This window comes from Stenella coeruleoalba (genome assembly GCF_951394435.1).
Source record: "Stenella coeruleoalba genome assembly, contig: scaffold_95, whole genome shotgun sequence".
Classification (NCBI taxonomy): Eukaryota; Metazoa; Chordata; class Mammalia; order Artiodactyla; family Delphinidae; genus Stenella; species Stenella coeruleoalba.
This window is the reverse complement of record NW_027646206.1, coordinates 621,528-1,198,243: the sequence shown is the minus strand read 5'-3', so window position 1 is coordinate 1,198,243 and position 576,716 is coordinate 621,528. Positions and strand designations below refer to the sequence as shown.

Sequence of the window (576,716 nt, the reverse complement as noted above, 5' to 3'; positions counted from 1 at the left end):
AGCATTGCCGTACCCTCAGCTGGACCCTAAACCGTCCCCGTCCCCTAACCCTAACCCTAGCCCGAACCCTAACCCTAACCCTTCCCCGAAGCCTGACCCTCACCCATCCCCTAATCCTAACCCGTACGCTAACACTAACCCGCGCCCTCACCCGCACGCTCCCCCTAAAGCGTTGCCGTACCCTCACCTGGACCCTAAACCTTCCCCGTCCCCTAACCCTAACCCTAGCCCTTACCCTAACCCTAACCCTTCCCCGAAGCCTGACCCTCACCCGTCCCCTAATCCTAACCCGTACGCTAACACTAACCCGCGCCCTCACACGCACGCTCCCACTAAAGCGTTGCCGTACCCTCACCTGGACCCTAAACCGTCCCCGTCACCTAACTCTAACCCTAGCCCGAACCCTAACCCTAACCCTTCCCCGAAGCATGACCCTCAACCGTGCCCTAATCCTAACCCATACGCTAACACTAACCCGCGCCCTCACACGCACGCTCCCCCTAAAGCGTTGCCGTACCCTCACCTCGACCCTAAACCGTCCCCGTCCCCTAACCCTAACCCTAGCCCGAACCCTAACCCTAACACTTCCCCGAAGCCTCACCCTCACCCGTCCCCTAATCCTAACCCGTACGCTAACACTAAACCGCGCCCTCACACGCACGCTCCCCCTAAAGCGTTGCCGTACCCTCACCTGGACCCTAAACCGTCCCCGTCCCCTTACCCTAACCCTAGCCCGAACCCTAACCCTAACCCTTCCCCGAAGTCTGACCCTCACCCGTCCCCTACTCCTAACCCGTACGCTAACACTACCCCGCGCCCTCACACGCACGCTCCCCCTAAAGCGTTGCCGTACCCTCACCTGGACCCTAAACCGTCCCCGTCCCCTAACCCTAACCCTAGCCCGAACCCTAACCCTAACCCTTCCCCGAAGCATGACCCTCAACCGTCCCCTAATCCTAACCCGTACGCTAACACTAACCCGCGCCCTCACACGCACGCTCCCCCTAAAGCGTTGCTGTACCCTCACCTGGACCCTAAACCGTCCCCGTCCCCTAACCCTATCCCTAGCCCGAACCCTAACCCTAAACCTTCCCCGAAGCCTGACCCTCACCCGTCCCCTAATCCTAACACGTACGCTAACACTAACCCGCGCCCTCACACGCACGCTCCACCTAAAGCTTTGCCGTACCCTCACCTGGAACCTAAGCCGTCCCCGTCCCCTAACCCTAACCCTAGCCCGAACCCTAACCCTAAACCTTCCCCGAAGCCTGACCCTCACCCGTCCCCTAATCCTAACCCGTACGCTAACACTAACCCACGCCCTCACACGCATGCTCCCCCTAAAGCTTTGCCGTACCCTCACCTGGACTCTAAACCGTCCCCGTCCCCTAACCCTAACCCTAGCCCGAACCCTAACCCTAACCCTTCACCGAAGCCTGACCCTCACCCGTCCCCTAATCCTAACACGTACGCTAACACTAACCCTCGCCCTCACACGCACGCTCCCCCTTAAGCGTTGCCGTACCCTCACCTGGACCCTAAACCGTCCCCGTCCCCTAACCCTAACCCTAGCCCGAACCCTAACCCTAACCCTTCCCCGAAGCCTGACCCTCACCCGTCCCCTAATCCTAACCCGTACGCTAACACTAACCCGCGCCCTCACACGCACGCTCCCCCTAAAGCGTTGCCGTACCCTCACCTGGACCCTAAACCGTCCCCGTCCCCTAACCCTAACCCTAGCCCGAACCCTAACCCTAAACCTTCCCCGAAGCCTGACCCTCACCCGTCCCCTAATCCTAACCCGTACGCTAACACTAACCCGCACTCTCACATGCATGCTCCCCCTAAAGCGTTGCCGTACCCTCACCTGGACCCTAAACCGTCCCCATCCCCTAACCCTAACCCTAGCCCGAACCCTAACCCTAACCCTTCCCCGAAGCCTGACCCTCACCCGTCCCCTAATCCTAACCCGTACGCTAACACTAACCCGCGCCCTCACACGCACGCTCCCCCTAAAGCGTTGCCGTACCCTCACCTGGACCCTAAACCGTCCCCGTCCCCTAACCCTAGCCCGAACCCTAACCCTAACCCTTCCCCGAAGCCTGACCCTCACCCGTCCCCTAATCCTAACCCGTACGCTACCACTAACCCACGCCCTCACACGCACGCTCCCCCTAAAGCGTTGCCGTACCCTCATCTGGACCCTAAACCTTCCCCGTCCCCTAACCCTAACCCTAGCCCGAACCCTAACCCTAACCCTTCCCCGAAGCCTGACCCTCACCCGTCCCCTAATCCTAACCCGTACGCTAACACTAACCCACGCCCTCACACGCACTCTCCCCCTAAAGCGTTGCCGTACCCTCACCTGGACCCTAAACCGTCCCCGTCCCCTAACCCTAACCCTAGCAAGAACCCTAACCCTAACCCTTCCCCGAAGCCTGACCCTCACCCGTCCCCTAATCCTAACCCGTATGCTAACACTAACCCGCGCCCTCTCACCCACGCTCCCCCTAAAGCGTTGCCGTACCCTCACCTGGACCCTAAACCGTCCCCGTCCCCTAATCCTAACCCTAGCCCGAACCCTAACCCTAACCCTTCCCCGAAGCCTGACCCTCACCCGTCCCCTAATCCTAACCCGTACGCTAACACTAACCCGCGCCCTCACACGCACGCTCCCCCTAAAGCGTTGCCGTACCCTCACCGGGACCCTAAACCGTCCCCGTCCCCTAACCCTAACCCTAGCCCGAACCCTAACCCTAACCCTTCCCCGAAGCCTGACCCTCACCCGTCCCCTAATCCTAACCCGTACGCTAACACTAACCCGCGCCCTCACACGCACGCTCCCCCTAAAGCGTTGCCGTACGCTCACCTGGACCCTAAACCGTCCCCGTCCCCTAACCCTAACTCTAGCCCGAACCCTAACCCTAACCCTTCCCCGAAGCCTGACCCTCACCCGTCCCCTAATCCTAACCCGTACGCTAACACTAACCCACGCCCTCACACACACGCTCCCCCTAAAGCATTGCTGTACCCTCACCTGGACCCTAAACCGTCCCCGTCCCCTAACCCTAACCCTAGCCCGAACCCTAACCCTAACCCTTCCCCGAAGCCTGACCCTCACCCGTCCCCTAATCCTAACCCGTACGCTAACACTAACCCGCGCCCTCACACGCACGCTCCCCGTAAAGTGTTGCCGTACCCTCACCTGGACCCTAAACCGTCCCCGTCCACTAACCCTAGCCCGAACCCTAACCCTAACCCTTCCCCGAAGCCTGACCCTCACCCGTCCCCAAATCCTAACCCGTACGCTAACACTAACCCGCGCCCTCACACGCACGCTCCCCCTAAAGCGTTGCCGTACCCTCACCTGGACCCTAAACCGTCCCCGTCCCCTAACCCTAACCCTAGCCCGAACCCTAACCCTAACCCTTCCCCGAAGCCTGACCCTCACCCGTCCCCTAATCCTAACCCGTACGCTAACACTAACCCGCGCCCTCACACGCACGCTCCCCCTAAAGCGTTGCCGTACCCTCACCTGGACCCTAAACCGTTCCCGTCCCCTAACCCTAACCCGAACCCTAACCCTAACCCTTCCCCGAAGCCTGACCCTCACCCGTCCCCTAATCCTAACCCGTACGCTAACACTAACCCGCGCCCTGACACGCACGCTCCCCCTAAAGCGTTGCCGTACCCTCACCTGGACCCTAAACCGTCCCCGTCCCCTAACCCTAACCCTAGCCCGAACCCTAACCCTAACCCTTCCCCGAAGCCTGACCCTCACCCGTCCCCTAATCCTAACCCGTACGCTAACACTAACCCCCGCCCTCACACGCACGCTCCCCCTAAAGCGTTGCCGTACCCTCACCTGGACCCTAAACCGTCCGCGTCCCCTAACCCTAACCCTAGCCCGAACCCTAACCCTAACCCTTCCCCGAAGCCTGACCCTCACCCGTCCCCTAATCCTAACCCGTACGCTAACACTAACCCGCGCCCTCACACGCACGCTCCCCCTAAAGCGTTGCCGTACCCTCACCTGGACCCTAAACCGTCCCCGTCCCCTAACACTAACCCTAGCCCGAACCCCAAACCTAACCCTTCCCCGAAGCCTGACCCTCACCCGTCCCTTAATCCTAACCCGTACACTAACACTAACCCGCCCCCTCACATGAACGCTCCCCCTAAAGCGTTGCCGTACCCTCACCTGGACCCTAAACCATCCCCATCCCCTAACCCTAACCCTAGCCTGAACCCTAACCCTAACCCTTCCCCGAAGCCTGACCCGCACCCGTCCCCTAATCCTAAGCCGTACGCTAACACTAATCCGCGCCCTCACACGCACTCTCCCCTTAAAGCGTTGCCGTACCCTCACCTGGACCCTAAACCGTCCCCGGCCCCTAACCCGAACCCTAACCCTAACCCTTCCCCGAAGCCTGACCCTCACCCATCCCCTAATCCTAACCCGTACGCTAACACTAACCCGCGCCCTCACACGCACGCTCCCCCTAAAGCGTTGCCGTACCCTCACCTGGACCCTAAACCTTCCCCGTCCCCTAACCCTAACCCTAGCCCGTACCCTAACCCTAACCCTTCCCCGAAGCCTGACCCTCACCCGTCCCCTAATCCTAACCCATACGCTAACACTAACCCGCGCCCTCACATGCACGCTCTCCCTAAAGCGTTGCCGTACCATCACCTGGACCCTAAATCGTCCCTGTCCCCTAACCCTAACCCTAGCCCGAACCCTAACCCTAACCCTTCCCCGAAGCCTGACCCTCACCCGTCCCGTAATCCTAACCCGTACGCTAACACTAACCAGCGCCCTCACACGCACGCTCCCCCTAAAGCGTTGCCGTACCCTCACCTGGACCCTAAACCGTCCCCGTCCCCTAACCCTAACCCTAGCCCGAACCCTAACCCTAACCCTTCCCAAAAGCCTGACCGTCACCCGTCCCCTAATCCTAACCCGTACGCTAACACTAACCCGCGCCCTCACACGCAGGCTCCCCCTAAAGCGTTGCCGTACCCTCACCTGGACCCTAAACCATCCCCGTCCCCTTACCCTAACCCTAGCCCAAACCCTAACCCTAACCCTTCCCCGAAGCCTGACCCTCACCCGTCCCATAATCCTAACCCGTACGCTAACACTACCCCGCGCCCTCACACGCACGCTCCCACTAAAGCGTTGCCGTACCCTCACCTGGACCCTAAACCGTCCCCGTCACCTAACTCTAACCCTAGCCCGAACCCTAACCCTAACCCTTCCCCGAAGCATGACCCTCAATCGTCCCCTAATCCTAACCCGTACGCTAACACTAACCCGCGCCCTCACACGCACGCTCCCCCTAAAGCGTTGCCGTACCCTCACCTGGACCCTAAACCGTCCCCGTCCCCTAACCCTAACCCTAGCCCGAACCCTAACCCTAACCCTTCCCCGAAGCCTGACCCTCACCCGTCCCCTAATCCTAACCCGTACGCTAACACTAACCCGCGCCCTCACAAGCACGCTCCCCCTAAAGCGTTGCCGTACCCTCACCTGGACCCTAAACCGTCCCCGTCCCCTTACCCTAACCCTAGCCCGAACCCTAAACCTAACCTTTACCCGAAGCCTGACCCTCACCCGTCCCATAATCCTAACCCGTACGCTAACACTAACCCGCGCCCTCACACGCACGCTCCCCCTAAAGCGTTGCCGTACCCTCACCTGGACCCTATACCGTCCCCGTCACCTCATCCTAACCCTAGCCTGAACCCTAACCCTAACCCTTCCCCGAAGCATGACCCTCAACGGTCCCCTAATCCTAACCCGTACGCTAACACTAACCCGCGCCCTCACACGCACGCTCCCCCTAAAGCGTTGCCGTACCCTCACCTGGACCCTAAACCGTCCCCGTCCCCTAACCCTAACCCTAGCCCGAACCCTAACCCTAACCCTTCCCCGAAGCCTGACCCTCACCCGTCCCCTAATCCTAACCCGTACGCTAACACTAACCCGCGCCCTCACACCCACGCTCCCCCTAAAGCCTTGCCGTACCCTCACCTGGACCCTAAACCGTCCCCGTCCCCTAACCCTTACCCTAGCCCGAACCCGAACCCTAACCCTTCCCCGAAGCCTGACCCTCACCCGTCCCCTAATCCTAACCTGTACGCTAACACTAACCCGCGCCCTCACACGCACGCTCCCCCTAAAGCGTTGCCGTACCCTCACCGGGACCCTAAACCGTCCCCGTCCCCTAACCCTAACCCTAGCCCGAACCCTAACCCTAACCCTTCCCCGAAGCCTGACCCTCACCCGTCCCCTAATCCTAACCCGTACGCTAACACTAACCCGCGCCCTCACACGCACGCTCCCCCTAAAGCGTTGCCGTACCCTCACCTGAACTCTACACCGTCCCCGTCCCCTAACCCTAACCCTAGCCCGAACCCTAACCCTAACCCTTCCCCGAAGCCTGACCCTCACCAGTCACCTAATCCTAACCCGTACGCTAACACTAACCCGCGCCCTCACACGCACGCTCCCCCTAAAGTGTTGCCGTACCCTCACCTGGACCCTAAACCGTCCCCGTCCCCTAACCCTAGCCCGAACCCTAACCCTAACCCTTCCCCGAAGCCTGACCCTCACCCGTCCCCTAATCCTAACCCGTACGCTAACACTAACCCGCGCCCTCACACGCACGCTCCCCCTAAAGCGTTGCCGTACCCTCACCTGGACCCTAAACCGTTCCCGTCCACTAACCCTAACCCTAGCCCGAACCCTAACCCTAACCATTCCCCGAAGCCTGACCCTCACCCGTCCCCTAATCCTAACCCGTACGCTAACACTAACCCGCGCCCTCACACGCACGCTCCCCCTAAAGCGTTGCCGTACCCTCACCTGGACCCTAAACCGTCCCCGTCCCCTAACCCTAACCCTAGCCCGAACCCTAACCCTAACCCTTCCCCGAAGCCTGACCCTCACCCGTCCCCTAATCCTAACCCGTACGCTAACACTAACCTGCGCCCTCACACGCTCGCTCCCCCTAAAGCGTTGACGTACCCTCACCTGGACCCTAAACCGTCCCCGTCCCCTAACCCTAACCCTAGCCCGAACCCTAACCCTAACCCTTCCCCGAAGCCTGACCCTCACCCGTCCCCTAATCCTAACCCGCACGCTAACACTAACCCGCGCCCTCACACGCACGCTCCCCCTAAAGCGTTGCCGTACCCTCACCTGGACCCTAAACCGTCCCCGTCCCCTAACCCTAACCCTAGCCACAACCCTAACCCTAACCCTTCCCCGAAGCCTGACCCTCACCCGTCCCCTAATCCTAACCCGTACGCTAACACTACCCCGCGCCCTCACACGCACGCTCCCCCTAAACCGTTGCCGTACCCTCACCTGGACCCTAAACCGTCCCCGTCCCCTAACCCTAACCCTAGCCCGAACCCTAACCCTAACCCTTCCCCGAAGCCTGACCCTCACCCGTCCCCTAATCCTAACCTGTACGCTAACACTAACCCGCGCCCTCACACGCACGCTCCCCCTAAAGAGTTGCCGTACCCTCACCTGGACCCTAAACCGTCCCCGTCCCCTAACCCTAACCCTAGCCCGAACCCTAACCCTAACCCTTCCCCGAAGCCTGACCCTCACCCGTCCCCTAATCCTAACCCGTAGGCTAACACTAACCCACGCCCTCACACGCACGCTCCCCCTAAAGCGTTGCCGTACCCTCACCTGGACCCTAAACCGTCCCTGTCCCCTAACCCTAACCCTAGCCCGAACCCTAACCCTAACCCTTCCCCGAAGCCTGACCCTCTCCCGTCCCCTAATCCTAACCCGTACGCTAACACTAACACGCGCCCTCACACGCACGCTCCCCCTAAAGCGTTGCCGTACCCTCACCTGGACCCTAAACCGTCCCCGTCCCCTAACCCTAACCCTAGCCCGAACCCTAACCCTAACACTTCCCCGAAGCCTGACCCTCACCCGTCCCCTAATTCTAACCCGCACGCTAACACTAACCCGCGCCCTCACACGCACGCTCCCCCTAAAGCGTTGCCGTACCCTCACCTGGACCCTAAACCGTCCCCGTCCCCTAACCCTAACCCTAGCCCGAACCCTAACCCTAACCCTTCCCCGAAGCCTGACCCTCACCCGTCCCCTAATCCTAACCCGTACGCTAACACTACCCCGCGCCCTCACACGCACGCTCCCCCTAAAGCTTTGCCGTACCCTCACCTGGACCCTAAGCCGTCCCCGTCCCCTAACCCTAACCCTAGCCCGAACCCTAACCCTAACCCTTCCCTGAAGCCTGACCCTCACCCGTCCCCTAATCCTAACCCGTACGCTAACACTAACCCGCGCCCTCACACGCACGCTCCCCCTAAAGCGTTGCCGTACCCTCACCTGGACCCTAAACCGTCCCCATCCCCTAACCCTAGCCCGAACCCTAACCCTAACACTTCCCCGAAGCCTGACCCTCACCCGTCCCCTAATCCTAACCCGTACGCTAACACTAACCCGCGCCCTCACACGCACGCTCCCCCTAAAGCGTTGCCGTACCCTCACCTGGACTGTAAACCGTCCCCGTCCCCTAACCCTAACCCTAGCCCGAACCCTAACCCTAACCCTTCCCCGAAGCCTGACCCTCACCCGTCACCTAATCCTAACCCGTATGCTAACACTAACCCGCGCTCACACGCACGCTCCCCCTAAAGCGTTGCCGTACCCTCACCTGGACCCTAAACCGTCCCCGTCCCCTAACCCTAACCCTTGCTCGAACCCTAACCCTAACCCTTCCCCGAAGCCTGACCCTCACCCGTCCCCTAATCCTAACCCGTACGCTAACACTAACCCGCGCCCTCACACGCACGCTCCCCCTAAAGCGTTGCCGTACCCTCACCTGGACCCTAAACCGTCCCCGTCCCCTAACCCTAACCCTAGCCCGAACCCTAACCCTAACCCTTCCCCGAAGCCTGACCCTCACCCGTCCCCTAATCCTAACCCGTACGCTAACACTAACCCGCGCCCTCACACGCACGCTCCCCCTAAAGCATTGCCGTACACTCACCTGGACCCTAAACCGTCCCCGTCCCCTAACCCTAACCCTAGCCCGAACCCTAACCCTAACCCTTCCCCGAAGCCTGACCCTCACCCATCCCCTAATCCTAAGCCGTACGCTAACACTAACCCGCGCCCTCACACGCACGCTCCCCCTAAAGCGTTGCCGTACACTCACCTGGACCCTAAACCGTCCCCGTCCCCTAACCCTAACCCTAGCCCGAACCCTAACACTAACCCTTCCCCGAAGCCTGACCCTCACCCGTCCCCTAATCCTAACCCGTACGCTAACACTAACCCACGCCCTCACACGCACGCTCCCCCTAAAGCGTTGCCGTACCCTCACCTGGACCCGAAACCGTCCCCGTCCCCTAATCCTAACCCTAGCCCGAACCCTAACCGTAACCCTTCCCCGAAGCCTGACCCTCACCCGTCCCCTAATCCTAACCCGTACGCTAACACTACCACGCGCCCTCACACGCACGCTCCCCCTAAAGCGCTGCCGTACCCTCACCTGGACCCTAAACCGTCCCCGTCCCCTAACCCTAACCCTAGCCCGAACCCTAACCCTTCCCCGAAGCCTGACCCTCACCCGTCCCCTAATCCTAACCCGTACGCTAACACTAACCCGCGCCCTCACAAGCACGCTCCCCCTAAAGCGTTGCTGTACCCTCACCTGGACCCTAAACCGTCCCCGTCCCGTAACCCTAACCCTAGCCCGAACCCTTACCCTAACCCTTCCCCGAAGCCTGACCCTCACACGTCCCCTAATCCTAACCCGCACGCTAACACTAACTCGCGCCCTCACACGCACGCTCCCCCTAAAGCGTAGCCGTACCCTCACCTGGACCCTAAACCGTCCCCGTCCCCTAACCCTAACCCTAGCCCGAACCCTAACCCTAAAACTTCCCTGAAGCCTGACCCTCACCCGTCCCCTAATCCTAACCCGTACGCTAACACTAACCCGTGCCCTCACACGCACGCTCCCCCTAAAGCGTTGCCGTACCCTCACATGGACCCTAAACCGTCCCAGTCCCCTAACCCTAACCCTAGCCCGAACCCTAACCCTAACCCTTCCCCGGAGCCTGACCCTCACCCGTCCCCTAATCCTAACCCGCACGCTAACACTAACCCGCGCCCTCACACGCACGCTCCCCCTAAAGCGTTGCCGTACCCTCACCTGGACCCTAAACCGTCCCCGTCCCCTAACCCTAACCCTAGCCCGAACCCTAACCCTAACCCTTCCCCGAAGCCTGACCCTCACCCGTCCCCTAATCCTAACCCGTACGCTAACACTACCCCGCGCCCTCACATGCACGCTCCCCCTAAAGCGTTGCCGTACCCTCACCTGGACCCTAAACCGTCCCCGTCCCCTAACCCTAACCCTAGCCCGAACCCTAACCCTAACCCTTCCCCGAAGCCTGACCCTCACCCGTCCCCTAATCCTAACCCGTACGCTAACACTAACTCACGCCCTCACACGCACGCTCCACCTAAAGCGTTGCCGTACCCTCACCTGGACCGTAAACCGTCCCCGTCCCCTAATCCTAACCCTAGCCCGAACCCTAACCCTAACCCTTCCCCGAAGCCTGACCCTCACCCGTCCCCTAATCCTAACCCGTACGCTAACACTAACCCGCGCCCTCACACGCACGCTCCCCCTAAAGCGTTGCTGTACCCTCACCTGGACCCTAAACCGTCCCCGTCCCCTAACCCTAACCCTAGCCCGAACCCTAACCCTAACCCTTCCCCGAAGCCTGACCCTCACCCGTCCCCTAATCCTAACCCGTACGATAACACTAACCCGCGCCCTCACACGCACGCTCCCCCTAAAGCGTTGCCGTACCCTCACCTGGACCCTAAACCTTCCCCGTCCCCTAACCCTAACCCTAGCCCGAACCCTAACCCTAACCCTTCCCCGAAGCATGACCCTCAACCGTCCCCTAATCCTAACCCGTACGCTAACACTAACCCGTGCCCTCACACGCACGCTCCCCCTAAAGCGTTGCCGTACCCTCACCTTGACCCTAAACCGTCCCCGTCCCCTAACCCTAACCCTAGCCCGAACCCTAACCCTAACCCTTCCCCGAAGCCTGACCCTCACCCGTCCCCTAATCCTAACCCGTACGGTAACACTAACCCGCGCCCTCACAGGCACGCTCCCCCTAAAGCGTTGCCGTACCCTCACCTGGACCCTAAACCGTCCCCGTCCCCTAACCCTAACCCTAGCCCGAACCCTAACCCTAACCCTTCCCCGAAGCCTGACCCTCACCCGTCCCCTAATCCTAACCCGTACGCTAACACTAACCCGCGCCCTCACACGCACGCTCCCCCTAAAGCGTTGCCGTACCCTCACCTGGACCCTAAACCGTCCCCGTCCCCTAACCCTAACCCTAGCCCGAACCCTAACCCTAACCCTTCCCCGAAGCCTGACCCTCACCCGTCCCCTAATCCTAACCCGTACGCTAACACTAACCCACGCCCTCACACGCACGCTCCCCCTAAAGCGTTGCCGTACCCTCACCTGGACCCTAAACCTTCCCTGTCCCTTAATCCTAACCCTAGCCCGAACCCTAACCCTAACCCTTCCCCGAAGCCTGACCCTCACCCGTCCCCTAATCCTAACCCGTACGCTAACACTAACCCACGCCCTCACACGCACGCTCCCCCTAAAGCGTTGCCGTACCCTCACCTGGACCCTAAACCGTCCCCATCCCCTAACCCTAACCCTAGCCCGAACCCTAACCCTAACCCTTCCCCGAAGCCTGACCCTCACCCGTCCCCTAATCCTAACCCGTACGCTAACACTAACCCGCGCCCTCACACGCACGCTCCCCCTAAAGCATTGCCGTACCCTCACCTGGACCCTAAACCATCCCCGTCCCCTAACCCTAACCCTAGCCCAACCCTAACCCTAACCCTTCCCCGAAGCCTGACCCTCACCCGTCCCCTAATCCTAACCCGTACGCTAACACTAACCTGCGCCCTCACACCCACGCTCCCCCTAAACCGTTGCCGTACCCTCACCTGGACCCTAAACCGTCCCCGTCCCCTAACCCTAACCCTAGCCCGAACCCTAACCCTAATCCTTCCCCGAAGCCTGACCCTCACCCGTCCCCTAATCCTAACCCGTACGCTAACACTAACCCGCGCCCTCACACGCACGCTCCCCCTAAAGCGTTGCCGTACCCTCACCTGGACCCTAAACCGTCCCCATCCACTAACCCTAACCCTAGCCCGAACCCTAACCCTAACCATTCCCCGAAGCCTGACCCTCACCCGTCCCCTAATCCTAACCCGTACGCTAACACTAACCCGCGCCCTCACACGCAGGCTCCCCCAAAGCGTTGCCGTACCCTCACCTGGACCCTAAACCGTCCCCGTCCCCTAACCCTAACCCTAGCCCGAACCCTAACCCTAACCCTTCCCCGAAGCCTGACCCTCACCCGTCCCCTAATCCTAACCCGCACGCTAACACTAACCCGCGCCCTCACACGCACGCTCCCCCTAAAGCGTTGCCGTACCCTCACCTGGACCCTAAACCGTCCCCGTCCCCTAACCCTAACCCTAGCCCGAACCCTAACCCTAACCCTTCCCCGAAGCCTGACACTCACCCGTCCCCTAATCCTAACCCGTACGCTAACACTAACCCACGCCCTCACACGCACGCTCCCCCTAAAGCGTTGCCGTACCCTCACCTGGACCCTAAACCGTCCCCGTCCCCTAACCCTAACCCTAGTCCGAACCCTAACCCTAACCCTTCCCCGAAGCCTGACCCTCACCCGTCCCCTAATCCTAACCCGCACGCTAACACTAACCCACGCCCTCACACGCACGCTCCCCCTAAAGCGTTGCCGTACCCTCACCTGGACCCTAAACCGTCCCCGTCCCCTAACCCTAACCCTAGCCCGAACCCTAACCCTAACCATTCCCCGAAGCCTGACCCTCACCCGTCCCCTAATTCTAACCCGTACGCTAACACTATCCCGCGCCCTCACATGCACGCTCCCCCTAAAGCGTTGCCGTACCCTCACCTGGACCCTAAACCGTCCCCGTCCCCTAACCCTAAACCTAGCCCGAACCCTAAACCTAACCCTTCCCCGAAGCCTGACCCTCACCCGTCCCCTAATCCTAACCCGTACGCTAACACTAACCCACGCCCTCACACGCACGCTCCCCCAAAAGCGTTGCCGTACCCTCACCTGGACCCTAAACCGTCCCCGTCCCCTAATCCTAACCCTAGCCCGAACCCTAACCCTAACCCTTCCCCGAAGCCTGACCCTCACCCGTCCCCTAATCCTAACCGGTACGCTAACACTAACCCGCGCCCTCACACGCACGCTCCCCCTAAAGCGTTGCCATAGCCTCACTTGGACCCTAAACCGTCCCCGTCCCCTAACCCTAACCCTAGCCCGAACCCTAACCCTAACCCTTCCCCGAAGCCTGACCCTCACCCGTCCCCTAATCCTAACCCGTACGCTAACACTAACCCGTGCCCTCACACCCACGCTCCCCCTAAACCGTTGCCGTACCCTCACCTGGACCCTAAACCGTCCCCGTCCCCTAACCCTAACCCTAGCCCGAACCCTAACCCTAACCCTTCCCCGAAGCCTGACCCTCACCCGTCCCATAATCCTAACCCGTACGCTAACACTAACCCGCGCCCTCACACCCACTCTCCCCCTAAAGCATTGCCGTACCCTCACCTGGACCCTAAACCGTCCCCGTCCCCTAACCCTAACCCTAGCCCGAACCCTAACCCTAACCATTCCCCGAAGCCTGACCCTCATCCGTCCCCTAATCCTAACCCGTACGCTAACACTAACCCACGCCCTCACACGCACGCTCCCCCTAAAGCGTTGCCGTACCCTCACCTGGACCCTAAACCGTCCCCGTCCCCTAATCCTAACCCTAGCCCGAACCCTAACCCTAACCCTTCCCCGAAGCCTGACCCTCACCCGTCCCCTAAACCTAACCCGTAGGCTAACACTAACCCACGCCCTCACACGCACGCTCCCCCTAAAGCGTTGCCGTACCCTCACCTGGACCCTAAACCGTCCCCGTCCCCTAACCCTAACCCTAGCCCGAACCCTAACCCTAACCCTTCCCCGAAGCCTGACCCTCTCCCGTCCCCTAATCCTAAACCGTACGCTAACACTAACCCGCGCCCTCACACGCACGCTCCCCCTAAAGTGTTGCCGTACCCTCACCTGGACCCTAAACCGTCCCCGTCCCCTAACCCTAACCCTAGCCTGAACCCTAACACTAACACTTCCCCGAAGCCTGACCCTCACCCGTCCCCTAATCCTAACCCGTACGCTAACACTAACCCGCACCCTCACACGCACGCTCCCCCTAAAGCGTTGCCGTACCCTCACCTGGACCCTAAACCGTCCCCGTCCCCTAACCCTAACCCTAGCCCGAACCCTAACCCTAACCCTTCCCCGAAGCCTGACCCTCACCCGTCCCCTAATCCTAACCCGTACGCTAACACTAACCCGCGCCCTCACACGCACGCTCCCCCTAAAGCGTTGCCATACCCTCACCTGGATCCTAAACCGTCCCCGTCCCCTAACCCTAACCCTAGCCCGAACCCTAACCCTAACCCTTCCCCGAAGCCTGACCCTCACCCGTCCCCTAATCCTAACCCGTACGCTAACACTAACCCACGCCCTCACACGCACGCTCCCCCTAAAGCGTTGCCGTACCCTCACCCGGACCCTAAACCGTCCCCGTCCCCTAACCCTAACCCTAGCCCGAACCCTAACCCTAACCCTTCCCCGAAGCCTGACCCTCACCCGTCCCCTAATCCTAAACCGCACGCTAACACTAACCCACGCCCTCACACGCACGCTCCCCCTAAAGCGTTGCCGTACCCTCACCTGGACCCTAAACCGTCCCCATCCCCTAACCCTAACCCTAGCCCGAACCCTAACCCTAACCCTTCCCCGAAGCTTGACCCACACCCGTCCCCTAATCCTAACCCGTACGCTAACACTACCCCACACCCTCACAGGCACGCTCCCCCTAAAGCGTTGCCGTACCCTCACCTGGACCCTAAACCGTCCCCGTCCCCTAACCCTAACCCTAGCCCGAACCCTAACCCTAACCCTTCCCCGAAGCCTGACCCTCACCCGTCCCCTAATCCTAACCCGTACGCTAACACTAACCCACGCCCTCACACGCACGCTCCCCCTAAAGCGTTGCCGTACCCTCACCTGGACCCTAAACCGTCCCCGTCCCCTAACCCTAACCCTAGCCCGAACCCTAACCCTAACCCTTCCCCGAAGCCTGACCCTCACCCGTCCCCTAATCCTAAACCGCACGCTAACACTAACCCACGCCCTCACACGCACGCTCCCCCTAAAGCGTTGCCGTACCCTCACCTGGACCCTAAACCGTCCCCGTCCCCTAACCCTAACCCTAGCCCGAACCCTAACCCTAACCCTTCCCCGAAGCTTGACCCACAACCGTCCCCTAATCCTAACCCGTACGCTAACACTACCCCACACCCTCACAGGCACGGTCCCCCTATAGCGTTGCCGTACCCTCACCTGGACCCTAAACCGTCCGCGTCCCCTATCCCTAACCCTAGCCCGAACCCTAACCCTAACCCTTCCCCGAAGCATGACCCTCACCCGTCCCCTAATCCTAAGCCATACGCTAACACTAACCCGCGTCCTCACACACACGCTCCCCCAAAAGCGTTGCCGTACCCTAACCTGGACCCTAAACCGTCCCCGTCCCCTAACCCTAACCCTAGCCCGAACCCTAACCCTAACCGTTCCCCGAAGCCTGACCCTCACCCGTCCCCTAATCCTAACCCGTACGCTAACACTAACCCGCGCCCTCACACGCATGCTCCCCCTAAAGCGTTGCCGTACCCTCACCTGGACCCTAAACCGTCCCCGTCCCCTAACCCTAACCCTAGCCCGAACCCTAACCCTAACCCTTCCCCGAAGCCTGACCCTCACCCGTCCCCTAATCCTAACCCGTACGCTAACACTAACCCGCGCCCTCACACGCACGCTCCCCCTAAAGCATTGCCGTACCCTCACCTGGACCCTAAACCGTCCCCGTCCCCTAACCCTAGCCCGAAACCTAACCCTAATCCTTCCCCGAAGCCTGACCCTCACCCGTCCCCTAATCCTAACCCGTACGCTAACACTAACCCGCGCCCTCACACGCACGCTCCCCCTAAAGCGTTGCCGTACCCTCACCTGGACCCTAAACCATCCCCGTCCCCTAACCCTAACCCTAGCCCAACCCTAACCCTAACCCTTCCCCGAAGCCTGACCCTCACCCGTCCCCTAATCCTAACCCGTACGCTAACACTAACCTGCGCCCTCACACCCACGCTCCCCCTAAACCGTTTCCGTACGCTCACCTGGACCCTAAACCGTCCCCGTCCCCTAACCCTAACCCTAGCCCGAACCCTAACCCTAATCCTTCCCCGAAGCCTGACCCTCACCCATCCCCTAATCCTAACCCGTACGCTAACACTAACCCGCGCCCTCACACGCACGCTCCCCCTAAAGCGTTGCCGTACCCTCACCTGGACCCTAAACCGTCCCCATCCACTAACCCTAACCCTAGCCCGAACCCTAACCCTAACCATTCCCCGAAGCCTGACCCTCACCCGTCCCCTAATCCTAACCCGCACGCTAACACTAACCCGCGCCCTCACACGCACGCTCCCCCTAAAGCGTTGCCGTACCCTCACCTGGACCCTAAACCGTCCCCGTCCCCTAACCCTAACCCTAGCCCGAACCCTAACCCTAACCCTTCCCCGAAGCCTGACCCTCACCCGTCCCCTAATCCTAACCCGCACGCTAACACTAACCAACGCCCTCACACGCACGCTACCCCTAAAGCGTTGCCGTACCCTCACCTGGACCCTAAACCGTCCCCGTCCCCTAACCCTAACCCTAGCCCGAACCCTAACCCTAACCATTCCCCGAAGCCTGACCCTCACCCGTCCCCTAATTCTAACCCGTACGCTAACACTATCCCGCGCCCTCACATGCACGCTCCCCCTAAAGCGTTGCCGTACCCTCACCTGGACCCTAAACCGTCCCCGTCCCCTAACCCTAAACCTAGCCCGAACCCTAAACCTAACCCTTCCCCGAAGCCTGACCCTCACCCGTCCCCTAATCCTAACCCGTACGCTAACACTAACCCACGCCCTCACACGCACGCTCCCCCTAAAGCATTGCCGTACCCTCACCTGGACCCTAAACCGTCCCCGTCCCCTAATCCTAACCCTAGCCCGAACCCTAACCCTAACCCTTCCCCGAAGCCTGACCCTCACCCGTCCCCTAATCCTAACCGGTACGCTAACACTAACCCGCGCCCTCACACGCACGCTCCCCCTAAAGCGTTGCCATACCCTCACTTGGACCCTAAACCGTCCCCGTCCCCTAACCCTAACCCTAGCCCGAAACCTAACCCTAACCCTTCCCCGAAGCCTGACCCTCACCCGTCCCCTAATCCTAACCCGTACGCTAACACTAACCCGCGCCCTCACACCCACGCTCCCCCTAAACCGTTGCCGTACCCTCACCTGGACCCTAAACCGTCCCCGTCCCCTAACCCTAACCCTAGCCCGAACCCTAACCCTAACCCTTCCCCGAAGCCTGACCCTCACCCGTCCCCTAATCCTAACCCGTACGCTAACACTAACCCGCGCCCTCACACGCACGCTCCCCCTAAAGCGTTGCCGTACCCTCACCTGGACCCTAAACCGTCCCCGTCCCCTAACCCTAACCCTAGCCCGAACCCTAACCCTAACCCTTCCCCGAAGCCTTTCCCTCACCCGTCACCTAATCCTAACCCGTACGCTAACACTAACCCGCGCCCTCACACGCACGCTCCCCCTAAAGCGTTGCCGTACCCTCACCTGGACCCTAAACCGTCCCCGTACCCTAACCCTAACCCTAGCCCGAACCCTAACCCTAACCCTTCCCCGAAGCCTGACCCTCACCCGTCCCCTAATCCTAACCCGTACGCTAACACTAACCCGCGCCCTCACACGCACGCTCCCCCTAAAGCGTTGCCGTACCCTCACCTGGACCCTAAACCTTCCCCGTCCCCTAACCCTAACCCTAGCCCGAACCCTAACCGTAACCCTTCCCCTAAGCCTGACCCTCACCCGTCCCCTAATCCTAACCCGTACGCTAACACTAACCCGTGCCCTCACACGCACGCTCCCCCTAAAGCGTTGCCGTACCCTCACCTTGACCCTAAACCGTCCCCGTCCCCTAACCCTAACCCTAGCCCGAACCCTAACCCTAACCCTTCCCCGAAGCCTGACCCTCACCCGTCCCCTAATCCTAACCCGTACGCTAACACTAACCCGCGCCCTCACAGGCACGCTCCCCCTAAAGCGTTGCCGTACCCTCACCTGGACCCTAAACCGTCCCCGTCCCCTAACCCTAACCCTAGCCCGAACCCTAACCCTAACCCTTCCCCGAAGCCTGACCCTCACCCGTCCCCTAATCCTAACCCGTACGCTAACACTAACCCGCGCCCTCACATGCACGCTCCCCCTAAAGCGTTGCCGTACCCTCACCTGGACCCTAAACCTTCCCTGTCCCTTAATCCTAACCCTAGCCCGAACCCTAACCCTAACCCTTCCCCGAAGCCTCACCCTCACCCGTCCCCTAATCCTAACCCGTATGCTAACACTAACACACGCCCTCACACGCACGCTCCCCCTAAAGCGTTGCCGTACCCTCACCTGGACCCTAAACCGTCCCCATCCCCTAACCCTAACCCTAGCCCGAACCCTAACCCTAACCCTTCCCCGAAGCCTGACCCTCACCCGTCCCCTAATCCTAACCCGTACGCTAACACTAACCCGCGCCCTCACACGCACGCTCCCCCTAAAGCATTGCCGTACCCTCACCTGGACCCTAAACCATCCCCGTCCCCTAACCCTAACCCTAGCCCAACCCTAACCCTAACCCTTCCCCGAAGCCTGACCCTCACCCGTCCCCTAATCCTAACCCGTACGCTAACACTAACCTGCGCCCTCACACCCACGCTCCCCCTAAACCGTTGCCGTACCCTCACCTGGACCCTAAACCGTCCCCGTCCCCTAACCCTAACCCTAGCCCGAACCCTAACCCTAATCCTTCCCCGAAGCCTGACCCTCACCCGTCCCCTAATCCTAACCCGTACGCTAACACTAACCCGCGCCCTCACACGCACGCTCCCCCTAAAGCGTTGCCGTACCCTCACCTGGACCCTAAACCGTCCCCATCCACTAACCCTAACCCTAGCCCGAACCCTAACCCTAACCATTACCCGAAGCCTGACCCTCACCCGTCCCCTAATCCTAACCCGTACGCTAACACTAACCCGCGCCCTCACACGCAGGCTCCCCCAAAGCGTTGCCGTACCCTCACCTGGACCCTAAACCGTCCCCGTCCCCTAACCCTAACCCTAGCCCGAACCCTAACCCTAACCCTTCCCCGAAGCCTGACCCTCACCCGTCCCCTAATCCTAACCCGCACGCTAACACTATCCCGCGCCCTCACACGCACGCTCCCCCTAAAGCGTTGCCGTACCCTCACCTGGACCCTAAACCGTCCCCGTCCCCTAACCCTAACCCTAGCCCGAACCCTAACCCTAACCCTTCCCCGAAGCCTGACACTCACCCGTCCCATAATCCTAACCCGTACGCTAACACTAACCCACGCCCTCACACGCACGCTCCCCCTAAAGCGTTGCCGTACCCTCACCTGGACCCTAAACCGTCCCCGTCCCCTAACCCTAACCCTAGTCCGAACCCTAACCCTAACCCTTCCCCGAAGCCTGACCCTCACCCGTCCCCTAATCCTAACCCGCACGCTAACACTAACACACGCCCTCACACGCACGCTCCCCCTAAAGCGTTGCCGTACCCTCACCTGGACCCTAAACCGTCCCCGTCCCCTAACCCTAACCCTAGCCCGAACCCTAACCCTAACCATTCCCCGAAGCCTGACCCTCACCCGTCCCCTAATTCTAACCCGTACGCTAACACTATCCCGCGCCCTCACATGCACGCTCCCCCTAAAGCGTTGCCGTACCCTCACCTGGACCCTAAACCGTCCCCGTCCCCTAACCCTAAACCTAGCCCGAACCCTAAACCTAACCCTTCCCCGAAGCCTGACCCTCACCCGTCCCCTAATCCTAACCCGTACGCTAACACTAACCCACGCCCTCACACGCACGCTCCCCCAAAAGCGTTGCCGTACCCTCACCTGGGCCCTAAACCGTCCCCGTCCCCTAATCCTAACCCTAGCCCGAACCCTAACCCTAACCCTTCCCCGAAGCCTGACCCTCACCCGTCCCCTAATCCTAACCGGTACGCTAACACTAACCCGCGCCCTCACACGCACGCTCCCCCTAAAGCGTTGCCATACCCTCACTTGGACCCTAAACCGTCCCCGTCCCCTAACCCTAACCCTAGCCCGAACCCTAACCCTAACCCTTCCCCGAAGCCTGACCCTCACCCGTCCCCTAATCCTAACCCGTACGCTAACACTAACCAGTGCCCTCACACCCACGCTCCCCCTAAACCGTTGCCGTACCCTCACCTGGACCCTAAACCGTCCCCGTCCCCTAACCCTAACCCTAGCCCGAACCCTAACCCTAACCCTTCCCCGAAGCCTGACCCTCACCCGTCCCATAATCCTAACCCGTACACTAACACTAACCCGCGCCCTCACACCCACTCTCCCCCTAAAGCATTGCCGTACCCTCACCTGGACCCTAAACCGTCCCCGTCCCCTAACCCTAACCCTAGCCCGAACCCTAACCCTAACCATTCCCCGAAGCCTGACCCTCATCCGTCCCCTAATCCTAACCCGTACGCTAACACTAACCCACGCCCTCACACGCACGCTCCCCCTAAAGCGTTGCCGTACCCTCACCTGGACCCTAAACCGTCCCCGTCCCCTAATCCTAACCCTAGCCCGAACCCTAACCCTAACCCTTCCCCGAAGCCTGACCCTCACCCGTCCTCTAAACCTAACCCGTAGGCTAACACTAACCCACGCCCTCACACGCACGCTCCCCCTAAAGCATTGCCGTACCTTCACCTGGACCCTAAACCGTCCCCGTCCCCTAACCCTAACCCTAGCCCGAACCCTAACCCTAACCCTTCCCCGAAGCCTGACCCTCTCCCGTCCCCTAATCCTAAACCGTACGCTAACACTAACCCGCGCCCTCACACGCACGCTCCCCCTAAAGCGTTGCCGTACCCTCACCTGGACCCTAAACCGTCCCCGTCCCCTAACCCTAACCCTAGCCTGAACCCTAACACTAACACTTCCCCGAAGCCTGACCCTCACCCGTCCCCTAATCCTAACCCGTACGCTAACACTAACCCGCGCCCTCACACGCACGCTCCCCCTAAAGCGTTGCCGTACCCTCACCTGGACCCTAAACCGTCCCCGTCCCCTAACCCTAACCCTAGCCCGAACCCTAACCCTAACACTTCCCCGAAGCCTGACCCTCACCCGTCCCCTAATCCTAACCCGTACGCTAACACTAACCCGCGCCCTCACACGCACGCTCCCCCTAAAGCGTTGCCATACCCTCACCTGGACCCTAAACCGTCCCCGTCCCCTAACCCTAACCCTAGCCCGAACCCTAACCCTAACCCTTCCCCGAAGCCTGACCCTCACCTGTCCCCTAATCCTAACCCGTACGCTAACACTAACCCACGCCCTCACACGCACGCTCCCCCTAAAGCGTTGCCGTACCCTCACCCGGACCCTAAACCGTCCCCGTCCCCTAACCCTAACCCTAGCCCGAACCCTAACCCTAACCCTTCCCCGAAGCCTGACCCTCACCCGTCCCCTAATCCTAAACCGCACGCTAACACTAACCCACGCCCTCACACGCACGCTCCCCCTAAAGCGTTGCCGTACCCTCACCTGGACCCTAAACCGTCCCCATCCCCTAACCCTAACCCTAGCCCGAACCCTAACCCTAACCCTTCCCCGAAGCTTGACCCACACCCGTCCCCTAATCCTAACCCGTACGCTAACACTACCCCACACCCTCACAGGCACGCTCCCCCTAAAGCGTTGCCGTACCCTCACCTGGACCCTAAACCGTCCCCGTCCCCTAACCCTAACCCTAGCCCGAACCCTAACCCTAACCCTTCCCCGAAGCCTGACCCTCACCCGTCCCCTAATTCTAACCCGTACGCTAACACTAACCCACGCCCTCACACGCACGCTCCCCCTAAAGCGTTGCCGTACCCTCACCTGGACCCTAAACCGTCCCCGTCCCCTAACCCTAACCCTAGCCCGAACCCTAACCCTAACCCTTCCCCGAAGCCTGACCCTCACCCGTCCCCTAATCCTAAACCGCACGCTAACACTAACCCACGCCCTCACACGCACGCTCCCCCTAAAGCGTTGCCGTACCCTCACCTGGACCCTAAACCGTCCCCGTCCCCTAACCCTAACCCTAGCCCGAACCCTAACCCTAACCCTTCCCCGAAGCTTGACCCACACCCGTCCCCTAATCCTAACCCGTACGCTAACACTACCCCACACCCTCACAGGCACGCTCCCCCTATAGCGTTGCCGTACCCTCACCTGGACCCTAAACCGTCCCCGTCCCCTATCCCTAACCCTAGCCCGAACCCTAACCCTAACCCTTCCCCGAAGCATGACCCTCACCCGTCCCCTAATCCTAAGCCATACGCTAACACTAACCCACGCCCTCACACACACGCTCCCCCAAAAGCGTTGCCGTACCCTAACCTGGACCCTAAACCGTCCCCGTCCCCTAACCCTAACCCTAGCCCGAACCCTAACCCTAACCGTTCCCCGAAGCCTGACCCTCACCCGTCCCCTAATCCTAACCCGTACGCTAACACTAACCCGCGCCCTCACACGCACGCTCCCCCTAAAGCGTTGCCATAACCTCACCTGGACCCTAAATCGTCCCCGTCCCCTAACCCTAACCCTAGCCTGAACCCTAACCCTAACCCTTCCCCGAAGCCTGATCCTCACCTGTCCCCTAATCCTAACCCGTACGCTAACACTAACCCGCGCCCTCACACGCATGCTCCCCCTAAAGCGTTGCCGTACCCTCACCTGGACCCTAAACCGTCCCCGTCCCCTAACCCTAACCCTAGCCCGAACCCTAACCCTAACCCTTCCCCGAAGCCTGACCCTCACCCGTCCCCTAATCCTAACCCGTACGCTAACACTAACCCGCGCCCTCACACGCACGCTCCCCCTAAAGCATTGCCGTACCCTCACCTGGACCCTAAACCGTCCCCGTCCCCTAACCCTAGCCCGAAACCTAACCCTAATCCTTCCCCGAAGCCTGACCCTCACCCGTCCCCTAATCCTAACCCGTACGCTAACACTAACCCGCGCCCTCACACGCACGCTCCCCCTAAAGCGTTGCCGTACCCTCACCTGGACCCTAAACCGTCCCCGTCTCCTAACCGTAACCCTAGCCCGAACCCTAACCCTAACCCTTCCCCGAAGCCTGACCCTCACCCGTCCCCTAATCCTAACCCGTACGCTAACACTAACCCGCGCCCTCACACGCACACTCCCCCTAAAGCGTTGCCGTACCCTCACCTGGACCCTAAACCGTCCCCGTCCCCTAACCCTAGCCCGAACCCTAACCCTAACCCTTCCCTGAAGCCTGACCCTCACCCGTCCCCTAATCCTAACCCGTACGCTAACACTAACCCGCGCCCTCACACGCACGCTCCCCCTAAAGCGTTGCCGTACCCTCACCTGGACCCTAAACCGTCCCCATCCCCTAACCCTAACCCTAGCCCGAACCCTAACCCTAACCCTTCCCCGAAGCCTGACCCTCACCCGTCCCCTAATCCTAACCCGTACGCTAACACTAACCCGCGCCCTCACACGCACGCTCCCCCTAAAGCGTTGCCGTACCCTCACCTGGACCCTAAACCGTCCCCGTCCCCTAACCCTAACCCTAGCCCGAACCCTAACCCTAACCCTTCCCCGAAGCCTGACCCTCACCCGTCCCCTAATCCTAACCCGTACGCTAACACTAACCCACGCCCTCACACGCACGCTCCCCCTAAAGCGTTGCCGTACCCTCACCCGGACCCTAAACCGTCCCCGTCCCCTAACCCTAACCCTAGCCCGAACCCTAACCCTAACCCTTCCCCGAAGCCTGACCCTCACCCGTCCCCTAATCCTAAACCGCACGCTAACACTAACCCACGCCCTCACACGCACGCTCCCCCTAAAGCGTTGCCGTACCCTCACCTGGACCCTAAACCGTCCCCATCCCCTAACCCTAACCCTAGCCCGAACCCTAACCCTAACCCTTCCCCGAAGCTTGACCCACACCCGTCCCCTAATCCTAACCCGTACGCTAACACTACCCCACACCCTCACAGGCACGCTCCCCCTAAAGCGTTGCCGTACCCTCACCTGGACCCTAAACCGTCCCCGTCCCCTAACCCTAACCCTAGCCCGAACCCTAACCCTAACCCTTCCCCGAAGCCTGACCCTCACCCGTCCCCTAATTCTAACCCGTACGCTAACACTAACCCACGCCCTCACACGCACGCTCCCCCTAAAGCGTTGCCGTACCCTCACCTGGACCCTAAACCGTCCCCGTCCCCTAACCCTAACCCTAGCCCGAACCCTAACCCTAACCCTTCCCCGAAGCCTGACCCTCACCCGTCCCCTAATCCTAAACCGCACGCTAACACTAACCCACGCCCTCACACGCACGCTCCCCCTAAAGCGTTGCCGTACCCTCACCTGGACCCTAAACCGTCCCCGTCCCCTAACCCTAACCCTAGCCCGAACCCTAACCCTAACCCTTCCCCGAAGCTTGACCCACACCCGTCCCCTAATCCTAACCCGTACGCTAACACTACCCCACACCCTCACAGGCACGCTCCCCCTATAGCGTTGCCGTACCCTCACCTGGACCCTAAACCGTCCCCGTCCCCTATCCCTAACCCTAGCCCGAACCCTAACCCTAACCCTTCCCCGAAGCATGACCCTCACCCGTCCCCTAATCCTAAGCCATACGCTAACACTAACCCACGCCCTCACACACACGCTCCCCCAAAAGCGTTGCCGTACCCTAACCTGGACCCTAAACCGTCCCCGTCCCCTAACCCTAACCCTAGCCCGAACCCTAACCCTAACCGTTCCCCGAAGCCTGACCCTCACCCGTCCCCTAATCCTAACCCGTACGCTAACACTAACCCGCGCCCTCACACGCACGCTCCCCCTAAAGCGTTGCCATAACCTCACCTGGACCCTAAATCGTCCCCGTCCCCTAACCCTAACCCTAGCCCGAACCCTAACCCTAACCCTTCCCCGAAGCCTGATCCTCACCTGTCCCCTAATCCTAACCCGTACGCTAACACTAACCCGCGCCCTCACACGCATGCTCCCCCTAAAGCGTTGCCGTACCCTCACCTGGACCCTAAACCGTCCCCGTCCCCTAACCCTAACCCTAGCCCGAACCCTAACCCTAACCCTTCCCCGAAGCCTGACCCTCACCCATCCCCTAATCCTAACCCGTACGCTAACACTAACCCGCGCCCTCACACGCACACTCCCCCTAAAGCATTGCCGTACCCTCACCTGGACCCTAAACCGTCCCCGTCCCCTAACCCTAGCCCGAAACCTAACCCTAATCCTTCCCCGAAGCCTGACCCTCACCCGTCCCCTAATCCTAACCCGTACGCTAACACTAACCCGCGCCCTCACACGCACGCTCCCCCTAAAGCGTTGCCGTACCCTCACTTGGACCCTAAACCGTCCCCGTCTCCTAACCGTAACCCTAGCCCGAACCCTAACCCTAACCCTTCCCCGAAGCCTGACCCTCACCCGTCCCCTAATCCTAACCCGTACGCTAACACTAACCCGCGCCCTCACACGCACGCTCCCCCTAAAGCGTTGCCGTACCCTCACCTGGACCCTAAACCGTCCCCGTCCCCTAACCCTAGCCCGAACCCTAACCCTAACCCTTCCCTGAAGCCTGACCCTCACCCGTCCCCTAATCCTAACCCGTACGCTAACAGTAACCCGCGCCCTCACACGCACGCTCCCCCTAAAGCGTTGCCGTACCCTCACCTGGACCCTAAACCGTCCCCATCCCCTAACCCTAACCCTAGCCCGAACCCTAACCCTAACCCTTCCCCGAAGCCTGACCCTCACCCGTCCCCTAATCCTAACCCGTACGCTAACACTAACCCGCGCCCTCACACGCACGCTCCCCCTAAAGCGTTGCCGTACCCTCACCTGGACCCTAAACCGTCCCCGTCCCCTAACCCTAACCCTAGCCCGAACCCTAACCCTAACCCTTCCCCGAAGCCTGACCCTCACCCGTCCCCTAATCCTAACCCGTACGCTAACACTAACCCGCGCCCTCACACGCACGCTCCCCCTAAAGCGTTGCCGTACCCTCACCTGGACCCTAAACCGTCCCCGTCCCCTAACCCTAACCCTAGCCCGAACCCTAACCCTAACCCTTCCCTGAAGCCTGACCCTCACCCGTCCCCTAATCCTTACCCGTACGCTAACACTAAATCTTACCCTTACATGTACGCTATCCCTAAACTGTTGTCGTACCCTAACCTGTACCCTAAACCGTCCCCGTTCCCTAACTGTAACCCTAACCTGAAGCATTACCCTAACACTTACCCTAATCCTAAACGGTACACTAACACTGACCTGTACCCTAACACTTTCGCTCACCCTAAACCATTGTCGCATCCTAAACCATACCCGTTCCCTAATGCTAACCTTAACCCTACCCTAAACCCACTTATTGCACTATAGCTCAGGAAAATTAAAATAACAAGAAACAACCACCGCAAAGTTTAGGGCTGCTCTGTTTACAAGAGCCTCGACTACGGTACAAATTAAATATCCTTGAAAGAGAGAAATGGATAAAGAAGTTTTCGTACTTACGTACAATGGAATATCACTCAATAATGAAATCAATGTCGTCAGGCCCGTACAAGCATAATGAATGGATTTAGGTACGATGATTCAAAGGAAATAAGTCACACAGAAAAAGAAACTTATCATAAGATATCACTTATAGAGGGAATGTAAACTTGGCTACACATGAACTGAATTACAAAACAGAACAGAGTCTCACATTTAGAAAACAAACTTATGCTTTCTTAAGGGGAATGGTGAGTTGGGGTGCTGCGTAAAACCAGAGATTGAAATGAGCACAGATACTATTCCATAAGCCAAATATATAATAGACAAGATATACTCCTTGCTCAACTAATTAGACTCAACACCACCTATTCACCGCAGAGGAATATATCTGACAATAAGAATATTAAAACATATGTATCTATATGTCTCTGTAAGAGAATCAAGTGTGTGTAGAGCAGTATACACAGCCGTGAAAAATCAACTAAACCCCATTATTAAAATAAATTTCAAAAACAAAGACAGTGAAGGAGAGAAAGTTCTTAAATAATTCGTTCAGGGCTTGTGATGAAACTTGGATTTACCACATCTACACCCACAGCTGGGTGAGACATAAGGCAGGACATTTGGGGCTGAGAGGATTGGTGAGGTTCGGTGAGCAAATGCAGACCCTTTGAAGTAATACTGTATGCTACCCATTCCCTGGGTCCCAACTCTCCTGGTTTAAGGGATTCTTCCTACAGCTAAAACATGCATGGGAAACCCAGAGGATTGTACACCATGTGATCGGGCAACGTTTCTAAAACCCATCTCATTTTTTGTCCCCTGGTACACGGGTTCGCCATTCCAGACGCTTTACTAAACATCTCCCCACGTGGAGAGTCAGTGCCTTAAAACTCCTGTTTGGCACAGTTAGCAATTTCTGCGGAGGTTGAACGGGAATCGGGAGAACCAATGAGAGACTAGCTGTAGGTGTTTGGACGGTCACATTTCACTCTAATTTCCCACCAGGAAGAGGAATTAACAAAAGGCTCAGCGTGCCGTGATGAAACAAGATTAGGGCCTGAAGCAATCCTGCAGTTCTGCGGCCAGCGCACAAAAAAGCGAGTTGGAAAAAGGACCTCAGGGGCACTGTAATTCACAAACTTGCAGAGTTATAAATGACAGCTATCGTCCAAAAATATATTGAGGTAAGGCTGTGAAGAGGACTTGAATGCATGGCACAATTGCAGGAAATATATTTCAGGAGGTAGATGGAAACTGCATTTAAAGCATATGAAAAGCGGCAGAACTTCGACAATGATGCACTTGGCCAAAAAATGCATATGCGTTTTTTCCTGAATATATCCAGGAAAAAACGCATACGGCCATTTTTGCCAACCAAGGAAGCGTGCAATGGAAATCCGCACTACAATGAAGTCTCACTTCCCACCGGTCAAAAGGGCCATCTGAAAAAAGTGTAAAAACCAGAAAGGCAGGACAGGCCATGGAGAACTGGGAGCCTTGTTATGCTGATGGGCGGGATGTAAATTGCCAACAGCCACTCTGGAGAAGTGTATGGTGTTTCCTGAAACCTCTAAAAAACAAAGCTACAGAGCCTAGGTTGCTTCCACTTATGGTCCTATAGCTTAGGAAAATTAAAATCAACAAGACACAGCCACCCCAAAGTTTAGGGCTGCTGTGTTTACAAGAACCTCAACTATGGTACAATTTAAATATCCCAGAAAGAGGAAAAGGGATAAAGAAGTTGTGGTACTTACGTACAATGAAATATCACTCAGCAATGAAATCAATATCATCAGGCCCGTAGGAGCATAATGAGTGAATTTAGGTACGATGATTCTAAGGAAATAAGTCACACAGATAAAGAAACTTATCATAAGATATCACTTATAGAGGGAATGTAAACTTGGCTACACATGAACTGAATTACAAAACAGAACAGAGTCTCACATTTAGAAAACAAACATGTTTGCTTAAGGGGAAAGGTGAGTTGGGGTGCTGCATAAATCCAGAGATTGAAATGAGCACAGATACCGTTCCATAAGCCAAATATGTAATAGACAAGACCTACTCCTTGCTCAGCGAAGTGGACTCAACACCCCCTATTCACCGCAGAGGAATATATCTGACTAGTAAGAATCTTAAAATCTATGTATTTATATGTCTCCGTAAGAGAATCAAGTGTGTGTACAGACGCATAAACACAGCAGTGAAAATCAGCTCAACCCCATTATAAAAATAAACTTCAAAAACAAAACAGAAAGACAGTGAAAGAGAGAGAAATTCTTAAATAATTCGTTCAGGCTTGTGATGAAACCTGGATTTACCACATCTACACCCACAGCTGGGTGAGACATAAGGCTGGACACTCGGGGCTGAGAGAATTGGTGAGATTCGGTGAGCAAATGCAGGCTCTTTGAAGTAGTACTGCGTGCTACCCATTCCATGGGTCCCAACTCTCCAGGTTTAAGGGATTCTTCCTACACCTAAAACATGCGTGGGAAACCCAGAGGATGGTCCACAGTGTGATCGGGCAAGGTTTCTAAAACGCATCTCATTATTCGTCCTCTGGTACTCGGGTTCGCCATTCCAGACGCTTTACTAACAATCTCCCCACTTGGAGAGTCAGTGCTTGTAACCTCCTGTTTGGCACATCGTTTGGCAGCGATGCACTTGGCCAAAAAGGGCGTATACGTTTTTTCCTGAGTATATTCAGGATAAAATGCATACACACTTTTTGGCCCACCAAGCAAGCGGGAAATTCAAATCTGCACTACAAAGAAGTCTCATCCTAACACGTACACTATCCCTATCCCGCTACCATACCCTAACCTGTACCTGAGACCGTACCCGTTCCCTAACCCTAACCCTTACCCTAAGCTGTACACGAACACTAACCCGTACGCTAACATGTACCCTAACAGTAACACATAGCCATACACTAAACTTTATCCTAACCCTACCCCGTATCCTAACCCTTTCCCTAAACCGTACCATAACCCGTATCCTAATCCTAACCCATCCCCTAACACTAACCCATAACCTAACCCGTACCCTAATCCTAACCCATACACTAACACGTACCCTAACCTTAACCCGTTGTCATACCCTAACCTGCAACCTAATCTGTACCCATTCCCTAACCCTAACCCTTACACTATCCCGTACCATAATCCTAACCTGTACACTAACACTAAACCGTACCCTAACACTTACCCTACTCCTAACCCGTGGTCATACCCTAAACTGTACCCCAAACCATACCCGTCCCCTAACCCTAACTCTAAACCTTACCCTAAACCGTACCCTAATCCTAACCCATACACTAACACTAAACTGTACCCTAACACGTACCCTAACCCTAACCCTTTGTTGTTCCCTATCCTGTACCCTAAACTCTACCCCTTCCTTAACACTAAACCTAACCCTAACCCGTACCTAACACTAACCCATACACTAAACCTAACCATAACCCTGAACATAAACCGTACCTGAATCCTAACCCATACCCTAACACTAACCCATACCTTAACCCGTACCCTAACACTAAACCATAGCCATACCCTAAACTGTACCCTAACACTAACCCGTACCATAACCATAACCCTAAACCATACTCTAAGCCATACAATAATCCTAACCCGTACCCTAACCCTAAATCTTACCCTAAACCCTAATCCTTACCCTTAGCTTAATTTTGTTTTTTTATTTAAAAAAATATTTTCTTGGGTTAAAACAAACTAGCAGAACAACAAAATAGAGGGCTTCGCTGGTGGTGCGGTGGTTAGAATCTGCCTGCTAATGCAGGGGACACAGGTTCGAGCCCTGGTCTGGGAGGATCCCACATGCCATGGAGCAACTAGGCCCATAAGCCACAACCAGTGAGCCCTCGCATCTGGAGCCTGTGCTCTGCAACAAGAGAGGCCGCAATAGTGAGAGGCCTGCGCACCGAGATCAAGAGTGGCCCCCCACTTGCCACAACTAGAGAAAGCCCTCACACGGAAACTCAGACCCAACACAACAAAAATAAATAAATAAATAATAAACTCCTACCCCCCCCAAAAAAAGAACAACAAAATAAAACAGAAAGTAACCTGAGTGTCCCTCAAAAAGCTAAGTCTGAAATAGTTGGTACTTCTGTTCTATGGAATGTTATGTAGCCTATAAAAAGTGTGAGAGCTAAATCTGTTTTTCTACAGTGAGAAGCATGATATTCCAGATGTATAGAACACCTGGATAAAATGAGAAATCTACACATTATGCTGGTCGTTTCAGTAAATGGGAAAGGATGGCAAGTGGTAAAATATTATCTTTTCCTTTAATTTTTTAAATTTCACTTGTTACAAAGAACTTCAATTATAATTGTACTTTAAAAAAGTAACAATGGAAATTTAAAAGAAAAAATATATATTGTGTGTTCAGTTACGTTTCATAGAATTATGAAATGCTCCACCCTCTGGCCATTACCTGAAAAAACAGCTTTAAAACCTATGCTAATTGTCACTTCATATGAACAAGTCCTGCAGGGCTGTAAAGGAAACCTGCCTTCATCATGTCTTGCGGGAGGTAAAGGCCAAAGTATTTCAAAATGTGGCACATATTTCAAGAAAACCATTTGAAGAACTAAGCTGTAATAACCGTTTGAAAAATAAAAGGACATGCCTGAAAGCTCAGTTTCAAAGGATTATGAGACACATGCAAATCCAACCACACAGAGGTATCAGCTCACACCATTCAGAATAACCATCAGGAAAGAAACTACAAACGATCAATGCTGAAGAGGTTGTGGAGAAATGCATACCCTTAATTTGAAGTGGGACGTAACCTGGTAAGAGTCACTAATGGGAACAGGGTGGAGGTGCCTTTAAAAGGTAAATATTGAGCTATTATATGATCCAGCAGGCCCACTCCTGGGCCTATAACATAAGAAGACAGAATTGGAAAGACACAGGCAGGCAAATCTGCACTGCAGCAGTATTACAATAGCCAAGACATGGAAGCAACCAAAAGTCCATCAACAGATGAGTGGACAAAGAGGAACTGTTACATGTAGAGATGGAATATTAGCTCGGGAAAAAAGTGAAACAATGCCATTTGCAGCACCATAGATGAGTCTAGAGGTAACCATGCAACTTGTAGTAAGTGAGAAAGCGAAAGACACCTAACGTATATCACTTATAGGTGTTACCTGAAAATTGATAACAATGAAGATATTTCCACAGAGAAAGGCAATCACAGATTCATTGAACAAACTTATGGTTCCCCAAATCGAAAGGTGTGAGGATTGGATACATTACGATATTGGGGTTAACATAGATATAGAAACACATGTGAAATATATAATCACCAAAGACCTACGGAATACCAAGAGAAGACTACTCAACATTGTGTCATAACCTACCTGGGAAAAGGTTCTGAAGAAGAATAGATATATGTATGTGTGTGAAAGAACCACATCTTGCACACCTAGAACAAAAAAAAAAAAACATTGTAATCAAATTTGCTGCGATAAAAAATAAAAATTAAATTAAAAATATGAACAAGAAATAATGAGACATAAACTGAAAGGAATTTTTCCTGGCACATCCCATTCTAATTTTCAACCTAGAACAGGACTTCCATTAAGGCTCTGTTGCCCTGGTAACCAGATTTGGTAAAGGAGAAATGCTGCCGCCTTGTGACTGTTTCACACAACAGCAGCTTTAAACCAAGAGGTAATGGTCACTTAATATTCAAAATATGTGCAGCACTGTAAAGGACACCGGGCCTCAAAAATGTCCTGGGGTCGTAATCGACCAGAAAATTCAAAAGACGTCAACATTTCAAGAAGACAATGTCAAGAGGCATATTTTACGCACATTTTGTCTTTTCTTTTTTTTCTCTTTAAAATAAAAGGGAATTGAAAAATGCGCAACATCAGCAATGAATAAAGCCATGCAAATCCAATTACAGAAATGTTCACCTCACAGCCGTCAGAATGTTCTTCAGCAAAAAGTCTACAAAGAATAAATGCTGAAGGGGTTTCAGAGAACTGTGTACCCTCCAGCTGCTGGGGGGGATGTAAACTGGTAACAGCCAGTAGTGAGAACATAATGGAGGTGCGTTTAAGGGTAAAAATTGAGCTACCATGTGATCTGGTAGGTCCTTTGATGTGCCTATCACCTGAGCAGAGCAGAATGGAAAAGACACAGACTGGCAATCCTGCACTGCAGGAATATTTAACATAGCCAAGACTTGGAAGAAACCAAAATGTCCATCAACAGAAAAATGCACAAAGAGGAAGTGGTCCATGTAAACAATGGAATATAAGCCATGGAAAACAATGAAACAGTGCCGTTTGCACCACCATATAAGGACCTAGAGATAATCACTCAAATTAAAGAAAGAAAGTGAAAGACAGATATCCTATGACATCACTTCTAGGTGTTACCTAAAAGTTGATACTCATGAACTTATTTCCAAGAGAAGGAAAAGCATGGATTAAGAAAAAAAAATTATGTTTAACCAATGGAAAAGTGTAAGGAATGTGTGAATTAGGATATGAGGGTTAACAGACATGTACTAATACATATGAAATATATAATCACAAAATACCTATGGAATACCAAGAGAGGTCTAGGCAACACTCTGTAATAACCTACATGGTAAAGAATGCAAAGATAAATGACAGATACATTGATATAATGAACGAGATTCTGTACACCTAGGAGAAACAAAATATTTTTATCAAGTTTGCTCTGATAATTAATAAAAATTAAATTTATAAAACAAACAAGAAGTAAGGAGATATAAGCTCTTGGGGATGTGCTCTGGCACATTCCACTCTAATTTGCAGCCTACTAACACGATTTCCAGGAAGGCTCTGCTGCCCAAAAACCCAGAGTTGGAAATGTAGAAATTCTGCTGCCTTGTGGCCATTTTCCGCAAGAGCGGCGTTAAGCCCACAGCTAATGTTCTCTTAACATTCACAAGGACTCAGGGCTGCAAAGGACACCTGCCCTAAACAACTGTGCTGAGGTAGGGAATGGACAATAAAATTCAAAACTGGCAAATTTTTCAAGACGATAGTATGAAGAGGTAAGTTTGACTCACTCTCTTGTTTAAAAAAAGGAAAATGGGTGAAAGCTCAACCTCAGGAATTATTAGACTCATGCAAATCTAATGTACAAAAAGGTTTCAACTCACACCAGTCGACTGACCATCAGCAAAAGGTCTACAAACAATAAATTCTGAAGGGGTTTTAGAGAACTGTGTACCCTCTAGCTGCTGGTGAGATGTAACGTGGTAAGAGCCAATAATGAGAACAGAAAGGAGCTACGATTAAAAGTAAAAGTTGAGGTACCATTCGATGCAGCAGTCACACCACTGGGCCTCTCACCTGAGAAGACCAGAATCGAGAAGACGCGGGCTGCAAAAGCTGCACTGCAGCCTTATTCACAATAGCCAAGACAGTGAAGCCACCAAAATGTCCATCAACAGATGTATGGATGAAGAAGAAGTGGTCCACGTTCACAATAGAATATTAGCCATGGAAAACAATGAAACACTGCTATTTGAGGTGCCATAGATGAGCTTGGAGATAATCACAGAATATGAGGTAAGTCAGAAAGCAAAAGACCTATATCCTATGATATCACTTATAGGCGTTATCTAATAACTAACACAAATGAACATATTTCCACAGAGAAAGACACTCACAGACTTAGAAATTAAGTATGCTTATCTAAAAGGAAAGGTGGGCAGAATGGATAAATTAAGATTAACGTTACCATACGTATACAAATACATATAATAAACATATATCAAAAAGACGGACCATATAGCAAGGGAGGTCTATGGAACACTGTAATATTTTACATGGGAAGAGGATCTGAACATGAATAGACATATATATTGTACAAATGAACCAGATTGTGTACATCTGGACAAACAATATCTAATCATTACCCCGATTAAATAAATTTTAAAAACCAAGATGTAATGAGACATAAACTTATGGGCGTTCCTCCTGGCACATTCCATTCTAACTTAAAACCTAGGACCACGACTTCCAGAAAGGCTCTGCTGCCCTAGTACCCAGATTTGGGAAAGGACAAATGCTGCCTCCTTGTGGCCGTTTCCCACAACAGCAGCTTTAAACCCAGTGCTAATGGTCACTAAATATTCACCAAACTTGCAGTTCTGTAATGACATCTGCCCTCCAAAAAAATCCTGGGGTCGAATATCCACCAAAAATTCAAAAGAGGGCAACCTTCCAAGAAGACAGCTTCAAGAGATAGATTGTACTCACACTTGATTTTTAACAGAAAGGAAAAAGGCGTGGAAAATGATGAATTTTAGGAATTTTTAAAGTCATGCAAACCCAAATTACAAAAACCTATCAGGTCACAACAGTCAGATTGGCCATTAGCAAAAATGCTGCAAACTATAAATGCTGAAGGGATTGTGGAGAAGTTCGTACCCTCGGCTCTAAGGGAGACATGGTAAGAGCCACTAATGAAAACACAATGGAGGTGCTTTGAAAAGGTAAACATTGAGCTACTAGTCAATCAGTCATACCCACTGCTGGGACTATCACCTGAGAAAATGAGAATCAAAAAGTCACAAGCTGGCAATCTTGCACTCCAGCAATATTTAATATAGCCAACACTTGGAAGCAACGAAAATGTCCCTCAACAGAGCAATGCACCAAGAAGTGGTCCATATACAAAATGGAATATTATTCCGATAAAAATATAAATTAAATTAAAAAAACAAACAAAAGTAAGGAGACATCAGCCTTTGGGGGTTTATCCGGGCACATTCCACTCTAATTTATAACCGAGGAAGACCACCGGCCGGAAGCTCTGTTTCCCTAGTACCAGCATGGGGAACAAAGAAAGGCTGCCGCAATCTGGCCGTTACCTGCAAAAGCAGCTTTAAAGCCTGTGCTAATGGTCACTTCATGTGAACAAGTACTGCAGGGCTGTAAATGAAACCTGCCCTCAAAATGTTTTGAGGGAGGTAATGGCCAATAAATTTCAAAATGTAACACATACTTTAGAAAACACTTTGAAGAGCTAAGCTGTAATCACAGTTTGAAAAATAAAAAGGACATGACTTAAAGCTCAATTTCAAAGGATTATGAGTCATATGCAAATTCAACCACAAAGAGGTATCAGCTCACACCAGTCAGAATATCCATCAGCAAGAAAACTACAAACAATAAATGCTGAAGCCATAAAAAGAAACGAAATTGAGCTATTTGTAATGAGGTGGATAGACCTAGAGTCTGTCATACACAGTGAAGTAAGTCAGAAAGAGAGAGACAAATACCGTATGCTAACACATATACCTGGAATTTAAGGGAAAAAAATGTCATGAAGAACCTAGGGGTAAAACAGGAATAAAGACAGAGATCTACTAGAGAATGGACTTGAGGATATGGGGAGGGGGAAGGGTAAGCTGTGACAAAGGGAGAGAGAGGCATGGACATATATACACTACCAAACGTAAGGTAGATAGCTAGTGGGAAGCAGCAGCATGGCACAGGGAGATCAGCTCGGTGCTTTGTGACCGCCTGGAGGGGAGGGAGGGTGGGAGGGAGGGAGACGCAAGAGGGAAGTGATATGGGAACATATGTATATGTATAACTGATTCATTTTGTTGTAAAGCACAAGCTAGCACACCATTGTAAAGCAATTATACTTCAATAAAGATATTAAAAATAAATAAATAAATAAATGCTGAAGGTGTTGTGGAGAAATGCATACCCTCAACTTTAAGTGGGATGTAACCTGGAAAGAGCCAATAATGAGCACAGAATCGTGGTGCATTTAAACGGTAAACCCCGAGATACCATATGATACAGGATGCCCACTCCTGGGCCTATAACATAAGAAGACAGAATTGTAAAGACACAGGCAGGCAAATGTGCAGTGCAGCAGTATTACAATAGCCAAGACATGGAGGCAACCAAAAAGTCCATCAACAGGTGAGTGGACAAAGAAGAACTGGTACATGTACAGATGGAATATTATCTAGGGAAAAAAATGAAACAATGCCATTTGCAGCACCGTAGATGATTCTAGAGGTAATCAGGCAAATTGTACTAAGTCAGACAGCAAAAGACACATATCCTATAATATCACTTATAGGTGTTAGCTAAAAATTGATACCAATGAAGATATTTCCACAGAGAAAGGCAATCACAGATTCATTAAACAAAGTTATGGTTCACCAAATGGAAAGGTGTGAGGACTGGATACATTAGGATATTGGGGTTAACATAGATATAGAAACACATGTGAAATATATAATCACCAAAGACCTATGGAATACCAAGAGAAGACTACTCAACATTGTGTCACAAGCTACATGAGAAAACGATCTGAAGAAGTATAGATACATGTATATGTGTAAAAGAACAACATCTTACACACCTAGAACAAACAAAACATTTTAATCAAATTTGCTCTGATAAAAAATAAACATTAAAAAAAGAACAAGAAAAAAAAGAGAGAAAAAAAGGGGAAAAAAAGAACGAGAAGTAATGAGACATACACTTAAGGGGCTTTTTGCTGGCACATTGCATTCTAATTTACAACCAGAACACGACTTCCATTAAAGCTCTGTCATCACTAATAAAGCAGCTTTATAAGCAATGTTGAAGGTAGCTTAAAAGAATTCTCACTAATTATTGACAGTAACAAGAAAACAAACAAAAGTAAAAATCTCACGGCAAAAAGTATACATAGAGTAAGGGTAGTAGATCAAACACTTATTAAACTTCTGTAAAGAATAAAAGACAACAGTAGTATTTTTTTTAAAGAGAGGGGCCAAATAAATCAGAACTGAAAGAGATGATGTTACAAGAGCCACCACAGAAATACAAAGTATCCTAAGATACACACAGGGTAACTCAGGGCTCAGACTGGACAGAGCCCACTCTCCATTCCCCTGTACATGACTTACAGGAGCCTCAGGAACTGAGGAGGGGGTCCTTGAGGAGAGGCACAAGATAGAAGATGTTAGGCATTAACATGACTGCATTCATTTTAAACGTGCCTGAACTACATTCACATGAGATGATTTTGTCCTGTTTGTACATCAGCACCTCTAGTCGGAACTGCAGATCTTTGGTTTCACCACCTCTATGACAGCATTAGCTTCACCTGCTGTGGACTGTCTCCTATAGGATTTCTAGAACCACAAAACATCGAAGCTTCACAGGACCCAGAGTCTGTGCGACTCCACTCAGAGTCTCAACTGCATTCAGAGACTCAGAGTCTCAACAGAGACTCCACTCTTGGAGGACACACACAAAGTAGTGTGCACATCAGGACCCAAGGGAAGGAGCAGTCACCCCGTAGGTGAATGATCATACCTAGCTGCTAGTTTTAGAGGGTCTCCTGCAGAGGTGGGGTGTGGCTGCAGCTCACCATGGGGACAACGACACTGACAGCAGAAGTTCTGGGAAATACTCCTTGGCGTGAACTCTCCCAGAGTCCACCATTAGCCCCACCAAGAGCAAGGTAGGCTCCAGTGCTGGGTCGCCTCAGTCCAAACAACCAACAGGGAGGGAACCCAGCCCCATGCATTAGCAGACAAGTGGATTAAACTTTTTATTAAACTTTTATTTAATCCACAGACAAGCAGATTAAAGCTCTGCCCACCAGAACAACACCCAGCTCTACCCACCACCAGTCCCTCGCATAAGGAAGCTTGCACAAGCCTCTCAGATAGACTCAATCACTGGAGAGCAGACAGCAGAAGCAAGAAGAACTACAATTCTGCAGCCTGTGGAAGGAAAACCACATTCACAGAAAGATAGAGAAAATGAAAAGGCAGAGGACTTTATACCAGATCAAGGAACAAGATAAATCCTCAGAAAAACAACGAAATGAAGTGGGGATAGGTAACCTTCCAGTAAAAGAATTCAGAATAATGATAGTGAAGATGATCCAAAACCTTAGAAAAATAATGGAGGCAAAGATCGAGAAGATGCAAGAAATGCTTAACAAAGACCTAGAAGAATTAAGGAACAAACACCTAGAAGAATTAAAGAACAAACAAACAGAGATGAACAATACAATAACTGAAATGAAAAATACACTAGAAGGAATCAGTAGCAGAATAACTGTGACAGAAGAACGGATAAGTGACCTGGAAGACAGAAAGGTGGAAATCACTGCCATGGAACAAAATAAAGAAAAAGAATGAAAATAAATGAAGACAACCTAAGAGACTTCTGGGACAACATTAAATGCAACAACATTCGCATTATAGGGGTCCCAGATGGAGAACAGAGAGAGAAAGGACTCGAGAAAATATCTGAAGAGATTATAGTTGAAAACTTCCCTAGCATGGGAAAAGAAATAGCCACCGAAGTCCACGAAGCGCAGAGAGTCCCAGGCAGGATAAACCAAAGGAGAAAAATGCCGAGACACACAGTAATCAAATTGAAAAAATTAAAGACAAAGAAAAATTATTGAAAGCAACAAGGGAAAAATGACAACATACAACGGAATTCCCATAAGGTTAACAGCTGATTTCTCAGCAGAAAATCTACAAGCCAGAAGGGAGTGGCATGATAAATTTAACGTGATGAAAGGGAAGAACCTACCACCAAGAGTACTCCACCCAGCAAGTATCTCATTCAGATTTGATGGAGAAATCAAAAGCTTTACAGACAAGCAAAAGCTAAGAGAATTCAGCACCACGAAACCAGCTCTACAACAAATGCTAAAGGAACTTCTCTAAGTGGGAAACACAAGAGAAGAAAAGGACCCACTAAGACAAACCCATAACAATTAAGAAAATAATAATAGGAACATACATATTGATAATTACCTTAAACGTGAATGGATTAAATGCTCCAACCAAATGACACAGGCTCACTGAATGGATACAAAAACAAGATCCATATATATGCTGTCTACTAGAGACCCATTTCAGACCTAGGGACACATACAGACTGAAAGTGAGAGGATGGAAAAATATATTCCATGCAAATGAAAATCAAAAGAAAGCTGGAGTAGCAATACTCATATCAGATAAAATAGATTTTAAAATAAAGAATGTTACAAGAGACAAGGAAGGACACTACATAATGATCAAGGGATCAATCCAAGATATAACAATTATAAATATATATGTACCCAACACAGGAACACCTCAATACATAAGGCAACTGCTAACAGCTATAAAAGAGGAAATCAACAGTAACACAATAATAGCAAGGGACTTTAACACCTCACTTACACCAATGGAGATCATCCAGACAGAAAATTAATAAGGAAACACAAGCTTTAAATGACACAATAGACCAGATAGATTTAATGGATATTTATAGGACATTCCATCCAAAAACAGCAGACTACAAGTTCTTCTCAATGGCACACGGAACATTCTCCGGGATAGATCACATCTTGGGTCACAAATAAAGCCTCAGTAAATTTAAGAAAACTGAAATCATATCAAGCAGCTGTTCCGACCACAATGCTATGAGATTAGAAATCAATTACAGGGAAAGTAACGTAAAAAACAAACACATGGAGGCTAAACAATACATTTCTAAATAACCAAGAGATCACTGAGGAAATCAAAGAGGAAATCAAAAAATACCTAGAGACAAATGACAACAAAAACACGATGATCCAAAACCTATGGGATGCAGCAAAAACAGTTCTAAGAGGGAAGTTTATAGCAATAAAAGCCTACCTCAAGAAACCAGAAAAATCTCAAATAAACAATCTAACCCTACACCTAAAGGAACTAGAGAATGAAGAACAAAACCCAAAGTTAATAGAAGGAAAGAAATCATAAAGATCAGAGCAGAAATAAATGAAATAAAAACAATAGCAAAGATCAATAAAACTAAAAGCTGGTTCTTTGAGAAGATAAACAAAAATGATAAACCTTTAGCCAGACTCAAGTAAAAGAGGGAGAGGACTCAAATCAATAAAATTAGAAATGAAACAGGAGAAGTTGTAACAGACACCACAGAAATACAAAGCATCCTAAGAGACCTCTACAAGCAACTCTATGCCAATAAAATGGACAACCTGGAAGAAATGGACAAATTCTTAGAAAGGTATAACCTTCCAAGACTGAACCGGGAAGAAATAGAAAATATGAACAGACCAATCACAAGTAATGAAATTGAAAGTGTGATTAAAAATCTTCCAACAAACAAAAGTCCAGAACGAGATGGCATCAGAAGTGAATTCTATCAAACGTTTAGACAAGAGCTAACACCCAATCTTCTCAAACTCTTCAGAACTTTTCAGGGGAAGGAACACTCCCAAACTCATTATATGAGGCCACAATCACCCTGATACCAAAACCAGACAAAGATACTACAGAAAAAGAAAATTAAAGACCAATATCACTGATTAATATAGATGTAAAAATCCTCAACAAAATACTAGGAAACAGAATTAAACAACACATTAAAAGGATCATGCACCATGATCAGGTGGGGTTTATCCCAGGGATGCAAGAATTCTTCAATATACACAAATCAATCAATGTGATACACCATATTAACAAATTGTAGAATAAAAATATGATCATCCCAATAGATGCAGGAAAAGCTTTTGACAAAATTCAACACCAATTTATGATTAAAAGTCTCCAAAAAGTGGGCATAGAGGGAATCTACCTCAACATAATAAAGGCAGTATATGACAAACCCACAGCAAACATCATTCTCAATAGTGAAAAACTAAAAGCATTTCCTCTAAGATCAGGAACAAGACAAGGATGTCCACTCTCACCACTATTACTCAACATAGTTTTTGGAAGTCCTAGACACAGTAATCAGAGAAGAAAAAGAAATAAAAGGAATACAAATTGGAAAAGAAGAAGTAAAATTGTCACTGTTTGCAAATGACACGATACTACACATAGTGAATCCTAAAGATGCCACCAGAAAACTACCAGAGCTAATCAATGAATTTGGTAAAGTTGCAGGATACAAAATTAATGCACAGAAATCTCTTGCATTCCTATACACTAACAATGAAAGATCAGAAAGAGAAATTAAGGAAACAATCTCATTCACCATTGCAACAAAAAGAATAAAATACGGAGGAATGACCCTACATAAGGAGGTAAAAGACCTGTACTCAGAAAACTATAAGACACTGCTGAAAGAAATCAAAGATGATATAAACATATGGAGGTATAAACCATGTTCTTGGATTAGAAGAATCAATATTGTGAAAATGACTATAGTACCCAAAGCAAGCTACAGATTCAATGCAATCCCTATCAAATACCACTGGCATTTTCTACAGAACTAGAACAAAAAAATCTTAAAATTTGTATGGAGACACAAAAGACCCCGAATAGCCAAAGCAGTCTTGAGGGAAATTAAAAGAGCTGGAGGAATCAGACTTCCTAACTTCAGACTATACTACAAAGCTACATTAATCAAGACTATATGGTACTGGCACAAAAACAGAAATATAGATCAATTGAACAAGATAGAAAGCCCAGAGATAAACCTACGTACCTATGGCTAACTCATCTATGACAAAGGAGGCAAAGATATACAATGAAGAAAAGACAGTCTCTTCAGTAAGTGGTGCTGGGAAAACTGGACAACTACACGTGAAAGAATGAAATTAGAACACTCCATAACACCATACACAAAAATAAACTCAAAATGAATTAGAGATCTAAATGTTAGACCAGACACTATAAAATTATTAGAGGAAAACATAGGCAGAACACTCTATGACATAAATCACAGCAAGATCCTTTTTGACCCACCTCCTAGAGAAGTGGAAATAAAAACAAAAATAAACAAATGGGACCTAATGAAACTTCAAAGCTTTTGCACAGCAAAGGAAAACATAAACAAGACGAAAATACAACCCTCAGAATGGGAGAAAATGTTTTCAAATGAAGCAAATGACAAAAGATTAATCTCCAAAATTTACAAGCAGCTCGTGTAGCTCAATATCACAAAAACAAACAACACAATCCAAAAATGGGCAGAAGACCTAAATAGACATTTCTCCAAAGGAGATATACAGATTGCCAATAAACACGTGAAAGGATGCTGAACATCACTAATCATTAGAGAAATGCAAATCAAAACTACAGTGAGGTATCAACTCCCAGCAGTCAGAATGGCAATCATCAAAAAATCTACAAACAATAAATGCTGGAGAGGCATTTACTGGAGAAAAGGGAACGTTCTTGCACTGTTGCTGGGAATGTAAATTGCTATACCCACTAGGGATAACAGTATAGAGGTTCCTGAAAAAACTAAAAATAGAAGTACCATACGACCCAGCAATCCAACTACTGGGCATTTGCCCTGAGAAAACCATAATTCAAAAAGAGTTATATACAACAATGTTCATTGCAGTTCTACTTACAATAGCCAGGACATGGAAGCAACCTAAGTGTCCATCGACAGAAAATGGATAAAGAATATCTGGCACATATATAAATGGAATATTACTCAGCCATAAAAAGAAACAAAACTGAGTTATTTGTAGTGAGGGGGATGGACTTAGAGTCTGTCCTACACAGTGAAGTAAGTCAGAAAGAGAAAAATAAATACCGTGTACTAACAGAGATATATGGAATCTAAAGAAAAAAGTTTATGAAGAACCTAGGGGCAGGACAGGATTAAGGACACAGACATAGAGAAAGGACTTGAGGACACGGGGAGGGGGAAGGGTAAGCTGGGACGAAGTGAGAGAGTGCCATGGACATATATACATTACCAAATGTAACATCGATAGCTACTGGGAAGCAGCCACATAGCACAGGGAGATCAGCTCGGTGCTTTGCGACCACCTAAAGGGGTGGGATGTGGAGGGTGGGAGGGAGATGTAAGAGGGAGGGGATATGGTGATATATGTATATGTATAATTGACTCACTTTGTTATACAGCAGAAACTAACACTCCATTGTAAAGCAATTATACTCCAATAAAGGTGTAAAAGGAAAATAAAAAAGAAAGAAGCCCAGAGATAAACCTACACACCTATGGTCAACTAATCTATGACAAAGTAGGCAAGACTATACAATGGAGAAAAGACAGTGTCTTCAATCAGTGGTGCTGGGAAAAATGGACAGCTACATGTAAAAGAATGAAATTAGAACACCCCCTAACACCATACACAAAAATAAATTCAAAATGGATTAGAGACCTTAATGTAAGACCGGACAGTATAAAACTCTTAGAGGAAAACATAGGAAGAATACTCTAACATAAATCACAGCAAGATCTTTTTTGATCCACCTCCTAGAGTAATGACATAAAAAAGAAAACTAAACAAATGGGACCTAATGAAACGTAAAAGCTTTTGCAAAGCAATGGAAACTACAAACACAAAAAGACAACCCTCAGAATGGGAGAATATATTTGCAACTGAATCAATGGACAAAGGATTAATCTCCAATATATATAAACAGCTGATGCAGCTCAATATTAAAAAAACAAACAACCCAATACAAAAATGGGCAGAAGATCTAAATAGACATTTCTTCCAAAAAGATGTAGAGATGGCCAAGGAGCACATGAAAAGCTGCTCTACATCACTAATTATTAGAGAAATGCAAATCAAAACTACAATGAGGTATCACCTCACACCTGTTAGAATGGGCATCATCAGAAAATCTACAAACAACAAATGCTGGAGAGGGTGTGGAGAAAAGGAACCCTCTTCCACGATTGGTGGGAATGTAAATTGATAGTCACTATGGAGAACAGTATGGAGGTTCCTTAAAAAACTAAAAATAGAATTACCATATGATCCAGCAACCCACTACTGGGCATATACCCAGAGAAAACCATAAATCAAAAAGACACATTCACCACAATGTTCATTGCAGCACTATTTACAATAGCCAGGTAATGGAAGCAACCTAAATGCCCAGACAGACGAATGGATAAAGATGTGGTACATATATAAAATGGACTATTAGCCATAAAAAGGAATGAAATTGTGTCATTTGTAGAGACGTCGATGGATCTAGAGACTGTCATACAGAGTGGAGTAAGTCAGAGAGAGAAAAACAAATATTGTATATTAACGCATATATGTGGAACCTAGAAAAATGGTACAGATGAACCAGTTTGAAGGGCAGAAATAGAGACACAGATGTAGAGAACAAATGTATGGACACAAAGAGGGGAAAACCATGGGGGGGGTGGCGGTGGGAGGAGTTGGGAGATTGGGATTGACATGTATACATTTATATGTATAAAATAGATAACCAATAAGAACCTGCTGTATAAAAATAAATAAAATAAAATGAAAAATAAAATTTTTTAAAAAACGGAAAAAAGTTATTCCCTTCACATACATGTATTTATATGAATGAATTATTTCCATGCTTACATCCATAAGTACAAAAAAGAGGAATAAAACCTACCTTGAAACAAAAAAGAAAAAACAAAACAGAACCCACCAGTTATACAGATGAAAACCCTATCAGGGCACTTGCTTCAGTGGTAGACAATTCTGAAGTTGGTCAGAGGTGGGGAATCATCTCGCATGCAGCCAGCAGCCCCCCCGCAAGGAGTGTCCTCATTACAAGCCTGGGGGACTGTGCCGAGGCATCTGTGAGTAAACGTGAGATGAGCCCCAGGCCAGCTGCTGCTGAACTGTTCCCAACCTTCCCAGGTAAAACACCTGAATATGTACAAGGACTTGAAAGCCTAGAGGAAGGGTCATGGAGCCACACGAGTGACAGCATGCCAGCCGACTTGGTGCCTGCAGGCCAGCCAGGATGGTACTGGCCCTGGGTGCTCTTCTGGAAGATTTCCATTTCCCTGCCTGAGATACCCGTCCTGTCCCTGCCCCCACTGCTTTTTTCCTTCCTCACCTCTGCCCAGGGAGAAATTCCAGCAGCAGGTATGGGTGACACATCCTCTTCCTTAGCAGGTGGCAGCCTGGCAACTGCTGCAGAAAGTCCAACAGAGCCCCACTCACACTGGGCCACCCACAAAGCTGTGGCCTCTCACTCCCTCCCACCAGCCCAGCCCCGAGACTGCTGACAGGGCAGAGAAAATGGCGTCAGGCACGGCTGCAGGGGCTCTTGCTGCCTGGAGTGGTATTTATATTGATCTCAACCCAGGCACACCTGGGGAGGGCTGGCCGGCACGGTAAGGCTGCCCAGCTCAGCCAATCATCACCCCTCAGGGGCTCACAGTTGCAGAAAATGGAACTTGCTGAACCGGCCAGGTCCAAGGAACAGGTGTGGGCTCCTGAGAGTCAAGATAGACAAGGGGCTGCAGCTTTGGCTTGTTTTCTAATCATTTTATCTGGCCCATGAGTGGGAGACAACTTCAAGAAAACACTCTCCTAATGAGAGGAACCCAGGAGTCAGGGAGAGGAGGGGTGGGTGGTGGTTGGAGACAGAGGCCTGGTGCCCCGGGTGCAGTGGAAGTCTCTGGAAGACCAGGTGGAGGGAGGCCGTACAGAGTGATGACCAGGGTCACAGACCTGTCGCAGCTGCTGTTTGTTAGTTCAAGTCCTGCTCTGAGGTGCTCTGTGTCAGCTCTGAGTGACAGGTGAGCTGGGGGTGCTCTGCAATGAGGGCTATGTGCATGGTTCCTGTGTGCCCAGCCCTGCCACGGTACCTGCAAGGGTAGCTCTGTATCCGGGGATTGGTCTGACCACGAGAGCCCCATGGGCTGCTGGGGACCTGGTAAAGAATGTCAGGACAGTCAGTGAAGCCACCGAGGATATACCTCCAGCTGCTCCTAATTCCTACACCCTGCTGGTCATTCTACCAACCACCAGGACATGGTATTCTGTATTAGTCTTCAATGATGCCTTCTTTTGTATTCCATTAGTCCCAGAGTCACAAGAAATTTTGGCTTGTGAGTGGCAGGACTCAACATACAACTAAAACAATACTTCCGGGCCGTCTTGCCCCAAGGGTGCAAAAATTCCCACACCGTCTTTGGGGAAAGCTTAGGTAAAGACCTAAAAGTTCTACCTCTGGAAAAGGAAACCCTCCTTCAATACGCAGATGACATTCTGATCGCCAGCCCTACTAAGGAGGCCTCTGAACTACCAAGCCAATAAAGGATAGAAGTCGTCCAAAAAGAAGCTCAAATATCACAGACTGCGGTGACCTGCCTGGGCTTCATTCTCACAGAAGGTCAGAGAAGCCCATCCCAGGAAAGGGAAGAAACCATTTTCAGCCTTACCCCTTTCTAAAACTAGAAGACAGCTTAGGGGTTCCTGGGGAGGCCAGGGTTTGCTGCTTCTGGATCCCTAACTACAGTCTACTAGCTGGGCCTCTATATGAAACACTGAAAGGAAAAGATGATGATCCTTTTGAATAGAATCCAGAAGTGGCCTTTCAAGAATGGAAAGAGCAGTCAATTCAGACCCTTGCCCTGGAACTCCCTAATTTAGCTAAACCCTTTGACCTTTACATTCCCGGTGAAAGGTGAATCGCCATTGGAGAATTAGTGCAAAAACTGGGACCACTTGAAATGGAACAATGCAAGAATGCCATCCAGGTAGGATAAACTATGGTCACCAAGGGGCTTGACCCACTGCCACATCTGGCCAAGATACTGGCGGTATCTAAAAACCTGGAAATCAGCAGCCCAAAAGGCCACCTCCCTCCTAAGGGAAAAGGACCCCACGTGGTGATCCTAACCACCAACCATGCCCTGAAGTTGCAGGGTTCGTTCCATTGGCACACCGACCTCGAGTGAGGAGGCCTTCCAACTCCAACATCCAGAGAGATAACCGGGGGCAACAGGGCACCATGACGACTCATGTGAACATCACTTGACCTGGAGTTTTTCTCATAAAACAACAAGAGTGTGTCCCAAAACAGTAGACTACTGCTTGCAGGACTTACTGCACCCAGAGGGGAGCTAATAATCTTGGCGGGGGAACCGTATATCACACTGTCACTATAGAAAAGCCTACAGACACCGTGATGATGGTGGCCAATAAGACCGGCTGGACTCCTGTTTACTTCAAAAGGCTGTTGACTCAGTAGCCATCATGGTCCTTGATCACCACTGACCCTGGACTGTCTGGGAGTTGAGTGGGCAGGGCTCTGACACCTGGTGCTGTTTGTACGTTAATTCAGGGGCCTAATTGAAGAAAGCACAGACTACTGGTCAGAGCATCTAGGCTGGCAGAAACGGTCAGCCTAAGGTGGCCGAACAAATGTGGGGCGGGGTGAAACCGGCCCCCACAACGTCTCTGCACATCTCTTTCCTGGACCCTTAAAGGTCATTAGAATCTATAACACTTCCAATGCTGGTGTTCAGGTGGACGAGCAAGGAGGCAGGGGGCCTGGGGAAAATCAACGTCACCTGGAGGCTGCTGGGGAGAAGTTCTGACCCTCGCCCCTGGGTATGAGGGCTCCCAACTCAGCACTCAGCAGTTACAGAAGAAGGGTCTGCACCCTCAGAACTCCAAGAATGAGCAACGGAACAAAAGGCAGAGGAGGGGTTTGTCCCCAGCAAAGCCCATTAAAAATCCCTGGGAGATAAAAATAGAATCTGTGCAATAAAGTCAAGTCTAACTTTTTTATCCTTTGTGCTTTGTCTAATTTCACGTACTCCTAGGGTCTCGCATGCAGAGGCTCCACACCCGCCACTTCAGACCAGATTTCCTAGTGCAGAATGGCTGGGTCGACACCTCAGCTCCTGGGGCCCAGTGCAGACTCCACGATATAGAGCCTGAGCTGCAGCCAACCCAGCCCTTGAAAGCTCTGTCCCCTCCCTCCCAATGACTCTGACAGGATCTCTACACAGCAGCCCAGCCCACAGCCCACGGGGTAGTGCATGCTCTCACCTCTCCATTCTCTGATCAAAATATAAAGTTTCCTTTGCTTGTGAACCAAACTCAGTCTCGATCTGTTGGCCCCAATGACACTGGGCAGGGGAACACTTGTTGGGGTCCACTCTGGAGGATCAGTAACAGAAATTGAGACTATTGTAACCTCAATGAACAGATGTGTGAGCCAAACTGTAGTTAACATAGAACAGTGTATAAGGCTCGGGTAAAATAAGATGTTTCTAACACTTCCATTTGATATTTCCATCACTTTATTATAAGCAAGTTCAGTGAAAGGGTTTGTCTTATTTGTCAGGTCAATATTAGAGAAACGAAGTGATTTCTTTCCAAGGATGTACATCTAATAATCTTGGTTAAACCTTCAATCTTGTTTTAAATGCTTTTCCATTGAAAATGATACCTCTCTTTCAGCTCCCCCATTTCTGAGAAGTATAAAATCTTATAATTTATTATTACCAAAGGGGAAAGGTGGGAGGAGGGATAAATTAACAGTTTGGGATTAACACATACACACTGCTATGTATAAAATAGATCATCAACAAGGAACTACTGTATAGCACAGGGAACTACACTCAACATTTTGCAATAACCTATAAGGGGAAATAATCTGAAAAAGAATAGATATTTTTATTGACATCATCTATCAATGACAGTTAAAGTGTAGCCTAAGGGAAGCTGGTGGTGAGTGCTTCTGACCCTGAAGACTTCAATCATCTAAAGTTTGGACTCTGCCTACTTCCCAAGGCCCTTAATGAACATATGTGTAGCCGTAGCTTAAAAAATTCCCCAGTTTGGGTTTCGGGGAGACACTGATTTTGAAAAAGCCCTGGTGTTCTCCTTACATGAATGGGACTCTTCCTACTGCTAAAACATGTCTGTCACACCCAGAGGATAGTATACCATCTGATCGGGAAGAGTTTGGAAAAGGCATCTCATCTCCTCATCTCCTGGTGCTCGGGTTCACCCCTCCAGCGTCTTTACTAACAGTCTCCCCACTTGGAGATGTCAGCACTGTCAACATCCTGTTGCGTACAGTTTGGAATTTGTCCAGAGGATGAAGCGGAAGGATGAGGAACAATGAGAGACAAGTCCTAGGTGTTCAGACAGGCACATGTCACTCTAATTTCCAATCAGGAAGACGAATTGACCAAAGGCTAGGGTTGCCCATGGAAACAGTATAGGGCTTGAGGAAATCCTGCTGCTTTGTGGCCAGTTCCCATAAACACAAGTTGAACAATGGAACTCAGGGGCAGTAAAATTCACGAAACTGCAGAGTTGAAAATATCCATCACTGAAAAATGTCTTGAGGAAAGTCAGAGAAAAGGACTTGTAAGCAAGGGAGAATGGCAGGAAAGGGATTTGAGGAGGTAGAAAGGACTCGCCATTAAGCACAAGAAAAGGAGCTGAACATTGCCAACATTGCAGTTGGCCAAAAAGGGTGTATGCGTTTTTTTCTGTATATATTCAAGAAAAGGGCATACACTTTTTTAGCCAACCAAACAGGTGGGCACTGGAAATCAATACTACAAAAGATATCACTTCGCATCAGTCACAAGAGCCATCCTCATAAAGCGTAAACAACAGAAATGCAGGACAGGGCAATGAGAAGAGGGAGCCCTGTGAGACTTATAGTGGAAATGTATATTGCCAACGGCCATTCTGGAGAAGTATATTGTGTTTACTAAAGCATCTAAAAAATGAGCTACAGAGCATAGGGCACTTGCACTCATGGGCGTATATCTTGGGAAAAACAAAAATCGAGAGGACACAGGCACCCCAATGTTTACCCCCTCTCTGTTTAAAAGATCCTCGACTAGGATATAACTTAAATGTCTCTGGAGGGAAAAAATGGATAGAGATGAGGTACTTATGTAGAGTGGAATATTACTCAGCCTGGAAATCAATGAAATATGGCCAGTTGTAACAACTCTGGAGGAGTTACGTATGATCATTCTAAGTGACAGAATTCAAAAAGAAAAAGACACATATCATAAGATATCACTTAAAGGTGGAATCCAAAATAGCTACACATGAAATAAATTACAAAACAAAAACATAGTCAAATATGTAGAAAACACGCATAAGGCTGCTAAACGGGAAAGGTGGGGAGGGGTGAGGCATCATCCAGGAGGTTGAAATTAGCAAAGATACCATTCCAAATACCAAACTGATAATCAACAAGGCCTACACGGTAGCTAAAAGAACTACACTCAGCACACTCAAGTCACCGGAAAAGAATATATACGACTGGTAAGAATCTGAAAAAGAATTTACTGATGTCTCTCTGTACGTGAATCAAGTGGATGTACAGCAGCAAGAAACAGAGCTTTGAAAATCAGCTGTAACCAATATAGTAATAAATTGAAAAAAATAAACGACAGAGAGACAGAGAAAACCTCTTACAACTTTTCCTCAGGGACGGTGATGCAACATGGATTGAACACGTCTAGACCCACAGCAGGATGAGACATAAGGCTGGAAACTGTTTGCGCTAAGAGAAATGTGAGGTTGGGTGAGGAAATGCACACCCTTTAAAGTAATACTACCTGGTGCCCATTCAATGGGTCCCAAATCTGCAGGTTCAAGGGATCTTCCTACAGCTAAAACATGCATGGAAAACCCAGAGGACTGTACACCATGTGATCGGGAGATGTGTCTAAAATGCAGCTCATTTATCCTCTCCTGGTGCTCCTGTTCACCATTCCAGCCACGTTACTTAGAATCTCCCCACTTGGAGAATCAGCACATTTCAACTTCTGTTTCACACATTTTGCAAATTGTGAGGAGGATGAACGGGAAGAGGGGGAACCAATGAGAGAATAGTTGTAGGGGTTTGGACGGGCACATATCACTCTAATTTCCCATTAAGAATAAGAATTAAAAAAAGGCTCAGCCCACCTCGCTGGAGCCAAAATAGGGCCTGAAGCAATCCTGCGGGTTTGAGGCCAGCTCACAAAAGAGCAACTTAAAAAATGGAGCTCAGGGTCACTGCAATTCACAAACCTGCAGAGTTATAAATGAAAACTAACGTCCAAAATTATGTTGAGGTAAGGCAAAGAAGAGGATCTGAATGCAAGACAGAATTGCAAGAAACAGATTTCAAGAGATAGATTGGACTCGTCTTTAAAGCACATGAAAAGCGGCAGAATTTCGACAATGATGCAGTTGGCCCAAAAGGGCGTATGCGTTTTTTCCTGATTATATCCAGGAAAAAACGCATATGCACCTTATGGGCAAGGAACCAAGCAAGCAATGCAAATGTGCACAACAAAGAAGTCTCACTTCCCATCGGTCAAAAGGGCCATCCTAAAAAATTGTAGAAACCAGAAATGCAGGACAGGCCATGGAGAACAGGGAGCCTTTATACGCTGATGGGCAGTGTGTGAACTGCCGAGAGCCACTCTGGAGGAGTGTATGGTGGTTCCTAAATCATCTAAAAAACAGAGCTACAGAGCATAGGACACTTCCAATCATGGGAGTATATCTAGGGAAGTCTAAAAATCAACAAGACACAAGCACACCACAGTTTAGGGCTACTCTGTTTACAAGAACCTCAACTTCAGTACACCTTAAATATCCCAGGAAAGAGAACAATGGATAAAGAAGATGTGGTACTTATGTACAATGGAATATCTCTTCACCATGAAATCAATGTAATAAGGCTAGTAGAAGGATAAAGAGTGGATTTAGGTCCGATAATACTACTTGAAATAAGTCAAACAGAAAAAGAAACATATCATAAGATATCACTTATAGAGGGAGGGTAAATATGGCTGCACAAGAAATGAATTACAGAACAGAACAGTGTCTCACATTTAGAAAACACACTTATGTCAGCTTAAGGGGAAAGGAGAGGTGGGGTGATGCATAAAACCAGAGTTTGAAATTAGCACAGATACCGTTCAATAAACCAAATAGGTATTAGACAAGATCTACACCTTGCTCAATGAACTGGCCTCAACACACCCTATACACCGCAGAGAAATATATCTGAGTAATAAGAATCTTAAAACCCATGAATTGATATATCTCCATAAGGGAATCAAGTGTGTGCAGAGCGGCACAAACACAGCAGTGAAGATGAGCTAAACCCCATTATAGAAATAAATTTTAAAAACAAAACGCAGAAACAATGAAAGAGAGAAAAATTCTTACAAAATTCGCTCAGGGGCTGTGATGCAACCTGGATTGACCACATATAAACCCACAGCTGGATAAGACATAAGGCTGGACACTTGGGGCTGAGAGGATTGGTGAGCTTTGGTGAGCAACTGCCAAAAGTTTAATGCAATACTTCATGCTACTCATTCCAAGGGTCCCAACACTCCAGGTTGAAGGGAATCTTCCTACAGCTAAACCATGCTTGGGAAACCCAGCGACTGGTATACCATATGATCAGGAAAGGTTTCTAAAACACACCTCATTGTTCCTCTCCTGGGGCTCCGGATCGACATTCCAACCGCTTTACTAACAACAACCTCACATGGAGAGTCAATGCCTTTAAGTCCCAGTATCGCACAGTCTGCAGATAGTGTGGAGGATGAATGGGTTAGGGGGAACCAGTGAGAAACTAATGTAGTGGTTTCAATGGGCACATGTCACTCTAATTTCACATCAGTAAGAAGAATTAACCAAAGGCACAGCAAGGTGTCCCACAAGAACAATAGGGCCTGAAGGAATCCTGCGGTTATGAGGCAAGATCACAAAAATAAGAGCTGAAAAATGGAGCTCAGGGCCACTGCAATTCAAAAACGTGCAGAGTTATAAAGGCCAACAATTTTCAAAAAGGATATTGAGGAAAGGCTATGAAGAGGCATTGAAAGAAAGGCAGAATTGCAGGAAACCGATTTCAGGAGGTAGACTGGAATTGCATTTAAAGCATAGGAAATGAGGCAGAACGTCGACAATGATGCACTTGGCCAAAAAGGGCGTATGTGTTTTTTCCTGAATATATTCAGGAAAAAACGCATATGCACTTTTTGTACAACCAAGCAAGCTTGCAAAGGAAATCTGCACTACAATGAAGTCTCACTTCCCACTGGTTAAAAGGGCCATCTGAGAAAAGTGTAAAATCCAGAAAGGCAGGACAGGCCATGGAGAACTGGGAGCCTTGTTATGCTGATGGGCGGGATGTAAATTGCCAACAGCCACTCGGGGAGAACTGTATGGTGTTTCCTGAAACATCTAAAAAACAAAGCAACAGAGCCTAGGGCACTTCCACTTATGGTCCTATAGCTTAGGGAAATTAAAATCAAAAAGACACAGCCACCCCAAAGTTTGGGACAGCTCTGTTTACAAGAACCTCATTTACGGTAAAAGTTCAATATCGCAGAAAGTGAAAAATGGATAAAGAAGTTGTGGTACTTACGTAGAATGCAATATCACTCAACAATGAAATCTATGTCATCAGGCCCGTAGCAGCATAATGAGTGGATTCAGGTATGATAATTCTAACTGAAATAAGTCACACAGAAAAAGAAACATCATAAGATATCACTAATACACGGAATGGAAACTTGGCTACACAGGAACTGGATTGCAAAACAGAACAGGGTCTCAAATTTAGAAAACCAACTTATGCTTGCTTAAGAGGAAAGGTGAGTTGGGGTGCTGCATAAAACCAGGGATTGAAATGAGCACAGATAAATTTCCTTAAGCCAAATATGGAATGGACAAGAGCTACTCCTTGCTCAACGAAATAGACTCAACACCCCATATTAAACGCCTAAGAATGTACCTGACTAGTAAGTATCTGAAAACCTATGGATTGCTATGTCTCCGAAAGAGAATCAAGCGTGTGTACAGGGGCATAAACGCAGCAGTGATAGGATTGGAGAGGTTCGGTGAGCAAATGAAGACCCTTTGAAGTCATATTGCATGGTACCCATTCCACGGGTCTCAACTCTCCAGGTTTAAGGGATTCTTCCTTCAGCAAAAACATGCATGTGGAACCCAGAGTATCATCAACCGTGTGATCGGGAGACGTGTTCAAATATGTCTCAGTTTTCGTACCCTGGTACTCGGGTGCAACATTCCAGACGCTTTACTAACACTCTCCCATCATGGAGAGTCAGTGCCTTTAACCTCCTGTTTGGCCCAGTTTGCAATTTCTGCGGAAGGTGAACAGGAATAGGGAGACCCAATGAGAGACTAGCTGGAGGTGTCTGGACGGGCAAATTTAACTCTCATTTCCCACCAGGAAGAGGAAATAAACAAAGGCTCAGTGTGCCGTGCCGGAACCAGATTAGGGCCTGAAGCCATCCTGCAGTGTTGCGGCCAGCTCAAAACAAAGCGAGTTGAAGAAAGGAGCTCAGGGGCACTGTAATTCACAAACCTTCAGAGTTATAAATGACAGCTATCGTCCAAAAATATACTGAAGTAAGGCTGCCAAGAGGACTTGAAAGCGGGGCAGAATTGCAGGAAACCGATTTCAGGAGGTAGACTGGAATTGCATTGAAAGCATAGGAAAAGAGGCAGAACGTCCACAATGATGCACTTGGCCAAAAAGGGCGTATGCGTTTTTTCCTGAATATATTCAGGAAAAAACGCATACGCCCTTTTTGGCCAACCAAGCAAGCTTGCAAAGGAAATCTGCACTACAATGAAGTCTCACTTCGCCCCAGTCAAAAGGGCCATCTGAAAAAAGTGTAAAATCCAGAAAGGCAGGACAGGCCATGGAGAACTGGGAGCCTTGTTGTGCTGATGGGCGGGATGTAAATTGCCAACAGACACTCGGGAGAAGTGTATGGTGTTTCCTGAAACATCTAAAAAACAAAGCAACAGAGCCTAGAGCACTTCCACTTATGGTCCTATAGCTTAGGGAAATTAAAATCAAAAAGACACAGCCACCCCAAAGTTTAGGACGCCTATGTTTACAAGAACCTCATTTACAGTACAAGTTCAACATCGCAGAAAGTGAAAAATGGATAAAGAAGTTGTGGTATTTACTTACGAAGCAATATCACTCAGCAATGAAGTCTATGTCATCAGGCCCTTAGCAGCACAATGAGTGGATTCAGGTATGATGATTCTAACTGAAATAAGTCACACAGAAAAAGAAACATCATAAGATATCAGTAATACATGGAATGTAAACTTGGCTACACAGGAACTGAATTACAGAACAGAACAGGGTCTCAAATTTAGAAAACCAACTTATGCTTGCTTAAGGGTAAAGGTGAGTTGGGGTGCTGCATAAAACCAGAGATTGAAATGAGCACAGATAAAGTTCCTTAAGCCAAATATGGAATAGACAAGAGCTACTCCTTGCTCAACGAAATGGACTCAACACCGCATATTAAACGCCTATGAATGTACCTGACTAGTGAGTATCTTAAAACCTATGGATTGCTATGTCTCTGAAAGAGAATCAAGCATGTGTACAGGGGCATAAACGCAGCAGTGATAGGATTGGAGAGGTTCAGTGAGCAAATGAAGACCCTTTGAAGTCATATTGCATGGTACCCATTCCACGGGTTTCAACTACCCAGGTTTAAGGTATTCTTCCTTCAGCTAAAACATGCATGTGGAACCTAGAGTATGATCAACCATGTGATCGGGAGACGTGTTCAAATATGTCTCAGTTTTCGTACCCTGGTACTCGGGTGCAACATTCCAGACGCTTTACTAACACTCTCCCGACTTGGAGAGTCAGTCCCTTTAACCTCCTGTTTGGCCCAGTTTGCAATTTCTGCGGAAGATGAACAGGAATAGCGAGAACCAATGAGAGACTAGCTGAAGGTGTCTGGACTGACAAATTTAACTCTCATTTCCCACCAGGAAGAGGAATTAACCAAAGGCTTAGCATGCCGTGCCGGAACCAGATTAGGGCCTGAAGCCATCCTGCGGTGTTGCGGCAAGGTCACAAGAAAGCAAGTTGAAGAAAGGAGCTCAGGGGCACTGTAATTCACAAACCTGCAGAGTTATAAATGACAGCTATGGTCCAAAAATATACTGAAGTAAGGCTGCCAAGAGCACTTGAAAGCGGGGCAGAATTGCAGGAAACCAATTTCAGGAGGTAGACTGGAATTGCATTTCAAGCATAGGAAAAGAGGCAGAACGTCCACAATGATGCACTTGGCCAAAAAGGGCGTATGCGTTTTTTTCAGGAAAAAATGCATACGCCCTTTTTGGCCAACCAAGCAAGCTTGCAAAGGAAATCTGCACTACAATGAAGTCTCACTTCCCCCCAGTCAAAAGGGCCATCTGAATAAAGTGTAAAATCCAGAAAGGCAGGACAGGCCATGGAGAACTGGGAGCCTTGTTATGCTGATGGGCGGGATGTAAATTGCCAACAGACACTTGGTAGAAGTGTATGGTGTTTCCTGAAACTTCTAAAAAACAAAGCAACAGACCCTAGGGCACTTCCACTTATGGTCCTATAGCTTAGGGAAATTAAAATCAAAAAGACACAGCCACCCCAAAGTTTGGGACGCCTTGGTTTACAAGAACCTCGTTTACAGTACAAGTTCAACATCGCATAAAGTGAAAAATGGATAAAGAAGTTGTGGTATTTACTTACAAAGCAATATCACTCAGCAATGAAATCTATGTCATCAGGCCCTTAAAAGCAGAGTGAGTGGATTCAGGTATGATGATTCTAACTGAAATAAGTCACACAGAAAAAGAAACATCATAAGATATCACTAATACACGGAATGTAAACTTGGCTACACAGGAACTGAATTCCAAAACAGAACAGGGTCTCAAATTTAGAAAACCAACTTATGCTTGCTTAAGGGGAAAGGTGAGTTGGGGTGCTGCATAAAACCAGAGATTGAAATGAGCACAGATAAAGTTCCTTAAGCCAAATATGGAATAGACAAGAGCTACTCCTTGCTCAACGAAATGGACTCAACACCCCATATTAAACGCCTAAGAATGTACCTGACTAGTAAGTATCTTAAAACCTATGGATTGCTATGTCTCCAAAAGAGAATCAAGCGTGCGTGCAGGGGCATAAACGCAGCAGTGATAGGATTGGAGAGGTTCGGTGAGCAAATGAAGACCCTGTGAAGTCATATTGCATGGTACCCATTCCACGGGTTTCAACTACCCAGGTTTAAGGTATTCTTCCTTCAGCTAAAACATGCATGTGGAACCCAGAGTATGATCAACCATGTGAACGGGAGACATGTTCAAATATGTCTCAGTTTTCCTCCCCTGGCACTCGGGTGCAACATTCCACATGCTTTACTAACACTCTCCCCACTTGGAGAGTCAGCGCCTTTAACCTCCTGTTTGGCCCAGTTTGCAATTTCTGCGGAAGATGAACAGGAATAGGGAGAACCAATGAGAGACTAGCTGGAGGTGTCTGGACGGGCAAATATAACTCTCATTTCCCACCAGGAAGAGGAAATAACCAAAGGCTCAGCGTGCCGTGCCAGAACCAGATTAGGGCCTGAAGCCATCCTGCGGTGTTGCGGCCAGCCTAAAAGAAAGCGAGTTGAAGAAAGGAGCTCAGGGGCACTGTAATTCACAAACTTGCAGAGTTATAAATGACAGCTATCGTCCAAAAATAGACTGAAGTAAGGCTGCCAAGAGGACTTGAAAGCGGGGCAGAATTGCAGGAAACCGATTTCAGGAGGTAGACTGGAATTGCATTGAAAGCATAGGAAAAGAGGCAGAACGTCCACAATGATGCACTTGGCCAAAAAGGGCGTATGCGTTTTTTCCTGAATATATTCAGGAAAAAACGCATACGCCCTTTTTGGCCAACCAAGCAAGCTTGCAAAGGAAATCTGCACTAAAATGAAGTCTCACTTCGCCCCAGTCAAAAGGGCCATCTGAAAAAAGTGTAAAATCCAGAAAGGCAGGACAGGCCATGGAGAACTGGGAGCCTTGTTGTGCTGATGGGCGGGATGTAAATTGCCAACAGACACTCGGGAGAAGTGTATGGTGTTTCCTGAAACATCTAAAAAACAAAGCAACAGAGCCTAGAGCACTTCCACTTATGGTCCTATAGCTTAGGGAAATTAAAATCAAAAAGACACAGCCACCCCAAAGTTTAGGACGCCTATGTTTACAAGAACCTCATTTACAGTACAAGTTCAACATCGCAGAAAGTGAAAAATGGATAAAGAAGTTGTGGTATTTACTTACAAAGCAATATCACTCAGCAATGAAATTTATGTCATCAGGCCCTTAGCAGCACAATGAGTGGATTCAGGTATGATGATTCTAACTGAAATAAGTCACACAGAAAAAGAAACATCATAAGATATCAGTAATACATGGAATGTAAACTTGGCTACACAGGAACTGAATTACAGAACAGAACAGGGTCTCAAATTTAGAAAACCAACTTATGCTTGCTTAAGGGGAAAGGTGAGTTGGGGTGCTGCATAAAACCAGAGATTGAAATGAGCACAGATAAAGTTCCTTAAGCCAAATATGGAATAGACAAGAGCTACTCCTTGCTCAACGAAATGGACTCAACACCGCATATTAAACGCCTAAGAATGTACCTGACTAGTAAGTATCTTAAAACCTATGGATTGCTATGTCTCCGAAAGAGAATCAAGCATGTGTACAGGGGCATAAACGCAGCAGTGATAGGATTGGAGAGGTTCGGTGAGCAAATGAAGACCCTTTGAAGTCATATTGCATGGTACCCATTCCACGGGTTTCAACTACCCAGGTTTAAGGTATTCTTCCTTCAGCTAAAACATGCATGTGGAACCTAGAGTATGATCAACCATGTGATCGGGAGACGTGTTCAAATATGTCTCAGTTTTCGTACCCTGGTACTCGGGTGCAACATTCCATACGCTTTACTAACACTCTCCCGACTTGGAGAGTCAGTCCCTTTAACCTCCTGTTTGGCCCAGTTTGCAATTTCTGCGGAAGATGAACAGGAATAGCGAGAACCAATGAGAGACTAGCTGGAGGTGTCTGGACTGACAAATTTAACTCTCATTTCCCACCAGGAAGAGGAATTAACCAAAGGCTTAGCATGCCGTGCCGGAACCAGATTAGGGCCTGAAGCCATCCTGCGGTGTTGCGGCAAGGTCACAAGAAAGCAAGTTGAAGAAAGGAGCTCAGGGGCACTGTAATTCACAAACCTGCAGAGTTATAAATGACAGCTATGGTCCAAAAATATACTGAAGTAAGGCTGCCAAGAGCACTTGAAAGTGGGGCAGAATTGCAGGAAACCAATTTCAGGAGGTAGACTGGAATTGCATTTCAAGCATAGGAAAAGAGGCAGAACGTCCACAATGATGCACTTGGCCAAAAAGGGCGTATGCGTTTTTTTCAGGAAAAAATGCATACGCCCTTTTTGGCCAACCAAGCAAGCTTGCAAAGGAAATCTGCACTACAATGAAGTCTCACTTCCCCCCAGTCAAAAGGGCCATCTGAAAAAAGTGTAAAATCCAGAAAGGCAGGACAGGCCATGGAGAACTGGGAGCCTTGTTATGCTGATGGGCGGGATGTAAATTGCCAACAGACACTTGGTAGAAGTGTATGGTGTTTCCTGAAACTTCTAAAAAACAAAGCAACAGACCCTAGGGCACTTCCACTTATGGTCCTATAGCTTAGGGAAATTAAAATCAAAAAGACACAGCCACCCCAAAGTTTGGGACGCCTTGGTTTACAAGAACCTCGTTTACAGTACAAGTTCAACATCGCATAAAGTGAAAAATGGATAAAGAAGTTGTGGTATTTACTTACAAAGCAATATCACTCAGCAATGAAATCTATGTCATCAGGCCCTTAAAAGCAGAGTGAGTGGATTCAGGTATGATGATTCTAACTGAAATAAGTCACACAGAAAAAGAAACATCATAAGATATCACTAATACACGGAATGTAAACTTGGCTACACAGGAACTGAATTCCAAAACAGAACAGGGTCTCAAATTTAGAAAACAAACTTATGCTTGCTTAAGGGGAAAGGTGAGTTGGGGTGCTGCATAAAACCAGAGATTGAAATGAGCACAGATAAAGTTCCTTAAGCCAAATATGGAATAGACAAGAGCTACTCCTTGCTCAACGAAATGGACTCAACACCCCATATTAAACGCCTAAGAATGTACCTGACTAGTAAGTATCTTAAAACCTATGGATTGCTATGTCTCCAAAAGAGAATCAAGCGTGCGTGCAGGGGCATAAACGCAGCAGTGATAGGATTGGAGAGGTTCGGTGAGCAAATGAAGACCCTGTGAAGTCATATTGCATGGTACCCATTCCACGGGTTTCAACTACCCAGGTTTAAGGTATTCTTCCTTCAGCTAAAACATGCATGTGGAACCCAGAGTATGATCAACCGTGTGAACGGGAGACGTGTTCAAATATGTCTCAGTTTTCCTCCCCTGGCACTCGGGTGCAACATTCCACATGCTTTACTAACACTCTCCCCACTTGGAGAGTCAGCGCCTTCAATCTCCTGTTTGGCCCAGTTTGCAATTTCTGCGGAAGATGAACAGGAATAGGGAGAACCAATGAGAGACTAGCTGGAGGTGTCTGGACGGGCAAATATAACTCTCATTTCCCACCAGGAAGAGGAAATAACCAAAGGCTCAGCGTGCCGTGCCAGAACCAGATTAGGGCCTGAAGCCATCCTGCGGTGTTGCGGCCAGCTCAAAAGAAAGCGAGTTGAAGAAAGGAGCTCAGGGGCACTGTAATTCACAAACCTGCAGAGTTATAAATGACAGCTATCGTCCAAAAATAGACTGAAGTAAGGCTGCCAAGAGGACTTGAAAGCGGGGCAGAATTGCAGGAAACCGATTTCAGGAGGTAGACTGGAATTGCATTGAAAGCATAGGAAAAGAGGCAGAACGTCCACAATGATGCACTTGGCCAAAAAGGGCGTATGCGTTTTTTTCAGGAAAAAATGCATACGCCCTTTTTGGCCAACCAAGCAAGCTTGCAAAGGAAATCTGCACTACAATGAAGTCTCACTTCCCCCCAGTCAAAAGGGCCATCTGAAAAAAGTGTAAAATCCAGAAAGGCAGGACAGGCCATGGAGAACTGGGAGCCTTGTTATGCTGATGGGCGGGATGTAAATTGCCAACAGACACTTGGTAGAAGTGTATGGTGTTTCCTGAAACTTCTAAAAAACAAAGCAACAGACCCTAGGGCACTTCCACTTATGGTCCTATAGCTTAGGGAAATTAAAATCAAAAAGACACAGCCACCCCAAAGTTTGGGACGCCTTGGTTTACAAGAACCTCGTTTACAGTACAAGTTCAACATCGCATAAAGTGAAAAATGGATAAAGAAGTTGTGGTATTTACTTACAAAGCAATATCACTCAGCAATGAAATCTATGTCATCAGGCCCTTAAAAGCAGAGTGAGTGGATTCAGGTATGATGATTCTAACTGAAATAAGTCACACAGAAAAAGAAACATCATAAGATATCACTAATACACGGAATGTAAACTTGGCTACACAGGAACTGAATTCCAAAACAGAACAGGGTCTCAAATTTAGAAAACAAACTTATGCTTGCTTAAGGGGAAAGGTGAGTTGGGGTGCTGCATAAAACCAGAGATTGAAATGAGCACAGATAAAGTTCCTTAAGCCAAATATGGAATAGACAAGAGCTACTCCTTGCTCAACGAAATGGACTCAACACCCCATATTAAACGCCTAAGAATGTACCTGACTAGTAACTATCTTAAAACCTATGGATTGCTATGTCTCCAAAAGAGAATCAAGCGTGCGTGCAGGGGCATAAACGCAGCAGTGATAGGATTGGAGAGGTTCGGTGAGCAAATGAAGACCCTGTGAAGTCATATTGCATGGTACCCATTCCACGGGTTTCAACTACCCAGGTTTAAGGTATTCTTCCTTCAGCTAAAACATGCATGTGGAACCCAGAGTATGATCAACCGTGTGAACGGGAGACGTGTTCAAATATGTCTCAGTTTTCCTCCCCTGGCACTCGGGTGCAACATTCCACATGCTTTACTAACACTCTCCCCACTTGGAGAGTCAGCGCCTTTAACCTCCTGTTTGGCCCAGTTTGCAATTTCTGCGGAAGATGAACAGGAATAGGGAGAACCAATGAGAGACTAGCTGGAGGTGTCTGGACGGGCAAATATAACTCTCATTTCCCACCAGGAAGAGGAAATAACCAAAGGCTCAGCGTGCCGTGCCAGAACCAGATTAGGGCCTGAAGCCATCCTGCGGTGTTGCGGCCAGCTCAAAAGAAAGCGAGTTGAAGAAAGGAGCTCAGGGGCACTGTAATTCACAAACCTGCAGAGTTATAAATGACAGCTATCGTCCAAAAATAGACTGAAGTAAGGCTGCCAAGAGGACTTGAAAGCGGGGCAGAATTGCAGGAAACCGATTTCAGGAGGTAGACTGGAATTGCATTGAAAGCATAGGAAAAGAGGCAGAACGTCCACAATGATGCACTTGGCCAAAAAGGGCGTATGCGTTTTTTCCTGAATATATTCAGGAAAAAACGCATACGCCCTTTTTGGCCAACCAAGCAAGCTTGCAAAGGAAATCTGCACTAAAATGAAGTCTCACTTCGCCCCAGTCAAAAGGGCCATCTGAAAAAAGTGTAAAATCCAGAAAGGCAGGACAGGCCATGGAGAACTGGGAGCCTTGTTGTGCTGATGGGCGGGATGTAAATTGCCAACAGACACTCGGGAGAAGTGTATGGTGTTTCCTGAAACATCTAAAAAACAAAGCAACAGAGCCTAGGGCACTTCCACTTATGGTCCTATAGCTTAGGGAAATTAAAATCAAAAAGACACATCCACCCCAAAGTTTGGGACGCCTCTGTTTACAAGAACCTCATTTACAGTACAAGTTCAACATCGCAGAAAGTGAAAAATGGATAAAGAACTTGTGGTATTTACTTACAAAACAATATCACTCAGCAATGAAATCTATGTCATCAGGCCCTTAGCAGCACAATGAGTGGATTCAGGTATGATGATTCTAACTGAAATAAGTCACACAGAAAAAGAAACATCATAAGATATCAGTAATACACGGAATGTAAACTTGGCTACACAGGAACTGAATTACAGAACAGAACAGGGTCTCAAATTTAGAAAACCAACTTATGCTTGCTTAAGGGGAAAGGTGAGTTGGGGTGCTGCATAAAACCAGAGATTGAAATGAGCACAGATAAAGTTCCTTAAGCCAAATATGGAATAGACAAGAGCTACTCCTTGCTCAACGAAATGGACTCAACACCGCATATTAAACGCCTAAGAATGTACCTGACTAGTAAGTATCTTAAAACCTATGGATTGCTATGTCTCCGAAAGAGAATCAAGCATGTGTACAGGGGCATAAACGCAGCAGTGATAGGATTGGAGAGGTTCGGTGAGCAAATGAAGACCCTTTGAAGTCATATTGCATGGTACCCATTCCACGGGTTTCAACTACCCAGGTTTAAGGTATTCTTCCTTCAGCTAAAACATGCATGTGGAAACTAGAGTATGATCAACCATGTGATCGGGAGACGTGTTCAAATATGTCTCAGTTTTCGTACCCTGGTACTCGGGTACAACATTCCAGACGCTTTACTAACACTCTCCCCACTTGGAGAGTCAGTCCCTTTAACCTCCTGTTTGTCCCAGTTTGCAATTTCTGCGGAAGATGAACAGGAATAGGGAGAACCAATGAGAGACTAGCTGGAGGTGTCTGGACGGGCAAATTTAACTCTCATTTCCCACCAGGAAGAGGAATTAACCAAAGGCTCAGCGTGCTGTGCCGGAACCAGATTAGGGCCTGAAGCCATCCTGCGGTGTTGCGGCAAGGTCACAAGAAAGCGAGTTGAAGAAAGGAGCTCAGGGGCACTGTAATGCACAAACCTGCAGAGTTATAAATGACAGCTATCGTCCAAAAATATACTGAAGTAAGGTTGCCAAGAGGACTTGAAAGCGGGGCAGAATTGCAGGAAACCGATTTCAGGAGGTAGACTGGAATTGCATTGAAAGCATAGGAAAAGAGGCAGAACGTCCACAATGATGCACTTGGCCAAAAAGGGCGTATGCGTTTTTTTCTGAATATATTCAGGAAAAAAAGCATACGCACTTTTTGGCCAACAAAGCAAGCTTGCAAAGGAAATCTGCACTACAATGAAGTCTCACTTCCCCCTGGTCAAAAGGGGCATCTGAAAAAAGTGTAAAATCCAGAAAGGCAGGACAGGCCATGGAGAACTGGGAGCCTTGTTATGCTGATGGGCGGGATGTAAATTGCCAACAGACACTCAGGAGAAGTGTATGGTGTTTCCTGAAACATGTAAAAAACAAAGCAACAGAGCCTAGGGCACTTCCACTTATGGTCCTATAGCTTAGGGAAATTAAAATCAAACAGACACAGCCATCCCAAAGTATGGAACGCCTCTGTTTACAAGAACCTCGTTTACAGTACAAGTTCAACATCGCAGAAAGTGAAAAATGGATAAAGAACTTCAGGTACTTATGTACAATGCAGTATCACTCAGCAATGAAATCTATGTCATCAGGCCCTTAGCAGCACAATGAGTGGATTCAGGTATGATAATTCTAACTGAAATAATTCACACAAAAAAAGAAACATCATAAGATATCAGTAATACACGGAATGTAAACTTGGCTACACAGGAACTGAATTACAGAACAGAACAGGGTCTCAAATTTAGAAAACCAACTTATGCTTGCTTAAGGGGAAAGGTGAGTTGGGGTGCTGCATAAAACCAGAGATTGAAATGAGCACAGATAAAGTTCCTTAAGCCAAATATGGAATAGACAAGAGCTACTCCTTGCTCAACGAAATGGACTCAACACCCCATATTAAACGCCTAAGAATGTACCTGACTAGTAAGTATCTTAAAACCTATGGATTGCTATGTCTCCAAAAGAGAATCAAGCATGTGTGCAGGGGCATAAACGCAGCAGTGATAGGATTGGAGAGGTTCGGTGAGCAAATGAAGACCCTTTGAAGTCATATTGCATGGTACCCATTCCACGGGTCTTAACTCTCCAGGTTTAAGGTATTCTTCCTTCAGCTAAAACATGCATGTGGAACCCAGAGTATGATCAACCGTGTGAACGGGAGATGTGTTCAAATATGTCTCAGTTTTCCTCCCCTGGCACTCGGGTGCAACATTCCACATGCTTTACTAACACTCTCCCCACTTGGAGAGTCAGCACCTTTAACCTCCTGTTTGGCCCAGTTTGCAATTTCTGCGGAAGATGAACAGGAATAGGGAGAACCAATGAGAGACTAGCTGGAGGTGTCTGGACGGGCAAATATAACTCTCATTTCCCACCGGGAAGAGGAAATAACCAAAGGCTCAGCGTGCCGTGCCGGAACCAGATTAGGGCCTGAAGCCATCCTGCGGTGTTGCGGCCAGCTCAAAAGAAAGCGAGCTGAAGAAAGGAGCTCAGGGGCACTGTAATTCACAAAACTGCAGAGTTATAAATGACAGCTATCGTCCAAAAATATACTGAAGTAAGGCTGCCAAGAGGACTTGAAAGCGGGGCAGAATTGCAGGAAACCGATTTCAGGAGGTAGACTGGAATTGCATTGAAAGCATAGGAAAAGAGGCAGAACGTCCACAATGATGCACTTGGCCAAAAAGGGCGTATGCGTTTTTTCCTGAATATATTCAGGAAAAAACGCATACGCCCTTTTTGGCCAACCAAGCAAGCTTGCAAAGGAAATCTGCACTACAATGAAGTCTCACTTCCCCCTGGTCAAAAGGGCCATCTGAAAAAAGTGTAAAATCCAGAAAGGCAGGACAGGCCATGGAGAACCGGGAGCCTTGTTATGCTGATGGGCGGGATGTAAATTGCCAACAGACACTCGGGAGAAGTGTATGGTGTTTCCTGAAACATCTAAAAAACAAAGCAACAGAGCCTAGGGCACTTCCACTTATGGTCCTATAGCTTAGGGAAATTAAAATCAAAAAGACACAGCCACCCCAAAGTTTGGGACGCCTCTGTTTACAAGAACCTCATTTACAGTACAAGTTCAACATCGCAGAAAGTGAAAAATGGATAAAGAACTTGTGGTATTTACTTACAAAGCAATATCAATCAGCAATGAAATCTATGTCATCAGGTCCTTAGCAGCACAATGAGTGGATTCAGGTATGATGATTCTAACTGAAATAAGTCACACAGAAAAAGAAACATCATAAGATATCAGTAATACACGGAATGTAAACTTGGCTACACAGATACTGAATTACAGAACAGAACAGGGTCTTAAATTTAGAAAACCAACTTATGCTTGCTTAAGGGGAAAGGTGAGTTGGGGTGCTGCATAAAACCAGAGATTGAAATGAGCACAGATAAAGTTCCTTAAGCCAAATATAGAATAGAAAAGAGCTACTCCTTGCTCAACGAAATGGACTCAACACCGCATATTAAACGCCAAAATATGTACCTGACTAGTAAGTATCTTAAAACCTATGGATTGCTATGTCTCCGAAAGAGAATCAAGCATGTGTACAGGGGCATAAACGCAGCAGTGATAGGATTGGAGAGGTTCGGTGAGCAAATGAAGACCCTTTGAAGTCATATTGCATGGTACCCATTCCACGGGTTTCAACTACCCAGGTTTAAGGTATTCTTCCTTCAGCTAAAACATGCATGTGGAACCTAGAGTATGATCAACCATGTGATCGGGAGATGTGTTCAAATATGTCTCAGCTTTCGTACCCTGGTCCTTGGGTGCAACATTCCAGACGCTTTACTAACACTCTCCCGACTTGGAGAGTCAGTCCCTTTAACCTCCTGTTTGGCCCAGTTTGCAATTTCTGCGGAAGATGAACAGGAATAGCGAAAACCAATGAGAGACTAGCTGGCGGTGTCTGGACGGGCAAATTTAACTCTCATTTCCCACCAGGAAGAGGAAATAACCAAAGGCTCAGCGTGCCGTGCCGGAACCAGATTAGGGCCTGAAGCCATCCTGCGGTGTTTTGTCCAGCTCACAAGAAAGCAAGTTGAAGAAAGGAGCTCTGGGGCACTGTAATGCACAAACCTGTAGAGTTATAAATGACAGCTATCGTCCAAAAATATACTGAAGTAACGCTGCCAAGAGGACTTGAAAGCAGGGCAGAATTGCAGGAAACCGATTTCAGGAGGTAGACTGGAATTGCATTGAAAGCATAGGAAAAGAGGCAGAACGTCCACAATGATGCACTTGGCTAAAAAGGGCGTATGCGTTTTTTCCTGAATATATTCAGGAAAAAACGCATACGCCCTTTTTGGCCAACCAAGCAAGCTTGCAAAGGAAATCTGCACTACAGTGAAGTCTCACTTCCCCCTGGTCAAAAGGGCCATCTGAAAAAAGTGTAAAATCCAGAAAGGCAGGACAGGCCATGGAGAACTGGGAGCCTTGTTATGCTGATGGGCGGGATGTTAATTGCCAACAGACACTCGGGAGAAGTGTATGGTGTTTCCTGAAACATCTAAAAAACAAAGCAACAGAGCCTAGGGCATTTCCATATATGGTCCTATAGCTTAGGGAAATTAAAATCAAAAAGACACAGCCACCCCAAAGTTTGGGACACCTCTGTTTACAAGAACCTCGTTTACCGTACAAGTTCAATATCACAGAAAGTGAAAAATGGATAAAGAACTTGTGGTACTTACGTACAATGCAGTATCACTCAGCAATGAAATCTATGTCATCAGGCCCAAAGCAGCACAATGAGTGGATTCAGGTACGATGATTCTAACTGAAATAAGTCACACAGAAAAAGAAACATCATAAGATATCACTAATACACGGAATGTAAACTTGCCTACACAGGAACTGAATTCCAAAACAGAACAGGGTGTCAAATTTAGAAAACCAACTTATGCTTGCTTAAGGGGAAAGGTGAGTTGGGGTGCTGCATAAAACCAGAGATTGAAATGAGCACAGATAAAGTTCCTTAAGCCAAATATGGAATAGACAAGAGCTACTCCTTGCTCAACGAAATGGACTCAACACCCCATATTAAACGCCTAACAATGTACCTGACTAGTAAGTATCTTAAAACCTATGGATTGCTATGTCTCCGAAAGAGAATCAAGCGTGTGTACAGGGGCATAAACGCAGCAGTGATAGGATTGGAGAGGTTCGGTGAGCAAATGAAGACCCTTTGAAGTCATATTGCATGGTACCCATTCCACGGGTTTCAACTACCCAGGTTTAAGGTATTCTTCCTTCAGCTAAAACATGCATGTGGAACCTAGAGTATGATCAACCATGTGATCGGGAGATGTGTTCAAATATGTCTCACTTTTCGTACCCTGGTACTCGGGTGCAACATTCCAGACGCTTTACTAACACTCTCCCGACTTGGAGAGTCAGTCCCTTTAACCTCCTGTTTGGCCCAGATTGCAATTTCTGCGGAAGATGAACAGGAATAGCGAGAACCAATGAGAGACTAGCTGGAGGTTTCTGGACGGGCAAATTTAACTCTCATTTCCCACCAGGAAGAGGAATTAACCAAAGAATCAGCGTTCTGTGCCAGGACCAGATTAGGGCCTGAAACCATCCTGCGGTGTTGCGGTCAGCTCAAAAGAAATCGAGTTGAAGAAAGGAGCTCAGGGGCACTGAAATGCACAAACCTGCAGAGTTATAAATGACAGCTATCGTCCAAAAATATACTGAAGTAAGGCTGCCAAGAGGACTTGAAAGCGGGGCAGAATTGCAGGAAACCGATTTCAGGAGGTAGACTGGAATTGCATTGAAAGCATAGGAAAAGAGGCAGAACGTCCACAATGATGCACTTGGCCAAAAAGGGCGTATGCGTTTTTTCCTGAATATATTCAGGAAAAAACGCATACGCCCTTTTTGGCCAACCAAGCAAGCTTGCAAAGGAAATCTGCACTACAGTGAAGTCTCACTTCCCCCTGGTCAAAAGGGCCATCTGAAAAAAGTGTAAAATCCAGAAAGGCAGAACAGGCCATGGAGAAATGGGAGCCTTGTTATGCTGATGGGCGGGATGTAAATTGCCAACAGACACTCGGGAGAAGTGTATGGTGTTTCCTGAAACATCTAAAAAACAAAGCAACAGAACCTAGGGCACTTCCACTTATGGTCCTATAGCTTAGGGAAATTAAAATCAAAAAGACACAGCCACCCCAAATTTGGGACGCCTCTGTTTACAAGAACCTCGTTTACCGTACAAGTTCAATATCACAGAAAGTGAAAAATGGATAAAGAACTTCTGGTACTTACGTACAATGCAGTATCACTCAGCAATGAAATCTATGTCATCAGGCCCGTAGCCGCACAATGAGTGGATTCAGGTACGATGATTCTAACTGAAATAAGTCACACAGAAAAAGAAACATCATAAGATATCAGTAATACACGGAATGTAAACTTGGCTACACAGGAACTGAATTACAGAACAGAACAGGGTCTCAAATTTAGAAAACCAACTTATGCTTGCTTAAGGGGAAAGGTGAGTTGGGGTGCTGCATAAAACCAGAGATTGAAATGAACACAGATAAAGTTCCTTAAGCCAAATATGGGATAGACAAGAGCTACTCCTTGCTCAACGAAATGGACTCAACACCCCATATTAAACGCCTAAGAATGTACCTGACTAGTAAGTATCTTAAAACCTATGGATTGCTATGTCTCCGAAAGAGAATCAAGCATGTATGAAGGGGCATAAACGCAGCAGTGATAGGATTGGAGAGGTTCGGTGAGCAAATGAAGACCCTTTGAAGTCATATTGCATGGTACCCATTCCACGGGTCTCAACTCTCCAGGTTTAAGGTATTCTTCCTTCAGCTAAAACATGCATGTGGAACCCAGAGTATGATCAACCGTGTGAACGGGAGATGTGTTCAAATATGTCTCAGTTTTCCTCCCCTAGTACTCGGGTGCAACATTCCAGACGCTTTACTAACACTCTCCCCACTTGGAGAGTCAGCGCCTTTAACCTCCTGTTTGGCCCAGTTTGCAATTTCTGCGGAAGATGAACAGGAATAGCGAGAACCAATGAGAGACTAGCTGGAGGTGTCTGGACGGGCAAATTTAACTCACATTTCCCACCAGGAAGAGCAAATAACCAAAGGCTCAGCATGCCGTGCCGGAACCAGATTAGGGCCTGAAGCCATCCTGCGGTGTTGTGGCCAGCTCAAAAGAAAGCAAGTTGAAGAAAGGAGCTCAGGGGCACTGTAATTCACAAACCTGCAGAGTTATAAATGACAGCTATCATCCAAAAATATACTGAAGTAAGGCTGCCAAGAGGACTTGAAAGTGGGGCAGAATTGCAGGAAACCGATTTCAGGAGGTAGACTGGAATTGCATTGAAAGCATAGGAAAAGAGGCAGAACGTCCACAATGATGCACTTGGACAAAAAGGGCGTATGCATTTTTTCCTGAATATATTCAGGAAAAAACGCATACGCCCTTTTTGGCCAACCAAGCAAGCTTGCAAAGGAAATCTGCACTACAATGAAGTCTCACTTCCCCCCGGTCAAAAGGGCCATCTGAATAAAGTGTAAAATCCAGAAAGGCAGGACAGGCCATGGAGAACTGGGAGCCTTGTTATGCTGATGGGCGGGATGTCAATTGCCAACAGACACTCGGGAGAAGTGTATGGTGTTTCCTGAAACATCTAAAAAACAAAGCAACAGAGACTAGGGCACTTCCACTTATGCTCCTATAGCTTAGGGAAATTAAAATCAAAAAGACACAGCCACCCCAAAGTTTGGGACGCCTCTGTTTACAAGAACCTCGTTTACAGTACAAGTTCAACATCGCAGAAAGTGAAAAATGGATAAAGAAGTTGTGGTATTTACTTACAAAGCAATATCACTCAGCAATGAAATCTATGTCATCAGGCCCTTAGCAGCACAATGAGTGGATTCAGGTATGATGATTCTAACTGAAATAAGTCACACAGAAAAAGAAACATCATAAGATATCAGTAATACACGGAATGTAAACTTGGCTACACAGGAACTGAATTACAGAACAGAACAGGGTCTCAAATTTAGAAAACCAACTTATGCTTGCTTAAGGGGAAAGGTGAGTTGGGGTGCTGCATAAAACCAGAGATTGAAATGAGCACAGATAAAGTTCCTTAAGCCAAATATGGAATAGACAAGAGCTACTCCTTGCTCAACGAAATGGACTCAACACCGCATATTAAACGCCTAAGAATGTACCTGACTAGTAAGTATCTTAAAACCTATGGATTGCTATGTCTCCGAAAGAGAATCAAGCGTGTGTACAGGGGCATAAACGCAGCAGTGATAGGATTGGAGAGGTTCGGTGAGCAAATGAAGACCCTTTGAAGTCATATTGCATGGTACCCATTCCACGGGTTTCAACTACCCAGGTTTAAGGTATTCTTCCTTCAGCTAAAACATGCATGTGGAACCTAGAGTATGGTCAACCATGTGATCGGGAGACGTGTTCAAATATGTCTCAGTTTTCGTACCCTGGTACTCGGGTGCAACATTCCAGACGCTTTACTAACACTCTCCCGACTTGGAGAGTCAGTCCCTTTAACCTCCTGTTTGGCCCAGTTTGCAATTTCTGCGGAAGATGAACAGGAATAGCGAGAACCAATGAGAGACTAGCTGGAGGTGTCTGGACGGGCAAATTTAACTCTCATTTCCCACCAGGAAGAGGAATTAACCAAAGGCTCAGCGTGCCGTGCCGGAACCAGATTAGGGCCTGAAGCCATCCTGCGGTGTTGCGGCCAGCTCACAAGAAAGAGAGTTGAAGAAAGGAGCTCAGGGGCACTGTAATTCACAAACCTGCAGAGTTATAAATGACAGCTATCGTCCAAAAATATACTGAAGTAAGGCTGCCAAGAGGACTTGAAAGCGGGGCAGAATTGCAGGAAACCGATTTCAGGAGGTAGACTGGAATTGCATTGAAAGCATAGGAAAAGAGGCAGAGCGTCCACAATGATGCACTTGGCCAAAAAGGGCGTATGCGTTTTTTCCTGAATATATTCAGGAAAAAACGCATACGCACTTTTTGGCCAACCAAGCAAGCTTGCAAAGGAAATCTGCACTACAATGAAGTCTCACTTCCCCCTGGTCAAACGGGCCATCTGAAAAAAGTGTAAAATCCAGAAAGGCAGGACAGGCCATGGAGAACTGGGAGCCTTGTTATGCTGATGGGCGGGATGTAAATTGCCAACAGACACTCGGGAGAAGTGTATGGTGTTTCCTGAAACATCTAAAAAACAAAGCAACAGAGCCTAGGGCACTTCCACTTATGGTCCTATAGCTTAGGGAAATTAAAATCAAAAAGACACAGCCACCCCAAAGTTTGGGACGCCTCTGTTTACAAGAACTTCGTTTACCGTACAAGTTCAATATCACAGAAAGTGAAAAATGGATAAAGAACTTGTGGTACTTACGTACAATGCAGTATCACTCCGCAATGAAATCTATGAAATCAGGCCCGTAGCAGCATAATGAGTGGATTAAGGTACGATGATTCTAACTGAAATAAGTCATACAGAAAAAGAAACATCATAAGATATCAGTAATACACGGAATGTAAACTTGGCTACACAGGAACTGAATTCCAAAACAGAACAGGGTCTCAAATTTAGAAAACCAACTTATGCTTGCTTAAGGGGAAAGGTGAGTTGGGGTGCTGCATAAAACCAGAGATTGAAATGAGCACAGATAAATTTCCTTACGCCAAATATGGAATAGACAAGAGCTACTCCTTGCTCAACGAAATGGACTCAACACCGCATATTAAACGCCTAAGAATGTACCTGACTAGTAAGTATCTTAAAACCTATGGATTGCTATGTCTCCGAAAGAGAATCAAGCATGTGTACAGGGGCATAAATGCAGCAGTGATAGGACTCGAGAGGTTCGGTGAGCAAATGAAGACCCTTTGAAGTCATATTGCATGGTACCCATTCCACGGGTCTCAACTCTCCAGGTTTAAGGTATTCTTCCTTCAGCTAAAACATGCATGTGGAACCCAGAGTATGATCAACCGTGTGAACGGGAGATGTGTTCAAATATGTCTCAGTTTTCCTCCCCTAGTACTCGGGTGCAACATTCCAGACGCTTTACTAACACTCTCCCCACTTGGAGAGTCAGCGCCTTTAACCTCCTGTTTGGCCCAGTTTGCAATTTCTGCGGAAGATGAACAGGAATAGCGAGAACCAATGAGAGACTAGCTGGAGGTGTCTGGACGGGCAAATTTAACTCACATTTCCCACCAGGAAGAGCAAATAACCAAAGGCTCAGCATGCCGTGCCGGAACCAGATTAGGGCCTGAAGCCATCCTGCGGTGTTGTGGCCAGCTCAAAAGAAAGCAAGTTGAAGAAAGGAGCTCAGGGGCACTGTAATTCACAAACCTGCAGAGTTATAAATGACAGCTATCATCCAAAAATATACTGAAGTAAGGCTGCCAAGAGGACTTGAAAGTGGGGCAGAATTGCAGGAAACCGATTTCAGGAGGTAGACTGGAATTGCATTGAAAGCATAGGAAAAGAGGCAGAACGTCCACAATGATGCACTTGGACAAAAAGGGCGTATGCATTTTTTCCTGAATATATTCAGGAAAAAACGCATACGCCCTTTTTGGCCAACCAAGCAAGCTTGCAAAGGAAATCTGCACTACAATGAAGTCTCACTTCCCCCCGGTCAAAAGGGCCATCTGAATAAAGTGTAAAATCCAGAAAGGCAGGACAGGCCATGGAGAACTGGGAGCCTTGTTATGCTGATGGGCGGGATGTCAATTGCCAACAGACACTCGGGAGAAGTGTATGGTGTTTCCTGAAACATCTAAAAAACAAAGCAACAGAGACTAGGGCACTTCCACTTATGCTCCTATAGCTTAGGGAAATTAAAATCAAAAAGACACAGCCACCCCAAAGTTTGGGACGCCTCTGTTTACAAGAACCTCGTTTACAGTACAAGTTCAACATCGCAGAAAGTGAAAAATGGATAAAGAAGTTGTGGTATTTACTTACAAAGCAATATCACTCAGCAATGAAATCTATGTCATCAGGCCCTTAGCAGCACAATGAGTGGATTCAGGTATGATGATTCTAACTGAAATAAGTCACACAGAAAAAGAAACATCATAAGATATCAGTAATACACGGAATGTAAACTTGGCTACACAGGAACTGAATTACAGAACAGAACAGGGTCTCAAATTTAGAAAACCAACTTATGCTTGCTTAAGGGGAAAGGTGAGTTGGGGTGCTGCATAAAACCAGAGATTGAAATGAGCACAGATAAAGTTCCTTAAGCCAAATATGGAATAGACAAGAGCTACTCCTTGCTCAACGAAATGGACTCAACACCGCATATTAAACGCCTAAGAATGTACCTGACTAGTAAGTATCTTAAAACCTATGGATTGCTATGTCTCCGAAAGAGAATCAAGCGTGTGTACAGGGGCATAAACGCAGCAGTGATAGGATTGGAGAGGTTCGGTGAGCAAATGAAGACCCTTTGAAGTCATATTGCATGGTACCCATTCCACGGGTTTCAACTACCCAGGTTTAAGGTATTCTTCCTTCAGCTAAAACATGCATGTGGAACCTAGAGTATGGTCAACCATGTGATCGGGAGACGTGTTCAAATATGTCTCAGTTTTCGTACCCTGGTACTCGGGTGCAACATTCCAGACGCTTTACTAACACTCTCCCGACTTGGAGAGTCAGTCCCTTTAACCTCCTGTTTGGCCCAGTTTGCAATTTCTGCGGAAGATGAACAGGAATAGCGAGAACCAATGAGAGACTAGCTGGAGGTGTCTGGACGGGCAAATTTAACTCTCATTTCCCACCAGGAAGAGGAAATAACCAAAGGCTCAGCGTGCCGTGCCGGAACAAGATTAGGGCCTGAAGCCATCCTGCGGTGTTGCGGCCAGCTCACAAGAAAGCAAGTTGAAGAAAGGAGCTCAGGGGCACTGTAATTCACAAACCTGCAGAGTTATAAATGACAGCTATCGTCCAAAAATAGACTGAAGTAAGGCTGCCAAGAGGACTTGAAAGCGGGGCAGAATTGCAGGAAACCAATTTCAGGAGGTAGACTGGAATTGCATTGAAAGCATAGGAAAAGAGGCAGAGCGTCCACAATGATGCACTTGGCCAAAAAGGGCGTATGCGTTTTTTCCTGAATATATTCAGGAAAAAACGCATACGCACTTTTTGGCCAACCAAGCAAGCTTGCAAAGGATATCTGCACTACAGTGAAGTCTCACTTCCCCCTGGTCAAAAGGGCCATCTGTAAAAAGTGTAAAATCCAGAAAAGCAGGAGAGGTCATGGAGAACTGGGAGCCTTGTTATGCTGATGGGCGGGATGGAAATTGCCAACAGACACTCGGAAGAAGTGTATGGAGTTTCCTGAAACATCTAAAAAACAAAGCAACAGAGCCTAGGGCACTTCCACTTATCGTCCTATAGCTTAAGGAAATTAAAATCAAAAAGACACAGCGTCCCCAAAGTTTGGGACGCCTCTGTTTACAAGAACATCGTTTACAGTACAAGTTCAACATCGCAGAAAGTGAAAAATGGATAAAGAACTTGTGGTATTTACTTACAAAGCAATATCACTCAGCAATGAAATCTATGTCATCAGGCCCTTAGCAGCACAATGAGTGGATTCAGGTACAATGATTCTAACTGAAATAAGTCACACAGAAAAAGAAACATCATAAGATATCAGTAATACACGGAATGTAAACTTGGCTACACAGGAACTGAATTCCAAAACAGAACAGGGTCTTAAATTTAGAAAACCAACTTATGCTTGCTTAAGGGGAAAGGTGAGTTGGTGTGCTGCATAAAACCAGAGATTGAAATGAGCACAGATAAAGTTCCTTAAGCCAAATATGGAATAGACAAGAGCTACTCCTTGCTCAACGAAATGGACTCAACACCCCATATTAAACGCCTAAGAATGTACCTGACTAGTAAGTATCTTAAAACCTATGGATTGCTATGTCTCCAAAAGAGAATCAAGCGTGTGTACAGGGGCATAAACGCAGCAGTGATAGGATTGGAGAGGTTCGGTGAGCAAATGAAGACCCTTTGAAGTCATATTGCATGGTACCCATTCCACGGGTCTCAACACTCCAGGTTTAAGGTATTCTTCCTTCAGCTAAAACATGCATGTGGAACCTAGAGTATGATCAACCATGTGATCGGGAGACGTGTTCAAATATGTCTCAGTTTTCGTACCCTCGTACTCGGGTGCAACATTCCAGACGCTTTACTAACACTCTCCCCACTTGGAGAGTCAGCGCCTTTAACCTCCTGTTTGGCCCAGTTTGAAATTTTTGTGGAAGATGAACAGGAATAGCGAGAACCAATGAGAGACTAGCTGGAGGTGTCTGGACGGGCAAATTTAACTCTCATTTCCCACCAGGAAGAACAATTAACCAAAGGCTCAGCGTGCCGTGCCGGAACCAGATTAGGGCCTGAAGCCATCCTGCGGTGTTGCGGCCAGCTCAAAAGAAAGCGAGTTGAAGAAAGGAGCTCAGGGGAACTGTAATTCACAAACCTGCAGAGTTATAAATGACAGCTATCGTCCAAAAATATACTGAAGTAAGGCTGCCAAGAGGACTTGAAAGCGGGGCAGAATTGCAGGAAACCGATTTCAGGAGGTAGACTGGAATTGCATTGAAAGCATAGGAAAAGAGGCAGAGCGTCCACAATGATGCACTTGGCCAAAAAGTGCGTATGCGTTTTTTCCTGAATATATTCAGGAAAAAACGCATATGCCCTTTTTGGCCAACCAAGCAAGCTTGCAAAGGAAATCTGCACTACAATGAAGTCTCACTTCCCCCAGGTCAAAAGGGCCATCTGAAAAAAGTGTAAAATCATGAAAGGCAGGACAGGCCATGGAGAACTGGGAGCCTTGTTATGCTGATGGGTGGGCTGTAAATTGCCAACAGACATTCGGGAGAAGTGTATGGTGTTTTTGAAACATCTAAAAAACAAAGCAACAGAGCCTAGGGCACTTCCACTTATGGTCCTATAGCTTAGGGAAATTAAAATCAAAAAGACACAGCCACCCCAAAGTTTGGGACGCCTCTGTTTACAAGAACCTCGTTTACTGTACAAGTTCAATATCACAGAAAGTGAAAAATGGATAAAGAACTTGTGGTACATACGTACAATGCAGTATCACTCAGCAATGAAATCTATGTCATCAGGCCCGTAGTAGCATAATGAGTGGATTCAGGTATGATGATTGTAATTGAAATAAGTCACAGAGAAAAAGAAACATCATAAGATATCACTAATACACGGAATTAAACTTGGCTACACAGTAACTGAATTACAGAACAGAACAGGGTCTCAAATTTAGAAAACCAACTTATGCTTGCTTAAGGGGAAAGGTGAGTTGGGGTGCTGCATAAAACCAGAGATTGAAATGAGCACAGATAAAGTTCCTTAAGCCAAATATGGAATAGACAAGAGCTACTCCTTGCTCAACGAAATGGACTCAACACCGCATATTAAACGCCTAAGAATGTACCTGACTAGTAAGTATCTTAAAACCTATGGATTGCTATGTCTCCGAAAGAGAATCAAGCATGTGTACAGGGGCATAAATGCAGCAGTGATAGGTTTGGAGAGGTTCGCTGAGCAAATGAAGACCCATTGAAGTCATATTGCATGGTACCCATTCCACGGGTTTCAACTACCCAGGTTTAAGGTATTCTTCCTTCAGCTAAAACATGCATGTGGAACCTAGAGTATGATCAACCATGTGATCGGGAGACGTGTTCAAATATGTCTCAGTTTTCCTCCCCTGGTACTTCGGTGCAACATTCCAGACGCTTTACTAACACTCTCCCCACTTGGAGAGTCAGTCCCTTTAACCTCCTGTTTGGCCCAGTTTGCAATTTCTGCGGAAGATGAACAGGAATAGGGAGAACCAATGAGAGACTAGCTGGAGGTGTCTGGACGGGCAAATTTAACTCACATTTCCCACCAGGAAGAGCAAATAACCAAAGGCTCAGCGTGCCGTGCCGGAAACAGATTAGGGCCTGAAGCCATCCTGCGGTGTTGAGGTCAGCTCAAAAGAAAGCGAGTTGAAGAAAGGAGCTCAGGGGCACTGTAATTCACAAACCTGCAGAGTTATAAATGACAGCTATCGTCCAAAAATATACTGAAGTAAGGCTGCCAAGAGGACTTGAAAGCGGGGCAGAATTGCAGGAAACCGATTTCAGGAGGTAGACTGGAATTGCATTGAAAGCATAGGAAAAGAGGCAGAAAGTCCACAATGATGCACTTGGCCAAAAAGGGCGTATGCGTTTTTTCCTGAATATATTCCAGAAAAAAACGCATACGCCCTTTTTGGCCAACCAAGCAAGTTTGCAAAGGAAATCTGCACTACAATGAAGTCTCACTTCCCCCCGGTCAAAAGAGCCATCTGAAAAAAGTGTAAAATCCAGAAAGGCAGGACAGGCCATGGAGAACTGGGAGCCTTGTTATGCTGATGGGCGGGATGTAAATTGCCAACACACACACAGGAGAAGTGTATGGTGTTTCCTGAAACATCTAAAAAACAAAGCAACAGAGCCTAGGGCACTTCCACTTATGGTCCTATAGCTTAGGGAAATTAAAATCAAAAAGACACAGCCACCCCAAAGTTTGGAACGGCTCTGTTTACAAGAACCTCATTTACAGAACAAGTTCAACATCGCAGAAAGTGAAAAATGAATAAAGAAGTTGTGGTATTTACTTACAAAGCAATATCACTCAGCAATGAAATCTATGTCATCAGGCCCTTAGCAGCACAATGAGTGGATTCAGGTATGATGATTCTAATTGAAATAAGTCACAGAGAAAAAGAAACATCATAAGTTATCAGTAATACACGGAATGTAAACTTGGCTACACAGGAACTGAATTACAGAACAGAACAGGGTCTCAAATTTAGAAAAGCAACTTATGCTTGCTTAAGGGTAAAGGTGAGTTGGGGTGCTGCATAAAACCAGAGTTTGAAATAAGCACAGATAAAGTTCTTTAAGCCAAATATGGAATAGAAAAGAGCTATTCCTTGCTCAACAAAATGGACTCAACACCGCATATTAAACCCCTAAGAATGTACCTGACTAGTAAGTATCTTAAAACCTATGGATTGCTATGTCTCCAAAAGAGAATCAAGCGTGTGTACAGGGGCATAAACGCAGCAGTGATAGGATTGGAGAGGTTCGGTGAGCAAATGAAGACCCTTTGAAGTCATATTGCATGGTACCCATTCCACGGGTCTCAACTCTCCAGGTTTAAGGTATTCTTCCTTCAGCTAAAACATGCATGTGGAACCCAGAGTATGATCAACCATGTGATCGGGAGACGTGTTCAAATATGTCTCAGTTTTCCTACCCTGGTACTCGGGTGCAACATTCCAGACGCTTTACTAATACTCTCCCCACTTGGAGAGTCAGCGCCTTTAACCTCCTGTTTGGCCCAGTTTGCAATTTCTGCGGAAGATGAACAGGAATAGCGAGAACCAATGAGAGATTGGTTGGAGGTGTCTGGACGGGCAAATTTAACTCTCATTTCCCAACAGGAAGAGGAATTAACCAAAGGCTCAGCGTGCCGTGCCGGAACCAGATTAGGGCCTGAAGCCATCCTGCGGTGTTGTGGCTAGCTCACAAGAAAGCGAGTTGAAGAAAGGAGCTCAGGGGCACTGTAATTCACAAACCTGCAGAGATATAAATGACAGCTATCGTCCAAAAATATACTGAAGTAAGGCTGCCAAGAGGACTTGAAAGTGGGGCAGAATTGCAGGAAAACGATTTCAGGAGGTAGACTGGAATTGCATTGAAAGCATAGGAAAAGAAGCAGAACGTCCACAATGCTGTACTTGGCCAAAAAGGGCGTATGCGTTTTTTCCTGAATATATTCAGGAAAAAACGCATACGCCCTTTTTGGCCAACCAAGCAAGCTTGCAAAGGAAATCTGCACTACAATGAAGTCTCACTTTCCCCCAGTCAAAAGGGCCATCTGAAAAAAGTGTAAAATCCAGAAAGGCAGGACAGGCCATGGAGAACTGGGAGCCTTGTTATGCTGATGGGCGGGATGTAAATTGCCAACACACACTCAGGAGAAGTGTATGGTGTTTCCTGAAACATCTAAAAAACAAAGCAACAGAGCATAGGGTACTTCCACTTATGGTCCTATAGCTTAGGGAAATTAAAATCAAAAAGACACAGCCACCCCAAAGTTTGGGACGCCTCTGTTTACAAGAACCTCGTTTACCGTACAAGATCAACATCGCAGAAAGTGAAAAATGGATAAAGAACTTGTGGTACTTACGTACAATGCAGTATCACTCAGCAATGAAATCTATGTCATCAGGCCCGTAGCAGCATAATGAGTGGATTCAGGTACGATGATTCTAACTGAAATAAGTCACAGAGAAAAAGAAACATCATAAGATATCACTAATACACGGAATGTAAACTTGGCTACACAGGAACTGAATTCCAAAACAGAACAGGGTCTCAAATTTAGAAAACCAACTTATGCTTGCTTAAGGGGAAAGGTGAGTTGGGGTGCTGCATAAAACCAGAGATTGAAATGAGCACAGATAAAGTTCCTTAAGCCAAATATGGAATAGACAAGAGCTACTCCTTGCTCAACGAAATGGACTCAACACGCCATATTAAACGCCTAAGAATGTACCTGTCTAGTAAGTATCTTAAAACCTATGGATTGCTATGTCTCCGAAAGAGAATCAAGCATGTGTACAGGGATATAAACGCAGCAGTGATAGGATTGGAGAGGTTCGGTGATCAAATGAAGACCCTTTGAAGTCATATTGCATGGTACCGATTCCACGGGTTTCAACTACCCAGGTTTAAGGTATTCTTCCTTCAGCTAAAACATGCATGTGGAACCCAGAGTATGATCAACCATGTGATCGGGAGACGTGTTCAAATATGTCTCAGTTTTCCTCCCCTGGTACTCGGGTGCAACATTCCAGACGCTTTACTAACACTCTCCCCACATGGAGAGTCAGTCCCTTTAACCTCCTGTTTGGCCCAGTTTGCAATTTCTGCGGAAGATGAACAGGAATAGCGAGAACCAATGACACACTAGCTGGAGGTGTCTGGACGGGCAAATTTAACTCTCATTTCCCACCAAAAAGAGGAATTAACCAAAGGCTCAGCGTGCCGTTCCGGAACCAGATTAGGGCCTGAAGCCATCCTGCGGTGTTGCGGCCAGCTCACAAGAAAGCGAGTTGAAGAAAGGAGCTCAGGGGCACTGTAATTCACAAACCTGCAGAGTTATAAATGACAGCTATCGTCCAAAAATATACTGAAGTAAGGCTGCCAAGAGGACTTGAAAGCGGGGCAGAATTGCAGGAAACCGATTTCAGGAGGTAGACTGGAATTGCATTGAAAGCATAGGAAAAGAGGCAGAACGTCCACAATGATGCACTTGGCCAAAAAGGGCGTATGCGTTTTTTCCTGAATATATTCAGGAAAAAACGCATACGCCCTTTTTGGCCAACCAAGCAAGCTTGCAAAGGAAATCTGCACTACAATGAAGTCTCACTTCCCCCCGGTCAAAAGGGCCATCTGAAAAAAGTGTAAAATCCAGAAAGGCAGGACAGGCCATGGAGAACTGGGAGCCTTGTTATGCTGATGGGCGGGATGTAAATTGCCAACAGACACTCGGGAGAAGTGTATGGTGTTTCCTGAAATATCTAAAAAACGAAGCAACAGAGCCTAGGGCACTTCCACTTATGGTCCTATAGCTCAGGGAAATTAAAATCAAAAAGACACAGCCACCCCAAAGTTAGGGATGCCTCTGTTTACAAGAACCTCGTTTACCGTACAAGTTCAATATCACAGAAAGTGAAAAATGGATAAAGAACTTGTGGTACTTATGTACAATGCAGTATCACTCAGCAATGAAATCTATGTCATCAGGCCCTTAGCAGCATAATGAGTGGATTCAGGTACAATGATTCTAACTGAAATAAGTCACACAGAAAAAGAAACATCATAAGATATCACTAATACACGGAATGTAAACTTGGCTACACAGGAACTGAATTCCAAAACAGAACAGGGTCTCAAATTTAGAAAACCAACTTATGCTTGCTTAAGGGGAAAGGTGAGTTGGGGAGCTGCATAAAACCAGAGATTGAAATGAGCACAGATAAAGTTCCTTAAGCCAAATATGGAATAGACAAGAGCTACTCCTTGCTCAACGAAATGGACTCAACACCCCATATTAAACGGCTAAGAATGTACCTGACTAGTAAGTATCTTAAAACCTATGGATTGCTATGTCTCCAAAAGAGAATCAAGCATGTGTACAGGGGCATAAACGCAGCAGTGATAGGATTGGAGAGGTTCGGTGAGCAAATGAAGACCCTTTGAAGTCATATTGCATGGTACCCATTCCACGGGTCTCAACTCTCCAGGTTTAAGGTATTCTTCCTTCAGCTAAATCATGCATGTGGAACCTAGAGTATGACCAACCATGTGATCGGGAGACGTGTTCAAATATGTCTCAGTTTTCGTACCCTGATACTCGGGTGCAACATTCCAGACGCTTTACTAACACTCTCCCCACTTGGAGAGTCAGTCCCTTTAACCTCCTGTTTGGCCCAGTTTGCAATTTCTGCGGAAGATGAACAGGAATAGCGAGAAACAATGAGAGACTAGCTGGAGGTGTCTGGACGTGTAAATTTAACTCTCATTTCCCACCAGGAAGAGGAATTAACCAAAGGCTCAGCGTGCCGTGCCGGGATCAGATTAGGGCCTGAAGCCATCCTGCGGTGTTGCGGCCAGCTCACAAGAAAGCGAGTTGAAGAAAGGAGCTCAGGGACACTGTAATTCACAAACCTGCAGAGTTATAAATGACAGCTATCGTCCAAAAATATACTGAAGTAAGGCTGCCAAGAGGACTTGAAAGCGGGGCAGAATTGCAGGAAACCGATTTCAGGAGGTAGACTGGAATTGCACTGAAAGCATAGGAAAAGAGGCAGAACGTCCACAATGATGCACTTGGCCAAAAAGGGCGTATGCGTTTTTTCCTGAATATATTCAGGAAAACACGCATACGCCCTTTTTGGCCAACCAAGCAAACTTGCAAAGGAAATCTGCAGTACAATGAAGTCTCACTTCCCCCCGGTCAAAAGGGCCATCTGAAAAAAGTGTAAAATCCAGAAAGGCAGGACAGGCCATGGAGAACTGGGAGCCTCGTTATGTTGATGGGCGGGATGTAAATTGCCAACAGACACTCGGGAGAAGTGTATGGTGTTTCCTGAAACATCTAAAAAACAAAGCAACAGAGCCAAGGTCACTTGCACTTATGGTCCTATAGCTTAGGGAAATTAAAATCAAAAAGACACAGCCACCCCAAAGTTTGGGACGCCTCTGTTTACAAGAACCTCGTTTACCGCACAAGTTCAATATCACAGAAAGTGAAAAATGGATAAAGAACTTGTGGTACTTACGTACAATGCAGTATCACTCAGCAATGAAATCTATGTCATCAGGCCCGTAGCAGCATAATGAGTGGATTCAGGTACGATGATTCTAACTGAAATAAGTCACACAGAAAAAGAAACATCATAAGATATCACTAATACACGGAATGTAAACTTGGCTACACAGGAACTGAATTCCAAAACAGAACAGGGTCTCAAATTTAGAAAACCAACTTATGCTTGCTTAAGGGGAAAGGTGATTTGGGGTGCTGCATAAAACCAGAGATTGAAATGAGCACAGATAAAGTTCCTTAAGCCAAATATGGAATAGACAAGAGCTAATCCTTGCTCAACGAAATGGACTCAACACCCCATATTAAACGCCTAAGAATGTACCTGACTAGTAACTATCTTAAAACCTATGGATTGCTATGTATCCAAAAGAGAATCAAGCATGTGTACAGGGGCATAAACGCAGCAGTGATAGGATTGGAGAGGTTCCGTGCTCAAATGAAGACCCTTTGAAGTCATATTGCATGGTACCCATTACACGGGTCTCAACTCTCCAGGTTTAAGGTATTCTTCCTTCAGCTAAAACATGCATGTGGAACCCAGAGTATGATCAACCGTGTGAACGGGAGACGTGTTCAAATATGTCTCAGTTTTCCTCCCCTGGTACTCGGGTGCAACATTCCAGACTCTTTACTAACACTGTCCCCACTTTGAGAGTCAGCGCCTTTAAACTCTTGTTTGAACCAGTTTGCAATTTCTGCGGAAGATGAACAGGAATAGGGAGAACCAATGAGAGACTAGCTGGAGGTGTCTGGACGGGCAAATTTAACTCTCATTTCCCACCAGGAAGAGGAAATAACCAAAGGCTCAACGTACCATGCTGGAACCAGATTAGGGCCGGAAGCCATCCTGCGGTGTTGCGGCCAGCTCAAAAGAAAGCGAGTTGAAGAAAGGAGCTCAGGGGCACTGTAATTCACAAACCTGCAGAGTTATAAATGACAGCTATCGTCCAAAAATATACTGAAGTAAGGCTGCCAAGAGGACTTGAAAGCGGCGCAGAATTGCAGGAAACCGATTTCAGGAGGTAGACTGGAATTGCATTGAAAGCATAGGAAAAGAGGCAGAACGTCCACAATGATGCACTTGGCCAAAAAGGGCGTATGCGTTTTTTCCTGAATATATTCAGGAAAAAACGCATACGCCCTTTTTGGCCAACCAAGCAAGCTTGCAAAGGAAATCTGCACTACAATGAAGTCTCACTTCCCCCCGGTCAAAAGAGCCATGTGAAAAAAGTGTAAAATCCAGAAAGGCAGGACAGGCCATGGAGAACTGGGAGCCTTGTTATGCTGATGGGCGGGATGTAAATTGCCAACAGACACTCGGGAGAAGTGTATGGTGTTTCCTGAAACATGTAAAAAACAAAGCAACAGAGCCTAGGGCACTTCCACTTATGGTCCTATAGCTTAGGGAAATTAAAATCAAAAAGACACAGCCACCCCAAAGTTTGGGACGCCTCTGTTTACAAGAACCTCGTTTACAGTACAAGTTCAACATCGCAGAAAGTGAAAAATGGATAAAGAAGTTGTGGTACTTCCTTACAAAGCAATATCACTCAGCAATGAAATCTATGTCATCAGGACATTAGCAGCACAATGAGTGGATTCAGGTATGATGATTCTAACTGAAATAAGTCACACAGAAAAAGAAACATCATAAGATATCAGTAATACACGGAATGTAAACTTGGCTACACAGGAACTGAATTACAGAACAGAACAGGGTCTCAAATTTAGAAAACCAACTTATGCTTGCTTAAGGGGAAAGGTGAGTTGGGGTGCTGCATAAAACCAGAGATTGAAATGAGCACAGATAAAGTTCCTTAAGCCAAATATGGAATAGACAAGAGCTACTCCTTGCTCAACGAAATGGACTCAACACCGCATATTAAACGCCTAAGAATGTACCTGACTAGTAAGTATCTTAAAACCTATGGATTGCTATATCTCCAAAAGAGAATCAAGCGTGTGTACAGGGGCATAAACACAGCACTGATAGGATTGGAGAGGTTCGGTGAGCAAATGAAGACCCTTTGAAGTCATATTGCATGGTACCCATTCCACGGGTCTCAACTCTCCAGGTTTAAGGTATTCTTCCTTCAGCTAAAACATGCATGTGGAACCCAGAGTATGATCAACCATGTGAACGGGAGACGTGTTCAAATATGTGTCAGTTTTCCTCCCCTGGTACTCGGGTGCAACATTCCAGACGCTTTACTAACACTCTCCCCACTTGGAGAGTCAGCGCCTTTAACCTCCTGTTTGGCCCAGTTTGAAATTTCAGCGGAAGATGAACAGGAATAGCGAGAACCAATGAGAGACTAGCTGGAGGTGTCTGGACGGGCAAATTTAACTCTCATTTCCCACCAGGAAGAGGAATTAACCAAAGGCTCAGCCTGCTGTGCCGGAACCAGATTAGGGCCTTAAGCCATCCTGCGGTGTTGCGGCCAGCTCAAAAGAAAGCGAGTTGAAGAAAGGAGCTCAGGGGCACTGTAATTCACAATCCTGCAGAGTTATAAATGACAGCTATCGTCCAAAAATATACTGAAGTAAGGCTGACAAGAGGACTTGAAAGCGGGGCAGAATTGCAGGAAACCGATTTCAGGAGGTAGACTGGAATTGCATTGAAAGCATAGGAAAAGAGGCAGAACGTCCACAATGATGCACTTGGCCAAAAAGGGCGTATGCGTTTTTTCCTGAATATATTCAGGAAAAAACGCATACGCCCTTTTTGGCCAACCAAGCAAGCTTGCAATGGAAAGCTGCACTACAATGAAGTCTCACTTCCACCCGGTCAAAAGGGCCATCTGAAAAAAGTGTAAAATCCAGAAAGGCAGGACAGGCCATGGAGAACTGGGAGCCTTGTTATGCTGATGGGCGGGATGTAAATTGCCAACAGACACTCGGGAGAAGTGTATGGTGTTTCCTGAAACATCTAAAAAACAAAGCAACAGAGCCTAGGGCACTTCCACTTATGGTCCTATAGCTTAGGGAAATTAAAATCAAAAAGACACAGCCACCCCAAAGTTTGGGACAGCTCTGTTTACAAGAACATCGTTTACCGTACAAGTTCAATATCACAGAAAGTGAAAAACGGATAAAGAACTTGTGGTACTTACGTACAATACAGTATCACTCAGCATGAAATCTATGTCATCAGGCTCGTAGCAGCATAATGAGTGGATTCAGGTACGATGATTCTAACTGAAATAAGTCACACAGAAAAAGAAACATCATAAGATATCACTAATACACGGAATGTAAACTTGGCTACACAGGAACTGAATTCCAAAACAGAACAGGGTCTCAAATTTAGAAAACCAACTTATGCTTGCTTAAGGGGAAAGGTGAGTTGGGGTGCTGCATAAAACCAGAGATTGAAATGAGCACAGATAAAGTTCCTTAAGCCAAATATGGAATAGACAAGAGCTACTCCTTGCTCAACGAAATGGACTCAACACCCCATATTAAACGCCTAAGAATGTACCTGACTAGTAAGTATCTTAAAACCTATGGATTGCTATGTCTCCAAAAGAGAATCAAGCGTGTGTAAAGGGACATAAACACAGCAGTGATAGGATTGGAGAAGATCGGTGAGCAAATGAAGACCCTTTGAAGTCATATTGCATGGTACCCATTCCACGGGTTTCAACTACCCAGGTTTAAGGTATTCTTCCTTCAGCTAAAACATGCATGTGGAACCCAGAGTATGATCAACCGTGTGAACGGGAGACGTGTTCAAATATGTCTCAGTTTTTCTCCCCTGGTACTCGGGTGCAACATTCCAGACGCTTTACTAACACTCTCCCAACTTGGAGAGTCAACGCCTTTAGCCTCCTGTTTGGCGCAGTTTGCAATTTCTGGGGAAGATGAACAGGAATAGCGAGAACCAATGAGAGACTAGCTGGAGGTGTCTGGACGGGCAAATTTAACTCTCATTTCCCACCAGGAAGAGGAATTAACCAAAGGCTCAGTGTGCCGTGCCTGAACCAGATTAGGGCCTGAAACCATCCTGCGGTGTTGCGGCCAGCTCACAAGAAAGCGAGTTGAAGAAAGGAGCTCAGGGACACTGTAATGCACAAACCTGCAGAGTTATAAATGACAGCTATCGTCCAAAAATATACTGAAGTAAGGCTGCCAAGATGACTTCAAAGCAGGGCAGAATTGCAGGAAACCGATTTCAGGAGGTAGACTGGAATTGCATTGAAAGCATAGGAAAAGAGGCAGAACGTCCACAATGATGCACTTGGCCAAAAAGGGCATATGCGTTTTTTCCTGAATATATTCAGGAAAAAACGCATATGCACTTTTTGGCCAACCAAGCAAGCTTCCAAAGGAAATCTGCACTACAATGAAGTCTCACTTCCCCCAGGTCAAAAGGGCCATCTGAAAAAAGTGTAAAATCCAGAAAGGCAGGACAGGCCATGGAGAACTGGGAGCCTTGTTATGCTGATGGACGGGATGTAAATTGCCAACAGACACTCGGGAGAAGTGTATGGTGTTTCCTGAAACATCTAAAAAACAAAGCAACAGAGCCTAGGGCACTTCCACTTATGGTCCTATAGCTTAGGGAAATTAAAATCAAAAAGACACAGCCACCCCAAAGTTTGGAACGGCTCTGTTTACAAGAACCTCCTTTACAGTAGAAGTTCAACATCCCAGAAAGTGAAAAATGGATAAAGAAGTTGTGGTATTTACTTACAAAGCAATATCACTCAGCAATGAAATCTATGTCATCAGGCCCTTAGCAGCACAATGAGTGGATTCAGGTATGATGATTCTAACTGAAATAAGTCACACAGAAAAAGAAACATCATAAGATATCACTAATACACGGAATGTAAACTTGGTTACACAGGAACTGAATTCCAAAACAGAACAGGGTCTCAAATTTAGAAAACCAACTTATGCTTGCTTAAGGGTAAAGGTGAGTTGGGGTGCTGCATAAAACCAGAGATTGAAATGAGCACAGATAAAGTTCCTTAAGCCAAATATGGAATAGACAAGAGCTACTCCTTGCTCAACGAAATGGACTCAACACCGCATATTAAACGCCTAAGTATGTACCTGACTAGTAAGTATCTTAAAACCTATGGATTGCTATGTCTCCGAAAGAGAATCAAGCGTGTGTACAGGGGCATAAATGCAGCAGTGATACGATTGGAGAGGTTCGGTGAGCAAATGAAGACCCTTTGAAGTCATATTGCATGGTACCCATTCCAAGGGTTTCAACTACTCAAGTTTAAGGTATTCTTCCTTCAGCTAAAACATGCATGCGGAACCTAGAGTATGATCAACCATGTGATCGGGAGATGTGTTCAAATATGTCTCAGTTTTCGTACCCTGGTACTCGGGTGCAACATTCCAGACGCTTTACTAACACTCTCCCGACTTGGAGAGTCAGTCCCTTTAACCTCCTGTTTGGCCCAGTTTGCAATTTCTGCGGAAGATGAACAGGAATAGCGAGAACCAATGAGAGACTAGCTGGAGGTGTCTGGACGGGCAAATTTAACTCTCATTTCCCACCAGGAAGAGGAATTAACCAAAGGCTCAGCGTGCCGTGCCGGAACCAGATTAGGGCCTGAAGCCATCCTGCGGTGTTGCGGCCAGGTCACAAGAAAGCGAGTTGAAGAAAGGAGCTCAGGGGCACTGTAATTCACAAACCTGCAGAGTTATAAATGACAGCTATCGTCCAAAAATATACTGAAGTAAGGCTGCCAAGAGGACTTGAAAGCGGGGCAGAATTGCAGGAAACCTATTTCAGGAGGTAGACTGGAATTGCATTGAAAGCATAGGAAAAGAGGCAGAACGTCCACAATGATGCAATTGGCCAAAAAGGGCATATGCGTTTTTTCCTGAATATATTCAGGAAAAAATGCATACGCCCTTTTTGGCCAACCAAGCAAGCTTGTAGAGGAAACCTGCACTACAATGAAGTCTCACTTCCCCCCGGTCAAAAGGACCATCTGAAAAAAGTGTAAAATGCAGAAAGGCAGGACAGGCCATGGAGAACTGGGAGCCTTGTTATGCTGATGGGCGGGATGTAAATTGCCAACAGACACACAGGAGAAGTGTATGGTGTTTCCTGAAACATCTAAAAAACAAAGCAACAGAGCCTAGGGCACTTCCACTTATGGTCCTATAGCTTAGGGAAATTAAAATAAACAAGACACAGCCACCCCAAAGTTTGGGACGCCTCTGTTTACAAGAACCTCGTTTACAGTACAAGTTCAACATCGCAGAAACTGAAAAATGGATAAAGAACTTGTGGTACTTACGTACAAAGCAATATCACTCAGCAATGAAATCTATGTCATCAGGCCCTTAGCAGCACAATGAGTGGATTCAGGTACGATTATTCTAACTGAAATAAGTCACACAGAAAAAGAAACATCATAAGATATCAGTAATACACGGAATGTAAACTTGGCTACACAGGAACTGAATTCCAAAACAGAACAGGGTCTCAAATTTAGAAAACCAACTTATGCTTGCTTAAGGGGAAAGGTGAGTTGGGGTGCTGCATAAAACCAGAGATTGAAATGAGCACAGATAAAGTTCCTTAAGCCAAATATGGAATAGACAAGAGCTATTCCTTGCTCAACGAAATGGACTCAACACCCCATATTAAACGCCTAAGAATGTACCTGACTAGTAAGTATCTTAAAACCTATGGATTGCTATGTCTCCAAAAGAGAATCAAGCGTGTGCACAGGGACATAAATGCAGCAGTGATAGGATTGGAGAGGTTCAGTGAGCAAATGAAGACCTTTGAATTCATATTGCATGGTACCCATTCCACGAGTCTCAACTCTCCAGGTTTAAGGTATTCTTCCTTCAGCTAAAACATGCATGTGGAACCCAGAGTACGATGAACCATGGGAACGGGAGACGTGTTCAAATATGTCTCAGTTTTCCTCCCCTGGTACTCGGGTGCAACATTCCAGATGCTTTACTAACACTCTCCCCCTTGGAGACTCAGCGCCTTTAACCTCCTGTTTGGCCCACTTTGCAATTTCTGTGGAAGATGAACAGGAATAGGGAGAACCAATGAGAGACTAGCTGGAGGTGTCTGGACGGGCAAATTTAACTCTCATTTCCCACCAGGAAGAGGAAATAACCAAAGACTCAGCGTGCCGTGCCGGAACCAGATTAGGGCCTGAAGCCATCCTGCGGTGTTGCGGCCAGCTCACAAGAAAGCGAGTTGAAGAAAGGAGCTCAGGGGCACTGTAATTCACAAACCTGCAGAGTTATAAATGACAGCTATCGTCCCAAAATACACTGAAGTAAGGCTGTCAAGAGGACTTGAAAGCGGGGCAGAATTGCAGGAAACCAATTTCAGGAGGTAGACTGGAATTGCATTGAAAGCATAGGAAAAGAGGCAGAACGTCCACAATGATGCACTTGGCCAAAAAGGGCGTATGCGTTTTTTCCTGAATATATTCAGGAAAAAACGCATACGCCCTTTTTGGCCAACCAAGCAAGCTTGCAAAGGAAACCTGCACTACAATGAAGTCTCACTTCCACCCGGTCAAAAGGGCCATCTGAAAAAAGTGTAAAATCCAGAAAGGCAGGACAGGCCATGGAGAACTGGGAGCCTTGTTATGCTGATGGGCGGGATGTAAATTGCCAACAGACACTCGGGAGAAGTGTATGGTGTTTCCTGAAACATCTAAAAAACAAAGCAACAGAGCCTAGGGCACTTCCACTTATGGTCCCATAGCTTAGGGAAATTTAAATCAAAAAGACACAGCCACCCCAAAATTTGGGACGCCTCTGTTTACAAGAACCTCGTTTACAGTACAAGTTCAACATCGCAGAAAGTGAAAAATGGATAAAGAACTTGTGGTACTTACGTACAATGCAGTATCACTCAGCAATGAAATCTATGTCATCAGGCCCTTAGCAGCACAATGAGTGGATTCAGGTACGATGATTCTAACTGAAATAAGTCACACAGAAAAAGAAACATCATAAGATATCAGTAATACACGGAATGTAAACTTGGCTACACAGGAACTGAATTACAGAACAGAACAGGGTCTCAAATTTAGAAAACCAACTTATGCTTGCTTAAGGGGAAAGGTGAGTTGGGGAGCTGCATAAAACCAGAGATTGAAATGAGCACAGATAAAGTTCCTTAAGCCAAATATGGAATAGACAAGAGCTACTCCTTGCTCAACGAAATGGACTCAACACCGCATATTAAACGCCTAAGAATGTACCTGACTAGTAAGTATCTTAAAACCTATGGATTGCTATGTCTCCAAAAGAGAATCAAGCGTGTGTACAGGGACATAAACGCAGCAGTGATAGGATTGGAGAAGATCGGTGAGCAAATGAAGACCCTTTGAAGTCATATTGCATGGTACCCATTCCACGGGTTTCAACTACCCAGGTTTAAGGTATTCTTCCTTCAGCTAAAACATGCATGTGGAACCCAGAGTATGATCAACCGTGTGAACGGGAGACGTGTTCAAATATGTCTCAGTTTTTCTCCCCTGGTACTCGGGTGCAACATTCCAGACGCTTTACTAACACTCTCCCAACTTGGAGAGTCAACGCCTTTAGCCTCCTGTTTGGCCCAGTTTGCAATTTCTGGGGAAGATGAACAGGAATAGCGAGAACCAATGAGAGACTAGCTGGAGGTGTCTGGACGGGCAAATTTAACTCTCATTTCCCACCAGGAAGAGGAATTAACCAAAGGCTCAGTGTGCCGTGCCTGAACCAGATTAGGGCCTGAAACCATCCTGCGGTGTTGCGGCCAGCTCACAAGAAAGCGAGTTGAAGAAAGGAGCTCAGGGACACTGTAATGCACAAACCTGCAGAGTTATAAATGACAGCTATCGTCCAAAAATATACTGAAGTAAGGCTGCCAAGATGACTTCAAAGCAGGGCAGAATTGCAGGAAACCGATTTCAGGAGGTAGACTGGAATTGCATTGAAAGCATAGGAAAAGAGGCAGAACGTCCACAATGATGCACTTGGCCAAAAATGGCATATGCGTTTTTTCCTGAATATATTCAGGAAAAAACGCATACGCACTTTTTGGCCAACCAAGCAAGCTTCCAAAGGAAATCTGCACTACAATGAAGTCTCACTTCCCCCAGGTCAAAAGGGCCATCTGAAAAAAGTGTAAAATCCAGAAAGGCAGGACAGGTCATGGAGAACTGGGAGCCTTGTTATGCTGATGGACGGGATGTAAATTGCCAACAGACACTCGGGAGAAGTGTATGGTGTTTCCTGAAACATCTAAAAAACAAAGCAACAGAGCCTAGGGCACTTCCACTTATGGTCCTATAGCTTAGGGAAATTAAAATCAAAAAGACACAGCCACCCCAAAGTTTGGAACGGCTCTGTTTACAAGAACCTCCTTTACAGTAGAAGTTCAACATCCCAGAAAGTGAAAAATGGATAAAGAAGTTGTGGTATTTACTTACAAAGCAATATCACTCAGCAATGAAATCTATGTCATCAGGCCCTTAGCAGCACAATGAGTGGATTCAGGTATGATGATTCTAACTGAAATAAGTCACACAGAAAAAGAAACATCATAAGATATCACTAATACACGGAATGTAAACTTGGTTACACAGGAACTGAATTCCAAAACAGAACAGGGTCTCAAATTTAGAAAACCAACTTATGGTTGCTTAAGGGTAAAGGTGAGTTGGGGTGCTGCATAAAACCAGAGATTGAAATGAGCACAGATAAAGTTCCTTAAGCCAAATATGGAATAGACAAGAGCTACTCCTTGCTCAACGAAATGGACTCAACACCGCATATTAAACGCCTAAGTATGTACCTGACTAGTAAGTATCTTAAAACCTATGGATTGCTATGTCTCCGAAAGAGAATCAAGCGTGTGTACAGGGGCATAAATGCAGCAGTGATACGATTGGAGAGGTTCGGTGAGCAAATGAAGACCCTTTGAAGTCATATTGCATGGTACCCATTCCAAGGGTTTCAACTACTCAGGTTTCAGGTATTCTTCCTTCAGCTAAAACATGCATGCGGAACCTAGAGTAGGATCAACCATGTGATCGGGAGATGTGTTCAAATATGTCTCAGTTTTCGTACCCTGGTACTCGGGTGCAACATTCCAGACACTTTACTAACACTCTCCCGACTTGGAGACTCAGTCCCTTTAACCTCCTGTTTGGCCCAGTTTTCAATTTCTGCGGAAGATGAACAGGAATAGCGAGAACCAATGAGAGACTAGCTGGAGGTGTCTGGATGGGTAAATTTAACTCTCATTTCCCACCAGGTAGAGGAATTAACCAAAGGCTCAGCATGCCGTGCCGGAACCAGATTAGGGCCTGAAGCCATCCTGCGGTGTTGCGGCCAGCTCAAAAGAAAGCGAGTTGAAGAAAGGAGCTCAGGGGCACTGTAATTCACAAACCTGCAGAGTTATAAATGACAGCTATCGTCCAAAATATACTGAAGTAAGGCTGCCAAGAGGACTTGAAAGCGGGGCAGAATTGCAGGAAACCGATTTCAGGAGGTAGACTGGAATTGCATTGAAAGCATAGGAAAAGAGGCAGAACGTCCACAATGATGCACTTGGCCAAAAAAGGCGTATGCATTTTTTCCTGAATATATTCAGGAAAAAACGCATACGCCCTTTTTGGCCAACCAAGCAAGCTTGCAAAGGAAATCTGCAGTACAATGAAGTCTCACTTCCCTCCGGTCAAAAGGGCCATCTGAAAAAAGTGTAAAATCCAGAAAAGCAGGAGAGGCCATGGAGAACTGGGAGCCTTGTTATGCTGATGGGCGGGATGGAAATTGCCAACAGACACTCGGGAGAAGTGTATGGTGTTTCCTGAAACATCTAAAAAACAAAGCAACAGAGCCTAGGGCACTTCCACTTAAGGTCCTATAGCTTAGGAAAATTAAAATCAAAAAGACACAGCCACCCCAAAGTTTGGGACGCCTCTGTTTACAAGAACCTCGTTTACCGTAAAGTTCAATATCGCAGAAAGTGAAAAATGGTTAAAGAACTTGTGGTACTTACGTACAATGCAGTATCACTCAGCAATGAATTCTATGTCATCAGGCCCGTAGCAGCATAATGAGTGGATTCAGGTACGATGATTCTAACTAAAATAAGTCACACAGAAAAAGAAACATCATAAGATATCACTAATACACGGAATGTAAACTTGGCTACCCAGGAACTGAATTCCAAAACAGAACAGGGTCTCAAATTTAGAAAACCAACTTATGCTTGCTTAAGGGGAAAGGTGAGTTGGGGTGCTGCATAAAACCAGAGATTGAAATGAGCACAGATAAAGTTCCTTAAGCCAAATATGGAATAGACAAGAGCTATTCCTTGCTCAATGAAATGGACTCAACACCCCATATTAAACGCCTAAGAATGTACCTGACTAGTAAGTATCTTAAAACCTATGGATTGCTATGTCTCCAAAAGAGAATCAAGCGTGTGTACAGGGACATAAACGCAGCAGTGATAGGATTGGAGAGGTTCAGTGAGCAAATGAATACCTTTGAAGTCATATTGCATGGTACCCATTCCACGGGTCTCAACTCTCCAGGTTTAAGGTATTCTTCCTTCAGCTAAAACATGCATGTGGAACCCAGAGTATGATCAACCATGTGAACGGGAGCCGTGTTCAAATATGTCTCAGTTTTCCTCCCCTGGTACTCGGGTGCAACATTCCAGACGCTTTACTAACACTCTCCCCCTTGGAGAGTCAGCGCCTTTAACCTCCTGTTTGGCCCAGTTTGCAATTTCTGTGGAAGATGAACAGGAATAGGGAGAACCAATGAGAGACTAGCTGGAGGTGTCTGGACGGGCAAATTTAACTCTCATTTCCCACCAGGAAGAGGAAATAACCAAAGACTCAGCATGCCGTGCCGGAACCAGATTAGGGCCTGAAGCCATCCTGCGGTGTTGCGGCCAGCTCACAAGAAAGCGAGTTGAAGAAAGGAGCTCAGGGGCACTGTAATTCACAAACCTGCAGAGTTATAAATGACAGCTATCGTCCAAAAATAGACTGAAGTAAGGCTGTCAAGAGGACTTGAAAGCGGGGCAGAATTGCAGGAAACCGATTTCAGGAGGTAGACTGGAATTGCATTGAAAGCATAGGAAAAGAGGCAGAACGTCCACAATGATGCACTTGGCCAAAAAGGGCGTATGCGTTTTTTCCTGAATATATTCAGGAAAAAACGCATACGCCCTTTTTGGCCAACCAAGCAAGCTTGCAAAGGAAACCTGCACTACAATGAAGTCTCACTTCCACCCGGTCAAAAGGGCCATCTGAAAAAAGTGTAAAATCCAGAAAGGCAGGACAGGCCATGGAGAACTGGGAGCCTTGTTATGCTGATGGGCGGGATGTAAATTGCCAACAGACACTAGGGAGAAGTGTATGGTGTTTCCTGAAACATCTAAAAAACAAAGCAACAGAGCCTAGGGCACTTCCACTTATGGTCCCATAGCTTAGGGAAATTTAAATCAAAAAGACACAGCCACCCCAAAATTTGGGACGCCTCTCTTTACAAGAACCTTGTTTACAGTACAAGTTCAACATCGCAGAAAGTGAAAAATGGATAAAGAACTTGTGGTACTTACGTACAATGCAGTATCACTCAGCAATGAAATCTATGTCATCAGGCCCTTAGCAGCACAATGAGTGGATTCAGGTACGATGATTCTAACTGAAATAAGTCACACAGAAAAAGAAACATCATAAGATATCAGTAATACACGGAATGTAAACTTGGCTACACAGGAACTGAATTACAGAACAGAACAGGGTCTCAAATTTAGAAAACCAACTTATGCTTGCTTAAGGGGAAAGGTGAGTTGGGGAGCTGCATAAAACCAGAGATTGAAATGAGCACAGATAAAGTTCCTTAAGCCAAATATGGAATAGACAAGAGCTACTCCTTGCTCAACGAAATGGACTCAACACCGCATATTAAACGCCTAAGAATGTACCTGACTAGTAAGTATCTTAAAACCTATGGATTGCTATGTCTCCAAAAGAGAATCAAGCGTGTGTACAGGGGCATAAACGCAGCAGTGATAGGATTGGAGAGGTTCGGTGAGCAAATGAAGACCCTTTGAAGTCATATTGCATGGTACCCATTCCACGGGTTTCACCTACCCAGGTTTAAGGTATTCTTCCTTCAGCTAAAACATGCATGTGGAACCTAGAGTATGATCAACCATGTGATCGGGAGACGTGTTCAAATATGTCTCAGATTTCGTACCCTGGTACTCGGGTGCAACATTCCAGACGCTTTACTAACACTCTCCCGACTTGGAGAGTCAGTCCCTTTAACCTCCTGTTTGGCCCAGTTTCCAATTTCTGCGGAAGATGAACAGGAATAGCGAGAACCAATGAGAGACTAGCTGGAGGTGTCTGGACGGGCAAATTTAACTCTCATTTCCCACCAGGAAGAGGAATTAACCAAAGGCTCAGCGTGCCGTGCTGGAACCAGATTAGGGCCTGAAGCCATCCTGCGGTGTTGCGGCCAGCTCAAAAGAAAGCGAGTTGAAGAAAGGAGCTCAGGGACACTGTTATTCACAAACCTGCAGAGTTATAAATGACAGCTATCATCCAAAAATATACTGAAGTAAGGCTGCCAAGAGGACTTGAAAGCGGGGCAGAATTGCAGGAAACCGATTTCAGGAGGTAGACTGGAATTGCATTGAAAGCATAGGAAAAGAGGCAGAACGTCCACAATGATGCACTTGGCCAAAAAGGGCGTATGCGTTTTTTCCTGAATATATTCAGGAAAAAACGCATACGCCCTTTTTGGCCAACCAAGCAAGCTTGCAAAGGAAATCTGCACTACAATGAAGTCTCACTTCCCCCCGGTCAAAAGGGCCATCTGAAAAATGTGTAAAATCCAGAAAGGCAGGACAGGCCATGGAGAACTGGGAGCCTTGTTATGCTGATGGGCGGGATGTAAATTGCCAACAGACACTCTGCAGAAGTGTATGGTGTTTCCTGAAACATCTAAAAAACAAAGCAACAGAGCCTAGGGCATTACACTTATGGTCCTATAGCTTAGGGAAATTAAAATCAAAAAGACACAGCCACCCCAAAGTTTGGGACGCCTCTGTTTACAAGAACCTCGTTTACAGTACAAGTTCAACATCGCAGAAAGTGAAAAATGGATAAAGAAGTTGTGGTATTTACTTACAAAGCAATATCACTCAGCAATGAAATCTATGTCATCAGGCCCTTAGCAGCACAATGAGTGGATTCAGGTATGATGATTCTAACTGAAAAAAGTCACACAGAAAAAGAAACATCATAAGATATCGCTAATACACGCAATAAACTTGGCTACACAGGAAATGAATTACAGAACAGAACAGGGTCTCAAATTTAGAAAACCAACTTATGCTTAATTAAGGGTAAAGGTGAGTTGGGGTGCTGCATAAAACCAGAGATCGAAATGAGCACAGATAAAGTTCCTTAAGCCAAATATGGAATAGACAAGAGCTACTCCTTGCTCAACGAAATGGACTCAACACCGCATATTAAACGCCTAAGAATGTACCTGACTAGTAAGTATCTTAAAACCTATGGATTGCTATGTCTCCGAAAGAGAATCAAGCATGTGTACAGGGGCATAAACGCAGCAGTGATAGGATTGGAGAGGTTCGGTGAGCAAATGAAGACCCTTTGAAGTCATATTGCATGGTACCCATTCCACGGTTTTCTACTACCCAGGTTTAAGGTATTCTTCCTTCAGCTAAAACATGCATGTGGAACCTAGAGTATGATCAACGATGTGATCGGGAGACATGTTCAAACATGTCTCAGTTTTCGTACCCTGGTACTCGGGTGCAACATTCCAGACGCTTTACTAACACTCTCCCGACTTGGAGAGTCAGTCCCTTTAACCTCCTGTTTGGCCCAGTTTGCAATTTCTGCGGAAGATGAACAGGAATAGCGAGAACCAATGAGAGACTAGCTGGAGGTGTCTGGACGGGCAAATTTAACTCTCATTTCCCACCAGGAAGAGGAATTAACCAAAGGCTCAGCGTGCCGTGCCGGAACCAGATTAGGGCCTGAAGCCATCCTGCGGTGTTGCGGCCAGGTCACAAGAAAGCGAGTTGAAGAAAGGAGCTCAGGGGCACTGTAATTCACAAACCTGCAGAGTTATAAATGACAGCTATCGTCCAAAAATATACTGAAGTAAGGCTGCCAAGAGGACTTGAAAGCGGGGCAGAATTGCAGGAAACCAATTTCAGGAGGTAGACTGGAATTGCATTGAAAGCATAGGAAAAGAGGCAGAACGTCCACAATGATGCACTTGGCCAAAAAGGGCGTATGCGTTTTTTCCTGAATATATTCAGGAAAAAACGCATACGCCCTTTTTGGCCAACCAAGCAAGCTTGCAAAGGAAATCTGCACTACAATGAAGTCTCACATCCCCCCGGTCAAAAGGGCCATCTGAAAAAAGTGTAAAATCCAGAAAGGCAGGACAGGCCATGGAGAACTGGAAGCCTTGTTATGCTGATGGGCGGGATGTAAATTGCCAACAGACACTCAGGAGAAGTGTATGGTGTTTCCTGAAACATCTAAAAAACAAAGCAACAGAGCCTAGGGCACTTCCACTTATGGTCCTATAGCTTAGGGAAATTAAAATAAACAAGACACAGCCACCCCAAAGTTTGGGACGCCTCTGTTTACAAGAACCTCGTTTACAGTACAAGTTCAACATCGCAGAAAGTGAAAAATGGATAAAGAACTTGTGGTACTTACGTACAAAGCAATATCACTCAGCAATGAAATCTATGTCATCAGGCCCTTAGCAGCACAATGAGTGGATTCAGGTACGATTATTCTAACTGAAATAAGTCACACAGAAAAAGAAACATCATAAGATATCAGTAATACACGGAATGTAAACTTGGCTACACAGGAACTGAATTCCAAAACAGAACAGGGTCTCAAATTTAGAAAACCAACTTATGCTTGCTTAAGGGGAAAGGTGAGTTGGGGTGCTGCATAAAACCAGAGATTGAAATGAGCACAGATAAAGTTCCTTAAGCCAAATATGGAATAGACAAGAGCTATTCCTTGCTCAACGAAATGGACTCAACACCCCATATTAAACGCCTAAGAATGTACCTGACTAGTAAGTATCTTAAAACCTATGGATTGCTATGTCTCCAAAAGAGAATCAAGCGTGTGCACAGGGACATAAATGCAGCAGTGATAGGATTGGAGAGGTTCAGTGAGCAAATGAAGACCTTTGAATTCATATTGCATGGTACCCATTCCACGAGTCTCAACTCTCCAGGTTTAAGGTATTCTTCCTTCAGCTAAAACATGCATGTGGAACCCAGAGTACGATGAACCATGGGAACGGGAGACGTGTTCAAATATGTCTCAGTTTTCCTCCCCTGGTACTCGGGTGCAACATTCCAGATGCTTTACTAACACTCTCCCCCTTGGAGACTCAGCGCCTTTAACCTCCTGTTTGGCCCAGTTTGCAATTTCTGTGGAAGATGAACAGGAATAGGGAGAACCAATGAGAGACTAGCTGGAGGTGTCTGGACGGGCAAATTTAACTCTCATTTCCCACCAGGAAGAGGAAATAACCAAAGACTCAGCATGCCGTGCCGGAACCAGATTAGGGCCTGAAGCCATCCTGCGGTGTTGCGGCCAGCTCACAAGAAAGCGAGTTGAAGAAAGGAGCTCAGGGGCACTGTAATTCACAAACCTGCAGAGTTATAAATGACAGCTATCGTCCCAAAATATACTGAAGTAAGGCTGTCAAGAGGACTTGAAAGCGGGGCAGAATTGCAGGAAACCGATTTCAGGAGGTAGACTGGAATTGCATTGAAAGCATAGGAAAAGAGGCAGAACGTCCACAATGATGCACTTGGCCAAAAAGGGCGTATGCGTTTTTTCCTGAATATATTCAGGAAAAAACGCATACGCCCTTTTTGGCCAACCAAGCAAGCTTGCAAAGGAAACCTGCACTACAATGAAGTCTCACTTCCACCCGGTCAAAAGGGCCATCTGAAAAAAGTGTAAAATCCAGAAAGGCAGGACAGGCCATGGAGAACTGGGAGCCTTGTTATGCTGATGGGCGGGATGTAAATTGCCAACAGACACTCGGGAGAAGTGTATGGTGTTTCCTGAAACATCTAAAAAACAAAGCAACAGAGCCTAGGGCACTTCCACTTATGGTCCCATAGCTTAGGGAAATTTAAATCAAAAAGACACAGCCACCCCAAAATTTGGGACGCCTCTGTTTACAAGAACCTCGTTTACAGTACAAGTTCAACATCGCAGAAAGTGAAAAATGGATAAAGAACTTGTGGTACTTACGTACAATGCAGTATCACTCAGCAATGAAATCTATGTCATCAGGCCCTTAGCAGCACAATGAGTGGATTCAGGTACGATGATTCTAACTGAAATAAGTCACACAGAAAAAGAAACATCATAAGATATCAGTAATACACGGAATGTAAACTTGGCTACACAGGAACTGAATTACAGAACAGAACAGGGTCTCAAATTTAGAAAACCAACTTATGCTTGCTTAAGGGGAAAGGTGAGTTGGGGAGCTGCATAAAACCAGAGATTGAAATGAGCACAGATAAAGTTCCTTAAGCCAAATATGGAATAGACAAGAGCTACTCCTTGCTCAACGAAATGGACTCAACACCGCATATTAAACGCCTAAGAATGTACCTGACTAGTAAGTATCTTAAAACCTATGGATTGCTATGTCTCCAAAAGAGAATCAAGCGTGTGTACAGGGGCATAAACGCAGCAGTGATAGGATTGGAGAGGTTCGGTGAGCAAATGAAGACCCTTTGAAGTCATATTGCATGGTACCCATTCCACGGGTTTCACCTACCCAGGTTTAAGGTATTCTTCCTTCAGCTAAAACATGCATGTGGAACCTAGAGTATGATCAACCATGTGATCGGGAGACGTGTTCAAATATGTCTCAGATTTCGTACCCTGGTACTCGGGTGCAACATTCCAGACGCTTTACTAACACTCTCCCGACTTGGAGAGTCAGTCCCTTTAACCTCCTGTTTGGCCCAGTTTGCAATTTCTGCAGAAGATGAACAGGAATAGCGAGAACCAATGAGAGACTAGCTGGAGGTGTCTGGACGGGCAAATTTAACTTTCATTTCCCACCAGGAAGAGGAATTAACCAAAGGCTCAGCGTGCCGTGCCGGAACCAGATTAGGGCCTGAAGCCATCCTGCGGTGTTGCGGCCAGCTCAAAAGAAAGCGAGTTGAAGAAAGGAGCTCAGGGGCACTGTTATTCACAAACCTGCAGAGTTATATATGACAGCTATCATCCAAAAATATACTGAAGTAAGGCTGCCAAGAGGACTTGAAAGCGGGGCAGAATTGCAGGAAACCGATTTCAGGAGGTAGACTGGAATTGCATTGAAAGCATAGGAAAAGAGGCAGAACGTCCACAATGATGCACTTGGCCAAAAAGGGCGTATGCGTTTTTTCCTAAATATAATCAGGAAAAAACGCATACGCCCTTTTTGGCCAACCAAGCAAGCTTGCAAAGGAAATCTGCACTACAATTAAGTCTCACTTCCCCCCAGTCAAAAGGGCCATCTGAAAAAAGTGTAAAATCCAGAAAGGCAGGACAGGCCATGGAGAACTGGGAGCCTTGTTATGCTGATGGGCGGGATGTAAATTGCCAACAGACACTCGGGAGAAGTGTATGGTGTTTCCTGAAACATCTAAGAAACAAAGCAACAGAGCCTAGGGCACTTCCACTTATGGTCCTATAGCTTAGGGAAATTAAAATCAAAATGACACAGCCACCCCAAAGTTTGGGACGCCTCTGTTTACAAGAACCTCGTTTACAGTACAAGTTCAACATTGCAGAAAGTGAAAAATGGATAAAGAAGTTGTGGTATTTACTTACAAAGCAATATCACTCAGCAATGAAATCTATGTCATCAGGCCCTTAGCAGCACAATGAGTGGATTCAGGTATGATGATTCTAACTGAAAAAAGTCACACAGAAAAAGAAACATCATAAGATATCAGTAATACACGCAATAAACTTGGCTACACAGGAAATGAATTACAGAACAGAACAGGGTCTCAAATTTAGAAAACCAACTTATGCTTAATTAAGTGTAAAGGTGAGTTGGGGTGCTCCATAAAACCAGAGATCAAAATGAGCACAGATAAAGTTCCTTAAGCCAAATATGGAATAGACAAGAGCTACTCCTTGCTCAACGAAATGGACTCAACACCGCATATTAAACGCCTAAGAATGTACCTGACTAGTAAGTATCTTAAAACCTATGGATTGCTATGTCTCCGAAAGAGAATCAAGCATGTGTACAGGGGCATAAACGCAGCAGTGATAGGATTGGAGAGGTTCGGTGAGCAAATGAAGACCCTTTGAAGTCATATTGCATGGTACCCATTCCACGGGTTTCACCTACCCAGGTTTAAGGTATTCTTCCTTCAGCTAAAACATGCATGTGGAACCTAGAGTATGATCAACCATGTGATCGGGAGACATGCTCAAACATGTCTCAGTTTTCGTACCCTGGTACTCGGGTGCAACATTCCAGACGCTTTACTAACACTCTCCCGACTTGGAGAGTCAGTCCCTTTAACCTCCTGTTTGGCCCAGTTTGCAATTTCTGCGGAAGATGAACAGGAATAGCGAGAACCAATGAGAGACTAGCTGGAGGTGTCTGGACGGGCAAATTTAACTCTCATTTCCCACCAGGAAGAGGAATTAACCAAAGGCTCAGCGTGCCGTGCCGGAACCAGATTAGGGCCTGAAGCCATCCTGCGGTGTTGCGGCCAGGTCACAAGAAAGCGAGTTGAAGAAAGGAGCTCAGGGGCACTGTAATTCACAAACCTGCAGAGTTATAAATGACAGCTATCGTCCAAAAATAGACTGAAGGAAGGCTGCCAAGAGGACTTGAAAGCGGGGCAGAATTGCAGGAAACCGATTTCAGTAGGTAGACTGGAATTGCATTGAAAGCATAGGAAAAGAGGCAGAACGTCCACAATGATGCACTTGGCCAAAAAGGGCGTATGCGTTTTTTCCTGAATATATTCAGGAAAAAACGCATACGCCCTTTTTGGCCAACCAAGCAAGCTTGCAAAGGAAATCTGCACTACAATGAAGTCTCACATCCCCCCGGTCAAAAGGGCCATCTGAAAAAAGTGTAAAATCCAGAAAGGCAGGACAGGCCATGGAGAACTGGAAGCCTTGTTATGCTGATGGGCGGGATGTAAATTGCCAACAGACACTTGGGAGAAGTGTATGGTGTTTCCTGAAACATCTAAAAAACAAAGCAACAGAGCCTAGGGCACTTCCACTTATGGTCCTATAGCTTAGGGAAATTAAAATAAACAAGACACAGCCACCCCAAAGTTTGGGACGCCTCTGTTTACAAGAACCTCGTTTACAGTACAAGTTCAACATCGCAGAAAGTGAAAAATGGATAAAGAACTTGTGGTACTTACGTACAAAGCAAATCACTCAGCAATGAAATCTATGTCATCAGGCCCTTAGCAGCACAATGAGTGGATTCAGGTACGATTATTCTAACTGAAATAAGTCACACAGAAAAAGAAACATCATAAGATATCAGTAATACACGGAATGTAAACTTGGCTACACAGGAACTGAATTCCAAAACAGAACAGGGTCTCAAATTTAGAAAACCAACTTATGCTTGCTTAAGGGGAAAGGTGAGTTGGGGTGCTGCATAAAACCAGAGATTGAAATGAGCACAGATAAAGTTCCTTAAGCCAAATATGGAATAGACAAGAGCTATTCCTTGCTCAACGAAATGGACTCAACACCCCATATTAAACGCCTAAGAATGTACCTGACTAGTAAGTATCTTAAAACCTATGGATTGCTATGTCTCCAAAAGAGAATCAAGCGTGTGCACAGGGACATAAATGCAGCAGTGATAGGATTGGAGAGGTTCAGTGAGCAAATGAAGACCTTTGAATTCATATTGCATGGTACCCATTCCACGAGTCTCAACTCTCCAGGTTTAAGGTATTCTTCCTTCAGCTGAAACATGCATGTGGAACCCAGAGTACGATGAACCATGGGAACGGGAGACGTGTTCAAATATGTCTCAGTTTTCCTCCCCTGGTACTCGGGTGCAACATTCCAGATGCTTTACTAACACTCTCCCCCTTGGAGACTCAGCGCCTTTAACCTCCTGTTTGGCCCAGTTTGCAATTTCTGTGGAAGATGAACAGGAATAGGGAGAACCAATGAGAGACTAGCTGGAGGTGTCTGGACGGGCAAATTTAACTCTCATTTCCCACCAGGAAGAGGAAATAACCAAAGACTCAGCATGCCGTGCCGGAACCAGATTAGGGCCTGAAGCCATCCTGCGGTGTTGCGGCCAGCTCAAAAGAAAGCGAGTTGAAGAAAGGAGCTCAGGGGCACTGTAATTCACAAACCTGCAGAGTTATAAATGACAGCTATCGTCCCAAAATATACTGAAGTAAGGCTGTCAAGAGGACTTGAAAGCGGGGCAGAATTGCAGGAAACCGATTTCAGGAGGTAGACTGGAATTGCATTGAAAGCATAGGAAAAGAGGCAGAACGTCCACAATGATGCACTTGGCCAAAAAGGGCGTATGCGTTTTTTCCTGAATATATTCAGGAAAAAACGCATACGCACTTTTTGGCCAACCAAGCAAGCTTGCAAAGGAAACCTGCACTACAATGAAGTCTCACTTCCACCCGGTCAAAAGGGCCATCTGAAAAAAGTGTAAAATCCAGAAAGGCAGGACAGGCCATGGAGAACTGGGAGCCTTGTTATGCTGATGGGCGGGATGTAAATTGCCAACAGACACTCGGGAGAAGTGTATGGTGTTTCCTGAAACATCTAAAAAACAAAGCAACAGAGCCTAGGGCACTTCCACTTATGGTTCCATAGCTTAGGGAAATTTAAATCAAAAAGACACAGCCACCCCAAAATTTGGGACGCCTCTGTTTACAAGAACCTCGTTTACAGTACAAGTTCAACATCGCAGAAAGTGAAAAATGGATAAAGAACTTGTGGTACTTACGTACAATGCAGTATCACTCAGCAATGAAATCTATGTCATCAGGCCCTTAGCAGCACAATGAGTGGATTCCGGTACGATGATTCTAACTGAAATAAGTCACACAGAAAAAGAAACATCATAAGATATCAGTAATACACGGAATGTAAACTTGGCTACACAGGAACTGAATTACAGAACAGAACAGGGTCTCAAATTTAGAAAACCAACTTATGCTTGCTTAAGGGGAAAGGTGAGTTGGGGAGCTGCATAAAACCAGAGATTGAAATGAGCACAGATAAAGTTCCTTAAGCCAAATATGGAATAGACAAGAGCTACTCCTTGCTCAACGAAATGGACTCAACACCGCATATTAAACGCCTAAGAATGTACCTGACTAGTAAGTATCTTAAAACCTATGGATTGCTATGTCTCCAAAAGAGAATCAAGCGTGTGTACAGGGGCATAAACGCAGCAGTGATAGGATTGGAGAGGTTCGGTGAGCAAATGAAGACCCTTTGAAGTCATATTGCATGGTACCCATTCCACGGGTTTCACCTACCCAGGTTTAAGGTATTCTTCCTTCAGCTAAAACATGCATGTGGAACCTAGAGTATGATCAACCATGTGATCGGGAGACGTGTTCAAATATGTCTCAGATTTCGTACCCTGGTACTCGGGTGCAACATTCCAGACGCTTTACTAACACTCTCCCGACTTGGAGAGTCAGTCCCTTTAACCTCCTGTTTGGCCCAGTTTGCAATTTCTGCGGAAGATGAACAGGAATAGCCAGAACCAATGAGAGACTAGCTGGAGGTGTCTGGACGGGCAAATTTAACTTTCATTTCCCACCAGGAAGAGGAATTAACCAAAGGCTCAGCGTGCCATGCTGGAACCAGATTAGGGCCTGAAGCCATCCTGCGGTGTTGCGGCCAGCTCAAAAGAAAGCGAGTTGAAGAAAGGAGCTCAGGGGCACTGTTATTCACAAACCTGCAGAGTTATATATGACAGCTATCATCCAAAAATATACTGAAGTAAGGCTGCCAAGAGGACTTGAAAGCGGGGCAGAATTGCAGGAAACCGATTTCAGGAGGTAGACTGGAATTGCATTGAAAGCATAGGAAAAGAGGCAGAACGTCCACAATGATGCACTTGGCCAAAAAGGGCGTATGCGTTTTTTCCTAAATATAATCAGGAAAAAACACATACGCCCTTTTTGGCCAACCAAGCAAGCTTGCAAAGGAAATCTGCACTACAATGAAGTCTCACTTCCCCCCGGTCAAAAGGGCCATCTGAAAAAAGTGTAAAATCCAGAAAGGCAGGACAGGCCATGGAGAACTGGGAGCCTTGTTATGCTGATGGGCGGGATGTAAATTGCCAACAGACACTTGGGAGAAGTGTATGGTGTTTCCTGAAACATCTAAGAAACAAAGCAACAGAGCCTAGGGCACTTCCACTTATGGTCCTATAGCTTAGGGAAATTAAAATCAAAATGACACAGCCACCCCAAAGTTTGGGACGCCTCTGTTTACAAGAACCTCGTTTACAGTACAAGTTCAACATCGCAGAAAGTGAAAAATGGATAAAGAAGTTGTGGTATTTACTTACAAAGCAATATCACTCAGCAATGAAATCTATGTCATCAGGCCCTTAGCAGCACAATGAGTGGATTCAGGTATGATGATTCTAACTGAAAAAAGTCACACAGAAAAAGAAACATCATAAGATATCAGTAATACACGCAATAAACTTGGCTACACAGGAAATGAATTACAGAACAGAACAGGGTCTCAAATTTAGAAAACCAACTTATGCTTAATTAAGTGTAAAGGTGAGTTGGGGTGCTCCATAAAACCAGAGATCGAAATGAGCACAGATAAAGTTCCTTAAGCCAAATATGGAATAGACAAGAGCTACTCCTTGCTCAACGAAATGGACTCAACACCGCATATTAAACGCCTAAGAATGTACCTGACTAGTAAGTATCTTAAAACCTATGGATTGCTATGTCTCCGAAAGAGAATCAAGCATGTGTACAGGGGCATAAACGCAGCAGTGATAGGATTGGAGAGGTTCGGTGAGCAAATGAAGACCCTTTGAAGTCATATTGCATGGTACCCATTCCACGGGTTTCTACTACCCAGGTTTAAGGTATTCTTCCTTCAGCTAAAACATGCATGTGGACCTAGAGTATGATCAACCATGTGATCGGGAGACATGTTCAAACATGTCTCAGTTTTCGTACCCTGGTACTCGGGTGCAACATTCCAGACGCTTTACTAACACTCTCCCGACTTGGAGAGTCAGTCCCTTTAACCTCCTGTTTGGCCCAGTTTGCAATTTCTGCGGAAGATGAACAGGAATAGCGAGAACCAATGAGAGACTAGCTGGAGGTGTCTGGACGGGCAAATTTAACTCTCATTTCCCACCAGGAAGAGGAATTTACCAAAGGCTAAGCGTGCCGTGCCGGAACCAGATTAGGGCCTGAAGCCATCCTGCGGTGTTGCGGCCAGGTCACAAGAAAGCGAGTTGAAGAAAGGAGCTCAGGGGCACTGTAATTCACAAACCTGCAGAGTTATAAATGACAGCTATCGTCCAAAAATATACTGAAGTAAGGCTGCCAAGAGGACTTGAAAGCGGGGCAGAATTGCAGGAAACCGATTTCAGTAGGTAGACTGGAATTGCATTGAAAGCATAGGAAAAGAGGCAGAACGTCCACAATGATGCACTTGGCCAAAAAGGGCGTATGCGTTTTTTCCTGAATATATTCAGGAAAAAATGCATACGCCCTTTTTGGCCAACCAAGCAAGCTTGCAAAGGAAATCTGCACTACAATGAAGTCTCACATCCCCCCGGTCAAAAGGGCCATCTGAAAAAAGTGTAAAATCCAGAAAGGCAGGACAGGCCATGGAGAACTGAGAGCCTTGTTATGCTGATGGGCGGGATGTAAATTGCCAACAGACACTCAGGAGAAGTGTATGGTGTTTCCTGAAACATCTAAAAAACAAAGCAACAGAGCCTAGGGCACTTCCACTTATGGTCCTATAGCTTAGGGAAATTAAAATAAACAAGACACAGCCACCCCAAAGTTTGGGACGGCTCTGTTTACAAGAACCTCGTTTACAGTACAAGTTCAATATCACAGAAATTGAAAAATGGATAAAGAACACGTGGTACTTACGTACAATGCAGTATCACTCAGCAATGAAATCTATGTCATCAGGCCCGTAGCAGCATAATGAGTGGATTCAGATACGATGATTCTAACTGAAATAAGTCACACAGAAAAAGAAACATCATAAGATATCACTAATACACGGAATGTAAACTTGGCTACACAGGAACTGAATTCCAAAACAGAACAGGATCTCAAATTTAGAAAACCAACTTATGCTTGTTTAAGGGGAAAGGTGAGTTGGGGTGCTGCATAAAACCAGAGATTGAAATGAGCACAGATAAAGTTCCTTAAGGCAAATATGGAATAGACAAGAGCTACTCCTTACTCAACGTAATGGACTCAACACCCCATATTAAACGCCTAAGAATGTACCTGACTAGTAAGTATCTTAAAACCTATGGATTGCTATGTCTCCGAAAGGGAATCAAGCATGTGTACAGGGACATAAACGCAGCAGTGATAGGATTGGAGAGGTTCGGTGAGCAAATGAAGACCCTTTGAAGTCATATTGCATGGTACCCATTCCACGGGTTTCAACTACCCAGGTTTAAGGTATTCTTCCTTCAGCTAAAACATGCATGTGGAACCTAGAGTATGATCAACCATGTGATCGGGAGACATGTTCAAATATGTCTCAGTTTTCGTACCCTGGTACTCGGGTGCAACATCACAAACGCTTTACTAACACTCTCCCGACTTGGAGAGTCAGCCCCTTTAACCTCCTGTTTGGCCCAGTTTGCAATTTCTGCGGAAGATGAACAGGAATAGCGAGAACCAATGAGAGACTAGCTGGAGGTGTCTGGACGGGCAAATTTAACTCTCATTTCCCACCAGGAAGAGGAAATAACCAAAGGCTCAGCGTGCCGTGCCGTAACCATATTAGGGCCTGAAGCCATCCTGCGGTGTTGCGGCCAGCTCACAAGAAAGCGAGTTGAAGGAAGGAGCTCAGGGGCACTGTAATTCACAAACTTGCAGAGTTATAAATGACAGCTATCGTCCAAAAATATACTGAAGTAAGGCTGCCAAGAGGACTTGTAAGCGGCGCAGAATTGCAGGAAACCGATTTCAGGAGGTAGACTGGAATTGCACTGAAAGCATAGGAAAAGAGGCAGAACGTCCACAATGATGCACTTGGCCAAAAAGGGCGTATGCGTTTTTTCCTGAATATATTCAGGAAAAAACGCATACGCCCTTTTTGGCCAACCAAGCAAGCTTGCAAAGGAAATCTGCACTACAATGAAGTCTCACATCCCCCCGGTCAAAAGGGCCATCTGAAAAAATTGTAAAATCCAGAAAGGCAGGACAGGCCATGGAGAACTGGGAGCCTTGTTATGCTGATGGGCGGGATGTAAATTGCCAACAGACACTCGGGAGAAGTGTATGGTGTTTCCTGAAACATCTAAAAAACAAAGCAACAGAGCCTAGGGCACTTCCACTTATGGTCCTATAGCTTAGGGAAATTAAAATCAAAAAGACACAGCCACCCCAAAGTTTGGAATGGCTCTGTTTACAAGAACCTCGTTTACAGTACAAGTTCAACATCACAGAAAGTGAAAAATGGATAAAGAAGTTGTGGTATTTACGTATAAAGCAATATCACTCAGCAAAGAAATCTATGTCATCAGGCCCTTAGCAGCACAATGAGTGGATTCAGGTACGATGATTCTAACTGAAATAAGTCACACAGAAAAAGAAACATCATAAGATATCACTAATACACGGAATGTAAACTTTGCTACACAGGAACTGAATTACAGAACAGAACAGGGTCTCAAATTTAGAAAACCAACTTATGCTTGCTTAAGGGGAAAGGTGAGTTGGGTTGGTGCATAAAACCAGAGATCGAAATGAGCACAGATAAAGTTCCTTAAGCCAAATATGGAATAGACAAGAGCTACTCCTTGCTCAACGAAATGGACTCAACACCCCATATTAAACGCCTAAGAATGTACCTGACTAGTAAGTATCTTAAAACCTATGGATTGCTATGTCTCCGAAAGAGAATCAAGCATGTGTACAGGGGCATAAACACAGCAGTGATAGGATTGGAGAGGTTCGGTGAGGAAATGAAGACCCTTTGAAGTCATATTGCATGGTAGCCATTCCACGGGTTTCAACTACCCAGGTTTAAGGTATTCTTCCTTCAGCTAAAACATGCATGTGGAACGTAGAGTATGATCAACCATGTGATCGGGAGACTTGTTCAAATATGTCTCAGTTTTCGTACCCTGGTACTCGGGTGCAACATTCCAGACGCTTTACTAACACTCTCCCGACTTGGAGAGTTAGTCCCTTTAACATCCTGTTTGGCCCAGTTTGCAAATTCTGCGGAAGATGAACAGGAATAGCGAGAAGCAATGAGAGACTAGCTGGAGGTATCTGGACGGGCAAATTTAACTCTCATTTCCCACCAGGAAGAGGAATTAACCAAAGGCTCAGTGTGCCGTGCCGGAACCAGATTAGGGCCTGAAGCCATCCTGCGGTGTTGCGGCCAGCTCACAAGAAAGCCAGTTGAAGAAAGGAGCTCGGGGGCACTGTAATTCACAAACCTGCAGAGTTATAAATGACAGCTATCGTCCAAAAATATACTGAAGTAAGGCTGCCAAGAGGACTTGAAAGCGGGGCAGAATTGCAGGAAACCGATTTCAGGAGGTAGACTGGAATTGCATTGAAAGCATAGGAAAAGAGGCAGAATGTCCACAATGATGCACTTGGCCAAAAAGGGCGTATGCGTTTTTTCCTGAATATATTCAGGAAAAAACGCATACGCCCTTTTTGGCCAACCAAGCAAGCTTGCAAAGGAAATCTGCACTACAATGAAGTCTCACTTCCCCCCGGTCAAACGGGCCATCTGAAAACAGTGTAAAATCCAGAAAGTCAGGACAGGCCATGGAGAACTGGGAGCCCTGTTATGCTGATGGGCGGGATGTAAATTGCCAACAGACACTCGGGAGAAGTGTATGGTGTTTCCTGAAACATCTAAAAAACAAAGCAACAGAGGCTAGGGCACTTCCACTTATGGTCCTATAGCTTAGGGAAATTAAAATCAAAAAGACACAGCCACCCCAAAGTTTGGGACGCCTCTGTTTACGAGAACCGCGTTTACCGTACAAGTTAAATATCACAGAAAGTGAAAAATGGATAAAGAACTTGTGGTACTTACGTACAATGCAGTATCACTCAGCAATGAAATCTATGTCATCAGGCCCATAGCAGCATAATGAGTGGATTCAGGTACGATTATTCTAACTGAAATAAGTCACACAGAAAAAGAAACATCATAAGATATCACTAATACACGGAATGTAAACTTGGCTACACAGGTACTGAATTACAGAACAGAACAGGGTCTCAAATTTAGAAAACCAACTTATGCTTGCTTAAGGGGAAAGGTGAGTTGGGTTGCTGCATAAAACCAGAGATTGAAATGAGCACAGATAAAGTTCCTTAAGCCAAATATGGAATAGACAAGAGCTACTCCTTGCTCAACGAAATGGACTCAACACCCCATATTAAATGCCTAAGAATGTACCTGACTAGTATGTACCTTAAAACCTATGGATTGCTATGTCTCCAAAAGAGAATCAAGCGTGTGCACAGGGGCATAAACGCAGCAGTGATAGGATTGGAGAGGTTCGGTGAGCAAATGAAGACCCTTTGAAGTCATATTGCATGGTACCCATTCCACGGGTCTCAACTCTCCAGGTTTAAGGTATTCTTCCTTCAGCTGAAACATGCATGTGGAACCCAGAGTATGATCAACCGTGTGAACGGGAGACATGTTCAAATATGTCTCAGTTTTCCTCCCCTGGTACTTGGGTGCAACTTTCCAGACGCTTTACTAACACTCTCCCGACTTGGAGAGTCAGTCCCTTTAACCTCCTGTTTGGCCCAGTTTGCAATTTCTGCGGAAGATGAACAGGAATAGCGAGAACCAATTAGAGACTAGCTGGAGGTGTCTGGACGGGCAAATTTAACTCTCATTTCCCACCAGGAAGAGGAAATAACCAAAGGCTCAGCGTGCCGTACCGGACAAGATTAGGGCCTGAAGCCATTCTGCGGTGTTGCGGCCAGCTCAAAAGAAAGCGAATTGAAGAAAGGAGCTCAGGGGCACTGTAATTCACAAACCTGCAGAGTTATAAATGGCAGCTATCGTCCAAAAATATACTGAAGTAAGGCTGCCAAGAGGACTTGAAAGCGGGGCAGAATTGCAGGAAACCGATTTCTGGAGGTAGACTGGAATTGCATTGAAAGCATAGGAAAAGAGGCAGAGCGTCCACAATGATGCACTTGGCCAAAAAGGGCGTATGCGTTTTTTCCTGAATATATTCAGTAAAAAACGCATACACCCTTTTTGGCCAACCAAGCAAGCTTGCAAAGAAATCTGCACTACAATGAAGTCTCACTTCCCCCCTGTCAAACGGTCCACCTGAAAAAAGCGTAAAATCCAGAAAGGCAGGACAGGCCATGGAGAACTGGGAGCCTTGTTATGCTGATGGGCGAGATGGAAATTGCCAACAGACACTCGGGAGAAGTGTATGGTGTTTCCTGAAATATCTAAAAAACAAAGCTACAGAGCCGAGGGCACTTCCACTTATGGTCCTATAGCTTAGGGAAATTAAAATCAAAAAGACACAGCCACCCCATAATTTGGGACGCCTCTGTTTACAAGAACCTCATTTACCGTACAAGTTCAATATCACAGAAAGTGAAAAATGGATAAAGAACTTGTGGTACTTACGTACAATGCAGTATCACTCAGCAATGAAATCTATGTCATCAGGCCCGTAGCAGCATAATGAGTGGATTCAGGTACGATGATTCTAACTGAAATAAGTCACACAGAAAAAGAAACATCATAAGATATCACTAATACACGGAATGTAAACTTGGCTACACAGGAACTGAATTCCAAAACAGAACAGGGTTTCAAATTTAGAAAACCAACTTATGCTTCCTTAAGGGGAAAGGTGAGTTGGGGTGCTGCATAAAACCAGAGATTGAAATGAGCACAGATAAAGTTCCTTAAGCCAAATATGGAATAGACAAGAGCTACTCCTTGCTCAACGAAATGGACTCAACACCCCATATTAAACGCCTAAGAATGTACCTGACTAGTAAGTATCTTAAAACCTATGGATTGCTATGTCTCCAAAAGAGAATCAAGTGTGTGTACAGGGGCATAATCGCAGCAGTGATAGGATTGGAGAGGTTCGGTGAGCAAATGAAGACCCTTTGAAATCATATTGCATGGTACCCATTACACGGGTCTCAACTCTCCAGGTTTAAGGTATTCTTCCTTCTGCTAAAACATGCATGTGGAACCCAGAGTATGATCAACCATGTGAACGGGAGATGTGTTCAAATATGTCTCAGTTTTCCTCCCCTGGTACTCGGGTGCAACATTCCAGACGCTTTACTAACACTCTCCCCACTTGGAGAGTCAGCGCCTTTAACTTCCTGTTTGGCCCAGTTTGCAATTGCTGCGGAAGATGAACAGGAATAGGGAGAACAAATGAGAGACTAGCTGGAGGTGTCTGGACAGGCAAATTTAACTCTCATTTCCCACCAGGAAGAGGAAATAACCAAAGGCTCAGCGTGCCATGCCGGAATCAGATTAGGGCCTGAAGCCATCCTGCGGTGTTGCGGCCAGCTCACAAGAAAGCGAGTTGAAGAAAGGAGCTCAGGGCACTGTAATTCACAAACCTGCAGAGTTATAAATGACAGCTATCGTCCAAAAATATACTGAAGTAAGGCTGCCAAGAGGACTTGAAAACGGGGTAGAATTGCAGGAAACCGATTTCAGGAGGTAGACTGGAATTGCATTGAAAGCATAGGAAAAGAGGCAGAGCTTCCACAATGATGCACTTGGCCAAAAAGGGCGTATGCGTTTTTTCCTGAATATATTCAGGAAAAAACGCATACGCGCTTTTTGGCCAACCAACCAAGCTTGCAAAGGAAATCTGCACTACAATGAAGTCTCACTTCCCCCCGGTCAAACGGGCCATCTGACAAAAGCGTAAAATCCAGAAAGGCAGGACAGGCCATGGAGAACTGGGAGCCTTGTTATGCTGATGGGCGGGATGTAAATTGCCAACAGACACTCGGGAGAAGTGTATGGTGTTTCCTGAAACATCTAAAAAACAAAGCAACAGAGCCTAGGGCACTTCCACTTATGGTCCTTTAGCTTAGGGAAATTAAAATCAAAAAGACACAGCCACCCCAAAGTTTGGGACGCCTCTGTTTACAAGAACTTCGGTTACCGTACAAGTTCAATATCACTGAAAGTGAAAAATGGATAAAGAACTTGTGGTACTTACGTACAATGCAGTATCACTCAGCAATGAAATCTATGTCATCAGGCCCGTAGCAGCATAATGAGTGGATTCAGGTACGATGATTCTAACTGAAATAAGTCACACAGAAAAAGAAACATCATAAGATATCACTAATACACGGAATGTAAACTTGGCTACACAGGAACTGAATTACAGAACAGAACAGGGTCTCAAATTTAGAAAACCAACTTATGCTTGCTTAAGGGGAAAGGTGAGTTGGGGTGCTGCATAAAACCAGAGATCGAAATGAGCACAGATAAAGTTCCTTAAGCCAAATATGGAATAGACAAGAGCTACTCCTTGCTCAACGAAATGGACTCAACACCGCATATTAAACGCCTAAGAATGTACCTGACTAGTAAGTATCTTAAAACCTATGGATTGCTATGTCTCCGAAAGAGAATCAAGCATGTGTACAGGGGCATAAACGCAGCAGTGATAGGATTGGAGAGGTTCGGTGAGCAAATGAAGACCCTTTGAAGTCATATTGCATGGTACCCATTACACGGGTCTCAACTCTCCAGGTTTAAGGTATTCTTCCTTCAGCTAAAATATGCATGTGGAACCCAGAGTATGATCAACCGTGTGAATTGGAGACGTGTTCAAATATGTCTCAGTTTTCCTCTCCTGGTACTCTTGTGCAACATTCCAGATGCTTTACTAACACTCTCCCCACTTGGAGAGTCAGCGCCTTTAACCACCTGTTTGGCCCAGTTTGCAATTTCTGCGGAAGATGAACAGGAATAGGGAGAACCAATGAGACACTAGCTGGAGGTGTCTGGACACGCAAATTTAACTCTCATTTCCCACCAGGAAGAGGAAATAACCAAAGGCTCAGCGTGCCGTGCCGGAACCAGATTAGGGCCTGAAGCCATCCTGCGGTGTTGCGGCCAGCTCACAAGAAAGCGAGTTGAAGAAAGGAGCTCAGGGACACTGTAATTCACAAACCTGCAGAGTTATAAATGACAGCTATCGTCCAATAATATACTGAAGTAAGGCTGCCAAGAGGACTTGAAAGCGGGGCAGAATTGCAGGAAACCGATTTCAGGAGGTAGACTGGAATTGCATTGAAAGCATAGGAAAAGAGGCAGAGCGTCCACAATGATGCACTTGGCCAAAAAGGACGTATGCGTTTGTTCCTGAATATATTCAGGAAAAAACGCATACGCCCTTTTTGGCCAACCAAGCAAGCTTGCAAAGGAAATCTGCACTACAATGAAGTCTCACTTCCCCCCTGTCAAAAGGGCCATCTGAAAAAAGTGTAAAATCCAGAAAGGCAGGACAGGCCATGGAGAACTGGGAGCCTTGTTATGCTGATGGGCGGGATGTAAATTGCCACCAGACACTCGGGAGAAGTGTATGGTGTTTCCTGAAACATCTAAAAAACAAAGCAACAGAGCCTAGGGCACTTCCACTTATGGTCCTATAGCTTAGGGAAATTAAAATCAAAAAGACACAGCCACCCCAAAGTTTGGGACGCCTCTGTTTACAAGAACCTCGTTTACAGTACAAGTTCAACATCGCAGAAAGTGAAAAATGGATAAAGAAGTTGTGGTATTTACTTACAAAGCAATATCACTCAGCAATGAAATCTATGTCATCAGGCCCTTAGCAGCACAATGAGTGGATTCAGGTATGATGATTCTAACTGAAAAAAGTCACACAGAAAAAGAAACATCATAAGATATCGGTAATACACGCAATAAACTTGGCTACACAGGAAATGAATTACAGAACAGAACAGGGTCTCAAATTTAGAAAACCAACTTATGCTTAATTAAGGGTAAAGGTGAGTTGGGGTGCTGCATAAAACCAGAGATTGAAATGAGCACAGATAAAGTTCCTTAAGCCAAATATGGAATAGACAAGAGCTACTCCTTGCTCAACGAAATGGACTCAACACCGCATATTAAACGCCTAAGAATGTACCTGGCTAGTAAGTATCTTAAAACCTATGGATTGCTATGTCTCCGAAAGAGAATCAAGCATGTGTACAGGGGCATAAACGCAGCAGTGATAGGATTGGAGAGGTTCGGTGAGCAAATGAAGACCCTTTGAAGTCATATTGCATGGTACCCATTCCACGGGTTTCTACTACCCAGGTTTAAGGTATTCTTCCTTCAGCTAAAACATGCATGTGGAACCTAGAGTATGATCAACCATGTGATCGGGAGACATGTTCAAACATGTCTCAGTTTTCGTACCCTGGTACTCGGGTGCAACATTCCAGACGCTTTACTAACACTCTCCCGACTTGGAGAGTCAGTCCCTTTAACCTCCTGTTTGGCCCAGTTTGCAATTTCTGCGGAAGATGAACAGGAATAGCGAGAACCAATGAGAGACTAGCTGGAGGTGTCTGGACGGGCAAATTTAACTCTCATTTCCCACCAGGAAGAGGAATTAACCAAAGGCTCAGCGTGCCGTGCCGGAACCAGATTAGGGCCTGAAGCCATCCTGCGGTGTTGCGGCCAGGTCACAAGAAAGCGAGTTGAAGAAAGGAGCTCAGGGGCACTGTAATTCACAAACCTGCAGAGTTATAAATGACAGCTATCGTCCAAAAATATACTGAAGTAAGGCTGCCAAGAGGACTTGAAAGCGGGGCAGAATTGCAGGAAACCGATTTCAGGAGGTAGACTGGAATTGCATTGAAAGCATAGGAAAAGAGGCAGAACGTCCACAATGATGCACTTGGCCAAAAAGGGCGTATGCGTTTTTTCCTGAATATATTCAGGAAAAAACGCATACGCCCTTTTTGGCCAACCAAGCAAGCTTGCAAAGGAAATCTGCACTACAATGAAGTCTCACTTCTCCCCGGTCAAAAGGGCCATCTGAAAAAAGTGTAAAATCCAGAAAGGCAGGACAGGCCATGGAGAACTGGGAGCCTTGTTATGCTGATGGGCGGGATGTAAATTGCCAACAGACACTCGGGAGAAGTGTATGGTGTTTCCTGAAACATCTAAAAAACAAAGCAACAGAGCCTAGGGCACTTCCACTTATGGTCCTATAGCTTAGGGAAATTAAATTCAAAAAGACACAGCCACCCCAAAGTTTGGGACGGCTCTGTTTACAAGAACCTCGTTTACAGTACAAGTTCAATATCACAGAAAGTGAAAAATGGATAAAGAACTTGTGGTACTTACGTACAATGCAGTATCACTCAGCAATGAAATCTATGTCATCAGGCCCGTAGCAGCATAATGAGTGGATTCAGATACGATGATTCTAACTGAAATAAGTCACACAGAAAAAGAAACATCATAAGATATCACTAATACACGGAATGTAAACTTGGCTACACAGGAACTGAATTCCAAAACAGAACAGGATCTCAAATTTAGAAAACCAACTTATGCTTGTTTAAGGGGAAAGGTGAGTTGGGGTGCTGCATAAAACCAGAGATTGAAATGAGCACAGATAAAGTTCCTTAAGCCAAATATGGAATAGACAAGAGCTACTCCTTGCTCAACGAAATGGACTCAACACCGCATATTAAACGCCTAAGAATGTACCTGACTAGTAAGTATCTTAAAACCTATGGATTGCTATGTCTCCGAAAGAGAATCAAGCATGTGTACAGGGGCATAAACGCAGCAGTGATAGGATTGGAGAGGTTCGGTGAGCAGATGAAGACCCTTTGAAGTCATATTGCATGGTACCCATTCCACGGGTTTCAACTACCCAGGTTTTAGGTATTCTTCCTTCAGCTAAAACATGCATGTGGAACCCAAGTATGATCAACCATGTGAACGGGAGACGTGTTCAAATATGTCTCAGTTTTCCTCCCCTGGTACTTGAGTGCAACATTCAAGACGCTTTACTAACATTCTCCGCACTTGGAGAGTCAGCGCCTTTAACCTCCTGTTTGGCCCAGTTTGCAATTTCTGCGGAAGATGAACAGGAATAGGGAGAACCAATGAGAGAATAGCTGGAGGTGTCTGGACGGGCAAATTTAACTCTCATTTCCCACCAGGAAGAGGAAATAACCAAAGGCTCAGCGTGCCATGCCGGAAACAGATTAGGGCCTGAAGCCATCCTGCGGTGTTGCGGCCAGCTCAAAAGAAAGCGAGTTGAAGAAAGGAGCTCAGGGGCAGTGTAATTCACAAACCTGCAGAGTTATAAATGACAGCTATCGTCCAAAAATATACTGAAGGAAGGCTGCCAAGAGGACTTGAAAGCGGGGCAGAAATGCAGGAAACCGATTTCAGGAGGTAGACTGGAATTGCATTGAAAGCCTAGGAAAAGAGGCAGAACGTCCACAATGATGCACTTGGCCAAAAAGGGCGTATGCGTTTTTTCCTGAATATATTCAGGAAAAAACGCATACGCCCTTTTTGGCCAACCAACCAAGCTTGCAAAGGAAATCTGCACTACAATGAAGTCTCACTTCCCCCCGGTCAAAAGGGCCATCTGAAAAAGGTGTAAAATCCAGAAAGGCAGGACAGGCCATGGAGAACTGGGAGCCTTGTTATGCTGATGGGCGGGATGGAAATTGCCAACAGACACTCGGGAGAAGTGTATGGTGTTTCCTGAAACATCTAAAAAACAAAGCAACAGAGCCTAGGGCACTTCCACTTATGGTCCTATAGCTTAGGGAAATTAAAATCAAAAAGACACAGCCACCCCAAAGTTTGGGACGCCTCTGTTTACAAGAACCTCGTTTACCGTACAAGTTCAATATCACAGAAAGTGAAAAATGGATAAAGAACTTGTGGTATTTGCTTACAAAACAATATCACTCAGCAATGAAATCTATGTCATCAGGCCCGTAGCAGCATAATGAGTGGATTCAGGTACGATGATTCTAACTGAAATAAGTCACACAGAAAAAGAAACATCATAAGATATCAGTAATACACGGAATGTAAACTTGGCTACACAGGAACTGAATTCCAAAACAGAACAGGGTCTCAAATTTAGAAAACCAACTTATGCTTGCTTAAGGGGAAAGGTGAGTTGGGGTGCTGCATAAAACCAGAGATTGAAATGAGCACAGATAAAGTTCCTTAAGCCAAATATGGAATAGACAAGAGCTACTCCTTGCTCAACGAAATGGACTCAACACGCCATATTAAACGCCTAAGAATGTACCTGACTAGTAAGTATCTTAAAACCTATGGATTGCTATGTCTCTAAAAGAGAATCAAGCGTGTGTACAGGGGCATAAATGCAGCAGTGATAGGATTGGAGAGGTTCGGTGAGCAAATGAAGACCCTTTGAAGTCATATTGCATGGTACCCATTCCACGGGTCTCAACTCTCCAGGTTTAAGGTATTCTTCCTTCAGCTAAAACATGCATGTGGAACCCAGAGTATGATCAACCGTGTGAACGGGAGACGTGTTCAAATATGTCTCAGTTTTCCTCCCCTTGTACTCGGGTTCAACATTCCAGACGCTTTACTAACACTCTCCCCACTTGGAAAGTCAGCGCCTTTAACCTCCTGTTTGGCCCAGTTTGCAATTTCTGCGGAAGATGAACAGGAATAGGGAGAACCAATGAGAGACTAGCTGGAGGTGTCTGGACGGGCAAATTTAACTCTCATTTCCCACCAGGAAGAGGAAATAACCAAAGGCTCAGCGTGCCGTGCCGGAACCAGATTAGGGCCTGAAGCCATCCTGCGGTGTTGCGGCCAGCTCACAAGAAAGCCAGTTGAAGAAAGGAGCTCGGGGGCACTGTAATTCACAAACCTGCAGAGTTATAAATGACAGCTATCGTCCAAAAATATACTGAAGTAAGGCTGCCAAGAGGACTTGAAAGCGGGGCAGAATTGCAGGAAACCGATTTCAGGAGGTAGACTGGAATTGCATTGAAAGCATAGGAAAAGAGGCAGAATGTCCACAATGATGCACTTGGCCAAAAAGGGCGTATGCGTTTTTTCCTGAATATATTCAGGAAAAAACGCATACGCCCTTTTTGGCCAACCAAGCAAGCTTGCAAAGGAAATCTGCACTACAATGAAGTCTCACTTCCCCCCGGTCAAACGGGCCATCTGAAAACAGTGTAAAATCCAGAAAGTCAGGACAGGCCATGGAGAACTGGGAGCCCTGTTATGCTGATGGGCGGGATGTAAATTGCCAACAGACACTCGGGAGAAGTGTATGGTGTTTCCTGAAACATCTAAAAAACAAAGCAACAGAGGCTAGGGCACTTCCACTTATGGTCCTATAGCTTAGGGAAATTAAAATCAAAAAGACACAGCCACCCCAAAGTTTGGGACGCCTCTGTTTACGAGAACCGCGTTTACCGTACAAGTTAAATATCACAGAAAGTGAAAAATGGATAAAGAACTTGTGGTACTTACGTACAATGCAGTATCACTCAGCAATGAAATCTATGTCATCAGGCCCATAGCAGCATAATGAGTGGATTCAGGTACGATTATTCTAACTGAAATAAGTCACACAGAAAAAGAAACATCATAAGATATCACTAATACACGGAATGTAAACTTGGCTATACAGGTACTGAATTACAGAACAGAACAGGGTCTCAAATTTAGAAAACCAACTTATGCTTGCTTAAGGGGAAAGGTGAGTTGGGTTGCTGCATAAAACCAGAGATTGAAATGAGCACAGATAAAGTTCCTTAAGCCAAATATGGAATAGACAAGAGCTACTCCTTGCTCAACGAAATGGACTCAACACCCCATATTAAATGCCTAAGAATGTACCTGACTAGTATGTACCTTAAAACCTATGGATTGCTATGTCTCCAAAAGAGAATCAAGCGTGTGTACAGGGGCATAAACGCAGCAGTGATAGGATTGGAGAGGTTCGGTGAGCAAATGAAGACCCTTTGAAGTCATATTGCATGGTACCCATTCCACGGGTCTCAACTCTCCAGGTTTAAGGTATTCTTCCTTCAGCTGAAACATGCATGTGGAACCCAGAGTATGATCAACCGTGTGAACGGGAGACATGTTCAAATATGTCTCAGTTTTCCTCCCCTGGTACTTGGGTGCAACTTTCCAGACGCTTTACTAACACTCTCCCGACTTGGAGAGTCAGTCCCTTTAACCTCCTGTTTGGCCCAGTTTGCAATTTCTGCGGAAGATGAACAGGAATAGCGAGAACCAATTAGAGACTAGCTGGAGGTGTCTGGACGGGCAAATTTAACTCTCATTTCCCACCAGGAAGAGGAAATAACCAAAGGCTCAGCGTGCCGTACCGGACAAGATTAGGGCCTGAAGCCATTCTGCGGTGTTGCGGCCAGCTCAAAAGAAAGCGAGTTGAAGAAAGGAGCTCAGGGCACTGTAATTCACAAACCTGCAGAGTTATAAATGACAGCTATCGTCCAAAAATATACTGAAGTAAGGCTGCCAAGAGGACTTGAAAACGGGGTAGAATTGCAGGAAACCGATTTCAGGAGGTAGACTGGAATTGCATTGAAAGCATAGGAAAAGAGGCAGAGCGTCCACAATGATGCACTTGGCCAAAAAGGGCGTATGCGTTTTTTCCTGAATATATTCAGGAAAAAACGCATACGCGCTTTTTGGCCAACCAACCAAGCTTGCAAAGGAAATCTGCACTACAATGAAGTCTCACTTCCCCCCGGTCAAAAGGGCCATCTGACAAAAGCGTAAAATCCAGAAAGGCAGGACAGGCCATGGAGAACTGGGAGCCTTGTTATGCTGATGGGCGGGATGTAAATTGCCAACAGACACTTGGGAGAAGTGTATGGTGTTTCCTGAAACATCTAAAAAACAAAGCAACAGAGCCTAGGGCACTTCCACTTATGGTCCTATAGCTTAGGGAAATTAAAATCAAAAAGACACAGCCACCCCAAAGTTTGGGACGCCTCCGTTTACAAGAACCTCGTTTATCATACAAGTTCAATATCACAGAAAGTGAAAAATGGATAAAGAACTTGTGGTACTTATGTACAATGCAGTATCACTCAGCAATGAAATCTATGTCATCAGGCCCGTAGCAGCATAATGAGTGGATTCAGGTACGATGATTCTAACTGAAATAAGTCACACAGAAAAAGAAACATCATAAGATATCACTAATACACGGAATGTAAACTTGGCTACACAGGAACTGAATTACAGAACAGAACAGGGTCTCAAATTTAGAAAACCAACTTATGCTTGCTTAAGGGGAAAGGTGAGTTGGGGTGCTGCATAAAACCAGAGATCGAAATGAGCACAGATAAAGTTCCTTAAGCCAAATATGGAATAGACAAGAGCTACTCCTTGCTCAACGAAATGGACTCAACACCGCATATTAAACGCCTAAGAATGTACCTGACTAGTAAGTATCTTAAAACCTATGGATTGCTATGTCTCCGAAAGAGAATCAAGCATGTGTACAGGGGCATAAACGCAGCAGTGATAGGATTGGAGAGGTTCGGTGAGCAAATGAAGACCCTTTGAAGTCATATTGCATGGTACCCATTACACGGGTCTCAACTCTCCAGGTTTAAGGTATTCTTCCTTCAGCTAAAATATGCATGTGGAACCCAGAGTATGATCAACCGTGTGAATTGGAGACGTGTTCAAATATGTCTCAGTTTTCCTCTCCTGGTACTCTTGTGCAACATTCCAGATGCTTTACTAACACTCTCCCCACTTGGAGAGTCAGCGCCTTTAACCACCTGTTTGGCCCAGTTTGCAATTTCTGCGGAAGATGAACAGGAATAGGGAGAACCAATGAGACACTAGCTGGAGGTGTCTGGACACGCAAATTTAACTCTCATTTCCCACCAGGAAGAGGAAATAACGAAAGGCTCAGCGTGCCGTGCCGGAACCAGATTAGGGCCTGAAGCCATCCTGCGGTGTTGCGGCCAGCTCACAAGAAAGCGAGTTGAAGAAAGGAGCTCAGGGACACTGTAATTCACAAACCTGCAGAGTTATAAATGACAGCTATCGTCCAAAAATATACTGAAGTAAGGCTGCCAAGAGGACTTGAAAGCGGGGCAGAATTGCAGGAAACCGATTTCAGGAGGTAGACTGGAATTGCATTGAAAGCATAGGAAAAGAGGCAGAGCGTCCACAATGATGCACTTGGCCAAAAAGAGCGTATGCGTTTTTTCCTGAATATATTCAGGAAAAAACGCATACGCACTTTTTGGCCAACCAAGCAAGCTTGCAAAGGAAATCTGCACTACAATGAAGTCTCACTTCCACCCGGTCAAAAGGGCCATCTGAAAAAAGTGTAAAATCCAGAAAGGCAGGACAGGCCATGGAGAACTGGGAGCCTTGTTATGCTGATGGGCGGGATGTAAATTGCCAACAGACACTCCGCAGAAGTGTATGGTGTTTCCTGAAACATCTAAAAAACAAAGCAACAGAGCCTAGGGCACTTCCACTTATGGTCCTATAGCTTAGGGAAATTAAAATCAAAAAGACAAAGCCACCCCAAAGTTTGGGACGCCTCTGTTTACAAGAACCTCGTTTACAGTACAAGTTCAACATCGCAGAAAGTGAAAAATGGATAAAGAAGTTGTGGTATTTACTTACAAAGCAATATCACTCAGCAATGAAATCTATGTCATCAGGCCCTTAGCAGCACAATGAGTGGATTCAGGTATGATGATTCTAACTGAAAAAAGTCACACAGAAAAAGAAACATCATAAGATATCGGTAATACACGCAATAAACTTGGCTACACAGGAAATGAATTACAGAACAGAACAGGGTCTCAAATTTAGAAAACCAACTTATGCTTAATTAAGGGTAAAGGTGAGTTGGGGTGCTGCATAAAACCAGAGATCGAAATGAGCACAGATAAAGTTCCTTAAGCCAAATATGGAATAGACAAGAGCTACTCCTTGCTCAACGAAATGGACTCAACACCGCATATTAAACGCCTAAGAATGTACCTGACTAGTAAGTATCTTAAAACCTATGGATTGCTATGTCTCCGAAAGAGAATCAAGCATGTGTACAGGGGCATAAACGCAGCAGTGATAGGATTGGAGAGGTTCGGTGAGCAAATGAAGACCCTTTGAAGTCATATTGCATGGTACCCATTCCACGGTTTTCTACTACCCAGGTTTAAGGTATTCTTCCTTCAGCTAAAACATGCATGTGGAACCTAGAGTATGATCAACCATGTGATCGGGAGACATGTTCAAACATGTCTCAGTTTTCGTACCCTGGTACTCGGGTGCAACATTCCAGACGCTTTACTAACACTCTCCCGACTTGGAGAGTCAGTCCCTTTAACCTCCTGTTTGGCCCAGTTTGCAATTTCTGCGGAAGATGAACAGGAATAGCGAGAACCAATGAGAGACTAGCTGGAGGTGTCTGGACGGGCAAATTTAACTCTCATTTCCCACCAGGAAAAGGAATTAACCAAAGGCTCAGCGTGCCGTGCCGGAACCAGATTAGGGCCGGAAGCCATCCAGCGGTGTTGCGGCCAGGTCACAAGAAAGCGAGTTGAAGAAAGGAGCTCAGGGGCACTGTAATTCACAAACCTGCAGAGTTATAAATGACAGCTATCGTCCAAAAATAGACTGAAGTAAGGCTGCCAAGAGGACTTGAAAGCGGGGCAGAATTGCAGGAAACCAATTTCAGGAGGTAGACTGGAATTGCATTGAAAGCATAGGAAAAGAGGCAGAACGTCCACAATGATGCAATTGGCCAAAAAGGGCGTATGCGTTTTTTCCTGAATATATTCAGGAAAAAACGCATACGCCCTTTTTGGCCAACCAAGCAAGCTTGTAGAGGAAACCTGCACTACAATGAAGTCTCACTTCCCCCCGGTCAAAAGGACCATCTGAAAAAAGTGTAAAATGCAGAAAGGCAGGACAGGCCATGGAGAACTGGGAGCCTTGTTATGCTGATGGGCGGGATGTAAATTGCCAACAGACACTCAGGAGAAGTGTATGGTGTTTCCTGAAACATCTAAAAAACAAAGCAACAGAGCCTAGGGCACTTCCACTTATGGTCCTATAGCTTAGGGAAATTAAAATAAAAAAGACACAGCCACCCCAAAGTTTGGGACGCCTCTGTTTACAAGAACCTCGTTTACAGTACAAGTTCAACATCGCAGAAAGTGAAAAATGGATAAAGAACTTGTGGTACTTACGTACAAAGCAATATCACTCAGCAATGAAATCTATGTCATCAGGCCCTTAGCAGCACAATGAGTGGATTCAGGTACGATGATTCTAACTGAAATAAGTCACACAGAAAAAGAAACATCATAAGATATCAGTAATACACGGAATGTAAACTTGGCTACACAGGAACTGAATTCCAAAACAGAACAGGGTCTCAAATTTAGAAAACCAACTTATGCTTGCTTAAGGGGAAAGGTGAGTTGGGGTGCTGCATAAAACCAGAGATTGAAATGAGCACAGATAAAGTTCCTTAAGCCAAATATGGAATAGACAAGAGCTATTCCTTGCTCAACGAAATGGACTCAACACCCCATATTAAACGCCTAAGAATGTACCTGACTAGTAAGTATCTTAAAACCTATGGATTGCTATGTCTCCAAAAGAGAATCAAGCGTGTGCACAGGGACATAAACGCAGCAGTGATAGGATTGGAGAGGTTCAGTGAGCAAATGAAGACCTTTGAATTCATATTGCATGGTACCCATTCCACGAGTCTCAACTCTCCAGGTTTAAGGTATTCTTCCTTCAGCTAAAACATGCATGTGGAACACAGAGTACGATGAACCATGGGAACGGGAGACGTGTTCAAATATGTCTCAGTTTTCATACCCTGGTACTCGGGTGCAACATTCCAGACGCTTTACTAACACTCTCCCCCTTGGAGAGTCAGCGCCTTTAACCTCCTGTTTGGCCCAGTTTGCAATTTCTGTGGAAGATGAACAGGAATAGGGAGAACCAATGAGAGACTAGCTGGAGGTGTCTGGACGGGCAAATTTAACTCTCATTTCCCACCAGGAAGAGGAAATAACCAAAGACTCAGCATGCCGTGCCGGAACCAGATTAGGGCCTGAAGCCATCCTGCGGTGTTGCGGCCAGCTCACAAGAAAGCGAGTGGAAGAAAGGAGCTCAGGGGCACTGTAATTCACAAACCTGCAGAGTTATAAATGACAGCTATCGTCCAAAAATATACTGAAGTAAGGCTGCCAAGAGGACTTGAAAGCGGGGCAGAATTGCAGGAAACCGATTTCAGGAGGTAGACTGGAATTGCATTGAAAGCATAGGAAAAGAGGCAGAACATCCACAATGATGCACTTGGCCAAAAAGGGCGTATGCGTTTTTTCCTGAATATATTCAGGAAAAAACGCATACGCCCTTTTTGGCCAACCAAGCAAGCTTGCAAAGGAAACCTGCACTACAATGAAGTCTCACTTCCACCCGGTCAAAAGGGCCATCTGAAAAAAGTGTAAAATCCAGAAAGGCAGGACAGGCCATGGAGAACTGGGAGCCTTGTTATGCTGATGGGCGGGATGTAAATTGCCAACAGACACTCGGGAGAAGTGTATGGTGTTTCCTGAAACATCTAAAAAACAAAGCAACAGAGCCTAGGGCACTTCCACTTATGGTCCCATAGCTTAGGGAAATTAAAATCAAAAAGACACAGCCACCCCAAAATTTGGGACGCCTCTGTTTACAAGAACCTCGTTTACAGTACAAGTTCAACATCGCAGAAAGTGAAAAATGGATAAAGAACTTGTGGTACTTACGTACAATGCAGTATCACTCAGCAATGAAATCTATGTCATCAGGCCCTTAGCAGCACAATGAGTGGATTCAGGTACGATGATTCTAACTGAAATAAGTCACACAGAAAAAGAAACATCATAAGATATCAGTAATACACGGAATGTAAACTTGGCTACACAGGAACTGAATTACAGAACAGAACAGGGTCTCAAATTTAGAAAACCAACTTATGCTTGCTTAAGGGGAAAGGTGAGTTGGGGAGCTGCAAAAAACCAGAGATTGAAATGAGCACAGATAAAGTTCCTTAAGCCAAATATGGAATAGACAAGAGCTACTCCTTGCTCAACGAAATGGACTCAACACCGCATATTAAACGCCTAAGAATGTACCTGACTAGTAAGTATCTTAAAACCTATGGATTGCTATGTCTCCAAAAGAGAATCAAGCGTGTGTACAGGGACATAAACGCAGCAGTGATAGGATTGGAGAGGTTCGGTGAGCAAATGAAGACCCTTTGAAGTCATATTGCATGGTACCCATTCCACGGGTTTCACCTACCCAGGTTTAAGGTATTCTTCCTTCAGCTAAAACATGCATGTGGAACCTAGAGTATGATCAACCATGTGATCGGGAGACGTGTTCAAATATGTCTCAGATTTCGTACCCTGGTACTCGGGTGCAACATTCCAGACGCTTTACTAACACTCTCCCGACTTGGAGAGTCAGTCCCTTTAACCTCCTGTTTGGCCCAGTTTCCAATTTCTGCGGAAGATGAACAGGAATAGCGAGAACCAATGACAGACTAGCTGGAGGTGTCTGGACGGGCAAATTTAACTCTCATTTCCCACCAGGAAGAGGAATTAACCAAAGGCTCAGCGTGCCGTGCCGGAACCAGATTAGGGCCTGAAGCCATCCTGCGGTGTTGCGGCCAGGTCACAAGAAAGCGAGTTGAAGAAAGGAGCTCAGGGGCACTGTAATTCACAAACCTGCAGAGTTATAAATGACAGCTATCGTCCAAAAATATACTGAAGTAGGGCTGCCAAGAGGACTTCAAAGCGGGGCAGAATTGCAGGAAACCGATTTCAGGAGGTAGACTGGAATTGCATTGAAAGCATAGGAAAAGAGGCAGAACGTCCACAATGATGCACTTGGCCAAAAAGGGCGTATGCGTTTTTTCCTGAATATATTCAGGAAAAAACGCATACGCCCTTTTTGGCCAACCAAGCAAGCTTGCAAAGGAAATCTGCACTACAATGAAGTCTCACTTCCCCCCGGTCAAAAGGGCCATCTGAAAAAAGTGTAAAATCCAGAAAGGCAGGACAGGCCATGGAGAACTGGGAGCCTTGTTATGCTGATGGGCGGGATGTAAATTGCCAACAGACACTCGGGAGAAGTGTATGGTGTTTCCTGAAACATCTAAAAAACAAAGCAACAGAGCCTAGGGCACTTCCACTTATGGTCCTATAGCTTAGGGAAATTAAATTCAAAAAGACACAGCCACCCCAAAGTTTGGGACGGCTCTGTTTACAAGAACCTCGTTTACAGTACAAGTTCAATATCACAGAAAGTGAAAAATGGATAAAGAACTTGTGGTACTTACGTACAATGCAGTATCACTCAGCAATGAAATCTATGTCATCAGGCCCGTAGCAGCATAATGAGTGGATTCAGATACGATGATTCTAACTGAAATAAGTCACACAGAAAAAGAAACATCATAAGATATCACTAATACACGGAATGTAAACTTGGCTACACAGGAACTGAATTCCAAAACAGAACAGGATCTCAAATTTAGAAAACCAACTTATGCTTGTTTAAGGGGAAAGGTGAGTTGGGGTGCTGCATAAAACCAGAGATTGAAATGAGCACAGATAAAGTTCCTTAAGCCAAATATGGAATAGACAAGAGCTACTCCTTGCTCAACGAAATGGACTCAACACCGCATATTAAACGCCTAAGAATGTACCTGACTAGTAAGTATCTTAAAACCTATGGATTGCTATGTCTCCGAAAGAGAATCAAGCATGTGTACAGGGGCATAAACGCAGCAGTGATAGGATTGGAGAGGTTCGGTGAGCAGATGAAGAACCTTTGAAGTCATATTGCATGGTACCCATTCCACGGGTTTCACCTACCCAGGTTTAAGATATTCTTCCTTCAGCTAAAACATGCATGTGGAACCCAAGTATGATCAACCATGTGAACGGGAGACGTGTTCAAATATGTCTCAGTTTTCCTCCCCTGGTACTCGGGTGCAACATTGCAGACGCTTTACTAACACTCTCCCAACTTGGAGAGTCAGTCCCTTTAACCTCCTGTTTGGCCCAGTTTGCAATTTCTGCGGAAGATGAACAGGAATAGGGAGAACCAATGAGACACTAGCTGGAGGTGTCTGGACACGCAAATTTAACTCTCATTTCCGACCAGGAAGAGGAAATAACCAAAGGCTCAGCGTGCCGTGCCGGAACAAGATTAGGGCCTGAAGCCATCCTGCGGTGTTGCGGCCAGCTCACAAGAAAGCGAGTTGAAGAAAGGAGCTCAGGGACACTGTAATTCACAAACCGGCAGAGTTATAAATGACAGCTATCGTCCAAAAATATACTGAAGTAAGGCTGCCAAGAGGACTTGAAAGCGGGGCAGAATTGCAGGAAACCGATTTCAGGAGGTAGACTGGAATTGCATTGAAAGCATAGGAAAAGAGGCAGAGCGTCCACAATGATGCACTTGGCCAAAAAGGACGTATGCGTTTGTTCCTGAATATATTCAGGAAAAAACGCATACGCCCTTTTTGGCCAACCAAGCAAGCTTGCAAAGGAAATCTGCACTACAATGAAGTCTCACTTCCCCCCGGTTAAACGGGCCATCTGAAAAAAGCGTAAAATCCAGAAAGGCACGACAGGCCATGGAGAACTGAGAGCCTTGTTATGCTGATGGGCGGGATGTAAATTGCCAACAGACACTGGGGAGAAGTGTATGGTGTTTCCTGAAACATCTAAGAAACAAAGCAACAGAGCCTAGGGCACTTCCACTTATGGTCCTATAGCTTAGGGAAATTAAAATCAAAAAACACAGCCACCCCAAAGTTTGGGACGTCTCTGTTTACAAGAACCTCGTTTACCGTACAAGTTCAATATCACAGAAAGTGAAAAGCGGATAAAGAACTTGTTGTACTTACGTACAATGCAGTATCACTCAGCAATGAAATCTATGTCATCAGGCCCGTAGCAGCATAATGAGTGGATTCAGGTACGATGATTCTAACTGAAATAAGTCACACAGAAAAAGAAACATCATAAGATATCACTAATACACGGAATGTAAACTTGGCTACACAGGAACTGAATTCCAAAACAGAACAGGGTCTGAAATTTAGAAAACCAACTTATGCTTGCTTAAGGGGAAAGGTGAGTTGGGGTGCTGCATAAAACCAGAGATTGAAATGAGCACAGATAAATTTCCTTAAGCCAAATATGGAATAGAAAAGAGCTACTCCTTGCTCAACGAAATGGACTCAACACCCCATATTAAACGCCTAAGAATGTACCTGACTAGTAAGTATCTTAAAACCTATGGATTGCTATGTCTCCAAAAGAGAATCAAGTGTGTGTACAGGGGCATAATCGCAGCAGTGATAGGATTGGAGACGTTCCGTGAGCAAATGAAGACCCTTTGAAGTCATATTGCATGGTACCCATTCCACGGGTCTCAACACTCCTGGTTTAAGGTATTCTTCCTTCAGCTAAAACATGCATGTGGAACCCAGAGTATGATCAACCGCGTGAACGGGAGACGTGTTCAAATATGTCTCAGTTTTCCTCCCCTGGTACTTGAGTGCAACATTCAAGACGCTTTACTAACATTCTCCGCACTTGGAGAGTCAGCGCCTTTAACCTCCTGTTTGGCCCAGTTTGCAATTTCTGCGGAAGATGAACAGGAATAGGGAGAACCAATGAGAGAATAGCTGGAGGTGTCTGGACGGGCAAATTTAACTCTCATTTCCCACCAGGAAGAGGAAATAACCAAAGGCTCAGCGTGCCATGCCGGAAACAGATTAGGGCCTGAAGCCATCCTGCGGTGTTGCGGCCAGCTCAAAAGAAAGCGAGTTGAAGAAAGGAGCTCAGGGGCAGTGTAATTCACAAACCTGCAGAGTTATAAATGACAGCTATCGTCCAAAAATATACTGAAGGAAGGCTGCCAAGAGGACTTGAAAGCAGGGCAGAATTGCAGGAAACCGATTTCAGGAGGTAGACTGGAATTGCATTGAAAGCCTAGGAAAAGAGGCAGAACGTCCACAATGATGCACTTGGCAAAAGGGGCGTATGCGTTTTTTCCTGAATATATTCAGGAAAAAACGCATACGCCCTTTTTGGCCAACCAACCAAGCTTGCAAAGGAAATCTGCACTACAATGAAGTCTCACTTCCCCCCGGTCAAAAGGGCCATCTGAAAAAGGTGTAAAATCCAGAAAGGCAGGACAGGCCATGGAGAACTGGGAGCCTTGTTATGCTGATGGGCGGGATGGAAATTGCCAACAGACACTCGGGAGAAGTGTATGGTGTTTCCTGAAACATCTAAAAAACAAAGCAACAGAGCCTAGGGCACTTCCACTTATGGTCCTATAGCTTAGGGAAATTAAAATCAAAAAGACACAGCCACCCCAAAGTTTGGGACGCCTCTGTTTACAAGAACCTCGTTTACCGTACAAGTTCAATATCACAGAAAGTGAAAAATGGATAAAGAACTTGTGGTATTTGCTTACAAAACAATATCACTCAGCAATGAAATCTATGTCATCAGGCCCGTAGCAGCATAATGAGTGGATTCAGGTACGATGATTCTAACTGAAATAAGTCACACAGAAAAAGAAACATCATAAGATATCAGTAATACACGGAATGTAAACTTGGCTACACAGGAACTGAATTCCAAAACAGAACAGGGTCTCAAATTTAGAAAACCAACTTATGCTTGCTTAAGGGGAAAGGTGAGTTGGGGTGCTGCATAAAACCAGAGATTGAAATGAGCACAGATAAAGTTCCTTAAGCCAAATATGGAATAGACAAGAGCTACTCCTTGCTCAACGAAATGGACTCAACACGCCATATTAAACGCCTAAGAATGTACCTGACTAGTAAGTATCTTAAAACCTATGGATTGCTATGTCTCTAAAAGAGAATCAAGCGTGTGTACAGGGGCATAAATGCAGCAGTGATAGGATTGGAGAGGTTCGGTGAGCAAATGAAGACCCTTTGAAGTCATATTGCATGGTACCCATTCCACGGGTCTCAACTCTCCAGGTTTAAGGTATTCTTCCTTCAGCTAAAACATGCATGTGGAACCCAGAGTATGATCAACCGTGTGAACGGGAGACGTGTTCAAATATGTCTCAGTTTTCCTCCCCTTGTACTCGGGTGCAACATTCCAGACGCTTTACTAACACTCTCCCCACTTGGAAAGTCAGCGCCTTTAACCTCCTGTTTGGCCCAGTTTGCAATTTCTGCGGAAGATGAACAGGAATAGGGAGAACCAATGAGAGACTAGCTGGAGGTGTCTGGACGGGCAAATTTAACTCTCATTTCCCACCAGGAAGAGGAAATAACCAAAGGCTCAGCGTGCCGTGCCGGAACCAGATTAGGGCCTGAAGCCATCCTGCGGTGTTGCGGCCAGCTCACAAGAAAGCGAGTTGAAGAAAGGAGCTCAGGGGCACTGTAATTCACAAACCTGCAGAGTTATAAATGACAGCTATCGTCCAAAAATATACTGAAGTAAGGCTGCCAAGAGGACTTGAAAGCGGGGCAGAATTGCAGGAAACCGATTTCAGGAGGTAGACTGGAATTGCATTGAAAGCAGAGGAAAAGAGGCAGAGCGACCACAATGATGCACTTGGCCAAAAAGAGCGTATGCGTTTTTTCCTGAATATATTCAGGAAAAAACGCATACACACTTTTTGACCAACCAAGCAAGCTTGCAAAGGAAATCTGCACTACAATGAAGTCTCACTTCCCCCCGGTCAAAAGGGCCATCTGAAAAAAGTGTAAAATCCAGAAAAGCAGGAGAGGCCATGGAGAACTGGGAGCCTTGTTATGCTGATGGGCGGGATGGAAATTGCCAACAGACACTCGGGAGAAGTGTATGGTGTTTCCTGAAACATCTAAAAAACAAAGCAACAGAGCCTAGGGCACTTCCACTTATGGTCCTATAGCTTGAGGAAATTAAAATCAAAAAGACACAGCGTCCCCAAAGCTTGGGACGCCTCTGTTTACAAGAACCTCGTTTACAGTACAAGTTCAACATCGCAGAAAGTGAAAAATGGATAAAGAACTTGTGGTATTTGCTTACAAAACAATATCACTCAGCAATGAAATCTATGTCATCAGGCCCGTAGCAGCATAATGAGTGGATTCAGGTACGATGATTCTAACTGAAATAAGTCACACAGAAAAAGAAACATCATAAGATATCAGTAATACACGGAATGTAAACTTGGCTACACAGGAACTGAATTCCAAAACAGAACAGGGTCTCAAATTTAGAAAACCAACTTATGCTTGCTTAAGGGGAAAGGTGAGTTGGGGTGCTGCATAAAACCAGAGATTGAAATGAGCACAGATAAAGTTCCTTAAGCCAAATATGGAATAGACAAGAGCTACTCCTTGCTCAACGAAATGGACTCAACACCCCATATTAAACGCCTAAGAATGTACCTGACTAGTAAGTATCTTAAAACCTATGGATTGCTATGTCTCCAAAAGAGAATCAAGCGTGTGTACAGGGGCATAAACGCAGCAGTGATAGGATTGGAGAGGTTCGGTGAGCAAATGAAGACCCTTTGAAGTCATATTGCATGGTACCCATTCCACGGGTCTCAACTCTCCAGGTTTAAGGTATTCTTCCTTCAGCTAAAACATGCATGTGGAACCCAGAGTATGATCAACCGTGTGAACGGGAGACGTGTTCAAATATGTCTCAGTTTTCCTCCCCTTGTACTCGGGTGCAACATTCCAGACGCTTTACTAACACTCTCCCCACTTGGAAAGTCAGCGCCTTTAACCTCCTGTTTGGCCCAGTTTGCAATTTCTGCGGAAGATGAACAGGAATAGGGAGAACCAATGAGAGACTAGCTGGAGGTGTCTGGACGGGCAAATTTAACTCTCATTTCCCACCAGGAAGAGGAAATAACCAAAGGCTCAGCGTGCCGTGCCGGAACCAGATTAGGGCCTGAAGCCATCCTGCGGTGTTGCGGCCAGCTCACAAGAAAGCGAGTTGAAGAAAGGAGCTCAGGGGCACTGTAATTCACAAACCTGCAGAGTTATAAATGACAGCTATCGTCCAAAAATATACTGAAGTAAGGCTGCCAAGAGGACTTGAAAGCGGGGCAGAATTGCAGGAAACCGATTTCAGGAGGTAGACTGGAATTGCATTGAAAGCATAGGAAAAGAGGCAGAGCGTCCACAATGATGCACTTGGCCAAAAAGAGCGTATGCGTTTTTTCCTGAATATATTCAGGAAAAAACGCATACGCACTTTTTGGCCAACCAAGCAAGCTTGCAAAGGAAATCTGCACTACAATGAAGTCTCACTTCCACCCGGTCAAAAGGGCCATCTGAAAAAAGTGTAAAATCCAGAAAAGCAGGAGAGGCCATGGAGAACTGGGAGCCTTGTTATGCTGATGGGCGGGATGGAAATTGCCAACAGACACTCGGGAGAAGTGTATGGTGTTTCCTGAAACATCTAAAAAACAAAGCAACAGAGCCTAGGGCACTTCCACTTATGGTCCTATAGCTTAGGGAAATTAAAATCAAAAAGACACAGCGTCCCCAAAGCTTGGGACGCCTCTGTTTACAAGAACGTCGTTTACAGTACAAGTTCAACATCGCAGAAAGTGAAAAATGGATAAAGAACTTGTGGTATTTGCTTACAAAACAATATCACTCAGCAATGAAATCTATGTCATCAGGCCCGTAGCAGCATAATGAGTGGATTCAGGTACGATGATTCTAACTGAAATAAGTCACACAGAAAAAGAAACATCATAAGATATCAGTAATACACGGAATGTAAACTTGGCTACACAGGAACTGAATTCCAAAACAGAACAGGGTCTCAAATTTAGAAAACCAACTTATGCTTGCTTAAGGGGAAAGGTGAGTTGGGGTGCTGCATAAAACCAGAGATTGAAATGAGCACAGATAAAGTTCCTTAAGCCAAATATGGAATAGACAAGAGCTACTCCTTGCTCAACGAAATGGACTCAACACCCCATATTAAACGCCTAAGAATGTACCTGACTAGTAAGTATCTTAAAACCTATGGATTGCTATGTCTCCAAAAGAGAATCAAGCGTGTGTACAGGGGCATAAACGCAGCAGTGATAGGATTGGAGAGGTTCGGTGAGCAAATGAAGACCCTTTGAAGTCATATTGCATGGTACCCATTCCACGGGTCTCAACACTCCAGGTTTAAGGTATTCTTCCTTCAGCTAAAACATGCATGTGGAACCTAGAGTATGATCAACCATGTGATCGGGAGACGTGTTCAAATATGTCTCAGTTTTCATACCCTGGTACTCGGGTGCAACATTCCAGACGCTTTACTAACACTCTCCCCACTTGGAGAGTCAGCGCCTTTAACCTCCTGTTTGGCCCAGTTTGCAATTTCTGCGGAAGATGAACAGGAATAGCGAGAACCAATGAGAGACTAGCTGGAGGTGTCTGGACGGGCAAATTTAACTCTCATTTCCCACCAGGAAGAGCAATTAACCAAAGGCTCAGCGTGCTGTGCCGGAACCAGATTAGGGCTTGAAGCCATCCTGCGGTGTTGCGGCCAGCTCAAAAGAAAGCGAGTTGAAGAAAGGAGCTCAGGGGCACTGTAATTCACAAACCTGCAGAGTTATAAATGACAGCTATCGTCCAAAAATATACTGAAGTAAGGCTGCCAAGAGGACTTGAAAGCGGGGCAGAATTGCAGGAAACCGATTTCAGGAGGTAGACTGGAATTGCATTGAAAGCATAGGAAAAGAGGCAGAGCGTCCACAATGATGCACTTGGCCAAAAAGAGCGTATGCGTTTTTTCCTGAATATATTCAGGAAAAAACGCATACGCACTTTTTGGCCAACCAAGCAAGCTTGCAAAGGAAATCTGCACTACAATGAAGTCTCACTTCCCCCCGGTCAAAAGGGCCATCTGAAAAAAGTGTAAAATCCAGAAAAGCAGGAGAGGCCATGGAGAACTGGGAGCCTTGTTATGCTGATGGGCGGGATGGAAATTGCCAACAGACACTCCGGAGAAGTGTATGGTGTTTTTGAAACATCTAAAAAACAAAGCAACAGAGCCTAGGGCACTTCCACTTATGGTCCTATAGCTTAGGGAAATTAAAATCAAAAAGACACAGCCACCCCAAAGTTTGGGACGCCTCTGTTTACAAGAACCTCGTTTACTGTACAAGTTCAATATCACAGAAAGTGAAAAATGGATAAAGAACTTGTGGTACATACGTACAATGCAGTATCACTCAGCAATGAAATCTATGTCATCAGGCCCGTAGCAGCATAATGAGTGGATTCAGGTATGATGATTCTAACTGAAATAAGTCACACAGAAAAAGAAACATCATAAGACATAACTAATACACGGAATGTAAACTTGGCTACACAGGAACTGAATTAGAGAACAGAACAGGGTCTCAAATTTAGAAAACCAACTTATGCTTGCTTAAGGGGAAAGGTGAGTTGGGGTGCTGCATAAAACCAGAGATTGAAATGAGCACAGATAAAGTTCCTTAAGCCAAATATGGAATAGACAAGAGCTACTCCTTGCTCAACGAAATGGACTCAACACCGCATATTAAACGCCTAAGAATGTACCTGACTAGTAAGTATCTTAAAACCTATGGATTGCTATGTCTCCAAAAGAGAATCAAGCGTGTGTACACGGGCATAAACGCAGCAGTGATAGGATTGGAGAGGTTCGGTGAGCAAATGAAGACCCTTTGAAGTCATATTGCATGGTACCCATTCCACGGGTCTCAACACTCCAGGTTTAAGGTATTCTTCCTTCAGCTAAAACATGCATGTGGAACCTAGAGTATGATCAACCATGTGATCGGGAGACGTGTTCAAATATGTCTCAGTTTTCCTCCCCTGGTACTCGGGTGCAACATTCCAGACGCTTTACTAACACTCTCCCCACTTGGAGAGTCAGCGCCTTTAACCTCCTGTTTGGCCCAGTTTGCAATTTCTGCGGAAGATGAACAGGAATAGCGAGAACCAATGAGAGACTAGCTGGAGGTGTCTGGACGGGCAAATTTAACTCTCATTTCCCACCAGGAAGAGCAATTAACCAAAGGCTCAGCGTGCCGTGCCGGAACCAGATTAGGGCTTGAAGCCATCCTGCGGTGTTGCGGCCAGCTCAAAAGAAAGCGAGTTGAAGAAAGGAGCTCAGGGGCACTGTAATTCACAAACCTGCAGAGTTATAAATGACAGCTATCGTCCAAAAATATACTGAAGTAAGGCTGCCAAGAGGACTTGAAAGCGGGGCAGAATTGCAGGAAACCGATTTCAGGAGGTAGACTGGAATTGCATTGAAAGCATAGGAAAAGAGGCAGAACGTCCACAATGATGCACTTGGCCAAAAGGGCGTATGCCTTTTTTCCTCAGGAAAAAACGCATACGCCCTTTTTGGCCAACCAAGCAAGCTTGCAAAGGAAATCGGCACTAAAATGAAGTCTCACTTCCCCCCGGTCAAAAGGGCCATCTAAAAAAAGTGTAAAATCCAGAAAGGCAGGACACGCCATGGAGAACTGGGAGCCTTGTTATGCTGATGGGCGGGATGTAAACTGCCAACAGACACTCGGGAGAAGTGTATGGTGTTTTTGAAACATCTAAAAAACAAAGCAACAGAGCCTAGGGCACTTCCACTTATGGTCCTATAGCTTAGGGAAATTAAAATCAAAAAGACACAGCCACCCCAAAGTTTGGGACGCCTCTGTTTACAAGAACCTCGTTTACTGTACAAGTTCAATATCACAGAAAGTGAAAAATGGATAAAGAACTTGTGGTACATACGTACAATGCAGTATCACTCAGCAATGAAATCTATGTCATCAGGCCCGTAGCAGCATAATGAGTGGATTCAGGTATGATGATTCTAACTGAAATAAGTCACACAGAAAAAGAAACATCATAAGACATAACTAATACATGGAATGTAAACTTGGCTACACAGGAACTGAATTAGAGAACAGAACAGGGTCTCAAATTTAGAAAACCAACTTATGCTTGCTTAAGCGGAAAGGTGAGTTGGGGTGCTGCATAAAACCAGAGATTGAAATGAGCACAGATAAAGTTCCTTAAGCCAAATATGGAATAGACAAGAGCTACTCCTTGCTCAACGAAATGGACTCAACACCCCATATTAAACGCCTAAGAATGTACCTGACTAGTAAGTATCTTAAAACCTATGGATTGCTATGTCTCCAAAAGAGAATCAAGCGTGTGTACACGGGCATAAACGCAGCAGTGATAGGATTGGAGAGGTTTGGTGAGCAAATGAAGACCCTTTGAAGTCATATTGCATGGTACCCATTCCACGGGTCTCAACTCTCCAGGTTTAAGGTATTCTTCCTTCAGCTAAAACATGCATGTGGAACCCAGAGTATGATCAACCGTGTGAACGGGAGACGTGTTCAAATATGTCTCACTTTTCCTCCCCTTGTACTCGGGTGCAACATTCCAGACGGTTTACTAACACTCTTCCCTCTTGGAAAGTCAGCGTCTTTAACCTCCTGTTTGGCCCAGTTTGCAATTTCTGCGGAAGATGAACAGGAATAGGGAGAACCAATGAGAGACTAGCTGGAGGTGTCTGGACGGGCAAATTTAACTCTCATTTCCCACCAGGAAGAGGAAATAACCAAAGGCTCAGCGTGCCGTGCCGGAACCAGATTAGGGCCTGAAGCCATCCTGCGGTGTTGCGGCCAGCTCACAAGAAAGCGAGTTGAAGAAAGGAGCTCAGGGGCACTGTAATTCACAAACCTGCAGAGTTATAAATGACAGCTATCGTCCAAAAATATACTGAAGTAAGGCTGTCAAGAGGACTTGAAAGCGGGGCAGAATTGCAGGAAACCGATTTCAGGAGGTAGACTGGAATTGCATTGAAAGCATAGGAAAAGAGGCAGAGCGTCCACAATGATGCACTTGGCCAAAAAGGGCGTATGCGTTTTTTCCTGAATATATTCAGGAAAAAACGCATACGCCCTTTTTGGCCAACCAAGCAAGCTTGCAAAGGAAATCTGCACTACAATGAAGTCTCACTTCCCCCCGGTCAAAAGGGCCATCTGAAAAAAGTGTAAAATCCAGAAAAGCAGGAGAGGCCATGGAGAACTGGGAGCCTTGTTATGCTGATGGGCGGGATGGAAATTGCCAACAGACACTCGGGAGAAGTGTATGGTGTTTCCTGAAACATCTAAAAAACAAAGCAACAGAGCCTAGGGCACTTCCACTTATGGTCCTATAGCTTAGGGAAATTAAAATCAAAATGACACAGCGTCCCCAAAGCTTGGGACGCCTCTGTTTACAAGAACCTCGTTTACAGTACAAGTTCAACATCGCAGAAAGTGAAAACTGGATAAAGAACTTGTGGTATTTGCTTACAAAACAATATCACTCAGCAATGAAATCTATGTCATCAAGCCCGTAGCAGCATAATGAGTGGATTCAGGTACGATGATTCTAACTGAAATAAGTCACACAGAAAAAGAAACATCATAAGATATCAGTAATACACGGAATGTAAACTTGGCTACACAGGAACTGAATTCCAAAACAGAACAGGGTCTCAAATTTAGAAAACCAACTTATGCTTGCTTAAGGGGAAAGGTGAGTTGGGGTGCTGCATAAAACCAGAGATTGAAATGAGCACAGATAAACTTCCTTAAGCCAAATATGGAATAGACAAGAGCTACTCCTTGCTCAACGAAATGGACTCAACACGCCATATTAAACGCCTTAGAATGTACCTGACTTGTAAGTATCTTAAAACCTATGGATTGCTATGTCTCCAAAAGAGAATCAAGCGTGTGTACAGGGGCATAAACGCAGCAGTGATAGGATTGGAGAGGTTCGGTGAGCAAATGAAGACCCTTTGAAGTCATATTGCATGGTACCCATTCCACGGGTCTCAACTCTCCAGGTTTAAGGTATTCTTCCTTCAGCTAAAACATGCATGTGGAACCCAGAGTATGATCAACCGTGTGAACGGGAGACGTGTTCAAATATGTCTCAGTTTTCCTCCCCTTGTACTCGGGTGCAACATTCCAGACGCTTTACTAACACTCTCCCCACTTGGAAAGTCAGCGCCTTTAACCTCCTGTTTGGCCCAGTTTGCAATTTCTGCGGAAGATGAACAGGAATAGGGAGAACCAATGAGAGACTAGCTGGAGGTGTCTGGACGGGCAAATTTAACTCTCATTTCCCACCAGGAAGAGGAAATAACCAAAGGCTCAGCGTGCCGTGCCGGAACCAGATTAGGGCCTGAAGCCATCCTGTGGTGTTGCGGCCAGCTCACAAGAAAGCGAGTTGAAGAAAGGAGCTCAGGGGCACTGTAATTCACAAACCTGCAGAGTTATAAATGACAGCTATCGTCCAAAAATATACTGAAGTAAGGCTGCCAAGAGGACTTGAAAGCGGGGCAGAATTGCAGGAAACCGATTTCAGGAGGTAGACTGGAATTGCATTGAAAGCATAGGAAAAGAGGCAGAGCGTCCACAATGATGCACTTGGCCAAAAAGAGCGTATGCGTTTTTTCCTGAATATATTCAGGAAAAAACGCATACGCACTTTTTGGCCAACCAAGCAAGCTTGCAAAGGAAATCTGCACTACAATGAAGTCTCACTTCCCCCCGGTCAAAAGGGCCATCTGAAAAAAGTGTAAAATCCAGAAAAGCAGGAGAGGCCATGGAGAACTGGGAGCCTTGTTATGCTGATGGGCGGGATGGAAATTGCCAACAGACACTCGGGAGAAGTGTATGGTGTTTTTGAAACATCTAAAAAACAAAGCAACAGAGCCTAGGGCACTTCCACTTATGGTCCTATAGCTTAGGGAAATTAAAATAAAAAAGACACAGCCACCCCAAAGTTTGGGACGCCTCTGTTTACAAGAACCTCGTTTACTGTACAAGTTCAATATCACAGAAAGTGAAAAATGGATAAAGAACTTGTGGTACATACGTACAATGCAGTATCACTCAGCAATGAAATCTATGTCATCAGGCCCGTAGCAGCATAATGAGTGGATTCAGGTATGATGATTCTAACTGAAATAAGTCACACAGAAAAAGAAACATCATAAGACATAACTAATACACGGAATGTAAACTTGGCTACACAGGAACTGAATTAGAGAACAGAACAGGGTCTCAAATTTAGAAAACCAACTTATGCTTGCTTAAGGGGAAAGGTGAGTTGGGGTGCTGCATAAAACCAGAGATTGAAATGAGCACAGATAAAGTTCCTTAAGCCAAATATGGAATAGACAAGAGCTACTCCTTGCTCAACGAAATGGACTCAACACCCCATATTAAACGCCTAAGAATGTACCTGACTAGTAAGTATCTTAAAACCTATGGATTGCTATGTCTCCAAAAGAGAATCAAGCGTGTGTACACGGGCATAAACGCAGCAGTGATAGGATTGGAGAGGTTCGGTGAGCAAATGAAGACCCTTTGAAGTCATATTGCATGGTACCCATTCCACGGGTCTCAACACTCCAGGTTTAAGGTATTCTTCCTTCAGCTAAAACATGCATGTGGAACCTAGAGTATGATCAACCATGTGATCGGGAGACGTGTTCAAATATGTCTCAGTTTTCATACCCTGGTACTCGGGTGCAACATTCCAGACGCTTTACTAACACTCTCCCCACTTGGAGAGTCAGCGCCTTTAACCTCCTGTTTGGCCCAGTTTGCAATTTCTGCGGAAGATGAACAGGAATAGCGAGAACCAATGAGAGACTAGCTGGAGGTGTCTGGACGGGCAAATTTAACTCTCATTTCCCACCAAGAAGAGCAATTAACCAAAGGCTCAGCGTGCAGTGCCGGAACCAGATTAGGGCTTGAAGCCATCCTGCGGTGTTGCGGCCAGCTCAAAAGAAAGCGAGTTGAAGAAAGGAGCTCAGGGGCACTGTAATTCACAAACCTGCAGAGTTATAAATGACAGCTATCGTCCAAAAATATACTGAAGTAAGGCTGCCAAGAGGACTTGAAAGCGGGGCAGAATTGCAGGAAACTGATTTCAGGAGGTAGACTGGAATTGCATTGAAAGCATAGGAAAAGAGGCAGAACGTCCACAATGATGCACTTGTCCAAAAAGGGCGTATGCCTTTTTTCCTCAGGAAAAAACGCATACGCCCTTTTTGGCCAACCAAGCAAGCTTGCAAAGGAAATCGGCACTAAAATGAAGTCTCACTTCCCCCCGGTCAAAAGGGCCATCTGAAAAAAGTGTAAAATAATGAAAGGCAGGACAGGCCATGGAGAACTGGGAGCCTTGTTATGCTGATGGGCGGGATGTAAATTGCCAACAGACACTCGGGAGAAGTGTATGGTATTTCCTGAAATATATGAAAAACAAAGCAACAGAGCCTAGGGCACTTCCACTTATGGTCCTATAGCTCAGGGAAATTAAAATCAAAAAGACACAGCCACCCCAAAGTTTGGGACGCCATGTTTACAAGAACCTCGTTTACCGTACAAGTTCAATATCACAGAAAGTGAAAAATGGATAAAGAACTTGTGGTACTTACGTACAATGCAGTATCACTCAGCAATGAAATCTATGTCATCAGGCCCTTTGCAGCACAATGAATGGATTCAGGTATGATGATTCTAACTGAAATAAGTCACACAGAAAAAGAAACATCCTAAGATATCAGTAATACACGGAATATAAACTTGGCTACACAGGAACTGAATTACAGAACAGAACAGGGTCTCAAATTTAGAAAACCAACTTATGCTTGCTTAAGGGGAAAGGTGAGTTGGGGTGCTGCATAAAACCAGAGATTGAAATGAGCACAGATAAAGTTCCTTAAGCCAAATATGGAATAGACAAGAGCTACTCCTTGCTCAACGAAATGTACTCAACACCCCATATTAAACGCCTAAGAATGTACCTGACTAGTAACTATCTTAAAACCTATGGATTGCTATGTCTCCAAAAGAGAATCAAACGTGTGTACAGGGGCATAAACGCAGCAGTGTTAGGATTGGAGAGGTTCGGTGAGCAAATGAAGACCCTTTGAAGTCATATTGCATGGTACCCATTCCACGGATTTCAACTACCCAGGTTTAAGGTATTCTTCCTTCAGCGAAAACATGCATGTGGAACCCAGAGTATGATCAACCGTGTGAACGGGAGACGTGTTCAAATATGTCTCAGTTTTCCTCCCCTGGTACTCGGGTGCAACATTCCAGACGCTTTACTAACACTCTCCCCACTTGGAGAGTCAGCGCCTTTAAACTCTTGTTTGAACCAGTTTGCAATTTCTGCGGAAGATGAACAGGAATAGGGAGAACCAATGAGAGACTAGCTGGAGGTGTCTGGACGGGCAAATTTAACTCACATTTCCCACCCGGAAGAGGAAATAACCAAAGGCTCAGCGTGCCATGCCGGAACCAGATTAGGGCCGGAAGCCATCCTGCGGTGTTGCGGCCAGCTCAAAACAAAGCGAGTTGAAGAAAGGAGCTCAGGGGCACTGTAATTCACAAACCTGCAGAGTTATAAATGACAGCTATCGTCCAAAAATATACTGAAGTAAGGCTGCCAAGAGGACTTGAAAGCGGGGCAGAATTGCAGGAAACCGATTTCAGGAGGTAGACTGGAATTGCATTGAAAGCATAGGAAAAGAGGCAGAACGTCCACAATGATGCACTTGGCCAAAAAGGGCGTATGCGTTTTTTCCTGAATATATTCAGGAAAAAACGCATACGCCCTTTTTGGCCAACCAAGCAAGCTTGCAAAGGAAATCTGCAGTACAATGAAGTCTCACTTCCCCCCGGTCAAAAGGGCCATCTGAAAAAAGTGTAAAATCCAGAAAGGCAGGACAGGCCATGGAGAACTGGGAGCCTTGTTATGCTGATGGGCGGGATGTAAATTGCCAACAGACACTCCGGAGAAGTGTATGGTGTTTCCAGAAACATCTAAAAAACAAAGCAACAGAGCCTAGGGCACTTCCACTTATGGTCCTATAGCTTAGGGAAATTAAAATCAAAAAGACACAGCCACCCCAAAGTTTGGGACGCCTCTGTTTACAAGAACCTCGTTTACAGTACAAGTTCAACATCGCAGAAAGTGAAAAATGGATAAAGAAGTTGTGGTATTTACTTACAAAGCAATATCACTCAGCCATGAACTCTATGTCATCAGGCCCTTAGCAGCACAATGAGTGGATTCAGGTATGATGATTCTAACTGAAATAAGTCACACAGAAAAAGAATCATCATAAGATATCAGTAATACACGGAATGTAAACTTGGCTACACAGGAACTGAATTACAGAACAGAACAGGGTCTCAAATTTAGAAAACCAACTTATGCTTGCTTAAGGGGAAAGGTGAGTTGGGGTGCTGCATAAAACCAGAGATTGAAATGAGCACAGATAAAGTTCCTTAAGCCAAATATGGAATAGACAAGAGCTACTCCTTGCTCAACGAAATGGAATCAACACCGCATATTAAACGCCTAAGAATGTACCTGACTAGTAAGTATCTTAAAACCTATGGATTGCTATGTCTCCGAAAGAGAATCAAACATGTGTATAGGGACATAAACGCAGCAGTGATAGGATTGGAGAGGTTCGGTGAGCAAATGAGGACCCTTTGAAGTCATATTGCATGGTACCCATTCCACGGGTTTCAACTACCCAGGTTTAAGGTATTCTTCCTTCAGCTAAAACATGCATGTGGAACCTAGAGTATGATCAACCATGTGATCGGGAGACGTGTTTAAATATGTCTCAGTTTTCCTCCCCTGGTACTCGGGTGCAACATTCCAGACGCTTTACTAACACTCTCCCCACTTGGAGAGTCAGTCCCTTTAACCTCCTGTTTGGCCCAGTTTGCAATTTCTGCGGAAGATGAACAGGAATAGCGAGAACCAATGAGAGACTAGCTGGAGGTGTCTGGACGTGTAAATTTAACTCTCATTTCCCACCAGGAAGAGGAATTAACCAAAGGCTCAGCGTGCCGTGCCGTGACCAGATTAGGGCCTGAAGCCATCCTGCGGTGTTGCGGCCAGCTCACAAGAAAGCGAGTTGAAGAAAGGAGCTCAGGGGCACTGTAATTCACAAACCTGCAGAGTTATAAATGACAGCTATCATCCAAAAATATACTGAAATAAGGCTGCCAAGAGGACTTGAAAGCGGGGCAGAATTGCAGGAAACCGATTTCAGGAGGTAGACTGGAATTGCATTGAAAGCATAGGAAAAGAGGCAGAACGTCCACAATGATGCACTTGGCCAAAAAGGGCGTATGCGTTTTTTCCTGAATATATTCAGGAAAAAACGCATACGCCCTTTTTGGTCAACCAAGCAAACTTGCAAAGGAAATCTGCACTACAATGAAGTCTCACTTCCCCCCGGTCAAAAGGGCCATCTGAAAAAAGTGTAAAATCCAGAAAAGCAGGAGAGGCCATGGAGAACTGGGAGCCTTGTTATGTTGATGGGCGGGATGGAAATTGCCAACAGACACTCGGGAGAAGTGTATGGTGTTTCCTGAAACATCTAAAAAACAAAGCAACAGAACCTAGGGCACTTCCACTTATGGTCCTATAGCTTAGGGAAATTAAAATCAAAAAGACACAGCGTCCCCAAAGCTTGGGACGCCTCTGTTTACAAGAACCTCGTTTACAGTACAAGTTCAACATCACAGAAAGTGAAAAATGGATAAAGAAGTTGTGGTATTTACTTACAAAGCAATATCACTCAGCAATGAAATCTATGTCATCAGGCCCTTAGCAGCACAATGAGTGGATTCAGGTATGATGATTCTAACTGAAATAAGTCACACAGAAAAAGAAACATCATAAGATATCAGTAATACATGGAATGTAAACTTGGCTACACAGGAACTGAATTCCAAAACAGAACAGGGTCTCAAATTTAGAAAACCAACTTATGCTTGCTTAAGGGTAAAGGTGAGTTGGGGTGCTGCATAAAACCAGAGATTGAAATGAGCACAGATAAAGTTCCTTAAGCCAAATATGGAATAGACAAGAGCTACTCCTTGCTCAACGAAATGGACTCAAAACCGCATATTAAACGCCTAAGAATGTACCTGACTAGTAAGTATCTTAAAACCTATGGATTGCTATGTCTCCGAAAGAGAATCAAGCATGTGTGCAGGGACATAAACGCAGCAGTGATAGGATTGGAGAGGTTCGGTGAGCAAATGAAGACCCTTTGAAGTCATATTGCATGGTATCCATTACACGGGTCTCAACTCTCCAGGTTTAAGGTATTCTTCCTTCAGCTAAAACATGCATGTGGAACCCAGAGTACGATCAACCGTGTGAATGAGAGACGTGTTCAAATATGTCTCAGTTTTCCTCCCCTGGTACTCGGGTGCAACATTCCAGATGCTTAACTAACACTCTCCCCACTTGGAGAGTCAGCGCCTTTAACCTCCTGTTTGGCCCAGTTGCAATTTCTGCGGAAGATGAACAGGAATAGCGAGAATAATGAGAGACTAGCTGGAGGTGTCTGGACGGGCAAATTTAACTCTCATTTCCCACCAGGAAGAGGAAATAACCAAAGGCTCAGCGTGCCGTGCCGGAACCAGATTAGGGCATGAAGCCATCCTGCGGTGTTGCGGCCAGCTCAAAAGAAAGCGAGTTGAAGAAAGGAGCTCAGGGGCACTGTAATTCACAAACCTGCAGAGTTATACATGACAGCTATCATCCAAAAATAAACTGAAGTAAGGCTGCCAAGAGGACTTGAAAGCGGGGCAGAATTGCAGGAAACCGATTTCAGGAGGTAGACTGGAATTGCATTGAAAGCATAGGAAAAGAGGCAGAACGTCCACAAATGATGCACTTGGCCAAAAAGGGCGTATGCGTTTTTTCCTGAATATATTCAGGAAAAAACGCATACGCCCTTTTTGGCCAACCAAGCAAGCTTGCAAAGGAAATCTGTAGTACAATGAAGTCTCACTTCCCCCCGGTCAAAAGGGCCATCTGAAAAAAGTGTAAAATCCAGAAAGGCAGGACAGGCCATGGAGAACTGGGAGCCTTGTTATGCTGATGGGCGGGATGTAAATTGCCAACAGACACTTGCGAGAAGTGTATGGTGTTTCCAGAAACATCTAAAAAACAAAGCAACAGAGCCTAGGGCACTTCCACTTATGGTCCTATAGCTTAGGGAAATTAAAATCAAAAACACACAGCCACCCCAAAGTTTGGGACGCCTCTGTTTACAAGAACCTCGTTTACAGTACAAGTTCAACATCGCAGAAAGTGAAAAATGGATAAAGAACTTGTGGTACTTACGTACAATGCAGTATCACTCAGCAATGAAATCTATGTCATCAGGCCCTTAGCAGCACAATGAGTGGATTCAGGTACGATGATTCTAACTGAAATAAGTCACACAGAAAAAGAAACATCATAAGATATCAGTAATACACGGAATGTAAACTTGGCTACACAGGAACTGAATTACAGAACAGAACAGGGTCTCAAATTTAGAAAACCAACTTATGCTTGCTTAAGGGTAAAGGTGAGTTGGGGTGCTGCATAAAACCAGAGATTGAAATGAGCACAGATAAAGTTCCTTAAGCCAAATATGGAATAGACAAGAGCTACTCCTTGCTCAACGAAATGGACTCAACACCGCATATTAAACGCCTAAGAATGTACCTGACTAGTAAGTATCTTAAAACCTATGGATTGCTATGTCTCCGAAAGAGAATCAAGCATGTGTACAGGGGCATAAACACAGCACTGATAGGATTGGAGAGATTCGGTGAGCAAATGAAGACCCTTTGAAGTCATATTGCATGGTACCCATTCCATGGGTTTCAAGTCTCCAGGTTTAAGGTATTCTTCCTTCAGCTAAAACATGCATGTGGAACCTAGAGTATGATCAACCATGTGATCGGGAGACGTGTTCAAATATGTCTCAGTTTTCCTCCCCTGGTACTCGCGTGCAACATTCCAGACGCTTTACTAACACTCTCCCCACTTGGAGAGTCAGCGCCTTTAACCTCCTGTTTGGCCCAGTTTGAAATTTCAGCGGAAGATGAACAGGAATAGGGAGAACCAATGAGATCCTAGCTGGAGGTGTCTGGACGTGTAAATTTAACTCTCATTTCCCACCAGGAAGAGGAAATAACCAAAGGCTCAGCATGCCGTGCAGGAACCAGATTACGGCCTGAAGCCATCCTGCGGTGTTGCGGCCAGCTCAAAAGAAAGCGAGTTGAAGAAAGCAGCTCAGGGGCACTGTAATTCACAAACCTGCAGAGTTATAAATGACAGCTATCGTCCAAAAATATACTGAAGTAAGTCTGCCAAGAGGACTTGAAAGTGGGGCAGAATTGCAGGAACCCGATTTCAGGAGGTAGACTGGAATTGCATTGAAAGCATAGGAAAAGAGGCAGAACGTCCACAATGATGCACTTGGCCAAAAAGGGCGTATGCGTTTTTTCCTGAATATATTCAGGAAAAAACGCATACGCCCTTTTTGGCCAACCAAGCAAGCTTGCAAAGGAAATCTGCACTACAATGAAGTCTCACTTCCCCCCGGTCAAAAGGGACATCTGAAAAAAGTGTAAAATCCAGAAAGGCAGGACAGGCCATGGAGAAATGGGAGCCTTGTTATGCTGATGGGCGGGATGTAACTTGCCAACAGACACTCGGGAGAAGTGTATGGTGTTTCCTGAAACATCTAAGAAACAAAGCAACAGAGCCTAGGGCACTTCCACTTATGGTCCTATAGCTTAGGGAAATTGAAATCAAAAAGACACAGCCACCCCAAAGTTTGGGACGCCTCTATTTACAAGAACCTCGTTTACAGTACAACTTCAACATCGCAGAAAGTGAAAAATGGATAAAGAAGTTGTGGTATTTACTTACAAAGCAATATCACTCAGCAATGAAATCTATGTCATCAGGCCCTTAGCTGCACAATGAGTGGATTCAGGTACGATGATTCTAACTGAAATAAGTCACACAGAAAAAGAAACATCATAAGATATCAGTAATACACGGAATGTAAACTTGGCTACACAGGAACTGAATTACAGAACAGAACAGGGTCTCAAATTTAGAAAACCAACTTATGCTTGCTTAAGGGGAAAGGTGAGTTGGGGTGCTGCATAAAACCAGAGATTGAAATGAGCACAGATAAAGTTCCTTAAGCCAAATATGGAATAGACAAGAGCTACTCCTTGCTCAACGAAATGGACTCAACACGCCATATTAAACGCCTAAGAATGTACCTGACTAGTAAGTATCTTAAAACCTATGGATTGCTATGTCTCCAAAAGAGAATCAAGCGTGTGTACAGGGGCATAAACGCAGCAGTGATAGGATTGGAGAGGTTCGGTGAGCAAATGAAGACGCTTTGAAGTCATATTGCATGGTACCCATTCCACGGGTCTCAACTCTCCAGGTTTAAGGTATTCTTCCTTCAGCTAAAACATGCATGTGGAACCCAGAGTATGATCAACCGTGTGAACGGGAGACGTGTTCAAATATGTCTCAGATTTCGTACCCTGGTACTCGGTGCAACATTCCAGACGCTTTACTAACACTCTCCCCACTTGGAGAGTCAGTCCCTTTAACCTCCTGTTTGGCCCAGTTTGCAATTTCTGCGGAAGATGAACAGGAATAGCGAGAACCAATGAGAGACTAGCTGGAGGTGACTGGACGGGCAAATTTAACTCTCATTTCCCACCAGGAAGAGGAATTAACCAAAGGCTCAGCGTGCCGTGCCGGAACCAGATTAGGGCCTGAAACCATCCTGCGGTGTTGCGTCCAGCTCAAAAGTAAGCGAGTTGAAGAAAGGAGCTCAGGAGCACTGTAATTCACAATCCTGCAGAGTTATAAATGACAGCTATCGTCCAAAAATATACTGAAGGAAGGCTGCCAAGAGGACTTGAAAGCGGGGCAGAATTGCAGGAAACCGATTTCAGGAGGTAGACTGGAATTGCATTGAAAGCATAGGAAAAGAGGCAGAACGTCCACAATGATGCACTTGGCCAAAAAGGGCGTATGCGTTTTTTCCTGAATATATTCAGGAAAAAACGCATACGCCCTTTTTGGCCAACCAAGCAAGCTTGCAAAGGAAATCTGCACTACAATGAAGTCTCACTTCCCCCCGGTCAAAAGGGCCATCTGAAAAAAGTGTAAAATCCAGAAAGGCTGGACAGGCCATGGAAAACTGGGAGCCTTGTTATGCTGATGGGCGGGATGTAAATTGCCAACAGACACTCTGGAGAAGTGTATGGTGTTTCCTGAAACATCTATAAAACAAAGCAACAGAGCCTAGGGCACTTCCACTTATGGACCTATAGCTTAGGGAAGTAAAATCAAAAAGACACAGCCACCCCAAAGTTTGGAACGGCTCTGTTTACAAGAACCTCGTTTACAGTACAAGTTCAACATCACAGAAAGTGAAAAATGGATAAAGAAGTTGTGGTACTTACTTACAAAGCAATATCACTCAGCAATGAAATCTATGTCATCAGGCCCTTAGCAGCACAATGAGTGGATTCAGGTATGATGATTCTAACTGAAATAAGTCACACAGAAAAAGAAACATCATAAGATATCAGTAATACAGTGAATGTAAACTTGGCTACACAGGAACTGAATTACAGAACAGAACAGGGTCTCAAATTTAGAAAACCAACTTATGCTTGCTTAAGGGGAAAGGTGAGTTGGGGTGCTGCATAAAACCAGAGATTGAAATGAGCACAGATAAAGTTCCTTAAGCCAAATATGGAATAGACAAGAGCTACTCCTTGCTCAACGAAATGGACTCAACACCGCATATTAAACACCTAAGAATGTATCTGACTAGTAAGTATCTTAAAACCTATGGATTGCTATGTCTCCGAAAGAGAATCAAGCATGTGTACAGGGGCATAAACGCAGCAGTGATAGGATTGGAGAGGTTCGGTGAGCAAATGAAGACCCTTTGAAGTCATATTGCATGGTACCCATTCCACGGGTTTCAACTACCCAGGTTTAAGGTATTCTTCCTTCAGCTAAAACATGCATGTGGAACCTAGAGTATGATCAACCATGTGATCGGGAGACGTGTTCAAATATGTCTCAGTTTTCGTACCCTGGTACTGTGGTGCAACATTCCAGATGCTTTACTAACACTCTCCCGACTTGGAGAGTCAGTCCCTTTAACCTCCTGTTTGGCCCAGTTTGCAATTTCTGTGGAAGATGAACAAGAATAGCGAGAACCAATGAGAGACTAGCTGGAGGTGTCTGGACGGGCAAATTTAACTCTCATTTCCCACCAGGAAGAGGAAATAACCAAACGCTCAGCGTGCCGTGCCGGAACCAGATTAGGGCCTGAAGCCATCCTGCGGTGTTGCGGCCAGCTCAAAAGAAAACGAGTTGAAGAAAGGAGCTCAGGGGCACTGTAATTCACAAACCTGCAGAGTTATAAATGACAGCTTTTATCCAAAAATATACTGAAGTAAGGCTGCCAAGAGGACTTGAAAGTGGGGCAGAATTGCAGGAAACCGATTTCAGGAGGTAGACTGGAATAGCTTTGAAAGCATAGGAAAAGAGGCAGAACATCCACAATGATGCACTTGGCCAAAAAGGGCGTATGCGTTTTTTCCTGAATATATTCAGGAAAAAACGCATACGCCCTTTTTGGCCAACCAAGCAAGCTTGCAAAGGAAATCTGCACTACAATGAAGTCTCACTTCCCCCCGGTCAAAAGGGCCATCTGAAAAAAGTGTAAAATCCAGACAGGCAGGACAGGCCATGGAGAACTGGGAGCCTTGTTATGCTGATGGGCGGGATGTAAATTGCCAACAGACACTCTGGAGAAGTGTATGGTGTTTCCTGAAACATCTATAAAACAAAGCAACAGAGCCTAGGGCACTTCCACTTATGGACCTATAGCTTAGGGAAGTAAAATCAAAAAGACACAGCCACCCCAAAGTTTGGAACGGCTCTGTTTACAAGAACCTCGTTTACAGTACAAGTTCAACATCACAGAAAGTGAAAAATGGATAAAGAAGTTGTGGTACTTACTTACAAAGCAATATCACTCAGCAATGAAATCTATGTCATCAGGCCCTTAGCAGCACAATGAGTGGATTCAGGTATGATGATTCTAACTGAAATAAGTCACACAGAAAAAGAAACATCATAAGATATCAGTAATACAGTGAATGTAAACTTGGCTACACAGGAACTGAATTACAGAACAGAACAGGGTCTCAAATTTAGAAAACCAACTTATGCTTGCTTAAGGGGAAAGGTGAGTTGGGGTGCTGCATAAAACCAGAGATTGAAATGAGCACAGATAAAGTTCCTTAAGCCAAATATGGAATAGACAAGAGCTACTCCTTGCTCAACGAAATGGACTCAACACCGCATATTAAACGCCTAAGAATGTACCTGACTAGTAAGTATCTTAAAACCTATGGATTGCTATGTCTCCGAAAGAGAATCAAGTGTGTGTACAGGGGCATAAACGAAGCAGTGATAGGATTGGAGAGTTTCGGTGAGGAAATGAAGACCTTTGAAGTCATATTGCATGGTACCCATTCCACGGGTTTCAACTAACCAGGTTTAAGGTATTCTTCCTTCAGCTAAAACATGCATGTGGAACCTAGAGTATGATCAACCATGTGATCGGGAGCCATGTTAAAATATGTCTCAGTTTTCGTACGCTGGTAGTCGGGTGCAACATTCCAGATGCTTTACTAACACTCTCCCCACTTGGAGAGTCAGTCCCTTTAACCTCCTGTCTGGCCCAGTTTGCAATTTCTGCGGAAGATGAACAGGAATAGGGAGAACCAATGAGAGACTAGCTGGAGGTGTCTGGTCGGGCAAATTTAACTCTCATTTCCCACCAGGAAGAGGAATTAACCAAAGGCTCAGCGTGCCGTGCTGGAACCAGATTAGGGCCTGAAACCATCCTGCGGTGTTGCGGCCAGCTCAAAATAAAGGGAGTTGAAGAAAGGAGCTCAGGGGCACTGTAATTCACAAACCTGCAGAGTTATAAATGACAGCTATCGTCCAAAAATATACTGAAGTAAGGCTGCCAAGAGGACTTGAAAGCGGGGCAGAATTGCAGGAAACCGATTTCAGGAGGTAAACTGGAATTGCATTGAAAGCATAGGAAAAGAGGCAGAGCGTCCACAATGATGCACTTGGCCAAAAAGGGCGTATGCGTTTTTTCCTGAATATATTCAGGAAAAAACGCATACGCCCTTTTTGGCCAACCAAGCAAGCTTGCAAAGGAAATCTGCACTACAATGAAGTCTCACTTCTCCCTGGTCAAAAGGGCCATCTGAAAAAAGTGTAAAATCCAGAAAGGCAGGACAGGCCATGGAGAACTGGGAGCCTTGTTATGCTGATGGGCGGGATGTAAATTGCCAACAGACACTCGGGAGAAGTGTATGGTGTTTCCTGAAACATCGAAAAAACAAAGCAACAGAGCCTAGGGCACTTCCACTTATGGTCCTATAGCTTAGGGAAATTAAAATTAAAAAGACGCAGCCACCCCAAAGTTCGGGACGCCTCTGTTTACAAGAACCTCGTTTACCGTACAAGTTCAATATCACAGAAAGTGAAAAATGGATAAAGAAGTTATGGTACTTACGTACAATGCAGTATCACTCAGCAATGAAATCTATGTCATCAGGCCCTTGGCAGCACAATGAGTGGATTCAGGTACGATGATTCTAACTGAAATAAATCACACAGAAAACGAAACATCATAAGATATCACTAATACACGGAATGTAAACTTGGCTACACAGGAAGTGAATTCCAAAACAGAACAGGGTCTCAAATTTAGAAAACCAACTTATGCTTGCTTAAGGGGAAAGGTGAGTTGGGGTGCTGCATAAAACCAGAGATTGAAATGAGCACAGATAAAGTTCCTTAAGCCAAATATGGAATAGACAAGAGCTATTCCTTGCTCAACGAAATGGACTCAACACCCCATATTAAACGCCTAAGAATGTACCTGACTAGTAAGTATCTTAAAACCTATGGATTGCTATGTCTCCAAAAGAGAATCAAGCGTGTGTACAGGGGCATAAACGCAGCAGTGATAGGATTGGAGAGGTTCGGTGAGCAAATGAAGACCCTTTGAAGTCATATTGCATGGTACCCATTACACGGGTCTTAACTCTCTAGGTTTAAGGTATTCTTCCTTCAGCTAAAACATGCATGTGGAACCCAGAGTATGATCAACCATGTGAACGGGAGACGTGTTCAAATATGTCTCAGTTTTCCTCCCCTGGTACTCGGGTGCAACATTCCAGACGCTTTACTAACACTCTCCCCACTTGGAGAGTCAGCGCCTTTAACCTCCTGTTTGGCCCAGTTTGCAATTTCTGTGGAAGATGAACAGGAATAGGGAGAACCAATGAGAGACTAGCTGGAGGTGTCTGGACGGGCAAATTTAACTCTCATTTCCCACCAGGAAGAGGAAATAACCAAAGGCTCAGCGTGCCGTGCCGGAACCAGATTAGGGCCTGAAGCAATCCTGCGGTGTTGCGGCCAGTTGACAAGAAAGCGAGTTGAAGAAAGGAGTTCAGGGGCACTGTAATTCACAAACCTGCAGAGTTATAAATGACAGCTATCGTCCAAAAATAGACTGAAGTAAGGCTGCCAAGAGGACTTGAAAGCGGGGCAGAATTGCAGGAAACTGATTTCAGGAGGTAGACTGGAATAGCATTGAAAACATAGGAAAAGAGGCAGAACGTCCACAATAATGCACTTGGCCAAAAAGGGCGTATGCGTTTTTTCCTGAATATATTCAGCAAAAAACGCATACGCACTTTTTGGCCAACCAAGCAAGCTTGCAAAGGAAATCTGCACTACAATGAAGTCTCACTTCCCCCGGTCAAAAGGGCCATCTGAAAAAAGTGTAAAATCCAGAAAGGCAGGACAGGCCATGGAGAACTGGGAGCCTTGTTATGCTGATGGGTGGGATGTAAATTGCCAACAGACACTCAGGAGAAGTGTATGGTGTTTCCTGAAACATCTAAAAAACAAAGCAACAGAGCCTAGGGCACTTCCACTTATGGTCCTATAGCTTAGGGAAATTAAAATAAAAAAGACACAGCCACCCCAAAGTTTGGGACGCCTCTGTTTACAAGAACCTCGTTTACAGTACAAGTTCAACATCGCAGAAAGTGAAAAATGGATAAAGAAGTTGTGGTATTTACTTACAAAGCAATATCACTCAGCAATGAAATCTATGTCATCAGGCCCTTAGCAGCACAATGAGTGGATTCAGGTATGATGATTCTAACTGAAATAAGTCACACAGAAAAAGAAACATCATAAGATATCAGTAATACATGGAATGCAAACCTGGCTACACAGGAACTGAATTACAGAACAGAAGAGTGTCTCAAAGTTAGAAAAGCAACTTATGCTTGTTTAAGGGGAAAGGTGAGTTGGGGTGCTGCATAAAACCAGAGATTGAAATGAGCACAGATAAAGTTCCTTAAGCCAAATATGGAATAGACAAGAGCTACTCCTTGCTCAACGAAATGGACTCAACACCGCATATTAAACGCCTAAGAATGTACCTGACTAGTAAGTATCTTAAAACCTATGGATTGCTATGTCTCCGAAAGAGAATCAAGCATGTGTACAGGGGCATAAACGCAGCAGTGATAGGATTGTAGAGGTTCGGTGCGCAAATGAAGACCCTTTGAAGTCATATTGCATGGTACCCATTCCACGGGTTTCAACTACCCAGATTTAAAGTATTCTTCCTTCAGCTAAAACATGCATGTGGAACCTAGAGTATGATCAACCATGTGATCGGGAGACGTGTTCAAATATGTCTCAGTTTTCCTCCCCTGTTACTCGGGTGCAACATTCCAGACGCTTTACTAACACTCTCCCGACTTGGAGAGTCAGTCCCTTTAACCTCCTGTTTGGCCCAGTTTGCAATTTCTGCGGAAGATGAACAGGAATAGCGAGAACCAATAGAGACTAGCTGGAGGTGTCTGGACGGGCAAATTTAACTCTCATTTCCCACCAGGAAGAGGAATTAACCAAAGAATCAGCATCCCGTGCCGGAACCAGATTAGGGCCTGAAGGCATCCTGCGGTGTTGCGTCCAGCTCAAAAGAAAGCGAGTTGAAGAAAGGAGCTCAGGAGCACTGTAATTCACAATCCTGCAGAGTTATAAATGACAGCTATCGTCCAAAAATATACTGAAGTAAGGCTGCCAAGAGGACTTGAAAGCGGGGCAGAAATGCAGGAAACCGATTTCAGGAGGTAGACTGGAATTGCATTGAAAGCATAGGAAAAGAGGCAGAACGTCCACAATGATGCACTTGGCCAAAAAGGGCGTATGCGTTTTTTCCTGAATATATTCAGGAAAAAAACGCATACGCCCTTTTTGGCCAACCAAGCAAGCTTGCAAAGGGAATCTGCAGTACAATGAAGTCTCACTTCCCCCCGGTCAAAAGGGCCATCTGAAAAAAGTGTAAAATCCAGAAAGGCAGGACAGGCCATGGAGAACTGGGAGCCTTGTTATGCTGATGGGCGGGATGTAAATTGCCAACAGACACTCAGGAGAAGTGTATGGTGTTTCCTGAAACATCTAAAAAACAAAGCAACAGAGCCTAGGGCACTTCCACTTATGGTCCTAGAGCTTAGGGAAATTAAAATCAAAAAGACACAGTCACCCCAAAGTTTGGGACGCCTCTGTTTACAAGAACCTCGTTTACAGTACAAGTTCAACATCGCAGAAAGTGAAAAATGGATAAAGAAGTTGTGGTATTTACTTACAAAGCAATATCACTCAGCAATGAAATCTATGTCATCAGGCCCTTAGCAGCACAATGAGTGGATTCAGGTATGATTATTCTAACTGAAATAAGTCACACAGAAAATGAAACATCATAAGATATCAGTAATACATGGAATGCAAACCTGGCTACACAGGAACTGAATTACAGAACAGAAGAGTGTCTCAAAGTTAGAAAAGCAACTTATGCTTGTTTAAGGGGAAAGGTGAGTTGGGGAGCTGCATAAAACCAGAGATTGAAATGAGCACAGATAAAGTTCCTTAAGCCAAATATGGAATAGACAAGAGCTACTCCTTGCTCAACGAAATGGCCTCAACACCCCATATTAAACGCCTAAGAATGTACCTGACTAGTAAGTATCTTAAAACCTATGCATTGCTATGTCTCCGAAAGAGAATCAAGCATGTGTACAGGGGCATAAACGCAGCAGTGATAGGATTGGAGAGGTTCGGTGAGCAAATGAAGACCCTTTGAAGTCATATTGCATGGTACCCATTCCACGGGTTTCAACTACCCAGGTTTAAGGTATTCTTCCTTCAGCTAAAACATGCATGTGGAACCTAGAGTATGATCAACCATGTGATCGGGAGACGTGTTCAAATATGTCTCACTTTTCGTACCCTGGTACTCGGGTGCAACATTCCAGACGCTTTACTAACACTCTCCACACTTGGAGAGTCAGTCCCTTTAACCTCCTGTTTGGCCCAGTTTGCAATTTCTGCGGAAGATGAACAGGAACAGCGAGAACCAATGAGAGGCTAGCTGGAGGTGTCTGGACGGGCAAATTTAACTCTAATTTCCCACCAGGAAGAGGAATTAACCAAAGGCTCAGCGTGCCGTGCTGGAACCAGAGTAGGGCCTGAAGCCATCCTGCAGTGTTGCGGCCAGGTCACAAGAAAGAGAGTTGAAGAAAGGAGCTCAGGGGCACTGTAATTCACAAACCTGCAGAGTTATAAATGACAGCTATCGTCCAAAAATATACTGAAGTAAGGCTGCCAAGAGGACTTGAAAGCGGGGCAGAATTGCAGGAAACCGATTTCAGGAGGTAGACTGGAATTGCATTGAAAGCATAGGAAAAGAGGCAGAACGTCCACAATGATGCACTTGGCCAAAAAGAGCGTATGCGTTTTTTCCTGAATATATTCAGGAAAAAACGCATACGCCCTTTTTGGCCAACCAAGCAAGCTTGCAAAGGAAATCTGCACTACAATGAAGTCTCACTTCCCCCCGGTCAAAAGGGCCATCTGAAAAAAGTGTAAAATCCAGAAAGGCAGGACAGGCCATGGAGAACTGGGAGCCTTGTTATGCTGATGGGCGGGATGTAAATTGCCAACAACCACTCGGGAGAAGTGTATGGTGTTTCCTGAAACATCTAAAAAACAAAGCAACAGAGCCTAGGGCACTTCCACTTATGGTCCTATAGCTTAGGGAAATTAAAATCAAAAAGACACAGCCACCCCAAAGTTTGGGACGCCTCTGTTTACAAGAACCTCGTTTACCATACAAGTTCAATATCACAGAAAGTGAAAAATGGATAAAGAACTTGTGGTACTTACGTACAATGCAGTATCACTCAGCAATGAAATCTATGTCATCAGGCCCATAGCAGCATAATGAGTGGATTCAGGTACGATGATTCTAACTGAAATAAGTCACACAGAAAAAGAAACATCATAAGATATCAGTAATACACGGAATGTAAACTTGGCTACACAAGAACTGGATTCCAAACCAGAACAGGGTCTCAAATTTCGAAAACCAACTTATGCTTGCTTAAGGGGAAAGGTGAGTTGGGGTGCTGCATAAAACCAGAGATTGAAATGAGCACAGATAAAGTTCCTTAAGCCAAATATGGAATAGACAAGAGCTACTCTTTGCTCAACGAAATGGACTCAACACCGCATATTAAACGCCTAAGAATGTACCTGACTAGTAAGTATCTTAAAACCTATGGATTGCTATGTCTCCAAAAGAGAATCAAGCGTGTGTACAGGGGCATAAACGCAGCAGTGATAGGATTGGAAAGGTTCGGTGAGCAAATGAAGACCCTTTGAAGTCATATTGCATGGTACCCATTACACGGGTTTCAACTACCCAGGTTTAAGGTATTCTTCCTTCAGCTAAAACATGCATGTGGAACCCAGAGTATGATCAACCGTGTGAACGGGAGACGTGTTCAAATATGTCTCAGTTTTCCTCCCCTGGTACTCGGGTGCAACATTCCAGACGCTTTACTAACACTCTCCCCACTTGGAGAGTCAGCGCCTTTAACCTCCTGTTTGGCCCAGTTTGCAATTTCTGCGGAAGATGAACAGGAATAGGGAGAACCAATGAGAGACTAGCTGGAGGTGTCTGGACGGGCAATTTTAACTCTCATTTCCCACCAGGAAGAGGAAATAACCAAAGGCTCAGTGTGCCATGCCGGAACCAGATTAGGGCCTGAAGCCATCCTGCGGTGTTGCGGCCAGCTCAAAAGAAAGCGAGTTGAAGAAAGGAGCTCAGGGGCACTGTAATTCACAAACCTGCAGAGTTATAAATGACAGCTATCGTCCAAAAATAGACTGAAGTAAGGCTGCCAAGAGGACTTGAAAGCGGGGCAGAATTGCAGGAAACCGATTTCAGGAGGTAGACTGGAATTGCATTGAAACCATAGGAAAAGAGGCAGAACGTCCACAATGATGCACTTGGCCAGAAAGGGCGTATGCGTTTTTTCCTGAATATATTCAGGAAAAAACGCATACGCCCTTTTTGGCCAACCAAGCAAGCTTGCAAAGGGAATCTGCAGTACAATGAAGTCTCACTTCCCCCCGGTCAAAAGGGCCATCTGAAAAAAGTGTAAAATCCACACAGGCAGGACAGGCCATGGAGAACTGGGAGCCTTGTTATGCTGATGGGCGGGATGTAAATTACCAACAGACAGTCGGGAGAAGTGTATGGTGTTTCCTGAAACATCTAAAAAACAAAGCAACAGAGCCTAGGGCACTTCCACTTATGGTCCTAGAGCTTAGGGAAATTAAAATCAAAAAGGCACAGCCACCCCAAAGTTTGGGACGCCTCTGTTTACAAGAACGTCGTTTACAGTACAAGTTCAACATCGCAGAAAGTGAAAAATGGATAAAGAAGTTGTGGTATTTACTTACAAAGCAATATCACTCAGCAATGAAATCTATGTCATCAGGACCTTAGCAGCACAATGAGTGGATTCAGGTATGATGATTCTAACTGAAATAAGTCACACAGAAAAAGAAACATCATAAGATATCACTAATACACGGAATGTAAACTTGGCTACACAGGAACTGAATTACAGAACAGAACAGGGTATCAAATTTAGAAAACCAACTTATGCTTGCTTAAGGGGAAAGGTGAGTTGGGGTGCTGCATAAAACCAGAGATTGAAATGAGCACAGATAAAGTTCCTTAAGCCAACTATGGAATAGACAAGAGCTACTCCTTGCTCAACGAAATGGACTCAACACCGCATATTAAACGCCTAAGAATGTACCTGACTAGTAAGTATCTTAAAACCTATGGATTGCTATGTCTCCGAAAGAGAATCAAGCATGTGTACAGGGGCATAAACGCAGCAGTGATAGGATTGGAGAGGTTCGGTGAGCAAATGAAGACCCTTTGAAGTCATATTGCATGGTACCCATTCCACGGGTCTCAACTCTCCAGGTATAAGGTATTCTTCCTTCAGCTAAAACATGCATGGGGAACCCAGAGTATGATCAACCGTGTGAACGGGAGACGTGTTCAAATATGTCTCAGTTTTCCTCCCCTGGTACTCGGGTGCAACATTCCAGACGCTTTACTAACACTCTCCACACTTGGAGAGTCAGTGCCTTTAACCACCTGTTTGGCCCAGTTTGCAATTTCTGCGGAAGATGAACAGGAATAGGGAGAACCAATGAGAGACTAGCTGGAGGTGTCTGGACGGGCAAATTTAACTCTCATTTCCCACCAGGAAGAGGAAATAACCAAAGGCTCAGCGTGCTGTGCCGGAACCAGATTAGGGTCTGAAGCCATCCTGCGTTGCTGCGGCCAGCTCACAAGAAAGAGAGTTGAGGAAAGGAGCTCAGGGGCACTGTAATTCACAAACCTGCAGAGTTATAAATGACAGCTATCGTCCAAAAATATACTGAAGTAAGGCTGCCTAGAGGACTTCAAAGCAAGGCAGAATTGCAGGAAACCGATTTCAGGAGGTAGACTGGAATTGCACTGAAAGCATAGGAAAAGAGGCAGAACGTCCACAATGATGCACTTGGCCAAAAAGGGCGTATGTGTTTTTTCCTGAATATTCAGGAAAAAACGCATACGCCCTTTTTGGCCAACCAAGCAAGCTTACAAAGGAAATCTGCACTACAATGAAGTCTCACTTCCCCCCTGTTAAAAGGGCCATCTGAGAAAAGTGTAAAATCCAGAAAGGCAGGACAGGCCATGGAGAACTGGGAGCCTTGTTATGCTGATGGGCGGGATGTAAATTGCCAACAGACACTCGGGAGAAGTGTATGGTGTTTCCTGAAACATCTAAAAAACAAAGCAACAGAGCCTAGGGCACTTCCACTTATGGTCCTATAGCTTAGGGAAATTAAAATCAAAAAGACACAGCCACCCCAAAGTTTGGAATGGCTCTGTTTACAAGAACCTCGTTTACCGTACAAGTTCAACATCGCAGAAAGTGAAAAATGGATAAAGAAGTTTTGGTATTTACTTACAAAGCAATATCACTCAGCAATGAAATCTATGTCATCAGGCCCTTAACAGCACAATGAGTGGATTCAGGTATGATGATTCTAACTGAAATAAGTCACACAGAAAAAGAAACATCATAAGATATCAGTAATACACGGAATGTAAACTTGGCTACACAGGAACTGAATTACAGAACAGAACAGGGTCTCAAATTTAGAAAACCAACTTATGCTTGCTTAAGGGTAAAGGTGAGTTGGGGTGCTGCATAAAACCAGAGATTGAAATGAGCACAGATAAAGTTCCTTAAGCCAAATATGGAATAGACAAGAGCTACTCCTTGCTCAACGAAATGGACTCAACACCGCATATTAAACGCCTAATAATGTACCTGACTAGTAAGTATCTTAAAACCTATGGATTGCTATGTCTACGAAAGAGAATCAAGCATGTGTACAGGGGCATAATCGCAGCAGTGATAGGATTGGAGAGGTTCGGTGAGCAAATGAAGACCCTTTGAAGTCATATTGCATGGTACCCATTCCACGGGTTTCAACTACCCAGGTTTAAGTTATTCTTCCTTCAGCTAAAACATGCATGTGGAACCCAGAGTATGATCAACCATGTGATCGGGAGACATGTTCAAATATGTCTCAGTTTTCGTACCCTGGTACTCGGGTGCAACATTCCAGACGCTTTACTAACACTCTCCCGACTTGGAGAGTCAGTCCCTTTAACCTCCTGTTTGGCCCAGTTTGCAATTTCTGCGGAAGATGAACAGGAATAGGGAGAACCAATGAGAGACTAGCTGGAGGTGTCTGGATGGGCAAATTTAACTCTCATTTCCCAACAGGAAGAGGAATTAACCAAAGGCTCAGCGTGCCGTGCCGGAAACAGATTAGGGCCTGAAGACATCCTGCGGTGTTGCGGCCAGGTCACAAGAAAGCGAGTTGAAGAAAGGAGCTCAGGAGCACTGTAATTCACAAACCTGCAGAGTTATAAATGACAGCTATCGTCCAAAAATATACTGAAGTAAGGCTGCCAAGAGGACTTGAAAGCGGGGCAGAATTGCAGGAAACCGATTTCAGGAGGTAGACTGGAATTGCATTGAAAGCATAGGAAAAGAGGCAGAACATCCACAATGATGCACTTGGCCAAAAAGGGCGTATGAGTTTTTTCCTGAATATATTCAGGAAAAAACGCATACGCGCTTTTTGCCCAACCAAGCAAACTTGCAAAGGAAATCTTCACTACAATGAAGTCTCACTTCCCCCCGGTCAAAAGGGCCATCTGAAAAAGTGTAAAATCCAGAAAGGCAGGACAGGCCATGGAGAACTGGGAGCCTTGTTATGCTGATGGGCGGGATGTAAATTGCCAACAGACACTCCGGAGAAGTGTATGGTGTTTCCTGAAACATCTAAAAAACAAAGCAACACAGCCTAGGGCACTTCCACTTATGGTCCTATAGCTTAGGGAAATTAAAATCAAAAAGACACAGCCACCCCAAAGTTTGGGACGCCTCTGTTTACAAGAACCTCGATTACCGTACAAGTTCAATATCGCAGAAAGTGAAAAATGGATAAGAACTTGTGGTACTTACGTACAATGCTGTATCACTCAGCAATGAAATCTATGTCATCAGGCCCATAGCAGCATAATGAGAGCATTCAGGTATGATAATTCTAACTGAAATAAGTCAAACAGAAAAAGAAACATCATAAGATATCAGTAATACACGGAATGTAAACTTGGCTACATAGGAACTGAATTCCAAAACAGAACAGGGTCTCAAATTTAGAAAACCAACTTATGCTTGCTTAAGGGGAAAGGAGAGTTGGGGTGCTGCATAAAACCAGAGATTGAAATGAGCACAGATAAAGTTCCTTAAGCCAAATATGGAATAGACAAGAGCTACTCCTTGCTCAACGAAATGGACTCAACACCCCATATTAAACGCCTAAGAATGTACCTACTAGTAAGTATCTTAAAACCTATGGATTGCTATGTCTCTGAAGGAGAATCAAGCATGTGTACAGGGGCATAAACGCAGCACTGATAGGATTGGAGAGGTTCGGTGAGCAAATGAAGACCCTGTGAAATCATATTGCATGGTACCCATTCCACGGGTCTTAACTCTCCAGGTTTAAGGTATTCTTCCTTCAGCTAAAACATGCATGGGGAACCCAGAGTATGATCAACCGTGTGATCGGGAGACGTGTTCAAATATGTCTCAGTTTTCCTCCCCTGGTACTCGGGTGCAACATTCCAGACGCTTTACTAACACTCTCCGCACTTGGAGAGTCAGCGCCTTTAACCTCCTGTTTGGCCCAGTTTGCAATTTCTGCGGAAGATGAACAGGAATAGCGAGAACCAATGAGAGACTAGCTGGAGGTGTCTGGACGGGCAAATTTAACTCTCATTTCCCACCAGGAAGAGGAAATAACCAAAGGCTCAGCGTGCTGTGCCGGAACCAGATTAGGGCCTGAAGCCATCCTGCGGTGTTGCGGCCAGGTCACAAGAAAGCGAGTTGAAGAAAGGAGCTCAGGGGCACTGTAATATACAAACCTGCAGAGTTATAAATGACAGCTATCGTCCAAAAATATACTGAAGTAAGGCTGCCAAGAGGACTTGAAAGCGGGGCAGAATTGTAGGAAACCGATTTCAGGAGGTAGACTGGAATTGCATTGAAAGCATAGGAAAAGAGGCAGAACGTCCACAATGATGCACTTGGCCAAAAAGGGCATATGCGTTTTTTCCTGAATATATTCAGGGAAAAACGCATACGCCCTTTTTGGCCAACCAAGCAAGCTTGCAAAGGAAATCTGCACTACAATGAAGTCTCACTTCCCCCCGGTCAAAAGGGCCATCTGAAAAAAGTGTAAAATCCAGAAAGGCAGGACAGGCCATGGAGAACTGGGAGCCTTGTTATGCTGATGGGCAGGATGTAAATTGCCAACAGACACTCGGGAGAAGTGTATGGTGTTTCCTGAAACATCTAAAAAACAAAGCAACAGAGCCTAGGGCACTTCCACTTATGGTCCTATAGCTTAGGGAAATTAAAATCAAAAAGACACAGCCACCCCAAAGTTTGGGACGCCTCTGTTTACAAGAACCTCGTTTACCATACAAGTTCAATATCACAGAAAGTGAAAAATGGATAAAGAACTTGTGGTACTTACGTACAATGCAGTATGACTCAGCAATGAAATCTATGTCATCAGGCCCGTAGCAGCATAATGAGTGGATTCAGGTACGATGATTCTAACTGAAATAAGTCACACAGAAAAAGAAACATCATAAATATCACTAATACACGGAATGTAAACTTGGCTACACAGGAACTGAATTCCAAAACAGAACAGGGTCTCAAATTTAGAAAACCAACTTATGCTTGCTTAAGGGGAAAGGTGAGTTGGGGTGCTGCATAAAACCAGAGATTGAAATGAACACAGATAAAGTTCCTTAAGCCAAATAGACAAGAGCTACTCCTTGCTCAACGAAATGGACTTAACACCCCATATTAAACGCCTAAGAATGTACCTGACTAGTAAGTATCTTAAAACCTATGGATTGCTATGTCACCGAAAGAGAATCAAGCATGTGTACAGGGGCATAAACGTAGCAGTGATAGATTTGGAGAGGTTCGGTGAGCAAATGAATACCCTTTGAAGACATATTGCATGGTACCCATTCCACGGGTCTCAACTCTCCAGGTTTAAGGTATTCTTCCTTCAGCTAAAACATGCATGTGGAACCCGGAGTATGATCAATCATGTGAACGGGAGACGTGTTCAAATATGTCTCAGTTTTCCTCCCCTGGTACTCGGGTGCAACATTCCAGACGCTTTACTAACACTCTCCCCACTTGGAGAGTCAGCGCCTTTAACCTCCTGTTTGGCCCAGTTTGCAATTTCTGCAGAAGATGAACAGGAATAGGGAGAACCAATGAGAGACTAGCTGGAGGTGTCTGGACGGGCAAATTTAACTCTCATTTCCCACCGGGAAGAGGAATTAACCAAAGGCTCAGCATGCCGTGCCGGAACCAGATTAGGGCCTGAAGCCATCCTGCGGTGTTGCGGCCAGCTCACCAGAAAGCGAGTTGAAGAAAGGAGCTCAGGGGCACTGTAATTCACAAACCTGCAGAGTTATAAATGACAGCTATCGTCCAAAAATATACTGAAGTAAGGCTGCCAAGAGGACTTGAAAGCGGGGCAGAATTGCAGGAAACCGATTTCAGGAGGTAGACTGGAATTGCATTGAAAGCATAGGAAAACAGGCAGAACGTCCACAATGATGCACTTGGCCAAAAAGGGCGTATGCGTTTTTTCCTGAATATATTCAGGAAAAAACGCATACGCCCTTTTTGGCAAACCAAGCAAGCTTGCAAAGGAAATCTGCACTACAATGAAGTCTCACTTCCCCCCGGTCAAAAGGGCAATCTGAAAATAGTGTAAAATCCAGAAAGGCAGGACAGGCCATGGAGAACTGGGAGCCTTGTTATGCTGATGGGCGGGATGTAAATTGCCAAAAGACACTCGGGAGAACTGTATGGTGTTTCCTGAAACATCTAAAAAACAAAGCAACAGAGCCTAGGGCACTTCCACTTATGGTCCTAGAGTTAGGGAAATTAAAATCAAAAAGACACAGCCACCCCAAAGTTTGGGATGCCTCTGTTTACAAGAACCTCGTTTACAGTACAAGTACAACATCGCAGAAAGTGAAAAATGGATAAAGAAGTTGTGGTATTTACATACAAAGCAATATCACTCAGCAGTGAAATCTGTATCATCAGGCCCTTAGCAGCACAATAAGTGGATTCAGGTATGATGATTCTAACTGAAATAAGTCACACAGAAAAAGAAACATCATAAGATATCAGTAATACACGGAATGTAAACTTGGCTACACAGGAACTGAATTACAGAACAGAACAGGGTCTCAAATTTAGAAAACCAACTTATGCTTGCTTAAGGGTAAAGGTGAATTGGGGTGCTGCATAAAACCAGAGATTGAAATGAGCACAGATAAAGTTCCTTAAGCCAAATATGGAATAGACAAGAGCTACTCCTTGCTGAACGAAATGGACTCAACACCGCATATTAAACGCCTTAGAATGTACCTGACTAGTAAGTATCTTAAAACCTATGGAATGCTATGTCTCCAAAAGAGAATCAAGCGTGTGTACAGGGGCAGAAACGCAGCAGTGATAGGATTGGAGAGGTTCCGTGAGCAAATGAAGACCCTTTGAAGTCATATTGCATGGTACCCATTCCACGGGTCTCAACTCTCAAGGTTTAAGGTATTCTTCCTTCAGCTAAAACATGCATGTGGAACCCGGAGTATGATCAACTGTGTGAACGGAAGACGTGTTCAAATATGTCTCAGTTTTCGTACCCTGGTTCTCGGGTGCAACATTCCAGACGCTTTACTAACACTCTCCCGACTTGGAGAGTCAGTCCCTTTAACCTCTTGTTTGGCCCAGTTTGCAATTTCTGCGGAAGATGAACAGGCATAGGGAGAACCAATGAGAGACTAGCTGGAGGTGTCTGGACGGGCAAATTTAACTCTCATTTCCCACCAGGAAGAGGAAATAACCAAAGGCTCAGCGTGCCGTGCCGGAACCAGATTAGGGCCTGAAGCCATCCTGCGGTGTTGCGGCCAGGTCACAAGAAAGCGAGTTGAAGAAAGGAGCTCAGGGGCACTGTAATTCACAAACCTGCAGAGTTATAAATGACCGCTATCGTCCAAAAATATACTGAAGTAAGGCTGCCAAGAGGACTTGAATGCGGGGCAGAATTGCAGGAAACCGATTTCAGGAGGTAGACTGGAATTGCATTGAAAGCATAGGAAAACAGGCAGAACGTCCACAATGATGTACTTGGCCAAAAAGGGCGTATGCGTTTATTCCTGAATATATTCAGGAAAAAACACATACGCCCTTTTTGGCCAACCAAGCAAGCTTGCAAAGGAAATGTGCACTACAATGAAGTCTCACTTCTCCCTGGTCAAAAGGGCCATCTGAAAAAAGTGTAAAATCCAGAAAGGCAGGACAGGCCATGGAGAACTGGGAGCCTTGTTATGCTGATGGGCGGGATGTAAATTGCCAACAGACACTCGGGAGAAGTGTATGGTGTTTCCAGAAACATCTAAAAAACAAAGCAACAGAGCCTAGGGCACTTCCACTTATGGTCCTATAGCTCAGGGAAATTAAAATCAAAAAGACACAGCCACCCCAAAGTTTGGGACGCCTCTGTTTACAAGAACCTCATTTACCGTACAAGTTCAACATCACAGAAAGTGAAAAATGGATAAAGAACTTGTGGTACTTACGTACAATGCAGTATCACTCAGCAATGAAATCTATGTCATCAGGCCCATAGCAGCATAATGAGTGGATTCAGGTACGATGATTCTAACTGAAATAAGTCACACAGAAAAAGAAACATCATAAGATATCAGTAATACACGGAATGTAAACTTGGCTACACAGGAACTGAATTCCAAAACAGAACAGGGTCTCAAATTTAGAAAACCAACTTATGCTTGCTTAAGGAGAAAGGTGAGTTGGGGTGCTGCATAAAACCAGACATTGAAATGAGCACAGATAAAGTTCCTTAAGCCAAATATGGAATAGACAAGAGCTACTACTTGCTCAACGAGATGGACTCAACACATCATATTAAACGCCTAAGAATGTACCTGTCTAGTAAGTATCTTAAAACCTATGGATTGCTATGTCTCCAAAAGAGAATCAAGCGTGTGTACAGGGGCATAAATGCAGCAGTGATAGGATTGGAAAGGTTCGGTGAGCAAATGAAGACCCTTTGAAGTCATATTGCATGGTACCCATTCCACGGGTTTCAATTACCCAGGTTTAAGGTATTCTTCCTTCAGCTAAAACATGCATGTGGAACCCAGAGTATGATCAACCGTGTGAACGGGAGACGTGTTCAAATATGTCTCAGTTTTCGTACCCTGGTACTCGGGTGCAACATTCCAGACGCTATACTAACTCTCTCCCGACTTGGAGAGTCAGTCCCTTTAACCTCCTGTTTGGCCCAGTTTGCAATTTCTGCGGAAGATGAACAGGAATAGCGAGAACCAATGAGAGACTAGCTGGAGGTGTCTGGACGGGCATATTTAACTCTCATTTCCCACCAGGAAGAGGAAATAACCAAAGGCTCAGCGTGCCGTGCCGGAACCAGATTAGGGCCTGAAGCCATCCTGCGGTGTTGCGGCCAGCTCAAAAGAAAGCGAGTTGAAGAAAGGAGCTCGGGGCACTGTAATTCACAAACCTGCAGAGTTATAAATGACAGCTATCGTCCAAAAATATACTGAAGTAAGGCTGCCAAGAGGACTTGAAAGTGGGGCAGAATTGCAGGAAACCGATTTCAGGAGGTAGACTGGAATTGCATTGAAAGCATAGGAAAAGAGGCAGAACGTCCACAATGATGCCCTTGGCCAAAAAGGGCGTATGCGTTTTTTCCTGAATATATTCAGGAAAAAACGCATACGCACTTTTTGGCCAACCAAGCAAGCTTGCAAAGGAAATCTGCACTACAATGAAGTCTCACTTCCCCCCGGTCAAAAGGGCCATCTGAAAAAAGTGTAAAATCCAGAAAGGCAGGACAGGCCATGGAGAACTGGGAGCCTTGTTATGCTGATGGGCGGGATGTAAATTGCCAACAGACACTCTGGAGAAGTGTATGGTGTTTCCTGAAACATCTAAAAAACAAAGCAACAGAGCCTAGGGCACTTCCACTTATGGTCCTATAGCTTAGGGAAATTAAAATCAAAAAGACACAGCCACCCCAAACTTTGGGACGCCTCTTTTTACAAGACATCGTTTACCGTACAAGTTCAACATCGCAGAAAGTGAAAAATGGATAAAGAAGTTGTGGTATTTACTTACAAAGCAATATCACTCAGCAATGAATTCTATGTCATCAGGCCCTTAGCAGCACAATGAGTGTATTCAGGTATGATGATTCTAACTGAAATAAGTCACACAGAAAAAGAAACATCATAAGATATCAGTAATACACGGAATGTAAACTTGGCTACACAGGAACTGAATTACAGAACAGAACAGGGTCTCAAATTTCGAAAACCAACTTATGCTTGCTTAAGGGGAAAGGTGAGTTGGGGTGCTGCATAAAACCAGAGATTGAAATGAGCACAGATAAAGTTCCTTAAGCCAACTATGGAATAGACAAGAGCTACTCCTTGCTCAACGAAATGGACTCAACACCGCATATTAAACGCCTAAGAATGTACCTGACTAGTAAGTATCTTAAAACCTATGGATTGCTATGTCTCCGAAAGAGAATCAAGCGTGTGTACAGGGGCATAAACGCAGCAGTGATAGGATTGTAGAGGTTCGGTGAGCAAATGAAGACCCTTTGAAGTCATATTGCATGGTACCCATTCCACGGGTCTCAACTCTCCAGGTTTAAGGTATTCTTCCTTCAGCCAAAACATGCATGTGGAACCTAGAGTACGATCAACCATGTGATCGGGAGACGTGTTCAAATATGTCTCAGTTTTCGTACCCTGGTACTCGGGTGCAACATTCCAGACGCTTTACTAACACTCTGCCGACTTGGAGAGTCAGTCCCTTTAACCTCCTGCTTGGCCCAGTTTGCAATTTCTGCGGAAGATGAACAGGAATAGGGAGAACCAATGAGAGACTAGCTGGAGGTGTCTGGACGGGCAAATTTAACTCTCATTTCCCACCAGGAAGAGGAAATAACCAAAGGCTCAGCGTGCCGTGCCGGAACCAGATTAGGGCCTGAAGCAATCCTGCGGTGTTGCGGCCAGGTGACAAGAAAGCGAGTTGAAGAAAGGAGCTCAGGGGCACTGTAATTCACAAACCTGCAGAGTTATAAATGACAGCTATCGTCCAAAAATATACTGAAGTAAGGCTGCCAAGAGGACTTGAAAGCGGGGCAGAATTGCAGGAAACCGATTTCAGGAGGTAGACTGGAATTGCATTGAAAGCATAGGAAAAGAGGCAGAACGTCCACAATGATGCACTTGGCCAAAAAGGGCGTATGCGTTTTTTCCTGAATATATTCAGGAAAAAACGCATACGCCCTTTTTGGCCAACCAAGCAAGCTTGCAAAGGAAATCTGCACTACAATGAAGTCTCACTTCCCCCCGGTCAAAAGGGCCATCTGAAAAAAGTGTAAAATCCAGAAAGGCAGGACAGGCCATGGACAACTGGGAGCCTTGTTATGCTGATGGGCGGGATGTAAATTGCCAACAGACACTCGGGAGAAGTGTATGGTGTTTCCTGAAACATCTAAAAAACAAAGCAACAGAGCCTAGGGCACTTCCACTTATGGTCCTATAGCTTAGGGAAATTAAAATCAAAAAGACACAGCCACCCCAAACTTTGGGATGCCTCTGTTTACAAGACCTCGTTTATCGTACAAGTTCAACATCGCAGAAAGTGAAAAATGGATAAAGAAGTTGTGGTATTTACTTACAAAGCAATATCACTCAGCAATGAAATCTATGTCATCAGGCCCTTAGCAGCACAATGAGTGGATTCAGGTATGATGATTCTAACTGAAATAAGTAACACAGAAAAAGAAACATCATAAGATATCAGTAATACACGGAATGTAAACTTGGCTACACAGGAACAGAATTACAGAACAGAACAGGGTCTCAAATTTAGAAAACCAACTTATGCTTGCTTAAGGGGAAAGGTGAGTTGGCGTGCTGCATAAAACCAGAGATTGAAATGAGCACAGATAAAGTTCCTTAAGCCAACTATGGAATAGACAAGAGCTACTCCTTGCTCAACGAAATGGACTCAACACCGCATATTAAACGCCTAAGAATGTACCTGACTAGTAAGTATCTTAAAACCTATGGATTGCTATGTCTCCAAAAGAGAATCAAGCATGTGTACAGGGGCATAAACGCAGCAGGGATAGGATTGGAGAGGTTCGGTGAGCAAATGAAGACCCTTTGAAGTCATATTGCATGGTACCCATTCCACGGGTCTCAACTCTCCAGGTATAAGGTATTCTTCCTTCAGCTAAAACATGCATGTGGAACCCAGAGTATGATCAACCGTGTGAACGGGAGACGTGTTCAAATATGTCTCAGTTTTCCTCCCCTGGTACTCGGGTGCAACATTCCAGACGCTTTACTAACACTCTCCACACTTGGAGAGTCAGTGCCTTTAACCTCCTGTTTGGCCCAGTTTGCAATTTCTGCGGAAGATGAACAGGAATAGCGAGAACCAATGAGAGGCTAGCTGGAGGTGTCTGGACGGGCAAATTTAACTCTCATTTCCCACCAGGAAGAGGAAATAACCAAAGGCTCAGCGTGCTGTGCCGGAACCAGATTAGGGCCTGAAGCCATCCTGCGGTGCTGCGGCCAGCTCACAAGAAAGAGAGTTGAAGAAAGGAGCTCAGGGGCACTGTAATTCACAAACCTGCAGAGTTATAAATGACAGCTATCGTCCAAAAATATACTGAAGTAAGGCTGCCAAGAGGACTTGAAAGCGGGGCAGAATTGCAGGAAACCGATTTCAGAAGGTAGACTGGAATTGCATTGAAAGCATAGGAAAAGAGGCAGAACGTCCACAATGATGCACTTGGCCAAAAAGGGCGTATGCGTTTTTCCCTGAATATATTCAGTAAAAAACGCATACGCACTTTTTGGCCAACCAAGCAAGCTTGCAAAGGAAATCTGCACTACAATGAAGTCTCACTTCCCCCCGGTCAAAAGGGCCATCTGAAAAAAGTGTAAAATCCAGAAAGGAAGGACAGGCCATGGAGAACTGGGAGCCTTGTTATGCTGATGGGCGGGATGTAAATTGCCAACAGACACTCGGGAGAAGTGTATGGTGTTTCCTGAAACATCTAAAAACCAAAGCAACAGAGCCTAGGGCACTTCCACTTATGGTCCTATAGCTTAGGGAAATTAAAATCAAAAAGACAGAGCTACCCCAAAGTTAGGGACGCCTCTGTTTACAAGAACCTCGTTTACCATACAAGTTCAATATCACAGAAAGTGAAAAATGGATAAAGTACTTATGGTACTTACGTACAATGCAGTATCACTCAGCAATGAAATCTATGTCATCAGGCCCTTAGCAGCACAATGAGTGGATTCAGGTATGATGATTCTAACTGAAATAAGTCACACAGAAAAAGAAACATCATAAGATATCAGTAATACATGGAATGCAAACCTGGCTACACAGGAACTGAACTACAGAACAGAACAGTGTCTCAAAGTTAGAAAAGCAACTTATGCTTGTTTAAGGGGAAAGGTGAGTTGGGGTGCTGCATAAAACCAGAGATTGAAATGAGCACAGATAAAGTTCCTTAAGCCAAATATGGAATAGACAAGAGCTACTCCTTGCTCAACGAAATGGACTCAAAACCGCATATTAAACGCCTAAGAATGTACCTGACTAGTAAGTATCTTAAAACCTATGGATTGCTATGTCTCCGAAAGAGAATCAAGCATGTGTACAGGGGCATAAACGCAGCAGTGATAGGATTGGAGAGGTTCGGTGAGCAAATGAAGACCCTTTGAAGTCATATTGCATGGTACCCATTCCACGGGTTTCAACTACCCAGGTTTAAGGTATTCTTCCTTCAGCTAAAACATGCATGTGGAACCTAGAGTATGATCAACCATGTGATCGGGAGACGTGTTCAAATATGTCTCAGTTTTCGTACCCTGGTACTCGGGTGCAACATTCCAGACGCTTTACTAACACTCTCCCGACTTGGAGAGTCAGTCCCTTTAACCTCCTGTTTGGCCCAGTTTGCAATTTCTGCGGAAGATGAACAGGAACAGCGAGAACCAATGAGAGGCTAGCTGGAGGTGTCTGGACGGGAAAATTTAACTCTAATTTCCCACCAGGAAGAGGAATTAACCAAAGGCTCAGCGTGCCGTGCCAGAACCAGAGTAGGGCCTGAAGCCATCTTGCAGTGTTGCGGCCAGGTCACAAGAAAGCGAGTTGAAGAAAGGAGCTCAGGGGCACTGTAATTCACAAACCTGCAGAGTTATAAATGACAGCTATCGTCCAAAAATAGACTGAAGTAAGGCTGCCAAGAGGACTTGAAAGCGGGGCAGAATTGCAGGAAACCGATTTCAGGAGGTAGACTGGAATTGCATTGAAAGCATAGGAAAAGAGGCAGAACGTCCACAATGATGCACTTGGCCAAAAAGGGCGTATGCGTTTTTTCCTGAATATATTCAAGAAAAAACGCATACGCCCTTTTAGGCCAAACAAGCAAGCTTGCAAAGGAAATCTGCACTACAATGAAGTCTCACTTCCCCCCGGTCAAAAGGGCCATCTGAAAAAAGTGTAAAATCCAGAAAGGCAGGACAGGCCATGGACAACTGGGAGCCTTGTTATGCTGATGGGCGGGATGTAAATTGCCAACAGACACTCGGGAGAAGTGTATGGTGTTTCCTGAAACATCTATAAAACAAAGCAACAGAGCCTAGGGCACTTCCACTTATGGTCCTATAGCTTAGGGAAATTAAAATCAAAAAGACACAGCCACCCCAAAGTTTGGGACGCCTCTGTTTACAAGAACCTCGTTTACCGTACAAGTTCAATATCACAGAAAGTGAAAAATTGATAAAGAACTTGTGGTACTTACGTACAATGCAGTATCACTCAGCAATGAAATCTATGTCATCAAGCCCGTAGCAGCATAATGAGTGGATTCAGGTACGATGATTCTAACTGAAATAAGTCACACAGAAAAAGAAACATCATAAGATATCACTAATACACGGAATGTAAACTTGGCTACACAGGAACTGGATTCCAAAACAGAACAGGGTCTCAAATTTAGAACACCAACTTATGCTTGCTTAAGGGGAAAGGTGAGTTGGGGTGCTGCATAAAACCAGAGATTGAAATGAGCACAGATAAAGTTCCTTAAGCCAAATATGGAATAGACAAGAGCTACTCCTTGCTCAACGAAATGGACTCAACACCCCATATTATACGCCTAAGAATGTATCTGACTAGTAAGTATCTTAAAACCTATGGATTGCTATGTCTCCAAAAGAGAATCAAGCGTGTGCACAGGGGCATAAATGCAGCAGTGATAGGATTGGAGAGGTTCGGTGAGCAAATGAAGACCCTTTGAAGTCATATTGCATGGTACCCATTCCACGGGTTTCAACTACCCAGGTTTAAGGTATTCTTCCTTCACCTAAAACATGCATGTGGAACCTAGAGTATGATCAACCATGTGATCGGGAGACGTGTTCAAATATGTCTCAGTTTTCGTACCCTGGTACTCGGGTGCAACATTCCAGACGCTTTACTAACACTCTCCCGACTTGGAGAGTCAGTCCCTTTAACCTCCTGTTTGGCCCAGTTTGCAATTTCTGCGGAAGATGAACAACAATAGCGAGAACCAATGAGAGACTAGCTGGAGGTGTTTGGACGGGCAAATTTAACTCTCATTTCCCACCAGGAAGAGGAAATAAACAAAGGCTCAGCGTGCCGTGCCGGAACCAGATTAGGGCCTGAAGCCATCCTTCGGTGTTGCGGCCAGCTCAAAAGAAAGCGAGTTGAAGAAAGGAGCTCAGGGGCACTGTAATTCACAAACCTGCAGAGTTATAAATGACAGCTATCGTCCAAAAATATACTGAAGTAAGGCTGCCAAGAGGACTTGAAAGCGGGGCAGAATTGCAGGAAACCGATTTCAGGAGGTAGACTGGAATTGCATTGAAAGCATAGGAAAAGAGGCAGAGCGTCCACAATGTTGCACTTGGCCTAAAAGGGCATATGCGTTTTTTCCTGATATATTCAGGAAAAAACGCATAAGCACTTTTTGGCCAACCAAGCAAGCTTGCAAAGGAAATCTGCACTACAATGAAGTCTCACTTCCCCCCGGTCAAAAGGGCCATCTGAAAAAAGTGTAAAATCCAGAAAGGCAGGACAGGCCATGGAGAACTGGGAGCCTTGTTATGCTGATGAGCGGGATGTAAATTGCCAACAGACACTGGGGAGAAGTGTATGGTGTTTCCTGAAACATCTAAAAAACAAAGCAACAGAGCCTAGGGCACTTCCACTTATGGTCCTAGAGCTTAGGGAAATTAAAATCAAAAAGACACAGCCACCCCAAAGTTTGGGACGCCTCTGTTTACAAGAACGTCGTTTACAGTACAAGTTCAACATCGCAGAAAGTGAAAAATGGATAAAGAAGTTGTGGTATTTACTTACAAAGCAATATCACTCAGCAATGAAATCTATGTCATCAGGCCCTTAACAGCACAATGAGTGGATTCAGGTATGATGATTCTAACTGAAATAAGTCACACAGAAAAAGAAACATCATAAGATATCAGTAATACACGGAATGTAAACTTGGCTACACAGGAACTGGATTCCAAAACAGAACAGGGTCTCAAATTTAGAACACCAACTTATGCTTGCTTAAGGGGAAAGGTGAGTTGGGGTGCTGCATAAAACCAGAGATTGAAATGAGCACAGATAAAGTTCCTTAAGCCAAATATGGAATAGACAAGAGCTACTCCTTGCTCAACGAAATGGACTCAACACCCCATATTAAACGCCTAAGAATGTATCTGACTAGTAAGTATCTTAAAACCTATGGATTGCTATGTCTCCAAAAGAGAATCAAGCGTGTGTACAGGGGCATAAATGCAGCAGTGATAGGATTGGAGAGGTTCGGTGAGCAAATGAAAACCCTTTGAAGTCATATTGCATGGTACCCATTCCACGGGTTTCAACTACCCAGCTTTAAGGTATTCTTCCTTCAGCTAAAACATGCATGTGGAACCCAGAGTATGATCAACCATGTGAACGGGAGACGTGTTCAAATATGTCTCAGTTTTCCTCCCCTGGTACTCGGGTGCAACATTCCAGACGCTTTACTAACACTCTCCCCACTTGGAGAGTCAGCGCCTTTAACCTCCTGTTTGGCCCAGTTTGCAATTTCTGCGGAAGATGAACAGGAATAGCGAGAACCAATGAGAGACTAGCTGGAGGTGTCTGGACGGGCAAATTTAACTCTCATTTCCCACCAGGAAGAGGAAATAACCAAAGGCTCAGCGTTCCGTGACGGAACCAGATTAGGGCCTGAAGCCATTCTGCGGTGTTGCGGTCAGCTCAAAATAAAGGGAGTTGAAGAAAGGAGCTCAGGGGCACTGTAATTCACAAACCTGCAGAGTTATAAATGACAGCTATCGTCCAAAAATAGACTGAAGTAAGGCTGCCAAGAGGACTTGAAAGCCGGGCAGAATTGCAGGAAACCGATTTCAGGAGGTAGACTGGAATTGCATTGAAAGCATAGGAAAAGAGGCAGAACGTCCACAATGATGCAGTTGGCCAAAAAGGGCGTATGCGTTTTTTCCTGAATATATTCAGGAAATAACGCATACGCCCTTTTTGGCCAACCAAGCAAGCTTGCAAAGGAAATCTGCACTACAATGAAGTCTCACTTCCCCCCGGTCAAAAGGGCCATCTGAAAAAAGTGTAAAATCCAGAAAGGCAGGACAGGCCATGGAGAACTGGGAGCCTTGTTATGCTGATGGGCGGGATGTAAATTGCCAACAGACACTCGGGAGAAGTGTATGGTGTTTCCTGAAACATCTAAAAAACAAAGCAACAGAGCCTAGGGCACTTCCACTTATGTTCCTATAGCTTAGGGAAATTAAAATCAAAAAGACACAGCCACCCCAAAGTTTGCGACGCCTCTGTTTACAAGAACCTTATTTACCGTACATGTTCAATATCACAGAAAGTGAAAAATGGATAAAGAACTTGTGGTACTTACGTACAATGCAGTATCACTCAGCAATGAAATCTATGTCATCAGGCCCATAGCAGCATAATGAGTGGATTCAGGTACGATGATTCTAACTGAAATAAGTCACACAGAAAAAGAAACATCATAAGATATCACTAACACACGGAATGTAAACTTGGCTACACAGGAACTGGATTCCAAAACAGAACAGGATCTCAAATTTAGAAAACCAACTTATGCTTGCTTAAGGGGAAAGGTGAGTTGGGGTGCTGCATAAAACCAGAGATTGAAATGAGCACAGATAAAGTTCCTTAAGCCAAATATGGAATAGACAAGAGCTACTCCTTGCTCAACGAAATGGACTCAACACCCCATATTAAACACCTAAGAATGTACCTGACTAGTAAGTATCTTAAAACCTATGGATTGCTATGTCTCCAAAAGAGAATCAAGCGTGTGTACAGGGGCAAAAAAGCAGCAGTGATAGGATTGGAGTGGTTCGTTGATCAAATGAAGACCCTTTGAAGTCATATTGCATGGTACCCATTCCACGGGTCTCAACTCTCCAGGTTTAAAGTATTCTTCCTTCAGCTAAAACATGCATGTGGAACCCAGAGTATGATCAACCGTGTGAACGGGAGACATGTTCAAATATGTCTCAGTTTTCCTCGCCTGGTACTCGGGTGCAACATTCCAGATGCTTTACTAACACTCTCCCCACTTGGAGAGTCAGCACCTTTAACCTCCTGTTTGGCCCAGTTTGCAATTTCTGCGGAAGATGAACAGGAATAGCGAGAACCAATCAGAGACTAGCTGGAGGTGTCCGGACGGGCAAATTTAACTCTCATTTCCCACCAGGAAGAGGAAATAACCAAAGGCTCAGTGTGCCGTGCCGGAACCAGATTAGGGCCTGAAGCCATCCTGCGGTGTTGCGGCCAGCTCAAAAGAAAGCGAGTTGAAGAAAGGAGCTCAGGGGCACTGTAATTCACAAACCTGCAGAGTTATAAATGACAGCTATCGTCCAAAAATATACTGAAGTAAGGCTGCCAAGAGGACTTGAAAGCGGGGCAGAATTGCAGGAAACCGATTTCAGGAGGTAGACTGGAATTGCTTTGAAAGCATAGGAAAAGAGGCAGAACGTCCACAATGATGCACTTGGCCAAAAAGGGCGTATGCGTTTTTTCCTGAATATATTCAGGAAAAAACGCATACGCCCTTTTTGGCCAACCAAGCAAGCTTGCAAAGGAAATCTGCACTACAATGAAGTCTCACTTCCCCCCGGTCAAAAGGGCCATCTGAAAAAAGTGTAAAATCCAGAAAGGCAGGACAGGCCATGGAGAACTGGGAGCCTTGTTATGCTGATGGGCGGGATGTAAATTGCCAACAGACACTCGGGAGAAGTGTATGGTGTTTCCTGAAACATCTAAAAAACAAAGCAACAGAGCCTAGGGCACTTCCACTTATGGTCCTAGAGTTAGGGAAATTAAAATCAAAAAGACACAGCCACCCCAAAGTTTGGGACGCCTCTGTTTACAAGAACGTCGTTTACAGTACAAGTTCAACATCGCAGAAAGTGAAAAATGGATAAAGAAGTTGTGGTATTTACTTACAAAGCAATATCACTCAGCAATGAAATCTATGTCATCAGGCCCTTAACAGCACAATGAGTGGATTCAGGTATGATGATTCTAACTGAAATAAGTCACACAGAAAAAGAAACATCATAAGATATCAGTAATACACGGAATGTAAACTTGGCTACACAGGAACTGAATTACAGAACAGAACAGTGTCTCAAATTTAGAAAACCAACTTATGCTTGCTACGGGTAAAGGTGAGTTGGGGTGCTGCATAAAACCAGAGATTGAAATGAGCACAGATAAAGTTCCTTAAGCCAAATATGGAATAGACAAGAGCTACTCCTTGCTCAACGAAATTGACTCAACACCGCATATTAAATGCCTAAGAATGTACCTGACTAGTAAGTATCTTAAAACCTATGGATTGCTATGTCTCCAAAAGAGAATCAAGCGTGTGTACAGGTGCATAAACGCAGCAGTGATAGGACTGGAGAGGTTCGGTGAGCAAATGAAGACCCTTTGAAGTCATATTGCATGGTACCCATTCCACGGGTCTCAACTCTCCAGGTTTAAGGTATTCTTCCTGAAGCTAAAACATGTATGTGGAACCCAGAGTATGATCAACCGTGTGAACGGGAGGCGTGTTCAAATATGTCTCAGTTTTCGTACCCTGGTACTTGGGTGCAACATTCCAGACGCTTTACTAACACTCTCCCCACTTGGAGAGTCAGCGCCTTTAACCTCCTGTTTGGCCCAGTTTGCAATTTCTGCGGAAGATGAACAGGAATAGGGAGAACCAATGAGAAACTAGCTGGAGGTGTCTGGACGGGCAAATTTAACTTTCATTTCCCACCAGGAAGAGGAAATAACCAAAGGCTCAGTGTGCCGTGCCGGAAGCAGATTAGGGCCTGAAGCCATCCTGCGGTGTTGCGGCCAGCTCAAAAGAAAGCGAGTTGAAGAAAGGAGCTCAGGGGCACTGTAATTCACAAACCTGCAGAGTTATAAATGACAGCTATCGTCCAAAAATATACTGAAGTAAGGCTGCCAAAAGGACTTGAAAGCGGGGCAGAATTGCAGGAAACCGATTTCAGGAGGTAGACTGGAATTGCATTGAAAGCATAGGAAAAGAGGCAGAACGTCCACAATGATGCACTTGGCCAAAAAGGGCATATGCGTTTTTTCCTGAATATATTCAGGAAAAAACGCATACGCCCTTTTTGGCCAACCAAGCAAGCTTGCAAAGGAAATCTGCACTACAATGAAGTCTCACTTCCCCCCGGTCAAAAGGGCCATCTTAAAAAAGTGTAAAATCCAGAAAGGCAGGACAGGCCATGGAGAACTGGGAGCCTTGTTATGCTGATGGGCGGGATGTAAGTTGCCAACAGACACTGGGGAGAAGTGTATGGCGTTTCCTGAAACATCTAAAAAACAAAGCAACAGAGCCTAGGGCACTTCCACTTATGGTCCTATAGCTTAGGGAAATTAAAATCAAAAAGACACAGCCACCCCAAAGTTTGGGACGCCTCTGTTTACAAGAACCTCCTTACAGTACAAGTTCAACATCGCAGAAAGTGAAAAATGGATAAAGAAGTTGTGGTATTTACTTACAAAGCAATATCACTCAGCAATGAAATCTATGACATCAGGCCCGTAGCAGCATAATGAGTGGATTCAGGTACGATGATTCTAACTGAAATAAGTCACACAGAAAAAGAAACATCATAAGATATCACTAATACACGGAATGAAAACTTGGCTACACAGGAACTGAATTCCATAACAGAACAGGGTCTCAAATTTAGAAAACCAACTTATGCTTGCTTAAGGGGAAAGGTGAGTTGGGGTGCTGCATAAAACCAGAGATTGAAATGAGCACAGATAAAGTTCCTTAAGCCAAATATGGAATAGACAAGAGCTACTCCTTGCTCAACGAAATGGACTCAACACCCCATATTAAACGCCTAAGAATGTACCTGACTAGTAAGTATCTTAAAACCTACGGATTGCTATGTCTCCGAAAGAGAATCAAGCATGTGTACAGGGGCATAAACGCAGCAGTGATAGATTTGGAGAGGTTCGGTGAGCAAATGAATACCCTTTGAAGACATATTGCATGGTACCCATTCCACGGGTCTCAACTCTCCAGGTTTAAGGTATTCTTCCTTCAGCTAAAACATGCATGTGGAACCTGGAGTATGATCAACAGTGTGAACGGGAGACGTGTTCAAATATGTCTCAGTATTCCTCCCCTGGTACTCGGGTGCAATATTCCAGACGCTTTACTAACACTCTCCCCACTTGGAGAGTCAGCGCCTTTAACCTCCTGTTTGGCCCAGTTTGCAATTTCTGCGGAAGATGAACAGGAATAGGGAGAACCAATGAGAGACTAGCTGGAGGTGTCTGGACGGGCAAATTTAACTCTCATTTCCCACCATGAAGAGGAATTAACCAAAGGCTCAGCATGCCGTGCCGGAACCAGATTAGGGCCTGAAGCCATCCTGCGGTGTTGCGGCCAGCTCACAAGAAAGCGAGTTGAAGAAAGGAGCTCAGGGGCACTGTAATTCACAAACCTGCAGAGTTATAAATGACAGCTATCGTCCAAAAATAGACTGAAGTAAGGCTGCCAAGAGGACTTGAAAACGGGGCAGAATTGCAGGAAACCGATTTCAGGAGGTAGACTGGAATTGCATTGAAAGCATAGGAAAAGAGGCAGAACGTCCACAATGATGCACTTGGCCAAAAAGGGCGTATGTGTTTTTTCCTGAATATATTCAGGAAAAAACGCATACGCCCTTTTTGGCCAACCAAGCAAGCTTGCAAAGGAAATCTGCACTACAATGAAGTCTCACTTCCCCCCGGTCAAAAGGGCCATCTGAAAAAAGTGTAAAATCCAGAAAGGCAGGACAGGCCATGGAGAACTGGGAGCCTTGTTATGCTGATGGGCGGGATGTAAATTGCCAACAGACACTCGGGAGAAGTGTATGGTGTTTCCTGAAACATCTAAAAAACAAAGCAACAGAGCCTAGGGCACTTCCACTTATGGTCCTATAGCTTAGGGAAATTAAAATCAAAAAGACACAGCCACCCCAAAGTTTGGGACGCCTCTGTTTACAAGAACCTCGTTTACCGTACAAGTTCAATATCGCAGAAAGTGAAAAATGGATAAGAACTTGTGGTACTTACGTACAATGCAGTATCACTCAGCAATGAAATCTATGTCATCAGGCCCATAGCAGCATAATGAGAGCATTCAGGTACGATAATTCTAACTGAAATAAGTCAAACAGAAAAAGAAATATCATAAGATATCAGTAATACACGGAATGTAAACTTGGCTACACAGGAACTGAATTCCAAAACAGAACAGGGTCTCAAATTTAGAAAACCAACTTATGCTTGCTTAAGGGGAAAGGTGAGTTGGGGTGCTGCATAAAACCAGAGATTGAAATGAGCACAGATAAAGTTCCTTAAGCCAAATATGGAATAGACAAGAGCTACTCCTTGCTCAACGAAATGGACTCAACACCCCATAATAAACGCCTAAGAATGTACCTGACTAGTAAGTATCTTAAAACCTATGGATTGCTATGTCTCTGAAAGAGAATCAAGCATGTGTACAGGGGCATAAACGCAGCACTGATAGGATTGGAGAGGTTCGGTGAGCAAATGAAGACCCTTTGAAGTCATATTGCATGGTACCCATTACACGGGTCTCAACTCTCCAGGTTTAAGGTATTCTCCCTTCAGCTAAAACATGCATGTGGAACCCAGAGTATGATCAACCGTGTGGACGGGAGATGTGTTCTAATATGTCTCAGTTTTCCTCCCCTGGTACTTGGGTGCAACATTCCAGACGCTTTACTAACACTCTCCCCACTTGGAGAGTCAGCGTATTTAACCTCCTGTTTGGCCCAGTTTGCAATTTCTGCGGAAGATGAACAGGAATAGGGAGAACCAATGAGAAACTAGCTGGAGGTGTCTGGACGGGCAAATTTAACTTTCATTTCCCACCAGGAAGAGGAAATAACCAAAGGCTCAGTGTGCCGTGCCGGAAGCAGATTAGGGCCTGAAGCCATCCTGCGGTGTTGCGGCCAGCTCACAAGAAAGCGAGTTGAAGAAAGGAGCTCAGGGGCACTGTAATTCACAAACCTGCAGAGTTATAAATGACAGCTATCGTCCAAAAATATACTGAAGTAAGGCTGCCAAAAGGACTTGAAAGCGGGGCAGAATTGCAGGAAACCGATTTCAGGAGGTAGACTGGAAATGCATTGAAAGCATAGGAAAAGAGGCAGAACGTCCACAATGATGCACTTGGCCAAAAAGGGCGTATGCGTTTTTTCCTGAATATATTCAGGAAAAAACGCATACGCCCTTTTTGGCCAACCAAGCAAGCTTGCAAAGGAAATCTGCACTACAATGAAGTCTCACTTCCCCCCGGTCAAAAGGGCCATCTTAAAAAAGTGTAAAATCCAGAAAGGCAGGACAGGCCATGGAGAACTGGGAGCCTTGTTATGCTGATGGGCGGGATGTAAGTTGCCAACAGACACTGGGGAGAAGTGTATGGCGTTTCCTGAAACATCTAAAAAACAAAGCAACAGAGCCTAGGGCACTTCCACTTATGGTCCTATAGCTTAGGGAAATTAAAATCAAAAAGACACAGCTTCCCCAAAGTTTGGGACGCCTCTGTTTACAAGAACCTCGTTACAGTACAAGTTCAACATCGCAGAAAGTGAAAAATGGATAAAGAAGTTGTGGTATTTACTTACAAAGCAATATCACTCAGCAATGAAATCTATGACATCAGGCCCGTAGCAGCATAATGAGTGGATTCAGGTACGATGATTCTAACTGAAATAAGTCACAAAGAAAAAGAAACATCATAAGATATCACTAATACACGGAATGAAAACTTGGCTACACAGGAACTGAATTCCATAACAGAACAGGGTCTCAAATTTAGAAAACCAACTTATGCTTGCTACGGGTAAAGGTGAGTTGGGGTGCTGCATAAAACCAGAGATTGAAATGAGCACAGATAAAGTTCCTTAAGCCAAATATGGAATAGACAAGAGCTACTCCTTGCTCAACGAAATTGACTCAACACCGCATATTAAATGCCTAAGAATGTACCTGACTAGTAAGTATCTTAAAACCTATGGATTGCTATGTCTCCAAAAGAGAATCAAGCGTGTGGACAGGTGCATAAACGCAGCAGTGATAGGACTGGAGAGGTTCGGTGAGCAAATGAAGACCCTTTGAAGTCATATTGCATGGTACCCATTCCACGGGTCTCAACTCTCCAGGTTTAAGGTATTCTTCCTGAAGCTAAAACATGTATGTGGAACCCAGAGTATGATCAACCGTGTGAACGGGAGGCGTGTTCAAATATGTCTCAGTTTTCGTACCCTGGTACTTGGGTGCAACATTCCAGACGCTTTACTAACACTCTCCCCACTTGGAGAGTCAGCGCCTTTAACCTCCTGTTTGGCCCAGTTTGCAATTTCTGCGGAAGATGAACAGGAATAGGGAGAACCAATGAGAAACTAGCTGGAGGTGTCTGGACGGGCAAATTTAACTTTCATTTCCCACCAGGAAGAGGAAATAACCAAAGGCTCAGTGTGCCGTGCCGGAAGCAGATTAGGGCCTGAAGCCATCCTGCGGTGTTGCGGCCAGCTCAAAAGAAAGCGAGTTGAAGAAAGGAGCTCAGGGGCACTGTAATTCACAAACCTGCAGAGTTATAAATGACAGCTATCGTCCAAAAATATACTGAAGTAAGGCTGCCAAAAGGACTTGAAAGCGGGGCAGAATTGCAGGAAACCGATTTCAGGAGGTAGACTGGAATTGCATTGAAAGCATAGGAAAAGAGGCAGAACGTCCACAATGATGCACTTGGCCAAAAAGGGCGTATGCGTTTTTTCCTGAATATATTCAGGAAAAAACGCATACGCCCTTTTTGGCCAACCAAGCAAGCTTGCAAAGGAAATCTGCACTACAATGAAGTCTCACTTCCCCCCGGTCAAAAGGGCCATCTTAAAAAAGTGTAAAATCCAGAAAGGCAGGACAGGCCATGGAGAACTGGGAGCCTTGTTATGCTGATGGGCGGGATGTAAGTTGCCAACAGACACTGGGGAGAAGTGTATGGCGTTTCCTGAAACATCTAAAAAACAAAGCAACAGAGCCTAGGGCACTTCCACTTATGGTCCTATAGCTTAGGGAAATTAAAATCAAAAAGACACAGCCACCCCAAAGTTTGGGACGCCTCTGTTTACAAGAACCTCCTTACAGTACAAGTTCAACATCGCAGAAAGTGAAAAATGGATAAAGAAGTTGTGGTATTTACTTACAAAGCAATATCACTCAGCAATGAAATCTATGACATCAGGCCCGTAGCAGCATAATGAGTGGATTCAGGTACGATGATTCTAACTGAAATAAGTCACACAGAAAAAGAAACATCATAAGATATCACTAATACACGGAATGAAAACTTGGCTACACAGGAACTGAATTCCATAACAGAACAGGGTCTCAAATTTAGAAAACCAACTTATGCTTGCTTAAGGGGAAAGGTGAGTTGGGGTGCTGCATAAAACCAGAGATTGAAATGAGCACAGATAAAGTTCCTTAAGCCAAATATGGAATAGACAAGAGCTACTCCTTGCTCAACGAAATGGACTCAACACCCCATATTAAACGCCTAAGAATGTACCTGACTAGTAAGTATCTTAAAACCTACGGATTGCTATGTCTCCGAAAGAGAATCAAGCATGTGTACAGGGGCATAAACGCAGCAGTGATAGATTTGGAGAGGTTCGGTGAGCAAATGAATACCCTTTGAAGACATATTGCATGGTACCCATTCCACGGGTCTCAACTCTCCAGGTTTAAGGTATTCTTCCTTCAGCTAAAACATGCATGTGGAACCTGGAGTATGATCAACAGTGTGAACGGGAGACGTGTTCAAATATGTCTCAGTATTCCTCCCCTGGTACTCGGGTGCAATATTCCAGACGCTTTACTAACACTCTCCCCACTTGGAGAGTCAGAGCCTTTAACCTCCTGTTTGGCCCAGTTTGCAATTTCTGCGGAAGATGAACAGGAATAGGGAGAACCAATGAGAGACTAGCTGGAGGTGTCTGGACGGGCAAATTTAACTCTCATTTCCCACCATGAAGAGGAATTAACCAAAGGCTCAGCATGCCGTGCCGGAAACAGATTAGGGCCTGAAGCCATCCTGCGGTGTTGCGGCCAGCTCACAAGAAAGCGAGTTGAAGAAAGGAGCTCAGGGGCACTGTAATTCACAAACCTGCAGAGTTATAAATGACAGCTATCGTCCAAAAATAGACTGAAGTAAGGCTGCCAAGAGGACTTGAAAACGGGGCAGAATTGCAGGAAACCGATTTCAGGAGGTAGACTGGAATTGCATTGAAAGCATAGGAAAAGAGGCAGAACGTCCACAATGATGCACTTGGCCAAAAAGGGCGTATGCGTTTTTTCCTGAATATATTCAGGAAAAAACGCATACGCCCTTTTTGGCCAACCAAGCAAGCTTGCAAAGGAAATCTGCACTACAATGAAGTCTCACTTCCCCCCGGTCAAAAGGGCCATCTGAAAAAAGTGTAAAATCCAGAAAGGCAGGACAGGCCATGGAGAACTGGGAGCCTTGTTATGCTGATGGGCGGGATGTAAATTGCCAACAGACACTCGGGAGAAGTGTATGGTGTTTCCTGAAACATCTAAAAAACAAAGCAACAGAGCCTAGGGCACTTCCACTTATGGTCCTATAGCTTAGGGAAATTAAAATCAAAAAGACACAGCCACCCCAAAGTTTGGGACGCCTCTGTTTACAAGAACCTCGTTTACCGTACAAGTTCAATATCGCAGAAAGTGAAAAATGGATAAGAACTTGTGGTACTTACGTACAATGCAGTATCACTCAGCAATGAAATCTATGTCATCAGGCCCATAGCAGCATAATGAGAGCATTCAGGTACGATAATTCTAACTGAAATAAGTCAAACAGAAAAAGAAATATCATAAGATATCAGTAATACACGGAATGTAAACTTGGCTACACAGGAACTGAATTCCAAAACAGAACAGGGTCTCAAATTTAGAAAACCAACTTATGCTTGCTTAAGGGGAAAGGTGAGTTGGGGTGCTGCATAAAACCAGAGATTGAAATGAGCACAGATAAAGTTCCTTAAGCCAAATATGGAATAGACAAGAGCTACTCCTTGCTCAACGAAATGGACTCAACACCCCATAATAAACGCCTAAGAATGTACCTGACTAGTAAGTATCTTAAAACCTATGGATTGCTATGTCTCTGAAAGAGAATCAAGCATGTGTACAGGGGCATAAACGCAGCACTGATAGGATTGGAGAGGTTCGGTGAGCAAATGAAGACCCTTTGAAGTCATATTGCATGGTACCCATTACACGGGTCTCAACTCTCCAGGTTTAAGGTATTCTCCCTTCAGCTAAAACATGCATGTGGAACCCAGAGTATGATCAACCGTGTGGACGGGAGATGTGTTCTAATATGTCTCAGTTTTCCTCCCCTGGTACTTGGGTGCAACATTCCAGACGCTTTACTAACACTCTCCCCACTTGGAGAGTCAGCGTATTTAACCTCCTGTTTGGCCCAGTTTGCAATTTCTGCGGAAGATGAACAGGAATAGGGAGAACCAATGAGAAACTAGCTGGAGGTGTCTGGACGGGCAAATTTAACTTTCATTTCCCACCAGGAAGAGGAAATAACCAAAGGCTCAGTGTGCCGTGCCGGAAGCAGATTAGGGCCTGAAGCCATCCTGCGGTGTTGCGGCCAGCTCACAAGAAAGCGAGTTGAAGAAAGGAGCTCAGGGGCACTGTAATTCACAAACCTGCAGAGTTATAAATGACAGCTATCGTCCAAAAATATACTGAAGTAAGGCTGCCAAAAGGACTTGAAAGCGGGGCAGAATTGCAGGAAACCGATTTCAGGAGGTAGACTGGAATTGCATTGAAAGCATAGGAAAAGAGGCAGAACGTCCACAATGATGCACTTGGCCAAAAAGGGCGTATGCGTTTTTTCCTGAATATATTCAGGAAAAAACGCATACGCCCTTTTTGGCCAACCAAGCAAGCTTGCAAAGGAAATCTGCACTACAATGAAGTCTCACTTCCCCCCGGTCAAAAGGGCCATCTTAAAAAAGTGTAAAATCCAGAAAGGCAGGACAGGCCATGGAGAACTGGGAGCCTTGTTATGCTGATGGGCGGGATGTAAGTTGCCAACAGACACTGGGGAGAAGTGTATGGCGTTTCCTGAAACATCTAAAAAACAAAGCAACAGAGCCTAGGGCACTTCCACTTATGGTCCTATAGCTTAGGGAAATTAAAATCAAAAAGACACAGCTTCCCCAAAGTTTGGGACGCCTCTGTTTACAAGAACCTCGTTACAGTACAAGTTCAACATCGCAGAAAGTGAAAAATGGATAAAGAAGTTGTGGTATTTACTTACAAAGCAATATCACTCAGCAATGAAATCTATGACATCAGGCCCGTAGCAGCATAATGAGTGGATTCAGGTACGATGATTCTAACTGAAATAAGTCACACAGAAAAAGAAACATCATAAGATATCACTAATACACGGAATGAAAACTTGGCTACACAGGAACTGAATTCCATAACAGAACAGGGTCTCAAATTTAGAAAACCAACTTATGCTTGCTTAAGGGGAAAGGTGAGTTGGGGTGCTGCATAAAACCAGAGATTGAAATGGGCACAGATAAAGTTCCTTAAGCCAAATATGGAATAGACAAGAGCTACTCCTTGCTCAACGAAATGGACTCAACACCCCATATTAAACGCCTAAGAATGTACCTGACTAGTAAGTATCTTAAAACCTACGGATTGCTATGTCTCCGAAAGAGAATCAAGCATGTGTACAGGGGCATAAACGCAGCAGTGATAGATTTGGAGAGGTTCGGTGAGCAAATGAATACCCTTTGAAGACATATTGCATGGTACCCATTCCACGGGTCTCAACTCTCCAGGTTTAAGGTATTCTTCCTTCAGCTAAAACATGCATGTGGAACCTGGAGTATGATCAACAGTGTGAACGGGAGACGTGTTCAAATATGTCTCAGTATTCCTCCCCTGGTACTCAGGTGCAATATTCCAGACGCTTTACTAACACTCTCCCCACTTGGAGAGTCAGCGCCTTTAACCTCCTGTTTGGCCCAGTTTGCAATTTCTGCGGAAGATGAACAGGAATAGGGAGAACCAATGAGAGACTAGCTGGAGGTGTCTGGACGGGCAAATTTAACTCTCATTTCCCACCATGAAGAGGAATTAACCAAAGGCTCAGCATGCCGTGCCGGAAACAGATTAGGGCCTGAAGCCATCCTGCGGTGTTGCGGCCAGCTCACAAGAAAGCGAGTTGAAGAAAGGAGCTCAGGGGCACTGTAATTCACAAACCTGCAGAGTTATAAATGACAGCTATCGTCCAAAAATAGACTGAAGTAAGGCTGCCAAGAGGACTTGAAAGCGGGGCAGAATTGCAGGAAACCGATTTCAGGAGGTAGACTGGAATTGCATTGAAAGCATAGGAAAACAGGCAGAACGTCCACAATGATGCACTTGGCCAAAAAGGGCGTATGCGTTTTTTCCTGAATATATTCAGGAAAAAATGCATACGCCCTTTTTGGCCAACCAAGCAAGCTTGCAAAGGAAATCTGCACTACAATGAAGTCTCACTTCCCCCCGGTCAAAAGGGCCATCTGAAAAAAGTGTAAAATCCAGAAAGGCAGGACAGGCCATGGAGAACTGGGAGCCTTGTTATGCTGATGGGCGGGATGTAAATTGCCAACAGACACTCGGGAGAAGTGTATGGTGTTTCCTGAAACAACTAAAAAACAAAGCAACAGAGCCTAGGGCACTTCCACTTATGGTCCTAGAGCTCAGGGAAATTAAAATCAAAAAGACACAGCCACCCCAAAGTTTGGGACGCCTCTGTTTACAAGAACCTCATTTACCGTACAAGTTCAATATCACAGAAAGTGAAAAATGGATAAAGAACTTGTGGTACTTACGTACAATGCAGTATCACTCAGCAATGAAATCTATGTCATCAGGCCCGTAGCAGCATAATGAGTGGATTCAGGTACGATGATTCTAACTGAAATAAGTCACACAGAAAAAGAAACATCATAAGATATCACTAATACACGGAATGTAAACTTGGCTACACAGGAACTGAATTCCAAAACAGAACAGGGTCTCAAATTTAGAAAACCAACTTATGCTTGCTTAAGGGGAAAGGTGAGTTCGGGTGGTGCATAAAACGAGAGATTGAAATGAGCACAGATAAAGTTCCTTAAGCCAAATATGGAATAGACAAGAGCTACTCCTTGCTCAACGAAATGGACTCAAAACCGCATATTAAACGCCTAAGAATGTACCTGACTAGTAAGTATCTTAAAACCTAAGGATTGCTATGTCTCCAAAAGAGAATCAAGCGTGTGTACAGGGGCATAAACGCAGCAGTGATAGGATTGGAGAGGTTCGGTGAGCAAATGAAGACCCTTTGAAGTCATATTGCATGGTACCCATTTCACGAGTTTCAACTACCCAGGTTTAAGGTAGTCTTCCTTCAGCTAAAACATGCATGTGGAACCTAGAGTATGATCAACCATGTGATCGGGAGACGTGGTCAAATATGTCTCAGTTTTCGTACCCTGGTACTCGGGTGCAACATTCCAGACACTTTACTAACACTCTCCCATCTTGGAGAGTCAGTCCCTTTAACCTCCTGTTTGTCCCAGTTTACAATTTCTGTGGAAGATGAACAGGAATAGCGAGAACCAATGAGAGACTAGCTGGAGGTGTCTGGACGGGCAAATTTAACTCCCATTTCCCACCAGGAAGAGGAATTAACCAAAGGCTCAGCCTGCCGTGCTGGAACCAGATTAGGTCCTGAAGCCATCCTGCGGTGTTGCGGCCAGCTCACAAGAAAGCGAGTTGAAGAAAGGAGCTCAGGGGCACTGTAATTCACAAACCTGCAGAGTTATAAATGACAGCTATCGTCCAAAAATATACTGAAGTAAGGCTGCCAAGAGGACTTGAAAGCAGGGCAGGATTGCAGGAACCCGATTTCAGGAAGTAGACTGGAATTGCATTGAAAGCATAGGAAAAGAGGCAGAATGTCCACAATGATGCACTTGGCCAAAAAGGGCGTATGCGTTTTTTCCTGAATATATTCAGGAAAAAACGCATACGCCCTTTTTGGCCAACCAAGCAAGCTTGCAAAGGAAATCTGCACTACAATGAAGTCTCACTTCCCCCCGGTCAAAAGGGCCATCTGAAAAAAGTGTAAAATCCAGAAAGGCAGGACAGGCCATGGAGAACTGGGAGCCTTGTTATGCTGATGGGCGGGATGTAAATTGCCAACAACCACTCGGGAGAAGTGTATGGTGTTTCCTGAAACATCTAAAAAACAAAGCAACAGAGCCTAGGGCACTTCCACTTATGGTCCTAGAGTTAGGGAAATTAAAATCAAAAAGACACAGCCACCCCAAAGTTTGGGATGCCTCTGTTTACAAGAACCTCGTTTACAGTACAAGTTCAACATCCCAGAAAGTGAAAAATGGATAAAGAAGTTGTGGTATTTACTTACAAAGCAATATCACTCAGCAATGAAATCTATGTCATCAGGCCCTTAACAGCACAATGAGTGGATTCAGGTATGATGATTCTAACTGAAATAAGTCACACAGAAAAAGAAACATCATAAGATATCAGTAATACACGGAATGTAAACTTGGCTACACAGGAACTGAATTACAGAACAGAACAGGGTCTCAAATTTAGAAAAGCAACTTATGCTTGCTTAAGGGTAAAGGTGAGTTGGGGTGCTGCATAAAACCAGAGATTGAAATGAGCACAGATAAAGTTCCTTAAGCCAAATATGGAATAGACAAGAGCTACTCCTTGCTCAACGAAATTGACTCAACACCGCATATTAAATGCCTAAGAATGTACCTGACTAGTAAGTATCTTAAAACCTATGGATTGCTATGTCTCCAAAAGAGAATCAAGCGTGTGTACAGGTGCATAAACGCAGCAGTGATAGGACTGGAGAGGTTCGGTGAGCAAATGAAGACCCTTTGAAGTCATATTGCATGGTACCCATTCCACGGGTCTCAACTCTCCAGGTTTTAGGTATTCTTCCTGAAGCTAAAACATGTATGTGGAACCCAGAGTATGATCAACCGTGTGGACGGGAGATGTGTTCTAATATGTCTCAGTTTTCCTCCCCTGGTACTTGGGTGCAACATTCCAGACGCTTTACTAACAATCTCCCCACTTGGAGAGTCAGCGCCTTTAAGCTCCTGTTTGGCCCAGTTTGCAATTTCTGCGGAAGATGAACAGGAATAGGGAGAACCAATGAGAGACTAGCTGGAGGTGTCTGGACGGGCAAATTTAACTCTCATTTCCCACCATGAAGAGGAATTAACCAAAGGCTCAGCATGCCGTGCCGGAACCAGATTAGGGCCTGAAGCCATCCTGCGGTGTTGCGGCCAGCTCACAAGAAAGCGAGTTGAAGAAAGGAGCTCAGGGGCACTGTAATTCACAAACCTGCAGAGTTATAAATGACAGCTATCGTCCAAAAATATACTGAAGTAAGGCTGCCAAAAGGACTTGAAAGCGGGGCAGAATTGCAGGAAACCGATTTCAGGAGGTAGACTGGAATTGCATTGAAAGCATAGGAAAAGAGGCAGAACGTCCACAATGATGCACTTGGCCAAAAAGGGCGTATGCGTTTTTTCCTGAATATATTCAGGAAAAAACGCATACGCCCTTTTTGGCCAACCAAGCAAGCTTGCAAAGGAAATCTGCACTACAATGAAGTCTCACTTCCCCCCGGTCAAAAGGGCCATCTTAAAAAAGTGTAAAATCCAGAAAGGCAGGACAGGCCATGGAGAACTGGGAGCCTTGTTATGCTGATGGGCGGGATGTAAGTTGCCAACAGACACTGGGGAGAAGTGTATGGCGTTTCCTGAAACATCTAAAAAACAAAGCAACAGAGCCTAGGGCACTTCCACTTATGGTCCTATAGCTTAGGGAAATTAAAATCAAAAAGACACAGCCACCCCAAAGTTTGGGACGCCTCTGTTTACAAGAACCTCGTTACAGTACAAGTTCAACATCGCAGAAAGTGAAAAATGGATAAAGAAGTTGTGGTATTTACTTACAAAGCAATATCACTCAGCAATGAAATCTATGTCATCAGGCCCTTAGCATCACAATGAGTGGATTCAGGTACGATGATTCTAACTGAAATAAGTCACACAGAAAAAGAAACATCATAAGATATCACTAATACACGGAATGAAAACTTGGCTACACAGGAACTGAATTCCATAACAGAACAGGGTCTCAAATTTAGAAAACCAACTTATGCTTGCTTAAGGGGAAAGGTGAGTTGGGGTGCTGCATAAAACCAGAGATTGAAATGAGCACAGATAAAGTTCCTTAAGCCAAATATGGAATAGACAAGAGCTACTCCTTGCTCAACGAAATGGACTCAACACCCCATATTAAACGCCTAAGAATGTACCTGACTAGTAAGTATCTTAAAACCTACGGATTGCTATGTCTCCGAAAGAGAATCAAGCATGTGTACAGGGGCATAAACGCAGCAGTGATAGATTTGGAGAGGTTCGGTGAGCAAATGAATACCCTTTGAAGACATATTGCATGGTACCCATTCCACGGGTCTCAACTCTCCAGGTTTAAGGTATTCTTCCTTCAGCTAAAACATGCATGTGGAACCTGGAGTATGATCAACAGTGTGAACGGGAGACGTGTTCAAATATGTCTCAGTTTTCCTCCCCTGGTACTCGGGTGCAATATTCCAGACGCTTTACTAACACTCTCCCCACTTGGAGAGTCAGCGCCTTTAACCTCCTGTTTGGCCCAGTTTGCAATTTCTGCGGAAGATGAACAGGAATAGGGAGAACCAATGAGAGACTAGCTGGAGGTGTCTGGACGGGCAAATTTAACTCTCATTTCCCACCATGAAGAGGAATTAACCAAAGGCTCAGCATGCCGTGCCGGAAACAGATTAGGGCCTGAAGCCATCCTGCGGTGTTGCGGCCAGCTCACAAGAAAGCGAGTTGAAGAAAGGAGCTCAGGGGCACTGTAATTCACAAACCTGCAGAGTTATAAATGACAGCTATCGTCCAAAAATAGACTGAAGTAAGGCTGCCAAGAGGACTTGAAAGCGGGGCAGAATTGCAGGAAACCGATTTCAGGAGGTAGACTGGAATTGCATTGAAAGCATAGGAAAACAGGCAGAACGTCCACAATGATGCACTTGGCCAAAAAGGGCGTATGCGTTTTTTCCTGAATATATTCAGGAAAAAACGCATACGCCCTTTTTGGCCAACCAAGCAAGCTTGCAAAGGAAATCTGCACTACAATGAAGTCTCACTTCCCCCCGGTCAAAAGGGCCATCTGAAAAAAGTGTAAAATCCAGAAAGGCAGGACAGGCCATGGAGAACTGGGAGCCTTGTTATGCTGATGGGCGGGATGTAAATTGCCAACAGACACTCGGGAGAAGTGTATGGTGTTTCCTGAAACAACTAAAAAACAAAGCAACAGAGCCTAGGGCACTTCCACTTATGGTCCTAGAGCTCAGGGAAATTAAAATCAAAAAGACACAGCCACCCCAAAGTTTGGGACGCCTCTGTTTACAAGAACCTCATTTACCGTACAAGTTCAATATCACAGAAAGTGAAAAATGGATAAAGAACTTGTGGTACTTACGTACAATGCAGTATCACTCAGCAATGAAATCTATGTCATCAGGCCCGTAGCAGCATAATGAGTGGATTCAGGTACGATGATTCTAACTGAAATAAGTCACACAGAAAAAGAAACATCATAAGATATCACTAATACACGGAATGTAAACTTGGCTACACAGGAACTGAATTCCAAAACAGAACAGGGTCTCAAATTTAGAAAACCAACTTATGCTTGCTTAAGGGGAAAGGTGAGTTCGGGTGGTGCATAAAACCAGAGATTGAAATGAGCACAGATAAAGTTCCTTAAGCCAAATATGGAATAGACAAGAGCTACTCCTTGCTCAACGAAATGGACTCAAAACCGCATATTAAACGCCTAAGAATGTACCTGACTAGTAAGTATCTTAAAACCTAAGGATTGCTATGTCTCCAAAAGAGAATCAAGCGTGTGTACAGGGGCATAAACGCAGCAGTGATAGGATTGGAGAGGTTCGGTGAGCAAATGAAGACCCTTTGAACTCATATTGCATGGTACCCATTTCACGAGTTTCAACTACCCAGGTTTAAGGTAGTCTTCCTTCAGCTAAAACATGCATGTGGAACCTAGAGTATGATCAACCATGTGATCGGGAGACGTGGTCAAATATGTCTCAGTTTTCGTACCCTGGTACTCGGGTGCAACATTCCAGACACTTTACTAACACTCTCCCATCTTGGAGAGTCAGTCCCTTTAACCTCCTGTTTGTCCCAGTTTACAATTTCTGTGGAAGATGAACAGGAATAGCGAGAACCAATGAGAGACTAGCTGGAGGTGTCTGGACGGGCAAATTTAACTCCCATTTCCCACCAGGAAGAGGAATTAACCAAAGGCTCAGCCTGCCGTGCTGGAACCAGATTAGGGCCTGAAGCCATCCTGCGGTGTTGCGGCCAGGTCACAAGAAAGCGAGTTGAAGAAAGGAGCTCAGGGGCACTGTAATTCACAAACCTGCAGAGTTATAAATGACAGCTATCGTCCAAAAATAGACTGAAGTAAGGCTGCCAAGAGGACTTGAAAGCAGGGCAGGATTGCAGGAACCCGATTTCAGGAAGTAGACTGGAATTGCATTGAAAGCATAGGAAAACAGGCAGAACGTCCACAATGATGCACTTGGCCAAAAAGGGCGTATGCGTTTTTTCCTGAATATATTCAGGAAAAAACGCATACGCCATTTTTGGCCAACCAAGCAAACTTGCAAAGGAAATCTGCACTACAATGAAGTCTCACTTCCCCCCGGTCAAAAGGGCCATCTGAAAAAAGTGTAAAATCCAGAAAGGCAGGACAGGCCATGGAGAACTGGGAGCCTTGTTATGCTGATGGGCGGGATGTAAATTGCCAACAGACACTCGGGTGAAGTGTATGGTGTTTCCTGAAACAACTAAAAAACAAAGCAACAGAGCCTAGGGCACTTCCACTTATGGTCCTATAGCTTAGGGAAATTAAAATCAAAAAGACACAGCCACCCCAAAGTTTGGGACGCCTCTGTTTACAAGAACCTCGTTTACCGTACAAGTTCAATATCACACAAAGTGAAAAATGGATAAAGAACTTGTGGTACTTACGTACAATGCAGTATCACTCAGCAATGAAATCTATGTCATCAGGCCCGTAGAAGCATAATGAGTGGATTCAGGTACGATGATTCTAACTGAAATAAGTCACACAGAAAAAGAAACATCATAAGATATCACTAATACACGGAATGTAATCTTGGCTACACAGGAACTGAATTCCAAAACAGAACAGGGTCTCAAATTTAGAAAACCAACTTATGCTTGCTTAAGGGGAAAGGTGAGTTGGGGTGCTGCATAAAACCAGAGATTGAAATGAGCACAGATAAAGTTCCTTAAGCCAAATATGAAATAGACAAGAGCTACTCCTTGCTCAATGAAATGGACTCAACACCCCATATTAAACGCCTAAGAATGTACCTGACTAGTAAGTATCTTAAAACCTATGGATTGCTATGTCTCCAAAAGAGAATCAAGCGTGTGTACAGGGGCATAAACGCAGCAGTGATAGGATTGGAGAGGTTCGGTGAGCAAATGAAGACCCTTTTAAGTCATATTGCATGGTACCCATTCCACGGGTTTCAACTACCCAGGTTTAAGGTATTCTTCCTTCAGCTAAAACATGCATGTGGAACCTAGAGTATGATCAACCATGTGATCGGGAGACGTGTTCAAATATGTCTCAGTTTTCGTACCCTGGTACTCGGGTGCAACATTCCAGACGCTTTACTAACACTCTCCCGACTTGGAGAGTCAATCCCTTTAACCTCCTGTTTGGCCCAGTTTGCAATTTCTGCGGAAGATGAACAGGAATAGCGAGAACCAATGAGAGACTAGCTGGAGGTGTCTGGACGGGCAAATTTAACTCTCATTTCCCACCAGGAAGAGGAATTAACCAAAGGCTCAGCGTGCCGTGCCGGAACCAGATTAGGGCCTGAAGCCATCCTGCAGTGTTGCGGCCAGCTCAAAAGAAAGCGAGTTGAAGACAGGGGCTCAGGGGCACTGTAATTCACAAACCTGCAGAGTTATAAATGACAGCTATCATCCAAAAATATACTGAAGTAACGCTGCCAAGAGGACTTGAAAGCGGGGCAGAATTGCAGGAAACCGATTTCAGGAGGTAGACTGGAATTGCATTGAAAGCATAGGAAAAGAGGCAGAACGTCCACAATGATGCACTTGGCCAAAAAGGGCGTATGCGTTTTTTCCTGAATATATTCAGGAAAAAACGCATACGCCCTTTTTGGCCAACCAAGCAAGCTTGCAAAGGAAATCTGCACTACAATGAAGTCTCACTTCCCCCCGGCCAAAAGGGCCATCTGAAAAAAGTGTAAAATCCAGAAAGGCAACAGGCCATTGAGAACTGGGAGCCTTGTTATGCTGATGGGCGGGATGTAAATTGCCAACAGACACCTGGGAGAAGTGTATGGTGTTTCCTGAAACATCTAAAAAACAAAGCAACAGAGCCTAGGGCACTTCCACTTATGGTCCTATAGCTTAGGGAAATTAAAATCAAAAAGACACAGCCACCCCAAAGTTTGGAACGGCTCTGTTTACAAGAACCTCGTTTACAGTACATGTTCAACATCACAGAAAGTGAAAAATGGATAAAGAAGTTGTGGTATTTACTTACAAAGCAATATCACTCAGCAATGAAATCTATGTCATCAGGCCCTTAGCATCACAATGAGTGGATTCAGGTATGATGATTCTAACTGAAATAAGTCACACAGAAAAAGAAACATCATAAGATATCAGTAATACACGGAATGTAAACTTGGCTACACAGGAACTGAATTACAGAACAGAACAGGGTCTCAAATTTAGAAAACCAACGTATGCTTGCTTAAGGGTAAAGGTGAGTTGGGGTGCTGCATAAAACCAGAGATTGAAATGAGCACAGATAAAGTTCCTTAAGTCAAATAAGGAATAGACAAGAGCTACTCCTTGCTCAACGAAATGGACTCAACACCGCATATTAAACGCCTAAGAATGTACCTGACTAGTAAGTATCGTAAAACCTATGGATTGCTATGTCTCCAAAAGAGAATCAAGCATGTGTACAGGGGCATAAACGCAGCAGTGATAGGATTGGAGAGGTTTGGTGAGCAAATGAAGACCCTTTGAAGTCATATTGCATGGTACCCATTACACGGGTCTCAACTCTCCAGGTTTAAGGTATTCTTCCTTCAGCTAAAACATGCATGTGGAACCCAAGTATGATCAACCATGTGAACGGGAGACGTGTTCAAATATGTCTCAGTTTTCCTCCCCTGGTACTCGGGTGCAACATTCCAGACGCTTTACTAACACTCTCCCCACTTGGAGAGTCAGCGCCTTTAACCTCCTGTTTGGCCCAGTTTGCAATTTCTGCGGAAGATGAACAGGAATAGCGAGAACCAATGAGAGACTAGCTGGAGGTGTCTGGACGGGCAAATTTAACTCTCATTTCCCACCAGGAAGAGGAAATAACCAAAGGCTCAGCGTGCCGTGCCGGAACCAGATTAGGTCCTGAAGCCATCCTGCGGTGTTGCGGCCAGGTCACAAGAAAGCGAGTTGAAGAAAGGAGCTCAGGGGCACTGTAATTCACAAACCTGCAGAGTTATAAATGACAGCTATCGTCCAAAAATAGACTGAAGTAAGGCTGCCAAGAGGACTTGAAAGCGGGGCAGAATTGCAGGAAACCGATTTCAGGAGGTAGACTGGAATTGCATTGAAAGCATAGGAAAAGAGGCAGAACGTCCACAATGATGCACTTGGCCAAAAAGGGCGTATGCGTTTTTTCCTGAATATATTCAGGAAAAAACGCATACGCCCTTTTTGGCCAACCAAGCAAGCTTGCAAAGGAAATCTGCACTACAATGAAGTCTCACTTCCCCCCGGTCAAAAGGGCCATCTGAAAAAAGTGTAAAATCCAGAAAGGCAGGACAGGCCATGGAGAACTGGGAGCCTTGTTATGCTGATGGGCGGGATGTAAATTGCCAACAGACACTCGGGAGAAGTGTATGGTGTTTCCTGAAACATCTAAAAAACAAAGCAACAGAGCCTAGGGCACTGCCACTTATGGTCCTATAGCTTAGGGAAATTAAAATCAAAAAGACACAGCCACCCCAAAGTTTGGAATGGCTCTGTTTACAAGAACCTCGTTTACAGTACAAGTTCAACATCACAGAAAGTGAAAAATGGATAAAGAAGTTGTGGTAGTTACTTACAAAGCAATATCACTCAGCAATGAAATCTATGTCATCAGGCCCTTAGCATCACAATGAGTGGATTCAGGTATGATGATTCTAACTGAAATAAGTCACACAGAAAAAGAAACATCATAAGATATCAGTAATACACGGAATGTAAACTTGGCTACACAGGAACTGAATTACAGAACAGAACAGGGTCTCAAATTTAGAAAACAAACGTATGCTTGCTTAAGGGTAAAGGTGAGTTGGGGTGCTGCATAAAACCAGAGATTGAAATGAGCACAGATAAAGTTCCTTAAGTCAAATATGGAATAGACAAGAGCTACTCCTTGCTCAACGAAATGGACTCAACACCGCATATTAAACGCCTAAGAATGTACCTGACTAGTAAGTATCGTAAAACCTATGGATTGCTATGTCTCCAAAAGAGAATCAAGCATGTGTACAGGGGCATAAACGCAGCAGTGATAGGATTGGAGAGGTTCGGTGAGCAAATGAAGACCCTTTGAAGTCACATTGCATGGTACCCATTACACGGGTCTCAACTCTCCAGGTTTAAGGTATTCTTCCTTCAGCTAAAACATGCATGTGGAACCCAAGTATGATCAACCATGTGAACGGGAGACGTGTTCAAATATGTCTCAGTTTTCCTCCCCTGGTACTCGGGTGCAACATTCCAGACGCTTTACTAACACTCTCCCCACTTGGAGAGTCAGCGCCTTTAACCTCCTGTTTGGCCCAGTTTGCAATTTCTGCGGAAGATGAACAGGAATAGCGAGAACCAATGAGAGACTAGCTGGAGGTGTCTGGACGGGCAAATTTAACTCTCATTTCCCACCAGGAAGAGGAAATAACCAAAGGCTCAGCGTGCCGTGCCGGAACCAGAGTAGGGCCTGAAGCCATCCTGCGGTGTTGCGACCAGCTCAAAAGAAAGCGAGTTGAAGAAAGGAGCTCAGGGGCACTGTAATTCACAAACCTGCAGACTTATAAATGACAGCTATCGTCCAAAAATACACTGAAGTAAGGCTGCCAAGAGGACTTGAAAGCGGGGCAGAATTGCAGGAAACCGATTTCAGGAGGTAGACTGGAATTGCATTGAAAGCATAGGAAAAGAGGCAGAACGTCCACAATGATGCACTTGGCCAAAAAGGGCGTATGCGTTTTTTCCTGAATATATTCAGGAAAAAACGCATACGCCCTTTTTGGCCAACCAAGCAAGCTTGCAAAGGAAATCTGCACTACAATGAAGTCTCACTTCCCCCCGGTCAAAAGGGCCATCTGAAAAAAGTGTAAAATCCAGAAAGGCAGGACAGGCCATGGACAACTGGGAGCCTTGTTATGCTGATGGGCGGGATGTAAATTGCCAACAGACACTCGGGAGAAGTGTATGGTGTTTCCTGAAACATCTAAAAAACAAAGCAACAGAGCCTAGGGCACTGCCACTTATGGTCCTATAGCTTAGGGAAATTAAAATCAAAAAGACACAGACACCCCAAAGTTTGGAACGGCTCTGTTTACAAGAACCTCGTTTACAGTACAAGTTCAACATCCCAGAAAGTGAAAAATGGATAAAGAAGTTGTGGTATTTACTTACAAAGCAATATCACTCAGCAATGAAATCTATGTCATCAGGCCCTTAGCATCACAATGAGTGGATTCAGGTATGATGATTCTAACTGAAATAAGTCACACAGAAAAAGAAACATCATAAGATATCACTAATACACGGAATGTAAACTTGGCTACACAGGAACTGAATTACAGAACAGAACAGGGTCTCAAATTTAGAAAACCAACTTATGCTTGCTTAAGGGTAAAGGTGAGTTGGGGTGCTGCATAAAACCAGAGATTGAAATGAGCACAGATAAAGTTCCTTAAGTCAAATATGGAATAGACAAGAGCTACTCCTTGCTCAACGAAATGGACTCAACACCGCATATTAAACGCCTAAGAATGTACCTGACTAGTAAGTATCGTAAAACCTATGGATTGCTAGGTCTCCAAAAGAGAATCAAGCATGTGTACAGGGGCATAAACGCAGCAGTGATAGGATTGGAGAGTTTCGGTGAGCAAATGAAGACCCTTTGAAGTCATATTGCATGGTACCCATTACACGGGTCTCAACTCTCCAGGTTTAAGGTATTCTTCCTTCAGCTAAAACATGCATGTGGAACCCAAGTATGATCAACCATGTGAACGGGAGACGTGTTCAAATATGTCTCAGTTTTCCTCCCCTGGTACTCGGGTGCAACATTCCAGACGCTTTACTAACACTCTCCCCACTTGGAGAGTCAGCGCCTTTAACCTCCTGTTTGGCCCAGTTTGCAATTTCTGCGGAAGATGAACAGGAATAGCGAGAACCAATGAGAGACTAGCTGGAGGTGTCTGGACGGGCAAATTTAACTCTCATTTCCCACCAGGAAGAGGAAATAACCAAAGGCTCAGCGTGCCGTGCCGGAACCAGATTAGGGCCTGAAGCCATCCTGCGGTGTTGCGGCCAGGTCACAAGAAAGCGAGTTGAAGAAAGGAGCTCAGGGGCACTGTAATTCACAAACCTGCAGAGTTATAAATGACAGCTATCGTCCAAAAATAGACTGAAGTAAGGCTGCCAAGAGGACTTGAAAGCGGGGCAGAATTGCAGGAAACCGATTTCAGGAGGTAGACTGGAATTGCATTGAAAGCATAGGAAAAGAGGCAGAACGTCCACAATGATGCACTTGGCCAAAAAGGGCGTATGCGTTTTTTCCTGAATATATTCAGGAAAAAACGCATACGCCGTTTTTGGCCCACCAAGCAAGATTGCAAAGGAAATCTGCACTACAATGAAGTCTCACTTCCCCCCGGTCAAAAGGGCCATCTGAAAAAAGTGTAAAATCCAGAAAAGCAGGACAGGCCATGGACAACTGGGAGCCTTGTTATGCTGATGGGCGGGATGTAAATTGCCAACAGACACTCGGGAGAAGTGTATGGTGTTTCCTGAAACATCTAAAAAACAAAGCAACAGAGCCTAGGGCACTGCCACTTATGGTCCTATAGCTTAGGGAAATTAAAATCAAAAAGACACAGCCACCCCAAACTTTCGAACGGCTCTGTTTACAAGAACCTCGTTTACAGTACAAGTTCAACATCGCAGAAAGTGAAAAATGGATAAAGAAGTTGTGGTATTTACTTACAAAGCAATATCACTCAGCAATGAAATCTGTGTCATCAGGCCCGTAGCAGCACAATGAGTGGATTCAGGTATGATGATTCTAACTGAAATAAGACACACAGAAAAGAAACATCATAAGATATCAGTAATACACGGAATGTAAACTTGGCTATACAGGAACTGAATTACAGAACAGAACAGGGTCTCAAATTTAGAAAACCAACTTATGCTTGCTTAAGGGTAAAGGTGAGTTGGGGTGCTGCATAAAACCAGAGATTGAAATGAGCACAGATAAAGTTCCTTAAGTCAAATATGGAATAGACAAGAGCTACTCCTTGCTCAATGAAATGGACTCAACAGCGCATATTAAACGCCTAAGAATGTACCTGACTAGTAAGGTTCGGAAAACCTATGGATTTCTATGTCTCCAAAAGAGAATCAAGCATGTGTACAGGGGCATAAACGCAGCAGTGATAGGATTGGAGAGGTTCGGTGAGCAAATGAAGACCCTTTGAAGTCATATTGCATGGTACGCATTACACGGGTCTCAACTCTCCAGGTTTAAGGTATTCTTCCTTCAGCTAAAACATGCATGTGGAACCTAGAGTATGATCAACCATGTGATCGGGAGACGTGTTCAAATATGTCTCAGTTTTCCTCCCCTGGTACTCGGGTGCAACATTCCAGACGCTTTACTAACACTCTCCCGACTTGGAGAGTCAGTCCCTTTAACCTCCTGTTTGGCCCAGTTTGCAATTTCTGCGGAAGATGAACAGGAATAGGGAGAACCAATGAGAGACTAGCTGTAGGTGTCTGGACGGGCAAATTTAACTCTCATTTCCCACCAGGAAGAGGAATTAACCAAAGGCTCAGCGTGTCGTGCCAGAACCAGATTAGGGCCTGAAGGCATCCTGCGGTGTTGCGGCCAGGTCACAAGAAAGCGAGTTGAAGAAAGGAGCTCAGGGGCACTGTAATTCACAAACCTGCAGACTTATAAATGACAGCTATCGTCCAAAAATATACTGAAGTAAGGCTGCCAAGAGGACTTGAAAGCGGGGCAGAATTGCAGGAAACCGATTTCAGGAAGTAGACTGGAATTGCATTGAAAGCATAGGAAAAGAGGCAGAACGTCCACAATGATGCACTTGGCCAAAAAGGGCGTATGCGTTTTTTCCTGAATATATTCAGGAAAAAACGCATACGCCCTTTTTGGCCAACCAAGCAAGCTTGCAAAGGAAATCTGCACTACAATGAAGTCTCACTTCCCCCCGGTCAAAAGGGCCATCTGAAAAAAGTGTAAAATCCAGAAAGACAAGACAGGCCATGGAGAACTGGGAGCCTTGTTATGGTGATGGGCGGGATGTAAATTGCCAACAACCACTCGGGAGAAGTGTATGGTGTTTCCTGAAACATGTAAAAAACAAAGCAATAGAACCTAGGGCACTTCCACTTATGGTCCTATAGCTTAGGGAAATTAAAATCAAAAAGACACAGCCACCCCAAAGTTTGGAACGGCTCTGTTTACAAGAACCTCGTTTACAGTACAAGTTCAACATCACAGAAAGTGAAAAATGGATAAAGAAGTTGTGGTATTTACTTACAAAGCAATATCACTCAGCAATGATATCTGTGTCATCAGGCCCTTAGCAGCACAATGAGTGGTTTCAGGTACGATGATTCTAACTGAAATAAGTCACACAGAAAAAGAAACATCATAAGATATCACTAATACACGGAATGTAAACTTGGCTACACAGGAACTGAATTCCAAAACAGAACAGTGTCTCAAATTTAGAAAATCAACTTATGCTTGCTTAAGGGTAAAGGTGAGTTGGGGTGCTGCATAAAACCAGAGATTGAAATGAGCACAGATAAAGTTCCTTAAGCCAAATATTGAATAGACAAGAGCTACTCCTTGCTCAACGAAATGGACTCAACACCCCATATTAAACGCCTAAGTATGTACCTGACTAGTAAGTAGCTTAAAACCTATGGATTGCTATGTCTCCAAAAGAGAATCAAGCGTGTGTACAGGGGCATAAACGCAGCAGTGATAGGATTGGCGAGGTTCGGTGAGCAAATGAAGACCCTTTGAAGTCATATTGCATGGTACCCATTACACGGGTCTCAACTCTCCAGGTTTAAGGTATTCTTCCTTCAGCTAAAACATTCATGTGGAACCCAAGTATGATCAACCATGTGAATGGGAGACGTGTTCAAATATGTCTCAGTTTTCCTCCCCTGGTACTCGGGTGCAACATTCCAGACGCTTTACTAACACTCTCCCCACTTGGAGAGTCAGCGCCTTTAACCTCCTGTTTGGCCCAGTTTGCAATTTCTGCGGAAGATGAACAGAAATAGCGAGAACCAATGAGAGGCTAGCTGGAGGTGTCTGGACGGGCAAATTTAACTCTCATTTCCCACCAGGAAAAGGAAATAACCAAAGGCTCAGCGTGCCGTACCGGAACCAGATTAGGGCCTGAAGCCATCCTGCGGTGTTGCGGCCAGCTCACAAGAAAGCGAGTTGAAGAAAGGAGCTCAGGGGCACTGTAATTCACAAACCTGCAGAGTTATAAATGACAGCTATCGTCCAAAAATACACTGAAGTAAGGCTGCCAAGAGGACTTGAAAGCGGGGCAGAATTGCAGGAAACCAATTTCAGGAGGTAGACTGGAATTGCATTGAAAGCATAGGAAAAGAGGCAGAACGTCCACAATGATGCACTTGGCCAAAAAGGGCGTATGCGTTTTTTCCTGAATATATTCAGGAAAAAACGCATACGCCCTTTTTGGCCAACCAAGCAAGCTTGCAAAGGAAATCTGCACTACAATGAAGTCTCACTTCCCCCCGGTCAAAAGGGCCATCTGAAAAAAGTGTAAAATCCAGAAAAGCAGGACAGGCCATGGACAACTGGGAGCCTTGTTATGCTGATGGGCGGGATGTAAATTGCCAACAGACACTCGGGAGAAGTGTATGGTGTTTCCTGAAACATCTAAAAAACAAAGCAACAGAGCCTAGGGCACTGCCACTTATGGTCCTATAGCTTAGGGAAATTAAAATCAAAAAGACACAGCCACCCCAAACTTTCGAACGGCTCTGTTTACAAGAACCTCGTTTACAGTACAAGTTCAACATCGCAGAAAGTGAAAAATGGATAAAGAAGTTGTGGTATTTACTTACAAAGCAATATCACTCAGCAATGAAATCTGTGTCATCAGGCCCGTAGCAGCACAATGAGTGGATTCAGGTATGATGATTCTAACTGAAATAAGACACACAGAAAAGAAACATCATAAGATATCAGTAATACACGGAATGTAAACTTGGCTATACAGGAACTGAATTACAGAACAGAACAGGGTCTCAAATTTAGAAAACCAACTTATGCTTGCTTAAGGGGAAAGGTGAGTTGGGGTGCTGCATAAAACCAGAGATTGAAATGAGCACAGATAAAGTTCCTTAAGTCAAATATGGAATAGACAAGAGCTACTCCTTGCTCAATGAAATGGACTCAACACCGCATATTAAACGCCTAAGAATGTACCTGACTAGTAAGGTTCGGAAAACCTATGGATTGCTATGTCTCCAAAAGAGAATCAAGCATGTGTACAGGGGCATAAACGCAGCAGTGATAGGATTGGAGAGGTTCGGTGAGCAAATGAAGACCCTTTGAAGTCATATTGCATGGTACGCATTACACGGGTCTCAACTCTCCAGGTTTAAGGTATTCTTCCTTCAGCTAAAACATGCATGTGGAACCTAGAGTATGATCAACCATGTGATCGGGAGACGTGTTCAAATATGTCTCAGTTTTCCTCCCCTGGTACTCGGGTGCAACATTCCAGACGCTTTACTAACACTCTCCCGACTTGGAGAGTCAGTCCCTTTAACCTCCTGTTTGGCCCAGTTTGCAATTTCTGCGGAAGATAAACAGGAATAGCGAGAACCAATGAGAGACTAGCTGTAGGTGTCTGGACGGGCAAATTTAACTCTCATTTCCCACCAGGAAGAGGAATTAACCAAAGGCTCAGCGTGTCGTGCCAGAACCAGATTAGGGCCTGAAGCCATCCTGCGGTGTTGCGGCCAGGTCACAAGAAAGCGAGTTGAAGAAAGGAGCTCAGGGGCACTGTAATTCACAAACCTGCAGACTTATAAATGACAGCTATCGTCCAAAAATATACTGAAGTAAGGCTGCCAAGAGGACTTGAAAGCGGGGCAGAATTGCAGGAAACCGATTTCAGGAGGTAGACTGGAATTGCATTGAAAGCATAGGAAAAGAGGCAGAACGTCCACAATGATGCACTTGGCCAAAAAGGGCGTATGCGTTTTTTCCTGAATATATTCAGGAAAAAACGCATACGCCCTTTTTGGCCAACCAAGCAAGCTTGCAAAGGAAATCTGCACTACAATGAAGTCTCACTTCCCCCCGGTCAAAAGGGCCATCTGAAAAAAGTGTAAAATCCAGAAAGACAAGACAGGCCATGGAGAACTGGGAGCCTTGTTATGGTGATGGGCGGGATGTAAATTGCCAACAACCACTCGGGAGAAGTGTATGGTGTTTCCTGAAACATGTAAAAAACAAAGCAATAGAACCTAGGGCACTTCCACTTATGGTCCTATAGCTTAGGGAAATTAAAATCAAAAAGACACAGCCACCCCAAACTTTGGAACGGCTCTGTTTACAAGAACCTCGTTTACAGTACAAGTTCAACATCGCAGAAAGTGAAAAATGGATAAAGAAGTTGTGGTATTTACTTACAAAGCAATATCACTCAGCAATGATATCTGTGTCATCAGGCCCTTAGCAGCACAATGAGTGGATTCAGGTACGATGATTCTAACTGAAATAAGTCACACAGAAAAAGAAACATCATAAGATATCACTAATACACGGAATGTAAACTTGGCTACACAGGAACTGAATTCCAAAACAGAACAGTGTCTCAAATTTAGAAAACCAACTTATGCTTGCTTAAGGGTAAAGGTGAGTTGGGGTGCTGCATAAAACCAGAGATTGAAATGAGCACAGATAAATTTCCTTAAGCCAAATATGGAATAGACAAGAGCTACTCCTTGCTCAACGAAATGGACTCAACACCCCATATTAAACGCCTAAGTATGTACCTGACTAGTAAGTAGCTTAAAACCTATGGATTGCTATGTCTCCAAAAGAGAATCAAGCGTGTGTACAGGGGCATAAACGCAGCAGTGATAGGATTGGCGAGGTTCGGTGAGCAAATGAAGACCCTTTGAAGTCATATTGCATGGTACCCATTACACGGGTCTCAACTCTCCAGGTTTAAGGTATTCTTCCTTCAGCTAAAACATTCATGTGGAACCCAAGTATGATCAACCATGTGAACGGGAGACGTGTTCAAATATGTCTCAGTTTTCCTCCCCTGGTACTCGGGTGCAACATTCCAGACGCTTTACTAACACTCTCCCCACTTGGAGAGTCAGCGCCTTTAACCTCCTGTTTGGCCCAGTTTGCAATTTCTGCGGATGATGAACAGAAATAGCGAGAACCAATGAGAGGCTAGCTGGAGGTGTCTGGACGGGCAAATTTAACTCTCATTTCCCACCAGGAAAAGGAAATAACCAAAGGCTCAGCGTGCCGTACCGGAGCCAGATTAGGGCCTGAAGCCATCCTGCGGTGTTGCGGCCAGGTCACAAGAAAGCGAGTTGAAGAAAGGAGCTCAGGGGCACTGTAATTCACAAACATGCAGAGTTATAAATGACAGCTATCGTCCAAAAATACACTGATGTAAGGCTGCCAAGAGGACTTGAAAGCGGGGCAGAATTGCAGGAAACCGATTTCAGGAGGTAGACTGGAATTGCATTGAAAGCATAGGAAAAGAGGCAGAACGTCCACAATGATGCACTTGGCCAAAAAGGGCGTATGCGTTTTTTCCTGAATATATTCAGGAAAAAACGCATACGCCCTTTTTGGCCAACCAAGCAAGCTTGCAAAGGAAATCTGCACTACAATGAAGTCTCACTTCCCCCCGGTCAAAAGGGCCATCTGAAAAAAGTGTAAAATCCAGAAAGGCAGGACAGGCCATGGAGAACTGGGAGCCTTGTTATGCTGATGGGCGGGATGTAAATTGCCAACAACCACTCGGGAGAAGTGTATGGTGTTTCCTGAAACATCTAAAAAACAAAGCAACAGAACCTAGGGCACTTCCACTTATGGTCCTATAGCTTAGGGAAATTAAAATCAAAAAGACACAGCCACCCCAAAGTTTGGAACAGCTCTGTTTACAAGAACCTCGTTTACAGTACAAGTTCAACATCGCAGAAAGTGAAAAATGGATAAAGAAGTTGTGGTATTTACTTACAAAGCAATATCACTCAGCAATGAAATCTGTGTCATCAGGCCCTTAGCAGCACAATGAGTGGATTCAGGTATGATGATTCTAACTGAAGTAAGTCACACAGAAAAAGAAACATCATAAGATATCAGTAATACACGGAATGTAAACTTGGCTACACAGGAACTGAATTACAGAACAGAACAGGGACTCAAATTTAGAAAACCAACTTATGCTTGCTTAAGGGTAAAGGTGAGTTGGGGTGCTGCATAAAACCAGAGATTGAAATGAGCACAGATAAAGTTCCTTAAGTCAAATATGGAATAGACAAGAGCTACTCCTTGCTCAACGAAATGGACTCAACACCGCATATTAAACGCCTAAGAATGTACCTGACTAGTAAGTATCTTAAAACCTATGGATTGCTATGTCTCCGAAAGAGAATCAAGCATGTGTACAGGGGCATAAACGTAGCAGTGATAGGATTGGAGAGGTTCGGTGAGCAAATGAAGACCCTTTGAAGTCATATTGCATGGTACCCATTACACGGGTCTCAACTCTCCAGGTTTAAGGTATTCTTCCTTCAGCTAAAACATGCATGTGGAACCCAAGTATGATCAACCATGTGAACGGGAGACGTGTTCAAATATGTCTCAGTTTTCGTACCCTGGTACTCGGGTGCAACATTCCAGACGCTTTACTAACACTCTCCCAACTTGGAGAGTCAGTCCCTTTAACCTCCTGTTTGGCCCAGTTTGCAATTTCTGCGGAAGATGAACAGGAATAGCGAGAACCAATGAGAGACTAGCTGGAGGTGTCTGGACGGGCAAATTTAACTCTCATTTCCCACCAGGAAGAGGAAATAACCAAAGGCTCAGCGTGCCGTGCCGGAACCAGATTAGGGCCTGAAGCCATCCTGCGGTGTTGCGGCCAGCTCAAAAGAAAGCGAGTTGAAGAAAGGAGCTCAGGGGCACTGTAATTCACAAACCTGCAGAGTTATAAATGACAGCTATCGTCCAAAAATAAACTGAAGTAAGGCTGCCAAGAGGACTTGAAAGCGGGGCAGAATTGCAGGAAACCGATTTCAGGAGGTAGACTGGAATTGCATTGAAAGCATAGGAAAAGAGGCAGAACGTCCACAATGATGCACTTGGCCAAAAAGGGCGTATGCGTTTTTTCCTGAATATATTCAGGAAAAAACGCATACGCCCTTTTTGACCAACCAAGCAAGCTTGCAAAGGAAATCTGCACTACAATGAAGTCTCACTTCCCCCCGGTCAAAAGGGCCATCTGAAAAAAGTGTAAAATCCAGAAAGGCAGGACAGGCCATGGACAACTGGGAGCCTTGTTATGCTGATGGGCGGGATGTAAATTGCCAACAGACACTCGGGAGAAGTGTATGGTGTTTCCTGAAACATCTAAAAAACAAAGCAACAGAGACTAGGGCACTGCCACTTATGGTCCTATAGCTTAGGGAAATTAAAATCAAAAAGACACAGCCACCCCAAAGTTTGGGACGCCTCTGTTTACAAGAACCTCGTTTACCGTACAAGTTCAACATCGCAGAAAGTGAAAAATGGATAAAGAAGTTGTGGTATTTACTTACAAAGCAATATCACTCAGCAATGAATTCTATGTAATCAGGCCCTTAGCATCACAATGAGTGTATTCAGGTATGATGATTCTAACTGAAATAAGTCACACAGAAAAAGAAACATCATAAGATATCAGTAATACACGGAATGTAAACTTGGCTACACAGGAACTGAATTACAGAACAGAACAGGGTCTCAAATTTAGAAAACCAACTTATGCTTGCTTAAGGGGAAAGGTGAGTTGGGGTGCTGCATAAAACCAGAGATTGAAATGAGCACAGATAAAGTTCCTTAAGCCAAATATGGAATAGACAAGAGCTACTCCTTGCTCAACGAAATGGACTCAACACCGCATATTAAACGCCTAAGAATGTACCTGACTAGTAAGTATCTTAAAACCTATGGATTGCTATGTCTCCGAAGGAGAATCAAGCATGTGTACAGGGGCATAAACGCAGCAGTGATAGGATTGGAGAGGTTCGGTGAGCAAATGAAGACCCTTTGAAGTCATATTGCATGGTACCCATTCCACGGGTTTCAACTACCCAGGTTTTAGGTATTCTTCCTTCAGCTAAAACATGCATGTGGAGCCCAAGTATGATCAACCATGTGAACGGGAGACGTGTTCAAATATGTCTCAGTTTTCCACCCCTGGTACTGGGGGGCAACATTCCAGACGCTTTACTAACACTCTCCCCACTTGGAGAGTCAGCGCCTTTAACCTCCTGTTTGGCCCAGTTTGCAATTTCTGCGGAAGATGAACAGGAATAGCGAGAACCAATGAGAGGCTAGCTGGAGGTGTCTGGACGGGCAAATTTAACTCTCATTTCCTACCAGGAAGAGGAAATAATCAAAGGCTCAGCGTGCCGTACCGGAACCAGATTAGGGCCTGAAGCCATCCTGCGGTGTTGCGGCCAGGTCACAAGAAAGCGAGTTGAAGAAAGGAGCTCAGGGGCACTGTAATTCACAAACCTGCAGAGTTATAAATGACAGCTATCGTCCAAAAATAGACTGAAGTAAGGCTGCCAAGAGGACTTGAAAGCGGGGCAGAATTGCAGGAAACCGATTTCAGGAGGTAGACTGGAATTGCATTGAAAGCATAGGAAAAGAGGCAGAATGTCCACAATGATGCACTTGGCCAAAAAGGGCGTATGCGTTTTTTCCTGAATATATTCAGGAAAAAACGCATACGCCCTTTTTGGCCAACCAAGCAAGCTTGCAAAGGAAATCTGCACTACAATGAAGTCTCACTTCCCCCTGGTCAAAAGGACCATCTGAAAAAAGTGTAAAATCCAGAAAGGCAGGACAGGCCATGGAGAACTGGGAGCCTTGTTATGCTGATGGGCGGGATGTAAATTGCCAACAACCACTCGGGAGAAGTGTATGGTGTTTCCTGAAACATCTAAAAAACAAAGCAACAGAACCTAGGGCACTTCCACTTATCGTCCTATAGCTTAGGGAAATTAAAATAAAAAAGACACAGCCACCCCAAAGTTTGGAACGGATCTGTTTACAAGAACCTCATTTACAGTACAAGTTCAACATCGCAGAAAGTGAAAAATGGATAAAGAAGTTGTGGTATTTACTTACAAAGCAATATCACTCAGCAATGAAATCTGTGTCATCAGGCCCGTAGCAGCACAATGAGTGGATTCAGGTATGATGATTCTAACTGAAGTAAGTCACACAGAAAAAGAAACATCATAAGATATCACTAATACACGGAATGTAAACTTGGCTACACAGGAACTGAATTCCAAAACAGAACAGGGTCTCAAATTTAGAAAACCAACTTATGCTTGCTTAAGGGTTAAGGTGAGTTGGGGTGCTGCATAAAACCAGAGATTGAAATGAGCACAGATAAAGTTCCTTAAGCCAAATATGGAATAGACAAGAGCTACTCCTTGCTCAATGAAATGGACTCAACACCGCATATTAAACGCCTAAGAATGTACCTGACTAGTAAGTATCTTAAAACCTATGGATTGCTATGTCTCCGAAAGAGAATCAAGCATGTGTACAGGGGCATAAACGCAGCAGTGATAGGATTGGAGAGGTTCGGTGAGCAAATGAAGACCCTTTGAAGTCATATTGCATGGTACCCATTACACGGGTCTTAACTCTCCAGGTTTAAGGTATTCTTCCTTCAACTAAAACATGCATGTGGAACCCAAGTATGATCAACCATGTGAACGGGAGACGTGTTCAAATATGTCTCAGTTTTCCTCCCCTGGTACTCGGGTGCAACATTCCAGACGCTTTCCTAACACTCTCCCCACTTGGAGTGTCAGCACCTTTAACCTCCTGTTTGGCCCAGTTTGCAATTTCTGCGGAAGATGAACAGGAATAGCGAGAACCAATGAGAGACTAGCTGAAGGTGTCTGGACGGGCAAATTTAACTCTCATTTCCCACCAGGAAAAGGAAATAACCAAAGGCTCAGCTTGCCGTGCCGGAACCAGATTAGGGCCTGAAGCCATCCTGCGGTGTTGCTGCCAGGTCACAAGAAAGCAAGTTGAAGAAAGGAGCTCAGGGGCACTGTAATGCACAAACCTGCAGAGTTATAAATGACAGCTATCCTCCAAAAATAGACTGAAGTAAGGCTGCCAAGAGGACTTGAAAGCAGGGCAGAATTGCAGGAAACCGATTTCAGGAGGTAGACTGGAATTGCATTGAAAGCATAGGAAAAGAGGCAGAACGTCCACAATGATGCACTTGGCCAAAAAGGGCGTATGCGTTTTTTCCTGAATATATTCAGGAAAAAACGCATACGCCCTTTTTGGCCACCCAAGCAAGCTTGCAAAGGAAATCTGCACTACAATGAAGTCTCACTTCCCCCCGGTCAAAAGGGCCATCTGAAAAAAGTGTAAAATCCAGAAAGGCAGGACAGGCCATGGAGAACTGGGAGTCTTGTTATGCTGATGGGCGGGATGTAAAAACGCATACGCCCTTTTTGGTCAACCAATCAAGCTTGCAAAGGAAATCTGCACTACAATGAAGTCTCACTTCCCCCAGGTCAAAAGGGCCATCTGAAAAAAGTGTAAAATCCAGAAAGGCAGGACAGGCCATGGACAACTGGGAGCCTTGTTATGCTGATGGGCGGGATGTAAATTGCCAACAACCACTTGGGAGAAGTGTATGGTGTTTCCTGAAACATCTAAAAAACAAAGCAACAGAACCTAGGGCACTTCCACTTATGGTCCTATAGCTTAGGGAAATTAAAATCAAAAAGACACAGCCACCCCAAAGTTTGGAACGGCTCTGTTTACAAGAACCTCGTTTACAGTACAAGTTCAACATCGCAGAAAGTGAAAAATGGATAAAGAAGTTGTGGTATTTACTTACAAAGCAATATCACTCAGCAATGAAATCTGTGTCATCAGGCCCTTAGCAGCACAATGAGTGGATTCAGGTATGATGATTCTAACTGAAATAAGTCACACAGAAAAAGAAACATCATAAGATATCAGTAATACACGGAATGTAAACTTGGCTACACAGGAACTGAATTACAGAACAGAACAGGGTCTCAAATTTAGAAAACCAACTTATGCTTGCTTAAGGGGAAAGGTGAGTTGGGGTGCTGCATAAAACCAGAGATTGAAATGAGCACAGATAAAGTTCCTTAGGCCAAATATGGAATAGAGAAGAGCTACTCCTTGCTCAACGAAATGGACTCAACACCGCATATTAAACGCCTAAGAATGTACCTGACTAGTAAGTATCTTAAAACCTATAGATTACTATGTCTCCGAAAGAGAATCAAGCATGTGTACAGGGGCATAAATGCAGCAGTGATAGGATTCGAGAGGTTCGGTGAGCAAATGAAGACCCTTTGAAGTCATATTGCATGGTACCCATTCCACGGGTTTCAACTACCCAGGTTTTAGGTATTCTTCCTTCAGCTAAAACATGCATGTGGAACCCAGAGTATGATCAACCATGTGATCGGGAGACGTGTTCAAATATGTCTCAGTTTTCCTCCCCTGGTACTCGGGTGCAACATTCCAGACGCTTTACTAACACTCTCCCCACTTGCAGAGTCAGCGCCTTTAACCTCCTGTTTGGCACAGTTTGCAATTTCTGCGGAAGATGAACAGGAATAGTGAGAACCAATGAGAGGCTAGCTGGAGGTGTCTGGCCGGGCAAATTTAACTCTCATTTCCCACCATGAGGAGGAAATAACCAAAGGCTCAGCGTGCCGTGCCAGAAACAGATTAGGGCCTGAAGCCATCCTGCGGTGTTGCGGCCAGGTCACAAGAAAGCGAGTTGAAGAAAGGAGCTCAGGGGCACTGTAATTCACAAACCTGCAGAGTTATAAATGACAGCTATCGTCCAAAAATAGACTGAAGTAAAGCTGCCAAGAGGACTTGAAAGCGGGGCAGAATTGCAGGAATCCGATTTCAGGAGGTAGACTGGAATTGCCTTGAAAGCATAGGAAAAGAGGCAGAACGTCCACAATGATGCACTTGGCCAAAAAGGGCGTATGCGTTTTTTCCTGAATATATTCAGGAAAAAACGCATACGCCCTTTTTGGCCAAAAAAGCAAGCTTGCAAAGGAAATCTGCACTACAATGAAGTCTCACTTCCCCCCGGTCAAAAGGGCCATCTGAAAAAAGTGTAAAATCCAGAAATGCAGGACAGGCCCTGGAGATCTGGGAGCCTTGTTATGCTGATGGGCGGGATGTAAATTGCCAACAGACACTCGGGAGAAGTGTATGGTGTTTCCTGAAACATCTAAAAAACAAAGCAACAGAGCCTAGGGCACTTCCACTTATGGTCCTATAGTTTAGGGAAATTAAAATCAAAAAGACACAGCCACCCCAAAGTTTGGAACGGCTCTGTTTACAAGAACCTCGTTTACAGTACAAGTTCAACATCGCAGAAAGTGAAAAATGTATAAAGAAGCTGTGGTATTTACTTACAAAGCAATATCACTCAGCAATGAAATCTGTGTCATCAGGCCCTTAGCAGCACAATGAGTGGATTCAGGTATGATGATTCTAACTGAAATAAGTCACACAGAAAAAGAAACATCATAGGATATCAGTAATACACGGAATGGAAACTTGGCTACACAGGAACTGAATTACAGAACAGAACAGGGTCTCAAATTTAGAAAACCAACTTATTCTTGCTTAAGGGTAAAGGTGAGTTGGGGTGCTGCATATAACCAGAGATTGAAATGAGCACAGATAAAGTTCCTTAAGCCAAATATGGAATAGACAAGAGCTACTCCTTGCTCAACGAAATGGACTCAACACCCCATATTAAACGCCTAAGAATGTACCTGACTAGTAAGTATCTTAAAACCTATGGATTGCTATGTCTCCAAAAGAGAATCAAGCATGTGTACAGGGGCATAAACGCAGCAGTGATAGGATTGGAGAGGTTCGGTGAGCAAATGAAGACCCTTTGAAGTCATATTGCATGGTACCCATTCCACGGGTTTCATCTACCCAGGTTTAAGATATTCTTCCTTCAGCTAAAACATGCATGTGGAACCTAGAGTATGATCAACCATGTGATCGGGAGACGTGTTCAAATATGTCTCAGTTTTCCTCCCCTGGTACTCGGGTGCAACATTCCAGACGCTTTACTAACACTCTCCCCACTTGGAGAGTCAGTCCCTTTAACCTCCTGTTCGGCCCAGTTTGCAATTTCTGCGGAAGATGAACAGGAATAGCGAGAACCAATGAGAGGCTAGCTGGAGGTGTCTGGACGGGCAAATTTAACTCTCATTTCCCACCAGGAAGAGGAATTAACCAAAGGCTCAGCGTGCCGGGCCGGAACCAGATTAGGGCCTGAAGCCATCCTGCGGTGTTGCGGCCAGGTCACAAGAAATCGAGTTGAAGAAAGGAGCTCAGGGGCACTGTAATTCACAAACCTGCAGAGTTATAAATGACAGCTATCGTCCAAAAATAGACTGAAGTAAGGCTGCCAAGAGGACTTGAAAGCGGGGCAGAATTGCAGGAAACCAATTTCAGAAGGTAGACTGGAATTGCATTGAAAGCATAGGAAAAGAGGCAGAACGTCCACAATGATGCACTTGGCCAAAAAGGGCGTATGCGTTTTTTCCTGAATATATTCAGGAAAAAACGCATACGCCCTTTTTGGCCAACCAAGCAAGCTTGCAAAGGAAATCTGCACTACAATGAAGTCTCACTTCCCCCCGGTCAAAAGGGCCATCTGAAAAAAGTGTAAAATCCAGAAAGGCAGGACAGGCCATGGACAACTGGGAGCCTTGTTATGCTGATGGGCGGGATGTAAATTGCCAACAGACACTCGGGAGAAGTGTATGGTGTTTCCTGAAACATCTAAAAAACAAAGCAACAGAGCCTAGGGCACTTCCACTTATGGTCCTATAGCTTAGGGAAATTAAAATCAAAAAGACACAGCCACCCCAAAGTTTGGGACGCCTCTGTTTACAAGAACCTCGTTTACAGTACAAGTTCAACATCGCAGAAAGTGAAAAATGGATAAAGAAGTTGTGGTATTTACTTACAAAGCAATATCACTCAGCAATGAAATCTATGTCATCAGGCCCTTAGCAGCACAATGAGTGGATTCAGGTATGATGATTCTAACTGAAATAAGTCACACAGAAAAAGAAACATCATAAGATATCAGTAATACACGGAATGGAAACTTGGCTACACAGGAACTGAATTACAGAACAGAACAGGGTCTCAAATTTAGAAAACCAACTTATGCTTGCTTAAGGGTAAAGGTGAGTTGGGGTGCTGCATAAAACCAGAGATTGAAATGAGCACAGATAAAGTTCCTTAAGTCAAATATGGAATAGACAAGAGCTACACCTTGCTCAACGAAATGGACTCAACACCGCATATTAAACGCCTAAGAATGTACCTAACTAGTAAGTATCGTAAAACCTATGGATTGCTATGTCTCCAAAAGAGAATCAAGCATGTGTACAGGGGCATATACGCAGCAGTGATAGGATTGGAGAGGTTCGGTGAGCAAATGAAGACCCTTTGAAGTCATATTGCATGGTACCCATTACACGGGTCTCAACTCTCCAGGTTTAAGGTATTCTTCCTTCAGCTAAAACATGCATGTGGAACCCAAGTATGATCAACCATGTGAACGGGAGACGTGTTCAAATATGTCTCAGTTTTCCTCCCCTGGTACTCGGGTGCAACATTCCAGACGCTTTACTAACACTCTCCCCACTTGGAGAGTCAGTGCCTTTAACCTCCTGTTTGGCCCAGTTTGCAATTTCTGCGGAAGATGAACAGGAATAGCGAGAACCAATGAGAGGCTAGCTGGAGGTGTCTGGACGGGCAAATTTAACTCTCATTTCCCACCAGGAAGAGGAAATAAACAAAGGCTCAGCGTGCCGTACCGGAACCAGATTAGGGCCTGAAGCCATCCTGCAGTGTTGCGGCCAGCTCAAAAGAAAGCGAGTTGAAGAAAGGAGCTCAGGGGCACTGTAATTCACAAACCTGCAGAGTTATAAATGACAGCTATCGTCCAAAAATAAACTGAAGTAAGGCTGCCAAGAGGACTTGAAAGCGGGGCAGAATTGCAGGAAACCGATTTCAGGAGGTAGACTGGAATTGCATTGAAAGCATAGGAAAACAGGCAGAACGTCCACAATGATGCACTTGGCCAAAAAGGGCGTATGCGTTTTTTCCTGAATATATTCAGGAAAAAACGCATACGCCCTTTTTGGCCAACCAAGCAAGCTTGCAAAGGAAATCTGCACTACAATGAAGTCTCACTTCCCCCCGGTCAAAAGGGCCATCTGAAAAAAGTGTAAAATCCAGAAAGGCAGGACAGGCCATGGACAACTGGGAGCCTTGTTATGCTGATGGGCGGGATGTAAATTGCCAACAACCACTCGGGAGAAGTGTATGGTGTTTCCTGAAACATCTAAAAAACAAAGCAACAGAACCTAGGGCACTTCCACTTATGGTCCTATAGTTTAGGGAAATTAAAATCAAAAAGACACAGCCACCCCAAAGTTTGGAACGGCTCTGTTTACAAGAACCTCGTTTACAGTACAAGTTCAACATCGCAGAAAGTGAAAAATGGATAAAGAAGTTGTGGTATTTACTTACAAAGCAATATCACTCAGCAATGAAATCTGTGTCATCAGGCCCTTAGCAGCACAATGAGTGGATTCAGGTATGATGATTCTAACTGAAATAAGTCACACAGAAAAAGAAACATCATAGGATATCAGTAATACACGGAATGTAAACTTGGCTACACAGGAACTGAATTACAGAACAGAACAGGGTCTCAAATTTAGAAAACCAACTTATTCTTGCTTAAGGGGAAAGGTGAGTTGGGGTGCTGCATAAAACCAGAGATTGAAATGAGCACAGATAAAGTTCCTTAAGCCAAATATGGAATAGACAAGAGCTACTCCTTGCTCAACGAAATGGACTCAACACCCCATATTAAACGCCTAAGAATGTACCTGACTAGTAAGTATCTTAAAACCTATGGATTGCTATGTCTCCGAAAGAGAATCAAGCATGTGTACAGGGGCATAAACGCAGCAGTGATAGGATTGGAGAGGTTCGGTGAGCAAATGAAGACCCTTTGAAGTCATATTGCATGGTACCCATTCCACGGGTTTCAACTACCCAGGTTTAAGGTATTCTTCCTTCAGCTAAAACATGCATGTGGAACCTAGAGTATGATCAACCATGTGATCGGGAGACGTGTTCAAATATGTCTCAGTTTTCCTCCCCTGGTACTCGGGTGCAACATTCCAGACGCTTTACTAACACTCTCCCCACTTGGAGAGTCAGTCCCTTTAACCTCCTGTTCGGCCCAGTTTGCAATTTCTGCGGAAGATGAACAGGAATAGCGAGAACCAATGAGAGGCTAGCTGGAGGTGTCTGGAAGGGCAAATTTAACTCTCATTTCCCACCAGGAAGAGGAATTAACCAAAGGCTCAGCGTGCCGTGCCGGAACCAGATTAGGGCCGGAAGCCATCCTGCGGTGTTGCGGCCAGGTCACAAGAAAGCGAGTTGAAGAAAGGAGCTCAGGGGCACTGTAATTCACAAACCTGCAGAGTTATAAATGACAGCTATCGTCCAAAAATAGACTGAAGTAAGGCTGCCAAGAGGACTTGAAAGCGGGGCAGAATTGCAGGAAACCAATTTCAGAAGGTAGACTGGAATTGCATTGAAAGCATAGGAAAAGAGGCAGAACGTCCACAATGATGCACTTGGCCAAAAAGGGCGTATGCGTTTTTTCCTGAATATATTCAGGAAAAAATGCATACGCCCTTTTTGGCCAACCAAGCAAGCTTGCAAAGGAAATCTGCACTACAATGAAGTCTCACTTCCCCCTGGTCAAAAGGGCCATCTGAAAAAAGTGTAAAATCCAGAAAGGCAGGACAGGCCATGGACAACTGGGAGCCTTGTTATGCTGATGGGCGGGATGTAAATTGCCAACAGACACTCGGGAGAAGTGTATGGTGTTTCCTGAAACATCTAAAAAACAAAGCAACAGAGCCTAGGGCAATGCCACTTATGGTCCTATAGCTTAGGGAAATTAAAATCAAAAAGACACAGCCACCCCAAAGTTTGGGACCCCTGTGTTTACAAGAACCTCGTTTACAGTACAAGTTCAACATCGCAGAAAGTGAAAAATGGATAAAGAATTTGTGGTATTTACTTACAAACCAATATCACTCAGCAATGAAATCTATGTCATCAGGCCCTTAGCATCACAATGAGTGGATTCAGGTATGATGATTCTAACTGAAATAAGTCACACAGAAAAAGAAACATCATAAGATATCAGTAATACACGGAATGTAAACTTGGCTACACAGGAACTGAATTACAGAACAGAACAGGTTCTCAAATTTAGAAAACCAACTTATGCTTGCTTAAGGGTAAAGGTGATTTGGGGTGCTGCATAAAACCAGAGATTGAAATGAGCACAGATAAAGTTCCTTAAGTCAAATATGGAATAGACAAGAGCTACTCCTTGCTCAACGAAATGGACTCAACACCGCATATTAAACGCCTAAGAATGTACCTGACTAGTAAGTATCGTAAAACCTATGGATTGCTATGTCTCCGAAAGAGAATCAAGCATGTGTACAGGGGCATAAACGCAGCAGTGATAGGATTGGAGAGGTTCGGTGAGCAAATGAAGACCCTTTGAAGTCATATTGCATGGTACCCATTCCACGGGTCTCAACTCTCCAGGTTTAAGGTATTCTTCCTTCAGCTAAAACATGCATGTAGAACCCAGAGTATGATCAACCGTGTGAACGGGAGACGTGTTCAAATATGTCTCAGTTTTCGTACCCTGGTACTCGGGTGCAACATTCCAGACGCTTTACTAACACTCTCCCCACTTGGAGAGTCAGCGCCTTTAACCTCCTGTTTGGCCCAGTTTGCAATTTCTGCGGAACATGAACAGGAATAGGGAGAACCAATGAGAGACTAGCTGGAGGTGTCTGGACGGGCAAATTTAACTCTCATTTCCCACCAGGAAGAGGAAATAACCAAAGGCTCAGTGTGCCGTGCCGGAAGCAGATTAGGGCCTGAAGCCATCCTGCGGTGTTGCGGCCAGCTCAAAAGAAAGCGAGTTGAAGAAAGGAGCTCAGGGGCACTGTAATTCACAAACCTGCAGAGTTATAAATGACAGCTATCGTCCAAAAATATACTGAAGTAAGGCTGCCAAAAGGACTTGAAAGCGGGGCAGAATTGCAGGAAACCGATTTCAGGAGGTAGACTGGAATTGCATTGAAAGCATAGGAAAAGAGGCAGAACGTCCACAATGATGCACTTGGCCAAAAAGGGCGTATGTGTTTTTTCCTGAATATATTCAGGAAAAAACGCATACGCCCTTTTTGGCCAACCAAGCAAGCTTGCAAAGGAAATTTGCACTACAATGAAGTCTCACTTCCCCCCGGTCAAAAGGGCCATCTTAAAAAAGTGTAAAATCCAGAAAGGCAGGACAGGCCATGGAGAACTGGGAGCCTTGTTATGCTGATGGGTGGGATGTAAGTTGCCAACAGACACTGGGGAGAAGTGTATGGCGTTTCCTGAAACATCTAAAAAACAAAGCAACAGAGCCTAGGGCACTTCCACTTATGGTCCTATAGCTTAGGGAAATTAAAATCAAAAAGACACAGCCACCCCAAAGTTTGGGACGCCTCTGTTTACAAGAACCTCGTTACAGTACAAGTTCAACATCGCAGAAAGTGAAAAATGGATAAAGATGTTGTGGTATTTACTTACAAAGCAATATCACTCAGCAATGAAATCTATGACATCAGGCCCGTAGCAGCATAATGAGTGGATTCAGGTACGATGATTCTAACTGAAATAAGTCACACAGAAAAAGAAACATCATAAGATATCACTAATACACGGAATGAAAACTTGGCTACACAGGAACTGAATTCCATAACAGAACAGGGTCTCAAATTTAGAAAACCAACTTATGCTTGCTTAAGGGGAAAGGTGAGTTGGGGTGCTGCATAAAACCAGAGATTGAAATGAGCACAGATAAAGTTCCTTAAGCCAAATATGGAATAGACAAGAGCTACTCCTTGCTCAACGAAATGGACCCAACACCCCATATTAAACGCCTAAGAATGTACCTGACTAGTAAGTATCTTAAAACCTACGGATTGCTATGTCTCCGAAAGAGAATCAAGCATGTGTACAGGGGCATAAACGCAGCAGTGATAGATTTGGAGAGGTTCGGTGAGCAAATGAATACCCTTTGAAGACATATTGCATGGTACCCATTCCACGGGTCTCAACTCTCCAGGTTTAAGGTATTCTTCCTTCAGCTAAAACATGCATGTGGAACCTGGAGTATGATCAACCATGTGATCGGGAGACGTGTTCAAATATGTCTCAGTTTTCCTCCCCTGGTACTCGGGTGCAACATTCCAGACGCTTTACTAACACTCTCCCCACTTGGAGAGTCAGTCCCTTTAACCTCCTGTTTGGCCCAGTTTGCAATTTCTGCGGAAGATGAACAGGAATAGCGAAAACCAATGAGAGGCTAGCTGGAGGTGTCTGGATGGGCAAATTTAACTCTCATTTCCCACCAGGAAGTGGAATTAACCAAAGGCTCAGCATGCCGGGCCGGAACCTGATTAGGGCCTGAAGCCATCCTGTGGTGTTGCGGCCAGGTCACAAGAAAGCGAGTTGAAGAAAGGAGCTCAGGGGCACTGTAATTCACAAACCTGCAGAGTTATAAATGACAGCTATCGTCCAAAAATAGACTGAAGTAAGGCTGCCAAGAGGACTTGAAAGCGGGGCAGAATTGCAGGAAACCGATTTCAGGAGGTAGACTGGAATTGCATTGAAAGCATAGGAAAAGAGGCAGAACGTCCACAATGATGCACTTGGCCAAAAAGGGCGTATGCGTTTTTTCCTGAATATATTCAGGAAAAAACGCATACGCCCTTTTTGGCCAACCAAGCAAGCTTGCAAAGGAAATCTGCACTACAATGAAGTCTCACTTCCCCCCGGTCAAAAGGGCCATCTGAAAAAAGTGTAAAATCCAGAAAGGCAGGACAGGCCATGGAGAACTGGGAGCCTTGTTATGCTGATGGGCGGGATGTAAATTGCCAACAGACACTCGGGAGAAGTGTATGGTGTTTCCTGAAACATCTAAAAAACAAAGCAACAGAGCCTAGGGCACTTCCACTTATGGTCCAATAGCTTAGGGAAATTAAAATCAAAAAGACACAGCCACCCCAAAGTTTGGGACGCCTCTGTTTACAAGAACCTCGTTTACAGTACAAGTTCAACATCGCAGAAAGTGAAAAATGGATAAAGAAGTTGTGGTATTTACTTACAAAGCAATATAACTCAGCAGTGAAATCTATGTCATCAGGCCCTTAGCAGCACAATGAGTGGATTCAGGTATGATGATTCTAACTGAAATAAGTCACACAGAAAAAGAAACATCATAAGATATCAGTAATACACGGAATGTAAACCTGGCTACACAGGAACTGAATTACAGAACAGAACAGGGTCTCAAATTTAGAAAACCAACTTATGCTTGCTTAAGGGTAAAGGTGAATTGGGGTGCTGCATAAAACCAGAGATTGAAATGAGCACAGATAAAGTTCCTTAAGCCAAATATGGAATAGACAAGAGCTACTCCTTGCTCAACGAAATGGACTCAACACCGCATATTAAACGCCTAAGAATGTACCTGACTAGTAAGTATCTTAAAACCTATGGATTGCTATGTCTCCGAAAGAGAATCAAGCATGTGTACAGAGGCATAAACGGAGCAGTGATAGGATTGGAGAGGTTTGGTGAGCAAATGAAGAACCTTTGAAGTCATATTGCATGGTACCCATTACACGGGTCTCAACTCTCCAGGTTTAAGGTATTCTTCCTTCAGCTAAAACATGCATGTGGAACCCAAGTATGATCAACCATGTGAACGGGAGACGTGTTCAAATATGTCTCAGTTTTCCTCCCCTGGTACTCGGGTGCAATATTCCAGACGCTTTACTAACACTCTCCCCACTTGGAGAGTCAGCGCCTTTAAGCTCCTGTTTGGCCCAGTTTGCAATTTCTGCGGAAGATGAACAGGAATAGGGAGAACCAATGAGAGACTAGCTGGAGGTGTCTGGACGGGCAAATTTAACTCTCATTTCCCACCATGAAGAGGAATTAACCAAAGGCTCAGCATGCCGTGCCGGAACCAGATTAGGGCCTGAAGCCATCCTGCGGTGTTGCGGCCAGCTCACAAGAAAGCGAGTTGAAGAAAGGAGCTCAGGGGCACTGTAATTCACAAACCTGCAGAGTTATAAATGACAGCTATCGTCCAAAAATATACTGAAGTAAGGCTGCCAAGAGGACTTGAAAGCGGGGCAGAATTGCAGGAAACCGATTTCAGGAGGTAGACTGGAATTGCATTGAAAGCATAGGAAAACAGGCAGAACGTCCACAATGATGCACTTGGCCAAAAAGGGCGTATGCGTTTTTTCCTGAATATATTCAGAAAAAAACGCATACGCCCTTTTTGGCCAACCAAGCAAGCTTGCAAAGGAAATCTGCACTACAATGAAGTCTCACTTCCCCCCGGTCAAAAGGGCCATCTGAAAAAAGTGTAAAATCCAGAAAGGCAGGACAGGCCATGGAGAACTGGGAGCCTTGTTATGCTGATGGGCGGGATGTAAATTGCCAACAGACACTCGGGAGAAGTGTATGGTGTTTCCTGAAACATCTAAAAAACAAAGCAACAGAGCCTAGGGCACTGCCACTTATGGTCCTATAGCTTAGGGAAATTAAAATCAAAAAGACACAGCCACCCCAAAGTTTGGAATGGCTCTGTTTACAAGAACCTCATTTACAGTACAAGTTCAACATCGCAGAAAGTGAAAAATGGATAAAGAAGTTGTGGTATTTACTTACAAAGCAATATCACTCAGCAATGAAATCTATGTCATCAGGCCCTTAGCATCACAATGAGTGGATTCAGGTATGATGATTCTAACTGAAATAAGTCACACAGAAAAAGAAACATCATAAGATATCAGTAATACACGGAATGTAAACTTGGCTACACAGGAACTGAATTACAGAACAGAACAGGGTCTCAAATTTAGAAAACCAACTTATGCTTGCTTAAGGGTAAAGGTGAGTTGGGGTGCTGCATAAAACCAGAGATTGAAATGAGCACAGATAAAGTTCCTTAAGTCAAATATGGAATAGACAAGAGCTACTCCTTGCTCAACGAAATGGACTCAACACCGCATATTAAACGCCTAAGAATGTACCTGACTAGTAAGTATCGTAAAACCTATGGATTGCTATGTCTCCAAAAGAGAATCAAGCATGTGTACAGGGGCATAAACGCAGCAGTGATAGGATTGGAGAGGTTCGGTGAGCAAATGAAGACCCTTTGAAGTCATATTGCATGGTACCCATTACACGGGTCTCAACTCTCCAGGTTTAAGGTATTCTTCCTTCAGCTAAAACATGCATGTGGAACCCAAGTATGATCAACCATGTGAACGGGAGACGTGTTCAAATATGTCTCAGTTTTCCTCCCCTGGTACTCGGGTGCAACATTCCAGACGCTTTACTAACACTCTCCCCACTTGCAGAGTCAGCGCCTTTAACCTCCTGTTTGGCCCAGTTTGCAATTTCTGCGGAAGATGAACAGGAATAGCGAGAACCAATGAGAGACTAGCTGGAGGTGTCTGGACGGGCAAATTTAACTCTCATTTCCCACCAGGAAGAGGAAATAACCAAAGGCTCAGCGTGCCGTGCCGGAACCAGAGTAGGACCTGAAGCCATCCTGCGGTGTTGCGGCCATGTCACAAGAAAGCGAGTTGAAGAAAGGAGCTCAGGGGCACTGTAATTCACAAACCTGCAGAGTTATAAATGACAGCTATCGTCCAAAAATAGACTGAAGTAAGGCTGCCAAGAGGACTTGAAAGCGGGGCAGAATTGCAGGAAACCGATTTCAGGAGGTAGACTGGAATTGCATTGAAAGCATAGGAAAAGAGGCAGAACGTCCACAATGATGCACTTGGACAAAAAGGGCGTATGCGTTTTTTCCTGAATATATTCAGGAAAAAACGCATACGCCCTTTTTGGACAACCAAGCAAGCTTGCAAAGGAAATCTGCACTACAATGAAGTCTCACTTCCCCCCGGTCAAAAGGGCCATCTGAAAAAAGTGTAAAATCCAGAAAGGCAGGACAGGCCATGGACAACTGGGAGCCTTGTTATGCTGATGGGCGGGATGTAAATTGCCAACAGACACTCGGGAGAAGTGTATGGTGTTTCCTGAAACATCTAAAAAACAAAGCAACAGAGCCTAGCGCAATGCCACTTATGGTCCTATAGCTTAGGGAAATTAAAATCAAAAAGACACAGCCACCCCAAAGTTTGGAACGGCTCTGTTTACAAGAACCTCGTTTACAGTACAAGTTCAACATCCCAGAAAGTGAAAAATGGATAAAGAAGTTGTGGTATTTACTTACAAAGCAATATCACTCAGCAATGAAATCTATGTCATCAGGCCCTTAGCATCACAATGAGTGGATTCAGGTATGATGATTCTAACTGAAATAAGTCACACAGAAAAAGAAACATCATAAGATATCAGTAATACACGGAATGTAAACTTGGCTACACAGGAACTGAATTACAGAACAGAACAGGGTCTCAAATTTAGAAAACCAACTTATGCTTGCTTAAGGGTAAAGGTGAGTTGGGGTGCTGCATAAAACCAGAGATTGAAATGAGCACAGATAAAGTTCCTTAAGTCAAATATGGAATAGACAAGAGCTACTCCTTGCTCAACGAAATGGACTCAACACCGCATATTAAACGCCTAAGAATGTACCTGACTAGTAAGTATCGTAAAACCTATGGATTGCTATGTCTCCAAAAGAGAATCAAGCATGTGTACAGGGGCATAAACGCAGCAGTGATAGGATTGGAGAGGTTCGGTGAGCAAATGAAGACCCTTTGAAGTCATATTGCATGGTACCCATTACACGGGTCTCAACTCTCCAGGTTTAAGGTATTCTTCCTTCAGCTAAAACATGCACGTGGAACCCAAGTATGATCAACCATGTGAACGGGAGACGTGTTCAAATATGTCTCAGTTTTCCTCCCCTGGTACTCGGGTGCAACATTCCAGACGCTTTACTAACACTCTCCCCACTTGGAGAGTCAGCGCCTTTAACCTCCTGTTTGGCCCAGTTTGCAATTTCTGCGGAAGATGAACAGGAATAGCGAGAACCAATGAGAGACTAGCAGGAGGTGTCTGGACGGGCAAATTTAACTCTCATTTCCCACCAGGAAGAGGAAATAACCAAAGGCTCAGCGTGCCGTGCCGGAACCAGATTAGGGCCTGAAGCCATCCTGCGGTGTTGCGGCCAGCTCAAAAGAAAGCGAGTTGAACAAAGGAGCTCAGGGGCACTGTAATTCACAAACCTGCAGAGTTATAAATGACAGCTATCGTCCAAAAATAGACTGAAGTAAGGCTGCCAAGAGGACTTGAAAGCGGGGCAGAATTGCAGGAAACCGATTTCAGGAGGTAGACTGGAATTGCATTGAAAGCATAGGAAAAGAGGCAGAACGTCCACAATGATGCACTTGGCCAAAAAGGGCGTATGCGTTTTTTCCTGAATATATTCAGGAAAAAACGCATACGCCCTTTTTGGCCAACCAAGCAAGCTTGCAAAGGAAATCTGCACTACAATGAAGTCTCACTTCCCCCCGGTCAAAAGGGCCATCTGAAAAAAGTGTAAAATCCAGAAAGGCAGGACAGGCCATGGACAACTGGGAGCCTTGTTATGCTGATGGGCGGGATGTAAATTGCCAACAGACACTCGGGAGAAGTGTATGGTGTTTCCTGAAACATCTAAAAAACAAAGCAACAGAGCCTAGGGCACTGCCACTTATGGTCCTATAGCTTAGGGAAATTAAAATCAAAAAGACACAGCCACCCCAAAGTTTGGGACGCCTCTGTTTACAAGAACCTCGTTTACCGTACACGTTCAACATCGCAGAAAGTGAAAAATGGATAAAGAAGTTGTGGTATTTACTTACAAAGCAATATCACTCAGCAATGAAATCTATGTCATCAGGCCCTTAGCATCACAATGAGTGTATTCAGGTATGATGATTCTAACTGAAATAAGTCACACAGAAAAAGAAACATCATAAGATATCAGTAATACACGGAATGTAAACTTGGCTACACAGGAACTGAATTACAGAACAGAACAGGGTCTCAAATTTAGAAAACCAACTTATGCTTGCTTAAGGGGAAAGGTGAGTTGGGGTGCTGCATAAAACCAGAGATTGAAATGAGCACAGATAAAGTTCCTTAAGCCAAATATGGAATAGACAAGAGCTACTCCTTGCTCAACGAAATGGACTCAACACCGCATATTAAACGCCTAAGAATGTACCTGACTAGTAAGTATCTTAAAACCTATGGATTGCTATGTCTCCGAAGGAGAATCAAGCATGTGTACAGGGGCATAAACGCAGCAGTGATAGGATTGGAGAGGTTCGGTGAGCAAATGAAGACCCTTTGAAGTCATATTGCATGGTACCCATTCCACGGGTTTCAACTACCCAGGTTTTAGGTATTCTTCCTTCAGCTAAAACATGCATGTGGAACCCAAGTATGATCAACCATGTGAACGGGAGACATGTTCAAATATGTCTCAGTTTTCCTCCCCTGGTACTCGGGTGCAACATTCCAGACGCTTTACTAACACTCTCCCCACTTGGAGAGTCAGCGCCTTTAACCTCCTGTTTGGCCCAGTTTGCAATTTCTGCGGAAGATGAACAGGAATAGCGAGAACCAATGAGAGGCTAGCTGGAGGTGTCTGGACGGGCAAATTTAACTCTCATTTCCCACCAGGAAGAGGAAATAACCAAAGGCTCAGCGTGCCGTACCGGAACCAGATTAGGGCCTGAAGCCATCCTGCGGTGTTGCGGCCAGGTCACAAGAAAGCGAGTTGAAGAAAGGAGCTCAGGGGCACTGTAATTCACAAACCTGCAGAGTTATAAATGACAGCTATCGTCCAAAAATAGACTGAAGTAAGGCTGCCAAGAGGACTTGAAAGCGGGGCAGAATTGCAGGAAACCGATTTCAGGAGGTAGACTGGAATTGCATTGAAAGCATAGGAAAAGAGGCAGAATGTCCACAATGATGCACTTGGCCAAAAAGGGCGTATGCGTTTTTTCCTGAATATATTCAGGAAAAAACGCATACGCCCTTTTTGGCCAACCAAGCAAGCTTGCAAAGGAAATCTGCACTACAATGAAGTCTCACTTCCCCCTGGTCAAAAGGGCCATCTGAAAAAAGTGTAAAATCCAGAAAGGCAGGACAGGCCATGGAGAACTGGGAGCCTTGTTATGCTGATGGGCGGGATGTAAATTGCCAACAGACACTCGGGAGAAGTGTATGGTGTTTCCTGAAACATCTAAAAAACAAAGCAACAGAACCTAGGGCACTTCCACTTATGGTCCTATAGCTTAGGGAAATTAAAATAAAAAGACACAGCCACCCCAAAGCTTGGAACGGATCTGTTTACAAGAACCTCATTTACAGTACAAGTTCAACATCGCAGAAAGTGAAAAATGGATAAAGAAGTTGTGGTATTTACTTAGAAAGCAATATCACTCAACAATGAAATCTGTGTCATCAGGCCCGTAGCAGAACAATGAGTGGATTCAGGTATGATGATTCTAACTGAAGTAAGTCACACAGAAAAAGAAACATCATAAGATATCACTAATACACGGAATGTAAACTTGGCTACACAGGAACTGAATTCCAAAACAGAACAGGGTCTCAAATTTAGAAAACCAACTTATGCTTGCTTAAGGGTAAAGGTGAGTTGGGGTGCTGCATAAAACCAGAGATTGAAATGAGCACAGATAAAGTTCCTTAAGCCAAATATGGAATAGACAAGAGCTACTCCTTGCTCAACGAAATGGACTCAACACCGCATATTAAACGCCTAAGAATGTACCTGACTAGTAAGTATCTTAAAACCTATGGATTGCTATGTCTCCGAAAGAGAATCAAGCATGTGTACAGGGGCATAAACGCAGCAGTGATAGGATTGGAGAGGTTCGGTGAGCAAATGAAGACCCTTTGAAGTCATATTGCATGGTACCCATTCCACGGGTTTCAACTACGCAGGTTTTAGGTATTCTTCCTTCAGCTAAAACATGCATGTGGAACCCAAGTATGATCAACCATGTGAACGGGAGACGTGTTCAAATATGTCTCAGTTTTCCTCCCCTGGTACTCGGGTGCAACATTCCAGATGCTTTACTAACACTCTCCCCACTTGGAGAGTCAGCGCCTTTAACCTCCTGTTGCCCCAGTTTGCAATTTCTGCGGAAGATGAACAGGAATAGCGAGAACCAATGAGAGGCTAGCTGGAGGTGTCTGGACGGGCAAATTTAACTCTCATTTCCCACCAGGAAGAGGAATTAACCAAAGGCTCAGCAGGCCGGGCCGGAACCAGATTAGGGCCTGAAGCCATCCTGCGGTGTTGCGGCCAGCTCAAAAGAAAGCGAGTTGAACAAAGGAGCTCAGGGGCACTGTAATTCACAAACCTGCAGAGTTATAAATGACAGCTATCGTCCAAAAATAGACTGAAGTAAGGCTGCCAAGAGGACTTGAAAGCGGGGCAGAATTGCAGGAAACCGATTTCAGGAGGTAGACTGGAATTGCATTGAAAGCATAGGAAAACAGGCAGAACGTCCACAATGATGCACTTGGCCAAAAAGGGCGTATGCGTTTTTTCCTGAATATATTCAGGAAAAAACGCATACGCCCTTTTTGGCCAACCAAGCAAGCTTGCAAAGGAAATCTGCACTACAATGAAGTCTCACTTCCCCCCGGTCAAAAGGGCCATCTGAAAAAAGTGTAAAATCCAGAAAGGCAGGACAGGCCATGGAGAACTGGGAGCCTTGTTATGCTGATGGGCGGGATGTAAATTGCCAACAACCACTCGGGAGAAGTGTATGGTGTTTCCTGAAACATCTAAAAAACAAAGCAACAGAACCTAGGGCACTTCCACTTATGGTCCTATAGCTTAGGGAAATTAAAATCAAAAAGACACAGCCACCCCAAAGTTTGGAACGGCTCTGTTTACAAGAACCTCGTTTACAGTACAAGTTCAACATCGCAGAAAGTGAAAAATGGATAAAGAAGTTGTGGTATTTACTTACAAAGCAATATCACTCAGCAATGAAATCTGTGTCATCAGGCCCTTAGAAGCACAATGAGTGGATTCAGGTATGATGATTCTAACAGAAGTAAGTCACACAGAAAAAGAAACATCATAAGATATCAGTAATACACGGAATGTAAACTTGGCTACACAGGAACTGAATTACAGAACAGGACAGGGTCTCAAATTTAGAAAACCAACTTATGCTTGCTTAAGGGTAAAGGTGAGTTGGGGTGCTGCATAAAACCAGAGATTGAAATGAGCACAGATAAAGTTCCTTAAGTCAAATATGGAATAGACAAGAGCTACTCCTTGCTCAACGAAATGGACTCAACACCGCATATTAAACGCCTAAGAATGTACCTGACTAGTAAGTATCTTAAAAACCTATGGATTGCTATGTCTCCGAAAGAGAATCAAGCATGTGTACAGGGGCATAAACGCAGCAGTGATAGGATTGGAGAGGTTCGGTGAGCAAATGAAGACCCTTTGAAGTCATATTGCATGGTACCCATTACACGGGTCTTAACTCTCCAGGTTTAAGGTATTCTTCCTTCAACTAAAACATGCATGTGGAACCCAAGTATGATCAACCATGTGAACGGGAGACGTGTTCAAATATGTCTCAGTTTTCCTCCCCTGGTACTCGGGTGCAACATTCCAGACGCTTTACTAACACTCTCCCCACTTGGAGAGTCAGCGCCTTTAACCTCCTGTTTGGCCCAGTTTGCAATTTCTGCGGAAGATGAACAGGAATAGCGAGAACCAATGAGAGACTAGCTGAAGGTGTCTGGACGGGCAAATTTAACTCTCATTTCCCACCAGGAAAAGGAAATAACCAAAGGCTCAGCTTGCCATGCCGGAACCAGATTAGGGCGTGAAGCCATCCTGCGGTGTTGCTGCCAGGTCACAAGAAAGCAAGTTGAAGAAAGGAGCTCAGGGGCACTGTAATGCACAAACCTGCAGAGTTATAAATGACAGCTATCCTCCAAAAATAGACTGAAGGAAGGCTGCCAAGAGGACTTGAAAGCAGGGCAGAATTGCAGGAAACCGATTTCAGGAGGTAGACTGGAATTGCATTGAAAGCATAGGAAAAGAGGCAGAACGTCGACAATGATGCACTTGGCCAAAAAGGGCGTATGCGTTTTTTCCTGAATATATTCAGGAAAAAACGCATACGCCCTTTTTGGCCAACCAAGCAAGCTTGCAAAGGAAATCTGCACTACAATGAAGTCTCACATCCCCCCGGTCAAAAGGGCCATCTGAAAAAAGTGTAAAATCCAGAAAGGCAGGACAGGCCATGGAGAACTGGGAGTCTTGTTATGCTGATGGGCGGGATGTAAAAACGCATACGCCCTTTTTGGCCAACCAAGCAAGCTTGCAAAGGAAATCTGCACTACAATGAAGTCTCACTTCCCCCAGGTCAAAAGGGCCATCTGAAAAAAGTGTAAAATCCAGAAAGGCAGGACAGGCCATGGACAACTGGGAACCTTGTTATGCTGATGGGCGGGATGTAAATTGCAAACAACCACTCGGGAGAAGTGTATTATGTTTCCTGAAACATCTAAAAAACAAAGCAACAGAACCTAGGGCACTTCCACTTATGGTCCTATAGCTTAGGGAAATTAAAATCAAAAAGACACAGCCACCCCAAAGTTTGGAACGGCTCTGTTTACAAGAACCTCGTTTACAGTACAAGTTCAACATCGCAGAAAGTGAAAAATGGATAAAGAAGTTGTGGTATTTACTTACAAAGCAATATCACTCAGCAATGAAATCTGTGTCATCAGGCCCTTAGCAGCACAATGAGTGGATTCAGGTATGATGATTCTAACTGAAATAAGTCACACAGAAAAAGAAACATCATAAGATATCAGTAATACACGGAATGTAAACTTGGCTACACAGGAACTGAATTACAGAACAGAACAGGGTCTCAAATTTAGAAAACCAACTTATGCTTGCTTAAGGGTAAAGGTGAGTTGGGGTGCTGCATAAAACCAGAGATTGAAATGAGCACAGATAAAGTTCCTTAGGCCAAATATGGAATAGAGAAGAGCTACTCCTTGCTCAACGAAATGGACTCAACACCGCATATTAAACGCCTAAGAATGTACCTGACTAGTAAGTATCTTAAAACCTATAGATTACTATGTCTCTGAAAGAGAATCAAGCATGTGTACAGGGGCATAAACGCAGCAGTGATAGGATTCGAGAGGTTCGGTGAGCAAATGAAGACCCTTTGAAGTCATATTGCATGGTACCCATTCCACGGGTTTCAACTACCCAGGTTTTAGGTATTCTTCCTTCAGCTAAAACATGCATGTGGAACCCAGAGTATGATCAACCATGTGATCGGGAGACGTGTTCAAATATGTCTCAGTTTTCCTCCCCTGGTACTCGGGTGCAACATTCCAGACGCTTTACTAACACTCTCCCCACTTGGAGAGTCAGCGCCTTTAACCTCCTGTTTGGCACAGTTTGCAATTTCTGCGGAAGATGAACAGGAATAGTGAGAACCAATGAGAGGCTAGCTGGAGGTGTCTGGACGGGCAAATTTAACTCTCATTTCCCACCATGAGGAGGAAATAACCAAAGGCTCAGCGTGCCGTGCCAGAACCAGATTAGGGCCTGAAGCCATCCTGCGGTGTTGCGGCCAGGTCACAAGAAAGCGAGTTGAAGAAAGGAGCTCAGGGGCACTGTAATTCACAAACCTGCAGAGTTATAAATGACAGCTATCGTCCAAAAATAGACTGAAGTAAGGCTGCCAAGAGGACTTGAAAGCGGGGCAGAATTGCAGGAAACCGATTTCAGGAGGTAGACTGGAATTGCATTGAAAGCATAGGAAAAGAGGCAGAACGTCCACAATGATGCACTTGGCCAAAAAGGGCGTATGTGTTTTTTCCTGAATATATTCAGGAAAAAACGCATACGCCCTTTTTGGCTAACCAAGCAAGCTTGCAAAGGAAATCTGCACTACAATGAAGTCTCACTTCCCCCCGGTCAAAAGGGCCATCTGAAAAAAGTGTAAAATCCAGAAAGGCAGGACAGGCCATGGAGGACTGGGAGCCTTGTTATGCTGATGGGCGGGATGTAAATTGCCAACAGACACTCGGGAGAAGTGTATGGTGTTTCCTGAAACATCTAAAAAACAAAGCAACAGAGCCTAGGGCACTGCCACTTATGGTCCTATAGCTTAGGGAAATTAAAATAAAAAAGACACAGCCACCCCAAAGTTTGGGACGTCTCTGTTTACAAGAACCTCGTTTACAGTATAAGTTCAACATCGCAGAAAGTGAAAAATGGATAAAGAAGTTGTGGTATTTACTTACAAAGCAATATCACTCAGCAATGAAATCTATGTCATCAGGCCCTTAGCATCACAATGAGTGGATTCAGGTATGATGATTCTAACTGAAATATGTCACACAGAAAAAGAAACATCATAAGATATCAGTAATACACGGAATGTAAACTTGGCTACACAGGAACTGAATTACAGAACAGAACAGGGTCTCAAATTTAGAAAACCAACTTATGCTTGCTTAAGGGTAAAGGTGAGTTGGGGTGCTGCATAAAACCAGAGATTGAAATGAGCACAGATAAAGTTCCTTAAGTCAAATATGGAATAGACAAGAGCTACTCCTTGCTCAACGAAATGGACTCAACACCGCATATTAAACGCCTAAGAATGTACCTGACTAGTAAGTATCGTAAAACCTATGTATTTCTATGTCTCCAAAAGAGAATCAAGCATGTGTACAGGGGCATAAACGCAGCAGTGATAGGATTGGAGAGGTTCGGTGAGCAAATGAAGACCCTTTGAAGTCATATTGCATGGTACCCATTACACGGGTCTGAACTCTCCAGGTTTAAGGTATTCTTCCTTCAGCTAAAACATGCATGTGGAACCCAAGTATGATCAACCATGTGAACGGGAGACGTGTTCAAATATGTCTCAGTTTTCCTCCCCTGGTACTCGGGTGCAACATTCCAGACGCTTTACTAACACTCTCCCCACTTTGAGAGTCAGCGCCTTTAACCTCCTGTTTGGCCCAGTTTGCAATTTCTGTGGAAGATGAACAGGAATAGCGAGAACCAATGAGAGACTAGCTGGAGGTGTCTGGACGCGCAAATTTAACTCTCATTTCCCACCAGGAAGAGGAAATAACCAAAGGCTCAGCGTGCCGTGCCGGAACCACATTAGGGCGTGAAGCCATCCTGCGGTGTTTCGGCCAGGTCACAAGAAAGCAAGTTTAAGAAAGGAGCTCAGGGGCACTGTAATTCACAAACCTGCAGAGTTATAAATGACAGCTATCGTCCAAAAATAGACTGAAGTAAGGCTGCCAAGAGGACTTGAAAGCGGGGCAGAATTGCAGGAAACCGATTTCAGGAGGTAGACTGGAATTGCATTGAAAGCATAGGAAAAGAGGCAGAACGTCCACAATGATGCACTTGGCCAAAAAGGGCGTATGCGTTTTTTCCTGAATATATTCAGGAAAAAACGCATACGCCCTTTTTGGCCAACCAAGCAAGCTTGCAAAGGAAATCTGCACTACAATGAAGTCTCACTTCCCCCCGGTCAAAAGGGCCATCTGAAAAAAGTGTAAAATCCAGAAAGGCAGGACAGGCCATGGAGAACTGGGAGCCTTGTTATGCTGATGGGCGGGATGTAAATTGCCAACAACCACTCGGGAGAAGTGTATGGTGTTTCCTGAAACATCTAAAAAACAAAGCAACAGAACCTAGGGCACTTCCACTTATGGTCCTATAGCTTAGGGAAATTAAAATCAAAAAGACACAGCCACCCCAAAGTTTGGAACGGCTCTGTTTACAAGAACCTCGTTTACAGTACAAGTTCAACATCGCAGAAAGTGAAAAATGTATAAAGAAGTTGTGGTATTTACTTACAAAGCAATATCACTCAGCAATGAAATCTGTGTCATCAGGCCCTTAGCAGCACAATGAGTGGATTCAGGTATGATGATTCTAACTGAAATAAGTCACACAGAAAAAGAAACATCATAGGATATCAGTAATACACGGAATGGAAACTTGGCTACACAGGAACTGAATTACAGAACAGAACAGGGTCTCAAATTTAGAAAACCAACTTATTCTTGCTTAAGGGTAAAGGTGAGTTGGGGTGCTGCATAAAACCAGAGATTGAAATGAGCACAGATAAAGTTCCTTAAGCCAAATATGGAATAGACAAGAGCTACTCCTTGCTCAACGAAATGGACTCAACACCCCATATTAAACGCCTAAGAATGTACCTGACTAGTAAGTATCTTAAAACCTATGGATTGCTATGTCTCCGAAAGAGAATCAAGCATGTGTACAGGGGCATAAACGCAGCAGTGATAGGATTGGAGAGGTTCGGTGAGCAAATGAAGACCCTTTGAAGTCATATTGCATGGTACCCATTACACGGGTCTTAACTCTCCAGGTTTTAGGTATTCTTCCTTCAGCTAAAACATGCATGTGGAACCCAAGTATGATCAACCATGTGAACGGGAGACGTGTTCAAATATGTCTCAGTTTTCCTCCCCTGGTACTCGGGTGCAACATTCCAGACGCTTTACTAACACTCTCCCCACTTGGAGAGTCAGCGCCTTTAACCTCCTGTTTGGCCCAGTTTGCAATTTCTGCGGAAGATGAACAGGAATAGCGAGAACCAATGAGAGGCTAGCTGGAGGTGTCTGGACGGGCAAATTTAACTCTCATTTCCCACCAGGAAGAGGAATTAACCAAAGGCTCAGCATGCCGGGCCGGAACCTGATTAGGGCCTGAAGCCATCCTGCGGTGTTGCGGCCAGGTCACAAGAAAGCGAGTTGAAGAAAGGAGCTCAGGGGCACTGTAATTCACAAACCTGCAGAGTTATAAATGACAGCTATCGTCCAAAAATAGACTGAAGTAAGGCTGCCAAGAGGACTTGAAAGCGGGGCAGAATTGCAGGAAACCGATTTCAGAAGGTAGACTGGAATTGCATTGAAAGCATAGGAAAAGAGGCAGAACGTCCACAATGATGCACTTGGCCAAAAAGGGCGTATGCGTTTTTTCCTGAATATATTCAGGAAAAAACGCATACGCCCTTTTTGGCCAACCAAGCAAGCTTGCAAAGGAAACCTGCACTACAATGAAGTCTCACTTCCCCCCGGTCAAAAGGGCCATCTGAAAAAAGTGTAAAATCCAGAAAGGCAGGACAGGCCATGGAGAACTGGGAGCCTTGTTATGCTGATGGGCGGGATGTAAATTGCCAACAGACACTCGGGAGAAGTGTATGGTGTTTCCTGAAACATCTAAAAAACAAAGCAACAGAGCCTAGGGCACTGCCACTTATGGTCCTATAGCTTAGGGAAATTAAAATCAAAAAGACACAGCCACCCCAAAGTTTGGGACGACTCTGTTTACAAGAACCTCGTTTACAGTACAAGTTCAACATCGCAGAAAGTGAAAAATGGATAAAGAAGTTGTGGTATTTACTTACAAAGCAATATCACTCAGCAATGAAATCTATGTCATCAGGCCCTTTGCATCACAATGAGTGGATTCAGGTATGATGATTCTAACTGAAATAAGTCACACAGAAAAAGAAACATCATAAGATATCACTAATACACGGAATGTAAACTTGGCTACACAGGAACTGAATTACAGAACAGAACAGGGTCTCAAATTTAGAAAACCAACTTATGCTTGCTTAAGGGTAAAGGTGAGTTGAGGTGCTGCATAAAACCAGAGATTGAAATGAGCACAGATAAAGTTCCTTAAGTCAAATAAAGAATAGACAAGAGCTACTCCTTGCTCAACGAAATGGACTCAACACCGCATATTAAACGCCTAAGAATGTACCTGACTAGTAAGTATCGTAAAACCTATGGATTGCTATGTCTCCAAAAGAGAATCAAGCATGTGTACAGGGGCATAAACGCAGCAGTGATAGGATTGGAGAGGTTCGGTGAGCAAATGAAGACCCTTTGAAGTCATATTGCATGGTACCCATTACACGGGTCTCAACTCTCCAGGTTTAAGGTATTCTTCCTTCAGCTAAGACATGGATGTGGAACCCAAGTATGATCAACCATGTGAACGGGAGACGTGTTCAAATATGTCTCAGTTTTCCTCCCCTGGTACTCGGGTGCAACATTCCAGACGCTTTACTAACACTCTCCCCACTTGGAGAGTCAGCGTCTTTAAACTCCTGTTTGGCCCAGTTTGCAATTTCTGCGGAAGATGAACAGGAATAGCGAGAACCAATGAGAGGCTAGCTGGAGGTGTCTGGACGGGCAAATTTAACTCTCATTTCCCACCAGGAAGAGGAATTAACCAAAGGCTCAGCATGCCGGGCCGGAACCAGATTAGGGCCTGAAGCCATCCTGCGGTGTTGCGGCCATGTCACAAGAAAGCGAGTTGAAGAAAGGAGCTCAGGGACACTGTAATTCACAAACCTGCAGAGTTATAAATGACAGCTATCGTCCAAAAATAGACTGAAGTAAGGCTGCCAAGAGGACTTGAAAGCGGGGCAGAATTGCAGGAAACCGATTTCAGGAGGTAGACTGGAATTGCATTGAAAGCATAGGAAAAGAGGCAGAACGTCCACAATGATGCACTTGGCCAAAAAGGGCGTATGCGTTTTTTCCTGAATATATTCAGGAAAAAACGCATACGCCCTTTTTGGCCAACCAAGCAAGCTTGCAAAGGAAATCTGCACTACAATGAAGTCTCACTTCCCCCCGGTCAAAAGGGCCATCTGAAAAAAGTGTAAAATCCAGAAAGGCAGGACAGGCCATGGAGAACTGGGAGCCTTGTTATGCTGATGGGCGGGATGTAAATTGCCAACAGACACTTGGGAGAAGTGTATGGTGTTTCCTGAAACATCTAAAAAACAAAGCAACAGAGCCTAGGGCACTTCCACTTATGGTCCTATAGCTTAGGGAAATTAAAATCAAAAAGACACAGCCACCCCAAAGTTTGGAACGGCTCTGTTTACAAGAACCTCGTTTACAGTACAAGTTCAACATCGCAGAAAGTGAAAAATGGATAAAGAAGTTGTGGTATTCACTTACAAAGCAATATCACTCAGCAATGAAATCTATGTCATCAGGCCCTTAGCAGCACAATGAGTGGATTCAGGTATGATGATTCTAACTGAAATAAGTCACACAGAAAAAGAAACATCATAAGATATCAGTAATACACGGAATGTAAACTTGGCTACACAGGAACTGAATTACAGAACAGAACAGGGTCACAAATTTAGAAAAACAACTTATGCTTGCTTAAGGATAAAGGTGAGTTGGGGTGCTGCATAAAACCAGAGATTGGAATGAGCACAGATAAAGTTCCTTAAGCCAAATATGGAATAGACAAGAGCTACTCCTTGCTCAACGAAATGGACTCAACACCGCATATTAAACGCCTAAGAATGTACCTGACTTGTAAGTATCTTAAAACCTATGGATTGCTATGTCTCCAAAAGAGAATCAAGCATGTGTACAGGGGCATTAACGCAGCAGTGATAGGATTGGAGAGGTTCGGTGAGCAAATGAAGACCCTTTGAAGTCATATTGCATGGTACCCATTCCACGGGTTTCAACTACCCAGGTTTAAGGTATTCTTCCTTCAGCTAAAACATGCATGTGGAACCTAGAGTATGATCAACCATGTGATCGGGAGACGTGTTCAAATATGTCTCAGTTTTCCTCCCCTGGTACTCGGGTGCAACATTCCAGACGCTTTACTAACACTCTCCCCACTTGGAGAGTCAGTCCCTTTAACCTCCTGTTTGGCCCAGTTTGCAATTTCTGCGGAAGATGAACAGGAATAGTGAGAACCAATGAGAGGCTAGCTGGAGGTGTCTGGACGGGCAAATTTAACTCTCATTTCCCACCAGGAAGAGGAAATAACCAAAGGCTCAGCGAGCCGTGCCGGAACCAGATTAGGGCCTGAAGCCATCCGGCGGTGTTGCGGCCAGGTCACAAGAAAGCGAGTTGAAGAAAGGAGCTCAGGGTCACTGTAATTCACAAACCTGCAGAGTTATAAATGACAGCTATCGTCCAAAAATAGACTGAAGTAAGGCTGCCAAGAGGACTTGAAAGCGGGGCAGAATTGCAGGAAACCGATTTCAGGAGGTAGACTGGAATTGCATTGAAAGCATAGGAAAAGAGGCAGAACGTCCACAATGATGCACTTGGCCAAAAAGGGCGTATGCGTTTTTTCCTGAATATATTCAGGAAAAAACGCATACGCCCTTTTTGGCCAACCAAGCAAGCTTGCAAAGGAAATCTGCACTACAATGAAGTCTCACTTCCCCCCGGTCAAAAGGGCCATCTGAAAAAAGTGTAAAATCCAGAAAGGTAGGACAGGCCATGGAGAACTGGGAGCCTTGTTATGCTGATGGGCGGGATGTAAATTGCCAACAGACACTCGGGAGAAGTGTATGGTGTTTCCTGAAACATCTAAAAAACAAAGCAACAGAGCCTAGGGCACTGCCACTTATGGTCCTATAGCTTAGGGAAATTAAAATCAAAAAGACACAGCCACCCCAAAGTTTGGGACGCCTCTGTTTACAAGAACCTCGTTTACAGTACAAGTTCAACATCGCAGAAAGTGAAAAATGGATAAAGAAGTTGTGGTATTTACTTACAAAGCAATATCACTCAGCAATGAAATCTATGTCATCAGGCCCTTAGCATCACAAAGAGTGGATTCAGGTATGATGATTCTAACTGAAATAAGTCACACAGAAAAAGAAACATCATAAGATATCAGTAATACACGGAATGTAAACTTGGCTACACAGGAACTGAATTACAGAACAGAACAGGGTCTCAAATTTAGAAAACCAACTTATGCTTGCTTAAGGGTAAAGGTGAGTTGGGGTGCTGCATAAAACCAGAGATTGAAATGAGCACAGATAAAGTTCCTTAAGTCAAATATGGAATAGACAAGAGCTACTCCTTGCTCAACGAAATGGACTCAACACCGCATATTAAACGCCTAAGAATGTACCTGACTAGTAAGTATCGTAAAACCTATGGATTGCTATGTTCTCCAAAAGAGAATCAAGCATGTGTACAGGGGCATAAACGCAGCAGTGATAGGATTGGAGAGGTTCGGTGAGCAAATGAAGACCCTTTGAAGTCATATTGCATGGTACCCATTACACGGGTCTCAACTCTCCAGGTTTAAGGCATTCTTCCTTCAGCTAAAACATGCATGTGGAACCCAAGTATGATCAACCATGTGAACGGGAGACGTGTTCAAATATGTCTCAGTTTTCCTCCCCTGGTACTCGGGTGCAACATTCCAGACGCTTTACTAACACTCTCCCCACTTGGAGAGTCAGCGCCTTTAACCTCCTGTTTGGCCCAGTTTGCAATTTCTGCGGAAGATGAACAGGAATAGCGAGAACCAATGAGAGGCTAGCTGGAGGTGTCTGGACGGGCAGATTATTCCTGAATATATTCAGGAAAAAACGCATACGCCCTTTTTGGCCAACCAAGCAAGCTTGCAAAGGAAATCTGCACTACAATGAAGTCTCACTTCCCCCCGGTCAAAAGGGCCATCTGAAAAAAGTGTAAAATCCAGAAAGGGAGGACAGGCCATGGAGAACTGGGAGCCTTGTTATGCTGATGGGCGGGATGTAAATTGCCAACAGACACTCGGGAGAAGTGTATGGTGTTTCCTGAAACATCTAAAAAACAAAGCAACAGAGCCTAGGGCACTGCCACTTATGGTCCTATAGCTTAGGGAAATTAAAATCAAAAAGACACAGCCACCCCAAAGTTTGGGACGCCTCTGTTTACAAGAACCTCGTTTACAGTACAAGTTCAACATCGCAGAAAGTGAAAAATGGATAAAGAAGTTGTGGTATTTACTTACAAAGCAATATCACTCAGCAATGAAATCTATGTCATCAGGCCCTTAGCATCACAAAGAGTGGATTCAGGTATGATGATTCTAACTGAAATAAGTCACACAGAAAAAGAAACATCATAAGATATCAGTAATACACGGAATGTAAACTTGGCTACACAGGAACTGAATTACAGAACAGAACAGGGTCTCAAATTTAGAAAACCAACTTATGCTTGCTTAAGGGTAAAGGTGAGTTGGGGTGCTGCATAAAACCAGAGATTGAAATGAGCACAGATAAAGTTCCTTAAGTCAAATATGGAATAGACAAGAGCTACTACTTGCTCAACGAAATGGACTCAACACCGCATATTAAACGCCTAAGAATGTACCTGACTAGTAAGTATTGTAAAACCTATGGATTGCTATGTCTCCAAAAGAGAATCAAGCATGTGTACAGGGGCATAAACGCAGCAGTGATAGGATTGGAGAGGTTCGGTGAGCAAATGAAGACCCTTTGAAGTCATATTGCATGGTACCCATTCCACGGGTTTCAACTACCCAGGTTTAAGGTATTCTTCCTTCAGCTAAAACATGCATGTGGAACCCAGAGTATGATCAACCATGTGATCGGGAGACGTGTTCAAATATGTCTCAGTTTTCCTCCCCTGGAACTCGGGTGCAACATTCCAGACGCTTTACTAACACTCTCCCCACTTGGAGAGTCAGCGCCTTTAACCTCCTGTTTGGCCCAGTTTGCAATTTCTGCGGAAGATGAACAGGAATAGCGAGAACCAATGAGAGGCTAGCTGGAGGTGTCTGGACGGGCAAATTTAACTCTCATTTCCCACCAGGAAGAGGAAATAACCAAAGGCTCAGCGTGCCGTACCGGAACCAGATTAGGGCCTGAAGCCATCCTGCGGTGTGGCGGCCAGCTCAAAAGAAAGCGAGTTGAAGAAAGGAGCTCAGGGGCACTGTAATTCACAAACCTGCAGAGTTATAAATGACAGCTATCGTCCAAAAATAGACTGAAGTAAGGCTGCCAAGAGGACTTGAAAGCGGGGCAGAATTGCAGGAAACCGATTTCAGGAGGTAGACTGGAATTGCATTGAAAGCATAGGAAAAGAGGCAGAACGTCCACAATGATGAACTTGGCCAAAAAGGGCGTATGCGTTTTTTCCTGAATATATTCAGGAAAAAACGCATACGCCCTTTTTGGCCAACCAAGCAAGCTTGCAAAGGAAATCTGCACTACAATGAAGTCTCACTTCCCCTCGGTCAAAAGGGCCATCTGAAAAAAGTGTAAAATCCAGAAAGGCAGGACAGGCCATGGAGAACTGGGAGCCTTGTTATGCTGATGGGCGGGATGTAAATTGCCAACAACCATGCGGGAGAAGTGTATGGTGTTTCCTGAAACATCTAAAAAACAAAGCAACAGAACCTAGGGCACTTCCACTTATGGTCCTATAGCTTAGGGAAATTAAAATCAAAAAGACACAGCCACCCCAAAGTTTGGAACGGGTCTGTTTACAAGAACCTCGTTTACAGTACAAGTTCAACATCGCAGAAAGTGAAAAATGGATAAAGAAGTTGTGGTATTTACTTACAAAGCAATATCACTCAGCAATGAAATCTGTGTCATCAGGCCCTTAGCAGCACAATTAGTGGATTCAGGTATGATGATTCTAACTGAAGTAAGTCACACAGAAAAAGAAACATCATAAGATATCAGCAATACACGGAATGTAAACTTGGCTACACAGGAACTGAATTACAGAACAGAACAGGGTCTCAAATTTAGAAAACCAACTTATGCTTGCTTAAGGGGAAAGGTGAGTTGGGGTGCTGCATAAAACCAGAGATTGAAATGAGCACAGATAAAGTTCCTTAAGTCAAATATGGAATAGACAAGAGCTACTCCTTGCTCAAAGAAATGGACTCAACACCGCATATTAAACGCCTAAGAATGTACCTGACTAGTAAGTATCTTAAAACCTATGGATTGCTATGTCTCCGAAAGAGAATCAAGCATGTGTACAGGGGCATAAACGCAGCAGTGATAGGATTGGAGAGGTTCGGTGAGCAAATGAAGACCCTTTGAAGTCATATTGCATGGTACCCATTACACGGGTCTTAACTCTCCAGGTTTAAGGTATTCTTCCTTCAGCTAAAACATGCATGTGGAACCCAAGTATGATCAACCATGTGAACGGGAGACGTGTTCAAATATGTCTCAGTTTTCCTCCCCTGGTACTCGGGTGCAACATTCCAGACGCTTTACTAACACTCTCCCCACTTGGAGAGTCAGCGCCTTTAACCTCCTGTTTGGCCCAGTTTGCAATTTCTGCGGGAGATGAACAGGAATAGCGAGAACCAATGAGAGACTAGCTGGAGGTGTCTGGACGGGCAAATTTAACTCTCATTTCCCACCAGGAAGAGGAAATAACGAAAGGCTCAGCGTGCCGTGCCGGAACCAGATTAGGGCCTGAAGCCATCCTGCGGTGTTGCGGCCAGGTCACAAGAAAGCGAGTAGAAGAAAGGAGCTCAGGGGCACTGTAATTCACAAACCTGCAGAGTTATAAATGACAGCTATCGTCCAAAAATAGACGGAAGTAAGGCTGCCAAGAGGACTTGAAAGCAGGGCAGAATTGCAGGAAACCGATTTCAGGAGGTAGACTGGAATTGCATTGAAAGCATAGGAAAAGAGGCAGAACGTCCACAACGATGCACTTGGCCAAAAAGGGCGTATGCGTTTCTTCCTGAATATATTCAGGAAAAAACGCATACGCCCTTTTGTCCAACCAAGCAAGCTTGCAAAGGAAATCTGCACTACAATGAAGTCTCACTTCCCCCCGGTCAAAAGGGCCATCTGAAAAAAGTGTAAAATCCAGAAAGGCAGGACAGGCCATGGAGAACTGGGAGCCTTGTTATGCTGATGGGCGGGATGTAAATTGCCAACAACCACTCGGGAGAAGTGTATGGTGTTTCCTGAAACATCTAAAAAACAAAGCAACAGAACCTAGGGCACTTCCACTTATGGTCCTATAGCTTAGGGAAATTAAAATAAAAAAGACACAGCCACCCCAAAGTTTGGAACGGCTCTGTTTACAAGAACCTCGTTTACAGTACAAGTTCAACATCGCAGAAAGTGAAAAATGGATAAAGAAGTTGTGGTATTTACTTACAAAGCAATATCACTCAGCAATGAAATCTGTGTCATCAGGCCCTTAGCAGCACAATGAGTGGATTCAGGTATGATGATTCTAACTGAAATAAGTCACACAGAAAAAGAAACATCATAAGATATCAGTAATACAGGGAATGGAAACTTGGCTACACAGGAACTGAATTACAGAACAGAACAGGGTCTCAAATTTAGAAAAACAACTTATGCTTGCTTAAGGGTAAAGGTGAGTTGGGGTGCTGCATAAAACCAGAGATTGCAATGAGCACAGATAAAGTTCCTTAAGCCAAATATGGAATAGACAAGAGCTACTCCTTGCTCAACGAAATGGACTCAACACCCCATATTAAACGCCTAAGAATGTTCCTGACTAGTAAGTATCTTAAAACCTATGGATTGCTATGTCTCCGAAAGAGAATCAAGCATGTGTACAGGGGCATAAACGCAGCAGTGATAGGATTGGAGAGGTTCGGTGAGCAAATGAAGACCCTTTGAAGTCATATTGCATGGTACCCATTCCACGGGTTTCAACTACCCAGGTTTAAGGTATTCTTCCTTCAGCTAAAACATGCATGTGGAACCTAGAGTATGATCAACCATGTGATCGGGAGACGTGTTCAAATATGTCTCAGTTTTCGTACCCTGGTACTCGGGTGCAACATTCCAGACGCTTTACTAACACTCTCCCGACTTGGAGAGTCAGTCCCTTTAACCTCCTGTTTGGCCCAGTTTGCAATTTCTGCGGAAGATGAACAGGAATAGCGAGAACCAATGAGAGACTAGCTGGAGGTGTCTGGACGGGCAAATTTAACTCTCATTTCCCACCAGGAAGAGGAATTAACCAAAGGCTCAGCGTGCCGGGCCGGAACCAGATTAGGGCCTGAAGCCATCCTGCGGTGTTGCGGCCAGCTCAAAAGAAAGCGAGTTGAACAAAGGAGCTCAGGGGCACTGTAATTCACAAACCTGCAGAGTTATAAATGACAGCTATCGTCCAAAAATAGACTGAAGTAAGGCTGCCAAGAGGACTTGAAAGCGGGGCAGAATTGCAGGAAACCGATTTCAGGAGGTAGACTGGAATTGCATTGAAAGCATAGGAAAAGAGGCAGAACGTCCACAATGATGCACTTGGCCAAAAAGGGCGTATGCGTTTTTTCCTGAATATATTCAGGAAAAAACGCATACGCCCTTTTTGGCCATCCAAGCAAGCTTGCAAAGGAAATCTGCACTACAATGAAGTCTCACTTCCCCCCGGTCAAAAGGGCCATCTGAAAAAAGTGTAAAATCCAGAAAGGCAACAGGCCATTGAGAACTGGGAGCCTTGTTATGCTGATGGGCGGGATGTAAATTGCCAACAGACACTTGGGAGAAGTGTATGGTGTTTCCTGAAACATCTAAAAAACAAAGCAACAGAGCCTAGGGCACTTCCACTTATGGTCCTATAGCTTAGGGAAATTAAAATCAAAAAGACACAGCCACCCCAAAGTTTGGAACGGCTCTGTTTACAAGAACCTCGTTTACAGTACAAGTTCAACATCCCAGAAAGTGAAAAATGGATAAAGAACTTGTGGTACTTACGTACAATGCAGTGTCACTCAGCAATGAAATCTATGTCATCAGGCCCGTAGCAGCATAATGAGTAGATTCAGGTACGATGATTCTAACTGAAATAAGTCACACAGAAAAAGAAACATCATAAGATATCACTAATACACGGAATGTAAACTTGGCTACACAGGAACTGAATTCCAAAACAGAACAGGTTCTCAAATTTAGAAAACCAACTTATGCTTGCTTAAGGGGAAAGGTGAGTTGGGTTGCTGCATAAAACCAGAGATTGAAATGAGCACAGATAAAGTTCCTTAAGCCAAATATGGAATAGACAAGAGCTACTCCTTGCTCAACGAAATGGACTCAACACCGCATATTAAACGCCTAAGAATGTACCTGACTAGTAAGTATCTTAAAATCTATGGATTGCTATGTCTCCGAAAGAGAATCAAGCATGTGTACAGGGGCATAAACGCAGCAGTGATAGGATTGGAGAGGTTCGGTGAGCAAATGAAGACCCTTTGAAGTCATATTGCATGGTACCCATTACACGGGTCTCAACTCTCCAGGTTTAAGGTATTCTTCCTTCAGCTAAAACATGCATGTGGAACCCAAGTATGATCAACCATGTGAACGGGAGACGTGTTCAAATATGTCTCAGTTTTCCTCCCCTGGTACTCGGGTGCAACATTCCAGACGCTTTACTAACACTCTCCCCACTTGGAGAGTCAGCGCCTTTAACCTCCTGTTTGGCCCAGTTTGCAATTTTTGCGGAAGATGAACAGGAATAGCGAGAACCAATGAGAGACTAGCTGGAGGTGTCTGGACGGGCAAATTTAACTCTCATTTCCCACCAGGAAAAGGAAATAACCAAAGGCTCAGCGTGCCGTGCCGGAACCAGATTAGGGCCTGAAGCCATCCTGCGGTGTTGCGGCCAGGTCACAAGAAAGCGAGTTGAAGAAAGGAGCTCAGGGGCACTGTAATTCACAAACCTGCAGAGTTATAAATGACAGCTATCGTCCAAAAATAGACTGAAGTAAGGCTGCCAAGAGGACTTGAAAGCGGGGCAGAATTGCAGGAAACCGATTTCAGGAGGTAGACTGGAATTGCATTGAAAGCATAGGAAAAGAGGCAGAACGTCCACAATGATGCACTTGGCCAAAAAGGGCGTATGCGTTTCTTCCTGAATATATTCAGGAAAAAACGCATACGCCCTTTTTGGCCAACCAAGCAAGCTTGCAAAGGAAATCTGCACTACAATGAAGTCTCACTTCCCCCCGGTCAAAAGGGCCATCTGAAAAAAGTGTAAAATCCAGAAAGGCAGGACAGGCCATGGAGAACTGGGAGCCTTGTTATGCTGATGGGCGGGATGTAAATTGCCAACAACCACTCGGGAGAAGTGTATGGTGTTTCCTGAAACATCTAAAAAACAAAGCAACAGAACCTAGGGCACTTCCACTTATGGTCCTATAGCTTAGGGAAATTAAAATCAAAAAGACACAGCCACCCCAAATTTTGGAACGGCTCTGTTTACAAGAACCTCGTTTACAGTACAAGTTCAACATCGCAGAAAGTGAAAAATGGATAAAGAAGTTGTGGTATTTACTTAGAAAGCAATATCACTCAGCAATGAAATCTGTGTCATCAGGCCCTTAGCAGCACAATGAGTGGATTCAGGTATGATGATTCTAACTGAAATAAGTCACACAGAAAAAGAAACATAATAAGATATCAGTAATACATGGAATGTAAACTTGACTACACAGGAAATGAATTACAGAACAGAACAGGGTCTCCAATTTAGAAAACCAACTTATGCTTGCTTAAGGGTAAAGGTGAGTTGGGGTGCTGCATAAAACCAGAGATTGAAATGAGCACAGATAAAGTTCCTTAAGTCAAATATGTAATAGACAAGAGCTACTCCTTGCTCAACGAAATGGACTCAACACCGCATATTAAACGCCTAAGAATGTACCTGACTAGTAAGTATCTTAAAACCTATGGATTGCTATGTCTCCGAAAGAGAATCAAGCATGTGTACAGGGGCATAAACGCAGCAGTGATAGGATTGGAGAGGTTCGGTGAGCAAATGAAGACCCTTTGAAGTCATATTGCATGGTACCCATTCCACGGGTATCAACTACCCAGGTTTTAGGTATTCTTCCTTCAGCTAAAACATGCATGTGGAACCCAGAGTATGATCAACCATGTGATCGGGAGAAGTGTTCAAATATGTCTCAGTTTTCCTCCCGTGGTACTCGGGTGCAACATTCCAGACGCTTTACTAACACTCTCCCCACTTGGAGAGTCAGTCCCTTTAACCTCCTGTTTGGCACAGTTTGCAATTTCTGCGGAAGATGAACAGGAATAGCGAGAACCAATGAGAGGTTAGCTGGAGGTGTCTGGACGGGCAAATTTAACTCTCATTTCGCAACAGGAAGAGGAAATAACCAAAGGCTCAGCGTTCCGAACCGGAACCAGATTAGGGCCTGAAGCCATCCTGCGGTGTTGCGGCCAGCTCAAAAGAAACCGAGTTGAAGAAAGGAGCTCAGGGGCACTGTAATTCACAAACCTGCAGTTATAAATGACAGCTATCGTCCAAAAATATACTGAAGTAAGGCTGCCAAGAGGACTTGAAAGCGGGGCAAAATTGCAGGAAACCGATTTCAGGAGGTAAACTGGAATTGCATTGAAAGCATAGGAAAAGAGGTAGAACGTCCACAATGATGCACTTGGCCAAAAAGGGCGTATGCGTTTTTTCCTGAATATATTCAGGAAAAAACGCATACGCCCTTTTTGGCCAACCAAGCAAGCTTGCAAAGGAAATCTGCACTACAATGAAGTCTCACTTCCCCCCGGTCAAAAGGGCCATCTGAAAAAAGTGTAAAATCCAGAAAGGCAGGACAGGCCATGGAGAACTGGGAGCCTTGTTATGCTGATGGGCGGGATGTAAATTGCCAACAACCACTCGGGAGAAGTGTATGGTGTTTCCTGAAACATCTAAAAAACAAAGCAACAGAACCTAGGGCACTTCCACTTATGGTCCTATAGCTTAGGGAAATTAAAATCAAAAAGACACAGCCACCCCAAAGTTTGGAACGGCTCTGTTTACAAGAACCTCGTTTACAGTACAAGTTCAACATCGCAAAAAGTGAAAAATGGATAAAGAAGTTGTGGTATTTACTTACAAAGCAATATCACTCAGCAATGAAATCTGTGTCATCAGGCCCTTAGCAGCACAATGAGTGGATTCAGGTATGATGATTCTAACTGAAATAAGTCACACAGAAAAAGAAACATCATAAGATATCAGTAATACAGGGAATGGAAACTTGGCTACACAGGAACTGAATTACAGAACAGAACAGGGTCTCAAATTTAGAAAAACAACTTATGCTTGCTTAAGGGTAAAGGTGAGTTGGGGTGCTGCATAAAACCAGAGATTGCAATGAGCACAGATAAAGTTCCTTAAGCCAAATATGGAATAGACAAGAGCTACTCCTTGCTCAACGAAATGGACTCAACACCCCATATTAAACGCCTAAGAATGTTCCTGACTAGTAAGTATCTTAAAATCTATGGATTGCTATGTCTCCGAAAGAGAATCAAGCATGTGTACAGGGGCATAAACGCAGCAGTGATAGGATTGGAGAGGTTCGGTGAACAAATGAAGACCCTTTGAAGTCATATTGCATGGTACCCATTCCACGGGTTTCAACTACCCAGGTTTAAGGTATTCTTCCTTCAGCTAAAACATGCATGTGGAACCTAGAGTATGATCAACCATGTGATCGGGAGACGTGTTCAAATATGTCTCAGTTTTCGTACCCTGGTACTCGGGTGCAACATTCCAGACGCTTTACTAACACTCTCCCGACTTGGAGAGTCAGTCCCTTTAACCTCCTGTTTGGCCCAGTTTGCAATTTCTGCGGAAGATGAACAGGAATAGCGAGAACCAATGAGAGACTAGCTGGAGGTGTCTGGACGGGCAAATTTAACTCTCATTTCCCACCAGGAAGAGGAATTAACCAAAGGCTCAGCGTGCCGGGCCGGAACCAGATTAGGGCCTGAAGCCATCCTGCGGTGTTGCGGCCAGCTCACAAGAAAGCGAGTTGAAGAAAGGAGCTCAGGGGCACTGTAATTCACAAACCTGCAGAGTTATAAATGACAGCTATCGTCCAAAAATAGACTGAAGTAAGGCTGCCAAGAGGACTTGAAAGCGGGGCAGAATTGCAGGAAACCGATTTCAGGAGGTAGACTGGAATTGCATTGAAAGCATAGGAAAAGAGGCAGAACGTCCACAATGATGCACTTGGCCAAAAAGGGCGTATGCGTTTTTTCCTGAATATATTCAGGAAAAAACGCATACGCCCTTTTTGGTCAACCAAGCAAGCTTGCAAAGGAAATCTGCACTACAATGAAGTCTCACTTCCCCCCGGTCAAAAGGGCCATCTGAAAAAAGTGTAAAATCCAGAAAGGCAACAGGCCATTGAGAACTGGGAGCCTTGTTATGCTGATGGGCGGGATGTAAATTGCCAACAGACACTTGGGAGAAGTGTATGGTGTTTCCTGAAACATCTAAAAAACAAAGCAACAGAGCCTAGGGCACTTCCACTTATGGTCCTATAGCTTAGGGAAATTAAAATCAAAAAGACACAGCCACCCCAAAGTTTGGAACGGCTCTGTTTACAAGAACCTCGTTTACAGTACAAGTTCAACATCCCAGAAAGTGAAAAATGGATAAAGAACTTGTGGTACTTACGTACAATGCAGTGTCACTCAGCAATGAAATCTATGTCATCAGGCCCGTAGCAGCATAATGAGTAGATTCAGGTACGATGATTCTAACTGAAATAAGTCACACAGAAAAAGAAACATCATAAGATATCACTAATACACGGAATGGAAACTTGGCTACACAGGAACTGAATTCCAAAACAGAACAGGTTCTCAAATTTAGAAAACCAACTTATGCTTGCTTAAGGGGAAAGGTGAGTTGGGTTGCTGCATAAAACCAGAGATTGAAATGAGCACAGATAAAGTTCCTTAAGCCAAATATGGAATAGACAAGAGCTACTCCTTGCTCAACGAAATGGACTCAACACCGCATATTAAACGCCTAAGAATGTACCTGACTAGTAAGTATCTTAAAATCTATGGATTGCTATGTCTCCGAAAGAGAATCAAGCATGTGTACAGGGGCATAAACGCAGCAGTGATAGGATTGGAGAGGTTCGGTGAGCAAATGAAGACCCTTTGAAGTCATATTGCATGGTACCCATTACACGGGTCTCAACTCTCCAGGTTTAAGGTATTCTTCCTTCAGCTAAAACATGCATGTGGAACCCAAGTATGATCAACCATGTGAACGGGAGACGTGTTCAAATATGTCTCAGTTTTCCTCCCCTGGTACTCGGGTGCAACATTCCAGACGCTTTACTAACACTCTCCCCACTTGGAGAGTCAGCACCTTTAACCTCCTGTTTGGCCCAGTTTGCAATTTTTGCGGAAGATGAACAGGAATAGCGAGAACCAATGAGAGACTAGCTGGAGGTGTCTGGACGGGCAAATTTAACTCTCATTTCCCACCAGGAAGAGGAAATAACGAAAGGCTCAGCGTGCCGTGCCGGAACCAGATTAGGGCCTGAAGCCATCCTGCGGTGTTGCGGCCAGGTCACAAGAAAGCGAGTAGAAGAAAGGAGCTCAGGGGCACTGTAATTCACAAACCTGCAGAGTTATAAATGACAGCTATCGTCCAAAAATAGACGGAAGTAAGGCTGCCAAGAGGACTTGAAAGCAGGGCAGAATTGCAGGAAACCGATTTCAGGAGGTAGACTGGAATTGCATTGAAAGCATAGGAAAAGAGGCAGAACGTCCACAACGATGCACTTGGCCAAAAAGGGCGTATGCGTTTCTTCCTGAATATATTCAGGAAAAAACGCATACGCCCTTTTGGCCAACCAAGCAAGCTTGCAAAGGAAATCTGCACTACAATGAAGTCTCACTTCCCCCCGGTCAAAAGGGCCATCTGAAAAAAGTGTAAAATCCAGAAAGGCAGGACAGGCCATGGAGAACTGGGAGCCTTGTTATGCTGATGGGCGGGATGTAAATTGCCAACAACCACTCGGGAGAAGTGTATGGTGTTTCCTGAAACATCTAAAAAACAAAGCAACAGAACCTAGGGCACTTCCACTTATGGTCCTATAGCTTAGGGAAATTAAAATAAAAAAGACACAGCCACCCCAAAGTTTGGAACGGCTCTGTTTACAAGAACCTCGTTTACAGTACAAGTTCAACATCGCAGAAAGTGAAAAATGGATAAAGAAGTTGTGGTATTTACTTACAAAGCAATATCACTCAGCAATGAAATCTGTGTCATCAGGCCCTTAGCAGCACAATGAGTGGATTCAGGTATGATGATTCTAACTGAAATAAGTCACACAGAAAAAGAAACATCATAAGATATCAGTAATACAGGGAATGGAAACTTGGCTACACAGGAACTGAATTACAGAACAGAACAGGGTCTCAAATTTAGAAAAACAACTTATGCTTGCTTAAGGGTAAAGGTGAGTTGGGGTGCTGCATAAAACCAGAGATTGCAATGAGCACAGATAAAGTTCCTTAAGCCAAATATGGAATAGACAAGAGCTACTCCTTGCTCAACGAAATGGACTCAACACCCCATATTAAACGCCTAAGAATGTTCCTGACTAGTAAGTATCTTAAAACCTATGGATTGCTATGTCTCCGAAAGAGAATCAAGCATGTGTACAGGGGCATAAACGCAGCAGTGATAGGATTGGAGAGGTTCGGTGAGCAAATGAAGACCCTTTGAAGTCATATTGCATGGTACCCATTCCACGGGTTTCAACTACCCAGGTTTAAGGTATTCTTCCTTCAGCTAAAACATGCATGTGGAACCTAGAGTATGATCAACCATGTGATCGGGAGACGTGTTCAAATATGTCTCAGTTTTCGTACCCTGGTACTCGGGTGCAACATTCCAGACGCTTTACTAACACTCTCCCGACTTGGAGAGTCAGTCCCTTTAACCTCCTGTTTGGCCCAGTTTGCAATTTCTGCGGAAGATGAACAGGAATAGCGAGAACCAATGAGAGACTAGCTGGAGGTGTCTGGACGGGCAAATTTAACTCTCATTTCCCACCAGGAAGAGGAATTAACCAAAGGCTCAGCGTGCCGGGCCGGAACCAGATTAGGGCCTGAAGCCATCCTGCGGTGTTGCGGCCAGCTCACAAGAAAGCGAGTTGAAGAAAGGAGCTCAGGGGCACTGTAATTCACAAACCTGCAGAGTTATAAATGACAGCTATCGTCCAAAAATAGACTGAAGTAAGGCTGCCAAGAGGACTTGAAAGCGGGGCAGAATTGCAGGAAACCGATTTCAGGAGGTAGACTGGAATTGCATTGAAAGCATAGGAAAAGAGGCAGAACGTCCACAATGATGCACTTGGCCAAAAAGGGCGTATGCGTTTTTTCCTGAATATATTCAGGAAAAAACGCATACGCCCTTTTTGGCCAACCAAGCAAGCTTGCAAAGGAAATCTGCACTACAATGAAGTCTCACTTCCCCCCGGTCAAAAGGGCCATCTGAAAAAAGTGTAAAATCCAGAAAGGCAACAGGCCATTGAGAACTGGGAGCCTTGTTATGCTGATGGGCGGGATGTAAATTGCCAACAGACACTTGGGAGAAGTGTATGGTGTTTCCTGAAACATCTAAAAAACAAAGCAACAGAGCCTAGGGCACTTCCACTTATGGTCCTATAGCTTAGGGAAATTAAAATCAAAAAGACACAGCCACCCCAAAGTTTGGAACGGCTCTGTTTACAAGAACCTCGTTTACAGTACAAGTTCAACATCCCAGAAAGTGAAAAATGGATAAAGAACTTGTGGTACTTACGTACAATGCAGTGTCACTCAGCAATGAAATCTATGTCATCAGGCCCGTAGCAGCATAATGAGTAGATTCAGGTACGATGATTCTAACTGAAATAAGTCACACAGAAAAAGAAACATCATAAGATATCACTAATACACGGAATGTAAACTTGGCTACACAGGAACTGAATTCCAAAACAGAACAGGTTCTCAAATTTAGAAAACCAACTTATGCTTGCTTAAGGGGAAAGGTGAGTTGGGTTGCTGCATAAAACCAGAGATTGAAATGAGCACAGATAAAGTTCCTTAAGCCAAATATGGAATAGACAAGAGCTACTCCTTGCTCAACGAAATGGACTCAACACCGCATATTAAACGCCTAAGAATGTACCTGACTAGTAAGTATCTTAAAATCTATGGATTGCTATGTCTCCGAAAGAGAATCAAGCATGTGTACAGGGGCATAAACGCAGCAGTGATAGGATTGGAGAGGTTCGGTGAGCAAATGAAGACCCTTTGAAGTCATATTGCATGGTACCCATTACACGGGTCTCAACTCTCCAGGTTTAAGGTATTCTTCCTTCAGCTAAAACATGCATGTGGAACCCAAGTATGATCAACCATGTGAACGGGAGACGTGTTCAAATATGTCTCAGTTTTCCTCCCCTGGTACTCGGGTGCAACATTCCAGACGCTTTACTAACACTCTCCCCACTTGGAGAGTCAGCGCCTTTAACCTCCTGTTTGGCCCAGTTTGCAATTTTTGCGGAAGATGAACAGGAATAGCGAGAACCAATGAGAGACTAGCTGGAGGTGTCTGGACGGGCAAATTTAACTCTCATTTCCCACCAGGAAAAGGAAATAACCAAAGGCTCAGCGTGCCGTGCCGGAACCAGATTAGGGCCTGAAGCCATCCTGCGGTGTTGCGGCCAGGTCACAAGAAAGCGAGTTGAAGAAAGGAGCTCAGGGGCACTGTAATTCACAAACCTGCAGAGTTATAAATGACAGCTATCGTCCAAAAATAGACTGAAGTAAGGCTGCCAAGAGGACTTGAAAGCGGGGCAGAATTGCAGGAAACCGATTTCAGGAGGTAGACTGGAATTGCATTGAAAGCATAGGAAAAGAGGCAGAACGTCCACAATGATGCACTTGGCCAAAAAGGGCGTATGCGTTTCTTCCTGAATATATTCAGGAAAAAACGCATACGCCCTTTTTGGCCAACCAAGCAAGCTTGCAAAGGAAATCTGCACTACAATGAAGTCTCACTTCCCCCCGGTCAAAAGGGCCATCTGAAAAAAGTGTAAAATCCAGAAAGGCAGGACAGGCCATGGAGAACTGGGAGCCTTGTTATGCTGATGGGCGGGATGTAAATTGCCAACAACCACTCGGGAGAAGTGTATGGTGTTTCCTGAAACATCTAAAAAACAAAGCAACAGAACCTAGGGCACTTCCACTTATGGTCCTATAGCTTAGGGAAATTAAAATCAAAAAGACACAGCCACCCCAAATTTTGGAACGGCTCTGTTTACAAGAACCTCGTTTACAGTACAAGTTCAACATCGCAGAAAGTGAAAAATGGATAAAGAAGTTGTGGTATTTACTTAGAAAGCAATATCACTCAGCAATGAAATCTGTGTCATCAGGCCCTTAGCAGCACAATGAGTGGATTCAGGTATGATGATTCTAACTGAAATAAGTCACACAGAAAAAGAAACATAATAAGATATCAGTAATACATGGAATGTAAACTTGACTACACAGGAAATGAATTACAGAACAGAACAGGGTCTCCAATTTAGAAAACCAACTTATGCTTGCTTAAGGGTAAAGGTGAGTTGGGGTGCTGCATAAAACCAGAGATTGAAATGAGCACAGATAAAGTTCCTTAAGTCAAATATGTAATAGACAAGAGCTACTCCTTGCTCAACGAAATGGACTCAACACCGCATATTAAACGCCTAAGAATGTACCTGACTAGTAAGTATCTTAAAACCTATGGATTGCTATGTCTCCGAAAGAGAATCAAGCATGTGTACAGGGGCATAAACGCAGCAGTGATAGGATTGGAGAGGTTCGGTGAGCAAATGAAGACCCTTTGAAGTCATATTGCATGGTACCCATTCCACGGGTATCAACTACCCAGGTTTTAGGTATTCTTCCTTCAGCTAAAACATGCATGTGGAACCCAGAGTATGATCAACCATGTGATCGGGAGAAGTGTTCAAATATGTCTCAGTTTTCCTCCCGTGGTACTCGGGTGCAACATTCCAGACGCTTTACTAACACTCTCCCCACTTGGAGAGTCAGTCCCTTTAACCTCCTGTTTGGCACAGTTTGCAATTTCTGCGGAAGATGAACAGGAATAGCGAGAACCAATGAGAGGTTAGCTGGAGGTGTCTGGACGGGCAAATTTAACTCTCATTTCGCAACAGGAAGAGGAAATAACCAAAGGCTCAGCGTTCCGAACCGGAACCAGATTAGGGCCTGAAGCCATCCTGCGGTGTTGCGGCCAGCTCAAAAGAAACCGAGTTGAAGAAAGGAGCTCAGGGGCACTGTAATTCACAAACCTGCAGTTATAAATGACAGCTATCGTCCAAAAATATACTGAAGTAAGGCTGCCAAGAGGACTTGAAAGCGGGGCAAAATTGCAGGAAACCGATTTCAGGAGGTAAACTGGAATTGCATTGAAAGCATAGGAAAAGAGGTAGAACGTCCACAATGATGCACTTGGCCAAAAAGGGCGTATGCGTTTTTTCCTGAATATATTCAGGAAAAAACGCATACGCCCTTTTTGGCCAACCAAGCAAGCTTGCAAAGGAAATCTGCACTACAATGAAGTCTCACTTCCCCCCGGTCAAAAGGGCCATCTGAAAAAAGTGTAAAATCCAGAAAGGCAGGACAGGCCATGGAGAACTGGGAGCCTTGTTATGCTGATGGGCGGGATGTAAATTGCCAACAACCACTCGGGAGAAGTGTATGGTGTTTCCTGAAACATCTAAAAAACAAAGCAACAGAACCTAGGGCACTTCCACTTATGGTCCTATAGCTTAGGGAAATTAAAATCAAAAAGACACAGCCACCCCAAAGTTTGGAACGGCTCTGTTTACAAGAACCTCGTTTACAGTACAAGTTCAACATCGCAAAAAGTGAAAAATGGATAAAGAAGTTGTGGTATTTACTTACAAAGCAATATCACTCAGCAATGAAATCTGTGTCATCAGGCCCTTAGCAGCACAATGAGTGGATTCAGGTATGATGATTCTAACTGAAATAAGTCACACAGAAAAAGAAACATCATAAGATATCAGTAATACAGGGAATGGAAACTTGGCTACACAGGAACTGAATTACAGAACAGAACAGGGTCTCAAATTTAGAAAAACAACTTATGCTTGCTTAAGGGTAAAGGTGAGTTGGGGTGCTGCATAAAACCAGAGATTGCAATGAGCACAGATAAAGTTCCTTAAGCCAAATATGGAATAGACAAGAGCTACTCCTTGCTCAACGAAATGGACTCAACACCCCATATTAAACGCCTAAGAATGTTCCTGACTAGTAAGTATCTTAAAATCTATGGATTGCTATGTCTCCGAAAGAGAATCAAGCATGTGTACAGGGGCATAAACGCAGCAGTGATAGGATTGGAGAGGTTCGGTGAACAAATGAAGACCCTTTGAAGTCATATTGCATGGTACCCATTCCACGGGTTTCAACTACCCAGGTTTAAGGTATTCTTCCTTCAGCTAAAACATGCATGTGGAACCTAGAGTATGATCAACCATGTGATCGGGAGACGTGTTCAAATATGTCTCAGTTTTCGTACCCTGGTACTCGGGTGCAACATTCCAGACGCTTTACTAACACTCTCCCGACTTGGAGAGTCAGTCCCTTTAACCTCCTGTTTGGCCCAGTTTGCAATTTCTGCGGAAGATGAACAGGAATAGCGAGAACCAATGAGAGACTAGCTGGAGGTGTCTGGACGGGCAAATTTAACTCTCATTTCCCACCAGGAAGAGGAATTAACCAAAGGCTCAGCGTGCCGGGCCGGAACCAGATTAGGGCCTGAAGCCATCCTGCGGTGTTGCGGCCAGCTCACAAGAAAGCGAGTTGAAGAAAGGAGCTCAGGGGCACTGTAATTCACAAACCTGCAGAGTTATAAATGACAGCTATCGTCCAAAAATAGACTGAAGTAAGGCTGCCAAGAGGACTTGAAAGCGGGGCAGAATTGCAGGAAACCGATTTCAGGAGGTAGACTGGAATTGCATTGAAAGCATAGGAAAAGAGGCAGAACGTCCACAATGATGCACTTGGCCAAAAAGGGCATATGCGTTTTTTCCTGAATATATTCAGGAAAAAACGCATACGCCCTTTTTGGTCAACCAAGCAAGCTTGCAAAGGAAATCTGCACTACAATGAAGTCTCACTTCCCCCCGGTCAAAAGGGCCATCTGAAAAAAGTGTAAAATCCAGAAAGGCAACAGGCCATTGAGAACTGGGAGCCTTGTTATGCTGATGGGCGGGATGTAAATTGCCAACAGACACTTGGGAGAAGTGTATGGTGTTTCCTGAAACATCTAAAAAACAAAGCAACAGAGCCTAGGGCACTTCCACTTATGGTCCTATAGCTTAGGGAAATTAAAATCAAAAAGACACAGCCACCCCAAAGTTTGGAACGGCTCTGTTTACAAGAACCTCGTTTACAGTACAAGTTCAACATCCCAGAAAGTGAAAAATGGATAAAGAACTTGTGGTACTTACGTACAATGCAGTGTCACTCAGCAATGAAATCTATGTCATCAGGCCCGTAGCAGCATAATGAGTAGATTCAGGTACGATGATTCTAACTGAAATAAGTCACACAGAAAAAGAAACATCATAAGATATCACTAATACACGGAATGGAAACTTGGCTACACAGGAACTGAATTCCAAAACAGAACAGGTTCTCAAATTTAGAAAACCAACTTATGCTTGCTTAAGGGGAAAGGTGAGTTGGGTTGCTGCATAAAACCAGAGATTGAAATGAGCACAGATAAAGTTCCTTAAGCCAAATATGGAATAGACAAGAGCTACTCCTTGCTCAACGAAATGGACTCAACACCGCATATTAAACGCCTAAGAATGTACCTGACTAGTAAGTATCTTAAAATCTATGGATTGCTATGTCTCCGAAAGAGAATCAAGCATGTGTACAGGGGCATAAACGCAGCAGTGATAGGATTGGAGAGGTTCGGTGAGCAAATGAAGACCCTTTGAAGTCATATTGCATGGTACCCATTACACGGGTCTCAACTCTCCAGGTTTAAGGTATTCTTCCTTCAGCTAAAACATGCATGTGGAACCCAAGTATGATCAACCATGTGAACGGGAGACGTGTTCAAATATGTCTCAGTTTTCCTCCCCTGGTACTCGGGTGCAACATTCCAGACGCTTTACTAACACTCTCCCCACTTGGAGAGTCAGCACCTTTAACCTCCTGTTTGGCCCAGTTTGCAATTTTTGCGGAAGATGAACAGGAATAGCGAGAACCAATGAGAGACTAGCTGGAGGTGTCTGGACGGGCAAATTTAACTCTCATTTCCCACCAGGAAAAGGAAATAACCAAAGGCTCAGCGTGCCGTGCCGGAACCAGATTAGGGCCTGAAGCCATCCTGCGGTGTTGCGGCCAGGTCACAAGAAAGCAAGTTGAAGAAAGGAGCTCAGGGGCACTGTAATTCACAAACCTGCAGAGTTATAAATGACAGCTATCATCCAAAATAGACTGAAGTAAGGCTGCCAAGAGGACTTGAAAGCGGGGCAGAATTGCAGGAAACCGATTTCAGGAGGTAGACTGGAATTGCATTGAAAGCATAGGAAAAGAGGCAGAACGTCCACAATGATGCACTTGGCCAAAAAGGGCGTATGCGTTTTTTCCTGAATATATTCAGGAAAAAACGCATACGCCCTTTTTGGCCAACCAAGCAAGCTTGCAAAGGAAATCTGCACTACAATGAAGTCTCACTTCCCCCCGGTCAAAAGGGCCATCTGAAAAAAGTGTAAAATCCAGAAAGGCAGGACAGGCCATGGAGAACTGGGAGCCTTGTTATGCTGATGGGCGGGATGTAAATTGCCAACAACCACTCGGGAGAAGTGTATGGTGTTTCCTGAAACATCTAAAAAACAAAGCAACAGAACCTAGGGCACTTCCACTTATGGTCCTATAGCTTAGGGAAATTAAAATCAAAAAGACACAGCCACCCTAAAGTTTGGAACGGCTCTGTTTACAAGAACCTCGTTTACAGTACAAGTTCAACATCGCAGAAAGTGAAAAATGGATAAAGAAGTTGTGGTATTTACTTACAAAGCAATATCACTCAGCAATGAAATCTGTGTCATCAGGCCCTTAGCAGCACAATGAGTGGATTCAGGTATGATGATTCTAACTGAAGTAAGTCACACAGAAAAAGAAACATCATAAGATATCAGTAATACACGGAATGGAAACTTGGCTACACAGGAACTGAATTACAGAACAGAACAGGGTCTCAAATTTAGAAAACCAACTTATGCTTGCTTAAGGGGAAAGGTGAGTTGGGGTGCTGCATAAAACCAGAGATTGAAATGAGCACAGATAAAGTTCCTTAAGTCAAATATGGAATAGACAAGAGCTACTCCTTGCTCAACGAAATGGACTCAACACCGCATATTAAACGCCTAAGAATGTACCTGACTAGTAAGTATCTTAAAACCTATGGATTGCTATGTCTCCAAAAGAGAATCAAGCATGTGTACAGGGGCATAAACGCAGCAGTGATAGGATTGGAGAGGTTCGGTGAGCAAATGAAGACCCTTTGAAGTCATATTGCATGGTACCCATTCCACGGGTCTCAACTCTCCAGGTTTATGGTATTCTTCCTTCAGCTAAAACATGCATGTGGAACCCAGGTATGATCAACCATGTGAACGGGAGACGTGTTCAAATATGTCTCAGTTTTCCTCCCCTGGTACTCGGGTGCAACATTCCAGACGCTTTACTAAAGCTCTCCCCACTTGGAGAGTCAGCGCCTTTAACCTCCTGTTTGGCCCAGTTTGCAATTTCTGCGGAAGATGAACAGGAATAGCGAGAACCAATGAGAGACTAGCTGGAGGTGTCTGGACGGGCAAATTTAACTCTCATTTCCCACCAGGAAAAGGAAATAACCAAAGGCTCAGTGTGCCGTGCCGGAACCAGATTAGGGCCTGAAGCCATCCTGCGGTGTTGCGGCCAGGTCACAAGAAAGCAAGTTGAAGAAAGGAGCTCAGGAGCACTGTAATTCACAAATCTGCAGAGTTATAAATGACAGCTATCATCCAAAATAGACTGAAGTAAGGCTGTCAAGAGGACTTGAAAGCGGGGCAGAATTGCAGGAAACCGATTTCAGGAGGTAGACTGGAATTGCATTGAAAGCATAGGAAAAGAGGCAGAACGTCCACAATGATGCACTTGGCCAAAAAGAGCGTATGAGTTTTTTCCTGAATATATTCAGGAAAAAACGCATACGCCCTTTTTGGCCAACCAAGCAAGCTTGCAAAGGAAATCTGCACTACAATGAAGTCTCACATCCCCCCGGTCAAAAGGGCCATCTGAAAAAAGTGTAAAATCCAGAAAGGCAGGACAGGCCATGGAGAACTGGGAGCCTTGTTATGCTGATGGGCGGGATGTAAATTGCAAACAACCACTCCGGAGAAGTGTATGGTGTTTCCTGAAACATCTAAAAAACAAAGCAACAGAGCCTAGGGCACTTCCACTTATGGTCCTATAGCTTAGGGAAATTAAAATCAAAAAGACACAGCCACCCCAAAGTTTGGAACGGCTCTGTTTACAAGAACCTCGTTTACAGTACAAGTTCAACATCGCAGAAAGTGAAAAATGGATAAAGAAGTTGTGGTATTTACTTACAAAGCAATATCACTCAGCAATGAAATCTGTGTCATCAGGCCCTTAGCAGCACAATGAGTGGATTCAGGTATGATGATTCTAACTGAAATAAGTCACACAGAAAAAGAAACATCATAAGATATCAGTAATACACGGAATGTAAACTTGGCTACACAGGAACTGAATTACAGAACAGAACAGGGTCTCAAATTTAGAAAACCAACTTATTCTTGCTTAAGGGTAAAGGTGAGTTGGGGTGCTGCATAAAACCAGAGATTGCAATGAGCACAGATAAAGTTCCTTAAGCCAAATATGGAATAGACAAGAGCTACTCCTTGCTCAACGAAATGGACTCAACACCCCATATTAAACGCCTAAGAATGTTCCTGACTAGTAAGTATCTTAAAACCTATGGATTGCTATGTCTCCGAAAGAGAATCAAGCATGTGTACAGGGGCATAAACGCAGCAGGGATAGGATTGGAGAGGTTCGGTGAGCAAATGAAGACCCTTTGAAGTCATATTGCATGGTACCCATTCCACGGGTTTCAACTACCCAGGTTTAAGGTATTCTTCCTTCAGCTAAAACATGCATGTGGAACCTAGAGTATGATCAACCATGTGATTGGGAGACGTGTTCAAATATGTCTCAGTTTTCCTCCCCTAGTACTCGGGTGCAACATTCCAGACGCTTTACTAACACTCTCCCGACTTGGAGAGTCAGTCCCTTTAACCTCCTGTTTGGCCCAGTTTGCAATTTCTGCGGAAGATGAACAGGAATAGCGAGAACCAATGAGAGACTACCTGGAGGTGTCTGGACGGGCAAATTTAACTCTCATTTCCCACCAGGAAGAGGCATTAACCAAAGGCTCAGCGTGCCGTGCCGGAACCAGATTAGGGCCTGAAGCCATCCTGCGGTGTTGCGGCCAGGTCACAAGAAAGCGAGTTGAAGAAAGGAGCTCAGGGGCACTGTAATTCACAAACCTGCAGAGTTATAAATGACAGCTATCGTCCAAAAATAGACTGAAGTAAGGCTGCCAAGAGGACTTGAAAAAGGGGCAGAATTGCAGGAAACCGATTTCAGGAGGTAGACTGGAATTGCATTGAAAGCTTAGGAAAAGAGGCAGAACGTCCACAATGATGCACTTGGCCAAAAAGGGCGTATGCGTTTTTTCCTGAATATATTCAGGAAAAAACGCATACGCCCTTTTTGGCCAACCAAGCAAGCTTGCAAAGGAAATCTGCACTACAATGAAGTCTCACTTCCCCCCAGTCAAAAGGGCCATCTGAAAAAAGTGTAAAATCCAGAAAGGCAACAGGCCATGGAGAACTGGGAGCCTTGTTATGCTGATGGGCGGGATGTAAATTGCGAACAACCACTCGGGAGAAGTGTATGGTGTTTCCTGAAACATCTAAAAAACAAAGCAACAGAGCCTAGGGCACTGCCACTTATGGTCCTATAGCTTAGGGAAATTAAAATCAAAAAGACACAGCCACCCCAAAGTTTGGAACGGCTCTGTTTACAAGAACCTCGTTTACAGTACAAGTTCAACATCGCAGAAAGTGAAAAATGGATAAAGAAGTTGTGGTATTTACTTACAAAGCAATATCACTCAGCAATGAAATCTGTGTCATCAGGCCCTTAGCAGCACAATGAGTGGATTCAGGTATGATGATTCTAACTGAAATAAGTCACACAGAAAAAGAAACATCATAAGATATCAGTAATACACGGAATGGAAACTTGGTTACACAGGAACTGAATTACAGAACAGAACAGGGTCTCAAATTTAGAAAAACAACTTATGCTTGCTTAAGGGGAAAGGTGAGTTGGGGTGCTGCATAAAACCAGAGATTGAAATGAGCACAGATAAAGTTCCTTAAGCCAAATATGGAATAGACAAGAGCTACTCCTTGCTCAACGAAATGGCCTCAACACCCCATATTAAACGCCTAAGAATGTACCTGACTAGTAAGTATCTTAAAACCTATGGATTGCTATGTCTCCGAAAGAGAATCAAGCATGTGTACAGGGGCATAAACGCAGCAGTGATAGGATTGGAGAGGTTCGGTGAGCAAATGAAGACCCTTTGAAGTCATATTGCATGGTACCCATTACACGGGTCTTAACTCTCCAGGTTTAAGGTATTCTTCCTTCAGCTAAAACATGCATGTGGAACCCAAGTATGATCAACCATGTGAACGGGAGACGTGTTCAAATATGTCTCAGTTTTCCTCCCCTAGTACTCGGGTGCAACATTCCAGATGCTTTACTAACACTCTCCCCACTTGGAGAGTCAGTCCCTTTAACCTCCTGTTTGGCCCAGTTTGCAATTTCTGCGGAAGATGAACAGGAATAGCGAGAACCAATGAGAGGCTAGCTGGAGGTGTCTGGACGGGCAAATTTAACTCTCATTTCCCACCAGGAAGAGGAATTAACCAAAGGCTCAGCATGCCGGGCCGGAACCAGATTAGGGCCTGAAGCCATCCTGCGGTGTTGCGGCCAGGTCACAAGAAAGCGAGTTGAAGAAAGGAGCTCAGGGGCACTGTAATTCACAAACCTGCAGAGTTATAAATGACAGCTATCGTCCAAAAATAGACTGAAGTAAGGCTGCCAAGAGGACTTGAAAGCGGGGCAGAATTGCAGGAAACCGATTTCAGGAGGTAGACTGGAATTGCATTGAAAGCATAGGAAAAGAGGCAGAACGTCCACAATGATGCACTTGGCCAAAAAGGGCGTATGCGTTTTATCCTGAATATATTCAGGAAAAAACGCATACGCCCTTTTTGGCCAACCAAGCAAGCTTGCAAAGGAAATCTGCACTACAATGAAGTCTCACTTCCCCCCGGTCAAAAGGGCCATCTGAAAAAAGTGTAAAATCCAGAAAGGCAGGACAGGCCATGGAGAACTGGGAGCCTTGTTATGCTGATGGGCGGGTTGTAAATTGCCAACAGACACTTGGGAGAAGTGTATGGTGTTTCCTGAAACATCTAAAAAACAAAGCAACAGAGCCTAGGGCACTGCCACTTATGGTCCTATAGCTTAGGGAAATTAAATTCAAAAAGACACAGCCACCCCAAAGTTTGGAACGGCTCTGTTTACAAGAACCTCGTTTACAGTACAAGTTCAACATCGCAGAAAGTGAAAAATGGATAAAGAAGTTGTGGTATTCACTTACAAAGCAATATCACTCAGCAATGAAATCTATGTCATCAGGCCCTTAGCAGCACAATGAGTGGATTCAGGTATGATGATTCTAACTGAAATAAGTCACACAGAAAAAGAAACATCATAAGATATCAGTAATACACGGAATGTAAACTTGGCTACACAGGAACTGAATTACAGAACAGAACAGGGTCTCAAATTTAGAAAAACAACTTATGCTTGCTTAAGGGGAAAGGTGAGTTGGGGTGCTGCATAAAACCAGAGATTGAAATGAGCACTGTCGGGAGCCATATAGGAAGTGCCTTTGAGTCACAGCACAGACGAGACCCATAGTATCAAGCAAAGTTGGTGCTATCGGGTATAAATATGGAGAAGCAAAGCTCTCCTCTGCAAAGCTGGTGCTGTCAGACATAAATATGGAAAAAGAAAGCTTTTTTCCAAATCATGCCCCACACATGGAGTTGCTTTGAGCCAAGAGCCTGGTATCCCTGGGCAGAGAAAGCCCTTCCTCCCTGGGACTTCCTGCTGATGAAAGTTCTTCCTTTCTCTGTCCTGCAACGGCCCCTCTTGCCCTTTTGCCAAGAGGCGCTCTCTTCTCACAGTCTCCTAGCCCAGGGCTGATGCCTGGGCTTTTCTGCCCACACTGAGGTTAAGGCCTCCTGGTGGCTGGTGCCGTGCAATTGGCCTCTCTTGCCCAGTGCTGTAAGCTGGGCCCTCTCTTGAAGAGAAACCTGGGTTCCCGAAGACATGTGATCAGAGCCGGGGCCCCGCCAGTTGGTGAGGGAATCCCAGGGCAGGTGCTGGGCGTGGAGGCCACGGGGGCATAGGCTACCAAGGTGACAGACAACTGACCTTCTCTGGGGGCGCTGCACCTCGCTCACTCGCACACCTCACATCTCCCTGCTTGGCCCCGGAGGATGGCTGGTTAGCCAGAGACGGGTAAGATTCCTCAGGGAAGGAACAACCTAAGACAGGCACAGTCGCAGAGGGGCCATCAGGAGAGAACTTGGGGGCCAACAGAGGTGGGGCATAGACCCTCACCCCCCCAACTTTGCAGGAGCCTGAACCCTCACCCCTTTTGAGAGAGGTCTCTTGTCCCCATGGCTGCTTCGCTTCCCACGCCCAGCTCAGATGAGAACCCAGGTAGCAGACCAGAGACCTGGCCAATGGCAACTGCTCTTCCACCGCAGCAGGGCTCTGTTTCCCATTTCCTCCGTGAACCATAGCTTTTCTCTGTGTTTTTCCCTGCCTTTGCCTAAGGTGATTTTTATAGGATTGCTTTTGGTGTTGGGAAAAATGTATAGTTTTAATGCAGGGGTTTAGGAAAGACCCCAATTTAGGGTAAAAATCAAGAGAAGGATTATAGCTACTTTGGCTCCTTTAATGATTATATTTGTTGGGGAAATATAATGGTGGGAACATTTCTGCAGCAGCTTTGTACTTTAAAAGAAAAATTGCAAGAGTTATGGCCTCCCAGTGGAGTTATAAACATGCTGGGAAATACCTGGGTATGGTGACAAGGTTTTATGCAACAGTGGGTTTAATCAATGAGTTTACGGTACAATGTCCGCTCCCATGGTTTTTTAGAAGTATAAAAAATGATGTGTATTGTTTTGATTGTTTTGATTACTATTGTAGGTTAGGAAATTTTTGGGTATGGTGGTGGGAAGGTTTTATGCTACAGTGGGTACATAATAAATTAGATAGAGTAGGCTACTTGGTAGCCTTTTATAAGTAGAATTGTTTTTTGTATAATTTAGTGCCTTGTTTTGATTATGAAGGTAGAAGAAAATAGTCTATAAATATTTACAATTGTTAAAAGAATAATGTGCTTGAGTTTGTGCTTTGAATAGTTGGCTGATTGAACAAGAACATATAGGTACAAGAACATCTAATTTTCTAAAGAAGACGATGAAACCACAGACTGTGTTCCTGACGTAGATGTGACCAACATGTGATTAACCACAGGAGAAGAAAGAGACTCTGGGCGATGGGAAAATTACCTAACCTGTTTTAATCAATCTGCTGATGTAAATTACCTTTGTTTTGTGACCTATGTGGGGGAGTTTTTGGCGTGGAAATGAGGATGTTGAATTTGAAAATGAGATCACTTTATAATATAAAAGCTTTTGGAATCTTGAAAATAAATTTGTCAGATCCTTGCACCCAAGAAGAGGTGTCTTGAGTTCTGTCCACGCCGACTCCGTCTTCCCCTTTGGGTGAATCCTGTTCAGCTGGGGCTGGTCCCCGGCAGAGCACAGATAAAGTTCCTTAAGCCAAATATGGAATAGACAAGAGCTACTCCTTGCTCAACGAAATGGACTCAACACCGCATATTAAACGCCTAAGAATGTACCTGACTAGTAAGTATCTTAAAACATATGGATTGCTATGTCTCCGAAAGAGAATCAAGCATGTGTACAGGGGCATAAATGCAGCAGTGATAGGATTGGAGAGGTTCGGTGAGCAAATGAAGACCCTTTGAAGTCATATTGCACGGTACCCATTCCACGGGTTTCAACTACACAGGTTTAAGGTATTCTTCCTTCAGCTAAAACATGCATGTGGAACCTAGAGTATGATCAACCATGTGATCGGGAGACGTGTTCAAATATGTCTCAGTTTTCCTCCCCTGGAACTCGGGTGCAACATTCCAGACGCTTTACTAACACTCTCCCCACTTGGAGAGTCAGCGCCTTTAACCTCCTGTTTGGCCCAGTTTGCAATTTCTGCGGAAGATGAACAGGAATAGCGAGAACCAATGAGAGACTAGCTGGAGGTGTCTGGACGGGCAAATTTAACTCTCATTTCCCACCAGGAAGAGGAAATAACCAAAGGCTCAGCGTGCCGTACCGGAACCAGATTAGGGCCTGAAGCCATCCTGCGGTGTTGCGGCCAGCTCAAAAGAAAGCGAGTTGAAGAAAGGAGCTCAGGGGCACTGTAATGCACAAACCTGCAGAGTTATAAATGACAGCTATCGTCCAAAAATAGACTGAAGTAAGGCTGCCAAGAGGACTTGAAAGCGGGGCAGAATTGCAGGAAACCGATTTCAGGAGGTAGACTGGAATTGCATTGAAAGCATAGGAAAAGAGGCAGAACGTCCACAATGATGCACTTGGCCAAAAAGGGCGTATGCGTTTTTTCCTGAATATATTCAGGAAAAAACGCATACGCCCTTTTTGGCCAACCAAGCAAGCTTGCAAAGGAAATCTGCACTACAATGAAGTCTCACTTCCCCCCGGTCAAAAGGGCCATCTGAAAAAACTGTAAAATCCAGAAAGGCAGGACAGGCCATGGAGAACTGGGAGCCTTGTTATGCTGATGGGCGGGATGTAAATTGCCAACAACCACTCGGGAGAAGTGTATGGTGTTTCCTGAAACATCTAAAAAACAAAGCAACAGAGCCTAGGGCACTTCCACTTATGGTCCTATAGCTTAGGGAAATTAAAATCAAAAAGACACAGCCACCCCAAAGTTTGGAACGGCTTTGTTTACAAGAACCTCGTTTACAGTACAAGTTCAACATCGCAGAAAGTGAAAAATGGATAAAGAAGTTGTGGTATTTACTTACAAAGCAATATCACTCAGCAATGAAATCTGTGTCATCAGGCCCTTAGCAGCACAATGAGTGGATTCAGGTATGATGATTCTAACTGAAATAAGTCACACAGAAAAAGAAACATCATAAGATATCAGTAATACACGGAATGTAAACTTGGCTACACAGGAACTGAATTACAGAACAGAACAGGGTCTCAAATTTAGAAAAACAACTTATGCTTGCTTAAGGGTAAAGGTGAGTTGGGGTGCTGCATAAAACCAGAGATTGAAATGAGCACAGATAAAGTTCCTTAAGCCAAATATGGAATAGACAAGAGCTACTCCTTGCTCAACGAAATGAACTCAACACCCCATATTAAACGCCTAAGAATGTACCAGACTAGTAAGTATCTTAAAACCTATGGATTGCTATGTCTCCGAAAGAGAATCAAGCATGTGTACAGGGGCATAAACGCAGCAGTGATAGGATTGGAGAGGTTCGGTGAGCAAATGAAGACCCTTTGAAGTCATATTGCATGGTACCCATTCCACGGGTTTCAACTACCCAGGTTTAAGGTATTCTTCCTTCAGCTAAAACATGCATGTGGAACCTAGAGTATGATCAACCATGTGATCGGGAGACGTGTTCAAATATGTCTCAGTTTTCCTCCCCTGGTACTCGGGTGCAACATTCCAGACGCTTTACTAACACTCTCCCCACTTGGAGAGTCAGTCCCTTTAACCTCCTGTTTGGCCCAGTTTGCAATTTCTGCGGAAGATGAACAGGAATAGCGAGAACCAATGAGAGGCTAGCTGGAGGTGTCTGGACGGGCAAATTTAACTCTCATTTCCCACCAGGAAGAGGAATTAACCAAAGGCTCAGCATGCCGGGCCGGAACCAGATTAGGGCCTGAAGCCATCCTGCGGTGCTGCGGCCAGCTCACAAGAAAGAGAGTTGAGGAAAGGAGCTCAGGGGCACTGTAATTCACAAACCTGCAGAGTTATAAATGACAGCTATCGTCCAAAAATAGACTGAAGTAAGGCTGCCAAGAGGACTTGAAAGCGGGGCAGAATTGCAGGAAACCGATTTCAGGAGGTAGACTGGAATTGCATTGAAAGCATAGGAAAAGAGGCAGAACGTCCACAATGATGCACTTGGCCAAAAAGGGCGTATGCGTTTTTTCCTGAATATATTCAGGAAAAAACGCATACGCCCTTTTTGGCCAACCAAGCAAGCTTGCAAAGGAAATCTGCACTACAATGAAGTCTCACTTCCCCCCGGCCAAAAGGGCCATCTGAAAAAAGTGTAAAATCCAGAAAGGCAACAGGCCATTGAGAACTGGGAGCCTTGTTATGCTGATGGGCGGGATGTAAATTGCCAACAGACACCTGGGAGAAGTGTATGGTGTTTCCTGAAACATCTAAAAAACAAAGCAACAGAGCCTAGGGCACTTCCACTTATGGTCCTATAGCTTAGGGAAATTAAAATCAAAAAGACACAGCCACCCCAAAGTTTGGAACGGCTCTGTTTACAAGAACCTCGTTTACAGTACAAGTTCAACATCGCAGAAAGTGAAAAATGGATAAAGAAGTTGTGGTATTCACTTACAAAGCAATATCACGCAGCAATGAAATCTATGTCATCAGGCCCTTAGCAGCACAATGAGTGGATTCAGGTATGATGATTCTAACTGAAATAAGTCACATAGAAAAAGAAACATCATAAGATATCAGTAATACACGGAATGGAAACTTGGCTACACAGGAACTGAATTACAGAACAGAACACGGTCTCAAATTTAGAAAAACAACTTATGCTTGCTTAAGAGTAACGGTGAGTTGGGGTGCTGCATAAAACCAGAGATTGAAATGAGCACAGATAAAGTTCCTTAAGCCAAATATGGAATAGACAAGAGCTACTCCTTGCTCAACGAAATGGACTCAACACCGCATATTAAACACCTAAGAATGTACCTGACTTGTAAGTATCTTAAAACCTATGGATTGCTATGTCTCCGAAAGAGAATCAAGCATGTGTACAGGGGCATAAACGCAGCAGTGATAGGATTGGAGAGGTGCGGTGAGCAAATGAAGACCCTTTGAAGTCATATTGCATGGTACCCATTCCACGGGTTTCAACTACCCAGGTTTAAGGTATTCTTCCTTCAGCTAAAACATGCATGTGGAACCTAGAGTATGATCAACCATGTGATCGGGAGACGTGTTCAAATATGTCTCAGTTTTCCTCCCCTGGTACTCGGGTGCAACATTCCAGACGCTTTACTAACACTCTCCCCACTTGGAGAGTCAGTCCCTTTAACCTCCTGTTTGGCCCAGTTTGCAATTTCTGCGGAAGATGAACAGGAATAGCGAGAACCAATGAGAGGCTAGCTGGAGGTGTCTGGACGGGCAAATTTAACTCTCATTTCCCACCAGGAAGAGGAATTAACCAAAGGCTCAGCATGCCGGGCCGGAACCAGATTAGGGCCTGAAGCCATCTTGCGGTGCTGCGGCCAGCTCACAAGAAAGAGAGTTGAGGAAAGGAGCTCAGGGGCACTGTAATTCACAAACGTGCAGAGTTATAAATGACAGCTATCGTCCAAAAATAGACTGAAGTAAGGCTGCCAAGAGGACTTGAAAGCGGGGCAGAATTGCAGGAAACCGATTTCAGGAGGTAGACTGGAATTGCATTGAAAGCATAGGAAAAGAGGCAGAACGTCCACAATGATGCACTTGGCCAAAAAGGGCGTATGCGTTTTTTCCTGAATATATTCAGGAAAAAACGCATACGCCCTTTTTGGCCAACCAAGCAAGCTTGCAAAGGAAATCTGCACTACAATGAAGTCTCACTTCCCCCCGGTCAAAAGGGCCATCTGAAAAAAGTGTAAAATCCAGAAAGGCAGGACAGGCCATGGAGAACTGGGAGCCTTGTTATGCTGATGGGCGGGATGTAAATTGCCAACAACCACTCGGGAGAAGTGTATGGTGTTTCCTGAAACATCTAAAAAACAAAGCAACAGAACCTAGGGCACTTCCACTTATGGTCCTATAGCTTAGGAAAATTAAAATCAAAAAGACACAGCCACCCCAAAGTTTGGAACGGCTCTGTTTACAAAAACCTCGTTTACAGTACAAGTTCAACATTGCAGAAAGTGAAAAATGGATAAAGAAGTTGTGGTATTTACTTACAAAGCAATATCACTCAGCAATGAAATCTGTGTCATCAGGCCCTTAGCAGCACAATGAGTGGATTCAGGTATGATGATTCTAACTGAAGTAAGTCACACAGAAAAAGAAACATCATAAGATATCAGTAATACACGGAATGGAAACTTGGCTACACAGGAACTGAATTACAGAACAGAACAGGGTCTCAAATTTAGAAAACCAACTTATTCTTGCTTAAGGGTAAAGGTGAGTTGGGGTGCTGCATAAAACCAGAGATTGAAATGAGCACAGATAAAGTTCCTTAAGCCAAATATGGAATAGACAAGAGCTACTCCTTGCTCAACGAAATGGACTCAACACCCCATATTAAACGCCTAAGAATGTACCTGACTAGTAAGTATCTTAAAACCTATGGATTGCTATGTCTCCGAAAGAGAATCAAGCATGTGTACAGGGGCATAAACGCAGCAGTGATAGGATTGGAGAGGTGCGGTGAGCAAATGAAGACCGTTTGAAGTCATATTGCATGGTACCCATTCCACGGGTTTCAACTACCCAGGTTTAAGGTATTCTTCCTTCAGCTAAAACATGCATGTGGAACCTAGAGTATGATCAACCATGTGATCGGGAGACGTGTTTAAATATGTCTCAGTTTTCCTCCCCTGGTACTCGGGTGCAACATTCCAGACGCTTTACTAACACTCTCCCCATTTGGAGAGTCAGTCCCTTTAACCTCCTGTTTGGCCCAGTTTGCAATTTCTGCGGAAGATGAACAGGAATAGCGAGAACCAATGAGAGGATAGCTGGAGGTGTCTGGACGGGCAAATTTAACTCTCATTTCCCACCAGGAAGAGGAATTAACCAAAGGCTCAGCATGCCGGGCCGGAACCAGATTAGGGCCTGAAGCCATCCTGCGGTGTTGCGGCCTGGTCACAAGAAAGCGAGTTGAAGAAAGGAGCTCAGGGGCACTGTAATTCACAAACCTGCAGAGTTATAAATGACAGCTATCGTCCAAAAATAGACTGAAGTAAGGCTGCCAAGAGGACTTGAAAGCGGGGCAGAATTGCAGGACACCGATTTCAAGAGGTAGACTGGAATTGCATTGAAAGCATAGGAAAAGAGGCAGAACGTCCACAATGATGCACTTGGCCAAAAAGGGCGTATGCGTTTTTTCCTGAATATATTCAGGAAAAAACGCATACGCCCTTTTTGGCCAACCAAGCAAGCTTGCAAAGGAAATCTGCACTACAATGAAGTCTCACTTCCCCCCGGTCAAAAGGGCCATCTGAAAAAAGTGTAAAATCCAGAAAGGCAGGACAGGCCATGTACAACTGGGAGCCTTGTTATGCTGATGGGCGGGATATAAATTGCCAACAGACACTCGGGAGGAGTGTATGGTGTTTCCTGAAACATCTAAAAAACAAAGCAACAGAGCCTAGGGCACTTCCACTTATGGTCCTATAGCTTAGGGAAATTAAAATCAAAAAGACACAGCCACCCCAAAGTTTGGAACGGCTCTGTTTACAAGAACCTCGTTTACAGTACAAGTTCAACATCGCAGAAAGTGAAAAATGGATAAAGAAGTTGTGGTATTTACTTACAAAGCAATATCACTCAGCAATGAAATCTGTGTCATCAGGCCCTTAGCAGCACAATGAGTGGACTCAGGTATGATGATTCTAACTGAAATAAGTCACACAGAAAAAGAAACATCATAAGATATCAGTAATACACGGAATGTAAACTTGGCTACACAGGAACTGAATTACAGAACAGAACAGGGTCTCAAATTTAGAAAACCAACTTATTCTTGCTTAAGGGTAAAGGTGAGTTGGGGTGCTGCATAAAACCAGAGATTGAAATGAGCACAGATAAAGTTCCTTAAGCCAAATATGGAATAGACAAGAGCTACTCCTTGCTCAACGAAATGGACTCAACACCCCATATTAAACGCCTAAGAATGTACCTGACTAGTAAGTATCTTAAAACCTATGGATTGCTATGTCTCCGAAAGAGAATAAAGCATGTGTACAGGGGCATAAACGCAGCAGTGATAGGATTGGAGAGGTTCGGTGAGCAAATGAAGACCCTTTGAAGTCATATTGCATGGTACCCATTCCACGGGTTTCAACTACCCAGGTTTAAGGTATTCTTCCTTCAGCTAAAACATGCATGTGGAACCTAGAGTATGATCAACCATGTGATCGGGAGACGTGTTCAAATATGTCTCAGTTTTCCTCCCCTGGTACTCGGGTGCAACATTCCAGACGCTTTACTAACACTCTCCCCACTTGGAGAGTCAGTCCCTTTAACCTCCTGTTTGGCCCAGTTTGCAATTTCTGCGGAAGATGAACAGGAATAGCGAGAACCAATGAGAGGCTAGCTGGAGGTGTCTGGACGGGCAAATTTAACTCTCATTTCCCACCAGGAAGAGGAATTAACCAAAGGCTCAGCATGCTGGGCAGGAACCAGATTAGGGCCTGAAGCCATCCTGCGGTGTTGCGGCCAGGTCACAAGAAAGCGAGTTGAAGAAAGGAGCTCAGGGGCACTGTAATTCACAAACCTGCAGAGTTATAAATGACAGCTATCGTCCAAAAATAGACTGAAGTAAGGCTGCCAAGAGGACTTGAAAGAGGGGCAGAATTGCAGGAAACCGATTTCAGGAGGTAGACTGGAATTGCATTGAATGCATAGGAAAAGAGGCAGAACGTCCACAATGATGCACTTGGCCAAAAAGGGCGTATGCGTTTTCTCCTGAATATATTCAGGAAAAAACGCATACGCCCTTTTTGGCCAACCAAGCAAGCTTGCAAAGGAAATCTGCACTACAATGAAGTCTCACTTCCCCCCGGCCAAAAGGGCCATCTGAAAAAAGTGTAAAATCCAGAAAGGCAACAGGCCATTGAGAACTGGGAGCCTTGTTATGCTGATGGGCGGGATGTAAATTGCCAACAGACACTTGGGAGAAGTGTATGGTGTTTCCTGAAACATCGAAAAAACAAAGCAACAGAGCCTAGGGCACTTCCACTTATGGTCCTATAGCTTAGGGAAATTAAAATCAAAAAGACACAGCCACCCCAAAGTTTGGAACGGCTCTGTTTACAAGAACCTCGTTTACAGTACAAGTTCAACATCGCAGAAAGTGAAAAATGGATAAAGAAGTTGTGGTATTTACTTACAAAGCAATATCACTCAGCAATGAAATCTGTGTCATCAGGCCCGTAGCAGCACAATGAGTGGATTCAGGTATGATGATTCTAACTGAAATAAGTCACACAGAAAAAGAAACATCATAAGATATCAGTAATACACGGAAAGGAAACGTGGCTACACAGGAACTGAATTACAGAACAGAACAGGGTCTCAAATTTAGAAAACCAACTTATGCTTGCTTAAGGGTAAAGGTGAGTTGGGGTGCTGCATAAAACCAGAGATTGAAATGAGCACAGATAAAGTTCCTTAAGCCAAATATGGAATAGACAAGAGCTACTCCTTGCTCAACGAAATGGACTCAACACCCCATATTAAACGCCTAAGAATGTACCTGACTAGTAAGTATCTTAAAACCTATGGATTGCTCTGTCTCCGAAAGAGAATCAAGCATGTGTACAGGGGCATAAACGCAGCAGTGATAGGATTGGAGAGGTGCGGTGAGCAAATGAAGACCCTTTGAAGTCATATTGCATGGTACCCATTCCACGGGTTTCAACTACCCAGGTTTAAGGTATTCTTCCTTCAGCTAAAACATGCATGTGGAACCTAGAGTATGATCAACCATGTGATCGGGAGATGTGTTCAAATATGTCTCAGTTTTCGTACCCTGGTACTCGGGTGCAACATTCCAGACGCTTTACTAACACTCTCCCGACTTGGAGAGTCAGTCCCTTTAACCTCCTGTTTGGCCCAGTTTGCAATTTCTGTGGAAGATGAACAGGAATAGCGAGAACCAATGAGAGGCTAGCTGGAGGTGTCTGGACGGGCAAATTTAACTCTCATTTCCCACCAGGAAGAGGAATTAACCAAAGGCTCAGCATGCCGGGCCGGAACCAGATTAGGGCCTGAAGCCATCCTGCGGTGTTGCGGCCAGGTCACAAGAAAGCGAGTTGAAGAAAGGAGCTCAGGGGCACTGTAATTCACAAACCTGCAGAGTTATAAATGACAGCTATCGTCCAAAAATAGACTGAAGTAAGGCTGCCAAGAGGACTTGAAAGCGGGGCAGAATTGCAGGAAACCGATTTCAGGAGGTAGACTGGAATTGCATTGAAAGCATAGGAAAAGAGGCAGAACGTCCACAATGATGCACTTGGCCAAAAAGGGCGTATGCGTTTTTTCCTGAATATATTCAGGAAAAAACGCATACGCCCTTTTTGGCCAACCAAGCAAGCTTGCAAAGGAAATCTGCACTACAATGAAGTCTCACTTCCCCCCGGCCAAAAGGGCCATCTGAAAAAAGTGTAAAATCCAGAAAGGCAACAGGCCATTGAGAACTGGGAGCCTTGTTATGCTGATGGGCAGGATGTAAATTGCCAACAGACACTTGGGAGAAGTGTATGGTGTTTCCTGAAACATCTAAAAAACAAAGCAACAGAGCCTAGGGCACTTCCACTTATGGTCCTATAGATTAGGGAAATTAAAATCAAAAAGACACAGCCACCCCAAAGTTTGGAACGGCTCTGTTTACAAGAACCTCGTTTACAGTACAAGTTCAACATCGCAGAAAGTGAAAAATGGATAAAGAAGTTGTGGTATTTACTTACAAAGCAATATCACTCAGCAATGAAATCTGTGTCATCAGGCCCTTAGCAGCACAATGAGTGGATTCAGGTATGATGATTCTAACTGAAATAAGTCACACAGAAAAAGAAACATCATAAGATATCAGTAATACACGGAATGTAAACTTGGCTACACAGGAACTGAATTACAGAACAGAACAGGGTCTCAAATTTAGAAAACCAACTTATTCTTGCTTAAGGGTAAAGGTGAGTTGGGGTGCTGCATAAAAACAGAGATTGAAATGAGCACAGATAAAGTTCCTTAAGCCAAATATGGAATAGACAAGAGCTACTCCTTGCTCAACGAAATGGACTCAACACCGCATATTAAACGCCTAAGAATGTACCTGACTAGTAAGTATCTTAAAACCTATGAATTGCTATGTCTCTGAAAGAGAATCAAGCATGTGTACAGGGGCATAAACGCAGCAGTGATAGGATTGGAGAGGTTCGGTGAGCAAATGAAGACCCTTTGAAGTCATATTGCATGGTACCCATTCCACGGGTTTCAACTACCCAGGTTTAAGGTATTCTTCCTTCAGCTAAAACATGCATGTGGAACCTAGAGTATGATCAACCATGTGATCGGGAGACGTGTTCAAATATGTCTCAGTTTTCCTCCCCTGGTACTCGGGTGCAACATTCCAGACGCTTTACTAACACTCTCCCCACTTGGAGAGTCAGTCCCTTTAACCTCCTGTTTGGCCCAGTTTGCAATTTCTGCGGAAGATGAACAGGAATAGCGAGAACCAATGAGAGACTAGCTGGAGGTGTCTGGACGGGCAAATTTAACTCTCATTTCCCACCAGGAAGAGGAAATAACCAAAGGCTCAGCGTGCCGTGCCGGAACCAGATTAGGGCCTGAAGCCATCCTGCGGTGTTGCGGCCAGGTCACAAGAAAGCGAGTTGAAGAAAGGAGCTCAGGGGCACTGTAATTCACAAACCTGCAGAGTTATAAATGACAGATATCGTCCAAAAATAGACTGAAGTAAGGCTGCCAAGAGGACTTGAAAGCGGGGCAGAATTGCAGGAAACCGATTTCAGGAGGTAGACTGGAATTGCATTGAAAGCATAGGAAAAGAGGCAGAACGTCCACAATGATGCACTTGGCCAAAAAGGTCGTATGCGTTTTTTCCTGAATATATTCAGGAAAAAACGCATACGCCCTTTTTGGCCAACCAAGCAAGCTTGCAAAGGAAATCTGCACTACAATGAAGTCTCACTTCCCCCCGGTCAAAAGGGCCATCTGAAAAAAGTGTAAAATCCAGAAAGGCAGGACAGGCCATGGAGAACTGGGAGCCTTGTTATGCTGATGGGCGGGATGTAAATTGCCAACAACCACTCGGGAGAAGTGTATGGTGTTTCCTGAAACATCTAAAAAACAAAGCAACAGAGCCTAGGGCACTTCCACTTATGGTCCTATAGCTTAGGGAAATTAAAATCAAAAAGACACAGCCACCCCAAAGTTTGGAACGGCTCTGTTTACAAGAACCTCGTTTACAGTACAAGTTCAACATCGCAGAAAGTGAAAAATGGATAAAGAAGTTGTGGTATTTACTTACAAAGCAATATCACTCAGCAATGAAATCTGTGTCATCAGGCCCTTAGCAGCACAATGAGTGGACTCAGGTATGATGATTCTAACTGAAATAAGTCACACAGAAAAAGAAACATCATAAGATATCAGTAATACACGGAATGTAAACTTGGCTACACAGGAACTGAATTACAGAACAGAACAGGGTCTCAAATTTAGAAAACCAACTTATGCTTGCTTAAGGGTAAAGGTGAGTTGGGGTGCTGCATAAAACCAGAGATTGAAATGAGCACAGATAAAGTTCCTTAAGCCAAATATGGAATAGACAAGAGCTACTCCTTGCTCAACGAAATGGACTCAACACCCCATATTAAACGCCTAAGAATGTACCAGACTAGTAAGTATCTTAAAACCTATGGATTGCTATGTCTCCGAAAGAGAATCAAGCATGTGTACAGGGGCATAAACGCAGCAGTGATAGGATTGGAGAGGTTCGGTGAGCAAATGAAGACCCTTTGAAGTCATATTGCATGGTACCCATTCCACGGGTTTCAACTACCCAGGTTTAAGATATTCTTCCTTCAGCTAAAACATGCATGTGGAACCTAGAGTATGATCAACCATGTGATCGGCAGATGTTCAAATATGTCTCAATTTTCCTCCCCTGGTACTCGGGTGCAACATTCCAGACGCTTTACTAACACTCTCCCCACTTGGAGAGTCAGTCCCTTTAACCTCCTGTTTGGCCCAGTTTGCAATTTCTGCGGAAGATGAACAGGAATAGCGAGAACCAATGAGAGACTAGCTGGAGGTGTCTGGACGGGCAAATTTAACTCTCATTTCCCACCAGGAAGAGGAAATAACCAAAGGCTCAGCGTGCCGTGCCCGAACCAGATTAGGGCCTGAAGCCATCCTGCGGTGTTGCGGCCAGGTCACAAGAAAGCGAGTTGAAGAAAGGAGCTCAGGGGCACTGTAATTCACAAACCTGCAGAGTTATAAATGACAGATATCGTCCAAAAATAGACTGAAGTAAGGCTGCCAAGAGGACTTGAAAGCGGGGCAGAATTGCAGGAAACCGATTTCAGGAGGTAGACTGGAATTGCATTGAAAGCATAGGAAAAGAGGCAGAACGTCCACAATGATGCACTTGGCCAAAAAGGGCGTATGCGTTTTTTCCTGAATATATTCAGGAAAAAACGCATACGCCCTTTTTGGCCAACCAAGCAAGCTTGCAAAGGAAATCTGCACTACAATGAAGTCTCACTTCCCCCCGGTCAAAAGGGCCATCTGAAAAAAGTGTAAAATCCAGAAAGGCAGGACAGGCCATGGAGAACTGGGAGCCTTGTTATGCTGATGGGCGGGATGTAAATTGCCAACAACCACTCGGGAGAAGTGTATGGTGTTTCCTGAAACATCTAAAAAACAAAGCAACAGAGCCTAGGGCACTGCCACTTATGGTCCTATAGCTTAGGGAAATTAAAATAAAAAAGACACAGCCACCCCAAAGTTTGGAACGGCTCTGTTTACAAGAACCTCGTTTACAGTACAAGTTCAACATCGCAGAAAGTGAAAAATGGATAAAGAAGTTGTGGTATTTACTTACAAAGCAATATCACTCAGCAATGAAATCTGTGTCATCAGGCCCTTAGCAGCACAATGAGTGGATTCAGGTATGATGATTCTAACTGAAATAAGTCACACAGAAAAAGAAACATCATAAGATATCAGTAATACACGGAATGTAAACTTGGCTACACAGGAACTGAATTACAGAACAGAACAGGGTCTCAAATTTAGAAAAACAACTTATTCTTGCTTAAGGGTAAAGGTGAGTTGGGGTGCTGCATAAAACCAGAGATTGAAATGAGCACAGATAAAGTTCCTTAAGCCAAATATGGAATAGACAAGAGCTACTCCTTGCTCAACGAAATGGACTCAACACCGCATATTAAACACCTAAGAATGTACCTGACTTGTAAGTATCTTAAAACCTATGGATTGCTATGTCTCCGAAAGAGAATCAAGCATGTGTACAGGGGCATAAACGCAGCAGTGATAGGATTGGAGAGGTTCGGTGAGCAAATGAAGACCCTTTGAAGTCATATTGCATGGTACCCATTCCACGGGTTTCAACTACCCAGGTTTAAGGTATTCTTCCTTCAGCTAAAACATGCATGTGGAACCTAGAGTATGATCAACCATGTGATCGGGAGACGTGTTCAAATATGTCTCAGTTTTCCTCCCCTGGTACTCGGGTGCAACATTCCAGACGCTTTACTAACACTCTCCCCACTTGGAGAGTCAGTCCCTTTAACCTCCTGTTTGGCCCAGTTTGCAATTTCTGCGGAAGATGAACAGGAATAGCGAGAACCAATGACAGGCTAGCTGGAGGTGTCTGGACGGGCAAATTTAACTCTCATTTCCCACCAGGAAGAGGAATTAACCAAAGGCTCAGCATGCCGGGCCGGAACCAGATTAGGGCCTGAAGCCATCCTGCGGTGTTGCGGCCAGGTCACAAGAAAGCGAGTTGAAGAAAGGAGCTCAGGGGCACTGTAATTCACAAACCTGCAGAGTTATAAATGACAGCTATCGTCCAAAAATAGACTGAAGTAAGGCTGCCAAGAGGACTTGAAAGCGGGGCAGAATTGCAGGAAACCGATTTCAGGAGGTAGACTGGAATTGCATTGAAAGCATAGGAAAAGAGGCAGAACGTCCACAATGATGCACTTGGCCAAAAAGGGCGTATGCGTTTTTTCCTGAATATATTCAGGAAAAAACGCATATGCCCTTTTTGGCCAACCAAGCAAGCTTGCAAAGGAAATCTGCACTACAATGAAGTCTCACTTCCCCCCGGCCAAAAGGGCCATCTGAAAAAAGTGTAAAATCCAGAAAGGCAACAGGCCATTGAGAACTGGGAGCCTTGTTATGCTGATGGGCGGGATGTAAATTGCCAACAAACACTTGGGAGAAGTGTATGGTGTTTCCTGAAACATCTAAAAAACAAAGCAACAGAGCCTAGGGCACTTCCACTTATGGTCCTATAGCTTAGGGAAATTAAAATCAAAAAGACACAGCCACCCCAAAGTTTGGAACGGCTCTGTTTACAGGAACCTCGTTTACAGTACAAGTTCAACATCGCAGAAAGTGAAAAATGGATAAAGAAGTTGTGGTATTTACTTACAAAGCAATATCACTCAGCAATGAAATCTGTGTCATCAGGCCCTTAGCAGCACAATGAGTGGATTCAGGTATGATGATTCTAACTGAAATAAGTCACACAGAAAAAGAAACATCATAAGATATCAGTAATACACGGAATGTAAACTTGGCTACACAGGAACTGAATTACAGAACAGAACAGGGTCTCAAATTTAGAAAACCAACTTATTCTTGCTTAAGGGTAAAGGTGAGTTGGGGTGCTGCATAAAAACAGAGATTGAAATGAGCACAGATAAAGTTCCTTAAGCCAAATATGGAATAGACAAGAGCTACTCCTTGCTCAACGAAATGGACTCAACACCGCATATTAAACGCCTAAGAATGTACCTGACTAGTAAGTATCTTAAAACCTATGGATTGCTATGTCTCCGAAAGAGAATCAAGCATGTGTACAGGGGCATAAACGCAGCAGTGATAGGATTGGAGAGGTTCGGTGAGCAAATGAAGACCCTTTGAAGTCATATTGCATGGTACCCATTACACGGGTCTTAACTCTCCAGGTTTAAGGTAATATTCCTTCAGCTAAAACATGCATGTGGAACCCAAGTATGATCAACCATGTGAACGGGAGACGTGTTCAAATATGTCTCAGTTTTCCTCCCCTAGTACTCGGGTGCAACATTCCAGACGCTTTACTAACACTCTCCCCACTTGGAGAGTCAGTCCCTTTAACCTCCTGTTTGGCCCAGTTTGCAATTTCTGCGGAAGATGAACAGGAATAGCGAGAACCAATGAGAGGCTAGCTGGAGGTGTCTGGACGGGCAAATTTAACTCTCATTTCCCACCAGGAAGAGGAATTAACCAAAGGCTCAGCATGCCGGGCCGGAACCAGATTAGGGCCTGAAGCCATCCTGCGGTGTTGCGGCAGGTCACAAGAAAGCGAGTTGAAGAAAGGAGCTCAGGGGCACTGTAATTCACAAACCTGCAGAGTTATAAATGACAGCTATCGTCCAAAAATAGACTGAAGTAAGGCTGCCAAGAGGACTTGAAAGCGGGGCAGAATTGCAGGAAACCGATTTCAGGAGGTAGACTGGAATTGCATTGAAAGCATAGGAAAAGAGGCAGAACGTCCACAATGATGCACTTGGCCAAAAAGGGCGTATGCGTTTTTTCCTGAATATATTCAGGAAAAAACACATACGCCCTTTTTGGCCAACCAAGCAAGCTTGCAAAGGAAATCTGCACTACAATGAAGTCTCACTTCCCCCCGGTCAAAAGGGCCATCTGAAAAAAGTGTAAAATCCAGAAAGGCAACAGGCCATGGAGAACTGGGAGCCTTGTTATGCTGATGGGCGGGATGTAAATTGCCAACAGACACTTGGGAGAAGTGTATTTTGTTTCCTGAAACATCTAAAAAACAAAGCAACAGAGCCTAGGGCACTGCCACTTATGGTCCTATAGCTTAGGGAAATTAAATTCAAAAAGACACAGCCACCCCAAAGTTTGGAACGGCTCTGTTTACAAGAACCTCGTTTACAGTACAAGTTCAACATCGCAGAAAGTGAAAAATGGATAAAGAAGTTGTGGTATTCACTTACAAAGCAATATCACTCAGCAATGAAATCTATGTCATCAGGCCCTTAGCAGCACAATGAGTGGATTCAGGTATGATGATTCTAACTGAAATAAGTCACACAGAAAAAGAAACATCATAAGATATCAGTAATACACGGAATGTAAACTTGGCTACACAGGAACTGAATTACAGAACAGAACAGGGTCTCAAATTTAGAAAAACAACTTATGCTTGCTTAAGGGGAAAGGTGAGTTGGGGTGCTGCATAAAAGCAGAGATTGAAATGAGCACAGATAAAGTTCCTTAAGCCAAATATGGAATAGACAAGAGCTACTCCTTGCTCAACGAAATGGACTCAACACCGCATATTAAACGCCTAAGAATGTACCTGACTAGTAAGTATCTTAAAACCTATGGATTGCTATGTCTCCGAAAGAGAATCAAGCATGTGTACAGGGGCATAAACGCAGCAGAGATAGGATTGGAGAGGTTCGGTGAGCAAATGAAGACCCTTTGAAGTCATATTGCATGGTACCCATTACACGGGTCTTAACTCTCCAGGTTTAAGGTATTCTTCCTTCAGCTAAAACATGCATGTGGAACCCAAGTATGATCAACCATGTGAACGGGAGACGTGTTCAAATATGTCTCAGTTTTCCTCCCCTAGTACTCGGGTGCAACATTCCAGACGCTTTACTAACACTCTCCCCACTTGGAGAGTCAGTCCCTTTAACCTCCTGTTTGGCCCAGTTTGCAATTTCTGCGGAAGATGAACAGGAATAGTGAGAACCAATGAGAGGCTAGCTGGAGGTGTCTGGACGGGCAAATTTAACTCTCATTTCCCACCAGGAAGAGGAATTAACCAAAGGCTCAGCATGCCGGGCCGGAACCAGATTAGGGCCTGAAGCCATCCTGCGGTGTTGCGGCCAGGTCACAAGAAAGCGAGTTGAAGAAAGGAGCTCAGGGGCACTGTAATTCACAAACCTGCAGAGTTATAAATGACAGCTATCGTCCAAAAATAGACTGAAGTAAGGCTGCCAAGAGGACTTGAAAGCGGGGCAGAATTGCAGGAAACCGATTTCAGGAGGTAGACTGGAATTGCATTGAAAGCATAGGAAAAGAGGCAGAACGTCCACAATGATGCACTTGGCCAAAAAGGGCGTATGCGTTTTATCCTGAATATATTCAGGAAAAAACGCATACGCCCTTTTTGGCCAACCAAGCAAGCTTGCAAAGGAAATCTGCACTACAATGAAGTCTCACTTCCCCCCGGTCAAAAGGGCCATCTGAAAAAAGTGTAAAATCCAGAAAGGCAACAGGCCATGGAGAACTGGGAGCCTTGTTATGCTGATGGGCGGGATGTAAATTGCCAACAGACACTTGGGAGAAGTGTATGGTGTTTCCTGAAACATCTAAAAAACAAAGCAACAGAGCCTAGGGCACTGCCACTTATGGTCCTATAGCTTAGGGAAATTAAATTCAAAAAGACACAGCCACCCCAAAGTTTGGAACGGCTCTGTTTACAAGAACCTCGTTTACAGTACAAGTTCAACATCGCAGAAAGTGAAAAATGGATAAAGAAGTTGTGGTATTCACTTACAAAGCAATATCACTCAGCAATGAAATCTATGTCATCAGGCCCTTAGCAGCACAATGAGTGGATTCAGGTATGATGATTCTAACTGAAATAAGTCACACAGAAAAAGAAACATCATAAGATATCAGTAATACACGGAATGTAAACTTGGCTACACAGGAACTGAATTACAGAACAGAACAGGGTCTCAAATTTAGAAAAACAACTTATGCTTGCTTAAGGGGAAAGGTGAGTTGGGGTGCTGCATAAAACCAGAGATTGAAATGAGCACTGTCGGGAGCCATATAGGAAGTGCCTTTGAGTCACAGCACAGACGAGACCCATAGTATCAAGCAAAGTTGGTGCTATCGGGTATAAATATGGAGAAGCAAAGCTCTCCTCTGCAAAGCTGGTGCTGTCAGACATAAATATGGAAAAACAAAGCTTTTTTCCAAATCATGCCCCACACATGGAGTTGCTTTGAGCCAAGAGCCTGGTATCCCTGGGCAGAGAAAGCCCTTCCTCCCTGGGACTTCCTGCTGATGAAAGTTCTTCCTTTCTCTGTCCTGCAACGGCCCCTCTTGCCCTTTTGCCAAGAGGCGCTCTCTTCTCACAGTCTCCTAGCCCAGGGCTGATGCCTGGGCTTTTCTGCCCACACTGAGGTTAAGGCCTCCTGGTGGCTGGTGCCGTGCAATTGGCCTCTCTTGCCCAGTGCTGTAAGCTGGGCCCTCTCTGGAGGAGAAACCTGGGTTCCCGAAGACATGTGATCAGAGCCGGGGCCCCGCCAGTTGGTGAGGGAATCCCAGGGCAGGTGCTGGGCGTGGAGGCCACGGGGGCATAGGCTACCAAGGTGACAGACAACTGACCTTCTCTGGGGGCGCTGCACCTCGCTCACTCGCACACCTCACATCTCCCTGCTTGGCCCCGGAGGATGGCTGGTTAGCCAGAGACGGGTAAGATTCCTCAGGGAAGGAACAACCTAAGACAGGCACAGTCGCAGAGGGGCCATCAGGAGAGAACTTGGGGGCCAACAGAGGTGGGGCATAGACCCTCACCCCCCCAACTTTGCAGGAGCCTGAACCCTCACCCCTTTTGAGAGAGGTCTCTTGTCCCCATGGCTGCTTCGCTTCCCACGCCCAGCTCAGATGAGAACCCAGGTAGCAGACCAGAGACCTGGCCAATGGCAACTGCTCTTCCACCGCAGCAGGGCTCTGTTTCCCATTTCCTCCGTGAACCATAGCTTTTCTCTGTGTTTTTCCCTGCCTTTGCCTAAGGTGATTTTTATAGGATTGCTTTTGGTGTTGGGAAAAATGTATAGTTTTAATGCAGGGGTTTAGGAAAGACCCCAATTTAGGGTAAAAATCAAGAGAAGGATTATAGCTACTTTGGCTCCTTTAATGATTATATTTGTTGGGGAAATATAATGGTGGGAACATTTCTGCAGCAGCTTTGTACTTTAAAAGAAAAATTGCAAGAGTTATGGCCTCCCAGTGGAGTTATAAACATGCTGGGAAATACCTGGGTATGGTGACAAGGTTTTATGCAACAGTGGGTTTAATCAATGAGTTTACGGTACAATGTCCGCTCCCATGGTTTTTTAGAAGTATAAAAAATGATGTGTATTGTTTTGATTGTTTTGATTACTATTGTAGGTTAGGAAATTTTTGGGTATGGTGGTGGGAAGGTTTTATGCTACAGTGGGTACATAATAAATTAGATAGAGTAGGCTACTTGGTAGCCTTTTATAAGTAGAATTGTTTTTTGTATAATTTAGTGCCTTGTTTTGATTATGAAGGTAGAAGAAAATAGTCTATAAATATTTACAATTGTTAAAAGAATAATGTGCTTGAGTTTGTGCTTTGAATAGTTGGCTGATTGAACAAGAACATATAGGTACAAGAACATCTAATTTTCTAAAGAAGACGATGAAACCACAGACTGTGTTCCTGACGTAGATGTGACCAACATGTGATTAACCACAGGAGAAGAAAGAGACTCTGGGCGATGGGAAAATTACCTAACCTGTTTTAATCAATCTGCTGATGTAAATTACCTTTGTTTTGTGACCTATGTGGGGGAGTTTTTGGCGTGGAAATGAGGATGTTGAATTTGAAAATGAGATCACTTTATAATATAAAAGCTTTTGGAATCTTGAAAATAAATTTGTCAGATCCTTGCACCCAAGAAGAGGTGTCTTGAGTTCTGTCCACGCCGACTCCGTCTTCCCCTTTGGGTGAATCCTGTTCAGCTGGGGCTGGTCCCCGGCAGAGCACAGATAAAGTTCCTTAAGCCAAATATGGAATAGACAAGAGCTACTCCTTGCTCAACGAAATGGACTCAACACCGCATATTAAACGCCTAAGAATGTACCTGACTAGTAAGTATCTTAAAACATATGGATTGCTATGTCTCCGAAAGAGAATCAAGCATGTGTACAGGGGCATAAATGCAGCAGTGATAGGATTGGAGAGGTTCGGTGAGCAAATGAAGACCCTTTGAAGTCATATTGCATGGTACCCATTCCACGGGTTTCAACTACACAGGTTTAAGGTATTCTTCCTTCAGCTAAAACATGCATGTGGAACCTAGAGTATGATCAACCATGTGATCGGGAGACGTGTTCAAATATGTCTCAGTTTTCCTCCCCTGGAACTCGGGTGCAACATTCCAGACGCTTTACTAACACTCTCCCCACTTGGAGAGTCAGCGCCTTTAACCTCCTGTTTGGCCCAGTTTGCAATTTCTGCGGAAGATGAACAGGAATAGCGAGAACCAATGAGAGACTAGCTGGAGGTGTCTGGACGGGCAAATTTAACTCTCATTTCCCACCAGGAAGAGGAAATAACCAAAGGCTCAGCGTGCCGTACCGGAACCAGATTAGGGCCTGAAGCCATCCTGCGGTGTTGCGGCCAGCTCAAAAGAAAGCGAGTTGAAGAAAGGAGCTCAGGGGCACTGTAATGCACAAACCTGCAGAGTTATAAATGACAGCTATCGTCCAAAAATAGACTGAAGTAAGGCTGCCAAGAGGACTTGAAAGCGGGGCAGAATTGCAGGAAACCGATTTCAGGAGGTAGACTGGAATTGCATTGAAAGCATAGGAAAAGAGGCAGAACGTCCACAATGATGCACTTGGCCAAAAAGGGCGTATGCGTTTTTTCCTGAATATATTCAGGAAAAAACGCATACGCCCTTTTTGGCCAACCAAGCAAGCTTGCAAAGGAAATCTGCACTACAATGAAGTCTCACTTCCCCCCGGTCAAAAGGGCCATCTGAAAAAACTGTAAAATCCAGAAAGGCAGGACAGGCCATGGAGAACTGGGAGCCTTGTTATGCTGATGGGCGGGATGTAAATTGCCAACAACCACTCGGGAGAAGTGTATGGTGTTTCCTGAAACATCTAAAAAACAAAGCAACAGAGCCTAGGGCACTTCCACTTATGGTCCTATAGCTTAGGGAAATTAAAATCAAAAAGACACAGCCACCCCAAAGTTTGGAACGGCTTTGTTTACAAGAACCTCGTTTACAGTACAAGTTCAACATCGCAGAAAGTGAAAAATGGATAAAGAAGTTGTGGTATTTACTTACAAAGCAATATCACTCAGCAATGAAATCTGTGTCATCAGGCCCTTAGCAGCACAATGAGTGGATTCAGGTATGATGATTCTAACTGAAATAAGTCACACAGAAAAAGAAACATCATAAGATATCAGTAATACACGGAATGTAAACTTGGCTACACAGGAACTGAATTACAGAACAGAACAGGGTCTCAAATTTAGAAAAACAACTTATGCTTGCTTAAGGGTAAAGGTGAGTTGGGGTGCTGCATAAAACCAGAGATTGAAATGAGCACAGATAAAGTTCCTTAAGCCAAATATGGAATAGACAAGAGCTACTCCTTGCTCAACGAAATGAACTCAACACCCCATATTAAACGCCTAAGAATGTACCAGACTAGTAAGTATCTTAAAACCTATGGATTGCTATGTCTCCGAAAGAGAATCAAGCATGTGTACAGGGGCATAAACGCAGCAGTGATAGGATTGGAGAGGTTCGGTGAGCAAATGAAGACCCTTTGAAGTCATATTGCATGGTACCCATTCCACGGGTTTCAACTACCCAGGTTTAAGGTATTCTTCCTTCAGCTAAAACATGCATGTGGAACCTAGAGTATGATCAACCATGTGATCGGGAGACGTGTTCAAATATGTCTCAGTTTTCCTCCCCTGGTACTCGGGTGCAACATTCCAGACGCTTTACTAACACTCTCCCCACTTGGAGAGTCAGTCCCTTTAACCTCCTGTTTGGCCCAGTTTGCAATTTCTGCGGAAGATGAACAGGAATAGCGAGAACCAATGAGAGGCTAGCTGGAGGTGTCTGGACGGGCAAATTTAACTCTCATTTCCCACCACGAAGAGGAATTAACCAAAGGCTCAGCATGCCGGGCCGGAACCAGATTAGGGCCTGAAGCCATCCTGCGGTGCTGCGGCCAGCTCACAAGAAAGAGAGTTGAGGAAAGGAGCTCAGGGGCACTGTAATTCACAAACCTGCAGAGTTATAAATGACAGCTATCGTCCAAAAATAGACTGAAGTAAGGCTGCCAAGAGGACTTGAAAGCGGGGCAGAATTGCAGGAAACCGATTTCAGGAGGTAGACTGGAATTGCATTGAAAGCATAGGAAAAGAGGCAGAACGTCCACAATGATGCACTTGGCCAAAAAGGGCGTATGCGTTTTTTCCTGAATATATTCAGGAAAAAACGCATACGCCCTTTTTGGCCAACCAAGCAAGCTTGCAAAGGAAATCTGCACTACAATGAAGTCTCACTTCCCCCCGGTCAAAAGGGCCATCTGAAAATAGTGTAAAATCCAGAAAGGCAGGACAGGCCATGGAGAACTGGGAGCCTTGTTATGCTGATGGGCGGGATGTAAATTGCCAACAGACACTCGGGAGAAGTGTATGGTGTTTCCTGAAACATCTAAAAAACAAAGCAACAGAGCCTAGGGCACTGCCACTTATGGTCCTATAGCTTAGGGAAATTAAAATCAAAAAGACACAGCCACCCCAAAGTTTGGAACGGCTCTGTTTACAAGAACCTCGTTTACAGTACAAGTTCAACATCGCAGAAAGTGAAAAATGGATAAAGAAGTTGTGGTATTTACTTACAAAGCAATATCACTCAGCAATGAAATCTGTGTCATCAGGCCCTTAGCAGCACAATGAGTGGATTCAGGTATGATGATTCTAACTGAAATAAGTCACACAGAAAAAGAAACATCATAAGATATCAGTAATACACGGAATGGAAACTTGGCTACACAGGAACTGAATTACAGAACAGAACAGGGTCTCAAATTTAGAAAACCAACTTATTCTTGCTTAAGGGTAAAGGTGAGTTGGGGTGCTGCATAAAACCAGAGATTGAAATGAGCACAGATAAAGTTCCTTAAGCCAAATATGGAATAGACAAGAGCTACTCCTTGCTCAACGAAATGGACTCAACACCCCATATTAAACGCCTAAGAATGTACCTGACTAGTAAGTATCTTAAAACCTATGGATTGCTATGTCTCCGAAAGAGAATCAAGCATGTGTACAGGGGCATAAACGCAGCAGTGATAGGATTGGAGAGGTTCGGTGAGCAAATGAAGACCCTTTGAAGTCATATTGCATGGTACCCATTCCACGGGTTTCAACTACCCAGGTTTAAGGTATTCTTCCTTCAGCTAAAACATGCATGTGGAACCTAGAGTATGATCAACCATGTGATCGGGAGACGTGTTCAAATATGTCTCAGTTTTCCTCCCCTGGTACTCGGGTGCAACATTCCAGACGCTTTACTAACACTCTCCCCACTTGGAGAGTCAGTCCCTTTAACCTCCTGTTTGGCCCAGTTTGCAATTTCTGCGGAAGATGAACAGGAATAGCGAGAACCAATGAGAGGCTAGCTGGAGGTGTCTGGACGGGCAAATTTAACTCTCATTTCCCACCAGGAAGAGGAATTAACCAAAGGCTCAGCATGCCGGGCCGGAACCAGATTAGGGCCTGAAGCCATCCTGCGGTGTTGCGGCCAGGTCACAAGAAAGCGAGTTGAAGAAAGGAGCTCAGGGGCACTGTAATTCACAAACCTGCAGACTTATAAATCACAGCTATCGTCCAAAAATAGACTGAAGTAAGGCTGCCAAGAGGACTTGAAAGCGGGGCAGAATTGCAGGAAACCGATTTCAGGAGGTAGACTGGAATTGCATTGAAAGCATAGGAAAAGAGGCAGAACGTCCACAATGATGCACTTGGCCAAAAAGGGCGTATGCGTTTTTTCCTGAATATATTCAGGAAAAAACGCATACGCCCTTTTTGGCCAACCAAGCAAGCTTGCAAAGGAAATCTGCACTACAATGAAGTCTCACTTCCCCCCGGCCAAAAGGGCCATCTGAAAAAAGTGTAAAATCCAGAAAGGCAACAGGCCATTGAGAACTGGGAGCCTTGTTATGCTGATGGGCGGGATGTAAATTGCCAACAGACACCTGGGAGAAGTGTATGGTGTTTCCTGAAACATCTAAAAAACAAAGCAACAGAGCCTAGGGCACTTCTACTTATGGTCCTATAGCTTAGGGAAATTAAAATCAAAAAGACACAGCCACCCCAAAGTTTGGAACGGCTCTGTTTACAAGAACCTCGTTTACAGTACAAGTTCAACATCGCAGAAAGTGAAAAATGGATAAAGAAGTTGTGGTATTCACTTACAAAGCAATATCACGCAGCAATGAAATCTATGTCATCAGGCCCTTAGCAGCACAATGAGTGGATTCAGGTATGATGATTCTAACTGAAATAAGTCACATAGAAAAAGAAACATCATAAGATATCAGTAATACACGGAATGGAAACTTGGCTACACAGGAACTGAATTACAGAACAGAACACGGTCTCAAATTTAGAAAAACAACTTATGCTTGCTTAAGAGTAACGGTGAGTTGGGGTGCTGCATAAAACCAGAGATTGAAATGAGCACAGATAAAGTTCCTTAAGCCAAATATGGAATAGACAAGAGCTACTCCTTGCTCAACGAAATGGACTCAACACCGCATATTAAACACCTAAGAATGTACCTGACTTGTAAGTATCTTAAAACCTATGGATTGCTATGTCTCCGAAAGAGAATCAAGCATGTGTACAGGGGCATAAACGCAGCAGCGATAGGATTGGAGAGGTGCGGTGAGCAAATGAAGACCCTTTGAAGTCATATTGCATGGTACCCATTACACGGGTTTCAACTACCCAGGTTTAAGGTATTCTTCCTTCAGCTAAAACATGCATGTGGAACCTAGAGTATGATCAACCATGTGATCAGGAGACGTGTTCAAATATGTCTCAGTTTTCCTCCCCTGGTACTCGGGTGCAACATTCCAGACGCTTTACTAACACTCTCCCCACTTGGAGAGTCAGTCCCTTTAACCTCCTGTTTGGCCCAGTTTGCAATTTCTGCGGAAGATGAACAGGAATAGCGAGAACCAATGAGAGGCTAGCTGGAGGTGTCTGGACGGGCAAATTTAACTCTCATTTCCCACCAGGAAGAGGAATTAACCAAAGGCTCAGCATGCCGGGCCGGAACCAGATTAGGGCCTGAAGCCATCCTGCGGTGTTGCGGCAGGTCACAAGAAAGCGAGTTGAAGAAAGGAGCTCAGGGGCACTGTAATTCACAAACCTGCAGAGTTATAAATGACAGCTATCGTCCAAAAATAGACTGAAGTAAGGCTGCCAAGAGGACTTGAAAGCGGGGCAGAATTGCAGGACACCGATTTCAAGAGGTAGACTGGAATTGCATTGAAAGCATAGGAAAAGAGGCAGAACGTCCACAATGATGCACTTGGCCAAAAAGGGCGTATGCGTTTTTTCCTGAATATATTCAGGAAAAAACGCATACGCCCTTTTTGGCCAACCAAGCAAGCTTGCAAAGGAAATCTGCACTACAATGAAGTCTCACTTCCCCCCGGTCAAAAGGGCCATCTGAAAAAAGTGTAAAATCCAGAAAGGCAGGACAGGCCATGGAGAACTGGGAGCCTTGTTATGCTGATGGGCGGGATATAAATTGCCAACAGACACTCGGGAGGAGTGTATGGTGTTTCCTGAAACATCTAAAAAACAAAGCAACAGAGCCTAGGGCACTGCCACTTATGGTCCTATAGCTTAGGGAAATTAAAATCAAAAAGACACAGCCACCCCAAAGTTTGGAACGGCTCTGTTTACAAGAACCTCGTTTACAGTACAAGTTCAACATCGCAGAAAGTGAAAAATGGATAAAGAAGTTGTGGTATTTACTTACAAAGCAATATCACTCAGCAATGAAATCTGTGTCATCAGGCCCTTAGCAGCACAATGAGTGGATTCAGGTATGATGATTCTAACTGAAATAAGTCACACAGAAAAAGAAACATCATAAGATATCAGTAATACACGGAATGTAAACTTGGCTACACAGGAACTGAATTACAGAACAGAACAGGGTCTCAAATTTAGAAAACCAACTTATTCTTGCTTAAGGGTAAAGGTGAGTTGGGGTGCTGCATAAAACCAGAGATTGAAATGAGCACAGATAAAGTTCCTTAAGCCAAATATGGAATAGACAAGAGCTACTCCTTGCTCAACGAAATGGACTCAACACCCCATATTAAACGCCTAAGAATGTACCTGACTAGTAAGTATCTTAAAACCTATGGATTGCTATGTCTCCGAAAGAGAATAAAGCATGTGTACAGGGGCATAAACGCAGCAGTGATAGGATTGGAGAGGTTCGGTGAGCAAATGAAGACCCTTTGAAGTCATATTGCATGGTACCCATTCCACGGGTTTCAACTACCCAGGTTTAAGGTATTCTTCCTTCAGCTAAAACATGCATGTGGAACCTAGAGTATGATCAACCATGTGATCGGGAGACGTGTTCAAATATGTCTCAGTTTTCCTCCCCTGGTACTCGGGTGCAACATTCCAGACGCTTTACTAACACTCTCCCCACTTGGAGAGTCAGTCCCTTTAACCTCCTGTTTGGCCCAGTTTGCAATTTCTGCAGAAGATGAACAGGAATAGCGAGAACCAATGAGAGGCTAGCTGGAGGTGTCTGGACGGGCAAATTTAACTCTCATTTCCCACCAGGAAGAGGAATTAACCAAAGGCTCAGCATGCTGGGCCGGAACCAGATTAGGGCCTGAAGCCATCCTGCGGTGTTGCGGCCAGGTCACAAGAAAGCGAGTTGAAGAAAGGAGCTCAGGGGCACTGTAATTCACAAACCTGCAGAGTTATAAATGACAGCTATCGTCCAAAAATAGACTGAAGTAAGGCTGCCAAGAAGACTTGAAAGAGGGGCAGAATTGCAGGAAACCGATTTCAGGAGGTAGACTGGAATTGCATTGAAAGCATAGGAAAAGAGGCAGAACGTCCACAATGATGCACTTGGCCAAAAAGGGCGTATGCGTTTTCTCCTGAATATATTCAGGAAAAAACGCATACGCCCTTTTTGGCCAACCAAGCAAGCTTGCAAAGGAAATCTGCACTACAATGAAGTCTCACTTCCCCCCGGCCAAAAGGGCCATCTGAAAAAAGTGTAAAATCCAGAAAGGCAACAGGCCATTGAGAACTGGGAGCCTTGTTATACTGATGGGCGGGATGTAAATTGCCAACAGACACTTGGGAGAAGTGTATGGTGTTTCCTGAAACATCTAAAAAACAAAGCAACAGAGCCTAGGGCACTTCCACTTATGGTCCTATAGCTTAGGGAAATTAAAATAAAAAAGACACAGCCACCCCAAAGTTTGGAACGGCTCTGTTTACAAGAACCTCGTTTACAGTACAAGTTCAACATCGCAGAAAGTGAAAAATGGATAAAGAAGTTGTGGTATTTACTTACAAAGCAATATCACTCAGCAATGAAATCTGTGTCATCAGGCCCGTAGCAGCACAATGAGTGGATTCAGGTATGATGATGCTAACTGAAATAAGTCACACAGAAAAAGAAACATCATAAGATATCAGTAATACACGGAATGGAAACTTGGCTACACAGGAACTGAATTACAGAACAGAACAGGGTCTCAAATTTAGAAAACCAACTTATGCTTGCTTAAGGGTAAAGGTGAGTTGGGGTGCTGCATAAAAACAGAGATTGAAATGAGCACAGATAAAGTTCCTTAAGCCAAATATGGAATAGACAAGAGCTACTCCTTGCTCAACGAAATGGACTCAACACCCCATATTAAACGCCTAAGAATGTACCAGACTAGTAAGTATCTTAAAACCTATGGATTGCTATGTCTCCGAAAGAGAATCAAGCATGTGTACAGGGGCATAAACGCAGCAGTGATAGGATTGGAGAGGTTCGGTGAGCAAATGAAGACCCTTTGAAGTCATATTGCATGGTACCCATTCCACGGGTTTCAACTACCCAGGTTTAAGATATTCTTCCTTCAGCTAAAACATGCATGTGGAACCTAGAGTATGATCAACCATGTGATCGGGAGACGTTCAAATATGTCTCAATTTTCCTCCCCTGGTACTCGGGTGCAACATTCCAGACGCTTTACTAACACTCTCCCCACTTGGAGAGTCAGTCCCTTTAACCTCCTGTTTGGCCCAGTTTGCAATTTCTGCGGAAGATGAACAGGAATAGCGAGAACCAATGAGAAGCTAGCTGGAGGTGTCTGGACGGGCAAATTTAACTCTCATTTCCCACCAGGAAGAGGAATTAACCAAAGGCTCAGCATGCCGGGCCGGAACCAGATTAGGGCCTGAAGCCATCCTGTGGTGTTGCGGCCAGGTCACAAGAAAGCGAGTTGAAGATAGGAGCTCAGGGGCACTGTAATTCACAAACCTGCAGAGTTATAAATGACAGCTATCGTCCAAAAATAGACTGAAGTAAGGCTGCCAAGAGGACTTGAAAGCGGGGCAGAATTGCAGGAAACCGATTTCAGGAGGTAGACTGCAATTGCATTGAAAGCATAGGAAAAGAGGCAGAACGTCCACAATGATGCACTTGGCCAAAAAGGGCGTATGCGTTTTTTCCTGAATATATTCAGGAAAAAACGCATACGCCCTTTTTGGCCAACCAAGCAAGCTTGCAAAGGAAATCTGCACTACAATGAAGTCTCACTTCCCCCCGGTCAAAAGGGCCATCTGAAAAAAGTGTAAAATCCAGAAAGGCAGGACAGGCCATGGAGAACTGGGAGCCTTGTTATGCTGATGGGCGGGATGTAAATTGCCAACAGACACTCGGGAGAAGTGTATGGTGTTTCCTGAAACATCTAAAAAACAAAGCAACAGAGCCTAGGGCACTGCCACTTATGGTCCTATAGCTTAGGGAAATTAAGATAAAAAAGACACAGCCACCCCAAAGTTTGGAACGGCTCTGTTTACAAGAACCTCGTTTACAGTACAAGTTCAACATCGCAGAAAGTGAAAAATGGATAAAGAAGTTGTGGTATTTACTTACAAAGCAATATCACTCAGCAATGAAATCTGTGTCATCAGGCCCGTAGCAGCACAATGAGTGGATTCAGGTATGATGATTCTAACTGAAATAAGTCACACAGAAAAAGAAACATCATAAGATATCAGTAATACACGGAATGGAAACTTGGCTACACAGGAACTGAATTACAGAACAGAACAGGGTCTCAAATTTAGAAAACCAACTTATGCCTGCTTAAGGGTAAAGGTGAGTTGGGGTGCTGCATAAAACCAGAGATTGAAATGAGCACAGATAAAGTTCCTTAAGCCAAATATGGAATAGACAAGAGCTACTCCTTGCTCAACGAAATGGACTCAACACCGCATATTAAACGCCTAAGAATGTACCTGACTAGTAAGTATCTTAAAACCTATGGATTGCTATGTCTCCGAAAGAGAATCAAGCATGTGTACAGGGGCATAAACGCAGCAGTGATAGGATTGGAGAGGTGCGGTGAGCAAATGAAGACCCTTTGAAGTCATATTGCATGGTACCCATTCCACGGGTTTCAACTACCCAGGTTTAAGGTATTCTTCCTTCAGCTAAAACATGCATGGGGAACCTAGAGTATGATCAACCATGTGATCGGGAGACGTGTTCAAATATGTCTCAGTTTTCCTCCCCTGGTACTCGGGTGCAACATTCCAGACGCTTTACTAACACTCTCCCCACTTGGAGAGTCAGTCCCTTTAACCTCCTGTTTGGCCCAGTTTGCAATTTCTGTGGAAGATGAACAGGAATAGCGAGAACCAATGAGAGGCTAGCTGGAGGTGTCTGGACGGGCAAATTTAACTCTCATTTCCCACCAGGAAGAGGAATTAACCAAAGGCTCAGCATGCCTGGCCGGAACCAGATTAGGGCCTGAAGCCATCCTGCGGTGTTGCGGCCAGGTCACAAGAAAGCGAGTTGAAGAAAGGAGCTCAGGGGCACTGTAATTCACAAACCTGCAGAGTTATAAATGACAGCTATCGTCCAAAAATAGACTGAAGTAAGGCTGCCAAGAGGACTTGAAAGCGGGGCAGAATTGCAGGAAACCGATTTCAGGAGGTAGACTGGAATTGCATTGAAAGCATAGGAAAAGAGGCAGAACGTCCACAATGATGCACTTGGCCAAAAAGGGCGTATGCGTTTTTTCCTGAATATATTCAGGAAAAAACGCATACGCCCTTTTTGGCCAACCAAGCAAGCTTGCAAAGGAAATCTGCACTACAATGAAGTCTCACTTCCCCCCGGTCAAAAGGGCCATCTGAAAAAAGTGTAAAATCCAGAAAGGCAACAGGCCATGGAGAACTGGGAGCCTTGTTATGCTGATGGGCGGGATGTAAATTGCCAACAGACACTCCGGAGAAGTGTATGGTGTTTCCTGAAACATCTAAAAAACAAAGCAACAGAGCCTAGGGCACTGCCACTTATGGTCCTATAGCTTAGGGAAATTAAAATCAAAAAGACACAGCCACCCCAAAGTTTGGGACGCCTCTGTTTACAAGAACCTCGTTTACAGTACAAGTTCAACATCGCAGAAAGTGAAAAATGGATAAAGAAGTTGTGGTATTTACTTACAAAGCAATATCACTCAGCAATGAAATCTATGTCATCAGGCCCTTAGCATCACAATGAGTGGATTCAGGTATGATGATTCTAACTGAAATAAGTCACACAGAAAAAGAAACATCATAAGATATCAGTAATACACGGAATGTAAACTTGGCTACACAGGAACTGAATTACAGAACAGAACAGGGTCTCAAATTTAGAAAACCAACTTATGCTTGCTTAAGGGTAAAGGTGAGTTGGGGTGCTGCATAAAACCAGAGATTGAAATGAGCACAGATAAAGTTCCTTAAGTCAAATATGGAATAGACAAGAGCTACTCCTTGCTCAATGAAATGGACTCAACACCGCATATTAAACGCCTAAGAATGTACCTGACTAGTAAGTATCGTAAAACCTATGGATTGCTATGTCTCCGAAAGAGAATCAAGCATGTGTACAGGGGCATAAACGCAGCAGTGATAGGATTGGAGAGGTGCGGTGAGCAAATGAAGACCCTTTGAAGTCATATTGCATGGTACCCATTCCACGGGTTTCAACTACCCAGGTTTAAGGTATTCTTCCTTCAGCTAAAACATGCATGTGGAACCTAGAGTATGATCAACCATGTGATCGGGAGACGTGTTCAAATATGTCTCAGTTTTCCTCCCCTGGTACTCGGGTGCAACATTCCAGACGCTTTACTAACACTCTCCCCACTTGGAGAGTCAGTCCCTTTAACCTCCTGTTTGGCCCAGTTTGCAATTTCTGCGGAAGATGAACAGGAATAGCGAAAACCAATGAGAGGCTAGCTGGAGGTGTCTGGATGGGCAAATTTAACTCTCATTTCCCACCAGGAAGAGGAATTAACCAAAGGCTCAGCATGCCGGTCCGGAACCTGATTAGGGCCTGAAGCCATCCTGCGGTGTTGCGGCCAGGTCACAAGAAAGCGAGTTGAAGAAAGGAGCTCAGGGGCACTGTAATTCACAAACCTGCAGAGTTATAAATGACAGCTATCGTCCAAAAATAGACTGAAGTAAGGCTGCCAAGAGGACTTGAAAGCGGGGCAGAATTGCAGGAAACCGATTTCAGGAGGTAGACTGGAATTGCATTGAAAGCATAGGAAAAGAGGCAGAACGTCCACAATGATGCACTTGGCCAAAAAGGGCGTATGCGTTTTTTCCTGAATATATTCAGGAAAAAACGCATACGCCCTTTTTGGCCAACCAAGCAAGCTTGCAAAGGAAATCTGCACTACAATGAAGTCTCACTTCCCCCCGGTCAAAAGGGCCATCTGAAAAAAGTGTAAAATCCAGAAAGGCAGGACAGGCCATGGAGAACTGGGAGCCTTGTTATGCTGATGGGCGGGATGTAAATTGCCAACAACCACTCGGGAGAAGTGTATGGTGTTTCCTGAAACATCTAAAAAACAAAGCAACAGAGCCTTGGGCACTTCCACTTATGGTCCTATAGCTTAGGGAAATTAAAATCAAAAAGACACAGCCACCCCAAAGTTTGGAACGGCTCTGTTTACAAGAACCTCGTTTACAGTACAAGTTCAACATCGCAGAAAGTGAAAAATGGATAAAGAAGTTGTGGTATTTACTTACAAAGCAATATCACTCAGCAATGAAATCTGTGTCATCAGGCCCTTAGCAGCACAATGAGTGGATTCAGGTATGATGATTCTAACTGAAATAAGTCACACAGAAAAAGAAACATCATAAGATATCAGTAATACACGGAATGTAAACTTGGCTACACAGGAACTGAATTACAGAACAGAACAGGGTCTCAAATTTAGAAAACCAACTTATGCTTGCTTAAGGGTAAAGGTGAGTTGGGGTGCTGCATAAAACCAGAGATTGAAATGAGCACAGATAAAGTTCCTTAAGCCAAATATGGAATAGACAAGAGCTACTCCTTGCTCAACGAAATGGACTCAACACCGCATATTAAACGCCTAAGAATGTACCTGACTAGTAAGTATCGTAAAACCTATGGATTGCTATGTCTCCAAAAGAGAATCAAACATGTGTACAGGGGCATAAACGCAGCAGTGATAGGATTGGAGAGGTTCGGTGAGCAAATGAAGACCCTTTGAAGTCATATTGCATGGTACCCATTACACGGGTCTCAACTCTCCAGGTTTAAGGTATTCTTCCTTCAGCTAAAACATGCATGTGGAACCCAAGTATGATCAACCATGTGAACGGGAGACGTGTTCAAATATGTCTCAGTTTTCCTCCCCTGGTACTCGGGTGCAACATTCCAGACGCTTTACTAACACTCTCCCCACTTGGAGAGTCAGCGCCTTTAACCTCCTGTTTGGCCCAGTTTGCAATTTCTGCGGAAGATGAACAGGAATAGCGAGAACCAATGAGAGGCTAGCTGGAGGTGTCTGGACGGGCAAATTTAACTCTCATTTCCCACCAGGAAGAGGAAATAACCAAAGGCTCAGCATGCCTGGCCGGAACCAGATTAGGGCCTGAAGCCATCCTGCGGTGTTGCGGCCAGGTCACAAGAAAGCGAGTTGAAGAAAGGAGCTCAGGGGCACTGTAATTCACAAACCTGCAGAGTTATAAATGACAGCTATCGTCCAAAAATAGACTGAAGTAAGGCTGCCAAGAGGACTTGAAAGCGGGGCAGAATTGCAGGAAACCGATTTCAGGAGGTAGACTGGAATTGCATTGAAAGCATAGGAAAAGAGGCAGAACGTCCACAATGATGCACTTGGCCAAAAAGGGCGTATGCGTTTTTTCCTGAATATATTCAGGAAAAAACGCATACGCCCTTTTTGGCCAACCAAGCAAGCTTGCAAAGGAAATCTGCACTACAATGAAGTCTCACTTCCCCCCGGTCAAAAGGGCCATCTGAAAATAGTGTAAAATCCAGAAAGGCAGGACAGGCCATGGAGAACTGGGAGCCTTGTTATGCTGATGGGCGGGATGTAAATTGCCAACAGACACTCGGGAGAAGTGTATGGTGTTTCCTGAAACATCTAAAAAACAAAGCAACAGAGCCTAGGGCACTGCCACTTATGGTCCTATAGCTTAGGGAAATTAAAATCAAAAAGACACAGCCACCCCAAAGTTTGGGACGCCTCTGTTTACAAGAACCTCGTTTACAGTACAAGTTCAACATCGCAGAAAGTGAAAAATGGATAAAGAAGTTGTGGTATTTACTTACAAAGCAATATCACTCAGCAATGAAATCTGTGTCATCAGGCCCTTAGCATCACAATGAGTGGATTCAGGTATGATGATTCTAACTGAAATAAGTCACACAGAAAAAGAAACATCATAAGATATCAGTAATACACGGAATGTAAACTTGGCTACACAGGAACTGAATTACAGAACAGAACAGGGTCTCAAATTTAGAAAACCAACTTATGCTTGCTTAAGGGTAAAGGTGAGTTGGGGTGCTGCATAAAACCAGAGATTGAAATGAGCACAGATAAAGTTCCTTAAGTCAAATATGGAATAGACAAGAGCTACTCCTTGCTCAATGAAATGGACTCAACACCGCATATTAAACGCCTAAGAATGTACCTGACTAGTAAGTATCGTAAAACCTATGGATTGCTATGTCTCCGAAAGAGAATCAAGCATGTGTACAGGGGCATAAACGCAGCAGTGATAGGATTGGAGAGGTGCGGTGAGCAAATGAAGACCCTTTGAAGTCATATTGCATGGTACCCATTGCACGGGTTTCAACTACCCAGGTTTAAGGTATTCTTCCTTCAGCTAAAACATGCATGTGGAACCTAGAGTATGATCAACCATGTGATCGGGAGACGTGTTCAAATATGTCTCAGTTTTCCTCCCCTGGTACTCGGGTGCAACATTCCAGACGCTTTACTAACACTCTCCCCACTTGGAGAGTCAGTCCCTTTAACCTCCTGTTTGGCCCAGTTTGCAATTTCTGCGGAAGATGAACAGGAATAGCGAAAACCAATGAGAGGCTAGCTGGAGGTGTCTGGATGGGCAAATTTAACTCTCATTTCCCACCAGGAAGAGGAATTAACCAAAGGCTCAGCATGCCGGGCCGGAACCTGATTAGGGCCTGAAGCCATCCTGTGGTGTTGCGGCCAGGTCACAAGAAAGCGAGTTGAAGAAAGGAGCTCAGGGGCACTGTAATTCACAAACCTGCAGAGTTATAAATGACAGCTATCGTCCAAAAATAGACTGAAGTAAGGCTGCCAAGAGGACTTGAAAGCGGGGCAGAATTGCAGGAAACCGATTTCAGGAGGTAGACTGGAATTGCATTGAAAGCATAGGAAAAGAGGCAGAACGTCCACAATGATGCACTTGGCCAAAAAGGGCGTATGCGTTTTTTCCTGAATATATTCAGGAAAAAACGCATACGCCCTTTTTGGCCAACCAAGCAAGCTTGCAAAGGAAATCTGCACTACAATGAAGTCTCACTTCCCCCCGGTCAAAAGGGCCATCTGAAAAAAGTGTAAAATCCAGAAAGGCAGGACAGGCCATGGAGAACTGGGAGCCTTGTTATGCTGATGGGCGGGATGTAAATTGCCAACAGACACTCGGGAGAAGTGTATGGTGTTTCCTGAAACATCTAAAAAACAAAGCAACAGAGCCTAGGGCACTGCCACTTATGGTCCTATAGCTTAGGGAAATTAAAATCAAAAAGACACAGCCACCCCAAAGTTTGGGACGCCTCTGTTTACAAGAACCTCGTTTACAGTACAAGTTCAACATTGCAGAAAGTGAAAAATGGATAAAGAAGTTGTGGTATTTACTTACAAAGCAATATCACTCAGCAATGAAATCTATGTCATCAGGCCCTTAGCATCACAATGAGTGGATTCAGGTATGATGATTCTAACTGAAATAAGTCACACAGAAAAAGAAACATCATAAGATATCAGTAATACACGGAATGTAAACTTGGCTACACAGGAACTGAATTACAGAACAGAACAGGGTCTCAAATTTAGAAAACCAACTTATGCTTGCTTAAGGGTAAAGGTGAGTTGGGGTGCTGCATAAAACCAGAGATTGAAATGAGCACAGATAAAGTTCCTTAAGTCAAATATGGAATAGACAAGAGCTACTCCTTGCTCAACGAAATGGACTCAACACCGCATATTAAACGCCTAAGAATGTACCTGACTAGTAAGTATCGTAAAACCTATGGATTGCTATGTCTCCAAAAGAGAATCAAGCATGTGTACAGGGGCATAAACGCAGCAGTGATAGGATTGGAGAGGTTCGGTGAGCAAATGAAGACCCTTTGAAGTCATATTGCATGGTACCCATTACACGAGTCTCAACTCTCCAGGTTTAAGGTATTCTTCCTTCAGCTAAAACATGCATGTGGAACCTAAGTATGATCAACCTTGTGAACGGGAGACGTGTTCAAATATGTCTCAGTTTTCCTCCCCTGGTACTCGGGTGCAACATTCCAGACGCTTTACTAACACTCTCCCCACTTGGAGAGTCAGCGCCTTTAACCTCCTGTTTGGCCCAGTTTGCAATTTCTGCGGAAGATGAACAGGAATAGCGAGAACCAATGAGAGGCTAGCTGGAGGTGTCTGGACGGGCAAATTTAACTCTCATTTCCCACCAGGAAGAGGAAATAACCAAAGGCTCAGTGTGCCGTACCGGAACCAGATTAGGGCCTGAAGCCATCTTGCGGTGTTGCGGCCAGCTCAAAAGAAAGCGAGTTGAAGAAAGGAGCTCAGGGGCACTGTAATTCACAAACCTGCAGAGTTATAAATGACAGCTATCGTCCAAAAATAGACTGAAGTAAGGCTGCCAAGAGGACTTGAAAGCGGGGCAGAATTGCAGGAAACCGATTTCAGGAGGTAGACTGGAATTGCATTGAAAGCATAGGAAAAGAGGCAGAACGTCCACAATGATGCACTTGGCCAAAAAGGGCGTATGCGTTTTTTCCTGAATATATTCAGGAAAAAACGCATACGCCCTTTTTGGCCAACCAAGCAAGCTTGCAAAGGAAATCTGCACTACAATGAAGTCTCACTTCCCCCCGGTCAAAAGGGCCATCTGAAAAAAGTGTAAAATCCAGAAAGGCAGGACAGGCCATGGAGAACTGGCAGCCTTGTTATGCTGATGGGCGGGATGTAAATTGCCAACAACCACTCGGGAGAAGTGTATGGTGTTTCCTGAAACATCTAAAAAACAAAGCAACAGAGCCTAGGGCACTTCCACTTATGGTCCTATAGCTTAGGGAAATTAAAATCAAAAAGACACAGCCACCCCAAAGTTTGGAACGGCTCTGTTTACAAGAACCTCGTTTACAGTACAAGTTCAACATCGCAGAAAGTGAAAAATGGATAAAGAAGTTGTGGTATTTACTTACAAAGCAATATCACTCAGCAATGAAATCTGTGTCATCAGGCCCTTAGCAGCACAATGAGTGGATTCAGGTATGATGATTCTAACTGAAATAAGTCACACAGAAAAAGAAACATCATAAGATATCAGTAATACACGGAATGTAAACTTGGCTACACAGGAACTGAATTACAGAACAGAACAGGGTCTCAAATTTAGAAAACCAACTTATTCTTGCTTAAGGGTAAAGGTGAGTTGGGGTGCTGCATAAAACCAGAGATTGAAATGAGCACAGATAAAGTTCCTTAAGCCAAATATGGAATAGACAAGAGCTACTCCTTGCTCAACGAAATGGACTCAACACCCCATATTAAACGCCTAAGAATGTACCTGACTAGTAAGTATCTTAAAACCTATGGATTGCTATGTCTCCGAAAGAGAATCAAGCATGTGTACAGGGGCATAAATGCAGCAGTGGTAGGATTGGAGAGGTGCGGTGAGCAAATGAAGACCCTTTGAAGTCATATTGCATGGTACCCATTCAACGGGTTTCAACTACCCAGGTTTAAGGTATTCTTCCTTCAGCTAAAACATGCATGTGGAACCTAGAGTATGATCAACCATGTGATCGGGAGACGTGTTCAAATATGTCTCAGTTTTCCTCCCCTGGTACTCGGGTGCAACATTCCAGACGCTTTACTAACACTCTCCCCACTTGGAGAGTCAGTCCCTTTAACCTCCTGTTTGGCCCAGTTTGCAATTTCTGCGGAAGATGAACAGGAATAGCGAGAACCAATGAGAGGCTAGCTGGAGGTGTCTGGACGGGCAAATTTAACTCTCATTTCCCACCAGGAAGAGGAATTAACCAAAGGCTCAGCATGCCGGGCAGGAACGAAATTAGGGCCTGAAGCCATCCTGCGGTGTTGCGGCCAGCTCAAAAGAAAGCGAGTTGAAGAAAGGAGCTCAGGGGCACTGTAATTCACAAACCTGCAGAGTTATAAATGACAGCTATCGTCCAAAAATAGACTGAAGTAAGGCTGCCAAGAGGACTTGAAAGCGGGGCAGAATTGCAGGAAACCGATTTCAGGAGGTAGACTGGAATTGCATTGAAAGCATAGGAAAAGAGGCAGAACGTCCACAATGATGCACTTGGCCAAAAAGGGCGTATGCGTTTTTTCCTGAATATATTCAGAAAAAAACGCATACGCCCTTTTTGGCCAACCAAGCAAGCTTGCAAAGGAAATCTGCACTACAATGAAGTCTCACTTCCCCCCGGTCAAAAGGCCCATCTGAAAAAAGTGTAAAATCCAGAAAGGCAGGACAGGCCATGGAGAACTGGGAGCCTTGTTATGCTGATGGGCGGGATGTAAATTGCCAACAGACACTCGGGAGAAGTGTATGGTGTTTCCTGAAACATCTAAAAAACAAAGCAACAGAGCCTAGAGCACTGCCACTTATGGTCCTATAGCTTAGGGAAATTAAAATCAAAAAGACACAGCCACCCCAAAGTTTGGGACGCCTCTGTTTACAAGAACCTCGTTTACAGTACAAGTTCAACATCGCAGAAAGTGAAAAATGGATAAAGAAGTTGTGGTATTTACTTACAAAGCAATATCACTCAGCAATGAAATCTGTGTCATCAGGCACTTAGCAGCACAATGAGTGGATTCAGGTATGATGATTCTAACTGAAGTAAGTCACACAGAAAAAGAAACATCATAAGATATCAGTAATACACGGAATGTAAACTTGGCTACACAGGAACTGAATTACAGAACAGAACAGGGTCTCAAATTTAGAAAACCAACTCATGCTTGCTTAAGGGTAAAGGTGAGTTGGGGTGCTGCATAAAACCAGAGATTGAAATGAGCACAGATAAAGTTCCTTAAGTCAAATATGGAATAGACAAGAGCTACTCCTTGCTCAACAAATTGGACTCAACACCCCATATTAAACGCCTAAGAATGTACCTGACTAGTAAGTATCTTAAAACCTATGGATTGCTATGTCTCCGAAAGAGAATCAAGCATGTGTACAGGGGCATAAACGCAGCAGTGATAGGATTGGAGAGGTTCGGTGAGCAAATGAAGACCCTTTGAAGTCATATTGCATGGTACCCATTCCACGGGTCTCAACTCTCCAGGTTTAAGGTATTCTTCCTTCAGCTAAAACATGCATGTGGAACCCAGAGTATGATCAACCATATGATCGGGAGACGTGTTCAAATATGTCTCAGTTTTCCTCCCCTGGTACTCGGGTGCAACATTCCAGACGCTTTACTAACACTCTCCCCACTTGGAGAGTCAGTCCCTTTAACCTCCTGTTTGGCCCAGTTTGCAATTTCTGCGGAAGATGAACAGGAATAGCGAGAACCAATGAGAGGCTAGCTGGAGGTGTCTGGACGGGCAAATTTAACTCTCATTTCCCACCAGGAAGAGGAAATAACCAAAGGCTCAGCATGCCGGGCCGGAACCAGATTAGGGCCTGAAGCCATCCTGCGGTGTTGCGGCCAGGTCACAAGAAAGCGAGTTGAAGAAAGGAGCTCAGGGGCACTGTAATTCACAAACCTGCAGAGTTATAAATGACAGCTATCGTCCAAAAATAGACTGAAGTAAGGCTGCCAAGAGGACTTGAAAGCGGGGCAGAATTGCAGGAAACCGATTTCAGGAGGTAGACTGGAATTGCATTGAAAGCATAGGAAAAGAGGCAGAACGTCCACAATGATGCACTTGGCCAAAAAGGGCGTATGCGTTTTTTCCTGAATATATTCAGGAAAAAACGCATACGCCCTTTTTGGCCAACCAAGCAAGCTTGCAAAGGAAATCTGCACTACAATGAAGTCTCACTTCCCCCCGGTCAAAAGGGCCATCTGAAAAAAGTGTAAAATCCAGAAAGGCAACAGGCCATTGAGAACTGGGAGCCTTGTTATGCTGATGGGCGGGATGTAAATTGCCAACAGACACTCGGGAGAAGTGTATGGTGTTTCCTGAAACATCTAAAAAACAAAGCAACAGAGCCTAGGGCACTTCCACTTATGGTCCTATAGCTTAGGGAAATTAAAATCAAAAAGACACAGCCACCCCAAAGTTTGGAACGGCTCTGTTTACAAGAACCTCGTTTACAGTACAAGTTCAACATCGCAGAAAGTGAAAAATGGATAAAGAAGTTGTGGTATTTACTTACAAAGCAATATCACTCAGCAATGAAATCTATGTCATCAGGCCCTTAGCATCACAATGAGTGGATTCAGGTATGATGATTCTAACTGAAATAAGTCACACAGAAAAAGAAACATCATAAGATATCAGTAATACACGGAATGTAAACTTGGCTACACAGGAACTGAATTACAGAACAGAACAGGGTCTCAAATTTAGAAAACCAACTTATGCTTGCTTAAGGGTAAAGGTGAGTTGGGGTGCTGCATAAAACCAGAGATTGAAATGAGCACAGATAAAGTTCCTTAAGTCAAATATGGAATAGACAAGAGCTACTCCTTGCTCAACGAAATGGACTCAACACCGCATATTAAACGCCTAAGAATGTACCTGACTAGTAAGTATCGTAAAACCTATGGATTGCTATGTCTCCAAAAGAGAATCAAGCATGTGTACAGGGGCATAAACGCAGCAGTGATAGGATTGGAGAGGTTCGGTGAGCAAATGAAGACCCTTTGAAGTCATATTGCATGGTACCCATTACACGAGTCTCAACTCTCCAGGTTTAAGGTATTCTTCCTTCAGCTAAAACATGCATGTGGAACCTAAGTATGATCAACCTTGTGAACGGGAGACGTGTTCAAATATGTCTCAGTTTTCCTCCCCTGGTACTCGGGTGCAACATTCCAGACGCTTTACTAACACTCTCCCCACTTGGAGAGTCAGCGCCTTTAACCTCCTGTTTGGCCCAGTTTGCAATTTCTGCGGAAGATGAACAGGAATAGCGAGAACCAATGAGAGGCTAGCTGGAGGTGTCTGGACGGGCAAATTTAACTCTCATTTCCCACCAGGAAGAGGAAATAACCAAAGGCTCAGTGTGCCGTACCGGAACCAGATTAGGGCCTGAAGCCATCTTGCGGTGTTGCGGCCAGCTCAAAAGAAAGCGAGTTGAAGAAAGGAGCTCAGGGGCACTGTAATTCACAAACCTGCAGAGTTATAAATGACAGCTATCGTCCAAAAATAGACTGAAGTAAGGCTGCCAAGAGGACTTGAAAGCGGGGCAGAATTGCAGGAAACCGATTTCAGGAGGTAGACTGGAATTGCATTGAAAGCATAGGAAAAGAGGCAGAACGTCCACAATGATGCACTTGGCCAAAAAGGGCGTATGCGTTTTTTCCTGAATATATTCAGGAAAAAACGCATACGCCCTTTTTGGCCAACCAAGCAAGCTTGCAAAGGAAATCTGCACTACAATGAAGTCTCACTTCCCCCCGGTCAAAAGGGCCATCTGAAAAAAGTGTAAAATCCAGAAAGGCAGGACAGGCCATGGAGAACTGGCAGCCTTGTTATGCTGATGGGCGGGATGTAAATTGCCAACAACCACTCGGGAGAAGTGTATGGTGTTTCCTGAAACATCTAAAAAACAAAGCAACAGAACCTAGGGCACTTCCACTTATGGTCCTATAGCTTAGGGAAATTAAAATCAAAAAGACACAGCCACCCCAAAGTTTGGAACGGCTCTGTTTACAAGAACCTCGTTTACAGTACAAGTTCAACATCGCAGAAAGTGAAAAATGGATAAAGAAGTTGTGGTATTTACTTACAAAGCAATATCACTCAGCAATGAAATCTGTGTCATCAGGCCCTTAGCAGCACAATGAGTGGATTCAGGTATGATGATTCTAACTGAAATAAGTCACACAGAAAAAGAAACATCATAAGATATCAGTAATACACGGAATGTAAACTTGGCTACACAGGAACTGAATTACAGAACAGAACAGGGTCTCAAATTTAGAAAACCAACTTATTCTTGCTTAAGGGTAAAGGTGAGTTGGGGTGCTGCATAAAACCAGAGATTGAAATGAGCACAGATAAAGTTCCTTAAGCCAAATATGGAATAGACAAGAGCTACTCCTTGCTCAACGAAATGGACTCAACACCCCATATTAAACGCCTAAGAATGTACCTGACTAGTAAGTATCTTAAAACCTATGGATTGCTATGTCTCCGAAAGAGAATCAAGCATGTATACAGGGGCATAAATGCAGCAGTGATAGGATTGGAGAGGTGCGGTGAGCAAATGAAGACCCTTTGAAGTCATATTGCATGGTACCCATTCAACGGGTTTCAACTACCCAGGTTTAAGGTATTCTTCCTTCAGCTAAAACATGCATGTGGAACCTAGAGTATGATCAACCATGTGATCGGGAGACGTGTTCAAATATGTCTCAGTTTTCCTCCCCTGGTACTCGGGTGCAACATTCCAGACGCTTTACTAACACTCTCCCCACTTGGAGAGTCAGTCCCTTTAACCTCCTGTTTGGCCCAGTTTGCAATTTCTGCGGAAGATGAACAGGAATAGCGAGAACCAATGAGAGGCTAGCTGGAGGTGTCTGGACGGGCAAATTTAACTCTCATTTCCCACCAGGAAGAGGAATTAACCAAAGGCTCAGCATGCCGGGCAGGAACGAGATTAGGGCCTGAAGCCATCCTGCGGTGTTGCGGCCAGCTCAAAAGAAAGCGAGTTGAAGAAAGGAGCTCAGGGGCACTGTAATTCACAAACCTGCAGAGTTATAAATGACAGCTATCGTCCAAAAATAGACTGAAGTAAGGCTGCCAAGAGGACTTGAAAGCGGGGCAGAATTGCAGGAAACCGATTTCAGGAGGTAGACTGGAATTGCATTGAAAGCATAGGAAAAGAGGCAGAACGTCCACAATGATGCACTTGGCCAAAAAGGGCGTATGCGTTTTTTCCTGAATATATTCAGAAAAAAACGCATACGCCCTTTTTGGCCAACCAAGCAAGCTTGCAAAGGAAATCTGCACTACAATGAAGTCTCACTTCCCCCCGGTCAAAAGGCCCATCTGAAAAAAGTGTAAAATCCAGAAAGGCAGGACAGGCCATGGAGAACTGGGAGCCTTGTTATGCTGATGGGCGGGATGTAAATTGCCAACAGACACTCGGGAGAAGTGTATGGTGTTTCCTGAAACATCTAAAAAACAAAGCAACAGAGCCTAGAGCACTGCCACTTATGGTCCTATAGCTTAGGGAAATTAAAATCAAAAAGACACAGCCACCCCAAAGTTTGGGACGCCTCTGTTTACAAGAACCTCGTTTACAGTACAAGTTCAACATCGCAGAAAGTGAAAAATGGATAAAGAAGTTGTGGTATTTACTTACAAAGCAATATCACTCAGCAATGAAATCTGTGTCATCAGGCACTTAGCAGCACAATGAGTGGATTCAGGTATGATGATTCTAACTGAAGTAAGTCACACAGAAAAAGAAACATCATAAGATATCAGTAATACACGGAATGTAAACTTGGCTACACAGGAACTGAATTACAGAACAGAACAGGGTCTCAAATTTAGAAAACCAACTCATGCTTGCTTAAGGGTAAAGGTGAGTTGGGGTGCTGCATAAAACCAGAGATTGAAATGAGCACAGATAAAGTTCCTTAAGTCAAATATGGAATAGACAAGAGCTACTCCTTGCTCAACAAATTGGACTCAACACCCCATATTAAACGCCTAAGAATGTACCTGACTAGTAAGTATCTTAAAACCTATGGATTGCTATGTCTCCGAAAGAGAATCAAGCATGTGTACAGGGGCATAAACGCAGCAGTGATAGGATTGGAGAGGTTCGGTGAGCAAATGAAGACCCTTTGAAGTCATATTGCATGGTACCCATTCCACGGGTCTCAACTCTCCAGGTTTAAGGTATTCTTCCTTCAGCTAAAACATGCATGTGGAACCCAGAGTATGATCAACCATATGATCGGGAGACGTGTTCAAATATGTCTCAGTTTTCCTCCCCTGGTACTCGGGTGCAACATTCCAGACGCTTTACTAACACTCTCCCCACTTGGAGAGTCAGTCCCTTTAACCTCCTGTTTGGCCCAGTTTGCAATTTCTGCGGAAGATGAACAGGAATAGCGAGAACCAATGAGAGGCTAGCTGGAGGTGTCTGGACGGGCAAATTTAACTCTCATTTCCCACCAGGAAGAGGAAATAACCAAAGGCTCAGCATGCCGGGCCGGAACCAGATTAGGGCCTGAAGCCATCCTGCGGTGTTGCGGCCAGGTCACAAGAAAGCGAGTTGAAGAAAGGAGCTCAGGGGCACTGTAATTCACAAACCTGCAGAGTTATAAATGACAGCTATCGTCCAAAAATAGACTGAAGTAAGGCTGCCAAGAGGACTTGAAAGCGGGGCAGAATTGCAGGAAACCGATTTCAGGAGGTAGACTGGAATTGCATTGAAAGCATAGGAAAAGAGGCAGAACGTCCACAATGATGCACTTGGCCAAAAAGGGCGTATGCGTTTTTTCCTGAATATATTCAGGAAAAAACGCATACGCCCTTTTTGGCCAACCAAGCAAGCTTGCAAAGGAAATCTGCACTACAATGAAGTCTCACTTCCCCCCGGTCAAAAGGGCCATCTGAAAAAAGTGTAAAATCCAGAAAGGCAACAGGCCATTGAGAACTGGGAGCCTTGTTATGCTGATGGGCGGGATGTAAATTGCCAACAGACACTCGGGAGAAGTGTATGGTGTTTCCTGAAACATCTAAAAAACAAAGCAACAGAGCCTAGGGCACTTCCACTTATGGTCCTATAGCTTAGGGAAATTAAAATCAAAAAGACACAGCCACCCCAAAGTTTGGAACGGCTCTGTTTACAAGAACCTCGTTTACAGTACAAGTTCAACATCGCAGAAAGTGAAAAATGGATAAAGAACTTGTGGTACTTACGTACAATGCAGTATCACTCAGCAATGAAATCTATGTCATCAGGCCCGTAGCAGCATAATGAGTAGATTCAGGTACGATGATTCTAACTGAAATAAGTCACACAGAAAAAGAAACATCATAAGATATCACTAATACACGGAATGTAAACTTGGCTACACAGGAACTGAATTCCAAAACAGAACAGGTTCTCAAATTTAGAAAACCAACTTATGCTTGCTTAAGGGTAAAGGTGAGTTGGGGTGCTGCATAAAACCAGAGATTGAAATGAGCACAGATAAAGTTCCTTAAGTCAAATATGGAATAGACAAGAGTTACTCCTTGCTCAACGAAATGGACTCAACACCGCATATTAAACGCCTAAGAATGTACCTGACTAGTAAGTATCTTAAAACCTATGGATTGCTATGTCTCCGAAAGAGAATCAAGCATGTGTACAGGGGCATAAACGCAGCAGTGATAGGATTGGAGAGGTTCGGTGAGGAAATGAAGACCCTTTGAAGTCATATTGCATGGTACCCATTACACGGGTCTCAACTCTCCAGGTTTAAGGTATTCTTCCTTCAGCTAAAACATGCATGTGGAACCCAGAGTATGATCAACCATATGATCGGGAGACGTGTTCAAATATGTCTCAGTTTTCCACCCCTGGTACTCGGGTGCAACATTCCAGACGCTTTACTAACACTCTCCCCACTTGGAGAGTCAGTCCCTTTAACCTCCTGTTTGGCCCAGTTTGCAATTTCTGCGGAAGATGAACAGGAATAGCGAGAACCAATGAGAGGCTAGCTGGAGGTGTCTGGACGGGCAAATTTAACTCTCATTTCCCACCAGGAAGAGGAATTAACCAAAGGCTCAGCATGCCGGGCAGGAACGAGATTAGGGCCTGAAGCCATCCTGCGGTGTTGCGGCCAGCTCAAAAGAAAGCGAGTTGAAGAAAGGAGCTCAGGGGCACTGTAATTCACAAACCTGCAGAGTTATAAATGACAGCTATCGTCCAAAAATAGACTGAAGTAAGGCTGCCAAGAGGACTTGAAAGCGGGGCAGAATTGCAGGAAACCGATTTCAGGAGGTAGACTGGAATTGCATTGAAAGCATAGGAAAAGAGGCAGAACGTCCACAATGATGCACTTGGCCAAAAAGGGCGTATGCGTTTTTTCCTGAATATATTCAGAAAAAAACGCATACGCCCTTTTTGGCCAACCAAGCAAGCTTGCAAAGGAAATCTGCACTACAATGAAGTCTCACTTCCCCCCGGTCAAAAGGGCCATCTGAAAAAAGTGTAAAATCCAGAAAGGCAGGACAGGCCATGGAGAACTGGGAGCCTTGTTATGCTGATGGGCGGGATGTAAATTGCCAACAGACACTCGGGAGAAGTGTATGGTGTTTCCTGAAACATCTAAAAAACAAAGCAACAGAGCCTAGAGCACTGCCACTTATGGTCCTATAGCTTAGGGAAATTAAAATCAAAAAGACACAGCCACCCCAAAGTTTGGGACGCCTCTGTTTACAAGAACCTCGTTTACAGTACAAGTTCAACATCGCAGAAAGTGAAAAATGGATAAAGAAGTTGTGGTATTTACTTACAAAGCAGTATCACTCAGCAATGAAATCTGTGTCATCAGGCCCTTAGCAGCACAATGAGTGGATTCAGGTATGATGATTCTAACTGAAGTAAGTCACAAAGAAAAAGAAACATCATAAGATATCAGTAATACACGGAATGTAAACTTGGCTACACAGGAACTGAATTACAGAACAGAACAGGGTCTCAAATTTAGAAAACCAACTCATGCTTGCTTAAGGGTAAAGGTGAGTTGGGGTGCTGCATAAAACCAGAGATTGAAATGAGCACAGATAAAGTTCCTTAAGTCAAATATGGAATAGACAAGAGCTACTCCTTGCTCAACAAATTGGACTCAACACCCCATATTAAACGCCTAAGAATGTACCTGACTAGTAAGTATCTTAAAACCTATGGATTGCTATGTCACCGAAAGAGAATCAAGCATGTGTACAGGGGCATAAACGCAGCAGTGATAGGATTGGAGAGGTTCGGTGAGCAAATGAAGACCCTTTGAAGTCATATTGCATGGTACCCATTACACGGGTCTTAACTCTCCAGGTTTAAGGTATTCTTCCTTCAGCTAAAACATGATTGTGGAACCAAAGTATGATCAACCATGTGAACGGGAGACGTGTTCAAATATGTCTCAGTTTTCCTCCCCTGGTACTCGGGTGCAACATTCCAGACACTTTACTAACACTCTCTCCACTTGGAGAGTCAGTCCCTTTAACCTCCTGTTTGGCCCAGTTTGCAATTTCTGCGGAAGATGAACAGGAATATCGAGAACCAATGAGAGGCTAGCTGGAGGTGTCTGGACGGGCAAATTTAACTCTCATTTCCCACCAGGAAGAGGAATTAACCAAAGGCTCAGCATGCCGGGCCGGAACGAGATTAGGGCCTGAAGCCATCCTGCGGTGTTGCGGCCAGGTCACAAGAAAGCGAGTTGAAGAAAGGAGCTCAGGGGCACTGTAATTCACAAACCTGCAGAGTTATAAATGACAGCTATCGTCCAAAAATAGACTGAAGTAAGGCTGCCAAGAGGACTTGAAAGCGGGGCAGAATTGCAGGAAACCGATTTCAGGAGGTAGACTGGAATTGCATTGAAAGCATAGGAAAAGAGGCAGAACGTCCACAATGATGCACTTGGCCAAAAAGGGCGTATGCGTTTTTTCCTGAATATATTCAGGAAAAAACGCATACGCCCTTTTTGGCCAACCAAGCAAGCTTGCAAAGGAAATCTACACTACAATGAAGTCTCACTTCCCCCCGGTCAAAAGGGCCATCTGAAAAAAGTGTAAAATCCAGAAAGGCAACAGGCCATTGAGAACTGGGAGCCTTGTTATGCTGATGGGCGGGATGTAAATTGCCAACTGACACTCGGGAGAAGTGTATGGTGTTTCCTGAAACATCTAAGAAACAAAGCAACAGAGCCTAGGGCACTGCCACTTACGGTCCTATAGCTTAGGGAAATTAAAATCAAAAAGACACAGCCACCCCAAAGTTTGGAACGGCTCTGTTTACAAGAACCTCGTTTACAGTACAAGTTCAACATCGCAGAAAGTGAAAAATGGATAAAGAACTTGTGGTACTTACGTACAATGCAGTATCACTCAGCAATGAAATCTATGTCATCAGGCCCGTAGCAGCATAATGAGTAGATTCAGGTACGATGATTCTAACTGAAATAAGTCACACAGAAAAAGAAACATCATAAGATATCACTAATACACGGAATGTAAACTTGGCTACACAGGAACTGAATTCCAAAACAGAACAGGTTCTCAAATTTAGAAAACCAACTTATGCTTGCTTAAGGGTAAAGGTGAGTTGGGGTGCTGCATAAAACCAGAGATTGAAATGAGCACAGATAAAGTTCCTTAAGCCAAATATGGAATAGACAAGAGCTACTCCTTGCTCAACGAAATGGACTCAACACCGCATATTAAACGCCTAAGAATGTACCTGACTAGTAAGTATCTTAAAACCTATGGATTGCTATGTCTCCGAAAGAGAATCAAGCATGTGTACAGGGGCATAAACGCAGCAGTGATAGGATTGGAGAGGTTCGGTGAGCAAATGAAGACCCTTTGAAGTCATATTGCATGGTACCCATTCCACGGGTCTCAACTCTCCAGGTTTAAGGTATTCTTCCTTCAGCTAAAACATGCATGTGGAACCCAGAGTATGATCAACCATATGATCGGGAGACGTGTTCAAATATGTCTCAGTTTTCCTCCCCTGGTACTCGGGTGCAACATTCCAGACGCTTTACTAACACTCTCCCCACTTGGAGAGTCAGTCCCTTTAACCTCCTGTTTGGCCCAGTTTGCAATTTCTGCGGAAGATGAACAGGAATAGCGAGAACCAATGAGAGGCTAGCTGGAGGTGTCTGGACGGGCAAATTTAACTCTCATTTCCCACCAGGAAGAGGAAATAACCAAAGGCTCAGCATGCCGGGCCGGAACCAGATTAGGGCCTGAAGCCATCCTGCGGTGTTGCGGCCAGGTCACAAGAAAGCGAGTTGAAGAAAGGAGCTCAGGGGCACTGTAATTCACAAACCTGCAGAGTTATAAATGACAGCTATCGTCCAAAAATAGACTGAAGTAAGGCTGCCAAGAGGACTTGAAAGCGGGGCAGAATTGCAGGAAACCGATTTCAGGAGGTAGACTGGAATTGCATTGAAAGCATAGGAAAAGAGGCAGAACGTCCACAATGATGCACTTGGCCAAAAAGGGCGTATGCGTTTTTTCCTGAATATATTCAGGAAAAAACGCATACGCCCTTTTTGGCCAACCAAGCAAGCTTGCAAAGGAAATCTGCACTACAATGAAGTCTCACTTCCCCCCGGTCAAAAGGGCCATCTGAAAAAAGTGTAAAATCCAGAAAGGCAACAGGCCATTGAGAACTGGGAGCCTTGTTATGCTGATGGGCGGGATGTAAATTGCCAACAGACACTCGGGAGAAGTGTATGGTGTTTCCTGAAACATCTAAGAAACAAAGCAACAGAGCCTAGGGCACTGCCACTTACGGTCCTATAGCTTAGGGAAATTAAAATCAAAAAGACACAGCCACCCCAAAGTTTGGAACGGCTCTGTTTACAAGAACCTCGTTTACAGTACAAGTTCAACATCGCAGAAAGTGAAAAATGGATAAAGAACTTGTGGTACTTACGTACAATGCAGTATCACTCAGCAATGAAATCTATGTCATCAGGCCCGTAGCAGCATAATGAGTAGATTCAGGTACGATGATTCTAACTGAAATAAGTCACACAGAAAAAGAAACATCATAAGATATCACTAATACACGGAATGTAAACTTGGCTACACAGGAACTGAATTCCAAAACAGAACAGGTTCTCAAATTTAGAAAACCAACTTATGCTTGCTTAAGGGTAAAGGTGAGTTGGGGTGCTGCATAAAACCAGAGATTGAAATGAGCACAGATAAAGTTCCTTAAGCCAAATATGGAATAGACAAGAGCTACTCCTTGCTCAACGAAATGGACTCAACACCGCATATTAAACGCCTAAGAATGTACCTGACTAGTAAGTATCTTAAAACCTATGGATTGCTATGTCTCCGAAAGAGAATCAAGCATGTGTACAGGGGCATAAACGCAGCAGTGATAGGATTGGAGAGGTTCGGTGAGCAAATGAAGACCCTTTGAAGTCATATTGCATGGTACCCATTCCACGGGTCTCAACTCTCCAGGTTTAAGGTATTCTTCCTTCAGCTAAAACATGCATGTGGAACCCAGAGTATGATCAACCATATGATCGGGAGACGTGTTCAAATATGTCTCAGTTTTCCTCCCCTGGTACTCGGGTGCAACATTCCAGACGCTTTACTAACACTCTCCCCACTTGGAGAGTCAGTCCCTTTAACCTCCTGTTTGGCCCAGTTTGCAATTTCTGCGGAAGATGAACAGGAATAGCGAGAACCAATGAGAGGCTAGCTGGAGGTGTTTGGACGGGCAAATTTAACTCTCATTTCCCACCAGGAAGAGGAAATAACCAAAGGCTCAGCATGCCGGGCCGGAACCAGATTAGGGCCTGAAGCCATCCTGCGGTGTTGCGGCCAGGTCACAAGAAAGCGAGTTGAAGAAAGGAGCTCAGGGGCACTGTAATTCACAAACCTGCAGAGTTATAAATGACAGCTATCGTCCAAAAATAGACTGAAGTAAGGCTGCCAAGAGGACTTGAAAGCGGGGCAGAATTGCAGGAAACCGATTTCAGGAGGTAGACTGGAATTGCATTGAAAGCATAGGAAAAGAGGCAGAACGTCCACAATGATGCACTTGGCCAAAAAGGGCGTATGCGTTTTTTCCTGAATATATTCAGGAAAAAACGCATACGCCCTTTTTGGCCAACCAAGCAAGCTTGCAAAGGAAATCTGCACTACAATGAAGTCTCACTTCCCCCCGGTCAAAAGGGCCATCTGAAAAAAGTGTAAAATCCAGAAAGGCAACAGGCCATTGAGAACTGGGAGCCTTGTTATGCTGATGGGCGGGATGTAAATTGCCAACAGACACTCGGGAGAAGTGTATGGTGTTTCCTGAAACATCTAAAAAACAAAGCAACAGAGCCTAGGGCACTTCCACTTATGGTCCTATAGCTTAGGGAAATTAAAATCAAAAAGACACAGCCACCCCAAAGTTTGGAACGGCTCTGTTTACAAGAACCTCGTTTACAGTACAAGTTCAACATCGCAGAAAGTGAAAAATGGATAAAGAACTTGTGGTACTTACGTACAATGCAGTATCACTCAGCAATGAAATCTATGTCATCAGGCCCGTAGCAGCATAATGAGTAGATTCAGGTACGATGATTCTAACTGAAATAAGTCACACAGAAAAAGAAACATCATAAGATATCACTAATACACGGAATGTAAACTTGGCTACACAGGAACTGAATTCCAAAACAGAACAGGTTCTCAAATTTAGAAAACCAACTTATGCTTGCTTAAGGGTAAAGGTGAGTTGGGGTGCTGCATAAAACCAGAGATTGAAATGAGCACAGATAAAGTTCCTTAAGTCAAATATGGAATAGACAAGAGCTACTCCTTGCTCAACGAAATGGACTCAACACCGCATATTAAACGCCTAAGAATGTACCTGACTAGTAAGTATCTTAAAACCTATGGATTGCTATGGCTCCGAAAGAGAATCAAGCATGTGTACAGGGGCATAAACGCAGCAGTGATAGGATTGGAGAGGTTCGGTGAGCAAATGAAGACCCTTTGAAGTCATATTGCATGGTACCCATTACACGGGTCTCAACTCTCCAGGTTTAAGGTATTCTTCCTTCAGCTAAAACATGCATGTGGAACCCAGAGTATGATCAACCATATGATCGGGAGACGTGTTCAAATATGTCTCAGTTTTCCTCCCCTGGTACTCGGGTGCAACATTCCAGACGCTTTACTAACACTCTCCCCACTTGGAGAGTCAGTCCCTTTAACATCCTGTTTGGCCCAGTTTGCAATTTCTGCGGAAGATGAACAGGAATAGCGAGAACCAATGAGAGACTAGCTGGAGGTGTCTGGACGGGCAAATTTAACTCTCATTTCCCACCAGGAAGAGGAAATAACCAAAGGCTCAGCGTGCCGTGCCGGAACCAGATTAGGGCCTGAAGCCATCCTGCGGTGTTGCGGCCAGGTCACAAGAAAGCGAGTTGAAGAAAGGAGCTCAGGGGCACTGTAATTCACAAACCTGCAGAGTTATAAATGACAGCTATCGTCCAAAAATAGACTGAAGTAAGGCTGCCAAGAGGACTTGAAAGCGGGGCAGAATTGCAGGAAACCGATTTCAGGAGGTAGACTGGAATTGCATTGAAAGCATAGGAAAAGAGGCAGAACGTCCACAATGATGCACTTGGCCAAAAAGGGCGTATGCGTTTTTTCCTGAATATATTCAGGAAAAAACGCATACGCCCTTTTTGGCCAACCAAGCAAGCTTGCAAAGGAAATCTGCACTACAATGAAGTCTCACTTCCCCCCGGTCAAAAGGGCCATCTGAAAAAAGTGTAAAATCCAGAAAGGCAACAGGCCATTGAGAACTGGGAGCCTTGTTATGCTGATGGGCGGGATGTAAATTGCCAACAGACACTCGGGAGAAGTGTATGGTGTTTCCTGAAACATCTAAAAAACAAAGCAACAGAGCCTAGGGCACTGCCACTTATGGTCCTATAGCTTAGGGAAATTAAAATCAAAAAGACACAGCCACCCCAAAGTTTGGGACGCCTCTGTTTACAAGAACCTCGTTTACAGTACAAGTTCAACATCGCAGAAAGTGAAAAATGGATAAAGAACTTGTGGTATTTACTTACAAAGCAATATCACTCAGCAATGAAATCTGTGTCATCAGGCCCTTAGCAGCACAATGAGTGGATTCAGGTATGATGATTCTAACTGAAGTAAGTCACACAGAAAAAGAAACATCATAAGATATCAGTAATACACGGAATGTAAACTTGGCTACACAGGAACTGAATTACAGAACAGGACAGGGTCTCAAATTTAGAAAACCAACTCATGCTTGCTTAAGAGTAAAGGTGAGTTGGGGTGCTGCATAAAACCAGAGATTGAAATGAGCACAGATAAAGTTCCTTAAGTCAAATATGGAATAGACAAGAGCTACTCCTTGCTCAACAAATTGGACTCAACACCCCATATTAAACGCCTAAGAATGTACCTGACTAGTAAGTATTTTAAAACCTATGGATTGCTATGTCACCGAAAGAGAATCAAGCATGTGTACAGGGGCATAAACGCAGCAGTGATAGGATTGGAGAGGTTCGGTGAGCAAATGAAGACCCTTTGAAGTCATATTGCATGGTACCCATTACACGGGTCTTAACTCTCCAGGTTTAAGGTATTCTTCCTTCAGCTAAAACATGCATGTGGAACCCAAGTATGATCAACCATGTGAACGGGAGACGTGTTCAAATATGTCTCAGTTTTCCTCCCCTGGTACTCGGGTGCAACATTCCAGACGCTTTACTAACACTCTCCCCACTTGGAGAGTCAGTCCCTTTAACCTCCTGTTTGGCCCAGTTTGCAATTTCTGCGGAAGATGAACAGGAATAGCGAGAACCAATGAGAGACTAGCTGGAGGTGTCTGGACGGGCAAATTTAACTCTCATTTCCCACCAGGAAGAGGAAATAACCAAAGGCTCAGCGTGCCGTGCCCGAACCAGATTAGGGCCTGAAGCCATCCTGCGGTGTTGCGGCCAGGTCACAAGAAAGCGAGTTGAAGAAAGGAGCTCAGGGGCACTGTAATTCACAAACCTGCAGAGTTATAAATGACAGCTATCGTCCAAAAATAGACTGAAGTAAGGCTGCCAAGAGGACTTGAAAGCGGGGCAGAATTGCAGGAAACCGATTTCAGGAGGTAGACTGGAATTGCATTGAAAGCATAGGAAAAGAGGCAGAACGTCCACAATGATGCACTTGGCCAAAAAGGGCGTATGCGTTTTTTCCTGAATATATTCAGGAAAAAACGCATACGCCCTTTTTGGCCAACCAAGCAAGCTTGCAAAGGAAATCTGCACTACAATGAAGTCTCACTTCCCCCCGGTCAAAAGGGCCATCTGAAAAAAGTGTAAAATCCAGAAAGGCAACAGGCCATTGAGAACTGGGAGCCTTGTTATGCTGATGGGCGGGATGTAAATTGCCAACAGACACTCGGGAGAAGTGTATGGTGTTTCCTGAAACATCTAAAAAACAAAACAACAGAGCCTAGGGCACTGCCACTTATGGTCCTATAGCTTAGGGAAATTAAAATCAAAAAGACACAGCCACCCCAAAGTTTGGGACGCCTCTGTTTACAAGAACCTCGTTTACAGTACAAGTTCAACATCGCAGAAAGTGAAAAATGGATAAAGAAGTTGTGGTATTTACTTACAAAGCAATATCACTCAGCAATGAAATCTGTGTCATAAGGCCCTTAGCAGCACAATGAGTGGATTCAGGTATGATGATTCTAACTGAAGTAAGTCACACAGAAAAAGAAACATCATAAGATATCAGTAATACACGGAATGTAAACTTGGCTACACAGGAACTGAATTACAGAACAGAACAGGGTCTCAAATTTAGAAAACCAACTCATGCTTGCTTAAGAGTAAAGGTGAGTTGGGGTGCTGCATAAAACCAGAGATTGAAATGAGCACAGATAAAGTTCCTTAAGTCAAATATGGAATAGACAAGAGCTACTCCTTGCTCAACAAATTGGACTCAACACCCCATATTAAACGCCTAAGAATGTACCTGACTAGTAAGTATTTTAAAACCTATGGATTGCTATGTCACCGAAAGAGAATCAAGCATGTGTACAGGGGCATAAACGCAGCAGTGATAGGATTGGAGAGGTTCGGTGAGCAAATGAAGACCCTTTGAAGTCATATTGCATGGTACCCATTCCACGGGTTTCAACTACCCAGGTTTAAGGTATTCTTCCTTCAGCTAAAACATGCATGTGGAACCTAGAGTATGATCAACCATGTGATCGGGAGACGTGTTCAAATATGTCTCAGTTTTCCTCCCCTGGTACTCGGGTGCAACATTCCAGATGCTTTACTAACACTCTCCCCACTTGGAGAGTCAGTCCCTTTAACCTCCTGTTTGGCCCAGTTTGCAATTTCTGCGGAAGATGAACAGGAATAGCGAGAACCAATGAGAGGCTAGCTGGAGGTGTCTGGACGGGCAAATTTAACTCTCATTTCCCACCAGGAAGAGGAATTAACCGAATGCTCAGCATGCCGGGCCGGAACCAGATTAGGGCCTGAAGCCATCCTGCGGTGCTGCGGCCAGCTCACAAGAAAGAGAGTTGAGGAAAGGAGCTCAGGGGCACTGTAATTCACAAACCTGCAGAGTTATAAATGACAGCTATCGTCCAAAAATAGACTGAAGTAAGGCTGCCAAGAGGACTTGAAAGCGGGGCAGAATTGCAGGAAACCGATTTCAGGAGGTAGACTGGAATTGCATTGAAAGCATAGGAAAAGAGGCAGAACGTCCACAATGATGCACTTGGCCAAAAAGGGCGTATGCGTTTTTTCCTGAATATATTCAGGAAAAAACGCATACGCCCTTTTTGGCCAACCAAGCAAGCTTGCAAAGGAAATCTGCACTACAATGAAGTCTCACTTCCCCCCGGTCAAAAGGGCCATCTGAAAAAAGTGTAAAATCCAGAAAGGCAACAGGCAATTGAGAACTGGGAGCCTTGTTATGCTGATGGGCGGGATGTAAATTGCCAACAGACACTTGGGAGAAGTGTATGGTGTTTCCTGAAACATCTAAAAAACAAAGCAACAGAGCCTAGGGCACTGCCACTTATGGTCCTATAGCTTAGGGAAATTAAAATCAAAAAGACACAGCCACCCCAAAGTTTGGGACGGCTCTGTTTACAAGAACCTCGTTTACAGTACAAGTTCAATATCGCAGAAAGTGAAAAATGGATAAAGAAGTTGTGGTATTTACTTACAAAGCAATATCACTCAGCAATGAAATCTGTGTCATCAGGCCCTTAGCAGCACAATGAGTGGATTCAGGTATGATGATTCTAACTGAAATAAGTCACACAGAAAAAGAAACATCATAAGATATCAGTAATACACGGAATGTAAACTTGGCTACACAGGAACTGAATTACAGAACAGAACAGGGTCTCAAATTTAGAAAACCAACTTACGCTTGCTTAAGGGTAAAGGTGAGTTGGGGTGCTGCATAAAACCAGAGATTGAAATGAGCACAGATAAATTTCCTTAAGTCAAATATGGAATAGACAAGAGCTACTCCTTGCTCAACGAAATGGACTCAACACCGCATATTAAACGCCTAAGAATGTACCTGACTAGTAAGTATCGTAAAACCTATGGATTGCTATGTCTCCAAAAGAGAATCAAGCATGTGTACAGGGGCATAAACGCAGCAGTGATAGGATTGGAGAGGTTCGGTGAGCAAATGAAGACCCTTTGAAGTCATATTGCATGGTACCCATTACACGGGTCTCAACTCTCCAGGTTTAAGGTATTCTTCCTTCAGCTAAAACATGCATGTGGAACCCAAGTATGATCAACCATGTTAACGGGAGACGTGTTCAAATATGTCTCAGTTTTCCTCCCGTGGTACTCGGGTGCAACATTCCAGACGCTTTACTAACACTCTCCCCACTTGGAGAGTCAGCGCCTTTAACCTCCTGTTTGGCCCAGTTTGCAATTTCTGCGGAAGATGAACAGGAATAGCGAGAACCAATGAGAGGCTAGCTGGAGGTGTCTGGACGGGCAAATTTAACTCTCATTTCCCACCAGGAAGAGGAAATAACCAAAGGCTCAGCGTGCCGTACCGGAACCAGATTAGGGCCTGAAGCCATCCTGCGGTGTTGCGGCCAGCTCAAAAGAAACCGAGTTGAAGAAAGGAGCTCAGGGGCACTGTAATGCACAAACCTGCAGAGTTATAAATGACAGCTATCGTCCAAAAATAGACTGAAGTAAGGCTGCCAAGAGGACTTGAAAGCGGGGCAGAATTGCAGGAAACCGATTTCAGGAGGTAGACTGGAATTGCATTGAAAGCATAGGAAAAGAGGCAGAACGTCCACAATGATGCACTTGGCCGAAAAGTGCGTATGCGTTTTTTCCTGAATATATTCAGGAAAAAACGCATACGCCCTTTTTGGCCAACCAAGCAAGCTTGCAAAGGAAATCTGCACTACAATGAAGTCTCACTTCCCCCCGGTCAAAAGGGCCATCTGAAAAAAGTGTAAAATCCAGAAAGGCAGGACAGGCCATGGAGAACTGGGAGCCTTGTTATGCTGATGGGCGGGATGTAAATTGCCAACAGACACTCGGGAGAAGTGTATGGTGTTTCCTGAAACATCTAAAAAACAAAGCAACAGAGCCTAGGGCAATGCCACTTATGGTCGTATAGCTTAGGGATATTAAAATCAAATGACACAGCCACCCCAAAGTTTGGAACGGCTCTGTTTACAAGAACCTCGTTTACAGTACAAGTTCAACATCGCAGAAAGTGAAAAATGGATAAAGAAGTTGTGGTATTTACTTACAAAGCAATATCACTCAGCAATGAAATTTGTGTCATCAGGCCCTTAGCAGCACAATGAGTGGATTCAGGTGTGATGATTCTAACTGAAATAAGTCACACAGAAAAAGAAACATCATAAGATATCAGTAATACACGGAATGTAAACTTGGCTACACAGGAACTGAATTACAGAACAGAACAGGGTCTCAAATTTAGAAAACCAACTTATTCTTGCTTAAAGGTAAAGGTGAGTTGGGGTGCTGCATAAAACCAGAGATTGAAATGAGCACAGATAAAGTTCCTTAAGTCAAATATGGAATAGACAAGAGCTACTCCTTGCTCAACGAAATGGACTCAACACCCCATATTAAACGCCTAAGAATGTACCTGACTAGTAAGTATCTTAAAACCTATGGATTGCTATGTCTCCGAAAGAGAATCAAGCATGTGTACAGGGGCGTAAACGCAGCAGTGATAGGATTGGAGAGGTTCGGTGAGCAAATGAAGACCCTTTGAAGTCATATTGCATGGTACCCATTCCACGGGTTTCAACTACCCAGGTTTAAGGTATTCTTCCTTCAGCTAAAACATGCATGTGGAACCTAGAGTATGATCAACCATGTGATCGGGAGACGTGTTCAAATATGTCTCAGTTTTCCTCCCCTGGTACTCGGGTGCAACATTCCAGACGCTTTACTAACACTCTCCCCACTTGGAGAGTCAGTCCCTTTAACCTCCTGTTTGGCCCAGTTTGCAATTTCTGCGGAAGATGAACAGGAATAGCGAGAACCAATGAGAGGCTAGCTGGAGGTGTCTGGACGGGCAAATTTAACTCTCATTTCCCACCAGGAAGAGGAATTAACCAAAGGCTCAGCATGCCGGGCCGGAACCAGATTAGGGCCTGAAGCCATCCTGCGGTGTTGCGGCCAGGTCACAAGAAAGCGAGTTGAAGAAAGGAGCTCAGGGGCACTGTAATTCACAAACCTGCAGAGTTATAAATGACAGCTATCGTCCAAAAATAGACTGAAGTAAGGCTGCCAAGAGGACTTGAAAGCGGGGCAGAATTGCAGGAAACCGATTTCAGGAGGTAGACTGGAATTGCATTGAAAGCATAGGAAAAGAGGCAGAACGTCCACAATGATGCACTTGGCCAAAAAGGGCGTATGCGTTTTTTCCTGAATATATTCAGGAAAAAACGCATACACCCTTTTTGGCCAACCAAGCAAGCTTGCAAAGGAAATCTGCACTACAATGAAGTCTCACTTCCCCCCGGTCAAAAGGGCCATCTGAAAAAAGTGTAAAATCCAGAAAGGCAGGACAGGCCATGGAGAACTGGGAGCCTTGTTATGCTGATGGGCGGGATGTAAATTGCCAACAGACACTCCGGAGAAGTGTATGGTGTTTCCTGAAACATCTAAAAAACAAAGCAACAGAGCCTAGGGCACTGCCAATTATGGTCCTATAGCTTAGGGAAATTAAAATCAAAAAGACACAGCCACCCCAAAGTTTGGGACGGCTCTGTTTGCAAGAACCTCGTTTACAGTACAAGTTCAACATCGCAGAAAGTGAAAAATGGATAAAGAAGTTGTGGTATTTACTTACAAAGCAATATCACTCAGCAATGAAATCTATGTCATCAGGCCCTTAGCATCACAATGAGTGGATTCAGGTATGATGATTCTAACTGAAATAAGTCACACAGAAAAAGAAACATCATAAGATATCAGTAATACACGGAATGTAAACTTGGCTACACAGGAACTGAATTACAGAACAGAACAGGGTCTCAAATTTAGAAAACCAACTTATGCTTGCTTAAGGGTAAAGGTGAGTTGGGGTGCTGCATAAAACCAGAGATTGAAATGAGCACAGATAAAGTTCCTTAAGTCAAATATGGAATAGACAAGAGCTACTCCTTGCTCAACGATATGGACTCAACACCGCATATTAAACACCTAAGAATGTACCTGACTAGTAAGTATCGTAAAACCTATGGATTGCTATGTCTCCAAAAGAGAATCAGGCGTCTGTACAGGGGCATAAACGCAGCAGTGATAGGATTGGAGAGGTTCGGTGAGCAAAGGAAGACCCTTTGAAGTCATATTGCATGGTACCCATTCCACGGGTCTCAACTCTCCAGGTTTAAGGTATTCTTCCTTCAGCTAAAACATGCATGTGGAACCCAAGTATGATCAACCATGTGAACGGGAGACGTGTTCAAATATGTCTCAGTTTTCCTCCCCTGGTACTCGGGTGCAACATTCCAGACGCTTTACTAACACTCTCCCGACTTGGAGAGTCAGTCCCTTTAACCTCCTGTTTGGCCCAGTTTGCAATTTCTGCGGAAGATGAACAGGAATAGCGAGAACCAATGAGAGACTAGCTGGAGGTGTCTGAACGGGCATATTTAACTCTCATTTCCCACCAGGAAGAGGAATTAACCAAAGGCTCAGCATGCCGGGCCAGAACCAGATTAGGGCCTGAAGCCATCCTGCGGTGTTGCGGCCAGGTCACAAGAAAGCGAGTTGAAGAAAGGAGCTCAGGGGCACTGTAATTCACAAACCTGCAGAGTTATAAATGACAGCTATCGTCCAAAAATAGACTGAAGTAAGGCTGCCAAGAGGACTTGAAAGCGGGGCAGAATTGCAGGAAACCGATTTCAGGAGGCAGACTGGAATTGCATTGAAAGCATAGGAAAAGAGGCAGAACGTCCACAATGATGCACTTGGCCAAAAAGGGCGTATGCGTTTTTTCCTGAATATATTCAGGAAAAAACGCATACGCCCTTTTTGGCCAACCAAGCAAGCTTGCAAAGGAAATCTGCACTACAATGAAGTCTCACTTCCCCCCGGTCAAAAGGGCCATCTGAAAAAAGTGTAAAATCCAGAAAGGCAACAGGCCATTGAGAACTGGGAGCCTTGTTATGCTGATGGGCGGGGTGTAAATTGCCAACAGACACTCGGGAGAAGTGTATGGTGTTTCCTGAAACATCTAAAAAACAAAGCAACAGAGCCTAGGGCACTTCCACTTATGGTCCTATAGCTTAGGGAAATTAAAATCAAAAAGACACAGCCACCCCAAAGTTTGGAACGGCTCTGTTTACAAGAACCTCGTTTACAGTACAAGTTCAACATCGCAGAAAGTGAAAAATGGATAAAGAACTTGTGGTACTTACGTACAATGCAGTATAACTCAGCAATGAAATCTATGTCATCAGGCCCGTAGCAGCATAATGAGTAGATTCAGGTACGATGATTCTAACTGAAATAAGTCACACAGAAAAAGAAACATCATAAGATATCAGTAATACACGGAATGTAAACTTGGCTACACAGGAACTGAATTACAGAACAGAACAGGGTCTCAAATTTAGAAAAACAACTTATTCTTGCTTAAGGGTAAAGGTGAGTTGGGGTGCTGCATAAAACCAGAGATTGAAATGAGCACAGATAAAGTTCCTTAAGTCAAATATGGAATAGACAAGAGCTACTCCTTGCTCAACGAAATGGACTCAACACCCCATATTAAACGCCTAAGAATGTACCTGACTAGTAAGTATCTTGAAACCTATGGATTGCTATGTCTCCAAAAGAGAATCAAGCATGTGTACAGGGGCATAAACGCAGCAGTGATAGGATTGGAGAGGTTCGGTGAGCAAATGAAGACCCTTTGAAGTCATATTGCATGGTACCCATTCCACGGGTCTCAACTCTCCAGGTTTAAGGTATTCTTCCTTCAGCTAAGAGATGCATGTGGAACCCAAGTATGATCAACCATGTGAACGGGAGACGTGTTCAAATATGTCTCAGTTTTCCTCCCCTGGTACTCGGGTGCAACATTCCAGACGCTTTACTAACACTCTCCCCACTTAGAGAGTCAGCGCCTTTAACCTCCTGTTTGGCCCAGTTTGCAATTTCTGCGGAAGATGAACAGGAATAGCGAGAACCAATGAGAGGCTAGCTGGAGGTGTCTGGACGGGCAAATTTAACTCTCATTTCCCACCAGGAAGAGGAAATAACCAAAGGCTCAGCGTGCCGTGCCGGAACCAGATTAGGGCCTGAAGCCATCCTGCGGTGTTGCGGCCAGGTCACAAGAAAGCGAGTTGAAGAAAGGAGCTCAGGGGCACTGTAATTCACAAACCTGCAGAGTTATAAATGACAGCTATCGTCCAAAAATAGACTGAAGTAAGGCTGCCAAGAGGACTTGAAAGCGGGGCAGAATTGCAGGAAACCGATTTCAGGAGGTAGACTGCAATTGCATTGAAAGCATAGGAAAAGAGGCAGAACGTCCACAATGATGCACTTGGCCAAAAAGGGCGTATGCGTTTTTTCCTGAATATATTCAGGAAAAAACGCATACGCCCTTTTTGGCCAACCAAGCAAGCTTGCAAAGGAAATCTGCACTACAATGAAGTCTCACTTCTCCCCGGTCAAAAGGGCCATCTGAAAAAAGTGTAAAATCCAGAAAGGCAGGACAGGCCATGGAGAACTGGAAGCCTTGTTATGCTGATGGGCGGGATGTAAATTGCCAACAACCACTCGGGAGAAGTGTATGGTGTTTCCTGAAACATCTAAAAAACAAAGCTACAGAACCTAGGGCACTTCCACTTATGGTCCTATAGCTTAGGGAAATTAAAATCAAAAAGACACAGCCACCCCAAAGTTTGGGACGCCTCTGTTTACAAGAACCTCGTTTACAGTACAAGTTCAACATCGCAGAAAGTGAAAAATGGATAAAGAAGTTGTGGTATTTACTTACAAAGCAATATCACTCAGCAATGAAATCTGTGTCATCAGGCCCTTAGCAGCACAATGAGTGGATTCAGGTATGATGATTTTAACTGAAATAAGTCACACAGAAAAAGAAACATCATAAGATATCAGTAATACACGGAATGTAAACTTGGCTACACAGGAACTGAATTACAGAACAGAACAGGGTCTCAAATTTAGAAAACCAACTTATTCTTGCTTAAGGGTAAAGGTGAGTTGGGGTGCTGCATAAAACCAGAGATTGAAATGAGCACAGATAAAGTTCCTTAAGCCAAATATGGAATAGACAAGAGCTACTCCTTGCTCAACGAAATGGACTCAACACCCCATATTAAACGCCTAAGAATGTACCTGACTAGTAAGTATCTTAAAACCTATGGATTGCTATGTCTCCGAAAGAGAATCAAGCATGTGTACAGGGGCATAAACGCAGCAGTGATAGGATTGGAGAGGTTCGGTGAGCAAATGAAGACCCTTTGAAGTCATATTGCATGGTACCCATTCCACGGGTTTCAACTACCCAGGTTTAAGGTATTCTTCCTTCAGCTAAAACATGCATATGGAACCTAGAGTATGATCAACCATGTGATCGGGAGACGTGTTCAAATATGTCTCAGTTTTCCTCCCCTGGTACTCGGGTGCAACATTCCAGACGCTTTACTAACACTCTCCCCACTTGGAGAGTCAGTCCCTTTAACCTCCTGTTTGGCCCAGTTTGCAATTTCTGCGGAAGATGAACAGGAATAGCGAGAACCAATGAGAGGCTAGCTGGAGGTGTCTGGACGGGCAAATTTAACTCTCATTTCCCACCAGGAAGAGGAATTAACCAAAGGCTCAGCGTGCCGGGCCGGAACCAGATTAGGGCCTGAAGCCATCCTGCGGTGTTGCGGCCAGGTCACAAGAAAGCGAGTTGAAGAAAGGAGCTCAGGGGCACTGTAATTCACAAACCTGCAGAGTTATAAATGACAGCTATCGTCCAAAAATAGACTGAAGTAAGGCTGCCAAGAGGACTTGAAAGCGGGGCAGAATTGCAGGAAACCGATTTCAGGAGGTAGACTGGAATTGCATTGCAAGCATAGGAAAAGAGGCAGAACGTCCACAATGATGCACTTGGCCAAAAAGGGCGTATGCGTTTTTTCCTGAATATATTCAGGAAAAAACGCATACGCCCTTTTTGGCCAACCAAGCAAGCTTGCAAAGGAAATCTGCACTACAATGAAGTCTCACTTCCCCCCGGTCAAAAGGGCCATCTGAAAAAAGTGTAAAATCCAGAAAGGCAGGACAGGCCATGGAGAACTGGGAGCCTTGTTATGCTGATGGGCGGGATGTAAATTGCCAACAACCACTAGGGAGAAGTGTATGGTGTTTCCTGAAACATCTAAAAAACAAAGCAACAGAACCTAGGGCACTTCCACTTATGGTCCTATAGCTTAGGGAAATTAAAATCAAAAAGACACAGCCACCCCAAAGTTTGGAACGGCTCTGTTTACAAGAACCTCGTTTACAGTACAAGTTCAACATCGCAGAAAGTGAAAAATGGATAAAGAAGTTGTGGTATTTACTTACAAAGCAATATCACTCAGCAATGAAATCTGTGTCATCAGGCCCTTAGCAGCACAATGAAGGGATTCAGGTATGATGATTCTAACTGAAGTAAGTCACACAGAAAAAGAAACATCATAAGATATCAGTAATACACGGAATGTAAACTTGGCTACACAGGAACTGAATTACAGAACAGAACAGGGACTCAAATTTAGAAAACCAACTTATGCTTGCTTAAGGGTAAAGGTGAGTTGGGGTGCTGCATAAAACCAGAGATTGAAATGAGCACAGATAAAGTTCCTTAAGCCAAATATGGAATAGACAAGAGCTACTCCTTGCTCAACGAAATGGACTCAACACCGCATATTAAACGCCTAAGAATGTACCTGACTAGTAAGTATCTTAAAACCTATGGATTGCTATGTTTCCGAAAGAGAATCAAGCATGTGTACAGGGGCATAAACGCAGCAGTGATAGGATTGGAGAGGTTCGGTGAGCAAATGAAGACCCTTTGAAGTCATATTGCATGGTACCCATTCCACGGGTTTCAACTACCCAGGTTTAAGGTATTCTTCCTTCAGCTAAAACATGCATGTGGAACCTAGAGTATGATCAACCATGTGATCGGGAGACGTGTTCAAATATGTCTCAGTTTTCGTACGCTGGTACTCGGGTGCAACATTCCAGACGCTTTACTAACACTCTCCCGACTTGGAGAGTCAGTCCCTTTAACCTCCTGTTTGGCCCAGTTTGCAATTTCTGTGGAAGATGAACAGGAATAGCGAGAACCAATGAGAGGCTAGCTGGAGGTGTCTGGACGGGCAAATTTAACTCTCATTTCCCACCAGGAAGAGGAAATAACCAAAGGCTCAGCATGCCGTGCCGGAACCAGATTAGGGCCTGAAGCCATCCTGCGGTGTTGCGGCCAGCTCAAAAGAAAGCGAGTTGAAGAAAGGAGCTCAGGGGCACTTTAATTCACAAAACTGCAGAGTTATAAATGACAGCTATCGTCCAAAAATAGACTGAAGTAAGGCTGCCAAGAGGACTTGAAAGCAGGGCAGAATTGCAGGAAACCGATTTCAGGAGGTAGACTGGAATTGCATTGAAAGCATAGGAAAAGAAGCAGAACGTCCACAATGATGCACTTGGCCAAAAAGGGCGTATGCGTTTTTTCCTGAATATATTCAGGAAAAAACGCATACGCCCTTTTTGGCCAACCAAGCAAGCTTGCAAAGGAAATCTGCACTACAATGAAGTCTCACTTCCCCCCGGTCAAAAGGGCCATCTGAAAAAAGTGTAAAATCCAGAAAGGCAGGACAGGCCATGGAGAACTGGGAGCCTTGTTATGCTGATGGGCGGGATGTAAATTGCCAAGAACCACTCGGGAGAAGTGTATGGTGTTTCCTGAAACATGTAAAAAACAAAGCAACAGAACCTAGGGCACTTCCACTTATGGTCCTATAGCTTAGGGAAATTAAAATCAAAAAGACACAGCCACCCCAAAGTTTGGAACGGCTCTGTTTACAAGAACCTCGTTTACAGTACAAGTTCAACATCGCAGAAAGTGAAAAATGGATAAAGAAGTTGTGGTATTTACTTACAAAGCAATATCACTCAGCAATGAAATCTATGTCATCAGGCCCTTAGCAGCACAATGAGTGGATTCAGGTACGATGATTCTAACTGAAATAAGTCACACAGAAAAAGAAACATCATAAGATATCACTAATACACGGAATGTAATCTTGGCTACACAGGAACTGAATTCCAAAACAGAACAGGGTCTAAAATTTAGAAAACCAACTTATGCTTGCTTAAGGGTAAAGGGGAGTTGGGGTGCTGCATAAAACCAGAGATTGAAATGAGCACAGATAAAGTTCCTTAAGTCAAATATGGAATAGACAAGAGCTACTCCTTGCTCAACGAAATGGACTCAACACCGCATATTAAACGCCTAAGAATGTACCTGACTAGTAAGTATCGTAAAACCTATGGATTGCTATGTCTCCAAAAGAGAATCAAGCATGTGTACAGGGGCATAAACGCAGCAGTGATAGGATTGGAGAGGTTCGGTGAGCAAATGAAGACCCTTTGAAGTCATATTGCATGGTACCCATTACACGGGTCTCAACTCTCCAGGTTTAAGGTATTCTTCCTTCAGCTAAAACATGCATGTGGATCCCAAGTATGATCAACCACGTGAACGGGAGACGTGTTCAAATATGTCTCAGTTTTCCTCCCCTGGTACTCGGGTGCAACATTCCAGACGCTTTACTAACACTCTCCCCACTTGGAGAGTCAGCGCCTTTAACCTCCTGTTTGGCCCAGTTTGCAATTTCTGCGGAAGATGAACAGGAATAGGGAGAACCAATGAGAGGCTAGCTGGAGGTGTCTGGACGGGCAAATTTAACTCTCATTTCCCACCAGGAAGAGGAAATAACCAAAGGCTCAGCGTGCCGTACCGGAACCAGATTAGGGCCTGAAGCCACCCTGCGGTGTTGCGGCCAGCTCAAAAGAAAGCGAGTTGAAGAAAGGAGCTCAGGGGCACTGTAATTCACAAACCTGCAGAGTTATAAATGACAGCTATCGTCCAAAAATAGACTGAAGTAAGGCTGCCAAGAGGACTTGAAAGCGGGGCAGAATTGCAGGAAACCGATTTCAGGAGGTAGACTGGAATTGCATTGAAAGCATAGGAAAAGAGGCAGAACGTCCACAATGATGCACTTGGCCAAAAAGGGCGTATGCGTTTTTTCCTGAATATATTCAGGAAAAAACGCATACGCCCTTTTTGGCCAACCAAGCAAGCTTGCAAAGGAAATCTGCACTACAATGAAGTCTCACTTCCCCCCGGTCAAAAGGGCAATCTGAAAAAAGTGTAAAATCCAGAAAGGCAGGACAGGCCATGGAGAACTGGGAGCCTTGTTACGCTGATGGGTGGGATGTAAATTGCCAACAACCACTCGGGAGAAGTGTATGGTGTTTCCTGAAACATCTAAAAAACAAAGCAACAGAACCTAGGGCACTTCCACTTATGGTCCTATAGCTTAGGGAAATTAAAATCAAAAAGACACAGCCACCCCAAAGTTTGGAACGGCTCTGTTTACAAGAACCTCGTTTACAGTACAAGTTCAACATCGCAGAAAGTGAAAAATGGATAAAGAAGTTGTGGTATTTACTTACAAAGCAATATCACTCAGCAATGAAATCTGTGTCATCAGGCCCGTAGCAGCACAATGAGTGGATTCAGGTATGATGATTCTAACTGAAATAAGTCACACAGAAAAGAAACAACATAAGATATCAGTAATACACAGAATGTAAACTTGGCTACACAGGAACTGAATTACAGAACAGAACAGGGTCTCAAATTTAGAAAACCAACTTATGCTTGCTTAAGGGTAAAGGTGAGTTGGGGTGCTGCATAAAACCAGAGATTGAAATGAGCACAGATAAAGTTCCTTAAGCCAAATATGGAATAGACAAGAGCTACTCCTTGCTCAACGAAATGGACTCAACACCCCATATTAAACGCCTAAGAATGTACCTGACTAGTAAGTATCTTAAAACCTATGGATTGCTATGTCTCCAAAAGAGAATCAAGCGTGTGTACAGGGGCATAAACGCAGCAGTGATAGGATTGGAGAGGTTCGGTGAGCAAATGAAGACCCTTTGAAGTCATATTGCATGGTACCCATTACACGGGTCTCAACTCTCCAGGTTTAAGGTATTCTTCCTTCAGCTAAAACATGCATGTGGATCCCACGTATGATCAACCATGTGAACGGGAGACGTGTTCAAATATGTCTCAGTTTTCCTCCCCTGGTACTCGGGTGCAACATTCCAGACGCTTTACTAACACTCTCCCCACTTGGAGAGTCAGCGCCTTTAACCTCCTGTTTGGCCCAGTTTGCAATTTCTGCGGAAGATGAACAGGAATAGCGAGAACCAATGAGAGGCTAGCTAGAGGTGTCTGGACGGGCAAATTTAACTCTCATTTCCCACCAGGAAGAGCAAATAACCAAAGGCTCAGCGTGCCGTACCGGAACCAGATTAGGGCCTGAAGCCATCCTGCGGTATTGCGGCCAGCTCACAAGAAAGCGAGTTGAAGAAAGGAGCTCAGGGGCACTGTAATTCACAAACCTGCAGAGTTATAAATGACAGCTATCGTCCAAAAATAGACTGAAGTAAGGCTGCCAAGAGGACTTGAAAGCGGGGCAGAATTGCAGGAAACCGATTTCAGGAGGTAGACTGGAATTGCATTGAAAGCATAGGAAAAGAGGCAGAACGTCCACAATGATGCACGTGGCCAAAAAGGGCGTATGCGTTTTTTCCTGAATATATTCAGGAAAAAACGCATACGCCCTTTTTGGCCAACCAAGCAAGCTTGCAAAGGAAATCTGCACTACAATGAAGTCTCACTTCCCCCCGGTCAAAAGGGCCATCTGAAAAAAGTGTAAAATCCAGAAAGGCAGGACAGGCCATGGAGAACTGGGAGCCTTGTTATGCTGATGGGCGGGATGTAAATTGCCAACAACCACTCGGGAGAAGTATATGCTGTTTCCTGAAACATCTAAAAAACAAAGCAACAGAACCTAGGGCACTTCCACTTATGGTCCTATAGCTTAGGGAAATTAAAATCAAAAAGACACAGCCACCCCAAAGTTTGGAACGGCTCTGTTTACAAGAACCTCGTTTACAGTACAAGTTCAACATCGCAGAAAGTGAAAAATGGATAAAGAAGTTGTGGTATTTACTTACAAAGCAATATCACTCAGCAATGAAATCTATGTCATCAGGCCCTTAGCATCACAATGAGTGGATTCAGGTATGATGATTCTAACTGAAATAAGTCACACAGAAAAAGAAACATCATAAGATATCAGTAATACACGGAATGTAAACTTGGCTACACAGGAACTGAATTACAGAACAGAACAGGGTCTCAAATTTAGAAAACCAACTTATGCTTGCTTAAGGGTAAAGGTGAGTTGGGGTGCTGCATAAAACCAGAGATTGAAATGAGCACAGATAAAGTTCCTTAAGCCAAATATGGAATAGACAACAGCTACTCCTTGCTCAACGAAATGGACTCAAAACCCCATATTAAACCCCTAAGAATGTACCTGACTAGTAAGTATCTTAAAACCTATGGATTGCTATGTCTCCAAAAGAGAATCAAGCGTGTGTACAGGGGAATCAACACAGCAGTGATAGGATTGGAGAGGTTCGGTGAGCAAATGAAGACCCTTTGAAGTTATATTGCATGGTACCCATTACACGGGTCTCAACTCTCCAGGTTTAAGGTATTCTTCCTTCAGCTAAAACATGCATGTGGAACCCAGAGTATGATCAACCATGTGAACGGGAGACGTGTTCAAATATGTCTCAGTTATCCTCCCCTGGTACTCGGGTGCAACATTCCAGACGCTTTACTAACACTCTCCCGACTTGGAGAGTCAGTCCCTTTAACCTCCTGTTTGGCCCAGTTTGCAATTTCTGCGGAAGATGAACAGGAATAGCGAGAACCAATGAGAGGCTAGCTGGAGGTGTCTGGACGGGCAAATTTAACTCTCATTTCCCACCAGGAAGAGGAATTAACCAAAGGCTCAGCATGCCGTGCCGGAACCAGATTAGGGCCTGAAGCCATCCTGCGGTGTTGCGGCCAGCTCAAAAGAAAGCGAGTTGAAGAAAGGAGCTCAGGGGCACTGTAATTCACAAACCTGTAGAGTTATAAATGACAGCTATCGTCCAAAAATAGACTGAAGTAAGGCTGCCAAGAGGACTTGAAAGCGGGGCAGAATTGCAGGAAACCGATTTCAGGAGGTAGACTGGAATTGCATTGAAAGCATAGGAAAAGAGGCAGAACGTCCACAATGATGCACTTGGCCAAAAAGGGCGTATGCGTTTTTTCCTGAATATATTCAGGAAAAAACGCATACGCCCTTTTTGGCCAACCAAGCAAGCTTGCAAAGGAAATCTGCACTACAATGAAGTCTCACTTCCCCCCGGTCAAAAGGGCCATCTGAAAAAAGTGTAAAATCCAGAAAGGCAACAGGCCATTGAGAACTGGGAGCCTTGTTATGCTGATGGGCGGGATGTAAATTGCCAACAGACACTTGGGAGAAGTGTATGGTGTTTCCTGAAACATCTAAAAAACAAAGCAACAGAGCCTAGGGCACTTCCACTTATGGTCCTATAGCTTAGGGAAATTAAAATCAAAAAGACACAGCCACCCCAAAGTTTGGAACGGCTCTGTTTACAAGAACCTCGTTTACAGTACAAGTTCAACATCGCAGAAAGTGAAAAATGGATAAAGAAGTTGTGGTATTTACTTACAAAGCAATATCACTCAGCAATGAAATCTGTGTCATCAGGCCCGTAGCAGCACAATGAGTGGATTCAGGTATGATGATTCTAACTGAAATAAGTCACACAGAAAAGAAACATCATAAGATATCAGTAATACACGGAATGTAAACTTGGCTACACAGGAACTGAATTACAGAACAGAACAGGGTCTCAAATTTAGAAAACCAACTTATGCTTGCTTAAGGGGAAAGGTGAGTTGGGGTGCTGCATAAAAGCAGAGATTGAAATGAGCACAGATAAAGTTCCTTAAGCCAAATATGGAATAGACAAGAGCTACTCCTTGCTCAACGAAATGGACTCAAAACCCCATATTAAACCCCTAAGAATGTACCTGACTAGTAAGTATCTTAAAACCTATGGATTGCTATGTCTCCAAAAGAGAATCAAGCGTGTGTACAGGGGAATAAACGCAGCAGTGATAGGATTGGAGAGGTTCGGTGAGCAAATGAAGACCCTTTGAAGTCATATTGCATGGTACCCATTACACGGGTCTCAACTCTCCAGGTTTAAGGTATTCTTCCTTCAGCTAAAACATGCATGTGGAACCCAGAGTATGATCAACCATGTGATCGGGAGACGTGTTCAAATATGTCTCAGTTTTCCTCCCCTGGTACTCGGGTGCAACATTCCAGACGCTTTACTAACACTCTCCCGACTTGGAGAGTCAGTCCCTTTAACCTCCTGTTTGGCCCAGTTTGCAATTTCTGCGGAAGATGAACAGGAATAGCGAGAACCAATGAGAGGCTAGCTGGAGGTGTCTGGACGGGCAAATTTAACTCTCATTTCCCACCAGGAAGAGGAATTAACCAAAGGCTCAGCATGCCGGGCCGGAACCAGATTAGGGCCTGAAGCCATCCTGCGGTGTTGCGGCCAGGTCACAAGAAAGCGAGTTGAAGAAAGGAGCTCAGGGGCACTGTAATTCACAAACCTGCAGAGTTATAAATGACAGCTATCGTCCAAAAATAGACTGAAGTAAGGCTGCCAAGAGGACTTGAAAGTGGGGCAGAATTGCAGGAAACCGATTTCAGGAGGTAGACTGGAATTGCATTGAAAGCATAGGAAAAGAGGCAGAACGTCCACAATGATGCACTTGGCCAAAAAGGGCGTATGCGTTTTTTCCTGAATATATTCAGGAAAAAACGCATACGCCCTTTTTGGCCAACCAAGCAAGCTTGCAAAGGAAATCTGCACTACAATGAAGTCTCACTTCCCCCCGGTCAAAAGGGCCATCTGAAAAAAGTGTAAAATCCAGAAAGGCAACAGGCCATTGAGAACTGGGAGCCTTGTTATGCTGATGGGCGGGATGTAAATTGCCAACAGACACTTGGGAGATGTGTATAGTGTTTCCTGAAACATCTAAAAAACAAAGCAACAGAGCCTAGGGCACGTCCACTTATGGTCCTATAGCTTAGGGAAATTAAAATCAAAAAGACACAGCCACCCCAATGTTTGGAACGGCTCTGTTTACAAGAACCTCGTTTACAGTACAAGTTCAACATCGCAGAAAGTGAAAAATGGATAAAGAAGTTGTAGTATTCACTTAAAAAGCAATATCACTCAGCAATGAAATCTGTGTCATCAGGCCCTTAGCATCACAATGAGTGGATTCAGGTATGATGATTCTAACTGAAATAAGTCACACAGAAAAAGAAACATCATAAGATATCACTAATACACGGAATGTAAACTTGGCTACACAGGAACTGAATTCCAAAACAGAACAGGGTCTCAAATTTAGAAAACCAACTTATGCTTGCTTAAGGGTAAAGGTGAGTTGGGGTGCTGCATAAAACCAGAGATTGAAATGAGCACAGATAAAGTTCCTTAAGCCAAATATGGAATAGACAAGAGCTACTCCTTGCTCAACGAAATGGACTCAACACCGCATATTAAACGCCTAAGAATGTACCTGACTAGTAAGTATCTTAAAACCTATGGATTGCTATGTCTCCGAAAGAGAATCAAGCATGTGTACAGGGGCATAAACGCAGCAGTGATAGGATTGGAGAGGTTCGGTGAGCAAACGAAGACCCTTTGAAGTCATATTGCATGGTACCCATTCCACGGGTTTCAACTACCCAGGTTTTAGGTATTCTTCCTTCAGCTAAAACATGCATGTGGAACCCAAGTATGATCAACCATGTGAACGGGAGACGTGTTCAAATATGTCTCAGTTTTCCTCCCCTGGTACTCGGGTGCAACATTCCAGACGCTTTACTAACACTCTCCCCACTTGGAGAGTCAGCGCCTTTAACCTCCTGTTTGGCCCAGTTTGCAATTTCTGCGGAAGATGAACAGGAATAGCGAGAACCAATGAGAGACTAGCTGGAGGTGTCTGGACGGGCAAATTTAACTCTCATTTCCCACCAGGAAGAGGAAATAACCAAAGGCTCAGCGTGCCGTACCGGAACCAGATTAGGGCCTGAAGCCATCCTGCGGTGTTGCGGCCAGCTCAAAAGAAAGCGAGTTGAAGAAAGGAGCTCAGGGGCACTGTAATTCACAAACCTGCAGAGTTATAAATGACAGCTATCGTCCAAAAATAGACTGAAGTAAGGCTGCCAAGAGGACTTGAAACCGGGGCAGAATTGCAGGAAACCGATTTCAGGAGGTAGACTGGAATTGCATTGAAAGCATAGGAAAAGAGGCAGAACGTCCACAATGATGCACTTGGCCAAAAAGGGCGTATGCGTTTTTTCCTGAATATATTCAGGAAAAAACGCATACGCCCTTTTTGGCCAACCAAGCAAGCTTGCAAAGGAAATCTGCACTACAATGAAGTCTCACTTCCCTCCGGTCAAAAGGGCCATCTGAAAAAAAGTGTAAAATCCAGAAAGGCAGGACAGGCCATGGAGAACTGGGAGCCTTGTTATGCTGATGGGCGGGAAGTAAATTGCCAACAGACACTCGGGAGAAGTGTATGGTGTTTCCTGAAACATCTAAAAAACAAAGCAACAGAACCTAGGGCACTTCCACTTATGGTCCTATAGCTTAGGGAAATTAAAATCAAAAAGACACAGCCACCCCAAAGTTTGGAACGGCTCTGTTTACAAGAACCTCGTTTACAGTACAAGTTCAACATCGCAGAAAGTGAAAAATGGATAAAGAAGTTGTGGTATTTACTTACAAAGCAATATCACTCAGCAATGAAATCTGTGTCATCAGGCCCTTAGCAGCACAATGAGTGGATTCAGGTATGATGATTCTAACTGAAGTAAGTCACACAGAAAAAGAAACATCATAAGATATCAGTAATACACGGAATGTAAACTTGGCTACACAGGAACTGAATTACAGAACAGAACAGGGTCTCAAATTTAGAAAACCAACTTATGCTTGCTTAAGGGTAAAGGTGAGTTGGGGTGTTGCATAAAACCAGAGATTGAAATGAGCACAGATAAAGTTCCTTAAGTCAAATATGGAATAGACAAGAGCTACTCCTTGCTCAACGAAATGGACTCAACACCGCATATTAAACGCCTAAGAATGTACCTGACTAGTAAGTATTTTAAAACCTATGGATTGCTATGTCTCCAAAAGAGAATCAAGCATGTGTACAGGGGCATAAACGCAGCAGTGATAGGATTGGAGAGGTTCGGTGAGCAAATGAAGACCCTTTGAAGTCATATTGCATGGTACCCATTACACGGGTCTGAACTCTCCAGGTTTAAGGTATTCTTCCTTCAGCTAAAACATGCATGTGGAACCCAAGTATGATCAACCATGTGAACGGGAGACGTGTTCAAATATGTCTCAGTTTTCCTCCCCTGGTACTCGGGTGCAACATTCCAGACGCTTTACTAACACTCTCCCCACTTGGAGAGTCAGCGCCTTTAACCTCCTGTTTGGCCCAGTTTGCAATTTCTGCGGAAGATGAACAGGAATAGCGAGAACCAATGAGAGACTAGCTGGAGGTGTCTGGACGGGCAAATTTAACTCTCATTTCCCACCAGGAAGAGGAAATAACCAAAGGCTCAGCGTGCCGTACCGGAACCAGATTAGGGCCTGAAGCCATCCTGCGGTGTTGCGGCCAGCTCAAAAGAAAGCGAGTTGAAGAAAGGAGCTCAGGGGCACTGTAATTCACAAACCTGCAGAGTTATAAATGACAGCTATCGTCCAAAAATAGACTGAAGTAAGGCTGCCAAGAGGACTTGAAAGCGGGGCAGAATTGCAGGAAACCGATTTCAGGAGGTAGACTGGAATTGCATTGAAAGCATAGGAAAAGAGGCAGAACGTCCACAATGATGCACTTGGCCAAAAAGGGCGTATGCGTTTTTTCCTGAATATATTCAGGAAAAAACGCATACGCCCTTTTTGGCCAACCAAGCAAGCTTGCAAAGGAAATCTGCACTACAATGAAGTTTCACTTCCCCCTGGTCAAAAGGGCCATCTGAAAAAAGTGTAAAATCCAGAAAGGCAACAGGCCATTGAGAACTGGGAGCCTTGTTATGCTGATGGGCGGGATGTAAATTGCCAACAGACACTTGGGAGAAGTGTATAGTGTTTCCTGAAACATCTAAAAAACAAAGCAACAGAGCCTAGGGCACTTCCACTTATGGTCCTATAGCTTAGGGAAATTAAAATCAAAAAGACACAGCCACCCCAATGTTTGGAACGGCTCTGTTTACAAGAACCTCGTTTACAGTACAAGTTCAACATCGCAGAAAGTGAAAAATGGATAAAGAAGTTGTAGTATTCACTTACAAAGCAATATCACTCAGCAATGAAATCTGTGTCATCAGGCCCTTAGCATCACAATGAGTGGATTCAGGTATGATGATTCTAACTGAAATAAGTCACACAGAAAAAGAAACATCATAAGATATCACTAATACACGGAATGTAAACTTGGCTACACAGGAACTGAATTCCAAAACAGAACAGGGTCTCAAATTTAGAAAACCAACTTATGCTTGCTTAAGGGTAAAGGTGAGTTGGGGTGCTGCATAAAACCAGAGATTGAAATGAGCACAGATAAAGTTCCTTAAGCCAAATATGGAATAGACAAGAGCTACTCCTTGCTCAACGAAATGGACTCAACACCGCATATTAAACGCCTAAGAATGTACCTGACTAGTAAGTATCTTAAAACCTATGGATTGCTATGTCTCCGAAAGAGAATCAAGCATGTGTACAGGGGCATAAACGCAGCAGTGATAGGATTGGAGAGGTTCGGTGAGCAAATGAAGACCCTTTGAAGTCATATTGCATGGTACCCATTCCACGGGTTTCAACTACCCAGGTTTTAGGTATTCTTCCTTCAGCTAAAACATGCATGTGGAACCCAAGTATGATCAACCATGTGAACGGGAGACGTGTTCAAATATGTCTCAGTTTTCCTCCCCTGGTACTCGGGTGCAACATTCCAGACGCTTTACTAACACTCTCCCCACTTGGAGAGTCAGCGCCTTTAACCTCCTGTTTGGCCCAGTTTGCAATTTCTGCGGAAGATGAACAGGAATAGCGAGAACCAATGAGAGACTAGCTGGAGGTGTCTGGACGGGCAAATTTAACTCTCATTTCCCACCAGGAAGAGGAAATAACCAAAGGCTCAGCGTGCCGTACCGGAACCAGATTAGGGCCTGAAGCCATCCTGCGGTGTTGCGGCCAGCTCAAAAGAAAGCGAGTTGAAGAAAGGAGCTCAGGGGCACTGTAATTCACAAACCTGCAGAGTTATAAATGACAGCTATCGTCCAAAAATATACTGAAGTAAGGCTGCCAAGAGGACTTGAAACCGGGGCAGAATTGCAGGAAACCGATTTCAGGAGGTAGACTGGAATTGCATTGAAAGCATAGGAAAAGAGGCAGAACGTCCACAATGATGCACTTGGCCAAAAAGGGCGTATGCGTTTTTTCCTGAATATATTCAGGAAAAAACGCATACGCCCTTTTTGGCCAACCAAGCAAGCTTGCAAAGGAAATCTGCACTACAATGAAGTCTCACTTCCCTCCGGTCAAAAGGGCCATCTGAAAAAAAGTGTAAAATCCAGAAAGGCAGGACAGGTCATGGAGAACTGGGAGCCTTGTTATGCTGATGGGCGGGAAGTAAATTGCCAACAGACACTCGGGAGAAGTGTATGGTGTTTCCTGAAACATCTAAAAAACAAAGCAACAGAACCTAGGGCACTTCCACTTATGGTCCTATAGCTTAGGGAAATTAAAATCAAAAAGACACAGCCACCCCAAAGTTTGGAACGGCTCTGTTTACAAGAACCTCGTTTACAGTACAAGTTCAACATCGCAGAAAGTGAAAAATGGATAAAGAAGTTGTGGTATTTACTTACAAAGCAATATCACTCAGCAATGAAATCTGTGTCATCAGGCCCTTAGCAGCACAATGAATGGATTCAGGTATGATGATTCTAACTGAAGTAAGTCACACAGAAAAAGAAACATCATAAGATATCAGTAATACACGGAATGTAAACTTGGCTACACAGGAACTGAATTACAGAACAGAACAGGGTCTCAAATTTAGAAAACCAACTTATGCTTGCTTAAGGGTAAAGGTGAGTTGGGGTGCTGCATAAAACCAGAGATTGAAATGAGCACAGATAAAGTTCCTTAAGTCAAATATGGAATAGACAAGAGCTACTCCTTGCTCAACGAAATGGACTCAACACCGCATATTAAACGCCTAAGAATGTACCTGACTAGTAAGTATTTTAAAACCTATGGATTGCTATGTCTCCAAAAGAGAATCAAGCATGTGTACAGGGGCATAAACGCAGCAGTGATAGGATTGGAGAGGTTCGGTGAGCAAATGAAGACCCTTTGAAGTCATATTGCATGGTACCCATTCCACGGGTTTCAACTACCCAGGTTTTAGGTATTCTTCCTTCAGATAAAACATGCATGTGGAACCCAGAGTATGATCAACCATGTGATCGGGAGACGTGTTCAAATATGTCTCAGTTTTCCTCCCCTGGTACTCGGGTGCAACATTCCAGACGCTTTACTAACACTCTCCCCACTTGGAGAGTCAGCGCCTTTAACCTCCTGTTTGGCACAGTTTGCAATTTCTGCGGAAGATGAACAGGAATAGCGAGAACCAATGAGAGGCTAGCTGGAGGTGTCTGGACGGGCAAATTTAACTCTCATTTCCCAACAGGAAGAGGAAATAACCAAAGGCTCAGCATGCCGTACCGGAACCAGATTAGGGCCTGAAGCCATCCTGCGGTGTTGCGGCCAGGTCACAAGAAAGCGAGTTGAAGAAAGGAGCTCAGGGGCACTGTAATTCACAAACCTGCAGACTTATAAATGACAGCTATCGTCCAAAAATAGACTGAAGTAAGGCTGCCAAGAGGACTTGAAAGCGGGGCAGAATTGCAGGAAACCAATTTCAGGAGGTAGACTGGAATTGCATTGAAAGCATAGGAAAAGAGGCAGAACGTCCACAATGATGCACTTGGCCAAAAAGGGCGTATGCGTTTTTTCCTGAATATATTCAGGAAAAAACGCATACGCCCTTTTTGGCCAACCAAGCAAGCTTGCAAAGGAAATCTGCACTACAATGAAGTCTCACTTCCCCCCGGTCAAAAGGGCCATCTGAAAAAAGTGTAAAATCCAGAAAGGCAGGACAGGCCATGGAGAACTGGGAGCCTTGTTATGCTGATGGGCGGGATGTAAATTGCCAACAGACACTCGGGAGAAGTGTATGGTGTTTCCTGAAACATCTAAAAAACAAAGCAACAGAGCCTAGGGCACTGCCACTTATGGTCCTATAGCTTAGGGAAATTAAAATCAAAAAGACACAGCCACCCCAAAGTTTGGAACGGCTCTGTTTACAAGAACCTCGTTTACAGTACAAGTTCAACATCGCAGAAAGTGAAAAATGGATAAAGAAGTTGTGGTATTTACTTACAAAGCAATATCACTCAGCAATGAAATCTGTGTCATCAGGCCCGTAGCAGCACAATGAGTGGATTCAGGTATGATGATTCTAACTGAAATAAGTCACACAGAAAAGAAACATCATAAGATATCAGTAATACACGGAATGTAAACTTGGCTACACAGGAACTGAATTACAGAACAGAACAGGGTCTCAAATTTAGAAAACCAACTTATGCTTGCTTAAGGGGAAAGGTGAGTTGGGGTGCTGCATAAAAGCAGAGATTGAAATGAGCACAGATAAAGTTCCTTAAGCCAAATATGGAATAGACAAGAGCTACTCCTTGCTCAACGAAATGGACTCAAAACCCCATATTAAACCCCTAAGAATGTACCTGACTAGTAAGTATCTTAAAACCTATGGATTGCTATGTCTCCAAAAGAGAATCAAGCGTGTGTACAGGGGAATAAACGCAGCAGTGATAGGATTGGAGAGGTTCGGTGAGCAAATGAAGACCCTTTGAAGTCATATTGCATGGTACCCATTACACGGGTCTCAACTCTCCAGGTTTAAGGTATTCTTCCTTCAGCTAAAACATGCATGTGGAACCCAGAGTATGATCAACCATGTGATCGGGAGACGTGTTCAAATATGTCTCAGTTTTCCTCCCCTGGTACTCGGGTGCAACATTCCAGACGCTTTACTAACACTCTCCCGACTTGGAGAGTCAGTCCCTTTAACCTCCTGTTTGGCCCAGTTTGCAATTTCTGCGGAAGATGAACAGGAATAGCGAGAACCAATGAGAGGCTAGCTGGAGGTGTCTGGACGGGCAAATTTAACTCTCATTTCCCACCAGGAAGAGGAATTAACCAAAGGCTCAGCATGCCGGGCCGGAACCAGATTAGGGCCTGAAGCCATCCTGCGGTGTTGCGGCCAGGTCACAAGAAAGCGAGTTGAAGAAAGGAGCTCAGGGGCACTGTAATTCACAAACCTGCAGAGTTATAAATGACAGCTATCGTCCAAAAATAGACTGAAGTAAGGCTGCCAAGAGGACTTGAAAGTGGGGCAGAATTGCAGGAAACCGATTTCAGGAGGTAGACTGGAATTGCATTGAAAGCATAGGAAAAGAGGCAGAACGTCCACAATGATGCACTTGGCCAAAAAGGGCGTATGCGTTTTTTCCTGAATATATTCAGGAAAAAACGCATACGCCCTTTTTGGCCAACCAAGCAAGCTTGCAAAGGAAATCTGCACTACAATGAAGTCTCACTTCCCCCCGGTCAAAAGGGCCATCTGAAAAAAGTGTAAAATCCAGAAAGGCAACAGGCCATTGAGAACTGGGAGCCTTGTTATGCTGATGGGCGGGATGTAAATTGCCAACAGACACTTGGGAGATGTGTATAGTGTTTCCTGAAACATCTAAAAAACAAAGCAACAGAGCCTAGGGCACGTCCACTTATGGTCCTATAGCTTAGGGAAATTAAAATCAAAAAGACACAGCCACCCCAATGTTTGGAACGGCTCTGTTTACAAGAACCTCGTTTACAGTACAAGTTCAACATCGCAGAAAGTGAAAAATGGATAAAGAAGTTGTAGTATTCACTTAAAAAGCAATATCACTCAGCAATGAAATCTGTGTCATCAGGCCCTTAGCATCACAATGAGTGGATTCAGGTATGATGATTCTAACTGAAATAAGTCACACAGAAAAAGAAACATCATAAGATATCACTAATACACGGAATGTAAACTTGGCTACACAGGAACTGAATTCCAAAACAGAACAGGGTCTCAAATTTAGAAAACCAACTTATGCTTGCTTAAGGGTAAAGGTGAGTTGGGGTGCTGCATAAAACCAGAGATTGAAATGAGCACAGATAAAGTTCCTTAAGCCAAATATGGAATAGACAAGAGCTACTCCTTGCTCAACGAAATGGACTCAACACCGCATATTAAACGCCTAAGAATGTACCTGACTAGTAAGTATCTTAAAACCTATGGATTGCTATGTCTCCGAAAGAGAATCAAGCATGTGTACAGGGGCATAAACGCAGCAGTGATAGGATTGGAGAGGTTCGGTGAGCAAACGAAGACCCTTTGAAGTCATATTGCATGGTACCCATTCCACGGGTTTCAACTACCCAGGTTTTAGGTATTCTTCCTTCAGCTAAAACATGCATGTGGAACCCAAGTATGATCAACCATGTGAACGGGAGACGTGTTCAAATATGTCTCAGTTTTCCTCCCCTGGTACTCGGGTGCAACATTCCAGACGCTTTACTAACACTCTCCCCACTTGGAGAGTCAGCGCCTTTAACCTCCTGTTTGGCCCAGTTTGCAATTTCTGCGGAAGATGAACAGGAATAGCGAGAACCAATGAGAGACTAGCTGGAGGTGTCTGGACGGGCAAATTTAACTCTCATTTCCCACCAGGAAGAGGAAATAACCAAAGGCTCAGCGTGCCGTACCGGAACCAGATTAGGGCCTGAAGCCATCCTGCGGTGTTGCGGCCAGCTCAAAAGAAAGCGAGTTGAAGAAAGGAGCTCAGGGGCACTGTAATTCACAAACCTGCAGAGTTATAAATGACAGCTATCGTCCAAAAATAGACTGAAGTAAGGCTGCCAAGAGGACTTGAAACCGGGGCAGAATTGCAGGAAACCGATTTCAGGAGGTAGACTGGAATTGCATTGAAAGCATAGGAAAAGAGGCAGAACGTCCACAATGATGCACTTGGCCAAAAAGGGCGTATGCGTTTTTTCCTGAATATATTCAGGAAAAAACGCATACGCCCTTTTTGGCCAACCAAGCAAGCTTGCAAAGGAAATCTGCACTACAATGAAGTCTCACTTCCCTCCGGTCAAAAGGGCCATCTGAAAAAAAGTGTAAAATCCAGAAAGGCAGGACAGGCCATGGAGAACTGGGAGCCTTGTTATGCTGATGGGCGGGAAGTAAATTGCCAACAGACACTCGGGAGAAGTGTATGGTGTTTCCTGAAACATCTAAAAAACAAAGCAACAGAACCTAGGGCACTTCCACTTATGGTCCTATAGCTTAGGGAAATTAAAATCAAAAAGACACAGCCACCCCAAAGTTTGGAACGGCTCTGTTTACAAGAACCTCGTTTACAGTACAAGTTCAACATCGCAGAAAGTGAAAAATGGATAAAGAAGTTGTGGTATTTACTTACAAAGCAATATCACTCAGCAATGAAATCTGTGTCATCAGGCCCTTAGCAGCACAATGAGTGGATTCAGGTATGATGATTCTAACTGAAGTAAGTCACACAGAAAAAGAAACATCATAAGATATCAGTAATACACGGAATGTAAACTTGGCTACACAGGAACTGAATTACAGAACAGAACAGGGTCTCAAATTTAGAAAACCAACTTATGCTTGCTTAAGGGTAAAGGTGAGTTGGGGTGTTGCATAAAACCAGAGATTGAAATGAGCACAGATAAAGTTCCTTAAGTCAAATATGGAATAGACAAGAGCTACTCCTTGCTCAACGAAATGGACTCAACACCGCATATTAAACGCCTAAGAATGTACCTGACTAGTAAGTATTTTAAAACCTATGGATTGCTATGTCTCCAAAAGAGAATCAAGCATGTGTACAGGGGCATAAACGCAGCAGTGATAGGATTGGAGAGGTTCGGTGAGCAAATGAAGACCCTTTGAAGTCATATTGCATGGTACCCATTACACGGGTCTGAACTCTCCAGGTTTAAGGTATTCTTCCTTCAGCTAAAACATGCATGTGGAACCCAAGTATGATCAACCATGTGAACGGGAGACGTGTTCAAATATGTCTCAGTTTTCCTCCCCTGGTACTCGGGTGCAACATTCCAGACGCTTTACTAACACTCTCCCCACTTGGAGAGTCAGCGCCTTTAACCTCCTGTTTGGCCCAGTTTGCAATTTCTGCGGAAGATGAACAGGAATAGCGAGAACCAATGAGAGACTAGCTGGAGGTGTCTGGACGGGCAAATTTAACTCTCATTTCCCACCAGGAAGAGGAAATAACCAAAGGCTCAGCGTGCCGTACCGGAACCAGATTAGGGCCTGAAGCCATCCTGCGGTGTTGCGGCCAGCTCAAAAGAAAGCGAGTTGAAGAAAGGAGCTCAGGGGCACTGTAATTCACAAACCTGCAGAGTTATAAATGACAGCTATCGTCCAAAAATAGACTGAAGTAAGGCTGCCAAGAGGACTTGAAAGCGGGGCAGAATTGCAGGAAACCGATTTCAGGAGGTAGACTGGAATTGCATTGAAAGCATAGGAAAAGAGGCAGAACGTCCACAATGATGCACTTGGCCAAAAAGGGCGTATGCGTTTTTTCCTGAATATATTCAGGAAAAAATGCATACGCCCTTTTTGGCCAACCAAGCAAGCTTGCAAAGGAAATCTGCACTACAATGAAGTCTCACTTCCCCCCGGTCAAAAGGGCCATCTGAAAAAAGTGTAAAATCCAGAAAGGCAGGACAGGCCATGGAGAACTGGGAGCCTTGTTATGCTGATGGGCGGGATGCAAATTGCCAACAACCACTCGGGAGAAGTGTATGGTGTTTCCTGAAACATCTAAAAAACAAAGCAACAGAGCCTAGGGCACAGCCACTTATGGTCCTATAGCTTAGGGAAATTAAAATCAAAAAGACACAGCCACCCCAAACTTTCGAACGGCTCTGTTTACAAGAACCTCGTTTACAGTACAAGTTCAACATCGCAGAAAGTGAAAAATGGATAAAGAAGTTGTGGTATTTACTTACAAAGCAATATCACTCAGCAATGAATTCTATGTCATCAGGCCCTTAGCATCACAATGAGTGGATTCAGGTATGATGATTCTAACTGAAATAAGTCACACAGAAAAAGAAACATCATAAGATATCAGTAATACACGGAATGTAAACTTGGCTACACAGGAACTGAATTACAGAACAGAACAGGGTCTCAAATTTAGAAAACCAACTTATGCTTGCTTAAGGGTAAAGGTGAGTTGGGGTGCTGCATAAAACCAGAGATTGAAATGAGCACAGATAAAGTTCCTTAAGCCAAATATGGAATAGACAAGAGCTACTCCTTGCTCAACGAAATGGACTCAAAACCCCATATTAAACCCCTAAGAATGTACCTGACTAGTAAGTATCTTAAAACCTATGGATTGCTATGTCTCCAAAAGAGAATCAAGCGTGTGTACAGGGGAATAAACGCAGCAGTGATAGGATTGGAGAGGTTCGGTGAGCAAATGAAGACCCTTTGAAGTCATATTGCATGGTACCCATTACACGGGTCTCAACTCTCCAGGTTTAAGGTATTCTTCCTTCAGCTAAAACATGCATGTGGAACCCAGAGTATGATCAACCATGTGATCGGGAGACGTGTTCAAATATGTCTCAGTTTTCCTCCCCTGGTACTCGGGTGCAACATTCCAGACGCTTTACTAACACTCTCCCGACTTGGAGAGTCAGTCCCTTTAACCTCCTGTTTGGCCCAGTTTGCAATTTCTGCGGAAGATGAACAGGAATAGCGAGAACCAATGAGAGGCTAGCTGGAGGTGTCTGGACGGGCAAATTTAACTCTCATTTCCCACCAGGAAGAGGAATTAACCAAAGGCTCAGCATGCCGGGCCGGAACCAGATTAGGGCCTGAAGCCATCCTGCGGTGTTGCGGCCAGGTCACAAGAAAGCGAGTTGAAGAAAGGAGCTCAGGGGCACTGTAATTCACAAACCTGCAGAGTTATAAATGACAGCTATCGTCCAAAAATAGACTGAAGTAAGGCTGCCAAGAGGACTTGAAAGTGGGGCAGAATTGCAGGAAACCGATTTCAGGAGGTAGACTGGAATTGCATTGAAAGCATAGGAAAAGAGGCAGAACGTCCACAATGATGCACTTGGCCAAAAAGGGCGTATGCGTTTTTTCCTGAATATATTCAGGAAAAAACGCATACGCCCTTTTTGGCCAACCAAGCAAGCTTGCAAAGGAAATCTGCACTACAATGAAGTCTCACTTCCCCCCGGTCAAAAGGGCCATCTGAAAAAAGTGTAAAATCCAGAAAGGCAACAGGCCATTGAGAACTGGGAGCCTTGTTATGCTGATGGGCGGGATGTAAATTGCCAACAGACCCTTGGGAGAAGTGTATAGTGTTTCCTGAAACATCTAAAAAACAAAGCAACAGAGCAGAGGGCACTTCCACTTATGGTCCTATAGCTTAGGGAAATTAAAATCAAAAAGACACAGCCACCCCAAAGTTTGGAACGGCTCTGTTTACAAGAACCTCGTTTACAGTACAAGTTCAACATCGCAGAAAGTGAAAAATGGATAAAGAAGTTGTGGTATTTACTTACAAAGCAATATCACTCAGCAATGAAATCTGTGTCATCAGGCCCTTAGCAGCACAATGAGTGGATTCAGGTATGATGATTCTAACTGAAGTAAGTCACACAGAAAAAGAAACATCATAAGATATCAGTAATACACGGAATGTAAACTTGGCTACACAGGAACTGAATTACAGAACAGAACAGGGTCTCAAATTTAGAAAACCAACTTATGCTTGCTTAAGGGTAAAGGTGAGTTGGGGTGCTGCATAAAACCAGAGATTGAAATGAGCACAGATAAAGTTCCTTAAGTCAAATATGGAATAGACAAGAGCTACTCCTTGCTCAACGAAATGGACTCAACACCCCATATTAAACGCCTAAGAATGTACCTGACTAGTAAGTATCGGAAAACCTATGGATTGCTATGTCTCCGAAAGAGAATCAAGCATGTGTACAGGGGCATAAACGCAGCAGTGATAGGATTGGAGAGGTTCGGTGAGCAAATGAAGACCCTTTGAAGTCATATTGCATGGTACCCATTCCACGGGTCTGAACTCTCCAGGTTTAAGGTATTCTTCCTTCAGCTAAAACATGCATGTGGAACCCAAGTATGATCAACCATGTGAACGGGAGACGTGTTCAAATATGTCTCAGTTTTCCTTCCCTGGTACTCGGGTGCAACATTCCAGACGCTTTACTAACACTCTCCCCACTTGGAGAGTCAGTCCCTTTAACCTCCTGTTTGGCCCAGTTTGTAATTTCTGCGGAAGATGAACAGGAATAGCGAGAACCAATGAGAGGCTAGCTGGAGGTGTCTGGACGGGCAAATTTAACTCTCATTTCCCACCAGGAAGAGGAATTAACCAAAGGCTCAGCATGCCGGGCCGGAACCAGATTAGGGCCTGAAGCCATCCTGCGGTGTTGCGGCCAGGTCACAAGAAAGCGAGTTGAAGAAAGGAGCTCAGGGGCACTGTAATTCACAAACCTGCAGAGTTATAAATGACAGCTATCGTCCAAAAATAGACTGAAGTAAGGCTGCCAAGAGGACTTGAAAGCGGGGCAGAATTGCAGGAAACCGATTTCAGGAGGTAGACTGGAATTGCATTGAAAGCATAGGAAAAGAGGCAGAACGTCCACAATGATGCACTTGGCCAAAAAGGGCGTATGCGTTTTTTCCTGAATATATTCAGGAAAAAACGCATACGCCCTTTTTGGCCAACCAAGGAAGCTTGCAAAGGAAATCTGCACTACAATGAAGTCTCAATTCCCCCCGGTCAAAAGGGCCATCTGAAAAAAGTGTAAAATCCAGAAAGTCAGGACAGGCCATGGAGAACAGGGAGCCTTGTTATGCTGATGGGCGGGATGTAAATTGCCAACAGACACTCCGGAGAAGTGTATGGTGTTTCCTGAAACATCTAAAAAACAAAGCAACAGAGCCTAGGGCACTGCCACTTATGGCCCTATAGCTTAGGGAAATTAAAATCAGAAGGACACAGCCACCCCAAAGTTTGGGACGGCTCTGTTTACAAGAACCTCGTTTACAGTACAAGTTCAACATTGCAGAAAGTGAAAAATGGATAAAGAAGTTGTGGTATTTACTTACAAAGCAATATCACTCAGCAATGAAATCTATGTCATCAGGCCCTTAGCATCACAATGAGTGGATTCAGGTATGATGATTCTAACTGAAATAAGTCACACAGAAAAAGAAACATCATAAGATATCAGTAATACACGGAATGTAAACTTGGCTACACAGGAACTGAATTACAGAACAGAACAGGGTCTCAAATTTAGAAAACCAACTTATGCTTGCTTAAGGGTAAAGGTGAGTTGGGGTGCTGCATAAAACCAGAGATTGAAATGAGCACAGATAAAGTTCCTTAAGTCAAATATGGAATAGACAAGAGCTACTCCTTGCTCAACGAAATGGACTCAACACCCCATATTAAACGCCTAAGAATGTACCTGACTAGTAAGTATCGGAAAACCTATGGATTGCTATGTCTCCGAAAGAGAATCAAGCATGTGTACAGGGGCATAAACGCAGCAGTGATAGGATTGGAGAGGTTCGGTGAGCAAATGAAGACCCTTTGAAGTCATATTGCATGGTACCCATTCCACGGGTCTGAACTCTCCAGGTTTAAGGTATTCTTCCTTCAGCTAAAACATGCATGTGGAACCCAAGTATGATCAACCATGTGAACGGGAGACGTGTTCAAATATGTCTCAGTTTTCCTTCCCTGGTACTCGGGTGCAACATTCCAGACGCTTTACTAACACTCTCCCCACTTGGAGAGTCAGTCCCTTTAACCTCCTGTTTGGCCCAGTTTGTAATTTCTGCGGAAGATGAACAGGAATAGCGAGAACCAATGAGAGGCTAGCTGGAGGTGTCTGGACGGGCAAATTTAACTCTCATTTCCCACCAGGAAGAGGAATTAACCAAAGGCTCAGCATGCCGGGCCGGAACCAGATTAGGGCCTGAAGCCATCCTGCGGTGTTGCGGCCAGGTCACAAGAAAGCGAGTTGAAGAAAGGAGCTCAGGGGCACTGTAATTCACAAACCTGCAGAGTTATAAATGACAGCTATCGTCCAAAAATAGACTGAAGTAAGGCTGCCAAGAGGACTTGAAAGCGGGGCAGAATTGCAGGAAACCGATTTCAGGAGGTAGACTGGAATTGCATTGAAAGCATAGGAAAAGAGGCAGAACGTCCACAATGATGCACTTGGCCAAAAAGGGCGTATGCGTTTTTTCCTGAATATATTCAGGAAAAAACGCATACGCCCTTTTTGGCCAACCAAGCAAGCTTGCAAAGGAAATCTGCACTACAATGAAGTCTCACTTCCCTCCGGTCAAAAGGGCCATCTGAAAAAAAGTGTAAAATCCAGAAAGGCAGGACAGGTCATGGAGAACTGGGAGCCTTGTTATGCTGATGGGCGGGAAGTAAATTGCCAACAGACACTCGGGAGAAGTGTATGGTGTTTCCTGAAACATCTAAAAAACAAAGCAACAGAACCTAGGGCACTTCCACTTATGGTCCTATAGCTTAGGGAAATTAAAATCAAAAAGACACAGCCACCCCAAAGTTTGGAACGGCTCTGTTTACAAGAACCTCGTTTACAGTACAAGTTCAACATCGCAGAAAGTGAAAAATGGATAAAGAAGTTGTGGTATTTACTTACAAAGCAATATCACTCAGCAATGAAATCTATGTCATCAGGCCCTTAGCATCACAATGAGTGGATTCAGATATGATGATTCTAACTGAAATAAGTCACACAGAAAAAGAAACATCATAAGATATCAGTAATACACGGAATGGAAATTTGGCTACACAGGAACTGAATTACAGAACAGAACAGGGTCTCAAATTTAGAAAACCAACTTATGCTTGCTTAAGGGTAAAGGTGAGTTGGGGTGCTGCATAAAACCAGAGATTGAAATGAGCACAGATAAAGTTCCTTAAGCCAAATATGGAATAGACAAGAGCTACTCCTTGCTCAACGAAATGGACTCAACACCCCATATTAAACGCCTAAGAATGTACCTGACTAGTAAGTATCTTAAAACCTATGGATTGCTATGTCTCCAAAAGAGAATCAAGCGTGTGTACAGGGGAATAAACGCAGCAGTGATAGGATTGGAGAAGTTCGGTGAGCAAATGAAGACCCTTTGAAGTCATATTGCATGGTACCCATTCCACGGGTCTCAACTCTCCAGGTTTAAGGTATTCTTCCTTCAGCTAAAACATGCATGTGGAACCCAGAGTATGATCAACCATGTGAATGGGAGACGTGTTCAAATATGTCTCAGTTTTCCTCCCCTGGTACTAGGGTGCAACATTCCAGAAGCTTTACTAACACTCTTCCGACTTGGAGAGTCAGTCCCTTTAACCTCCTGTTTGGCCCAGTTTGCAATTTCTGCGGAAGATGAACAGGAATAGCGAGAACCAATGAGAGACTAGCTGGAGGTGTCTGGACGGGCAAATTTAACTCTCATTTCCCACCAGGAAGAGGAATTAACCAAAGGCTCAGCGTGCCGTGCCGGAACCAGATTAGGGCCTGAAGCCATCCTGCGGTGTTGCGGCCAGGTCACAAGAAAGCGAGTTGAAGAAAGGAGCTCAGGGGCACTGTAATTCACAAACCTGCAGAGTTATAAATGACAGCTATCGTCCAAAAATAGACTGAAGTAAGGCTGCCAAGAGGACTTGAAAGCGGGGCAGAATTGCAGGAAACCGATTTCAGGAGGTCGACTGGAATTGCATTGAAAGCATAGGAAAAGAGGCAGAACATCCACAATGATGCACTTGGCCAAAAAGGGCATATGCGTTTTTTCCTGAATATATTCAGGAAAAAACGCATACGCCCTTTTTGGCCAACCAAGCAAGCTTGCAAAGGAAATCTGCACTACAATGAAGTCTCACTTCCCCCCGGTCAAAAGGGCCATCTGAAAAAAGTGTAAAATCCAGAAAGGCAGGACAGGCCATGGACAACTGGGAGCCTTGTTATGCTGATGGGCGGGATGTAAGTTGCCAACAGACACTCGGGAGAAGTGTATGGTGTTTCCTGAAACATCTAAAAAACAAAGCAACAGAGCCTAGGGCACTGCCACGTATGGTCCTATAGCTTAGGGAAATTAAAATCAAAAAGACACAGCCACCCCAAAGTTTGGAACGGCTCTGTTTACAAGAACCTCGTTTACAGTACAAGTTCAACATCGCAGAAAGTGAAAAATGGATAAAGAAGTTGCGGTATTTACTTACAAAGCAATATCACTCAGCAATGAAATCTGTGTCATCAGGCCCGTAGCAGCACAATGAGTGGATTCAGGTATGATGATTCTAACTGAAATAAGTCACACAGAAAAGAAACATCATAAGATATCAGTAATACACGGAATGTAAACTTGGCTACACAGGAACTGAATTACAGAACAGAACAGGGTCTCAAATTTAGAAAACCAACTTATGCTTGCTTAAGGGTAAAGGTGAGTTGGGGTGCTGCATAAAACCAGAGATTGAAATGAGCACAGATAAAGTTCCTTAAGTCAAATATGGAATAGACAAGAGCTACTCCTTGCTCAAAGAAATGGCCTCTACACCGCATATTAAACGCCTAAGTATGTACCTGACTAGTAAGTATCGGAAAACCTATGGATTGCTATGTCCCCAAAAGAGAATCAAGCATGTGTACAGGGGCATAAACGCAGCAGTGATAGGATTGGAGAGGTTCGGTGAGCAAATGAAGACCCTTTGAAGTCATATTGCATGGTACGCATTACACGGGTCTCAACTCTCCAGGTTTAAGGTATTCTTCCTTCAGCTAAAACATGCATGTGGAACCTAGAGTATGATCAACCATGTGATCGGGAGACGTGTTCAAATATGTCTCAGTTTTCCTCCCCTGGTACTCGGGTGCAACATTCCAGACGCTTTACTAACACTCTCCCGACTTGGAGAGTCAGTCCCTTTAACCTCCTGTTTGGCCCAGTTTGCAATTTCTGCGGAAGATGAACAGGAATAGCGAGAACCAATGAGAGGCTAGCTGGAGGTGTCTGGACGGGCAAATTTAACTCTCATTTCTCACCAGGAAGAGGAATTAACCAAAGGCTCAGCGTGCCGTGCCAGAACCAGATTAGGGCCTGAAGCCATCCTGCGGTGTTGCGGCCAGGTCACAAGAAAGCGAGTTGAAGAAAGGAGCTCAGGGGCACTGTAATTCACAAACCTGCAGACTTATAAATGACAGCTATCGTCCAAAAATAGACTGAAGTAAGGCTGCCAAGAGGACTTGAAAGCGGGGCAGAATTGCAGGAAACCGATTTCAGGAGGTAGACTGGAATTGCATTGAAAGCATAGGAAAAGAGGCAGAACGTCCACAATGATGCACTTGGCCAAAAAGGGCGTATGCGTTTTTTCCTGAATATATTCAGGAAAAAACGCATACGCCCTTTTTGGCCAACCAAGCAAGCTTGCAAAGGAAATCTGCACTACAATGAAGTCTCACTTCCCCCCGGTCAAAAGGGCCATCTGAAAAAAGTGTAAAATCCAGAAAGGCAACAGGCCATTGAGAACTGGGAGCCTTGTTATGCTGATGGGCGGGATGGAAATAGCCAACAGACACTTGGGAGAAGTGTATGGTGTTTCCTGAAACATCTAAAAAACAAAGCAACAGAGCCTAGGGCACTTCCACTTATGGTCCTATAGCTTAGGGAAATTAAAATCAAAAAGACACAGCCACCCCAAAGTTTGGAACGGCTCTGTTTACAAGAACCTCGTTTACAGTACAAGTTCAACATCGCAGAAAGTGAAAAATGGATAAAGAAGTTGTGGTATTTACTTACAAAGCAATATCACTCAGCAATGAAATCTGTGTCATCAGGCCCTTAGCAGCACAGTGAGTGGATTCAGGTATGATGATTGTAACTGAAATAAGTCACACAGAAAAAGAAACATCATAAGATATCAGTAATACACGGAATGGAAATTTGGCTACACAGGAACTGAATTACAGAACAGAACAGGGTCTCAAATTTAGAAAACCAACTTATGCTTGCTTAAGGGGAAAGGTGAGTTGGGGTGCTGCATAAAACCAGAGATTGAAATGAGCACAGATAAAGTTCCTTAAGCCAAATATGGAATAGACAAGAGCTACTCCTTGCTCAACGAAATGGACTCAACACCCCATATTAAACGCCTAAGAATGTACCTGACTAGTAAGTATCTTAAAACCTATGGATTGCTATGTCTCCAAAAGAGAATCAAGCGTGTGTACAGGGGAATAAACGCAGCAGTGATAGGATTGGAGAGGTTCGGTGAGCAAATGAAGACCCTTTGAAGTCATATTGCATGGTACGCATTACACGGGTCTCAACTCTCCAGGTTTAAGGTATTCTTCCTTCAGCTAAAACATGCATGTGGAACCTAGAGTATGATCAACCATGTGATCGGGAGACGTGTTCAAATATGTCTCAGTTTTCCTCCCCTGGTACTCGGGTGCAACATTCCAGACGCTTTACTAACACTCTCCCGACTTGGAGAGTCAGTCCCTTTAACCCCCTGTTTGGCCCAGTTTGCAATTTCTGCGGATGATGAACAGGAATAGCGAGAACCAATGAGAGACTAGCTGGAGGTGTCTGGACGGGCAAATTTAACTCTCATTTCCCACCAGGAAGAGGAAATAACCAAAGGCTCAGCGTGCCGTACCGGAACCAGATTAGGGCCTGAAGCCATCCTGCGGTGTTGCGGCCAGCTCAAAAGAAAGCGAGTAAAAGAAAGGAGCCCAGGGGCACTGTAATTCACAAACCTGCAGAGTTATAAATGACAGCTATCGTCCAAAAATAGACTGAAGTAAGGCTGCCAAGAGGACTTGAAAGCGGGGCAGAATTGCAGGAAACCGATTTCAGGAGGTAGACTGGAATTGCATTGAAAGCATAGGAAAAGAGGCAGAACGTCCACAATGATGCACTTGGCCAAAAAGGGCGTATGCGTTTTTTCCTGAATATATTCAGGAAAAAACGCATACGCCCTTTTTGGCCAACCAAGCAAGCTTGCAAAGGAAATCTGCACTACAATGAAGTCTCACTTCCCCCCGGTCAAAAGGGCCATCTGAAAAAAGTGTAAAATCCAGAAAGACAAGACAGGCCATGGAGAACTGGGAGCCTTGTTATGCTGATGGGCGGGATGTAAATTGCCAACAACCACTCGGGAGAAGTGTATGGTGTTTCCTGAAACATCTAAAAAACAAAGCAACAGAACCTAGGGCACTTCCACTTATGGTCCTATAGCTTAGGGAAAGTAAAATCAAAAAGACACAGCCACCCCAAAGTTTGGAACGGCTCTGTTTACAAGAACCTCGTTTACAGTACAAGTTCAACATCGCAGAAAGTGAAAAATGGATAAAGAAGTTGTGGTATTTACTTACAAAGCAATATCACTCAGCAATGAAATCTGTGTCATCAGGCCCTTAGCAGCACAATGAGTGGATTCAGGTACGATGATTCTAACTGAAATAAGTCACACAGAAAAAGAAACATCATAAGATATCACTAATACACGGAATGTAAACTTGGCTACACAGGAACTGAATTACAGAACAGAACAGGGTCTCAAATTTAGAAAACCAACTTATGCTTGCTTAAGGGTAAAGGTGAGTTGGGGTGCTGCATTAAACCAGAGATTGAAATGAGCACAGATAAAGTTCCTTAAGCCAAATATGGAATAGACAAGAGCTACTCCTTGCTCAACGAAATGGACTCAACACCCCATATTAAACGCCTAAGAATGTACCTGACTAGTAAGTATCTTAAAACCTATGGATTGCTATGTCTCCAAAAGAGAATCAAGCGTGTGTACAGGGGCATAAACGCAGCAGTGATAGGGTTGGAGAGGTTCGGTGAGCAAATGAAGACCCTTTGAAGTCATATTGCATGGTACCCATTACACGGGTCTCAACTCTCCAGGTTTAAGGTATTCTTCCTTCAGCTAAAACATGCATGTGGAACCCAAGTATGATCAACCATGTGATCGGGAGACGTGTTCAAATATGTCTCAGTTTTCCTCCCCTGGTACTCGGGTGCAACATTCCAGACGCTTTACTAACACTCTCCCCACTTGGAGAGTCAGCGCCTTTAACCTCCTGTTTGGCCCAGTTTGCAATTTCTGCGGAAAATGAACAGGAATAGCGAGAACCAATGAGAGACTAGCTGGAGGTGTCTGGACGGGCAAATTTAACTCTCATTTCCCACCAGGAAGAGGAAATAACCAAAGGCTCAGCGTGCCGTACTGGAACCAGATTAGGGCCTGAAGCCATCCTGCGGTGTTGCGGCCAGCTCAAAAGAAAGCGAGTTGAAGAAAGGAGCTCAGGGGCACTGTAATTCACAAACCTGCAGAGTTATAAATGACAGCTATCGTCCAAAAATAGACTGAAGTAAGGCTGCCAAGAGGACTTGAAAGCGGGGCAGAATTGCAGGAAACCGATTTCAGGAGGTAGACTGGAATTGCATTGAAAGCATAGGAAAAGGGCAGAACGTCCACAATGATGCACTTGGCCAAAAAGGGCGTATGCGTTTTTTCCTGAATATATTCAGGAAAAAACGCATACGCCCTTTTTGGCCAACCAAGCAAGCTTGCAAAGGAAATCTGCACTACAATGAAGTCTCACTTCCCCCCGGTCAAAAGGGCCATCTGAAAAAAGTGTAAAATCCAGAAAGGCAGGACAGGCCATGGAGAACTGGGAGCCTTGTTATGCTGATGGGCGGGATGTAAATTGCCAACAGACACTCGGGAGAAGTGTATGGTGTTTCCTGAAACAAATAAAAAACAAAGCAACAGAGCCTAGGTCACTGCCACTTATGGTCCTATAGCTTAGGGAAATTAAAATCAAAAAGACACAGCCACCCCAAAGTTTGGGACGCCTCTGTTTACAAGAACCTCGTTTACAGTACAAGTTCAACATCGCAGAAAGTGAAAAATGGATAAAGAACTTGTGGTACTTACGTACAATGCAGTATCACTCAGCAATGAAATCTATGTCATCAGGCCCGTAGCAGCATAATGAGTGGATTCAGGTACGATGATTCTAACTGAAATAAGTCACACAGAAAAAGAAACATCATAAGATATCAGTAATACACGGAATGTAAACTTGGCTACACAGGAACTGCATTCCAGAACAGAACAGGGTCTCAAATTTAGAAAACCAACTTATGCTTGCTTAAGGGGAAAGGTGAGTTGGGGTGCTGCATAAAACCAGAGATTGAAATGAGCACAGATAAAGTTCCTTAAGTCAAATATGGAATAGACAAGAGCTACTCCTTGCTCAACGAAATGGACTCAAAACCCCATATTAAACCCCTAAGAATGTACCTGACTAGTAAGTATCTTAAAACCTATGGATTGCTATGTCTCCAAAAGAGAATCAAGCGTGTGTACAGGGGCATAAACGCAGCAGTGATAGGATTGGAGAGGTTCGGTGAGCAAATGAAGACCCTTTGAAGTCATATTGCATGGTACCCATTCCACGGGTCTCAACTCTCCAGGTTTAAGGTATTCTTCCTTCAGCTAAAACATGCATGTGGAACCCAGAGTATGATCAACCATGTGAACGGGAGACGTGTTCAAATATGTCTCAGTTTTCGTACCCTGGTACTCGGGTGCAACATTCCAGACGCTTTACTAACACTCTCCCGACTTGGAGAGTCAGTCCCTTTAACCTCCTGTTTGGCCCAGTTTGCAATTTCTGCGGAAGATGAACAGGAATAGCGAGAACCAATGAGAGGCTAGCTGGAGTTGTCTGGACGGGCAAATTTAACTCTCATTTCCCACCAGGAAGAGGAAATAACCAAAGGCTCAGCGTGCCGTACCGGAACCAGATTAGGGCCAGAAGCCATCCTGCGGTGTTGCGGCCAGCTCAAAAGAAAGCAAGTAGAAGAAAGGAGCCCAGGGGCACTGTAATTCACAAACCTGCAGAGTTATAAATGACAGCTATCGTCCAAAAATAGACTGAAGTAAGGCTGCCAAGAGGACTTGAAAGCGGGGCAGAATTGCAGGAAACCGATTTCAGGAGGTAGACTGGAATTGCATTGAAAGCATAGGAAAAGAGGCAGAACGTCCACAATGATGCACTTGGCCAAAAAGGGCGTATGCGTTTTTTCCTGAATATATTCAGGAAAAAACGCATACGCCCTTTTTGGCCAACCAAGCAAGCTTGCAAAGGAAATCTGCACTACAATGAAGTCTCACTTCCCCCCGGTCAAAAGGGCCATCTGAAAAAAGTGTAAAATCCAGAAAGGCAGGACAGGAAATGGAGAACTGGGAGCCTTGTTATGCTGATGGGCGGGATGTAAATTGCCAACAACCACTCGGGAGAAGTGTATGGTGTTTCCTGAAACATCTAAAAAACAAAGCAACAGAACCTAGGGCACTTCCACTTATGGTCCTATAGATTAGGGAAATTAAAATCAAAAAGACACAGCCACCCCAAAGTTTGGAACAGCTCTGTTTACAAGAACCTCGTTTACAGTACAAGTTCAACATCGCAGAAAGTGAAAAATGGATAAAGAAGTTGTGGTATTTACTTACAAAGCAATATCACTCAGCAATGAAATCTATGACATCAGGCCCTTAGCAGCACAATGAGTGGATTCAGGTATGATGATTCTAACTGAAATAAGTCACACAGAAAAAGAAACATCATAAGATATCAGTAATACACGGAATGTAAACTTGGCTACACAGGAACTGAATTACAGAACAGAACAGGGTCTCAAATTTAGAACACCAACTTATGCTTGCTTAAGGGTAAAGGTGAGTTAGGGTGCTGCATAAAACCAGAGATTGAAATGAGCACAGATAAAGTTCCTTAAGTCAAATATGGAATAGACAAGAGCTACTCCTTGCTCAATGAAATGGACTCAACACCGCATATTAAACACCTAAGAATGTACCTGACTAGTAAGTATCTTAAAACCTATGGATTGCTATGTCTCCGAAAGAGAATCAAGCATGTGTACAGGGGCATAAACGCAGCAGTGATAGGATTGGAGAGGTGCGGTGAGCAAATGAAGACCCTTTGAAGTCATATTGCATGGTACCCATTCCACGGGTTTCAACTACCCAGGTTTTAGGTATTCTTCCTTCAGCTAAAACATGCATGTGGAACCCAGAGTATGATCAACCATGTGATCGGGAGAAGTGTTCAAATATGTCTCAGTTTTCCTCCCCTGGTACTCGGGTGCAACATTCCAGACGCTTTACTAACACTCTCCCCACTTGGAGAGTCAGTCCCTTTAACCTCCTGTTTGGCCCAGTTTGCAATTTCTGCGGAAGATGAACAGGAATAGCGAGAACCAATGAGAGACTAGCTGGAGGTGTCTGGACGGGCAAATTTAACTCTCATTTCCCACCAGGAAGAGGAAATAACCAAAGGCTCAGCGTGCCGTGCCGGAACCAGATTAGGGCCTGAAGCCATCCTGCGGTGTTGCGGCCAGGTCACAAGAAAGCAAGTTGAAGAAAGGAGCTCAGGGGCACTGTAATTCACAAACCTGCAGAGTTATAAATGACAGCTATCGTCCAAAAATAGACTGAAGTAAGGCTGCCAAGAGGACTTGAAAGCGGGGCAGAATTGCAGGAAACCGATTTCAGGAGGTAGACTGGAATTGCATTGAAAGCATAGGAAAAGAGGCAGAACGTCCACAATGATGCACTTGGCCAAAAAGGGTGTATGCGTTTTTTCCTGAATATATTCAGGAAAAAACGCATACGCCCTTTTTGGCCAACCAAGCAAGCTTGCAAAGGAAATCTGCACTACAATGAAGTCTCACTTCCCCCCGGTCAAAAGGGCCATCTGAAAAAAGTGTAAAATCCAGAAAGGCAGGACAGGCCATGGAGAACTGGGAGCCTTGTTATGCTGATGGGAGGGATGTAAATTGCCAACAACCACTCGGGAGAAGTGTATGGTGTTTCCTGAAACATCTAAAAAACAAAGCAACAGAACCTAGGGCACTTCCACTTATGTTCCTATAGCTTAGGGAAATTAAAATCAAAAAGACACAGCCACCCCAAAGTTTGGAACGGCTCTGTTTACAAGAACCTCGTTTACAGTACAAGTTCAACATCGCAGAAAGTGAAAAATGGATAAAGAAGTTGTGGTATTTACTTACAAAGCAATATCACTCAGCAATGAAATCTATGTCATCAGGCCCTTAGCATCACAATGAGTGGATTCAGGTATGATGATTCTAACTGAAATAAGTCACACAGAAAAAGAAACATCATAAGATATCAGTAATACACGGAATGTAAACTTGGCTACACAGGAACTGAATTACAGAACAGAACAGGGTCTCAAATTTAGAAAACCAACTTATGCTTGCTTAAGGGTAAAGGTGAGTTGGGGTGCTGCATAAAACCAGAGATTGAAATGAGCACAGATAAAGTTCCTTAAGTCAAATATGGAATAGACAAGAGCTACTCCTTGCTCAACGAAATGGACTAAACACCGCATATTAAACGCCTAAGAATGTACCTGACTAGTAAGTATCGTAAAACCTATGGATTGCTATGTCTCCAAAAGAGAATCAAGCATGTGTACAGGGGCATAAATGCAGCAGTGATAGGATTGGAGAGGTTCGGTGGGCAAATGAAGACCCTTTGAAGTCATATTGCATGGTACCCATTCCACGGGTCTCAACTCTCCAGGTTTAAGGTATTCTTCCTTCAGCTAAAACATGCATGTGGAACCTAGAGTATGATCAACCATGTGATCGGGAGACGTGTTCAAATATGTCTCAGTTTTCCTCCCCTGGTACTCGGGTGCAACATTCCAGACGCTTTACTAACACTCTCCCCACTTGGAGAGTCAGCGCCTTTAACCTCCTGTTTGGCCCAGTTTGCAATTTCTGCGGAAGATGAACAGGAATAGCGAGAACCAATGAGAGACTAGCTGGAGGTGTCTGGACGGGGAAATTTAACTCTCATTTCCCACCAGGAAGAGGAATTAACCAAAGGCTCAGCGTGCCATGCCGGAACCAGATTAGGGCCTGAAGCCATCCTGCGGTGTTGCGGCCAGGTCACAAGAAAGCGAGTTGAAGAAAGGAGCTCAGGGGCACTGTAATTCACAAACCTGCAGAGTTATAAATGACAGCTATCGTCCAAAAATAGACTGAAGTAAGGCTGCCAAGAGGACTTGAAAGCGGGGCAGAATTGCAGGAAACCGATTTCTGGAGGTAGACTGGAATTGCATTGAAAGCATAGGAAAAGAGGCAGAACGTCCACAATGATGCACTTGGCCAAAAAGGGCGTATGCGTTTTTTCCTGAATATATTCAGGAAAAAACGCATACGCCCTTTTTGGCCAACCAAGCAAGCTTGCAAAGGAAATCTGCACTACAATGAAGTCTCACTTCCCCCCGGTCAAAAGGGCCATCTGAAAAAAGTGTAAAATCCAGAAAGGCAACACGCCATTGAGAACTGGGAGCCTTGTTATGCTGATGGGCGGGATGTAAATTGCCAACAGACACTTGGGAGAAGTGTATGGTGTTTCCTGAAACATCTAAAAAACAAAGCAACAGAGCCTAGGGCACTTCCACTTATGGTCCTATAGCTTAGGGAAATTAAAATCAAAAAGACACAGCCACCCCAAAGTTTGGAACGGCTCTGTTTACAAGAACCTCGTTTACAGTACAAGTTCAACATCGCAGAAAGTGAAAAATGGATAAAGAAGTTGTGGAATTCACTTACAAAGCAATATCACTCAGCAATGAAATCTATGTCATCAGGCCCTTAGCAGCACAATGAGTGGATTCAGGTATGATGATTCTAACTGAAATAAGTCACACAGAAAAAGAAACATCATAAGATATCAGTAATACATGGAATGTAAACTTGGCTACACAGGAACTGAATTACAGAACAGAACAGGGTCTCAAATTTAGAAAACCATCTTATGCTTGCTTAAGGGTAAAGGTGAGTTGGGGTGCTGCATAAAACCAGAGATTGAAATGAGCACAGATAAACTTCCTTAGGCCAAATATGGAATAGACAAGAGCTACTCCTTGCTCAACGAAATGGACTCAACACCGCATATTAAACGCCTAAGAATGTACCTGACTAGTAAGTATCGTAAAACCTATGGATTGCTATGTCTCCAAAAGAGAATCAAGCATGTGTACAGGGGCATAAATGCAGCAGTGATAAGATTGGAGAGGTTCGGTGGGCAAATGAAGACCCTTTGAAGTCATATTGCATGGTACCCATTCCACGGGTCTCAACTCTCCAGGTTTAAGGTATTCTTCCTTCAGCTAAAACATGCATGTGGAACCCAAGTATGATCAATCATGTGAATGGGAGACGTGTTCAAATATGTCTCAGTTTTCGTACCCTGGTACTCGGGTGCAACATTCCAGACGCTTTACTAACACTCTCCCCACTTGGAGAGTCAGCGCCTTTAACCTCCTGTTTGGCCCAGTTTGCAATTTCTGCGGAAGATGAACAGGAATAGCGAGAACCAATGAGAGACTAGCTGGAGGTGTCTGGACGGGCAAATTTAACTCTCATTTCCCACCAGGAAGAGGAAATAACCAAAGGCTCAGCATGCCGTGCAGGAACCAGATTAGGGCCTGAAGCCATCCTGCAGTGTTGCGGCCAGGTCACAAGAAAGCGAGTTGAAGAAAGGAGCTCAGGGACACTGTAATTCACAAACCTGCAGAGTTATAAATGACAGCTATCGTCCAAAAATAGACTGAAGTAAGGCTGCCAAGAGGACTTGAAAGCGGGGCAGAATTGCAGGAAACCGATTTCAGGAGGTAGACTGGAATTGCATTGAAAGCATAGGAAAAGAGGCAGAACGTCCACAATGATGCACTTGGCCAAAAAGGGCGTATGCGTTTTTTCCTGAATATATTCAGGAAAAAACGCATACGCCCTTTTTGGCCAACCAAGCAAGCTTGCAAAGGAAATCTGCACTACAATGAAGTCTCACTTCCCCCCGGTCAAAAGGGCCATCTGAAAAAAGTGTAAAATCCAGAAAGGCAGGACAGGCCATGGAGAACTGGCAGCCTTGTTATGCTGATGGGCGGGATGTAAATTGCCAACAACCACTCGGGAGAAGTGTATGGTGTTTCCTGAAACATCTAAAAAACAAAGCAACAGAACCTAGGGCACTTCCACTTATGGTCCTATAGCTTAGGGAAATTAAAATCAAAAAGACACAGCCACCCCAAAATTTGGAATGGCTCTGTTTACAAGAACCTCATTTACAGTACAAGTTCAACATCGCAGAAAGTGAAAAATGGATAAAGAAATTGTGGTACTTACGTACAATGCAGTATCACTCAGCAATGAAATCTATGTCATCAGGCCCGTAGCAGCATAATGAGTAGATTCAGGTACGATGATTCTAACTGAAATAAGTCACACAGAAAAAGAAACATCATAAGATATCACTAATACACGGAATGTAAACTTGGCTACACAGGAACTGAATTCCAAAACAGAACAGGTTCTCAAATTTAGAAAACCAACTTATGCTTGCTTAAGGGGAAAGGTGAGTTGGGTTGCTGCATAAAACAAGAGATTGAAATGAGCACAGATAAAGTTCCTTAAGCCAAATATGGAATAGACAAGAGCTACTCCTTGCTCCACGAAATGGACTCCACACCGCATATTAAACGCCTAAGAATGTACCTGACTAGTAAGTATCTTAAAACCTATGGATTGCTATGTCTCTGAAAGAGAATCAAGCATGTGTACAGGGGCATAAACGCAGCAGTGATAGGATTGGAGAGGTTCGGTGAGCAAATGAATACCCTTTGAAGTCATATTGCATGGTACCCATTCCACTGGTTTCAACTACCCAGGTTTTAGGTATTCTTCCTTCAGCTAAAACATGCATGTGGAACCCAGAGTATGATCAACCATGTGATCGGGAGACGTGTTCAAATATGTCTCAGTTTTCCTCCCCTGGTACTCGGGTGCAACATTCCAGACGCTTTACTAACACTCTCCCCACTTGGAGAGTCAGCGCCTTTAACCTCCTGTTTGGCCCAGTTTGCAATTTCTGCGGAAGATGAACAGGAATAGCGAGAACCAATGAGAGACTAGCTGGAGGTGTCTGGACGGGCAAATTTATCTCTCATTTCCCACCAGGAAGAGGAATTAACCAAAGGCTCAGCGTGCCGTGCCGGAACCAGATTAGGGCCTGAAGCCATCCTGCGGTGTTGCGGCCAGGTCACAAGAAAGCGAGTTGAAGAAAGGAGCTCAGGGGCACTGTAATTCACAAACCTGCAGAGTTATAAATGACAGCTATCGTCCAAAAATAGACTGAAGTAAGGCTGCCAAGAGGACTTGAAAGCGGGGCAGAATTGCAGGAAACTGATTTCTGGAGGTAGACTGGAATTGCATTGAAAGCATAGGAAAAGAGGCAGAACGTCCACAATGATGCACTTGGCCAAAAAGGGTGTATGCGTTTTTTCCTGAATATATTCAGGAAAAAACGCATACGCCCTTTTTGGCCAACCAAGCAAGCTTGCAAAGGAAATCTGCACTACAATGAAGTCTCACTTCCCCCCGGTCAAAAGGGCCATCTGAAAAAAGTGTAAAATCCAGAAAGGCAACAGGCCATTGAGAACTGGGAGCCTTGTTATGCTGATGGGCGGGATGTAAATTGCCAACAGACACTTGGGAGAAGTGTATGGTGTTTCCTGAAACATCTAAAAAACAAAGCAACAGAGCCTAGGGCACTGCCACTTATGGTCCTATAGCTTAGGGAAATTAAAATCAAAAAGACACAGCCACCCCAAAGTTTGGAACGGCTCTGTTTACAAGAACCTCGTTTACAGTACAAGTTCAACATCGCAGAAAGTGAAAAATGGATAAAGAAGTTGTGGAATTCACATACAAAGCAATATCACTCAGCAATGAAATCTATGTCATCAGGCCCTTAGCAGCACAATGAGTGGATTCAGGTATGATGATTCTAACTGAAATAAGTCACACAGAAAAAGAAACATCATAAGGTATCAGTAATACACGGAATGGAAACTTGGCTACACAGGAACTGAATTACAGAACAGAACAGGGTCTCAAATTTAGAAAACCAACTTATGCTTGCTTAAGGGGAAAGGTGAGTTGGGGTGCTGCATAAAACCAGAGATTGAAATGAGCACAGATAAACTTCCTTAGGCCAAATATGGAATAGACAAGAGCTACTCCTTGCTCAACGAAATGGACTCAACACCGCATATTAAACGCGTAAGAATGTACCTGACTAGTAAGTATCGTAAAACCTATGGATTGCTATGTCTCTGAAAGAGAATCAAGCATGTGTACAGGGGCATAAACGCAGCAGTGATAGGATTGGAGAGGTTCGGTGAGCAAATGAAGACCCTTTGAAGTCATATTGCATGGTACCCATTACACGGGTCTCAACTCTCCAGGTTTAAGGTATTCTTCCTTCAGCTAAAACATGCATGTGGAACCCAAGTATGATCAATCATGTGAATGGGAGACGTGTTCAAATATGTCTCAGTTTTCGTACCCTGGTACTCGGGTGCAACATTCCAGACGCTTTACTAACACTCTCCCCACTTGGAGAGTCAGCGCCTTTAACCTCCTGTTTGGCCCAGTTTGCAATTTCTGCGGAAGATGAACAGGAATAGCGAGAACCAATGAGAGACTAGCTGGAGGTGTCTGGACGGGCAAATTTAACTCTCATTTCCCACCAGGAAGAGGAAATAACCAAAGGTTCAGCATGCCGTGCCGGAACCAGATTAGGGCCTGAAGCCATCCTGCAGTGTTGCGGCCAGGTCACAAGAAAGCGAGTTGAAGAAAGGAGCTCAGGGACACTGTAATTCACAAACCTGCAGAGTTATAAATGACAGCTATCGTCCAAAAATAGACTGAAGTAAGGCTGCCAAGAGGACTTGAAAGCGGGGCAGAATTGCAGGAAACCGATTTCAGGAGGTAGACTGGAATTGCATTGAAAGCATAGGAAAAGAGGCAGAACGTCCACAATGATGCACTTGGCCAAAAAGGGTGTATGCGTTTTTTCCTGAATGTATTCAGGAAAAAACGCATACGCCCTTTTTGGCCAACCAAGCAAGCTTGCAAAGGAAATCTGCACTACAATGAAGTCTCACTTCCCCCCGGTCAAAAGGGCCATCTGAAAAAAGTGTAAAATCCAGAAAGGCAGGACTGGCCATGGAGAACTGGCAGCCTTGTTATGCTGATGGGCGGGATGTAAATTGCCAACAACCACTTGGGAGAAGTGTATGGTGTTTCCTGAAACATCTAAAAAACAAAGCAACAGAGCCTAGGGCACTTCCACTTATGGTCCTATAGCTTAGGGAAATTAAAATCAAAAAGACACAGCCACCCCAAAGTTTGGAACGGCTCTGTTTACAAGAACCTCGTTTACAGTACAAGTTCAACATCGCAGAAAGTGAAAAATGGATAAAGAAGTTGTGGTATTCACTTACAAAGCAATATCACTCAGCAATGAAATCTATGTCATCAGGCCCTTAGCAGCACAATGAGTGGATTCAGGTATGATGATTCTAACTGAAATAAGTCACACAGAAAAAGAAACATCATAAGATATCAGTAATACACGGAATGGAAACTTGGCTACACAGGAACTGAATTACAGAACAGAACAGGGTCTCAAATTTAGAAAAACAACTTATGCTTGCTTAAGGGTAAAGGTGAGTTGGGGTGCTGCATAAAACCAGAGATTGGAATGAGCACAGATAAAGTTCCTTAAGCCAAATATGGAATAGACAAGAGCTACTCCTTGCTCAACGAAATGGACTCAACACCGCATATTAAACGCCTAAGAATGTACCTGACTTGTAAGTATCTTAAAACCTATGGATTGCTATGTCTCCAAAAGAGAATCAAGCATGTGTACAGGGGCATAAACGCAGCAGTGATAGGATTGGAGAGGTTCGGTGAGCAAATGAAGACCCTTTGAAGTCATATTGCATGGTACCCATTCCACGGGTTTCAACTACCCAGGTTTAAGGTATTCTTCCTTCAGCTAAAACATGCATGTGGAACCTAGAGTATGATCAACCATGTGATCGGGAGACGTGTTCAAATATGTCTCAGTTTTCCTCCCCTGGTACTCGGGTGCAACATTCCAGACGCTTTACTAACACTCTCCCCACTTGGAGAGTCAGTCCCTTTAACCTCCTGTTTGGCCCAGTTTGCAATTTCTGCGGAAGATGAACAGGAATAGTGAGAACCAATGAGAGGCTAGCTGGAGGTGTCTGGACGGGCAAATTTAACTCTCATTTCCCACCAGGAAGAGGAAATAACCAAAGGTTCAGCGAGCCGTGCCGGAACCAGATTAGGGCCTGAAGCCATCCTGCGGTGTTGCGGCCAGCTCAAAAGAAAGCGAGTTGAAGAAAGGAGCTCAGGGGCACTGTAATTCACAAACCTGCAGAGTTATAAATGACAGCTATCGTCCAAAAATAGACTGAAGTAAGGCTGCCAAGAGGACTTGAAAGCGGGGCAGAATTGCAGGAAACCGATTTCAGGAGGTAGACTGGAATTGCATTGAAAGCATAGGAAAAGAGGCAGAACGTCCACAATGATGCACTTGGCTAAAAAGGGCGTATGCGTTTTTTCCTGAATATATTCAGGAAAAAACGCATACGCCCTTTTTGGCCAACCAAGCAAGCTTGCAAAGGAAATCTGCACTACAATGAAGTCTCACTTCCCCCCGGTCAAAAGGGCCATCTGAAAAAAGTGTAAAATCCAGAAAGGTAGGACAGGCCATGGAGAACTGGGAGCCTTGTTATGCTGATGGGCGGGATGTAAATTGCCAACAGACACTCGGGAGAAGTGTATGGTGTTTCCTGAAACATCTAAAAAACAAAGCAACAGAGCCTAGGGCACTGCCACTTATGGTCCTATAGCTTAGGGAAATTAAAATCAAAAAGACACAGCCACCCCAAAGTTTGGGACGCCTCTGTTTACAAGAACCTCGTTTACAGTACAAGTTCAACATCGCAGAAAGTGAAAAATGGATAAAGAAGTTGTGGTATTCACTTACAAAGCAATATCACTCAGCAATGAAATCTATGTCATCAGGCCCTTAGCAGCACAATGAGTGGATTCAGGTATGATGATTCTAACTGAAATAAGTCACACAGAAAAAGAAACATCATAAGATATCAGTAATACACGGAATGGAAACTTGGCTACACAGGAACTGAATTACAGAACAGAACAGGGTCTCAAATTTAGAAAAACAACTTATGCTTGCTTAAGGGTAAAGGTGAGTTGGGGTGCTGCATAAAACCAGAGATTGGAATGAGCACAGATAAAGTTCCTTAAGCCAAATATGGAATAGACAAGAGCTACTCCTTGCTCAACGAAATGGACTCAACACCGCATATTAAACGCCTAAGAATGTACCTGACTTGTAAGTATCTTAAAACCTATGGATTGCTATGTCTCCAAAAGAGAATCAAGCATGTGTACAGGGGCATAAACGCAGCAGTGATAGGATTGGAGAGGTTCGGTGAGCAAATGAAGACCCTTTGAAGTCATATTGCATGGTACCCATTCCACGGGTTTCAACTACCCAGGTTTAAGGTATTCTTCCTTCAGCTAAAACATGCATGTGGAACCTAGAGTATGATCAACCATGTGATCGGGAGACGTGTTCAAATATGTCTCAGTTTTCCTCCCCTGGTACTCGGGTGCAACATTCCAGACGCTTTACTAACACTCTCCCCACTTGGAGAGTCAGTCCCTTTAACCTCCTGTTTGGCCCAGTTTGCAATTTCTGCGGAAGATGAACAGGAATAGTGAGAACCAATGAGAGGCTAGCTGGAGGTGTCTGGACGGGCAAATTTAACTCTCATTTCCCACCAGGAAGAGGAAATAACCAAAGGTTCAGCGAGCCGTGCTGGAACCAGATTAGGGCCTGAAGCCATCCTGCGGTGTTGCGGCCAGCTCAAAAGAAAGCGAGTTGAAGAAAGGAGCTCAGGGGCACTGTAATTCACAAACCTGCAGAGTTATAAATGACAGCTATCGTCCAAAAATAGACTGAAGTAAGGCTGCCAAGAGGACTTGAAAGCGGGGCAGAATTGCAGGAAACCGATTTCAGGAGGTAGACTGGAATTGCATTGAAAGCATAGGAAAAGAGGCAGAACGTCCACAATGATGCACTTGGCTAAAAAGGGCGTATGCGTTTTTTCCTGAATATATTCAGGAAAAAACGCATACGCCCTTTTTGGCCAACCAAGCAAGCTTGCAAAGGAAATCTGCACTACAATGAAGTCTCACTTCCCCCCGGTCAAAAGGGCCATCTGAAAAAAGTGTAAAATCCACAAAGGTAGGACAGGCCATGGAGAACTGGGAGCCTTGTTATGCTGATGGGCGGGATGTAAATTGCCAACAGACACTCGGGAGAAGTGTATGGTGTTTCCTGAAACATCTAAAAAACAAAGCAACAGAGCCTAGGGCACTGCCACTTATGGTCCTATAGCTTAGGGAAATTAAAATCAAAAAGACACAGCCACCCCAAAGTTTGGGACGCCTCTGTTTACAAGAACCTCGTTTACAGTACAAGTTCAACATCGCAGAAAGTGAAAAATGGATAAAGAAGTTGTGGTATTTACTTACAAAGCAATATCACTCAGCAATGAAATCTATGTCATCAGGCCCTTAGCATCACAAAGAGTGGATTCAGGTATGATGATTCTAACTGAAATAAGTCACACAGAAAAAGAAACATCATAAGATATCAGTAATACACGGAATGTAAACTTGGCTACACAGGAACTGAATTACAGAACAGAACAGGGTCTCAAATTTAGAAAACCAACTTATGCTTGCTTAAGGGTAAAGCTGAGTTGGGGTGCTGCATAAAACCAGAGATTGAAATGAGCACAGATAAAGTTCCTTAAGTCAAATATGGAATAGACAAGAGCTACTCCTTGCTCAACGAAATGGACTCAACACCGCATATTAAACGCCTAAGAATGTACCTGACTAGTAAGTATCGTAAAACCTATGGATTGCTATGTCTCCAAAAGAGAATCAAGCATGTGTACAGGGGCATAAACGCAGCAGTGATAGGATTGGAGAGGTTCGGTGAGCAAATGAAGACCCTTTGAAGTCATATTGCATGGTACCCATTACACGGGTCTCAACTCTCCAGGTTTAAGGTATTCTTCCTTCAGCTAAAACATACATGTGGAACCCAAGTATGATCAACCATGTGAACGGGAGACGTGTTCAAATATGTCTCAGTTTTCCTCCCCTGGTACTCGGGTGCAACATTCCAGACGCTTTACTAACACTCTCCCCACTTGGAGAGTCAGCGCCTTTAACCTCCTGTTTGGCCCAGTTTGCAATTTCTGCGGAAGATGAACAGGAATAGCGAGAACCAATGAGAGGCTAGCTGGAGGTGTCTGGACGGGCAGATTATTCCTGAATATATTCAGGAAAAAACGCATACGCCCTTTTTGGCCAACCAAGCAAGCTTGCAAAGGAAATCTGCACTACAATGAAGTCTCACTTCCCCCCGGTCAAAAGGGCCATCTGAAAAAAGTGTAAAATCCACAAAGGTAGGACAGGCCATGGAGAACTGGGAGCCTTGTTATGCTGATGGGCGGGATGTAAATTGCCAACAGACACTCGGGAGAAGTGTATGGTGTTTCCTGAAACATCTAAAAAACAAAGCAACAGAGCCTAGGGCACTGCCACTTATGGTCCTATAGCTTAGGGAAATTAAAATCAAAAAGACACAGCCACCCCAAAGTTTGGGACGCCTCTGTTTACAAGAACCTCGTTTACAGTACAAGTTCAACATCGCAGAAAGTGAAAAATGGATAAAGAAGTTGTGGTATTTACTTACAAAGCAATATCACTCAGCAATGAAATCTATGTCATCAGGCCCTTAGCATCACAAAGAGTGGATTCAGGTATGATGATTCTAACTGAAATAAGTCACACAGAAAAAGAAACATCATAAGATATCAGTAATACACGGAATGTAAACTTGGCTACACAGGAACTGAATTACAGAACAGAACAGGGTCTCAAATTTAGAAAACCAACTTATGCTTGCTTAAGGGTAAAGCTGAGTTGGGGTGCTGCATAAAACCAGAGATTGAAATGAGCACAGATAAAGTTCCTTAAGTCAAATATGGAATAGACAAGAGCTACTCCTTGCTCAACGAAATGGACTCAACACCGCATATTAAACGCCTAAGAATGTACCTGACTAGTAAGTATCGTAAAACCTATGGATTGCTATGTCTCCAAAAGAGAATCAAGCATGTGTACAGGGGCATAAACGCAGCAGTGATAGGATTGGAGAGGTTCGGTGAGCAAATGAAGACCCTTTGAAGTCATATTGCATGGTACCCATTCCACGGGTCTCAACTCTCCAGGTTTAAGGTATTCTTCCTTCAGCTAAAACATGCATGTGGAACCCAAGTATGATCAACCATGTGAACGGGAGACGTGTTCAAATATGTCTCAGTTTTCCTCCCCTGGTACTCCGGTGCAACATTCCAGATGCTTTACTAACACTCTCCCCACTTGGAGAGTCAGCGCCTTTAACCTCCTGTTTGGCCCAGTTTGCAATTTCTGCGGAAGATGAACAGGAATAGCGAGAACCAATGAGAGGTTAGCTGGAGATGTCTGGACGGGCAAATTATTCCTGAATATATTCAGGAAAAAACTCATACGCCCTTTTTGGCCAACCAAGCAAGCTTGCAAAGGAAATCTGCACTACAATGAAGTCTCACTTCCCCCCGGTCAAAAGGGCCATCTGAAAAAAGTGTAAAATCCAGAAAGGCAGGACAGGCCATGGAGAACTGGGAGCCTTGTTATGCTGATGGGCGGGATGTAAATTGCCAACAGACACTCGGGAGAAGTGTATGGTGTTTCCTGAAACATCTAAAAAACAAAGCAACAGAGCCTAGGGCACTGCCGCTTATGGTCCTATAGCTTAGGGAAATTAAAATCAAAAAGACACAGCCACCCCAAAGTTTGGGACGCCTCTGTTTACAAGAACCTCGTTTACAGTACAAGTTCAACATCGCAGAAAGTGAAAAATGGATAAAGAAGTTGTGGTGTTTACTTACAAAGCAATATCACTCAGCAATGAAATCTATGTCATCAGGCCCTTAGCATCACAATGAGTGGATTCAGGTATGATGATTCTAACTGAAATAAGTCACACAGAAAAAGAAACATCATAAGATATCAGTAATACACGGAATGGAAACTTGGCTACACAGGAACTGAATTACAGAACAGAACAGGTTCTCAAATTTAGAAAACCAACTTATGCTTGCTTAAGGGTAAAGGTGAGTTGGGGTGCTGCATAAAACCAGAGATTGAAATGAGCACAGATAAAGTTCCTTAAGTCAAATATGGAATAGACAAGAGCTACTCCTTGCTCAACGAAATGGACTCAACACCGCATATTAAACGCCTAAGAATGTACCTGACTAGTAAGTATTGTAAAACCTATGGATTGCTATGTCTCCAAAAGAGAATCAAGCATGTGTACAGGGGCATAAACGCAGCAGTGATAGGATTGGAGAGGTTCGGTGAGCAAATGAAGACCCTTTGAAGTCATATTGCATGGTACCCATTCCACGGGTTTCAATTACCCAGGTTTAAGGTATTCTTCCTTCAGCTAAAACATGCATGTGGAACCTAGAGTATTATCAACCATGTGATTGGGAGACGTGTTCAAATATGTCTCAGTTTTCCTCCCCTGGAACTCGGGTGCAACATTCCAGACGCTTTACTAACACTCTCCCCACTTGGAGAGTCAGCGCCTTTAACCTCCTGTTTGGCCCAGTTTGCAATTTCTGCGGAAGATGAACAGGAATAGCGAGAACCAATGAGAGACTAGCTGGAGGTGTCTGGACGGGCAAATTTAACTCTCATTTCCCACCAGGAAGAGGAAATAACCAAGGGCTCAGCGTGCCATACCGGAACCAGATTAGGGCCTGAAGCCATCCTGCGGTGTGGCGGCCAGCTCAAAAGAAAGCGAGTTGAAGAAAGGAGCTCAGGGGCACTGTAATTCACAAACCTGCAGAGTTATAAATGACAGCTATCGTCCAAAAATAGACTGAAGTAAGGCTGCCAAGAGGACTTGAAAGCGGGGCAGAATTGCAGGAAACCGATTTCAGGAGGTAGACTGGAATTGCATTGAAAGCATAGGAAAAGAGGCAGAACGTCCACAATGATGAACTTGGCCAAAAAGTGCGTATGCGTTTTTTCCTGAATATATTCAGGAAAAAACGCATACGCCCTTTTTGGCCAACCAAGCAAGCTTGCAAAGGAAATCTGCACTACAATGAAGTCTCACTTCCCCCCGGTCAAAAGGGCCATCTGAAAAAAGTGTAAAATCCAGAAAGGCAGGACAGGCCATGGAGAACTGGGAGCCTTGTTATGCTGATGGGCGGGATGTAAATTGCCAACAACCATGCGGGAGAAGTGTATGGTGTTTCCTGAAACATCTAAAAAACAAAGCAACAGAACCTAGGGCACTTCCACTTATGGTCCTATAGCTTAGGGAAATTAAAATCAAAAAGACACAGCCACCACAAAGTTTGGAACGGGTCTGTTTACAAGAACCTCGTTTACAGTACAAGTTCAACATCGCAGAAAGTGAAAAATGGATAAAGAAGTTGTGGTATTTACTTACAAAGCAATATCACTCAGCAATGAAATCTGTGTCATCAGGCCCTTAGCAGCACAATTAGTGGATTCAGGTATGATGATTCTAACTGAAGTAAGTCACACAGAAAAAGAAACATCATAAGATATCAGCAATACACGGAATGTAAACTTGGCTACACAGGAACTGAATTACAGAACAGAACAGGGTCTCAAATTTAGAAAACCAACTTATGCTTGCTTAAGGGGAAAGGTGAGTTGGGGTGCTGCATAAAACCAGAGATTGAAATGAGCACAGATAAAGTTCCTTAAGTCAAATATGGAATAGACAAGAGCTACTCCTTGCTCAAAGAAATGGACTCAACACCGCATATTAAACGCCTAAGAATGTACCTGACTAGTAAGTATCTTAAAACCTATGGATTGCTATGTCTCCGAAAGAGAATCAAGCATGTGTACAGGGGCATAAACGCAGCAGTGATAGGATTGGAGAGGTTCGGTGAGCAAATGAAGACCCTTTGAAGTCATATTGCATGGTACCCATTACACGGGTCTTAACTCTCCAGGTTTAAGGTATTCTTCCTTCAGCTAAAACATGCATGTGGAACCCAAGTATGATCAACCATGTGAACGGGAGACGTGTTCAAATATGTCTCAGTTTTCCTCCCCTGGTACTCGGGTGCAACATTCCAGACGCTTTACTAACACTCTCCCCACTTGGAGAGTCAGCGCCTTTAACCTCCTGTTTGGCCCAGTTTGCAATTTCTGCGGGATATGAACAGGAATAGCGAGAACCAATGAGAGACTAGCTGGAGGTGTCTGGACGGGCAAATTTAACTCTCATTTCCCACCAGGAAGAGGAAATAACGAAAGGCTCAGCGTGCCGTGCCGGAACCAGATTAGGGCCTGAAGCCATCCTGCGGTGTTGCGGCCAGGTCACAAGAAAGCGAGTAGAAGAAAGGAGCTCAGGGGCACTGTAATTCACAAACCTGCAGAGTTATAAATGACAGCTATCGTCCAAAAATAGACGGAAGTAAGGCTGCCAAGAGGACTTGAAAGCGGGGCAGAATTGCAGGAAACCGATTTCAGGAGGTAGACTGGAATTGCATTGAAAGCATAGGAAAAGAGGCAGAACGTCCACAACGATGCACTTGGCCAAAAAGGGCGTATGCGTTTTTTCCTGAATATATTCAGGAAAAAACGCATACGCCCTTTTTGGCCAACCAAGCAAGCTTGCAAAGGAAATCTGCACTACAATGAAGTCTCACTTCCCCCCGGTCAAAAGGGCCATCAGAAAAAAGTGTAAAATCCAGAAAGGCAGGACAGGCCATGGAGAACTGGGAGCCTTGTTATGCTGATGGGCGGGATGTAAATTGCCAACAACCACTCGGGAGAAGTGTATGCTGTTTCCTGAAACATCTAAAAAACAAAGCAACAGAACCTAGGGCACTTCCACTTATGGTCCTATAGCTTAGGGAAATTAAAATCAAAAAGACACAGCCACCCCAAAGTTTGGAACGGCTCTGTTTACAAGAACCTCGTTTACAGTACAAGTTCAACATCGCAGAAAGTGAAAAATGGATAAAGAAGTTGTGGTATTTACTTACAAAGCAATATCACTCAGCAATGAAATCTGTGTCATCACGCCCTTAGCAGCACAATGAGTGGATTCAGGTATGATGATTCTAACTGAAATAAGTCACACAGAAAAAGAAACATCATAAGATATCAGTAATACATGGAATGTAAACTTGACTACACAGGAAATGAATTACAGAACAGAACAGGGTCTCAAATTTAGAAAACCAACTTATGCTTGCTTAAGGGTAAAGGTGAGTTGGGGTGCTGCATAAAACCAGAGATTGAAATGAGCACAGATAAAGTTCCTTAAGTCAAATATGGAATAGACAAGAGCTACTCCTTGCTCAACGAAATGGACTCAACACCGCATATTAAACGCCTAAGAATGTACCTGACTAGTAAGTATCTTAAAACCTATGGATTGCTATGTCTCCGAAAGAGAATCAAGCATGTGTACAGGGGCATAAACGCAGCAGTGATAGGATTGGAGAGGTTCGGTGAGCAAATGAAGACCCTTTGAAGTCATATTGCATGGTACCCATTACACGGGTATCAACTACCCAGGTTTTAGGTATTCTTCCTTCAGCTAAAACATGCATGTGGAACCCAGAGTATGATCAACCATGTGATCGGGAGACGTGTTCAAATATGTCTCAGTTTTCCTCCCCTGGTACTCGGGTGCAACATTCCAGACGCTTTACTAACACTCTCCCCACTTGGAGAGTCAGCGCCTTTAACCTCCTGTTTGGCCCAGTTTGCAATTTCTGCGGAAGATGAACAGGAATAGCGAGAACCAATGAGAGGTTAGCTGGAGGTGTCTGGACGGGCAAATTTAACTCTCATTTCGCAACAGGAAGAGGAAATAACCAAAGGCTCAGCGTTCCGTACCGGAACCAGATTAGGGCCTGAAGCCATCCTGCGGTGTTGCGGCCAGCTCAAAAGAAACCGAGTTGAAGAAAGGAGCTCAGGGGCACTGTAATTCACAAACCTGCAGTTATAAATGACAGCTATCGTCCAAAAATATACTGAAGTAAGGCTGCCAAGAGGACTTGAAAGCGGGGCAAAATTGCAGGAAACCGATTTCCGGAGGTAGACTGGAATTGCATTGAAAGCATAGGAAAAGAGGTAGAACGTCCACAATGATGCACTTGGCCAAAAAGGGCGTATGCGTTTTTTCCTGAATATATTCAGGAAAAAACGCATACGCCCTTTTTGGCCAACCAAGCAAGCTTGCAAAGGAAATCTGCACTACAATGAAGTCTCACTTCCCCCCGGTCAAAAGGGCCATCTGAAAAAAGTGTAAAATCCAGAAAGGCAGGACAGGCCATGGAGAACTGGGAACCTTGTTATGCTGATGGGCTGGATGTAAATTGCCAACAACCACTCGGGAGAAGTGTATGGTGTTTCCTGAAACATCTAAAAAACAAAGCAACAGAACCTAGGGCACTTCCACTTATGGTCCTATAGCTTAGGGAAACTAAAATCAAAAAGACACAGCCACCCCAAAGTTTGGAACGGCTCTGTTTACAAGAACCTCGTTTACAGTACAAGTTCAACATCGCAGAAAGTGAAAAATGGATAAAGAAGTTGTGGTATTTACTTACAAAGCAATATCACTCAGCAATGAAATCTGTGTCATCAGGCCCTTAGCAGCACAATGAGTGGATTCAGGTATGATGATTCTAACTGAAATAAGTCACACAGAAAAAGAAACATCATAAGATATCAGTAATACAGGGAATGGAAACTTGGCTACACAGGAACTGAATTACAGAACAGAACAGGGTCTCAAATTTAGAAAAACAACTTATGCTTGCTTAAGGGTAAAGGTGAGTTGGGGTGCTGCATAAAACCAGAGATTGCAATGAGCACAGATAAAGTTCCTTAAGCCAAATATGGAATAGACAAGAGCTACTCCTTGCTCAACGAAATGGACTCAACACCCCATATTAAACGCCTAAGAATGTTCCTGACTAGTAAGTATCTTAAAACCTATGGATTGCTATGTCTCCGAAAGAGAATCAAGCATGTGTACAGGGGCATAAACGCAGCAGTGATAGGATTGGAGAGGTGCGGTGAGCAAATGAAGACCCTTTGAAGTCATATTGCATGGTACCCATTCCACGGGTTTCAACTACCCAGGTTTAAGGTATTCTTCCTTCAGCTAAAACATGCATGTGGAACCTAGAGTATGATCAACCATGTGATCGGGAGACGTGTTCAAATATGTCTCAGTTTTCGTACCCTGGTACTCGGGTGCAACATTCCAGACGCTTTACTAACACTCTCCCGACTTGGAGAGTCAGTCCCTTTAACCTCCTGTTTGGCCCAGTTTGCAATTTCTGCGGAAGATGAACAGGAATAGCGAGAACCAATGAGAGACTAGCTGGAGGTGTCTGGACGGGCAAATTTAACTCTCATTTCCCACCAGGAAGAGGAATTAACCAAAGGCTCAGCGTGCCGGGCCGGAACCAGATTAGGGCCTGAAGCCATCCTGCGGTGTTGCGGCCAGGTCACAAGAAAGCGAGTTGAAGAAAGGAGCTCAGGGGCACTGTAATTCACAAACCTGCAGAGTTATAAATGACAGCTATCGTCCAAAAATAGACTGAAGTAAGGCTGCCAAGAGGACTTGAAAGCGGGGCAGAATTGCAGGAAACCGATTTCAGGAGGTAGACTGGAATTGCATTGAAAGCATAGGAAAAGAGGCAGAACGTCCACAATGATGCACTTGGCCAAAAAGGGCGTATGCGTTTTTTCCTGAATATATTCAGGAAAAAACGCATACGCCCTTTTTGGCCAACCAAGCAAGCTTGCAAAGGAAATCTGCACTACAATGAAGTCTCACTTCCCCCCGGTCAAAAGGGCCATCTGAAAAAAGTGTAAAATCCAGAAAGGCAACAGGCCATTGAGAACTGGGAGCCTTGTTATGCTGATGGGCGGGATGTAAATTGCCAACAGACACTTGGGAGAAGTGTATGGTGTTTCCTGAAACATCTAAAAAACAAAGCAACAGAGCCTAGGGCACTTCCACTTATGGTCCTATAGCTTAGGGAAATTAAAATCAAAAAGACACAGCCACCCCAAAGTTTGGAACGGCTCTGTTTACAAGAACCTCGTTTACAGTACAAGTTCAACATCCCAGAAAGTGAAAAATGGATAAAGAACTTGTGGTACTTACGTACAATGCAGTGTCACTCAGCAATGAAATCTATGTCATCAGGCCCGTAGCAGCATAATGAGTAGATTCAGCTACGATGATTCTAACTGAAATAAGTCACACAGAAAAAGAAACATCATAAGATATCACTAATACACGGAATGTAAACTTGGCTACACAGGAACTGAATTCCAAAACAGAACAGGTTCTCAAATTTAGAAAACCAACTTATGCTTGCTTAAGGGGAAAGGTGAGTTGGGTTGCTGCATAAAACCAGAGATTGAAATGAGCACAGATAAAGTTCCTTAAGCCAAATATGGAATAGACAAGAGCTACTCCTTGCTCAACGAAATGGACTCAACACCGCATATTAAACGCCTAAGAATGTACCTGACTAGTAAGTATCTTAAAATCTATGGATTGCTATGTCTCCGAAAGAGAATCAAGCATGTGTACAGGGGCATAAACGCAGCAGTGATAGGATTGGAGAGGTTCGGTGAGCAAATGAAGACCCTTTGAAGTCATATTGCATGGTACCCATTACACGGGTCTCAACTCTCCAGGTTTAAGGTATTCTTCCTTCAGCTAAAACATGCATGTGGAACCCAAGTATGATCAACCATGTGAACGGGAGACGTGTTCAAATATGTCTCAGTTTTCCTCCCCTGGTACTCGGGTGCAACATTCCAGACGCTTTACTAACACTCTCCCCACTTGGAGAGTCAGCGCCTTTAACCTCCTGTTTGGCCCAGTTTGCAATTTTTGCGGAAGATGAACAGGAATAGCGAGAACCAATGAGAGACTAGCTGGAGGTGTCTGGACGGGCAAATTTAACTCTCATTTCCCACCAGGAAAAGGAAATAACCAAAGGCTCAGCGTGCCGTGCCGGAACCAGATTAGGGCCTGAAGCCATCCTGCGGTGTTGCGGCCAGGTCACAAGAAAGCGAGTTGAAGAAAGGAGCTCAGGGGCACTGTAATTCACAAACCTGCAGAGTTATAAATGACAGCTATCATCCAAAATAGACTGAAGTAAGGCTGCCAAGAGGACTTGAAAGCGGGGCAGAATTGCAGGAAACCGATTTCAGGAGGTAGACTGGAATTACATTGAAAGCATAGGAAAAGAGGCAGAACGTCCACAATGATGCACTTGGCCAAAAAGGGCGTATGCGTTTTTTCCTGAATATATTCAGGAAAAAACGCATACGCCCTTTTTGGCCAACCAAGCAAGCTTGCAAAGGAAATCTGCACTACAATGAAGTCTCACTTCCCCCCGGTCAAAAGGGCCATCTGAAAAAAGTGTAAAATCCAGAAAGGCAGGACAGGCCATGGAGAACTGGGAGCCTTGTTATGCTGATGGGCGGGATGTAAATTGCCAACAACCACTCGGGAGAAGTGTATGGTGTTTCCTGAAACATCTAAAAAACAAAGCAACAGAACCTAGGGCACTTCCACTTATGGTCCTATAGCTTAGGGAAATTAAAATCAAAAAGACACAGCCACCCCAAAGTTTGGAACGGCTCTGTTTACAAGAACCTCGTTTACAGTACAAGTTCAACATCGCAGAAAGTGAAAAATGGATAAAGAAGTTGTGGTATTTACTTACAAAGCAATATCACTCAGCAATGAAATCTATGTCATCAGGCCCTTAGCATCACAAAGAGTGGATTCAGGTATGATGATTCTAACTGAAATAAGTCACACAGAAAAAGAAACATCATAAGATATCAGTAATACACGGAATGTAAACTTGGCTACACAGGAACTGAATTACAGAACAGAACAGGGTCTCAAATTTAGAAAACCAACTTATGCTTGCTTAAGGGTAAAGGTGAGTTGGGGTGCTGCATAAAACCAGAGATTGAAATGAGCACAGATAAAGTTCCTTAAGTCAAATATGGAATAGACAAGAGCTACTCCTTGCTCAACGAAATGGACTCAACACCGCATATTAAACGCCTAAGAATGTACCTGACTAGTAAGTATCGTAAAACCTATGGATTGCTATGTCTCCAAAAGAGAATCAAGCATGTGTACAGGGGCATAAACGCAGCAGTGATAGGATTGGAGAGGTTCGGTGAGCAAATGAAGACCCTTTGAAGTCATATTGCATGGTACCCATTACACGGGTCTCAACTCTCCAGGTTTAAGGTATTCTTCCTTCAGCTAAAACATACATGTGGAACCCAAGTATGATCAACCATGTGAACGGGAGACGTGTTCAAATATGTCTCAGTTTTCCTCCCCTGGTACTCGGGTGCAACATTCCAGACGCTTTACTAACACTCTCCCCACTTGGAGAGTCAGCGCCTTTAACCTCCTGTTTGGCCCAGTTTGCAATTTCTGCGGAAGATGAACAGGAATAGCGAGAACCAATGAGAGGCTAGCTGGAGGTGTCTGGATGGGCAGATTATTCCTGAATATATTCAGGAAAAATCGCATACGCCCTTTTTGGCCAACCAAGCAAGCTTGCAAAGGAAATCTGCACTACAATGAAGTCTCACTTCCCCCCGGTCAAAAGGGCCATCTGAAAAAAGTGTAAAATCCACAAAGGTAGGACAGGCCATGGAGAACTGGGAGCCTTGTTATGCTGATGGGCGGGATGTAAATTGCCAACAGACACTCGGGAGAAGTGTATGGTGTTTCCTGAAACATCTAAAAAACAAAGCAACAGAGCCTAGGGCACTGCCACTTATGGTCCTATAGCTTAGGGAAATTAAAATCAAAAAGACACAGCCACCCCAAAGTTTGGGACGCCTCTGTTTACAAGAACCTCGTTTACAGTACAAGTTCAACATCGCAGAAAGTGAAAAATGGATAAAGAAGTTGTGGTATTTACTTACAAAGCAATATCACTCAGCAATGAAATCTATGTCATCAGGCCCTTAGCATCACAAAGAGTGGATTCAGGTATGATGATTCTAACTGAAATAAGTCACACAGAAAAAGAAACATCATAAGATATCAGTAATACACGGAATGTAAACTTGGCTACACAGGAACTGAATTACAGAACAGAACAGGGTCTCAAATTTAGAAAACCAACTTATGCTTGCTTAAGGGTAAAGCTGAGTTGGGGTGCTGCATAAAACCAGAGATTGAAATGAGCACAGATAAAGTTCCTTAAGTCAAATATGGAATAGACAAGAGCTACTCCTTGCTCAACGAAATGGACTCAACACCGCATATTAAACGCCTAAGAATGTACCTGACTAGTAAGTATCGTAAAACCTATGGATTGCTATGTCTCCAAAAGAGAATCAAGCATGTGTACAGGGGCATAAACGCAGCAGTGATAGGATTGGAGAGGTTCGGTGAGCAAATGAAGACCCTTTGAAGTCATATTGCATGGTACCCATTCCACGGGTCTCAACTCTCCAGGTTTAAGGTATTCTTCCTTCAGCTAAAACATGCATGTGGAACCCAAGTATGATCAACCATGTGAACGGGAGACGTGTTCAAATATGTCTCAGTTTTCCTCCCCTGGTACTCCGGTGCAACATTCCAGATGCTTTACTAACACTCTCCCCACTTGGAGAGTCAGCGCCTTTAACCTCCTGTTTGGCCCAGTTTGCAATTTCTGCGGAAGATGAACAGGAATAGCGAGAACCAATGAGAGGTTAGCTGGAGATGTCTGGACGGGCAAATTATTCCTGAATATATTCAGGAAAAAACTCATACGCCCTTTTTGGCCAACCAAGCAAGCTTGCAAAGGAAATCTGCACTACAATGAAGTCTCACTTCCCCCCGGTCAAAAGGGCCATCTGAAAAAAGTGTAAAATCCAGAAAGGCAGGACAGGCCATGGAGAACTGGGAGCCTTGTTATGCTGATGGGCGGGATGTAAATTGCCAACAGACACTCGGGAGAAGTGTATGGTGTTTCCTGAAACATCTAAAAAACAAAGCAACAGAGCCTAGGGCACTGCCGCTTATGGTCCTATAGCTTAGGGAAATTAAAATCAAAAAGACACAGCCACCCCATAGTTTGGGACGCCTCTGTTTACAAGAACCTCGTTTACAGTACAAGTTCAACATCGCAGAAAGTGAAAAATGGATAAAGAAGTTGTGGTGTTTACTTACAAAGCAATATCACTCAGCAATGAAATCTATGTCATCAGGCCCTTAGCATCACAATGAGTGGATTCAGGTATGATGATTCTAACTGAAATAAGTCACACAGAAAAAGAAACATCATAAGATATCAGTAATACACGGAATGGAAACTTGGCTACACAGGAACTGAATTACAGAACAGAACAGGTTCTCAAATTTAGAAAACCAACTTATGCTTGCTTAAGGGTAAAGGTGAGTTGGGGTGCTGCATAAAACCAGAGATTGAAATGAGCACAGATAAAGTTCCTTAAGTCAAATATGGAATAGACAAGAGCTACTCCTTGCTCAACGAAATGGACTCAACACCGCATATTAAACGCCTAAGAATGTACCTGACTAGTAAGTATTGTAAAACCTATGGATTGCTATGTCTCCAAAAGAGAATCAAGCATGTGTACAGGGGCATAAACGCAGCAGTGATAGGATTGGAGAGGTTCGGTGAGCAAATGAAGACCCTTTGAAGTCATATTGCATGGTACCCATTCCACGGGTTTCAATTACCCAGGTTTAAGGTATTCTTCCTTCAGCTAAAACATGCATGTGGAACCTAGAGTATTATCAACCATGTGATTGGGAGACGTGTTCAAATATGTCTCAGTTTTCCTCCCCTGGAACTCGGGTGCAACATTCCAGACGCTTTACTAACACTCTCCCCACTTGGAGAGTCAGCGCCTTTAACCTCCTGTTTGGCCCAGTTTGCAATTTCTGCGGAAGATGAACAGGAATAGCGAGAACCAATGAGAGACTAGCTGGAGGTGTCTGGACGGGCAAATTTAACTCTCATTTCCCACCAGGAAGAGGAAATAACCAAAGGCTCAGCGTGCCATACCGGAACCAGATTAGGGCCTGAAGCCATCCTGCGGTGTGGCGGCCAGCTCAAAAGAAAGCGAGTTGAAGAAAGGAGCTCAGGGGCACTGTAATTCACAAACCTGCAGAGTTATAAATGACAGCTATCGTCCAAAAATAGACTGAAGTAAGGCTGCCAAGAGGACTTGAAAGCGGGGCAGAATTGCAGGAAACCGATTTCAGGAGGTAGACTGGAATTGCATTGAAAGCATAGGAAAAGAGGCAGAACGTCCACAATGATGAACTTGGCCAAAAAGTGCGTATGCGTTTTTTCCTGAATATATTCAGGAAAAAACGCATACGCCCTTTTTGGCCAACCAAGCAAGCTTGCAAAGGAAATCTGCACTACAATGAAGTCTCACTTCCCCCCGGTCAAAAGGGCCATCTGAAAAAAGTGTAAAATCCAGAAAGGCAGGACAGGCCATGGAGAACTGGGAGCCTTGTTATGCTGATGGGCGGGATGTAAATTGCCAACAACCATGCGGGAGAAGTGTATGGTGTTTCCTGAAACATCTAAAAAACAAAGCAACAGAACCTAGGGCACTTCCACTTATGGTCCTATAGCTTAGGGAAATTAAAATCAAAAAGACACAGCCACCACAAAGTTTGGAACGGGTCTGTTTACAAGAACCTCGTTTACAGTACAAGTTCAACATCGCAGAAAGTGAAAAATGGATAAAGAAGTTGTGGTATTTACTTACAAAGCAATATCACTCAGCAATGAAATCTGTGTCATCAGGCCCTTAGCAGCACAATTAGTGGATTCAGGTATGATGATTCTAACTGAAGTAAGTCACACAGAAAAAGAAACATCATAAGATATCAGCAATACACGGAATGTAAACTTGGCTACACAGGAACTGAATTACAGAACAGAACAGGGTCTCAAATTTAGAAAACCAACTTATGCTTGCTTAAGGGGAAAGGTGAGTTGGGGTGCTGCATAAAACCAGAGATTGAAATGAGCACAGATAAAGTTCCTTAAGTCAAATATGGAATAGACAAGAGCTACTCCTTGCTCAAAGAAATGGACTCAACACCGCATATTAAACGCCTAAGAATGTACCTGACTAGTAAGTATCTTAAAACCTATGGATTGCTATGTCTCCGAAAGAGAATCAAGCATGTGTACAGGGGCATAAACGCAGCAGTGATAGGATTGGAGAGGTTCGGTGAGCAAATGAAGACCCTTTGAAGTCATATTGCATGGTACCCATTACACGGGTCTTAACTCTCCAGGTTTAAGGTATTCTTCCTTCAGCTAAAACATGCATGTGGAACCCAAGTATGATCAACCATGTGAACGGGAGACGTGTTCAAATATGTCTCAGTTTTCCTCCCCTGGTACTCGGGTGCAACATTCCAGACGCTTTACTAACACTCTCCCCACTTGGAGAGTCAGCGCCTTTAACCTCCTGTTTGGCCCAGTTTGCAATTTCTGCGGAAGATGAACAGGAATAGCGAGAACCAATGAGAGGTTAGCTGGAGGTGTCTGGACGGGCAAATTTAACTCTCATTTCGCAACAGGAAGAGGAAATAACCAAAGGCTCAGCGTTCCGTACCGGAACCAGATTAGGGCCTGAAGCCATCCTGCGGTGTTGCGGCCAGCTCAAAAGAAACCGAGTTGAAGAAAGGAGCTCAGGGGCACTGTAATTCACAAACCTGCAGTTATAAATGACAGCTATCGTCCAAAAATATACTGAAGTAAGGCTGCCAAGAGGACTTGAAAGCGGGGCAAAATTGCAGGAAACCGATTTCCGGAGGTAGACTGGAATTGCATTGAAAGCATAGGAAAAGAGGTAGAACGTCCACAATGATGCACTTGGCCAAAAAGGGCGTATGCGTTTTTTCCTGAATATATTCAGGAAAAAACGCATACGCCCTTTTTGGCCAACCAAGCAAGCTTGCAAAGGAAATCTGCACTACAATGAAGTCTCACTTCCCCCCGGTCAAAAGGGCCATCTGAAAAAAGTGTAAAATCCAGAAAGGCAGGACAGGCCATGGAGAACTGGGAACCTTGTTATGCTGATGGGCGGGATGTAAATTGCCAACAACCACTCGGGAGAAGTGTATGGTGTTTCCTGAAACATCTAAAAAACAAAGCAACAGAACCTAGGGCACTTCCACTTATGGTCCTATAGCTTAGGGAAACTAAAATCAAAAAGACACAGCCACCCCAAAGTTTGGAACGGCTCTGTTTACAAGAACCTCGTTTACAGTACAAGTTCAACATCGCAGAAAGTGAAAAATGGATAAAGAAGTTGTGGTATTTACTTACAAAGCAATATCACTCAGCAATGAAATCTGTGTCATCAGGCCCTTAGCAGCACAATGAGTGGATTCAGGTATGATGATTCTAACTGAAATAAGTCACACAGAAAAAGAAACATCATAAGATATCAGTAATACAGGGAATGGAAACTTGGCTACACAGGAACTGAATTACAGAACAGAACAGGGTCTCAAATTTAGAAAAACAACTTATGCTTGCTTAAGGGTAAAGGTGAGTTGGGGTGCTGCATAAAACCAGAGATTGCAATGAGCACAGATAAAGTTCCTTAAGCCAAATATGGAATAGACAAGAGCTACTCCTTGCTCAACGAAATGGACTCAACACCCCATATTAAACGCCTAAGAATGTTCCTGACTAGTAAGTATCTTAAAACCTATGGATTGCTATGTCTCCGAAAGAGAATCAAGCATGTGTACAGGGGCATAAACGCAGCAGTGATAGGATTGGAGAGGTGCGGTGAGCAAATGAAGACCCTTTGAAGTCATATTGCATGGTACCCATTCCACGGGTTTCAACTACCCAGGTTTAAGGTATTCTTCCTTCAGCTAAAACATGCATGTGGAACCTAGAGTATGATCAACCATGTGATCGGGAGACGTGTTCAAATATGTCTCAGTTTTCGTACCCTGGTACTCGGGTGCAACATTCCAGACGCTTTACTAACACTCTCCCGACTTGGAGAGTCAGTCCCTTTAACCTCCTGTTTGGCCCAGTTTGCAATTTCTGCGGAAGATGAACAGGAATAGCGAGAACCAATGAGAGACTAGCTGGAGGTGTCTGGACGGGCAAATTTAACTCTCATTTCCCACCAGGAAGAGGAATTAACCAAAGGCTCAGCGTGCCGGGCCGGAACCAGATTAGGGCCTGAAGCCATCCTGCGGTGTTGCGGCCAGGTCACAAGAAAGCGAGTTGAAGAAAGGAGCTCAGGGGCACTGTAATTCACAAACCTGCAGAGTTATAAATGACAGCTATCGTCCAAAAATAGACTGAAGTAAGGCTGCCAAGAGGACTTGAAAGCGGGGCAGAATTGCAGGAAACCGATTTCAGGAGGTAGACTGGAATTGCATTGAAAGCATAGGAAAAGAGGCAGAACGTCCACAATGATGCACTTGGCCAAAAAGGGCGTATGCGTTTTTTCCTGAATATATTCAGGAAAAAACGCATACGCCCTTTTTGGCCAACCAAGCAAGCTTGCAAAGGAAATCTGCACTACAATGAAGTCTCACTTCCCCCCGGTCAAAAGGGCCATCTGAAAAAAGTGTAAAATCCAGAAAGGCAACAGGCCATTGAGAACTGGGAGCCTTGTTATGCTGATGGGCGGGATGTAAATTGCCAACAGACACTTGGGAGAAGTGTATGGTGTTTCCTGAAACATCTAAAAAACAAAGCAACAGAGCCTAGGGCACTTCCACTTATGGTCCTATAGCTTAGGGAAATTAAAATCAAAAAGACACAGCCACCCCAAAGTTTGGAACGGCTCTGTTTACAAGAACCTCGTTTACAGTACAAGTTCAACATCCCAGAAAGTGAAAAATGGATAAAGAACTTGTGGTACTTACGTACAATGCAGTGTCACTCAGCAATGAAATCTATGTCATCAGGCCCGTAGCAGCATAATGAGTAGATTCAGCTACGATGATTCTAACTGAAATAAGTCACACAGAAAAAGAAACATCATAAGATATCACTAATACACGGAATGTAAACTTGGCTACACAGGAACTGAATTCCAAAACAGAACAGGTTCTCAAATTTAGAAAACCAACTTATGCTTGCTTAAGGGGAAAGGTGAGTTGGGTTGCTGCATAAAACCAGAGATTGAAATGAGCACAGATAAAGTTCCTTAAGCCAAATATGGAATAGACAAGAGCTACTCCTTGCTCAACGAAATGGACTCAACACCGCATATTAAACGCCTAAGAATGTACCTGACTAGTAAGTATCTTAAAATCTATGGATTGCTATGTCTCCGAAAGAGAATCAAGCATGTGTACAGGGGCATAAACGCAGCAGTGATAGGATTGGAGAGGTTCGGTGAGCAAATGAAGACCCTTTGAAGTCATATTGCATGGTACCCATTACACGGGTCTCAACTCTCCAGGTTTAAGGTATTCTTCCTTCAGCTAAAACATGCATGTGGAACCCAAGTATGATCAACCATGTGAACGGGAGACGTGTTCAAATATGTCTCAGTTTTCCTCCCCTGGTACTCGGGTGCAACATTCCAGACGCTTTACTAACACTCTCCCCACTTGGAGAGTCAGCGCCTTTAACCTCCTGTTTGGCCCAGTTTGCAATTTTTGCGGAAGATGAACAGGAATAGCGAGAACCAATGAGAGACTAGCTGGAGGTGTCTGGACGGGCAAATTTAACTCTCATTTCCCACCAGGAAAAGGAAATAACCAAAGGCTCAGCGTGCCGTGCCGGAACCAGATTAGGGCCTGAAGCCATCCTGCGGTGTTGCGGCCAGGTCACAAGAAAGCGAGTTGAAGAAAGGAGCTCAGGGGCACTGTAATTCACAAACCTGCAGAGTTATAAATGACAGCTATCATCCAAAATAGACTGAAGTAAGGCTGCCAAGAGGACTTGAAAGCGGGGCAGAATTGCAGGAAACCGATTTCAGGAGGTAGACTGGAATTACATTGAAAGCATAGGAAAAGAGGCAGAACGTCCACAATGATGCACTTGGCCAAAAAGGGCGTATGCGTTTTTTCCTGAATATATTCAGGAAAAAACGCATACGCCCTTTTTGGCCAACCAAGCAAGCTTGCAAAGGAAATCTGCACTACAATGAAGTCTCACTTCCCCCCGGTCAAAAGGGCCATCTGAAAAAAGTGTAAAATCCAGAAAGGCAGGACAGGCCATGGAGAACTGGGAGCCTTGTTATGCTGATGGGCGGGATGTAAATTGCCAACAACCACTCGGGAGAAGTGTATGGTGTTTCCTGAAACATCTAAAAAACAAAGCAACAGAACCTAGGGCACTTCCACTTATGGTCCTATAGCTTAGGGAAATTAAAATCAAAAAGACACAGCCACCCCAAAGTTTGGAACGGCTCTGTTTACAAGAACCTCGTTTACAGTACAAGTTCAACATCGCAGAAAGTGAAAAATGGATAAAGAAGTTGTGGTATTTACTTAGAAAGCAATATCACTCAGCAATGAAATCTGTGTCATCAGGCCCTTAGCAGCACAATGAGTGGATTCAGGTATGATGATTCTAACTGAAATAAGTCACACAGAAAAAGAAACATCATAAGATATCAGTAATACATGGAATGTAAACTTGACTACACAGGAAATGAATTACAGAACAGAACAGGGTCTCAAATTTAGAAAACCAACTTATGCTTGCTTAAGGGTAAAGGTGAGTTGGGGTGCTGCATAAAACCAGAGATTGAAATGAGCACAGATAAAGTTCCTTAAGTCAAATATGGAATAGACAAGAGCTACTCCTTGCTCAACGAAATGGACTCAACACCGCATATTAAACGCCTAAGAATGTACCTGACTAGTAAGTATCGTAAAACCTATGGATTGCTATGTCTCCGAAAGAGAATCAAGCATGTGTACAGGGGCATAAACGCAGCAGTGATAGGATTGGAGAGGTTCGGTGAGCAAATGAAGACCCTTTGAAGTCATATTGCATGGTACCCATTCCACGGGTATCAACTACCCAGGTTTTAGGTATTCTTCCTTCAGCTAAAACATGCATGTGGAACCCAGAGTATGATCAACCATGTGATCGGGAGACGTGTTCAAATATGTCTCAGTTTTCCTCCCGTGGTACTCGGGTGCAACATTCCAGACGCTTTACTAACACTCTCCCCACTTGGAGAGTCAGCGCCTTTAACCTCCTGTTTGGCACAGTTTGCAATTTCTGCGGAAGATGAACAGGAATAGCGAGAACCAATGAGAGGTTAGCTGGAGGTGTCTGGACGGGCAAATTTAACTCTCATTTCGCAACAGAAAGAGGAAATAACCAAAGGCTCAGCGTTCCGTACCGGAACCAGATTAGGGCCTGAAGCCATCCTGCGGTGTTGCGGCCAGCTCAAAAGAAACCGAGTTGAAGAAAGGAGCTCAGGGGCACTGTAATTCACAAACCTGCAGTTATAAATGACAGCTATCGTCCAAAAATATACTGAAGTAAGGCTGCCAAGAGGACTTGAAAGCGGGGCAAAATTGCAGGAAACCGATTTCAGGAGGTAGACTGGAATTGCATTGAAAGCATAGGAAAAGAGGTAGAACGTCCACAATGATGCACTTGGCCAAAAAGGGCGTATGCGTTTTTTCCTGAATATATTCAGGAAAAAACGCATACGCCCTTTTTGGCCAACCAAGCAAGCTTGCAAAGGAAATCTGCACTACAATGAAGTCTCACTTCCCCCCGGTCAAAAGGGCCATCTGAAAAAAGTGTAAAATCCAGAAAGGCAGGACAGGCCATGGAGAACTGGGAGCCTTGTTATGCTGATGGGCGGGATGTAAATTGCCAACAACCACTCGGGAGAAGTGTATGGTGTTTCCTGAAACATCTAAAAAACAAAGCAACAGAACCTAGGGCACTTCCACTTATGGTCCTATAGCTTAGGGAAACTAAAATCAAAAAGACACAGCCACCCCAAAGTTTGGAACGGCTCTGTTTACAAGAACCTCGTTTACAGTACAAGTTCAACATTGCAGAAAGTGAAAAATGGATAAAGAAGTTGTGGTATTTACTTACAAAGCAATATCACTCAGCAATGAAATCTGTGTCATCAGGCCCTTAGCAGCACAATGAGTGGATTCAGGTATGATGATTCTAACTGAAATAAGTCACACAGAAAAAGAAACATCATAAGATATCAGTAATACAGGGAATGGAAACTTGGCTACACAGGAACTGAATTACAGAACAGAACAGGGTCTCAAATTTAGAAAAACAACTTATGCTTGCTTAAGGGTAAAGGTGAGTTGGGGTGCTGCATAAAACCAGAGATTGCAATGAGCACAGATAAAGTTCCTTAAGCCAAATATGGAATAGACAAGAGCTACTCCTTGCTCAACGAAATGGACTCAACACCGCATATTAAACGCCTAAGAATGTACCTGACTAGTAAGTATCGTAAAACCTATGGATTGCTATGTCTCCGAAAGAGAATCAAGCATGTGTACAGGGGCATAAACGCAGCAGTGATAGGATTGGAGAGGTTCGGTGAGCAAATGAAGACCCTTTGAAGTCATATTGCATGGTACCCATTCCACGGGTATCAACTACCCAGGTTTTAGGTATTCTTCCTTCAGCTAAAACATGCATGTGGAACCCAGAGTATGATCAACCATGTGATCGGGAGACGTGTTCAAATATGTCTCAGTTTTCCTCCCGTGGTACTCGGGTGCAACATTCCAGACGCTTTACTAACACTCTCCCCACTTGGAGAGTCAGCGCCTTTAACCTCCTGTTTGGCACAGTTTGCAATTTCTGCGGAAGATGAACAGGAATAGCGAGAACCAATGAGAGGTTAGCTGGAGGTGTCTGGACGGGCATATTTAACTCTCATTTCGCAACAGAAAGAGGAAATAACCAAAGGCTCAGCGTTCCGTACCGGAACCAGATTAGGGCCTGAAGCCATCCTGCGGTGTTGCGGCCAGCTCAAAAGAAACCGAGTTGAAGAAAGGAGCTCAGGGGCACTGTAATTCACAAACCTGCAGTTATAAATGACAGCTATCGTCCAAAAATATACTGAAGTAAGGCTGCCAAGAGGACTTGAAAGCGGGGCAAAATTGCAGGAAACCGATTTCAGGAGGTAGACTGGAATTGCATTGAAAGCATAGGAAAAGAGGTAGAACGTCCACAATGATGCACTTGGCCAAAAAGGGCGTATGCGTTTTTTCCTGAATATATTCAGGAAAAAACGCATACGCCCTTTTTGGCCAACCAAGCAAGCTTGCAAAGGAAATCTGCACTACAATGAAGTCTCACTTCCCCCCGGTCAAAAGGGCCATCTGAAAAAAGTGTAAAATCCAGAAAGGCAGGACAGGCCATGGAGAACTGGGAACCTTGTTATGCTGATGGGCGGGATGTAAATTGCCAACAACCACTCGGGAGAAGTGTATGGTGTTTCCTGAAACATCTAAAAAACAAAGCAACAGAACCTAGGGCACTTCCACTTATGGTCCTATAGCTTAGGGAAACTAAAATCAAAAAGACACAGCCACCCCAAAGTTTGGAACGGCTCTGTTTACAAGAACCTCGTTTACAGTACAAGTTCAACATCGCAGAAAGTGAAAAATGGATAAAGAAGTTGTGGTATTTACTTACAAAGCAATATCACTCAGCAATGAAATCTGTGTCATCAGGCCCTTAGCAGCACAATGAGTGGATTCAGGTATGATGATTCTAACTGAAATAAGTCACACAGAAAAAGAAACATCATAAGATATCAGTAATACAGGGAATGGAAACTTGGCTACACAGGAACTGAATTACAGAACAGAACAGGGTCTCAAATTTAGAAAAACAACTTATGCTTGCTTAAGGGTAAAGGTGAGTTGGGGTGCTGCATAAAACCAGAGATTGCAATGAGCACAGATAAAGTTCCTTAAGCCAAATATGGAATAGACAAGAGCTACTCCTTGCTCAACGAAATGGACTCAACACCCCATATTAAACGCCTAAGAATGTTCCTGACTAGTAAGTATCTTAAAACCTATGGATTGCTATGTCTCCGAAAGAGAATCAAGCATGTGTACAGGGGCATAAACGCAGCAGTGATAGGATTGGAGAGGTGCGGTGAGCAAATGAAGACCCTTTGAAGTCATATTGCATGGTACCCATTCCACGGGTTTCAACTACCCAGGTTTAAGGTATTCTTCCTTCAGCTAAAACATGCATGTGGAACCTAGAGTATGATCAACCATGTGATCGGGAGACGTGTTCAAATATGTCTCAGTTTTCGTACCCTGGTACTCGGGTGCAACATTCCAGACGCTTTACTAACACTCTCCCGACTTGGAGAGTCAGTCCCTTTAACCTCCTGTTTGGCCCAGTTTGCAATTTCTGCGGAAGATGAACAGGAATAGCGAGAACCAATGAGAGACTAGCTGGAGGTGTCTGGACGGGCAAATTTAACTCTCATTTCCCACCAGGAAGAGGAATTAACCAAAGGCTCAGCATGCCGGGCCGGAACCAGATTAGGGCCTGAAGCCATCCTGCGGTGTTGCGGCCAGGTCACAAGAAAGCGAGTTGAAGAAAGGAGCTCAGGGGCACTGTAATTCACAAACCTGCAGAGTTATAAATGACAGCTATCGTCCAAAAATAGACTGAAGTAAGGCTGCCAAGAGGACTTGAAAGCGGGGCAGAATTGCAGGAAACCGATTTCAGGAGGTAGACTGGAATTGCATTGAAAGCATAGGAAAAGAGGCAGAACGTCCACAATGATGCACTTGGCCAAAAAGGGCGTATGCGTTTTTTCCTGAATATATTCAGGAAAAAACGCATACGCCCTTTTTGGCCAACCAAGCAAGCTTGCAAAGGAAATCTGCACTACAATGAAGTCTCACTTCCCCCCGGTCAAAAGGGCCATCTGAAAAAAGTGTAAAATCCAGAAAGGCAACAGGCCATTGAGAACTGGGAGCCTTGTTATGCTGATGGGCGGGATGTAAATTGCCAACAGACACTTGGGAGAAGTGTATGGTGTTTCCTGAAACATCTAAAAAACAAAGCAACAGAGCCTAGGGCACTTCCACTTATGGTCCTATAGCTTAGGGAAATTAAAATCAAAAAGACACAGCCACCCCAAAGTTTGGAACGGCTCTGTTTACAAGAACCTCGTTTACAGTACAAGTTCAACATCCCAGAAAGTGAAAAATGGATAAAGAACTTGTGGTACTTACGTACAATGCAGTGTCACTCAGCAATGAAATCTATGTCATCAGGCCCGTAGCAGCATAATGAGTAGATTCAGCTACGATGATTCTAACTGAAATAAGTCACACAGAAAAAGAAACATCATAAGATATCACTAATACACGGAATGTAAACTTGGCTACACAGGAACTGAATTCCAAAACAGAACAGGTTCTCAAATTTAGAAAACCAACTTATGCTTGCTTAAGGGGAAAGGTGAGTTGGGTTGCTGCATAAAACCAGAGATTGAAATGAGCACAGATAAAGTTCCTTAAGCCAAATATGGAATAGACAAGAGCTACTCCTTGCTCAACGAAATGGACTCAACACCGCATATTAAACGCCTAAGAATGTACCTGACTAGTAAGTATCTTAAAATCTATGGATTGCTATGTCTCCGAAAGAGAATCAAGCATGTGTACAGGGGCATAAACGCAGCAGTGATAGGATTGGAGAGGTTCGGTGAGCAAATGAAGACCCTTTGAAGTCATATTGCATGGTACCCATTACACGGGTCTCAACTCTCCAGGTTTAAGGTATTCTTCCTTCAGCTAAAACATGCATGTGGAACCCAAGTATGATCAACCATGTGAACGGGAGACGTGTTCAAATATGTCTCAGTTTTCCTCCCCTGGTACTCGGGTGTAACATTCCAGACGCTTTACTAACACTCTCCCCACTTGGAGAGTCAGCGCCTTTAACCTCCTGTTTGGCCCAGTTTGCAATTTTTGCGGAAGATGAACAGGAATAGCGAGAACCAATGAGAGACTAGCTGGAGGTGTCTGGACGGGCAAATTTAACTCTCATTTCCCACCAGGAAAAGGAAATAACCAAAGGCTCAGCGTGCCGTGCCGGAACCAGATTAGGGCCTGAAGCCATCCTGCGGTGTTGCGGCCAGGTCACAAGAAAGCGAGTTGAAGAAAGGAGCTCAGGGGCACTGTAATTCACAAACCTGCAGAGTTATAAATGACAGCTATCATCCAAAATAGACTGAAGTAAGGCTGCCAAGAGGACTTGAAAGCGGGGCAGAATTGCAGGAAACCGATTTCAGGAGGTAGACTGGAATTACATTGAAAGCATAGGAAAAGAGGCAGAACGTCCACAATGATGCACTTGGCCAAAAAGGGCGTATGCGTTTTTTCCTGAATATATTCAGGAAAAAACGCATACGCCCTTTTTGGCCAACCAAGCAAGCTTGCAAAGGAAATCTGCACTACAATGAAGTCTCACTTCCCCCCGGTCAAAAGGGCCATCTGAAAAAAGTGTAAAATCCAGAAAGGCAGGACAGGCCATGGAGAACTGGCAGCCTTGTTATGCTGATGGGCGGGATGTAAATTGCCAACAACCACTCGGGAGAAGTGTATGGTGTTTCCTGAAACATCTAAAAAACAAAGCAACAGAACCTAGGGCACTTCCACTTATGGTCCTATAGCTTAGGGAAATTAAAATCAAAAAGACACAGCCACCCCAAAGTTTGGAACGGCTCTGTTTACAAGAACCTCGTTTACAGTACAAGTTCAACATCGCAGAAAGTGAAAAATGGATAAAGAAGTTGTGGTATTTACTTAGAAAGCAATATCACTCAGCAATGAAATCTGTGTCATCAGGCCCTTAGCAGCACAATGAGTGGATTCAGGTATGATGATTCTAACTGAAATAAGTCACACAGAAAAAGAAACATCATAAGATATCAGTAATACATGGAATGTAAACTTGACTACACAGGAAATGAATTACAGAACAGAACAGGGTCTCAAATTTAGAAAACCAACTTATGCTTGCTTAAGGGTAAAGGTGAGTTGGGGTGCTGCATAAAACCAGAGATTGAAATGAGCACAGATAAAGTTCCTTAAGTCAAATATGGAATAGACAAGAGCTACTCCTTGCTCAACGAAATGGACTCAACACCGCATATTAAACGCCTAAGAATGTACCTGACTAGTAAGTATCTTAAAACCTATGGATTGCTATGTCTCCGAAAGAGAATCAAGCATGTGTACAGGGGCATAAACGCAGCAGTGATAGGATTGGAGAGGTTCGGTGAGCAAATGAAGACCCTTTGAAGTCATATTGCATGGTACCCATTCCACGGGTATCAACTACCCAGGTTTTAGGTATTCTTCCTTCAGCTAAAACATGCATGTGGAACCCAGAGTATGATCAACCATGTGATCGGGAGACGTGTTCAAATATGTCTCAGTTTTCCTCCCGTGGTACTCGGGTGCAACATTCCAGACGCTTTACTAACACTCTCCCCACTTGGAGAGTCAGCGCCTTTAACCTCCTGTTTGGCACAGTTTGCAATTTCTGCGGAAGATGAACAGGAATAGCGAGAACCAATGAGAGGTTAGCTGGAGGTGTCTGGACGGGCAAATTTAACTCTCATTTCGCAACAGGAAGAGGAAATAACCAAAGGCTCAGCGTTCCGTACCGGAACCAGATTAGGGCCTGAAGCCATCCTGCGGTGTTGCGGCCAGCTCAAAAGAAACCGAGTTGAAGAAAGGAGCTCAGGGGCACTGTAATTCACAAACCTGCAGTTATAAATGACAGCTATCGTCCAAAAATATACTGAAGTAAGGCTGCCAAGAGGACTTGAAAGCGGGGCAAAATTGCAGGAAACCGATTTCAGGAGGTAGACTGGAATTGCATTGAAAGCATAGGAAAAGAGGTAGAACGTCCACAATGATGCACTTGGCCAAAAAGGGCGTATGCGTTTTTTCCTGAATATATTCAGGAAAAAACGCATATGCCCTTTTTGGCCAACCAAGCAAGCTTGCAAAGGAAATCTGCACTACAATGAAGTCTCACTTCCCCCCGGTCAAAAGGGCCATCTGAAAAAAGTGTAAAATCCAGAAAGGCAGGACAGGCCATGGAGAACTGGGAGCCTTGTTATGCTGATGGGCGGGATGTAAATTGCCAACAACCACTCGGGAGAAGTGTATGGTGTTTCCTGAAACATCTAAAAAACAAAGCAACAGAACCTAGGGCACTTCCACTTATGGTCCTATAGCTTAGGGAAATTAAAATCAAAAAGACACAGCCACCCCAAAGTTTGGAACGGCTCTGTTTACAAGAACCTCGTTTACAGTACAAGTTCAACATCGCAGAAAGTGAAAAATGGATAAAGAAGTTGTGGTATTTACTTACAAAGCAATATCACTCAGCAATGAAATCTGTGTCATCAGGCCCTTAGCAGCACAATGAGTGGATTCAGGTATGATGATTCTAACTGAAATAAGTCACACAGAAAAAGAAACATCATAAGATATCAGTAATACAGGGAATGGAAACTTGGCTACACAGGAACTGAATTACAGAACAGAACAGGGTCTCAAATTTAGAAAAACAACTTATGCTTGCTTAAGGGTAAAGGTGAGTTGGGGTGCTGCATAAAACCAGAGATTGCAATGAGCACAGATAAAGTTCCTTAAGCCAAATATGGAATAGACAAGAGCTACTCCTTGCTCAACGAAATGGACTCAACACCCCATATTAAACGCCTAAGAATGTTCCTGACTAGTAAGTATCTTAAAACCTATGGATTGCTATGTCTCCGAAAGAGAATCAAGCATGTGTACAGGGGCATAAACGCAGCAGTGATAGGATTGGAGAGGTGCGGTGAGCAAATGAAGACCCTTTGAAGTCATATTGCATGGTACCCATTCCACGGGTTTCAACTACCCAGGTTTAAGGTATTCTTCCTTCAGCTAAAACATGCATGTGGAACCCAAGTATGATCAACCATGTGAACGGGAGACGTGTTCAAATATGTCTCAGTTTTCCTCCCCTGGTACTCGGGTGCAACATTCCAGATGCTTTACTAACACTCTCCCCACTTGGAGAGTCAGCGCCTTTAACCTCCTGTTTGGCCCAGTTTGCAATTTTTGCGGAAGATGAACAGGAATAGCGAGAACCAATGAGAGACTAGCTGGAGGTGTCTGGACGGGCAAATTTAACTCTCATTTCCCACCAGGAAAAGGAAATAACCAAAGGCTCAGCGTGCCGTGCCGGAACCAGATTAGGGCCTGAAGCCATCCTGCGGTGTTGCGGCCAGGTCACAAGAAAGCGAGTTGAAGAAAGGAGCTCAGGGGCACTGTAATTCACAAACCTGCAGAGTTATAAATGACAGCTATAATACAAAATAGACTGAAGTAAGGCTGCCAAGAGGACTTGAAAGCGGGGCAGAATTGCAGGAAACCGATTTCAGGAGGTAGACTGGAATTGCATTGAAAGCATAGGAAAAGAGGCAGAACGTCCACAATGATGCACTTGGCCAAAAAGGGCGTATGCGTTTTTTCCTGAATATATTCAGGAAAAAACGCATACGCCCTTTTTGGCCAACCAAGCAAGCTTGCAAAGGAAATCTGCACTACAATGAAGTCTCACTTCCCCCCGGTCAAAAGGGCCATCTGAAAAAAGTGTAAAATCCAGAAAGGCAGGACAGGCCATGGAGAACTGGGAGCCTTGTTATGCTGATGGGCGGGATGTAAATTGCCAACAACCACTCAGGAGAAGTGTATGGTGTTTCCTGAAACATCTAAAAAACAAAGCAACAGAACCTAGGGCACTTCCACTTATGGTCCTATAGCTTAGGGAAATTAAAATCAAAAAGACACAGCCACCCCAAAGTTTGGAACGGCTCTGTTTACAAGAACCTCGTTTACAGTACAAGTTCAACATCGCAGAAAGTGAAAAATGGATAAAGAAGTTGTGGTATTTACTTACAAAGCAATATCACTCAGCAATGAAATCTGTGTCATCAGGCCCTTAGCAGCACAATGAGTGGATTCAGGTATGATGATTCTAACTGAAGTAAGTCACACAGAAAAAGAAACATCATAAGATATCAGTAATACACGGAATGTAAACTTGGCTACACAGGAACTGAATTACAGAACAGAACAGGGTCTCAAATTTAGAAAACCAACTTATGCTTGCTTAAGGGGAAAGGTGAGTTGGGGTGCTGCATAAAACCAGAGATTGAAATGAGCACAGATAAAGTTCCTTAAGTCAAATATGGAATAGACAAGAGCTACTCCTTGCTCAACGAAATGGACTCAACACCGCATATTAAACGCCTAAGAATGTACCTGACTAGTAAGTATCTTAAAACCTATGGATTGCTATGTCTCCAAAAGAGAATCAAGCATGTGTACAGGGGCATAAACGCAGCAGTGATAGGATTGGAGAGGTTCGGTGAGCAAATGAAGACCCTTTGAAGTCATATTGCATGGTACCCATTACACGGGTCTCAACTGTCCAGGTTTAAGGTATTCTTCCTTCAGCTAAAACATGCATGTGGAACCCAGGTATGATCAACCATGTGAACGGGAGACGTGTTCAAATATGTCTCAGTTTTCCTCCCCTGGTACTCGGGTGCAACATTCCAGACGCTTTACTAACACTCTCCCCACTTGGAGAGTCAGCGCCTTTAACCTCCTGTTTGGCCCAGTTTGCAATTTCTGCGGAAGATGAACAGGAATAGCGAGAACCAATGAGAGACTAGCTGGAGGTGTCTGGACGGGCAAATTTAACTCTCATTTCCCACCAGGAAAAGGAAATAACCAAAGGCTCAGTGTGCCATGCCAGAACCAGATTAGGGCCTGAAGCCATCCTGCGGTGTTGCGGCCAGGTCACAAGAAAGCGAGTTGAAGAAAGGAGCTCAGGGGCACTGTAATTCACAAATCTGCAGAGTTATAAATGACAGCTATCATCCAAAATAGACTGAAGTAAGGCTGTCAAGAGGACTTGAAAGCGGGGCAGAATTGCAGGAAACCGATTTCAGGAGGTAGACTGGAATTGCATTGAAAGCATAGGAAAAGAGGCAGAACGTCCACAATGATGCACTTGGCCAAAAAGGGCGTATGCGTTTTATCCTGAATATATTCAGGAAAAAACGCATACGCCCTTTTTGGCCAACCAAGCAAGCTTGCAAAGGAAATCTGCACTACAATGAAGTCTCACTTCCCCCCGGTCAAAAGGGCCATCTGAAAAAAGTGTAAAATCCAGAAAGGCAGGACAGGCCATGGAGAACTGGGAGCCTTGTTATGCTGATGGGCGGGATGTAAATTGCCAACAACCACTCCGGAGAAGTGTATGGTGTTTCCTGAAACATCTAAAAAACAAAGCAACAGAGCCTAGGGCACTGCCACTTATGGTCCTATAGCTTAGGGAAATTAAATTCAAAAAGACACAGCCACCCCAAAGTTTGGAACGGCTCTGTTTACAAGAACCTCGTTTACAGTACAAGTTCAACATCGCAGAAAGTGAAAAATGGATAAAGAAGTTGTGGTATTCACTTACAAAGCAATATCACTCAGCAATGAAATCTATGTCATCAGGCCCTTAGCAGCACAATGAGTGGATTCAGGTATGATGATTCTAACTGAAATAAGTCACACAGAAAAAGAAACATCATAAGATATCAGTAATACACGGAATGTAAACTTGGCTACACAGGAACTGAATTACAGAACAGAACAGGGTCTCAAATTTAGAAAAACAACTTATGCTTGCTTAAGGGGAAAGGTGAGTTGGGGTGCTGCATAAAACCAGAGATTGAAATGAGCACTGTCGGAAGCCATATAGGAAGTGCCTTTGAGTCACAGCACAGACGAGACCCATAGTATCAAGCAAAGTTGGTGCTATCGGGTATAAATATGGAGAAGCAAAGCTCTCCTCTGCAAAGCTGGTGCTGTCAGACATAAATATGGAAAAACAAAGCTTTTTTCCAAATCATGCCCCACACATGGAGTTGCTTTGAGCCAAGAGCCTGGTATCCCTGGGCAGAGAAAGCCCTTCCTCCCTGGGACTTCCTGCTGATGAAAGTTCTTCCTTTCTCTGTCCTGCAACGGCCCCTCTTGCCCTTTTGCCAAGAGGCGCTCTCTTCTCACAGTCTCCTAGCCCAGGGCTGATGCCTGGGCTTTTCTGCCCACACTGAGGTTAAGGCCTCCTGGTGGCTGGTGCCGTGCAATTGGCCTCTCTTGCCCAGTGCTGTAAGCTGGGCCCTCTCTGGAGGAGAAACCTGGGTTCCCGAAGACATGTGATCAGAGCCGGGGCCCCGCCAGTTGGTGAGGGAATCCCAGGGCAGGTGCTGGGCGTGGAGGCCACGGGGGCATAGGCTACCAAGGTGACAGACAACTGACCTTCTCTGGGGGCGCTGCACCTCGCTCACTCGCACACCTCACATCTCCCTGCTTGGCCCCGGAGGATGACTGGTTAGCCAGAGACGGGTAAGATTCCTCAGGGAAGGAACAACCTAAGACAGGCACAGTCGCAGAGGGGCCATCAGGAGAGAACTTGGGGGCCAACAGAGGTGGGGCATAGACCCTCACCCCCCCAACTTTGCAGGAGCCTGAACCCTCACCCCTTTTGAGAGAGGTCTCTTGTCCCCATGGCTGCTTCGCTTCCCACGCCCAGCTCAGATGAGAACCCAGGTAGCAGACCAGAGACCTGGCCAATGGCAACTGCTCTTCCACCGCAGCAGGGCTCTGTTTCCCATTTCCTCCGTGAACCATAGCTTTTCTCTGTGTTTTTCCCTGCCTTTGCCTAAGGTGATTTTTATAGGATTGCTTTTGGTGTTGGGAAAAATGTATAGTTTTAATGCAGGGGTTTAGGAAAGACCCCAATTTAGGGTAAAAATCAAGAGAAGGATTATAGCTACTTTGGCTCCTTTAATGATTATATTTGTTGGGGAAATATAATGGTGGGAACATTTCTGCAGCAGCTTTGTACTTTAAAAGAAAAATTGCAAGAGTTATGGCCTCCCAGTGGAGTTATAAACATGCTGGGAAATACCTGGGTATGGTGACAAGGTTTTATGCAACAGTGGGTTTAATCAATGAGTTTACGGTACAATGTCCGCTCCCATGGTTTTTTAGAAGTATAAAAAATGATGTGTATTGTTTTGATTGTTTTGATTACTATTGTAGGTTAGGAAATTTTTGGGTATGGTGGTGGGAAGGTTTTATGCTACAGTGGGTACATAATAAATTAGATAGAGTAGGCTACTTGGTAGCCTTTTATAAGTAGAATTGTTTTTTGTATAATTTAGTGCCTTGTTTTGATTATGAAGGTAGAAGAAAATAGTCTATAAATATTTACAATTGTTAAAAGAATAATGTGCTTGAGTTTGTGCTTTGAATAGTTGGCTGATTGAACAAGAACATATAGGTACAAGAACATCTAATTTTCTAAAGAAGACGATGAAACCACAGACTGTGTTCCTGACGTAGATGTGACCAACATGTGATTAACCACAGGAGAAGAAAGAGACTCTGGGCGATGGGAAAATTACCTAACCTGTTTTAATCAATCTGCTGATGTAAATTACCTTTGTTTTGTGACCTATGTGGGGGAGTTTTTGGCGTGGAAATGAGGATGTTGAATTTGAAAATGAGATCACTTTATAATATAAAAGCTTTTGGAATCTTGAAAATAAATTTGTCAGATCCTTGCACCCAAGAAGAGGTGTCTTGAGTTCTGTCCACGCCGACTCCGTCTTCCCCTTTGGGTGAATCCTGTTCAGCTGGGGCTGGTCCCCGGCAGAGCACAGATAAAGTTCCTTAAGCCAAATATGGAATAGACAAGAGCTACTCCTTGCTCAACGAAATGGACTCAACACCGCATATTAAACGCCTAAGAATGTACCTGACTAGTAAGTATCTTAAAACATATGGATTGCTATGTCTCCGAAAGAGAATCAAGCATGTGTACAGGGGCATAAATGCAGCAGTGATAGGATTGGAGAGGTTCGGTGAGCAAATGAAGACCCTTTGAAGTCATATTGCATGGTACCCATTCCACGGGTTTCAACTACACAGGTTTAAGGTATTCTTCCTTCAGCTAAAACATGCATGTGGAACCTAGAGTATGATCAACCATGTGATCGGGAGACGTGTTCAAATATGTCTCAGTTTTCCTCCCCTGGAACTGGGTGCAACATTCCAGACGCTTTACTAACACTCTCCCCACTTGGAGAGTCAGCGCCTTTAACCTCCTGTTTGGCCCAGTTTGCAATTTCTGCGGAAGATGAACAGGAATAGCGAGAACCAATGAGAGACTAGCTGGAGGTGTCTGGACGGGCAAATTTAACTCTCATTTCCCACCAGGAAGAGGAAATAACCAAAGGCTCAGTGTGCCGTGCCGGAACCAGATTAGGGCCTGAAGCCATCCTGCGGTGTTGCGGCCAGCTCAAAAGAAACCGAGTTGAAGAAAGGAGCTCAGGGGCACTGTAATGCACAAACCTGCAGAGTTATAAATGACAGCTATCGTCCAAAAATAGACTGAAGTAAGGCTGCCAAGAGGACTTGAAAGCGGGGCAGAATTGCAGGAAACCGATTTCAGGAGGTAGACTGGAATTGCATTGAAAGCATAGGAAAAGAGGCAGAACGTCCACAATGATGCACTTGGCCAAAAAGGGCGTATGCGTTTTTTCCTGAATATATTCAGGAAAAAACGCATACGCCCTTTTTGGCCAACCAAGCAAGCTTGCAAAGGAAATCTGCACTACAATGAAGTCTCACTTCCCCCCGGTCAAAAGGGCCATCTGAAAAAAGTGTAAAATCCAGAAAGGCAGGACAAGCCATGGAGAACTGGGAGCCTTGTTATGCTGATGGGCGGGATGTAAATTGCCAACAACCACTCGGGAGAAGTGTATGGTGTTTCCTGAAACATCTAAAAAACAAAGCAACAGAGCCTAGGGCACTTCCACTTATGGTCCTATAGCTTAGGGAAATTAAAATCAAAAAGACACAGCCACCCCAAAGTTTGGAACGGCTTTGTTTACAAGAACCTCGTTTACAGTACAAGTTCAACATCGCAGAAAGTGAAAAATGGATAAAGAAGTTGTGGTATTTACTTACAAAGCAATATCACTCAGCAATGAAATCTGTGTCATCAGGCCCTTAGCAGCACAATGAGTGGATTCAGGTATGATGATTCTAACTGAAATAAGTCACACAGAAAAAGAAACATCATAAGATATCAGTAATACACGGAATGTAAACTTGGCTACACAGGAACTGAATTACAGAACAGAACAGGGTCTCAAATTTAGAAAACCAACTTATGCTTGCTTAAGGGTAAAGGTGAGGTGGGGTGCTGCATAAAACCAGAGATTGAAATGAGCACAGATAAAGTTCCTTAAGCCAAATATGGAATAGACAAGAGCTACTCCTTGCTCAACGAAATGGACTCAACACCCCATATTAAACGCCTAAGAATGTACCTGACTAGTAAGTATCTTAAAACCTATGGATTGCTATGTCTCCGAAAGAGAATCAAGCATGTGTACAGGGGCATAAACGCAGCAGTGATAGGATTGGAGAGGTTCGGTGAGCAAATGAAGACCCTTTGAAGTCATATTGCATGGTACCCATTCCACGGGTTTCAACTACCCAGGTTTAAGGTATTCTTCCTTCAGCTAAAACATGCATGTGGAACCTAGAGTATGATCAACCATGTGATCGGGAGACGTGTTCAAATATGTCTCAGTTTTCCTCCCCTGGTACTCGGGTGCAACATTCCAGACGCTTTACTAACACTCTCCCCACTTGGAGAGTCAGTCCCTTTAACCTCCTGTTTGGCCCAGTTTGCAATTTCTGCGGAAGATGAACAGGAATAGCGAGAACCAATGAGAGGCTAGCTGGAGGTGTCTGGACGGGCAAATTTAACTCTCATTTCCCACCAGGAAGAGGAATTAACCAAAGGCTCAGCATGCCGGGCCGGAACAAGATTAGGGCCTGAAGCCATCCTGCGGTGTTGCGGCCAGGTCACAAGAAAGCGAGTTGAAGAAAGGAGCTCAGGGGCACTGTAATTCACAAACCTGCAGACTTATAAATCACAGCTATCGTCCAAAAATAGACTGAAGTAAGGCTGCCAAGAGGACTTGAAAGCGGGGCAGAATTGCAGGAAACCGATTTCAGGAGGTAGACTGGAATTGCATTGAAAGCATAGGAAAAGAGGCAGAACGTCCACAATGATGCACTTGGCCAAAAAGGGCGTATGCGTTTTTTCCTGAATATATTCAGGAAAAAACGCATACGCCCTTTTTGGCCAACCAAGCAAGCTTGCAAAGGAAATCTGCACTACAATGAAGTCTCACTTCCCCCCGGCCAAAAGGGCCATCTGAAAAAAGTGTAAAATCCAGAAAGGCAACAGGCCATTGAGAACTGGGAGCCTTGTTATGCTGATGGGCGGGATGTAAATTGCCAACAGACACCTGGGAGAAGTGTATGGTGTTTCCTGAAACATCTAAAAAACAAAGCAACAGAGCCTAGGGCACGTCCACTTATGGTCCTATAGCTTAGGGAAATTAAAATCAAAAAGACACAGCCACCCCAAAGTTTGGAACGGCTCTGTTTACAAGAACCTCGTTTACAGTACAAGTTCAACATCGCAGAAAGTGAAAAATGGATAAAGAAGTTGTGGTATTCACTTACAAAGCAATATCACGCAGCAATGAAATCTATGTCATCAGGCCCTTAGCAGCACAATGAGTGGATTCAGGTATGATGATTCTAACTGAAATAAGTCACATAGAAAAAGAAACATCATAAGATATCAGTAATACACGGAATGTAAACTTGGCTACACAGGAACTGAATTACAGAACAGAACAGGGTCTCAAATTTAGAAAACCAACTTATTCTTGCTTAAGGGTAAAGGTGAGTTGGGGTGCTGCATAAAACCAGAGATTGAAATGAGCACAGATAAAGTTCCTTAAGCCAAATATGGAATAGACAAGAGCTACTCCTTGCTCAACGAAATGGACTCAACACCCCATATTAAACGCCTAAGAATGTACCTGACTAGTAAGTATCTTAAAACCTATGGATTGCTATGTCTCCGAAAGAGAATCAAGCATGTGTACAGGGGCATAAACGCAGCAGTGATAGGATTGGAGAGGTGCGGTGAGCAAATGAAGACCCTTTGAAGTCATATTGCATGGTACCCATTCCACAGGTTTCAACTACCCAGGTTTAAGGTATTCTTCCTTCAGCTAAAACATGCATGTGGAACCTAGAGTATGATCAACCATGTGATCGGGAGACGTGTTTAAATATGTCTCAGTTTTCCTCCCCTGGTACTCGGGTGCAACATTCCAGACGCTTTACTAACACTCTCCCCACTTGGAGAGTCAGTCCCTTTAACCTCCTGTTTGGCCCAGTTTGCAATTTCTGCGGAAGATGAACAGGAATAGCGAGAACCAATGAGAGGCTAGCTGGAGGTGTCTGGACGGGCAAATTTAACTCTCATTTCCCACCAGGAAGAGGAATTAACCAAAGGCTCAGCATGCCGGGCCGGAACCAGATTAGGGCCTGAAGCCATCCTGCGGTGTTGCGGCCAGGTCACAAGAAAGCGAGTTGAAGAAAGGAGCTCAGGGGCACTGTAATTCACAAACCTGCAGAGTTATAAATGACAGCTATCGTCCAAAAATAGACTGAAGTAAGGCTGCCAAGAGGACTTGAAAGCGGGGCAGAATTGCAGGACACCGATTTCAAGAGGTAGACTGGAATTGCATTGAAAGCATAGGAAAAGAGGCAGAACGTCCACAATGATGCACTTGGCCAAAAAGGGCGTATGCGTTTTCTCCTGAATATATTCAGGAAAAAACGCATACGCCCTTTTTGGCCAACCAAGCAAGCTTGCAAAGGAAATCTGCACTACAATGAAGTCTCACTTCCCCCCGGCCAAAAGGGCCATCTGAAAAAAGTGTAAAATCCAGAAAGGCAACAGGCCATTGAGAACTGGGAGCCTTGTTATGCTGATGGGCGGGATGTAAATTGCCAACAGACACTTGGGAGAAGTGTATGGTGTTTCCTGAAACATCTAAAAAACAAAGCAACAGAGCCTAGGGCACTTCCACTTATGGTCCTATAGTTTAGGGAAATTAAAATCAAAAAGACACAGCCACCCCAAAGTTTGGAACGGCTCTGTTTACAAGAACCTCGTTTACAGTACAAGTTCAACATCGCAGAAAGTGAAAAATGGATAAAGAAGTTGTGGTATTTACTTACAAAGCAATATCACTCAGCAATGAAATCTGTGTCATCAGGCCCGTAGCAGCACAATGAGTGGATTCAGGTATGATGATTCTAACTGAAATAAGTCACACAGAAAAAGAAACATCATAAGATATCAGTAATACACGGAATGGAAACTTGGCTACACAGGAACTGAATTACAGAACAGAACAGGGTCTCAAATTTAGAAAACCAACTTATGCTTGCTTAAGGGTAAAGGTGAGTTGGGGTGCTGCATAAAACCAGAGATTGAAATGAGCACAGATAAAGTTCCTTAAGCCAAATATGGAATAGACAAGAGCTACTCCTTGCTCAACGAAATGGACTCAACACCCCATATTAAACGCCTAAGAATGTACCTGACTAGTAAGTATCTTAAAACCTATGGATTGCTATGTCTCCGAAAGAGAATCAAGCATGTGTACAGGGGCATAAACGCAGCAGTGATAGGATTGGAGACGTGCGGTGAGCAAATGAAGACCCTTTGAAGTCATATTGCATGGTACCCATTCCACGGGTTTCAACTACCCAGGTTTAAGGTATTCTTCCTTCAGCTAAAACATGCATGTGGAACCTAGAGTATGATCAACCATGTGATCGGGAGATGTGTTCAAATATGTCTCAGTTTTCCTCCCCTGGTACTCGGGTGCAACATTCCAGACGCTTTACTAACACTCTCCCGACTTGGAGAGTCAGTCCCTTTAACCTCCTGTTTGGCCCAGTTTGCAATTTCTGTGGAAGATGAACAGGAATAGCGAGAACCAATGAGAGGCTAGCTGGAGGTGTCTGGACGGGCAAATTTAACTCTCATTTCCCACCAGGAAGAGGAATTAACCAAAGGCTCAGCATGCCGGGCCGGAACCAGATTAGGGCCTGAAGCCATCCTGCGGTGTTGCGGCCAGGTCACAAGAAAGCGAGTTGAAGAAAGGAGCTCAGGGGCACTGTAATTCACAAACCTGCAGAGTTATAAATGACAGCTATCGTCCAAAAATAGACTGAAGTAAGGCTGCCAAGAGGACTTGAAAGCGGGGCAGAATTGCAGGAAACCGATTTCAGGAGGTAGACTGGAATTGCATTGAAAGCATAGGAAAAGAGGCAGAACGTCCACAATGATGCACTTGGCCAAAAAGGGCGTATGCGTTTTTTCCTGAATATATTCAGGAATAAACGCATACGCCCTTTTTGGCCAACCAAGCAAGCTTGCAAAGGAAATCTGCACTACAATGAAGTCTCACTTCCCCCCGGTCAAAAGGGCCATCTGAAAAAAGTGTAAAATCCAGAAAGGCAGGACAGGCCATGGAGAACTGGGAGCCTTGTTATGCTGATGGGCGGGATGTAAATTGCCAACAACCACTCGGGAGAAGTGTATGGTGTTTCCTGAAACATCTAAAAAACAAAGCAACAGAGCCTAGGGCACTTCCACTTATGGTCCTATAGCTTAGGGAAATTAAAATCAAAAAGACACAGCCACCCCAAAGTTTGGAACGGCTCTGTTTACAAGAACCTCGTTTACAGTACAAGTTCAACATCGCAGAAAGTGAAAAATGGATAAAGAAGTTGTGGTATTTACTTACAAAGCAATATCACTCAGCAATGAAATCTGTGTCATCAGGCCCTTAGCAGCACAATGAGTGGATTCAGGTATGATGATTCTAACTGAAATAAGTCACACAGAAAAAGAAACATCATAAGATATCAGTAATACACGGAATGTAAACTTGGCTACACAGGAACTGAATTACAGAACAGAACAGGGTCTCAAATTTAGAAAACCAACTTATGCTTGCTTAAGGGTAAAGGTGAGTTGGGGTGCTGCATAAAACCAGAGATTGAAATGAGCACAGATAAAGTTCCTTAAGCCAAATATGGAATAGACAAGAGCTACTCCTTGCTCAACGAAATGGACTCAACACCCCATATTAAACGCCTAAGAATGTACCAGACTAGTAAGTATCTTAAAACCTATGGATTGCTATGTCTCCGAAAGAGAATCAAGCATGTGTACAGGGGCATAAACGCAGCAGTGATAGGATTGGAGAGGTTCGGTGAGCAAATGAAGACCCTTTGAAGTCATATTGCATGGTACCCATTCCACGGGTTTCAACTACCCAGGTTTAAGATATTCTTCCTTCAGCTAAAACATGCATGTGGAACCTAGAGTATGATCAACCATGTGATCGGGAGATGTTCAAATATGTCTCAGTTTTCCTCCCCTGGTACTCGGGTGCAACATTCCAGACGCTTTACTAACACTCTCCCCACTTGGAGAGTCAGTCCCTTTAACCTCCTGTTTGGCCCAGTTTGCAATTTCTGTGGAAGATGAACAGGAATAGCGAGAACCAATGAGAGACTAGCTGGAGGTGTCTGGACGGGCAAATTTAACTCTCATTTCCCACCAGGAAGAGGAAATAACCAAAGGCTCAGCGTGCCGTGCCGGAACCAGATTAGGGCCTGAAGCCATCCTGCGGTGTTGCGGCCAGGTCACAAGAAAGCGAGTTGAAGAAAGGAGCTCAGGGGCACTGTAATTCACAAACCTGCAGAGTTATAAATGACAGATATCGTCCAAAAATAGACTGAAGTAAGGCTGCCAAGAGGACTTGAAAGCGGGGCAGAATTGCAGGAAACCGATTTCAGGAGGTAGACTGGAATTGCATTGAAAGCATAGGAAAAGAGGCAGAACGTCCACAATGATGCACTTGGCCAAAAAGGGCGTATGCGTTTTTTCCTGAATATATTCAGGAAAAAACGCATACGCCCTTTTTGGCCAACCAAGCAAGCTTGCAAAGGAAATCTGCACTACAATGAAGTCTCACTTCCCCCCGGTCAAAAGGGCCATCTGAAAAAAGTGTAAAATCCAGAAAGGCAGGACAGGCCATGGAGAACTGGGAGCCTTGTTATGCTGATGGGCGGGATGTAAATTGCCAACAACCACTCGGGAGAAGTGTATGGTGTTTCCTGAAACATCTAAAAAACAAAGCAACAGAGCCTAGGGCACTTCCACTTATGGTCCTATAGCTTAGGGAAATTAAAATCAAAAAGACACAGCCACCCCAAAGTTTGGAACGGCTCTGTTTACAAGAACCTCGTTTACAGTACAAGTTCAACATCGCAGAAAGTGAAAAATGGATAAAGAAGTTGTGGTATTTACTTACAAAGCAATATCACTCAGCAATGAAATCTGTGTCATCAGGCCCTTAGCAGCACAATGAGTGGATTCAGGTATGATGATTCTAACTGAAATAAGTCACACAGAAAAAGAAACATCATAAGATATCAGTAATACACGGAATGTAAACTTGGCTACACAGGAACTGAATTACAGAACAGAACAGGGTCTCAAATTTAGAAAACCAACTTATTCTTGCTTAAGGGTAAAGGTGAGTTGGGGTGCTGCATAAAACCAGAGATTGAAATGAGCACAGATAAAGTTCCTTAAGCCAAATATGGAATAGACAAGAGCTACTCCTTGCTCAACGAAATGGACTCAACACCCCATATTAAACGCCTAAGAATGTACCTGACTAGTAAGTATCTTAAAACCTATGGATTGCTATGTCTCCGAAAGAGAATAAAGCATGTGTACAGGGGCATAAACGCAGCAGTGATAGGATTGGAGAGGTTCGGTGAGCAAATGAAGACCCTTTGAAGTCATATTGCATGGTACCCATTCCACGGGTTTCAACTACCCAGGTTTAAGGTATTCTTCCTTCAGCTAAAACATGCATGTGGAACCTAGAGTATGATCAACCATGTGATCGGGAGACGTGTTCAAATATGTCTCAGTTTTCCTCCCCTGGTACTCGGGTGCAACATTCCAGACGCTTTACTAACACTCTCCCCACTTGGAGAGTCAGTCCCTTTAACCTCCTGTTTGGCCCAGTTTGCAATTTATGTGGAAGATGAACAGGAATAGCGAGAACCAATGAGAGGCTAGCTGGAGGTGTCTGGACGGGCAAATTTAACTCTCATTTCCCACCAGGAAGAGGAATTAACCAAAGGCTCAGCATGCTGGGCCGGAACCAGATTAGGGCCTGAAGCCATCCTGCGGTGTTGCGGCCAGGTCACAAGAAAGCGAGTTGAAGAAAGGAGCTCAGGGGCACTGTAATTCACAAACCTGCAGAGTTATAAATGACAGCTATCGTCCAAAAATAGACTGAAGTAAGGCTGCCAAGAGGACTTGAAAGAGGGGCAGAATTGCAGGAAACCGATTTCAGGAGGTAGACTGGAATTGCATTGAAAGCATAGGAAAAGAGGCAGAACGTCCACAATGATGCACTTGGCCAAAAAGGGCGTATGCGTTTTCTCCTGAATATATTCAGGAAAAAACGCATACGCCCTTTTTGGCCAACCAAGCAAGCTTGCAAAGGAAATCTGCACTACAATGAAGTCTCACTTCCCCCCGGCCAAAAGGGCCATCTGAAAAAAGTGTAAAATCCAGAAAGGCAACAGGCCATTGAGAACTGGGAGCCTTGTTATGCTGATGGGCGGGATGTAAATTGCCAACAGACACTTGGGAGAAGTGTATGGTGTTTCCTGAAACATCTAAAAAACAAAGCAACAGAGCCTAGGGCACTTCCACTTATGGTCCTATAGCTTAGGGAAATTAAAATCAAAAAGACACAGCCACCCCAAAGTTTGGAACGGCTCTGTTTACAAGAACCTCGTTTACAGTACAAGTTCAACATCGCAGAAAGTGAAAAATGGATAAAGAAGTTGTGGTATTTACTTACAAAGCAATATCACTCAGCAATGAAATCTGTGTCATCAGGCCCTTAGCAGCACAATGAGTGGATTCAGGTATGATGATTCTAACTGAAATAAGTCACACAGAAAAAGAAACATCATAAGATATCAGTAATACACGGAATGTAAACTTGGCTACACAGGAACTGAATTACAGAACAGAACAGGGTCTCAAATTTAGAAAACCAACTTATTCTTGCTTAAGGGTAAAGGTGAGTTGGGGTGCTGCATAAAACCAGAGATTGAAATGAGCACAGATAAAGTTCCTTAAGCCAAATATGGAATAGACAAGAGCTACTCCTTGCTCAACGAAATGGACTCAACACCCCATATTAAACGCCTAAGAATGTACCTGACTAGTAAGTATCTTAAAACCTATGGATTGCTATGTCTCCGAAAGAGAATAAAGCATGTGTACAGGGGCATAAACGCAGCAGTGATAGGATTGGAGAGGTTCGGTGAGCAAATGAAGACCCTTTGAAGTCATATTGCATGGTACCCATTCCACGGGTTTCAACTACCCAGGTTTAAGGTATTCTTCCTTCAGCTAAAACATGCATGTGGAACCTAGAGTATGATCAACCATGTGATCGGGAGACGTGTTCAAATATGTCTCAGTTTTCCTCCCCTGGTACTCGGGTGCAACATTCCAGACGCTTTACTAACACTCTCCCCACTTGGAGAGTCAGTCCCTTTAACCTCCTGTTTGGCCCAGTTTGCAATTTCTGCGGAAGATGAACAGGAATAGCGAGAACCAATGAGAGGCTAGCTGGAGGTGTCTGGACGGGCAAATTTAACTCTCATTTCCCACCAGGAAGAGGAATTAACCAAAGGCTCAGCATGCTGGGCCGGAACCAGATTAGGGCCTGAAGCCATCCTGCGGTGTTGCGGCCAGGTCACAAGAAAGCGAGTTGAAGAAAGGAGCTCAGGGGCACTGTAATTCACAAACCTGCAGAGTTATAAATGACAGCTATCGTCCAAAAATAGACTGAAGTAAGGCTGCCAAGAGGACTTGAAAGAGGGGCAGAATTGCAGGAAACCGATTTCAGGAGGTAGACTGGAATTGCATTGAAAGCATAGGAAAAGAGGCAGAACGTCCACAATGATGCACTTGGCCAAAAAGGGCGTATGCGTTTTCTCCTGAATATATTCAGGAAAAAACGCATACGCCCTTTTTGGCCAACCAAGCAAGCTTGCAAAGGAAATCTGCACTACAATGAAGTCTCACTTCCCCCCGGCCAAAAGGGCCATCTGAAAAAAGTGTAAAATCCAGAAAGGCAACAGGCCATTGAGAACTGGGAGCCTTGTTATGCTGATGGGCGGGGTGGAAATTGCCAACAGACACTTGGGAGAAGTGTATGGTGTTTCCTGAAACATCTAAAAAACAAAGCAACAGAGCCTAGGGCACTTCCACTTATGGTCCTATAGCTTAGGGAAATTAAAATCAAAAAGACACAGCCACCCCAAAGTTTGGAACGGCTCTGTTTACAAGAACCTCGTTTACAGTACAAGTTCAACATCGCAGAAAGTGAAAAATGGATAAAGAAGTTGTGGTATTTACTTACAAAGCAATATCACTCAGCAATGAAATCTGTGTCATCAGGCCCTTAGCAGCACAATGAGTTGATTCAGGTATGATGATTCTAACTGAAATAAGTCACACAGAAAAAGAAACATCATAAGATATCAGTAATACACGGAATGTAAACTTGGCTACACAGGAACTGAATTACAGAACAGAACAGGGTCTCAAATTTAGAAAAACAACTTATGCTTGCTTAAGGGGAAAGGTGAGTTGGGGTGCTGCATAAAAGCAGAGATTGAAATGAGCACAGATAAAGTTCCTTAAGCCAAATATGGAATAGACAAGAGCTACTCCTTGCTCAACGAAATGGACTCAACACCGCATATTAAACGCCTAAGAATGTACCTGACTAGTAAGTATCTTAAAACCTATGGATTGCTATGTCTCCGAAAGAGAATCAAGCATGTGTACAGGGGCATAAACGCAGCAGTGATAGGATTGGAGAGGTTCGGTGAGCAAATGAAGACCCTTTGAAGTCATATTGCATGGTACCCATTACACGGGTCTTAACTCTCCAGGTTTAAGGTATTCTTCCTTCAGCTAAAACATGCATGTGGAACCCAAGTATGATCAACCATGTGAACGGGAGACGTGTTCAAATATGTCTCAGTTTTCCTCCCCTAGTACTCGGGTGCAACATTCCAGACGCTTTACTAACACTCTCCCCACTTGGAGAGTCAGTCCCTTTAACCTCCTGTTTGGCCCAGTTTGCAATTTCTGCGGAAGATGAACAGGAATATCGAGAACCAATGAGAGGCTAGCTGGAGGTGTCTGGACGGGCAAATTTAACTCTCATTTCCCACCAGGAAGAGGAATTAACCAAAGGCTCAGCATGCCGGGCCGGAACCAGATTAGGGCCTGAAGCCATCCTGCGGTGTTGCGGCCAGGTCACAAGAAAGCGAGTTGAAGAAAGGAGCTCAGGGGCACTGTAATTCACAAACCTGCAGAGTTATAAATGACAGCTATCGTCCAAAAATAGACTGAAGTAAGGCTGCCAAGAGGACTTGAAAGCGGGGCAGAATTGCAGGAAACCGATTTCAGGAGGTAGACTGGAATTGCATTGAAAGCATAGGAAAAGAGGCAGAACGTCCACAATGATGCACTTGGCCAAAAAGGGCGTATGCGTTTTATCCTGAATATATTCAGGAAAAAACGCATACGCCCTTTTTGGCCAACCAAGCAAGCTTGCAAAGGAAATCTGCACTACAATGAAGTCTCACTTCCCCCCGGTCAAAAGGGCCATCTGAAAAAAGTGTAAAATCCAGAAAGGCAACAGGCCATGGAGAACTGGGAGCCTTGTTATGCTGATGGGCGGGATGTAAATTGCCAACAGACACTTGGGAGAAGTGTATGGTGTTTCCTGAAACATCTAAAAAACAAAGCAACAGAGCCTAGGGCACTGCCACTTATGGTCCTATAGCTTAGGGAAATTAAATTCAAAAAGACACAGCCACCCCAAAGTTTGGAACGGCTCTGTTTACAAGAACCTCGTTTACAGTACAAGTTCAACATCGCAGAAAGTGAAAAATGGATAAAGAAGTTGTGGTATTCACTTACAAAGCAATATCACTCAGCAATGAAATCTATGTCATCAGGCCCTTAGCAGCACAATGAGTGGATTCAGGTATGATGATTCTAACTGAAATAAGTCACACAGAAAAAGAAACATCATAAGATATCAGTAATACACGGAATGTAAACTTGGCTACACAGGAACTGAATTACAGAACAGAACAGGGTCTCAAATTTAGAAAAACAACTTATGCTTGCTTAAGGGGAAAGGTGAGTTGGGGTGCTGCATAAAACCAGAGATTGAAATGAGCACTGTCGGGAGCCATATAGGAAGTGCCTTTGAGTCACAGCACAGACGAGACCCATAGTATCAAGCAAAGTTGGTGCTATCGGGTATAAATATGGAGAAGCAAAGCTCTCCTCTGCAAAGCTGGTGCTGTCAGACATAAATATGGAAAAACAAAGCTTTTTTCCAAATCATGCCCCACACATGGAGTTGCTTTGAGCCAAGAGCCTGGTATCCCTGGGCAGAGAAAGCCCTTCCTCCCTGGGACTTCCTGCTGATGAAAGTTCTTCCTTTCTCTGTCCTGCAACGGCCCCTCTTGCCCTTTTGCCAAGAGGCGCTCTCTTCTCACAGTCTCCTAGCCCAGGGCTGATGCCTGGGCTTTTCTGCCCACACTGAGGTTAAGGCCTCCTGGTGGCTGGTGCCGTGCAATTGGCCTCTCTTGCCCAGTGCTGTAAGCTGGGCCCTCTCTGGAGGAGAAACCTGGGTTCCCGAAGACATGTGATCAGAGCCGGGGCCCCGCCAGTTGGTGAGGGAATCCCAGGGCAGGTGCTGGGCGTGGAGGCCACGGGGGCATAGGCTACCAAGGTGACAGACAACTGACCTTCTCTGGGGGCGCTGCACCTCGCTCACTCGCACACCTCACATCTCCCTGCTTGGCCCCGGAGGATGGCTGGTTAGCCAGAGACGGGTAAGATTCCTCAGGGAAGGAACAACCTAAGACAGGCACAGTCGCAGAGGGGCCATCAGGAGAGAACTTGGGGGCCAACAGAGGTGGGGCATAGACCCTCACCCCCCCAACTTTGCAGGAGCCTGAACCCTCACCCCTTTTGAGAGAGGTCTCTTGTCCCCATGGCTGCTTCGCTTCCCACGCCCAGCTCAGATGAGAACCCAGGTAGCAGACCAGAGACCTGGCCAATGGCAACTGCTCTTCCACCGCAGCAGGGCTCTGTTTCCCATTTCCTCCGTGAACCATAGCTTTTCTCTGTGTTTTTCCCTGCCTTTGCCTAAGGTGATTTTTATAGGATTGCTTTTGGTGTTGGGAAAAATGTATAGTTTTAATGCAGGGGTTTAGGAAAGACCCCAATTTAGGGTAAAAATCAAGAGAAGGATTATAGCTACTTTGGCTCCTTTAATGATTATATTTGTTGGGGAAATATAATGGTGGGAACATTTCTGCAGCAGCTTTGTACTTTAAAAGAAAAATTGCAAGAGTTATGGCCTCCCAGTGGAGTTATAAACATGCTGGGAAATACCTGGGTATGGTGACAAGGTTTTATGCAACAGTGGGTTTAATCAATGAGTTTACGGTACAATGTCCGCTCCCATGGTTTTTTAGAAGTATAAAAAATGATGTGTATTGTTTTGATTGTTTTGATTACTATTGTAGGTTAGGAAATTTTTGGGTATGGTGGTGGGAAGGTTTTATGCTACAGTGGGTACATAATAAATTAGATAGAGTAGGCTACTTGGTAGCCTTTTATAAGTAGAATTGTTTTTTGTATAATTTAGTGCCTTGTTTTGATTATGAAGGTAGAAGAAAATAGTCTATAAATATTTACAATTGTTAAAAGAATAATGTGCTTGAGTTTGTGCTTTGAATAGTTGGCTGATTGAACAAGAACATATAGGTACAAGAACATCTAATTTTCTAAAGAAGACGATGAAACCACAGACTGTGTTCCTGACGTAGATGTGACCAACATGTGATTAACCACAGGAGAAGAAAGAGACTCTGGGCGATGGGAAAATTACCTAACCTGTTTTAATCAATCTGCTGATGTAAATTACCTTTGTTTTGTGACCTATGTGGGGGAGTTTTTGGCGTGGAAATGAGGATGTTGAATTTGAAAATGAGATCACTTTATAATATAAAAGCTTTTGGAATCTTGAAAATAAATTTGTCAGATCCTTGCACCCAAGAAGAGGTGTCTTGAGTTCTGTCCACGCCGACACCGTCTTCCCCTTTGGGTGAATCCTGTTCAGCTGGGGCTGGTCCCCGGCAGAGCACAGATAAAGTTCCTTAAGCCAAATATGGAATAGACAAGAGCTACTCCTTGCTCAACGAAATGGACTCAACACCGCATATTAAACGCCTAAGAATGTACCTGACTAGTAAGTATCTTAAAACATATGGATTGCTATGTCTCCGAAAGAGAATCAAGCATGTGTACAGGGGCATAAATGCAGCAGTGATAGGATTGGAGAGGTTCGGTGAGCAAATGAAGACCCTTTGAAGTCATATTGCATGGTACCCATTCCACGGGTTTCAACTACACAGGTTTAAGGTATTCTTCCTTCAGCTAAAACATGCATGTGGAACCTAGAGTATGATCAACCATGTGATCGGGAGACGTGTTCAAATATGTCTCAGTTTTCCTCCCCTGGAACTGGGTGCAACATTCCAGACGCTTTACTAACACTCTCCCCACTTGGAGAGTCAGCGCCTTTAACCTCCTGTTTGGCCCAGTTTGCAATTTCTGCGGAAGATGAACAGGAATAGCGAGAACCAATGAGAGACTAGCTGGAGGTGTCTGGACGGGCAAATTTAACTCTCATTTCCCACCAGGAAGAGGAAATAACCAAAGGCTCAGCGTGCCGTACCGGAACCAGATTAGGGCCTGAAGCCATCCTGCGGTGTTGCGGCCAGCTCAAAAGAAAGCGAGTTGAAGAAAGGAGCTCAGGGGCACTGTAATGCACAAACCTGCAGAGTTATAAATGACAGCTATCGTCCAAAAATAGACTGAAGTAAGGCTGCCAAGAGGACTTGAAAGCGGGGCAGAATTGCAGGAAACCGATTTCAGGAGGTAGACTGGAATTGCATTGAAAGCATAGGAAAAGAGGCAGAACGTCCACAATGATGCACTTGGCCAAAAAGGGCGTATGCGTTTTTTCCTGAATATATTCAGGAAAAAACGCATACGCCCTTTTTGGCCAACCAAGCAAGCTTGCAAAGGAAATCTGCACTACAATGAAGTCTCACTTCCCCCCGGTCAAAAGGGCCATCTGAAAAAACTGTAAAATCCAGAAAGGCAGGACAAGCCATGGAGAACTGGGAGCCTTGTTATGCTGATGGGCGGGATGTAAATTGCCAACAACCACTCGGGAGAAGTGTATGGTGTTTCCTGAAACATCTAAAAAACAAAGCAACAGAGCCTAGGGCACTTCCACTTATGGTCCTATAGCTTAGGGAAATTAAAATCAAAAAGACACAGCCACCCCAAAGTTTGGAACGGCTTTGTTTACAAGAACCTCGTTTACAGTACAAGTTCAACATCGCAGAAAGTGAAAAATGGATAAAGAAGTTGTGGTATTTACTTACAAAGCAATATCACTCAGCAATGAAATCTGTGTCATCAGGCCCTTAGCAGCACAATGAGTGGATTCAGGTATGATGATTCTAACTGAAATAAGTCACACAGAAAAAGAAACATCATAAGATATCAGTAATACACGGAATGTAAACTTGGCTACACAGGAACTGAATTACAGAACAGAACAGGGTCTCAAATTTAGAAAACCAACTTATGCTTGCTTAAGGGTAAAGGTGAGTTGGGGTGCTGCATAAAACCAGAGATTGAAATGAGCACAGATAAAGTTCCTTAAGCCAAATATGGAATAGACAAGAGCTACTCCTTGCTCAACGAAATGGACTCAACACCCCATATTAAACGCCTAAGAATGTACCAGACTAGTAAGTATCTTAAAACCTATGGATTGCTATGTCTCCGAAAGAGAATCAAGCATGTGTACAGGGGCATAAACGCAGCAGTGATAGGATTGGAGAGGTTCGGTGAGCAAATGAAGACCCTTTGAAGTCATATTGCATGGTACCCATTCCACGGGTTTCAACTACCCAGGTTTAAGGTATTCTTCCTTCAGCTAAAACATGCATGTGGAACCTAGAGTATGATCAACCATGTGATCGGGAGACGTGTTCAAATATGTCTCAGTTTTCCTCCCCTGGTACTCGGGTGCAACATTCCAGACGCTTTACTAACACTCTCCCCACTTGGAGAGTCAGTCCCTTTAACCTCCTGTTTGGCCCAGTTTGCAATTTCTGCGGAAGATGAACAGGAATAGCGAGAACCAATGAGAGGCTAGCTGGAGGTGTCTGGACGGGCAAATTTAACTCTCATTTCCCACCAGGAAGAGGAATTAACCAAAGGCTCAGCATGCCGGGCCGGAACCAGATTAGGGCCTGAAGCCATCCTGCGGTGTTGCGGCCAGGTCACAAGAAAGCGAGTTGAAGAAAGGAGCTCAGGGGCACTGTAATTCACAAACCTGCAGACTTATAAATCACAGCTATCGTCCAAAAATAGACTGAAGTAAGGCTGCCAAGAGGACTTGAAAGCGGGGCAGAATTGCAGGAAACCGATTTCAGGAGGTAGACTGGAATTGCATTGAAAGCATAGGAAAAGAGGCAGAACGTCCACAATGATGCACTTGGCCAAAAAGGGCGTATGCGTTTTTTCCTGAATATATTCAGGAAAAAACGCATACGCCCTTTTTGGCCAACCAAGCAAGCTTGCAAAGGAAATCTGCACTACAATGAAGTCTCACTTCCCCCCGGCCAAAAGGGCCATCTGAAAAAAGTGTAAAATCCAGAAAGGCAACAGGCCATTGAGAACTGGGAGCCTTGTTATGCTGATGGGCGGGATGTAAATTGCCAACAGACACCTGGGAGAAGTGTATGGTGTTTCCTGAAACATCTAAAAAACAAAGCAACAGAGCCTAGGGCACGTCCACTTATGGTCCTATAGCTTAGGGAAATTAAAATCAAAAAGACACAGCCACCCCAAAGTTTGGAACGGCTCTGTTTACAAGAACCTCGTTTACAGTACAAGTTCAACATCGCAGAAAGTGAAAAATGGATAAAGAAGTTGTGGTATTCACTTACAAAGCAATATCACGGAGCAATGAAATCTATGTCATCAGGCCCTTAGCAGCACAATGAGTGGATTCAGGTATGATGATTCTAACTGAAATAAGTCACATAGAAAAAGAAACATCATAAGATATCAGTAATACACGGAATGTAAACTTGGCTACACAGGAACTGAATTACAGAACAGAACAGGGTCTCAAATTTAGAAAACCAACTTATTCTTGCTTAAGGGTAAAGGTGAGTTGGGGTGCTGCATAAAACCAGAGATTGAAATGAGCACAGATAAAGTTCCTTAAGCCAAATATGGAATAGACAAGAGCTACTCCTTGCTCAATGAAATGGACTCAACACCCCATATTAAACGCCTAAGAATGTACCTGACTAGTAAGTATCTTAAAACCTATGGATTGCTATGTCTCCGAAAGAGAATCAAGCATGTGTACAGGGGCATAAACGCAGCAGTGATAGGATTGGAGAGGTGCGGTGAGCAAATGAAGACCCTTTGAAGTCATATTGCATGGTACCCATTCCACAGGTTTCAACTACCCAGGTTTAAGGTATTCTTCCTTCAGCTAAAACATGCATGTGGAACCTAGAGTATGATCAACCATGTGATCGGGAGACGTGTTTAAATATGTCTCAGTTTTCCTCCCCTGGTACTCGGGTGCAACATTCCAGACGCTTTACTAACACTCTCCCCACTTGGAGAGTCAGTCCCTTTAACCTCCTGTTTGGCCCAGTTTGCAATTTCTGCGGAAGATGAACAGGAATAGCGAGAACCAATGAGAGGCTAGCTGGAGGTGTCTGGACGGGCAAATTTAACTCTCATTTCCCACCAGGAAGAGGAATTAACCAAAGGCTCAGCATGCCGGGCCGGAACCAGATTAGGGCCTGAAGCCATCCTGCGGTGTTGCGGCCAGGTCACAAGAAAGCGAGTTGAAGAAAGGAGCTCAGGGACACTGTAATTCACAAACCTGCAGAGTTATAAATGACAGCTATCGTCCAAAAATAGACTGAAGTAAGGCTGCCAAGAGGACTTGAAAGCGGGGCAGAATTGCAGGACACCGATTTCAAGAGGTAGACTGGAATTGCATTGAAAGCATAGGAAAAGAGGCAGAACGTCCACAATGATGCACTTGGCCAAAAAGGGCGTATGCGTTTTTTCCTGAATATATTCAGGAAAAAACGCATACGCCCTTTTTGGCCAACCAAGCAAGCTTGCAAAGGAAATCTGCACTACAATGAAGTCTCACTTCCCCCCGGTCAAAAGGGCCATCTGAAAAAAGTGTAAAATCCAGAAAGGCAGGACAGGCCATGGAGAACTGGGAGCCTTGTTATGCTGATGGGCGGGATATAAATTGCCAACAGACACTCGGGAGGAGTGTATGGTGTTTCCTGAAACATCTAAAAAACAAAGCAACAGAGCCTAGGGCACTGCCACTTATGGTCCTATAGTTTAGGGAAATTAAAATCAAAAAGACACAGCCACCCCAAAGTTTGGAACGGCTCTGTTTACAAGAACCTCGTTTACAGTACAAGTTCAACATCGCAGAAAGTGAAAAATGGATAAAGAAGTTGTGGTATTTACTTACAAAGCAATATCACTCAGCAATGAAATCTGTGTCATCAGGCCCTTAGCAGCACAATGAGTGGATTCAGGTATGATGATTCTAACTGAAATAAGTCACACAGAAAAAGAAACATCATAAGATATCAGTAATACACGGAATGTAAACTTGGCTACACAGGAACTGAATTACAGAACAGAACAGGGTCTCAAATTTAGAAAACCAACTTATTCTTGCTTAAGGGTAAAGGTGAGTTGGGGTGCTGCATAAAAACAGAGATTGAAATGAGCACAGATAAAGTTCCTTAAGCCAAATATGGAATAGACAAGAGCTACTCCTTGCTCAACGAAATGGACTCAACACCGCATATTAAACGCCTAAGAATGTACCTGACTAGTAAGTATCTTAAAACCTATGGATTGCTATGTCTCCGAAAGAGAATCAAGCATGTGTACAGGGGCATAAACGCAGCAGTGATAGGATTGGAGAGGTTCGGTGAGCAAATGAAGAACCTTTGAAGTCATATTGCATGGTACCCATTCCACGGGTTTCAACTACCCAGGTTTAAGGTATTCTTCCTTCAGCTAAAACATGCATGTGGAACCTAGAGTATGATCAACCATGTGATCGGGAGACGTGTTCAAATATGTCTCAGTTTTCCTCCCCTGGTACTCGGGTGCAACATTCCAGACGCTTTACTAACACTCTCCCCACTTGGAGAGTCAGTCCCTTTAACCTCCTGTTTGGCCCAGTTTGCAATTTCTGCGGAAGATGAACAGGAATAGCGAGAACCAATGAGAGACTAGCTGGAGGTGTCTGGACGGGCAAATTTAACTCTCATTTCCCACCAGGAAGAGGAAATAACCAAAGGCTCAGCGTGCCGTGCCGGAACCAGATTAGGGCCTGAAGCCATCCTGCGGTGTTGCGGCCAGGTCACAAGAAAGCGAGTTGAAGAAAGGAGCTCAGGGGCACTGTAATTCACAAACCTGCAGAGTTATAAATGACAGCTATCGTCCAAAAATAGACTGAAGTAAGGCTGCCAAGAGGACTTGAAAGAGGGGCAGAATTGCAGGAAACCGATTTCAGGAGGTAGACTGGAATTGCATTGAAAGCATAGGAAAAGAGGCAGAACGTCCACAATGATGCACTTGGCCAAAAAGGGCGTATGCGTTTTCTCCTGAATATATTCAGGAAAAAACGCATACGCCCTTTTTGGCCAACCAAGCAAGCTTGCAAAGGAAATCTGCACTACAATGAAGTCTCACTTCCCCCCGGCCAAAAGGGCCATCTGAAAAAAGTGTAAAATCCAGAAAGGCAACAGGCCATTGAGAACTGGGAGCCTTGTTATGCTGATGGGCGGGATGTAAATTGCCAACAACCACTCGGGAGAAGTGTATGGTGTTTCCTGAAACATCTAAAAAACAAAGCAACAGAGCCTAGGGCACTTCCACTTATGGTCCTATAGCTTAGGGAAATTAAAATCAAAAAGACACAGCCACCCCAAAGTTTGGAACGGCTTTGTTTACAAGAACCTCGTTTACAGTACAAGTTCAACATCGCAGAAAGTGAAAAATGGATAAAGAAGTTGTGGTATTTACTTACAAAGCAATATCACTCAGCAATGAAATCTGTGTCATCAGGCCCTTAGCAGCACAATGAGTGGATTCAGGTATGATGATTCTAACTGAAATAAGTCACACAGAAAAAGAAACATCATAAGATATCAGTAATACACGGAATGTAAACTTGGCTACACAGGAACTGAATTACAGAACAGAACAGGGTCTCAAATTTAGAAAACCAACTTATGCTTGCTTAAGGGTAAAGGTGAGTTGGGGTGCTGCATAAAACCAGAGATTGAAATGAGCACAGATAAAGTTCCTTAAGCCAAATATGGAATAGACAAGAGCTACTCCTTGCTCAACGAAATGGACTCAACACCCCATATTAAACGCCTAAGAATGTACCAGACTAGTAAGTATCTTAAAACCTATTGATTGCTATGTCTCCGAAAGAGAATCAAGCATGTGTACAGGGGCATAAACGCAGCAGTGATAGGATTGGAGAGGTTCGGTGAGCAAATGAAGACCCTTTGAAGTCATATTGCATGGTACCCATTCCACGGGTTTCAACTACCCAGGTTTAAGGTATTCTTCCTTCAGCTAAAACATGCATGTGGAACCTAGAGTATGATCAACCATGTGATCGGGAGACGTGTTCAAATATGTCTCAGTTTTCCTCCCCTGGTACTCGGGTGCAACATTCCAAACGCTTTACTAACACTCTCCCCACTTGGAGAGTCAGTCCCTTTAACCTCCTGTTTGGCCCAGTTTGCAATTTCTGCGGAAGATGAACAGGAATAGCGAGAACCAATGAGAGGCTAGCTGGAGGTGTCTGGACGGGCAAATTTAACTCTCATTTCCCACCAGGAAGAGGAATTAACCAAAGGCTCAGCATGCCGGGCCGGAACCAGATTAGGGCCTGAAGCCATCCTGCGGTGCTGCGGCCAGCTCACAAGAAAGAGAGTTGAGGAAAGGAGCTCAGGGGCACTGTAATTCACAAACCTGCAGAGTTATAAATGACAGCTATCGTCCAAAAATAGACTGAAGTAAGGCTGCCAAGAGGACTTGAAAGCGGGGCAGAATTGCAGGAAACCGATTTCAGGAGGTAGACTGGAATTGCATTGAAAGCATAGGAAAAGAGGCAGAACGTCCACAATGATGCACTTGGCCAAAAAGGGCGTATGCGTTTTTTCCTGAATATATTCAGGAAAAAACGCATACGCCCTTTTTGGCCAACCAAGCAAGCTTGCAAAGGAAATCTGCACTACAATGAAGTCTCACTTCCCCCCGGTCAAAAGGGCCATCTGAAAATAGTGTAAAATCCAGAAAGGCAGGACAGGCCATGGAGAACTGGGAGCCTTGTTATGCTGATGGGCGGGATGTAAATTGCCAACAGACACTCGGGAGAAGTGTATGGTGTTTCCTGAAACATCTAAAAAACAAAGCAACAGAAACTAGGGCACTTCCACTTATGGTCCTATAGCTTAGGGAAATTAAAATCAAAAAGACACAGCCACCCCAAAGTTTGGAACGGCTCTGTTTACAAGAACCTCGTTTACAGTACAAGTTCAACATCGCAGAAAGTGAAAAATGGATAAAGAAGTTGTGGTATTTACTTACAAAGCAATATCACTCAGCAATGAAATCTGTGTCATCAGGCCCTTAGCAGCACAATGAGTGGATTCAGGTATGATGATTCTAACTGAAATAAGTCACACAGAAAAAGAAACATTATAAGATATCAGTAATACACGGAATGTAAACTTGGCTACACAGGAACTGAATTACAGAACAGAACAGGGTCTCAAATTTAGAAAACCAACTTATTCTTGCTTAAGGGTAAAGGTGAGTTGGGGTGCTGCATAAAAACAGAGATTGAAATGAGCACAGATAAAGTTCCTTAAGCCAAATATGGAATAGACAAGAGCTACTCCTTGCTCAACGAAATGGACTCAACACCCCATATTAAACGCCTAAGAATGTACCTGACTAGTAAGTATCTTAAAACCTATGGATTGCTATGTCTCCGAAAGAGAATCAAGCATGTGTACAGGGGCATAAACGCAGCAGTGATAGGATTGGAGAGGTTCGGTGAGCAAATGAAGACCCTTTGAAGTCATATTGCATGGTACCCATTCCACGGGTTTCAACTACCCAGTTTTAAGGTATTCTTCCTTCAGCTAAAACATGCATGTGGAACCTAGAGTATGATCAACCATGTGATCGGGAGACGTGTTCAAATATGTCTCAGTTTTCCTCCCCTGGTACTCGGGTGCAACATTCCAGACGCTTTACTAACACTCTCCCCACTTGGAGAGTCAGTCCCTTTAACCTCCTGTTTGGCCCGTTTGCAATTTCTGCGGAAGATGAACAGGAATAGCGAGAACCAATGAGAGGCTAGCTGGAGGTGTCTGGACGGGCAAATTTAACTCTCATTTCCCACCAGGAAGAGGAATTAACCAAAGGCTCAGCATGCCGGGCCGGAACCAGATTAGGGCCTGAAGCCATCCTGCGGTGTTGCGGCCAGGTCACAAGAAAGCGAGTTGAAGAAAGGAGCTCAGGGGCACTGTAATTCACAAACCTGCAGACTTATAAATCACAGCTATCGTCCAAAAATAGACTGAAGTAAGGCTGCCAAGAGGACTTGAAAGCGGGGCAGAATTGCAGGAAACCGATTTCAGGAGGTAGACTGGAATTGCATTGAAAGCATAGGAAAAGAGGCAGAACGTCCACAATGATGCACTTGGCCAAAAAGGGCGTATGCGTTTTTTCCTGAATATATTCAGGAAAAAACGCATACGCCCTTTTTGGCCAACCAAGCAAGCTTGCAAAGGAAATCTGCACTACAATGAAGTCTCACTTCCCCCCGGCCAAAAGGGCCATCTGAAAAAAGTGTAAAATCCAGAAAGGCAACAGGCCATTGAGAACTGGGAGCCTTGTTATGCTGATGGGCGGGATGTAAATTGCCAACAGACACCTGGGAGAAATGTATGGTGTTTCCTGAAACATCTAAAAAACAAAGCAACAGAGCCTAGGGCACTTCCACTTATGGTCCTATAGCTTAGGGAAATTAAAATCAAAAAGACACAGCCACCCCAAAGTTTGGAACGGCTCTGTTTACAAGAACCTCGTTTACAGTACAAGTTCAACATCGCAGAAAGTGAAAAATGGATAAAGAAGTTGTGGTATTCACTTACAAAGCAATATCACTCAGCAAAGAAATCTATGTCATCAGGCCGTTAGCAGCACAATGAGTGGATTCAGGTATGATGATTCTAACTGAAATAAGTCACACAGAAAAAGAAACATCATAAGATATCAGTAATACACGGAATGTAAACTTGGCTACACAGGAACTGAATTACAGAACAGAACAGGGTCTCAAATTTAGAAAAACAACTTATGCTTGCTTAAGGGTAAAGGTGAGTTGGGGTGCTGCATAAAACCAGAGATTGAAATGAGCACAGATAAAGTTCCTTAAGCCAAATATGGAATAGACAAGAGCTACTCCTTGCTCAATGAAATGGACTCAACACCCCATATTAAACGCCTAAGAATGTACCAGACTAGTAAGTATCTTAAAACCTATGGATTGCTATGTCTCCGAAAGAGAATCAAGCATGTGTACAGGGGCATAAACGCAGCAGTGATAGGATTGGAGAGGTTCGGTGAGCAAATGAAGACCCTTTGAAGTCATATTGCATGGTACCCATTCCACGGGTTTCAACTACCCAGGTTTAAGGTATTCTTCCTTCAGCTAAAACATGCATGTGGAACCTAGAGTATGATCAACCATGTGATCGGGAGACGTGTTCAAATATGTCTCAGTTTTCCTCCCCTGGTACTCGGGTGCAACATTCCAGACGCTTTACTAACACTCTCCCCACTTGGAGAGTCAGTCCCTTTAACCTCCTGTTTGGCCCAGTTTGCAATTTCTGCGGAAGATGAACAGGAATAGCGAGAACCAATGAGAGGCTAGCTGGAGGTGTCTGGACGGGCAAATTTAACTCTCATTTCCCACCAGGAAGAGGAATTAACCAAAGGCTCAGCATGCCGGGCCGGAACCAGATTAGGGCCTGAAGCCATCCTGCGGTGCTGCGGCCAGCTCACAAGAAAGAGAGTTGAGGAAAGGAGCTCAGGGGCACTGTAATTCACAAACCTGCAGAGTTATAAATGACAGCTATCGTCCAAAAATAGACTGAAGTAAGGCTGCCAAGAGGACTTGAAAGCGGGGCAGAATTGCAGGAAACCGATTTCAGGAGGTAGACTGGAATTGCATTGAAAGCATAGGAAAAGAGGCAGAACGTCCACAATGATGCACTTGGCCAAAAAGGGCGTATGCGTTTTTTCCTGAATATATTCAGGAAAAAACGCATACGCCCTTTTTGGCCAACCAAGCAAGCTTGCAAAGGAAATCTGCACTACAATGAAGTCTCACTTCCCCCCGGTCAAAAGAGCCATCTGAAAATAGTGTAAAATCGAGAAAGGCAGGACAGGCCATGGAGAACTGGGAGCCTTGTTATGCTGATGGGCGGGATGTAAATTGCCAACAGACACTCGGGAGAAGTGTATGGTGTTTCCTGAAACATCTAGAAAACAAAGCAACAGAGCCTAGGGCACTGCCACTTATGGTCCTATAGCTTAGGGAAATTAAAATCAAAAAGACACAGCCACCCCAAAGTTTGGAACGGCTCTGTTTACAAGAACCTCGTTTACAGTACAAGTTCAACATCGCAGAAAGTGAAAAATGGATAAAGAAGTTGTGGTATTTACTTACAAAGCAATATCACTCAGCAATGAAATCTGTGTCATCAGGCCCTTAGCAGCACAATGAGTGGATTCAGGTATGATGATTCTAACTGAAATAAGTCACACAGAAAAAGAAACATCATAAGATATCAGTAATACACGGAATGTAAACTTGGCTACACAGGAACTGAATTACAGAACAGAACAGGGTCTCAAATTTAGAAAACCAACTTATTCTTGCTTAAGGGTAAAGGTGAGTTGGGGTGCTGCATAAAACCAGAGATTGAAATGAGCACAGATAAAGTTCCTTAAGCCAAATATGGAATAGACAAGAGCTACTCCTTGCTCAACGAAATGGACTCAACACCCCATATTAAACGCCTAAGAATGTACCTGACTAGTAAGTATCTTAAAACCTATGGATTGCTATGTCTCCGAAAGAGAATCAAGCATGTGTACAGGGGCATAAACGCAGCAGTGATAGGATTGGAGAGGTTCGGTGAGCAAATGAAGACCCTTTGAAGTCATATTGCATGGTACCCATTCCACGGGTTTCAACTACCCAGGTTTAAGGTATTCTTCCTTCAGCTAAAACATGCATGTGGAACCTAGAGTATGATCAACCATGTGAACGGGAGACGTGTTCAAATATGTCTCAGTTTTCCTCCCCTGGTACTCGGGTGCAACATTCCAGACGCTTTACTAACACTCTCCCCACTTGGAGAGTCAGTCCCTTTAACCTCCTGTTTGGCCCAGTTTGCAATTTCTGCGGAAGATGAACAGGAATAGCGAGAACCAATGAGAGGCTAGCTGGAGGTGTCTGGACGGGCAAATTTAACTCTCATTTCCCACCAGGAAGAGGAATTAACCAAAGGCTCAGCATGCTGGGCCGGAACCAGATTAGGGCCTGAATCCATCCTGCGGTGTTGCGGCCAGGTCACAAGAAAGCGAGTTGAAGAAAGGAGCTCAGGGGCACTGTAATTCACAAACCTGCAGAGTTATAAATGACAGCTATCGTCCAAAAATAGACTGAAGTAAGGCTGCCAAGAGGACTTGAAAGAGGGGCAGAATTGCAGGAAACCGATTTCAGGAGGTAGACTGGAATTGCATTGAAAGCATAGGAAAAGAGGCAGAACGTCCACAATGATGCACTTGGCCAAAAAGGGCGTATGCGTTTTCTCCTGAATATATTCAGGAAAAAACGCATACGCCCTTTTTGGCCAACCAAGCAAGCTTGCAAAGGAAATCTGCACTACAATGAAGTCTCACTTCCCCCCGGCCAAAAGGGCCATCTGAAAAAAGTGTAAAATCCAGAAAGGCAACAGGCCATTGAGAACTGGGAGCCTTGTTATGCTGATGGGCGGGATGTAAATTGCCAACAGACACTTGGGAGAAGTGTATGGTGTTTCCTGAAACATCTAAAAAACAAAGCAACAGAGCCTAGGGCACTTCCACTTATGGTCCTATAGCTTAGGGAAATTAAAATAAAAAAGACACAGCCACCCCAAAGTTTGGAACGGCTCTGTTTACAAGAACCTCGTTTACAGTACAAGTTCAACATCGCAGAAAGTGAAAAATGGATAAAGAAGTTGTGGTATTTACTTACAAAGCAATATCACTCAGCAATGAAATCTGTGTCATCAGGCACGTAGCAGCACAATGAGTGGATTCAGGTATGATGATTCTAACTGAAATAAGTCACACAGAAAAAGAAACATCATAAGATATCAGTAATACACGGAATGGAAACGTGGCTACACAGGAACTGAATTACAGAACAGAACAGGGTCTCAAATTTAGAAAACCAACTTATGCTTGCTTAAGGGTAAAGGTGAGTTGGGGTGCTGCATAAAACCAGAGATTGAAATGAGCACAGATAAAGTTCCTTAAGCCAAATATGGAATAGACAAGAGCTACTCCTTGCTCAACGAAATGGACTCAACACCCCATATTAAACGCCTAAGAATGTACCTGACTAGTAAGTATCTTAAAACCTATGGATTGCTATGTCTCCGAAAGAGAATCAAGCATGTGTACAGGGGCATAAACGCAGCAGTGATAGGATTGGAGAGGTTCGGTGAGCAAATGAAGACCCTTTGAAGTCATATTGCATGGTACCCATTACACGGGTTTCAACTACCCAGGTTTAAGGTATTCTTCCTTCAGCTAAAACATGCATGTGGAACCTAGAGTATGATGAACCATGTGATCGGGAGACGTGTTCAAATATGTCTCAGTTTTCCTCCCCTGGTACTCGGGTGCAACATTCCAGACGCTTTACTAACACTCTCCCCACTTGGAGAGTCAGTCCCTTTAACCTCCTGTTTGGCCCAGTTTGCAATTTCTGCGGAAGATGAACAGGAATAGCGAGAACCAATGAGAGGCTAGCTGGAGGTGTCTGGACGGGCAAATTTAACTCTCATTTCCCACCAGGAAGAGGAATTAACCAAAGGCTCAGCATGCCGGGCCGGAACCAGATTAGGGCCTGAAGCCATCCTGCGGTGCTGCGGCCAGCTCACAAGAAAGAGAGTTGAGGAAAGGAGCTCAGGGGCACTGTAATTCACAAACCTGCAGAGTTATAAATGACAGCTATCGTCCAAAAATAGACTGAAGTAAGGCTGCCAAGAGGACTTGAAAGCGGGGCAGAATTGCAGGAAACCGATTTCAGGAGGTAGACTGGAATTGCATTGAAAGCATAGGAAAAGAGGCAGAACGTCCACAATGATGCACTTGGCCAAAAAGGGCGTATGCGTTTTTTCCTGAATATATTCAGGAAAAAACGCATACGCCCTTTTTGGCCAACCAAGCAAGCTTGCAAAGGAAATCTGCACTACAATGAAGTCTCACTTCCCCCCGGTCAAAAGAGCCATCTGAAAATAGTGTAAAATCGAGAAAGGCAGGACAGGCCATGGAGAACTGGGAGCCTTGTTATGCTGATGGGCGGGATGTAAATTGCCAACAGACACTCGGGAGAAGTGTATGGTGTTTCCTGAAACATCTAGAAAACAAAGCAACAGAGCCTAGGGCACTGCCACTTATGGTCCTATAGCTTAGGGAAATTAAAATCAAAAAGACACAGCCACCCCAAAGTTTGGAACGGCTCTGTTTACAAGAACCTCGTTTACAGTACAAGTTCAACATCGCAGAAAGTGAAAAATGGATAAAGAAGTTGTGGTATTTACTTACAAAGCAATATCACTCAGCAATGAAATCTGTGTCATCAGGCCCTTAGCAGCACAATGAGTGGATTCAGGTATGATGATTCTAACTGAAATAAGTCACACAGAAAAAGAAACATCATAAGATATCAGTAATACACGGAATGTAAACTTGGCTACACAGGAACTGAATTACAGAACAGAACAGGGTCTCAAATTTAGAAAACCAACTTATTCTTGCTTAAGGGTAAAGGTGAGTTGGGGTGCTGCATAAAACCAGAGATTGAAATGAGCACAGATAAAGTTCCTTAAGCCAAATATGGAATAGACAAGAGCTACTCCTTGCTCAACGAAATGGACTCAACACCCCATATTAAACGCCTAAGAATGTACCTGACTAGTAAGTATCTTAAAACCTATGGATTGCTATGTCTCCGAAAGAGAATCAAGCATGTGTACAGGGGCATAAACGCAGCAGTGATAGGATTGGAGAGGTTCGGTGAGCAAATGAAGACCCTTTGAAGTCATATTGCATGGTACCCATTCCACGGGTTTCAACTACCCAGGTTTAAGGTATTCTTCCTTCAGCTAAAACATGCATGTGGAACCTAGAGTATGATCAACCATGTGAACGGGAGACGTGTTCAAATATGTCTCAGTTTTCCTCCCCTGGTACTCGGGTGCAACATTCCAGACGCTTTACTAACACTCTCCCCACTTGGAGAGTCAGTCCCTTTAACCTCCTGTTTGGCCCAGTTTGCAATTTCTGCGGAAGATGAACAGGAATAGCGAGAACCAATGAGAGGCTAGCTGGAGGTGTCTGGACGGGCAAATTTAACTCTCATTTCCCACCAGGAAGAGGAATTAACCAAAGGCTCAGCATGCTGGGCCGGAACCAGATTAGGGCCTGAATCCATCCTGCGGTGTTGCGGCCAGGTCACAAGAAAGCGAGTTGAAGAAAGGAGCTCAGGGGCACTGTAATTCACAAACCTGCAGAGTTATAAATGACAGCTATCGTCCAAAAATAGACTGAAGTAAGGCTGCCAAGAGGACTTGAAAGAGGGGCAGAATTGCAGGAAACCGATTTCAGGAGGTAGACTGGAATTGCATTGAAAGCATAGGAAAAGAGGCAGAACGTCCACAATGATGCACTTGGCCAAAAAGGGCGTATGCGTTTTCTCCTGAATATATTCAGGAAAAAACGCATACGCCCTTTTTGGCCAACCAAGCAAGCTTGCAAAGGAAATCTGCACTACAATGAAGTCTCACTTCCCCCCGGCCAAAAGGGCCATCTGAAAAAAGTGTAAAATCCAGAAAGGCAACAGGCCATTGAGAACTGGGAGCCTTGTTATGCTGATGGGCGGGATGTAAATTGCCAACAGACACTTGGGAGAAGTGTATGGTGTTTCCTGAAACATCTAAAAAACAAAGCAACAGAGCCTAGGGCACTTCCACTTATGGTCCTATAGCTTAGGGAAATTAAAATAAAAAAGACACAGCCACCCCAAAGTTTGGAACGGCTCTGTTTACAAGAACCTCGTTTACAGTACAAGTTCAACATCGCAGAAAGTGAAAAATGGATAAAGAAGTTGTGGTATTTACTTACAAAGCAATATCACTCAGCAATGAAATCTGTGTCATCAGGCACGTAGCAGCACAATGAGTGGATTCAGGTATGATGATTCTAACTGAAATAAGTCACACAGAAAAAGAAACATCATAAGATATCAGTAATACACGGAATGGAAACGTGGCTACACAGGAACTGAATTACAGAACAGAACAGGGTCTCAAATTTAGAAAACCAACTTATGCTTGCTTAAGGGTAAAGGTGAGTTGGGGTGCTGCATAAAACCAGAGATTGAAATGAGCACAGATAAAGTTCCTTAAGCCAAATATGGAATAGACAAGAGCTACTCCTTGCTCAACGAAATGGACTCAACACCCCATATTAAACGCCTAAGAATGTACCTGACTAGTAAGTATCTTAAAACCTATGGATTGCTATGTCTCCGAAAGAGAATCAAGCATGTGTACAGGGGCATAAACGCAGCAGTGATAGGATTGGAGAGGTTCGGTGAGCAAATGAAGACCCTTTGAAGTCATATTGCATGGTACCCATTACACGGGTTTCAACTACCCAGGTTTAAGGTATTCTTCCTTCAGCTAAAACATGCATGTGGAACCTAGAGTATGATGAACCATGTGATCGGGAGACGTGTTCAAATATGTCTCAGTTTTCCTCCCCTGGTACTCGGGTGCAACATTCCAGACGCTTTACTAACACTCTCCCCACTTGGAGAGTCAGTCCCTTTAACCTCCTGTTTGGCCCAGTTTGCAATTTCTGCGGAAGATGAACAGGAATAGCGAGAACCAATGACAGGCTAGCTGGAGGTGTCTGGACGGGCAAATTTAACTCACATTTCCCACCAGGAAGAGGAATTAACCAAAGGCTCAGCATGCCGGGCCGGAACCAGATTAGGGCCTGAAGCCATCCTGCGGTGTTGCGGCCAGGTCACAAGAAAGCGAGTTGAAGAAAGGAGCTCAGGGGCACTGTAATTCACAAACCTGCAGAGTTATAAATGACAGCTATCGTCCAAAAATAGACTGAAGTAAGGCTGCCAAGAGGACTTGAAAGCGGGGCAGAATTGCAGGAAACCGATTTCAGGAGGTAGACTGGAATTGCATTGAAAGCATAGGAAAAGAGGCAGAACGTACACAATGATGCACTTGGCCAAAAAGGGCGTATGCGTTTTTTCCTGAATATATTCAGGAAAAAACGCATACGCCCTTTTTGGCCAACCAAGCAAGCTTGCAAAGGAAATCTGCACTACAATGAAGTCTCACTTCCCCCCGGTCAAAAGGGCCATCTGAAAAAAGTGTAAAATCCAGAAAGGCAGGACAGGCCATTGAGAACTGGGAGCCTTGTTATGCTGATGGGCGGGATGTAAATTGCCAACAACCACTCGGGAGAAGTGTATGGTGTTTCCTGAAACATCTAAAAAACAAAGCAACAGAACCTAGGGCACTTCCACTTATGGTCCTATAGCTTAGGGAAATTAAAATCAAAAAGACACAGCCACCCCAAAGTTTGGAACGGCTCTGTTTACAAGAACCTCGTTTACAGTACAAGTTCAACATCGCAGAAAGTGAAAAATGGATAAAGAAGTTGTGGTATTTACTTACAAAGCAATATCACTCAGCAATGAAATCTGTGTCATCAGGCCCTTAGCAGCACAATGAGTGGATTCAGGTATGATGATTCTAACTGAAATAAGTCACACAGAAAAAGAAACATCATAAGATATCAGTAATACACGGAATGTAAACTTGGCTACACAGGAACTGAATTACAGAACAGAACAGGGTCTCAAATTTAGAAAACCAACTTATGCTTGCTTAAGGGTAAAGGTGAGTTGGGGTGCTGCATAAAACCAGAGATTGAAATGAGCACAGATAAAGTTCCTTAAGCCAAATATGGAATAGACAAGAGCTACTCCTTGCTCAACGAAATGGACTCAACACCGCATATTAAACGCCTAAGAATGTACCTGACTAGTAAGTATCGTAAAACCTATGGATTGCTATGTCTCCAAAAGAGAATCAAGCATGTGTACAGGGGCATAAACGCAGCAGTGATAGGATTGGAGAGGTTCGGTGAGCAAATGAAGACCCTTTGAAGTCATATTGCATGGTACCCATTACACGGGTCTCAACTCTCCAGGTTTAAGGTATTCTTCCTTCAGCTAAAACATGCATGTGGAACCCAAGTATGATCAACCATGTGAACGGGAGACGTGTTCAAATATGTCTCAGTTTTCCTCCCCTGGTACTCGGGTGCAACATTCCAGACGCTTTACTAACACTCTCCCCACTTGGAGAGTCAGCGCCTTTAACCTCCTGTTTGGCCCAGTTTGCAATTTCTGCGGAAGATGAACAGGAATAGCGAGAACCAATGAGAGGCTAGCTGGAGGTGTCTGGACGGGCAAATTTAACTCTCATTTCCCACCAGGAAGAGGAAATAACCAAAGGCTCAGCATGCCTGGCCGGAACCAGATTACGGCCTGAAGCCATTCTGCGGTGTTGCGGCCAGGTCACAAGAAAGCGAGTTGAAGAAAGGAGCTCAGGGGCACTGTAATTCACAAACCTGCAGAGTTATAAATGACAGCTATCGTCCAAAAATAGACTGAAGTAAGGCTGCCAAGAGGACTTGAAAGCGGGGCAGAATTGCAGGAAACCGATTTCAGGAGGTAGACTGGAATTGCATTGAAAGCATAGGAAAAGAGGCAGAACGTCCACAATGATGCACTTGGCCAAAAAGGGCGTATGCGTTTTTTCCTGAATATATTCAGGAAAAAACGCATACGCCCTTTTTGGCCTACCAAGCAAGCTTGCAAAGGAAATCTGCACTACAATGAAGTCTCACTTCCCCCCGGTCAAAAGGGCCATCTGAAAAAAGTGTAAAATCCAGAAAGGCAGGACAGGCCATGGAGAACTGGGAGCCTTGTTATGCTGATGGGCGGGATGTAAATTGCCAACAGACACTCGGGAGAAGTGTATGGTGTTTCCTGAAACATCTAAAAAACAAAGCAACAGAGCCTAGGGCACTGCCACTTATGGTCCTATAGCTTAGGGAAATTAAAATCAAAAAGACACAGCCACCCCAAAGTTTGGGACGCCTCTGTTTACAAGAACCTCGTTTACAGTACAAGTTCAACATTGCAGAAAGTGAAAAATGGATAAAGAAGTTTTGGTATTTACTTACAAAGCAATATCACTCAGCAATGAAATCTATGTCATCAGGCCCTTAGCATCACAATGAGTGGATTCAGGTATGATGATTCTAACTGAAATAAGTCACACAGAAAAAGAAACATCATAAGATATCAGTAATACACGGAATGTAAACTTGGCTACACAGGAACTGAATTACAGAACAGAACAGGGTCTCAAATTTAGAAAACCAACTTATGCTTGCTTAAGGGTAAAGGTGAGTTGGGGTGCTGCATAAAACCAGAGATTGAAATGAGCACAGATAAAGTTCCTTAAGTCAAATATGGAATAGACAAGAGCTACTCCTTGCTCAACGAAATGGACTCAACACCGCATATTAAACGCCTAAGAATGTACCTGACTAGTAAGTATCGTAAAACCTATGGATTGCTATGTCTCCAAAAGAGAATCAAGCATGTGTACAGGGGCATAAACGCAGCAGTGATAGGATTGGAGAGGTTCGGTGAGCAAATGAAGACCCTTTGAAGTCATATTGCATGGTACCCATTACACGAGTCTCAACTCTCCAGGTTTAAGGTATTCTTCCTTCAGCTAAAACATGCATGTGGAACCTAAGTATGATCAACCATGTGAACGGGAGACGTGTTCAAATATGTCTCAGTTTTCCTCCCCTGGTACTCGGGTGCAACATTCCAGACGCTTTACTAACACTCTCCCCACTTGGAGAGTCAGCGCCTTTAACCTCCTGTTTGGCCCAGTTTGCAATTTCTGCGGAAGATGAACAGGAATAGCGAGAACCAATGAGAGGCTAGCTGGAGGTGTCTGGACGGGCAAATTTAACTCTCATTTCCCACCAGGAAGAGGAAATAACCAAAGGCTCAGTGTGCCGTACCGGAACCAGATTAGGGCCTGAAGCCATCCTGCGGTGTTGCGGCCAGCTCAAAAGAAAGCGAGTTGAACAAAGGAGCTCAGGGGCACTGTAATTCACAAACCTGCAGAGTTATAAATGACAGCTATCGTCCAAAAATAGACTGAAGTAAGGCTGCCAAGAGGACTTGAAAGCGGGGCAGAATTGCAGGAAACCGATTTCAGGAGGTAGACTGGAATTGCATTGAAAGCATAGGAAAAGAGGCAGAACGTCCACAATGATGCACTTGGCCAAAAAGGGCGTATGCGTTTTTTCCTGAATATATTCAGGAAAAAACGCATACGCCCTTTTTGGCCAACCAAGCAAGCTTGCAAAGGAAATCTGCACTACAATGAAGTCTCACTTCCCCCCGGTCAAAAGGGCCATCTGAAAAAAGTGTAAAATCCAGAAAGGCAGGACAGGCCATGGAGAACTGGGAGCCTTGTTATGCTGATGGGCGGGATGTAAATTGCCAACAACCACTCGGGAGAAGTGTATGGTGTTTCCTGAAACATCTAAAAAACAAAGCAACAGAACCTAGGGCACTTCCACTTATGGTCCTATAGCTTAGGGAAATTAAAATCAAAAAGACACAGCCACCCCAAAGTTTGGAACGGCTCTGTTTACAAGAACCTCGTTTACAGTACAAGTTCAACATCGCAGAAAGTGAAAAATGGATAAAGAAGTTGTGGTATTTACTTACAAAGCAATATCACTCAGCAATGAAATCTGTGTCATCAGGCCCTTAGCAGCACAATGAGTGGATTCAGGTATGATGATTCTAACTGAAATAAGTCACACAGAAAAAGAAACATCATAAGATATCAGTAATACACGGAATGTAAACTTGGCTACACAGGAACTGAATTACAGAACAGAACAGGGTCTCAAATTTAGAAAACCAACTTATTCTTGCTTAAGGGTAAAGGTGAGTTGGGGTGCTGCATAAAACCAGAGATTGAAATGAGCACAGATAAAGTTCCTTAAGCCAAATATGGAATAGACAAGAGCTACTCCTTGCTCAACGAAATGGACTCAACACCCCATATTAAACGCCTAAGAATGTACCTGACTAGTAAGTATCTTAAAACCTATGGATTGCTATGTCTCCGAAAGAGAATCAAGCATGTGTACAGGGGCATAAATGCAGCAGTGATAGGATTGGAGAGGTGCGGTGAGCAAATGAAGACCCTCTGAAGTCATATTGCATGGTACCCATTCCACGGGTTTCAACTACCCAGGTTTAAGGTATTCTTCCTTCAGCTAAAACATGCATGTGGAACCTAGAGTATGATCAACCATGTGATCGGGAGACGTGTTCAAATATGTCTCAGTTTTCCTCCCCTGGTACTCGGGTGCAACATTCCAGACGCTTTACTAACACTCTCCCCACTTGGAGAGTCAGTCCCTTTAACCTCCTGTTTGGCCCAGTTTGCAATTTCTGCGGAAGATGAACAGGAATAGCGAGAACCAATGAGAGGCTAGCTGGAGGTGTCTGGACGGGCAAATTTAACTCTCATTTCCCACCAGGAAGAGGAATTAACCAAAGGCTCAGCATGCCGGGCAGGAACGAGATTAGGGCCTGAAGCCATCCTGCGGTGTTGCGGCCAGGTCACAAGAAAGTGAGTTGAACAAAGGAGCTCAGGGGCACTGTAATTCACAAACCTGCAGAGTTATAAATGACAGCTATCGTCCAAAAATAGACTGAAGTAAGGCTGCCAAGAGGACTTGAAAGCGGGGCAGAATTGCAGGAAACCGATTTCAGGAGGTAGACTGGAATTGCATTGAAAGCATAGGAAAAGAGGCAGAACGTCCACAATGATGCACTTGGCCAAAAAGGGCGTATGCGTTTTTTCCTGAATATATTCAGGAAAAAACGCATACGCCCTTTTTGGCCAACCAAGCAAGCTTGCAAAGGAAATCTGCACTACAATGAAGTCTCACTTCCCCCCGGTCAAAAGGGCCATCTGAAAAAAGTGTAAAATCCAGAAAGGCAGGACAGGCCATGGAGAACTGGGAGCCTTGTTATGCTGATGGGCGGGATGTAAATTGCCAACAGACACTTGGGAGAAGTGTATGGTGTTTCCTGAAACATCTAAAAAACAAAGCAACAGAGCCTAGGGCACTTCCACTTATGGTCCTATAGCTTAGGGAAATTAAAATCAAAAAGACACAGCCACCCCAAAGTTTGGAACGGCTCTGTTTACAAGAACCTCGTTTACAGTACAAGTTCAACATCGCAGAAAGTGAAAAATGGATAAAGAAGTTGTGGTATTTACTTACAAAGCAATATCACTCAGCAATGAAATCTGTGTCATCAGGCCCTTAGCAGCACAATGAGTGGATTCAGGTATGATGATTCTAACTGAAGTAAGTCACACAGAAAAAGAAACATCATAAGATATCAGTAATACACGGAATGGAAACTTGGCTACACAGGAACTGAATTACAGAACAGAACAGGGCCTCAAATTTAGAAAAACAACTTATGCTTGCTTAAGGGTAAAGGTGAGTTGGGGTGCTGCATAAAACCAGAGATTGAAATGAGCACAGATAAAGTTCCTTAAGCCAAATATGGAATAGACAAGAGCTACTCCTTGCTCAACGAAATGGACTCAACACCGCATATTAAACGCCTAAGAATGTACCTGACTTGTAAGTATCTTAAAACCTATGGATTGCTATGTCTCCGAAAGAGAATCAAGCATGTGTACAGGGGCATAAACGCAGCAGTGATAGGATTGGAGAGGTTCGGTGAGCAAATGAAGACCCTTTGAAGTCATATTGCATGGTACCCATTCCACGGGTTTCAACTACCAAGGTTTAAGGTATTCTTCCTTCAGCTAAAACATGTATGTGGAACCTAGAGTATGATCAACCATGTGATAGGGAGATGTGTTCAAATATGTCTCAGTTTTCCTCCCCTGGTACTCGGGTGCAACATTCCAGACGCTTTACTAACACTCTCCCCACTTGGAGAGTCAGCGCCTTTAACCTCCTGTTTGGCCCAGTTTGCAAATTCTGCGGAAGATGAATAGGAATAGCGAGAACCAATGAGAGGCTAGCTGGAGGTGTCTGGACGGGCAAATTTAACTCTCAATTCCCACCAGGAAGAGGAAATAACCAAAGGCTCAGCGTGCCGTACTGGAACCAGATTAGGGCCTGAAGCCATCCTGCGGTGTTGCGGCCAGCTCAAAAGAAAGCGAGTTGAAGAAAGGAGCTCAGGGGCACTGTAATTCACAAACCTGCAGAGTTATAAATGACAGCTATCGTCCAAAAATAGACTGAAGTAAGGCTGCCAAGAGGACTTGAAAGCGGGGCAGAATTGCAGGAAACCGATTTCAGGAGGTAGACTGGAATTGCATTGAAAGCATAGGAAAAGAGGCAGAACGTCCACAATGATGCACTTGGCCAAAAAGGGCGTATGCGTTTTTTCCTGAATATATTCAGAAAAAAACGCATACGCCCTTTTTGGCCAACCAAGCAAGCTTGCAAAGGAAATCTGCACTACAATGAAGTCTCACTTCCCCCCGGTCAAAAGGGCCATCTGAAAAAAGTGTAAAATCCAGAAAGGCAGGACAGGCCATGGAGAACTGGGAGCCTTGTTATGCTGATGGGCGGGATGTAAATTGCCAACAGACACTGGGGAGAAGTGTATGGTGTTTCCTGAAACATCTAAAAAACAAAGCAACAGAGCCTAGAGCACTGCCACTTATGGTCCTATAGCTTAGGGAAATTAAAATCAAAAAGACACAGCCACCCCAAAGTTTGGGACGCCTCTGTTTACAAGAACCTCGTTTACAGTACAAGTTCAACATCGCAGAAAGTGAAAAATGGATAAAGAAGTTGTGGTATTTACTTACAAAGCAATATCACTCAGCAATGAAATCTGTGTCATCAGGCCCTTAGCAGCACAATGAGTGGATTCAGGTATGATGATTCTAACTGAAGTAAGTCACACAGAAAAAGAAACATCATAAGATATCAGTAATACACGGAATGTAAACTTGGCTACACAGGAACTGAATTACAGAACAGAACAGGGTCTCAAATTTAGAAAACCAACTCATGCTTGCTTAAGGGTAAAGGTGAGTTCGGGTGCTGCATAAAACCAGAGATTGAAATGAGCACAGATAAAGTTCCTTAAGCCAAATATGGAATAGACAAGAGCTACTCCTTGCTCAACAAATTGGACTCAACACCCCATATTAAACGCCTAAGAATGTACCTGACTAGTAAGTATCTTAAAACCTATGGATTGCTATGTCACCGAAAGAGAATCAAGCATGTGTACAGGGGCATAAACGCAGCAGTGATAGGATTGGAGAGGTTCGGTGAGCAAATGAAGACCCTTTGAAGTCATATTGCATGGTACCCATTACACGGGTCTTAACTCTCCAGGTTTAAGGTATTCTTCCTTCAGCTAAAACATGATTGTGGAACCAAAGTATGATCAACCATGTGAACGGGAGACGTGTTCAAATATGTCTCAGTTTTCCTCCCCTGGTACTCGGGTGCAACATTACAGACACTTTACTAACACTCTCCCCACTTGGAGAGTCAGTCCCTTTAACCTCCTGTTTGGCCCAGTTTGCAATTTCTGCGGAAGATGAACAGGAATAGCGAGAACCAATGAGAGGCTAGCTGGAGGTGTCTGGACGGGCAAATTTAACTCTCATTTCCCACCAGGAAGAGGAATTAACCAAAGGCTCAGCATGCCGGGCCGGAACCAGATTAGGGCCTGAAGCCATCCTGCGGTGTTGCGGCCAGGTCACAAGAAAGCGAGTTGAAGAAAGGAGCTCAGGGGCACTGTAATTCACAAACCTGCAGAGTTATAAATGACAGCTATCGTCCAAAAATAGACTGAAGTAAGGCTGCCAAGAGGACTTGAAAGCGGGGCAGAATTGCAGGAAACCGATTTCAGGAGGTAGACTGGAATTGCATTGAAAGCATAGGAAAAGAGGCAGAACGTCCACAATGATGCACTTGGCCAAAAAGGGCGTATGCGTTTTTTCCTGAATATATTCAGGAAAAAACGCATACGCCCTTTTTGGCCAACCAAGCAAGCTTGCAAAGGAAATCTGCACTACAATGAAGTCTCACTTCCCCCCGGTCAAAAGGGCCATCTGAAAAAAGTGTAAAATCCAGAAAGGCAACAGGCCATTGAGAACTGGGAGCCTTGTTATGCTGATGGGCGGGATGTAAATTGCCAACAGACACTCTGGAGAAGTGTATGGTGTTTCCTGAAACATCTAAAAAACAAAGCAACAGAGCCTAGGGCACTGCCACTTATGGTCCTATAGCTTAGGGAAATTAAAATCAAAAAGACACAGCCACCCCAAAGTTTGGAACGGCTCTGTTTACAAGAACCTCGTTTACAGTACAAGTTCAACATCGCAGAATGTGAAAAATGGATAAAGAACTTGTGGTACTTACGTACAATGCAGTATCACTCAGCAATGAAATCTATGTCATCAGGCCCGTAGCAGCATAATGAGTAGATTCAGGTACGATGATTCTAACTGAAATAAGTCACACAGAAAAAGAAACATCATAAGATATCACTAATACACGGAATGTAAACTTGGCTACACAGGAACTGAATTCCAAAACAGAACAGGTTCTCAAATTTAGAAAACCAACTTATGCTTGCTTAAGGGTAAAGGTGAGTTGGGGTGCTGCATAAAACCAGAGATTGAAATGAGCACAGATAAAGTTCCTTAAGCCAAATATGGAATAGACAAGAGCTACTCCTTGCTCAACGAAATGGACTCAACACCGCATATTAAACGCCTAAGAATGTACCTGACTAGTAAGTATCTTAAAACCTATGGATTGCTATGTCTCCGAAAGAGAATCAAGCATGTGTACAGGGGCATAAACGCAGCAGTGATAGGATTGGAGAGGTTCGGTGAGCAAATGAAGACCCTTTGAAGTCATATTGCATGGTACCCATTCCACGGGTCTCAACTCTCCAGGTTTAAGGTATTCTTCCTTCAGCTAAAACATGCATGTGGAACCCAGAGTATGATCAACCATATGATCGGGAGACGTGTTCAAATATGTCTCAGTTTTCCTCCCCTGGTACTCGGGTGCAACATTCCAGACGCTTTACTAACACTCTCCCCACTTGGAGAGTCAGTCCCTTTAACCTCCTGTTTGGCCCAGTTTGCAATTTCTGCGGAAGATGAACAGGAATAGCGAGAACCAATGAGAGGCTAGCTGGAGGTGTCTGGACGGGCAAATTTAACTCTCATTTCCCACCAGGAAGAGGAAATAACCAAAGGCTCAGCATGCCGGGCCGGAACCAGATTAGGGCCTGAAGCCATCCTGCGGTGTTGCGGCCAGGTCACAAGAAAGCGAGTTGAAGAAAGGAGCTCAGGGGCACTGTAATTCACAAACCTGCAGAGTTATAAATGACAGCTATCGTCCAAAAATAGACTGAAGTAAGGCTTCCAAGAGGATTTGAAAGCGGGGCAGAATTGCAGGAAACTGATTTCAGGAGGTAGACTGGAATTGCATTGAAAGCATAGGAAAAGAGGCAGAACGTCCACAATGATGCACTTGGCCAAAAAGGGCGTATGCGTTTTTTCCTGAATATATTCAGGAAAAAACGCATACGCCCTTTTTGGCCAACCAAGCAAGCTTGCAAAGGAAATCTGCACTACAATGAAGTCTCACTTCCCCCGGTCAAAAGGGCCATCTGAAAAAAGTGTAAAATCCAGAAAGGCAACAGGCCATTGAGAACTGGGAGCCTTGTTATGCTGATGGGCGGGATGTAAATTGCCAACAGACACTCGGGAGAAGTGTATGGTGTTTCCTGAAACATCTAAAAAACAAAGCAACAGAGCCTAGGGCACTTCCACTTATGGTCCTATAGCTTAGGGAAATTAAAATCAAAAAGACACAGCCACCCCAAAGTTTGGAACGGCTCTGTTTACAAGAACCTCGTTTACAGTACAAGTTCAACATCGCAGAAAGTGAAAAATGGATAAAGAACTTGTGGTACTTACGTACAATGCAGTATCACTCAGCAATGAAATCTATGTCATCAGGCCCGTAGCAGCATAATGAGTAGATTCAGGTACGATGATTCTAACTGAAATAAGTCACACAGAAAAAGAAACATCATAAGATATCACTAATACACGGAATGTAAACTTGGCTACACAGGAACTGAATTCCAAAACAGAACAGGGTCTCAAATTTAGAAAACCAACTTATGCTTGCTTAAGGGTAAAGGTGAGTTTGGGTGCTGCATAAAACCAGAGATTGAAATGAGCACAGATAAAGTTCCTTAAGTCAAATATGGAATAGACAAGAGCTACTCCTTGCTCAACGAAATGGACTCAACACCGCATATTAAACGCCTAAGAATGTACCTGACTAGTAAGTATCTTAAAACCTATGGATTGCTATGTCTCCGAAAGAGAATCAAGCATGTGTACAGGGGCATAAACGCAGCAGTGATAGGATTGGAGAGGTTCGGTGAGCAAATGAAGACCCTTTGAAGTCATATTGCATGGTACCCATTACACGGGTCTTAACTCTCCAGGTTTAAGGTATTCTTCCTTCAGCTAAAACATGCATGTGGAACCCAAGTATGATCAACCATGTGAACGGGAGACGTGTTCAAATATGTCTCAGTTTTCCTCCCCTGGTACTCGGGTGCAACATTCCAGATGCTTTACTAACACTCTCCCCACTTGGAGAGTCAGTCCCTTTAACCTCCTGTTTGGCCCAGTTTGCAATTTCTGCGGAAGATGAACAGGAATAGCGAGAACCAATGAGAGGCTAGCTGGAGGTGTCTGGACGGGCAAATTTAACTCTCATTTCCCACCAGGAAGAGGAATTAACCAAAGGCTCAGCATGCCGGGCCGGAACCAGATTAGGGCCTGAAGCCATCCTGCGGTGTTGCGGCCAGGTCACAAGAAAGCGAGTTGAAGAAAGGAGCTCAGGGGCACTGTAATTCACAAACCTGCAGAGTTATAAATGACAGCTATCGTCCAAAAATAGACTGAAGTAAGGCTGCCAAGAGGACTTGAAAGAGGGGCAGAATTGCAGGAAACCGATTTCAGGAGGTAGACTGGAATTGCATTGAAAGCATAGGAAAAGAGGCAGAACGTCCACAATGATGCACTTGGCCAAAAAGGGCGTATGCGTTTTTTCCTCAATATATTCAGGAAAAAACGCATACGCCCTTTTTGGCCAACCAAGCAAGCTTGCAAAGGAAATCTGCACTACAATGAAGTCTCACTTCCCCCCGGTCAAAAGGGCCATCTGAAAAAAGTGTAAAATCCAGAAAGGCAACAGGCCATGGAGAACTGGGAGCCTTGTTATGCTGATGGGCGGGATGTAAATTGCCAACAGACACTCGGGAGAAGTGTATGGTGTTTCCTGAAACATCTAAAAAACAAAGCAACAGAGCCTAGGGCACTTCCACTTATGGTCCTATAGCTTAGGGAAATTAAAATCAAAAAGACACAGCCACCCCAAAGTTTGGAACGGCTCTGTTTACAAGAAACTCGTTTACAGTACAAGTTCAACATCGCAGAAAGTGAAAAATGGATAAAGAACTTGTGGTACTTACGTACAATTCAGTATCACTCAGCAATGAAATCTATGTCATCAGGCCCGTAGCAGCATAATGAGTAGATTCAGGTACGATGATTCTAACTGAAATAAGTCACACAGAAAAAGAAACATCATAAGATATCACAAATACACGGAATGTAAACTTGGCTACACAGGAACTGAATTCCAAAACAGAAAAGGTTCTCAAATTTAGAAAACCAACTTATGCTTGCTTAAGGGTAAAGGTGAGTTGGGGTGCTGCATAAAACCAGAGATTGAAATGAGCACAGATAAAGTTCCTTAAGTCAAATATGGAATAGACAAGAGCTACTCCTTGCTCAACGAAATGGACTCAACACCGCATATTAAACGCCTAAGAATGTACCTGACTAGTAAGTATCTTAAAACCTATGGATTGCTATGTCTCCGAAAGAGAATCAAGCATGTGTACAGGGGCATAAACGCAGCAGTGATAGGATTGGAGAGGTTCGGTGAGCAAATGAAGACCCTTTGAAGTCATATTGCATGGTACCCATTACACGGGTCTCAACTCTCCAGGTTTAAGGTATTCTTCCTTCAGCTAAAACATGCATGTGGAACCCAAGTATGATCAACCATGTTAACGGGAGACGTGTTCAAATATGTCTCAGTTTTCCTCCCGTGGTACTCGGGTGCAACATTCCAGACGCTTTACTAACACTCTCCCCACTTGGAGAGTCAGCGCCTTTAACCTCCTGTTTGGCCCAGTTTGCAATTTCTGCGGAAGATGAACAGGAATAGCGAGAACCAATGAGAGGCTAGCTGGAGGTGTCTGGACGGGCAAATTTAACTCTCATTTCCCACCAGGAAGAGGAAATAACCAAAGGCTCAGCGTGCCGTACCGGAACCAGATTAGGGCCTGAAGCCATCCTGCGGTGTTGCGGCCAGCTCAAAAGAAACCGAGTTGAAGAAAAGAGCTCAGGGGCACTGTAATGCACAAACCTGCAGAGTTATAAATGACAGCTATCGTCCAAAAATAGACTGAAGTAAGGCTGCCAAGAGGACTTGAAAGCGGGGCAGAATTGCAGGAAACCGATTTCAGGAGGTAGACTGGAATTGCATTGAAAGCATAGGAAAAGAGGCAGAACGTCCACAATGATACACTTGGCCAAAAAGGGCGTATGCGTTTTTTCCTGAATATATTCAGGAAAAAACGCATACGCCCTTTTTGGCCAACCAAGCAAGCTTGCAAAGGAAATCTGCACTACAATGAAGTCTCACTTCCCCCCGGTCAAAAGGGCCATCTGAAAAAAGTGTAAAATCCAGAAAGGCAGGACAGGCCATGGAGAACTGGCAGCCTTGTTATGCTGATGGGCGGGATGTAAATTGCCAACAACCACTCGGGAGAAGTGTATGGTGTTTCCTGAAACATCTAAAAAACAAAGCAAGAGAACCTAGGGCACTTCCACTTATGGTCCTATAGCTTAGGGAAATTAAAATCAAAAAGACACAGCCACCCCAAAGTTTGGAACGGCTCTGTTTACAAGAACCTCGTTTACAGTACAAGTTCAACATCGCAGAAAGTGAAAAATGGATAAAGAAGTTGTGGTATTTACTTACAAAGCAATATCACTCAGCAATGAAATCTGTGTCATCAGGCCCTTAGCAGCACAATGAGTGGATTCAGGTATGATGATTCTAACTGAAATAAGTCACACAGAAAAAGAAACATCATAAGATATCAGTAATACACGGAATGTAAACTTGGCTACACAGGAACTGAATTACAGAACAGAACAGGGTCTCAAATTTAGAAAACCAACTTATTCTTGCTTAAAGGTAAAGGTGAGTAGGGGTCCTGCATAAAACCAGGGATTGAAATGAGCACAGATAAAGTTCCTTAAGCCAAATATGGAATAGACAAGAGCTACTCCTTGCTCAACGAAATGGACTCAACACCCCATATTAAACGCCTAAGAATGTACCTGACTAGTAAGTATCTTAAAACCTATGGATTGCTATGTCTCCGAAAGAGAATCAAGCATGTGCACAGGGGCGTAAACGCAGCAGTGATAGGATTGGAGAGGTTCGGTGAGCAAATGAAGACCCTTTGAAGTCATATTGCATGGTACCCATTCCACGGGTTTCAACTACCCAGGTTTAAGGTATTCTTCCTTCAGCTAAAACATGCATGTGGAACCTAGAGTATGATCAACCATGTGATCGGGAGACGTGTTCAAATATGTCTCAGTTTTCCTCCCCTGGTACTCGGGTGCAACATTCCAGACGCTTTACTAACACTCTCCCCACTTGGAGAGTCAGTCCCTTTAACCTCCTGTTTGGCCCAGTTTGCAATTTCTGCGGAAGATGAACAGGAATAGCGAGAACCAATGAGAGGCTAGCTGGAGGTGTCTGGACGGGCAAATTTAACTCTCATTTCCCACCAGGAAGAGGAATTAACCAAAGGCTCAGCATGCCGGGCCGGAACCAGATTAGGGCCTGAAGCCATCCTGCGGTGTTGCGGCCAGGTCACAAGAAAGCGAGTTGAAGAAAGGAGCTCAGGGGCACTGTAATTCACAAACCTGCAGAGTTATAAATGACAGCTATCGTCCAAAAATAGACTGAAGTAAGGCTGCCAAGAGGACTTGAAAGCGGGGCAGAATTGCAGGAAACCGATTTCAGGAGGTAGACAGGAATTGCATTGAAAGCATAGGAAAAGAGGCAGAACGTCCACAATGATGCACTTGGCCAAAAAGGGCGTATGCGTTTTTTCCTGAATATATTCAGGAAAAAACGCATACGCACTTTTTGGCCAACCAAGCAAGCTTGCAAAGGAAATCTGCACTACAATGAAGTCTCACTTCCCCCCGGTCAAAAGGGCCATCTGAAAAAAGTGTAAAATCCAGAAAGGCAGGACAGGCCATGGAGAACTGGGAGCCTTGTTATGCTGATGGGCGGGATGTAAATTGCCAACAGACACGCGGGAGAAGTGTATGGTGTTTCCTGAAACATCTAAAAAACAAAGCAACAGAGCCTAGGGCACTGCCACTTATGGTCGTATAGCTTAGGGAAATTAAAATCAAATGACACAGCCACCCTAAAGTTTGGAACGGCTCTGTTTACAAGAACCTCGTTTACAGTACAAGTTCAACATCGCAGAAAGTGAAAAATGGATAAAGAAGTTGTGGTATTTACTTACAAAGCAATATCACTCAGCAATGAAATTTGTGTCATCAGGCCCTTAGCAGCACAATGAGTGGATTCAGGTGTGATGATTCTAACTGAAATAAGTCACACAGAAAAAGAAACATCATAAGATATCAGTAATACACGGAATGTAAACTTGGCTACACAGGAACTGAATTACAGAACAGAACAGGGTCTCAAATTTAGAAAACCAACTTATTCTTGCTTAAAGGTAAAGGTGAGTTGGGGTGCTGCATAAAACCAGAGATTGAAATGAGCACAGATAAAGTTCCTTAAGTCAAATATGGAATAGACAAGAGCTACTCCTTGCTCAACGAAATGGACTCAACACCCCATATTAAACGCCTAAGAATGTACCTGACTAGTAAGTATCTTAAAACCTATGGATTGCTATGTCTCTGAAAGAGAATCAAGCATGTGTACAGGGGCGTAAACGCAGCAGTGATAGGATTGGAGAGGTTCGGTGAGCAAATGAAGACCCTTTGAAGTCATATTGCATGGTACCCATTCCACGGGTTTCAACTACCCAGGTTTAAGGTATTCTTCCTTCAGCTAAAACATGCATGTGGAACCTAGAGTATGATCAACCATGTGATCGGGAGACGTGTTCAAATATGTCTCAGTTTTCCTCCCCTGGTACTCGGGTGCAACATTCCAGACGCTTTACTAACACTCTCCCCACTTGGAGAGTCAGTCCCTTTAACCTCCTGTTTGGCCCAGTTTGCAATTTCTGCGGAAGATGAACAGGAATAGCGAGAACCAATGAGAGGCTAGCTGGAGGTGTCTGGACGGGCAAATTTAACTCTCATTTCCCACCAGGAAGAGGAATTAACCAAAGGCTCAGCATGCCGGGCCGGAACCAGATTAGGGCCTGAAGCCATCCTGCGGTGTTGCGGCCAGGTCACAAGAAAGCGAGTTGAAGAAAGGAGCTCAGGGACACTGTAATTCACAAACCTGCAGAGTTATAAATGACAGCTATCGTCCAAAAATAGACTGAAGTAAGGCTGCCAAGAGGACTTGAAAGCGGGGCAGAATTGCAGGAAACCGATTTCAGGAGGTAGACTGGAATTGCATTGAAAGCATAGGAAAAGAGGCAGAACGTCCACAATGATACACTTGGCCAAAAAGGGCGTATGCGTTTTTTCCTGAATATATTCAGGAAAAAACGCATACGCCCTTTTTGGCCAACCAAGCAAGCTTGCAAAGGAAATCTGCACTACAATGAAGTCTCACTTCCCCCCGGTCAAAAGGGCCATCTGAAAAAAGTGTAAAATCCAGAAAGGCAGGACAGGCCATGGAGAACTGGGAGCCTTGTTATGCTGATGGGCGGGATGTAAATTGCCAACAGACACTCGGGAGAAGTGTATGGTGTTTCCTGAAACATCTAAAAAACAAAGCAACAGAGCCTAGGGCACTGCCAATTATGGTCCTATAACTTAGGGAAATTAAAATCAAAAAGACACAGCCACCCCAAAGTTTGGGACGGCTCTGTTTGCAAGAACCTCATTTACAGTACAAGTTCAACATCGCAGAAAGTGAAAAATGGATAAAGAAGTTGTGGTATTTACTTACAAAGCAATATCACTCAGCAATGAAATCTATGTCATCAGGCCCTTAGCATCACAATGAGTGGATTCAGGTATGATGATTCTAACTGAAATAAGTCACACAGAAAAAGAAACATCATAAGATATCAGTAATACACGGAATGTAAACTTGGCTACACAGGAACTGAATTACAGAACAGAACAGGGTCTCAAATTTAGAAAACCAACTTATGCTTGCTTAAGGGTAAAGGTGAGTTGGGGTGCTGCATAAAACCAGAGATTGAAATGAGCACAGATAAAGTTCCTTAAGTCAAATATGGAATAGACAAGAGCTACTCCTTGCTCAACGAAATGGACTCAACACCGCATATTAAACGCCTAAGAATGTACCTGACTAGTAAGTATCGTAAAACCTATGGATTGCTATGTCTCCAAAAGAGAATCAAGCGTCTGTACAGGGGCATAAACGCAGCAGTGATAGGATTGGAGAGGTTCGGTGAGCAAAGGAAGACCCTTTGAAGTCATATTGCATGGTACCCATTCCACGGGTCTCAACTCTCCAGGTTTAAGGTATTCTTCCTTCAGCTAAAACATGCATGTGGAACCCAAGTATGATCAACCATGTGAACGGGAGACGTGTTCAAATATGTCTCAGTTTTCCTCCCCTGGTACTCGGGTGCAACATTCCAGACGCTTTACTAACACTCTCCCGACTTGGAGAGTCAGTCCCTTTAACCTCCTGTTTGGCCCAGTTTGCAATTTCTGCGGAAGATGAACAGGAATAGCGAGAACCAATGAGAGACTAGCTGGAGGTGTCTGAACGGGCATATTTAACTCTCATTTCCCACCAGGAAGAGGAATTAACCAAAGGCTCAGCATGCCGGGCCAGAACCAGATTAGGGCCTGAAGCCATCCTGCGGTGTTGCGGCCAGGTCACAAGAAAGCGAGTTGAAGAAAGGAGCTCAGGGGCACTGTAATTCACAAACCTGCAGAGTTATAAATGACAGCTATCGTCCAAAAATAGACTGAAGTAAGGCTGCCAAGAGGACTTGAAAGCGGGGCAGAATTGCAGGAAACCGATTTCAGGAGGCAGACTGGAATTGCATTGAAAGCATAGGAAAAGAGGCAGAACGTCCACAATGATGCACTTGGCCAAAAAGGGCGTATGCGTTTTTTCCTGAATATATTCAGGAAAAAACGCATACGCCCTTTTTGGCCAACCAAGCAAGCTTGCAAAGGAAATCTGCACTACAATGAAGTCTCACTTCCCCCCGGTCAAAAGGGCCATCTGAAAAAAGTGTAAAATCCAGAAAGGCAACAGGCCATTGAGAACTGGGAGCCTTGTTATGCTGATGGGCGGGGTGGAAATTGCCAACAGACACTCGGGAGAATTGTATGGTGTTTCCTGAAACATCTAAAAAACAAAGCAACAGAGCCTAGGGCACTTCCACTTATGGTCCTATAGCTTAGGGAAATTAAAATCAAAAAGACACAGCCACCCCAAAGTTTGGAACGGCTCTGTTTACAAGAACCTCGTTTACAGTACAAGTTCAACATCGCAGAAAGTGAAAAATGGATAAAGAACTTGTGGTACTTACGTACAATGCAGTATAACTCAGCAATGAAATCTATGTCATCAGGCCCATAGCAGCATAATGAGTAGATTCAGGTACGATGATTCTAACTGAAATAAGTCACACAGAAAAAGAAACATCATAAGATATCAGTAATACACGGAATGTAAACTTGGCTACACAGGAACTGAATTACAGAACAGAACAGGGTCTCAAATTTAGAAAAACAACTTATTCTTGCTTAAGGGTAAAGGTGAGTTGGGGTGCTGCATAAAACCAGAGATTGAAATGAGCACAGATAAAGTTCCTTAAGCCAAATATGGAATAGACAAGAGCTACTCCTTGCTCAACGAAATGGACTCAACACCGCATATTAAACGCCTAAGAATGTACCTGACTAGTAAGTATCTTGAAACCTATGGATTGCTATGTCTCCGAAAGAGAATCAAGCATGTGTACAGGGGCATAAACGCAGCAGTGATAGGATTGGAGAGGTTCGGTGAGCAAATGAAGACCCTTTGAAGTCATATTGCATGGTACCCATTCCACGGGTCTCAACTCTCCAGGTTTAAGGTATTCTTCCTTCAGCTAAGACATGCATGTGCAACCCAAGTATGATCAACCATGTGAACGGGAGACGTGTTCAAATATGTCTCAGTTTTCCTCCCCTGGTACTCGGGTGCAACATTCCAGACGCTTTACTAACACTCTCCCCACTTGGAGAGTCAGCGCCTTTAACCTCCTGTTTGGCCCAGTTTGCAATTTCTGCGGAAGATGAACAGGAATAGCGAGAACCAATGAGAGGCTAGCTGGAGGTGTCTGGACGGGCAAATTTAACTCTCATTTCCCACCAGGAAGAGGAAATAACCAAAGGCTCAGCGTGCCGTGCCAGAACCAGATTAGGGCCTGAAGCCATCCTGCGGTGTTGCGGCCAGGTCACAAGAAAGCGAGTTGAAGAAAGGAGCTCAGGGGCACTGTAATTCACAAACCTGCAGAGTTATAAATGACAGCTATCGTCCAAAAATAGACTGAAGTAAGAATGCCAAGAGGACTTGAAAGCGGGGCAGAATTGCAGGAAACCGATTTCAGGAGGTAGACTGCAATTGCATTGAAAGCATAGGAAAAGAGGCAGAACGTCCACAATGATGCACTTGGCCAAAAAGGGCGTATGCGTTTTTTCCTGAATATATTCAGGAAAAAACGCATACGCCCTTTTTGGCCAACCAAGCAAGCTTGCAAAGGAAATCTGCACTACAATGAAGTCTCACTTCTCCCCGGTCAAAAGGGCCATCTGAAAAAAGTGTAAAATCCAGAAAGGCAGGACAGGCCATGGAGGACTGGGAGCCTTGTTATGCTGATGGGCGGGATGTAAATTGCCAACAACCACTCGGGAGAAGTGTATGGTGTTTCCTGAAACATCTAAAAAACAAAGCTACAGAACCTAGGGCACTTCCACTTATGGTCCTATAGCTTAGGGAAATTAAAATCAAAAAGACACAGCCACCCCAAAGTTTGGGACGCCTCTGTTTACAAGAACCTCGTTTACAGTACAAGTTCAACATCGCAGAAAGTGAAAAATGGATAAAGAAGTTGTGGTATTTACTTACAAAGCAATATCACTCAGCAATGAAATCTGTGTCATCAGGCCCTTAGCAGCACAATGAGTGGATTCAGGTATGATGATTCTAACTGAAGTAAGTCACACAGAAAAAGAAACATCATAAGATATCAGTAATACACGGAATGTAAACTTGGCTACACAGGAACTGAATTACAGAACAGAACAGGGTCTCAAATTTAGAAAAACAACTTATTCTTGCTTAAGGGTAAAGGTGAGTTGGGGTGCTGCATAAAACCAGAGATTGAAATGAGCACAGATAAAGTTCCTTAAGCCAAATATGGAATAGACAAGAGCTACTCCTTGCTCAACGAAATGGACTCAACACCCCATATTAAACGCCTAAGAATGTACCTGACTAGTAAGTATCTTGAAACCTATGAATTGCTATGTCTCCGAAAGAGAATCAAGCATGTGTACAGGGGCATAAACGCAGCAGTGATAGGATTGGAGAGGTTCGGTGAGCAAATGAAGACCCTTTGAAGTCATATTGCATGGTACCCATTCCACGGGTTTCAACTACCCAGGTTTAAGGTATTCTTCCTTCAGCTAAAACATGCATATGGAACCTAGAGTATGATCAACCATGTGATCGGGAGACGTGTTCAAATATGTCTCAGTTTTCCTCCCCTGGTACTCGGGTGCAACATTCCAGACGCTTTACTAACACTCTCCCCACTTGGAGAGTCAGTCCCTTTAACCTCCTGTTTGGCCCAGTTTGCAATTTCTGCGGAAGATGAACAGGAATAGCGAGAACCAATGAGAGGCTAGCTGGAGGTGTCTGGACGGGCAAATTTAACTCTCATTTCCCACCAGGAAGAGGAATTAACCAAAGGCTCAGCGTGCCGGGCCGGAACCAGATTAGGGCCTGAAGCCATCCTGCGGTGTTGCGGCCAGGTCACAAGAAAGCGAGTTGAAGAAAGGAGCTCAGGGGCACTGTAATTCACAAACCTGCAGAGTTATAAATGACAGCTATCGTCCAAAAATAGACTGAAGTAAGGCTGCCAAGAGGACTTGAAAGCGGGGCAGAATTGCAGGAAACCGATTTCAGGAGGTAGACTGGAATTGCATTGCAAGCATAGGAAAAGAGGCAGAACGTCCACAATGATGCACTTGGCCAAAAAGGACGTATGCGTTTTTTCCTGAATATATTCAGGAAAAAACGCATACGCCCTTTTTGGCCAACCAAGCAAGCTTGCAAAGGAAATCTGCACTACAATGAAGTCTCACTTCCCCCCGGTCAAAAGGGCCATCTGAAAAAAGTGTAAAATCCAGAAAGTCAGGACAGGCCATGGAGAACTGGGAGCCTTGTTATGCTGATGGGCGGGATGTAAATTGCCAACAGACACTTGGAGAAGTGTATGGTGTTTCCTGAAACATCTAAAAAACAAAGCAACAGAGCCTAGGGCACTGCCACTTATGGTCCTATAGCTTAGGGAAATTAAAATCAAAAAGACACAGCCACCCCAAAGTTTGGGACGCCTCTGTTTACAAGAACCTCGTTTACAGTACAAGTTCAACATCGCAGAAAGTGAAAAATGGATAAAGAAGTTGTGGTATTTACTTACAAAGCAATATCACTCAGCAATGAAATCTGTGTCATCAGGCCCTTAGCAGCACAATGAGTGGATTCAGGTATGATGATTCTAACTGAAGTAAGTCACACAGAAAAAGAAACATCATAAGATATCAGTAATACACGGAATGTAAACTTGGCTACACAGGAACTGAATTACAGAACAGAACAGGGTCTCAAATTTAGAAAACCAACTTATGCTTGCTTAAGGGTAAAGGTGAGTTGGGGTGCTGCATAAAACCAGAGATTGAAATGAGCACAGATAAAGTTCCTTAAGCCAAATATGGAATAGACAAGAGCTACTCCTTGCTCAACGAAATGGACTCAACACCGCCTATTAAACGCCTAAGAATGTACCTGACTAGTAAGTATCTTAAAACCTATGGATTGCTATGTTTCCGAAAGAGAATCAAGCATGTGTACAGGGGCATAAACGCAGCAGTGATAGGATTGGAGAGGTTCGGTGAGCAAATGAAGACCCTTTGAAGTCATATTGCATGGTACCCATTCCACGGGTTTCAACTACCCAGGTTTAAGGTATTCTTCCTTCAGCTAAAACATGCATATGGAACCTAGAGTATGATCAACCATGTGATCGGGAGACGTGTTCAAATATGTCTCAGTTTTCCTCCCCTGGTACTCGGGTGCAACATTCCAGACGCTTTACTAACACTCTCCCCACTTGGAGAGTCAGTCCCTTTAACCTCCTGTTTGGCCCAGTTTGCAATTTCTGCGGAAGATGAACAGGAATAGCGAGAACCAATGAGAGGCTAGCTGGAGGTGTCTGGACGGGCAAATTTAACTCTCATTTCCCACCAGGAAGAGGAATTAACCAAAGGCTCAGCGTGCCGGGCCGGAACCAGATTAGGGCCTGAAGCCATCCTGCGGTGTTGCGGCCAGGTCACAAGAAAGCGAGTTGAAGAAAGGAGCTCAGGGGCACTGTAATTCACAAACCTGCAGAGTTATAAATGACAGCTATCGTCCAAAAATAGACTGAAGTAAGGCTGCCAAGAGGACTTGAAAGCGGGGCAGAATTGCAGGAAACCGATTTCAGGAGGTAGACTGGAATTGCATTGCAAGCATAGGAAAAGAGGCAGAACGTCCACAATGATGCACTTGGCCAAAAAGGACGTATGCGTTTTTTCCTGAATATATTCAGGAAAAAACGCATACGCCCTTTTTGGCCAACCAAGCAAGCTTGCAAAGGAAATCTGCACTACAATGAAGTCTCACTTCCCCCCGGTCAAAAGGGCCATCTGAAAAAAGTGTAAAATCCAGAAAGTCAGGACAGGCCATGGAGAACTGGGAGCCTTGTTATGCTGATGGGCGGGATGTAAATTGCCAACAGACACTTGGAGAAGTGTATGGTGTTTCCTGAAACATCTAAAAAACAAAGCAACAGAGCCTAGGGCACTGCCACTTATGGTCCTATAGCTTAGGGAAATTAAAATCAAAAAGACACAGCCACCCCAAAGTTTGGGACGCCTCTGTTTACAAGAACCTCGTTTACAGTACAAGTTCAACATCGCAGAAAGTGAAAAATGGATAAAGAAGTTGTGGTATTTACTTACAAAGCAATATCACTCAGCAATGAAATCTGTGTCATCAGGCCCTTAGCAGCACAATGAGTGGATTCAGGTATGATGATTCTAACTGAAGTAAGTCACACAGAAAAAGAAACATCATAAGATATCAGTAATACACGGAATGTAAACTTGGCTACACAGGAACTGAATTACAGAACAGAACAGGGTCTCAAATTTAGAAAACCAACTTATGCTTGCTTAAGGGTAAAGGTGAGTTGGGGTGCTGCATAAAACCAGAGATTGAAATGAGCACAGATAAAGTTCCTTAAGCCAAATATGGAATAGACAAGAGCTACTCCTTGCTCAACGAAATGGACTCAACACCGCCTATTAAACGCCTAAGAATGTACCTGACTAGTAAGTATCTTAAAACCTATGGATTGCTATGTTTCCGAAAGAGAATCAAGCATGTGTACAGGGGCATAAACGCAGCAGTGATAGGATTGGAGAGGTTCGGTGAGCAAATGAAGACCCTTTGAAGTCATATTGCATGCTACCGATTCCACGGGTTTCAACTACCCAGGTTTAAGGTATTCTTCCTTCAGCTAAAACATGCATGTGGAACCTAGAGTATGATCAACCATGTGATCGGGAGACGTGTTCAAATATGTCTCAGTTTTCCTCCCCTGGTACTCGGGTGCAACATTCCAGACGCTTTACTAACACTCTCCCCACTTGGAGAGTCAGCGCCTTTAACCTCCTGTTTGGCCCAGTTTGCAATTTCTGCGGAAGATGAACAGGAATAGCGAGAACCAATGAGAGACTAGCTGGAGGTGTCTGGACGGGCAAATTTAACTCTCATTTCCCACCAGGAAGAGGAAATAACCAAAGGCTCAGCGTGCCGTACCGGAACCAGATTAGGGCCTGAAGCCATCCTGCGGTGTTGCGGCCAGCTCAAAAGAAAGCGAGTTGAACAAAGGAGCTCAGGGGCACTGTAATTCACAAACCTGCAGAGTTATAAATGACAGCTATCGTCCAAAAATATAGTGAAGTAAGGCTGCCAAGAGGACTTGAAAGCGGGGCAGAATTGCAGGAAACCGATTTCAGGAGGTAGACTGGAATTGCATTGAAAGCATAGGAAAAGAGGCAGAACGTCCACAATGATGCACTTGGCCAAAAAGGGCGTATGCGTTTTTTCCTGAATATATTCAGGAAAAAACGCATACGCCCTTTTTGGCCAACCAAGCAAGCTTGCAAAGGAAATCTGCACTACAATGAAGTCTCACTTCCCCCCGGTCAAAAGGGCCATCTGAAAAAAGTGTAAAATCCAGAAAGGCAGGACAGGCCATAGAGAACTGGGAGCCTTGTTATGCAGATGGGCGGGATGTAAATTGCCAACAACCACTCGGGAGAAGTGTATGGTGTTTCCTGAAACATCTAAAAAACAAAGCAACAGAACCTAGGGCACTTCCACTTATGGTCCTATAGCTTAGGGAAATTAAAATCAAAAAGACACAGCCACCCCAAAGTTTGGAATGGCTCTGTTTACAAGAACCTCGTTTACAGCACAAGTTCAACATCGCAGAAAGTGAAAAATGGATAAAGAAGTTGTGGTATTTACTTACAAAGCAATATCACTCAGCAATGAAATCTGTGTCATCAGGCCCTTAGCAGCACAATGAGTGGATTCAGGTATGATGATTCTAACTGAAGTAAGTCACACAGAAAAAGAAACATCATAAGATATCAGTAATACACGGAATGTAAACTTGGCTACACAGGAACTGAATTACAGAACAGAACAGGGTCTCAAATTTAGAAAACCAACTTATGCTTGCTTAAGGGTAAAGGTGAGTTGGGGTGCTGCATAAAACCAGAGATTGAAATGAGCACAGATAAAGTTCCTTAAGCCAAATATGGAATAGACAAGAGCTACTCCTTGCTCAACGAAATGGACTCAACACCCCATATTAAACGCCTAAGAATGTACCTGACTAGTAAGTATCTTAAAACCTATGGATTGCTATGTCTCCAAAAGAGAATCAAGCGTGTGTACAGGGGCAAAAACGCAGCAGTGATAGGATTGGAGAGGTTCGGTGAGCAAATGAAGACCCTTTGAAGTCATATTGCATGGTACCCATTACACGGGTCTTAACTCTCCAGGTTTAAGGTATTCTTCCTTCAGCTAAAACATGCATGTGGAACCCAAGTATGATCAACCATGTGAACGGGAGACGTGTTCAAATATGTCTCAGTTTTCCTCCCCTGGTACTCGGGTGCAACATTCCAGACGCTTTACTAACACTCTCCCCACTTGGAGAGTCAGCGCCTTTAACCTCCTGTTTGGCCCAGTTTGCAATTTCTGCGGAAGATGAACAGGAATAGCGAGAACCAATGAGAGGCTAGCTGGAGGTGTCTGGACGGGCAAATTTAACTCTCATTTCCCACCAGGAAGAGGAAATAACCAAAGGCTCAGCGTGCCGTACCGGAACCAGATTAGGTCCTGAAGCCATCCTGCGGTGTTGCGGCCAGCTCAAAAGAAAGCGAGTTGAAGAAAGGAGCTCAGGGGCACTGTAATTCACAAACCTGCAGAGTTATAAATGACAGCTATCGTCCAAAAATAGACTGAAGTAAGGCTGCCAAGAGGACTTGAAAGCGGGGCAGAATTGCAGGAAACCGATTTCAGGAGGTAGACTGGAATTGCATTGAAAGCATAGGAAAAGAGGCAGAACGTCCACAATGATGCACTTGGCCAAAAAGGGCGTATGCGTTTTTTCCTGAATATATTCAGGAAAAAACGCATACGCCCTTTTTGGCCAACCAAGCAAGCTTGCAAAGGAAATCTGCACTACAATGAAGTCTCACGTCCCCCCGGTCAAAAGGGCCATCTGAAAAAAGTGTAAAATCCAGAAAGGCAGGACAGGCCATGGAGAACTGGGAGACTTGTTATGCTGATGGGCGGGATGTAAATTGCCAGCAACCACTCGGGAGAAGTGTATGGTGTTTCCTGAAACATCTAAAAAACAAAGCAACAGAGCCTAGGGCACTTCCACTTATGGTCCTATAGCTTAGGGAAATTAAAATCAAAAAGACACAGCCACCCCAAAGTTTGGAATGGCTCTGTTTACAAGAACCTCGTTTACAGTACAAGTTCAACATCGCAGAAAGTGAAAAATGGATAAAGAACTTGTGGTACTTACGTACAATGCAGTATCACTCAGCAATGAAATCTGTGTCATCAGGCCCTTAGCAGCACAATGAGTGGATTCAGGTATGATGATTCTAACTGAAGTAAGTCACACAGAAAAAGAAACATCATAAGATATCAGTAATACACGGAATGTAAACTTGGCTACACAGGAACTGAATTACAGAACAGAACAGGGTCTCAAATTTAGAAAACCAACTTATGCTTGCTTAAGGGTAAAGGTGAGTTGGGGTGCTGCATAAAACCAGAGATTGAAATGAGCACAGATAAAGTTCCTTAAGTCAAATATGGAATAGACAAGAGCTAATCCTTGCTCTACGAAATGGACTCAACACCGCATATTAAACGCCTAAGAATGTACCTGACTAGTAAGTATCTTAAAACCTATGGATTGCTATGTCTCCGAAAGAGAATCAAGCATGTGTACAGGGGCATAAACGCAGCAGTGATAGGATTGGAGAGGTTCGGTGAGCAAATGAAGACCCTTTGAAGTCATATTGCATGGTACCCATTTCACGGGTCTCAACTCTCCAGGTTTAAGGTATTCTTCCTTCAGCTAAAACATGCATGTGGAACCCAAGTATGCTCAACCATGTGAACGGGAGACGTGTTCAAATATGTCTCAGTTTTCCTCCCCTGGTACTCGGGTGCAACATTCCAGACGCTTTACTAACACTCTCCCCACTTGGAGAGTCAGCGCCTTTAACCTCTTGTTTGGCCCAGTTTGCAATTTCTGCGGAAGATGAACAGGAATAGCGAGAACCAATGAGAGGCTAGCTGGAGGTGTCTGGACGGGCAAATTTAACTCTCATTTCCCACCAGGAAGAGGAAATAACCAAAGGCTCAGCGTGCCGTACCGGAACCAGATTAGGGCCTGAAGATATCCTGCAGCGTTGCGGCCAGGTCACAAGAAAGCGAGTTGAAGAAAGGAGCTCAGGGGCACTGTAATTCACAAACCTGCAGAGTTATAAATGACAGCTATCGTCCAAAAATAGACTGAAGTAAGGCTGCCAAGAGGACTTGAAAGCGGGGCAGAATTGCAGGAAACCGATTTCAGGAGGTAGACTGGAATTGCATTGAAAGCATAGGAAAAGAGGCAGAACGTCCACAATGATGCACTTGGCCAAAAAGGGCGTATGCGTTTTTTCCTGAATATATTCAGGAAAAAACGCATACGCCCTTTTTGGCCAACCAAGCAAGCTTGCAAAGGAAATCTGCACTACAATGAAGTCTCACTTCCCCCCGGTCAAAAGGGCCATCTGAAAAAAGTGTAAAATCCAGAAAGGCAGGACAGGCCATGGAGAACTGGGAGCCTTGTTATGCTGATGGGCGGGATGTAAATTGCCAACAACCACTCGGGAGAAGTGTATGGTGTTTCCTGAAACATCTAAAAAACAAAGCAACAGAAACTAGGGCACTTCCACTTATGGTCCTATAGCTTAGGGAAATTAAAATCAAAAAGACACAGCCACCCCAAAGTTTGGAACGGCTCTGTTTACAAGAACCTCGTTTACAGTACAAGTTCAACATCACAGAAAGTGAAAAATGGATAAAGAACTTGTGGTATTTACTTACAAAGCAATATCACTCAGCAATGAAATCTGTGTCATCAGGCACTTAGCAGCACAATGAGTGGATTCAGGTATGATGATTCTAACTGAAGTAAGTCACACAGAAAAAGAAACATCATAAGATATCAGTAATACACGGAATGTAAACTTGGCTACAAAGGAACTGAATTACAGAATAGAACAGGGACTCAAATTTAGAAAACCAACTTATGCTTGCTTAAGGGTAAAGGTGAGTTGGGGTGCTGCATAAAACCAGAGATTGAAATGAGCACAGATAAAGTTCCTTAAGCCAAATATGGAATAGACAAGAGCTACTCCTTGCTCAACGAAATGGACTCAACACCGCATATTAAACGCCTAAGAATGTACCTGACTAGTAAGTATCTTAAAACCTATGGATTGCTATGTCTCCGAAAGAGAATCAAGTATGTGTACAGGGGCATAAACGCAGCAGTGATAGGATTGGAGAGGTTCGGTGAGCAAATGAAGACCCTTTGAAGTCATATTGCATGGTACCCATTCCACGGGTTTCAACTACCCAGTTTTTAGGTATTCTTCCTTCAGCTAAAACATGCATGTGGAACCCAAGTATGATCAACCATGTGAACGGGAGACGTGTTCAAATATGTCTCAGTTTTCCTCCCCTGGTACTCGGGTGCAACATTCCAGACGCTTTACTAACACTCTTCCGACTTGGAGAGTCAGTCCCTTTAACCTCCTGTTTGGCCCAGTTTGCAATTTCTGCGGAAGATGAACAGGAATAGCGAGAACCAATGAGAGACTAGCTGGAAGTGTCTGGACGGGCAAATTTAACTCTCATTTCCCACCAGGAAGAGGAATTAACCAAAGGCTCAGCGTGCCGTGCCGGAACCAGATTAGAGCCTGAAGCCATCCTGCGGTGTTGCGGCCAGGTCACAAGAAAGCGAGTTGAAGAAAGGAGCTCAGGGGCACTGTAATTCACAAACCTGCAGAGTTATAAATGACAGCTATCGTCCAAAAATAGACTGAAGTAAGGCTGCCAAGAGGACTTGAAAGCGGGGCAGAATTGCAGGAAACCGATTTCAGGAGGTAGACTGGAATTGCACTGAAAGCATAGGAAAGGAGGCAGAACGTCCACAATGATGCACTTGGCCAAAAAGGGCGTATGCGTTTTTTCCTGAATATATTCAGGAAGAAACGCATACGCCCTTTTTGGCCAACCAAGCAAGCTTGCAAAGGAAATCTGCACTACAATGAAGTCTCACTTCCCCCCGGTCAAAAGGGCCATCTGAAAAAAGTGTAAAATCCAGAAAGGCAGGACAGGCCATGGAGAACTGGGAGCCTTGTTATGCTGATGGGCGGGATGTAAATTGCCAACAGACACTCAGGAGAAGTGTATGGTGTTTCCTGAAACATCTAAAAAACAAAGCAACAGAGCCTAGGGCACTTCCACTTATGGTCCTATAGCTTAGGGAAATTAAAATCAAAAAGACACAGCCACCCCAAAGTTTGGAACGGCTCTGTTTACAAGAACCTCGTTTACAGTACAAGTTCAACATCGCAGAAAGTGAAAAATGGATAAAGAAGTTGTGGTATTTACTTACAAAGCAATATCACTCAGCAATGAAATCTGTGTCATCAGGCCCTTAGCAGCACAATGAGTGGATTCAGGTACGATGATTCTAACTGAAATAAGTCACACAGAAAAAGAAACATCATAAGATATCACTAATACACGGAATGTAAACTTGGCTACACAGGAACTGAATTCCAAAACAGAACAGGTTCTCAAATTTAGAAAACCAACTTATGCTTGCTTAAGGGTAAAGGTGAGTTGGGGTGCTGCATAAAACCAGAGATTGAAATGAGCACAGATAAAGTTCTTTAAGCCAAATATGGAATAGACAAGAGCTACTCCTTGCTCAACGAAATGGACTCAACACCGCATATTAAACGCCTAAGAATGTACCTGACTAGTAAGTATCTTAAAACCTATGGATTCCTATGTCTCCAAAAGAGAATCAAGCATGTGTACAGGGGCATAAACGCAGCAGTGATAGGATTGGAGAGGTTCGGTGAGCAAATGAAGACCCTTTGAAGTCATATTGCATGGTACCCATTCCACGGGTCTCAACTCTCCAGGTTTAAGGTATTCTTCCTTCAGCTAAAACATGCATGTGTAACCCAAGTATGATCAACCATGTGAACGGGAGACGTGTTCAAATATGTCTCAGTTTTCCTCCCCTGGTACTCGGGTGCAACATTCCAGACGCTTTACTAACACTCTCCCCACTTGGAGAGTCAGCGCCTTTAACCTCCTGTTTGGCCCAGTTTGCAATTTCTGCGGAAGATGAACAGGAATAGCGAGAACCAATGAGAGGCTAGCTGGAGGTGTCTGGACGGGCAAATTTAACTCTCATTTCCCACCAGGAACAGGAAATAACCAAAGGCTCAGCGTGCCGTACCGGAACCAGATTAGGGCCTGAAGCCATCCTGCGGTGTTGCGGCCAGCTCAAAAGAAAGCGAGTTGAACAAAGGAGCTCAGGGGCACTGTAATTCACAAACCTGCAGAGTTATAAATGACAGCTATCGTCCAAAAATAGACTGAAGTAAGGCTGCCAAGAGGACTTGAAAGCGGGGCAGAATTGCAGGAAACCGATTTCAGGAGGTAGACTGGAATTGCACTGAAAGCATAGGAAAAGAGGCAGAACGTCCACAATGATGCACTTGGCCAAAAAGGGCGTATGCGTTTTTTCCTGAATATATTCAGGAAAAAACGCATACGCCCTTTTTGGCCAACCAAGCAAGCTTGCAAAGGAAATCTGCACTACAATGAAGTCTCACTTCCCCCCGGTCAAAAGGGCCATCTGAAAAAAGTGTAAAATCCAGAAAGGCAGGACAGGCCATGGAGAACTGGGAGCCTTGTTATGCTGATGGGCGGGATGTAAATTGCCAACAACCACTCGGGAGAAGTGTATGGTGTTTCCTGAAACATCTAAAAAACAAAGCAACAGAACCTAGGGCACTTCCACTTATGGTCCTATAGCTTAGGGAAATTAAAATCAAAAAGACACAGCCACCCCAAAGTTTGGAACGGCTCTGTTTACAAGAACCTCGTTTACAGTACAAGTTCAACATCGCAGAAAGTGAAAAATGGATAAAGAAGTTGTGGTATTTACTTACAAAGCAATATCACTCAGCAATGAAATCTGTGTCATCAGGCCCGTAGCAGCACAATGAGTGGATTCAGGTATGATGATTCTAACTGAAGTAAGTCACACAGAAAAAGAAACATCATAAGATATCAGTAATACACGGAATGTAAACTTGGCTACACAGGAACTGAATTACAGAACAGCACAGGGTCTCAAATTTAGAAAACCAACTTATGCTTGCTTAAGGGTAAAGGTGAGTTGGGGTGCTGCATAAAACCAGAGATTGAAATGAGCACAGATAAAGTTCCTTAAGTCAAATATGGAATAGACAAGAGCTACTCCTTGCTCAACGAAATGGACTCAACACCGCATATTAAACGCCTAAGAATGTACCTGACTAGTAAGTATCTTAAAACCTACGGATTGCTATGTCTCCGAAAGAGAATCAAGCATGTGTACAGGGGCATAAACGCAGCAGTGATAGGATTGGAGAGGTTCGGTGAGCAAATGAAGACCCTTTGAAGTCATATTGCATAGTACCCATTACACGGGTCTTAACTCTCCAGGTTTAAGGTATTCTTCCTTCAGCTAAAACATGCATGTGGAACCCAAGTATGATCAACCATGTGAACGGGAGACGTGTTCAAATATGTCTCAGTTTTCCTCCCCTGGTACTCGGGTGCAACATTCCAGACGCTTTACTAACACTCTCCCCACTTGGAGAGTCAGTCCCTTTAACCTCCTGTTTGGCCCAGTTTGCAATTTCTGCGGAAGATGAACAGGAATACCGAGAACCAATGAGAGACTAGCTGGAGGAGTCTGGACGGGCAAATTTAACTCTCATTTCCCACCAGGAAGAGGAAATAACCAAAGGCTCAGCGTGCCGTGCCGGAACCAGATTAGGGCCTGAAGCTATCCTGCGGTGTTGCGGCCAGGTCACAAGAAAGCAAGTTGAAGAAAGGAGCTCAGGGGCACTGTAATTCACAAACCTGCAGAGTTATAAATGACAGCTATCGTCCAAAAATAGACTGAAGTAAGGCTGCCAAGAGGACTTGAAAGCGGGGCAGAATTGCAGGAAACCGATTTCAGGAGGTAGACTGGAATTGCACTGAAAGCATAGGAAAAGAGGCAGAACGTCCACAATGATGCACTTGGCCAAAAAGGGCGTATGCGTTTTTTTCCTGAATATATTCAGGAAAAAACGCATACGCCCTTTTTGGCCAACCAAGCAAGCTTGCAAAGGAAATCTGCACTACAATGAAGTCTCACTTCCCCCCGGTCAAAAGGGCCATCTGAAAAAAGTGTAAAATCCAGAAAGGCAGGACAGGCCATGGAGAACTGGGAGCCTTGTTAATCTGATGGGCGGGATGCAAATTGCAAAAAACCACTCGGGAGAAGTATATGCTGTTTCCTGAAACATCTAAAAAACAAAGCAACAGAACCTAGGGCACTTCCACTTATGGTCCTATAGCTTAGGGAAATTAAAATCAAAAAGACACAGCCACCCCAAAGTTTAGAACGGCTCTGTTTACAAGAACCTCGTTTACAGTACAAGTTCAACATCGCAGAAAGTGAAAAATGGATAAAGAAGTTGTGGTATTTACTTACAAAGCAATATCACTCAGCAATGAAATCTATGTCATCAGGCCCTTAGCAGCACAATGAGTGGATTCAGGTATGATGATTCTAACTGAAATAAGTCACACAGAAAAAGAAACATCATAAGATATCACTAATACACGGAATGTAAACTTGGCTACACAGGAACTGAATTCCAAAACAGAACAGGGTCTCAAATTTAGAAAACCAACTTATGCTTGCTTAAGTGTAAAGGTGAGTTGGGGTGCTGCATAAAACCAGAGATTGAAATGAGCACAGATAAAGTTCCTTAAGTCAAATATGGAATAGACAAGAGCTACTCCTTGCTCAACGAAATGGACTCAACACCGCATATTAAACGCCTAAGAATGTACCTGACTAGTAAGTATCTTAAAACCTATGGATTGCTATGTCTCCGAAAGAGAATCAAGCATGTGTACAGGGGCATAAATGCAGCAGTGATAGGATTGGAGAGGTTCGGTGAGCAAATGAAGACCCTTTGAAGTCATATTGCATGGTACCCATTCCACGGGTTTCAACTACCCAGGTTTAAGGTATTCTTCCTTCAGCTAAAACATGCATGTGGAACCTAGAGTATGATCAGCCATGTGATCGGGAGACGTGTTCAAATATGTCTCAGTTTTCCTCCCCTGGTACTCGGGTACAACATTCCAGACGCTTTACTAACACTCTCCCCACTTGGAGAGTCAGTCCCTTTAACCTCCTGTTTGGCCCAGTTTGCAATTTCTGCGGAAGATGAACAGGAATAGCGAGAACCAATGAGAGGCTAGCTGGAGGTGTCTGGACGGGCAAATTTAACTCTCATTTCCCACCAGGAAGAGGAATTAACCAAAGGTTCAGCATGCCGTGCCGGAACCAGATTAGGGCCTGAAGCCATCCTGCGGTGTTGCGGCCAGCTCAAAAGAAAGCGAGTTGAAGAAAGGAGCTCAGGGGCACTGTAATTCACAAACCTGCAGAGTTATAAATGACAGCTATTGTCCAAAAATAGACTGAAGTAAGGCTGCCAAGAGGACTTGAAAGCGGGGCAGAATTGCAGGAAACCGATTTCAGGAGGTAGACTGGAATTGCACTGAAAGCATAGGAAAAGAGGCAGAACGTCCACAATGATGCACTTGGCCAAAAAGGGCGTATGTGTTTTTTCCTGAATATATTCAGGAAAAAACGCATACGCCCTTTTTGGCCAACCAAGCAAGCTTGCAAAGGAAATCTGCACTACAATGAAGTCTCACTTCCCCCCGGTCAAAAGGGCCATCTGAAAAAAGTGTAAAATCCAGAAAGGCAGGACAGGCCATGGAGAACTGGGAGCCTTGTTATGCTGATGGGCGGGATGTAAATTGCCGACAACCACTCGGGAGAAGTATATGCTGTTTCCTGAAACATCTAAAAAACAAAGCAACAGAACCTAGGGCACTTCCACTTATGGTCCTATAGCTTAGGGAAATTAAAATCAAAAAGACACAGCCACCCCAAAGTTTGGAACGGCTCTGTTTACAAGAACCTCGTTTACAGTACAAGTTCAACATCGCAGAAAGTGAAAAATGGATAAAGAAGTTGTGGTATTTACTTACAAAGCAATATCACTCAGCAATGAAATCTATGTCATCAGGCCCTTAGCAGCACAATGAGTGGATTCAGGTATGATGATTCTAACTGAAATAAGTCACACAGAAAAAGAAACATCATAAGATATCACTAATACACGGAATGTAAACTTGGCTACACAGGAACTGAATTCCAAAACAGAACAGGGTCTCAAATTTAGAAAACCAACTTATGCTTGCTTAAGTGTAAAGGTGAGTTGGGGTGCTGCATAAAACCAGAGATTGAAATGAGCACAGATAAAGTTCCTTAAGTCAAATATGGAATAGACAAGAGCTACTCCTTGCTCAACGAAATGGACTCAACACCGCATATTAAACGCCTAAGAATGTACCTGACTTGTAAGTATCTTAAAACCTATGGATTGCTATGTCTCCGAAAGAGAATCAAGCATGTGTACAGGGGCATAAACGCAGCAGTGATAGGATTGGAGAGGTTCGGTGAGCAAATGAAGACCCTTTGAAGTCATATTGCATGGTACCCATTCCACGGGTTTCAACTACCCAGGTTTAAGGTATTCTTCCTTCAGCTAAAACATGCATGTGGAACCTAGAGTATGATCAACCATGTGATCGGGAGACGTGTTCAAATATGTCTCAGTTTTCCTCCCCTGGTACTCGGGTGCAACATTCCAGACGCTTTACTAACACTCTCCCCACTTGGAGAGTCAGTCCCTTTAACCTCCTGTTTGGCCCAGTTTGCAATTTCTGCGGAAGATGAACAGGAATAGCGAGAACCAATGAGAGGCTAGCTGGAGGTGTCTGGACGGGCAAATTTAACTCTCATTTCCCACCAGGAAGAGGAATTAACCAAAGGCTCAGCGTGCCGTGCCGGAACCAGATTAGGGCCTGAAGCCATCCTGCGGTGTTGCGGCCAGCTCAAAAGAAAGCGAGTTGAAGAAAGGAGCTCAGGGGCACTGTAATTCACAAACCTGCAGAGTTATAAATGACAGCTATCGTCCAAAAATAGACTGAAGTAAGGCTGCCAAGAGGACTTGAAAGCGGGGCAGAATTGCAGGAAACCGATTTCAGGAGGTAGACTGGAATTGCATTGAAAGCATAGGAAAAGAGGCAGAACGTCCACAATGATGCACTTGGCCAAAAAGGGCGTATGCGTTTTTTCCTGAATATATTGAGGAAAAAACGCATACGCCCTTTTTGGCCAACCAAGCAAGCTTGCAAAGGAAATCTGCACTACAATGAAGTCTCACTTCCCCCCGGTCAAAAGGGCCATCTGAAAAAAGTGTAAAATCCAGAAAGGCAGGACAGGCCATGGAGAACTGGGAGCCTTGTTATGCTGATGGGTGGGATGTAAATTGCCAACAGACACTCGGGAGAAGTGTATGGTGTTTCCTGAAACATCTAAGAAACAAAGCATCAGAGCCTAGGGCACTGCCACTTATGGTCCTATAGCTTAGGGAAATTAAAATCAAAAAGACACAGCCACCCCAAAGTTTGGGACGCCTCTGTTTACAAGAACCTCGTTTACAGTACAAGTTCAACATCGCAGAAAGTGAAAAATGGATAAAGAAGTTGTGGTATTTACTTACAAAGCAATATCACTCAGCAATGAAATCTATGTCATCAGGCCCTTAGCATCACAATGAGTGGATTCAGGTATGATGATTCTAACTGAAATAAGTCACACAGAAAAAGAAACATCATAAGATATCAGTAATACACGGAATGTAAACTTGGCTACACAGGAACTGAATTACAGAACAGAACAGGGTCTCAAATTTAGAAAACCAACTTATGCTTGCTTAAGGGTAAAGGTGAGTTGGGGTGCTGCATAAAACCAGAGATTGAAATGAGCACAGATAAAGTTCCTTAAGTCAAATATGGAATAGACAAGAGCTACTCCTTGCTCAACGAAATGGACTCAACACCGCATATTAAACGCCTAAGAATGTACCTGACTAGTAAGTATCGGAAAACCTATGGATTGCTATGTCTCCAAAAGAGAATCAAGCATGTGTACAGGGGCATAAACGCAGCAGTGATAGGATTGGAGAGGTTCGGTGAGCAAATGAAGACCCTTTGAAGTCATATTGCATGGTACCCATTACACGGGTCTTAACTCTCCAGGTTTAAGGTATTCTTCCTTCAGCTAAAACATGCATGTGGAACCCAAGTATGATCAACCATGTGAACGGGAGACGTGTTCAAATATGTCTCAGTTTTCCTCCCCTGGTACTCGGGTGCAACATTCCAGACGCTTTACTAACACTCTCCCCACTTGGAGAGTCAGCGCCTTTAACCTCCTGTTTGGCCCAGTTTGCAATTTCTGCGGAAGATGAACAGGAATAGCGAGAACCAATGAGAGACTAGCTGGAGGTGTCTGGACGGGCAAATTTAACTCTCATTTCCCACCAGGAAGAGGAAATAACCAAAGGCTCAGCGTGCCGTGCCGGAACCAGATTAGGGCCTGAAGCCATCCTGCGGTGTTGCGGCCAGGTCACAAGAAAGCGAGTTGAAGAAAGGAGCTCAGGGGCACTGTAATTCACAAACCTGCAGAGTTATAAATGACAGCTATCGTCCAAAAATAGACTGAAGTAAGGCTACCAAGAGGACTTGAAAGCGGGGCAGAATTGCAGGAAACCGATTTCAGGAGGTAGACTGGAATTGCATTGAAAGCATAGGAAAAGAGGCAGAACGTCCACAATGATGCACTTGGCCAAAAAGGGTGTATGCGTTTTTTCCTGAATATATTCAGGAAAAAACGCATACGCCCTTTTTGGCCAACCAAGCAAGCTTGCAAAGGAAATCTGCACTACAATGTAGTCTCACTTCTCCCCGGTCAAAAGGGCCATCTGAAAAAAGTGTAAAATCCAGAAAGGCAGGACAGGCCATGGAGAACTGGGAGCCTTGTTATGCTGATGGGCGGGATGTAAATTGCCAACAACCACTCGGGAGAAGTGTATGGTGTTTCCTGAAACATCTAAAAAACAAAGCAACAGAACCTAGGGCACTTCCACTTATGGTCCTATAGCTTAGGGAAATTAAAATCAAAAAGACACAGCCACCCCAAAGTTTGGAACGGCTCTGTTTACAAGAACCTCGTTTACAGTACAAGTTCAACATCGCAGAAAGTGAAAAATGGATAAAGAAGTTGTGGTATTTACTTACAAAGCAATATCACTCAGCAATGAAATCTGTGTCATCAGGCCCTTAGCAGCACAATGAAGGGATTCAGGTATGATGATTCTAACTGAAGTAAGTCACACAGAAAAAGAAACATCATAAGATATCAGTAATACACGGAATGTAAACTTGGCTACACAGGAACTGAATTACAGAACAGAACAGGGACTCAAATTTAGAAAACCAACTTATGCTTGCTTAAGGGTAAAGGTGAGTTGGGGTGCTGCATAAAACCAGAGATTGAAATGAGCACAGATAAAGTTCCTTAAGCCAAATATGGAATAGACAAGAGCTACTCCTTGCTCAACGAAATGGACTCAACACCGCATATTAAACGCCTAAGAATGTACCTGACTAGTAAGTATCGTAAAACCTATGGATTGCTATGTCTCCAAAAGAGAATCAAGCGTCTGTACAGGGGCATAAACGCAGCAGTGATAGGATTGGAGAGGTTCGGTGAGCAAAGGAAGACCCTTTGAAGTCATATTGCATGGTTCCCATTCCACGGGTCTCAACTCTCCAGGTTTAAGGTATTCTTCCTTCAGCTAAAACATGCATGTGGAACCCAAGTATGATCAACCATGTGAACGGGAGACGTGTTCAAATATGTCTCAGTTTTCCTCCCCTGGTACTCGGGTGCAACATTCCAGACGCTTTACTAACACTCTCCCGACTTGGAGAGTCAGTGCCTTTAACCTCCTGTTTGGCCCAGTTTGCAATTTCTGCGGAAGATGAACAGGAATAGCGACAACCAATGAGAGACTAGCTGGAGGTGTCTGGACGGGCAAATTTAACTCTCATTTCCCACCAGGAAGAGGAAATAACCAAAGGCTCAGCGTGCCGTACCGGAACCAGATTAGGGCCTGAAGCCATCCTGCGGTGTTGCGGCCAGCTCAAAAGAAAGCGAGTTGAAGAAAGGAGCTCAGGGGCACTGTAATTCACAAACCTGCAGACTTATAAATGACAGCTATCGTCCAAAAATAGACTGAAGTAAGGCTGCCAAGAGGACTTGAAAGCGGGGCAGAATTGCAGGAAACCGATTTCAGGAGGTAGACTGGAATTGCATTGAAAGCATAGGAAAAGAGGCAGAACGTCCACAATGATGCACTTGGCCAAAAAGGGCGTATGCGTTTTTTCCTGAATATATTCAGGAAAAAACGCATACGCCCTTTTTGGCCAACCAAGCAAGCTTGCAAAGGAAATCTGCACTACAATGAAGTCTCACTTCCCCCCGGTCAAAAGGGCCATCTGAAAAAAGTGTAAAATCCAGAAAGGCAGGACAGGCCATGGAGAACTGGGAGCCTTGTTATGCTGATGGGCGGGATGTAAATTGCCAACAGACACTCGGGAGAAGTGTATGGTGTTTCCTGAAACATCTAAAAAACAAAGCAACAGAGCCTAGGGCACTGCCACTTATGGTCCTATAGCTTAGGGAAATTAAAATCAAAAAGACACAGCCACCCCAAAGTTTGGAACGGCTCTGTTTACAAGAACCTCGTTTACAGTACAAGTTCAACATCGCAGAAAGTGAAAAATGGATAAAGAAGTTGTGGTATTTACTTACAAAGCAATATCACTCAGCAATGAAATCTGTGTCATCAGGCCCGTAGCAGCACAATGAGTGGATTCAGGTATGATGATTCTAACTGAAGTAAGTCACACAGAAAAAGAAACATCATAAGATATCAGTAGTACACGGAATGTAAACTTGGCTACACAGGAACTGAATTACAGAACAGAACAGGGACTCAAATTTAGAAAACCAACTTATGCTTGCTTAAGGGGAAAGGTGAGTTGGGGTGCTGCATAAAACCAGAGATTGAAATGAGCACAGATAAAGTTCCTTAAGTCAAATATGGAATAGACAAGAACTACTCCTTGCTCAACGAAATGGACTCAACACCGCATATTAAACGCCTAAGAATGTACCTGACTAGTAAGTATCTTAAAACCTATGGATTGCTGTGTCTCCGAAAGAGAATCAAACATGTGTACAGGGGCATAAACGCAGCAGTGATAGGATTGGAGAGGTTCGGTGAGCAAATGAAGACCCTTTGAAGTCATATTGCATGGTACCCATTCAACGGGTTTCAACTACCCAGGTTTAAGGTATTCTTCCTTCAGCTAAAACATGCATGTGGAACCTAGAGTATGATCAACCATGTGATCGGGAGACGTGTTCAAATATGTCTCAGTTTTCGTACCCTGGTACTCGGGTGCAACATTCCAGATGCTTTACTAACACTCTCCCTACTTGGAGAGTCAGTCCCTTTAACCTCCTGTTTGGCCCAGTTTGCAATTTCTGCGGAAGATGAACAGGAATAGCGAGAACCAATGAGAGGCTAGCTGGACGTGTCTGGACGGGCAAATTTAACTCTCATTTCCCACCAGGAAGAGGAAATAACCAAAGGCTCAGCATGCCGTGCCGGAACCAGATTAGGGCCTGAAGCCATCATGCGGTGTTGCGGCCAGGTCACAAGAAAGCGAGTTGAAGAAAGGAGCTCAGGGGCACTGTAATTCACAAACCTGCAGAGTTATAAATGACAGCTATTGTCCAAAAATAGACTGAAGTAAGGCTGCCAAGAGGACTTGAAAGCGGGGCAGAATTGCAGGAAACCGATTTCAGGAGGTAGACTGGAATTGCATTGAAAGCATAGGAAAAGAGGCAGAACGTCCACAATGATGCACTTGGCCAAAAAGGGCGTATGCGTTTTTTCCTGAATATATTCAGGAAAAAACGCATACGCCCTTTTTGGCCAACCAAGCAAGCTTGCAAAGGAAATCTGCACTACAATGAAGTCTCACTTCCCCCCGGTCAAAAGGGCCATCTGAAAAAAGTGTAAAATCCAGAAAGGCAGGACAGGCCATGGAGAACTGGGAGCCTTGTTATGCTGATGGGCGGGATGTAAATTGTCAACAGACACTCGGGAGAAGTGTATGGTGTTTCCTGAAACATCTAAAAAACAAAGCAACAGAGCCTAGGGCACTGCCACTTATGGTCCTATAGCTTAGGGAAATTAAAATCAAAAAGACACAGGCACCCCAAAGTTTGGGACGCCTCTGTTTACAAGAACCTCGTTTACAGTACAAGTTCAACATCGCAGAAAGTGAAAAATGGATAAAGAAGTTGTGGTATTTACTTACAAAGCAATATCACTCAGCAATGAATTCTATGTCATCAGGCCCTTAGCATCACAATGAGTGGATTCAGGTATGATGATTCTAACTGAAATAAGTCACACAGAAAAAGAAACATCATAAGATATCAGTAATACACGGAATGTAAACTTGGCTACACAGGAACTGAATTACAGAACAGAACAGGGTCTCAAATTTAGAAAACCAACTTATGCTTGCTTAAGGGGAAAGGTGAGTTGGGGTGCTGCATAAAACCAGAGATTGAAATGAGCACAGATAAAGTTCCTTAAGCCAAATATGGAATAGACAAGAGCTACTCCTTGCTCAACGAAATGGACTCAAAACCCCATATTAAACCCCTAAGAATGTACCTGACTAGTAAGTATCTTAAAACCTATGGATTGCTATGTCTCCAAAAGAGAATCAAGCGTGTGTACAGGGGAATAAACGCAGCAGTGATAGGATTGGAGAGGTTCGGTGAGCAAATGAAGACCCTTTGAAGTCATATTGCATGGTACCCATTACACGGGTCTCAACTCTCCAGGTTTAAGGTATTCTTCCTTCAGCTAAAACATGCATGTGGAACCCAGAGTATGATCAACCATGTGATCGGGAGACGTGTTCAAATATGTCTCAGTTTTCCTCCCCTGGTACTCGGGTGCAACATTCCAGACGCTTTACTAACACTCTCCCGACTTGGAGAGTCAGTCCCTTTAACCTCCTGTTTGGCCCAGTTTGCAATTTCTGCGGAAGATGAACAGGAATAGCGAGAACCAATGAGAGGCTAGCTGGAGGTGTCTGGACGGGCAAATTTAACTCTCATTTCCCACCAGGAAGAGGAATTAACCAAAGGCTCAGCATGCCGGGCCGGAACCAGATTAGGGCCTGAAGCCATCCTGCGGTGTTGCGGCCAGGTCACAAGAAAGCGAGTTGAAGAAAGGAGCTCAGGGGCACTGTAATTCACAAACCTGCAGAGTTATAAATGACAGCTATCGTCCAAAAATAGACTGAAGTAAGGCTGCCAAGAGGACTTGAAAGTGGGGCAGAATTGCAGGAAACCGATTTCAGGAGGTAGACTGGAATTGCATTGAAAGCATAGGAAAAGAGGCAGAACGTCCACAATGATGCACTTGGCCAAAAAGGGCGTATGCGTTTTTTCCTGAATATATTCAGGAAAAAACGCATACGCCCTTTTTGGCCAACCAAGCAAGCTTGCAAAGGAAATCTGCACTACAATGAAGTCTCACTTCCCCCCGGTCAAAAGGGCCATCTGAAAAAAGTGTAAAATCCAGAAAGGCAACAGGCCATTGAGAACTGGGAGCCTTGTTATGCTGATGGGCGGGATGTAAATTGTCAACAGACACTCGGGAGAAGTGTATGGTGTTTCCTGAAACATCTAAAAAACAAAGCAACAGAGCCTAGGGCACTGCCACTTATGGTCCTATAGCTTAGGGAAATTAAAATCAAAAAGACACAGGCACCCCAAAGTTTGGGACGCCTCTGTTTACAAGAACCTCGTTTACAGTACAAGTTCAACATCGCAGAAAGTGAAAAATGGATAAAGAAGTTTTGGTATTTACTTACAAAGCAATATCACTCAGCAATGAATTCTATGTCATCAGGCCCTTAGCATCACAATGAGTGGATTCAGGTATGATGATTCTAACTGAAATAAGTCACACAGAAAAAGAAACATCATAAGATATCAGTAATACACGGAATGTAAACTTGGCTACACAGGAACTGAATTACAGAACAGAACAGGGTCTCAAATTTAGAAAACCAACTTATGCTTGCTTAAGGGGAAAGGTGAGTTGGGGTGCTGCATAAAACCAGAGATTGAAATGAGCACAGATAAAGTTCCTTAAGCCAAATATGGAATAGACAAGAGCTACTCCTTGCTCAACGAAATGGACTCAAAACCCCATATTAAACCCCTAAGAATGTACCTGACTAGTAAGTATCTTAAAACCTATGGATTGCTATGTCTCCAAAAGAGAATCAAGCGTGTGTACAGGGGAATAAACGCAGCAGTGATAGGATTGGAGAGGTTCGGTGAGCAAATGAAGACCCTTTGAAGTCATATTGCATGGTACCCATTACACGGGTCTCAACTCTCCAGGTTTAAGGTATTCTTCCTTCAGCTAAAACATGCATGTGGAACCCAGAGTATGATCAACCATGTGATCGGGAGACGTGTTCAAATATGTCTCAGTTTTCCTCCCCTGGTACTCGGGTGCAACATTCCAGACGCTTTACTAACACTCTCCCGACTTGGAGAGTCAGTCCCTTTAACCTCCTGTTTGGCCCAGTTTGCAATTTCTGCGGAAGATGAACAGGAATAGCGAGAACCAATGAGAGGCTAGCTGGAGGTGTCTGGACGGGCAAATTTAACTCTCATTTCCCACCAGGAAGAGGAATTAACCAAAGGCTCAGCATGCCGGGCCGGAACCAGATTAGGGCCTGAAGCCATCCTGCGGTGTTGCGGCCAGGTCACAAGAAAGCGAGTTGAAGAAAGGAGCTCAGGGGCACTGTAATTCACAAACCTGCAGAGTTATAAATGACAGCTATCGTCCAAAAATAGACTGAAGTAAGGCTGCCAAGAGGACTTGAAAGTGGGGCAGAATTGCAGGAAACCGATTTCAGGAGGTAGACTGGAATTGCATTGAAAGCATAGGAAAAGAGGCAGAACGTCCACAATGATGCACTTGGCCAAAAAGGGCGTATGCGTTTTTTCCTGAATATATTCAGGAAAAAACGCATACGCCCTTTTTGGCCAACCAAGCAAGCTTGCAAAGGAAATCTGCACTACAATGAAGTCTCACTTCCCCCCGGTCAAAAGGGCCATCTGAAAAAAGTGTAAAATCCAGAAAGGCAACAGGCCATTGAGAACTGGGAGCCTTGTTATGCTGATGGGCGGGATGTAAATTGCCAACAGACACTTGGGAGAAGTGTATAGTGTTTCCTGAAACATCTAAAAAACAAAGCAACAGAGCCTAGGGCACTTCCACTTATGGTCCTATAGCTTAGGGAAATTAAAATCAAAAAGACACAGCCACCCCAATGTTTGGAACGGCTCTGTTTACAAGAACCTCGTTTACAGTACAAGTTCAACATCGCAGAAAGTGAAAAATGGATAAAGAAGTTGTAGTATTCACTTACAAATCAATATCACTCAGCAATGAAATCTGTGTCATCAGGCCCTTAGCATCACAATGAGTGGATTCAGGTATGATGATTCTAACTGAAATAAGTCACACAGAAAAAGAAACATCATAAGATATCACTAATACACGGAATGTAAACTTGGCTACACAGGAACTGAATTCCAAAACAGAACAGGGTCTCAAATTTAGAAAACCAACTTATGCTTGCTTAAGGGTAAAGGTGAGTTGGGGTGCTGCATAAAACCAGAGATTGAAATGAGCACAGATAAAGTTCCTTAAGCCAAATATGGAATAGACAAGAGCTACTCCTTGCTCAACGAAATGGACTCAACACCGCATATTAAACGCCTAAGAATGTACCTGACTAGTAAGTATCTTAAAACCTATGGATTGCTATGTCTCCGAAAGAGAATCAAGCATGTGTACAGGGGCATAAACGCAGCAGTGATAGGATTGGAGAGGTTCGGTGAGCAAATGAAGACCCTTTGAAGTCATATTGCATGGTACCCATTCCACGGGTTTCAAATACCCAGGTTTTAGGTATTTTTCCTTCAGATAAAACATGCATGTGGAACCCAGAGTATGATCAACCATGTGATCGGGAGACGTGTTCAAATATGTCTCAGTTTTCCTCCCCTGGTACTCGGGTGCAACATTCCAGACGCTTTACTAACACTCTCCCCACTTGGAGAGTCAGCGCCTTTAACCTCCTGTTTGGCACATTTTGCAATTTCTGCGGAAGATGAACAGGAATAGCGAGAACCAATGAGAGGCTAGCTGGAGGTGTCTGGATGGGCAAATTTAACTCTCATTTCCCACCAGGAAGAGGAAATAACCAAAGGCTCAGCGTGCCGTACCGGAACCAGATTAGGGCCTGAAGCCATCCTGCGGTGTTGCGGCCATCTCAAAAGAAAGCGAGTTGAAGAAAGGAGCTCAGGGGCACTGTAATTCACAAACCTGCAGAGTTATAAATGACAGCTATCGTCCAAAAATAGACTGAAGTAAGGCTGCCAAGAGGACTTGAAAGCGGGGCAGAATTGCAGGAAACTGATTTCAGGAGGTAGACTGGAATTGCATTGAAAGCATAGGAAAAGAGGCAGAACGTCCACAATGATGCACTTGGCCAAAAAGGGCGTATGCGTTTTTTCCTGAATATATTCAGGAAAAAACGCATACGCCCTTTTTGGCCAACCAAGCAAGCTTGCAAAGGAAATCTGCACTACAATGAAGTCTCACTTCCCCCCGGTCAAAAGGGCCATCTGAAAAAAGTGTAAAATCCAGAAAGGCAGGACAGGCCATGGAGAACTGGGAGCCTTGTTATGCTGATGGGCGGGATGTAAATTGCCAACAACCACTCAGGAGAAGTGTATGGTGTTTCCTGAAACATCTAAAAAACAAAGCAACAGAGCCTAGGGCACTGCCACTTATGGCCCTATAGCTTAGGGAAATTAAAATCAGAAGGAAACAGCCACCCCAAAGTTTGGGACGGCTCTGTTTACAAGAACCTCGTTTACAGTACAAGTTCAACATCGCAGAAAGTGAAAAATGGATAAAGAAGTTGTGGTATTTACTTACAAAGCAATATCACTCAGCAATGAAATCTATGTCATCAGGCCCTTAGCATCACAATGAGTGGATTCAGGTATGATGATTCTAACTGAAATAAGTCACACAGAAAAAGAAACATCATAAGATATCAGTAATACACGGAATGTAAACTTGGCTACACAGGAACTGAATTACAGAACAGAACAGGGTCTCAAATTTAGAAAACCAACTTATGCTTGCTTAAGGGTAAAGGTGAGTTGGGGTGCTGCATAAAACCAGAGATTGAAATGAGCACAGATAAAGTTCCTTAAGTCAAATATGGAATAGACAAGAGCTACTCCTTGCTCAACGAAATGGACTCAACACCCCATATTAAACGCCTAAGAATGTACCTGACTAGTAAGTATCGGAAAACCTATGGATTGCTATGTCTCCGAAAGAGAATCAAGCATGTGTACAGGGGCATAAACGCAGCAGTGATAGGATTGGAGAGGTTCGGTGAGCAAATGAAGACCCTTTGAAGTCATATTGCATGGTACCCATTCCACGGGTCTCAACTCTCCAGGTTTAAGGTATTCTTCCTTCAGCTAAAACATGCATGTGGAACCCAAGTATGATCAACCATGTGAACGGGAGACGTGTTCAAATATGTCTCAGTTTTCCTTCCCTGGTACTCGGGTGCAACATTCCAGACGCTTTACTAACACTCTCCCCACTTGGAGAGTCAGTCCCTTTAACCTCCTGTTTGGCCCAGTTTGTAATTTCTGCGGAAGATGAACAGGCATAGCGAGAACCAATGAGAGGCTAGCTGGAGGTGTCTGGACGGGCAAATTTAACTCTCATTTCCCACCAGGAAGAGGAATTAACCAAAGGCTCAGCATGCCGGGCCGGAACCAGATTAGGGCCTGAAGCCATCCTGCGGTGTTGCGGCCAGGTCACAAGAAAGCGAGTTGAAGAAAGGAGCTCAGGGGCACTGTAATTCACAAACCTGCAGAGTTATAAATGACAGCTATCGTCCAAAAATAGACTGAAGTAAGGCTGCCAAGAGGACTTGAAAGCGGGGCAGAATTGCAGGAAACCAATTTCAGGAGATAGACTGGAATTGCATTGAAAGCATAGGAAAAGAGGCAGAACGTCCACAATGATGCACTTGGCCAAAAAGGGCGTATGCGTTTTTTCCTGAATATATTCAGGAAAAAACGCATACGCCCTTTTTGGCCAACCAAGCAAGCTTGCAAAGCAAATCTGCACTACAATGAAGTCTCACTTCCCCCCGGTCAAAAGGGCCATCTGAAAAAAGTGTAAAATCCAGAAAGGCAGGACAGGCCATGGAGAACTGGGAGCCTTGTTATGCTGATGGGCGGGATGTAAATTGTCAACAGACACTCGGGAGAAGTGTATGGTGTTTCCTGAAACATCTAAAAAACAAAGCAACAGAGCCTAGGGCACTGCCACTTATGGTCCTATAGCTTAGGGAAATTAAAATCAAAAAGACACAGCCACCCCAAAGTTTGGGACGCCTCTGTTTACAAGAACCTCGTTTACAGTACAAGTTCAACATCGCAGAAAGTGAAAAATGGATAAAGAAGTTGTGGTATTTACTTACAAAGCAATATCACTCAGCAATGAAATCTATGTCATCAGGCCCTTAGCATCACAATGAGTGGATTCAGGTATGATGATTCTAACTGAAATAAGTCACACAGAAAAAGAAACATCATAAGATATCAGTAATACACGGAATGGAAATTTGGCTACACAGGAACTGAATTACAGAACAGAACAGGGTCTCAAATTTAGAAAACCAACTTATGCTTGCTTAAGGGGAAAGGTGAGTTGGGGTGCTGCATAAAACCAGAGATTGAAATGAGCACAGATAAAGTTCCTTAAGCCAAATATGGAATAGACAAGAGCTACTCCTTGCTCAACGAAATGGACTCAACACCCCATATTAAATGCCTAAGAATGTACCTGACTAGTAAGTATCTTAAAACCTATGGATTGCTATGTCTCCAAAAGAGAATCAAGCGTGTGTACAGGGGCATAAACGCAGCAGTGATAGGATTGGAGAGGTTCGGTGAGCAAATGAAGACCCTTTGAAGTCATATTGCATGGTACCCATTCCACGGGTCTCAACTCTCCAGGTTTAAGGTATTCTTCCTTCAGCTAAAACATGCATGTGGAACCCAGAGTATGATCAACCATGTGAATGGGAGACGTGTTCAAATATGTCTCAGTTTTCCTCCCCTGGTACTCGGGTGCAACATTCCAGAAGCTTTACTAACACTCTTCCGACTTGGAGAGTCAGTCCCTTTAACCTCCTGTTTGGCCCAGTTTGCAATTTCTGCGGAAGATGAACAGGAATAGCGAGAACCAATGAGAGGCTAGCTGGAGGTGTCTGGACGGGCAAATTTAACTCTCATTTCCCACCAGGAAGAGGAATTAACCAAAGGCTCAGCGTGCCGTGCCGGAACCAGATTAGGGCCTGAAGCCATCCTGCGGTGTTGCGGCCAGGTCACAAGAAAGCGAGTTGAAGAAAGGAGCTCAGGGGCACTGTAATTCACAAACCTGCAGAGTTATAAATGACAGCTATCGTCCAAAAATAGACTGAAGTAAGGCTGCCAAGAGGACTTGAAAGCGGGGCAGAATTGCAGGAAACCGATTTCAGGAGGTAGACTGGAATTGCATTGAAAGCATAGGAAAAGAGGCAGAACGTCCACAATGATGCACTTGGCCAAAAAGTGCGTATGCGTTTTTTCCTGAATATATTCAGGAAAAAACGCATACGCCCTTTTTGGCCTACCAAGCAAGCTTGCAAAGGAAATCTGCACTACAATGAAGTCTCACTTCCCCCCGGTCAAAAGGGCCATCTGAAAAAAGTGTAAAATCCAGAAAGGCAGGACAGGCCATTGAGAACTGGGAGCCTTGTTATGCTGATGGGCGGGATGTAAATTGCCAACAGACACTTGGGAGAAGTGTATAGTGTTTCCTGAAACATCTAAAAAACAAAGCAACAGAGCCTAGGGCACTTCCACTTATGGTCCTATAGCTTAGGGAAATTAAAATCAAAAAGACACAGCCACCCCAATGTTTGGAACGGCTCTGTTTACAAGAACCTCGTTTACAGTACAAGTTCAACATCGCAGAAAGTGAAAAATGGATAAAGAAGTTGTAGTATTCACTTACAAATCAATATCACTCAGCAATGAAATCTGTGTCATCAGGCCCTTAGCATCACAATGAGTGGATTCAGGTATGATGATTCTAACTGAAATAAGTCACACAGAAAAAGAAACATCATAAGATATCACTAATACACGGAATGTAAACTTGGCTACACAGGAACTGAATTCCAAAACAGAACAGGGTCTCAAATTTAGAAAACCAACTTATGCTTGCTTAAGGGTAAAGGTGAGTTGGGGTGCTGCATAAAACCAGAGATTGAAATGAGCACAGATAAAGTTCCTTAAGCCAAATATGGAATAGACAAGAGCTACTCCTTGCTCAACGAAATGGACTCAACACCGCATATTAAACGCCTAAGAATGTACCTGACTAGTAAGTATCTTAAAACCTATGGATTGCTATGTCTCCGAAAGAGAATCAAGCATGTGTACAGGGGCATAAACGCAGCAGTGATAGGATTGGAGAGGTTCGGTGAGCAAATGAAGACCCTTTGAAGTCATATTGCATGGTACCCATTCCACGGGTTTCAAATACCCAGGTTTTAGGTATTTTTCCTTCAGATAAAACATGCATGTGGAACCCAGAGTATGATCAACCATGTGATCGGGAGACGTGTTCAAATATGTCTCAGTTTTCCTCCCCTGGTACTCGGGTGCAACATTCCAGACGCTTTACTAACACTCTCCCCACTTGGAGAGTCAGCGCCTTTAACCTCCTGTTTGGCACATTTTGCAATTTCTGCGGAAGATGAACAGGAATAGCGAGAACCAATGAGAGGCTAGCTGGAGGTGTCTGGATGGGCAAATTTAACTCTCATTTCCCACCAGGAAGAGGAAATAACCAAAGGCTCAGCGTGCCGTACCGGAACCAGATTAGGGCCTGAAGCCATCCTGCGGTGTTGCGGCCATCTCAAAAGAAAGCGAGTTGAAGAAAGGAGCTCAGGGGCACTGTAATTCACAAACCTGCAGAGTTATAAATGACAGCTATCGTCCAAAAATAGACTGAAGTAAGGCTGCCAAGAGGACTTGAAAGCGGGGCAGAATTGCAGGAAACTGATTTCAGGAGGTAGACTGGAATTGCATTGAAAGCATAGGAAAAGAGGCAGAACGTCCACAATGATGCACTTGGCCAAAAAGGGCGTATGCGTTTTTTCCTGAATATATTCAGGAAAAAACGCATACGCCCTTTTTGGCCAACCAAGCAAGCTTGCAAAGGAAATCTGCACTACAATGAAGTCTCACTTCCCCCCGGTCAAAAGGGCCATCTGAAAAAAGTGTAAAATCCAGAAAGGCAGGACAGGCCATGGAGAACTGGGAGCCTTGTTATGCTGATGGGCGGGATGTAAATTGCCAACAACCACTCGGGAGAAGTGTATGGTGTTTCCTGAAACATCTAAAAAACAAAGCAACAGAGCCTAGGGCACTGCCACTTATGGCCCTATAGCTTAGGGAAATTAAAATCAGAAGGAAACAGCCACCCCAAAGTTTGGGACGGCTCTGTTTACAAGAACCTCGTTTACAGTACAAGTTCAACATCGCAGAAAGTGAAAAATGGATAAAGAAGTTGTGGTATTTACTTACAAAGCAATATCACTCAGCAATGAAATCTATGTCATCAGGCCCTTAGCATCACAATGAGTGGATTCAGGTATGATGATTCTAACTGAAATAAGTCACACAGAAAAAGAAACATCATAAGATATCAGTAATACACGGAATGTAAACTTGGCTACACAGGAACTGAATTACAGAACAGAACAGGGTCTCAAATTTAGAAAACCAACTTATGCTTGCTTAAGGGTAAAGGTGAGTTGGGGTGCTGCATAAAACCAGAGATTGAAATGAGCACAGATAAAGTTCCTTAAGTCAAATATGGAATAGACAAGAGCTACTCCTTGCTCAACGAAATGGACTCAACACCCCATATTAAACGCCTAAGAATGTACCTGACTAGTAAGTATCGGAAAACCTATGGATTGCTATGTCTCCGAAAGAGAATCAAGCATGTGTACAGGGGCATAAACGCAGCAGTGATAGGATTGGAGAGGTTCGGTGAGCAAATGAAGACCCTTTGAAGTCATATTGCATGGTACCCATTCCACGGGTCTCAACTCTCCAGGTTTAAGGTATTCTTCCTTCAGCTAAAACATGCATGTGGAACCCAGAGTATGATCAACCATGTGAATGGGAGACGTGTTCAAATATGTCTCAGTTTTCCTCCCCTGGTACTCGGGTGCAACATTCCAGAAGCTTTACTAACACTCTTCCGACTTGGAGAGTCAGTCCCTTTAACCTCCTGTTTGGCCCAGTTTGCAATTTCTGCGGAAGATGAACAGGAATAGCGAGAACCAATGAGAGGCTAGCTGGAGGTGTCTGGACGGGCAAATTTAACTCTCATTTCCCACCAGGAAGAGGAATTAACCAAAGGCTCAGCGTGCCGTGCCGGAACCAGATTAGGGCCTGAAGCCATCCTGCGGTGTTGCGGCCAGGTCACAAGAAAGCGAGTTGAAGAAAGGAGCTCAGGGGCACTGTAATTCACAAACCTGCAGAGTTATAAATGACAGCTATCGTCCAAAAATAGACTGAAGTAAGGCTGCCAAGAGGACTTGAAAGCGGGGCAGAATTGCAGGAAACCGATTTCAGGAGGTAGACTGGAATTGCATTGAAAGCATAGGAAAAGAGGCAGAACGTCCACAATGATGCACTTGGCCAAAAAGTGCGTATGCGTTTTTTCCTGAATATATTCAGGAAAAAACGCATACGCCCTTTTTGGCCTACCAAGCAAGCTTGCAAAGGAAATCTGCACTACAATGAAGTCTCACTTCCCCCCGGTCAAAAGGGCCATCTAAAAAAAGTGTAAAATCCAGAAAGGCAGGACAGGCCATGGACAACTGGGAGCCTTGTTATGCTGATGGGCGGGATGTAAATTGCCAACAACCACTCGGGAGAAGTGTATGGTGTTTCCTGAAACATCTAAAAAACAAAGCAACAGAGCCTAGGGCACTTCCACTTATGGTCCTATAGCTTAGGGAAATTAAAATCAAAAAGACACAGCCACCCCAAGTTTGGAACGGCTCTGTTTACAAGAACCTCGTTTACAGTACAAGTTCAACATCGCAGAAAGTGAAAAATGGATAAAGAAGTTGTGGTATTTACTTACAAAGCAATATCACTCAGCAATGAAATCTGTGTCATCAGGCCCTTAGCAGCACAATGAGTGGATTCAGGTATGATGATTCTAACTGAAATAAGTCACACAGAAAAAGAAACATCATAGGATATCAGTAATACACGGAATGGAAACTTGGCTACACAGGAACTGAATTACAGAACAGAACAGGGTCTCAAATTTAGAAACCCAACTTATTCTTGCTTAAGGGCAAAGGTGAGTTGGGGTGCTGCATAAAACCAGAGATTGAAATGAGCACAGATAAAGTTCCTTAAGCCAAATATGGAATAGACAAGAGCTACTCCTTGCTCAACGAAATGGACTCAACACCCCATATTAAACGCCTAAGAATGTACCTGACTAGTAAGTATCTTAAAACCTATGGATTGCTATGTCTCCGAAAGAGAATCAAGCATGTGTACAGGGGCATAAACGCAGCAGTGATAGGATTGGAGAGGTTCGGTGAGCAAATGAAGACCCTTTGAAGTCATATTGCATGGTACCCATTCCACGGGTTTCAACTACCCAGGTTTAAGGTATTCTTCCTTCAGCTAAAACATGCATGTGGAACCTAGATTATGATCAACCATGTGATCGGGAGACGTGTTCAAATATGTCTCAGTTTTCCTCCCCTGGTACTCGGGTGCAACATTCCAGACGCTTTACTAACACTCTCCCCACTTGGAGAGTCAGTCCCTTTAACCTCCTGTTCGGCCCAGTTTGCAATTTCTGCGGAAGATGAACAGGAATAGCGAGAACCAATGAGAGGCTAGCTGGAGGTGTCTGGACGGGCAAATTTAACTCTCATTTCCCACCAGGAAGAGGAATTAACCAAAGGCTCAGCGTGCCGGGCCGGAACAAGATTAGGGCCTGAAGCCATCCTGCGGTGTTGCGGCCAGGTCACAAGAAATCGAGTTGAAGAAAGGAGCTCAGGGGCACTGTAATTCACAAACCTGCAGAGTTATAAATGACAGCTATCGTCCAAAAATAGACTGAAGTAAGGCTGCCAAGAGGACTTGAAAGCGGGGCAGAATTGCAGGAAACCGATTTCAGAAGGTAGACTGGAATTGCATTGAAAGCATAGGAAAAGAGGCAGAACGTCCACAATGATGCACTTGGCCAAAAAGGGCGTATGCGTTTTTTCCTGAATATATTCAGGAAAAAACGCATACGCCCTTTTTGGCCAACCAAGCAAGCTTGCAAAGGAAATCTGCACTACAATGAAGTCTCACTTCCCCCCGGTCAAAAGGGCCATCTGAAAAAAGTGTAAAATCCAGAAAGGCAGGACAGGCCATGGACAACTGGGAGCCTTGTTATGCTGATGGGCGGGATGTAAATTGCCAACAGACACTCGGGAGAAGTGTATGGTGTTTCCTGAAACATCTAAAAAACAAAGCAACAGAGCCTAGGGCAATGCCACTTATGGTCCTATAGCTTAGGGAAATTAAAATCAAAAAGACACAGCCACCCCAAAGTTTGGGACGCCTGTGTTTACAAGAACCTCGTTTACAGTACAAGTTCAACATCGCAGAAAGTGAAAAATGGATAAAGAATTTGTGGTATTTACTTACAAACCAATATCACTCAGCAATGAAATCTATGTCATCAGGCCCTTAGCATCACAATGAGTGGATTCAGGTATGATGATTCTAACTGAAATAAGTCACACAGAAAAAGAAACATCATAAGATATCAGTAATACACGGAATGTAAACTTGGCTACACAGGAACTGAATTACAGAACAGAACAGGTTCTCAAATTTAGAAAACCAACTTATGCTTGCTTAAGGGTAAAGGTGAGTTGGGGTGCTGCATAAAACCAGAGATTGAAATGAGCACAGATAAAGTTCCTTAAGTCAAATATGGAATAGACAAGAGCTACTCCTTGCTCAACGAAATGGACTCAACACCGCATATTAAACGCCTAAGAATGTACCTGACTAGTAAGTATCGTAAAACCTATGGATTGCTATGTCTCCGAAAGAGAATCAAGCATGTGTACAGGGGCATAAACGCAGCAGTGATAGGATTGGAGAGGTTCGGTGAGCAAATGAAGACCCTTTGAAGTCATATTGCATGGTACCCATTACACGGGTCTCAACTCTCCAGGTTTAAGGTATTCTTCCTTCAGCTAAAACATGCATGTGGAACCCAAGTATGATCAACCATGTGAACGGGAGACGTGTTCAAATATGTCTCAGTTTTCCTCCCCTGGTACTCGGGTGCAACATTCCAGAAGCTTTACTAACACTCTTCCGACTTGGAGAGTCAGTCCCTTTAACCTCCTGTTTGGCCCAGTTTGCAATTTCTGCGGAAGATGAACAGGAATAGCGAGAACCAATGAGAGGCTAGCTGGAGGTGTCTGGACGGGCAAATTTAACTCTCATTTCCCACCAGGAAGAGGAATTAACCAAAGGCTCAGCGTGCCGTGCCGGAACCAGATTAGGGCCTGAAGCCATCCTGCGGTGTTGCGGCCAGGTCACAAGAAAGCGAGTTGAAGAAAGGAGCTCAGGGGCACTGTAATTCACAAACCTGCAGAGTTATAAATGACAGCTATCGTCCAAAAATAGACTGAAGTAAGGCTGCCAAGAGGACTTGAAAGCGGGGCAGAATTGCAGGAAACCGATTTCAGGAGGTAGACTGGAATTGCATTGAAAGCATAGGAAAAGAGGCAGAACGTCCACAATGATGCACTTGGCCAAAAAGTGCGTATGCGTTTTTTCCTGAATATATTCAGGAAAAAACGCATACGCCCTTTTTGGCCTACCAAGCAAGCTTGCAAAGGAAATCTGCACTACAATGAAGTCTCACTTCCCCCCGGTCAAAAGGGCCATCTGAAAAAAGTGTAAAATCCAGAAAGGCAGGACAGGCCATTGAGAACTGGGAGCCTTGTTATGCTGATGGGCGGGATGTAAATTGCCAACAGACACTTGGGAGAAGTGTATAGTGTTTCCTGAAACATCTAAAAAACAAAGCAACAGAGCCTAGGGCACTTCCACTTATGGTCCTATAGCTTAGGGAAATTAAAATCAAAAAGACACAGCCACCCCAATGTTTGGAACGGCTCTGTTTACAAGAACCTCGTTTACAGTACAAGTTCAACATCGCAGAAAGTGAAAAATGGATAAAGAAGTTGTAGTATTCACTTACAAATCAATATCACTCAGCAATGAAATCTGTGTCATCAGGCTCTTAGCATCACAATGAGTGGATTCAGGTATGATGATTCTAACTGAAATAAGTCACACAGAAAAAGAAACATCATAAGATATCACTAATACACGGAATGTAAACTTGGCTACACAGGAACTGAATTCCAAAACAGAACAGGGTCTCAAATTTAGAAAACCAACTTATGCTTGCTTAAGGGTAAAGGTGAGTTGGGGTGCTGCATAAAACCAGAGATTGAAATGAGCACAGATAAAGTTCCTTAAGCCAAATATGGAATAGACAAGAGCTACTCCTTGCTCAACGAAATGGACTCAACACCGCATATTAAACGCCTAAGAATGTACCTGACTAGTAAGTATCTTAAAACCTATGGATTGCTATGTCTCCGAAAGAGAATCAAGCATGTGTACAGGGGCATAAACGCAGCAGTGATAGGATTGGAGAGGTTCGGTGAGCAAATGAAGACCCTTTGAAGTCATATTGCATGGTACCCATTCCACGGGTTTCAAATACCCAGGTTTTAGGTATTTTTCCTTCAGATAAAACATGCATGTGGAACCCAGAGTATGATCAACCATGTGATCGGGAGACGTGTTCAAATATGTCTCAGTTTTCCTCCCCTGGTACTCGGGTGCAACATTCCAGACGCTTTACTAACACTCTCCCCACTTGGAGAGTCAGCGCCTTTAACCTCCTGTTTGGCACATTTTGCAATTTCTGCGGAAGATGAACAGGAATAGCGAGAACCAATGAGAGGCTAGCTGGAGGTGTCTGGATGGGCAAATTTAACTCTCATTTCCCACCAGGAAGAGGAAATAACCAAAGGCTCAGCGTGCCGTACCGGAACCAGATTAGGGCCTGAAGCCATCCTGCGGTGTTGCGGCCATCTCAAAAGAAAGCGAGTTGAAGAAAGGAGCTCAGGGGCACTGTAATTCACAAACCTGCAGAGTTATAAATGACAGCTATCGTCCAAAAATAGACTGAAGTAAGGCTGCCAAGAGGACTTGAAAGCGGGGCAGAATTGCAGGAAACTGATTTCAGGAGGTAGACTGGAATTGCATTGAAAGCATAGGAAAAGAGGCAGAACGTCCACAATGATGCACTTGGCCAAAAAGGGCGTATGCGTTTTTTCCTGAATATATTCAGGAAAAAACGCATACGCCCTTTTTGGCCAACCAAGCAAGCTTGCAAAGGAAATCTGCACTACAATGAAGTCTCACTTCCCCCCGGTCAAAAGGGCCATCTGAAAAAAGTGTAAAATCCAGAAAGGCAGGACAGGCCATGGAGAACTGGGAGCCTTGTTATGCTGATGGGCGGGATGTAAATTGCCAACAACCACTCGGGAGAAGTGTATGGTGTTTCCTGAAACATCTAAAAAACAAAGCAACAGAGCCTAGGGCACTGCCACTTATGGCCCTATAGCTTAGGGAAATTAAAATCAGAAGGAAACAGCCACCCCAAAGTTTGGGACGGCTCTGTTTACAAGAACCTCGTTTACAGTACAAGTTCAACATCGCAGAAAGTGAAAAATGGATAAAGAAGTTGTGGTATTTACTTACAAAGCAATATCACTCAGCAATGAAATCTATGTCATCAGGCCCTTAGCATCACAATGAGTGGATTCAGGTATGATGATTCTAACTGAAATAAGTCACACAGAAAAAGAAACATCATAAGATATCAGTAATACACGGAATGTAAACTTGGCTACACAGGAACTGAATTACAGAACAGAACAGGGTCTCAAATTTAGAAAACCAACTTATGCTTGCTTAAGGGTAAAGGTGAGTTGGGGTGCTGCATAAAACCAGAGATTGAAATGAGCACAGATAAAGTTCCTTAAGTCAAATATGGAATAGACAAGAGCTACTCCTTGCTCAACGAAATGGACTCAACACCCCATATTAAACGCCTAAGAATGTACCTGACTAGTAAGTATCGGAAAACCTATGGATTGCTATGTCTCCGAAAGAGAATCAAGCATGTGTACAGGGGCATAAACGCAGCAGTGATAGGATTGGAGAGGTTCGGTGAGCAAATGAAGACCCTTTGAAGTCATATTGCATGGTACCCATTCCACGGGTCTCAACTCTCCAGGTTTAAGGTATTCTTCCTTCAGCTAAAACATGCATGTGGAACCCAGAGTATGATCAACCATGTGAATGGGAGACGTGTTCAAATATGTCTCAGTTTTCCTCCCCTGGTACTCGGGTGCAACATTCCAGAAGCTTTACTAACACTCTTCCGACTTGGAGAGTCAGTCCCTTTAACCTCCTGTTTGGCCCAGTTTGCAATTTCTGCGGAAGATGAACAGGAATAGCGAGAACCAATGAGAGGCTAGCTGGAGGTGTCTGGACGGGCAAATTTAACTCTCATTTCCCACCAGGAAGAGGAATTAACCAAAGGCTCAGCGTGCCGTGCCGGAACCAGATTAGGGCCTGAAGCCATCCTGCGGTGTTGCGGCCAGGTCACAAGAAAGCGAGTTGAAGAAAGGAGCTCAGGGGCACTGTAATTCACAAACCTGCAGAGTTATAAATGACAGCTATCATCCAAAAATAGACTGAAGTAAGGCTGCCAAGAGGACTTGAAAGCGGGGCAGAATTGCAGGAAACCGATTTCAGGAGGTAGACTGGAATTGCATTGAAAGCATAGGAAAAGAGGCAGAACGTCCACAATGATGCACTTGGCCAAAAAGTGCGTATGCGTTTTTTCCTGAATATATTCAGGAAAAAACGCATACGCCCTTTTTGGCCTACCAAGCAAGCTTGCAAAGGAAATCTGCACTACAATGAAGTCTCACTTCCCCCCGGTCAAAAGGGCCATCTAAAAAAAGTGTAAAATCCAGAAAGGCAGGACAGGCCATGGAGAACTGGGAGCCTTGTTATGCTGATGGGCGGGATGTAAATTGCCAACAGACACTCGGGAGAAGTGTATGGTGTTTCCTGAAACATCTAAAAAACAAAGCAACAGAGCCTAGGGCACTGCCACTTATGGTCCTATAGCTTAGGGAAATTAAAATCAAAAAGACACAGCCACCCCAAAGTTTGGAACGGCTCTGTTTACAAGAACCTCGTTTACAGTACAAGTTCAACATCGCAGAAAGTGAAAAATGGATAAAGAAGTTGTGGTATTTACTTACAAAGCAATATCACTCAGCAATGAAATCTATGTCATCAGGCCCTTAGCAGCACAATGAGTGGATTCAGGTACGATGATTCTAACTGAAATAAGTCACACAGAAAAAGAAACATCATAAGATATCACTAATACACGGAATGTAAACTTGGCTACACAGGAACTGAATTACAGAACAGAACAGTGTCTCAAATTTAGAAAAGCAACTTATGCTTGCTTAAGGGTAAAGGTGAGTTGGGGTGCTGCATAAAACCAGAGATTGAAATGAGCACAGATAAAGTTCCTTAAGCCAAATATGGAATAGACAAGATCTACTCCTTGCTCAACGAAATGGACTCAACACCCCATATTAAACGCCTAAGAATGTACCTGACTAGTAAGTATCTTAAAACCTATGGATTGCTATGTCTCCGAAAGAGAATCAAGCGTGTGTACAGGGGCATAAACGCAGCAGTGATAGGATTGGAGAGGTTCGGTGAGCAAATGAAGACCCTTTGAAGTCATATTGCATGGTACCCATTCCACGGGTCTCAACTCTCCAGGTTTAAGGTATTCTTCCTTCAGCTAAAACATGCATGTGGAACCCAGAGTATGATCAACCATGTGAACGGGAGACGTGTTCAAATATGTCTCAGTTTTCCTCCCCTGGTACTCGGGTGCAACATTCCAGACGCTTTACTAACACTCTCCCCACTTGGAGAGTCAGTCCCTTTAACCTCCTGTTCGGCCCAGTTTGCAATTTCTGCGGAAGATGAACAGGAATAGCGAGAACCAATGAGAGACTAGCTGGAGGTGTCTGGACGGGCAAATTTAACTCTCATTTCCCACCAGGAAGAGGAATTAACCAAAGGCTCAGCGTGCCGGGCCGGAACAAGATTAGGGCCTGAAGCCATCCTGCGGTGTTGCGGCCAGGTCACAAGAAAGCGAGTTGAAGAAAGGAGCTCAGGGGCACTGTAATTCACAAACCTGCAGACTTATAAATGACAGCTATCGTCCAAAAATAGACTGAAGTAAGGCTGCCAAGAGGACTTGAAAGCGGGGCAGAATTGCAGGAAACCGATTTCAGGAGGTAGACTGGAATTGCATTGAAAGCATAGGAAAAGAGGCAGAACATCCACAATGATGCACTTGGCCAAAAAGGGCATATGCGTTTTTTCCTGAATATATTCAGGAAAAAACGCATACGCCCTTTTTGGCCAACCAAGCAAGCTTGCAAAGGAAATCTGCACTACAATGAAGTCTCACTTCCACCCGGTCAAAAGGGCTATCTGAAAAAAGTGTAAAATCCAGAAAGGCAGGACAGGCCATGGACAACTGGGAGCCTTGTTATGCTGATGGGCGGGATGTAAATTGCCAACAACCACTCGGGAGAAGTGTATGGTGTTTCCTGAAACATCTAAAAAACAAAGCAACAGAGCCTAGGGCACTTCCACTTATGGTCCTATAGCTTAGGGAAATTAAAATCAAAAAGACACAGCCACCCCAAGTTTGGAACGGCTCTGTTTACAAGAACCTCGTTTACAGTACAAGTTCAACATCGCAGAAAGTGAAAAATGGATAAAGAAGTTGTGGTATTTACTTACAAAGCAATATCACTCAGCAATGAAATCTGTGTCATCAGGCCCTTAGCAGCACAATGAGTGGATTCAGGTATGATGATTCTAACTGAAATAAGTCACACAGAAAAAGAAACATCATAGGATATCAGTAATACACGGAATGGAAACTTGGCTACACAGGAACTGAATTACAGAACAGAACAGGGTCTCAAATTTAGAAACCCAACTTATGCTTGCTTAAGGGCAAAGGTGAGTTGGGGTGCTGCATAAAACCAGAGATTGAAATGAGCACAGATAAAGTTCCTTAAGCCAAATATGGAATAGACAAGAGCTACTCCTTGCTCAACGAAATGGACTCAACACCCCATATTAAACGCCTAAGAATGTACCTGACTAGTAAGTATCTTAAAACCTATGGATTGCTATGTCTCCGAAAGAGAATCAAGCATGTGTACAGGGGCATAAACGCAGCAGTGATAGGATTGGAGAGGTTCGGTGAGCAAATGAAGACCCTTTGAAGTCATATTGCATGGTACCCATTCCACGGGTTTCAACTACCCAGGTTTAAGGTATTCTTCCTTCAGCTAAAACATGCATGTGGAACCCAAGTATGATCAACCATGTGAACGGGAGACGTGTTCAAATATGTCTCAGTTTTCCTCCCCTGGTACTCGGGTGCAACATTCCAGAAGCTTTACTAACACTCTTCCGACTTGGAGAGTCAGTCCCTTTAACCTCCTGTTTGGCCCAGTTTGCAATTTCTGCGGAAGATGAACAGGAATAGCGAGAACCAATGAGAGGCTAGCTGGAGGTGTCTGGACGGGCAAATTTAACTCTCATTTCCCACCAGGAAGAGGAATTAACCAAAGGCTCAGCGTGCCGTGCCGGAACCAGATTAGGGCCTGAAGCCATCCTGCGGTGTTGCGGCCAGGTCACAAGAAAGCGAGTTGAAGAAAGGAGCTCAGGGGCACTGTAATTCACAAACCTGCAGAGTTATAAATGACAGCTATCGTCCAAAAATAGACTGAAGTAAGGCTGCCAAGAGGACTTGAAAGCGGGGCAGAATTGCAGGAAACCGATTTCAGGAGGTAGACTGGAATTGCATTGAAAGCATAGGAAAAGAGGCAGAACGTCCACAATGATGCACTTGGCCAAAAAGTGCGTATGCGTTTTTTCCTGAATATATTCAGGAAAAAACGCATACGCCCTTTTTGGCCTACCAAGCAAGCTTGCAAAGGAAATCTGCACTACAATGAAGTCTCACTTCCCCCCGGTCAAAAGGGCCATCTGAAAAAAGTGTAAAATCCAGAAAGGCAGGACAGGCCATTGAGAACTGGGAGCCTTGTTATGCTGATGGGCGGGATGTAAATTGCCAACAGACACTTGGGAGAAGTGTATAGTGTTTCCTGAAACATCTAAAAAACAAAGCAACAGAGCCTAGGGCACTTCCACTTATGGTCCTATAGCTTAGGGAAATTAAAATCAAAAAGACACAGCCACCCCAATGTTTGGAACGGCTCTGTTTACAAGAACCTCGTTTACAGTACAAGTTCAACATCGCAGAAAGTGAAAAATGGATAAAGAAGTTGTAGTATTCACTTACAAATCAATATCACTCAGCAATGAAATCTGTGTCATCAGGCCCTTAGCATCACAATGAGTGGATTCAGGTATGATGATTCTAACTGAAATAAGTCACACAGAAAAAGAAACATCATAAGATATCACTAATACACGGAATGTAAACTTGGCTACACAGGAACTGAATTCCAAAACAGAACAGGGTCTCAAATTTAGAAAACCAACTTATGCTTGCTTAAGGGTAAAGGTGAGTTGGGGTGCTGCATAAAACCAGAGATTGAAATGAGCACAGATAAAGTACCTTAAGCCAAATATGGAATAGACAAGAGCTACTCCTTGCTCAACGAAATGGACTCAACACCGCATATTAAACGCCTAAGAATGTACCTGACTAGTAAGTATCTTAAAACCTATGGATTGCTATGTCTCCGAAAGAGAATCAAGCATGTGTACAGGGGCATAAACGCAGCAGTGATAGGATTGGAGAGGTTCGGTGAGCAAATGAAGACCCTTTGAAGTCATATTGCATGGTACCCATTCCACGGGTTTCAACTCTCCAGGTTTAAGGTATTCTTCCTTCAGCTAAAACATGCATGTGTAACCCAGAGTATGATCAACCATGTGATCGGGAGACGTGTTCAAATATGTCTCAGTTTTCCTCCCCTGGTACTCGGGTGCAACATTCCAGACGCTTTACTAACACTCTCCCCACTTGGAGAGTCAGCGCCTTTAACCTCCTGTTTGGCCCAGTTTGCAATTTCTGCGGAAGATGAACAGGAATAGCGAGAACCAATGAGAGGCTAGCTGGAGGTGTCTGGACGGGCAAATTTAACTCTCATTTCCCACCAGGAAGAGGAATTAACCAAAGGCTCAGCGTGCCGGGCCGGAACCAGATTAGGGCCTGAAGCCATCCTGCGGTGTTGCGGCCAGGTCACAAGAAAGCGAGTTGAAGAAAGGAGCTCAGGGGCACTGTAATTCACAAACCTGCAGAGTTATAAATGACAGCTATCGTCCAAAAATAGACTGAAGTAAGGCTGCCAAGAGGACTTGAAAGTGGGGCAGAATTGCAGGAAACCGATTTCAGGAGGTAGACTGGAATTGCATTGAAAGCATAGGAAAAGAGGCAGAACGTCCACAATGATGCACTTGGCCAAAAAGGGCGTATGCGTTTTTTCCTGAATATATTCAGGAAAAAACGCATACGCCCTTTTTGGCCAACCAAGCAAGCTTGCAAAGGAAATCTGCACTACAATGAAGTCTCACTTCCCCCCGGTCAAAAGGGCCATCTGAAAAAAGTGTAAAATCCAGAAAGGCAGGACAGGCCATGGAGAACTGGGAGCCTTGTTATGCTGATGGGCGGGATGTAAATTGCCAACAGACACTTGGGAGAAGTGTATGGTGTTTCCTGAAACATCTAAAAAACAAAGCAACAGAGCCTAGGGCACTTCCACTTATGGTCCTATAGCTTAGGGAAATTAAAATCAAAAAGACACAGCCACCCCAAAGTTTGGAACGGCTCTGTTTACAAGAACCTCGTTTACAGTACAAGTTCAACATCGCAGAAAGTGAAAAATGGATAAAGAAGTTGTGGTATTCACTTACAAAGCAATATCACTCAGCAATGAAATCTATGTCATCAGGCCCTTAGCAGCACAATGAGTGGATTCAGGTATGATGATTCTAACTGAAATAAGTCACACAGAAAAAGAAACATCATAAGATATCAGTAATACACGGAATGGAAACTTGGCTACACAGGAACTGAATTACAGAACAGAACAGGGTCTCAAATTTAGAAAAACAACTTATGCTTGCTTAAGGGTAAAGGTGAGTTGGGGTGCTGCATAAAACCAGAGATTGAAATGAGCACAGATAAAGTTCCTTAAGTCAAATATGGAATAGACAAGAGCTACTCCTTGCTCAACGAAATGGACTCAACACCGCATATTAAACGCCTAAGAATGTACCTGACTAGTAAGTATCGGAAAACCTATGGATTGCTATGTCTCCAAAAGAGAATCAAGCATGTGTACAGGGGCATAAACGCAGCAGTGATAGGATTGGAGAGGTTCGGTGAGCAAATGAAGACCCTTTGAAGTCATATTGCATGGTACCCATTACACGGGTCTCAACTCTCCAGGTTTAAGGTATTCTTCCTTCAGCTAAAACATGCATGTGGAACCCAAGTATGATCAACCATGTGAACGGGAGACGTGTTCAAATATGTCTCAGTTTTCCTCCCCTGGTACTCGGGTGCAACATTCCAGACGCTTTACTAACACTCTCCCCACTTGGAGAGTCAGCGCCTTTAACCTCCTGTTTGGCCCAGTTTGCAATTTCTGCGGAAGATGAACAGGAATAGCGGGAACCAATGAGAGGCCAGCTAGAGGTGTCTGGACGGGCAGATTATTCCTGAATATATTCAGGAAAAAACGCATACGCCCTTTTTGGCCAACCAAGCAAGCTTGCAAAGGAAATCTGCACTACAATGAAGTCTCACTTCCCCCCGGTCAAAAGGGCCTTCTGAAAAAAGTGTAAAATCCAGAAAGGTAGGACAGGCCATGGAGAACTGGGAGCCTTGTTATGCTGATGGGCGGGATGTAAATTGCCAACAGACACTCGGGAGAAGTGTATGGTGTTTCCTGAAACATCTAAAAAACAAAGCAACAGAGCCTAGGGCACTGCCACTTATGGTCCTATAGCTTAGGGAAATTAAAATCAAAAAGACACAGCCACCCCAAAGTTTGGGACGCCTCTGTTTACAAGAACCTCGTTTACAGTACAAGTTCAACATCACAGAAAGTGAAAAATGGATAAAGAAGTTGTGGTATTTACTTACAAAGCAATATCACTCAGCAATGAAATCTATGTCATCAGGCCGTTAGCATCACAAAGAGTGGATTCAGGTATGATGATTCTAACTGAAATAAGTCACACAGAAAAAGAAACATCATAAGATATCAGTAATACACGGAATGTAAACTTGGCTACACAGGAACTGAATTACAGAACAGAACAGGGTCTCAAATTTAGAAAACCAACTTATGCTTGCTTAAGGGTAAAGGTGAGTTGGGGTGCTGCATAAAACCAGAGATTGAAATGAGCACAGATAAAGTTCCTTAAGTCAAATATGGAATAGACAAGAGCTACTCCTTGCTCAACGAAATGGACTCAACACCGCATATTAAACGCCTAAGAATGTACCTGACTAGTAAGTATCGTAAAACCTATGGTTTGCTATGTCTCCAAAAGAGAATCAAGCATGTGTACAGGGGCATAAACGCAGCAGTGATAGGATTGGAGAGGTTCGGTGAGCAAATGAAGACCCTTTGAAGTCATATTGCATGGTACCCATTACACGGGTCTCAACTCTCCAGGTTTAAGGTATTCTTCCTTCAGCTAAAACATGCATGTGGAACCCAAGTATGATCAACCATGTGAACGGGAGACGTGTTCAAATATGTCTCAGTTTTCCTCCCCTGGTACTCGGGTGCAACATTCCAGACGCTTTACTAACACTCTCCCCACTTGGAGAGTCAGCGCCTTTAACCTCCTGTTTGGCCCAGTTTGCAATTTCTGCGGAAGATGAACAGGAATAGCGAGAACCAATGAGAGGCTAGCTGGAGGTGTCTGGACGGGCAGATTATTCCTGAATATATTCAGGAAAAAACGCATACGCCCTTTTTGGCCAACCAAGCAAGCTTGCAAAGGAAATCTGCACTACAATGAAGTCTCACTTCCCCCCGGTCAAAAGGGCCATCTGAAAAAAGTGTAAAATCCAGAAAGGTAGGACAGGCCATGGAGAACTGGGAGCCTTGTTATGCTGATGGGCGGGATGTAAATTGCCAACAGACACTCGGGAGAAGTGTATGGTGTTTCCTGAAACATCTAAAAAACAAAGCAACAGAGCCTAGGGCACTGCCACTTATGGTCCTATAGCTTAGGGAAATTAAAATCAAAAAGACACAGCCACCCCAAAGTTTGGGACGCCTCTGTTTACAAGAACCTCGTTTACAGTACAAGTTCAACATCGCAGAAAGTGAAAAATGGATAAAGAAGTTGTGGTATTTACTTACAAAGCAATATCACTCAGCAATGAAATCTATGTCATCAGGCCGTTAGCATCACAAAGAGTGGATTCAGGTATGATGATTCTAACTGAAATAAGTCACACAGAAAAAGAAACATCATAAGATATCAGTAATACACGGAATGTAAACTTGGCTACACAGGAACTGAATTACAGAACAGAACAGGGTCTCAAATTTAGAAAACCAACTTATGCTTGCTTAAGGGTAAAGGTGAGTTGGGGTGCTGCATAAAACCAGAGATTGAAATGAGCACAGATAAAGTTCCTTAAGTCAAATATGGAATAGACAAGAGCTACTCCTTGCTCAACGAAATGGACTCAACACCGCATATTAAACGCCTAAGAATGTACCTGACTAGTAAGTATCGTAAAACCTATGGATTGCTATGTCTCCAAAAGAGAATCAAGCATGTGTACAGGGGCATAAACGCAGCAGTGATAGGATTGGAGAGGTTCGGTGAGCAAATGAAGACCCTTTGAAGTCATATTGCATGGTACCCATTCCACGGGTCTCAACTCTCCAGGTTTAAGGTATTCTTCCTTCAGCTAAAACATGCATGTGGAACCCAAGTATGATCAACCATGTGAACGGGAGACGTGTTCAAATATGTCTCAGTTTTCCTCCCCTGGTACTCCGGTGCAACATTCCAGACGCTTTACTAACACTCTCCCCACTTGGAGAGTCAGCGCCTTTAACCTCCTGTTTGGCCCAGTTTGCAATTTCTGCGGAAGATGAACAGGAATAGCGAGAACCAATGAGAGGCTAGCTGGAGGTGTCTGGACGGGCAAATTATTCCTGAATATATTCAGGAAAAAACTCATACGCCCTTTTTGGCCAACCAAGCAAGCTTGCAAAGGAAATCTGCACTACAATGAAGTCTCACTTCCCCCCGGTCAAAAGGGCCATCTGAAAAAAGTGTAAAATCCAGAAAGGCAGGACAGGCCATGGAGAACTGGGAGCCTTGTTATGCTGATGGGCGGGATGTAAATTGCCAACAGACACTCGGGAGAAGTGTATGGTGTTTCCTGAAACATCTAAAAAACAAAGCAACAGAGCCTAGGGCACTGCCGCTTATGGTCCTATAGCTTAGGGAAATTAAAATCAAAAAGACACAGCCACCCCAAAGTTTGGGACGCCTCTGTTTACAAGAACCTCGTTTACAGTACAAGTTCAACATCGCAGAAAGTGAAAAATGGATAAAGAAGTTGTGGTGTTTACTTACAAAGCAATATCACTCAGCAATGAAATCTATGTCATCAGGCCCTTAGCATCACAATGAGTGGATTCAGGTATGATGATTCTAACTGAAATAAGTCACACAGAAAAAGAAACATCATAAGATATCAGTAATACACGGAATGGAAATTTGGCTACACAGGAACTGAATTACAGAACAGAACAGGGTCTCAAATTTAGAAAACCAACTTATGCTTGCTTAAGGGTAAAGGTGAGTTGGGGTGCTGCATAAAACCAGAGATTGAAATGAGCACAGATAAAGTTCCTTAAGTCAAATATGGAATAGACAAGAGCTACTCCTTGCTCAACGAAATGGACACAACACCGCATATTAAACGCCTAAGAATGTACCTGACTAGTAATTATTGTAAAACCTATGGATTGCTATGTCTCCAAAAGAGAATCAAGCATGTGTACAGGGGCATAAACGCAGCAGTGATAGGATTGGAGAGGTTCGGTGAGCAAATGAAGACCCTTTGAAGTCATATTGCATGGTACACATTCCACGGGTTTCAACTACCCAGGTTTAAGGTATTCTACCTTCAGCTAAAACATGCATGTGGAACCTAGAGTATGATCAACCATGTGATCGGGAGACGTGTTCAAATATGTCTCAGTTTTCCTCCCCTGGAACTCGGGTGCAACATTCCAGACGCTTTACTAACACTCTCCCCACTTGGAGAGTCAGCGCCTTTAACCTCCTGTTTGGCCCAGTTTGCAATTTCTGCGGAAGATGAACAGGAATAGCGAGAACCAATGAGAGGCTAGCTGGAGGTGTCTGGATGGGCAAATTTAACTCTCATTTCCCACCAGGAAGAGGAAATAACCAAAGGCTCAGCGTGCCGTACCGGAACCAGATTAGGGCCTGAAGCCATCCTGCGGTGTGGCGGCCAGCTCAAAAGAAAGCGAGTTGAAGAAAGGAGCTCAGGGGCACTGTAATTCACAAACCTGCAGAGTTATAAATGACAGCTATCGTCCAAAAATAGACTGAAGTAAGGCTGCCAAGAAGTTGAAAGCGGGGCAGAATTGCAGGAAACCGATTTCAGGAGGTAGACTGGAATTGCATTGAAAGCATAGGAAAAGAGGCAGAACGTCCACAATGATGCACTTGGCCAAAAAGGGCGTATGCGTTTTTTCCTGAATATATGCAGGAAAAAACGCATACGCCCTTTTTGGCCAACCAAGCAAGCTTGCAAAGGAAATCTGCACTACAATGAAGTCTCACTTCCCCCCGGTCAAAAGGGCCATCTGAAAAAAGTGTAAAATCCAGAAAGGCAGGACAGGCCATGGAGAACTGGGAGCCTTGTTATGCTGATGGGCGGGATGTAAATTGCCAACAACCACTCGGGAGAAGTGTATGGTGTTTCCTGAAACATCTAAAAAACAAAGCAACAGAACCTAGGGCACTTCCACTTATGGTCCTATAGATTAGGGAAATTAAAATCAAAAAGACACAGCCACCCCAAAGTTTGGAACGGGTCTGTTTACAAGAACCTCGTTTACAGTACAAGTTCAACATCGCAGAAAGTGAAAAATGGATAAAGAAGTTGTGGTATTTACTTACAAAGCAATATCACTCAGCAATGAAATCTGTGTCATCAGGCCCTTAGCAGCACAATCAGTGGATTCAGGTATGATGATTCTAACTGAAGTAAGTCACATAGAAAAAGAAACATCATAAGATATCAGCAATACACGGAATGTAAACTTGGCTACACAGGAAATGAATTACAGAACAGAACAGGGTCTCAAATTTAGAAAACCAACTTATGCTTGCTTAAGGGTAAAGGTGAGTTGGGGTGCTGCATAAAACCAGAGATTGAAATGAGCACAGATAAAGTTCCTTAAGTCAAATATGGAATAGACAAGAGCTACTCCTTGCTCAACGAAATGGACTCAACACCGCATATTAAACGCCTAAGAATGTACCTGACTAGTAAGTATCTTAAAACCTATGGATTGCTATGTCTCCGAAAGAGAATCAAGCATGTGTACAGGGGCATAAACGCAGCAGTGATAGGATTGGAGAGGTTCGGTGAGCAAATGAAGACCCTTTGAAGTCATATTGCATGGTACCCATTCCACGGGTATCAACTACCCAGGTTTTAGGTATTCTTCCTTCAGCTAAAACATGCATGTGGAACCCAGAGTATGATCAACCATGTGATCAGGAGACGTGTTCAAATATGTCTCAGTTTTCCTCCCGTGGTACTCGGGTGCAACATTCCAGACGCTTTACTAACACTCTCCCCACTTGGAGAGTCAGCGCCTTTAACCTCCTGTTTGGCACAGTTTGCAATTTCTGCGGAAGATGAACAGGAATAGCGAGAACCAATGAGAGGTTAGCTGGAGGTGTCTGGACGGGCAAATTTAACTCTCATTTCGCAACAGGAAGAGGAAATAACCAAAGGCTCAGCGTTCCGTACCGGAACCACATTAGGGCCTGAAGCCATCCTGCGGTGTTGCGGCCAGCTCAAAAGAAACCGAGTTGAAGAAAGGAGCTCAGGGGCACTGTAATTCACAAACCTGCAGTTATAAATGACAGCTATCGTCCAAAAATAGACTGAAGTAAGGCTGCCAAGAGGACTTGAAAGCGGGGCAAAATTGCAGGAAACCGATTTCAGGAGGTAGACTGGAATTGCATTGAAAGCATAGGAAAAGAGGTAGAACGTCCACAATGATGCACTTGGCCAAAAAGGGCGTATGCGTTTTTTCCTGAATATATTCAGGAAAAAACGCATACGCCCTTTTTGGCCAACCAAGCAAGCTTGCAAAGGAAATCTGCACTACAATGAAGTCTCACTTCCCCCCGGTCAAAAGGTCCATCTGAAAAAAGTGTAAAATCCAGAAAGGCAGGACAGGCCATGGAGAACTGGGAGCCTTGTTATGCTGATGGGCGGGATGTAAATTGCCAACAACCACTCGGGAGAAGTGTATGGTGTTTCCTGAAACATCTAAAAAACAAAGCAACAGAACCTAGGGCACTTCCACTTATGGTCCTATAGCTTAGGGAAATAAAAATCAAAAAGACACAGCCACCCCAAAGTTTGGAACGGCTCTGTTTACAAGAACCTCGTTTACAGTACAAGTTCAACATCGCAGAAAGTGAAAAATGGATAAAGAAGTTGTGGTATTTACTTACAAAGCAATATCACTCAACAATGAAATCTGTGTCATCAGGCCCTTAGCAGCACAATGAGTGGATTCAGGTATGATGATTCTAACTGAAATAAGTCACACAGAAAAAGAAACATCATAAGATATCAGTAATACAGGGAATGGAAACTTGGCTACACAGGAACTGAATTACAGAACAGAACAGGGTCTCAAATTTAGAAAAACAACTTATGCTTGCTTAAGGGGAAAGGTGAGCTGGGGTGCTGCATAAAACCAGAGATTGCAATGAGCACAGATAAATTTCCTTAAGCCAAATATGGAATAGACAAGAGCTACTCCTTGCTCAACGAAATGGACTCAACACCCCATATTAAACGCCTAAGAATGTTCCTGACTAGTAAGTATCTTAAAACCTATGGATTGCTATGTCTCCGAAAGAGAATCAAGCATGTGTACAGGGGCATAAACGCAGCAGTGATAGGATTGGAGAGGTTCGGTGAGCAAATGAAGACCCTTTGAAGTCATATTGCATGGTACCCATTCCACGGGTTTCAACTACCCAGGTTTAAGGTATTCTTCCTTCAGCTAAAACATGCATGTGGAACCTAGAGTATGATCAACCATGTGATCGGGAGACGTGTTCAAATATGTCTCAGTTTTCCTCCCCTGGTACTCGGGTGCAACATTCCAGACGCTTTACTAACACTCTCCCGACTTGGAGAGTCAGTCCCTTTAACCTCCTGTTTGGCCCAGTTTGCAATTTCTGCGGAAGATGAACAGGAATAGCGAGAACCAATGAGAGACTAGCTGGAGGTGTCTGGACGGGCAAATTTAACTCTCATTTCCCACCAGGAAGAGGAATTAACCAAAGGCTCAGCGTGCCGGGCCGGAACCAGATTAGGGCCTGAAGCCATCCTGCGGTGTTGCGGCCAGGTCACAAGAAAGCGAGTTGAAGAAAGGAGCTCAGGGGCACTGTAATTCACAAACCTGCAGAGTTATAAATGACAGCTATCGTCCAAAAATAGACTGAAGTAAGGCTGCCAAGAGGACTTGAAAGCGGGGCAGAATTGCAGGAAACCGATTTCAGGAGGTAGACTGGAATTGCATTGAAAGCATAGGAAAAGAGGCAGAACGTCCACAATGATGCACTTGGCCAAAAAGGGCGTATGCGTTTTTTCCTGAATATATTCAGGAAAAAACGCATACGCCCTTTTTGGCCAACCAAGCAAGCTTGCAAAGGAAATCTGCACTACAATGAAGTCTCACTTCCCCCCTGTCAAAAGGGCCATCTGAAAAAAGTGTAAAATCCAGAAAGGCAACAGGCCATTGAGAACTGGGAGCCTTGTTATGCTGATGGGCGGGATGTAAATTGCCAACAGACACTTGGGAGAAGTGTATGGTGTTTCCTGAAACATCTAAAAAACAAAGCAACAGAGCCTAGGGCACTTCCACTTATGGTCCTATAGCTTAGGGAAATTAAAATCAAAAAGACACAGCCACCCCAAAGTTTGGAACGGCTCTGTTTACAAGAACCTCGTTTACAGTACAAGTTCAACATCCCAGAAAGTGAAAAATGGATAAAGAACTTGTGGTACTTACGTACAATGCAGTGTCACTCAGCAATGAAATCTATGTCATCAGGCCCGTAGCAGCATAATGAGTAGATTCAGGTACGATGATTCTAACTGAAATAAGTCACACAGAAAAAGAAACATCATAAGATATCAGTAATACACGGAATGTAAACTTGGCTACACAGGAACTGAATTACAGAACAGAACAGGGTCTCAAATTTAGAAAACCAACTTATGCTTGCTTAAGGGGAAAGGTGAGTTGGGGTGCTGCATAAAACCAGAGATTGAAATGAGCACAGATAAAGTTCCTTAAGTCAAATATGGAATAGAGAAGAGCTACTCCTTGCTCAACGAAATGGACTCAACACCGCATATTAAACGCCTAAGAATGTACCTGACTAGTAAGTATCTTAAAACCTATGGATTGCTATGTCTCCGAAAGAGAATCAAGCATGTGTACAGGGGCATAAACGCAGCAGTGATAGGATTGGAGAGGTTCGGTGAGCAAATGAAGACCCTTTGAAGTCATATTGCATGGTACCCATTACACGGGTCTCAACTCTCGAGGTTTAAGGTATTCTTCCTTCAGCTAAAACATGCATGTGGAACCCAGGTATGATCAACCATGTGAACGGGAGACGTGTTCAAATATGTCTCAGTTTTCCTCCCCTGGTACTCGGGTGCAACATTCCAGACGCTTTACTAACACTCTCCCCACTTGGAGAGTCAGCGCCTTTAACCTCCTGTTTGGCCCAGTTTGCAATTTCTGCGGAAGATGAACAGGAATAGCGAGAACCAATGAGAGACTAGCTGGAGGTGTCTGGACGGGCAAATTTAACTCTCATTTCCCACCAGGAAAAGGAAATAACGAAAGGCTCAGTGTGCCGTGCCGGAACAAGATTAGGGCCTGAAGCCATCCTGCGGTGTTGCGGCCAGGTCACAAGAAAGCAAGTTGAAGAAAGGAGCTCAGGGGCACTGTAATTCACAAATCTGCAGAGTTATAAATGACAGCTATCATCCAAAATAGACTGAAGTAAGGCTGTCAAGAGGACTTGAAAGCGGGGCAGAATTGCAGGAAACCGATTTCAGGAGGTAGAGTGGAATTGCATTGAAAGCATAGGAAAAGAGGCAGAACGTCCACAATGATGCACTTGGCCAAAAAGGGCGTATGAGTTTTTTCCTGAATATATTCAGGAAAAAACGCATACGCCCTTTTTGGCCAACCAAGCAAGCTTGCAAAGGAAATCTGCACTACAATGAAGTCTCACATCCCCCCGGTCAAAAGGGCCATCTGAAAAAAGTGTAAAATCCAGAAAGGCAGGACAGGCCATGGAGAACTGGGAGCCTTGTTATGCTGATGGGCGGGATGTAAATTGCCAACAACCACTCGGGAGAAGTGTATGGTGTTTCCTGAAACATCTAAAAAACAAAGCAACAGAACCTAGGGCACTTCCACTTATGGTCCTATAGATTAGGGAAATTAAAATCAAAAAGACACAGCCACCCCAAAGTTTGGAACGGGTCTGTTTACAAGAACCTCGTTTACAGTACAAGTTCAACATCGCAGAAAGTGAAAAATGGATAAAGAAGTTGTGGTATTTACTTACAAAGCAATATCACTCAGCAATGAAATCTGTGTCATCAGGCCCTTAGCAGCACAATGAGTGGATTCAGGTATGATGATTCTAACTGAAATAAGTCACACAGAAAAAGAAACATCATAAGATATCAGTAATACAGGGAATGGAAACTTGGCTACACAGGAACTGAATTACAGAACAGAACAGGGTCTCAAATTTAGAAAAACAACTTATGCTTGCTTAAGGGTAAAGGTGAGTTGGGGTGCTGCATAAAACCAGAGATTGCAATGAGCACAGATAAAGTTCCTTAAGCCAAATATGGAATAGACAAGAGCTACTCCTTGCTCAACGAAATGGACTCAACACCCCATATTAAACGCCTAAGAATGTTCCTGACTAGTAAGTATCTTAAAACCTATGGATTGCTATGTCTCCGAAAGAGAATCAAGCATGTGTACAGGGGCATAAACGCAGCAGTGATAGGATTGGAGAGGTTCGGTGAGCAAATGAAGACCCTTTGAAGTCATATTGCATGGTACCCATTCCACGGGTTTCAACTACCCAGGTTTAAGGTATTCTTCCTTCAGCTAAAACATGCATGTGGAACCTAGAGTATGATCAACCATGTGATTGGGAGACGTGTTCAAATATGTCTCAGTTTTCCTCCCCTAGTACTCGGGTGCAACATTCCAGACACTTTACTAACACTCTCCCGACTTGGAGAGTCAGTCCCTTTAACCTCCTGTTTGGCCCAGTTTGCAATTTCTGCGGAAGATGAATAGGAATAGCGAGAACCAATGAGAGACTACCTGGAGGTGTCTGGACGGGCAAATTTAACTCTCATTTCCCACCAGGAAGAGGCATTAACCAAAGGCTCAGCGTGCCGTGCCGGAACCAGATTAGGGCCTGAAGCCATCCTGCGGTGTTGCGGCCAGGTCACAAGAAAGCGAGTTGAAGAAAGGAGCTCAGGGGCACTGTAATTCACAAACCTGCAGAGTTATAAATGACAGCTATCGTCCAAAAATAGACTGAAGTAAGGCTGCCAAGAGGACTTGAAAGCGGGGCAGAATTGCAGGAAACCGATTTCAGGAGGTAGACTGGAATTGCATTGAAAGCATAGGAAAAGAGGCAGAACGTCCACAATGATGCACTTGGCCAAAAAGGGCGTATGCGTTTTTTCCTGAATATATTCAGGAAAAAACGCATACGCCCTTTTTGGCCAACCAAGCAAGCTTGCAAAGGAAATCTGCACTACAATGAAGTCTCACTTCCCCCCGGTCAAAAGGGCCATCTGAAAAAAGTGTAAAATCCAGAAAGGCAACAGGCCATTGAGAACTGGGAGCCTTGTTATGCTGATGGGCGGGATGTAAATTGCCAACAGACACTTGGGAGAAGTGTATGGTGTTTCCTGAAACATCTAAAAAACAAAGCAACAGAGCCTAGGGCACTTCCACTTATGGTCCTATAGCTTAGGGAAATTAAAATCAAAAAGACACAGCCACCCCAAAGTTTGGAACGGCTCTGTTTACAAGAACCTCGTTTACAGTACAAGTTCAACATCGCAGAAAGTGAAAAATGGATAAAGAACATGTGGTACTTACGTACAATGCAGTATCACTCAGCAATGAAATCTGTGTCATCAGGCCCTTAGCAGCACAATGAGTGGATTCAGGTAGGATGATTGTAACTGAAGTAAGTCACACAGAAAAAGAAACATCATAAGATATCAGTAATACACGGAATGTAAACTTGGCTACACAGGAACTGAATTACAGAACAGAACAGGGTCTCAAATTTAGAAAACCAACTTATGCTTGCTTAAGGGTAAAGGTGAGGTGGGGTGCTGCATAAAACCAGAGATTGAAATGAGCACAGATAAAGTTCCTTAAGTCAAATATGGAATAGACAAGAGCTACTCCTTGCTCAACGAAATGGACTCAACACCGCATATTAAACGCCTAAGAATGTACCTGACTAGTAAGTATCGTAAAACCTATGGATTGCTATGTCTCCAAAAGAGAATCAAGCATGTGTACAGGGGCATAAACGCAGCAGTGATAGGATTGGAGAGGTTCGGTGAGCAAATGAAGACCCTTTGAAGTCATATTGCATGGTACCCATTCCACGGGTCTCAACTCTCCAGGTTTAAGGTATTCTTCCTTCAGCTAAAACATGCATGTGGAACCCAAGTATGATCAACCATGTGAACGGGAGACGTGTTCAAATATGTCTCAGTTTTCCTCCCCTGGTACTCGGGTGCAACATTCCAGACGCTTTACTAACACTCTCCCCACTTGGAGAGTCAGCGCCTTTAACCTCCTGTTTGGCCCAGTTTGCAATTTCTGCAGAAGATGAACAGGAATAGCGAGAACCAATGAGAGGCTAGCTGGAGGTGTCTGGACGGGCAAATTTAACTCTCATTTCCCACCAGGAAGAGGAAATAACCAAAGGCTCAGTGTGCCGTACCGGAACCAGATTAGGGCCTGAAGCCATCCTGCGGTGTTGCGGCCAGCTCAAAAGAAAGCGAGTTGAAGAAAGGAGCTCAGGGGCACTGTAATGCACAAACCTGCAGAGTTATAAATGACAGCTATCGTCCAAAAATAGACTGAAGTAAGGCTGCCAAGAGGACTTGAAAGCGGGGCAGAATTGCAGGAAACCGATTTCAGGAGGTAGACTGGAATTGCATTGAAAGCATAGTAAAAGAGGCAGAACGTCCAAAATGATGCACTTGGCCAAAAAGGGCGTATGCGTTTTTTCCTGAATATATTCAGGAAAAAACGCATACGCCCTTTTTGGCCAACCAAGCAAGCTTGCAAAGGAAATCTGCACTACAATGAAGTCTCACTTCCCCCTGGTCAAAAGGGCCATCTGAAAAAAGTGTAAAATCCAGAAAGGCAACAGGCCATTGAGAACTGGGAGCCTTGTTATGCTGATGGGCGGGATGTAAATTGCGAACAACCACTCGGGAGAAGTGTATGGTGTTTCCTGAAACATCTAAAAAACAAAGCAACAGAACCTAGGGCACTTCCACTTATGGTCCTATAGCTTAGGGAAATTAAAATCAAAAAGACACAGCCACCCCAAAGTTTGGAACGGCTCTGTTTACAAGAACCTCGTTTACAATACAAGTTCAACATCGCAGAAAGTGAAAAATGGATAAAGAAGTTGTGGTATTTACTTACAAAGCAATATCACTCAGCAATGAAATCTGTGTCATCAGGCCCTTAGCAGCACAATGAGTGGATTCAGGTATGATGATTCTAACTGAAATAAGTCACACAGAAAAAGAAACATCATAAGATATCAGTAATACACGGAATGTAAACTTGGCTACACAGGAACTGAATTACAGAACAGAACAGGGTCTCAAATTTAGAAAACCAACTTATGCTTGCTTAAGGGTAAAGGTGAGTTGGGGTGCTGCATAAAACCAGAGATTGAAATGAGCACAGATAAAGTTCCTTAAGCCAAATATGGAATAGACAAGAGCTACTCCTTGCTCAACGAAATGGACTCAACACCGCATATTAAACGCCTAAGAATGTACCTGACTAGTAAGTATCTTAAAACCTATGGATTGCTATGTCTCCGAAAGAGAATCAAGCATGTGTACAGGGGCATAAACGCAGCAGTGATAGGATTGGAGAGGTTCGGTGAGCAAATGAAGACCCTTTGAAGTCATACTGCATGGTACCCATTACACGGGTCTTAACTCTCCAGGTTTAAGGTATTCTTCCTTCAGCTAAAACATGCATGTGGAACCCAAGTATGATCAACCATGTGAACGGGAGACGTGTTCAAATATGTCTCAGTTTTCCTCCCCTAGTACTCGGGTGCAACATTCCAGACGCTTTACTAACACTCTCCCCACTTGGAGAGTCAGTCCCTTTAACCTCCTGTTTGGCCCAGTTTGCAATTTCTGCGGAAGATGAACAGGAATAGCGAGAACCAATGAGAGGCTAGCTGGAGGTGTCTGGACGGGCAAATTTAACTCTCATTTCCCACCAGGAAGAGGAATTAACCAAAGGCTCAGCATGCCGGGCCGGAACCAGATTAGGGCCTGAAGCCATCCTGCGGTGTTGCGGCCAGGTCACAAGAAAGCGAGTTGAAGAAAGGAGCTCAGGGGCACTGTAATTCACAAACCTGCAGAGTTATAAATGACAGCTATCGTCCAAAAATAGACTGAAGTAAGGCTGCCAAGAGGACTTGAAAGCGGGGCAGAATTGCAGGAAACCGATTTCAGGAGGTAGACTGGAATTGCATTGAAAGCATAGTAAAAGATGCAGAACGTCCACAATGATGCACTTGGCCAAAAAGGGCGTATGCGTTTTATCCTGAATATATTCAGGAAAAAACGCATACGCCCTTTTTGGCCAACCAAGCAAGCTTGCAAAGGAAATCTGCACTACAATGAAGTCTCACTTCCCCCCGGTCAAAAGGGCCATCTGAAAAAAGTGTAAAATCCAGAAAGGCAACAGGCCATGGAGAACTGGGAGCCTTGTTATGCTGATGGGCGGGATGTAAATTGCCAACAGACACTTGGGAGAAGTGTATGGTGTTTCCTGAAACATCTAAAAAACAAAGCAACAGAGCCTAGGGCACTGCCACTTATGGTCCTATAGCTTAGGGAAATTAAATTCAAAAAGACACAGCCACCCCAAAGTTTGGAACGGCTCTGTTTACAAGAACCTCGTTTACAGTACAAGTTCAACATCGCAGAAAGTGAAAAATGGATAAAGAAGTTGTGGTATTCACTTACAAAGCAATATCACTCAGCAATGAAATCTATGTCATCAGGCCCTTAGCAGCACAATGAGTGGATTCAGGTATGATGATTCTAACTGAAATAAGTCACACAGAAAAAGAAACATCATAAGATATCAGTAATACACGGAATGTAAACTTGGCTACACAGGAACTGAATTACAGAACAGAACAGGGTCTCAAATTTAGAAAAACAACTTATGCTTGCTTAAGGGGAAAGGTGAGTTGGGGTGCTGCATAAAACCAGAGATTGAAATGAGCACTGTCGGGAGCCATATAGGAAGTGCCTTTGAGTCACAGCACAGACGAGACCCATAGTATCAAGCAAAGTTGGTGCTATCGGGTATAAATATGGAGAAGCAAAGCTCTCCTCTGCAAAGCTGGTGCTGTCAGACATAAATATGGAAAAACAAAGCTTTTTTCCAAATCATGCCCCACACATTTAGTTGCTTTGAGCCAAGAGCCTGGTATCCCTGGGCAGAGAAAGCCCTTCCCCCCTGGGACTTCCTGCTGATGAAAGTTCTTCCTTTCTCTGTCCTGCAACGGCCCCTCTTGCCCTTTTGCCAAGAGGCGCTCTCTTCTCACAGTCTCCTAGCCCAGGGCTGATGCCTGGGCTTTTCTGCCCACACTGAGGTTAAGGCCTCCTGGTGGCTGGTGCCGTGCAATTGGCCTCTCTTGCCCAGTGCTGTAAGCTGGGCCCTCTCTGGAGGAGAAACCTGGGTTCCCGAAGACATGTGATCAGAGCCGGGGCCCCGCCAGTTGGTGAGGGAATCCCAGGGCAGGTGCTGGGCGTGGAGGCCACGGGGGCATAGGCTACCAAGGTGACAGACAACTGACCTTCTCTGGGGGCGCTGCACCTCGCTCACTCGCACACCTCACATCTCCCTGCTTGGCCCCGGAGGATGGCTGGTTAGCCAGAGACGGGTAAGATTCCTCAGGGAAGGAACAACCTAAGACAGGCACAGTCGCAGAGGGGCCATCAGGAGAGAACTTGGGGGCCAACAGAGGTGGGGCATAGACCCTCACCCCCCCAACTTTGCAGGAGCCTGAACCCTCACCCCTTTTGAGAGAGGTCTCTTGTCCCCATGGCTGCTTCGCTTCCCACGCCCAGCTCAGATGAGAACCCAGGTAGCAGACCAGAGACCTGGCCAATGGCAACTGCTCTTCCACCGCAGCAGGGCTCTGTTTCCCATTTCCTCCGTGAACCATAGCTTTTCTCTGTGTTTTTCCCTGCCTTTGCCTAAGGTGATTTTTATAGGATTGCTTTTGGTGTTGGGAAAAATGTATAGTTTTAATGCAGGGGTTTAGGAAAGACCCCAATTTAGGGTAAAAATCAAGAGAAGGATTATAGCTACTTTGGCTCCTTTAATGATTATATTTGTTGGGGAAATATAATGGTGGGAACATTTCTGCAGCAGCTTTGTACTTTAAAAGAAAAATTGCAAGAGTTATGGCCTCCCAGTGGAGTTATAAACATGCTGGGAAATACCTGGGTATGGTGACAAGGTTTTATGCAACAGTGGGTTTAATCAATGAGTTTACGGTACAATGTCCGCTCCCATGGTTTTTTAGAAGTATAAAAAATGATGTGTATTGTTTTGATTGTTTTGATTACTATTGTAGGTTAGGAAATTTTTGGGTATGGTGGTGGGAAGGTTTTATGCTACAGTGGGTACATAATAAATTAGATAGAGTAGGCTACTTGGTAGCCTTTTATAAGTAGAATTGTTTTTTGTATAATTTAGTGCCTTGTTTTGATTATGAAGGTAGAAGAAAATAGTCTATAAATATTTACAATTGTTAAAAGAATAATGTGCTTGAGTTTGTGCTTTGAATAGTTGGCTGATTGAACAAGAACATATAGGTACAAGAACATCTAATTTTCTAAAGAAGACGATGAAACCACAGACTGTGTTCCTGACGTAGATGTGACCAACATGTGATTAACCACAGGAGAAGAAAGAGACTCTGGGCGATGGGAAAATTACCTAACCTGTTTTAATCAATCTGCTGATGTAAATTACCTTTGTTTTGTGACCTATGTGGGGGAGTTTTTGGCGTGGAAATGAGGATGTTGAATTTGAAAATGAGATCACTTTATAATATAAAAGCTTTTGGAATCTTGAAAATAAATTTGTCAGATCCTTGCACCCAAGAAGAGGTGTCTTGAGTTCTGTCCACGCCGACTCCGTCTTCCCCTTTGGGTGAATCCTGTTCAGCTGGGGCTGGTCCCCGGCAGAGCACAGATAAAGTTCCTTAAGCCAAATATGGAATAGACAAGAGCTACTCCTTGCTCAACGAAATGGACTCAACACCGCATATTAAACGCCTAAGAATGTACCTGACTAGTAAGTATCTTAAAACATATGGATTGCTATGTCTCCGAAAGAGAATCAAGCATGTGTACAGGGGCATAAATGCAGCAGTGATAGGATTGGAGAGGTTCGGTGAGCAAATGAAGACCCTTTGAAGTCATATTGCATGGTACCCATTCCACGGGTTTCAACTACACAGGTTTAAGGTATTCTTCCTTCAGCTAAAACATGCATGTGGAACCTAGAGTATGATCAACCATGTGATCGGGAGACGTGTTCAAATATGTCTCAGTTTTCCTCCCCTGGAACTCGGGTGCAACATTCCAGACGCTTTACTAACACTCTCCCCACTTGGAGAGTCAGCGCCTTTAACCTCCTGTTTGGCCCAGTTTGCAATTTCTGCGGAAGATGAACAGGAATAGCGAGAACCAATGAGAGACTAGCTGGAGGTGTCTGGACGGGCAAATTTAACTCTCATTTCCCACCAGGAAGAGGAAATAACCAAAGGCTCAGCGTGCCGTACCGGAACCAGATTAGGGCCTGAAGCCATCCTGCGGTGTTGCGGCCAGCTCAAAAGAAAGCGAGTTGAAGAAAGGAGCTCAGGGGCACTGTAATGCACAAACCTGCAGAGTTATAAATGACAGCTATTGTCCAAAAATAGACTGAAGTAAGGCTGCCAAGAGGACTTGAAAGCGGGGCAGAATTGCAGGAAACCGATTTCAGGAGGTAGACTGGAATTGCATTGAAAGCATAGGAAAAGAGGCAGAACGTCCACAATGATGCACTTGGCCAAAAAGGGCGTATGCGTTTTTTCCTGAATATATTCAGGAAAAAACGCATACGCCCTTTTTGGCCAACCAAACAAGCTTGCAAAGGAAATCTGCACTACAATGAAGTCTCACTTCCCCCCGGCCAAAAGGGCCATCTGAAAATAGTGTAAAATCCAGAAAGGCAACAGGCCATGGACAACTGGGAGCCTTGTTATGCTGATGGGCGGGATGTAAATTGCCAACAGACACCTGGGAGAAGTGTATGGTGTTTCCTGAAACATCTAAAAAACAAAGCAACAGAGCCTAGGGCACTTCCACTTATGGTCCTATAGCTTAGGGAAATTAAAATCAAAAAGACACAGCCACCCCAAAGTTTGGAACGGCTCTGTTTACAAGAACCTCGTTTACAGTACAAGTTCAACATCGCAGAAAGTGAAAAATGGATAAAGAAGTTGTGGTATTCACTTACAAAGCAATATCACGCAGCAATGAAATCTATGTCATCAGGCACTTAGCAGCACAATGAGTGGATTCAGGTATGATGATTCTAACTGAAATAAGTCACACAGAAAAAGAAACATCATAAGATATCAGTAATACACGGAATGTAAACTTGGCTACACAGGAACTGAATTACAGAACAGAACAGGGTCTCAAATTTAGAAAACCAACTTATGCTTGCTTAAGGGTAAAGGTGAGTTGGGGTGCTGCATAAAACCAGAGATTGAAATGAGCACAGATAAAGTTCCTTAAGCCAAATATGGAATAGACAAGAGCTACTCCTTGCTCAACGAAATGGACTCAACACCCCATATTAAACGCCTAAGAATGTACCAGACTAGTAAGTATCTTAAAACCTATGGATTGCTATGTCTCCGAAAGAGAATCAAGCATGTGTACAGGGGCATAAACGCAGCAGTGATAGGATTGGAGAGGTTCGGTGAGCAAATGAAGACCCTTTGAAGTCATATTGCATGGTACCCATTCCACGGGTTTCAACTACCCAGGTTTAAGGTATTCTTCCTTCAGCTAAAACATGCATGTGGAACCTAGAGTATGATCAACCATGTGATCGGGAGACGTGTTCAAATATGTCTCAGTTTTCCTCCCCTGGTACTCGGGTGCAACATTCCAGACGCTTTACTAACACTCTCCCCACTTGGAGAGTCAGTCCCTTTAACCTCCTGTTTGGCCCAGTTTGCAATTTCTGCGGAAGATGAACAGGAATAGCGAGAACCAATGAGAGGCTAGCTGGAGGTGTCTGGACGGGCAAATTTAACTCTCATTTCCCACCAGGAAGAGGAATTAACCAAAGGCTCAGCATGCCGGGCCGGAACCAGATTAGGGCCTGAAGCCATCCTGCGGTGCTGCGGCCAGCTCACAAGAAAGAGAGTTGAGGAAAGGAGCTCAGGGGCACTGTAATTCACAAACCTGCAGAGTTATAAATGACAGCTATCGTCCAAAAATAGACTGAAGTAAGGCTGCCAAGAGGACTTGAAAGCGGGGCAGAATTGCAGGAAACCGATTTCAGGAGGTAGACTGGAATTGCATTGAAAGCATAGGAAAAGAGGCAGAACGTCCACAATGATGCACTTGGCCAAAAAGGGCGTATGCGTTTTTTCCTGAATATATTCAGGAAAAAACGCATACGCCCTTTTTGGCCAACCAAGCAAGCTTGCAAAGGAAATCTGCACTACAATGAAGTCTCACTTCCCCCCGGCCAAAAGGGCCATCTGAAAAAAGTGTAAAATCCAGAAAGGCAACAGGCCATTGAGAACTGGGAGCCTTGTTATGCTGATGGGCGGGATGTAAATTGCCAACAGACACCTGGGAGAAGTGTATGGTGTTTCCTGAAACATCTAAAAAACAAAGCAACAGAGCCTAGGGCACTTCCACTTATGGTCCTATAGCTTAGGGAAATTAAAATCAAAAAGACACAGCCACCCCAAAGTTTGGAACGGCTCTGTTTACAAGAACCTCGTTTACAGTACAAGTTCAACATCACAGAAAGTGAAAAATGGATAAAGAAGTTTTGGTATTCACTTACAAAGCAATATCACGCAGCAATGAAATCTGTGTCATCAGGCCCTTAGCAGCACAATGAGTGGATTCAGGTATGATGATTCTAACTGAAATAAGTCACACAGAAAAAGAAACATCATAAGATATCAGTAATACACGGAATGTAAACTTGGCTACACAGGAACTGAATTACAGAACAGAACAGGGTCTCAAATTTAGAAAACCAACTTATGCTTGCTTAAGGGTAAAGGTGAGTTGGGGTGCTGCATAAAACCAGAGATTGAAATGAGCACAGATAAAGTTCCTTAAGCCAAATATGGAATAGACAAGAGCTACTCCTTGCTCAACGAAATGGACTCAACACCCCATATTAAACGCCTAAGAATGTACCAGACTAGTAAGTATCTTAAAACCTATGGATTGCTATGTCTCCGAAAGAGAATCAAGCATGTGTACAGGGGCATAAACGCAGCAGTGATAGGATTGGAGAGGTTCGGTGAGCAAATGAAGACCCTTTGAAGTCATATTGCATGGTACCCATTCCACGGGTTTCAACTACCCAGGTTTAAGGTATTCTTCCTTCAGCTAAAACATGCATGTGGAACCTAGAGTATGATCAACCATGTGATCGGGAGACGTGTTCAAATATGTCTCAGTTTTCCTCCCCTGGTACACGGGTGCAACATTCCAGACGCTTTACTAACACTCTCCCCACTTGGAGAGTCAGTCCCTTTAACCTCCTGTTTGGCCCAGTTTGCAATTTCTGCGGAAGATGAACAGGAATAGCGAGAACCAATGAGAGGCTAGCTGGAGGTGTCTGGACGGGCAAATTTAACTCTCATTTCCCACCAGGAAGAGGAATTAACCAAAGGCTCAGCATGCCGGGCCGGAAACAGATTAGGGCCTGAAGCCATCCTGCGGTGCTGCGGCCAGCTCACAAGAAAGAGAGTTGAGGAAAGGAGCTCAGGGGCACTGTAATTCACAAACCTGCAGAGTTATAAATGACAGCTATCGTCCAAAAATAGACTGAAGTAAGGCTGCCAAGAGGACTTGAAAGCGGGGCAGAATTGCAGGAAACCGATTTCAGGAGGTAGACTGGAATTGCATTGAAAGCATAGGAAAAGAGGCAGAACGTCCACAATGATGCACTTGGCCAAAAAGGGCGTATGCGTTTTTTCCTGAATATATTCAGGAAAAAACGCATACGCCCTTTTTGGCCAACCAAGCAAGCTTGCAAAGGAAATCTGCACTACAATGAAGTCTCACTTCCCCCCGGCCAAAAGGGCCATCTGAAAAAAGTGTAAAATCCAGAAAGGCAACAGGCCATTGAGAACTGGGAGCCTTGTTATGCTGATGGGCGGGATGTAAATTGCCAACAGACACCTGGGAGAAGTGTATGGTGTTTCCTGAAACATCTAAAAAACAAAGCAACAGAGCCTAGGGCACTTCCACTTATGGTCCTATAGCTTAGGGAAATTAAAATCAAAAAGACACAGCCACCCCAAAGTTTGGAACGGCTCTGTTTACAAGAACCTCGTTTACAGTACAAGTTCAACATCACAGAAAGTGAAAAATGGATAAAGAAGTTTTGGTATTCACTTACAAAGCAATATCACGCAGCAATGAAATCTGTGTCATCAGGCCCTTAGCAGCACAATGAGTGGATTCAGGTATGATGATTCTAACTGAAATAAGTCACACAGAAAAAGAAACATCATAAGATATCAGTAATACACGGAATGTAAACTTGGCTACACAGGAACTGAATTACAGAACAGAACAGGGTCTCAAATTTAGAAAACCAACTTATGCTTGCTTAAGGGTAAAGGTGAGTTGGGGTGCTGCATAAAACCAGAGATTGAAATGAGCACAGATAAAGTTCCTTAAGCCAAATATGGAATAGACAAGAGCTACTCCTTGCTCAACGAAATGGACTCAACACCCCATATTAAACGCCTAAGAATGTACCAGACTAGTAAGTATCTTAAAACCTATGGATTGCTATGTCTCCGAAAGAGAATCAAGCATGTGTACAGGGGCATAAACGCAGCAGTGATAGGATTGGAGAGGTTCGGTGAGCAAATGAAGACCCTTTGAAGTCATATTGCATGGTACCCATTCCACGGGTTTCAACTACCCAGGTTTAAGGTATTCTTCCTTCAGCTAAAACATGCATGTGGAACCTAGAGTATGATCAACCATGTGATCGGGAGACGTGTTCAAATATGTCTCAGTTTTCCTCCCCTGGTACTCGGGTGCAACATTCCAGACGCTTTACTAACACTCTCCCCACTTGGAGAGTCAGTCCCTTTAACCTCCTGTTTGGCCCAGTTTGCAATTTCTGCGGAAGATGAACAGGAATAGCGAGAACCAATGAGAGGCTAGCTGGAGGTGTCTGGACGGGCAAATTTAACTCTCATTTCCCACCAGGAAGAGGAATTAACCAAAGGCTGAGCATGCCGGGCCGGAACCAGATTAGGGCCTTAAGCCATCCTGCGGTGCTGCGGCCAGCTCACAAGAAAGAGAGTTGAGGAAAGGAGCTCAGGGGCACTGTAATTCACAAACCTGCAGAGTTATAAATGACAGCTATCGTCCAAAAATAGACTGAAGTAAGGCTGCCAAGAGGACTTGAAAGCGGGGCAGAATTGCAGGAAACCGATTTCAGGAGGTAGACTGGAATTGCATTGAAAGCATAGGAAAAGAGGCAGAACGTCCACAATGATGCACTTGGCCAAAAAGGGCGTATGCGTTTTTTCCTGAATATATTCAGGAAAAAACGCATACGCCCTTTTTGGCCAACCAAGCAAGCTTGCAAAGGAAATCTGCACTACAATGAAGTCTCACTTCCCCCCGGCCAAAAGGACCATCTGAAAATAGTGTAAAATCCAGAAAGGCAACAGGCCATTGAGAACTGGGAGCCTTGTTATGCTGATGGGCGGGATGTAAATTGCCAACAGACACCTGGGAGAAGTGTATGGTGTTTCCTGAAACATCTAAAAAACAAAGCAACAGAGCCTAGGGCACTTCCACTTATGGTCCTATAGCTTAGGGAAATTAAAATCAAAAAGACACAGCCACCCCAAAGTTTGGAACGGCTCTGTTTACAAGAACCTCGTTTACAGTACAAGTTCAACATCGCAGAAAGTGAAAAATGGATAAAGAAGTTTTGGTATTCACTTACAAAGCAATATCACGCAGCAATGAAATCTATGTCATCAGGCCCTTAGCAGCACAATGAGTGGATTCAGGTATGATGATTCTAACTGAAATAAGTCACATAGAAAAAGAAACATCATAAGATATCAGTAATACACGGAATGGAAACTTGGCTACACAGGAACTGAATTACAGAACAGAACACGGTCTCAAATTTAGAAAAACAACTTATGCTTGCTTAAGAGTAACGGTGAGTTGGGGTGCTGCATAAACCAGAGATTGAAATGAGCACAGATAAAGTTCCTTAAGCCAAATATGGAATAGACAAGAGCTACTCCTTGCTCAACGAAATGGACTCAACACCCCATATTAAACGCCTAAGAATGTACCTGACTAGTAAGTATCTTAAAACCTATGGATTGCTATGTCTCCGAAAGAGAATAAAGCATGTGTACAGGGGCATAAACGCAGCAGTGATAGGATTGGAGAGGTTCGGTGAGCAAATGAAGACCCTTTGAAGTCATATTGCATGGTACCCATTCCACGGGTTTCAACTACCCAGGTTTAAGGTATTCTTCCTTCAGCTAAAACATGCATGTGGAACCTAGAGTATGATCAACCATGTGATCGGGAGACGTGTTCAAATATGTCTCAGTTTTCCTCCCCTGGTACTCGGGTGCAACATTCCAGACGCTTTACTAACACTCTCTCCACTTGGAGAGTCAGTCCCTTTAACCTCCTGTTTGGCCCAGTTTGCAATTTCTGCGGAAGATGAACAGGAATAGCGAGAACCAATGAGAGGCTAGCTGGAGGTGTCTGGACGGGCAAATTTAACTCTCATTTCCCACCAGGAAGAGGAATTAACCAAAGGCTCTGCATGCCGGGCCGGAACCAGATTAGGGCCTGAAGCCATCCTGCGGTGTTGCGGCCAGGTCACAAGAAAGCGAGTTGAAGAAAGGAGCTCAGGGGCACTGTAATTCACAAACCTGCAGAGTTATAAATGACAGCTATCGTCCAAAAATAGACTGAAGTAAGGCTGCCAAGAGGACTTGAAAGCGGGGCAGAATTGCAGGAAACCGATTTCAGGAGGTAGACTGGAATTGCATTGAAAGCATAGGAAAAGAGGCAGAACGTACACAATGATGCACTTGGCCAAAAAGGGCGTATGCGTTTTTTCCTGAATATATTCAGGAAAAAACGCATACGCCCTTTTTGGCCAACCAAGCAAGCTTGCAAAGGAAATCTGCACTACAATGAAGTCTCACTTCCCCCCGGCCAAAAGGGCCATCTGAAAAAAGTGTAAAATCCAGAAAGGCAACAGGCCATTGAGAACTGGGAGCCTTGTTATGCTGATGGGCGGGATGTAAATTGCCAACAACCAATCGGGAGAAGTGTATGGTGTTTCCTGAAACATCTAAAAAACAAAGCAACAGAGCCTAGGGCACTTCCACTTATGGTCCTATAGCTTAGGGAAATTAAAATCAAAAAGACACAGCCACCCCAAAATTTCGAACGGCTCTGTTTACAAGAACCTCGTTTACAGTACAAGTTCAACATCGCAGAAAGTGAAAAATGGATAAAGAAGTTGTGGTATTTACTTACAAAGCAATATCACTCAGCAATGAAATCTGTGTCATCAGGCCCTTAGCAGCACAATGAGTGCATTCAGGTATGATGATTCTAACTGAAATAAGTCACACAGAAAAAGAAACATCATAAGATATCAGTAATACACGGAATGTAAACTTGGCTACACAGGAACTGAATTACAGAACAGAACAGGGTCTCAAATTTAGAAAACCAACTTATGCTTGCTTAAGGGTAAAGGTGAGTTGGGGTGCTGCATAAAACCAGAGATTGAAATGAGCACAGATAAAGTTCCTTAAGCCAAATATGGAATAGACAAGAGCTACTCCTTGCTCAACGAAATGGACTCAACACCGCATATTAAACACCTAAGAATGTACCTGACTTGTAAGTATCTTAAAACCTATGGATTGCTATGTCTCCGAAAGAGAATCAAGCATGTGTACAGGGGCATAAACGCAGCAGTGATAGGATTGGAGAGGTTCGGTGAGCAAATGAAGACCCTTTGAAGTCATATTGCATGGTACCCATTCCACGGGTTTCAACTACCCAGGTTTAAGGTATTCTTCCTTCAGCTAAAACATGCATGTGGAACCTAGAGTATGATCAACCATGTGATCGGGAGACGTGTTTAAATATGTCTCAGTTTTCCTCCCCTGGTACTCGGGTGCAACATTCCAGACGCTTTACTAACACTCTCCCCACTTGGAGAGTCAGTCCCTTTAACCTCCTGTTTGGCCCAGTTTGCAATTTCTGCGGAAGATGAACAGGAATAGCGAGAACCAATGAGAGGCTAGCTGGAGGTGTCTGGACGGGCAAATTTAACTCTCATTTCCCACCAGGAAGAGGAATTAACCAAAGGCTCAGCATGCCTGGCCGGAACCAGATTAGGGCCTGAAGCCATCCTGCGGTGTTGCGGCCAGCTCACAAGAAAGCGAGTTGAAGAAAGGAGCTCAGGGGCACTGTAATTCACAAACCTGCAGAGTTATAAATGACAGCTATCGTCCAAAAATAGACTGAAGTAAGGCTGCCAAGAGGACTTGAAAGCGGGGCAGAATTGCAGGACACCGATTTCAAGAGGTAGACTGGAATTGCATTGAAAGCATAGGAAAAGAGGCAGAACGTCCACAATGATGCACTTGGCCAAAAAGGGCGTATGCGTTTTTTCCTGAATATATTCAGGAAAAAACGCATACGCACTTTTTGGCCAACCAAGCAAGCTTGCAAAGGAAATCTGCACTACAATGAAGTCTCACTTCCCCCCGGTCAAAAGGGCCATCTGAAAAAAGTGTAAAATCCAGAAAGGCAGGACAGGCCATGGAGAACTGGGAGCCTTGTTATGCTGATGGGCGGGATGTAAATTGCCAACAGACACTTGGGAGGAGTGTATGGTGTTTCCTGAAACATCTAAAAAACAAAGCAACAGAGCCTAGGGCACTGCCACTTATGGTCCTATAGCTTAGGGAAATTAAAATAAAAAAGACACAGCCACCCCAAAGTTTGGAACGGCTCTGTTTACAAGAACCTCGTTTACAGTACAAGTTCAACATCGCAGAAAGTGAAAAATGGATAAAGAAGTTGTGGTATTTACTTACAAAGCAATATCACTCAGCAATGAAATCTGTGTCATCAGGCCCGTAGCAGCACAATGAGTGGATTCAGGTATGATGATTCTAACTGAAATAAGTCACACAGAAAAAGAAACATCATAAGATATCAGTAATACACGGAATGGAAACTTGGCTACACAGGAACTGAATTACAGAACAGAACAGGGTCTCAAATTTAGAAAACCAACTTATGCTTGCTTAAGGGTAAAGGTGAGTTGGGGTGCTGCATAAAACCAGAGATTGAAATGAGCACAGATAAAGTTCCTTAAGCCAAATATGGAATAGACAAGAGCTACTCCTTGCTCAACGAAATGGACTCAACACCGCATATTAAACGCCTAAGAATGTACCTGACTAGTAAGTATCTTAAAACCTATGGATTGCTATGTCTCCGAAAGAGAATCAAGCATGTGTACAGGGGCATAAACGCAGCAGTGATAGGATTGGAGAGGTGCGGTGAGCAAATGAAGACCCTTTGAAGTCATATTGCATGGTACCCATTCCACGGGTTTCAACTACCCAGGTTTAAGGTATTCTTCATTCAGCTAAAACATGCATGGGGAACCTAGAGTATGATCAACCATGTGATCGGGAGACGTGTTCAAATATGTCTCAGTTTTCCTCCCCTGGTACTCGGGTGCAACATTCCAGACGCTTTACTAACACTCTCCCCACTTGCAGAGTCAGCGCCTTTAACCTCCTGTTTGGCCCAGTTTGCAATTTCTGCGGAAGATGAACAGGAATAGCGAGAACCAATGAGAGGCTAGCTGGAGGTGTCTGGACGGGCAAATTTAACTCTCATTTCCCACCAGGAAGAGGAAATAACCAAAGGCTCAGCATGCCTGGCCGGAAACAGATTAGGGCCTGAAGCCATCCTGCGGTGTTGCGGCCAGGTCACAAGAAAGCGAGTTGAAGAAAGGAGCTCAGGGGCACTGTAATTCACAAACCTGCAGAGTTATAAATGACAGCTATCGTCCAAAAATAGACTGAAGTAAGGCTGCCAAGAGGACTTGAATGCGGGGCAGAATTGCAGGAAACCGATTTCAGGAGGTAGACTGGAATTGCATTGAAAGCATAGGAAAAGAGGCAGAACGTCCACAATGATGCACTTGGCCAAAAAGGGCGTATGCGTTTTTTCCTGAATATATTCAGGAAAAAACGCATACGCCCTTTTTGGCCAACCAAGCAAGCTTGCAAAGGAAATCTGCACTACAATGAAGTCTCACTTCCCCCCGGTCAAAAGGGCCATCTGAAAAAAGTGTAAAATCCAGAAAGGCAGGACAGGCCATGGAGAACTGGGAGCCTTGTTATGCTGATGGGCGGGATGTAAATTGCCAACAGACACTCGGGAGAAGTGTATGGTGTTTCCTGAAACATCTAAAAAACAAAGCAACAGAGCCTAGAGCACTGCCACTTATGGTCCTATAGCTTAGGGAAATTAAAATCAAAAAGACACAGCCACCCCAAAGTTTGGGACGCCTCTGTTTACAAGAACCTCGTTTACAGTACAAGTTCAACATCGCAGAAAGTGAAAAATGGATAAAGAAGTTGTGGTATTTACTTACAAAGCAATATCACTCAGCAATGAAATCTGTGTCATCAGGCCCTTAGCAGCACAATGAGTGGATTCAGGTATGATGATTCTAACTGAAGTAAGTCACACAGAAAAAGAAACATCATAAGATATCAGTAATACACGGAATGTAAACTTGGCTACACAGGAACTGAATTCCAAAACAGAACAGGTTCTCAAATTTAGAAAACCAACTTATGCTTGCTTAAGGGTAAAGGTGAGTTGGGGTGCTGCATAAAACCAGAGATTGAAATGAGCACAGATAAAGTTCCTTAAGTCAAATATGGAATAGACAAGAGCTACTCCTTGCTCAACGAAATGGACTCAACACCGCATATTAAACGCCTAAGAATGTACCTGACTAGTAAGTATCTTAAAACCTATGGATTGCTATGTCTCCGAAAGAGAATCAAGCATGTGTACAGGGGCATAAACGCAGCAGTGATAGGAATGGAGAGGTTCGGTGAGCAAATGAAGACCCTTTGAAGTCATATTGCATGGTACCCATTACACGGGTCTCAACTCTCCAGGTTTAAGGTATTCTTCCTTCAGCTAAAACATGCATGTGGAACCCAGAGTATGATCAACCATATGATCGGGAGATGTGTTCAAATATTTCTCAGTTTTCCTCCCCTGGTACTCGGGTGCAACATTCCAGACGCTTTACTAACACTCTCCCCACTTGGAGAGTCAGTCCCTTTAACCTCCTGTTTGGCCCAGTTTGCAATTTCTGCGGAAGATTAACAGGAATAGCGAGAACCAATGAGAGGCTAGCCGGAGGTGTCTGGACGGGCAAATTTAACTCTCATTTCCCACCAGGAAGAGGAAATAACCAAAGGCTCAGCGTGCCGTGCCGGAACAAGATTAGGGCCTGAAGCTATCCTGCGGTGTTGCGGTCAGGTCACAAGAAAGCGAGTTGAAGAAAGGAGCTCAGGGGCACTGTAATTCACAAACCTGCAGAGTTATAAATGACAGCTATCGTCCAAAAATAGACTGAAGTAAGGCTGCCAAGAGGACTTGAAAGCGGGGCAGAATTGCAGGAAACCGATTTCAGGAGGTAGACTGGAATTGCATTGAAAGCATAGGAAAAGAGGCAGAACGTCCACAATGATGCACTTGGCCAAAACGGGCGTATGCGTTTTTTCCTGAATATATTCAGGAAAAAACGCATACGCCCTTTTTGGCCAACCAAGCAAGCTTGCAAAGGAAATCTGCACTACAATGAAGTCTCACTTCCCCCCGGTCAAAAGGGCCATCTGAAAAAAGTGTAAAATCCAGAAAGGCAGGACAGGCCATGGAGAACTGGGAGCCTTGTTATGCTGATGGGCGGGATGTAAATTGCCAACAGACACTCGGGAGAAGTGTATGGTGTTTCCTGAAACATCTAAAAAACAAAGCAACAGAGCCTAGAGCACTGCCACTTATGGTCCTATAGCTTAGGGAAATTAAAATCAAAAAGACACAGCCACCCCAAAGTTTGGGACGCCTCTGTTTACAAGAACCTCGTTTACAGTACAAGTTCAACATCGCAGAAAGTGAAAAATGGATAAAGAAGTTGTGGTATTTACTTACAAAGCAATATCACTCAGCAATGAAATCTGTGTCATCAGGCCCTTAGCAGCACAATGAGTGGATTCAGGTATGATGATTCTAACTGAAGTAAGTCACACAGAAAAAGAAACATCATAAGATATCAGTAATACACGGAATGTAAACTTGGCTACACAGGAACTGAATTACAGAACAGAACAGGGTCTCAAATTTAGAAAACCAACTCATGCTTGCTTAAGAGTAAAGGTGAGTTGGGGTGCTGCATAAAACCAGAGATTGAAATGAGCACAGATAAAGTTCCTTAAGTCAAATATGGAATAGACAAGAGCTACTCCTTGCTCAACAAATTGGACTCAACACCCCATATTAAACGCCTAAGAATGTACATGACTAGTAAGTATTTTAAAACCTATGGATTGCTATGTCACCGAAAGAGAATCAAGCATGTGTACAGGGGCATAAACGCAGCAGTGATAGGATTGGAGAGGTTCGGTGAGCAAATGAAGACCCTTTGAAGTCATATTGCATGGTACCCATTACACGGGTCTTAACTCTCCAGGTTTAAGGTATTCTTCCTTCAGCTAAAACATGCATGTGGAACCCAAGTATGATCAACCATGTGAATGGGAGACGTGTTCAAATATGTCTCAGTTTTCCTCCCCTGGTACTCGGGTGCAACATTCCAGACGCTTTACTAACACTCTCCCCACTTGCAGAGTCAGTCCCTTTAACCTCCTGTTTGGCCCAGTTTGCAATTTCTGCGGAAGATGAACAGGAATAGCGAGAACCAATGAGAGGCTAGCTGGAGGTGTCTGGACGGGCAAATTTAACTCTCATTTCCCACCAGGAAGAGGAATTAACCAAAGGCTCAGCATGCCGGGCCGGAACCAGATTAGGGCCTGAAGCCATCCTGCGGTGTTGCGGCCAGGTCACAAGAAAGCGAGTTGAAGAAAGGAGCTCAGGGGCACTGTAATTCACAAACCTGCAGAGTTATAAATGACAGCTATCGTCCAAAAATAGACTGAAGTAAGGCTGCCAAGAGGACTTGAAAGCGGGGCAGAATTGCAGGAAACCGATTTCAGGAGGTAGACTGGAATTGCATTGAAAGCATAGGAAAAGAGGCAGAACGTCCACAATGATGCACTTGGCCAAAAAGGGCGTATGCGTTTTTTCCTGAATATATTCAGGAAAAAACGCATACGCCCTTTTTGGCCAACCAAGCAAGCTTGCAAAGGAAATCTGCACTACAATGAAGTCTCACTTCCCCCCGGTCAAAAGGGCCATCTGAAAAAAGTGTAAAATCCAGAAAGGCAACAGGCCATGGAGAACTGGGAGCCTTGTTATGCTGATGGGCGGGATGTAAATTGCCAACAGACACTCGGGAGAAGTGTATGGTGTTTCCTGAAACATCTAAAAAACAAAGCAACAGAGCCTAGGGCACTTCCACTTATGGTCCTATAGCTTAGGGAAATTAAAATCAAAAAGACACAGCCACCCCAAAGTTTGGAACGGCTCTGTTTACAAGAACCTCGTTTACAGTACAAGTTCAACATCGCAGAAAGTGAAAAATGGATAAAGAACTTGTGGTACTTACGTACAATGCAGTATCACTCAGCAATGAAATCTATGTCATCAGGCCCGTAGCAGCATAATGAGTAGATTCAGGTACGATGATTCTAACTGAAATAAGTCACACAGAAAAAGAAACATCATAAGATATCACTAATACACGGAATGTAAACTTGGCTACACAGGAACTGAATTCCAAAACAGAACAGGTTCTCAAATTTAGAAAACCAACTTATGCTTGCTTAAGGGTAAAGGTGAGTTGGGGTGCTGCATAAAACCAGAGATTGAAATGAGCACAGATAAAGTTCCTTAAGTCAAATATGGAATAGACAAGAGCTACTCCTTGCTCAACGAAATGGACTCAACACCGCATATTAAACGCCTAAGAATGTACCTGACTAGTAAGTATCTTAAAACCTATGGATTGCTATGTCTCCGAAAGAGAATCAAGCATGTGTACAGGGGCATAAACGCAGCAGTGATAGGATTGGAGAGGTTCGGTGAGCAAATGAAGACCCTTTGAAGTCATATTGCATGGTACCCATTACACGGGTCTCAACTCTCCAGGTTTAAGGTATTCTTCCTTCAGCTAAAACATGCATGTGGAACCCATTGTATGATCAACCATATGATCGGGAGACGTGTTCAAATATGTCTCAGTTTTCCTCCCCTGGTACTCGGGTGCAACATTCCAGACGCTTTACTAACACTCTCCCCACTTGGAGAGTCAGTCCCTTTAACCTCCTGTTTGGCCCAGTTTGCAATTTCTGTGGAAGATGAACAGGAATAGTGAGAACCAATGAGAGACTAGCTGGAGGTGTCTGGACGGGGAAATTTAACTCTCATTTCCCACCAGGAAGAGGAAATAACCAAAGGCTCAGCGTGCCGTGCCGGAACCAGATTAGGGCCTGAAGCCATCCTGCGGTGTTGCGGCCAGGTCACAAGAAAGCGAGTTGAAGAAAGGAGCTCAGGGGCACTGTAATTCACAAACCTGCAGAGTTATAAATGACAGCTATCGTCCAAAAATAGACTGAAGTAAGGCTGCCAAGAGGACTTGAAAGCGGGGCAGAATTGCAGGAAACCGATTTCAGGAGGTAGACTGGAATTGCATTGAAAGCATAGGAAAAGAGGCAGAACGTCCACAATGATGCGCTTGGCCAAAAAGGGCGTATGCGTTTTTTCCTGAATATATTCAGGAAAAAACGCATACGCCCTTTTTGGCCAACCAAGCAAGCTTGCAAAGGAAATCTGCACTACAATGAAGTCTCACTTCCCCCCGGTCAAAAGGGCCATCTGAAAAAAGTGTAAAATCCAGAAAGGCAACAGGCAATTGAGAACTGGGAGCCTTGTTATGCTGATGGGCGGGATGTAAATTGCCAACAGACACTTGGGAGAAGTGTATGGTGTTTCCTGAAACATCTAAAAAACAAAGCAACAGAGCCTAGGGCACTGCCACTTATGGTCGTATAGCTTAGGGAAATTAAAATCAAATGACACAGCCACCCCAAAGTTTGGAACGGCTCTGTTTACAAGAACCTCGTTTACAGTACAAGTTCAACATCGCAGAAAGTGAAAAATGGATAAAGAAGTTGTGGTATTTACTTACAAAGCAATATCACTCAGCAATGAAATTTGTGTCATCAGGCCCTTAGCAGCACAATGAGTGGATTCAGGTGTGATGATTCTAACTGAAATAAGTCACACAGAAAAAGAAACATCATAAGATATCAGTAATACACGGAATGTAAACTTGGCTACACAGGAACTGAATTCCAAAACAGAACAGGTTCTCAAATTTAGAAAACCAACTTATGCTTGCTTAAGGGTAAAGGTGAGTTGGGGTGCTGCATAAAACCAGAGATTGAAATGAGCACAGATAAAGTTCCTTAAGTCAAATATGGAATAGACAAGAGCTACTCCTTGCTCAACGAAATGGACTCAACACCGCATATTAAACGCCTAAGAATGTACCTGACTAGTAAGTATCTTAAAACCTATGGATTGCTATGTCTCCGAAAGAGAATCAAGCATGTGTACAGGGGCATAAACGCAGCAGTGATAGGATTGGAGAGGTTCGGTGAGCAAATGAAGACCCTTTGAAGTCATATTGCATGGTACCCATTACACGGGTCTCAACTCTCCAGGTTTAAGGTATTCTTCCTTCAGCTAAAACATGCATGTGGAACCCAGAGTATGATCAACCATATGATCGGGAGACGTGTTCAAATATTTCTCAGTTTTCCTCCCCTGGTACTCGGGTGCAACATTCCAGACGCTTTACTAACACTCTCCCCACTTGGAGAGTCAGTCCCTTTAACCTCCTGTTTGGCCCAGTTTGCAATTTCTGCGGAAGATTAACAGGAATAGCGAGAACCAATGAGAGGCTAGCCGGAGGTGTCTGGACGGGCAAATTTAACTCTCATTTCCCACCAGGAAGAGGAAATAACCAAAGGCTCAGCGTGCCGTGCCGGAACAAGATTAGGGCCTGAAGCCATCCTGCGGTGTTGCGGTCAGGTCACAAGAAAGCGAGTTGAAGAAAGGAGCTCAGGGGCACTGTAATTCACAAACCTGCAGAGTTATAAATGACAGCTATCGTCCAAAAATAGACTGAAGTAAGGCTGCCAAGAGGACTTGAAAGCGGGGCAGAATTGCAGGAAACCGATTTCAGGAGGTAGACTGGAATTGCATTGAAAGCATAGGAAAAGAGGCAGAACGTCCACAATGATGCACTTGGCCAAAAAGGGCGTATGCGTTTTTTCCTGAATATATTCAGGAAAAAACGCATACGCCCTTTTTGGCCAACCAAGCAAGCTTGCAAAGGAAATCTGCACTACAATGAAGTCTCACTTCCCCCCGGTCAAAAGGGCCATCTGAAAAAAGTGTAAAATCCAGAAAGGCAGGACAGGCCATGGAGAACTGGGAGCCTTGTTATGCTGATGGGCGGGATGTAAATTGCCAACAGACACTCGGGAGAAGTGTATGGTGTTTCCTGAAACATCTAAAAAACAAAGCAACAGAGCCTAGAGCACTGCCACTTATGGTCCTATAGCTTAGGGAAATTAAAATCAAAAAGACACAGCCACCCCAAAGTTTGGGACGCCTCTGTTTACAAGAACCTCGTTTACAGTACAAGTTCAACATCGCAGAAAGTGAAAAATGGATAAAGAAGTTGTGGTATTTACTTACAAAGCAATATCACTCAGCAATGAAATCTGTGTCATCAGGCCCTTAGCAGCACAATGAGTGGATTCAGGTATGATGATTCTAACTGAAGTAAGTCACACAGAAAAAGAAACATCATAAGATATCAGTAATACACGGAATGTAAACTTGGCTAAACAGGAACTGAATTACAGAACAGAACAGGGTCTCAAATTTAGAAAACCAACTCATGCTTGCTTAAGAGTAAAGGTGAGTTGGGGTGCTGCATAAAACCAGAGATTGAAATGAGCACAGATAAAGTTCCTTAAGTCAAATATGGAATAGACAAGAGCTACTCCTTGCTCAACAAATTGGACTCAACACCCCATATTAAACGCCTAAGAATGTACATGACTAGTAAGTATTTTAAAACCTATGGATTGCTATGTCACCGAAAGAGAATCAAGCATGTGTACAGGGGCATAAACGCAGCAGTGATAGGATTGGAGAGGTTCGGTGAGCAAATGAAGACCCTTTGAAGTCATATTGCATGGTACCCATTACACGGGTCTTAACTCTCCAGGTTTAAGGTATTCTTCCTTCAGCTAAAACATGCATGTGGAACCCAAGTATGATCAACCATGTGAATGGGAGACGTGTTCAAATATGTCTCAGTTTTCCTCCCCTGGTACTCGGGTGCAACATTCCAGACGCTTTACTAACACTCTCCCCACTTGCAGAGTCAGTCCCTTTAACCTCCTGTTTGGCCCAGTTTGCAATTTCTGCGGAAGATGAACAGGAATAGCGAGAACCAATGAGAGGCTAGCTGGAGGTGTCTGGACGGGCAAATTTAACTCTCATTTCCCACCAGGAAGAGGAATTAACCAAAGGCTCAGCATGCCGGGCCGGAACCAGATTAGGGCCTGAAGCCATCCTGCGGTGTTGCGGCCAGGTCACAAGAAAGCGAGTTGAAGAAAGGAGCTCAGGGGCACTGTAATTCACAAACCTGCAGAGTTATAAATGACAGCTATCGTCCAAAAATAGACTGAAGTAAGGCTGCCAAGAGGACTTGAAAGCGGGGCAGAATTGCAGGAAACCGATTTCAGGAGGTAGACTGGAATTGCATTGAAAGCATAGGAAAAGAGGCAGAACGTCCACAATGATGCACTTGGCCAAAAAGGGCGTATGCGTTTTTTCCTGAATATATTCAGGAAAAAACGCATACGCCCTTTTTGGCCAACCAAGCAAGCTTGCAAAGGAAATCTGCACTACAATGAAGTCTCACTTCCCCCCGGTCAAAAGGGCCATCTGAAAAAAGTGTAAAATCCAGAAAGGCAACAGGCCATGGAGAACTGGGAGCCTTGTTATGCTGATGGGCGGGATGTAAATTGCCAACAGACACTCGGGAGAAGTGTATGGTGTTTCCTGAAACATCTAAAAAACAAAGCAACAGAGCCTAGGGCACTTCCACTTATGGTCCTATAGCTTAGGGAAATTAAAATCAAAAAGACACAGCCACCCCAAAGTTTGGAACGGCTCTGTTTACAAGAACCTCGTTTACAGTACAAGTTCAACATCGCAGAAAGTGAAAAATGGATAAAGAACTTGTGGTACTTACGTACAATGCAGTATCACTCAGCAATGAAATCTATGTCATCAGGCCCGTAGCAGCATAATGAGTAGATTCAGGTACGATGATTCTAACTGAAATAAGTCACACAGAAAAAGAAACATCATAAGATATCACTAATACACGGAATGTAAACTTGGCTACACAGGAACTGAATTCCAAAACAGAACAGGTTCTCAAATTTAGAAAACCAACTTATGCTTGCTTAAGGGTAAAGGTGAGTTGGGGTGCTGCATAAAACCAGAGATTGAAATGAGCACAGATAAAGTTCCTTAAGTCAAATATGGAATAGACAAGAGCTACTCCTTGCTCAACGAAATGGACTCAACACCGCATATTAAACGCCTAAGAATGTACCTGACTAGTAAGTATCTTAAAACCTATGGATTGCTATGTCTCCGAAAGAGAATCAAGCATGTGTACAGGGGCATAAACGCAGCAGTGATAGGATTGGAGAGGTTCGGTGAGCAAATGAAGACCCTTTGAAGTCATATTGCATGGTACCCATTACACGGGTCTCAACTCTCCAGGTTTAAGGTATTCTTCCTTCAGCTAAAACATGCATGTGGAACCCATTGTATGATCAACCATATGATCGGGAGACGTGTTCAAATATGTCTCAGTTTTCCTCCCCTGGTACTCGGGTGCAACATTCCAGACGCTTTACTAACACTCTCCCCACTTGGAGAGTCAGTCCCTTTAACCTCCTGTTTGGCCCAGTTTGCAATTTCTGTGGAAGATGAACAGGAATAGTGAGAACCAATGAGAGACTAGCTGGAGGTGTCTGGACGGGGAAATTTAACTCTCATTTCCCACCAGGAAGAGGAAATAACCAAAGGCTCAGCGTGCCGTGCCGGAACCAGATTAGGGCCTGAAGCCATCCTGCGGTGTTGCGGCCAGGTCACAAGAAAGCGAGTTGAAGAAAGGAGCTCAGGGGCACTGTAATTCACAAACCTGCAGAGTTATAAATGACAGCTATCGTCCAAAAATAGACTGAAGTAAGGCTGCCAAGAGGACTTGAAAGCGGGGCAGAATTGCAGGAAACCGATTTCAGGAGGTAGACTGGAATTGCATTGAAAGCATAGGAAAAGAGGCAGAACGTCCACAATGATGCGCTTGGCCAAAAAGGGCGTATGCGTTTTTTCCTGAATATATTCAGGAAAAAACGCATACGCCCTTTTTGGCCAACCAAGCAAGCTTGCAAAGGAAATCTGCACTACAATGAAGTCTCACTTCCCCCCGGTCAAAAGGGCCATCTGAAAAAAGTGTAAAATCCAGAAAGGCAACAGGCAATTGAGAACTGGGAGCCTTGTTATGCTGATGGGCGGGATGTAAATTGCCAACAGACACTTGGGAGAAGTGTATGGTGTTTCCTGAAACATCTAAAAAACAAAGCAACAGAGCCTAGGGCACTGCCACTTATGGTCGTATAGCTTAGGGAAATTAAAATCAAATGACACAGCCACCCCAAAGTTTGGAACGGCTCTGTTTACAAGAACCTCGTTTACAGTACAAGTTCAACATCGCAGAAAGTGAAAAATGGATAAAGAAGTTGTGGTATTTACTTACAAAGCAATATCACTCAGCAATGAAATTTGTGTCATCAGGCCCTTAGCAGCACAATGAGTGGATTCAGGTGTGATGATTCTAACTGAAATAAGTCACACAGAAAAAGAAACATCATAAGATATCAGTAATACACGGAATGTAAACTTGGCTACACAGGAACTGAATTACAGAACAGAACAGGGTCTCAAATTTAGAAAACCAACTTATTCTTGCTTAAAGGTAAAGGTGAGTTGGGGTGCTGCATAAAACCAGAGATTGAAATGAGCACAGATAAAGTTCCTTAAGTCAAATATGGAATAGACAAGAGCTACTCCTTGCTCAACAAAATGGACTCAACACCCCATATTAAACGCCTAAGAATGTACCTGACTAGTAAGTATCTTAAAACCTATGGATTGCTATGTCTCCGAAAGAGAATCAAGCATGTGTACAGGGGCGTAAACGCAGCAGTGATAGGATTGGAGAGGTTCGGTGAGCAAATGAAGACCCTTTGAAGTCATATTGCATGGTACCCATTCCACGGGTTTCAACTACCCAGGTTTAAGGTATTCTTCCTTCAGCTAAAACATGCATGTGGAACCTAGAGTATGATCAACCATGTGATCGGGAGACGTGTTCAAATATGTCTCAGTTTTCCTCCCCTGGTACTCGGGTGCAACATTCCAGACGCTTTACTAACACTCTCCCCACTTGGAGAGTCAGTCCCTTTAACCTCCTGTTTGGCCCAGTTTGCAATTTCTGCGGAAGATGAACAGGAATAGCGAGAACCAATGAGAGGCTAGCTGGAGGTGTCTGGACGGGCAAATTTAACTCTCATTTCCCACCAGGAAGAGGAATTAACCAAAGGCTCAGCATGCCGGGCCGGAACCAGATTAGGGCCTGAAGCCATCCTGCGGTGTTGCGGCCAGGTCACAAGAAAGCGAGTTGAAGAAAGGAGCTCAGGGGCACTGTAATTCACAAACCTGCAGAGTTATAAATGACAGCTATCGTCCAAAAATAGACTGAAGTAAGGCTGCCAAGAGGACTTGAAAGCGGGGCAGAATTGCAGGAAACCGATTTCAGGAGGTAGACTGGAATTGCATTGAAAGCATAGGAAAAGAGGCAGAACGTCCACAATGATGCGCTTGGCCAAAAAGGGCGTATGCGTTTTTTCCTGAATATATTCAGGAAAAAACGCATACGCCCTTTTTGGCCAACCAAGCAAGCTTGCAAAGGAAATCTGCACTACAATGAAGTCTCACTTCCCCCCGGTCAAAAGGGCCATCTGAAAAAAGTGTAAAATCCAGAAAGGCAGCAGGCCATGGAGAACTGGGAGCCTTGTTATGCTGATGGGCGGGATGTAAGTTGCCAACAGACACTCGGGAGAAGTGTATGGTGTTTCCTGAAACATCTAAAAAACAAAGCAACAGAGCCTAGGGCACTGCCACTTATGGTCCTATAGCTTAGGGAAATTAAAATCAAAAAGACACAGCCACCCCAAACTTTCGAACGGCTCTGTTTACAAGAACCTCGTTTACAGTACAAGTTCAACATCGCAGAAAGTGAAAAATGGATAAAGAAGTTGCGGTATTTACTTACAAAGCAATATCACTCAGCAATGAAATCTGTGTCATCAGGCCCGTAGCAGCACAATGAGTGGATTCAGGTATGATGATTCTAACTGAAATAAGTCACACAGAAAAGAAACATCATAAGATATCAGTAATACACGGAATGTAAACTTGGCTACACAGGAACTGAATTACAGAACAGAACAGGGTCTCAAATTTAGAAAACCAACTTATGCTTGCTTAAGGGTAAAGGTGAGTTGGGGTGCTGCATAAAACCAGAGATTGAAATGAGCACAGATAAAGTTCCTTAAGCCAAATATGGAATAGACAAGAGCTACTCCTTGCTCAACGAAATGGACTCAACACCCCATATTAAACGCCTAAGAATGTTCCTGACTAGTAAGTATCTTAAAACCTATGGATTGCTATGTCTCCAAAAGAGAATCAAGCATGTGTACAGGGGCATAAACGCAGCAGTGATAGGATTGGAGAGGTTCGGTGAGCAAATGAAGACCCTTTGAAGTCATATTGCATGGTACCCATTCCACAGGTTTCAACTACCCTGGTTTAAGGTATTCTTCCTTCAGCTAAAACATGCATGTGGAACCTAGAGTATGATCAACCATGTGATCGGGATACGTGTTCAAATATGTCTCAGTTTTCGTACCCTGGTACTTGGGTGCAATATTCCAGACGCTTTACTAACACTCTCCCGACTTGGAGAGTCAGTCCCTTTAACCTCCTGTTTGGCCCAGTTTGCAATTTCTGCGGAAGATGAACAGGAATAGCGAGAACCAATGAGAGGCTAGCTGGAGGTGTCTGGACGGGCAAATTTAACTCTCATTTCCCACCAGGAAGAGGAATTAAACAAAGGCTCAGCATGCCATGCCGGAACCAGATTAGGTCCTGAAGCCATCCTGCGGTGTTGCGGCCAGGTCACAAGAAAGCGAGTTGAAGAAATGAGCTCAGGGGCACTGTAATTCACAAACCTGCAGAGTTATAAATGACAGCTATCGTCCAAAAATAGACTGAAGTAAGGCTGCCAAGAGGACTTGAAAGCGGGGCAGAATTGCAGGAAACCGATTTCAGGAGGTAGACTGGAATTGCATTGAAAGCATAGGAAAAGAGGCAGAACGTCCACAATGATGCACTTGGCCAAAAAGGGCGTATGCGTTTTTTCCTGAATATATTCAGGAAAAAACGCATACGCCCTTTTTGGCCAACCAAGCAAGCTTGCAAAGGAAATCTGCACTACAATGAAGTCTCACTTCCCCCCGGTCAAAAGGGCCATCTGAAAAAAGTGTAAAATCCAGAAAGGCAGGACAGGCCATGGAGAACTGGGAGCCTTGTTATGCTGATGGGCGGGATGTAAATTGCCAACAACCACTCGGGAGAAGTGTATGGTGTTTCCTGAAACATCTAAAAAACAAAGCAACAGAGCCTAGGGCACTTCCACTTATGGTCCTATAGCTTAGGGAAATTAAAATCAAAAAGACACAGCCACCCCAAAGTTTGGAACGGCTCTGTTTACAAGAACCTCGTTTACAGTACAAGTTCAACATCGCAGAAAGTGAAAAATGGATAAAGAACTTGTGGTACTTACATACAATGCAGTATCACTCAGCAATGAAATCTATGTCATCAGGCCCGTAGCAGCATAATGAGTAGATTCAGGTACGATGATTCTAACTGAAATAAGTCACACAGAAAAAGAAACATCATAAGATATCAGTAATACACGGAATGTAAACTTGGCTACACATGAACTGAATTCCAAAACAGAACAGGGTCTCAAATTTAGAAAAGCAACTTATGCTTGCTTAAGGGTAAAGGTGAGTTGAGTTGCTGCATAAAACCAGAGATTGAAATGAGCACAGATAAAGTTCCTTAAGCCAAATATGGAATAGACAAGAGCTACTCCTTGCTCAACGAAATGGACTCAACACCGCATATTAAACGCCTAAGAATGTACCTGACTAGTAAGTATCTTAAAACCTATGGATTGCTATGTCTCCAAAAGAGAATCAAGCATGTGTACAGTGGCATAAACGCAGCACTGATAGGATTGGAGAGGTTCGGTGAGCAAATGAAGACCCTTTGAAGTCATATTGCATGGTACCCATTCCACGGGTTTCAACTACCCAGGTTTTAGGTATTCTTCCTTCAGCTAAAACATGCATGTGGAACCCAAGTATGATCAACCATGTGAACGGGAGACTTGTTCAAATATGTCTCAGTTTTCCTCCCCTGGTACTCGGGTGCAACATTCCAGACGCTTTACTAACACTCTCCCCACTTGGAGTGTCAGCGCCTTTAACCTCCTGTTTGGCCCAGTTTGCAATTTCTGCGGAAGATGAACAGGAATAGCGAGAACCAATGAGAGACTAGCTGGAGGTGTCTGGACGGGCAAATTTAACTCTCATTTCCCACCAGGAAGAGGAAATAACCAAAGGCTCAGCGTGCCGTACCGGAACCAGATTAGGGCCTGAAGCCATCCTGCGGTGTTGCGGCCAGCTCGAAAGAAAGCGAGTTGAACAAAGGAGCTCAGGGGCACTGTAATTCACAAACCTGCAGAGTTATAAATGACAGCTATCGTCCAAAAATAGACTGAAGTAAGGCTGCCAAGAGGACTTGAAAGCGGGGCAGAATTGCAGGAAACCGATTTCAGGAGGTAGACTGGAATTGCATTGAAAGCATAGGAAAAGAGGCAGAACGTCCACAATGATGCACTTGGCCAAAAAGGGCGTATGCGTTTTTTCCTGAATATATTCAGGAAAAAACGCATACGCCCTTTTTGGCCAACCAAGCAAGCTTGCAAAGGAAATCTGCACTACAATGAAGTCTCACTTCCCCCCGGTCAAAAGGGCCATCTGAAAAAAGTGTAAAATCCAGAAAGGCAGGACAGGCCATGGAGAACTGGGAGCCTTGTTATGCTGATGGGCGGGATGTAAATTGCCAACAACCACTCGGGAGAAGTGTATGGTGTTTCCTGAAACATCTAAAAAACAAAGCAACAGAACCTAGGGCACTTCCACTTATGGTCCTATAGCTTAGGGAAATTAAAATCAAAAAGACACAGCCACCCCAAAGTTTGGAACGGCTCTGTTTACAAGAAACTCGTTTACAGCACAAGTTCAACATCGCAGAAAGTGAAAAATGGATAAAGAAGTTGTGGTATTTACTTACAAAGCAATATCACTCAGCAATGAAATCTGTGTCATCAGGCCCTTAGCAGCACAATGAGTGGATTCAGGTATGATGATTCTAACTGAAGTAAGTCACACAGAAAAAGAAACATCATAAGATATCAGTAATACACGGAATGTAAACTTGGCTACACAGGAACTGAATTACAGAACAGAACAGGGTCTCAAATTTAGAAAACCAACTTATGCTTGCTTAAGGGTAAAGGTGAGTTGGGGTGCTGCATAAAACCAGAGATTGAAATGAGCACAGATAAAGTTCCTTAAGCCAAATATGGAATAGACAAGAGCTACTCCTTGCTCAACGAAATGGACTCAACACCCCATATTAAACGCCTAAGAATGTACCTGACTAGTAAGTATCTTAAAACCTATGGATTGCTATGTCTCCAAAAGAGAATCAAGCGTGTGTACAGGGGCATAAACGCAGCAGTGATAGGATTGGAGAGGTTCGGTGAGCAAATGAAGACCCTTTGAAGTCATATTGCATGGTACCCATTACACGGGTCTTAACTCTCCAGGTTTAAGGTATTCTTCCTTCAGCTAAAACATGCATGTGGAACCCAAGTATGATCAACCATGTGAACGGGAGACGTGTTCAAATATGTCTCAGTTTTCCTCCCCTGGTACTCGGGTGCAACATTCCAGACGCTTTACTAACACTCTCCCCACTTGGAGAGTCAGCGCCTTTAACCTCCTGTTTGGCCCAGTTTGCAATTTCTGCGGAAGATGAACAGGAATAGCGAGAACCAATGAGAGGCTAGCTGGAGGTGTCTGGACGGGCAAATTTAACTCTCATTTCCCACCAGGAAGAGGAAATAACCAAAGGCTCAGCGTGCCGTACCGGAACCAGATTAGGGCCTGAAGCCATCCTGCGGTGTTGCGGCCAGCTCAAAAGAAAGCGAGTTGAACAAAGGAGCTCAGGGGCACTGTAATTCACAAACCTGCAGAGTTATAAATGACAGCTATCGTCCAAAAATAGACTGAAGTAAGGCTGCCAAGAGGACTTGAAAGCGGGGCAGAATTGCAGGAAACCGATTTCAGGAGGTAGACTGGAATTGCATTGAAAGCATAGGAAAAGAGGCAGAACGTCCACAATGATGCACTTGGCCAAAAAGGGCGTATGCGTTTTTTCCTGAATATATTCAGGAAAAAACGCATACGTGCTTTATGGCCAACCAAGCAAGCTTGCAAAGGAAATCTGCACTACAATGAAGTCTCACTTCCCCCCGGTCAAAAGGGCCATCTGAAAAAAGTGTAAAATCCAGAAAGGCAGGACAGGCCATGGAGAACTGGGAGCCTTGTTATGCTGATGGGCGGGATGTAAATTGCCAACAACCACTCGGGAGAAGTGTATGGTGTTTCCTGAAACATCTAAAAAACAAAGCAACAGAGCCTAGGGCACTTCCACTTATGGTCCTATAGCTTAGGGAAATTAAAATCAAAAAGACACAGCCACCCCAAAGTTTGGAACGGCTCTGTTTACAAGAACCTCGTTTACAGTACAAGTTCAACATCGCAGAAAGTGAAAAATGGATAAAGAACTTGTGGTACTTACGTACAATGCAGTATCACTCAGCAATGAAATCTATGTCATCAGGCCCATAGCAGCATAATGAGTAGATTCAGGTACGATGATTCTAATTGAAATAAGTCACACAGAAAAAGAAACATCATAAGATATCAGTAATACACGGAATGTAAACTTGGCTACACAGGAACTGAATTCCAAAACAGAACAGGGTCTCAAATTTAGAAAACCAACTTATGCTTGCTTAAGGGTAAAGGTGAGTTGGGGTGCTGCATAAAACCAGAGATTGAAATGAGCACAGATAAAGTTCCTTAAGTCAAATATGGAATAGACAAGAGCTACTCCTTGCTCAAAGAAATGGACTCAACACCGCATATTAAACGCCTAAGAATGTACCTGACTAGTAAGTATCGGAAAACCTATGGATTGCTATGTCTCCAAAAGAGAATCAAGCATGTGTACAGGGGCATAAACGCAGCAGTGATAGGATTGGAGAGGTTCGGTGAGCAAATGAAGACCCTTTGAAGTCATATTGCATGGTACGCATTACACGGGTCTCAACTCTCCAGGTTTAAGGTATTCTTCCTTCAGCTAAAACATGCATGTGGAACCTAGAGTATGATCAACCATGTGATCGGGAGACGTGTTCAAATATGTCTCAGTTTTCCTCCCCTGGTACTCGGGTGCAACATTCCAGACGCTTTACTAACACTCTCCCGACTTGGAGAGTCAGTCGCTTTAACCTCCTGTTTGGCCCAGTTTGCAATTTCTGCGGAAGATGAACAGGAATAGCGAGAACCAATGAGAGGCTAGCTGGAGGTGTCTGGACGGGCAAATTTAACTCTCATTTCCCACCAGGAAGAGGAATTAACCAAAGGCTCAGCGTGCCGTGCCGGAACCAGATTAGGGCCTGAAGCCATCCTGCGGTGTTGCGGCCAGGTCACAAGAAAGCGAGTTGAAGAAAGGAGCTCAGGGGCACTGTAATTCACAAACCTGCAGAGTTATAAATGACAGCTATCATCCAAAAATAGACTGAAGTAAGGCTGCCAAGAGGACTTGAAAGCGGGGCAGAATTGCAGGAAACCGATTTCAGGAGGTAGACTGGAATTGCATTGAAAGCATAGGAAAAGAGGCAGAACGTCCACAATGATGCACTTGGCCAAAAAGGGCGTATGCGTTTTTTCCTGAATATATTCAGGAAAAAACGCATACGCCCTTTTTGGCCAACCAAGCAAGCTTGCAAAGGAAATCTGCACTACAATGAAGTCTCACTTCCCCCCGGTCAAAAGGGCCATCTGAAAAAAGTGTAAAATCCAGAAAGGCAGGACAGGCCATGGAGAACTGGGAGCCTTGTTATGCTGATGGGCGGGATGTAAATTGCCAACAACCACTCGGGAGAAGTGTATGGTGTTTCCTGAAACATCTAAAAAACAAAGCAACAGAGCCTAGGGCACTGCCACTTATGGTCCTATAGCTTAGGGAAATTAAAATCAAAAAGACACAGCCACCCCAAACTTTCGAACGGCTCTGTTTACAAGAACCTCGTTTACAGTACAAGTTCAACATCGCAGAAAGTGAAAAATGGATAAAGAAGTTGTGGTATTTACTTACAAAGCAATATCACTCAGCAATGAAATCTGTGTCATCAGGCCCGTAGCAGCACAATGAGTGGATTCAGGTATGATGATTCTAACTGAAATAAGTCACACAGAAAAGAAACATCATAAGATATCAGTAATACACGGAATGTAAACTTGGCTACACAGGAACTGAATTACAGAACAGAACAGGGTCTTAAATTTAGAAAACCAACTTATGCTTGCTTAAGGGTAAAGGTGAGTTGGGGTGCTGCATAAAACCAGAGATTGAAATGAGCACAGATAAAGTTCCTTAAGTCAAATATGGAATAGACAAGAGCTACTCCTTGCTCAACGAAATGGACTCAACACCGCATATTAAACGCCTAAGAATGTACCTGACTAGTAAGTATCGGAAAACCTATGGATTGCTATGTCTCCAAAAGAGAATCAAGCATGTGTACAGGGGCATAAACGCAGCAGTGATAGGATTGGAGAGGTTCGGTGAGCAAATGAAGACCCTTTGAAGTCATATTGCATGGTACGCATTACACGGGTCTCAACTCTCCAGGTTTAAGGTATTCTTCCTTCAGCTAAAACATGCATGTGGAACCTAGAGTATGATCAACCATGTGATCGGGAGACGTGTTCAAATATGTCTCAGTTTTCCTCCCCTGGTACTCGGGTGCAACATTCCAGACGCTTTACTAACACTCTCCCGACTTGGAGAGTCAGTCCCTTTAACCTCCTGTTTGGCCCAGTTTGCAATTTCTGCGGAAGATGAACAGGAATAGCGAGAACCAATGAGAGGCTAGCTGGAGGTGTCTGGACGGGCAAATTTAACTCTCATTTCCCACGAGGAAGAGGAATTAACCAAAGGCTCAGCATGCTGGGCCGGAACCAGATTAGGGCCTGAAGCCATCCTGCGGTGTTGCGGCCAGCTCAAAAGAAAGCGAGTTGAAGAAAGGAGCTCAGGGGCACTGTAATTCACAAACCTGCAGAGTTATAAATGACAGCTATCGTCCAAAAATAGACTGAAGTAAGGCTGCCAAGAGGACTTGAAAGCGGGGCAGAATTGCAGGAAACCGATTTCAGGAGGTAGACTGGAATTGCATTGAAAGCATAGGAAAAGAGGCAGAACGTCCACAATGATGCACTTGGCCAAAAAGGGCGTATGCGTTTTTTCCTGAATATATTCAGGAAAAAACGCATACGCCCTTTTTGGCCAACCAAGCAAGCTTGCAAAGGAAATCTGCACTACAATGAAGTCTCACTTCCCCCCGGTCAAAAGGGCCATCTGAAAAAAGTGTAAAATCCAGAAAGGCAGGATAGGCCATGGAGAACTGGGAGCCTTGTTATGCTGATGGGCGGGATGTAAATTGCCAACAGACACTCGGGAGAAGTGTATGGTGTTTCCTGAAACATCTAAAAAACAAAGCAACAGAGCCTAGGGCACTGCCACTTATGGTCCTATAGCTTAGGGAAATTAAAATCAAAAAGACACAGCCACCCCAAAGTTTGGGACGCCTCTGTTTACAAGAACCTCGTTTACAGTACAAGTTCAACATCGCAGAAAGTGAAAAATGGATAAAGAAGTTGTGGTATTTACTTAGAAAGCAATATCACTCAGCAATGAAATCTATGTCATCAGGCCCTTAGCATCACAATGAGTGGATTCAGGTATGATGATTCTAACTGAAATAAGTCACACAGAAAAAGAAACATCATAAGATATCAGTAATACACGGAATGGAAATTTGGCTACACAGGAACTGAATTACAGAACAGAACAGGGTCTCAAATTTAGAAAACCAACTTATGCTTGCTTAAGGGGAAAGGTGAGTTGGGGTGCTGCATAAAACCAGAGATTGAAATGAGCACAGATAAAGTTCCTTAAGCCAAATATGGAATAGACAAGAGCTACTCCTTGCTCAACGAAATGGACTCAACACCCCATATTAAACGCCTAAGAATGTACCTGACTAGTAAGTATCTTAAAACCTATGGATTGCTATGTCTCCAAAAGAGAATCAAGCATGTGTACAGGGGCATAAACGCAGCAGTGATAGGATTGGAGAGGTTCGGTGAGCAAATGAAGACCCTTTGAAGTCATATTGCATGGTACGCATTACACGGGTCTCAACTCTCCAGGTTTAAGGTATTCTTCCTTCAGCTAAAACATGCATGTGGAACCTAGAGTATGATCAACCATGTGATCGGGAGACGTGTTCAAATATGTCTCAGTTTTCCTCCCCTGGTACTCGGGTGCAACATTCCAGACGCTTTACTAACACTCTCCCGACTTGGAGAGTCAGTCCCTTTAACCCCCTGTTTGGCCCAGTTTGCAATTTCTGCGGAAGATGAACAGGAATAGCGAGAACCAATGAGAGACTAGCTGGAGGTGTCTGGACGGGCAAATTTAACTCTCATTTCCCACCAGGAAGAGGAATTAACCAAAGGCTCAGCGTGCCATGCCAGAACCAGATTAGGGCCTGAAGCCATCCTGCGGTGTTGCGGCCAGGTCACAAGAAAGCGAGTTGAAGAAAGGAGCTCAGGGGCACTTTAATTCACAAACCTGCAGACTTATAAATGACAGCTATCGTCGAAAAATAGACTGAAGTAAGCCTGCCAAGAGGACTTGAAAGCGGGGCAGAATTGCAGGAAACCGATTTCAGGAGGTAGACTGGAATTGCATTGAAAGCATAGGAAAAGAGGCAGAACGTCCACAATGATGCACTTGGCCAAAAAGGGCGTATGCGTTTTTTCCTGAATATATTCAGGAAAAAACGCATACGCCCTTTTTGGCCAACCAAGCAAGCTTGCAAAGGAAATCTGCACTACAATGAAGTCTCACTTCCCCCCGGTCAAAAGGGCCATCTGAAAAAAGTGTAAAATCCAGAAAGGCAGGACAGGCCATGGAGAACTGGGAGCCTTGTTATGCTGATGGGCGGGATGTAAATTGCCAACAGACACTCGGGAGAAGTGTATGGTGTTTCCTGAAACATCTAAAAAACAAAGCAACAGAGCCTAGGGCACTGCCACTTATGGTCCTATAGCTTAGGGAAATTAAAATCAAAAAGACACAGCCACCCCAAAGTTTGGGACGCCTCTGTTTACAAGAACCTCGTTTACAGTACAAGTTCAACATCGCAGAAAGTGAAAAATGGATAAAGAAGTTGTGGTATTTACTTACAAAGCAATATCACTCAGCAATGAAATCTATGTCATCAGGCCCTTAGCATCACAATGAGTGGATTCAGGTATGATGATTCTAACTGAAATAAGTCACACAGAAAAAGAAACATCATAAGATATCAGTAATACACGGAATGGAAATTTGGCTACACAGGAACTGAATTACAGAACAGAACAGGGTCTCAAATTTAGAAAACCAACTTATGCTTGCTTAAGGGGAAAGGTGAGTTGGGGTGCTGCATAAAACCAGAGATTGAAATGAGCACAGATAAAGTTCCTTAAGCCAAATATGGAATAGACAAGAGCTACTCCTTGCTCAACGAAATGGACTCAACACCCCATATTAAACGCCTAAGAATGTACCTGACTAGTAAGTATCTTAAAACCTATGGATTGCTATGTCTCCAAAAGAGAATCAAGCGTGTGTAGAGGGGAATAAACACAGCAGTAATAGGATTGGAGAGGTTCGGTGAGCAAATGAAGACCCTTTGAAGTCATATTGCATGGTACCCATTCCACGGGTCTCAAGTACCCAGGTTTAAGGTATTCTTCCTTCAGCTAAAACATGCATGTGGAACCCAGAGTATGATCAACCATGTGAACGGGAGACGTGTTCAAATATGTCTCAGTTTTCCTCCCCTGGTACTCGGGTGCAACATTCCAGACGCTTTACTAACACTCTTCCGACTTGGAGAGTCAGTCCCTTTAACCTCCTGTTTGGCCCAGTTTGCAATTTCTGCGGAAGATGAACAGGAATAGCGAGAACCAATGAGAGACTAGCTGGAGGTGTCTGGACGGGCAAATTTAACTCTCATTTCCCACCAGGAAGAGGAATTAACCAAAGGCTCAGCGTGCCGTGCTGGAACCAGATTAGGGCCTGAAGCCATCCTGCGGTGTTGCGGCCAGCTCACAAGAAAGCGAGTTGAAGAAAGGAGCTCAGGGGCACTGTAATTCACAAACCTGCAGACTTATAAATGACAGCTATCGTCCAAAAATAGACTGAAGTAAGGCTGCCAAGAGGACTTGAAAGCGGGGCAGAATTGCAGGAAACCGATTTCAGGAGGTAGACTGGAATTGCATTGAAAGCATAGGAAAAGAGGCAGAACGTCCACAATGATGCACTTGGCCAAAAAGAGCGTATGCATTTTTTCCTGAATATATTCAGGAAAAAACGCATACGCCCTTTTTGGCCAACCAAGCAAGCTTGCAAAGGAAATCTGCACTACAATGAAGTCTCACTTCCCCCCGGTCAAAAGGGCCATCTGAAAAAAGTGTAAAATCCAGAAAGGCAGGACAGGCCATGGAGAACTGGGAGCCTTGTTATGCTGATGGGCGGGATGTAAATTGCCAACAACCACTCGGGAGAAGTGTATGGTGTTTCCTGAAACATCTAAAAAACAAAGCAACAGAGCCTAGGGCACTGCCACTTATGGTCCTATAGCTTAGGGAAATTAAAATCAAAAAGACACAGCCACCCCAAACTTTCGAACGGCTCTGTTTACAAGAACCTCGTTTACAGTACAAGTTCAACATCGCAGAAAGTGAAAAATGGATAAAGAAGTTGTGGTATTTACTTACAAAGCAATATCACTCAGCAATGAAATCTGTGTCATCAGGCCCGTAGCAGCACAATGAGTGGATTCAGGTATGATGATTCTAACTGAAATAAGTCACACAGAAAAGAAACATCATAAGATATCAGTAATACACGGAATGTAAACTTGGCTACACAGGAACTGAATTACAGAACAGAACAGGGTCTTAAATTTAGAAAACCAACTTATGCTTGCTTAAGGGTAAAGGTGAGTTGGGGTGCTGCATAAAACCAGAGATTGAAATGAGCACAGATAAAGTTCCTTAAGTCAAATATGGAATAGACAAGAGCTACTCCTTGCTCAAAGAAATGGACTCAACACCGCATATTAAACGCCTAAGAATGTACCTGACTAGTAAGTATCGGAAAACCTATGGATTGCTATGTCTCCAAAAGAGAATCAAGCATGTGTACAGGGGCATAAACGCAGCAGTGATAGGATTGGAGAGGTTCGGTGAGCAAATGAAGACCCTTTGAAGTCATATTGCATGGTACGCATTACACGGGTCTCAACTCTCCAGGTTTAAGGTATTCTTCCTTCAGCTAAAACATGCATGTGGAACCTAGAGTATGATCAACCATGTGATCGGGAGACGTGTTCAAATATGTCTCAGTTTTCCTCCCCTGGTACTCGGGTGCAACATTCCAGACGCTTTACTAACACTCTCCCGACTTGGAGAGTCAGTCCCTTTAACCTCCTGTTTGGCCCAGTTTGCAATTTCTGCGGAAGATGAACAGGAATAGCGAGAACCAATGAGAGACTAGCTGGAGGTGTCTGGACGGGCAAATTTAACTCTCATTTCTCACCAGGAAGAGGAATTAACCAAAGGCTCAGCGTGCCATGCCAGAACCAGATTAGGGCCTGAAGCCATCCTGCGGTGTTGCGGCCAGGTCACAAGAAAGCGAGTTGAAGAAAGGAGCTCAGGGGCACTGTAATTCACAAACCTGCAGACTTATAAATGACAGCTATCGTCCAAAAATAGACTGAAGTAAGGCTGCCAAGAGGACTTGAAAGCGGGGCAGAATTGCAGGAAACCGATTTCAGGAGGTAGACTGGAATTGCATTGAAAGCATAGGAAAAGAGGCAGAACGTCCACAATGATGCACTTGGCCAAAAAGGGCGTATGCGTTTTTTCCTGAATATATTCAGGAAAAAACGCATACGCCCTTTTTGGCCAACCAAGCAAGCTTGCAAAGGAAATCTGCACTACAATGAAGTCTCACTTCCCCCCGGTCAAAAGGGCCATCTGAAAAAAGTGTAAAATCCAGAAAGACAAGACAGGCCATGGAGAACTGGGAGCCTTGTTATGCTGATGGGCGGGATGTAAATTGCCAACAGACACTCGGGAGAAGTGTATGGTGTTTCCTGAAACATCTAAAAAACAAAGCAACAGAACCTAGGGCACTTCCACTTATGGTCCTATAGCTTAGGGAAATTAAAATCAAAAAGACACAGCCACCCCAAAGTTTGGAACGGCTCTGTTTACAAGAACCTCGTTTACAGTACAAGTTCAACATCGCAGAAAGTGAAAAATGGATAAAGAAGTTGTGGTATTTACTTACAAAGCAATATCACTCAGCAATGAAATCTGTGTCATCAGGCCCTTAGCAGCACAATGAGTGGATTCAGGTACGATGATTCTAACTGAAATAAGTCACACAGAAAAAGAAACATCATAAGATATCACTAATACACGGAATGTAAACTTGGCTACACAGGAACTGAATTACAGAACAGAACAGTGTCTCAAATTTAGAAAACCAACTTATGCTTGCTTAAGGGGAAAGGTGAGTTGGGGTGCTGCATAAAACCAGAGATTGAAATGAGCACAGATAAAGTTCCTTAAGCCAAATATGGAATAGACAAGAGCTACTCCTTGCTCAACGAAATGGACTCAACACCCCATATTAAACGCCTAAGAATGTACCTGACTAGTAAGTATCTTAAAACCTATGGATTGCTATGTCTCCAAAAGAGAATCAAGCGTGAGTACAGGGGCATAAACGCAGCAGTGATAGGATTGGAGAGGTTCGGTGAGCAAATGAAGACCCTTTGAAGTCATATTGCATGGTACGCATTACACGGGTCTCAACTCTCCAGGTTTAAGGTATTCTTCCTTCAGCTAAAACATGCATGTGGAACCTAGAGTATGATCAACCATGTGATCGGGAGACGTGTTCAAATATGTATCAGTTTTCCTCCCCTGGTACTAGGGTGCAACATTCCAGACGCTTTACTAACACTCTCCCGACTTGGAGAGTCAGTCCCTTTAACCCCCTGTTTGGCCCAGTTTGCAATTTCTGCGGAAGATGAACAGGAATAGCGAGAACCAATGAGAGACTAGCTGGAGGTGTCTGGACGGGCAAATTTAACTCTCATTTCCCACCAGGAAGAGGAATTAACCAAAGGCTCAGCGTGCCATGCCAGAACCAGATTAGGGCCTGAAGCCATCCTGCGGTGTTGCGGCCAGGTCACAAGAAAGCGAGTTGAAGAAAGGAGCTCAGGGGCACTGTAATTCACAAACCTGCAGACTTATAAATGACAGCTATCGTCGAAAAATAGACTGAAGTAAGCCTGCCAAGAGGACTTGAAAGCGGGGCAGAATTGCAGGAAACCGATTTCAGGAGGTAGACTGGAATTGCATTGAAAGCATAGGAAAAGAGGCAGAACGTCCACAATGATGCACTTGGCCAAAAAGGGCGTATGCGTTTTTTCCTGAATATATTCAGGAAAAAACGCATACGCCCTTTTTGGCCAACCAAGCAAGCTTGCAAAGGAAATCTGCACTACAATGTAGTCTCACTTCCCCCCAGTCAAAAGGGCCATCTGAAAAAAGTGTAAAATCCAGAAAGGCAGGACAGGCCATGGAGAACTGGGAGCCTTGTTATGCTGATGGGCGGGATGTAAATTGCCAACAGACACTCGGGAGAAGTGTATGGTGTTTCCTGAAACATCTAAAAAACAAAGCAACAGAGCCTAGGGCACTGCCACTTATGGTCCTATAGCTTAGGGAAATTAAAATCAAAAAGACACAGCCACCCCAAAGTTTGGGACGCCTCTGTTTACAAGAACCTCGTTTACAGTACAAGTTCAACATCGCAGAAAGTGAAAAATGGATAAAGAAGTTGTGGTATTTACTTACAAAGCAATATCACTCAGCAATGAAATCTATGTCATCAGGCCCCTAGCATCACAATGAGTGGATTCAGGTATGATGATTCTAACTGAAATAAGTCACACAGAAAAAGAAACATCATAAGATATCAGTAATACACGGAATGGAAATTTGGCTACACAGGAACTGAATTACAGAACAGAACAGGGTCTCAAATTTAGAAAACCAACTTATGCTTGCTTAAGGGGAAAGGTGAGTTGGGGTGCTGCATAAAACCAGAGATTGAAATGAGCACAGATAAAGTTCCTTAAGCCAAATATGGAATAGACAAGAGCTACTCCTTGCTCAACGAAATGGACTCAACACCCCATATTAAACGCCTAAGAATGTACCTGACTAGTAAGTATCTTAAAACCTATGGATTGCTATGTCTCCAAAAGAGAATCAAGCGTGTGTAGAGGGGAATAAACACAGCAGTAATAGGATTGGAGAGGTTCGGTGAGCAAATGAAGACCCTTTGAAGTCATATTGCATGGTACCCATTCCACGGGTCTCAAGTACCCAGGTTTAAGGTATTCTTCCTTCAGCTAAAACATGCATGTGGAACCCAGAGTATGATCAACCATGTGAACGGGAGACGTGTTCAAATATGTCTCAGTTTTCCTCCCCTGGTACTCGGGTGCAACATTCCAGACGCTTTACTAACACTCTTCCGACTTGGAGAGTCAGTCCCTTTAACCTCCTGTTTGGCCCAGTTTGCAATTTCTGCGGAAGATGAACAGGAATAGCGAGAACCAATGAGAGACTAGCTGGAGGTGTCTGGACGGGCAAATTTAACTCTCATTTCCCACCAGGAAGAGGAATTAACCAAAGGCTCAGCGTGCCGTGCCGGAACCAGATTAGGGCCTGAAGCCATCCTGCGGTGTTGCGGCCAGGTCACAAGAAAGCGAGTTGAAGAAAGGAGCTCAGGGGCACTGTAATTCACAAACCTGCAGAGTTATAAATGACAGCTATCGTCCAAAAATAGACTGAAGTAAGGCTGCCAAGAGGACTTGAAAGCGGGGCAGAATTGCAGGAAACCGATTTCAGGAGGTAGACTGGAATTGCATTGAAAGCATAGGAAAAGAGGCAGAACGTCCACAATGATGCACTTGGCCAAAAAGAGCGTATGCATTTTTTCCTGAATATATTCAGGAAAAAACGCATACGCCCTTTTTGGCCAACCAAGCAAGCTTGCAAAGGAAATCTGCACTACAATGAAGTCTCACTTCCCCCCGGTCAAAAGGGCCATCTGAAAAAAGTGTAAAATCCAGAAAGGCAGGACAGGCCATGGAGAACTGGGAGCCTTGTTATGCTGATGGGCGGGATGTAAATTGCCAACAACCACTCGGGAGAAGTGTATGGTGTTTCCTGAAACATCTAAAAAACAAAGCAACAGAGCCTAGGGCACTGCCACTTATGGTCCTATAGCTTAGGGAAATTAAAATCAAAAAGACACAGCCACCCCAAACTTTCGAACGGCTCTGTTTACAAGAACCTCGTTTACAGTACAAGTTCAACATCGCAGAAAGTGAAAAATGGATAAAGAAGTTGTGGTATTTACTTACAAAGCAATATCACTCAGCAATGAAATCTGTGTCATCAGGCCCGTAGCAGCACAATGAGTGGATTCAGGTATGATGATTCTAACTGAAATAAGTCACACAGAAAAGAAACATCATAAGATATCAGTAATACACGGAATGTAAACTTGGCTACACAGGAACTGAATTACAGAACAGAACAGGGTCTTAAATTTAGAAAACCAACTTATGCTTGCTTAAGGGTAAAGGTGAGTTGGGGTGCTGCATAAAACCAGAGATTGAAATGAGCACAGATAAAGTTCCTTAAGTCAAATATGGAATAGACAAGAGCTACTCCTTGCTCAAAGAAATGGACTCAACACCGCATATTAAACGCCTAAGAATGTACCTGACTAGTAAGTATCGGAAAACCTATGGATTGCTATGTCTCCAAAAGAGAATCAAGCATGTGTACAGGGGCATAAACGCAGCAGTGATAGGATTGGAGAGGTTCGGTGAGCAAATGAAGACCCTTTGAAGTCATATTGCATGGTACGCATTACACGGGTCTCAACTCTCCAGGTTTAAGGTATTCTTCCTTCAGCTAAAACATGCATGTGGAACCTAGAGTATGATCAACCATGTGATCGGGAGACGTGTTCAAATATGTCTCAGTTTTCCTCCCCTGGTACTCGGGTGCAACATTCCAGACGCTTTACTAACACTCTCCCGACTTGGAGAGTCAGTCCCTTTAACCTCCTGTTTGGCCCAGTTTGCAATTTCTGCGGAAGATGAACAGGAATAGCGAGAACCAATGAGAGACAAGCTGGAGGTGTCTGGACGGGCAAATTTAACTCTCATTTCTCACCAGGAAGAGGAATTAACCAAAGGCTCAGCGTGCCATGCCAGAACCAGATTAGGGCCTGAAGCCATCCTGCGGTGTTGCGGCCAGGTCACAAGAAAGCGAGTTGAAGAAAGGAGCTCAGGGGCACTGTAATTCACAAACCTGCAGACTTATAAATGACAGCTATCGTCCAAAAATAGACTGAAGTAAGGCTGCCAAGAGGACTTGAAAGCGGGGCAGAATTGCAGGAAACCGATTTCAGGAGGTAGACTGGAATTGCATTGAAAGCATAGGAAAAGAGGCAGAACGTCCACAATGATGCACTTGGCCAAAAAGGGCGTATGCGTTTTTTCCTGAATATATTCAGGAAAAAACGCATACGCCCTTTTTGGCCAACCAAGCAAGCTTGCAAAGGAAATCTGCACTACAATGAAGTCTCACTTCCCCCCGGTCAAAAGGGCCATCTGAAAAAAGTGTAAAATCCAGAAAGACAAGACAGGCCATGGAGAACTGGGAGCCTTGTTATGCTGATGGGCGGGATGTAAATTGCCAACAGACACTCGGGAGAAGTGTATGGTGTTTCCTGAAACATCTAAAAAACAAAGCAACAGAACCTAGGGCACTTCCACTTATGGTCCTATAGCTTAGGGAAATTAAAATCAAAAAGACACAGCCACCCCAAAGTTTGGAACGGCTCTGTTTACAAGAACCTCGTTTACAGTACAAGTTCAACATCGCAGAAAGTGAAAAATGGATAAAGAAGTTGTGGTATTTACTTACAAAGCAATATCACTCAGCAATGAAATCTGTGTCATCAGGCCCTTAGCAGCACAATGAGTGGATTCAGGTACGATGATTCTAACTGAAATAAGTCACACAGAAAAAGAAACATCATAAGATATCACTAATACACGGAATGTAAACTTGGCTACACAGGAACTGAATTACAGAACAGAACAGTGTCTCAAATTTAGAAAAGCAACTTATGCTTGCTTAAGGGGAAAGGTGAGTTGGGGTGCTGCATAAAACCAGAGATTGAAATGAGCACAGATAAAGTTCCTTAAGCCAAATATGGAATAGACAAGAGCTACTCCTTGCTCAACGAAATGGACTCAACACCCCATATTAAACGCCTAAGAATGTACCTGACTAGTAAGTATCTTAAAACCTATGGATTGCTATGTCTCCAAAAGAGAATCAAGCGTGAGTACAGGGGCATAAACGCAGCAGTGATAGGATTGGAGAGGTTCGGTGAGCAAATGAAGACCCTTTGAAGTCATATTGCATGGTACGCATTACACGGGTCTCAACTCTCCAGGTTTAAGGTATTCTTCCTTCAGCTAAAACATGCATGTGGAACCTAGAGTATGATCAACCATGTGATCGGGAGACGTGTTCAAATATGTATCAGTTTTCCTCCCCTGGTACTAGGGTGCAACATTCCAGACGCTTTACTAACACTCTCCCGACTTGGAGAGTCAGTCCCTTTAACCCCCTGTTTGGCCCAGTTTGCAATTTCTGCGGAAGATGAACAGGAATAGTGAGAACCAATGAGAGACTAGCTGGAGGTGTCTGGACGGGCAAATTTAACTCTCATTTCCCACCAGGAAGAGGAATTAACCAAAGGCTCAGCGTGCCATGCCAGAACCAGATTAGGGCCTGAAGCCATCCTGCGGTGTTGCGGCCAGGTCACAAGAAAGCGAGTTGAAGAAAGGAGCTCAGGGGCACTGTAATTCACAAACCTGCAGACTTATAAATGACAGCTATCGTCCAAAAATAGACTGAAGTAAGGCTGCCAAGAGGACTTGAAAGCGGGGCAGAATTGCAGGAAACCGATTTCAGGAGGTAGACTGGAATTGCATTGAAAGCATAGGAAAAGAGGCAGAACGTCCACAATGATGCACTTGGCCAAAAAGGGCGTATGCGTTTTTTCCTGAATATATTCAGGAAAAAACGCATACGCCCTTTTTGGCCAACCAAGCAAGCTTGCAAAGGAAATCTGCACTACAATGAAGTCTCACTTCCCCCCGGTCAAAAGGGCCATCTGAAAAAAGTGTAAAATCCAGAAAGGCAGGACAGGCCATGGAGAACTGGGAGCCTTGTTATGCTGATGGGCGGGATGTAAATTGCCAACAACCACTCGGGAGAAGTGTATGGTGTTTCCTGAAACATCTAAAAAACAAAGCAACAGAGCCTAGGGCACTGCCACTTATGGTCCTATAGCTTAGGGAAATTAAAATCAAAAAGACACAGCCACCCCAAACTTTCGAACGGCTCTGTTTACAAGAACCTCGTTTACAGTACAAGTTCAACATCGCAGAAAGTGAAAAATGGATGAAGAAGTTGTGGTATTTACTTACAAAGCAATATCACTCAGCAATGAAATCTGTGTCATCAGGCCCGTAGCAGCACAATGAGTGGATTCAGGTACGATGATTCTAACTGAAATAAGTCACACAGAAAAGAAACATCATAAGATATCAGTAATACACGGAATGTAAACTTGGCTACACAGGAACTGAATTACAGAACAGAACAGGGTCTTAAATTTAGAAAACCAACTTATGCTTGCTTAAGGGTAAAGGTGAGTTGGGGTGCTGCATAAAACCAGAGATTGAAATGAGCACAGATAAAGTTCCTTAAGTCAAATATGGAATAGACAAGAGCTACTCCTTGCTCAAAGAAATGGACTCAACACCGCATATTAAACGCCTAAGAATGTACCTGACTAGTAAGTATCGGAAAACCTATGGATTGCTATGTCTCCAAAAGAGAATCAAGCATGTGTACAGGGGCATAAACGCAGCAGTGATAGGATTGGAGAGGTTCGGTGAGCAAATGAAGACCCTTTGAAGTCATATTGCATGGTACGCATTACACGGGTCTCAACTCTCCAGGTTTAAGGTATTCTTCCTTCAGCTAAAACATGCATGTGGAACCTAGAGTATGATCAACCATGTGATCGGGAGACGTGTTCAAATATGTCTCAGTTTTCCTCCCCTGGTACTCGGGTGCAACATTCCAGACGCTTTACTAACACTCTCCCGACTTGGAGAGTCAGTCCCTTTAACCCCCTGTTTGGCCCAGTTTGCAATTTCTGCGGAAGATTAACAGGAATAGCGAGAACCAATGAGAGACTAGCTGGAGGTGTCTGGACGGGCAAATTTAACTCTCATTTCCCACCAGGAAGAGGAATTAACCAAAGGCTCAGCGTGCCATGCCAGAACCAGATTAGGGCCTGAAGCCATCCTGCGGTGTTGCGGCCAGGTCACAAGAAAGCGAGTTGAAGAAAGGAGCTCAGGGGCACTGTAATTCACAAACCTGCAGACTTATAAATGACAGCTATCGTCCAAAAATAGACTGAAGTAAGCCTGCCAAGAGGACTTGAAAGCGGGGCAGAATTGCAGGAAACCGATTTCAGGAGGTAGACTGGAATTGCATTGAAAGCATAGGAAAAGAGGCAGAACGTCCACAATGATGCACTTGGCCAAAAAGGGCGTATGCGTTTTTTCCTGAATATATTCAGGAAAAAACGCATACGCCCTTTTTGGCCAACCAAGCAAGCTTGCAAAGGAAATCTGCACTACAATGAAGTCTCACTTCCCCCCGGTCAAAAGGGCCATCTGAAAAAAGTGTAAAATCCAGAAAGGCAGGACAGGCCATGGAGAACTGGGAGCCTTGTTATGCTGATGGGCGGGATGTAAATTGCCAACAGACACTTGGGAGAAGTGTATGGTGTTTCCTGAAACATCTAAAAAACAAAGCAACAGAGCCTAGGGCACTGCCACTTATGGTCCTATAGCTTAGGGAAATTAAAATCAAAAAGACACAGCCACCCCAAAGTTTGGGACGCCTCTGTTTACAAGAACCTCGTTTACAGTACAAGTTCAACATCGCAGAAAGTGAAAAATGGATAAAGAACTTGTGGTACTTACGTAAAATGCAGTATCACTCAGCAATGAAATCTATGTCATCAGGCCCGTAGCAGCATAATGAGTGGATTCAGGTACGATGATTCTAACTGAAATAAGTCACACAGAAAAAGAAACATCATAAGATATCACTAATACACGGAATGTAAACTTGGCTACACAGGAACTGCATTCCAGAACAGAACAGGGTCTCAAATTTAGAAAACCAACTTATGCTTGCTTAAGGGGAAAGGTGAGTTGGGGTGCTGCATAAAACCAGAGATTGAAATGAGCACAGATAAAGTTCCTTAAGTCAAATATGGAACAGACAAGAGCTACTCCTTGCTCAAAGAAATGGACTCAACACCGCATATTAAACGCCTAAGAATGTACCTGACTAGTAAGTATCGGAAAACCTATGGATTGCTATGTCTCCAAAAGAGAATCAAGCATGTGTACAGGGGCATAAACGCAGCAGTGATAGGATTGGAGAGGTTCGGTGAGCAAATGAAGACCCTTTGAAGTCATATTGCATGGTACGCATTACACGGGTCTCAACTCTCCAGGTTTAAGGTATTCTTCCTTCAGCTAAAACATGCATGTGGAACCTAGAGTATGATCAACCATGTGATCGGGAGACGTGTTCAAATATGTCTCAGTTTTCCTCCCCTGGTACTCGGGTGCAACATTCCAGACGCTTTACTAACACTCTCCCGACTTGGAGAGTCAGTCCCTTTAACCTCCTGTTTGGCCCAGTTTGCAATTTCTGCGGAAGATGAACAGGAATAGCGAGAACCAATGAGAGACTAGCTGGAGGTGTCTGGACGGGCAAATTTAACTCTCATTTCCCACCAGGAAGAGGAATTAACCAAAGGCTCAGCGTGCCGTGCCGGAACCAGATTAGGGCCTGAAGCCATCCTGCGGTGTTGCGGCCAGGTCACAAGAAAGCGAGTTGAAGAAAGGAGCTCAGGGGCACTTTAATTCACAAACCTGCAGAGTTATAAATGACAGCTATCGTCCAAAAATAGACTGAAGTAAGGCTGCCAAGAGGACTTGAAAGCGGGGCAGAATTGCAGGAAACCGATTTCAGGAGGTAGACTGGAATTGCATTGAAAGCATAGGAAAAGAGGCAGAACGTCCACAATGATGCACTTGGCCAAAAAGGGCGTATGCGTTTTTTCCTGAATATATTCAGGAAAAAACGCATACGCCCTTTTTGGCCAACCAAGCAAGCTTGCAAAGGAAATCTGCACTACAATGAAGTCTCACTTCCCCCCGGTCAAAAGGGCCATCTGAAAAAAGTGTAAAATCCAGAAAGGCAGGACAGGCCATGGAGAACTGGGAGCCTTGTTATGCTGATGGGCAGGATGTAAATTGCCAACAACCACTCGGGAGAAGTGTATGGTGTTTCCTGAAACATCTAAAAAACAAAGCAAGAGAGCCTAGGGCACTTCCACTTATGGTCCTATAGCTTAGGGAAATTAAAATCAAAAAGACACAGCCACCCCAAACTTTCGAACGGCTCTGTTTACAAGAACCTCGTTTACAGTACAAGTTCAACATCGCAGAAAGTGAAAAATGGATAAAGAAGTTGTGGTATTTACTTACAAAGCAATATCACTCAGCAATGAAATCTGTGTCATCAGGCCTGTAGCAGCACAATGAGTGGATTCAGGTATGATGATTCTAACTGAAATAAGTCACACAGAAAAGAAACATCATAAGATATCAGTAATACACGGAATGTAAACTTGGCTACACAGGAACTGAATTACAGAACAGAACAGGGTCTCAAATTTAGAAAACCAACTTATGCTTGCTTAAGGGTAAAGGTGAGTTGGGGTGCTGCATAAAACCAGAGATTGAAATGAGCACAGATAAAGTTCCTTAAGTCAAATATGGAATAGACAAGAGCTACTCCTTGCTCAAAGAAATGGACTCAACACCGCATATTAAACGCCTAAGAATGTACCTGACTAGTAAGTATCGGAAAACCTATGGATTGCTATGTCTCCAAAAGAGAATCAAGCATGTGTACAGGGGCATAAACACAGCAGTGATAGGATTGGAGAGGTTCGGTGAGCAAATGAAGACCCTTTGAAGTCATATTGCATGGTACGCATTACACGGGTCTCAACTCTCCAGGTTTAAGGTATTCTTCCTTCAGCTAAAACATGCATGTGGAACCTAGAGTATGATCAACCATGTGATCGGGAGACGTGTTCAAATATGTCTCAGTTTTCCTCCCCTGGTACTCGGGTGCAACATTCCAGACGCTTTACTAACACTCTCCCGACTTGGAGAGTCAGTCCCTTTAACCTCCTGTTTGGCCCAGTTTGCAATTTCTGCGGAAGATGAACAGGAATAGCGAGAACCAATGAGAGGCTAGCTGGAGGTGTCTGGACGGGCAAATTTAACTCTCATTTCCCACCAGGAAGAGGAATTAACCAAAGGCTCAGCATGCCCGTCCGGAACAAGATTAGGGCCTGAAGCCATCCTGCGGTGTTGCGGCCAGCTCACAAGAAAGCGAGTTGAAGAAAGGAGCTCAGGGGCACTGTAATTCACAAACCTGCAGAGTTATAAATGACAGCTATCGTCCAAAAATAGACTGAAGTAAGGCTGCCAAGAGGACTTGAAAGCGGGGCAGAATTGCAGGAAACCGATTTCAGGAGGTAGACTGGAATTGCATTGAAAGCATAGGAAAAGAGGCAGAACGTCCACAATGATGCACTTGGCCAAAAAGGGCGTATGCGTTTTTTCCTGAATATATTCAGGAAAAAACGCATACGCCCTTTTTGGCCAACCAAGCAAGCTTGCAAAGGAAATCTGCACTACAATGAAGTCTCACTTCCCCCCGGTCAAAAGGGCCATCTGAAAAAAGTGTAAAATCCAGAAAGGCAGGACAGGCCATGGAGAACTGGGAGCCTTGTTATGCTGATGGGCGGGATGTAAATTGCCAACAGACACTCGTGAGAAGTGTATGGTGTTTCCTGAAACATCTAAAAAACAAAGCAACAGAGCCTAGGGCACTGCCACTTATGGTCCTATAGCTTAGGGAAATTAAAATCAAAAAGACACAGCCACCCCAAAGTTTGGGACGCCTCTGTTTACAAGAACCTCGTTTACAGTACAAGTTCAACATCGCAGAAAGTGAAAAATGGATAAAGAAGTTGTGGTATTTACTTACAAAGCAATATCACTCAGCAATGAAATCTATGTCATCAGGCCCTTAGCATCACAATGAGTGGATTCAGGTATGATGATTCTAACTGAAATAAGTCACACAGAAAAAGAAACATCATAAGATATCAGTAATACACGGAATGGAAATTTGGCTACACAGGAACTGAATTACAGAACAGAACAGGGTCTCAAATTTAGAAAACCAACTTATGCTTGCTTAAGGGGAAAGGTGAGTTGGGGTGCTGCATAAAACCAGAGATTGAAATGAGCACAGATAAAGTTCCTTAAGCCAAATATGGAATAGACAAGAGCTACTCCTTGCTCAACGAAATGGACTCAACACCCCATATTAAACGCCTAAGAATGTACCTGACTAGTAAGTATCTTAAAACCTATGGATTGCTATGTCTCCAAAAGAGAATCAAGCGTGTGTACAGGGGCATAAACGCAGCAGTGATAGGATTGGAGAGGTTCGGTGAGCAAATGAAGACCCTTTGAAGTCATATTGCATGGTACGCATTACACGGGTCTCAAGTACCCAGGTTTAAGGTATTCTTCCTTCAGCTAAAACATGCATGTGGAACCCAGAGTATGATCAACCATGTGAACGGGAGACGTGTTCAAATATGTCTCAGTTTTCCTCCCCTGGTACTCGGGTGCAACATTCCAGACGCTTTACTAACACTCTTCCGACTTGGAGAGTCAGTCCCTTTAACCTCCTGTTTGGCCCAGTTTGCAATTTCTGCGGAAGATGAACAGGAATAGCGAGAACCAATGAGAGACTAGCTGGAGGTGTCTGGACGGGCAAATTTAACTCTCATTTCCCACCAGGAAGAGGAATTAACCAAAGGCTCAGCGTGCCGTGCCGGAACCAGATTAGGGCCTGAAGCCATCCTGCGGTGTTGCGGCCAGGTCACAAGAAAGCGAGTTGAAGAAAGGAGCTCAGGGGCACTGTAATTCACAAACCTGCAGAGTTATAAATGACAGCTATCGTCCAAAAATAGACTGAAGTAAGGCTGCCAAGAGGACTTGAAAGCGGGGCAGAATTGCAGGAAACCGATTTCAGGAGGTAGACTGGAATTGCATTGAAAGCATAGGAAAAGAGGCAGAACGTCCACAATGATGCACTTGGCCAAAAAGGGCGTATGCGTTTTTTCCTGAATATATGCAGGAAAAAACGCATACGCCCTTTTTGGCCAACCAAGCAAGCTTGCAAAGGAAATCTGCACTACAATGAAGTCTCACTTCCCCCCGGTCAAAAGGGCCATCTGAAAAAAGTGTAAAATCCAGAAAGGCAGGACAGGCCATGGAGAACTGGGAGCCTTGTTATGCTGAAGGGCGGGATGTAAATTGCCAACAACCACTCGGGAGAAGTGTATGGTGTTTCCTGAAACATCTAAAAAACAAAGCAACAGAGCCTAGGGCACTGCCACTTATGGTCCTATAGCTTAGGGAAATTAAAATCAAAAAGACACAGCCACCCCAAACTTTCGAACGGCTCTGTTTACAAGAACCTCGTTTACAGTACAAGTTCAACATCGCAGAAAGTGAAAAATGGATAAAGAAGTTGTGGTATTTACTTACAAAGCAATATCACTCAGCAATGAAATCTGTGTCATCAGGCCCGTAGCAGCACAATGAGTGGATTCAGGTATGATGATTCTAACTGAAATAAGTCACACAGAAAAGAAACATCATAAGATATCAGTAATACACGGAATGTAAACTTGGCTACACAGGAACTGAATTACAGAACAGAACAGGGTCTTAAATTTAGAAAACCAACTTATGCTTGCTTAAGGGTAAAGGTGAGTTGGGGTGCTGCATAAAACCAGAGATTGAAATGAGCACAGATAAAGTTCCTTAAGTCAAATATGGAATAGACAAGAGCTACTCCTTGCTCAAAGAAATGGACTCAACACCGCATATTAAACGCCTAAGAATGTACCTGACTAGTAAGTATCGGAAAACCTATGGATTGCTATGTCTCCAAAAGAGAATCAAGCATGTGTACAGGGGCATAAACGCAGCAGTGATAGGATTGGAGAGGTTCGGTGAGCAAATGAAGACCCTTTGAAGTCATATTGCATGGTACGCATTACACGGGTCTCAACTCTCCAGGTTTAAGGTATTCTTCCTTCAGCTAAAACATGCATGTGGAACCTAGAGTATGATCAACCATGTGATCGGGAGACGTGTTCAAATATGTCTCAGTTTTCCTCCCCTGGTACTCGGGTGCAACATTCCAGACGCTTTACTAACACTCTCCCGACTTGGAGAGTCAGTCCCTTTAACCTCCTGTTTGGCCCAGTTTGCAATTTCTGCGGAAGATGAACAGGAATAGCGAGAACCAATGAGAGGCTAGCTGGAGGTGTCTGGACGGGCAAATTTAACTCTCATTTCCCACGAGGAAGGGGAATTAACCAAAGGCTCAGCATGCCGGGCCGGAACCAGATTAGGGCCTGAAGCCATCCTGCGGTGTTGCGGCCAGCTCAAAAGAAAGCGAGTTGAAGAAAGGAGCTCAGGGGCACTGTAATTCACAAAACTGCAGAGTTATAAATGACAGCTATCGTCCAAAAATAGACTGAAGTAAGGCTGCCAAGAGGACTTGAAAGTGGGGCAGAATTGCAGGAAACCGATTTCAGGAGGTAGACTGGAATTGCATTGAAAGCATAGGAAAAGAGGCAGAACGTCCACAATGATGCACTTGGCCAAAAAGGGCGTATGCGTTTTTTCCTGAATATATTCAGGAAAAAACGCATACGCCCTTTTTGGCCAACCAAGCAAGCTTGCAAAGGAAATCTGCACTACAATGAAGTCTCACTTCCCCCCGGTCAAAAGGGCCATCTGAAAAAAGTGTAAAATCCAGAAAGGCAGGACAGGCCATGGAGAACTGGGAGCCTTGTTATGCTGATGGGCGGGATGTAAATTGCCAACAGACACTCGGGAGAAGTGTATGGTGTTTCCTGAAACATCTAAAAAACAAAGCAACAGAGCCTAGGGCACTGCCACTTATGGTCCTATAGCTTAGGGAAATTAAAATCAAAAAGACACAGCCACCCCAAAGTTTGGGATGCCTCTGTTTACAAGAACCTCGTTTACAGTACAAGTTCAACATCGCAGAAAGTGAAAAATGGATAAAGAAGTTGTGGTATTTACTTACAAAGCAATATCACTCAGCAATGAAATCTATGTCATCAGGCCCTTAGCATCACAATGAGTGGATTCAGGTATGATGATTCTAACTGAAATAAGTCACACAGAAAAAGAAACATCATAAGATATCAGTAATACACGGAATGGAAATTTGGCTACACAGGAACTGAATTACAGAACAGAACAGGGTCTCAAATTTAGAAAACCAACTTATGCTTGCTTAAGGGGAAAGGTGAGTTGGGGTGCTGCATAAAACCAGAGATTGAAATGAGCACAGATAAAGTTCCTTAAGCCAAATATGGAATAGACAAGAGCTACTCCTTGCTCAAAGAAATGGACTCAACACCGCATATTAAACGCCTAAGAATGTACCTGACTAGTAAGTATCGGAAAACCTATGGATTGCTATGTCTCCAAAAGAGAATCAAGCATGTGTACAGGGGCATAAACACAGCAGTGATAGGATTGGAGAGGTTCGGTGAGCAAATGAAGACCCTTTGAAGTCATATTGCATGGTACGCATTACACGGGTCTCAACTCTCCAGGTTTAAGGTATTCTTCCTTCAGCTAAAACATGCATGTGGAACCTAGAGTATGATCAACCATGTGATCGGGAGACGTGTTCAAATATGTCTCAGTTTTCCTCCCCTGGTACTCGGGTGCAACATTCCAGACGCTTTACTAACACTCTCCCGACTTGGAGAGTCAGTCCCTTTAACCTCCTGTTTGGCCCAGTTTGCAATTTCTGCGGAAGATGAACAGGAATAGCGAGAACCAATGAGAGGCTAGCTGGAGGTGTCTGGACGGACAAATTTAACTCTCATTTCCCACCAGGAAGAGGAATTAACCAAAGGCTCAGCATGCCGGGCCGGAACCAGATTAGGGCCTGAAGCCATCCTGCGGTGTTGCGGCCAGCTCACAAGAAAGCGAGTTGAAGAAAGGAGCTCAGGGGCACTGTAATTCACAAACCTGCAGAGTTATAAATGACAGCTATCGTCCAAAAATAGACTGAAGTAAGGCTGCCAAGAGGACTTGAAAGCGGGGCAGAATTGCAGGAAACCGATTTCAGGAGGTAGACTGGAATTGCATTGAAAGCATAGGAAAAGAGGCCGAACGTACACAATGATGCACTTGGCCAAAAAGGGCATATGCGTTTTTTCCTGAATATATTCAGGAAAAAACGCATACGCCCTTTTTGGCCAACCAAGCAAGCTTGCAAAGGAAATCTGCACTACAATGAAGTCTCACTTCCCCCCGGTCAAAAGGGCCATCTGAAAAAAGTGTAAAATCCAGAAAGGCAGGACAGGCCATGGAGAACTGGGAGCCTTGTTATGCTGATGGGCGGGATGTAAATTGCCAACAGACACTCGGGAGAAGTGTATGGTGTTTCCTGAAACATCTAAAAAACAAAGCAACAGAGCCTAGGGCACTGCCACTTATGGTCCTATAGCTTAGGGAAGTTAAAATCAAAAAGACACAGCCACCCCAAAGTTTGGGATGCCTCTGTTTACAAGAACCTCGTTTACAGTACAAGTTCAACGTCGCAGAAAGTGAAAAATGGATAAAGAAGATGTGGTATTTACTTACAAAGCAATATCACTCAGCAATGAAATCTATGTCATCAGGCCCTTAGCATCACAATGAGTGGATTCAGGTATGATGATTCTAACTGAAATAAGTCACACAGAAAAAGAAACATCATAAGATATCAGTAATACACGGAATGGAAATTTGGCTACACAGGAACTGAATTACAGAACAGAACAGGGTCTCAAATTTAGAAAACCAACTTATGCTTGCTTAAGGGGAAAGGTGAGTTGGGGTGCTGCATAAAACCAGATATTGAAATGAGCACAGATAAAGTTCCTTAAGCCAAATATGGAATAGACAAGAGCTACTCCTTGCTCAACGAAATGGACTCAACACCCCATATTAAACGCCTAAGAATGTACCTGACTAGTAAGTATCTTAAAACCTATGCATTGCTATGTCTCCAAAAGAGAATCAAGCGTGTGTACAGGGGAATAAACGCAGCAGTGATAGGATTGGAGAGGTTCGGTGAGCAAATGAAGACCCTTTGAAGTCATATTGCATGGTACCCATTCCACGGGTCTCAAGTACCCAGGTTTAAGGTATTCTTCCTTCAGCTAAAACATGCATGTGGAACCCAGAGTATGATCAACCATGTGAACGGGAGACGTGTTCAAATATGTCTCAGTTTTCCTCCCCTGGTACTCGGGTGCAACATTCCAGACGCTTTACTAACACTCTTCCGACTTGGAGAGTCAGTCCCTTTAACCTCCTGTTTGGCCCAGTTTGCAATTTCTGCGGAAGATGAACAGGAATAGCGAGAACCAATGAGAGACTAGCTGGAGGTGTCTGGACGGGCAAATTTAACTCTCATTTCCCACCAGGAAGAGGAATTAACCAAAGGCTCAGCGTGCCGTGCCGGAACCAGATTAGGGCCTGAAGCCATCCTGCGGTGTTGCGGCCAGGTCACAAGAAAGCGAGTTGAAGAAAGGAGCTCAGGGGCACTGTAATTCACAAACCTGCAGAGTTATAAATGACAGCTATCGTCCAAAAATAGACTGAAGTAAGGCTGCCAAGAGGACTTGAAAGCGGGGCAGAATTGCAGGAAACCGATTTCAGGAGGTAGACTGGAATTGCACTGAAAGCATAGGAAAAGAGGCAGAACGTCCACAATGATGCACTTGGCCAAAAAGGGCGTATGCGTTTTTTCCTGAATATATTCAGGAAAAAACGCATACGCCCTTTTTGGCCAACCAAGCAAGCTTGCAAAGGAAATCTGCACTACAATGAAGTCTCACTTCCCCCCGGTCAAAAGGGCCATCTGAAAAAAGTGTAAAATCCAGAAAGCCAGGACAGGCCATGGAGAACTGGGAGCCTTGTTATGCTGATGGGCGGGATGTAAATTGCCAACAGACACTCGGGAGAAGTGTATGGTGTTTCCTGAAACATCTAAAAAACAAAGCAACAGAGCCTAGGGCACTGCCACTTATGGTCCTATAGCTTAGGGAAATTAAAATCAAAAAGACACAGCCACGCCAAAGTTTGGGACGCCTCTGTTTACAAGAACCTCGTTTACAGTACAAGTTCAACATCGCAGAAAGTGAAAAATGGATAAAGAACTTGTGGTACTTACGTAAAATGCAGTATCACTCAGCAATGAAATCTATGTCATCAGGCCCGTAGCAGCATAATGAGTGGATTCAGCTATGATGATTCTAACTGAAATAAGTCACACAGAAAAAGAAACATCATAAGATATCACTAATACACGGAATGTAAACTTGGCTACACAGGAACTGCATTCCAGAACAGAACAGGGTCTCAAATTTAGAAAACCAACTTATGCTTGCTTAAGGGGAAAGGTGAGTTGGGGTGCTGCATAAAACCAGAGATTGAAATGAGCACAGATAAAGTTCCTTAAGTCAAATATGGAATAGACAAGAGCTACTCCTTGCTCAAAGAAATGGACTCAACACCGCATATTAAACGCCTAAGAATGTACCTGACTAGTAAGTATCGGAAAACCTATGGATTGCTATGTCTCCAAAAGAGAATCAAGCATGTGTACAGGGGCATAAACGCAGCAGTGATAGGATTGGAGAGGTTCGGTGAGCAAATGAAGACCCTTTGAAGTCATATTGCATGGTACGCATTACACGGGTCTCAACTCTCCAGGTTTAAGGTATTCTTCCTTCAGCTAAAACATGCATGTGGAACCTAGAGTATGATCAACCATGTGATCGGGAGACGTGTTCAAATATGTCTCAGTTTTCCTCCCCTGGTACTCGGGTGCAACATTCCAGACGCTTTACTAACACTCTCCCGACTTGGAGAGTCAGTCCCTTTAACCTCCTGTTTGGCCCAGTTTGCAATTTCTGCGGAAGATGAACAGGAATAGCGAGAACCAATGAGAGACTAGCTGGAGGTGTCTGGACGGGCAAATTTAACTCTCATTTCCAACCAGGAAGAGGAATTAACCAAAGGCTCAGCATGCCGGGCCGGAACCAGATTAGGGCCTGAAGCCATCCTGCGGTGTTGCGGCCAGCTCAAAAGAAAGCGAGTTGAAGAAAGGAGCTCAGGGGCACTGTAATTCACAAACCTGCAGAGTTATAAATGACAGCTATCGTCCAAAAATAGACTGAAGTAAGGCTGCCAAGAGGACTTGAAAGCGGGGCAGAATTGCAAGAAACCGATTTCAGGAGATAGACTGGAATTGCATTGAAAGCATAGGAAAAGAGGCAGAACGTCCACAATGATGCACTTGGCCAAAAAGGGCGTATGCGTTTTTTCCTGAATATATTCAGGAAAAAACGCATACGCCCTTTTTGGCCAACCAAGCAAGCTTGCAAAGGAAATCTGCACTACAATGAAGTCTCACTTCCCCCCGGTCAAAAGGGCCATCTGAAAAAAGTGTAAAATCCAGAAAGGCAGGACAGGCCATGGAGAACTGGGAGCCTTGTTATGCTGATGGGCGGGATGTAAATTGCCAACAGACACTCGGGAGAAGTGTATGGTGTTTCCTGAAACATCTAAAAAACAAAGCAACAGAGCCTAGGGCACTGCCACTTATGGTCCTATAGCTTAGGGAAATTAAAATCAAAAAGACACAGCCGCCCCAAAGTTTGGGACGCCTCTGTTTACAAGAACCTCGTTTACAGTACAAGTTCAACATCGCAGAAAGTGAAAAATGGATAAAGAAGTTGTGGTATTTACTTACAAAGCAATATCACTCAGCAATGAAATCTATGTCATCAGGCCCTTAGCATCACAATGAGTGGATTCAGGTATGATGATTCTAACTGAAATAAGTCACACAGAAAAAGAAACATCATAAGATATCAGTAATACACGGAATGGAAATTTGGCTACACAGGAACTGAATTACAGAACAGAACAGGGTCTCAAATTTAGAAAACCAACTTATGCTTGCTTAAGGGGAAAGGTGAATTGGGGTGCTGCATAAAACCAGAGATTGAAATGAGCACAGATAAAGTTCCTTAAGCCAAATATGGAATAGACAAGAGCTACTCCTTGCTCAACGAAATGGACTCAACACCCCATATTAAACGCCTAAGAATGTACCTGACTAGTAAGTATCTTAAAACCTATGGATTGCTATGTCTCCAAAAGAGAATCAAGCGTGTGTACAGGGGAATAAACGCAGCAGTGATAGGATTGGAGAGGTTCGGTGAGCAAATGAAGACCCTTTGAAGTCATATTGCATGGTACCCATTCCACGGGTCTCAAGTACCCAGGTTTAAGGCATTCTTCCTTCAGCTAAAACATGCATGTGGAACCCAGAGTATGATCAACCATGTGAACGGGAGACGTGTTCAAATATGTCTCAGTTTTCCTCCCCTGGTACTCGGGTGCAACATTCCAGACGCTTTACTAACACTCTTCCGACTTGGAGAGTCAGTCCCTTTAACCTCCTGTTTGGCCCAGTTTGCAATTTCTGCGGAAGATGAACAGGAATAGCGAGAACCAATGAGAGACTAGCTGGAGGTGTCTGGACGGGCAAATTTAACTCTCATTTCCCACCAGGAAGAGGAATTAACCAAAGGCTCAGCGTGCCGTGCCGGAACCAGATTAGGGCCTGAAGCCATCCTGCGGTGTTGCGGCCAGGTCACAAGAAAGCGAGTTGAAGAAAGGAGCTCAGGGGCACTGTAATTCACAAACCTGCAGACTTATAAATGACAGCTATCGTCCAAAAATAGACTGAAGTAAGGCTGCCAAGAGGACTTGAAAGCGGGGCAGAATTGCAGGAAACCGATTTCAGGAGGTAGACTGGAATTGCATTGAAAGCATAGGAAAAGAGGCAGAACGTCCACAATGATGCACTTGGCCAAAAAGGGCGTATGCGTTTTTTCCTGAATATATTCAGGAAAAAACGCATACGCCCTTTTTGGCCAACCAAGCAAGCTTGCAAAGGAAATCTGCACTACAATGAAGTCTCACTTCCCCCCGGTCAAAAGGGCCATCTGAAAAAAGTGTAAAATCCAGAAAGGCAGGACAGGCCATGGAGAACTGGGAGCCTTGTTATGCTGATGGGCGGGATGTAAATTGCCAACAGACACTCGGGAGAAGTGTATGGTGTTTCCTGAAACATCTAAAAAACAAAGCAACAGAGCCTAGGGCACTGCCACTTATGGTCCTATAGCTTAGGGAAATTAAAATCAAAAAGACACAGCCACCCCAAAGTTTGGGACGCCTCTGTTTACAAGAACCTCGTTTACAGTACAAGTTCAACATCGCAGAAAGTGAAAAATGGATAAAGAACTTGTGGTACTTACGTACAATGCAGTATCACTCAGCAATGAAATCTATGTCATCAGGCCCGTAGCAGCATAATGAGTGGATTCAGGTACGATGATTCTAACTGAAATAAGTCACACAGAAAAAGAAACATCATAAGATATCAGTAATACACGGAATGTAAACTTGGCTACACAGGAACTGCATTCAAGAACAGAACAGGGTCTCAAATTTAGAAAACCAACTTATGCTTGCTTAAGGGGAAAGGTGAGTTGGGGTGCTGCATAAAACCAGAGATTGAAATGAGCACAGATAATGTTCCTTAAGTCAAATATGGAATAGACAATAGCTACTCCTTGCTCAAAGAAATGGACTCAACACCGCATATTAAACGCCTAAGAATGTACCTGACTAGTAAGTATCGGAAAACCTATGGATTGCTATGTCTCCAAAAGAGAATCAAGCATGTGTACAGGGGCATAAACGCAGCAGTGATAGGATTGGAGAGGTTTGGTGAGCAAATGAAGACCCTTTGAAGTCATATTGCATGGTACGCATTACACGGGTCTCAACTCTCCAGGTTTAAGGTATTCTTCCTTCAGCTAAAACATGCATGTGGAACCTAGAGTATGATCAACCATGTGATCGGGAGACGTGTTCAAATATGTCTCAGTTTTCCTCCCCTGGTACTTGGGTGCAACATTCCAGACGCTTTACTAACACTCTCCCCACTTGGAGAGTCAGTCCCTTTAACCCCCTGTTTGGCCCAGTTTGCAATTTCTGCGGAAGATGAACAGGAATAGCGAGAACCAATGAGAGACTAGCTGGAGGTGTCTGCACGGGCAAATTTAACTCTCATTTCTCACCAGGAAGAGGAAATAACCAAAGGCTCAGCGTGCCATGCCAGAACCAGATTAGGGCCTGAAGCCATCCTGTGGTGTTGCGGCCAGGTCACAAGAAAGCGAGTTGAAGAAAGGAGCTCAGGGGCACTGTAATTCACAAACATGCAGACTTATAAATGACAGCTATCGTCCAAAAATAGACTGAAGTAAGGCTGCCAAGAGGACTTGAAAGCGGGGCAGAATTGCAGGAAACCGATTTCAGGAGGTAGACTGGAATTGCATTGAAAGCATAGGAAAAGAGGCAGAACGTCCACAATGATGCACTTGGCCAAAAAGGGCGTATGCGTTTTTTCCTGAATATATTCAGGAAAAAACGCATACGCCCTTTTTGGCCAACCAAGCAAGCTTGCAAAGGAAATCTGCACTACAATGAAGTCTCACTTCCCCCCGGTCAAAAGGGCCATCTGAAAAAAGTGTAAAATCCAGAAAGACAAGACAGGCCATGGAGAACTGGGAGCCTTGTTATGCTGATGGGCGGGATGTAAATTGCCAACAACCACTCGGGAGAAGTGTATGGTGTTTCCTGAAACATCTAAAAAACAAAGAAACAGAACCTAGGGCACTTCCAGTTATGGTCCTATAGCTTAGGGAAATTAAAATCAAAAAGACACAGCCACCCCAAAGTTTGGAACAGCTCTGTTTACAAGAACCTCGTTTACAGTACAAGTTCAACATCGCAGAAAGTGAAAAATGGATAAAGAAGTTGTGGTATTTACTTACAAAGCAATATCACTCAGCAATGAAATCTGTGTCATCAGGCCCTTAGCAGCACAATGAGTGGATTCAGGTACGATGATTCTAACTGAAATAAGTCACACAGAAAAAGAAACATCATAAGATATCAGTAATACACGGAATGTAAAGTTGGCTACACAGGAACTGAATGACAGAACAGAACAGGGTCTCAAATTTAGAAAACCAACTTATGCTTGCTTAAGGGTAAAGGTGAGTTGGGGTGCTGCATAAAACCAGAGATTGAAATGAGCACAGATAAAGTTCCTTAAGCCAAATATGGAATAGACAAGAGCTACTCCTTGCTCAACGAAATGGACTCAAAACCCCATATTAAACCCCTAAGAATGTACCTGACTAGTAAGTATCTTAAAACCTATGGATTGCTATGTCTCCAAAAGAGAATCAAGCGTGTGTACAGGGGCATAAACGCAGCAGTGATAGGATTGGAGAGGTTCGGTGAGCAAATGAAGACCCTTTGAAGTCATATTGCATGATACCCATTCCACGGGTCTCAACTCTCCAGGTTTAAGGTATTCTTCCTTCAGCTAAAACATGCATGTGGAACCCAGAGTATGATCAACCATGTGAACGGGAGACGTGTTCAAATATGTCTCTGGTTTCCTCCCCTGGTACTCGGGTGCAACATTCCAGACGCTTTACTAACACTCTCCCCACTTGGAGAGTCAGTCCCTTTAACCTCCTGTTTGGCCCAGTTTGCAATTTCTGCGGAAGATGAACAGGAATAGCGAGAACCAATGAGAGGCTAGCTGGAGGTGTCTGGACGGGCAAATTTAACTCTCATTTCCCACCAGGAAGAGGAAATAACCAAAGGCTCAGCGTGCCGTACCGGAACCAGATTAGGGCCAGAAGCCATCCTGCGGTGTTGCGGCCAGCTCAAAAGAAAGCAAGTAGAAGAAAGGAGCCCAGGGGCACTGTAATTCACAAACCTGCAGAGTTATAAATGACAGCTATCGTCCAAAAATAGACTGAAGTAAGGCTGCCAAGAGGACTTGAAAGCGGGGCAGAATTGCAGGAAACCGATTTCAGGAGGTAGACTGGAATTGCATTGAAAGCATAGGAAAAGAGGAAGAACGTCCACAATGATGCACTTGGCCAAAAAGGGCGTATGCGTTTTTTCCTGAATATATTCAGGAAAAAACGCATACGCCCTTTTTGGCCAACCAAGCAAGCTTGCAAAGGAAATCTGCACTACAATGAAGTCTCACTTCCCCACGGTCAAAAGGGCCATCTGAAAAAAGTGTAAAATCCAGAAAGGCAGGACAGGCCATGGAGAACTGGGAGCCTTGTTATGCTGATGGGCGGGATGTAAATTGCCAACAACCACTCGGGAGAAGTGTATGGTGTTTCCTGAAACATCAAAAAAACAAAGCAACAGAACCTAGGGCACTTCCACTTATGGTCCTATAGATTAGGGAAATTAAAATCAAAAAGACACAGCCACCCCAAAGTTTGGAACAGCTCTGTTTACAAGAACCTCGTTTACAGTACAAGTTCAACATCGCAGAAAGTGAAAAATGGATAAAGAAGTTGTGGTATTTACTTACAAAGCAATATCACTCAGCAATGAAATCTATGTCATCAGGCCCTTAGCAGCACAATGAGTGGATTCAGGTATGATGATTCTAACTGAAATAAGTCACACAGAAAAAGAAACATCATAAGATATCAGTAATACACGGAATGTAAACTTGGCTACACAGGAACTGAATTACAGAACAGAACAGGGTCTCAAATTTAGAACACCAACTTATGCTTGCTTAAGGGTAAAGGTGAGTTGGGGTGCTGCATAAAACCAGAGATTGAAATGAGCACAGATAAAGTTCCTTACGTCAAATATGGAATAGACAAGAGCTACTCCTTGCTCAATGAAATGGACTCAACACCGCATATTAAACACCTAAGAATGTACCTGACTAGTAAGTATCTTAAAACCTATGGAT

At 44.5% G+C, this 576,716-nt stretch overlaps 2 long non-coding RNA genes across 5 annotated transcripts; both read right to left on the bottom strand.

The window, feature by feature from the left end:
* Positions 1–31,898: 31,898 nt before the first annotated feature.
* On the bottom strand, positions 31,899–55,789 carry LOC307181258. Its single transcript, XR_013826242.1, has 3 exons — positions 55,708–55,789; positions 54,124–54,209; positions 31,899–32,430 (listed from the first exon to the last, which is right to left on the bottom strand). It is a non-coding gene; the product is annotated as an uncharacterized lncRNA (long non-coding RNA).
* Positions 55,790–121,870: 66,081 nt separating this feature from the next.
* LOC307181257 lies at positions 121,871–570,058 on the bottom strand. 4 transcript variants are annotated; one of them, XR_013826238.1, is made up of 5 exons: positions 569,997–570,058; positions 560,519–560,600; positions 348,568–348,649; positions 340,674–340,755; positions 121,871–122,084 (listed from the first exon to the last, which is right to left on the bottom strand). It is a non-coding gene; the product is annotated as an uncharacterized lncRNA (long non-coding RNA). The 4 variants fall into 4 exon arrangements; XR_013826239.1 differs by lacking the exon at positions 121,871–122,084 and adding an exon at positions 142,526–142,602; XR_013826240.1 differs by lacking the exon at positions 121,871–122,084 and adding an exon at positions 194,617–194,697.
* Between the last annotated feature and the right edge of the window lie 6,658 nt (positions 570,059–576,716).